At 43.3% G+C, this 576,716-nt stretch overlaps 1 protein-coding gene across 3 annotated transcripts; it reads right to left on the reverse strand.

Annotated features, from left to right (window-relative positions):
* Positions 1–65,839: 65,839 nt before the first annotated feature.
* On the reverse strand, positions 65,840–406,128 carry MVB12B (multivesicular body subunit 12B). Of its 3 annotated transcripts, none has more exons than XM_029612225.1 (10): positions 405,910–406,128; positions 361,054–361,170; positions 331,380–331,487; positions 323,980–324,076; positions 306,354–306,483; positions 303,919–304,047; positions 208,577–208,671; positions 114,338–114,393; positions 111,298–111,357; positions 65,840–73,016 (listed from the first exon to the last, which is right to left on the reverse strand). In XM_029612225.1, the coding sequence occupies exons 2-10, from the start codon at positions 361,162–361,164 to the stop codon at positions 72,930–72,932; spliced, it is 873 nt and encodes a 290-aa protein (XP_029468085.1). In that variant the 5' UTR covers positions 361,165–361,170; positions 405,910–406,128; the 3' UTR covers positions 65,840–72,929. The 3 variants fall into 3 exon arrangements, with proteins under 3 accessions (XP_029468085.1, XP_029468083.1, XP_029468082.1); XM_029612223.1 differs by having other exon boundaries at positions 405,871–406,128; XM_029612222.1 differs by lacking the exon at positions 405,910–406,128 and adding an exon at positions 405,643–405,864.
* Between the last annotated feature and the right edge of the window lie 170,588 nt (positions 406,129–576,716).

The following is a 576,716-nucleotide window of genomic DNA, read 5'->3' on the forward strand; positions in this document are numbered from 1 at the left end:
ATCTTCAACGATCGATTTTGGCTGGGGGGGGAATCTGATCGTCATGGTTTTTTGGTTAAAAAAAATCGTTTTATCGGGGGAGGGGGGAGGGTGGGAAAAACCGGCACACCAACCAACCAAAACAACCTAAAACCCACCCCGACCCTTTAAAACAAATCCCCACCCTCCCGAACCCCCCCAAAATTGTTTGAAATGAGCCTGGGGTCCAGTGGGGGGGAAGGGGCCGGCGCGATCTCCCCGCTCTCTGGCCACCGCTGCTATTAATAGAAATGGCGCCGGTGGCCCTTTGCCCTTATCATATGACAGGGCAAGTAGCGCTGGGCGCCATTTGGTTCCTGGCACCTGACGTCACGAGTGCAGGAGATCGCTTCCCGGACCCCCGCTGGACCCCCATGGACTTTTGTGCCAGCTTGGGGGGGCCTCCTGACCCCCACAAGACTTGCCAAAAATCCAGCGGGGTCCGGGAGCGACCTCCTGCACGCGGGCCGTATTGCCAATATTCAAAATGGCGCCGGCACTACCTTTGCCCTCACTATGTCATACGGGCCGACATCGCACCTTGGACCATGTCGTTCGAGAGGCGTCAAAGTGAGCTTGAGTTTCGGGGAAAGCTTGCATGAAGAGCCACGTCTGTAGGTATTTCTTGAAGGGTTTGGTGACAAGGTTCTTGCCATAGATCTGGCGGAAGAGAATTCCATAGAGTAGGTCCTGCTGTTGATAGTGCACATTTTCTTAGCGATGATTTGGCAGGGGGGGCATACAGGGAGCCTTTGTAAGCTCTCCTGACTGGTCTGTCTGAAGTGTGTGGACGGAATTGATTACTGAGCTGAATTTTAAAACACCTTACCATTGCCTAATTTTTTTTCTATTTTTAAATTCTCACAGTACTAGTGGCCATGCACTGAGGTGTTGCTTCATGAAGACTGCCTTTCAATTTTTCCTTCCTTGGATGTCATATAAATGCAGTGGTCCCTCTTGATAACAAACAGGCTGGGAGACAAATTTGTTTGCTATGCAATACAATTCTATTTCATGTGATTGCATTCAAAAACACTTTACCACTGCTGGGAGAAATGGAGCACAATAATGCAATAAACACCATGGATATTCTGATGAGGGGTTCATAGGCAGCTGTTTGTTTGCCAGTGGAGAATTGGGATTGGACACAAAGGGAGTTTGTACATCATAAACAGGATCTGAAAGAAAGGAGACTGAGACAAAGACAAACCACTGAACCAATCAGGTGTTGCAGCCAAGTCTGCGTGAAACATGAAATCCTCCGTGGGGACATCACAGTCGGTGATAAATAGATCTTTCAGACCACCCAGGGATGAAGAGGTATAGGAAATGTTTAATTTATTTTAGTTTTAAGGTAAATGCTCTTTCTGCAGAAGGTTTTATAGGCAGTGATGAATGAACAGCCACTGGGGAGATTTATGCATGGCAAAGTCTTACCTTCTCTCCTTTTTTCCCTGAATGGATTTTATAGCCTTCCAAGGACGCCTCTAATGAACTGCAAGATGTGTGTTATCAAACCAAAGTGTCACAATATATCCTGTTGCACTTTATGGGATGCGGCCAGATTTTCTTTTTCTTAACAACACTTCTTGATAGTCCAATTGCCTTCAGATTAGACTACCTGGTAAGAAATAAAATTATTGCAGATTATGGTTCTGGAACATAAAATTTACATAGCTGACCATAGAATTATTTGTGCATCAAAATATATGAAAATTACATAAAGTATTACAACACATTGCACCCTGATTATAGAATAAAGATATAAAGACTTGGGCATGGTATAAGTTGCTGTTTAGTTTAGTTTATTGGTGTTTATATACCGGTGTATCAGACGAACCTTCACATCGGTTTACAAAAATACAGCATATTTAGAAATACATTATTGATAAAATAGTAACAGCTAGAGACTACACAGAGTAAAAGATAAATTAGCTGTTAAAAATAATCTAAGAATCAATAAAAATTCATAAAACAGGTATCAAATTAAAATGAACATAATAATAAAACAATAAAAGAACATATAATAAAACAAAATACAAAATACGAATAAAAATAATGATAGTAGCCATCAAAATTAAGAAGAGTGTGCGTGCTCAACAGTTGTCCCTCATTCATATCATTACATGCTCTTCTTAGCGTTCTAATCTGTAGTTCGTACTCAGTATAGGGCACATTTAAATAACCAGGTCTTTAATTCAGATTTAAATTGCTTTACTTCTGCAGTGAACCTTAAAGACGTTGGTAAGGAATTCCAAAGTTTAGTTCCAGCGATAGATAGAACACGCTCCCTTACATGGCTAAGCCTAGCCAATCTAATAGTAGGAACTGATAGAAGACCTTTATCAGCAGATCGCAAATCCCTCTGTGGTACATGAAGGCGTAAAGATGTATTAAGCCATTCGGTGTGTTCTTCATAAATGACATTGTGAATTAGGGAGGCGACTTTATATTGAATACGGTATTGAATTGGAAGCCAATGTAGCTTAATCAGTGTTGGGGTGATGTGATCACATTTTCTCTGACCCGTCAAAATACGTGCCGCAGCATTCTGCAATATCTGAAGAAGGTGAATGCTGGACACCGGTAAACCAAGAAGCAAAGAATTACAATAGTCCAAATTTGCAAAAATAAGAGACTGTAGAACGGATCTAAAATCTGTAAGTTCCAAAAAAGGTTTTAACCTATGCAAAATTAACAATTTGTAATAGCCGTCTTCCAACTTCATGGAAATATGCTGTAAGAGCAACATCAAGGGAAAAAGATGAGACAGACAGACATTAAGAGGGCAATATTGAAAACCATTTACACTGAGAAAATGTGCTTTATCTGCACAAATTGTCACGCTAAAAACTGTCTTTCCTCAATGTGGCTATAAGTCCACAGATTGCACTTGTAACCATATTAAAAGGAGATTTTTCCAGGGACATGTTTAGGTCAGGGATTATGCATGAGATAGATTTGTATGCACTGCCTCCATTGTATGCAAATCTATTACATGCATCATATTCATTGTGGATATCCTGAAAACCAGACCTGTTTGTGGTTCTTGAGGACTGGAGTTGGCCACCCCTGCTCTAGGGTTAGGCATGAAAACTCTCAGCAAGATGAGATGCAAAGGTTTATCTAAACAGACTAGTGAAAATTTCCTGGTGTTGCTCAGATTATCTGGTCCATAACAGCTATAAATTTTAAAAGCAAACAAAAGTGAAAACCATAAATATTATTTTATTTTGCTAAGTAAATAGCAGCAAGTGTATAGAAACTTAGGGAACCTCTCCATAAACCACACTGACATTGGCCAACTCTAGAGAGTGCTAAATAGTGTTTGTTACAGACGAAGATTAAAAAGCCCCAGTTCCAGTACAGATCCCTGGGGCACTGCACTATTTATTGTCCTTCAATGAGAAAACTGACCAGATAGTTTGCTCTCTGTTGCCTGTCTTTAACCAGTTTAGAATCCAACCGTGGCATAGCCACAGGGACCTGGGTGGGGCCGAAGGGTAAATTTTAAAGCCCGGTGCATGCAAATACAGGAGATATGCGCGTGGCCGAGCCCTGCGCACGCCGAGCACATTTTCAAAATGGCTCAGCCACGCGCATATCTCCCGGTAGACGCGGAAGTGAACGGGGCGGGGGCCGGCCAGGACACCAGCCATTTGGCCCTGTCCCAGGGAAGTGCATGCTGGCAGCCAGCCAGTGCGTGGAACTTACTTCACCTCCGTAGAGGAAGTTTTAAAACGAAAAAAAATTTGAATAGTTGGGGGGGTTTAGGGGTCGGGGAGAAGAGAGGAAAAGGGAAGAAGAGTAGGTAGGGGGATTCTAGGAATGGCCTGATTGTGTTGCCGCATGTTTTTATAGAAAATCTCCCCCCTTGCACATGCAGGTCGCGACCCACCCGCCATTGTGCGCACCATTATAAAATCGGGTGCGCATGGGTATAGTTTTTTATAGCATGCGCTCATTGCCGTGTGCTTGTTATAAAATTGGCATGTCTTTGAAAATCTACCCCTAGTGAACAAGCTCATACAATCAGGGCAGCCTGATAGCAGAAGAAGAGGCCTGCAGGATGGCCATCATAGTTCCCATCCAGTGGCCGCCAAAGAAGGAGAGGGGCCACCGCAGCAGCAAAGGAAGAGGCCTGCTGGTTCCTGAAGAAGACGCTGTGTGTGTGTGTTTGTGTGTGTGTGTGTGTGTGTGTGTGCGTGCGCCTATTTCTGTGTGTGCCTACTTGTGCCTGTGGTTGGATGTCTAAGAGACAGAGCTTTTTTCAGACAGAGCATATTAGTGAAGTACCCAGTATTGCACAGGTTGCCTGGCTCACAATTGATGTCATAATGCCTCTGTATCGCTGCATGGTGAGATTGCACCTTGAATACTGTGTGCAATTCTGGTCACCGCATCTCAAAAAGTATATAGCCTCACTGGAGAAAGTGCAGAGAAGGGCGACCAAAATGATAAAGGGGATGGAACGGCTGCCCTATGAGGAAAGGCTAAAGAAGTTAGGGCTGTTCAGTTTGGAGAAGAGACGACTGAGGGTGGATATGATAGAAGTCTACAAAATCATGAAAGGACTTGAACAAGTTAATGTTAATCGGTTACTTACTGTCCCAGATAATAGAAGGACCAGGGAACACTCCATGAAGTTAGCAAGTAGCTCATTTAAAATAAATCAAAGAAAATTCTTTTTCACTCAGCACATAGTTACGCTCTGGAATTCATTGCCAGAGGATGTGGTTACAGCAGTTAGTGTAACTGGGTTTAAAAAAGTTTTGGAAAAGTTCCTAGAGAAAAAATCCATAAACTGCTATTATGGAATGAAGAGTAGAATCCAGGGAATTGTATGATGCAGTCCGAAGAACTCCCACACACACACACATCAGCTTACTCAAATGGTGTGTGTGTGTATACTTTATTTTACTTTACCTCTATTAGATTGCAACAATAGAGGACAAGACTTAAGTGTTAATTTATCTTATAGCCGATATGCTTAAAGTAGACATGACTTATCACAACCACTAAGTAATATTTAATATGAAACTATGTTACAGTATTTGATGGCACCTGTTTAGTTAATATAACTCAACCCATTTAAGTTTGAAATTATGTGCCGTATTGTGAACCGTTGTGACAGCAACTAGCTTAACGACGGTAAAGAAAAGATTTTAAATAAATAAAATAAATAAATAAGCAATAGTAGCTTGTGATTTATCTAATGTTTGGGTACTTGCCAGGTACTTGTGACTTGGACTGGCCACTGTTGGAAACAGGATACTGGGCTTGAAGGACCCATGGTCGGACCACCCAGTATGGCATATCTTATGTATGAAATTTTCAAAACAAAAGTGAAGAAGATAAATATTCTGTTAAGGTGAATTTTAAAAGCCTGCTGTGTGCATTAATTAGGGGATGCATCCAGATACGTATATAAATGCCACCACATGCACATCTCAGAACTTCTCAAAAAAGGGTGGGGTGTGGTCATGGTCTGAGTGGGGCAAGGGCATTTTGGGACTTTAACCAGAAATTTGCACATAAATACTTATGTGATTCGGCGCACGCCAAAGCCCCTGCCAAGTAACTTTACTTCTACTATGGATGTCGTATAAGTACAAAAAGAAAATAAGCCATTTTGGAGGGGTTTAAAATGTTTGGAGTAAGTAGGGGGGTGTACAGTCTATCAAACCAGGGGGGTTAGAGGACCTATCTGCTAACTGGGTATACTGGTAACAAACTGGTGAAGCTGGCTAATGCATCGGCGTGTGTCCCTTTTAAAATTCCTCCACTTATGCGGTAGAAGCAGGATTTGTGCCCACTGGCACATGCCCACATAAAATTCGATGCACTTTTGTGCATGGCTAGGCTATTTTATAACATGCACGCATGTTATAAAATAGCTGTGTTTCTGGTGCAATCCGACAAACATGGACACATGTGCACCCACACGCCGGTTTAAAAGTTACCTTCCTTATGTACTCACAAATTAAGACAAAAGCCTGTGTGTTTTTCAATGTGTCTGTGGGGGGGAGGGGGGGGGTGCCTGAGAAACAGGGCTTTGCAGACAGAGCATAATGGGGTGGATTTTAAAAGGGTTACGCGCCAAGCCTATTTTGCATAGGCCCGGCGGCGTGCGCAAAGCCCCGGGACGCGCGTATGTCCCGGGGCTTTGTGAAAGGGGCGGGGGCGGGACCGAGGCTTCCGGCACAGTGGCCGTGCCGGGGGATCGCCGGCCGGCGCGTGCAAGTTATGCCTGCCAGAGGCAGGCGTAATTTACAAAATAAAGGGGGGGGGGGATTTAGGTAGGGTTGGGGGGCGGGTTAGATAGGGGAAGGGAGGGGAAGGTGGGGGGGGCCAAAGGAAAGTTCCCTCCGAGGCCGCTCCAATTTCGGAGCGGCCTCAGAGGGAACGTGGAAAGCCATCGGGGCTCCCCTAGGGCTCGGCACGCGCAAGGTGCACATGTGTGCACCTCCTGCACGCGCCGACCCCGGATTTTATAACATGCATGTGGCTGCGCACGCATGTTATAAAATCAGGCATATATTTGTGCGAGCCGGGTAGCGCGCACAAATGTAGGCCGTGCGCGTAGGTTTAAAAATCCGGCCCATTGTCTTTGTACAGTACACTGTTCAGGGCACCACCAGGGGGCCATAGACAGACACAACAGTGTGACCAATAATAGTCTTTTATATATACAGACTGGACAATCTCGCCTTCCCTCCCTCAGATTAATATTTTTAAATGTTTGACCAATGTAATGCCAATTTTCCAAAAAAGCTATAGGGATGATCCAGGAAGCTGTAGATCAGTAAGCCTGACGTTAGTTCTAGGCAAAATAATAGACGTTATTCGTAAGAACAGAATTACTGATGGATAGATATGGCTCAATGGGGAAGAGTCAACATGAATGCGAGTCTTGCTTCTGTAATAAGCTGCACTGGAAGCGTAAACTACCCACAGTCCTAAGCTGTGCTGGATCTCACTAGAAGCAGAAGTTCAGAGCCTGTTCCTGGCAAGGAGTTTTAGGGGGAAGGTCCAGGTGGGGAAGGTCCAGGGGAGGTAGAGAGGGGGCCATGCCACATTTTTGGACTGAAGGGGGCCTAGAAGGTCTGGTAGCAGCTCCACATTTTAATGTTTATAGAAACAGGGAAGAGTGGGAGGCCAGCAGTGGACCCCAGGATATTTGTTATACTCAGGAGGGGGATATGGGGTGGGGGATGTATGGTCTGATAGGGCTTCTATGTACAGTAATTTGGAAGGGGGAAAGGAAGAAGTTGGCCCGAAGCCCTACTTTTTTTTGTTTCATGTGATTAGGGCAAGGTCAGGTCGGCGCCATTTTGGAAAATGTTGCCGACAGGGCACAGGGTTAGGGGGCACCCTGGGTCCCAATGCTAGAACCTATTTCCAAGTTTAAGGTTCTGGGGTGGGGGAGGGGGTTCAGGGGTTGAGGTTTTACACTAGAAACCAATGATGTTTTCTAACATTTAGGGAGAAGAGGGGGAGGGGGAAGACTGAAGGAGGAGATCTGCCAGAACATATTACTATTGCAAAGGGTGGGGGGATACACTTTATCTAATTTTGCCAGGGTTGGAGGGTTGTGGGAGGGTCTATCGTTGTGTGAGCGAATCTTTTGTATTTTTTCAACTTGACATGTTGAGGACCCCCGCATACTTTTTTATTTTTGAGTGGGCTTCTTGGAAATTTTGCATGGCCCTTCATATTTAATGTGGGAGCCTCGGGACCCACTTTAGAGTCCCGAGGCTCCCATATTAGATTACAGTTTCCTTAAGAGATGTTGTTAAATTATTGTGGCTGCCAACTTTCTAAGCTGCCTTAAGTTATTAAAATCAGGTTGCCTATACATAATCTGCTTTGCATGGATTTGCTAAATTCATGCATTCAAATTGCATGCAAGGCAGCTCATTGTAATAGGGGAGGGGATCTGGGCAGGGCTATGCAAAATATTGTGTACATTTTGCGTTACCACAACGATAGGCCATATCACGCGATAAACAGTCTCCTTGCTAGTTGCTCCTGCCTTGGCACCAACGAGGCTTTATGTCACACAGGCCAGAGTTGGTTGCTATAGTTATTAGTTAGTTCCTGCCTTCACCTGCTGCTTTCTCAATATAGCCATAGACTTCAATGTGCCTTAGACTTCAATGGGAAACATAAACAAATGAATACAAAATTGTTATTTAAATTTGTGGGCACCTTCTATTTGTTTCGGGGGTCTACAAATGAAGCCAAAATGTTCTCATTTGTGGCATTTTATCCAGTAGTTTCAAATTTACATTCCTATTGCCCAGCTGTAAGAAACTGAAGAGTAAAGATCTTGAGTCACCCTAATTCTTATTTGATTCTGGGGGGTTTAAGTCTGGAGAAAGAGCATATTTAGTACAAGCACATACTCAGGACAGATTAGCAAAAATTAAAAGTGAGGTGTGCAAAAAGAAGTTAGAAACAAGGAAAAGGGGAAGCCCCCATAGATGTGCCATTAATATGATTCATCCCACCTACACATGTGCCCATAGACATCCATCTACCCAAGTGCAATAGGCACCTTTGATTCACCTACAGAAGCCATCCTGTTCCTTTATAAGAGAAATTACATGATAACTATATCTTGATTGGATCACACATGAATATAAGGGCAGCACAGTGGACAAGTATAAAAGGATATTCATCATTTAATATAATTTCACAGCACTGATACAGCTGATGAGTTAAACTGATATAAAGGCTATACCTACACAAAATGATCTGGAAGTGTGACCTACTAATATTGTTGAACAAATGTAATCACAGCCTAGGTTGTTAAATACGACTTTCCACCTGAATTTTTTACTAGGTCCCAATATTCATGTATTTAATAAGGAGGAATGGATACACTTACTTATGTATGTTACTGTCTTTAGCTTTCTAATGATGAAAAGGCAGATTTTTCCAAATAAAAAGCTATAACATAACACTTTGAATGAAAATGAAACCTGGTGCACAGAATATATATAATGTTCACAACTATACCATGTACTATTGAAGAACAAGAGACCTGTTACTGAGAATCAAAGGGTAGCTGGGCTAAATTAGTTAAGCAAGCTTGAATCTGGAAAGTATCATTAAGAGAAAACCAGAACCATGCCACAAACTGTAATGAATGTATTAATGGATGGCTTGTGCCCCTCAAAGAGAGGAGAAATGATTTAAATAAATTTATTAACACAGCTCACCTGTGTATGGCTCTTGGCCTATGTTATCTAAATAGCCTAACTAATCTTGAAAATGAATCTAGCCATTTGCCAGTAGACTTCTTGTTGCGCTGGAGGTGGGCCCTTGGGCCGAGGTGGGGTTGATGCAACCCATAGGTAGGGACCTATGGGTCCCCACTGTCGGCAGGCGGAGTGGGCTGATGGACAGAGGCCAGGTGGAGCTTCACCACTATCAGCTCTCGTTCCCTGCAAGTTGAGCCCTTGGGTGCCGGGGCCGGCTGGACTTAGGTGGGCCTGTGTGTAGAGTCGATGTGGAGATCAGTTCAGCCCAGAGACAGCAGGTGAAAGATGGTATTGTCTTATGCTGGATGAGGTAGGGTACTGGAAACTTGGGCACCAAAGTAATGGAAGCAGCAGGGGGCGCTCGAGCAAGAGCAAGCCGAAGCCTGAATGAACCAAGTCCAAGCAATAAGGTTAAGAGGTGTCAAGGTACAGGCTTGAGTCAGGGCTGGCAGCAATCTGGAGACGGTGGCAAGCAAGGCAGAGGTCTGAACATGAAGGTCAATGAGTAGACAGATGATGCAAGGTCTGGATCCGAGGATAGGCAAGAGCATAGTCAGGCAAAGCAGAGGTCTGGGTCTGGAGAGAGGCAGTAGCGTAGTCAGGTGAAGCAAAGTTCCGGGCTTGGAGAGAGTCAATGGCGTGGTCAGGCGAAGCAGAGGTCCAGGCTTGGAGAGAGTCAATGGCATGGTCAGGCGAAGCAGAGTGAAAGTCCATGTAGGTAATCCATAGGAAGGAGCAAGGTAGGAACATAGGAACAAGGAGACAGAAACCAGGAACAACAAGGAGCAGGAACGTAGAGACGAATCTCTTAAGAGGCAACAAGTACTCGACCAGCGAGGGGACCTGTTGCAAAGGCAAAGCTACTGAGTGGAGCCTGTGCTTAAATACTGTAGCTCTGTTGACATCATCATCCAGGGCCGCGGCTAGGTTCCCGCCGCGGTCCCTTCTTAAGCAATACTGAAGCATGCGCCCATGCCTAAGGAGGGGCGCGGCACCGAGAGGGAGTCTCTCTCCATGGGCCATGCAGAGAGGCCCGATGAGAAGCAATGGACGCGGTGGCTGGACCGGGAATACCAGGGACTGTAGCGGGGCCGGAGGCACTGGGGGAGGCTCGAGGACGGAGCTGATGGCCCACAGCCGCCAGCGAGGAGGAACCAGGAGCTGGAGATACTGTAACAAGGTGAGGGGGCCGGGCTGCTGATCTGCCGTGGACGGCACGCGTAACAGTACCCCCCCTTTATGCCCCCCCCCCCCCCTTGGAGGTCACGGTTTGCCCGGATGGGCATGATGAAAGCTCAGGAGGAGGGTTTTGTCCAGGATATTTCGAGCTGGTTCCCATGAATTTTCTTCGGGTCCATAACCCTCCCAAGAAAGGAGGTATTCCCACTGACAGCCCCTATGGCAGATGTCAAGGAGTTCATGCACCTTAAAGGTCGTATTAGTCTCAACCACCAAAGGAGGTAGTTCAGGAGCCTTTTGGGAAGGCCAGGAGAAGACCACTGGTTTTAAAAGAGATATGTGAAACATATTATATATTCCCAGCTTAGGAGGCAGCCGAAGCTGGTAAGTAACTGGTCCAATGCGTCTGGTGACCATAAAAGGTCCAATATACCTTGGAGCAAATCATTGAGAAGGTATCTTGAGTCTGATATATCGAGTGCTCATCCAGACTTTCTGGCCAGGAAGGAATTCAAGAGCCGAGTGTCGGTGACTGCCAGCAGTTCTCTTGGCCCGGGAAGTGGCTTGATGTAAGCGAAGATTTGTCTGTTCCCATAAAGCCTTGAGGGCGTCTGCGGTAGCCTGTGCCGCAGGGGAAGGCACCGACAGAGGTATGGGCAGTGGTGGTCGTGGTTGCTTTCCATAGATGATGGAGAAAGGAGATGTGCCTGTAGCTGTGGCGATGTGGGAATTGTGAGAAAACTCCGCCCAAGGGAGAAATTCTGACCAAATGTCTTGGCGGTTGTTGATGTAAGTGCGTAACAAGGCCTTTAAGGAGCGATTGAATAGCAACCCTACCTGAGGCAGGGCTAGTAGTCGGTGGCGAACGGAATCAAATCCAGGAGGGCTTCTTGGGCATCCGACTCTCCCAGTGACGCTCTTGGAGGCAATGGTCGATTCAGCCTGTCAAGTCTATAAGGTCCTCGAGGGAGGAAGGGAGCTCCCTTGCAGGCAGCTCATCCTTCAGCTGCACGGTAAGCCCATCCAGGTAGATAGCTCGTAGGCAGTCTTCCTGCCAGGTGAGCTTAGAGGCCAAAGTCCGAAACTCAATAGTATAGTCAAAGAGGCTTCGTTGACCTTGACGGAGCTGCAACAAGTTGGTGCTTGCCACGGCATGCTACCCAGGATCCTCAAAGGTCCATCGAAACACAGACACAAACTCAGACAGCTCCCTTAGGAGAGAGTCTGATTGTTCCCATAAGGGTGAAACCCAAGCCAGCGCCTTCCCCTCGAGATGTGAAGAATAAAGGTGACCTTTGTTAATTCGTCCTGGAAGTCAGAAGGCTGCAGAGCAAATTGCATATAGCATTGGTTGATAAACCCTCTGCAGATCTTAGAGTCACCGTTGAAGCATGGGGGCGCTGGTAGGGCCAGCAAGGCACGAGGCATCAATGATGATGGCTGTGGATGAGGAGGAGCTGGCTTAGAAACCGGATTACTGGTAAGGGCATCAAGCCGGGCATGAAGACGATCAATAGAGGAGGCCAATGCCTCAAGAAACTGCTGCTGTTCTTGTACCTTGAATGCCAGGCCACGGATGGCCTGGAGGGCACATGGCTCCACAGAGTCCATGGCCTTTGCCACCTGTTGCACCGGAGGTGGGCGCTTGGGCTGAGGTGGGGTTGACGCAACCCGTAGGTAGGGAGGTATGGGTCCCCACCGTCGGCAGGCGGAGTGGGCTGATGGACAGAGGCCAGCTGGAGCTTCACCACTACCAGCCCTCATTCCCCATGGGTCGAGTCTTTGGGTGCCGGGGCCAGCTGGACTTAGGTGGACCTCTGTGTAGAGTTGATGTGGAGATCGGTTCAGCCCAGAGACAGCAGGTGAAAGATGGTATTGGCTTATGCTGGATGAGGTAGGGTACTGGAAACTCGGGCACTAATGGAACGGAAGCAGACAGGGGGTGCTCAAGCAAGAGCAGGCTGAAGCCTGAATGAACCAAGTGATAAGCTTAAGAGGCCAAAGACCGAAACTCAATAGTATGGTCAAAGAGGCTTCATTGACCTTGACGGAGCTGCAACAAGTTGGTACTTGCCACGGCATGCCATCCAGGATCCTCAAAGGTCCATCGAAACACAGACACGAACTCAGACAGCTCCCTTAGGAGAGAGACTGATCATTCTTATAAGGTGAAACCCAAGCCAGTGCCTTCCCCTTGAGATGTAAAGAATAAAGGTGACCTTGGTTAATTTGTCCTGGAAGTCAGAAGGCTGCAGAGCAATTTGCATATAGCATTGGTTGATAAACCCTCTGCAGAGCTTGGAGTCACCGTTGAAGCATAGGGGCGCTGGTAGGGCCATGAGAGGCTTCTAGGAAAAATAAAAAGTCATGGGATAGGTGGCGATGTCCTTTTGTGGATTACAAACTGGCTAAAACACAGGAAACAGAGAGTAGGATTAAATGGACAATTTTCTCAGTGGAAGGGTATGGGCAGTGGAGTGCCACAGGGATCTGTATTGGGACCCTTACTTTTCAATATATTTATAAATGATCTGGTAAGAAATACGACAAGTGAGGTAATCAAATTTGCAGATGATACAAAATTGTTCAGAGTAGTTAAATCACAAGCAGATTGTGATAAATTGCAGGAAGACCTTGTGAGGCTGGAAAATTGGGCATCAAAATGGTAGATGAAATTTAATGTGGACAAGTGCAAGGTGATGCATATAGGAAAAAATAACCCCATGATATAGTTACACAATGTTAGGTTCCATATTAGGTGCTACTACCCAAGAAAGAGATCTAGGCATCATAGTGGATAACACATTGAAATTGTCTGTTCAGTGTGCTGCGGCAGTCAAAAAAGCAAACAGAATGTTGGGAATTAGAAAGGGAATGGTGAATAAAACGGAAAATGTCATAATGCCTCTGTATCGCTCCATGGTGAGACCGCACCTTGAATACTGTGTACAGTTCTGGTCACCGCATCTCAAAAAAGATATAATTGCGATGGAGAAGGTACAGAGAAGGACAACCAAAATGATAAAGGGAATGGAACAGCTCCCCTATGAGGAAAAGACTAAAGAGGTTAGGACTTTTCAGCTTGGAGAAGAGACGTCTGAGGGGGGGATATGATAGAGGTGTTTAAAATCATGAGAGGTCTAGAATGGGTAGATGTGAATCAGTTTTTTACTCTTTCGGATAATAGAAAGACTAGGGGTGTGCATTCGTTTTCACCGTATTTGTAATCCGCAACTTATTTTTAGCGATCCGAAAAATACGTTGGGAGGCGAAACGCATCGCGACTCCCAACGTATTCAACAGATTTCTGTTGAATACAGTGAACCTAAATAAACATTTAAACCCCCACCCTCCTGACCACCTCAAGACTTACCAAAACTCCCTGGTGGTCCAGCGGGGAGTCAGGAAGCCATCCCTGCACTCGTTTGCGATTTCCTCACGGCGCCGATAGCCTGTGTCACAGGGGCTGCCGGTGCCATTGGTCAGCCACTGTCACATGGTCACCAGCGCCATCTTGTGCCTCCTGACCCCCCCAAGCTGGCCAAAAGTTCCGGTTGGGTCCAACAGGGGTCCCGGAGCGGAGGAGCACGTGACGCCGGCGTCCAACGGGGGTCCCGGAGCGACCTCCTGCCAATTGACCTACCTGTCACGTGGTAGGAGCACAAGATGGCGCCGGTGACCATGTGAGGAAATCGCAAACGAGTGCAGGGATAGCTTCCTGACTCCCCGCTGGACCACCAGGGAGTTTTGGTAAGTCTTCGGGGGGGGGGGGATTAAGGAGGGTGGGGGGTTTAAATTTTTATTTAGGGAACCGGGAAACGTATGGACAGATCGGCAACTTATGGAATTCTCCATACTTCCATATTCAACGGAATCGACCCTCAACGACAACGTATCACAAACGCAACGAAAACTTTTTGTCTGCACATCCATAAGAAAGACTAGGGGGGCACTTGTTAGCATGTGGCACATTTAAAACTAATCGGAGAAAGTTCTTTTTCACTCAATGCACAATTAAACTCTGGAATTTGTTGGCAGAAGATGTGGTTAGTGCAGTTAGTATAGCTGTGTTTAAAAAAGGATTGGATAAGTTCTTGGAGGAGAAGTCCATTACCTGCTATTAATTAAGTTGACTTAGATAATAACCACCGCTATTACTAGCAACGGTAACATGGAATAGACTTAGTTTGTGGGTACTTGCCAGGTTCTTATGGCCTGGATTGGCCACTGTTGGAAACAGGATGCTGGGCTAGATGGACCCTTGGTCTGACCCAGTATGGCATGTTCTTTTGTTCTTACAGGCTTGAGTCAGGGCTGGCGGCAATCTGGAGGCAGTGGCAAGCAAGGCAGAGGTCTGAACACAAAGGTCAATGAGTAGACAGATTATGCAAGGTCTGGTTCCAAGGATATGCAAGAGCATAGTCAGGCAAAGTGGAGGTCTGGATCTGGAGATAGGCAGAAGCATAGTCAGGCGAAGCAGAGATCTGGGTCTGGAGATAGGCAGTAGCATGTTTAGGCGAAGCAGAGGTCTGGGCTGGAGATAGGCAGTAATGTAGTCAGGTTAAGCAGAGGTCTGGGTCTGGAGATAGGCAGAAGCGTAGTCAGGTGAAGCAGAGGTTCGGGCTTGGAGAGAGTCAATGGCATGGTCAGGCGAAGCAGAGTTAAAGTCAGTGTAGGCAATCTGTAGGAAGGAACAAGGCAGGAACAAGGAGACAGGAACCAGGAACAACGAGGAGCAGGAACGTAGAGATGAATCTCTTACGAGGCAACAAGTACTCGACCAGCGAAGGGACCTGTTGCAAAGGCACAGCTAGGGAGCAGAGCCTGTGCTTAAATACAGTAGCTCTGTTGACATCATAATCCGGGGCCGCGGCTAGGTTCCCGCCGCGGTCCCTTCTTAAGCAATACTAAAGCACGCGCGTGTGCCTAGGGAGGGGCGCGGTGCTGAGAGGGCCACGCGGAGTATCCTGACGAGAAGCAATGGACGCCGTGGCTGGACTGGGAATGCCAGGGAATGTTGCGGGGCCAGAGGCACCAGGGGAGGCCCAAGGACGGAGCTGACGGCCCACTGCCGCCAGCGAAGAGGAACCAGGAGCTGGAGATACTGTAGCAAGGTGAGGGGGCCATGCCACAGGTCTGCCGCAGACAGCAAGCGTAACACTTCTCTCATTATAATTCAGGAAGATGAAGAACAGCTTTGTACCATGCTTTTATCTCTTCATGCCTTTCCCTATGCAAACCCTACAGGAATACTGCACTGTATTTTTGTTTGTTTTTAAGGGAGGAGGTTTTATATGTTTCTAGTTAATTAAATTGTAAAAAGTCAATCGCTGCCGTGTGCCCAAATGCAAAATTAGAAAACATTGAACTAAAGATGAACCATCATGATGAATGAATGGTTGAGATGCATCAAATACATTAAGGCCACACAAGACAATAAAAAGTTTTACAAGATGAATCCAAAAGGAGTTGGCTTCAGTCACAATAAATCTATCAGATTAAGATTTCACAGTGAATTAGCAAAGAGAACATTGTGATACAGTTGGCAAAGTTTTAAAGTTTGTTATATACTGTATCTCCTCTCCCCCCCCCCCCCCCCCCAGTTGTTATTAAGCTTTTCCCACTAGGTCTGACTAAGTTATAGTTCTACAGCCCACCAAAGTTACAGAACTGTGCTCTGCCATACTTCAGACATTTGCTGCAGTTGCTAAACGGCTAAGCAAGATCTCCAGGAAATCAGAATTTTACAGATTTAGTTAAAGGTTTCTTCCTATTTATGTCACTGAGAAATCATAAAAATCCTTTTATCACTTTACAACTTGTTAATGTTTAACCCCAGGACCACTTCTTCTGTAATAAACATCTTAACAAAATATGCATCCCTGGGGAGGAAGTGCTAAATTCCTTACGGCTGCACACATGTAGTAGGTTTTATTACATACAGGTGCTTTGCAGAATTGAACTGACTTTCAATAAATGTCCAGGAAACAGATAGCACCTCTAAGGAGTTTGTAATAGAGCACCTATTTGAAGATAGAGTTGAAAGACTCCACTTAGGGGGTTATCTTCTCAGGTTAAGACACTTTAAAACATAAGCAGCTCCATGCTGGGTGAGACCACTGGTCCATCAAACCCAGCATTATGTCGACAGGGGCCTGTCATGGTCAATTGGAAGTGTCCAGCAGAAGTAAGAGGTAGAGATGCCCAAGTCTATCTGGCTAACAATCATTAATGGATCTGTCCTGCAGAAACGTGTCCAAACCTTTTTTAAACCCGGCAACAGGGACTCATTTATTAAGGGCTCTTCCCATAGACACAGAAGAGGAGAAATGCCATTAGTGAAGCAGGCCCTATTAGTATTTGCTTCTTTCCCTATTAGCAGAAAGCTATGTGTTTACAGCTCTGTCCCTATGAAGCCACTTGCCTAGTTGAACAGAGTTGCAAAAGCACTAGGAAAAGTTCTAAAATATCATGTGATGGAAAGCACTGCTTGGGTTTTATGTATATGAAAAAAAAACAAAAAACTTTTCTAAATGAGAAAACTAATTCTGTCAAGTACATTTTCCACCTGGCTGAAACCCATGATAAATTAAGCATGGCGTAAAATGTTATGAATCTATGTAAATGAATTTTCTTTGTTACTGTAAAACTGCTCATTGCATTGCAAATTTCTTTTAATTTATTTATATTCCACCTTTCAGGCACTTGAAAGCAGATTATATTCAGGTACTATAGGTATTTCCTTGTCCCCAAAGGGCTCATAATCTAATTTGTACCGGAGGGCAACAGAGGGTAAATTGACTTGCCCAATTTGTAATGTTGTTTAACAACTTTATTTTTGTAACATTACAAATTATTGCCGATAAATCTTACCGCCTTGTATTACATTTTATTATGTAGAGGAAGATCTACTGTAGGGATGCCAATCCACTCAATCACGCTTTGCTCTGAGGGAGAAATCCTCTACTGTCCTAAGAAAGCTTGAAAGTCAGCAGGACATGATGGAGAATTTAGTCTTTAGAAGGCTTTTTTGTGGCTATTTGATGTGTCAGCTGTCAAATTCAACCATTGTCTGAGAGTGCTAGAACACAGGGAAGTGCACATAGCAAATCAAAGGCTTTACAAGAGGAAACCATGGTTAGAAAACTTTCAAGCCATCCCTGACTGACAATTCAGTGGCAAGTTCTGCAAATCTGTGGAAAGATCTTATAATGCATGTGTTCACGCTATGTCGTGTTAAAGATTAAGAAATAAGTAAATAGTATATTCAAAAAATATTACCTACAACTTATGACAATATCTTTCAAAACTATGACATTAAATTTTAAACAGCCACTCGGGTGTACATGTACACACGAATGCCAGCTCGCACCAATGGACACGGCCATTTTATACCATATGCCCGTATAAATGCATATGTTATAAAATCGGCAGTACACGCCAGCACAAGCGTGCAATTTTATATGGACGCGCGCATGTGTGCGCAAATGCCAGCTCTACCATGTAAGTGGGGGGATTTTCTAGGCACATGCGCCGATGCAAATACCAGTTTCCCCAGTTTGTTCCCAGTCCAGGCTAGGACTTTCTAACCTTCCTAGCCAGATAGCCTCCCTTTTACCCTATTAGCCCCAACCCTTCAAACCCACTGACTAGCCCCATTTTTATTTTAAAACTAACTCGCCATCCATAGCAGAAGTTAAGTGGTAGGGGAGCCCAGCATGCGTTTTTGTGCACATATATTCTTACACGCAGACTTCGTGTTACAGACCCAGGCCCCACCTACTTCCTGCCCTACCTACAAGGAGATACGTGCATGCTCAGTCAGTTCTTAAAATATGCCCAGCGCACACCAGCCCGGGACACGGGCATATCTCCTCATTTTGGCGCATGTAGGGCTTTTAAAATCGACCTTTGTTTGAGGTAGAGCATTCATGCATATAAATGGATGTGCAGAGATTTGCTCGAATATTATATAAACTGTGAGACAGGAGAAGCACAATTTTATAAAATACAGCACAGCTCTGTTCTGAAAGTGTACACATAGGTCTCAGTATGTGTGACTATTTCTAATGTGAGGAAAGCACAAACTTTCTCTACCTGTTTTAAAAAACATATAAGGTGAATTTTAAAAGCCCGGCACGCGCCAAAACCAGGACATGTGCACACAAGTCGGGCTCATACGCGCCCACCAAATTTTAAAAGCCATCCAGATGTGCACATATCTTCTGCTGCACGCACTTTTCACTCGATTTCAAAAAGGGGCATATTCTGGGTGGGACGTGGGTGATTTGGTGTTTGGCTAAGGTCCACTGAAGTGTAAGTTTATTTCTGCAAAATAAGTTGCCAAAAATAAAAAACCCAGCCATTTTGGAGAGGTTTAAAAGATATGGAGTAACTGGGGGGAGTGAAAGCTATTAAACCAGTGGAGTTTGGAGGGACCTTGCTCAATACTGGGCAAAACTCGATTGAACTGGTAAAACTGGTCCTGGCATGGATTCGCACTGATTTTAAAAAATCCTGACTTACGTGGTACAAATGGGATTATACTCCTAGGCACATGACCAATTAAAATTAGGAGCACATGTGCTTTCACAGTTTATTTTATAACATGAGCACCCAAGTACTGCAATGAAAAGGGGTCTCAGACAGATAGAAGGACAGACATGACCGGGACACATGCGGCCTAATTTTAATTCCTCGGTGCGTGCCAATACTGGGAGATTCACGCGTGGGCACCGAGTGCATTTTCAAAGTGGCCCTGCCACGCGCGTACCTCTTGGTATGCGTGGAAGAGCCAGATTTCGAAAAAAGGGGCGGGCCAGGGGGGGCCGGGGATGGGGTCAGGGCGGGGGCCGGCTGGGAAGTTCAAAAATAAACATAATTAGGTAGGGGGGTTTAGGGGTCGGGATGGAGAGTGGAAAAGGGAGGAAAGTTAGCTAGGGGGGTTTAGGAAGTTCCCTCCCAGTCTGTTCCTTTATTGGAGCGGACTGGGAGGGAACTGAGGAAAGGCCTAGTCATGTCGCCGCACGTTGTTAAATATTCCCACCATTGCACGCGCGAGTCGGCACTCACCCGCACATGCGCGCACCAATATAAAATTGGGCATGTATGTGTGCGCGGGTATCAGATCTTATAACATGAATGCAGCAACGCGCACATGTTATAAAATCAATGAGGTAGATTTTTAAACATACGCGCGGCTGCGAACAAAAGTACGCGGGATTTTATAAGATACGCGTGTTGTAGCCGCGCGTATCTTATAAAATCCGGGGTCGGCGCGCGCAACGGAGTGCACATTTGTGCAACTTGCGCGCACCGAGCCCATGTGCGCGCTGCCCGTTCCCTCCGAGGCCGCTCCGAAATCGGAGCGGCCTCGGAGGGAACTTTTTTTCTACCCCCCCCCCCGCACCTTCCCTTCCCCTACCTAACCCATCCCCCCCCCCGGCCCTATCTAGACCCCCCCTACCTTTATCGGAGAAGTTACTACTGCCTCCGGGCAGTAGTAACTTATGCGCGCCGGCACAGCAGGCCCCGACACAGGCCGCTGTGTCGGAGCACTCGGCCACACCCCCGGACCGCCCACATGCCCCAGACACGCCCCCGATTCCTAACCGCGCCCCCTGGGCCACACCCCTGACCGCTCTTTTTTGCAAGCCCCGGGACTTACGCTCGTCCCGGGGCTTGCGCACGCTGCCGAGCCTATGGCAAAATAGGCTCAGCGCGTTTAGGGGGGGGGGGGGGGGGGGTTGGGGTAGGTTTTCGGGGGGTACGCGCGTATCTTATGTGCATACCCCTTTGAAAATCTACCCCAATGCGTCCATGTGCGCACGCCGGGAACTGCGCGCAGATGGACAACTGCACGCCCCTTTTAAAATTTACCCTGTTGGTGTATAAAGAATACAAAAAAAATATGTGTTGAGACAATATGTTTTATGAGAGACTTCCCTCTTATTTTGAATATGGTGATATAATCAAAGTTGTGATTTTTTTTTTTTTGGTGGGGGGGGATGTTTCATAATTCTTTTTTTTCTTCCAGCTTATTCAGAATCAGTGCTGCATTTTGTACTATGAGCCTTTATTCACAACTATTTGGGGATTTCTCAACCTACATAATAGCAGAACCCATTTCATAATGTGGGTTTGATTCCTGAGCTATTTTTGGGAAGCAAGGTGCCATGTTCTGAATACACAGCTTGCTTTTTTTTTAAATGTTATTATCATAGTGTAGAAGGAAGCAAAGTTAGCAATTGGAACCAGCCTTGTCTCTAGGCATTGAGCCATGATGGTAATCAAAAGGACATAAATTAAAAGCTGACAGCTGCAATAGATATATATATAATTAGGTGTATGTATATATAAAGATATATCTACATTTATCTATATCTATTTCACTTCCTGAAAAGTTGATTTCAAAACCATACAGCCTGAACATGGCAAATTGCATATTTAATTATTTTGTCATTCTTTCTTTCTAGTCTAATCCTTTGGTGAAATCCCTTAGACATATGAAGCCAGTTAAGATAATTAAGGAATGTTGGAATTAGGTGTTATGTGATTTTTTTTGGAAAGATACCATCCTTGGGCTCAGTAGTAACAACATGTACAACCTGGAAAATGAGACTGTATCGCAGTGCTTTCTTTTCTATTTAGATCAAAGGTATTTTGCCCATTTCAAGATGTTTGTAGAATTAGTTTCTTAATTATCCCACACTGACTCATTTGCTGGAGCATCAGTTATCTCTTTGGTGACTCTAAATAGAACAGGATATTCAGTTAAAAAAAAAAAATAATTTTAAAAAAAAATATATATATATATATATATATATAATAGAAGCCAAGCTTTTGGCTGGCCCAGTGGTAGTGTTGCACATGCAGGAGACCTGAGTTTAATTCCCAGGCTATTCTTCTGCTCTCTGGGCTGACCATAGCTGGGGATGCTGCAGAGCATCGTTCGTTCACAGCCCCTGGAGGTGAGAATCTTACCCATCACTCAACAGCGACAACTAGTGGCCGGACTTAAAGTTCATGTTAGCTGAGTCCCTAAAGAGAATATGATCGAGATAGATTTGCGTGACCTACCTCCAATGTATGCAAATCTATCTCACGCAAATTCATTGTGGATATCTTGAAAACTAAGCCTGTTTGTGGCTTTTGAGGACCAGAGTTGGCCACCCCTAGTATAGAGAAGTAGAAGACAGTTTCTTTATAGCTATAACAGAATTTCTACAATTGCACCAACGGTTCCAAAGAAGTACATAATACTTTAATACAATTTCAACATTTCTACAACAGCACTTTACATATTTCTGTGGAGAACCATCTACATGATTCTGTGTAGATTTCATATCATTTTTTTTTAAATTAGAATATGCCATAACGTGGAAAATACAATGCACTGCATATAACTGGATGGTTTTATTTGTACAGTGAAATTTCTTTAAAATGCAATTTAATGTATTAAACATCAAAGAAACAAGTTAGAAAATAGAATTAACATCTTAAAATGTTAGTATCAGATAGATGAGGGTTTCCCAAATCTGTCCTGGTGATCTGAAAACTAGTCAGGTTTTCAGGATATCCACTATGAATGTGCATAAGATAAACGTGTATACATTAGAGACAGTATATGCAGATTTATTTCCTGCATATCCAATGTGGATATCCTGAAAACTTAATTGGCTATGGGTCAACAGGACAGGTTTGGAAAGCCCAGAGCTAGATCAGTGGTTCTAAACCCTATCTTTGAGTACCCCCTGGACAGTCTGGTTTTCAGGATACTCACAATGAATATGCATGAGATAGCTTTGCATGTAAAGGAGAAATTACTACTTACCTGATAATGTTGTTTTTCTTAGTATGGACAGATGGACTCAGGATCAGTGGGTTATGCTCCCCTGCCAGCAGATGGAGACAGAGCAAGCTGAATTTACAGTATATACACTCCTCCAGTGACACTAGCCTGCCAGTATTCTCTTCAAAAGCAACTGCGGACAGATTTACAAGAAACTTGATTAAAAACAGTCAACCATTACTGTATCAACAACAAGAAACACTGAATTCAAGCAAGGAACGTATCTACCCCAATCTAGGGACTAGATGAACACTTACTAGTAATCCCCTGGAAAACGAAGTCCCACAAGAGGACCAATAATACAACCATGCGGCAGCTGAAGGCGGGAAGCTGAATCCATCTGTATACACTAAGGAAAATGAAATTATCAGGTAAGTAGTAATTTCTCCTTTCCTAGCACGTAGACAGATGGACTCAGGACCAGTGGGATGTACCAAAGCTACTCCCGAACAGGGTGGGAGGCTGCCCGTGGTCCAGTCAACATTGCTCATGCAAAGGCTGTGTCCTCCCAGGCCTGCACATTCAGATGATAAAACCTTGAAAAAGTATACAAGGAGGACCACGTCACAGCTCGGCAAATGCTGATGGGAGACAACAATCTAACCGCCACCCACGACACTGCCTGAGCCGTAGTTGAATGAGCCTTAACCTGAGTAGGCCACGGCTTTTCAGCATCCACATATGCGGCTGTAACTACCTCCTTAATCCAGCGAGCTATTGTAGCCCGCCAAGCTAGTTCGCCCTGCTTCCTTCCACCATGAAGGACAAACAGGTGATCCATCTTTCAGAAAGGTTCAGAAACCTCCAGATACCTCACGACAAGTCTCTTGATATCCAAAGGACGCAGAAGGTGATACTCCTTTATGTCCCTGACCTTATCCAGGGATGGCAAGGAAATGGACTGATATAAATGAAATTCTGAGACCACCGTAGGCAAGAAGGATGGAACAGTATGCAGCTGTAATGCCCCTGGAGTCACCCGAAGGAATGGTTCCTGGCAAGACAAGGTCTGCAGCTCAGACATTCGATGCACAGAACATAGAGCCACCAGGAACACCGTCTTCAAGGTCAATAACCGCAAGGAAAGGCTACGCAGTGGTCGGAACATAGGGCCCGCTTTGAAGTGCTGAAAAAAGTGAGAAAAGCAGAATATAAAAAAAAAAAACAAAAACATTACTAGTACGGATATTCATTTGATGGCTATGAATGTTACTAGGTAAGAGACATATAGTAGGCCAGATTTACATGGAATTATTGAAGCTTTATAGGCATAAGTATAATAATGCTGTAAGAAAGAGATGCTACTTACTTTCTCGGTGCTAGGAAAATTTTTATTGCTGATATCTATAGCAATAGCTCTCAAGCCAGTTCTCAGGGACACCTAGGCAGTCAGGTTTTCAGGACACCCAGAACGAATATGTATGAGAAGGTCTGACATGCACTGCTGCCATTTTCTTCATATCTAATGTCATGCATGTTCCTGGAAGATCTGAAATTCTGCCTGCCTTGGTGTGCCACAATGACTAGTTTGAGAAGCACTGACTATAGGATAGCCAAGCATTTAGAAAACATAGATTAGGATGAGTTGCAGGGTTCTTTGTACTCCACAGGAATAGTTCCACTAGTTGCACTGCACATCTATGTGAGAATTTGAGGTTTTTCTGAGGGGGGTGGCAGCGGAGCAGAGACCTTTGCATGCCTACCACAGGAGAGTGCTTGGGAAGTTTAATGCCCACCTACAGGCCTCACAACTCCTCGGGGCAGCTAAAGGAATCCTGGGCTACTGTCCTGAGCACCCTCCTACCGCCCTCCTTAACTCCCGGGGATTTTTTATGTTTTACAGTTTTGTACAATCTTTAGTCCCTAGATGTCCTTTCTCCTGTTCATTTTTTTTTTAATTTTTGGAGTTAACATATAAATACATTTTGAAAGTTTTAACAAAGAAATATTTTTTGCAAATTCACGTGCCTGTGTTTATTAAGTATATAGTGAGAGGAGAAAGGGAGAGTGGGGGAGAACGGGGTTTGGGAGAGGGAATAAGTGTTGAAAAAAGAAATAAGTAGAAAATGAAGAACAGGCTATAAAAAAACCCCAAAAAAACAACAATTCCAGACATGCATTATCAGTTCATGTAGTATATTTCACCTTAAAGAAACATGCCATCAGTCAAGGAGGGAGAAGCATCTGCAAAGAGTTGAGGCAAGCAGGTCTGAAATGCATCTGTGCTGGAAGGAACGGCTGGAGCGCAATCACTTCTCCACATACAGCAGTGACGAGCCATGACATTGACATAGACCTGAAAAAAGAAAATAAAATTAAATATTTTTGCAATGCAACCTTCACACATTTCTGCATACCCTGGGGATCCAGAAAGGATGGCACCACTTAAAATTAGGAATGCAGCTACTCATGTATAAAGAAGAGATGAGTGAAGGTGCACAGTGGGACATGCAATGGGCAAATTCAGGAGGGAGGGAGAGGCATCTGCAAAAAGATGAGGTGTGCATGTGTTGCTATCTTTTCTATACTAGCAATTAGGACCAAATTTGTGGGCAAATGGCCAGTAATGCTGTTCCACAACCTCTTATCAGGCTTAAGAAAACAACATGCAGAGCTGTTCTCTAGGCTCTCCAATCTTCATCCTCCTTCCCCATAGCTCTCTCCCTGTATTGCTGGGAGAAGAACATGAAGGGGTCACTTTGGGGCTTACACAGCAGAGCACGGAACATCCACACATAAAAAAAGGGATTTAGCATTAGTCAAAAATTGTTGAGCTCATGAATGCTGCTCTGAGCTACTGCTTTACATACTCCTGGGTGTGCTGCCGTCAGCTTCTCAGGCTATTATCCCAGGCCTTGCTGCCTCTGTAGCTGATGACCACCCAAATTAGAGTAAAAGGGGTACACGATTAATATTTTCACAAGAGTATCAGGAGGTGCAGAAAGAGGAATTGAGGACCTGAATTGTTTGTGAACATAGGCATTCTTTAGACACTTACACACCTATGATGTGAAACATCAACATATACCATGTTAACTGTTGCAAGGAACAAAGATGAGGCACAGGAAGGGCCAAATGCCTGCAAAGGCCACGTTGCCACATACAGCAACTGCCTGATACTCAGAGGAGGATGAACAACATGAAGGGCCACCCATGGGAGAAGAGCAGCCTTACAACCATCTGGTGAGCTACAGCAAGAGCTGGAAGATATGATGCAGGAGGAGCCAGTGAGGGTTAAGCAGCAAGCTGTACAGAGGAGGAGGGTACAGAACATCCACAGGTGGAAGCCAGACCAGCAGAGCCCCTCCTGATCAAGCTGAATGCTCGAATACTTGAGGAGGTGCCTTCACTGCATCCGGAACTCCAAAGACTGCAGAAAGTGATTGAGCAAGAGGGAAAGGAGCTAAGGGAGGAGCTGAGAGGCCTGTGCCAGGAAATGGCAGAGCAGATCGCTATATGGAGGGAGCTGCCCACAAGATTACCCCCTTGGCAGCCCCAGCCACCACCAGCAATCCCTAACCAACCAGCCACACCCTTCTGCAGCCACCCACATGAAGAGCCTGGTCCTGCGCCCTCTATGAAGGCCCATTGCTAAGGAGGAGTGCAAGACATAACTTGCCCAATGCCCACCCCACCTCCCCACCATAGCCCAAGAAAAGCAAAGCATTGGTGAAAGACCCATTAAATGTATTATAAGAACTTACGAACATAAGATATGCCATACTGTGTCAGACCAAGGGTCCTTCAAGCCCAGTATCCTGTTTCCAACAGTGGTCCCTCTGGCTGGTGGGTTGTAGGTCTTCCTGTAGTCACTGGCTTAGGTACTGAATGGTTTCCTTATTAAACTTGAACCTATGCATGACTTCCTGCTCTGACATCTAAAAACTGAGTCCGTGTCTTGTAGACTGTGTGCGGAATACCTCCTCCTCCTCCTCCTCTTCTTCTGTCTCTCTTTCCTCCGCCTTAAAACCATGAGTATCCATACAGTGATTATAGTCATTTGGCTATGAAAATGTGTCTTCCTATCTCAAATTGTGAATGCTGCTCTCCATCTGACCAACCCCCAATGGGTCACAGTTGGCAATGGAGGTCCTACACCCCCGCCACGCTGCCAGTTCTTGCTTCACTTGGCAAGAAACAAGAGGTTAATCAAAAGTCTCTCTGGCACCGCGCACGTAAATCACTACTAGCAAGTTTGTGTGCATAAGTGCACGCATTTCAGCACTTAGGCGTGATGTAAAATAAGCCATTATGTACTTACCACACCCTTTCCACACCCCTAATATGCCCCTTTTGTGCGCGTGTACTGTTGCACGTAGAGATGTGCATCATGTTTTTTTAATCGTTCCGGGCTTCATTTCGGGGGGCCCTCCACGTGAAATTTCATTTTTCCCGTGGTTCAGGGGTTTCTTTTTCAGGGGGCCCCGTTTTTCAGGTTAGTGCACACTAACGGGGAATTCATTGAAATTGCCTAATTTGGGAAAAACAAATGTACATCTCTAGTTGCACGAGCACATGTATATATGCACATATTTTATGGATTAAAAAATATGTGCTCATCCAGCAAGGCCCACATATACACATAGGGCCAGATTTTCAAAGGGGTATGTGCGTAAGATACGCACATACCCCCCGAAAACCTGGCCCAGACACCCCCTGAGCGCGCTGAGCCTATGTTGCATAGGCTTCCGGCGTGCGCAAAGCCCCGGGACGCGCGTAACACCCGGGGCTTTCCTGGGGGGGGGGCGTGTCACGAACCGCGCGTCATCGGGGGCCATGACACGGCCGGCGCGTCACCTGGGGGCGGTGCCGCGTTCATGGTTTCGGCCCAGGGGCGTTCCGGGGGCATGGCCGTGGCCTCCGGACCAGCCCCCGGACCGGAACATGATGCGCAGCAGCAGGCCCGGCGCAGGCAAAGTTACGCCTGCCTCGAGCAGGCGTAACTTTCGCTACAGAGGTGGGGGGGTTAGATAGGGCCGGGGGGGGGGGGTTAGGTAGGAGAAGGGAGGGGAAGGTGGGGGGAGGCGGAAGGAAAGTTCCCTCCGAGGCCGCTCCGATTTTGGAGCGGCCTCGGAGGGAACGGAGGCAGGCTGCGCGCCGACCCCGGATTTTAATGGATACGCACGGCTACGCACGTATCTATTGGGATCCCGCGTGTGCGAGTACGCGTGTGCGCAAGTTTATGAAATCTACCCCATATTTGGCCATTTTTGAGTAAACAGTGGGGTAGATTTTAAAAGGAGCGTGCATGCGTCCATGTGTGCACTGGCACGTGCTCCTGCAACGAGTTGGATCAAGACAGGTAGAAATGCCTCCTGGGTACCTCTGGGAACCGACCAAGCCCCAGGCTTTCCAATTCCTTCTCCTCCCCTGGAGCTCCCTGCCGGTGTGCTGCACAGCCCAGGAATTTAAAGGGCCAGCAGATGTATGGCGTGTTGTCGCTCCTGTGACGAGCTGGATCGAGGCAGGTGGAAATGCCTCCTGGATACCTCCAGGAACCGACCAAGCCCCAGACTCTCTGATTCCTTCTCCTCCTCCGGAGCTCCCTCTATATGCGCAATTTTAAGCATATCAGGGAAAGGCATTCTGGGGGCAGAATCTGGGCAGGATTTGCATTTACATGCAGACTTTGAGATTTTGAAAAGAATGCACATAAATGTCCACATAAATCCCGTTTCAACCATGTAAGATAGGATATTTTAAAACTGGCACACATCCACACCATGACCAGTTTAACAAGCTTATTCACCAGTTTCCCCATTGTTGAGCTAGGCCCTGCAAACCCCCCTGGTTTAATAGCCTGCACTCCCCCCTGTTACCTCAAGCCATTTAAATCCCTCCAAAATGGTCTTTTTTGTTTTTACAACTTACACCTCCTCCATAGCAGAAGTAAACTTACGCAACAGTGGACTTGGGCACGTGCTGGAACACATATGTAATTTATACACACATTTTTGGCCACGCCCTGAAACTCCCAGACCACACCCCTTTGTTAAATAGAGTGAAATGTGTGTGCAGCAGGAGATACACATGCATTTGGGTGGCTTTTAAAATTTGGTGGGTGCGTATGAGCCCGAATTGGGCACACATCTGATGCTGGCATGCAACTGGCTTTTAAAATTTACCTCTATGAGATCCATTTTTCTTTTGGTCATTGAAAAACATTGTGTTTCGTCTCCAGGTCATCTTTTTTTTTTATTTTACTAGCCTGCTCTGTAGGAAATGAGTATTACCAGGACATTTCAGACATGTAAAAGCAGACTGAGAGGTTAGCAGTTTCAATTTGAGATTTTCAGAATGAAATGGAATTGGAATAGTGTGAAATCTATAAAACCCAAAAATATGAAGATGTTTATAGGAAAATGTAATATAAAACATATTTGAACATTCTATTCTGGCTGTTTTATACATTTCCATTCTTATATTCTTTTGAATCTTCTTGTTTGTTTCCTATGACCTAGATTCATCATTTTGCTATAAAAATCATATGAATAGTGCCTGTGGAACATGAGGGAGAGAGAGAGCCAGAGAGAGAGACTCTTTACAAGGCTATTATATAAGTCAACTATTTATATCACTCTAGGAGGGTCAACTAGTAACTCGAGGTAAAGTTTTGGTCATGGTCTAGGGTTTGGGGGGCAGTTTTACATGCACAGAGGTATGAACAGCACATGAAGATTTGATATGATTTGGAGTGAGGAAAGGTACACAAAGATGAGATTTGTATATTGTACTCTCGACCTAGTTTGATGCACTCTCTACTTAGCCGCTATCAAGTACAGGCTGAAGAGCTGGGGGGTGGGGGGGGGGGGGTCTTGATGATCTACAGATAGACTGAGCCAACTAGTGGACTAATTGGTAAAACTGGTGTGCATTTACAAAATGTGATGATTTACATGCGTAAAAGCCGACAAGTGCTAAGGAAAACATGTAAGTTTGTGTAAATGATTAAAATTAGGAGCAAAAATACACGCGCATAGCAAATGTCTGCCACTTATCCAGATAAATTTTGGCTTAGCTAGAGAAATCTGAAAAAGCACTGCTTAGCCAGATAAGTAAGATATCCGGACAAGTCTTCAAACGCTTGCTATCCATCTATCTTACTTATACGGCTAAGTAGTGCTTTTTTTTTTTTTTTTTTTACTTATCCAGCTATCGTACTTACCTGGATAAGTCTTAAACAGCACTACTTAGCTGGACTTTTGTAGCCACTTAAAATGCATGCCATATATTTTTTGATATGCGAACATGTGTAGGGTTTGATTTACATGTATTTTATTTGTAACCCTTTTTTTTTTTTTTTGGAGTATTGCTGCTCCTAGGGCACACAACTAATTTATTTCTTCTGAGGCTGCTTCAGTTAACCCTTCCATTCCACTCTGACTCTTAATCCCTGAGGGGGGGACTCTTTTTATAGGGGAAATCTCTCGCTTATGGCCCAGCCGATGAGAAAAGGCCGCCAGTGTGTGTCAGAACTGTAGGTGCTTCTCATAGGGGAGAGGCTGAAATGATTCAGACAGGACTGAATGTTAAATAAAAGTTTACTGACTGATACTCATAAATTGAAGTCCATTATCTAGAACTGTGAATTTACATTTGACTGATAGTACAGATATGATTCTGGGAAGGTAGATGTCCTTTTGCCTGACCTCTGGGTAGAGCTCATGGTGATTTTAAATACGCACACTCTCCCAGCGACTGTGCCAAGCCCCCTGCTGGGAGCCAGATGCAGCCTTAAATAGGCTGGAGCAGTGATGTCATCAGGGAAGGCCGACAGCCATTTTCTGCCGCCTGCCCTTTAAGGCCCAGGAAGAGGTGTGCACGACCGTGCACATAGGAGGGGCCCATAGAGGAGTGGCAATCGGCGGCACCCCGGCCGCAGAGAGAGAGGGGAGGCTCCTGCAGCTCCCGGATGGGACCGTTTATGTCGGCAGCAGTTCCCCGACACAGCCAGAGAACTCGGACCTGCTGCTGCGGCTGCAGGGTGGCGGGAGGTGAGTGAAGCTGACCGTGGAGCCCCGCGGTCGGCAAGCGTAACACTAGAACATCAACATTTCCTGCGGTTCACAGTTCTGGGATGCCACTCTCAGTTTCTGGCGCTGGCCTTTGGTCTGGCCACCACGCCAGAACCTTTTTCAATGTAATGGTAGTAGTTACAGCAGAGTTGAGAAAGGATGGAATCCTAGTACTGCCATATTTGGACAACTGGCTGATTCGTGCCAAGTCACTGGAAGAGAGTCGCGAGGTGATTTTCCTGTGGTGGGAGCTCAGCTGGGTGGTGAACATGGCCACGAGCAGTCTTCAGTCTGCTCAGTCTTTGGAATACCCTGGGATTTTGTTCAACATGAGGAGGGGCAAGGTTTTCCTGCCAGAAGCACCAATTCAGAAGTTGCTGGCGCAGGTCTGTCTGTTGATGAACACTCTGTGCCCAACTGTGTGGTCTTACCTGCAGGTACTTGGCTTAATGGCGGCAACCCTGGAAGTGGTACCATGGGCAAAGGCACATATGCATCCTCTGCAGTGCTCCCTGCTGTCTCAGTGGAACTCGCAGTCTCAGGACTATTCGATTTGGCTCCACTTGCCGATGGAGGTCTCCTCCCAACTGCATGCTGGATGCAGGTAGATCATCTAAGGAGGGGAGTCTCCCTAGCCCCACCAGTCTGACTAGTACTGACAATGGACGTGAGTATCTTTGGTTGGGGAGCTCACTGTCAGGAGCTGACAGCACAAGGATGCTGCAATGCAGAAGAGTCTCTCTGGAACATCAAGGTCGGACAAAACAAGACTGTGGCTTATATGTACTGTGATGTCATTTGCTCCGTCTCCATCTGCTGGTAAAAGTGCATAACCCACTTGTTCTGGATTCATCTGACTGTCCTAAAGAAAAGGTAATTATCAGGTAAGTAATAATTTCTCATGATGTGTCACCGTCAAAGTGTGCAATGAAGTAAAGTGAGTACTTTGTACAATATCGGTATCCAATGTAATGGGGAAGATTTTAAAACATACACATGGGCGTACATTTGTGCGCACAACCCGGCACGCAGAAATGTACGCCCGATTTTATAACATGCACGAGCAGCCGCATGCATGTTATAAAATCAGCGGTCAGCGCGCACAAGGGGGTGCACAATTGTGCACCTTGCACGCACCGAGCTACGCTGCCTTTCTCGGTTCCCTCCCAGGCCACTCCTGACAGTGAGCTCCCCAACCAAAGATACTCACGTTCATTGTCAGTACTAGTCAGTCTGGTGGGGCTAGGGAGACTCCCTTCCTTAGATGATCCACCTGCAGCCAACACTGCAGTTGGGAGGAGACCTCCATCGGCAAATGGAGCCAAATCGAATAGTCCTGAGCTTTCCCCACCCCACGTTCCCTTCCCCTAACTCTCCCGCCCCCCAACCCCCCTAAAAAATTTAACTTACCGAGTTATGCCTGCCTTGGGTAGGCGCAAGTTGCACGCGCCAGCCGATGGCCAGCCCGCGATCCCGGGCACAGCGGCAAATGGCCGATGTGCCTGGAGGCTCCGGCCCTGCCCCCAGACCGTCCCGCCCCCTTTTTTCAAGTCCCAGGACTTACACGTGTCCCGGGGCTCTACGCGTGCTGCCGGGCTTTTTGAAAATAGGCCCAGCGTGCGTAGGACTTTGAAAATCTGCCCCAATTTGAATAGTGCTGGTGTTATATGGTCATATTTACATATCCTAGAGAAGATTCTTGCCACAGAGTTCTGTAATAATTGAAAAGATCTGATGGTATTCTTTATAACTCCAAGAAATAAAAATTACAAAAGTCTAACCCTGAAAATATCAAAGTTTGGAGTACTAACCTGAAATCATTTGGTTCTAGGTAGGGTTTTAGTCTTCTAAACATTCTTAGTTTACAGTAACCAGACTTAACTAAATTTTGTACCTGATGTTGATGGGTTGTTCTTACTCATGTGCATTGGGTGAACAACCCAACTAGCTTGGTTCCTGGAACTAATTTTAAAATGAAGCAGGGCAAGTTTCTAAAGGTGAAGCATATACTTGATAGTTTGGTGTAATTCTGAATTCTAGGTGTAAGGAACCTCTGATTTCCCTAACTAAAAGGAATATACTAACAAATATGGGGAGGTTCATGAGAGTATTAGTGAAAAGAGGTTTGGGTTTTACTCCCCCATGTGGGAGAGGCAGATGGTATGTTCGAGCTGTTTATCATCCTCAAACACCATCAATCCTCGTGGATTTTTAGAAAGCCTTTAAAAGGACAGGAGCTCTCTGTCTCCTGCCCTTTTTTTTTTTTTTCCCATTTATTGAAGGGTGCAGAGTCTTGTTTCCCTTGAGGGTCTGCCTACTAATGGGACCCATTTTGGGGTCATTTTTTGCTCTAGTAATCCAATTTTTTGGAAATGTTTCCCTGTGAAAGCCTTGGTACCCCTTCCCAGAGGATTGGGGTGTCCCTGTGTAAGGTTAGATCAAATGTTAGCAACGATTCTGGCAGACCTCTATCACTCCAGGGGATGGATCTGTCTGGTGACCCAATGAGGAGGAGTTTCTACTTGAAGTATCCTGTTTAAAAGATTGTCACCTCAGTTTGAGGCAAAGAGTTTTCTACCATTCCTGTCTCCCTTTTGTTTTTCCCCCTTTTTGAGTAGCAAACTAATTTTTGTTCCTGCCTGGCGCTGTGGGCCGTTAGTACCAGAGACTCAGAATCCATTCAACTGGAAAAGAGGTGCCTTTCATACTGAAGAAGCCTGAAGATTGGAGGAGGATCTGGGAGGACTGCATCTTTGCCTTTTGCAGAGGAAGGAAAGATCGGAAGCATTTTTGAAACATTGTTGCTCTGTGGACCCAAATAGGATTTGACTTGAGAGGTGCTTTGAGCGACACAGAGAGAGAGAGAGCACTAAAGTAAATAAGAAGACTGCAGGAAAGGGATGAGAATTGGGACTCGTGTTCTGATAAAGTATTTGGGACTTTATTCTCATTACGCGACAGTGGGGAGAAGCAAGGATGAACGTTGGGAATTAAAAGGAGGATTGCACTATTTGAGTAATCTGATCAATGAAAAAGAATCGAGTATAATTGAAGTAACTGGGAATAGGAGGAGATCAAGTGTTAAGAAGTGTACTTCCGGAGGAATTAAGAGACTTTGCTAGAACAGTGAGGTCACATGTTTATTAATCTTTCTGCTGTCCTATTATTATTTACTGACTTGATGAATTGAGTGCTGTAAATATTCTTCAGTCATCACATCAACTATCAAGAACAAACTTGATTATATTGTTAGTGCTGTTTACACAGACAGAAAGGGGCTGATGCTGGAACTACTGCAAAATGTCTTGGCACTATCACTCCCCACCACAGGGAGCCCTGGAACTCGGAGTGAAATTGCCATCTGTGGAGAGACCAAGAGAACTGTGTGCAGAAAGGATCCATCTTTCTTCCGATCTGACCCCTCGGTGCCAGTTAAATTTGTCCCACCCAGGGGTTAAATAGACTATTTATTTTTGAATTTTTACTTAAAGATATATATATATATATATATATATATATATATATACAGAGAGAGAGAGAGAGAAAGGTGGCAATATGCAGCAGAAATTAAGAAGATAATCATGATAGGACAGAAAAAAATGCAGCATAAACCACAAACTGTATAATTATTCTATTTGCACACCACTAGCTACAGTATTAGGGGTCACTCACGTGTTACAATAAATGTAAACTCTTTTTTATGTTTATACTTCATGTTGAATAAAGTTATTCCAAGTTTCTGTATATCTCTTTATATCATTGCAGAGTACTATAAGAAGAAAATATTTTAACTGGAAATCACAATTAAGGAAAGTTCCATTTGGTCTTCTGGATTACCAAATAAAGTAGTCTGAAGGAGGTTACACAATTGGTTTAGTTGAAAGAAATCATTTATACATTGAGCTTAATGTATAAATGTATAAAACTCCCCCTCTTTTTTTCCTTCTCCCAGTTAAGGCTACCTTGTTAGAATGTAACTTTCATGCTCCTTCAAATTGTCACTTGTTATATGGTTGGTTATAGTTCTGCTTTGTTCGATATAAACTGAGTTGATTTGATCTGTATCAAGAAAGTCGGTATATAAAAGCCTTAAATAAATAAATAAATAAATAAATAAAATGTCTTGGCCACTGTTTCCACTTGTGAATAGAAGTATATACAGAACTTTTAATCACTGTTAACTCCTACTTCATCTTTGTTGGAGATCCTTGTTCTTTTTTTGGTGGTTTGGTTGTGGTACCATAGTGTTGGGTTTTGCATTGGTTTGGAAAACAGAATGAACTTTATGTAAGAAATACATTATCACTTCTCTTTTGAAAATCAAACAAGTCATGAATCTCTTTTCAGTTTTGATAGTGGCAGATTTTCATGTCGTGCTTTGACCTGAACAATCAGGGCTGGATTTTAAAAGATTTATGCGTGCCAAACCTATTTTCAAAGGCCCAGCCACGCGTGTAAGTCCCAGGATTGCTGAAAGGGGCGGTCCGGGTGGCAGGACAAGGCTAGAGGTGCCCGGCGCAGCTGCCATTTGACGCTGTGCCAGGGGATCGCATGCCGGCAGGGCCCGGCATGTGCAACCTGTGCCTGCTTGAAGCAGGCACAAAAGGTAGGTTAAGGATTTTGGGGGGGGGGGGGGGGGGGGTTAAGGATAGGAATAGGGGGTAGGAAGGTTAGTATAGGGGGTAGGGAAGTTCCCTCCCAGGCCGCTCCCAAATTGGAGTAAACTAGGCGGGAAATGCAGAAGGCCGCGGGCGTCGGCGTGTATAGGTTGCACAAATGTGCCCCCCCCTTGTGCACGCCGACCCCCGATTTTATAACATTCACGCACCGGTGCGCATGTTATAAAATCGCATGTTTGTGTGCGCACATGCAAGTTTTTAAAATCTAGCCCTCAGGGGCAGATTTTCAAAGGGGTACGCATGTAAGATACGCTCGTACCCCCTGAAAACCTGCCCCAAGCTCCCCCTGCGCGTGCCGAGCCTATGTTGAATAGGCTCGGCACGCGCAAGCCCCAGGACGCGCATAATTCCCAGGGCTTTCCTGGGATTTCGGAGCGGCCTCGGAGGGAACGGAGGCAGGCTGCGCGGCTCAGCACGCGCAGGCTGTTGATTTTGCGCAGCCTTGCGCGTGCCAACCCCGGATTTGAAAAGATATGCCCGGCTATGCGTGTATCTATTAAAATCCGGCGTACTTTTGTTTGCGCGGGCGCAATTTTTAAAAATCTAGCCCTCAGTGTGCATGCTCCGGGGATCAGAGATATATATTTTAATTTTGCAGATTCATTGTACATCCTTTATTTTGTGCACTTAAGCATAAAAAACAATTACCATGTACTTTGTAACCCAATCAAAAAAGAAAGCTAAATTATTTATAAAAACTACTCTTAGATTTCTTTTTGTTCTCATTTATACAATACATGTGCATTTACCCTATTTTCTTGGGTGGACAGAATGAAATAAGAGAATTCTTTTCTTTAGGCACTAGGCACCAGGTAAATAACAGATACAAGTAATATAATGAATATTATGGAATATAGAATTATATACAGGAACAAAGTCTTGTTTGGCTTATGTAATGTTTTTCATTGTCAGATGTCAAAACTGAAATGTTAACTTGTTTCAGCATTGCAAACAGGAAGCAAGCTCTGTGTTATCCCCAAAGTGTGTGTACCAGTCACAGCAATTCACTGATTATTCCAAACAGTGCAGCCAGGCAAAGAAAGTAATTACCTGAATTGTTTGTCACTCACTCTGCCTTCCAAACTCATATGATGAACTACTTTATTTGATATGCAAGGTAAAAAAAACATATATGCCACATATTTTGTGATACTCCGGGGTAGATTTTCAAAGGGTTGCACGAGTAAGATACACACGCAACCCCCCGAAAACCTACCCCGCCTCCCCCTGCGAGCGCCGACCCTATCTTGCATAGGCTCGCCGGCGCACGCAAGCCCCGGGACGCGCGTAAGTTCCAGGGCTTGAAAAAATGGGCGTTCTGGGGGCGGGGCTGTGGCACCGGCCCGGGGGTGGACCGAGGCCTCCGGAACAGCCACCAGGCCGGGGGATGGAGAGCCAGCGTGCACAAGTTACGCCTGCCCGGAGGCAGGCGTAACTTCTTCAATAAAGGTCGGGGGGGGGGGGTTAGTTAGGGCTGGGGGGCAGGTTAGATAGGAGAAGGGAAGGGAAGGTGTGGGGGGGGGGCGGAGGGAACGGAGGCAGGCTGCTCAGCTTGGCGCACGCAGGTTGCACAATTGTGCACCCCCCTGCACACGCCGACCCTGGAGTTTATAACATGCACGCGGCAGCGCACGCATGTTATAAAATCGGGCGTAGATTTGTTCGCACCGGGTTGCGCGAACAAATTTACGCCCCGCGCGCATGTTATAAAATCCGGCCCTCAATGTGTAGGCAAATTTTCTTGCTGTATCATCCTTCACTTTGCTTTTTAGTTAAAAGCATGTAACAAAATGTATCACCATACTGGAGAATCCACTTCTTAATAGTGAAAAAGTGTGTCATAGTACTTCATCAATGCAAAATGAGAAAAGTCAGCTCTGCCGTCTGCTGCTCGGACAAGTGTTCCAACTATAAAGCAAAACCTTCCCTCCTAGGATTTGCTCTTCACATCCTCTCTAAGAATTAACCAGCAAATGAGTTAATCTTGGGCTGTAGGCATCCCTTATCTCCAAACAGTGTTCTAAATAATTAAAAAATAAAATAAATTAATCCCTGAAAAAAATTCATATCACATTAAGAATATAAGAAGTGTCATGCTGTGTCATACCAATGGTCCATCAAGCCCAGCATCTTGTCTCAAACAGTGGCTAGTTCTGGTCACTTGAGTGTACCTGGCAGATCCTAATTAAAAAAAAAATATATCAATTCTATGTTGTTCATAATTATTAACTGCATACAAAAATTGTGCAAAGAGTTTAAATTTATCTCAAGAGAAAATGTAAAGTACTTTAAGATGCTTTTTTTTTTTTTAACTTAAAAAAAAATCATACAAGAAAAGAAGAGACAGCCACAAGGTAGGAGGTAATTTTCAAACTGCCCAGATAGGGGCAAAATCTGTACGCACTTTTTATCCGAGTTCTTTGCATCAGTTTTCAAGGAGATAGTACAGAAGGACTTTCATGTTCAAAAACTTGATGTAGGTATAAAATACCTGCGATTACTTGCACTTGATTTTTCCATGGGGAGAATTTAGCTTGAAAAGTACGTGCCTAGAACTATGCAGCCCTGAGAATGGCTCCATTCAGTGTGGCTACAAGTCAGAGCCTTATTCCACAATGCACAGCCTTTCAGCCACATTGAGGGTGAGCAATTATGCCAACTCTCTGTTTAACAGACACACATTACAGTAAGTTAAGAAACATTTTTACTGTATTTATTTGTCATACTATGTTCATGTTTTAGCAGGATTTATGCATTAAAGAAATCTTGAATGAGGCCAGCAACAAATACTATTGCAAGTAGAAGCTGTTCAGACAGCATTAACAGTCCCAAAGATATTCCAAATTTTCAGATAGTCGATTAACGCAAGTAAATATGTTTTATTTGCATAACCAGATATAGATGATTTGCTTCTTTTAAATCTTCCGGCATCTACCGGTAAACCTTTTTGTGCAACTGCTTTTTTTTTTAATGTTTTGCTTGAAATGTTTTAACCTACCTGTTTCATGAAAGCAAGAACTGTTAGTGTTGTTGACTGTGAGCTACTAGACAAGTTTTACTGGGAATTACACAGACATGTATGCTTCCTCGGTAAATCAAAGCAGGAACCAGCACCATCAAGGCTCTTCCCAGTGGAGAAGCCCAGGTGCACCCGGTGTACTGTATATCAAAGAATGCCGCAGATTATTTACCTATCCCAAATAAATTCAGACATCAATCCCTCTCTTCCTTCCCCCATGCCCCCCCCCCTCCAAGACTCCAGTGATACTTCTGACAGCCTCCTAATCTCTGCAAGTTGTTCCTAGGCGTTGTATGAAACTAGCATGTCACTGATAGCAGCCCCCTCCACCTCCCCGGTGCTGTAGGCTACAGTAATATCTCTTCCAGCCTGCCAGCTTAGGTCTGTCATGTGCATTACACATTCATGTAAGATCTATTGTAATATCTCGACAGGCAAGAACACAAGTAGAAACACAACCTTATTCTAAATGTTATACTAGTAGAACAAATCTTGTTGAATGGAGGTTTGGAAGCATTTTTCACTCCGTGGTTGTAGATTTTTGTTAATTTCAAACAATTATTTGCTATTAAAGAAACTAGCAAAATTATTTATTCTGAAAATAAGCAACTTTGCAATGCTTGCAAACTAGATTAAATCTTCAAAAAACATACAATTTTGACACATTTTTTAAAATTGTTTTCTGATTCTAATGTCTACCCTCAAATCAGCAAATCTACATTGGAGTTTAAACTGATTTTCTGAATTTGAAGGGGCTTCACAGTAGGTAGATTCACATTGAATCTATGTGGATATCTGCCGAATTGCTAAATTTGTGGCAAATCTACCTCAAATCTGTTCCAAATTTTCCCCAGATTCACCAAGGAAAGCTCAATGTATGTCTACAGTGAATCCAGTGGAAAGTCTAAAACATCCATTACATATGATCTGGGCTGAAATTTGCCCTATTTGGAATAAAGCCTGGGATTTTCCACACATCTCTATCCACATCTTTATGAGGAATACTATTTTAGCTCCAGAAAGAGCAAAAAACAAAACAAAAACAAAAAAAAAACAACTCATGAAAGGGATAAAAGTGATACACAGTATAAGGAAAAGATCTTTAGACAAGCATTACATGGTGAATTTGCAATTCTTACTCAAGCATTTATTCTGTGTTGCACTTGCAATGTTCCATAGCACAGACTTCACTGGGTATGATATATCCAGTTAAGTTAGGCTCATTTTTCAGTTACGGTCTAATCCGGCTAGGTTGTAGCAGAAAATGAGTCCAAACCTTGCCAGATAATGCATACTGGAGAAGAGGAGTAGATTACTGGTTAGAGTGGTGGGCTGTGAACCAGGGCAGCCAGGATTCAAATCAGGGCCAGATTTAAAATTATAGTGACCATAGTCAGAGAAACAGGATTGGGAGATTTTGCCCCCAGAAATCAGGCAATAGCAGGGGGAGTCGAAGTTTTTGGGCATCTTCAGAATTTGGCACTCAAGGCATATGCCTATGTTGCCTTTCTTTAAATAGTATACGGCCCTGCATCAAATCCTGCTGCTAAGGTTTTTCTCCCAATCTATATTTATGGGGGAATGCTTAGTAAATAAAGAGATTGTGAGCCCTCTGGGAACTTACAGTATCTGAATGTAATCCACTTTGAAGTACCTGAAAAGTGAAACATGCATAAATAAATACTTGGCTAATTTTGCCCCAGCTATCCCTTCCTCCTATATCCCCCCCCCCCCCCCCCCCCAAAACTGCAATCTATAGAGGCGACAACACCTATACCCCATCCTAAAACCTCCATCTGTCAAGGAAACAACCCAGCAATGTGTAACTAATTCTTTTGCCACTCTTCTTCTGCCCTCTCCCTCCTCTCCTCCCGCCTCAAGCGAGATGCAGCTGTCGAGTTGGGAGGGGAGCAGGGCTGTGTACACATATTTGGGGGAGAAGGGTTATTTCTTTGATAGACGCAGGATAGGGAGAGAAGGATTTCTGTAGAGGTTGTTACCTTTACAGATTGAGGAAAGGGTGTGTGAGTGTGTGCGCATGTGTGTGGGGAGGTCCCGGAAAAGTGAGTAAATGCATAGATTTGCATCACCTTGAAGAATGGTGCATATCAATGTATGTAAAACATGCACATATATTTTGGCCTTCCCTTGCCCCTTCCCTTCCCCTAGGAATATCCACTTTTTAACATGGCAAAACATTGCCAAATTCTAACAATGAGCAGATTCCCTACCAGTCAAGCCTCTAGTGGCAAAGAGCTCCAAAGCTTCAGAACCATATGGGAGAAGAATTGCTTTCTGGTCCTAGAAAGGTGAACCACAGAAAAGGCAGAAATACACAAACTGGCTTCTCCAGAGGAACACAAAGGTCTAAATGGAAAATATTTTGTTAAAACTTATTTAGATAAATCGGACCATTCTTATTTAACACTTTAAAACAGTTAAAACCAACACTTTACATAATTTAGAAGCCAGTGGAGTTCCTTCAGAAATGTAATTTGCTATACGTACAGGGGTAGATTTTCAAAGGGATACGCGCGTACCCCCCCGAAAACCTATCCCAAACCCCTCCTGCGCGCGCCGAGCCTATTTTGCATAGCCTCGGTGGTGCGCACAAGCCCCGGGATGCGCGTAAGTCCCGGGGCTCGCAAAAAGGGGCGGTCGGTGGCGAGGCCAGGGGGCGCAGTTTGGGATCGGGGGCATGTGGGTGGTCCAGGGGCGTGGCCGAGTGCCCCGACACAGCGGCCAGTGTCGGGGCCTGCCACGCCGGAGCGCGTAAGTTACTACTGCCCGGAGGCAGTAGTAACTTTTACAATAAAGGTGTGTGTGGGGGGGGGGGGGGGGGGGGTGGGTTAGGTAGGGGAAGGGAAGGGAAGGGAATGTGCGGGGAGGGGGGGTTAGAAAGAAAGTTCCCTCCGAGGCCGCTCCAATTTCAGAGCGGCCTCGGAGGGAACGGGCAGCTTGCGCAGGGCTCGGCACGCACAAGTTGCACAAATGTGCACCCCCTTGCACGCGCCAACCCCGGATTTTATAAGATACGCGCAGCTATGCACGTATCTTATAAAATCCGGTGTACTTTTGTTCGCGCCAGTGGCGCGAACAAAAGTACGCACACGCATATGTTTTTAAAATCTACCTCACAGTCCTTTTCCATCCCAGCTGCTGTTTTTTGGATCAATTTCAATTTATTAAGAAGATTTTTAGGTAAACTCATAAATATGTTGTAATAGTCCAGCCTAGACAGGACAAGAACATGTAAAGTGCTGTTTATATCTTCTGTGCATAGAAACAGCTGAATAAAAGTCAGTCAGCGCAGTGCACTGCAGTATGCTTAAGCACGAGCATGTGGTGTTACTCAATTGCATTCACTTTTTGCTATGCGTGTGCAGATTGCTCTTTATTGTTGCTGATGTTTCAGCAGGGTTTTCTAGTTCCATTTCAATTTTTGTTTCGTTATCCAGTTTAGTGTGCATTAAAATGGAAAAATGAAACAAAATAATTTTGTTTTTCTTTTATTTTGAAAATGACCCAAAATGAAAATTCTATATACTAAATCAGAGGTCCTTAGGCAATTATCCATGCCACACTATCTTTTTATTATCAACAATTTGTTAACACCAATTTTTTCACAAAAACTCTATTACATACATGGACCCTTCCCTATATCTCCTGTACTAATTATACCTAATTACTAAAAATCATACAATTGTGCTTTACCCTTCAATCATTTCACTCATACCATACATGTATCACTCACATTCATCATTCATCCTTCACATAAAAATATGTAAATGCTAAAACTTACTTAACACAAGTACAGTAATAATTATCTAAATACTTGTAACACGTTCAGTACTTTCTTCAGATATTTTTCAGAGAAAAAACTATTTCATACTCTTAGACAGAACAGTTACAATTCAAACTAGTATCATTATGTACACTATGTCCTCTGATTTAGTATATAGTGTTTACTGAGTTTTCAGAGGACATGCAGTTTTGTGTTTACCAAAATGAAAATTGACATGGTTTGTGTTTCCAGATGAAAGCATATCCTTCCATTTGCTCTGAAAAGCAAATTTTTGAAAAAATGTTTCCATTATTTAAAATGAAAGCTACTGAAGCCTTTTGCGTGTCTAATTTTGTTGTAAGTTAAAATTCTATCAGTGCTCCAGTTATGTGAGATATACAGAGTACTTGATACATTTTACATCTACTTACTGAGTGATAGCAAACATATGCACTGATGAATTAACTGAAAGCTCTTACACAACTAAGCAGTAGATTTATTTGCACCAAGTAGTACATTCCCAGGCATTTTTTCTGGAGCTACTTAAAAGTTAAGGCGAGTTTTCCTGATTTTGTCAGGTTAACTGAATCCTAATAGACAAGAAATAACTTTACCTTGGGAGATCACTAAAGGGGTACCCAGCATATCCTTTTTGATATATCACCATTTAGGGACCAAATGGACTGGTATTAACAAACAGGTGGTCTATATAAAATCCACGTGGAGTGTGCTAGGGATGAGGGCTTTGTTTGTGAAACAGCCTTGTTAAGAAGTGGCAAGCCTTGTGTTAAGGCACACTCCCTAAATATTTAGCCATTTTTAACTTGGACTTCCACAAGTTTTAGATGCTTGGTACTGTGGCACATACAATACTATATCATTTCTAAAAATGGGATGGGAATTCATCTTTATTTCTTTTTCAGGACATTTAACATGCAAGTGACATATTCCCACTGCATTTCTATTTCTTTCTATAGGAATGAATACGTTTAGAAAGTGCATGCTTGTCCACTCCCTCCTAGTATAAGAAGAATACAGTAGTGGGAGTCAAATAGTTAGAATTGGTTGTATTTGTATAATCACTTCTGCCATATAAACAGAATCCTAAATTTGTTTTGCAATTCTAGCAAAACAAAATTATTGGGTGCAGTGTCTGCATATAAGCCTTCCAGACTTTGCATCCTATGTTTTCAACGAAGGAAATTTATATTTTTGTCTTTATTATAATGGATTTTATTATAAGAACATCTCAAAGATCAAAGTTTACAAAGTTCTGCACATAACACCTCTTTATACTGCAAATTAGCTAGGAATATGTGGGATGTTCATTAAATGTGCTAATAAAGACACTTTTTCTTACAGGAGCATTCAGCTTACTAGTGGAAATATCCTGTTACAGGAGGATTAACACTAATTGATCTTGATATTTTTACAATACCATTGTCATAGGAGCAAATTAACTATAATGTAACTATGACAGCATCAAATTTCAGCGTCTGGATAGTGAGGCTGTGAGAGAAGAATAGGGAGGCAGTGAAACATGGATGACAGACCCGCTAGGGGAATTCTTGTTTTAATTAAAATTATGTTCTTGGAAGTCAAACTCCAAACTGATTCCTTTGGAGGTATTCTCACCATTTTGCATTAAAAGCAAGAAATATTTGGTTGAAGAACATCAGAAGACTTCCAAGATTTTTTAGTTTTCTAGTCAATTATATTGATTGAAATAGACACAATATCAAAGAAAAAGTATATTTTATTATCTTATGCTTTGCTCTTAAGGAGGTGACATTTATGTTTAATTAACTTTATTGGTTTCATTGATTACAAACATTGCCAAATTAACCAGTACAGATAAATAAATGTTAAAGTTAAAACAACATGTACGAAAGAGAGGCAATGCATCCCCATAATCCTGCCCTCCCCTTAACCCTAACTCGAAATGAGGCAAGTAGAACAGTGGCAGAAAACACTAAGAGTCAGCTGGTGGAACCTTCACAGCCTCCCTTAATACAGAAACAGGCCACCCCCCCCCCCCCCCCCTTTTTAGGCTTAACAAGGGAACATAACAAAAAAAGGAAAAATGAAGGAACACGGGGCAGAGAAAGATTATTAAGGATTAGACTGAGTGCCTTAAAAGGCAGAGACTGTATATATGCAGCCCGAGTGGAAAGGAAGGGCCTGGACTTACGGGCTACATCTATTCTATTTGCTCCGCCACTTTTTCATTCAAACACAGAAGGTGGATTTGGTTTTTCCAGTATGTCAGATTAGGTGAGTCCGGTCCTACCCAGGAGTGGAGAGTTGATTTCTTAGCTAATAATAAAACTTTCCAGATCCACAGCTTCTTGGATTTCTGCCCCAGAGCCACACCGCATAAGTGATCAAAAAGAAGAACGTGCGTTTGAAGAGGTAGCTGTATCCCAGCCGTTTGAAAAATAAAGGTAACCACCGCTTGCCAAAAATTCTGGATTTTAGAGCAGCCCCAAAACCTATGACCCAGCATACTTGGAGATAGGGCGCATTTCTCACATATAGGCGAAAGGGCGAGATTAAGGTGATAAGCTCTTATCTGGAAATAATAATAGCGCGTAAGGAATTTATACTGAGTTTCCCCAAAGACCTTGGCCACACTTGTTTTTTTTTTAAATGGACTTGAGGAAACTCATAACATCATAATCCATGCTTCAGGAAAGAGTAAGTTGATTTTGGGAATTCCAAAAGGAAAACAAACTTCATGATACAATATGGGGCCGATTTTAAAAGTTACGCACGCGGGGTACATTTGTGTGCGCCACCCGGCGCACACAAATGTACACCCGATTTTATAACATGTGCGCGCTGCCGCCAGGGTCGGCGCACACAAGGGGGTGCACACTTGTGCACCTTGCGCGCGCCGAGCCCTAGGGGAGGCCCGATGGCTTTCCCCGTTCCCTCCACTCACCCCACCTTCCCCTCCTTTCCACTATCTAACCCACCGCCCAGCCCTACCTAAATCCCCCCCCACCTTATTTCATCGAGACTTTCAACTGAACTCCTAATCACTTACCCCATAATTCACCCTTTTCCCCCTATTCCTACTTCCCTTCCCCCTCTATCCTAATATTATTTCATTCTGGACTCGATATCCATTTCTCTGATATTGTTTAATGGTTCAAATGTTTCTGTACTGCTACCCATTTGTTAAGAATCTGTTTACTGTTCTTACTAATGAATGATCAGTTACAAGATATTGTACACTTTTGTAAACCGTTATGATGGCTCAACCGAATAACGGTATATAAAACTCATCAAATAAATAAATAAATACGCCTGCCTCTGGCAAATGAGTAGAGAAAATATGCAGTTTCTTGCATTACAAATATATGCACATACTGAAATGCTATACACATGCACTTGTGGGGCAGAGTTGCAGTGTTTTATAAACTGTGCAACTCCTGCCGCACAGTTTATAAAATACTACAGTTAACTTTAGATGCACTCACTTTAGGCACATATGTGGTGACTTACACAGACTATTGAAAATTACTCTTTGTTTCCTTCTTCACAGTCTCTCCCACCTTCTGAGTTTCAAAATAGGGTACACACACATTTAAACAAAAATTGCTGTGCTTATTTCTGAGAGAATGCAGTAAACCTCAAACCTATCACATAGAAAGAAGTCCCAGATGGTTTGATTCACAACAAGGAGAATTAATGGATCCCGCTCTTCTCTTTATAAATATTGGAAGCAGATGAGCTCACAACTATTTTATTTTGACAAGACATTAATTTGTCCGATCTGACTACCAAATAAGAGAACTCAGCTCAAGAAGCAATGCAGTCAATAAACAAAGTTTCCCTGGGCTTTTGATGGATGTCAGTGCTAATTAACTAGCAGGAGAAAAGGGTTTTGGAAACATCACTAATTTTATTTTATCTGGAAAAAATTGAATGTTTTGAGATGTTTACACTTTGCGGTTGCTTTATTTATTTATTATTTTTTTTCTTTAAAAAAAACGTTTTACATTTTTTGACAAAGCAAGGAGAAAAGTGAAAACACATGAAAAGGCTTTGGAAAAAAGCAGAGATTCAGCACAAGTAGGATAAAGCTCAGGTTCCATTATATTTGGAGAACTCTATGCACATGGGATAGAGCTTAAGATGTTTGCTCCGAACACCCTCTCTTCTCAGTTCAGAAGCCAATTCTATTGAGTTGGTCAGCTCTTTGGAAGGAGCATTGGCAAACGTTAAAGCAGCAGAGGAATGCACCACACCCTAGTGAGGCAAGTGCCGAGCCATATTTACCCCAAACAATCCTGCCTGATGTGGCCATTCTTCTTTGGTGTTGCAAAAATGTTTCTATGGATGCATCCTTGAAAACATACTGACTAAGGAGGCAATTTTCAAGGTATATGCTATTTTATAAACATCAAGAGTATGTGCAAATTTCAATTTCATGCACAAATTTTACCAGGGGCGGTTTAGGAATGTTCAGGGATGCGGTAGTTGCTGTTTTTTAAGAGGTATACATTACTGAGCTTGTTCAAACAGTTTTACACCTGATACTTGACTAGCACAAGTGAAATCAGATTTTTCTGTTGCCTCAGATTTTGAGTGGGAGATCCAGGAGAACTGGTGGGCATTCAGGGTGATCTAGGTGAACTAGAGAATGACTGGATGAACTGACAGAGGAATGAAGCGAGCTGGTGATTCCAAGAACTTGTGCATACTTTATATAATACCTGCCTCTGTATTTAATTCTGAGTGTTTATTTGTGCATAATTATTTTGCATGTAAAATATACACATGTACGTTTATAAAATGGGTAAAATGTTTTCTTGTAATGGAAATATACAGATGTACTGAAACATATGTATTTGCTTTGGGAGCAGAAATTCATGGTATTTTATGAACTGTGCAGCAAACACCGCAGTATTTATAAAACACCATCATTAATCTTCACACGTCCACTTATGCACACAAATGTTGTACTTATTTATTTATAATATTTGTTGCCCATGGTTCAAGGTGGGGGTACAAAAACATATATAAAAGTCATAAAATAAAAACATCTATTTTACATATTTACTGTGAATAGGTTTGAAAGTTTGGCTCCATGTGTAAGAAAGTTAAATACAAACAAAAAAATCTTGAAAAGATATTTAGAGACAAACATAGCTGAGTAGTGAGTATAATCTGTATAATCAACGTTGGTTCCCTGAATGATTTTCTATTTGCTTCTGGTTGGTGCAGTGGAAGTGCTGGGTTCAATTCCCAGCTCGCAGTTTCCACTTCCCAGAATTGGCTGGGAATGTGTAGCCAAAAAAGTTTCTGTTTGTGTCATTTCATTTTGGGAGTTTGTTTCTTTTTCTCCCATTTTGTTTTGCTGTTTTGTGTTAACGTGTGCTAAATAATGAAAAAACAAAGCACATCTTTAGTATTCACAGTCCCGGGGTGGGAGGGAGTCAGTCATTACACAATGGCGACACCTAGTGGCTAGAGTTAGGGAGACCTTGTGCATGGCCCCTGGCTGAAGATTATTGTTGCAATAGCTGGACTAAATGATTTTGGCGTGGGGGAGAGGGAGAATATAAAACAGGGGCAAAAATCAACCTTTTATTTTTATTTTAAACAAGGTACTTAGATTACATTTAAACAGTAATGTGGCAGTAGGAGCTTGGTTTCTGGTGTCAATGCAGGAAATCACCAGAAGTTGTTCCCACAACTGCAGCTTCACATTAAGAAAAAAATCAGACCTGCTTAAACAGACACGGTCTTCAAAATCACAGCTTCTAATCAGAATATAAAAATTGATCTCCTTTAAGATTCCAGGTACACTGTAGACAGCAGGTAAAATCTCAGGTAGGTTTTTGTCCAGTTTACTAAAACATCTGAGGTCTCAATACTAGGATGGTACCATCAAAATCCTGACTTCCATGCAAAGCTTCAAGATCTAGTTTCCAAAAAAACCCCTTTATAGTTAAAAGGTTATAGAAACATAGAAATGACAACAGAAGAAGACCAAACGGCCCATCCAGTCTGCAAAGCAAGCTTTCACACTTATTTTTTCTCATACTTATCTGTTACTCTTGGCCCTTATTAGTAACGTTTTGGTTCTAGTTACCTTCCACCCCCGCCATTGATGTAGAGAGAATGCTGGAGCTGCATCTAAGTGAAGTATCAAGCTTAATTGGTTAGGGGTAGTAACCGCCATAAGTTGTTGTCTGAATGTAAATTCTCTTATCTTCATTCCCCCCTGCCGTTGAAGCAGAGAGCTTTTCTGTTTTATGCCTGAATACCACATTTGTCAAAAGAATAGAGAAATGGTTCATCAAATATGCATCCTTCAGTTATAAACATCAGCTTTCACTGGGTTCAACTTCTGTCTGCCTTATTTACTCATGAAAAAGGAATTAAAATCATAACTGATCTCCCTGTCTTTCAAAATAAATCTGTTATTGGGAAGGCTTTTAAAAGTTATTTGTCTGTGAACAGGGGAGAGACTTAAGGGGGGGGGGGGGGGGGGTATTATACATTGCCCTTGACAGAGCACTCATCCGAAAATTATTCCGTCATTACAAAGGACAAAGGTGATATTATTTACACTGAATAAAGAGGCAATCTAACAACAACAAAAAAATACTGCGGTGAGCCAAACAAAGTAGGCCATGCCTTTCTAGGTTTAACGGTAACTTTTAAACAGGTGTGTGTGTTTGCTGGCTCACGTCCAGAGAGGCATCCGTTTTATAAGATAGGCACATATATGCGTGCATGTTATAAAACAGCTTGGACGTGCATATACGTGCACACAATTTTAGATGGACGTGCGCAGGTGCGTGCAAATGCCACGTCTATTGTGTAAGTGGGGGAATTTTATTATGGACGCGTGCTGACGCCATTTGCCATTTTCCCAGTTCACCCAGTTAAGGAATAGGACTTCCAAACCACCCTAATTTAATAGCTACCCTTCACCTTGTTAGCCCCAACCTTTAAAACCCTGCTGACTAGTCTAGATTAAAACCCTGCTGACTAGCCTAGATTATTAAAACCCTGCTGACTAGCCTAGATTATTACTTACACGCTATCCATATCAGTAGTAAAGTTACACAGCAGGAGACCCCAGAGTGTGCCTGTATGCATAAGTATTGACACTCACATCTCTTGGCCTTTCTCCTCACGCCCACTCCCCGCCCCTTTCTGCTAACTTTTTCCTTGTGCATGCAGTGGGAGATGTGCATGTCCTCGGGCAGCTTTTAAAACCCACTCAGTGCACGCTGGCTCGACTTGTGCACATATCTCCTGCTTTTGGCACATGCAGGGCTTTTAAATTTCGCCTGTTTCTGTGTTGGATGCACAACTTTCATTTTACACTCAATTTGTAGGATTTTGTATTCTAATTCCACCAATTATTTTTATCATTTAAGTTAAGTCTTTAACATTTTTTATGGGGTATTGTTTTGATTAAACTTCCAGAAAAAGATGACACTGCCTCTGGATTTACACAAATGGAATTTTTTTTGACTGCTTAGTGGAACCCCTGAATAGACAGGGGTTTAATTTATTTCTCTTGACTCAGCTTGCTTCTTTGGGCTTTCAGCTTAACTGGAGCCAGCCTTTACTAGGACTACAGTGGCATAAACCTTCATTCATAAATCCCCCAGTGTCCCCCTGCCTATGTAGCTTACCTAGCACAGCAATATTTCTTGGCCGAAGGCCATAGACTATGGCTCCCTCTGGAACCCAGTACCCATGCACCCTGAGCCTGCGTACTGAGTTCCAATGAGCACTGGTTGGATTGCCATCTCTTGGGGGCTGTGAATGTTGCCTTCACAACATACCTGGCCATGACAAGCCCATGAAGCTTGTTTGGGAAATGAATCTCCTGCATGAGATAGGTGTTTTTTTTAAATTCAGTTTTGCATTATTTTATTGATGAAAGAAACATAATTAATGGCTCTGCAGTGCTGTGCCTGGGTCTTCTGCTCCCCAGGTTGGCCAGGATTGAGGATGCTGCAGAGTCAGCTCTTACAGTCCCTAGGGGAAAGGGAGTCATAGCCATCATGCAATGGCAACACCTAGTGGATTAATTTAGGACCAATGATTGTAGGTATAAGGACCTTTAGGATTCCTTGTACAGGACATATTTTTGGAGTATAATAAGTTGGTATGATCTGTTTGTAAGACCACTTCTTGGGAAGTTGCCAGAATGCATTGTCTCTGCAGTAATGGATAGAGAATCTTTAGAGTTTTCTAGAAGGAGTGAGAGTGAGTAGCAGGGAGGCCCACAGACTGCATAGAGCTGCAGTGTGCTAGAGAATACTTTCAAGACCTAAGGCAAGGGCCTGAAAGCTCTCTCTCTCTCTCTCCCTCCCACTTGATTTAAGAAAGGGGAAGGAAGTTTGAGTTTTCTATTCTTATTTTATATTTCTCCGAGTCCTAAGGTCATGCTCAGGTAAAGAAATAAAGATTTCCCAAGAGTGAACAATTGCTCATCTTAGTATTTCTTTTTTTTTTTACTACAGAGAAAGAGAGAGTCCTACCTCCTGAATGTGGATGAGCTGTATTTTTCTTGCTTGCCAGTGAGAAATCTAGAAATAGGGCAGCCACTGGACAAAACAGCACCCTAGCAAGGGTTGCCTTTGGCAGACCCTTTTCCTTTTCTTTTCAAGCTCTCAAGTTTGTAGTCTTGTAGACTGATGAGAAAGAGCAATGTGGTACCCTCCCCTCTCCCAACTTGACACCCCAGACAGTTGCTCTTCTTGCCCACCCCTTGCGATGGCCCTATTGGAAACCATGCAGCTGCCTTCTGTAGTTTTGAGGAGCTTTATGCTAACTATTCCAGTTAGTGTACAAAGTGGCAAGCTCAAGGGAGTACTTAACACAAGGAAACAGAGAGGAGACTGTTCTGTGGTGTAGCAGAGCAGAACCATTAGAATTCAGCTAACCAGGAATGATCTAGAAGGTAAAGGAATCCCTAGGAACCTAGCCAATAAGGAAATCCTGCAAGTGAGAAGCAGGGGAATCTTGACAGTGTGGCTTGTGACTGCAAATGGAGAAAATAATGTGCATTTCAATGGGGTTGAATGTCTTATTTTACTAGTGAAGACACTGAATAGTAAGTAAACCTTTATTGCTGGAATACCAATATGTGAGTGAGGCGTGATTTATTTAAGTCCAGCAGTTTAATCCTAAGTGCCTCGAAGTAACTGCCCCTGCCACTTGGGAAATAACCTGCATTTTCAGGACGCACCCCCTTTGCAGTGAGGGCCAGAAGAGAGGCATGGCTCTAGAATGAGCCCTAGTGCATAGCCCCTGGTAGATGGTCATGGCAATAACTAAAATTAGTTGGTTGGGGTGATGGTGGTGGTGGGGACCCAGATAGTTGTGAATGAAGGTTTATGGTGCCAGATCCTAGATCTGTGTCTGATTTAGCTGGAAACCCAAAGGAGCAGGAAGAAACTGCTGCCTCAAAAATAAGACAGTTACAAATATCTGTCATCTAGCTGCAGTAGGAAGTAATGGGATTTGCTAAAGGTGTAGACAAGAATCATAGGCAGAGATACGAACAGAACATGGAAGTCTGCGGTAGCCCACTGATTTCCACAGCCATGAGATTAGACAGTTTCAAGACCACTATACCCTACTAGAAAGTGTTATTCCTCCACTGAATCAGGGACTCTGTGGTCACTATACTAGACCACAACAGGTAGTGTTAATATTGAGAAAAATAAAGAGAAATTGTTACAAATGCCGTTTTTAATTGAGCCTAAGGATTGGCATGTATGAATTCTTATTAGACAACATTTTATAGCTTAAGCAATCATGTATCAACAGGGCTGCAAGGCTACAAGTGTGTTACATCTTTACCTTAGCTATAACCATGCACAGCACTTTAATTGATATCATTGGAATACTGTGCTCTTATATTATCTAAATACAGAGTGTTTTACTCCTGAAAGCAACTTTGATTGTGAGCCATTAAAAGTGGCAAGAGTTAATTTCCTGAACAAAGCTTTGATGTCTGTGTTCATTATCTGGAGTCCTCTTCCTGGGATGTGCATGTTCCAGTGCCACATGCTGCCTTACAATATGAAACACGTCAGCAGCATAGGAGCAGGTTAATTGTGTCCCTGTCTTCCCTTAAATCACAATCTGGTGCCATTGATACCTTCCACAGTGAATCGACTTGGAGTTTGCTCTTATTTGCCTAATGGGCAAATGGTTCTCATTTTGAAAAGGTTATAAAACCACACATCTGAAGAAAATGTCAAAGATGCTGGTATCAATCTCATTTAATTCAAAGACCACTCAAGATCTGTTAGCTGGGGTGAAAGGGAGAGGAAGTAGAGAAGGGTGCAGCAAGGTTCCATAACCTGCACTGTCAGGTTAGGTCAAGTTTAGGCACAAAATTGTCAAGCGGCACGGCTTTTGGTTTTACATACCTTTAAATATTCTTTCCTGATATTTAGGAGGCCATAGTCTGTCTCCAGAATTCCACTGTGGCTTCCTTGAGTTGGAGGCCCTGCTTGAGAATTGGATGCTGATGTTAAGCAGAATATAATAGGCCTGCTGCCATTCATTTGGGTTTATAGCTGCTGAAAAGTCACCTAAAGTTATAAATAGTGAGGTAAATGAAAGCATACATAGGAATTTTTGCAGCCTGAATGCCCTGCCAGCGCACATTTTAATTTGGCAGGAATTCTAAACCCCCTCGTGTTCCTGTATAGGTGAGCCCTGGCCTCCCGCCCCTCAACCATGTCTGGTTCCCAGTCAGCGACCTCCATGTGCTCCAGCACATGAAAAGTGCTCCGGCACATGAAAAGTGCTCATTTTCCATTTTCATGCTGGTCTCCCCCTTGCTGATGTACACTGAGGTGTGTAACCGCAAAGCAGCATAAAACGAATGAATGCCAGAAAATTCATTGTGAGAAAAAGGTCAATGATTCATGAGGTGCAAATGAATAAACAAACAGGTATAGAATCAATATCTAAGGGAAGATTTTCAAACTGACAAAAGTATGCATGATTTATATACATAAAAATGGAGAAATTACTTACCTGATAATTTCGTTTTCCTTAGTGTAGACAGATGGTCTCATGGACCAGTGGATTATATGCTCCCCTGATGGAGACGAAGTCAGGTTTCAAAGCTGACGTCACCTTAGATACATCCCTGCAGTGACCTAAGCCCTTCAGTATTCTCTTCAAAAGCCGGTGTGGACATACTATTGAAAAACTTGATTAAATGTGATTAAAACTTGATTAAAAAATAGATAACCGAAACTGTACTCAATCAAACATAAGCGCTGAATCTCAGCAAGATTATAGATGTCCTGATCTAGGGATTGGGCAACGGCTTACCCGTAACCTCTTGGAATCGATATTCACCTCATGGGTGATTCCTTGGCACTGTTCCTGGACAGCCATGGGAGGGATGCTGAGTCCATCTGTCTGCACTAAGGAAAACAAAATTATCAGGTAAGTATTTTCTCCATTTCTTAGCGTGTAGCCAGATGGACTCAGGACCAATGGGATGTACAAAAAGCTACTCTCGATCGGGGCAGGAGGTTTTCCACGGTTCGGTTAGCACTGCCCTTGCAAAGGCTGCGTCCTCTTGGGCCCAAAAGTACAGACGATAGAACCTGGAGAAGGTGTGCAAGGAAGACCATGTCACCGCTCGGCAGATGTCGACAGGAGACAGTAGCTTAGCTTCCACCCAGGATGCTTCCTGAGCCCTACTGGAATGAGCTTTAACCTGAAAGGGTAATGGCTTTCCTGCCTCTACATAAGCTCCCGTGACCACCTCCTTGATCCAGCGAGCTATGGTAGCACATAAAGCTGGTTTGCCTTGCCTCCTTCCACCATGAAGAACAAACAAGTGGTCCATCTTGCACACTGGTTCTGAGAGTTCCAGATACCGCCCCAAAGGCATACTAATGTTTAAATGGCAGAGAAGGCAGTAGTCTTCGATGCCTTTGTGCCTATCTAGGGCTGGCAACGAAATGGACTGATTCAAATGAAACTCCGAGACTATCTTGAGCAAGAAGGAGGGAACGGTACAAAGTTGTAACGCTCCTGGGGTCATCTGGAGGAAATGTTCCCGACATGACAATACCTGTAATTCACAGATGCGACGAGCCGAGCATATCACCACAAAGAACACTGTTTTTAGCGTTAACAGGCACAAGGATAGACTGCGCAGAGGCCGAAAGGAAGGCCCTGCTAAAATGTCCAATACTAGATTAAGATTCCACATGGGAACCGGCCACCATAGGGGGTGGCCAGAAATGTTTTATCCCTTTTAGAAAACTGGCCATGTCCAGATGCGCCAACAAGCGGGTTTCTTTCACTTCGCCTCTGAAGCAGGAGAGAGCCGCTTTCTGGACCTTCAAGGAGCTAAGGGACAACCCTTTATTCAGGCTGTCCTGTAAAAATTCCAGAACCAGAGGGATTTTGGCTGTCTGAAGGGCAACCCCGCATTCCTTGCACCAGGCCTCAAATATTCTCCAGATCCGCACACACGCTAAGGACGTCGAGAACTTCCACGCTTGGAATAAGGTGGTAATTACTGCAGACAAATATCCAAGCTTCATTAGGCGAGCCTCTCAAGGGCCAGACCATAAGACAAAACTGAGTCGGATCCTCGTGAAGGACCGGACTTTGTTAGAGCAGGTCCCTGTGCAGTGGAAAGCATAGGGGGGACTCCACCACAAGCTTCTTCATGTCTGAATACCACGAGCATCTGGGCCAATCCGGAGCCATCAGCAGGACTAATCCCCTGTGGCACTTGATCTTGCGAATGACCTTGCCCAGCAGGGGCCACTAAGGAAAGGCATACAGTAAGTCCTCCTCTGGCTAGGTCTGAATAAGGGCATCGATCCCCAGGGATTGCTGATCTCTTCTTCGACTGAAGAATCAGGAGACCTTTACATTGCAAGATATGACCAGCAGGTCAATGGATGGGAGGCCCTAGTGATCTACCAGCAGCTGAAAGTCTCTGGCTGATAATGTCCATTCTCCTGGAACCAGACTCTCCCTGCTTAGAAAGTCTGCTCTGACATTGTCTTTTCCTGTGATGTGGGAGGCTGAGATAATCTGTAGATTCAGTTCTGTCCATTCCATAAGGAGATCTATCTCCAGAGACACTTGCTGCTCTTGGTTCCTCCCTGGTGTTTGATGTAGGCTACCATTGTTGCACTGTCCGAAATCACACGAACCACCTGATCCTGGAACCTGTGGCTGAACGGTAGACACACTAATCTGACTGCCTGGGCTTCCAGGCAGTATATGTTCCAGCATGCCTCTTCCTTGGTCCAGCGCCCCTGGGTCATCAGTTCCTGACAGTGAGCTCCCCACCCCCAGAGGCTCGCATCCATCGTGAGAACTAGCCAGTTCGGTGGGGACAGGCTTACAATCTTGCTAAGGTGAGCGTCCTGTAGCCAACACTGGAGCCAAGAACATACTGCCATTGGCAGGTAGAGGCGAATTGAATAGTCTTGGGACAGTGGGTTCCAACATGACAGTAGGGAACGTTGGAGTGGATGCATGTGTGCCCTCACCCATGGTACTACCTCCAGGGTTGACACCATCAGACCGAGAACCTGAAGATAGCTCCACACTTTGGGGTATATTGTGTTTATCAACTGAAGCATTTGGCACATTAGCTTCTTTATCCTCGAGGGTGGAAGACCTTGTCTTGCATGGTGTCGAACCAGAATCCCAGATACCCTAAGGACTGGGAGGGCTTGAGACTGCTTTTGTTCATGTTCATGACCCAACCAAGCTCCTGAAGCAGGGATGTCACCCTGATGGTCACTTGGAGACTCTCTTCTAATTATTTTGCCTGGATCAACCAGTTATCCAAGTATGGGTGCACCAGGATCCCTTCTTTCCTCAGTGTCACTGCCACAGCTACCATAATTTTGGAAAATGTTCTGGGGGTGGTAGCCAGGCCAAATTGGTGCAGTAGGCTGATGTTGCCAGGGAACCATCCCAAAGAGGCTGTGGAGGACCATATCTGTGGGTAGCAGTCACACTGGTGTTGGTGGCCATTTTAATGATGCCTTCTCTCCTACTTCCAACTAAGGAGCCCACAATAATCCAATTATTGATGAGACCTCATTTGGAATACTGTATATAGTTCTGGAGACTACACCTTCAAAAGGATATAAATTGGTTGGAGTCAGCCCAGAGGGTGACTACTAAAATGGTCAGTGGTATTCGTTCTACAGCATATGGGGACAGACTCAAATATCTAAACATGTGCGCCCTAGATGAAAAGTGGGATAAGGGTAATATAACAAATATTTAAATACCTCCAAGGTTTCCATGCAGAGGAGATGGGTCTTTCAATGGAAAGGAGGCTTTAGAATGAGGAGTCATGGGATGAGTATGAAAAGGGGTAGACTCAGGAGTAATCTATGGACATATTTTTTTTACAGAGAAGGTAGTGGATTCATGGAACAGCCTTCCCATAGAAGTGATGGAGACAAAGACAATATCTAAATTCAAAAAAGCATGGGATAAGCACAGAGGATCTCTAAAAGAGTAGTAGGGATTGTAAAGATGAATACTTGGTGTGGATGGGCAGACTAGATAGGTCATATGGTCTTTTTCTACCATCATGGTTCTATCAATGTTGTATAGCCTGCCCTTCCTAACAGTTCAGGACAGAAAAAAAAAATATCATAAAAATGTAACTCCCACCCCAACTTAAAGCACCCCCAATAGACTAACTGACCAACCACCCCCCCCCCCCCTTGTTGGGTATAAACTAAAAAAATGATTTGTATACTCAGATAGCCAGGAGGATGGAGTACAATGGATAATTCGCCAAAAACAGACTTCCATAAGGAGTGATATACTACAGGCCTTCATGCTCTACAGCTGGCAGAAGGGTTATATCTATGCCAGCGTGGCAAGGAATAATTGAACGACTGGATGGATATGTTGGTCTTTTTCAATCATCATTTACTATGTTACTGTAGAGGAGCAGTAATCCATGAGTACCTTTTAACCACTGAACAAGATACTTCCATAACAAATGCCACACATTCACAGCCCTCTCTTCACTATGGTCTCATTCTGCTTAACTCACTGATATCCAACAGTAGTTTAACATAGGTACCCTAATGTAGGTGCATGTTCAACTACTAATACTTGCCCAACAGCACAATTAACTTAACCCTGGGCTACAATACCTCAGGGTTTTCACACCAACACACACAGTAAACATAAAATTGAAAAAAGAAACAAATGATTAAAACAAACATTTATTTAACAAATTATATTGAAAATGCAGACTAATAACCACACATTAGAACATCCCTTTGCAAAATACAAGTCACCTAAAATAAATATAACAGTAACATATCAAAAAGATTAATGCACAGTAAATCTATCAATAGCCCATAAAATGCATAGATAGCATCATAAAACAGTTTAAAACTGCATTAAGATTTTTATTTTTGCAATAGATGATCAATGTCCTCGTGAATGTTTCAGTTATTCCACCTTGACTGAACTGAATAAGATGCCTTTCAAGAGTTCCCAAATCAAAACAAGGGTGACCTTCCTCTCTGCAAACCAATCATCCTTTTATACATTTGAAGAAGGAACCTCACTTTGCAGGTAGGATGGTGTGAAACTGTCAGCAGCTTTCAGCAATCTCCTACATTACTTCCAAACACTTTGTTTCTAGGAGCTGGTTCATCCCTGTTGATAAACCACCCATCATGTCAGTATAACATTACTCAAGAAGAGTTAACGGAAAAGGGTTGACCTATGCCCCAGGCTTAAGGCTCCTCATTTTCAGTTTTATTTCATTTTTCCAAGAATATTATGTGTGTTTATTATAACAACAAAAGATGGGAGAAAATCAGTGCAGAAAATTCATTTTTCTAGGTAAACAATTATGATGGACAGAGGTAGAAGCACTAATTCTGCCTCTCCTTGTACTAGAGAAGAGTGGGGAGCTGAAAATGAGGACCAGGAATTATACTGGAGTGTATACATGAATGACTCAGTGCCAGAGATGGCGGTCGAGGAGGGTGGGGCAGGCTTGCCACAAATTTTAGACCCCACAAACAAAATTATGTTGAGTATTATAAATTTAGGGTGAAAAAAATCAGTTAAAAGAGAACAGTTTTTGTAAAACCTGAGATACATTTTTGTTAAAATTAAAATTGGCTTAAACTGAAAAATGAAAGGCCCCCATCAATGCTACTTTGCTGGAAAACAGCCAGTGGGTAAATAAACTCTAAACTCAATGGTATAAATGTAATTAATTTGATTTTTGAAACAATATGCTAAAGTTTACATATGTAATTCCATGTTTGCCAATGAAGAGCTCCACTTGCTGGACATAACATCGCAGGCTACCAGCTGAAAACAACCAGTCATTAAAATACAGAAAGGAAAATGACTTTTTCTGTTTTTTATTCTCTAATTTTGACATTATTTAGATTACTAAACCAATTGTAAAAATAACAAAAACAAAAATCTTGCAAGTAGTCACAACCAGAATAGATATTACAAAGAGTTCTGCTCACGTTAATCCACAGCAAAGAGGAAAGTGATGAAAGGCTGAGATGGAGCACTTTCAAAAGAAAATAACTATTTCATATGGCTATGTGATGATGTTCCTGCTAAGGCGGACACAACTGCTTCTACAATTATTGTAGATCTGATATCCAGTACATTTGTTAGCAGTATAACTTATGCTCCAGTTAATACTTTGCCTTTATTGCTCATGTTTCTATCTTCAATATACAAACTTCACAGTCTATGCACTTTTACTGCTTACATTTTTTGCCTTTGCTGTGAGACCGTTAACTAAAACAAAGTGCATTTTACTGTTAAAAACAAGCAGGAAGTGACAAAAGTTCTACATTCGATAATTCAGAATGCAACAAACTCAAGTTTTCCAAAAGCAAAATAGCTTCACATACAAAGACTAGTAGAAGTATCCCACTGACCAAAAATGACAGGGCACCTTTAAGAAGTTGTCAAAGCACTGCCTGTTAATTCTATCCCCTCCAAATTCCTGCCCACATTGGTATCATGATGGTTATACACAATACTCTTGAGCATCAATGTCAAAGGAAGTCCTGCCTCCATGGTAAAAGAGCATTTGCAGGTCAGCATGTTTGGGGAAACAGAGTTCAGACTTAATTTTTCTTCTACCTGCTGTAGGGTTAAACATGTCCACACTGCACAAAATCTCATTGAAATACCACATGGTACATGGAATCCTGAGCCCAGGGAACATACATGTGAAGTATATACAGTAGCTTGCAAAAGTATTCAACCCCTAAAAATTCAGCAGATTTGTGTGGATTATAAATGACACTTACACCACTTGTCCAGACAGTATGTTTATTGCAAACCAGTATGCTCTTAAACTTTTCAAAGTCACAGTTCATTATTTCTCTGCACTTTATGTAAAATAAAATTAAAAGCTGAAAAATGTGTCTTGCATAAGTATTCAACTCCTTCAGACTAGTGCTTGGTAGAACCACATTTTGCTGCATTAATAGTTTTAAGTTTATTGGGGTAAGTTCCTATCAGCTTTGCACACTATTTGGGAGTGATTTTTGCCCTTTCTTCCTGGCTCCAGGTTGTTCAGGCTGGTTGGATGATGCTTATCGACTGCAACTTTCAAATAGTGCCACAGATTCTCAATTGGATTGAGATCTGGATTTTGACTTGGCCATTGTAGAACATTCACATTTTGTAGTTCAACCACTCCTGTGTTGCTTTGGCCTTGTGCTTGGGATCAATGTCCTGCTGAAAGGTGAACTTTCTCCCAAGTTTTAGTTGGGAGGTCGTCTTGCAGTATCTCCCTGTATGTTGCTCCATTCATTCATCCTTCAATTTTAACAAAATACCTAATCCCTGCCAAGGAAAAGCATTCCCACAACATGATGCTGCCACCCCCATACTTTACTGTTGGGATAGTGTTTGCTGAGGAATGGGCAGTGTTAGGTTTGTGCCACACACAGCATTTTGAAATTTGGCCAAAAAGCTCCATGTTTATCTCATCTGACCATAAAACCTTATCTCACATTTTAGCTGGGTCACTCTGGTGCTTTCTGGCAAACTCCAGATGTGCTTTGATGTGTTTTTTCTTCTGTAATGGCTTCCTTTCTAGCCACCTTCCCTTGCAGGCCAGTGGTATGCAGAGCTCTTGATATGGTTGACTGGTGCACCTCCACTCCAGTCTCAGCCATTGAACTTTGTAGCTCCTTCAAAGTGATTGTTGGCCTCTCTGTGGCTTCTCTCACAAGCCGCCTCCTTGCTGAGCAGGTTGTCTTGCTGAGTTTTGTGGAATGGCCTTGTCTAGGCAGTGTCTGGGTGGTATGATGAAGCTTCCATTTCCTTACAATTGATCCAACAGTGCTCACTGGATATCCAAGCAATTGAATATTATTCTGCAGTCTTTTCCTGTCTTGTGCATGCCTATAACTTTATCTTTAGTTTTCTTAGCATGCTCTTTGGTCTTCATTTTCACAGCTTTCCTTCAGATTCACAGTCTGACCATTGGGTCTGTTATCCAGAAAAGCTGATCTTTTTTTTTTAATGATTTACAGGTAGAGGCCAAGATCTAATCCTAACTGGATTACATTATTGCAATGCACTATATTTAGGGCTTCCTGATACTATGCTTCGTCCACTATAATTAATTCAAAATGCCTCTGCTCGTCTCCTTGCCAACATTAAAACCAGAGATCACATTACTACCCCAAACCTTCTCCCCCTGCACTGGCTTTCTATAAGCAACGTATTAATTATAAAATACTGACATTAATCCATAACTTAATTCATAAACCATCTGCTGTATGGCTCTGCTCCTCTCTGCGCTTATACCAACCACCGCGTCACCTCCGCTCTGTAGACAAAACCTTCAAGTTCCAATGATTAAAACTGCCAGGCTTGACATAACTAGAAAGCGTGCTTTCTCAGTAGCAGGCTCCTCCTTCTGGAACTCAGTTCCGGACACACTCAGGCTTTTGTCAAATCCAAAGGAGATTAAGAAAACATTAAAAACCTATCTTTGCTTTGTCACTTTCGGCAAGTTCCAGGAGGACTGATCCTTCTCATTTCTTTCCTCCGAGTTCCTGTAGTTTTTTTAGTTTTATGATTTTCTGTAATGACTTGTTTTTATAACCATTTTTATTTGACACTATGTTTTAATTAGGTATGTTTACTTTTTGTAAACTGCTTAGACACTGTATAGGCAGTATATAAAGATTTTAAATAAATAAATAGGCCAATTGTTAGAGCAATACCTTTCATCTGCGTAAACCTGGAGCTTCCACAGCACAGGGACTGAAACTTCTACAAGCAGCATTTTCAGTTTTTAATTTTATTTTACAAAAAAGGCAGAGAAATAATAAATTGTGATTTTGAAAATTTATTTTAAAAACATTCTAGTTTGAAATAAACATATTGTCTGTAACAATCCGTTGTAAGTGACATTTGTAATCCACACAAATCTGCTGACTTTTTAGGGGGTTGAATACTTTTGCAAGCCATTGTACATTCGAGTTAATAAACACATGTGATTTGAAGCAGTCTTAGTCCTGTATGTATCTCTGTTGAGGTAAGGGAGAATAACTTAATTGGAAATCTTTCCCAGAGATGTTCTTCCATGAGACCTAAATAGACACAGTCCACTTGTATACAGCTGCATCAATACTTAAAACCATCCCGCATTCTAAAATAGAGCTAGCACATCTACTGAGGTAATTCTGGGTTTATACATATATTTTTAAGGTTGAAAAACACAATATAGCACTTGTTTGATGCAGTTTCTAGTTCTGAATAGTTATTCATGCCTTCTCATGTTCTACTAGAACCAATATCCCATCTGATAACAAAATATTAAACTTTTTTTTTAAAGTAATTTAATTCTAACCATATAAAAGTAGAAGAGAAATCCGACAGAATAAAACCAGAAGCCTTATGGCCATAAAACTCATGAAAACGTTGCAGATCTGGGATCTGCTGGGTACTTACTACTCAGACTGGTCACTCTCAGAGACAGGATGCTGGGCTTCATGGCACACCTTATGTTTTGTGGCCATGTCCATGTGAACCAGTGGAGCTGCCTCCAGAAATCGTAGGTTTTGTTAAATTGTCTGCATTGTATATCTGCTAAATATACACTTATATATTTTTATACAATACAGAATGGCAATTTTCCTGAGAACTGTCAAATCAACGCTATGTGTTGACGGATAGATAAGGTAGATAAAAGGAAACAACCTTGGCTTTGTGCTGAGACCATGTGGCTTCAAAATTAGTCTTGAAAGTTCCAATTTTGTTTTCTTCTAATCACCACTCAAACAAACATACCTCATTATACAACTTTAATATGCCATAAATACCAAAACCTAAATTCAGTCATTAACAAAATACAAGTTAAACATTATAAACAGCTGCAGCATACCAATACTAATTACAGGCCCAAAATGGAAGGACAGGACAGGGGAGCAGGTGTATAAATATATCTACATGCTCTATATGCCTAGAGAGGCAGATGGATGAACCAGAGATAGCTGGTTCTGAGGCCAAACAGAAAGACAACAGACTACTGTCGTCCTTTTGCAAAGGGGAGTGAGTGAAGTGTGGGTTTGCTTTCACCGATGATGAATCTACAACAATCAAGCAAGTTCTGAATCCCAAGATTAGCAGCACCCCTTTGGATGTCCACGCAAGCACCCTGAGTGGACCATAAAATGCACCCCCCAAGGTCCAGATCAGGAAGCAGATCTCCATGTGAACAAGACAGGGGTTCTACCCCCATGTGCACAGTGAAATAACACTGGATTTTATATAAAATATATATTTTTTAAATTATTTAAATACTGTTAAGTCTGGAGTAAAATGTAAACTATGACTGGTAAGAATAAGAAGAAACAATCACTGAATGGAGCTTGCTAACGAATTTATCATGACAAATTCTATATTGTTAGTGCAACTGGCCTCTTTTTATGACAATAAAGGCTGCTCAGGTAGATGTGATTAGGGGGTCGATTTTCAGAATGCTGCTTGGCAGAGAGATAGCTGGCTAGACTTAGGCCTATTACACCTGCGTTCAGAGACAGACAACTAAACGTAGCCGATTACTTTTCTCCCCCACCTACCCCATGCCCCTGGGAGCAGCTACTTTAAGAGAGGCAACACATAGCCGCCTAAAGAGTATTGCCTTTGAAAATATTAAAAAACTCACTCTGGTGAATTTGTCAAAGCTTGCAAAAAAATTCTGTTAATTTCACAGAACAACTGGGCAATATCAATGTTCCTTTTAAGCTCTCCCCCCACCAGGCATGCTCCAGCTGTTCCATGGCTTGAATCCCACAGGGCCCTGTAGTCTGCAGGAGCTGCTGGCCTCATACAATTTCAAACCGTAGAACAGCTAAAAACATGCCTAGCAGAGAGAAAGGTGTCGCTAAGCAGGTTCCAGTAGATTGCTCTGTTGATAAGGAACATTAGCACTGTTTAGAAAATATGAGAAGCAGGTTTTAAATTTTTAAATTTTTCTATTTTTAATTTTATGTTTAATTTTAATGTTTACAACTCAGCTGTGCTGAAAGTGACCTACAGTGTTCAGTGTAACCCATGCTAAAAGGGCTAAACATTCTGGCTAATATTGATAATCAAGTTGCAAAGCAGGGGGTGGAGCAAGACCACCCTCTCCTGCTGCAGACCAGCGAGTAGCCCAGAGGAAGCAAAGAATGCAAATGGAACAGACAGGAGAAACTTCTACTTTTCAATGTATTTTAAAGCATTTTGAAAGCTTTTAGTTTTGTTAAATAGTAAAGAATAGTGGGGTTTTTCTCATTGAGAGGTAATATAGCTGTTATGTCAGAACTGTATTCTGATACTATAGTCAACACGTCTAACGTGATTCATGAGGCTGCCTGAACACTAATTCTGTTCACACTGAAAACGTTCTTGGAAAGTCTGGGCTTTCGTATGCTTTCTCCCTTTCCCTCCTGAGCAAACCGGTCAGAACTTTAATTAACTAGACCTGGATTTTCAGTCATCTGTTACCAGTTATCCCCAACCTGGCTCTGGACACGACTAACAATTTCTCTTGGTTTTCAGAATATCCTCAATGAGTGCACTTTACAGAGATCTGCCTGTACTGGCCCCATAGATTCCTAGGACTCATCCAGAAGAGAAAAGAAATAAAAAGGTGATTTATAAACAAAAAAGCTAGCTCCCTCACCAACTTTTCAGGACTGGACCTGTTGCTCTTCCAAGTGCTGGCCAGGGCTCACTAACTCATGCAAATTTATTGCAGCTAGGCAGAAAACTGAACTGGTTAGAGTGTGTCTCCAGGACAAGACTGGGAAAGCCAAGTTGCTTACCTGTAACAGGTGTTTTCCCAAGGACAGCAGAATGTTAGTCCTCACACGTGTGACATCATCAGATGGAGTCCCGATGTGGAAAACTTATGTCAAATTTTGCAGAACTTTGACTAGGCATACTGAGAATGCCCAGCATGTTCTATACCACAAATCCATGTGGGGTCCCCTCTTCAGACTTTAACATAGAATTATGATTAAAATACAATAGGAGAAACCCAATTCTGTGGTGTGGCGGGTGGGTTTTGTGAGGACCAACAACCTACTGTCCTCGGAGAACACCTGTTACAGGTAAGCAACTCTGCTTTCTCTGAGGACAAGCAGGATGATAGTCCTCACACATGGGTGAATCCCTAGCTACAGGCTGCGCCCCAACACAAAAGGGAACATACACACACCTAACAAGGTGCAAACGGGCACAACACCTGAACCCAAACAATAGGCCCTAGGTTGGAAGAGTTGGGTTCTACACTTCGAACAGGTTCCAAAGTACAGACTGGCCGAACCTACTGTTGCGTCGGCCATCCCTAGCCAGACAGTAAAGGGATGTGAATGTGTGGAGAGAACTCCACGTTGCAGCCTTGCAGATCTCCTCCACAGGAACTGCTTGCAAGTGGGCCACTGACGCTGCCATGGCTCTAACAGAATGAGCCTTGACATGATCCCCAATATGCAGTCCAGCCTGGGCATAACAGAAGGAGATGCAATCCACTAGCCAATTGGATAATGTTTGTTTGGCAATGGCAATGCCCAACCTATTCCTATCAAAAGAAATAAAAAGGCTAAGACTTGCTTGCAGTCCAAACCATGCAGTGCTCATTTGCCTTGTTGCGAACGGGGCCTGGGAAAGAATATTGGCAGGACAATTGACTGGTTAAAATGGTAATCCGTAACCATCTTAGGTAGTAACTTAGGGTTCGTAGGCAAGACCACCCCGTCAAGATAAAACTTAGTATAAGGTGGATAAGTCACTAAGAGCAGGAGCTCGCTGATTCTGCGTGATGAAATAACTGCCACCAAAAATGTGACCTTCCAGGTCAGGTACATCAGGTCACAGGAGTGCAGCAACTCAAAAAAAGCTTTCATCAACTGAGCTAACACCACATTGAGGTCTCAAGACAAAGCAGGAGGCCTTAGGGGAAGCTTCAACTAAAGTAGGCCCTGCATGAAACGTACAACTATAGGCTGTAGAGAGAAGGGTGTACCATCTACGCCTTGGTTTGCGCCAAGTGCACTCAGATGAACTCTAATGGAGTTGGTTTTCAAGCCAGCCTCCGATAGGTGTAGAAGATAATCAAGCAGTGTTTGCGTGGGGCAGGAAAATGGATCTAGGGCCTTCTGCTCATGCCACACAGAAAATGTCCTCCAATTCAGTCCATACATCTTTCTAGTAGAACTTTCTAGAATCCACAAGGACCCGACATACATCTGCTGAAAGATCGAGGGTGTAGAAATCAACCTCTCAACATCCAGGCTGTGAGCAACAGTGCCTGGAGTTTGGGTTGCCATAGCCAGCCCTGATCTTGCATGATGAGATCTGGAGAAATCCCCAGACTAATCAATTTCCAGATGGACAATTCCTGCAGGAGTGGAAATCAGATCTGTCTCGGCCAATAAGGGGCTATGAATCATAGTCCCCCTGACCTTGTGAAGCTTCAAGAGAGTCTTCGCCACCAAGAGAATCAGAGGATATGCATACAGAAGACCCTTGCCCCAATGTCGGGCAAGGGCATCCGAGGCTGGTTTGCCATCTGACCTGTATAGGGAACACTTTCCTGTTGCAGGGGGATGCCAACTGATCTACTTTTGGGCTCCCCGAGTGGTGGAATATCCGATTCGCTATCACCTAGTCTGGGGACCACTCGTAGGATCTGAAGGCTTGACTCAGCCTGACCACCTCCACATTCTCTATCTCGGTCAGGTACATGGCCCTGAGCACCATCCTGTGGGACAGGGCCCATGACTAGATCTGGACCACTTCCTGACACAGAAGGTACGACCCTGTGCCTCTCTGCTTGATGACATGCCACATGGCTACCTGGTTGTCGGTTGGATCAGGACAACTTTGTTGGATAGCTGATCTCTGAAAGCCCATAGAGCATACCAGATTGCTCGAAGCTCCAGGAAGTTGATTTGACAAGTATGTTCCTGAACAGACCAAAGACCCTGTGTTTAGAACAATTTGAGTGGAGGAACTACGAAATGAGATCCCCTGTTCCAGATTGGAAAATACCTGCCACCAGGACAAAGAGTCCCTGAGAGACGAGGTGACTCAGATGCAATCTTGGAGGCTCTTAGTGGCCTGACACCATTGTGATCTCAGGATCCACTGGGTTCCTCACATGTGTAAATGTGCCAGAAGAGTAGCATGGATGGTTGTGGCCATATGAGCCAACAACCTCAACATGTGCCAAGCTGATACCTGCTGGCTGTTGAATATCTGTTGCTATGGTCATCTTAGCAATGGCCTTCTTGTGGGGCAGAAAGGCCGTGGCCTGGGCCATGTCTAGCAGGGCCTCTATGAAGTCCAATTTAGGTGACAGGCTGAGATGGGGCTTTGGGTAGTTGAGAACAAACCCCTAATGACTCCAACACTTGCATGGTCAAGAGCATGGACCTGTTGGCCCCCACCTAAAATGTGCTCTTGACCAGCAAATTGTCCAGATATGGGAAGACATGCACTCCCAGTCTGCGGAGGTGCACCGCCACTATGACCAGTCATTTTGTGAAGACCCGTGGGGGATGCCAGCCCAAATGGCAACACTCCATACTGGAAGTGCTGTGTACCCACCACAAATTGGAGATACTTCCTGTGAATGTGAGTGTATGTGTCCTTCAGGTCAAGGGAGCAAAAACAGTCAAGCCCAGGGAAACTATCTTGAACTTTTCTCTTTTTAGAAATTTGTTCAAAGCCCTTAGGTCTAGGATGGGATACAGTCCTCCTGTCCTCTTTGGAATCAGGAAGTACCTGGAGGAGAATCCCCACCCTCTTTGCCCTGGTGGAACAGGCTTGACTGCTCTGACCATTAAGAGGGAGGAAAGCTCCGCTTGTAGAACCTCCTGATGCACTACTGGCCCCCAATGTGGGCATGGAGGGCTGTTTAGTGGAACACCCAATAAATTTAATTGGTACCCCTCACGGATGATGGACAGAACTCACTGGTCTGAGGTTACAGTGGGCCACTGGTTTGCAAAGAACCACAGCCTGTCCCTGACTAGAGGGTTCATCATCCTGGATATGGGCAACTGGATTATGCTCCCTGAGGTCCAGTCAAAACTTTGTCCCCAGATTTGACTGAGGAGCCAGCTGGGGCTTGGGACCTCTCTGTTGCCTGGAACTGCCGCAGGAACTCTGATGATGCTGACGGGATTGAGGAGATGGAGGAAAGTACTTCCTTTGGCAAAAGAAAGACTTCCTGGGCCCCAGCCTCAACAGCCTCCTGGATGAGGATGACTGGTCCAGAATACCAGCAGAGAGTTGTTGGAGGGTTTCATGGTGGTCCAAAACTGGGCCACAGCATCCCTCACCCTATCTCTGAAGAGATTTTTTCCAGTACATGGCACATCAGCGAGTCCTTTCTGTACTTCTGGTTGGAGATCTGAGGCCCGCAGCCATGCCATTCTGTGGGCGCCAATTCCTACTGCAGAGACTCGCTGCCATCTCGAAAACATTGTAGGTTGCATTGACCTCGTGTTTTCTGCACTCCAGACCCTTGTGCACCAGCAACATAAGGGTGTCTTGCTGCTGTTCAGTCATTTCCTGCACTTGCTTCCAGATGTCCCACGAGTACTGGCTCATGTAGAGCTGGTAGGCAGCCATGCGGGCAATAAGCATGGTGCCCTAGAACACCTTTCTTCCAAGAGCATCTATTGTTCTGTGGCCCTTTCCTGGGGGTGCTGAGGAATGGGTCCGATAGTGCTTGGCCCTCTTGAGAGCAGATTCGACCACCACTAACTGATAAGTCAGCTGATGCTTAATGAATTTGGCAGCCTTATGGACGAGGGAGACCCCGTCCGCCTTGTTGTTAACAGGAGCCACTGTAAGGGGGCATTCCCATATCCTCAGCAGCAACTCCTTAAAGATCTCTTGTATCGGGACTGTCATGATTTCCTTAGGAGGCTTCACAAACTGGAGGATCTCAAGTATTTTATGCCTGGCATCCTCATCTGTTAAAAACTGAAAAGGGATGGCCTCCGCCATCATCCTCCCAAACCGCTTGATGGTAAAGTCCTCAGGCAGAGACTTCCTTCATTCATCTGGAGGAGCAGGGTTTGAAGGGAGGACTGCATTGGATTTTCCCCGTAGGGGTCATAGGGACCCTCATCCTCACTGTATGGTACAGGGAATGGAGCCCTACGTGCTTGGCATACATCCAGAGGTGCAGGCACTGGTAAAACTGGAGGGGGGCTGCACGCCTCAATATCTCTGCTGGCCTCAGTGGAGCTTCCTCCTTAGAGGAACCAGCAAGAATTACCATATCAGTAGGGTGAGGCCTGGGTGCCCTGCTGGGCAGCTATGCTGCTCCAGGAACAGATGCCAGCTGGGTTGGAAATGCACTGATGAGTACATTGAGCTTCTCCAGAATCGGTACAAGGATGGGCGGCACAGGCTCTGGTGCCACAGGACCGAAGCTCTGCAGCATGCGCTCCACTGCTAGCTGGACTCTGTGCTCCAGCTCCTCCTCGAACGCTGCTGATGCCAACACCAACTGGGAGGAAGGAGGGATGGCTATATCTTCCTCAGACCCACAAAGGGTACTGGCACCAGGACTGGTGGAGACCGTCATGGACACCGGGCATTGATAGAGGATGGGCGTTCCTTGCCACAGGGCCCCTTTGGGAGAATCATGGCAAAAACTGGTGCATCCTCGTTCCTGGCACATGCATCAATGGGGACCGGTGCTGATGCTTCTTAGGCTTCCCTTGATACTTGGCCCAGTCTTCCTTGGTGCCGAGGCTGAAGACGACAAACCTGGTGTCCTCGGCCTGGAGGACATTGACAATTGTCAGTCTCCGGTGCCCCTATTCACCGGCGACCTCAATGCCTAGTCAAAGTTCTAGAAACTTTGACATAAGTTTCCCGCATCAGGGATCCATCTGATGATGTCACCCATGTGTGAGGACAACCATCCTGCTTGTCCTCGGAGAAACAGAGAACAAAACAATGCCTAGCCCCTAGTGTCCATATTAATGCTTGAATATCTAACAATTAAAAGCTTTTGCTAGAGAATGATACTCTACTACAACACAAAAAATATGAAAAATTATGCAAAGCAATTTAGTGCATCTTAATTACCCAAACATTTATACAATATGATGAGGTTACAGGTAAAGCATCAACATTTGTTACTGTTACTGATGCATTTCTGATATGGTAAATGCCTTCTGGACTACTTACGATAAAAAATAAATTTTGATTTTACATTTGTGTGAAGGAAATGTCATTTTACTGCTGAAGGATGTTTATTTTTCAACTTAACCATGATTAAATCCCACAGAAGAACTTGGATGGATTACACAAACACACAAAACTACAAAACCCATGTGTGAAGTTTTTTTTTTTTTTTAGAAAGAGCCAAAATTATAAACAGCGGGACAGGGGGAAAAAGGGGAAGCTACTAGTCAAAATCAGTCAGCAGCCAGTATTCCAAAATCTAATGACCCGAAATTTAGAATCATGTCCCCTCATAACCTAGAATAGTATAAGACACCCACTTAAGACACAACATTTTTTTTTACTCTGTCAATTTTCCTTTTGCTGCTTTGGACTGCAAGCTCAAGTGAAACCAGGGATGGGATCTAGCACCATGAGCCTTCAATTCACAATTATTCGAGGATCTTCCCCTCTAGTTTATATATCCCCTCCCACCTTACTTTAGCTTAGTCATTGCAGCAAAAGCCCTCAGTCAAGGACTATGCTCCAGAGCTCCTTCCAGAACTTTGCAATCATAATACCTAAATCTCACCACTAGGTGTCCCTGCTGCACAATGAATATGATTACCTCCTCCCAAAGGCTGTGAATGTCAGCTTTGCAGCATTCTTCACCTCAGCCAATTCAGGGAACAGTAGACCTGACCCAGGAATCAAATTCAGGTCAGTTCACATGGCAGTCCCCAGAACTGCTGTTGAGTAACTGGGCCAGCCTCCAAAATCATGTTAAACACCATCTTAAAACTAAACTAACCAATCATCCTACTTATGCCAGTTTCAATGACAAAGTTGATTGTCAAAAGGATAACTTATGCTCTGCAAGACTTCACTTCTTATGCTCTTTTTCCATTCCAAAGGGGCATCAGTTGATAGCCTGTCACTGCTGTTCTGGGCGATTGACCTCTCATGGATTTTGCAGTTCTGTTTGGTATTTTCGTTCTACCACAGGAATCCTGAACAACTGCTCAAGTTGCAGGTAGACCTCTGATATAAAAAGTATATTACAGTAAAAGGATTTTACGACTAAATACACATGGCCACAGGCAAACTGGAGAAGTCACAGCAAATCAGTGGTTAACAAGTGCTTGCTCTGGATCAGTAGTAGAATAATGGCTGAATTGCATGGTCCTGTACATATTACTAGGCAACAAGATTCACACTAATTTCTGCCAGAAAGGCCTCTCCTCTAACTTTGTTCTTATTTGGGTCACAGAGATCCATTCTGGTTAGCCTTCGGTATTCCTGAAAATTCTGATATTTTTATGGCCACTATGTGCTGCTCTGAAGGTTTGACTAGATTATCCCTTTTCCAGAGACTGCATGCAGTATTCCAGCAGCAATTTAGCCCAAACAGCAGGAGCTGGAACCACAAATAAAAAACAAAATTCAAGACTAGCAGAGGAGATCACTCTTATAATTCAAGAGCAATCTCTTAAACACTTCTTGTACAGGTCTTACTGAGCCATGCTACTTTATTTCTGCTTTTGGGAATGGAGGACATTAAAAAAATAAAAAGCCCATCCGCCCAACATTTGCAAACTTGCTCTTTCTGGCACCTTTCATGCCCATATAGTAAACTCAGACATTATATTTGGGTGCTAGGCCTTACAAAATAAGGTTTCAGGCCTCCCAAAATGAAGACATCAATCTATAATAGCAGAGTGAATGGGAATAATTTTTCTCTTTTCCCTAACAACAACCCAATTTAAACAATGCTCTACCCTTGCTATTAGGTAACAACAGCTGTTAAGCACATCTACTCTGCCAGTCTCTCATCTGTGCAACAGCAGCTCTGCCCTTCCAGCCAGGGCTCTCATTCCATTTGGTTTACATACGAAAGGGAAAAATGCTCCATAGAAAGGAACTTCCATTCATGGCAGCAAACAGGTTCGGTGATACCACATAAAATGTCTGAGCAATGCATGCAAGTAACAATGAAGATTACGGTTGATGGTGAGTCGTTTTTGCCAGGGCTCTGCAGCGCTGCAGGGTTTTCTTGTGACAACCCAGGGCTAAGCACGGGGGGCCACTGCCAGCGAGTCTGCAGCAGCACGCCATAGTACCAACATCAAGTATGATTACTGAGACAGTCTCCAGCAAGGAGTACAGGCCAATAAACAGAAGTGGAAGAGATTCGTTGGTTCCCAGGACACAGTTAGAAGAGAAACAAGAAGTTGCTCTATAAACCAAAAAGCTAACTCCTTGACCAACTTTTCAGGACTGCATGTGCTGCTCTTCCAAGTGCTGGCCAGAGCTCACCACAAGGACACTCAAGAGCAGGAAAACAATAAAGAGTTACATGCTAACAATACAACACTGGGAGACAAATCCTTACTATCCAATCACTTGAAGAACAAATGCCAAGCCCAACTGCATTACTTCAAGATACTCTTTCAGGTCCATTCAAATCAGTTTCTGCTGGTGGTTGTTGGGGGGGGGGGGGGGGGGGGGGGGGGGAGGGGGCTGCAAACAGTAACGAACATTTTAGCTCATTAATTTAATCTTGTGATCATCGGGATTACCATTTAGAACTTTTGTGCGATTCTCATTTTCTGTCTCTTTGGCTGCTCACTATGGACTTCAATGTCAATTTTTGCTATGTTAAGGACCTAGGTAAATTCTGTTCTTAAATTCTAATTTCCTCATGAACAGCGAGCAAACTATGATGTGGCATCCACATTTTAGGGGAGAAAAAATGTTAAAATCTTTTTTTTTTTTAACGAGTGCAGTAAAAAAAAAAAAAAAAAAAAGACTCCAGTACTGAGCCTACCAACCAAATGACTTGAAAGGTTACTGGACCACAGATTTCTTAGTTTTCCCATCCTGTCTGAACCAAGCAACTGCCGCATCACACCCAAACTGCACCATGCCAATTGCAAACTTATGCTCACAAATGGCTCATGAGCACAAGATCTGACAACTCACACAATTTTGATAGATCAGTTTAAGATGTGCAAAGCTATGTTTTTTTTTTTAATCCAGTTTCAGCACAGAAATGTATTATAATACTTCCAAAGTTACTTTTGTTTCATATTTTGCTGTCAGTTTTGCTATGCAAGCCTTGCCAAAAGGATTAATTAGAAATTGCAGCAAAGTTACACCTCTGAGCCCTCCTCCTCCTCTTCTTCTTTAATAGTCTTAACAGTGGTTTTTCATCATCGCTATTTACAAAAAACATTTCTGAAAAATGCAAAAAGGGGGGTGGGGGAGGGGAGGGTCTTCTTTGCTGGGAAGGGACTTTAGTGAACTCTTCCAGTCAAGCACTTCCTCTCGGGTGGAACGGCTGCTGCTGCTCAGTAGTCTGCGGGCATCTCGGGTTCCCCTCCTCAGGACTGTGGGATCTGCTGGCAGCGGGTGGGGCTGGGGGGGAGTCTGGCCGCGGCGCTCTGTTCAGTCCTGAAGCTATACTCATACTGAGTGGGGAGATGGGGACAAAACACAAAGAAAAGCCTGGTTAGTTTCCTGAGACAAGACAGGACGACAGGGTTCGCAGTCAATGTTTCCCCGTTAGCTGTACGCAGGAAAACAGGGCGTGGAGCAAGCATGCACAAAAAAAAAAGGAAAATAGTGTTTCAAAGAGCACGGTGCACAGACTTGTACATACACTGCACGGCACACGTGAACTTTTTTTTTGCATATATATAGCTCACAAATAAATTAGTGACAACATTGGTTACAATTCTATGTTAGCGTCACATAGGCCAATCCCACTATACAGAAGGCATTACTGCTGTCTTGACCACCCCCTCCCCCAGCCACTGACCCCAGAAATCTCTGGCTCCTCCCCCGCCCTTTGCAACTAGGGATCCTCTCTGCTTATCGCAATTGAATTCCATTACTATTTCTGCAACAACTCTTCAATCCGAGGAAGGGGGAAATATTGTGCCTCCTACTATAGCTCTGTGCACGTGCACTCAAGAGTCTGGCCAGTGGGGATCGCCACACTCAGCTACAGCTGGGACTCTGGGAAAACTATGCCTGGGTCTCCTACACATAGCAGAGCCATTTAGTTAAAAAAAAAATAATAATAAAATAAAGAGCTTATATCTACCCTAGAGTAGAGGTCTGTAGGTACAAAAATAACCTAAACCAGATATTCCAAATTATTTACCAGTGCACAACTATACATGCAAAATTAACATATGACTATGTAGCAGGAGAAAAAAAGGTGTTGTGACCATGAAAGTTTGGGTCTGGAATAGTCTATTGGAAGATTTAATCAAGACACACACGTAGTCAAAAAGTTAAATGAGACATTCACTGCTGAGAACAGTATTAATGGGTACTAGGTTAATACAAAAACACAGATCAGGCTGTGTATGCAGGGAAAGAAAATGGGTCTTTATGCAACCTAGAAGTTATATTATTTTATTGGCTTCTATGAATTTCTATGTGTGGTCACTCGACCGCTTGGCTTCTATGAATTTCTATGTGTGGTCACTCGACCGCTTTTTTTAAAACAGGAGCTGAGCCCAAAAATACAATTGAAAAGGAACAGGGGGAGCTTGATTGCTAAAACTATCAGCTTATCTGTGTGTCCTTCCTGGTCTTACTTCTAGCACTCCTTTCTTCTTCTTTTCCCCATACGTATATATATATAAAATGAGAAAGAGAGACTTTGGGAAAATGTGCACAGCTTTTAAAAATCTCTTCCTACCGCTTCACCCAGGCTTTCATACTTCGTTGAGGTGAGCTCTATGTCATGAGGGACAAGTTATCAGGGTCATTTATCATTTCGCAATAGGGCCTAACGTGCGCGATAAACAACGTGTGCAAATTCAACATTAAGTATTCTAGTGGAGGGAGTCTGGGTGGAGTTAATGGGCATGAGGGTCGTTAGCATCTGATGAGATACAGCAATGCAGGATTTAGTGCCGGAAATAACTACACCTATTTTTCAGTGCATTGTGCTTGTTTTGGAAGGTGGGCTGGGGTTTGGGGGATGTTGTAACGGAAACATTCTGAGGTATTCATAGTAATAGTGACATCACTAAATATTTGTAGTCATTATAATGGATGAAAAGTATAACAAGTGAAGTTGATTTGTACAATGCTGCCTCTGCTAGCTCTCTCTCTCTGCCACAGTGTATTAATCAGCGGCCTGTGCGATGTAGGAGCAGGGTAATTAGCCTAACCATGCCCCCCTTTTTTTTGTTGCAGGTGCTACTTCCATTATATTTATAGCATTTTGATAAATCTAGGGATAAGCTAGTCTCCTAGTTTCCCCCCTTACCAACACTTGTAATTCCTGCTGTTCTAAGAGATGCTAAGTCCCTAGAGGCAATGCAGGGGATAATAAGACCAGAACTAGCTCAGCCTGTCATCTAGCCACCCTTGTGCCATGTATATTCCTAGTTTACATGCATCGGCATGAAGCCTGCATGAAGTCCTGATACGAGCCAGCACAGGCAGCATCCCACTCCATCCCCTATTTGCTTAGGTTAAAAAGTGCTGTGAAAAGGCTCAGAGAAGTTTTTGGAAAACAAAAGCATCGTTTCTGCTTTAAAAAAAAAAAAAGAAATAGAGGAATCTTAATAAATTTGTTTTAAATGCCAATCATATTGTATTTATATACATTTTGCTAGTGTTATTCTGGACAAGGATTTTCACAATGTGGCACTGAGTAAACTGTAAAGCAGCACTGCCACCCAGTGGCAACACATGAAATCTTTTTGGTAACATAGTATTCCACTGTATTGAACTCAAATGATATTTCTTTATTATTCATGCAGCAAATTTAGGGTTCAGAGGACTGTACTAGCTCATTAAATTGTCACACTGCTTCTTCCTCCAAGATCTTATACACTGAGTTTTAAAATAGGGAGGTTAAGAGAACCAAAGCCATACAGTGACCAAGGAAATGAATGTGGCTGAGGGTGGGAGAGGAGAGAGAAATCATCCTAGTTTGCACTTTGGTTCTCCAGTCACTACGCTACCTGCCCAGCTCAAGAAATCTCTTTAGGCAAAGCAAAAGCACAGTAGAGTAAAAATCTTATTTCATGTGAAACAGAACACAGAAGATAAAAATCAGAAACCAGAAAAGATTTGCACATTTGTGAGAAATCCCCATGCATGGCATTCTCCCCACAGTCCACAGAAGCACCTTTATTCACACACTAGTTTAAAATCCATGGCAATAAAACTACTGCTGTGGCCATTTAGAACCCTGACTCGTTCTGTGTGTGTACAATTCATCAGGGGTGTGGCCCCTTAGTACATACAGACACCACTGAAGCCCTATATTCATTAAAATGTCACAATCAAGTCGTAGGTGTAGGACATAAATTAACAGATATCACCATCCTAACAGATAATGTATACTCCCCATCCTAACAGATAATGTATACTCCCCATTAAGTGGAAATGAAATATCAATCCAAAAATGTAACTTGCATGAGATACTTTGGGATGAATTTTCAAAACATTTGTGTGTGTAAAATTAGCATATATGTGCATAAGATTAGCTTGTACTCACATACTCACTATTTTATAAACAAAAATATGCATTCATTTTCACATGTACGAGTGAAAAAAAGGGGTATTCCGGAGTGGGGCCAAGAGCAATGCGTGCAAGTTGCTATTTCATAAGAGATTTACACTTGGACATTTGCCAACTTGTATACCTTATGCAACTGATTATCAGACTCGCCTATTGTTTACTATTGGTTACGAGGGAGGTTTGGGTAAACTGGGGGGAGGTCAGAGTGAAGAACCAGGAAGCTCCTGATGATCTGGAGAAAGACTGGGTGAATTGGTGATTTCAATTACACGCACGTGTTTTAAATATACCAACTTCTGAGGATAAACAGGGTTTTACTTGAGCAGGTCTGCGCTTTCAATGCACTGTAATATGGGCACTCGTGACCGCACTCGCTCGTCTCCCTTCATTCACATCTCAATAATTTCCAATAGACATAGTTGGGTTAAATAAGGCCGCAGCTTTATTGATACACCGGCCCGAGCCGTCATTTAACAATATACATTACATCCAGGTTTCAGCATCCCCACACCCCGACCATCCGCCGCTCCCGGCAGGATGGTCATTACCAGCCGTCCGGCTCACTGATCCGGCCTCACACCCCGATTCGCACTCCCGCCACTTCCTTGCAAGGAGCCGAACCCGGGTGGGCTCCCGCCGCCCACTTGCAAGGAGCCAGGCCCCGGGGTCTCCCGCCACCTTGCTAGCAAGGAGCCCCCATCGTTGACAACAGCCCCCTCGTTGTCAACCTCCGTCACGTACCAGCTGAAACCCCATAGTCTGACAACAACAACATTACGGCTCGGGCCATCCGCCCCCGCTGCGACAACACAACAACTCACCCAAAGGTTGAACCTAAAGGGCGGGAGGGAGGGAACAAAATTCCCCAGCCGCACTCCGCCGCCAAGTCTGCCCGTCGCACGCACGCCCTCCTAACCCCAGCTCGTCCTCTCCCGCGACTCCGCCCCCCCCCCCCGCCGGCCCAGTCCCTCGTTCCCCTGGTAACCCCCCCCCACCGCCCAATCGCCAGCCCCTCCTGAGCGTCCTCTCCTAAACCCCCCCCCCTCCTTATCTGACCGCGCGTTGACCCTCCCTAAGCGGGGCCCCCGCTAACCCCCCCCCTTTTCCCTGTTCCCTGCTCGCCGCGGCACGGGCCCACATTACCCAGCCCGCCCGGAAACAAGTTCCAGCCGAGCTTCCAAAATATGCTCTTTCAATGCACTGCAGGGATTCTCACATCACTGGACATACGAGTATATTACGATCTGTGTGTACCTCATACGTGTAGGCTATAAAATACTGACTTAGATCTCTGTGTGACCATACATGCACATATATGGGGCTATGCTGAGTTATTTCAAAGTTGCCCTCCCTGTGTCTTTCTGTGTCACAGCAGACATGCAACATTTCTGTTCCAGTCAGGGCACACAAAATCTTCAAAAAGGCAAATTAAAAAAAAAAAAAGTCTTTTTTTTTTTTTTTTAACAGTTAAGAATCTGTTTTGCTCTAGTTCCATTAGAAAAGAAGTAATATTACATAAGTGCCATGCTGGGTCAGACCAATAGTCTATTCAGTCCAGCAACCTGATTCTGAAAGTAACCAGTCTGGGTCACTTGGAATTACCTGGCAGATACTTAATGGGGAAAACCATTCTCTGTTGCTCTCTTCCAAAAGTAAAAGGTGGCAGTCCCCCTGTATATCTGGCTAATTGTATTCCTAATCTTTTTTCTTTTGCCCTTTATCCCTTTTCAATCGCCTCTAACCCAGATGGCATAACAAACATGAGGTCTCGCTATTCCAAGGACAGAGGGGAAACGAACCCTCCAATACCGCTCACTGGCGTAGCAGCAGCTGTCTCTCCTCCTTCCTTAAGTTGAGTGCATCACCTCTATGGTATGCTCAGGCCTGCTTGGCCACGTTGGTTACAGGATCTGAACCTATATCCCCTTACACTGCAGTGCACGGTACCGAGCTGTTCCTTTTATTCCTCCTTCCTCCTCCCCATGGAGGTTCAACTCTGTAAGCACACAAGGCAGAGGCAAACTGTTTTTTCCTTGTTTTTAGAGGATTAGAATTGTCTCTGTCTAGTGTACAACAAAATGCACCATTGGCTATTTCAATTTAGGAGCAAAGAATTGTGGTTGCTGGGTTGGTCCACTTAGATACGTGGAATTAAGGGGCAACAAGTTGTATAGGTGAAAACTTTTTATTGGACTAACTTAATACATTTGTGGCAAGCTTTCAAGAGTTATCCTCTGACCTGATGAAGACAGGATAACTCGTTATTGTAATCCCTGTTTGTGTATTGGGGTTTTATATTCTCATGCCTGTTTTGTCTGACATGCCAGACAACCTTATGTGCTGCTGACTATTATATATTATGCCTAAAAATATTTAAAGAGTTAAAAAAAAAAAAAGTATCATAACTTATTTGTTGACCCTTAATTTAACATAGGAGAAAAGAAAGGGGAGGGGGGGGGAGGAATTCTCTACAAGTGCAATCCAAACAACTGACACTAGATGGGGCTATGCAGCTGCTATATACTAAAAACTTAAAAAAATGAAAAGCTAAAGTTAATTATAATGAATAAATGAATATACCCCCCCACCCTTACAAAAACCAGAGGATTTGTAAAAGCAAACAAAGGATCACAAATGCAGAGCAACAAACATACAGCCGTCAACATGTGAACAATTAAAGCTCAGGCTGATACAGAAAGGGTAGAAAACCAAATGTCCAGGGCTGCCCACATCATGTGAAAATGAAAACTAACAAAAAGAGAAAATAAAAACATGTCATTTTCCTGAATCTGCATTTATTTTTATCTTTGTGGGGATATCTTCATTAGTTTTACCTCAATATCATGGTATCACCACTAGCAGGAGGCACCTCCAGTGAAGAAATGTAATGCAATTTCATTTTTCAGCACGCAAACACATAAAGATGTCAGCTCAAACTATTTACTAATTAACACTTAAAAAGACACAAATTAGATATGTGTGGCTATGAGCAATTATAATCAAGATGGATTTCTCTAGTCATTTGGGAGCTGGGGGAGAAGAAAAAAATAAAAGAGGAAAAAAAGCCTAATTGCTGGAACCAATGTTTTAAAAACTGAAACCTTGCCAGTTAGAAAATCTGCTCATTTAAAGCCTATTTTGTGCGACTGCACTCCTGAGGATAGATTTACAAATGCAAGCAAGTAAAGTAACTCTAAAAAAAAAAAAAAAAATTAGACTCTCTTTCAGACTTATGGCTTCTTCATTAAAACTGTTTGCAAATATAAATGATAAAAAAAAAACCATTGTAGCAATTAAGTGGTTAAATGGACTGCCTCACTTGTCTCTTTAAGGAAAGTGATTAATATTAGATGCCCATTTTACTAAGTAGGATCTCCCAAGACTTTCAAGCTGAAATGCAAAACAAAACCCATACCATTTTGAAGGCTATATTCAAAAGCTTTTCACACAGGTCAATGTGTGTTTACCCAAGTAAAAATGTGCTTTGAAAACTGTACTCATCCTCCTCTCCACCCCACCTCCTGCACATCGTTTCTGCATTTTCGATTCAGTATGTGTACTTTGTATCTACTTCCTTGTGTGTGCAAAAGTACCCAGGTTAAGTGCATTACCTATATTTTTACAGGAATCCTTACCTCAGGGTTTCAAAATTGCCCTCCTCATGTTTAAAACTGTACATACATAAAAGGCAGTTTGATTTAAGGGATATTTTATATATAAATTCATTACACACATGCCCACACATAAGGATACATATAATCAATATATACAGTTGTGTGCAAAAGTTTAGGCACCCCGATCAAATTGTATATTTCAATTTCAATGATTCTGTAAACAAACAGAAGCTGACATAGTTGGTACAAAGTTAAACACATCTTTCTGCAAATTTTAATGCAAAATTATTTGCTGATCTTAACAGATTCAATATGGTATGTTGAAAAGTTTGGACATCCTTTCAGTTTGATTTGTTGGGGGCCAATATTTAGCCGCGGAGCAGCTAGTTAAGTTAGCTGGTTATAGCTATCAGGCTAACTTAAAAGGGATATTCAGTGGCGCAGCCACGTTGCTGAATAAGTATATACGGCTAACTTTAGGACAGCCCTAAGGTGTGACAGGAGTTAGCCGCATAACTTATACAACTAACTCTGGCCCGCCCCCGAACTATGCAGCAAAATTCTAGCCTCATAATTCAGCTCCAAATTTTGCGGCTTTACCATTATTTTGCCATGTTTTTCAGTTATCCATATGCTTTTGAATATTGGCCTTGTCACTTCTTTTTAAAAAGTTGATAAAAAGGCCCAAAAAGTTGTATAACTCATAGGCCTTCGATTAGTCAGTTGAAGACAATTTCATGGTTGAACAAATACTCTGATTCTTCCAACCTTTCAGGTTGCGACTATTGTACTTTCTACCTTCAACATTATCAGGTTCCTCTAAGCAACTGTTGGAGCATTTGAAAATTAAGATACCATAATTTACTCTTACAAAGCAGGGAAAGCCTATAAAAAATATCTATTTTTTATAGGAATTATTTATTAATTAAATTTTAAATGTATTTATTTAAATTTATTGAAATTGCAGCTAGCAATTTCAACTGTCAGAAAAATGGAAGTTAAGGTATCTTGTGGGGTCATGATCAAAAAGTTCAATTTTTGTTTCATCAGTTCAAAGCATTTTCTTCCAAACAGTGTCAAGCATACCAAGACTTTGCTTTGCATACTTCAGATGATGATTTTTATGTTGAGGTTATAGAAATATCTGACAATTCTCTCATGTGGATCATTGTTGTGTAAGCAACATTGTACGTGGACAACTACTCCAATGTCAGCTAAACCTTTCAGGAAGTAATTTGCAGTGATCTGTGGGTTCTCTTTTGAAGATTTATTCAGTTTTTGGATAGTTCTATCAAAGGTTTTTTCTTAGTCTTCCAGATCATGCCTTCACTTCAACAGTTCCATGTAAATTCCATTTCTTAATAATGTTTCTGACAGTTGAAATTGCAAGCTGAAACTGCACAGATGTTTTGTTTTTTTTTAAAGTGTATTCCTCTGTTTTGCATGAGTGAATTATTTTCCTTTTCAAATATTCAGGTAATTGCTGCTTAGAAAAGCCCATGGTTTGAATGTAAAAACAAGAACAGCAGTCACAACCTGAGAGGTTAGAAAGTTTATAGTATTCAACTGCAGAATTTTCTTCACATAACTGGAGGTCTAACAATCAACAATCTAACAATCAACTTTTTGGACCTTATTAACAACCTAAATAAAACGTTGTAATGAATCAAATGGAAGCGTGTCCAAACTTTTGCACATGCCATATTCACAGTTTTTGTATCTTCAGTATGTTAAAAGCAGCAAATAAATAGTAATGGAAACATTTTATTTCTAGTCCCACAAATCGGTCCAGACAACTGGGTTTTATTCCCTTACCTGCAGAAGTTAAGGAAGGATACGCCAAACTAATGGTGCTGAAAAGACTTAAACCTCTTCTAACAACAGCCAACATCCGAACAGTACTCCAGGCGCTGATCTTTGCTAGTACCGATTACTGTAACGCCCTGATGCTAGGCCTACCATACACGTCTCTAAGACCACTACAAATACTACAAAACACAGCTGCTAGAATTTTAACCGGAAAAAGCAAAAGAGACCACATCACGGAAACACTAGCTGAATTACACTGGCTACCCATTGAACAAAGAATTCAATACAAAACACTATGCATTATACATAAATTAATACACAATGAAAAAGCAGACTGGCTGAATACAGCCCTTCGTGTACATGTCCCAAATAGGAATCTGAGATCTGCCAACAAAGCACTCCTCACTATTCCATCAGTCAAAACAGCCAGACTCACACAAATTAGAGAAAGAGCTCTATCCTTGGCAGGACCCATACTTTGGAACACTATGCCCACAGAGTTGAGACTACAAAGCAACATCAAAGCCTTCAGGAAAAATCTAAAAACCTGGCTTTTTAAACGAGCCTACCAAAAAGAGAAAGGTGAATAGTACTCAAGGGAAAGCAGGTACGAACATTCAAACAACAAACACATAACCATAATCAATGTGTGTAATTTTAATCAGACCAAGTCTCATTCTTTTAAAGCTCAGCAAAAGGATGAAAGTACAATGATAAAGGTAATCTTATAACCTAAACCATAAGAATGTGAATCGGAAATGACTCAGTACACTTACCAATTTATATCATTTACAAACTATGTTACCGACCATAAATTGGCACCTATGTAACTTAAGATACGTTAGCTTCATTTTTTTTTTTTTTTAAATTTATAAGTTTTTTATTAACTGGCATAACGAAAACATACAAAGTATTGTACCAGCGTAGGATATACAGTCAAAACGGTAAGAAACTTCATACATGGTTCCCACCGTAGCACACATTACATAAACAAATAAGCCAGATTACAGTTTTATGCATAAAATCCTGTAAAGCCCCCCCGCTCCCCCCCCGAACTTCTCATGTAATCCATATATATTGATCACCATTATAAATTTGCAGAAATGAGGAATCTCATATCACATAATCCTAACTGGGCCTCATCTCCTAAGATATAGTAGCAGAAAGTTTCCATTTTTCATAGAGAAACCAAATTTTCTTAAATTTGGACAAGATTTTGTGTTTATACGCTGTTATTTCCCCCAGAGTATGGGTCGTTATCATAAGTTTTTGTATGTCCTGAATACAAGGCATCAGTGGATCTTTCCATACTCGGGCAAGAGCCCCTCTCGCGACAGTCACTGTGTATTTAATAAAAATATTTTGGTGTCTTGTGTAGTCGGAATTGTCTTTATTGAGTAATGCCTGGGTAGAAGTAAGAGAGATTGGCCGTCCCAAAACTTCAGTTAACCAAGCTGATATAGAGGACCAGAAAGATTGTAATTTGGGACATTCCCACCACAAATGAAAAAAGGTACCAACACCCTGGCACAGTTTCCAACACAGTGGTGATAGGGCTGGTTGAATGCGATGCAGTCGAGCCGGAGTCCAGTGCCACCGAAATAGCATCTTGTACCCATTTTCTATGTGGGCGGCGGATATCAGACCCTTCCCCATCGAATAAGAGAGACGTTTCCATTCATCCAACGTCCACGAAACTCCCAAATCCCTCTCCCACGCAGTAATATGTAATGCAGGAGTTGAGGGGCCACCCACTATTATAGCATAAAGTTGTGAAATATGCCGACGAACCTTAGAGGCCTGCAGGCACAGAGCTTCAAAAGGAGACGTGTTCATGGGGCTAGTTCCCACCTGAAGTGTGTGGGTCAGAAAATGACACGTTTGTAAATAAAAGTAATGGTCTCGTGAGTCCACATGATAACGGTCTTGTAGGATAGGAAATGAGACAAAACCCCCCGGGTCCCACATGTGTGCCACCTTGGTAATGCCCATCGACTTCCATCGAGACGCCCTTTGTGGTTGGCTAGCATGTGAGAAAGCTTGGTGGTGGAACAAATGCGTGCTAGAAAAGACAGCTCGGTTAGTCACCAACTTGTTCCGCCATCTGTTCCACACGGCCATCGTCGCTAGTACAGTCTCAGGTAGGGAAGGCCGTGGACTCCATGTTGAGCTGGGTTGCCACAGAAGAGCGGTTAAGGGGAGATCACCCACCAGCTCCTGTTCTAGTTGCACCCATGGCTTTACTAATTGAGAATTATGCCAATCCACTGCTGCCTTTAAATGTGCCGCACCATGGTATCCCAGTAAGTATGGCATCCCCAATCCGCCTTGTGATTTAGAGAAGTATAAAAGTGTCCTTTTAATCCTGGGCTGTTTAGCCTGCCACAAGAATTTAAACAGCCTGCCTTGCCATTTAGCAAGCAATCTAGTAGGCACCACCAAGGGCAAGGTCTGGAAAAGGTACAGAAGTCTGGGTAGAATGTTCATTTTTATGATGGCCAAGCGTCCCAACCAAGAGATATGATAGCGATCCCATTCCTCCAGCTCTCTATAAATCTTCAGTAACAGGGGGGGATAATTAAGCCGAAAGAGATCTGAGTGACACCCAATGTAAATACCCAAGTATTTCAATTTCCCTTTAGCCCATTTAAATGGATGTGATTTTTTAAGCTCATCCACTAGCGAGACAGGTAAGGTTATATTTAGCAATTCAGATTTATCCCAATTCACCTTGAAACCGGACACCTCACTGAAGGATTTCATCTCTGCCATAAGTGCCGCTAGAGAGGCCTTGGGGTTAGTAATGGTGAACAGGATGTCATCCGCGAAAAGTGACATTTTAGAGTAAAAGGACCCTACTCCCAGGCCACAGATCTGTGTATTAGCCCTAACATGGTGGGTAAAAGGCTCTAGAAAGAGGGCAAATAATAGGGGAGATAGAGGGCACCCCTGACGAGTGCCCCGTTCTACATGAAAAGGAGAGGAATAACCCCCATTAATTTTCAAGCATGCTTGAGGCGCCTCATACAGTTTCATTACCCATCGGATAAATTTCTCACCAATCTGGAAAGCCTTCATTGTTTGGAACAGAAAAGGCCAATGGACCATGTCAAAAGCCTTCTCAGCATCGATTGCCAAAAGAGCCAGGGGAATACGCTCCGCACGTGCCAGACCTATGAGATCGATGATTTTTCTAACATTGTCTGACGCCATGCGGCCTGGGATAAACCCCGATTGATCCGAATGAATAATTTGAGGGAGATAATTATTTAGCCTGTTCGCCAATATCTTCGCTAATATTTTCATATCCAAGTTTATAAGCGAAATAGGTCGATAAGAACCACAATTAGTAGGGTCCCGACCAGGTTTCGCTAAAATAGTCACCCCAGCTAAATTGGCGGTTGTGGAAAGGGACAACTCACCCTGAAGGCCATTAAAAAGATTTACTAAGAGGGGGGTTAGCAAACCACTAAACTTTTTATAAAAGGCAGCAGTAAACCCATCTAGCCCCGGGGATTTCCCCATTTTCAAATTTTTTATAGCCCAGGTAACTTCAGCCGGGGAGATGTGACGATCTAAAGATTCTTGAATGGACGGGGATAGGACCGGGAGCTTGATTTGGTCTAAATAAGAATCTATCTTTTCCAATTCAATCTGTGCTTCAGCTGTGTATAACGCAGAGTAAAATCTGATAAATCTCTTCCTGATTTCTGTATTGGAGGTGAGCATATTACCGCTCTCATCCTTTATTTTAATGATATTATTCTGCAGTTGTTGAGACTTAAGCTTTCTGGCTAATAGTTTTCCCGCTTTGTTTCCCCCTTCATAATATAATTGTCTTGTAATTGTTAGCTTATGTGCTATATGAGCGGTTTCTAATTTTTCCAGCTGGGCCCTCAATGTGTCCATCTCCTCCAGTAAGGAGGGAGTGCCTGAACGCTGATGTTGTAAGCCTAAACTATGTAAAAGTTGTAGCGTTTCTGTTTTGACTTTATTGCGTTGTTTTTTTAAATATGCCCCACGGGCTATAAGTTTACCGCGAAGTACTGCCTTTAGGCAGTCCCACAGCGTCATGGGAGAAACGTCAGCCGTGTCATTATGTTCCAGATACTCCTGTATCACCGTGTGTAGCTGGTGCACGAAAGAATCATCATCCAATAAACTTTCATTTAACTTCCAATATTGGAGGCCTTTATCATAAGAACTAAGCGCCACCTGGCACATGATAGGACCATGATCGGACCAGGTGATAGGCCCCAAAACCGGATTCTCTACTAAGTTAACACAACTTTTAGAGATTAGCAATATATCAATCCTGGAGTATGTCTGATGAACTTTAGAATAGAACGTATAACCTTTGCTCTTAGGATTCCAACATCGCCAGACATCTATCAGGTGCCATTGGGATAGAAAGGACTTAAAAAGTCTACGATCAGTCCCAGAGGAAGTAGCACTACCCCTGGAGTTATCCAAAAAAGGGTTGAGGGTCAGGTTAAAGTCGCCCCCTACCACTAAATGCCCCTCACTGTGATGCTCTAACACTTGGCTGATATGTTGGAGAAAGGGCCCCTGGCCAGAATTAGGAGCATATATATTAACTAAAGTAAACTTTTCCCCTCCAATATTAACAATAAGAATGAGATAGCGTCCCTCGGAATCCTTGTAACAAGCCACCTCTTCATACATTACATCTTTGGAGAATAGGATCCCAACCCCAAGATATTTATGATTGAGAGGTCTAGCTGCCCAGTATTGTGCTGGGTACGCCTGGTGTTTCAAGAGAAATTTGTGACTTTTTTTAAATGCGTCTCCTGAAGGAAGATGATAGAGGCACTATGGTGTAGTAAATCAGAATAAAGACAGTGCCTTTTAAATGGAGAATTCAGTCCCTTGACATTAAGGGACAGTAGCGTCAAAGCAACCATGGCTGATCCTGAATCCTATCTAAAACCTGCTGCCCCATTGAGGAAAACAACCCCAAGACCACCGCATAACATTACCTTACTCACACAGCATATAGAAACGTAAGAAACCCCCTTGTCCCGGTTAAAGTAGTGAAGCGACATAGCAGTGCTGAGAAGTTCCCCCTTTCCCAATCCCCCTCCCCCCTCCCGCTCTACCCCTATCCCCTCTATTTGGTATGCAACCAGCATCCAAATTAAATTCTGAAGGGAGGAATAAGTCATCCCCGTGAGACTGCCCTTCTAGCCCAACCAACTATGTAAATTAAACATTGTGAACATATAATTCCCCTTAGAAATTGCAAACCCATATCGTGTAAAAGTCAAACCATCCGATATATCGTGGACTCAGAGTACCAGAAATGTCCCCAAAGCGATTACATAGATCCGTCTCTCAGGTCTTTGCATGATGAGGAACAGAAGGATCAGCATTGCGTCTCAACCGTTTATCCCCTTTCTGCACCCGCTGCCATTTTGGGTGTTCTTCTCGTCGCGCAGTGGCTTGTGGCGCAGTTTTAAACTGGTCTAAGCCAGGGAAACCTGCATTGTGAAGAAGGGCCGCCGCTTCCGGTAAAGATTTGGCACGATGGTTCTCACCCTTCAACGAGAAACTCAAACCAAAGGGGTACAGCCAACGATATCTAATATTTTCCTCCCTCAGCAGTTTAGTGACCGGTTGCATTTCTTGACGTCGCTTAACAGTGATGGGAGACAAGTCAGCAAATACCATTATGGCTTCCCCCTGCCATTGCCACGTGGCTTGCTTCCTCGCAATGCTCAAAATCTGTTCTTTCTTATGAAAATCGTGGAAACAGGCGAGGAGATCCTTGGGCTTATTACCGGCCCGGGGTCCCATAACCCTATGAGCACGATCAATTTTTATTTCACCGTCCAGAACCCCATTGGTCTGCGCAGAATCCGATACGAGCAGCATAGAGCAAATTTGCTGTACTACTGTGGTGCAATTTTGGTTCTCCGGGGACTCCGGCACACCTCGAAATCGTAAGTTGTTCCTGCGCGAACGGTTTTCGAGGTCCTCGAGTTTATCATTTATCCGCTCCACGTCCGCCTGAGTACTCAATTGATTGTCCCGCATTTTTTTAACATTGTCCTCGGAGGCGTCCACTCGGGTTTCCAGCTCAAAAATGCGACGTCCGTGTTCTGCCAGCTCGCCCTTGAGCTCTTCAATCGACTCCATAATATCTCTCGTATTCGAGGTGAGTTCCTGTTTTAATTCGGAGAACCAGCTTTTCATTTCTCCTTTAGTCGGCAGTACCCCGTCGTCGACTCCTGCAGGGGCTTCCTGTAGTGCCGTTCCGGTATCAGCCACCTCTTGGTCTGCCATCTCAGCGTCCTGAGTAGGCCCGTGCTCCACCTCAAGTTTTTGATACGAAAATTTACGAAAATCAATTTGTTTTCGCCTCGTAGTCATCCGGGCGAGATGGAACAGCGATATTAAGTACTTTGGCCCGAGGTAGCAATTCGGATGGCTTGATATCGCAGGGATTCTTATTAAGGTTGGAGGAGCTCACGAATTAAGCAGCCATCCCTGAGGGTGACGTCACTTCCTCCTCTACGTTAGCTTCATTTTATGTGCCTTGATATAAACCGTTGTGACGGTTCCCACCAAACGACGGTATAGAAAAATTGTTAAATAAATAAATAAATAAATGTAGACAGAGAAGAAAAGCTTTGCAGTATCACTGGTATATAAATCAGTGTGTCACCTACAGTAGCCCAGTATAACCTGTAACAAAACTAAAACCAATCATAATTAGCCCCGCCCCCTTTTTTTTTTTTTTTTAAGCAGAGGGACAGTAAACTAACAGTAACTTTGAATCCAACTGGAGATCCCGTTCCAAAGAAGAAAACCTGGAACAGCTATGATCTGACTTATTTACATACAGAAAGTAGAAAAATAGAGAAGTCTTCTGAAACCCTGGGGGTGGGATTCTAGACTGATCTGTAAGATTAAAGAAAAGAAAAGGAAATTATTAAATAGGAACCAAATTTTCCCTTCCTTATTGTTCTCAGATCAGTCCAGATAATTGGGATGTACCAAAGCTTCCCTAAACTGAGCGGGAAACAGAAAGACTGGCTCATAACACACTCTCTCCAAACCCTGTTGAATCTGGAGTATGGACATCCAGCCAGAAATGTTTGTTAAAAGTGTGTAAAGACAACCACATAGCTGACCTACAAAACCCCTGTGGCAACACCTGCCGAGATTCCACCCAAAATGCAAATTGCCCACTAGTGAAATGAGCTCTAAGACCTACTGGAGACTACAAACCTTCGGAAATGTAGGCCAAAGCTATTGCTTCCTTAATCCATCTGGCAAAAGATGCCTCCAAAGACTCTCCCCTCTCTTGCTACCATTATACAAAACAAACAGATGTGACTTTAAAAAGCTGTTTGCAATCTTTAGATACCTCAAAAGCACCCTTCATACATCTAAAACATGAAGTTCTTTAGCATGTAGGAAAGAAGAATTTAGGATTGAAACAGAAAATCTACAGATTGATTCAAATGAAAAGAGGAAACCACTTTTGGCAAAAATATTGGTACTGCTTGGTTGGAAACCCCATCATCCAAAAATTCTAGAAAATGGTCCCTAGAAGACATAGCCTGTAATTCTGAAATACGCCTCACTAGGCAAATAGCCACCAAAAAGACTGTCTTCACGGTAAGGTATTTCAAGGATGCTCTCTTCAACACCAAATTCAAATTCCAAGGGCAGAACCACTCTCCTAAGTGGTGGAAGTAGAGCACCCTTGAGAAATTTTACTACAACCAGATGAGAAGCTAAAGAAGCCTTACAAACCTTTCCTCTAAAACAAGCTAAGGCTGCCATTTGAACTTTCATGGAACAGAGAGCCAGTCCACTCTGCAAATCCCTGTGAAGAAGAGAAAGAATCTGAAAAAGTTAGCCTTGTTATGGTACGATGCCTACCACCTTACACCAAGCTTCGAACACCTTCCAAACTCTCACATACGTTAGAGATGTTGAAGGTTTCCTAGCTTGAAGCAAAACTGTAATGACTTCCTCCGAATAATCCTTACTTTTGAGGCTTCTCCTCTTAAAAGTCAGGCCGTGAGACAAAAATGACTCATCTGCTCCAAGCAAACTGGGTCCTGCCTCAAGAGGCTGGGAATATGACTGGTTCACAAGATCCACAAACCAAGGATGCCTGGGCCACTCTGGAATCACCAGAATTAACTTTTCTTGATGCTTTTCTATGCGCCTGACTACCTTGCTTATCAATGGCCAAGGAGGAGAAAAATACAGCATAATCTATTGAAGCTATTGTTGGGAAAGCACATCGAGTCCCAGAGTCCTTGACTCCTGCCTCTGGCTGAAAAACCACTGAGCTTTTGCATTCAGACCGGTTGTCATCAAATCCTAATGGGAGGACCCCCTCCCCAGGTTGCCTTAATCATTGCCATCACTTCGTGAAATAACTCCCACTCTCCAGGATCCAGAGAGTGGTCCTGCTGAGAAAGTCCACTTGCACATTTTCCACCCCACCCACATGAGACACTGATAGGAGGCACAGATAGCTCTCTGTTCAAAGGAATAACAGTGTCACCTATGAGGACACAGCCATGCTCTTGGTGCCTCCTTGTCTGTTGATATATGCTACCGCTGTCACATTGTCTGACAAAATTCTTATTACATTGTTGCAGATAAATGGAAGAAAGCAATTCAAAACCTTCCCGATTGCTTGTTTCCAAATGACTGATGGACCATGAGGCTTCCTTGTGTTGTCTGGCCTTGACAAATGGCTCCCCATCCCCTGAGACTCCCATTCATGGTTTACCACAATCCAATCCAGTCTAAATCCATACCTTTGGACAAACTGTCCTGCAAGTGCCAACAGAAGAGGCTCAATCTGACCTCGGATTCCTCTGATACTGGGCTTCACCACAACAGAAGAGCCCTCTGCAATGGACACGTTAGCAAACACCCAAGGAACCAAATGTAGGGTTGATGCCATGGAGCCTAGAACTTGAAGATAATCCCAGGATCTGGGACTCTTCTAGCACAACAAGTGACTAATTTGTCCCTGAAGCTTCTGAACCCTGTCTGAAGTAAGGAATACTTTGCCCTTGTCTCGAAGCACACCCCCAGATAATCCAAAGCCTGTGAATGAACTAATTTTCTCTTGGCAAAATTCATCACCCAGTCTAGCAATTGCAAACTCAGCATCGCCTTGTGAACTGATTGGTGACAATACTCCTCTGACTTCACTCGAATCAGCCAGTTGTCCAAATAAGGATGCACCAAAATCCCCATTGCACAAGGCTGCCACTACTACCACCATCACTTTGGAGAAGGTGTAAGGGACTATCTCAAGACCAAAGGGAAGAGCTTGAAACTGAAAATGTTCACCCATGATTGCAAATCTGAGGAACATTTGGTTATTTCTCCACATTTTTATGTGAAGACAAGCCTTTAACAGATCTAAAGACACCAGAAATTCTCCTTTTCTGGTCGCAACTATCACTGATTGTAGAACTTCCATTTGAAAGTGAAGTACCTGTAAGAATGTACTCACCGCTTTGAGGTCCAAGATGGGCCAATATGTGCCTTCCTTTTTTGGCACCATGAAGTAAATGGAATATTGGCCTCAACCCCTTTCTTCCTCCGGGACCTGAACCACTGCCTCTAAGTTTCGCACTAATGTGGAAAGGAGTGTGACCTTCTTTATCTTTGAAATACATGGAGAGACCATAAAAACCTCCAACACTGGGTGTGCAAAATCTAACGTGTAACTATTGTAACTATCCCTTATGACTGATAGGACCCACTGATCCAAAGTTATTTTGGTCCACTCTTTGTGAAACTGGGCCAGCCGTCTCCTGATGCAAATACAGAGAGTGGACAAACTGAATCTCATTGTGTTCTCTTAAGTCCTCTTGAACGCATGCTGGAGCTTTCATGAGAGCTCTTATGACCCTCCCCCCCCCCCCGAAAGGACTTAGATTTACTTACATACTGATGCTGAGAGGAAGAAACCTTCCCAAGTCAATAACACCGAGACTCGTGGAACTTCTGTTCACTAGGGAAGACTTTATGACCCTTTTGGGCTTATCCTCAGGTAACTTGTGAGACTTGGAATCTCCCAGGCATTTCATTAACCACTCTAAATCATCTTCAAAAAGCAGCTTAACCGTGAACAAAAGGGAACTCAGTTGTGATCTGGACCACCTATCAGTAGACCAGTTATGCAACCAGAGTAACTGCTGGCCAAAACCACTGACACCATATTCCTAGCTGAAATGTGAGTAACTCACACAAGGTATCCACTATAAAAAAGCCAAACAATATTCCAGACGTCTCGCTTCTTTCTCTGACAGAGAATCATCCAAATCCGACAGTGTAATATACTGCACTAAGCACTAACAGGCACGGGCCATAAAACTACTATACACCACCGCCCAGATGCTCAATACAGACATCTCAAACATTTTTTTTTTTTTTTAATATGGACCTTCAACTTTCGATTCCTTGACTGGAATTACGGTCTTCTTAATGACTGGAGAAACTGAGGCATCCATCTTAGGCAACTTCAACAACTCTAAGGCATCCTATGGCAATGAATAGAGCTTTGCCATGGCTCGGGCTAAGTTCAACCCAGACTTCAGAGTATCCCATTCTCTGAAAATACAGCTTTCAATATGATGAAAAGGGAAAGCCTTCAAGGGGTCCCTGAGCTCCTTTAATCTAGGATCTTCCCCTTCATGTCTGACTCCGCCACGGACTCCTTAATTCCAAGCTCATTAAGGACTTGAGGAATCATCCTCGGTAACTCATCCTTACGAAAGAAACATACCACCCTAGGATCATCCCCCTCTGCCACAGGAATTTCTCCTCTTCAATGGGGACCTTACCCCCACTCTCATCCCCAAAAGATCATCGTCAAAGTCCATCCCTGAAGTTACCAAACCCAGATCTGAATCTGGTTCCGGATCTCGCTTCTTCTTCTGTAGGTGTGGTGGGAGCATAGAGACACCCCCCCCCCCCCCCCCACACTTTGAGATCTCTCCTAGGGGAAAACCCTTTGTGCCCGACTGCTGAGAAAAAAACTTCAAAGATGACCACTTCGCACCTGCTCCCTTCTTGGCTAGGAACCCCTTGTGCAACATTAAAACAAATTCTGTTGAAAAGGATCCATCCGAATCAAGATTCCTCTCCCTGCCCTTTGGGCTCCTTCTGAAGCTCCCCCTAAAGGAGACAAGGGAGGAGGAGAAGCTGTTCCCTCACCCTGCAAAAGAGAAGCTGAAGGCAAAATGGCTACACTTCTCATGCTGCAAAATGCCCCAGCATCATTGGTCTCTGCACAAATTTATTTATTTATTTAACACTTTTCTATACCGACCTTCATGAAAAATGTCATATCAGATCGGTTTACATGTAACAAAGGGTATAACTTAAACAAGAACAATTCACTAGAAGCGGAAGTTACATATAACAAGGGTAGATAACTTGGAGGCTAGGCTAGTCAAATGAGGTTGCTGCTTCTTTTTCCCTTCCACAGTAGGGCTGTAACACCAAAGCTGCCCTTACCGTGCCCCATACAGGCCCACACACATCCAAGGTATCAACCTTATCTTTGCAGTCCCCACAGTACATACAGCACTTCCTGTGCTCAGCGGGAGTGGTCGTCTCAATCTCAGAGTGCCAAAAATAGGCCCAGAGTGCTGCATGTTTCAACGGACCTCCTCTCTCTTTCCTATGGCAGACAACTGCACTCAATGAGCCGACTTTCTCTAGGTCACCTCCTCAAGGAAACCAATGCCTGCTGATTCTTCTGATGCCTCCCTGCACCTGGCACTGTCCCAAACAGCAGCCTCCTTTTTATTTTTTAAAATAAATTTAAAGTGGCAGAACCTCAGAAGAGACCAAAAATAAAACAAATACTTCCCTGTGAAGATGCTCTAAGCCATCTAAAAGAATGGAGTCATAGAAAGATAGAGAGAAGTGAGGACAGGTAATGAGGGATCCAGAGTGCTGGCTTTCAAATCTCTTTCCGGCATAGGGTACCAGCAACCAAGGTCCACCGACCCCTACTCATCCCTACCCAGAAGGCTGGTTTCAATCCAGGACCTCACACCCCTGGGAGCAGTTTAGATCTTCCAGTCCAACTGCAGGTTTGGCACCTCCACCTTCTGCTGGAGACAGAGATTACTGGACTACTGCAAGTGGCACATTGTCTTGCATACCAGTAGTACTGTAATGCTTTTCTTCTCTGTTTCCATCTGGTAGGGGAGAAAAACCTAATTGTCTGAACTGATCGGGGGACAATAAGAAATTTGCATTAAAAATTGCAGAAAGATGTCCTGTTTAACTTTATACCAAGTAGATTTTGTGACAACTTCTGATCACTAAGATATTCATTGAAACATACTTGACCAGGGGTGCTTACATATTTGTATGCAAGTGTATGTGATATAAGTATGCAATGTATCTTATAAAGGAGTGTATGTTAGATCCTCCTTAAAAGCCCAGGATCAGGTACTGAGCCTGGTTCACCTTAAGCCAGAGACAGGAAGGAGTTCTGCTCTGATAGCATTCTCCTTAAAAGGGGATAAGAGGCTAGGCCCAAGGAGAACAGGGGGAGCCCCAGGGAGGAGAAGAAAGCCTGGGAAAGGCTAATACTGCAGAACCTGAGAGTTATAATGAGGTCTTTATTTTGTGAACTGCGAAGGTAATCACAGCTGCTTCTGTTTTGTTTTCTTGTCATTAATAAATTTATGAAAGAACAACCTGAGTCTAACCTGAGTCTATTCTCTAGCCAGATCAAGACCATAATGGTGCCAAATATGGTGTCAGTTTGGGGATTTCTATGCCAAGCTCGGCACAGGCAGAGAACCATATCAAAAAGAGAAAGGAAAAAAGGAGAAAATATTTTTTTCCCTTTTCCTGGGGCTTTGCTGCAGTGGCAGCTGAGAGATTCATTCATTGCAGGATAACTCCATCTGAAGAGAGGGCCTTATATAGTGAGTTTGAGCCAAAGAGGCACGGTTTGTTTTTGTGTTTTGGTTCCTCCTTGAGGGAAAGTTTTTTTGTGTATGGCAGAGCCCTACAAGAAAGTTTTTGTGACTGGAGCCTGCTAATTAATGTGCAGCAATTAATACAGGCCCTCACAGAAGGGCAGCAGCAGCTCCTGAAATTAGTTCAAACCCTATATGAACAGTATGGCCAGTAACGGGGAGTATTGAACCAACATAACAGGGTGCTGACACAGATGGCCCAAGCAATACAAGCTGCCAAACACAGATACCTCCACTAGTTAAAATGAAGTCATGGGAAGACCCAGATGTTTTCTTAAAGAACTTTGAAAGAACTGCCCACATGACTAGCTGGCCAGAAGCTAGCTGAACAACCTACCTGGCAAGTCTATTAACTGGCAAGGGCCAAGCTACCTTTCAAGCTGCCAATCTAGATGGGAGAGACAGCTACTCCTAAGTCAAAACTGCCGTCCTGGAAAGAGCAGGGTATATGAAAGAAACATACAGACAATAATTCACTAGCAGTACCAGCCCAGGGAAACTCCACAGCCTTTTTCATCAGCTAAAAGATGTTGGATGGAAGTGGTTACAACCAGAGGCAGAGACAGGCTTCAAAATAGCTAATCATGTCCTCCTAGTGCAATTCTTGGATGGGCTGAACTGGCTCATGCGGAATTTGGTGTGTTGGCATCAAAGAATCATCCTCAAGAAAGTGTTGGAAGTGGCAGATGCCTTCCACCAGGCTCAATTAATGCTGGAAATAGGGCGGAAACCAGAAGAATAACCTGCACAGGTTCCTTGGTATGGCAGTGAGAATACAAGCCCTCGGCAATGCTCCTCAGAGCAACTCTGGTTCTGCACTCAGGCCACAGAACCCAGCCTCCCCAGTTCGTTTCAACTGTGGAAAGAGGGTCCATTTGGCCAAAGACTATCATGAAAGGAATGAATCTATGCAGGTCAGCTTGGTGACAAGGCCACCACTGAAGGTTAAAGTACCTACTAGCAAAGGAAAACCTCCAGAAGAGGCTCAACTGCCAGACTGGAAGGGAAGAAGAGGACCCGAGGCACCTGCATGAACAAGTAGCAAGACTGTTTTCCCCTTTTGCTCACTCTGTGCTGGGTAAGGGCATAAGGAAGACTACTGCCCTTATGGTAAAGAAAAGAATGTATTTATTTATTTATTTAAACGCTTTTATATACCGACAACCGTTTGCACATCGTGTCAGTTTACAAATAACTTAAAACCAGGGTATATATAGGCATAGTCTTTACATAGAACAGTGAACAAGTGTAAAACAGTAGTAAAACAAGTACTAAATAAATTTGGGGAGGGACTCAACAGGGAGCAACAAGGAAGGGATGGGGTGGGAAACAACAAGGAGGGGGTGAGGTTATATACAAGGCATCACAGTTATGTACAATGTTGTTTCAGGCGATTGTTAGGGGGAGGGGAAAGGGAAAACAAGGAGGAGGTGGGGTTATATACAAGTCATCATAGATACGTACAAGGTTGTTTCAGGGAGAGAAGACGGGAAATAGCAGGGGGAGCTGGGAAAAGGAGATGGCTATATGTGGGTCACAGAGGGAAAAGGGTTATCTATTGAGGGTGAGGGGGGGGGGTAGGCTTGAAGGAAGAGCCATGTTTTGAGTTTCTTTTTGAAAGTGGGTGTGGAGGTTTCAGTACGTAGGTCACTGGGCATAGAGTTCCAGAGGGATGGGCCTGCAAGAGAGAGGGCTCTGTTAGTGGTAGATATAAGTCTAGTTGATTTTATAGAGGGAGTGCATAGGGTTCCGAGAAGGGCGGTACGGGTTGGTCTTGAGGAGGAATGAGGAAGAAAAGGGGGGGTTAACCAGTTGTACTGTTCATTTATGATGCTTTTATGAATGAGGGTAAGAGTTTTATATATTATGCGTGATTGTATGGGAAGCCAGTGGAGATCAATGAGGGTGGGGGTGATGTGGTCTTTCTTGCTGACATTTGTGAGTATGCGTGCGGTGGCGTTTTGGAGAAGTTGCAATGGTTTGATGTGAATGGCAGGGAGGCCAAGGAGGAGAGCGTTGCAGTAGTCTATTTTCGCAAATATGATAGCTTGGAGTACAGTGCGGAAGTCTAAGAAGAAAAGTAGGGGTTTGAGTTTTTTTAAGGGTTTGCAGTTTGGAGAAACAGCTGCTGAGGATAGATTTGATGTAGGGTTTGAAAGTGAGTTGGTTATCAAGAATGACACCCAAGTTTCGTGTTTTAGAAGGGAAGGGGTTAGAGAATGAAGTGTTTTAGAAGGGAAGGGGTTAGAGAATGAAGAACCATTTGTAGGAAGTGTGGAAGTAAAAGGGGAACAAGCCTCGCAGGCAGGTTCCTACTTTGGAGTGAGAGAGCGCACCTTGTCAAGTATTGTCCTGGCTTGAAGATAAAGATTGGGAGCGCATTTTTGAGGAAGAAGAATGAGGGCACAATCTAGTAAAGTTTCATAGTTTTAACTTCATGGACATTCCTTGTTTGTGACTTAAGGACTTTGTGATCCCAGTTGAGCTGGACAATATCCCTTAGGGGTGTGCATTCGTTTTGAACGCATTTGCAATCCGCAACTTATTTTTTTTCAAACTTAAAAAAAGTGATGATGCGCAACGCATCGCGACTTCCAACTTATTCAACATAGCTATGTTGAATACGTTGAACCTAAATAAACACTTAAACCCCCCCACCCTCCTGACCCCCCCAAGACTTACCAAAACTCCCTGGTGGTCCAGCGGGGAGTCAGGAAGCCATCCCTGCACTCCTTTGCGATTTCCTCACGGCGCCGATAGCCTGTGTCACAGGGGTTGCCGGTGTCATTGGTCAGCCCCTGTCACATGGTCACCGGCGCCATCTTGTGCTCCTACCACGTGACAGGTAGGTCATGTGGCAGGAGGTTGCTCTGGGACCCCCGTTGGACCGAACCGGAACTTTTGGCCAGCTTGGGGGGGCCTCCTGACCCCCCCAAGCTGGCCAAAAGTTCCGGTTGGGTCCAACGGGGGTCCGGGAACGGAGGAGCATGTGACGCCGGAGCGGAGTAGCACGTGACGCCGGCATCACATGCTCCTCCGCTCCGGGACCCCCGTTGGACCCAACCGGAACTTTTGGCCAGCTTGGGGGGGGGTCAGGAGGCCCCCCCAAGCTGGCCAAAAGTTCCGGTTGGGTCCAGCGGGGGTCCTGGAGCGACCTCCTGCCACATGACCTACCTGTCACGTGGTAGGAGCACAAGATGGCGCCGGTGACCATGTGACAGGGGCTGACCAATGGCACGGGCGGCCCCTGTGACACAGGCTATCGGTGCCGTGAGGAAATCGCAAAGGAGTGAAGGGATGGCTTCCTGACTCCCCGCTGGACCACCAGGGAGATTTGGTAAGTCTTGGGGGGGGATTAAGGAGGGTGGGGGGGTTTAAATTTTTATTTAGGGAACCGGGAAAGGTATGGACAGTTCCACAACTTATGGATTTCTCCATACTTCCATATTCAACGGAATCGACCCTCCACGAAAACGTATCACCGATTCAACAACTACTTTTTGTCTGCACATCCCTAATATCCCTACCCAAGCTCTCATAGATTCAAGTTGTGGAAAAACTCTTTATCAGGAAGGAGCTAGCCCAGAGTGGGTACATAGATTACAGAAAAAAAGGCAACACTTGTCTGCATACATGGTGACCAGCAACAGTACCCAACCTGTCAGTTCTTACTGACGACCTTGGCAGGGCAAGCCAATGTAGAAGTGGGTATATTTCCCAAGCTTCCATACCCTGTTGTTCTGGGATGAGATTATCCTCAGTTTGAGACTGTATGGGACTTGCTCATGATCATCTGGGCCAACGCAGACCGCACAGAAACATCTCCTCTGAAAATTTCTACATAAGATGCTTTGAAAGTACATTGCACTGAGTCAAAGATATCCAGACCACGAAGGCAGCACCCGAGAAGAAAATCCAAGAGGTCTCAGTGTCTAAAGACTGCCAGGGACTTTAGTGTTTTAATTTTGCATGGTGACATACAGTACATCAGAGGGAACCAGCGGTATTCCAAGAACCCATAGCTGATTCCCCAGAAAGGGTAGGGACAGAAACCTTAGAAAACTAAAGCAAGCCCCACTCGAAAGCAGTTACCTTGAGTTGAGCTGGAGATGTATACAGATGGAGGGAGAGGTACCCTTTGGTCTAAAGGACACAATACTGATCCTACCATCTATAGCAAAGAGAAACAGACTCAGTTTAGAATAGGGAAAGAATATAGGAAGGATGGTTTATTTTCCTGGGACTTAACCTGGATAGTGGCAGTCGCTTGACCTGACAAGGTCAAGTTGAGGGAAAAGATATGCAAAGGAGTACATGTAAGACTCTTCTTAAAAGCCCAGGACCAGGTATTTAGCCAGGTTCACCTTAAGCCACAGTCAAGAAGGGATTTCCACTTTGTGTTCAGTTCTGGAGATCGTATCTCCAAAGAGAGAGACAAGATGGAAGCGGTCCAGAGAAGGGCGACCAGAAAGGTGGAGGGTCTTCATCGAATGACTTATGAGGAGAGATTGAAGAATCTAAATATGTACACGCTGGAAGAAAGGAGGAGCAGGGGTGATATGATTCAAACTTTCAGATACTTGAAAGGTTTTAACGATCCAAAGACAACGACAAACCTTTTCCGTCAGAAAAAAAATCAACAGAACCAGGGGTCACAAGTTGAAGCTCTAAGGAGGAAGACTCAGAACCAATGTCAGGAAGTATTTCTTCACGGAGAGGGTGGTGGATGCCTGGAATGCCCTTCCGGAGGAAGTGGTGAAGACCAGAACTGTGAAGGACTTCAAAGGGGCATGGGATAAACACTGTGGATCCATCAAGTCTAGAGGACGTGAATGAAGAGTGGGTGGCTCACGGGAATGATGGCTACTGCCTGGAGATTATACCCTTATTCAAAAAACATACACACGGTTAATGCGACTCCAACACTGCTCTAAGCTTCAACGGCAAGAGGAAATGTGGAAAAAAAGGATTTGCATTCACAAAAAGCGGGGAGTAGCTTGCTTGTTACGGCAAACTAAATAAGCCAGATACTTTACTTTCAATGCATATCCAGCATAGCTCTCTGCTTCAACGGCAGGGGAGAAAGTCTGATACTTCAAGCAAATCCAACATAGCTCTCTGCTTCTACGGCAGGGAAGAAAGTCTGATACTTCACTTTCAACACACATCCAGCATAGATCTCTGCTTCAAAGGCAGGGGGAACGTAGAAAGGTGGATCTATATACAGACAATAACCAACAAGGACTGAGTTACATAGTCTGGGTAAACAAAGGCATGGGTGTAGCTTGCTTATTACGGCGGTTACTACCCCTAACTATGGTACATATTCATTTGGATGCAGTTCCAACACTGCTCTCTACATTAATGGTGCGGGTGGAAGGGAAATAGAACCAAAAGGTTACTAAGAGCCAAGAGTAACAGAAGTATGAGAGAAATAAAAAAATAAAAATAAAAAAAGTGCATAGCTTGCTGGGCAGACTGGATGGGCCATTTGGTCTTCTTCTGCCGTCATTTCTATGTTTCTATGTAAGGATGTTCTCCTTAGAAGGGAATAAGAACTATAATAAGAAGGGAATAAGGACTTCCTAAATATTAGGTATCCCCAAATTATGGACACCTCACCAAGTCCTACTACCAGGACTCTGCAACTGTTCAATCAATCTTTGAGTCCAAAAGTTCATCATATTCATATTTTTATTGTATTTATATTGTAGCTTTAACATGTCATTATTTTGACGTTAAATAGTTAAATTGTATATATTATATTATATTTATCTATTACTATGTTAAATTGTCACCCGGTTATATTGTTCCATCTGTTCTATGGTTCTATGTAAAGCCCCTCTCTCTGTTGGGCAGTTCATAGTTTTATGTAAACCGGAGTGATTTGTAATTCTCACAAGAACTTCGGTATATAAAAATTAAAAATAAATTAATTAATAAATAAGAAGCTAGGCCCAAAGAGAACAAAGGGGCCCCAGGGAGTAGAAGGAAGCCTAGGGAAGGCTAATACTGTTGAACTGTGTTACATCATTTTTATTTTGTGAACTGCAAACGTAAGCAGAGCTACTTCTGTTTTGTTTTGTCATTAATAAAAAAGTTTATGAGAGAACAGACAGAGTCCAGAGTCTGTTCTCTAGCCAGCCCAAGACTGCTCACATTGCCACATATCTATAGGCACATACATACGAGTACACATACCTAGCAGATCTCAAAATTCTTGTTTGTCAAAGTCACTGTATACACCCTGACTCAGCCATCTCTCTGTAAAAGAACTAGCTAGCAAAAAATAAGGAAACACCCAAAAGGGCTGCCCAGAATACTATAATGGTTTTGTTATTATAATCTTTGGTATGAATGCTCCTATCAAAGAAGGTAAAAAAACCCTCCAAAACATTTCACAAATCTCCTGGTACCTAAGAAAAAGTACTCGTAGTGAGTGCTGACCATTCAGCGCAACAGCATATTACAACTGGCATTAGGGATGTATGAATTGCTTTTAAAGATGTTGCTGCTTGGTTGAAAGAAACCACAAAAAAATCTTCAGGTTCACTGAGTCAGCTTGCCAAAACACCTTTAAAGGAAATGCAACATTGCCAAAGAACTCAAAACTGGACCCAGAGAAATCTGCCTTTAATCTGCTTTTTTTTTTTTTGACAGATTTGCTTTAGATTCCCCCCCCCCCCCCCCCCCCCCAATCTGCCAGCAGAAAATTCTTAGGTTGAAACTCATATGCTTCAAGTTCCAATTGTTTTTGCATGACAAGTTGGCACTGAGGGTCAGCCTCAGCAGAGAGACCAGGGCTTTCTTCTTTTCTCAGCCATCTACAGCAAGCATACATGAAGCTCATGACACACCTGCCCCCTGCTGTGGATACCAAAGGAAGCATTCTCCAAGGCTGTACAGCCGCCAACCTTCACAAGTAATAATAAAAACATGAAATTCTTCACAGAAAGGTAATTGAAAATATATTTGAAAAATAAATTGCTTTATGGGTTCTGCAGACAGAGATACTGATAAAAAAAAACTCACATTTGTGGGCAACAGGTACTCAGAAAGAACACAATGGACAAATAAGGGTGAAAAAAAGAAAACTTGCTGTAAACAGAAGTAAACTTGTGTGCTCCTGTGCAGTGGCTCTCTAACATGATGGGACAAAGCCTCCATAGTAAGCAGGGGAAAGAAGGGTGAGAGAGTAAAGTTAATAAAAAGGTTTTGCTCTTTGTTTTTAACCTCTCACTGCTTGTCATAAAAAGAAAACCATGAACACCATTTGGGGGATATCTGAACCCCATAACTTGGCAATGGTCCTATACTGGACCTCAACTAATACAAAGTAACTCTGGGAAAACATGATTTGTTTGTTAATGTTCGTAAAACTTTTTTATTCAATAAAAACCCCACTTATTTCCTTTGAAACTACTTTTTTTTTTTTTTTTAAATAAACTTCTGGAAAAAAATTATTTTTCTTAGGAATTTTTTTTTCAGTGAATCAAATAGAAAGTAATGAGTAATAAGATACCTACACTAACATTTTTTTTTTTCACTGAAAACAATCAGAACACAGTTTTATAGTAGTTATGTGCTCTCCACACACAAATACTTTACAGTCCTCACATTTTCATGATTTGCGGTTTACTGCTCTGGTTAGCAAAGTGTGTCCTTTTTCCCTCAGCGAGATCAGTGGTGGATGCTACGATTTTGTAATCCAGTGAAATCAATGCAGTTTTGATTGGCCTGGTCAGAGCACTTGCATTTTATATTCTTTGACCAGTCCATTGGTCAGCTGCTTTCTGCTTTCCCAGGGAAGCAAGGAACAGGCACTTTCTTGAAGCAATCTGCTGTTCAAAGCAAGACGATTTCTTACCCCAACAACAGAGCTGGCAACTGCACCATCATCAATCAAATCAAAAAACATTGTCATTAGCCACCTGTTTGTTTTGTGTTTGCAAGTAGTCATACGTAGTAAGTGATCTAGGTGTCCACCTTCCCCCCGCTCCTTTAGTTTTGTTATGTCCATAATAAGTGGTTTTCTTTCCAACTACTGACATGTCATAGTGCACGGTTGATAGCAACATGAGTGCTTTAGACTTCCTGGGCACATATGAAACTAAGGTGAGAGCAATATCAAAAGCAAAGGGAGATATGAAGTTCTCTCTTTTGGGTTCAGGCTGCATTTCATTCGGAATGTCTACCTTATTTCTCCACATGGTGTTCAGTAGGTCAGATATTCCTGTTGCAATTTTTCTGCTAGGTCTGTGCTGGTGAAATAGTTATCATCCTCAGCATTCCTTCCTGATTTTTCACCATGGTTGAACCAGTTTTTGTACAACATGGCTACCTAACAGTTTGTGCTGTTCTTCTTTAGTTTGATTGCCCAAATAGATTCCCCATTCAGGGGGTATGAAGTTGTGCATCAAAGCACCACCAAATCTTGATGCCATATTTTCAAGGACGTCTATATTCAGAGGCATTTATCCAAATAATTCACAAGTTATTTGGTTAAATGCTGACTTCTGAAAATTTCCCCCACTTATCTGGATAAAATTCAGCCAGATATCTCATTATTTGGCTAATATTTAGCCAGATAACTTAAGGGTGTTCTGGGGGCATTTCTGGTTGTGCCATAGAGCTGCCCTAAAGTTAGTTGGATAAACTCATCCAGCTATCTTTAAGATAACTGTCTATATTCAATACTGCAGCTGCACTACTGAATATCTCTCCAAAGTTAGCCGGATAAGTTTATCTGGCTAACCTTGCAATTCAGCCAGTGACTAAATATGGACCACAAGGGTTGCATGGCATAAACTGTCTAAAGGAACAGTGACCCCTGAAAGCTACCAGCTGCTCATCCAGTCAGGTGCATCCACAAACTGTGTCCACATATTAAAGAAGGCAGCAAACTTGTCCACAGTTTTCATTTCCTCCCACATGACAAACTGTCAAAATGCATGTTGGAATCTTTCCAGGCTTATTGCAACACAAAAACAGGACGCTGTGTATATGTCAAGACCAAAAAATATTCAAGGTTTTCTTGGTCTCCATGGAACAAGCCACTCAAAATAAGGAGGTCTATGCAAGCTCAGCAACATAGATCTGCTTCCAAGTTTTTCTGTTTTCAGGATGCCTTTCATTTCACTCTCTGAACTTACACTCTGCCTCTCTGTTTGCTTCTCTTACAATTATTGACAAAATATTGTCAGACATAACTAGGGTGAAAGAGCTTGAAATATTGTCCCTCCAGCTTTCTCATGTTAGCTCATTTTATTCATGCACAATGTCTTTGGCTACCTTTTTGCTATACACCTGGTTTGGAACTTTTTGCCACAACCTTCCATGGGGCAGCATCCAGGATATTCTCAGGGGCTGGTTGATGTGGTTCCCTGGATGGTGAAGCCCTAGGTCTGCCTCTACCACATCTGCCACAGGATGCTCTTCTTCCCTATACCATTTGAGGACATGACATCTTGGCTGTATGGCACCATCAACTCCAATCCATCAAAGTTCAGAGTAGTCTTCACCCCCTGGAAGAAAGTCTGGGAAATCATCACTAGAATATCCCTCAAATAGTGAATCACTGCTATCATCCATGAAAAATAGTCTTGATCATTTCTTCAGACAAGCAGTTCTATTTCTTTGACTCTGGACTGTAGGGGGAAAAAAAAACACCATGGCACAATGAAATGTAAAAAATAGGATACTCCAGGCATGATAGTTTTGCTAAGCCAGAAATAGGACTGAAATCCTATCTACCCCCTGGAAAATGCAGGCAGAAAAACTAATATTATCCACTTCAACACATGGCAGAGAAGCAATCAGAAGTACTTACTAACAGCTCAATACAGTAAAGTGCGGCCGCGGTTACCCTGCTCCTAACCGGCTTTCTACTCACTTTTCGGCCGCGTTAGTCCAACCCGCGATACACTATCCCCTTTAACCTACTCCTACCGCGTCCTAAAATCCCCGGGCAACCCCTTCCGCACGCGGCATGTATATTGCATGTAAACGATCGAATTAGCTATTCCCTACCATCCAGTAACGCGCGCCGCGACTATCGCTATTTTACCCTGCCGTTTTGCCGCGCGTTTAACCTGCTAACTTACCGCCTACCCTTACCCCTGCGTTAGAGGCAGGGGTAAGGGTAGGCGGCAAACTTTCCCCCAGCCCCCGCTCTCCTGCCCTGGCCACGTCCATGGGTGCTGGTCTCCGGGGCAGCCCCAGTCCTCTCCCCTCCTCCTGAAGCAAAAAAAAAAAAAGCGAAAAAAAGTTGCAAGAGAGCGAGGGGAGAGAGGACGGGTAATCCTACGCTCGGGATTGTCAGCCCTCTCCCCTCCTCCCGAAGCAAGCAACCAAAGCGGAAAAAATGAAAAAAAAAAAAAAAAAAGTAGCAAGAGAGCGAGGGGAGCAGCAGCCCCCCTCCGGACATCGGAGAGGACGACCGCGGCTCCCCTCCCCTGCCTCCAGCTGCCCGCGATGATGGACGCCAAAAAGAGAGAGAGGGGAGAGGACGGGCAATCCTACGCTCGGGACTGTCAGTCCTCTCTCCCCTCCTCCCGAGGCAGGCGCGAAAAGCAGCCTTGCTCCGGGAGGAGGGGAGGAGGGGAGGACTGGCAGTGTAAAGCGACGAAGCGACTTACTTTTTGCAGCCCCCTCCAGACATCGGCGAGAAGACCCCCTCTCCTGCCTCCAGCTGCCCGCGAAGATAGACGCCTGCATGGGCGAAAGCGGCCCCTGTTCGTGCAATTGGGCCGCTCAAGGCGTGACGTCACGACGTTTGGCGTCACGGCATGTGACGTCACGTCTTGAGCGGCCCAATTGCACGAACAGGGCCCGCTTTCGCTCGTGCAGGCGTCCATCTTCGCGGGCAGCTGGAGGCAGGAGAGGGGAGCTGCGGTCGTCCTCGCCGATGTCCGGAGGGGGGCTGCAAAAAGTAAGTCGCTTCGTCGCTTTACACTGCCAGTCCCCCCTCCCCTCCTCCCGGAGCAAGGCTGCTTTTCGCGCCCTGCTTCGGGAGGAGGGGAGGGGGGACCGGCAATCCCGAGCGTAGGATTGCCCGTCCTCTCTCCCCTCGCTCTTGCTACTTTTTTTTTTCGCTTTACACTGCCAGTCCTGTCTCCCCTCCTCCCAGAACAAGGCTGCTTTTCGCGCCTTGCTTCGGGAGGAGGGGAGAAGGCTGACAATCCCGAGCGTCGGAGAACTGGCCACTTCCTGGTACCTGTCATTTCAAATGACATTTGAAATGACAGATACCAGCGTGTCCGTGAAGCGTTAGGCCCGCGCACCCAGGTTACTGTATAGGCGCTCTATACAGTAAAATGGGTTGCGTGGGCCTAACGCTTCACGGACGCTTCTTAGACGCAGCTTGCATTTGCAAGCTATTTACATACAGGATCGAGCGGTAGGTGAGCTGCACTGTGCGTGCGGCAACCGCGGGTGCGCCGGGCACTAACGCAGCTCTTCCTTCCGCTCGGTACTGGATTGACCTGCTAGATCTGTCTTCTTTCTGTACAGACTCCTCCTCCTCACTTCTAATCAGCTACTAATCCCATCTGAACACTATCTCACCTCTGCCTTAGACATTTTTATTAACGCCTCCTCTTGAGTGTTTGAACACAGTGGAAGATATCACAATAGCCACAGGATGACCTTCCTGATTCCAGGAAGCCAAATCATCACCTCTTTAACTTCTCAAAATAAATAAATAAATAGAATCAATCACATGCGATCTTTCCTCTAGCATACAAGTGTGGACTTCTTTGCCCAATTAGTACACACAAAAAAGGAAAAGCAAAGTTTTATTTCTTACAAAAAGACACTTTGTGTCTAAGCACAGCATAAGAAAACTTGGGTTTTGATGAATTTTGAACACACCCTGATCCATAGGTCACCCACAAGAAACATACTGAGTCATCTCTGGAACCATACATAAGTTTGATTGGAATACTGGGTGTTGTGCAAATTAACGCCTTATGGGAACACCCAATCAGATGAGAGTACTGCTGGATTACTTGAAGGGGTCTGCTTGGATCCCAACAGTTTTTCAAGTGCAGAGGTCAAACCATTTGTAGTAAACAAATGAGACTATGTGGTATAGTATACAGGGGAGTCAGTGATAAATATCTAAAAGAACAACATTTTAGAATGAAAACCAAACAATTTATTCACTCCCGGGGCAATGCTCCCAAATGGGTTTGTTTTGTGTACACCTCCACAGAAATGAACTTCACTGATAAGTTAGGGTATGTTGAGTATGATCTCAATTCCTCAAATTTAATGCTAATGCTTTATCTTTATTTGAATTTCTGAACTGCCTATGCCAAAGAACTAAGCAATGTACAAAATGAAACGTACACAGTATAAAATACAGTGAAATCATCATACAACATCATGATTAAAACAAAACCACAAAGGGATGAAACTGCCTAAGCATAGCTTGCCTTAACTCTAAAAGGCCTTCAGGAACATAAGCATTTGTAAATGGAAGAAATAAGCTTTTCTGTTCTAAGTTCTGCTCCATAAAGTTATTATGAATAAGCCAATCTAACCAGAAATGTTTTCAGCGATGTTTTGAAAGTTTTACACAGTCCATTAAATGCATATTTTCTAAAGTGAGTTCCATAGTGTTGAGGTGGTCTCAGAAAAGTCTCTCTCTCTTGTCTTGGATAAGCATATCTGTTTAAGGGAAGGAATGACTAGCAAGCCTCTCTAAAGAAAACGGAAGGTACGGTACGGATTATATAAAATTATCCTGGCGTTTGCCAAGAGAATTGAATTGCAATAAATTAAAGATCAACAAAGCAATTTAAAATGAAACATGACATTGGAGTGGCAACCAATGTAAATCATACAGAACTTAAGTAATGTGATCTCTGATATTCCTGTCTACAATAAGCCATGCTGCGGAATTCCTTAACAATTGCAAAGTCTTTAGTGAAGAGGTTAAGAGGCCAAGATATATTGAGTTACAGTAATCAAACAGGGGAAGGATTTAGGACTGCACTAAAGAGCTAAAATCTGTATGATCAAGAAGGGTTTTCAATCCATGAAGAACTCATAGCTTCGAAAATCCAGATCTGATAACTGATTTAATATGCTGGTGAAAGGTCAGGCCAGAATCAATCCAAACCCTAAGGCTCTTAATCCAGGGAACAACTAGCAAGGAGAGATTATCAACTGCAATAGTTGGTGGCAACAGTCCAGCATTAAGATGCTGGATTACAATGATGTCTGTTTTTGTGATGTTTGATACAAGCTTATAGTGAAATAGCCAACATTTAATAGTAGATAAACAAAGTGCTACTAATTTGACAGGTGGGCCCAACATGGATTCAGAACTGTATATTGTTCGTATAGATTCTGTAGTTCACACAGAATACTGCTAGCAATCTGCAGATCCACCAACTCCCTGTTTTTAGTACAAATCTCTAAAGACGGCCTATTCTGAGCTTTCTGTTAGATTTAGTTTTGATTTTCTCTGTTAAACAAGGATATGGTAAAGCAGAGTTGCTTACCTGTAACAGGTGTTCTCTGAAGACAGCAGAATGGTCAGTCCTCCCAAGTGGATGACACCATCCAAAGGCACCTAGCCTGGAACTTTTATGCCAAAGCTTCTAGAACTTTGAATGTGCCCTACTGGGCATGGGCAGATTGGCATGATACTGTGTGTCCACATGTGGGGGCTCTGAGTCTACTTATTTAGCTTATACTTGGAGAAGCCAACTCCAAGGAGATGCCAGAAGGTTTGTGAAACCTGACAACCTGCTTGTCTTCAGAGAACACCTGTTACAGGTAAGTAACTCTGTCTTCTCCAAGGACAAGCAGGATGATAGTCCTCACAAGTGGGGAATGACGTAACACGCTACTCATGGAATTTAGATATATCGGCAAAAGTCCCATCAACTTGTAACTATTATGAGGGCAATATTCAAAGCTCTTTTCGTGGGTAAAAAACATTTAACCAGTGAAGTGGAGGCTTTTAATATTACCCAACCTGTCGGTAGGTAAAAATGTGCGCAGCGTTCAACAATGCACATACTTTTACTAATGGAGTAAAGAGAGAGTTCGGACAGAGAGGAAGACAGAAAAATTGTTTTTGTGGGTTTGATTTTTCAAGCCTACCTGCCTAATTTCCAACTGAAAATTTACACAAAGAGAAAGCAGTCATGATCTCTGTGAGTAATGTTTTCAGAGGCAATAATGAAAGCTAAAACCTGTATTGACTATTGCTTTGATTATTAATACAAACCCTGCAGGTAAAAGTACCTTTGAATTTAGTTTTGATTAATTCTCCCTAAATTCTAACAACTGAATTAGTATACACTATAGCTATCAATTGATTTTTTTTGGACAGGCCTTTGTTTAAAGTTTAGTAGGTATGGCAATGGAAGGAACAACCCAAGATTCAGGTTTTAGGGCCTATTTTTCACTGGGCAGGGTTAGTTAGAATCAATCTAGATTATAGTAGAGCAATTAATCTTTAGAGAAATGTATGTTTTAATTATGCTGAGCTTTTATATTTGTTTCTGAAACTTATTGTATTTGATGTTGACTAAAGTTATAATGTAATTTGCTTCAAAGTTTCTTGAACACAGAGGCAAAAAAAAAAATCAAATTAAAATAAATAAATACAATTTCTAGCTACAGAATGCGCCAAATGAAAAAAAAGTCGAAAAACAATGTTGACGGACTCAAAAACAGTTGTTCTTATTGTCAACTGGCCTTTTTCCCTTTTATACATCCTAAAAAAGGGCAGTCAGGAACAAAAATAACAGGCCCTAGGAGGAAATGGAATGGGTTCTACACCTCAAAGAGTTTCTGCAGGACAGACTGGCCAAACCTATTTTTGCAACCTGAGTTCATGTCCAAGCAATAGTATGATGTGAATGTGTGGCGAGAACTCTATGTCCCTTCCTTACAGATCTCCTCCGTGGAGATTGCAAGTGAGCCATCAAAGCTGCCATGGCTCTTACACTGTGAGCCCTGACACTCCTACTAGATTCAATCACAGCTGGGTAGAACAGGAAATACAATCTGCTAGCCAACTGGATAAAGTATGTCTGGCATACCTGGATGATTCTGCACATTGATTCAGTGGCCCCTGCCTGAGATGTGCTCTTGACTAACCAATCATCCAGGTAGAGGAACACATACACCCCCCCAGTCTGCAAAAATGCACCGCCACCATAGTGAGACATTTGGTAAAGATTTGTGGGGCCAATGCTAAGCTAAAAGGCAGCATACAGTACTGGAGGTAACAGCACCCTACTACAAATCTAAAATAGTTTCTGTGACTTGAAAATATTGCTATGTGGGTGTAAGCATCCTTCAGATCAAGAGAGTAGAAAGGGAGGCCAAGGTGTCCAGAAAACCCATCTTGAACTTTTCTCTTTTTAGATAATTGTTCAAGGCCTTTAGGTCTAGAATGAGATGGAGTCTCCCTGTATTCTCTGGAATCAGGAAGTACTTGAATCCCACCCTCTTTCCCTTGGTGGATCAGGTTTGATTGCATTGGTATCTAAAAGGGAAGAAAGCTCCTTTTGCAGCACCTTCTGATGCAAGGAATTTCCCCAAGCAGGATCTAAAGGCTGATTTAAAGGAAAAGCCAAAAGACACAATCTGTACCCCCTTTTTTTTTCATTATGCTAAGGTAAGTCTGAAGTTACACTGGACCAATGGTTTACATAAAACCTCAACTTGCCCCTGCCTGGAAGGTCCTTTGGCATATGAACTGGGATCTGGGCTATGATCTCTGTGATGCAGTCAAAAACCCATCCCTGATTTTGACTGGAGTGATGGCTGTGGCTTAGTGGCCTTCTGTTACCTCAGATGAGGGGGACCCAAAGGGGTGGAAGATAATGCCTCCTTGGCTGGAAGAAGTGTTACCTCTGCCCCCCCTCCCCCCCCACACACACACTTGGGTACCTCCTGGCAGAGGAGAGCAGGTCTGGAGTGGCCATGGAGAGCTGCTGTGTTGCACAGTGTTCTTTATTCTGTACCACCACTTCATTACACTAAAGAGATTCTCTCTAGTACACTGCACACCAGCAAATCTTTCCTGGACTTCAGGTCGGAGGTTTGAGGCATACAGCCAGGTGATGTGCAGGCAGTAATCCCCCATGGCAAAGATTCTCAATGTCATTTCCATCAAATGTCAGCTGGACTATGTATCTTCCACTTTCATTCCCTTATTCAACAGTGACTGGAGGTTGTCATGCTGCTTCTGAGGAAGCTGCTTTGGCCATCTCCTGCATCTGTGTCAGCAGGTCCCACATATAGTGGACCATGAAGAGTTGGGTAAGCAGCAACATGGGCATTAAGCATTGCTACCTGGAAAACCTTCCTCCCAAGAGAGTAAAGGGTTCTAGAATCCTTCCCCAGGGGCACAAAGGACAAGATCTCTTGGCCCTCTTGAGGACAGATTCAACCATGATAGACTGGTGCAGTAGCTGTCTATTTTTGAATCTGGGAGCTTCAGAGAAAACCCCCAAGACAAGTAGGAGATATGAAAGAAAGAGACTGAGGGGCCCCAGCATGGATGCATGGTACCAAGCCAGCCTACATGTGCCCAGTATGGCATAGTAAAAGATCTAGAAACTGACATAAAAGTTCCAGCTCCACTGGATGATGTCACCCACTTGTGAGGACTTCCATCCTCCTTGTCCTCAGAGAAGGCAGGAGAAACTCCTCCCAATCAAAGGGAAACTCCCAAACCTTGAGTAAGCAGAGGCATAAGCTGAGAGCAGACAGCACTTACCTCTTTCTCGATTTCTGCCATAGATTTGATTGTAATTCCCAGGAGATCAGCTTCTTGCATCTGGAAAGATATTAAAAAAAGATTCTCAGGCAACCTTTATGTGAAATAATTCAGTATAAGTAGGTAATTTTTTTATATGTATGAAATGAATTCCTTTAGGCTGAACAATCAATAAATATAAAACAGACATTGCAAATCATTTTGAAATGGTGTTTACAATGGTCCCTTACTTTGACCCAGTGCCTGGAAACAATTAAAATAAAATTCTTTTGGTGTCATTTTGAACTAAAAAAACACATATGCCCTAAATTAAATTTTTTATAACAGTTTACTTCTGGCTAAACAATTTATTTTCTTTTTTAAACATTTTGTGTAGTTTCAGGACAGGAAAATAGATAACGCAGATTTACCCAAACTTATTTTTTATGTCCTCCCTTGATTCTTAGTCTCTAGCTATGCCCTTTTCTACTGCATCATGGAATATGAATGAGACGTGAGGGGGACGTAAGTGGAGGAGAATATGGAATGCTGTCAGTATGTCAGTTAAGACTGGGTATGGTAGACATCCCCCTTCCCTGAGGTCAGCAATGATGAGTAAACACGAGTGGTGGTGGTGGTGGTGTGTGTGTGTGTGTGTGTACTTTTTGGCACGTCAGTAAGGTTTCCACACACCTATTTCTTGATTACCTTGGAACATAACCATTTTTTTCCTTGAGGAGCAGGGCTTTTCAAGTCCCTTAAAAATATCCAAGGAATAAGACACATCCAAACCCTCAAATATCCATTTCCACAAGTCACCCTTGCACAAAAACACCACAGCATAAAAGCAGCTTCTTTGGGAAAACAACTGTCACAATAACATGACTAGAACATATCTGCAATTTAAGCAGTTGTGTACTGTGAAATGATTAAATTTCTGCATGCAGGGTTCCAATAGACCTAACTAGACATTTTCTGAAAGGGGTTTAAGTCTTTTACAAACTCCATCTCCCTTCTTGTTGTAGGTTCTACTTGTGTGTGTGTGTGTTTGTATGTCTGTTGCTTTTTAGGTATATGTCATTTGGCAAACCAGGCAGGGAAATCCCCAAGATCACAAACAATTTTTACTAGCCATGTGTTCTGTTGCATGGAGTCCAGCAGAGGTACAGCTGCTGTATCATTTGGCTGTAACTACCTCTTTAAATTTTGCAGGATGGAACTGGGAAACAGAGGAACTTGGGCTGTAGCTAGAATGTTGATGACAATATTGTCAAGTTGGGTCAAGGAGTCACAGAGGAGGGTTATTCGCATCTGTTTCACATGCAAAAGAGTTTGCAGTGGCATCTTTGACATTTTATAAAGGTATTTAACCAGTAGTTTATTGACTATAGTTCAAATAATCCTTGGAAGCTTTTAACTATACTTGTTTAGTCTTTTGCTTATTTGATTTACTGTATTATTATTTTAGTAAACTGTCTAATTCGATATTATGTAAGAAACTGTTTTAGTATATATTTTTTGATAACTTATTGTTTTTAATGTGGAAACCACTTTGATGTTAAAGGAAAAGGTGGTTAATCAAAAGTATGAATAACTAACAAAAACATTTTAAAATACTCACCAGCTTTTTCCTACAAGCAGCTACCAGAAAAGATCAAGGAGCAAACAGACCAAGTTTCCTTTAAATGGGGACCAAATAGGAGGAAGCGAGAGATGATAATTAACTTGCACTCCAGGTATAATATTTTTAACTGTCCAGCCATTTTCAAGTTAATAGGGAAGGGGGATCTATTCTGCTGTCCTTAAAAAGCAGACCAACAAGACAAACTGCTGTGTAAAAATGCAATCTTTGTGCTGTCCTGAAGATTTTGGCTCCTACCAGCTTATTGTTTAAAATTATTAATCTTTTTTTTTTTTTTAATACTCAATTGCTGCACAGAGAAAATGGAATTCAAAGCTCAGGATGTTTCTTTCCCGAGAACCAGCCAACACATTAGGCAATAGAGATGTGAATCGGAACCGGTATCGGTTCGGATTCCGGTTCCGATTCACATCGTGAAATTTTTATCTTGCAGTCCGATCGGGTTTTTTTTTTTTTTTTTTTTTTTTTAATCGGCTGCGCCCGAGCCGATAACTAAAAAATACAGCCGACTCTTGAAAATGAGTTTGTTAGTATCCCCCACCCTCCGGACCCCCCCCCAAAATTTTTTAAATACCTGGTGGTCCAGTGGGGGTCCCGGGAGCATTCTCCCGCACTCGGGCCGTCGGCTGCCAGTAACAAAATGGCGCTGATGGCCCTTTGCCCTTAGCATGTGACAGGGTATCCGTGCCATTGGCCGGTCCCTGTCACATGGTAGGAGCAATGGACGGCCGGCGCCATCTTTAAAAATGGCACGGGCCATCCAGTGCACCTACCATGTGACAGGGGCCAACCTCATGAGTGGCCCTCTCATGAGAGGAGCCTCTGTATAAAAGCACCATTGTTCAGGTTACCCATTTATTGAGTGCTCTATGGCTTTCACATGAGCTTAGTGGTGGCTGTATTCTAAGAGGGCCCTGGGTGATCCTGAAACCAAAGTTAGTGCACAGGTTGAAAAAAATAAAACAACCTGATGCTATTGCATAGTACAGGTTTGATATGAGTTATTTGTTTTGTCTAATGAGAGCCATATATTATGTATCCACAAAAGTAAGAAAGCATTACAGCCAACATCTATTGAGAGACAAATACTTATGTTAACTGGTCACTTAACAGTCGATGGACTCCACTATAATATTAGAGAGAAATAGAAATGCCGAGACTCAGCTGTGATTGTCACATAGAAACATAGAAACCATAGAAATGACGGCAGACAAGGACCAAATGATCCATCCTGTCTGCCCAGCAAGCTTATGCCAGCATTTGCTGCACTGTTCAGGTTACCTCCGTACTTATCAGTTTACCAGACCGTAAAAGTCAGGGTCCTCAGATGCTGTTTGAAACCCCGAACATGAAACCCTGAATCATTACAAATTTCAGAAGTAAGAAGTTTGATTTTTAAAAGCAAGAGAAATTACTTACAGCTTCAGCAGCACAAGCAAACTTCTCCGATATCATGAAAGGCACTCCATCCATTGCTGAAAGACAAAAAAAGATTCAGGCGTCAATTTAAGGGAGTAAAACATTCCCATCGCAATATCTGTTCAACCACAGCTGAAGATACACAGCTATAAAGGGACATTTGTAGTGTTTTTAACATGTTAAAAGTACACATTACATAGGTTGGTCCCATAAGTGCATTTTTGGCACCTTGGGACTCTCTGGTTGCGATAGGAGATCCACCTGTTTTTTCTAATCTAAGTGATGTTTCTTTTTGCCATGCAAGTTAAGACTTACAACCCTGTGCAAGCTCCATGCACTTCTTAAAGGTTTCACCCGAATGCATTTGGTTACTTTTCAAGGAAATTTCATAGATTTCGCCATGTAAAATTAAAACAAAAAAAATCCCCCCCCCCAAAAAAGGACATTATGCTGAAGACTGATCCCTCTTACAGGTAAAGAAGATGAAAAAGTTTCAAAGAGGGAGTCTGCATCTATTAATTTTATATTTCTAAAAGTAAACTGCTTTGGGGTATTATTTTATGGAAAAGCGGTATACTATGCTTACTTATAAACATAAAAATAAGAGCTTTATTTTTAAAAAAAATGACGTGGAAACTGTTGTATAGTACATTTCAGAAATAATTACAAACATCTCACGGAGAAGTAGTGTCACACAAAACTGCATTCTCGCAGATCTGGTTCAACTTCCCTAACTACCATATCTTGGGCAATCTTGAGCAAGTGCTGGCCCTCTTGTATCCAACTTCCATTCTAAACTGTGGGGGAGGGGTAGAGGAGGTAACATCTTGCAATCATGCAAATTATCTAATACAACACAGCGGTTGGCATGTTATAAACTGACACAGAACACACAAAAAAACCCACCAAAAAACTAAGGTACCGAGTGCCGCTCAAACCAATCTGAAATGGTCAAGGTTTTCAGTGGAAAAAAACCCCAAACTCCAGTTGTTTGTGACTACTTTTAACAGCACTGATTTATTAGGAGGAAACCAATTCCCGCCTTCCAATGTTAACTTGCAGCAGATTGACTTTAAAGAAAAACACATGGTCTGCACCTCAAACAAACGCATAAAATGTTCAAGTTGCTAAAGCAATACAACAAGGGGTATTGTTCCAAGCACGTTTCTTGGGTTTCCAAGAAATCCTTTAATTCTTGCGTCTTTGACAGGCATTTTACTTTTTTTCCCTTTGGTGAGTCCCATCGAAGTGTTGTACAAAAAAAAAGCAAGACGACAATGAATCCAGCACATCGGAGCTCATTCTCCATGGCCGGCTCCCGACACTCAAAGCAGATGATATGGAAAATGAAAGGCATTTTGATAACGGTGCTGAAGAGCCTATTTTCTCCCCTTTCTCTCTCTTTTTTTTAAAGCCTTTCACGCAATCATAATATCCAAAGAAAGTGTTTGTCACCGCATTTCATCAATCTTTGTGATACCAATAGTTCTGACAAAGTGCTGATACACGGCACAGAGCGGGAGGATGAAAACAAGGATGTGCCAGAGGCTCAGTAGTGTAATTAGCATTCTCCTAAACAAACGAGCTTCAACAGAGCTGTAATTAAGCAGGCTTGTAATTAAGTATATGCCCTTTATCATAACGATCATGCTTAAAAGTGGCATGATGCATGGAACTGTGTTATTAATGTTGCAACCCCAAACTGAAGCAGGCGTACATTCAAATCAGCGTGTCAGGGCTGTCAGGAACCTGTTTGTAAAATACATTAAGGGGGGGGGGGGGGTCGAAATCATAAAACAATGAGCTTATTCAACTGTTCTTTGAACAATCAGGATTCAGAAGTCAAGAGGATTTTAAATGCTTATGGAATTTGTAAATTTTAAACAAATAGAGAGCTAGATATTAAGCTGTCACTAACTGCCCTCTCCTCTGCCCTCATCTTCCATTTCACTTTGGTTTTCCCTGACAACAAAAGGTACAGTACGGGTGGCCAATATATTCTTTTTTTCCCTTTCTATTAAAAAAAAAAAAAAAAAGGAATACTTACAATTGTAGACTAATAACACCTTCTACGTAGTTTTTCTTTCAAAAATGTTTTCTTTTAATTTTAAAATTAAATACAGTACAGTTAACTCTATTGCAAGAGAAAGTTTCACATGCATGCATCCACCAAGTTTCAAAAGCACTGTAGCAAATCTATTTAAAAAAACAGTGCAATGATATTTAAGTTTATTCCAGGGGAAAGTTAAATATGAACCTGTACTGTACATATTTGATCCATTATGGGTAGCCACCTTGTGTTTACTGCTTTCCTCCCTCACAGCATTGAATTTCTTTGTAAGAATCAATTTAAAAAATCATAGAGGAGGGAAGCAACAGAGCAGCAACTAGTAGTTAAATAGCAAGAGAGCTGGGGATCTCAATCCTGTCAGAGTAGTCCACATCGTAGTACTCCCCATTACTAGTGACCTTAGTACCTGGCAGTCATCAGTGACTAGGCACAAGAAGGAATCACTTGTTTCATATCTAGAGGTGTTTCCTTTAGAACAAAGTCAAGGTACATGTTGCTCGGGCAATACTGGGAAATTTGGAAGTGCCTCTAACTGTAATGTAAAGGGTCTTTGGATTCATGCATGGATTAAATCTCCACAGCAGTAGCCAATCTGACACCTGGTATCAATTTCAAAATTCACTCCAAGGTGGGTGGCGGAGAATTAAAAAAAAAAAAAAAAGGGGACCCCCACCTCCTTATACACAAGTTTATACCTAGGCAAACTTTTACTGTCTGACCATAGTGACTGCATTATTCATCTTCACTTTGGCTCCATCAGATTTTGTTTTTGCTGATCAATTTCATATGCACTCAAAATAATAATACAACATTATCCTTAGAGTAATAGCTACCTGTGTCGGGCATGAGGCAGTCATTCTGTCAGAGGGCTCTGCCAGAGCCATAAACAACGGAAGTGAAGACCTGGCAGATTATAAGTGTCAGCAGAACCCTGAGAATGAATTAGCGCCTAACGTTGCCTAGATAATTACAAGAATATATAACACTGGATGGTTCAACCGCCAAGAGGAAAGACTACAGAGGACTACTTTTTTTTTCCACTCGTTGCTCTTTTCTCCTGTGAAAGCCCTGAAACCAAAGAACGTGGAGAAGTAAGAGAGAGAAATTACAGACATAATTTCAGTTTTCTACACAGTGCTCATTTTAAAATGAATACATGCTGAAGAATGCCTTATGGGCTTGCTATTTGGCCACATGTTGCCTTGCATGACCAAGAGATTGACAATTATTTAAGAGAGACCCAGGCTCCACATCATACAACCCCCCAAACCACCTACATGTCATTTGATATAGCTGTAATGTAATGAAAGCTGTCATATGACGCAAACCAGTCTCTTCGCCAGTTGAAAATCTCCATACAAACCAGTAAAATCTCTCTAGAGCTTGTTAGGGAGGTACTGGTTTGTTCTCAGCTTATAGGCAAAGCAAATCTTGATTTCTTCATGGTCGGCCTGAATGCAATGACTTTCCCACTAAAGGGGTGGGGGTGGGGAGGGCCACAGAAGAACTGCAAGTGGATTGCGGGATGAACCAGAACTAATCAGACAACCGCTTGCTGAAAGCTCTAACACATGCAAACAGCGAGCATGAGTTGGAATATAACTTCAAAATGATCAAAAGCTGTGGTTTTTCAGTATTCACAGCAATTAAACTGAGGAAAGACAGATAACAATGAGAAAATTTGGGGTTATGTGCTGCTGGCCCATTTAATCTGATGATTTTGTCATACCACAGTTCACAACTGGCTCTCGAAGGAAATACTAATTATTATTTAAAAAAAAAAAAAAAAAAAAAGACAGATACGGATATATGAAGAGATTTCTTCCATACCATTTCTACCAAAGAGAAAAGAATTGCTTTGTGCACCCAGCTCATGGCATTTGCACAGATCCGCATCGCTTGATACCATGAAGGATGTTTGATGAGGGTCTGTCATGTCGATAAAACGCAGCCACTGTAACCTGTACCGCTCCAAAAAGTCATCTAGTTATTGATCTGTGGCAGAGCCATTTTGTTTGGGTGCCACAGAAAGAAGATGCACTCGGGAACATTGATCAAAATTTTCCTGTGGGTCTGTGCTACAGGTAAAACCGAAGGGAATTGTTTATGAAGAAAGAGAACTCAAATGAACTTCGGGAAAAAAATCCCCAAAAAAGTCAGAAATTATTTCTTGGCTGTCATTACCTTGGTACTATGAGACTTCTCCAAGAGAGGGGCTGTTTAACTCACAGTCACCCTGCTCAGTCATGCATGTATTTTACTCTTTGGAAAACAAAATAATTTGTAATGTTGAAAATCTCTTAAGTTCATGATTTTGTCTTGGGAGGAGACAGGAGGTGGGGCATTCATTAGTTTCCTGCTTTTGGTACTATACTGAAATGCAACACTGAAAACTCACTCTTCACATGGAATCCATAAAATGGACATTTGATTTGGGACAAGATATGTTGCTATCATTTCATTTGTGAAAAAAAAAGATAACACTTCCCTATTATATTTCTTTCAAAGGGGCTGAACGACAAACGATCCACAAAGACAGCAGACCCAATTAATTAGGAAAAAAAAAAAGAGACTCCAAAGTTGAAGAAATTTTTTTTATTTTATCACGCCCCCCCCCCCCCCCTCTATCCTAGGTAAGTGTAGTTTTCTCATTCTAGGTGTTTCCTCATTGTAGTTTCTTTCCCTTTGCAAATGGCTTTTACATATGAGTAGGCTGGTGTGTGCCTTATGGGATCCTGACAAGGAGTTACAAGGCAGTTTATCTCAGACAAAGATTCTGCAGGTAAGATAAATGTTGCTGTCGTGCACACAGAGCACTGCTGGGTCATTCCTGCTCTGTATCCACTAAAGACATTGTAATGAATGCAACAGAAATACTTTCTTCCTTTAAGACTGGATTCTTCAGCAAAATGTAAAACCAGTACCTGGGGAGGAAAAGGGAGATGTAGGACACGGAATGACTAAAACCAATGAAAAGCTGCACTAAACAACTGAAGAAAACACATCCCAGGAGAAAAGTTCAAGTGCTTTTACATTTAGTAGCCCCCCCCTACCAAAAACTATGTAAAACAAATCTTCATCAAGCCAAGACAGCATCCAGAGTCTTGCCTCTTTCCAGTACCAGCATGCTAGTGGGGAATTGAAACAGGATTCCCCCCTCACTGGTTCTTAACTAGGGATGTATGAAATTTTAAAAAATAATATGGTTCAAACAATCTGCAAACTCAAATTCTTCTTAAAAATGGTGCAGTTGGCACAAAATCCACAGCAGATCAACAGAGATCTATACTAAACTTATTTATTTATTTATTTAGGACATTTCTATACCGTTTTACCAGTAATAGTACTGTTCAAAGCGGTTTACAATGATAAAAATAAGAGTAAAATAAAATAGTTAAAATAAACCAAAGTAAAATAAACAAATAAAAACAGAAAAAAACAGTAAAAGTAAGAATAAAAATACAGCGTAATAATTATCAATAACATAAAATTAGGATGGTATAAGGAAAGAATTGGCTGCTACCTTATTATAAATTTAAAAGTAAGAAAATCATAGAAAAGGTATTAGTTAAACGTTAATGAAAGCATAATTAAAGAAAAACAGCCCATCTAGTGTAATTACTCCAAACTAAGGAGTTTCCATACCTTTAAAAGCTATTTGAAACAGATGAGTTTTCAGTGCTCTTTTAAACTCCTTCGCGCTCGAAATTTGCCTTAAGGGGTTCAGCAATGCGTTCCACAATGTGGGTCCAACAACTTGATAAAATCTGCGGTGAATTTATGCTGATCGGCCATTGGTTCTGTACGTAGCACCACAATTTTTTCTGTTACTATATCGGCAAATATATTGCAGTGAACTGCAACAAATTCACTGAATTTTTGCCAAATTACGCCAAGCTGAACATTACCTGGCTCCTATTTGTAATCAGTTTAATTTTCCCAGCCATACAGAATGCATTGTTGGCCATCGTTTAACTTTGCTCTACATTTTTGAGTGTTCAAAAGAGCTAAACTTAACATACAAATGGCATGGCAGAGAAAAACCATATTGCCTATCTAGTCTGCCCATTCATACCAACTACTCAGCTCTATAATCCCTACCACTGTCTCAGAGATTCTTTGTATCCCATGCTTTCTTGAGTGCAGATACTGTCCTTGTCTCTATCACCTTCCTGGAAAGCTGTTGCATGCATCCAGCACCCTCTCAGTAAAGAAATATTTCCTCAGATTATTTCTGAGTGTACCGCCTTTCACATCATCTCTTAACCCCTCATTCCATAACCTCCTTTCTATTGAAAGAAGCATGCCGCCTGTGCATTGATTCCTTGGAGGTACCACACTTCCCTGGTATAATATTCCCCCCCCCCCATTTTTTTTTTTAATTCCCCACTCTCCTTCCTCTGTAATTCAGCCATTGTAGTGACAATCCTGTGTAGAAGGTCACCAACTGCAGCTTCCTTAGGAAAGCAGCGCAAAGGCAACCAATTCTGAACCCATGAAAATCTAAATTATTTAACTAAATCCTGATCATTCCAGATGTTCTACTACCCTACTATTATAGAAGACAAACTAGTCTAAAGGAAGTCAAAGTATTTCAAAATAATCATGGATAAAAACTTGAAGTCTATATTCAAAACCATTTAGATAGATAACTTGCAACTTATCCATCTAACTCCAGGTTACTCAAGTTATCCATATAACTCCATGTAAAGCCAAGTTAGCCATTTAAATGTTTAGTTTTGAATATTGATCTCTTGATGTCTAGCTGTAGATCTTATCCCTTCATTGTAATTGGTTTCATGCTGATTTGGACATAGTTACTGTACTATTCGCATTGTTTTTGCATCCAGAGATGAAAACAAGATATGCATACTGAATGCTTTCAACAGTATTTATTATTATTATTTATTTATAGATTTTTCTATACCGGGGTACGTAAATAACATCACCTCGGTTTACATTCAAACAGTAATTCAGAAAAACAGTAGTTTTTCTCTATGATTTTTATTCAGTTATCTCCTTTAGAGATATTACAAGAGTTGTTCCTATCGGGAAGGATAGAATAGGAAAAAAGGTGGTAGGAGTTGTATTATATATTAATAATATTAAAGCAACAGAATTGCAGAATTTACACAATAAGGAGACAGCACTTTAGGTTAATCTGGAAAGAGGGAATGGAATATCTTGTTTCACTGGTATGATATACAGATGATCTTCACAGGCAGAAGAAAACAAAGATTTATTTGAAGACACACAAAATTACTGTGAAAAGGGAGGTGCTATTATTTGGTGATTTGAATCTGATGGATGCCGATTGGGACATCCCAGATTCAGGGATTCTCTGCAAGGAGAACTATTTAAGCAACTGGTAATGGAACCCAAATGCGAGGAGATGATACTGGATCTGATGCTTACAAATGGGAAGAGTTTCTGATGATAAAGTGGGTGATCACCCTGGATCCGGTCATCACTACATGGTATGGTTCAGTATTAGTGCACAGCCAGTGGTGGTTCATTCAAAGGCCTTAGACTTCAGGAAAAAGTTAAGTTGGGTGGAATACCCCAAGGAATCATCAATTGGTTCAGAGGAAATAGAGCAGTGGGAAAAATTAAGAAGATATTTTAAAGGCTACAAAAACCTTTTTGTTAGCACACAAAGGTAAAAGAAAAAAGTCTCCATGGTTTTTTAAGGAAGTGGCTGAAAAAGTAAAGGAAGTTACAAGAGATTGAAAAAAAGAAATACAGGCAACAATGTCTGGGAAAGCTAAAAGAAGCTGGGAAAGTAGTCAGGAGAGCAAAGGCATAAATAAAAGAAAAAATAGACAAGGCAGTGGAATAGGGGGATAAGTTGTTTTTTTTTAGATATATTATTGATAAATAAAAGTGCAAATTAGGATTATAAATCTAAGAAGTTAAGGGAAGGAATTTGGAGCGTCTGACAAGGAGAAAGTGAATTTACTTGACTGGTATTTTTGTTCAATATCCATGGAGGAAGGGCTTGGAGTAGGACATAAATGGAATGGAAGTGAGGTAGATCACCGGGACCAGATGCATCCACCCCAGAGTTCTAAAAGAACTAAAATATGAAATTGCTAACCTGTTACTAGCAATCTATAAACTTTCATTTAAAACAGCCATAATTCCTGTGATGCCAATTTTTAAAAGGGGCTCCAGAGGTGATCCAGGATACTATAGACCGGCGAGTCTGATATTGGTGCTGTGCAAAATGGTAGGAAGCCATTCTTAAAAATCATGGAGGTCCATATTCAGCGTCACATAGCTAGATAAGTTTTAATCAGCAGCCACCATTTTGCCGGATAATTACTTTTTTGGCTACATGGTCAGCTAACTGGTAGGGAGAGCAGGGGTGTAACTGGGAGAAGTTGAATTAGCTGGATAACTTATCCAGCTAATTCTGGTTGTCAGAGAATAAAATGGAAAATATCATATTGCCTTTATATCGAGCCATGGTGCGACCAAATACTGTGTGCAGTTCTGGCCACCTCATTGCAATAAAGACATAGGGGAACTATAAAATGTACAGAGAAAGGTGACAAAAATGATAAAGGGGATGTAACATCTCTCCTATGATGAGAAGCTATGCAAACTAGGGCTCTTCAGCTTGGAAAAGAGACAGCTAAGAAGGGACATGATGAAACCATAAATAAAGGATGGTTATTTACCCTTTCAAATAATACTAAAACAAGGGACACTCCATGAAACTAAAAACCAGCAGAGCCAAAACAAATTGTTGAAAGTACTTTTTCACTCAGTGCACTATCAAGCTGTGGAATCTTTACCAGAGGGCATGATCAGGTGAGGTTTTGACAAGCTCATGGAGGAAAATTTCATAACACATTATTAGCCAGGTAGACAAAATAAATCTATTGCTATCCCTGGGAGTAATAGGAATTAGATCTACTTTATGGGACCTGCCAGGTACTTGCAACCTGTACTGGCCATTGTTGGAGACAGGATGCTGGGGTCAATGGACCTTGGTCTGACCCAGCATGGCAAGTCTTATGTTCTTATGTAATTTTCTAGCACAAAGAGCTAGTAAAACTAAAAGTACATAAAGCAATGATACCAGACGGGATATATCCAAATGTATTAAGGGAACCTAGGGAAGTTCTAGCAATTCTATTATCAGACATGTTTCAATGCTTCTTTAGAATCATGAGTGGTTCTTAAGGAATTGAGAGTGGCAAGTGGTTCTCTTCACAAAAGTGGAAGAGGAGGCTGGGAACTGCAGGCCAGTTAGTCTGATCTTGGAAGTAAATAAATGAATGGAAACAGAGGATAGTGCAGTTTCTGGAATCCAATGGATTACAGGATCAGAGGCAGCATGGTTTTACCTGAGTCAGGTCTTTTCAGATATATGTAATCAATTTCTTTGATTGAGTAACTAGAGAGTTAGATCAGGGAAGAACGCTAGATGTAGTGTACTTGAATTTCAGCAAGGACTTTGACATGGTTCTGCATAGGTGACTTATAAATAAACTAAGCACCCTAGATTTGTTGAGTGGGAATGTGACAAAAGGAGGTAGTAAATGGAGTTCTCTTCAAAGAAGTTTGGGGGGGTGGGTTACCAGTGATGTACTACAAGAGTTGGTTCTCTGACCCAGGAACTCCTCAGTAGTTCCATGAAGGTCTCCTTCTCCTCAAACAACAATCTTGTCAACTTTAATAAAAATGACAGAAACAAAACACAACTTAAGAAAGTGCAAGGAACATGCACAAAAATACAAGGCAGGCAAAAAAACAAAAAAAATAAACTACTACATTACCAAACAACTAGAACTAACAAAGCATCACCCAGGGAAACTTTCAACTAGTATGGAAAGTCCTGAAGACAAAATCCCAGATATTTAATACCACTGCAGAGAACCATTTAGCTGAGGGCTTCGCTGAATTCTTCATTAAAAAGAATTCTAACTACTTCTCCTTTGTCACTGCCTCTCCAGCTTTTACAGAGTTTGACTGCTAGACATTTGGTATGGGCCAAAGCAACAGACCATATAAGGCCAATCTTGTGTCAGTTACACTAGCTCCTGTTTGATAGCAGAATAAAATTCAAACTCTTTGCTTTGTCTTCAAATGTATGGCATCAACAGAGTTTCTATTCTCCTGCACTTCCATATGGAAATTTCAAAACTTTCAAATGGCCCTTTTATCCTCCATCTGGCTTCAGTCAGATTAACCAGAATGAGACTTTGTGCATTCATCTGCTATGCCTCACAAATAAGAAACAAGATACCACTACCCCTATGCCTTGAAAACTCGCCTCGCCTTCCAGAAGAAAATCAAAGCATGGTTCTTTGACTAGGCCTTTTCCCAGACTCAAGGCAGGGAATTTCCCTTCTGCTACCTGACTACCAGAACTTCTGATCGAGCCGACAATTTCAACCACCACTGGACCACTAAGTAGATTTTTACCACCTTGGAACTAGATTTTTGTCATCACATATGCATTTGCACTCTTCTATCCACCTCATTATTCTTACTGCCCAATTTTGCAAAAGAGTTCCTCTCTATATAACACTGCAACCCAGATGACTCCTACTATCTATCATATATTAGGGAAGTGCATTCATTCGAAACAAATGCTTAAAACTCCAACACATGAAGTCATTTTTGGTTCATATTCGTGCATTAAAAAAAAAAAAAAAGAGGCCTCTGGTGGGACTTGGTCCTGTTCCCAAGGCCTAGGCTAGGCCCAGCACCATGGCATAGCCTGGAGCCCTGGTCCCATCACCAAGAACTACACCTCAGCCTGAGGCCTGGTCCATCACCAGAGCCTAGGACCAGGCTCTTGGTCCCATTGCCAGGGCCTTGGCCTGCAGGCTGAATCCCTTCGCCAGGGCCTAGGCCTATAGTCCTAGAATCAAGCCTCCTGACATCATCTTTCTTTAATCTTCGAAAAATGACACTGTTCACTTGAAGGACATGATGCCATGAATTACTGCCACGCCTTCCAGAGCAGATGGTGCTGTTTTGATGTACAGCCTTAAAAATATATGACTGTACATCAAAATGATGCCGTCCGCTCTGGAGAAAGGTACCATATTGACATCACTGCAATGTGTCCTTCAAGTGGACAGTATCATTTTTTGAAGACTGAAGACGATGACATCGGGAGGCTTGGTCCTGGTCCTAGGCCTCTGCACTGGGATGAGGCCTGGTCCCAGCAGAGGCCTAGGTTTTTTTTGTTTGTTTGTTTTGTTTTTGGTTATTCAGTTAAGCAAACAAACAACCAAAAAAACATTAAATGAACTAAATCTTAATTAAAAAATACCCCCGAAACGAAGAAAACAAACCGAAATTGTTGGGGCTGTGCAACCCTACCTCATATCTCTAACCAGATCTGCGTATATGCTCTTCCTATGTGTTTAATGTTCTTCATTTGGATTCTAATCTGTGATGCAACTGTAATTGCAATTGTTATTTTAATTATGATTGCAATCCACCTTGAGACTAATTTAGGAAAAGGTGGATTATCAAAGGTTTATAAATTAAATAAACATTTTCCTAAGTGATATCATGGAAGGGCCATCAGGTATAGTTTGCCTTTTTGTGGAAAATGCCAACATCTGCAACATCTGGAGAGCTGTGGAAAAACAGGTGGGGGAATCTAGTAAATAGTCTAAAATGCTTGGCAGTTAAGATTTAATGCTAAAACAAATAAAAAGTCATGTATTTGGGTTGCAACAACTCAGAACAGCAATACAGTATATGCGGTGACTTGTGCACAAAGCAATAGTGGGATATAGATGTGATCAGAAAAGGCAATGACAGAAGACTGCTTGTGTGCATAGGGAGAGGAGTAGCCAGAAGGAAAAAGAAGGTGATTTTGCTTCTGTTTAAGTCTCTGGTTTTAGGTATTTAATTTGATAAACTGCCTTTTCTCCAATCAAGAATCAAGGTGGTGGAACCTCACTGGAATACTGTATACATTTCTGGAGACTGCACTTACAAAATGATATAAACCAGAGTCAATCCAGAGGGCAACTACTTAAAATGGTCAACAATCTTCAACATAAAGCATATAGGGACAAATATCTAAATATGAATGTCCTGGAGGAAAAGGGGAGATAGGATAAAGACTTTTAAATACCTCCAAGGATTAAATACACAAGAGGCAAGTCTCTTTCATTAGGAAAGAGGGTCTACAACAGGGGTTCTCAACCTTTCAGGGAATGTGGCCCCCTTTGCAGCCTCAAAACGTTTCATGGACCTCTACACACTTCTCTTCAATGTTTGCATGCCGTAACAAAAGAAATACTCATTGCACTTCAAAATTATTCATAATGTATAGAACTTAATATTAAACAATGCTTACTGATCTAAACTGAATACACAGGGAAGGCAATTTCCAAAGCTAGTTAAAAATTGCCCTCATAATTGAAGGCTGAAGTCAACAATGCTCTCCGCCTTCCACTACAGCTGCAATGGGGGAAAAGAAGCAAGTTCAAAAAGGTTCCAGGTTAGCAAGTAGGTGAGACCTGGCAGAAAATCAGCACAGGTACCTGCAGACCTGCAACCTAATTTTCAAAGGGAAACTGCCCACGGAGTTTTCTTTTGAAAGCTTGGATTGTAGAGGAAAGCTGGCACCTGCATAGTTTGCACCTGCTTTGAAGCTCGTGCAAAGTACATGAGTGAAAGTGTGCCCAAGAATTTAAAAATTAAATTCCTGCATGTACTTTCCCTCTCCTAATCTAAGTTACTGTTTTTTTCTTTGCAGGTAGAAGTAGGCCGTTCACACCACAAGTACTTTTACCCTCAGTGGTGGGGAGCAGCATTTTCAAAGGGCCTTTTCACATAAACAGATATTTATCCGCATAAAAAGTTTTGAAAATTACCTTCTCTGAAAATTGTCCCCCTTTTAGCCTGCTTTTCTTTTATACTTTACTTTCTTTACTGATTCTTACAAACATATACAGAAAATGATAGTTACAAAATTTACAAGTAAATTTTAAAAGGAGCGCATGTGCGCCCATAAACGCGTGTATTGCAGTGCGAGCCAAAACACGCCTCATTGTATAAAGTACGTGCACAGCATTTAAGAGAGAAAAAGACTCTGTATAGGGTCAGTCTGATACTCCATATGTAGTTGCCCCTGTAGAGGGGCACTTTGAATCAAGGTGGGTTGGGGTTAGGGGGGTTGTTGTTACAGACATATTCAGAGGTATTCATAGTAAAATTGACATCAGTAAAGAATTATAGTCTTTATAAGTGATGAAAAGGAGTAGATTTGTACAATGCAGCTAGCACTGCAGTGTACAAATCAACTCCTCATTTTAGACTTTTCATCACTTATAAGGACTGCAATTCTTTACTGGTGTCAATTTTACTATGAATACCTCTGAATGTGTCTGTATCAACACCCCCCCCCCCCCCCCCCCCCCCCCAATAATCCCAACCCACCTTGATTCAAAGTGCCCCTCTACAGGGGCACCTACATATGGAGTATCAGACTGACCTTATACAGAGGCGTGCTCTCTCTGCCTCCACCCCCAAGCTCCTGCGCCTCATGAGGAGCAGTGGCAAAGGTAAGCAGGCAACATATGCACGTTGCCTTTGCAAAATATGTGGTTATGCGTGTCAGTCTTGGTCCCGCTCCCGGCACACCCATGACCTTTATCTTTATCTGGACTTATGAATTGCCTAAAGCAATAAAAAAATAACAACACAGTCGAAACACAAAAAAATGCATAAAATGGGACCAGCTCAATTAAGGCTACAGAGAACAATGGTTCAAATAAAATCTTAGGGGTCGATTTTAAGACCGGCATGTGCACATGGACGCACCTATTTTATAACATGTGCGTGGTGACGTGATCGGCCTTTTTTCCACTTTCCTATCCCTAACCCTACCCTTCCCACCTCTTCCCCTCTCATCTACAACCCCTAAACCTACTAACTACCGTATTTTTCGCTCCATAAGACGCACCTGACCATTAGACGCACCTAGGATTCAGAGTGGGAAAATAAAAAAAAAAAAAAAATTGGTGTGTTAAACCAGCTCTGTTCCCGGGCATCTGTAAGTCTTATGGAGCAAATTAGGGGAGGGCATAAAATGCTTTTTTTTTCCCCACTCCCCATTCCAACCCTTTAAATTTAATTAACTACAACCCCCCACCCTCCTGACCCCCCCCCCAAAAGACTTGCCAAAAGTCCCTGGTGGTCCAGCGGGGGTCCGGGAGCGATCTCCTGAACTCGGGCCATCGGCTGCCAGTATTCAAAATGGCGCCAATAGCCTTTGCCCTTACTATGTCACAGGGGCTACCGGTGCCATTGGTCGGCCCCTGTCACATGGTAGGAGCACAAGATGGCACCGGCTGTCCATTGCTCCTTCCATGTGACAAGGGCCGACCAATGGCACCGGTAGCCCTTGTGACATAGTAAGGGCAAAGGCTATCGGCGCCATGTGACAGGGGCCGGCCAATGGCACCGGTAGCCCCTGTGACATAGTCCAAATACCTAAGCCTCCTTTGGTTTTAGACTTCTAATTGTGGCCAATTGCCTCTGATATATCCTCTCACCTTTGGCGAAGATGCAGATGATAAATTTTGGTTATGATCAACTATCATTTATTTATGACCACTTGATATCTCACCACTCCTTTGTACCTCATTGCTGGCTACAATATAATCATCACAAATACTTGCCACTTAAGCATGTGCAATTTTGTGCAAAAAGAGCTGTCCGGTTGAGATTACAAGTACTCTATATATTTAAATGAAGCATAACTGTCATGAGCAGCATCCTTTAAACACTTATCCAGAGTGTGAATACGTAAAAACATTACTTGTGCTTTTTAGCACTAGCTGATTCTGTCATCTTAACCTGATCATATGTCATCCCAGCTATGATAAGATTTCCATTTTTGGTATAAGATTTTCTAGTTCACTTTCAGAGAAAACCTTGTAGAAGAGGTGGGAAAAACTTGTGTTGAATGTTAAAGCATGTTATACTTCACACGTGCTGTGAAAGCACCTTTTTCAGGGTCTTACTAATTAAATAACCCAGGATTTGGCAATCTCAGTAGGCAGTGTTATTTGTGATAATTGTGGGTGGATCCTTGGGCCGGTGGCAGATGACCAAGCCCATGGGGGAAGATCCCGAGAGGGACCACCGGTCAGGCTCAGAGTGGGAGACAGATATACATTTAGTTCTTTTATTAAACTGTTTTAGAGAACCACCAGAGGTGGCAGTAGTGAGCTGGAAGAGCCCGGCTGGGCTGTAGTTCCTCAGGCACTGGAACAGTGATCCCAGGATGGCTGAGCTGTAGAGGAGCTGAGATAGTGAGTAGGCAGAGTTCAGGAACAGAACCTCGATGGTAACACTCACACAATAGTCTCTTGGAACAGCCCAGGAGCTGGAATGAAGTAGGCCCTCGAGGAGCGAGTACCTGGTTCCAGGGAAAGCTCAGAGAGAGATGGTAACTCACTGGTGTTGTAGGCAGCGGTGACTTCCTGGCAGAAGTTCTATTCAGTAGCAGGTCCGGGAACGTGGGCCCTCGAGGAGCGAGTACCGGTTCCAGACTACGACCTGAAAAGCAAGAGTGAGAGCGAGGCCCCCGAGGAGCAGGTACCCCTGGTAAAGTCCGAGGAGGCAGAGTAGCAAGGTAAGCGGAGAGCGAATCCCATCCGCAGCGATACCTGGAGGCAGCTAGGTAAGAAACCCTTTGCTAACTTGATTAGCTAGCAAAACAAGAGACAAATATCTGGTGATGATGACATCATCTCAGGGGGACACCCCTGAGGTTCGCGCCACAGCCGGTACTTGAATCGGGGGTCGCGCTGCGCGTGCACCCTTAGGCTTCAGGAGAACATGGCGGAAGGCAGCATCTAGCCGGTCCGGGAACGCTGGAGGAGGTTGACAAAATGACGCCGCGGCAGCCAAACTTCCTTCAACCAAAGAGGGAGTCGCCAAAGAGGTAAGGTGGGCGGAATGGAGACGTCGGGCAGCGACGGTCGCAACAGGCAGTTTGTAGTTTTGGGTGTTGTTCCTGATCCTGAATCTGTACTGTGTCCTTGGTCGAGTGCTACTGCTACATATTCCAGAAACTGCCACCTCTTTTCTATCCCTGTATGTCTTCATTTGCTATTAATTCACTGTTCTTGGATAACCAAGTCTTGAGTAAGAATTCAGACTGCATTACATAAATCAAAATCCCAATAATGCACCGAGGTCAACCAGAAAATGTTGTCCTGTATCAAGAAATGTTTTGTACCATGTTTTGAGATACCCAAGTACTCAGAGAAAAAGGTACAAGAAAAAATTCTTCTTTTTGTTAAATAATATGTACATCAAAGAGAATTCTGTATACTAACTGCTCTAATTCTGCAATTAGCTTACCTAATAAGTGGAGATTAATGGAGATAATGAAGATCTGTATGATTGCTCATTAAGATCATCAGCGACCAAATGTCGTTTTTAGGTTAGTCATTACTGAAGAAAAGCAGAGCAAGAGGCAAACAACTAAATTTTCTATCATATTCAGAAAACATTGGAGAATAGCACATATAAACAAAACATGAACTGGCCATTTCTAGTAAAGAGTCATCTTCCATTTTAACCCCTTTCGCTGCATCCTTTAAGGACTTTAGGATTTTCTAGATTTGATATATCTACCACAGAGGTTCAAAGCGTCAAGTCCAACCTGTTATTTATTCAAATAATTAATTACTCTTGTATCCTCCTAGCAGTTTGTCATGACACATTAATGACTTGATAGACTTCTATGAACTAGTGAGCATGGAAGAGCGGAGCGTTTTTATCGTCGTTTAATTTAAAAACGATCCTGTGTGAAATTATCTAGTTGTGAGTGATGGAAGTATAAAGAACAGACTCAGCAAAGCTCCTTTTGGATCATTGCTTTATTAATGGTAACGTCAGGGAAATGAAAAATGCTAACATTGTCATATTTAGCTCCTGGGTATAGATGAATGGCTGCTTCAAGGCTCAAAGGGTTCAGCTTGCACACTGCAGCAAGCACTAATCCTTCACACCACTATTGTTAGGTGCGCTGGCAAGCAAGGTGTTTATACACCTATGAGCTACAGTGGAAATGCATCAGTGTTTGCATTTTAAATCAGGCCAGATGAGAATATAGTTTCAATTTTGTTTTTGTTTTAGGATGGTAGTTTAGAAATTAGTTTTCAGCCATCAATTAAAAAAAAAAAAAAAAAAAAAGCAATAATGTACAAAACACTCCATGTTGCTTGGAATATTCTCCATTATTAGGTTAACAGTAAACTAATTACAGAGATAAGTCACACTCAAAGAGTTGAACCATATCAAAGACTGAAATATAATGACCACAAAATATTCTTTCCATTATTTGAAATGACAACATGGTTGTATTTTATTAGAATGGAAGAAAATCAGTTAAAACTATTTATACATCACTTTTATTCTGTACTTTCCCATGCATTGGTTCATGGCAAAAAACTATTACTTGTATGCCAGCACTGTGACTATAAACTTAGAGATTCAATGAGACCAATATTCAAAAAGCTGTAAGACAGATAACCTATCTGGCTAAAGTTATTCAGATAAGTTATTTGGATATTTAGTGAGATTAACATCCCACTAAATAACAAAGCTTTCTGGCTAACTTTAAACCTAATCGGATATTTTTTTAATATTGCTAGATAACTTTAGCCTTAACCAAATATATTAAAAAAATACATAGCCAGTCAAGTGGAGCTGCACTGTTTTAAAAAACAGTAAGTCGCAAGTCTAGTTGCCCTATCACCCCCACCTGAGCACAGACCTCTGGAGCCAAGCCTGCAGTCTCCCCTCTCTTCCAAAGCCCCTCAATCTCAAGAAAGATAAATTCAAAGGGCCACTGCAATAATCTCCAAACCCCCTCCCCCAAACTTGCACCCAGGTCCTGGTAAATTTTTAACAAACAGAAACATGGTGGCAGAAAATGTCCATATGACTCATCTAGCCTGCCTACAATGCATGAGAAATATTTGCATACACAGGAGGTAGTGCAAGCAAATAAATCTCATGCATATTCATTAGGGATATCTAGAAAACCTGACTAGCTGGAGGGGCCCATGGGACTGGTTTGAGCTCCCCAGGTCTAATTCCTACAATTCCCATCACTTCCTCAGAGATCCTCTGCATTTATCCCATACTTTCTTGAATTCGGATACTGCTTTTGCCTCCACTGGGAGGCGTTCCGTGCATCCACTACTTTTGCTGTAAAGAAATATTTCCTAAGATTATTCCTGAGTCTATCCCCTTTCACCCTTATCCCACTGACCACTTGTTCTAGAGCCTCCTTTCCATTAAGAGGCTAGCCTCCTGCGCATGGAAACCTTTGAGTTATTTAAATCTCTTTATCATATTTCCCTGTTCTTCTCCATTGGGATTTTGCATCCTAAATGCATTACTCTGCATTTTTTAGCATTAAATCTTAGCTGCCAGTCTCTAGACCATTCCTAAAGCTTCACTAGATCCCTTCTTATGTTTTCCACACTTTCTTGGCTGTCTACCCTATTGCAGATTCTGGTAACATTGGTGAAAAGAAATATCCCTTTCCTGACAATCCTTCTGCTATGTCGCTCACAAAAATGTTGAAAAGAACCAGTCCCAGGACTGATCCTGAGGCAAACCACTAGTAACCCCCCCACCGAGTAAACCACTACCTTTTGTCGTCTTCTACTCAGTCACTTTCTATCCTAGTCAGTCATTCTAGGTTCCATACCAAGGGTGCCCAATTTATTAATAAGTCATCTGTGTGGAACCGTGTCAAAGGTCTTACTGAAATCCAAGTAAACTATGTCTAGCGCTCTACATTGATACAACTTTCTAGTCACTGATCAAGAAATTGATTAGATTCGTCAGACCAGACTTACTTCTGGTAAACCCATGCTGTCTTGGATCTTGCAATCCCATTGGATTCCAGAAACTGCACAACCTTCTGCTTCAGCAAGGATTCCATTAATTTGGTCACCACAGAGGTCAGACCATCTGGCCTACAGTTCCCAGCTTCCTCCTTACTTTCACTTTTATGAATGGAAACCATATCTATCCCTCTCCAATCCTCTGATACTACTCCCAACTCTGAAGAAAAATGGTCTCCAAGATTTCTCTCCTCCACCCCCTCCACTCCAATCCTAAGCCTCCACCTTCCTGGTACCTTCAATCATTAAGTTCTTCAAGCCAGATTTCATTAGCAATCTACTATGACCTGGGCCTAGCTCTTCTACTATCACTAGGAGAGCTATGTGGTGGTGTCTCAGGCCATATCCTCCTCTGAGACCTGGTCCAACTGCTGCTTTGAACCACATGGCTGTACAGAATCCCATGTGGTTCAAAGCAACAGTCGGGCCCTGAGTTGAAGATGTGGAAAATGCGGCTTGCACACCTCTGCTCTCCTCCTCTTGCTGTCAAGCAGCTATTGCCTGCCCAACCTGGCCCTGGATCTCCCACATTGATTCTATAGGAAAGGCCAGATTCTGGTAAAGCCAAAGCTCCAGTGGTCCACTCCATATAAATGAGCTTTCAAGATCACACAGGTCCTTTCTCCAGATGTGACCTCTATGTGCTTGAAAATTCATGTGCATCATCATCTTTTTGATAATTTCAATGTTGGCCCAACATAATATTTCAGAGCCAGTTTTCTCAAGGCACAAGATGACTACCATGACTCTGCAGAACACATTTACCCAGCTGTTTGGTTAGTTTGTGCTTTTAAACTAATTTAATTACATATCGGTTATTAATCTCAATTTTGTCTCTGTCACTGTTTTTTCAGTGTTCTGCCCAATTTCTAGTGCATGTGTGAAAGCTCATTTTAATGAACATAACTGAGCAATCAGATCCCAGAGCAGGGAAATGAAATTAGATATCCCAAAATGTGGGTGCAGCTGTGTCATTTTCTATGCAAGCTTTGTACAGAGTCTGCAGGCCTAAAGATAGGACACTTTGGAGCCAAAAATACATCAGAAAAATGCATCCATCTCAAGTTAGTTACAAAATACATTGACAGTTCTAATCTATGTCCCTTCACTTTCATCTAACGAAGAGTAAATAACTTTTGTATCACTACTCAGTGTAGAAAACTGAAAATGCAAGCATGGCGTGCAAACAAATTGGAGGAGGAGAAGAATACATGGCTAAGTGTTGCCTAGCAATATAGCACACAGCCTGAATGACAGGAGAATGCCATGAGGGAATTGGATTTACACCTATACAAGGAAATATTTATTTAACAAGACAAATAAAAGCAAAGAAATGTCAGTGGTAGAGTCTGAAACACCATAATAAAGACTCTCGGTTTCCCCATGCTCCCATCCCCTCCCCTAGCACCCAGAGTAACAGCATACATTGCTGTCATTGCAAAAGCATTGGTATATTACTCTATTACAGCACTCTCTCTCTCTCCATTTATGCATTTTCCTTTTTTATATTTACAAAATTCTAAATTTACCTTTATCAGAAGGCAAGGAACCATACACAAATATTCAACTGGATTGACACCATCCATCTATATGATGCTCCTCTCACTGCTCTGGTTGGTATACTGCCACTGAGTAACAGCCCAGGCCTCAATGCATGGTGCAGTGCTGTAAATTACCAGTTGCTTATGCAATGCTATGATTTCCTTTGCATGGCTGTGTATCCTACAGAAATTACTATCTAAACTGCATTAGTAGTAAAAAGTAGGGATTTATTGCCACAGTGGTAACTAGGCCATACTGCACCAGACACATGGTTAAAAATACTTAAAACAGCAAGTATAAGAAAGTGAAAAAAGATCAGTAATCGCAGGTTCATACTTATGTCAGCCAAATCACCACAATGTCCCTTCCATGGGAAGAACTGGGGAGGGAATCCTGGTCATCATGCAAAGAGATGCTAGATTTAGAGCCCTCAATCGTAAGGCTCTTGAAGGAGCCCTGATGTATGGCCCCCCTGGTCAAGGATTACCACTGCAAACACCAAGCTGGGGAGGGGGGGGGTAATTTTTAAAAAGGATTTACATGTTAAAACTGGGGTTTTACATATATAAATGCACTTTACACGTATAAGTGAGGTTTTGAAAACTGCTACAATATATCCATTGACTTGTCAATAGGTTTTAAATGCATAAGTGCACTTAGGAACGGTAACTTTCAAACGAGCATGTGGGTTCACATATGCATGCGTATGTCGGCGCACACCCAGGGACATGGGTATTTATAACTTGCAAGCACATACGTGCGCAAATTATAAAATAGCTTGGATGCGTGAACAAGTGTGCCCAATTTTAAGCTTGTGCGTGCCCAGTGCTGTAATTGGGTTTAGGCCACATAAGTCAGGAAATTTTAAAACCAGCGAGGTGCACACCATGACCAGTTTCACCAATTCGCCCAGTGTAGAGCTAGGTCCAAGAATCCTCTTATTTAATAGCCTGCACACCCCCCCTCCCCCATCCTAGTTAATCCAGATCCCTCAAACCCTTCTGCAATGCCTGGAACTGGTTTAAGACTTACACTTCATCAATAGCAGAAGTAAAGTTCCGTGGCACTGGACCTGGGCACGCACCCGGGTACTCAAGTATTGATCCCGTACTGAAACACCCATGCCCAGACCTCGCCCCTTTTTGAATCCGAGTGAGATCTGCATGCCGCAGGAGATGTGGGAACATTTAGGCGACTTTTAAAATATAAGAACATAAGAATATAAGAACATAAGAAATTGCCATGCTGGGTCCATCAAGCCCAGCATCCCATTTCCAACAGACACCATACCAGGCCACAAGAACCTGGCAATTACCCAAACACTAAGAAGATCCCATGCTACTGATGCAATTAACAGCAGTAGCTATTCCCTAAGTAAACTTGATTAATAGCTGTTAATGGACTTCTCCTCCAAGAACTTATCCAAACCTTTTTTGAACCCAGCTACACTAACTGGTGGGTGTGCATAAGCCCTGTTTGCGCTTGTGCTCGCGTCTCTCGATTTTGGCATGTGCTGGGCTTTTAAAATTCACCTTTCAAACAGGTATCGGGGTTTAAACTCAACCTAGACAAGACCGAAGCCCTAGACCTAATGGGTAACTTGGAGAATCACTGGCCAGATTTTCCGGTCCGATGGGCGAAAGACTCCCTTAAATATCTAGGGATTCGAATTCATAGACGCCCGGCTCAGTGGTATGATCTTAACATACCCCCGCTACTGGTGAAAGTAAGCAGACAATTGCGTGGCTGGCAGTCACTTCCGCTTTCCTTACAAGGCCGTATTGCAGTCATAAAAATGGTTATAGCCCCTAAAATTTTATACTTTTTCCTAATGGTGCCCTATTTTTGGAAAGCTAAAGATAGAGCGTGTTTACAGAAATTAATTACTGAATTCTTATGGCGGGGGGGCAGGGCGAGACTGTCCCTCAGTACTTTATGTGCCCCCAAGTCGCTGGGAGGGTATGGGTTGCCGGACTTTAGAGTATATACGTGGGCAGCTAACTTGCGGTTTCTGGGAGACTGGCTTACTCAGTCCTCTGCATACACAGATGGACAGATGATAGTAAATATCTGTGCTCCTTTCGAACCTTCTTTGGTACTCCATCTTCCCACCAAGGAGCTGCTATCGCACCATATGCATTATACCTTAATTCGTACAGTACGTAGGGTATGGGAGCTGACGAGACAGACTTTACGTCTGCCTATCCGTTATTCGATGTATTATCCCCTGAGGGGCCATTCATTTACTTCTTTGGCAATTTTGCCCAAGCGACACGCCCTCAGTGTCATGCCTAATTGGCGCTTGAAAGAAGTTATTGATTGGCAAACCAACAAGGTGTACACCTTTGAGCAGTGTCGAACTGTTTTAGGTTTTCAGTTCTCCCAATTTTTGTTATATGGTTACCTACGCGACATGTGTAACGTCATACTTGGAAAGGTTGATGGGCCTCTTGAAAGTACCACCAGTAGAGCTCTGTTTTCCTTACTGGAGGTAAATAAAGGCTCCTTATCCCTATTATATAAATTTTATATGAATGCGCTGCCCCAGCATATCTACTCTAGCAGGGGGGTGAAATGGTCCCGGGACTGTGGAGAGGAATTGACAGAGCGTATGTTATCTGCCTGTTATATGTCTATACCTACCTTAACAAATAATGTCGCATACCGGGAAATGCAACAACGCATTTTTCATCGTACTATCATATCCCCGGCAAAAGCCTCTCTTATGCATATTGTACCCACGGCTCAGTGTTCGAAATGTGATGCGAAATGTGCTACTCTATTTCATTGTTTTTGGGAGTGTCCTCCTATAGCGGAGCTGTGGGAAGATGTGCGATGCTGGCTATCCACCTTGTTTGCTATGGAAATTAAATGGTCAATCTCTTTCTGTTTACTGCACAATGATGTGGGGGATATCTCATTGAACCATGATAATGTGTTGTTTTTCTCTAAAGTATGTTTAGTGGTGAAAAAATGTATTTTGATGAAGTGGATTGTTTCACAGACACCGACCTTTGCGATGTGGAAAGTAGTTTTCATGGAACTGTTTCAATTGGAATACGGCTCTCTTTACAAGCGTTTTTCACCAAAAAAGAGAAGACTGTTCAAGGAAATCTGGGGCACATACTATGCGATGCTACCTCAGGAGATACGTCAGATTGCCCCCTTGGATATGACTTGAGCCTGTTTGATCTAGCGGGGGCTTCCTTGATTCCAACGGTCCTCAATCAATAGTGAGCCAGAGTCATCTGCCTATGACCTTTGAGTGTTCAACGCAGTCCTGTTTTCTCCTATGTTTTTTTTTTTTTCTGCCAAGCAGCCGGTGGTTCAGCAACACATTCGGTGGACTTTTACTTACTTTTCCTTTTTCTTGGTGGACTATTTCAGTGGTTTGATGGTGGACTTCCCTATTGGTAACGAGGGGGGGGGAGGGGGAGGGGGGTTATATACCTAAAAACAAATGGGGGCACTCACTAGCCGAACTGTATCATGGACTTTTGGTATGTTGTTCTTTCTGGTTGTATTTTTTCTATTTGACTGTTCCCAATAAAAGATAATTGGGAAAAAAAAAAAAAAAAAATTCACCTTTCAGCGAGTAAATGGGCTTTTAAAAATTACTACAATGGTATGTTACATTTACAAGCCTAACTCCTTTAAAATTACCTCCTAAGTGAGCTGAGAGCGACTACAATCTCTGGGTAATTATGAATGAAGATTTCTGGTCCTGTAGCCCAGCAGAGGCTGGTTCCAATTAAACTGGAAACCCAAAGGAGCAGAAATGGCCAGGGCATCCCCCCCCCCAAAAAAAAAAAAAAATCTTTTCCCAAAAATCCATTAAGCAAGTTGCCAGACATTAAAAGTTAGTCAACATGCACCAACACAGATTGCATAATTTTTTTCTTGTAATAGAACTGTGTAACAAATATGCAGACTAAAGTTTATATGATTTTTTGTACATGTATAGCTGTTTTTTAAATGAATTGTTAGACCAGGAATAATGTATTTATTTTATTTATTTTCCACCTTTCAGACACCTCAAAGCAGATAATATTGAGGAACTGTAGGTACTGTAAAGATTATTTATTAGGTTGAGAGTCCCATTCATGTTACTACTAGCTGGACAGGACTAAATGCAAAATTAGAGCAGAAAGGACTTACTGTGAACAGAATGTTCTTAATTAAAAATTTGTTATGTGCAAAGCAGCATGGGAAATGTAGTTCTGGAGGTCATCTCCACTATGGGATGCTCAGCTTTATAAAGTACATTTCTCAAGCAAATTATTTTCTGTCCCCACTGGAGACATCTCATGCCAGGAAAGGACCACTGGGCAGATAAATCTTACATTTCTGAGCAATGCAGTGAGGCTAGGGTTAGGGAGGGGAAAGAAGAGAAATCCACTCATCTCACTCTATGTCTGCACCTGCAGCCTTGGCACATCAGTAAGTCAGGAAGGAGGAAGACAGTGAATCAGGCAGGACAGGTATCAAGGGGGAGGAGAATAACTAAAAGGGGCAAAAAAGACAGGCTGTGGGAAGGTATGGAAAAGAAAGAAGATTGTGTATGAGAAAATGTAGGACAGATGGATGCATATCAGAAGGGGTGGGGTGTGTGTCAGACAGGGTGAGGGAAGGCACGTGATAGTGCTGACTTTCTTGATATCTAGAGAGCTCAGAGTATAACTCTTTCTCATGAGGCTTTTGTTCATAAATTGGTGAAATTAAAATATTTTCTTTTGCATTTATTTATTTTTTTTTACTATTAAATTACATCAAGAGTTTACTAATTCATATCGAGCCCTGATAACCTTTCTCTCTTGCTATCCTTTCTAATAGTGCTCAGATGTCATCTTTTAGTCTAGGTGCTCTAGGAGCACAGAAAATGGAAAAGATACAATTTCTTCTTTGAACCCATTTTAAAAAGAACAAGAACAATGCAAGATACAAAAAAAAAATTAAACTCCTCAAGCCTTTTTATTTTTAAAAAGAATAGAATATTTCCCTGGTACCCATTCATCATTTTTTCACAGGGCATAAGGGAACAGAGGCCAAATAATTTCTTAAGTTGGGAGAAAGAACCTGCTGCTCCCTAACCCAGTCAGCTCTAATGACATGACAAATATGCTATAGCCTGACAGTGTCTCTGAGACACATTGTGGTATACTCTCGTTTGGGATTGCCATCTGTGCCGTTCCAAAGCAGGCATTCTTCCTGGGCTGCTCTGAGAGCATTAGTGAAAGTCCACCAGTCCCTGAATAGCTCTGCATTAAAAGCCAGTCATTAGTCAAACTGCCTAATGAGAGAAAATAAAAATCACCCCTCTCACCCCAGACAGAGGAATTTGGGGAGCTGTAGGAGCCTGTGACCCATGTTATGGGTGCAGAACTGGGAGCTGTTACTGCTTAGCATTTTTTAGCAATCCTCTGGTTGAGAGCTGCAATGAGAGAGCTAACCTAGATGGTTCTTTATGGAGGTAACAGCAAATAACTTTGCAGCAGAAAGGCATGCAATGGACTGATATAAATGGTACATATGAGGCTTTGCCTGGAAACACCAACACTATGGGGTTAACATCTTCTATGTAATCCAATAGCAAAATTATTTTTAACTACGATTGACATAAAAGTAAAATTAATCAATATCTCTTTAAGGATTATCAGGTGGATATAAATATTGTAAAATTAAACTAGAATGTTTCTATCTAATGCAGTGTAATGTTATATTACCTCTATTTTAATATCTTCCAGCGTGGCACCTTGTTCACAGAGGCATGTTCTGTCTATCCTCATAATGTTTACGGCTGGGTGTGTCCCAGGAATCAAAGCCCATTCTGATATGGGTCCCACATCAATAATGTCTCATGTCATAGTCTGCTAAGTGTCTTGTCTCTGCCTGAAGTTCCATTGCCATGATGACTTTGCACATTGCAAAGTCATGCTCTCTGGTCTGCAATTAAGCAAGAATAATATGTCCTTCGGACAAATATCCTTGCCTCCAATATCTGCCTTCTCAAATTGCCTCCACCTCCAATTCCCCCTTCACTCAGACTAAGGCTGAGTTCTTCCATGAAAAGACTGGTAAGATTAAACATGAATTCTCCAACAGTCTGCAGACTCCACTCCCACTTAATTCACTTCCCCTTCCTTTGGGCTCACGCCAAGCTTTCATTTTCTGAAATCATGGAAGAAGATACTGTCCATCTTCTTTCCTCCTTCAAACTCACTACTGGTTTCTCTGACCCCTATTTCCATCTGGCTCTTCAGTTCTATCTCCCCTGCAATCATCTCCTGGATCTGTCACATCCTCAATTGAACAAGTGTCAATGCGACTGTCCCATTTTCCAAAAAAAAAAAAACAAAAAACAAAAACCTGCTGCGATCATGCCACTCTTTAAACAATCCTCATTAGACCCTACCTTCCTTACTAACTACTATCACCGTCCTCTCGCATCTGAACTGCTTAAATGTGTCATTCACCTCTGCTGAATTGACTTTCATCTCAAGTCATTCTGGATCTGCTCCAGCCTGGCTTTCACTCTCCACATTCTGGATCTGCTCCAGTATGGCTTTCACGCTCCACATTTTGCTCTTGCCAAAGTCTCCAAGAGTCAAGGCTCTTTACTTGAGTCTCATCCTCCTTCCTAGTCACTGATTTGGACACCTTTTATCACCACCTACTCCCTGATGTACTCTATTGGATTTTGGGACTCTGCTCTATCCTAGTTTGCTTACCTCACCCCCATTGTACTTTACTGTACTCTCTGGTAGTTCTTCTTCCACTGCTACCAGTCAGTGTTGCCCTCAGGCTCTGTCCTGGACCTTCTACTTGTTTCTTTCTACACTTCTTCCTTTGGTGCTCTGATCGCCACCTATGACTTCTAGATCTACTGTTCTACACTAGAAATGTCACCAAGAATCCAATCCCAAATCTCAGCCTGCTCGTCTGACATCACTGCCTGGATGTCCTGCTGCCTTCTTAAACTTAATATGCCAAAGACAGAACTTCTGGTCTTTCCCCACAAACCTGTTTCACCTCTTCCCTCTTTTTCTGTCTCTGTGGATGGTGTTCTTATCCTCCCAGTTTCCTATGACCATAACCTTGGTATCATCTTTGATGCCTCTCTTTCCTTCTCTATGCACATCCAAAAAAATGCTAAAGCATATTGGGGCCGATGTACTATGACCCGAGGCAAAACAGAAGCTAGTTATGAGCGCAGGTTTTGATCACCATGTGTGGCTGAAGATGCTGCTTCCACGGGATGCAAAAAAAAAAAAAAAAAAAAATCTGCAAATAATTTGCGCACAGAAATCCGCGCACATACGGAGAAATGTGCGTACCTAAGTGTGGTAAGGGCCTATGCAATAAGCGGCCGCATTGCACTCAAAACCCCCGTCGATAATCCGCACATAAAAGCAAGCAAGCGAGTGAACGGGTCTCCCTATTAAGTGAAAGTATGATCCTGGAATGTATTTTTAATATTTCAAATAACTGTGCTGCAGAAAACATGGCAAATATTTTCATGGATGCTAATTCACATTGGCATAGCAGCGAGATAGGTGCTCAGTTGGGCACCAATCTGGATGCTCGAGTGCATACACAGGCACTCAGCTGGGCGCGAATATGGATGCACTGGTGCCCAGAAAAGTGCCTAGTAAATTTTGCTGCTCAGGCGCTGAGCTAGGCACTTAGTTGGTCGCGAATCTATACATTCAGGTGCCCAGAAAAGTGCCTAGGGAAGCACCTACCTAAGCTGGTTGGTCCGACGCCAAGAAAAGCGCCTAGCGATGCTGGCTGCTCAGTCGCCCAGAAAAACACCTAAAAAGCTGATACAGAATGGTGCGCTCAGCCTAGCGCATCGTTTAGCCCGTTTGGCCGTGCATTTTAGACGGGCTACAATTATCCCTTATACTGTAAGGAGTAAAGGCGTGTGAAAAACGGGCAGCCAAACTCCACCCCCCCAAAACTAATAGCGCTCATCACATGCAAATGCATGTTGATGAGCGCTATTAGTTATTCGCCTGAAATACTGAAAGTAACGCCTACCCAAGGGCAGGCGATAGGCGATAACTTTGAAAGCACCAAGAAAATTGTACAGAAAAGCAGAAAAATCTGCTTTTCTGTACACCCTCCGACTTACTATCATAGCGATATTAAGTTGGAGACACCAAAGATAAAAAATACCAAAAAAAAAAAATTCTGCCCGCCAGTTGGCGGGTTCCAAAATGGACGCTCAATTTTGCTAGCGTCTGTTTTCTAAACCCGTGGCTGTCAGTGGATTCGATAACCGATGCTGGTAAAATTTAGCGTCTGTTGTCAGACCCACTGACAGCTGCTGCTTCCACTAATAAGGAGGTGCTGGGGATGCGCTAGTTTCCCTAGTACCTTCTTATTAGCGCTGGGCCTCATTTGAATACAAAATCACACACCCAGGAGAGGTGCCTGGGCATGCGTCTGGACAGCGGGTGCTCGACTTGCAGCGCCAGCTCTCCTTCACCTCTTATTGCATCGGCTTGTAAGCTGGCCACTCGGATGCCAAAATAGGCACTCAGCTAGGTGTTTTTCATGAAGCTCGGATGCTGACATAGGCCCCCCGAGTCGACGCTGATACTTAACTCGTTCCCTGACTGTGGCGGTGAAAAACCTGCATTAAAAAAATCTGCACTAGCATTAGCACGGCTCTCTCCATTTCCTATGATTAGCTAATCGCCTCCTTTGCATGCCGTAGTATGCATTCATGCAGGAAAAGCCGTGGGTCTGTAAGCATGTTCATACGTGCTTTATTCCAGCACACAAAACCCTTATTACATCTCCGAATAGGGCTTTGCACAGGAAAAAGCGCATACAGGCGCGTGCAAACCCGAGGCAGCTTCAGCGCATCTTATTACATTGGCCCCATTACTTCTTCTGCTGCTAAAATGTTTCTAAGCATTTCCTTTCCTTCTCTACACATATCCAAAACACTCATCCACTCTCTTATCGCCTCCTGCTTAGACTACTGCAACTTGTTCTTCATGGGCCTCCCGACGAACCATCTTACTCTACTGCAAACTATTCAAAATTTGGCAGCATGATTTATCTTCCTTCAACACCACTATGACCACGTAACCTTTCTTCTCAAGACGCTTTATTGGCTTCCCAGTTATGTCCACATACAGTGCAAGCTTTTACTTGCCCATTGAACTACATCTGGAAACTGAGTTTAAGGCGTTTAAGAAAGTGCTGAAGACTTGGCTCTTCGAGCAGGCCTACGCAGACCATTTAGAGGAAAGAAGTAGTTAGAACAAATAAGCGATTATTCTTAAGTTTTTTTTTACCCGTCCTTTTATTAATAATTTTATTTTTTTTAAATATCTTATTGTATTTTAACTACCAGAATTTATTGTTGCTTTTATGATGTGAACCGTTGTGATGTTTCTTGTGAATGACGGTATACAAAATTTTTAAATAAAATAAATAAATAAATATAAATGTATTCATTCTACAGCTTATTACCTATCTTCTATTCTCTCTCCCTACATCTTTTCTCATGAACTCTGTCCATCGAGCAAGTTGATCTTGTTTGTGCCCATCTCCTCCACTGCCAGCTCACAACTCTGCTCCTTCCACCTTGCTGTGCGACATGCATGAAATAGACTTCCTGATTCAATGCATGATGCTCCCTCTCTGACCATTGTCAATTTCAGTCTAAAAGCTCACAATTTTAAGGCTACTTTTAAAATCCTAAACACTTCTCTAAAATAAATACACTTCTTACAGATTCTTGTTTGTCACGTATGTTTGACTTGACTAGACTGTAAGCTCCACAGAGAAGGGACTATCTTTTATGTGTTTCTATACTGAGCTACATATGTTTAGCAGCACTTTAAAAATGATTAATAGTAGTAGTAGTCTTTATAAATAATGTTCACTGGTAATGTTTCAGAAAGCAAAAACCCTGCTCTGAAACCTGAAGTAACATTGGTTGCACATCTGTATTCAGACAGCAGATGTCCTCATAGGGTAATACCATATAAATAATAGATGCAACTTCTGGAAAATATCAACCTTGGAAGAGAGAGATAAATGGAGGGTATATAGCAGCCTATAAGTTTTTTTGATTTTTTTTCTCAACAGCAGTATGTGGCATCCACTCAAGAATGTGAGCTGAAAAGGTACTTAGAAACCTGGCCTCTTTGGGATCAGGAATAATATCTAATGGCCCTGTAGGGATGTCCTAGAATGAATAAGTTCCCTTGGCTTTTCAAGTTGGATTTTCCAGAAGGCTCTTGAGTTGAATTGTCTCTAACTGCAGAAGTACTACAACAGTATCTGGAAATGGACGGCTAGTATTAGAAGACAGCTGTGTGAAATAGGATCTTGGATTTTCTTCTTTGTGATTATGTTTTACTTTTGTCACATCTTAAGAAGACACATCCAACTAGAATATTGAGGACATTTTTTTATATAGGTGCCTAGGGAAGTGACTCCACTTTAAACAAGAATAAAATTTAAGATCTTGTCAATGATTCACAGGGCTCTCAATAGTGATGTACCTTTCTCTGTGTGAGCTCTTTGCTCAGAATATATAGACCAACAAGAGTTTTGCGATCTAGTAAATGTCTTCTTGATGTTTCCACTATGAAAAATATCACATTAGCTGAGTGTAAGAGACTATTTTCTGTAGCAGGTGCTCTTATGTGGAATTCATTACCAGAATGTTTGCAACAGGAACTGTGTTTTAAAACCTTCAAAATACAGTTAAAAACTCTCAAGGTAATTAAAATTTCAAAAGCCCATTTACCCACATTAAGTGTAACAATTTTCAAAAGCTTTTGAAAATTGCTATAATATATGCTATTGAATTGTCAATAGGTTTTACCTATGTTAAAATGTACTTTTGAAAACTGCTGTGATAGTATGTTACATTTAAATTTGTCTTTGAAAATTACTGTTTTTCTGTGAAGCATTTAACTTGCAAGTAGCTGGTGTCAGAATCAGATGTGGTGTGCCTTCTATAAACTTAAACTAAACTTTAAGAATCAGTGTAGCAAGTTTAAGCTCTAAGTGATGCATGTTGTGGCAGACTATTATACTATTAAATTGTTTTAATTGCATGTTTGTTTTATTGTAAATATGAATGATTTAATTTGTAAACCACCTCAGACTATGGACTGCTGGCATATAAACATCTTAAATTAAATTAAGAAGATTTATGCAGAACTAATGGAGTCTACTTTCTGTGCATGTGTGTCCAGCTGCATAAGCGGATCCAAAAAAAAATAGGAACGGCTTAGACCTCCTGATGTACTGAAAATTTGGTGTGGCTAGCACATTAAACATAAAAATTATAGGGTATGGGAGGGGTAAGGGAGCAGGACAAATGGGCACACCCATACACATAGATATGGTAATCTTATAAACCTTATTCCTGTCGGAAAGTAGGCTGAAAAGTATTGTAAGACTAAGTCCATAGGAGACTTCCTGCCCTCTGTGCCATATTCCCTGTCAGTTTCTTGGGCACCTCTTCTGATTTTTGACAGCTGCTGTAATTGGACAGTAAATTTTTTAATATTCTGTTTTTGGCTTGACTAGGTTTTGTTGCTCACACTTTTCTGCCACATGTTTAATTTATTTTGGACCCTACTGGCACCCAGAAATCACTTCAACATCTGTTCCATCCACCTGAATGAACTCTGGACTGCTCTAGTACTCAGGCATCCTAGGCACAGGCCCAGAGGGTTACACTAATGTTGAGCTTTAAAGCCTTTTCTTAAAAAAAAAAAAAAAGAAAGAAAGAAAGAAAGAAAAAAAGTTAAATCAGAAGTAAACAGGAAATGTGGTGGAGGAAGGATTAGATGGGGGCATAAGGAAATAGGATATTAAAACACATTTTAAGGAATAAAGCCATCAATTATACATTGCTTGAGAAACTCCCATCTGGTTCTGAGTGTCTGACAAGAAACTATAGAGAAGCAAAGACTCCACATACAATACTGCCCCTACGGCTGTGACATTCTTTCCTCTAGCTGTCCTACAATTTCCATTTTAGCAGAAGAAATCTAAGGTAGCTTGGCTTTCCTATTATCTCCTCTCAAATTTAAGGTGAGAACCCACTCAGTTTCTAGTTTACTGCATCCTTAAAGTTCAGCAGAGACAATAAGCCACACTGGCTTTGGAATCTCATGTCAAATAACCAGAGTCTAAAATTAAAGACATATTTCATGTCCTAAATAACATCCTTATTGAGGGTTTGGGGAAGGGGGATTTAGGAATATTTTACTTTCTTTTTTTTTTTTTTTTTTTAACAAATTTGGAATAAAGTAGAGGGTGTGGTCTTAACTAAGGTGGCAGTGCTGGAGTTTAAAAAAGCCCTGCTGGGCTCAGGCTTTGTTAGTCAGAGCCATAGTCCCACCCTGTTGACAGCAAGAGAACGCTCCCTTTTTACTTAAACCAGTGTAAACTTGTAAAGCTCTGGCAGAACAGGATGCCCCATTCTAGCAAGCGTGTCACAGAATAGCAGAACCCTGGTAGGGGCCACTCACTCAGTGCATGCCAGCAGTTTTAAAATAATTCTTTTCGAGTCTACTGATTACACATCAGGCAGCAACACAGAAGGGGAAAACAGTTCAGTATCGGAAACATTCTATATTTTTTTTAAAAAGCAAGATTTTTAAATCAATTTGTGCCTCAAACAAGGAATACACTGGTAACTTTGGCGACTTGTAACACTGACTTGGAATATGCTCAGTTAATTGCATGTCTCTCCTCCCCCAATTCTTCAGCAAACCAATTAATACTGAAGAGGAACATAGCATTCTTCTGAAATACAGTTAAGACTGATACTACCGAAAGAAGCATTGTGAAATTTTATTTTGGGAGGTGGGTGGGGTGGGACAGAGTGGTAAATGAAGCATCCTTTCCTACTACAGGCAGAATAATGTAGAAACTGACATTTTTCTTCCTCTGGAAACATATGCATGCTTGTCTCTCGCTAGGTGGATAATGGGATACAGCCATGCATGAACAGGACTGGTGGTGGCCTACTTGGCAAGCCTTCATCTAGGTCTTGATAGACCGGTCTGGTAGTAACTGAGTGTCAATTCTTTATTTTTCAAAGTTTATAGCAGGGCTTCCCAAACCTGTCCTGGTGACCTCACAGCCAGTCAAGTTTTCAGGATATCCATAAGTAATATGCATCATATAAATGTGGATATACTGGAACTCCAGTATATGCAAATTAACTTTGTGCATATATTTATTGTGGATATCCTGAAAACTCAGCTGGCTGTGGGGTCACCAGATCAGGTTTGGGAAGCCTTGGTTTAGAAAAGAAGCTACAGCAAGAGAGTAAGGGGTAGATTTTAAAAGAAACGCGCCAAGCCCGCTCAAAGCCGCACTACCTTCCCCCTTTCCCTCCCAGGCCGCTCCAAAATCGGAGCGGCCTCAGAGGGAACTTCCCTACCCCCCCCCCCCACCTTCCATTCCCCTACCTCCCCGCCCTTTACCCCCTACTTTTGATGATTTTTGTTTTTTATCACAAAACTTACTTCAGCTTACTGGGGCTGAAGTAAGTTGCGCGCACCGGCCAAATATGGCTGCTGTGCCGGGAACCTGATCCCGCCCCCGGACCGCCCTGTCCCCTCTCCTTTTTGCAAGCCCCAGGACTTAAAAAAGGCCCGGTGCGCGTAACCCTTTTAAAATCCGGCCCTAAGAGCATATGAGACTGTTCATTAAATAACAGATGGATCTTGGCAATAGTGTGACCAACCCATCATTCATGATCAAATCTGGTATGGAACATACTGATGGCAAATAATTTTTCTTAGAGTTAAAACGTTGGCACCATAAGTGCCAATTCCTGATGTCAATCACTTATGATCTTATCAAATATTATGCTTGTGCTTCCAAGGCTTGCTTCCATCCAAAACATTCAAATGTTAGTAGCCAAGAACAGTCATGAAGTGAGCTCCTGTCTCCCTATAGGAGGAGTAGAGACAACATGGTGCCCGGCGGATGAGTTCTCTCTCTCCCACCCTTCCTCTTGACAGGCCAATATATTCAGTAAGCTGGCTAGTAGAAACGTTATCCATTTAAAGTTAGCTGGATAACGTGTCGCATATATTCAGCGTGATAAACATCCCGTTGAATATACTCATCTAAAGTTATCTGGCTACCTTTAGCTGGATAATTTTAAACCTAACTGGCCAGCTTTTGAATATAAATGGTTAGGCCTAAAGTTATCCGGCTTGTGTGGCTGGATAAGTAGCTACTTAACAGGATATCTTCAAAAGATATCTGGTTAAGTGGCAGTGCTTTGTAAAATTTAAAAAAAACAAACTAAAAAAAAGGTACTTGCCGGCCTCCCAGCTGAATTCCCACCCCCACAGAATAAATGTCAAACCCCACCAGCTTGCCAGAACCCCTCCCAACCTTTCCAAATGTAAAGACAAATGCAAATAATGCTGGGCCTCCAGCCCTCTCTGCTCAGTACTAAAAAATATTAGTGCCTTTTTGCCATACCCCACATCTCCCCACACTGTCACCCTCCCAGCCAGTACTTGAATTGTGGCCCTTTTCAAAACCAGGATGTCAGTTCATCGTGATTTTGGGCACTTCCAGCATTACTCAGGTAATAGCACTGGAAGTGTACATTCTGTAAATGTTCAGTGGATCTAACGTTTCATGGCTAACATAGCTAGATATAGTGCAAAATAACTCCTCCCCAAAATGCCTTTTTTTTTTATCTGGCTATAACAGGGGTGGCCAACTCTGATTCTTGAGAACCACAAAAGGGCCAGGTTTTCAGGTCATCTACAATGAATATGCATTAGATACATTTGTATACAATGGAGGCAGTGCATGCAACTCTACCTTATACATATTTGTTATGGATATCATGAAAACCTAGCCTGTTTGTGGCTCCTGAGGTCTGGAGTTGGCCAGATTCAGGCTATAATTGAGCCACATAAGTGGCTGAATATTCCTTAACTTTCTATTTAAATGGATAAGATGTGTATTATCAATCTAAATGACTTTGAATATTGAGCTCCTAATCTATTTTTGGTTTATAAGCAGAAATTTGCCATTGCGAAGAATGGGGAAGGCAAGGAGTGTCTTAATAGAAAAGGACAAATGGAGTCTTTGGTCGGCTGATAAAAGGCAGTAAATGTGTAGGTATATTATGGTCAAGAGAATATTTTCTTTCAAGTACACTTGCTGGAAATAATACCATCCCTATACTAATTTAGAATTTTCTTAAGTTATTACATTTGAATTTTTTTTCCTGAATTTGCCATTTCTTCCTTTTCCACTCTTAACTCAGATTCTGGTAAGATGGCTCAGATTGGTTCCAAGCTGCCTAAGAACCAAGGCAACTATGGCTCAAAAGATATGGCCACTACTGGACAGCCTTCTGTGGGTCAGATGTGTCTTGAATTGAATCTGAACTCATCCCTTTTTAGATAGCATGTCTGGCTCTGCAACATATATGTATTAGGATCATACTACAGAACAGAGATGGGCTGATCCTTGAAAGCTACTGACAGGTCTGATTTCAGGACAGCCATATTGGATATTCATTAAATGTGACCCTTGAAGACGAAAGCTACTCTGTCACAGGCTACCAATCAGCAGCGGAAAAAGGGAGAGATGAAGGCTTTCAATGCATCTTATTGGTCATAGCAATTAATGGTCTGGAATATTTCTATTACATAAACTTGATCTGCATATGCAAATCACACCTAATTGAAGTATCCCATTAAATGGTAACTCTAATTACATAACCCAAAATAATAGCCATGAAAATCCACACAGTTAAACTGTATAGTTTTGTAGCTATTAGGGAAATTGTGCTTTGTAATTAAGATAATATTCATTTCCAGATGCTAATTAACTATACAATAATTAGTCCCATTTGCTGAAACAAATTAATGTTTTTTCTCCATACCAGTAAAGGAGATACTTCTTACCAGTTAAAGAATACCCAAGAAACCCAAAATGTAAAACATGAATTCCCCTCCTTTAAAAGGTTAAAAGGCTCAGCCATTGTTTCTAATCTCATTTGTGAATGCAAATTAGCTTTGATTAATCAATTTGGAGATAAAATGTGCTACTTTAATTTAAGAAAAAAATGGACTGCAGCCTGCCTCCCCTTAGTCTTTCTTCTTCGCCTCTCCTTACAGTGTTTTCTTCGTCCCCTCCCACCCTTACTTTCCAACATAGAAGAAACATTTTATTTTACAGTATTAAGAGCTAATATCAGCCAGGTACAATAATTTTGCCTGCAGGCAAAAATGACACACATTAACTTAGTTCTTGCGTTCTAAATGTATTTAGTGCAACCTCCAAGCATCACATGGAGATTTCCCCAAACACTGCTATAATTATGGTAGCAACAAAGCAGTGTTCCTAGCTAACAAGAAGAAAACAGCAATCCTGAGCTAATGCTTTGGGGGGAAAAGAGAGACCATATTTACTTGTGTTATTGAGATTTCTGTGCTCCAGATATTAGTGAATGTAAACTGACACCTCACACAGTGACTAATGAAGTCTACCAAGGCAAGAACAGAATGGCTGACAGCCAGCAAGGTCTACTTGGCAGGAGCCACCTTGGGCCTCAACACATTCATCATCCACTAAACCAATCCACCAATTCTGTACCACCATTTGTCATTAATTATGGTAATCAGCACACCATTACTCTCTCAAAATGACACTGTCCCCATTATTAGCTAGTTATGGCTTTTCAAATCCAAAACTTATTGTGTATGCAAGGACTGTGCATATATTAGCCTGCAGGGAAGAAATGGCCAATTATAAAAACAGAAGAAATTTGCTATTATCTTCTTCTAACAAACCAATTTAGCAATTATAAAAAGTCTCTAAACTCATAAGGGTTTTCATTAAAAAAAAAAACAAAACAACAAAAAAAAAAAAACTTTTTGAAAAAAGCAGATTCTATTGCCTATTATAATTCCTGTTGTGAATTCCAAAATACCATAGCATGACAAAGGTCACTTGGGATGCGTGGTTAGATAATACATTACCGCCCCCCCTTCCCCCCCCCCAACTCCTTGTGTTTTCTAAAGATAAGAAAATTATGATATATTCCCCTTCCCCCTCCACCTATAAACGTCATTAATTTAATAGCATTAGTCAGATACTTGGATGAAAAGGCATAGAAAGCATGAAGAGAAATAAAACCCTTCACAAAAAAAAAAAAATTACAACTCTTGGCTGTTTTTTGTATTTTCACTCATATTAACAGTACTTTTTTTTCGTTTTCAAGACTTTATTAGAGCTCACAAGAAAGATGAACATGTGTAATGATTCAGGAAACAAACTAAAAGCACTGAGCTTACCTCCTCTGAAATAAAACAGGGAAGGAGAGCCGACCTGAAAGAGTGAAAAGACGAGACTGGATGATAGATGCCAAATGCAAGCAGCTATAATCGTTAAAAACAAGATAAAAGAACCGCATCAAGCCATGGCCAAATGCCACATGCCACCACCCAAGTAAAGCCCTGCAATCAGTGAAGGGACTGGATAGGGAGAGGCATCAGATTGTGTCCAGGTAAGGCACACAAATCAAATCAAACTCTTAAATCACTAACTGTGCACATCAATGAGAAGAAATAGAATAGGATGCTCTGGCAGATGAATTTGATCACATACACCAAAGAAACCAATAATACTGGCAAGCATATATGCTAACAGCCTTAAAAAAAAAAAAGGCCAGTTCAGAACCAAAATGTAGCACCAGTTGTTAAAGCAACAGCCATTATGCTGGGCTGCCCTACTACAATAATCTGATCCTTTTTCCGTATAAGAATCCCTGTTGTAGTTTCCAAGTGAGCTGAAATTCATGTCAGCATTTTTATCTTATGATTGCAACTGCCATAGAGAGAAGCTAGTTTCAAATCAGCACCTTATACTTTCTTACAGCATGCCCTCTCCAGCCGAGCACCAGATGGCTACCACTGCTTTTGGAAATATTGGTTTGAAGAATAACAAGTCTAAGTGACATCCTTAAAAGTGGGACTCTATAGGCTGGTCTGGTGTCGAAGAGGCACTGCTGTGCACTGATATGCAGAGGTACGTGCCTCATGTCTTCGGCTCCCTGGGTCAGCCGAGGCTGGGGATGCCGCAGAGACAGCATTCACAGCCTCTGGTGGGTGATGGAGGGAGAAGGAATCAGTCACCATGGTGACATCTAGTGGCTAGATGTGGGGCCCATGACTGCAGAGCTCCAAAGAAGCCCTGGTGTATGACCCCTGGCAGAGGATGGTTTTTGCAGTTAATAAAGTAAGTTGGGAGGAGATATAAAAATTCAAGGCGGTGGGAGTGGAATCCCTGGGTAGTTGTAAATGAAGGCTCATGGTTCTGGATCCCAGCTGGAAACCCAATGGAGCAGAAGGATCAATAAACAATTTAAAAACTGGACCTCCAGCTAAACAATTAACTGGACTGCCAAGAAAATACCAGAGGTTTGCAGCTTGTCCCTCACCAACTCTGTTCCTCTGGATAATGTCTCCAAATGGCTTTGTGCATTCCATGAATACTTGTGAGCCAGCTTATGATGGATAAGATCTTTGTATCTTAAATTGACTGCTAATGCCCTTCTTAATACTTGTATTGTACCAAAGAGAACCTTTTTCTGGAGTTCATAAGATATTGTGGGGTTAATTTTCAAAACGTTTGTGTGTAAAACTGGCACATACATGTGTAAGTAGCATGTACAACATGTTCAGTATATGCTATTTTGGAAACATTGTAGGTACTTGCAGTGATGCATGTAATTGTTAATGGGGAAAAAAAGGGAGGTTTAGCAGGGTTCAAGGGTGGGGATGAAAAGTACACACACAAGCTGCTGTTTTGTTAGTGGGGTACATGTGTACACTATGGAAACTGTCCATATACGTTCACATCTGCTTACTTTTCTTTTGCATGCACTTTTTGGGTAGGGGGTCAGAGTGATATGCTGAAGGGTCTGGGTAAGCTGGTGGAGATGTACGTGAACTGGTGATTGCAAGCACACACTCAAGCATTTTCAGAAGCGGAATACACACATTTTTTATTTTAAAAAAATATGCACCTCAGGGTTATTATGCACGTTATAATTACTACATGCTTAGAATATAGCCATGGGGTAGAAAATGGGTAGAAAAAAATGGGGGTGGGCAGCGAGCACAATTAAAGACATCTGCTTAGCTCCCCTACTTTTATTTTTTTTTAATTTTTCTAGTGATCTCTCATTACTTGTTTGTTTTTGGATGCTCAGACCTGCTTTACTGTTATGCCGCTATCTGTTTCTGAGAAGATAAAGGATTCTAAGGCTGTTGTTTTCAGAAAGTAAGCAAGGGCCCTTCCTGCCAGCGAGATTCCCCTAAGCAGTGCAATGGCGACAATAACCTCAAAAATCATACCAGTTATGCTCATCTCATCTGTTGCCCCAATCATTTTTGCATTTCTCTAGCCCCAAAGACAGGAAGGGTGGCTTTTTATGTGCTACAACCGGAGCTGGTGCAAACATATTTGGTACCCTAGGCGGACCTTTGGCTATTCACCCCCCACCCCCCAAGCCAAACTTAACTACTGGAGGCAGCTCCAGCACAGCACTCCCTCTTACCGGTGGTAGTGGATCCAGCACAGCTCTCCATTCGTTGACGATATTGGCTCTGGTTCAGCAACCCTCTGGATCTCAACACTGGCAGGATTAGCTGTCCCCATAATCTTGGTGTTCTAGGTGATCGCCTAGTTTTCCTAATGGAAGCATCAGCCCTGGCTACAACCTTTGGGACCGGGAGTGCTGCTGGAAACAGTACTGAGGTTGGGTGAGGGTGCACATCATAAAGCGCTGTACAACGCAGCTGAAACCTGAAGCCAGGAACATCTCAGTCATTGCCAGGGTTTAATTTTGTGTGGGTGGGCACACTGCACTGAAAAATGTTCTCATGCAAGTTATACATTGCTCCTTCTAGTGCCTCGCTGTTTCCACTCAGACTCCTCTGGTGCTAGCTGATTTCAGATATATATATATATATATATATATATACACACACACACACACACACACATATATACATACGTGCCCTTTTGATTCTGAGATATCTCTGGGAGATCTCGCCTTATAAATTATCCATCGGTGGAGGATGATTTCCATGTGGAAGACAAGGAGGGAGGAGGTAAACAAGGCAAACAGAGTACAGGCTAAAAGACAAGTTTGGAAGCTCTGGTATGTGACATTGTTAGGAGCTGCGCTCGTGGCGCGCCGCGACCAAAAAGAGCTGCTTACCAGCACGGCAGACCGCCGCGATTACCATGAGGTAGTGCTGAGTCTTGGGTCCGGGGCTGCGGACCGCGGCACAACATGGCCGCGGCGTTTTCGGCTCCTCTCCCGGGTTGCTAGCTCCGCCCCCCTTCAGGGACTAACATCGTTGCCTCTGATTGGCTGCAGGATGCCTCCTGCAGCAGGATTGGCTCTCCCCAGGTGTGCCAGCTGGTAGGAGCTATTTAAAGGCAGTCCCTGCACCTCAGACCTTGCCTTGACTTCATCTTGGCTCCTGGCTTGTTCCTGTTGTGATTCCTGATCTTCGGTAGTGACTTCTGACTGGCGGTGTCTTCTTCTCTGGCTCCTGAACCCCGGACAGGCTGTGACGTATTCTCTGGTTCCTGATTCCTGGATTGGCTTTGGCGTATACTCTGGCATCTGACCCCTGGACCGGCTGCGGCATCTTCTCTGGCTTCTGACCTCTGGACTGGCTTTGGCGTATTCTCTGGCTTCTGACCCCCTGGACTGGCTGCGAGGTACTCTTTGGCTTCCGACCCTCGGACTGGTTGTAGAACTTCCTCATACTCTCATTGCCTGAACTATTTTACCTTCGAGTCCACGACCTGCTGGAGGCGCCAGTACTGCGTTACTCTCCACGAGCTGCTGAGGACATCCACCTTCGAGTCCACGACCTGCTGGAGGCGCCAGCTCAGCTTTACCTTTCCGACCTGCTGAGGACATCCACCTTCAAGTCCACGACCTGCTGGAGGCGCCAGCTCAGCTTTACTTCCCACGACCTGCTGGAGGCGCCAGCTCAGCTTTATACCTCATCCTGCTGGAGGTGCCTTCATCCAGACCTTCGTGATAGTCCTAGTCGAGGTTTCGCCAGCCAGCGACTGAACATCCGTCCTTCGCTGGACCAAGGGTTCACACCCCGGAAGCCTAACAGACATTAAGTCCCCAGGATATCCTTAGTGATCTGCTCACACTCCCGGCTCTACTCTCACTGTTTTACTGATTTGCTGTTACTCTTTGTCGAATCCAGATATTTACTTCCATAAGAGCCTGAACTGGATGGGTTGAGTGCCCTTTGTAAAAGCCCATTCTCTTTATATAAAGTACAGTTGAAAAGCTCTTTATCTCATAGGCGAATTTGGTGTGACTAAGTTTTTGAGGGAATGGGATTGTGGACTTACTCTGCATTTAATTACATTAAGACTTCCAGAAAGAACTACATGAAGGTTTTGGATAAATTTAGTGGATCCAAGCCCAACAGCGACATAAGTCAAGAAACAGATAATTCAACTTCAACTACTCCAGTGAAACGCACTATTTTATATAACTAGACATCTTAAATAGATAAAGAGGAGGAGGCTATTTAAATGTGGAAGACGTGAAAGGAGATTTATCTATGACACGACAATATGTTTGGAAGGCGCATCAAGATGAAGAGGAGGAGTTCATTTAGATATAAACGACGTGAAAGGAGACTCACTTTGATGACGCGATCAAGAGGAGGAGTGTATTTAGATGCAAACGACGTGATAGGAGACTTAATTGATGTCGTGATAATAGATCTAAGTAGTGAATCACGATGTAAAGGAGGTAGCGTATCCAAAATTGTGATGAGTGACTGAATGTGACGACGCATCCAATTTGTAATTGCAGTTTGATAATACAGAAGGCGCGCTTGAGAGTAACAATCTGGACGTGATAGAAGACCGGGGTGGCCGCCTGAATAGCTGACGATGTTGACGTCAGAATCGGACGTGAAAGAGGACTACACCTTCCGGCAAATGAGACTTCCGGGTTGAGGGTATAAAACGATCACTGGAGGCGGTTGCCATTTCAAGAGCAGACGCAGCCAAATGGGGCTGCCGTGGAATTAAAAAGAAAAAGCAATACCAATGAATTAGAGAAGGCTTCCTGATAACGCTCTCAAAAGGAAACATTGAAGGACACCCCCTGAAGCAGGACGATTACGTCCGAAACACAGCTGTGTCGGGTGGTCCGGGTACTATATCTTGTGCTCCTTATGTTTTGAGATATGTTTACTTCCCTGTAACATTTTGTTCAATTTCTAATAAAAATGAATTAAAATGAAAACAAAAAATATGGGTAGAGAAAATGTCTGTTTTCCTGGTTTACAAACATTCACACATACTTAAATATAGGTACATACTTCCTGGGTAGAAATATGCGGTATTTTATAAACTGTGCAGCTCCCACCATACAGGTTATAAAATATTAGTATAAATCTCCACAGACCCACTTATGCAGACAATTAGTCATTCGCTATAAGCTGAGACCAAGTAGCAGAATATGTAACTTGGCAGATATCAGAAACATATGTATTATCAAGGCAGCGAGATAAGGTAACTTTTGAAATTAACGTATATGCCCATGGCACATTGTTTTTTCATTGTAGACACTGCACTTTATTGCCCCGATGAAGCCTAAAGAAACACGAGCCATGTCGGGCTGTGCGGTTTCAAATGCTGTTCAAGTCCTGCTACGATAAGTTCTTTATTACTGCCTAAAGCTATTATAAACCAAAAAACTCTTTAAAAAAGTGTTCTTTAATGACATCCAAGTGGGGAAACCGATGATTATAAGCTGGAAATTACTATCTTAGTTCAGCTAGTGACTGTAAAAGCCAGGGCCACCATACAAGAAGCCCGCCATTTCTATGAGGTTTCCTCACTCTATTAAATATAGACTACACGGTGGTAGCTATATGTAGCCTTTAAATATGATGTTTATTTATTAACAACAGGACAATTGGTGCTTTGCACAGACTATTGAAAATTGGGCTCAATATGTATATGTAATAAATCAAAATGCACTTGAAAGTTCTTTTTAATCAGGATAGTAGGACACCTAGGATTATGTCTGTATCTTTCTGCCACACTTTCTTTGTTTCCAATTGCATCTTTTTGGTATTTGAGCACCTTGTGTCTCTCCATAAATTTCACTGAAAAGTCACTTGGTGCTGACACTTCTATCAGCAATGTCGTTTTTGTGCTTTTCTCCTTTACCACATTGTTGGTTTTCTTGCATCAAGCTTTTCAGCGATTGGAATACGAATGTCCCATGTAATCACAACTTCATTATTCTCTACAATTTTTTCAGGGTCATGATCCCAGTGTTTTTCTGGTACAGAGATGTATAGTGTTGACCCAATTTCCAGTGGATGAGCTGTGCCACCTTATTATGCCTTTCTGTATACAGGTCTTCTGACATCAACACTTGACATCCAGAGACAAGATGTATAACCGCTTCCAGTTCTGTTTTACAAAATCTGCATTTAACTATGTACCAATCCCATGCAGGCTGCGAGCCCTCTTGACTGTAAGTCCACTGTCCTGTGCTGCAATTTTCAATCTTTCATCTTTAGGTTTAAGTTCAATTCTCATGTGGCAGGTTTTGATCCCATGGTGTTTCTGAAATAACTCGCTTTATTTCCCACTAAATTTAAGCTTTCGCCAATTATTTTTTTCTTGTTTCCTGGTCTAATTATTTAAAGAGTTTTTCTTCTTGTTCTTCCTCTGAGAAGCAAGTTTGCTTACCATAAATGGGGTTTTTGGTAGACAGCAGGGTGAATTAACCATGACATGTGGGTGATGTGATTTGATGTGCCAAACGAACCCTTCTCTCCTAGCTCACAGATTTCGCTCTATGAAGCATGCTGGGAGTTCCTACATTTGCCCTGTTTCATGAGCCCCTCAGTTGATTGCAGAGCTTAGCATTAGCTAGGTAGTCTACTCTCTAGGGAAGCAGGTGGATATAAAGCGTGGCTAATTCATTCTGCTGTCTACAGAGACCACTGCTTACAGTAAGCAAACTTGCTTTCTTTGTTGACAAGCAGGGCTGAATTAGCCATGACACATGGGCATGGCACACGGATGAGCCACTGAGATGGCCATGGCTCTTGATTGATGAGCCTCGACAGGTTCTGTGATCTGAAGGCTAGATAGAAGATAGCAATGTTTGATACAGTCTGACAGCCAGCTGGACAATGTGCACTTGGCAACTGTTATTCCTAGTTTATTAGGATTGTAATAGATGAAAAGTTGAGAAACCTGATGATGTGGTTATGTTCCTGTCAGATAACATGCCAAGGCCATTCTGCAGTCCAGAGAATGGAAGGCCTTCTCCCTTCATGTGCATGAGGTCTTGGAAAGAACATGGGCAAAACAATGATTTGATTCAAATGAAAAGACAAAACTACTTTTGGCAGAAACTTGCGGTGAGTGTGGAGCACCGCTCTGTTGTTGAAAAATTGCATGTATGGTGAATAATGAATCAATACTTGAAGTTCACGGAGTCTTCTAGTCAATGTAATGATGACTAGGAACACTGCTTTCCAGGTTACAAACTTTATGGAAGTCTACTTATGATTCATGAGGTGGTTCATTAGTTGTGCCAATACAACACTGAGATGCCATGGCACTGGTGGCTAGGCGAATGGATGCCACAAGCCTTTGATGAACTTCAACACTAAATTATTTATGGATATCAGTTTGCCATTCACTTGATCATGGTAAACTGCAATGGTAATGAGATGCACTTTGACCAATGACATACTGACACCTGAGGAGAATAAGTAGTGGAACAACGCCTTTGGTTTGCAGGAAAATGGGACCAGGGAGCATGCTTGACACCAAGATGAAAATCTTTTCCATTTAAAACTGTAAGCTCATCTAGTTGATGACTTCCTAGAGAAAAAAAAATCACATTATCCTCAACTTTCTTGGGCAGCGACAGCGATGAGACTAGCGAGAGCTCAACAGCCATGCCATCAAGTTGAGAGAGAGAAGGTCTGAATGACATACACAATCCTAGTCTTCAGTTAGCAAAGTCAGATTTGATCTCAGGGGGATTAGAGGGCCGACTGACAATCTGACAAGATAAAAGAACCACACTTGTTTGGGCCACACTGGAGCAATGATGATCAGACATGCCCGATCCTTGAGTATGTTCTGCACTGCTCTTGCCCCCAACGGAAGTGGCTGTACAGCAGATCTGCAACCCATTTGAACAGAAAAGTATCTGGAGCAGATCTGAACATGCTTTGAAGAATGGAGTAGCCTTTTTCTACTTTATTGCTGTGCTCTTCAATGGAACTGCTTTGCCTAAGACTGACTAGGAAACAGCATTTAGTTTAGAAACTTTATGAAAATAATTGAATTTGATTCTTAAGTCACTACCTGCAAGGATTTCGCAGCTTTCCAGATTAAATGATACTCTCATATTATCCATGGCTACCTGAAATGTAATGATTAGTTATCATAATAATGTGTTATATGAAAATATTTAATTAGGTACTAATTGCACATATTATAAAATTTGGAAATGTTTTGCTTTCTATAGATCAGCAATTTATTTTGCATTTCTGAAATATATAATCATTATGCTATCAATGCTACATAACTTGGTTTTTACATGGCTATGCATTCCTTATAACAAATTTTTTTCTTGCACACCATTGCCTTCCCTGTGTTGCTGGTTAGGTCAAAAGAAATCACATGACATTCAGATGTCAAGGGAGTGGGAGAGATAGATAAGGTACACCTAAGTTTAACTGTTCCAGATACTTGCAAAATATAAAAAAGAAGGGTCTGAACTGCCAGTAGGAGATGCTGACAAGCAAGGACCTGATTCTAGAATTCAGCATAGCACGGAAAGACACCCAAATAATTGCAGATGTACTTTTGCTAAGCAAGCCATAATGAGCAAAGTAGGTCTGACACTGAAGTGAGCCAATGACAGCTTGACCAGAAAAAAAGGATTTGCATTCACAAAAAAACCAGAGAGTAGCTTGCTTGTTGTTGCGGTTACTACCCCAAACCAAATAAGTCTGATAATTCACTTCATTGCATATCCAGCATAACTCTCTGCTTCAACGGCAGGGGGGAAAGAGGAAAAGAGGATTTATATTCAGGCAACAACCAACAAGGAATGAATGCGCTCCCCCCGGACCTCCGCCAAGAACCTTGACCATTGGTATTCAAAAAAAAACTTAAAACTTGGCTCTTCAGCCAAGCTTTCCCGAAAATATAACACTCCATTGTGCTGAGTTCGGCAAGGTCATTCCGACATTACGTTCCAGTCTTCCCAGACCATACCTTGGACCCTCCCCAGAGTGCTTCCACTCAGTGGTACCAATCCCTCTATGACCGACTGCCCACTAGTATGTTCAGATTACCACTTTCGGATCCTACTTAATATCGTATTTAAGTCCTCTTAAGTTAACATGTACATAAGTTTCAATTGTATTCTTTTTAACTTGTTTTCAAGGCTGAACAGCTTGGTCGCATTGAACAGCGTTGGATTTTTATCTTAGACACTGTTACCCCTAAGGGACTCAATCGGGAGATCGAATGGTTCTTGTTTACTTAGATCTGTCATGACTAAGGTTGGTTGTGTATAATGCTGTTTGGGTGCGCTACAGGAACGGGAACCAATGAACGGGGTCCTTTGATCCACGTGATTGGTTCACCTGTAGTTTTGGCGCCACTGCCATTCTTTAAATACCTGTCAGTGTTAAGGGAAAGTGCGCTCCCTGCCAAATTTAAGCATACCAGCTGTCAGGTAATATTGTGGTTTAACTTCTCTGTACTTTTGTTCGGTTATAAGTCCTATATCGTATCCTGATTCTTTATTGATTTATTTTAGTATTTCGCATATGAATTCCTGGTGGCGTGCCCTCCCGATGCAGCCCAAGGCGAAACACGGGACCGTGTCGGGGGACGCCGTAAAGTTTCATGCGGTATAAACCAGTGGAGTTGCCTAATTGAATGAATAAAAACCTCTTTGACTTTTGAAAACTATTGTGAGTACTTTGTCAGGATTGACAACGAACCTGCACTTTTTGTACTATGCGATAAGACTTCAATTACCCCAATATTGACTGGGTATATGTATCATCGGGTCATGCTAGAGAGATAACATTCCTGGATGGAATAAATGATAGCTTTATGGAGCAATTGGTTCAGGAACAGACGAGAGAGGGAGCAATTTTAGATCTAATTCTCAGTGGAGCACAGGACTTGGTGAGAGAGGTAACGGTGGTGGGGCCGCTTGGCAATAGTGATCATAATATGATCAAATTTGATTTAATGACTGGAAGAGGAACAGTGTGCAAATCCAAGGCTCTCGTGCTAAACTTTCAAAAGGGAAACTTTGATAGAATGAGAAAAATTGTTAGTAAAAAAACTGAAATGAGCAGCTACAAAAGTAAACAATGTCCAAGAGGCGTGGTCTTTTTAAAAAAATACCATTCAAGAAGCACAGTCCAGATGTATTCCACACATTAAGAAAGGTGGAAAGAAGGCAAAACGATTACCGGCATGGTTAAAAGGGGAGGTGAAAGAAGCTATTTTAGCCAAAAGATCTTCATTCAAAAATTGGAAGAAGGATCCAACAGAAGAAAATAGGATAAAGCATAAACACTGGCAAGTTACATGCAAGACATTGATAAGACAGGCTAAGAGAGAATTTGAAAAGAAGTTGGCTGTAGAGGCAAAAACTCACAGTAAAAACTTTTTAAAATATATCCGAAGCAGAAAGCCTTTGAGGGAGTCAGTTGGACCGTTAGATGATCGAGGGGTTAAAGGGGCACTTAGAGAAGATAAGGCCATTGCGGAAAGATTAAATGATTTCTTTGCTTCGGTGTTTACTGAAGAGGATGTTGGGGAGGTACCCGTACTGGAGAAGGTTTTCATGGGTAATGATTCAGATGGACTGAACCAAATCACGGTGAACCTAGAAGATGAGGTAGACTTGATTGACAAACTTAAGAGTAGTAAATCACCCGGACCGGATGGTATACACCCCAGAGTTCTGAAGGAACTAAAAAATGAAATTTCAGACCTATTAGTAAAAATTTGTAACCTATCATTAAAATCATCCATTGTACCTGAAGACTGGAGGATAGCAAATGTAACCCCAATATTTAAAAAGGGCTCAAGGGGCGATCCGGGAAACTACAGACTGGTTAGCCTGACTTCAGTGCCAGGAAAAATAGTGGAAAGTGTTCTAAACATCAAAATCACAGAACATATAGAAAGACATGGTTTAATGGAACAAAGTCAGCATGGCTTTACCCAGGGCAAGTCTTGCCTCACAAATCTGCTTCACTTTTTGAAGGAGTTAATAAACATGTGGATAAAGGTGAACCGGTAGATATAGTATACTTGGATTTTCAGAAGGCGTTTGACAAAGTTCCTCATGAGAGGCTTCTAGGAAAAGTAAAAAGTCATGGGATAGGTGGCGATGTCCTTTCGTGGATTGCAAACTGGCTAAAAGACAGGAAACAGAGAGTAGGATTAAATGGACAATTTTCTCAGTGGAAGGGAGTGGACAGTGGAGTGCCTCAGGGATCTGTATTGGGACCCTTACTTTTCAATATATTTATAAATGATCTGGAAAGAAATACGAGTGAGATAATCAAATTTGCAGATGACACAAAATTGTTCAGAGTAGTTAAATCACAAGCAGATTGTGATAAATTGCAGGAAGACCTTGTGAGACTGGAAAATTGGGCATCCAAATGGCAGATGAAATTTAATGTGGATAAGTGCAAGGTAATGCATATAGGGAAAAATAACCCATGCTATAATTACACAATGTTGGGTTCCATATTAGGTGCTACAACCCAAGAAAGAGATCTAGGTGTCATAGTGGATAACACATTGAAATCGTCGGTTCAGTGTGCTGCGGCAGTCAAAATAGCAAACAGAATGTTGGGAATTATTAGAAAGGGAATGGTGAATAAAACGGAAAATGTCATAATGCCTCTGTATCACTCCATGGTGAGACCCCACCTTGAATACTGTGTACAATTCTGGTCGCCGCATCTCAAAAAAGATATAATTGCGATGGAGAAGGTACAGAGAAGGGCTACCAAAATGATAAGGGGAATGGAAAAACTCCCCTATGAGGAAAGACTAAAGAGGTTAGGACTTTTCAGCTTGGAGAAGAGACGACTGAGGGGGGATATGATAGAGGTGTTTAAAATCATGAGAGGTCTAGAACGGGTAGATGTGAACCGGTTATTTACTCTTTCGGATAGTAGAAAGACTAGGGGGCACTCCATGAAGTTAGCATGGGGCACATTTAAAACTAATCGGAGAAAGTTCTTTTTTACTCAACGCACAATTAAACTCTGGAATTTGTTGCCAGAGGATGTGGTTAGTGCAGTTAGTATAGCTGTGTTTAAAAAAGGATTGGATAAGTTCTTGAGGAGAAGTCCATTACCTGCTATTAAGTTCACTTAGAGAAAAGCCACTACCATTAGCAATGGTAACATGGAATAGACTTAGTTTTTGGGTACTTGCCAGGTTCTTATGGCCTGGATTGGCCACTGTTGGAAACAGGATGCTGGGCTTGATGGACCTTTAGTCTGACCCAGTATGGCATGTTCTTATGTTCTTATTCTTAACTCAGCATAGAGGAAGCCCAAGGAGGCCCCATTCTGAGAGAAGCAATGACTCTGGCTTTTCAACGACCTGCAAAATTCTTCCAGGTCATGTTCCTCTGGGACTTCATTAATGTCTGGCCACAATTATAGCAGTTGTATGTGCTGTGATCTAGCCCTAGACATTTGTAACAAATATTGTGACCATCGATGATGGACATTTTTCGGCCATTCAGACAGTCCTTGAAGCTTCTGCAGGTGGCTTTTATGGAGCCATTCTTTACACCTTTTATTTTTTATAAAAAATATTATTTTTTTTGGTAACACTGAAGAGTGCTGTTGATGTGCTGCTAAGGCAGTGAGGCACCTTGAAGCGAGTTAAAAGCAAGAATCTATATGATTCCAAATTACAGAGAAAGAGAGTACATGTATGTGCAAGAGCTTGGACAAAATGACAGAGGGGCTCATGAGGCAGCAGGAACTACAATGCATTAGAGCAAAAACTCTATAAACTAGGAAAGAATGGTCCATTTGGCCCTGTCAGATGAAGTTACCCACATGTCATGGCTAATTCAGCCCTGCCTATCATGATCCTCTACCCTGAATTTTCTTGTAATTTCTGTTAATTGCTTAATGGGGTCCTCGCTGTTAACTTTTTCTCAAAGGAAAATTAGTTCTTACCTGTTAATTTTCGTTCCTGTAGTACCACGGATCAGTCCAAACTGTGGGTTGAGCCTCCTTTCCAGCAGGTGGAGACAGACTAAAACTGAAAGGATATCCTATATGAGGACAGAGCCTATCCTGTAACCCTTCAGTATAACCATTGTCAAAGCAGAAAATAACAAAACCAGAATAGGATCAAGCATGTAACCATAAAGCTCAATGGAGCAACTGTAGAACAATGTAAGAAACATGGTATAACTATACGCTCTTGCATATACTTGGTATTCAAAACGACCAAGGCTTCCGGTGTAATCGCTCAGTATTCTTGCACAAAAATGAAGTATTAGAATCTGCGAATCTGCAAGAAACAAGCTTTGAGAGGACAGAAATAAAGACAGACAGGGAAGGGCGTCTGGACTGATCCGTGGTACTACAGGAATGAAAATTAACAGGTAAGAACTAATTTTCCTTTCCCTGTACGTACCCGGATCAGTCCAGACTGTGGGATGTACCAAAGCTTCCCTAAACCGGGTGGGATCGAGACAGTCCCGCTCGAAGCACTTGCCGCCCAAAAGAACCAAAAACCGGAGCTTGTACATCCAGACAGTAGTGTCGAGCAAAGGTATGCAAGGACGTCCAAGTGGCGGCCCTGCAAATCACCTGCGGAGAGACCGATTGGCTCTCTGCCCAGGAAGTAGCTTGACAGCGCAATGAATGAGCCTTAAGGCCCTCGGGAACTGCCCGACCTTGGCAAAGATAGGCCGAGGAGATCGCTTCCTTCAACCACCGCGCAATAGTGGTCTTGGAAGCCGGCTTACCCCGATTGGGCCCACTCCAAAGGACAAAAAGATGATCTGAGACCCGAAAGTCATTGGTGACCTGGAGATAGCGAAGTAGAACTCGTTTGACATCTAGCTTACGGAGATCGCCCCCAGCCGTACCCGCAATCTCCTCTGGGGAAAACGCTGGGAGTTCCACCGACTGGTTGACATGGCAGTTAGAAACAACCTTTGGTAAGAAGAAAGGGACCGTCTTGAGGGATACCCCGGAATCGGAAAAAAGCAAAAAGGGTTCCCGACAGGACAACGCTTGGATCTCGGAGATCTGGAGAGCGGAGGAGATAGAGACAAGGAAGACAGTCTTGAGTATAAGATCCTTTAACGTAGCGCGACGGAGAGGTTCAAATGGAGCCGTACAGAGGGCCGGGAGGACCAGGTTAAGACTCCACGACAGGTAAGTGGACCGGGAAGGTGGACGTAGGTGCTTGATGCCCTTCAAGAACCGGATCACGTCCGGGTGTCCCGCTAAGGAATGGCCTTCTACCCAACCCAGGAGAGAAAAGAGAGCTGAGACTTATACGTGCAGAGAACTAAAAGAAAGCCCCTTGGAAAGCCCTGTCTGGAGAAAAGAAAGGACCAAGAGACCTGGACGGAGCATGCTGAGACAACCAACTCCGCACAAACAGATTCAAAAACCTTCCAGATACGCACGTAAGCCAGAGAAGTTGACTGCTTTCGGGCCCACAGCCAGGTGGAGATGTCTCTTCCTTGTAGCCCTTACACCTCAGGCGTCACCGTTCAAAAGCCAGACAGCTAGATAGAAGCGATCGGCCTGGTCGAAAAATACGGGCCCCTGCCGGAGAAGCCAAGGAAGGTGGCCTAGCCTCAGAGGTCCGTCCGTTGCCAGGTTGACAAGATCCGCGAAACATGGCCTGCATGGCCACTCGGGTGCTACCAGAACCACGGGTCCCCGATGGAGTTCTATTCTTCTGAGAACTTTCCCCACCAGGGGCCACGGGGGGGGGGGGGGGGGGGGGGAACGACACACATACAGAAGGACGTCCACCGGCCAGGGGAGAGCTAGAGTATCCACGCCCTCCGAGCCATGCTCCCTCCAGCGGCTGAAGAACCGATTTGCCTTGGCATTGCGGAGGGTCGCCATGAGGTCCAGGTGGGGGGGACCCCACCTGTCAACAATCAGATCCATGGCCGCGGCAGAGAGTTCCCACTCCCCCGGATCGAGCGACTGACGACTGAGAAAATCAGCCTGAACATTCTCCTTGCCCGCGATGTGGGAGGCCGCTGGGCATTGCAGATGTCGCTTGGCCCAGGCGAAGAGACGGCTGGTTTCTAGGTCCACCTGCGGACTGCAGGTGCCCCCTTGACGATTGATGTAAGCCACGTGGTGGAGTTGTCGGACAGAACCCTCACTGCTTTGCCACGGATGAGGGGGAGAAACTCCTGAAGGGCCAAAAGCACCGCTCGAGTCTCCAATCGATTGATGTGCCAGAGAGACTGAGCTGTCAACCAGATCCCCTGGGTGGACTGGGAAAGACAGACCGCACCCAGCCCGAGAGACTGGCGTCCGTGGTTACTATCGTCCACTGTGGGGCTTGGAGAGGCATTCCCTGTAGGAGATGAGGAAGGGAAAGCCACCACTGCAAGTCGGCGACTGTGGAGTCCAAGAATGGGAGGACTATGTGAAAATGTTCCAACACCGGCTGCCAACGGGATAGCAAAGCTTTCTGTAACGGTCGCATATGAATAAAAGCCCAGGGGACTAGATCGATGGTGGACGCCATGGATCCCAGGACCTGTAGGTAGTCCCAGGCCGTCGGAAGAGGTAGCGAGATCAGATTCTGAATCTGGTTGATCAACTTGAAAGCCCTCGCTCGCGACAAGAAGATCTTGCCCACCTGGGTGTCGAAGTGGGCTCCCAGGAACTCTAACTCCTGGGAGGGCTGAAGGTTGCTCTTGGAGAAATTCACTATCCACCCGAGAGACGCCATGCAATCCACCGCCTGCCGACAAAGAGCCTCCGACTTGGCCCGCACGAGCCAGTCGTCCAGGTAGGGGTGAACAAGAATTCCTTCCCTGCTGAGAGCCGCCGCCACCACCACCATGACCTTTGGTGAAGGTGCGAGACGCGGTAGCGAGGCCGAAAGGGAGAGCCTGAAACTGGAAATCCCGATTGAGGACATACTTCTGGTAATCTCGGTGAATCGGAATATGGAAATACGCCTCTGTCAGGTCGAGCGAGGCGAGGAACTCTCCGGGGCGAACTGCTGCGATAACCGCTCGCAGGGTTTCCAAGCGGAAATGCGGGATCTTGAGGGCCCGGTTGACACTTTTGAGGTCTAAGATCGGACGAAAAGAACCGTCTTTCTTGGGGACGACGAATTAAAAAGAATACTGGTCTGCGCCAAGCTCTTTCTCTGGAACCGGGACCACCACAGCCAAACTCAGGAGCCTGGCGAGTGTTTGCTCCACCGCTTCGACTGCCCGCATGGGGAAAAAAGAAAAAGATCTGGTAGGTCGCGAACAATTTCGAAGGCATACCCGTCTCTGATAATGTCGAGGACCCACTGGTCCGACGTGATCTTGACCCATTCCTCGAAAGACAGGGAGAGGCGGCCGCCGAGGAAGGAGACTGAGAAATCAGCCAAGTGAACTTCATTGGGTGGCTGGCTTGGGAGTGGAGCATGCGGGCTGGCCCTCGCGAAAGGGACGACGCCCACGAAAGGGCTGCGACCAAGACTGAGAGCGAGAAGAATAACCCCTCGAGGAGCCACCCCGGCCGCGTGGGGTATACCGTGTCTGATCCCGGAAGAGAGGACGAGAGGGTGTAAAGGAGTGGGATAACCTCGGACGGTCCTCCGGGAGCTTATGGACCTTATTGTCCCCCAAGGAATCCATAAGCTTCTCAAGGTCCTCACCAAAAAGGAGCTTACCTTTAAAAGGCAACGTGCCCAGCCGGGCCTTGGAGGACAGATCGGCCGACCAATTGCGCAGTCAGAGGAGTCGTCTGGCGGAGACCGCCGAGGCCATCGCCTTACACTGAACGCGAATGAGGTCATAAAGCACATCAGCCCCATAAGAGACTATGGCTTTGAGACGCTCAGCCTGTTCCGCCTCTGCCGACGGGAGGTCCTGGTTGCAGAGTAACTGTTGAACCCACCTGAGACCTGCTCATAGCATGAGACTGCTGCAAAACATCGCACGAACCCCCATCGCCAAGACATCAAAAATGCGCTTCATATGTGCCTCGAGCTTGAGGTCCTGGGCGTCTTTCAGGGCCGTTGATCCCTTCACAGGGATGGTGGTATGTTTGGTGACCGCAGAGACGGAGGAGTCCACGGAGGGATTTTTTAAAATTTCCAAACACTCCTCCGGGAGGGGGTAGAGCTTATCCATGGCCCGCATCACCCGAAGACCCGCTTCGGGAGCCTCCCATTCCCGCAAGAGCAACAGCTTGTGCATGGAATGAAAAGGGAAGGCGGTAGCCGGAGTCCTGAGTCCCGCCAGGACCGGGTCCATATCTGTAGGCAAAGAGGCCGTAAGGGTGTCCGCGGGGGGCCCCTCCAACCCCAATTCCTGGAGGACAAAAGGGATGAGGGGTTTCAGCTCCTCCCTGCGGAACATCCGTAGGACCCTGGGGTTGTCCCCCTCCAGGGAAGGAAGGGTACCCTCTGCATCAAGGGAGGCATCAGGATCCGGGAGTACCGGGTCAACCGGGGGGGGGCACCCCCGGGACCACCCGCATCCAAACAGGCCCCAGGGGCTCCGCAGCCGAGCCAACAGTCAATGGCGCGGAGCGAGAAATTTTTGCCGGGGGGGGGGTCAAGGGGGGGGGACCTTCCCTCCCCTTGACCCCTTGGCTAAATAGGATTTATGCAGGAGGAGGGCAAATTCCGTTGAAAAACGGGCCCTAGATTTCCCTGGTGGGGGGGGGGGGGGTGAGGGGGGGTCAGGGAATTCATCCTGGGGGCCCACGGGGCTCAAATCGGGGTGAGACTGAGAAAAAAAATCGGCCCCCCCCCCCCCCCCCCAGCCCGCTCCGAAAACGGAGCCGCTGAAAACTCGGCCTGGCTATGCTGTAGGGACTAGATCCCCGGACTAAAATTGCCTGCCCTGCCGAGGAGGGACCTTCCCCACCAGGCAGGCAAGCAGAACAGAGGCCCTCTCGCGATAATCGCGACGAGGGCTGACCACAGTAGAGGCAGGCAGCCTGCCTCAGCCTAAAGAGAGCTGCTCTGAAGAAAAAAACTGCAGAAAAAAAAGTCTGATTGGCAGCTTCCAGGCCCAGAGTGAAGCAGGGGGGAATCCTGCTGACTCCTGCCCTTTCTGGCTGCCAGTTGAAGCCCTCTGAAGACCAAAATGAAAAACAAAATTGGTCTACTGCTGTAAGGTAAGTTAAAAAGCACTTTGAATATTTTTAACTGTTTTGTTTTGTTTTTTTTAATACAGACTGACCACAGCAGTGGGGAACTAAGCACCTTCGGCAGCCAGAGGAGGGGAAGACGAGACCTGGACCACCAGACTCGATCCCCACACCTGGAAGCGGCTACGGACTCAGGCTATGCAGTGCACGAGGGGCAAAGCCCCCCTGAGTCCGGCAAGAGCCAGGAGACGGGACCGTCCTGCACCAAAGAAAAACTACAACTCCCTGTCAGAGATTTTTGTTTTTTTTTACAGGAAGAAGATCACATTAGATCCCTAAGGAATAAGTACTTGCTTGATCCATGAAGAAAAGAAAAGGCTGACTAGCCTAGAGCAGAAGACCGAAGGGTAAGCTGCTACACCTGCTGGAGACAGACGAATACTGAAGGGTTACAGGATAGGCTCTGTCCTCATATAGGATATCCTTTCAGTTTTAGTCTGTCTCCACCTGCTGGAAAGGAGGCTCAACCCACAGTCTGGACTGATCCGGGTATGTACAGGGAAAATAAGTTTTACATTTCCTCCATGGCCTCCAGTGAAATGTAAAATTAATTTTTCTGATGGAAACAGAAGACTCTTCCTCTTTTAAAATAGAATTATCTTGGTTTAAGCTTGTTGTAGTGTCTAAACCTTTGTAGCATTAAATTCCCCACAGAAAGTGCTTTAGTATAGGATAGGCACCTCTAAAATATACTGAAAGTGTAAAGCACAGGTAGGACAAGGCTCTTCTCTGTGGGGGCAAATACGACCCATAGATGAACCCATCACTTAATTCTTAAAGCACTGAACATCTTGGGAGCACACCATTACGCTGAACAAAACCTGGGTATCTGTAAGTCTAATTTCTAAAGCTGAGTATGTATTAAGCATTCATTAATATCATCAGAGTAAATGGGCCTATTAAAACATCTTTAAGCCACATCTGAACATAAATCTCCCTAAACCGTATTTAATGACTGTACTTAAGATACATTATATGCAAGTCTCTTAATGAGACATTAGATAGCATTTTTGAAGATTAAAATGAGCGAATCCACTGCAAGATTTTCCCTTTAATTTAGCCTTAAGCTATGCTGATGGAAAACATTACCACCAAATTATTAGTGCATTAGAATAAATGTTTCCTAACCATTCCTGAGTTATGCTACTATTCCTGCATATAACAGTAAACATACCGAAGTAAATTTTCAAAAGAGTTACGCATGTAAAAGTAGCATATATAGATGCAATTTTCAAAAGCTCATTTACGTGCATAAAACCTTTTGAAAATTCAGTAAAATTTCAAAGGAATTATGCAATTGATTCCATTACTTTTTATAGTTCCTAAGCAAAATATGTGAAAATCTGAGCCTTATTAGCTAAGAAAATTAATTATTTCCTCTTTGGTTGTGGATGTTTACTGTTGAATTGACAGAACACTAACTATGTTTGGAGGGTTCTAATTCAGTTTGCCAAAGATCTGAATTGGTTAATAAAATAAATCAATATATATTATATTTAACATTTCTACATATTGAGAACACTGTGCACTTACAGGAAAAATTGCAATCAGACAAAAGAAATACTACATCACAATTCAAGAAAGATCAAGGTGTCCTTTCCATTTTATATGCTCATCTATCCAAAAAGTGGAAGAATCTCATTTGGCCAGAATGAATGGGCCAATTTTATCTTTATCTGTTGTCATATACTATGTCAATTACAAATGTATAGTACTGAGACATTAGGGGGGATTATGCTCATTGCAGAAAAAGAATTTAACTCCACCCCAAATAGTAAGATGGTATCCCCACTTTCCTGGTTTTGTCACAATGCTACAGATCTGGAAGGATGCCTTAATAAAATATTTAAAATTTCACTGCCCTTTAAATAACGTCCTTTGTTTCCATGTGAGGACGGCATCAAAGAAACTCATCTACTTAGTTTGGCTAGTCAGCTCAGAGAATAAAAAGAACATCTTGTAACGATTTAGCATCTTCTGCTGTGTGAATTATGCATTCTCCACAAATAGCAGTCAAGCTCTCTGCCACAGAAGTGTTTCATATTGGCTGTACAGTTATGAACAATGAGAAATGTGTTCTATTATTCTTTGTCAAATGGGGGGGGTGGGTAGAAGGTTGGAAAAATTATTTTACAACATGAGAAAGGAACTGTGCTGGTCAATGAAACATAGTAGGCTGAATTCAACTTTTGTGCATAAGGAAAAAAATGTAAGATGTAAAATAGCATGATAAGGCTATAATTTTTTTTTTTTTTTTTTTTAAATTTAACTCCAAACTCTATCACACACACACAAAAAAAAACAGTGTGAAAAGTAATTTTGCATAATCAGTACACGCCATCTGGAACAATTAACCGATTTCTATAGCGCTTTGAGGATCAGTCATATCTGCTTATTAAAGATCAGAAATTATACAAGTAATAAATCCTTGAAAAAACTAGGCATACTCCCGCCTGTCATTGCTATTTTAACTTCAAATACTGAAGAAAGCCTGATAAAGCTGAAAGAAGAGATTAATATATGCAAATTACATCCAGTATTTAAAATCCCTAACAACTGTCTCCGGCTTTCTGTCCCTTAATGCTGGCTTTATGTTTTATTCATATGCCGACTCACCTGTCACTTCATGGGCTATAATATTATGGGGGTATTATTAAACGGCATAAAGCCGTGCTTTAATTGGAAAGCTTCATTGCATTTTCCAATTATTTGGAGTAAATTAAAAGCAGATGCACATAGTTTAATAAGGAATCTAATATCAGTTCCGGGAAATCAAAATTCCTTGTCATTGCTCTGCCATAGCAGCGCCACAAAAAAAAAAAAAGAAGAAAAAATCTCTGCTCAGTTTTGGAGGATTTTAAAAGAGAATCTGTCTGGGCAGTCGGATAATTGCCATTCAATTAATACGTGTTTAAATATCAAACGTTTGTAGCAGTTTCCTTATGTAAAAAACAAAAAATGTGTATGTGTTTATCTATTTTTATATAGATATACAAACACACACACACACATATATATATATATACACATATATAAATATATATATATCTTTATATAGATATACATACACATACACTTAACTGTGGCACATATACCATCTATTCAAAGGCTGCATACTGTGCATATGGGTGAAGTTGGCAGCCACACAATCTCAGCCAAACTGTATTAAAAGTTAAAATGAACATTTCATCACATACGGCAGAGCTGCATGTATGCGTGGAGGACAGTTATGGAACCAGAGAAATCTCTTCAGAAAGATATTCATGCCATGGAATAAGCAGTAAAGGAAAAGCCACTAAGACCAGCAACCTCCTCCTGAAGCGAGAAATAACCTTTGTATAGAAAGCATATACCTGCTGATCAGACAAACTTAATTATAGACAAAGTGCACAAAGCTGTTAAAAACAAAAATAACCAGGAGCTTTGCCCAGGACAAGACGCTTTGTTGCATGCAAACTGGCATTATAACTCATTCTTTCTAGAACTGTACACCCAAACAAAACTTCATCCTAAGCACTTCAACTGCCAGATTTCAAAAGAAAGCCCCAGCTTCTGAGGAGCACATGCAATTCAAAATGGCAGCCAATGCAATTTTAGGACTGCTTTCCAGTAGCCTGGTGAGCAATGTGCTATCAATTTTTTGTCAAGGGGGCTCTCGCACAAGCTCTACTTCACTGGGTGTCCCCCCTTTCCAACTCTGCTGTTCCCATCCCTACACACTTTTCCCCTTTTTGTCCCATCCACTTCCATCCAGAGTGTACCGCCATGCAAGGCATTTTTAACATAGTTTGAAAAATGTGTGTCAGAGATAGTCTCATCCATTTCATGCTGTGCAGATTTCTGCCGACCCCCTTTCAGGGTTAGCAGTAGTAACTCAAGATTCTACACAGTCCCAGAGCTGACAGTGATTACATCACAGAGTGCACAGCCCAAGCACCTCAACATATATACTTTAGTTGTGTTTTATACTGCCTGGACACAGCATGCCACTTCTAACGCTGGGGTAAAATCTCACACACAAGTTTGTGTTTTAAGTTTACATTCGTCCTTTTAAGGCTGAAATCCGAATCAAAAAATATATATATTCCCTCCCCCCCCCTCAAAATTACCCACTTCAATAAAGACAGCATACAAGCACAAACAGAACAATTAATTGTTCACAAAATAAATAAAAACAGTGAATCATAACAATAGTTGGTGGTGGGGGAGTGGGGGGGACACAAAATGCCTAACTCTCCCATTGTACAGGCAACACATTACAATAAGGTGTTAAATTGTAAGCAGGAAGAAATGGGAGGACTTAAGGCAACCTGAAATTCTGAAAACATTGAAGGTTTCACCCGCTGTGGGGGTTTTGTCATGTCAGCAGTCTGCTGACCATTAATATCTAGGTATCCAAGATGTTGAGGGTAATACCCTTTTGTCCTTCAGAAAATACACGCAGCACGCACAGGGCCCAGCCACACACGCAACCCCCGACTCTTACACGCACAGGGCTGGCCCGAAGGGTTCTGCTTTCTGTCGATAACCAGCACAATGGCTTATCAGATGCCAACACTGTAAAATGAAACTTTATTTTTTAAAAGATCTTACAGTCACTGTAAAAGTGCTCCAGAGAGTGTGCTGTAGCAGAGCTGGGAAACACAGTAGACAAGGCTAGATATCATACCAGAGCTGTGCAGATACCCACCAACAAGCATCAACATCAAAGCACCTCACCGTTTAATTGTAAACCTATGGCACTGTGCCAGAAATGCTAGGATATGAATTATGCAATCTGATCAGCTGACCAGGCCGAGAGAGGAACAAGTATTTCGATTTCATCCACTGAGCTGTTACTTAACACAGCAGTTCCTTTAATTTTTTTTATGACCCATCTTTCATCCTATGGATGCACTTGAAGCTTATTTTGCTAATTTATTCCTTAGTAAGTATTTATTTCCAAAGGGCTTCTTGCATATCTGGTTTAATAGTTCAAGGCATGGGACATGTCTTGCTTTATTAAGTCTGTTCTTTAAAGTAGTCCTCTGCTTCAAAATGGGCCTTCTCTTATGTGTTTGTATGTGTGTGGGGAGGGGGAGGGAGGCAGCAAGCACAGAGGAAAATGTTTGTGTGCATATATTTTGTTGTTTTTCAGCTTGGTACCCAGCTCTTGTGCCAAATAATTTACAAACTGCAAGGAGAGCAAAACATATGGCTCCCTCTCCTCCCATGACATTCTGGAGCTATTTTCCCCACAGGAGTTCTATAGGAAGCTGGGGGACTACTCAGAACAGTGGAACATGTCAACAGATTTTTAAAAAACCTTCTTCGTATATACAAACTATTTTGAGCTTTATGATAAGGCAGCAATCTCTTCTGGTGAGATTACCTTGCATCTGAGGTTGCATTCCTACAGTTGGCTTATTCATCTCTTTCTATCAGCCATCTATCAAATCATTAAATTCATAGAAATAACACACACTTTGGATTCAAAATACTAAAAGGTGATGGAAACACCAGATGCCTCCAAATAATTTATTAATCTTATCATTAATTTTATTTCTTACGGTTGTTGTTTTACTACTTTTTAATATATACAGATGGGCATTCATAAACCTGTAAAAAATTCTTTGGGGATCCAAATATCCTTTCATAAGAAACAGCCAAGTTTTAATAATCATAGCCCAAACCACAATGCTTATTATGTTTATCAAAAACAGTAAATAGCATCCATCAGTGCTTACTTCAAATATTTTCATAATATCCTGTGTATATTTAGGCTTAAACCTATCACATCTTTTTCATGCTTAGACCATATATTTGTCCTCCTTTCTTACTCATCTTGCAGCCATATTGGTAAAACCCAAGGCTCCAATTTTTATATTGCTGCAGAATCCTTCCTGTTGCAAAACCAAAAGTTTTTAAATGCCAACTGAAAATCACATGATACTTCTAGACCGACGACAAGTCATATACTTTAAGCAAACCATCACAAACTGATGTATTTTGTCCATTAGAAAAGGAAAGTCCCCCACACAGAGAACCCCACATATGGAGAATAACATCAAACTTGAATTAGAAGAGTCTCCCATTTCATATCTAGACTAAGGCCATGCGGTCAAATAAATTCATCAATATTTCCATTCAGGCAATAAATGGGCAATATCACCTCATCTAGGAGGGAAATCATGATCCAGAATCAACCATTCAAAATCTTCAAAACGAGGCCTCTCTCTATACTGTGTGCTACTATTGGAGCTGACAATTTTCTAGTTATGAAGCTCCGATGTTCAATCAATCTGTTTTTTATCATCAGTTTTCTACATACAATAATACACAGGAGCACTGCAATATGTACCTACCAGCTTTGGAAGAACAGTCAGTCAAATTCCTTAGAGGATAGCTCCATCCAACACATCAAACATTTTCCACACCATCTGTGACCACCAGTTGTCACTATGTTTCAAAGTGGCATGAGCAGAAACCAATTTATTGCATATATTCATACCTTGAGTGAATGCAACACAGGGGTAACCCTGTAAACAGGAATTTTTAAAATGTGCCAATGTTGGTAAATATGTTTGTAATTGATTTGTTTAAAAGTATATGACATCTTGTGATTGGTATAGAGGTATCGTGTGATTTTCAGTCAGCATTTAAAATCTTTTGGTTTTGCAACAGGAAGGACAGAGCAACAATACAGAAATTGGAGCCCCTGAAGCAGGAGACGTGATCGCCAAAACATAGATGTGTTGGGTTCTACCAATATGGCTGCATGCTGAGTGAAAAAAAAAGACAACATTAAATATATGGTCTGGCTGTTGAGCTATAACTTCATGAAAAAGATAAGTGATGGGTTTAAGCCTATATGTACTCTGGAAATCATGAAAATATTTGAAGTAAGGTATAAGCTTTAAACACTAAAGGAAAATTGGTTGTTACCTGCTAATTTTCGTTCCCTTAATACCACAGATCAGTCCAGACAAGTGGGTTTTATTCATCCCTACCAGCAGATAGAGGTAGAGAACAAAATGTTGGGCACTGCCACACATATGAGAGTGCTAGCTGCAGTCCCTCAGTATTAACCGATACCCAAGCCAAGATAATCAAAAACTAGAGGGCAAACGAGACCCCTAAGATGGATACCCCTGACAAATTGAATAACCAATTTAAAAACATTAAACTGCAAAACTTGCTATAATTGCTAATCAAGTATGGAATCTCTGCTTTGCAAGCAAAATACAGCAGTAGAACAAGCAATCTTTCGGCATAGATCCCCAACGTGGGCCTCTGGACTGATCTGTGGTTTACAGGAATGAAAATTAGCAGGTAAGAACCAATTTTCCTTTCCTGAACATACCCAGATCAGTCCAGACAAGTGTGATGTACCAAAGCCATCCTATACCGGGCGGGAACCCGAAAGACCCGCTCAAAGAACACTCTCCCCAAAAGGAGCCATCTCTGGGGCCTGCACATCCAAACGGTAATGTTTTGTGAAAGTGTGTAGCGAAGACCACACCGCGGCCCTACATTTATTTATTTATTTATTTATTTAAACATTTTTATATACCGGCATTTGTTGTCGACATCATGTCGGTTTACAATAAACAGGTTAAGTTTGGAAAATTACATTGTAACAGGGAAGTCAAACTGGGAGAGGGGGTAACGAAAGGAAGCTGAGAAAAGATAGTGCAAAAAACAAAACAAGGTTCTTCAATATAACAAATTTAACAATTTGGAATATAACAAATCGTAGTTCCTCAATATGAGAAAAAGGGAGTAGACGTATTGTGGTCTACTTTGGCATGGGTTGATGACTTTTATTCTGGGTAGGCTCGGTTGAACAACCGTGTTTTCAACTTCTTCTTGAAGTTGTTCATGCAAGGTTCGAGGCGTATGTCAGGCGGTAGTGTGTTCCATTGCGTGGGACCTGCGATCGAAAGAGCACGGTCGCGTGTGGAGGAGAGATGGGCTATCTTCAAGGAGGGTACAAGTAGGGTGCCAGATTTTGCCGTTCTGGTGGGATGACTGGACTTCGGAGTTGTAAATGGGAGGTCTAACCAGTTGGAGTTGTGCATGTGGATTGCTTTGTGAATTATGATGAGTGTTTTGTAGATAATGCGTGATGCTATGGGGAGCCAGTTGGATGCTATGGGGAGCCAGTTGGATGCTATGGGGAGCCAGTTGGATCTCATGGTGCTTTTTCTTGCCAGTTGGATCTCATGGTGCTTTCTCCTGGGGAGATACCAGCTGACACTCAGCCCAAGAAGCTGCCTGAGCTCGAGTCGATTGGGCCCCTAAGCCCCAATGGAACTTCCCGGCCCCTTGGAAACATAAGCAGCGGAGATAGTTTCTTTTAACCAGCGAGACAAAGACGACTTGGATGTCTTTATTCCCTTTTTTGCTCCCCCGAAAAGGACGAACAAATGATCAGAGCGACAGAACGAATTGGTGACCTTCAAGTATCGCAACAAAACGCGTTGCACATCCAAAAGATGGAGTTCCATTCCCATCAAGGGATCCCAAGCCCAATCTGGAAACCCGGGCAACTCCACCGTCTGGTTTACATGGAACACCGTCACCACCTTAGGAAGAAAGGAAGGCACCGTCTGCAAAGACACCTTATCGGACGAAATTTGGAGAAACGGATCAGGGCAAAAAAGCGCCTGCAATTCCGAAATCCTCCTAGCCGAGCAAATAGCTACCAAAAAGACCGTCTCAGGGTAAGGATCTTCAAAGATTCCTCGCAAAGGGCTCGCAACACCAGTTTGAGATTCCATTCTGGACAAATGTTGCACAGAGGCGGACAGAGATGCTTAACACCCACGAAGAAAACGCACTATATCTAGACAGGAAGCCAGGGCCTTCCACTGTATTCTCCCCCTGAGACAACCTAAAGCCGAAACCTGGACTCAAAGAGAACTATGAGCCAACCCTTTGGATACGCCCAACTGCAAAAAGGACAAAATATGAGAGACGGAAACCCTAAGAGGCTCCAACCTCTGTGGCCACACCAGGTCTCAAAAACCTTCCAGACTCTGGAATAGGCCAAGGAGGTAGAAGAGTGCCATGCCTGAAGAAGGGTAGCAATCACCGGTTCGGAATACCCCTTCACACGCAACCGCCGCCTCTCAAAAGCCAGGCCGCTAGACAGAAGCGATCCTCCCAATCCGAAAATATGACGAAGTAGGTCCTGTAAGTGGGTCAGACGTAGCGGTCCGTCCACCGCCAGACGTAGCAGATCTGCGAACCATGGATGACGAGGCCACTCTGGGGCCATAAGCACTACTGACCCCGGGTGACCCTTTATTCTTCTGAGAATCCTCGCAATGAGAGGCCACGGAGGGAAGACATACAAGAAGATTCCGGTTGGCCTCAGACATACTAAGGCATCGAGCCCCACCGCCCCTGACTCCCCCCAGTGGCTGAAGAACCTCTCTGTCTTGGCACTGAGACTCGTCACCATGAGATCCAACTGAAGAGTCCTCCACCGATTGCAGAGGAGAACCCAGGCTTCCAGGGACAGCTCCCACTCCACCGGATCCAACTGTTGACGGCTGAGATAATCCGCCTGGATGTTGTCCACTCCTGTGATGTGCGTGGTGGCGATCCCTTTGAGATGAAGCTCTGCCCACAGGAACAACAGCTGAGCCTCCTGAGCTACCGCGGGACCCTTGGTTCCCCCCTGGCAGTTGATGAAAGCCACTGTGGTCGAATTGTTTGAGAAAACTCGCATCATCCAAGTGTGGACTAAGGGTAGGAACACCATTAGGGCTCTGCGCACTGCCCGTGTCTCCAGCCGATTGATGGATCATGCCTGCTCTGACTTCGACCAGAGGCCCGGAGCGGACTTGCCCAGACAGACCGCACCCCAGCCCCAAAGACTGGCATCCTTAGTGACCACCACCCAATTCGGGACCTCGAGGGGCATTCCTTTCTCTAAATTGCTCCGCGACATCCACCAGGCCAGACTAGACCTGGCAAACTCCAACAGAGACAGGGACAGAAAGTATTGCTGCAACCAAGGACTCCAGCGGGACAATGCCCCTCTCTGCAGAGGCCTCAAATGAGCAAATGCCCAAGGCACCAGCTCCAACATGTATGCCATCGATCCCAGGACCTGTAAATAATCCCAGACCTTTGGCAGTGGCAGACGAAGCAGACGAGCTATCTGTCCCTGAATCTCATTCACTCTGTCGTCCGTAAGAAACACTGTGCCCCACTGGGTGTCGAAGCGAGCTCCCAAGTACTCGAGGGACTGAGAGGGCACCAGATGACTCTTCTGCAAATTGATGATCCAGCCCAGAGATTCCAGGAGCGACCTCACTCTGTCTGTGGACCGCACACACTCCTCCTGTGACTTCGCCCTGATCAGCCAGTCGTCCAAATAAGGATGCACCAAAATTCCCTCCTGTCGCAGGGCCGCAGCCACCACCACCACCATCATCACCTTTGTGAAAGTACAAGAGGCGGTGGCCAGACCAAAGGGAAGAGCCTGAAACTGGAAGTGCTGCCCCAAGACCATGAACCTGAGGAATGTCTGGTGTTCCCGTCGAATGGGAATATGAAGATAAGCCTTGGTAAGGTCCAGGGATGCCAAGAATTCTCCTTTTTGGACCGCTGCAATTATGGTACACAATGTCTCCATCCAAAAGCGTGGCACCTTCAAACTCTGGTTGACCTTTTTCAGGTCTAAGATGGGCCGAAAGGTGCCCTCCTTTTTTGGTACCACAAAATAGTATCTGCCTTGCCCATGTTCGGATAATGACACCGACACCACCGCCTCCAGACTTAACCGCTGAAGCGTCTCCTGGACAGCTGCCTGCTTGCTTCGGGAAAGACAGCATGATTCCAGAAAAGCAGACTGTAGAGGACGAGAAAATTCTAAGGCGAAACCTTCACTAACCACGCCCAACACCCACTGGTCAGAGGTAATCTTGGTCCACTCCCCGTAAAACTGGGCCAGCCTGTCTCCGATCACCAGGGACGAGGAGTGGACCTGCCGGATCTCATTAGGAGGACTTAACGCCACCCGCTCCCTGGGTGGATCCACCTCTAGATGCTCTTCCAGCCCCCCGAAAGGACTGCTGTCTATGCGAGGACTGTCGCTGAGCCGAGGACCCTGAGGGCCTAGCAGGACGAAACCGCCTCGACTCCCAAAAACGAGGTCGAGAGGAGAAAGGCTTCCGGGCAGACTTCCTATCCTCCGGGAGTCTATTGCCCTTCGTCTCCCTAAAGACTTCATAAGACAGTCGAGGTCCTCACCAAACAACAATTTGCCCTGAAAAGGCAGATTGCACAGCTGCGATTTCGACGAAAGATCCGCCGACCAATTACGCAGCTACAGGTGACGTCTGGCTGCCACCACTGATACCATATCGCGCCGTGTTCCTTACTAGGTCCTATAGGGCATCGGCTCCATAGGCAACGCCTGCTTCCAGGCGCGCCGCCTGGATTGGAGAAAGAGTCCCGGAGGCCATCTGCTCCTGCGACTTATGGATCCAACACAAACAGGCCCGCTGCCAAGCTGTCTCCAAAACTGCACTTGCTGGCCTGCCTAGCCAGGAAGGCCTCGTGTAGCAAAAGCACAAACTCAGGAGAGAAACCCCCTGGGGCTCCCGAAAGTCTCTTGGGGCTGCTAGGACCCGAACCATCTGGGTCCGCCTCCCTCGGCTGAACAATGGGAGAGAAGCTGCAGGGATTCCCCGGAGCCCCGGGGAGAAACCCACCTATCTGGCTCTGCTTCCGCGGCCATAGCCACCTCCTCCTGGGAACCAAGCGCCGCTGCCGCAGTCTGCGAGGCTCTCCAAAGGCTTTGTCCGCTTCACCAATGCCCCATCACCCCCTCCTACACACTCCGCGCAGAGGAAGAGGTCATTAAGGGTGGCCGCCCGAAGCCCCCCCCAGATGTCTGTCCGACACAGGGTCCAAAAACTACAAATCCCTCGCAACCGCGGGTAACACGGATGGGCTCAAGAGGGGGAGGGGCGCACCAGGCGGCCGCTGCAGAAAACAGAAGAGGGTGCACCGCCGCAAGAAAATCCCGCCGGCGTGAAAGCAAGACTCCAGCGTGGCTGAAAACCATGCTATCAAAACGGCTGTATAGCCCAACTTACAAGAGGCACCTTTTCCCCAACCGGGGCTACCCTCCTCTGTCGGCGGCGTCTCAGGCTTCCCTGCACCGCCTCAGCATTTCGGGTCCTGCCCCCAACGATTCCATCGGGCTGGCTGCCTGACAGGCAGCTCAGACAATGTCCAAGCTGCCACTGCTAGCAAAGCAGGCACTCCCCTTGCTGTGTCTTTTTTTTTTTTTCTTAAAGGCCCAAACACAAAAAACAGTAAACCCCCACAACAAATCAAGGAGGGATACTTTCCTGAGCTCCTGGGCCGGCGGAGGGGCTTCGGGTCCCACTAGGGAACCAGACCACTGGCTGTCAGGGATCCCGGGTTGTGGGCTGAAACTGCGCAGGGGTATCCACACACCCCCCCCCCCCCTGCCCGGCTCGACCTGAGGGATGGTCCTTCACAGGAACCTGGCACCGCGAGGAGCAAATTTCCTCAAAATATCCAATCAGTCAGGACTGCAGGTTTAGTACCTCTACCATCTGCTGGAGGCAGAGAAATACTGAGGGACTGCAGGTGGCAGTCTCGTATATGTACTCAAAAACAAACCCAAAAGCAGTGCAAGAAAAGCAATACAGATATATATATAAAACTTGCTGCTGATAGTAATTTCTCTATAGGTCTACCTTCATACAATGCCAGAATATGGTTATCGTGCTGATCAGCTCTATAATTATAATAAGAGCTTTGTTAATCATTAGGTGACCAGAAACTGTGCTGTTCTATTGCTGCATAATATTTATAATCATTTATATCATTCTCAACTGATATTAGCGATAGCAGCTGGCATCGCTTTGCAGAAGTATTTCTTCCACTGTAAGCACAATCATAAGTTGGGTCCTTGAAGAAGGGGTCTCTTTACCCCGAAACCACGCATTGTCGGACAGTTAAAACTTCTATTTCAAGTGGATTTTCAGATAAGTACTTTTTCAGTACTACTTCATCGTTTATTTTCCTGGACTATAAATATTATGCAGCAATAGAAAAGCACAGTTTCTGGTCACCTAATGATTAACAAAGCTCTTATTATAATTATAGAGCTGATCAGCACGATAACCATATTTTGGCATCGTATGAAGGTAGACCTATAGAGAAATTACTATCAGCAGCAAGTTTTATATATATCACTCTCGTATATGTGGCAGTGCCCAAAGTTTTGTTCTCTACCTCCATCTGCTTTTAGGGGTGAATAAAAGCCACTTGTCTAGACTAATCTGGGTATGTTCAGGAATGGACATTATTTACTGTTTTAATAATCATAAAAAGCACTGTGGTTTGGGGTATGATCAAAATGTAGTGGTTTCTTATGACAGAATATTTGGACCGTTAAGGAATTTTTACTAACATTTCTGAATGCTCATTTCCTCATGTTTTAAAAAGAAAAATAGCAAACAAGAAATAAAATTAATAGATTAATAATTTATTTGGAGGTCTCTGGCATTACCATGATTTTTTAGTATTTTGAATCCATAAAGGCGAATTTTAAAAGCCCTATACGAAACAAAGCTGGGAGATATGTGCCGACGTCAGGTCGGCGCGCGCTGCGCAAATTTTAAAAAGCACATGAGTATGCATGTATCTCCCAGTATGTGCACAAAACAAAACATTTTTTGCAAAAAAGGGAATGGACTCGGTGGGGCATGGGCGTTCCTAGATTTCTCGATGAAAACTGCACATAAGTATTTACGCACACAAGTGCACACCGGGATCCCCCACCGTGTAACTTTACTCTGCTATGGATAGCGTGTAAGTCCTGAAACAAAAAAAACTAGAGAGATTAGCAGGGTTTTAAGGGTTGGGGATAACAGGGTAAAAGGTAGGCTAGTTAACTGGGGTGAGCTGGGAATGAACTAAGGACACTGGGAATTGCATTGGTGTGCGTCTACTAAAATCCCCTCACGTGGTACAGGCGGCATTTATACACACATGCGTGTCTATATAAAATTGTGCGCTCATGTATGTGCGTGCAACCTGTTTTATATCATGCATGTATGTACACGTGTATGTTATAAAATGGCCACGACCACTGGTGCGAGCTGGCATATGCACATACATGTGTGCCCATGCGGCAGTTTAAAAGTTACCGTCTCTGGGTGTATTTCAATTTTATAAATAGTGAATTAAATTGGATTCTTTTTGTGTGTTTTTGGATCATTCATAGAAATAAGAATTTTGCTGCTTATTTTGCCACCATGGAAGTTCTTGACTTTTCATGTTCTATTATGGCAAGTCATGCAACCATTAAAGCTCTTTAGCTGCAATATGGCAGTACTAGAATTCTGTTTGTGAGGTACCAGGATCCAGCCACAGAATACTGGATCTTTCAACTATTTTTGATCCTTATATAGTAAATGATGGCAGATAAATTGGCCCAACTAGTTAGCCAGACTGAGATTCTTCTATTTTGGATAGATACACATATAAATTACCATATGCAACTAATACTACCCTTCTCCTCTCACTAATATCTTTTACCTGACCTCTCAACTCTTTTCCTACTACTGACCTTTATATCTGTCCCATACATACCCAAAATTTGTTAAACGTACTGGCCTTCACCAACACCACTGGTAGGCCATTTCAGGCCTTGCCATCTTCAACTTTGATTCTTACAAAGCCATTAATTAATCCAATACCAGGATCTCTTCCATGTCTTCTTACCAAGTTTTATAATAACTTCCACAGCCACAAAAAATAGTGAGGCTGCTGTTAAAAACATCAATCCTCTCAAGCTCATTGAAGTTTGGGTTTTAACCATGGTCCCTCCATGTAGGTTACCTAAGCCTTCTTGGAAGCCAATATATCTGTTAAGGTTATAACCTCTGCTTCCTGCAAGTTATCCTAATACCTTCTTGGAAGTCAACATAACGTACTCACACCAGTCTTGCAAGACTGGGGTGGGCACGGTACATAGAACTTACTTAGAACGAATGGAGTAAACTTCAAGGCATATAAATAAATGCTAAAACCATCCAATCTATAATTCTTTGACAGTATTTACAATGAAGGTAGATTTACTCAACAAGGTTATAGTTCTAGGGGCAGCAGGAATGCACTGAACATGGCAATCTACCCAACATTCTCTATTATTTTCCCTGATCACTATTATAGACACATTTCTTTAAACTAACTTGCAATTTAAAATTCTCACAGTTTGCTGGTTTTAGTGGTGCATTATTTCCATGCCAGGTAAGACCCATTAGGTGCCTGCAGTACTGCCTGAAAAATGAAATGCCACTTATTAACTGAAGTGACACAGCATGTTAAGGCGTATCCTATTAGCCATGCCTACAAGACTGTTTGCGCTCTCAATTCTTCCCCTTTTAGAAAAAGGGTTAAATCTTATTATTAGCATATAATTTACTGGCCCCCTTCTCTCCCAGGAAAAGAATAATGCACAGTAAATGCCACATTCATTTTAATAATACATGTTACAGTCTGTGCCCAACATCTGCACAAAGGTAAAGCAGACAGATTCTTTGACATGTTCCACTCTGCCATCCAAACACAGGCTTTTTTGTTTCTTAAGTGACGGAAGGTTTAATCAAGAAAGCAGGCAATTCATCAATCGAAACAAGGCTGCATGCACAGGGCTGACAGCGCACACATGGTTTTATACAGAGTGAACCTGGCCACCTGTCAACAGCACCTTTTACATCAGGATATATAAATACTCCACACAATCAATTCTGAATCCCTTTTTGGGTATTTCTTTGCAAGTTTATTACACTTTTTCTTTCCTTTATGCTGGACACTGTTACGCTGTGAGCAGAGATGAATAAATAAAAAGAAAAACAAACCCTGCTTATATGCCTTGATAAAACTGGATGGGCTTTTGTAGTGGCTAATGGGTTTCCCCTATTCCTTTCCGCACCTTTTTAATTTGATGATGGTTATTACGAATAATTTTCTCCTCATTCAACAATTCTCTGTGTACCTATATCTCCCACTGGAAGACAGTTTATCTCCCCAAAAGAAGGCCTTTAGGGAGGATGGCAATACCTGAAATGGGAGGCACCACCCAGCCACTATCACATCAAGAAAACTTCCAAGGGGCAAACATATTCTGCTAGGAAGAATACATGAATAAAGACTTATAGAATTATCATCCCAATTTAGTATTTATCATTGATTTTCAATCTTTTCTTATTCTCCACATTTAAAACTGCAGCCTATCAGTTTTTAGAAATGTGAGCAACACTGCATGTTTGTCATGGTAGTTACACATACAGGCTTTCTCAGAAGCCATTCATTTTGGTGCCAGCGGGGCTTTGGACTAGGCTCTCTCCCTGTTGGCATTTCACAGTGCAGGCTGCACATGGAGCAAACGCATATTAATAGTGCACCGAGTAATCCTTCTCTGGGAGGCAATTTTTGCTTTTGGATTTAATTATTCCAGAAGTAACTAATTCTGGATTAAAACATATGTGAATGGACTTTCTGTTCATTTCAGAAATACATTTCAAAATTAAAGCAGCAATCACCCCATATTCAATCCTGGAATTTGTTTCATAGTGCAAAAAAGAACAGGGAGCAAGAGCAGACTAATCTAGAACTGAATACTATACTAACCCAGGAGTACAAGGGCATATGTGTGAAAACATAATTGAAGGAACAGCCACATCTATTACTAGAATAAGATTTGTCTCAATATAAAAACATACTTCCACGGTTGTCAGAGAAAAATAAAAGTTCTAAAGTACAGCTGGGCAGAAATTAAAACATTTCTACCTCCTCCCTTGAGCAGATTGCGTTAGACCTGGAAAAGCAGAAATTTTAGATTTAAAAACTTAACATGCTTTTTCTTCAAAAACAGCCTTAAGATCCAATTTCTGCTAGGCTCAAAGCTAATTCTCACAAAGGAGGGCGGCTTTTTTCCCAAACTTACCTCCTCCGCCACCGCAAACTTTTGGGTCAAATTAACAGAAAAATTGGTTCCTTCCATCTTCACGTTCAGATTGCTCCTTCCCTTTCGGTCAGCTACCCAATTGACAGCAGGATAAATTTTAACAGACATTGTCTACAAATGCAACCCTGAATATCCTTTCCAACTTCTGCTCTCCTACACCCTTATGAGAGAACTTGGATCAGGCCCTTCTATCCTTCCATCCACTGGCTTTGCACGAGAGCACATTCAGTTGCTCTGACCCTAAAATATGTTACAAGCTACCTCTAATGCTGTGCCTGGAAACTTTGATCTCAGCTTCTGGAGAAAAGTTTGTTTGGCTGTTGAAGCCTGGTTTTCCCCTAAATGCCACAGCAGAGAATCATCCACTAGCACCTGCATACTAGAAGTCTTCCTGACCACGAATCCCATACGTTTTGCCTATTTCCAGGCTACTTCTAGCCAAATGGTTAAAATCTCTCAAAGCGCTGATGTTTAATTTTCTTAACTATAAATAGATATATAGATATATATATACATACAATATATACCCAATGCACGCACTTCCTTATTCCTACATGTAATCCACCTCATCTCTGTCTATCATATCTGTATATATCCATTACTTATTTACTGAATGCCTTGTTACTTTATGTAATCTGACTTGGGCCTACCTTTAAAGGTGGAATATCAAATGCTTATAAATAAATAATAGAGGGAGATGATATATAGCAGTCATTGGCGAGAGAGTCTCCTTAGGAACTTGAAATGCTTCTATTAGATCTCTTTTAAATAAATCAATAGATACAAGATTTTTCATCACTGGAAAAATGATCACGTGCAAATTCCAACTTGCCATATTCTTCAATCTGCAATTTAATACTATATTTTCCTTAATTAGAAAGGTGTTTACTGGTTTTAGCGCAATCATCTAATATTTTAGCTTTTGGACCCTCTTCACAAGAGCAAACAGCAAAGTCAGAATCCAGAAGTAGCAGGGCTGATGTTATATTGTTAACTTTATTTATTTATTTATTTAGCATTTTTGCATGCTGAAACATCCAAATAATGCTCCCGGCAACTAACAGCAGCTAAAAGAATCACAGATCAATATGCAAAATATAATAATAAACCAGTAGAATGATATAAAACAGGCAAACTAATAACAGCATTAATTTAAAAACCAGCATATATTAAAATAGTCTTCTCTGCCAATCACCATTCCTTAACAGCAGATGATTCAAAGAAAAGAAATGTTCTTATAACAAAAACCTGACTTTTCAATGACAGCTGGTCAAAGAGCCATGTTTTCACAACTTTGCAATATAACCATTTCAATTTGATTATTTTCAGTCCCACCTCAGTTAATGTAATGTTACTAGGAGTAGAAAATCAAGTACCACCCATGTCTCAGCTCAGTAGTTTTATTACTACTAATGTTTTTGCATCCAGAACTATTCCATTCATTGTGGGTTGGAGGAGGCGGCGGCTTCTATAGTGGATCAGAGCTCCAGTGCCTTTCTCCTTTGCTAGAGTCTCAAATTCACTTGAGGGTCCAATGACCCCTCCAGATCCAATATATCAATGGAAAATTCAATACTCAGGCTAGAACTTACTGTGGGACCCAATGCTCCTGAAGTAAGCAAAGCTCCTTCCTTGGCAGGACCCAGTGTGGCAAACATCAATCATTATAGACAGCAGATCCAGACACCCCACATTCAAAGAAAAGGGTTGCAGCGGTGGCAAAGCATTCACAGGACTGAGAGCCCATAGCAGGAAATGCAACAGTGGAGATACATTCCGTGTTAAAGCCACAACCACCAGTGACAACAAAAGCATCCATCAGCCCCTATTCTGCTGCATCGGGTTAGATAGTTCAGAGTAAGTACAAGTTTTTCATTTCCTCTACTGCATGCTGCAGACCACTGAACTTATTTATTTAGTGTTTTTATATACCGGCATTCAAGATATGAATCACATCATGCTGGTTTAAATTTAACAGGGGGTGTAAAATGAAAATAAAATAAACAGTAACTGGTGAAGAGAAACTATGAAGTTACAATAAAACAAGGATGTTCAAAACTGGGTGAAGAAGGAAAGGCTAAAGGAAATTAACAGAAAAAGCAATTATTTACAATGTTCTAGGAATGTCTGACTATGGTTGTCGCTGGATTGAGATTCAGCTGGGGTCTGGAAAGGCTTGAATGAACAACCACGTCTTGAGCCTTTTTCTGAATGTTAGAAGACACGGTTCCTGTCGCAGATCTGGTGGAATGGAGTTCCATAATGATGGTCCTGCTGTGGAAAAGGCCCGGTCTCTAAATGTAATATGTTGAAAGGTTTTGGTATGGGGTAGTGATTCTCTGTAAGCTTCTCTAATGGGTCTGGAGGAGGTATGTTTTCTAAATGGAATTTGTAGATTGAGTGGAGCATGGTGATGGATGGCTTTGTAGATAATGGTAATGGACTTATAAATGATTCTATAGTGAATTGGCAGCCAGTGTAGGTCTTTAAGGATGGGAGAAATGTGGTCTCTTCTCGTGTTTGTTAGTAGTCTGGCAGTCGCGTTTTGGACCATCTGAAGAGGCTTGGTGTGTGACGAGGGGAGGCCTAATAAGATAGAGTTACAGTAGTCTATCTTAGAGAAGATTATTGCTTGCAGAACCGTTCTGTAATCTTGAGAGTGAAGGAGTGGTTTTATTCTTTTCAGGACATGAAGTTTATGAAAACAGTCCTTACTTGTTTGGTTGATAAATGATTTTAGATTTAGACGATTATCGATAATAACTCCTAAGTCTCCTGCTTGGGTGATGTGAAGGTTGGCTGGCGGATTGGTGGTGATATTACTGTTTTCCGGGGAGAAGAGGAGGAGTTCGCTTTTTGAAGAATTTAGTATTAAGTTTAAGCTATTGAGTAGGCAATTGATTTCTTGAAGGCAGATTTCCCAAAATTCAAGTGTTTTTGTGATGGATTCTTTAAGGGGGATCACTATCTGGACATCATCAGCGTATAAGAAGTGTTTAGGGTTCAGTTTGGTTAACAGGTTGCATAATGGAAGAAGGTAAATGTTGAAGAGCGTGGGGGATAGGGAAGAACCCTGGGGAACTCCTAGGGAGGAATGATGACTGTGTGATTCTTTATTGTGAATTTTAACCTTGTAGCCTCTATTACCGAGGAATGTTTTGAACCAGGCCAATGCAGTTCCTGTTATTCCTATATTCGACAGCTGATTTAGGAGGGTGGAGTGGTTAACAGTGTCAAATGCTGCCGAGAGGTCCAGGAGAATCAGTAAGAAGGAATGACCTTTGTCGAGGCCCATAATGAGGTGGTCTGTCAGGGATATGAGTAGGGATTCTGTGCTTAATGCTTTTCAGAAACCATATTGGGTAGGGAACAGAATATTGTGATCTTCGATGTAATCAGATAGTTGTGTATTAACTAATTTTTCCATGACCTTGGCTATAAAAGGAAGGTTGGAGATCGGGCGGAAGCTATTGGGATCTTTAGGATCCAGATTTGGTTTCTTTAGTAGTGATTTGATGGAGGCCAGTTTAAGATCATCAGGATAGATTCCCTGGCATAAAGAACAGTTGATGATGTCAGCCAGTGATTTGGAGATGGTGTCGGGGATTAGTAGGAGCAGTTTAGTAGTTGGTCGAAGGGATGTGAGGAAGGTTTCATTTTCTTCAAAACTGCTTGGAATTCTGAGGCTGTGATGGGTTCAAAGGATTTGAGAGAAATGTCTTTGTCGGGGTGGTGATATGTACTGGAAGGGGAGGTGGTGTTGGAGGTAAGCAGAGTTAGGAGGTTAGTGACTTTATTTCGGAAGAAGTTGACCAGTTCTTCTGCTTTTGATTGAGCTTGGTTGAGTGAAATGTCTGGAGCGTTGATTTGTGTTAAGTTAGATACGAATGCAAAGAGGGCTTTAGAATCGAAGATGAGGTCATGGATCTTATGAGCATAGAAGTCCCTTTTTGCTTTTAAGGTGGAACCTCTTATAGTAGTGCAGAGTGAGCTTGTAGGCAGAGAGGCCTACAAGCTTTGCTTCTTGCAGCACCATAGGGCAAAGGGGCCTTAAGGTGCTGTATGAAGGGGCGCACAAAGGGGCCTTAGGGGGCAGAGAAGAAAACTTAGGGGGCAGAGAAGAAAATGTCAGGAACCATGTTGGTTCTTGCAAGTGAATTTGGAAACAGAGAACATGACAGAAGATAAGGAGCCCCTAAGGCCCATCTAGCTTGTCCAGCTTCATTCCTGGTGTAATCCCATAGGCTCCAGCTGATTTTTGGCTTTCCACTCACTTCTTCACAACCAGAACCCCCATGTTTGGATTTTAAGTATTCCATAAGTGTTCCTATTTGGAACAGTCTCTTTTATTTTCTTTCATACCCTAATATTGCCACCACAACTCCCAATGGGTATAAGAACATGCCATACTGGGTCAGACCAAGGGTCTATCAAGCCCAGCATCCTGTTTCCAACAGTGACCAATCCAGGCCATAAGAACCTGGCAAGCACCCAAAAACTAGGTCTATTTCATGTTTCCGTTGCTAGTTTTGCAGTGGCTATTTTCTAAGTCAACTTAATTAATAGCAGGTAATGGACTTCTCCTCCAAGAACTTATTCAATCCTTTTTTAAGCACAGCTATACTAACTGAATTAACCACGTCCTCTAGCAACAAATTCCAGAGTTTAATAGTGCATTGAGTGAAGAAGAACTTTCTCCGATTAGTTTTAAATATGCCACATGCTAACTTCATGGAGTGCCCCCTAGTCTTTCTATTATCTGAAAGACTAAATAACCGATTCACATCTACCCGTTCTAGACCTCTCATGATTTTAAACACCTCTATCATATCCCCCCCTCAACCGTCTCTTCTCCAAGCTGAAAAGTCCTAACCTCTTTAGTCTTTCCTCATAAGGGAGCTGTTCCATTCCCTTCTCTGTACCTTCTCCATCACAACTATATCTTTTTTGAGATGCGGCGACCAGAATTGTACATAGTATTCAAGGTGGGATCTCACCATGGAGCGATACAGAGGCATTATGCCCTTTTCCGTTTTATTCACCATTCCCTTCCTAATAATTCCCAACATTCTGTTTGCTTTTTTGACTGCCGCAGCACACTGAACCGACAATTTCAATGTGTTATCCACTATGACGACTAGATCTCTTTCTTGGGTGGTAGCACCTAAAATGGAACCTAACATTGTGTAACTATAGCATGAGTTATTTTTTCCCTATATGCATCACCTTGCACTTATCCACATTAAATTTCATCTACCATTTCGATGCCCAATTTTCCAGTCTCAGAAAGTCTTCCTGCAATTTATCACAATCTGCTTGTGATTTAACTACCCTGAACAATTTTGTATCATCTGCAAATTCGATTACCTCACTCGCTTTTTTCTTTACAGATCATTTATAAATATATTGAAAAGTAAGGGTCCCAATACAGATCCCTGAGGCACTCCACTGCCCACTCCCTTCCACTGAGAAAATTGTCCATTTAATCCTACTCTCTGTTTCATGTCTTTTAGCCAGTTTGTAATCCACGAAAGGACATCGCCACCTATACCATGACTTTTTACTTTTCCTAGAAGCCTCCCGTGAGGAACTTTATCAAACGCGTTCTGAAAATCCAAGTACACTACATCTACCAGTTCACCTTTATCCACATGTTTATTAACTCCTTCAAAAAAGTGAAGCAGATTTGTGAGGCAAGACTTGCCTTGGGTAAAGCCATGCTGACTTTGTTCCATTAAACCAAGTCTTTCTATATGTTCTGTGATTTTGATGCTTAGAACATTTTCCACTATTTTTCCTGGCACTGAAGTCAGGCTAACTGGTCTGTAGTTTCCCGGATCGCCCCTGGAGCCCTTTTTAAATATTGGGGTTACATTAGCTATCCTCCAGTTTTCAGGTACAATGGATGATTTTAATGATAAGTTATAAATTTTTACTAATAGGTCTGAAATTTCATTTTTTAGTTCCTTCAGAACCCTGGGGTGTATACCATCCGGTCCAGGTGATTTACTACTCTTCGGTTTATCAATCAGGCCTATCACATCTTCTAGGTTCACCATGATTTGGTTCAGTCCATCTGAATCATTACCCATGAAAACCTTCTCCAGTACGGGTACCTCCCCAACATCCTCTTCAGTAAACACCGAAGCAAAGAAATCATTTAATCTTTCTGTGATGGCCTTATCTTCTCTAAGTGCCCCTTTAACCCCTCAATCATCTAACGATTCAACTGACTCCCTCACCGGCTTTCTGCTTTGGATATATTTTAAAAAGTTTTTACTGTGAGTTTTTGCCTCTACGGCCAACTTTTTTTCAAATTCTGTCTTAGCCTTTCTTATCAATGTCTTACATTTAACTTGCCAACACATATGCATTGTCCTATTTTCTTCTGTTGGATCCTTCTTCCAATTTTTGAATGAAGATCTTTTGGTCTCAGCGTTTGTAAACGGAACAAGGAAGAATCGAAGCCGAGTCTCGCGTCTCTTTAAATGACCTGCAATAGCATGACGTCAATAATTACACCAAATTATTCATGACGTATCTTCTTACGTGATCCTATCAAGATAGACAGTGGTAGCAAACAAGTTTCTGTAATAACAAACAAGTTTCTTATTTATCCTAGAAAAGAATGTAAATCTAATTCAACATTGAGTCCCATAGGAGTGACGGTGTTTAAACGAAATATCCAACGCTGTTCTGACTGCAAAAGCAGGCGTTCACGATCACCCCTGCGCCAATGTGGAGGAACACAATCTATTGCACAAAAAAATAAGTCTGAAAATAAGTCCTATGGGACTCAATGTTGAATTAGATTTACATTCTTTTCTAGGATAAATAAGAAACTTGTTTGTTATTACAGAAACTTGTTTGCTACCACTGTCTATCTTGATAGGATCACATAAGAAGATACGTCATGAATAATTCGGCGTAATTATTGATGTCATGCTATTGCAGGTCATTTAAAGAGACGCGAGACTCGGTTTCGATTTCTCCTTGTTCCGTTTACAAACGCTGAGACGTGATGTCCTGATGAACGGGTAGCATATTTGAACTAAGATAAGTACTGCCTTTTCTACCTTCTATATGACAATATTTTATAAATGTTTTATTTATTGCCATTATAGGATAAAGACTCCTATGTAGACGTCTTTCATTTGCCCCTGAAGAAGCTTAAGGGTGAAACACTCGCCATGTTGGGCTATTATATGTTTAAGCAAAATTAATTAAGAGTCTACCTTTGATTGATGGAGGACTATTTTTAAGAAAAAGAAAAAATTCAACAAAAAATATTTTTCAAAATTAAAATGTAAGAAGGTGAATGATTGAGAAGACCGGTTGGTGCCTGGTTAAAGTCACACAACATCAGGCTTGCTGACACCTTCTATAGCTATCACTAAGAAATTTGAATTGGTCCCACCTTGATATTTGACGGTAATTGAAGTCTCCCATTTTTACCGCACTACCAATTTGGTTAGCTTCCCTAATTGCTCTTAGCATTTCACTATCAGTCTCACCATCTTGACCAGGTGGATGGTAGTATACTCCTATCACTATAATCTTCCCTGACACACAAGGGATTTCTACCCATAAAGATTCAATTGTGCATTTAGTCTCATGCAGGATGTTTATCCTGTTGGACTCTATGCCATCCCGGACATAAAGCGCCACACCGTCTCCCGGGTGCTCCTCTCTGTCATTGCGATATAATTTGTCCCATTGGTTGTCCTCCTTCCACCATGTCTCTGAGATGCCAATTAAGTCTATGTCATCATTCACTACTAAAACTCAAAAGCACCAAAGTTTATGGGGAATTTATACTATGCAATCAAATCAAAAATCAATACCCCATTAATATCTTTCATCCACATAAACAATGCTCACTTTATATGCTCAAAAATGAGTCATGCAATGATCTAAATAATTTCACGATGGGCTCCGGAGTCTTTTCTGACTCCTAGTGCCAACATTTATAACAGGAAAAAGTTTTTTGAAAGGACAGAGGAAGGGTTTCATATATTGGAGTATTAAACCCCCATGGGTGAACTCACTCTGTGCATAATCATCAACCAAACCTCCTCCATCCGATGTTTTAATCAATTGTCACTTACACCATAGGTGAAACTGCATTTTTTCTTTTAAATATTTTTTGTGCCAAAAATTATTTAAAAAGCATGCTTATAAATCAATGTCCCTACTTATCTGGTATGATTGAAAAAACCCGACGCAGCCGCGTTTCTGGTCCAAAACAGGACCTTTCTTCGGGGGATATTCTCCTGTGCAATAATCCATCGGTGTACCAAAATAACTATGGTTAATCCAAGCAAATGTGTGCGATTTCTTCCAGGCGCGATTAGCGCTCCTCCGCCATTAGACGCTACTAATTAACAGATCCTACTTTTAACCTTGGTGCACGGATGGCTCAGGAACCAATCCCAACGTTCGCTGCTGTGACAATATCACACACAGCTCAGATTAATGAGACCCAATCAAGCGCCTCATTCAAACTCTGAGGAGCTTGCGTCTTCAAGGTGAATATCCAAAATGCTTCCAGTCTATTAAGCATACCTTCCCTGTCTCCCCCGTTGTCGACAGTGGTACGTGATCAATCACGGTCCATTTCAATTCACTGTAAATATGACCATGCTGCACGCAGTGGGTCACTATCGGTGCTGTCAATGTAGATGTATTAAGTTTGGATTTGTGCTCATTCAATCTTATTCTAATCTTGCGGGTGGTCCTACCAACATACACATGAGGGCATGGGCAAATGATGACATAAATCACATGATCTGAATTGCATGTAGTATTGTGCTTGCGATAAACTTGATACCCTGTAGATGGTTCCTTCCAAACGCATCCATCTATACTATTAACACAATGGGAACACTGTCCACACTAGTGATGTCGTTCTATTAAAAGCTGGGAATACAGCAAAGATTGAGCATGAACAAGTTTATCTTTAATATTAGCCCCACGAGTTGTAACAATGAGGGGTGTCTCCTTGAAAATATCATGAAGTGCTAACACATGCCAATGACGGCGTATTGTTGAAGCAATCACATTTGTAGCCACCGATTGTTTTAATACACAAACAAGCTGTGGATCATGTTTAGTGGGTTTATATTGCAACAAACCCTGCCTGTCTGAATATTTTGCCCTTTTATAAGCCCTTTTAATTACAGATTTCGGGTACCCACGTTCCAGAAATCTATCACGCAATATAGAAGCTTGAATCTCAAAGTCCATCATTGTAGAACAAATACGTTTTGCACGGAAAAATTGGCTTACAGGTAGCCCACACTTAAAGAGTAAGGGTGATGGCTGTGGAATCTCAACAAATTGTTTTTGTCAGTAGGCTTACGGTACATCGTGGTTCTAAATATACCTTGTTCTAAACGAATCAGAATATCTAGAAATGCAATCTGAGATTCTGATTGCTGCATCGTAAACTTCAAATGAGGATTCTGCTTATTTATCCAATCAAAAAACAACCTCAATCGTCCTTGTGTGCTTCGCCATACCAAAAAGATATCATCTATGTAACGGACCCACAGGGCAACATCTTGCCACCATTCAGCTTTATAAAGTACATCTTCCTCAAACCACATTACATAGATGTTAGCTGTAGTGAGGGCCCAACGGTGATCCCATTGGGATCCCATGAACTTGCAAATAAATTTCAGAATTGAACATGAAATAATTGTGATGCAATACTGTATCCAATAACTGCAAAACAACGCTAGTAGAAATCCTTTGATGGACCAATCTCTGAGTTAAACATTGTTCAATCATCTGGAATGCTTGAGTCTGGGGAATGTTGGTATATAATGCAGCAATGTCTAGCGTTACCAACAAATAATTTTGAGATGTATCTAATGTAGTTGATTGAAGCTTTTGTAAAAAATGTATCGTGTCCTTGACATAAGACTGCGCTTGTGCCACATCTGGTTGGAGACCAGGAAGGTATGCTTAATAGACGGGAAGTATTTTGGATATTCTAATAACTCTAATAAATGTTTGCATGTGCAATCGTTCAGGGCAGGTAAGGTCCCCTAGCTCAGGCAATGATTTTAACTCCTCCCCCCCTCCCCCTCTCAGTCCCTGCCCTGCCACCACCCCCCCCTGCTTACCTCTCCATGTTTCCTCCTTCCACAAGATATATTATGTTAATAATCGCCTAAGATAAATCTACAGCCGAGGTCAATCAATCTGTTTATGTCTCGCTACTCTATTGTTTTTCAGTGACCATTTTATCACTCTCCAGTTGTTATCATTTAAAATCTTTCCTGTCTTCCAACTCCCATGTTTTCGCTCCCTGTTTAATGTAACTTTACCTTCTATATAGTTCTTAATTGGTTTCTCCCTGTTCCATTGTAAACCGGTACGATAAGACCTCGTCTTGAGTATCGGTATAGTAAAAGAATTTAAATAAATAAATAAATAAATAAATAAATAAATAAATATTCACCTTGAAGACGCAAGCTCCTCAGGGTTTGAATGAGGCGCTTGATTGGGTCTCATTAATCTGAGCTGTATGTGATGACATCACAGCAGCGAACGTTGGGATTGGTTCCTGAGCCATCTGTGCACCAAGGTTAAAAGTAGGATCTGTTAGTTAGTAGCGTCTAATGGCGGAGGAGTGCTAATCGCGCCTGGAAGAAATCGCACACATTTGCTTGGATTACCCATAGTTATTTTGGTACACCGACGGATTATTGCACAGGAGAATATCCCCTGAAGAAAGGTCCTGTTTTGGACCAGAAATGCGGCTGCGTCGGGTTTTTTCAATCATACCAGATCGTGAAATTATTTAGATCATTGCATGACTCATTTTTTAGCATATATAGTGAGCATTGTTTATGTGGATGAAAGATATTAATGGGCTATTGATTTTTGATTTGATATCATTCACTGCTATACATTCTAATTCTCCCATCTTACTTTTTAGACTTCTGGCATTAGCATACAAACATTTCAAAGTTTGTTTTTTGTTTGTATTTTCATTCTGCTTTTTAATTGATAGGGATAACTTGGAATTTTTTAGCTCAGCTGAGTTTTTAGTTACAGGCACTTGGACTACCGTATTTTTCGCTCCATAAGACGCACCTGACCATAAGACGCACCTAGGATTCAGAGGGGGAAAATTAAAAAAAAAAAAAATTGTGCTAAACCGGCTCTGCGTCTGGGCGTCTTATGGAGCAAATTAGGGGAGTGCATAGTTTTTTTTTTTCTCCCCATTTTGTTTTTGGGTCTGGGGAGGGCCATTTCGGTCCACTCCCCAGATCAGAAAACTTTTCTTTCTGTGGGAACCCCCAAACCCCCCCCCCCCCATCCCAACCCTTTAAATTAACAACCTCCACCCCCCTGACCCCCCCAAGACCTGCCGAATTAATTTCCTGCAACCCCCCACCCTCCTGACCCCCCCAAGACCTGCCGAATTAATTTCCTGCAACCCCCCACCCTCCTGACCCCCCCAAGACCTGCCAAACGTCCCTGGTGGTCCAGCGGGGGTCCAGGAGCGGTCCGGGAACGATCTCCTGGGCGTGAGCCGTCGGCTGCCAGTAAACAAAATGGCGCCGACGGCCCTATGCCCTCACTATGTCACTGAGACCGACCGCTGCTATTGGTCGGTCTCAGTGACATAGTGAGGGCGTCGGCGCCATTTTGTTTACTGGCAGCCGACGGCCCTATGCCCTCACTATGTCACTGAGACCGACCAATAGCAGCGATCGGTCTCAGTGACATAGTGAGGGCATAGGGCCGTCGGCTGCCAGTAAACAAAATGGCGCCGACGGCCCTATGCCCTCACTATGTCACCGAGACCGACCAATAGCAGCGGTCGGTCTCAGTGACATAGTGAGGGCATAGGGCCGTCGGCGCCATTTTGTTTACTGGCAGCCGACGGCCCACGCCCAGGAGATCATTCCCGGACCCCCGCTGGACCACCAGGGACGTTTGGCAGGTCTTGGGGGGGGTCAGGAGGGTGGAGGGTTGCAGGAAATTAATTTGTCAGGTCTTGGGGGGGGGGTTGTAGGAAATTAAGTCGGCAGGTCTTGGGGGAGTCGGGGGGGGGGGTGTTTGTTAGATTTTTGTTTGGTTTTTTTTTTATATTCGCTCCATAAGACGCACATACATTTTCCCCCCACCTTTGGGGGAAAAAAAGTGCGTCTTATGGAGCGAAAAATACGGTACTTTTCTAATAAATGGAAATAATGAGAAAGTATTACTTACCTGATAATTTCCTTTTCTTTATACAGTCAAATGAATCCAGAACAAGTGGGTTATGCACCTCTACCAGCAGATGGAGACAGAGCAAACTGGCATCACAGTACATATACCCCCCCTGCAGTGACATCAGCCTGCCGGTATTGTCTTCAAAAGCAACTGTGGACAGATTAGCAAAATTCTTGATTAAAAACAAGTACCATTTCAATACTTAGCCAACAGGCTCAGACAAGAATGTATACACATAAGTCTAGGGACTGGATTAACACTTACCAGTAACTCCTGGAACAGTAGCCATGCAAGAGGATCGTAGCCCAATCATTCGGCAGCCATGGGCAGGAAGTTGGATTCATTTGACTATCGTAAAGAAAAGGAAATTATCAGTTAAGTAGTAATTTCTCATTTCTTAGCATCCAGTCAGATGAATCCAGAACAAGTGGGATGTACCCAAGCTACTCCCGAATAGGGCAGGAGGCTGCCCACAGTTCAGTCAAAACCACATGCGCAAAGACTGTGTCCTCCCAGGCCTGCACATCCAGGCGATAATACCTGGAAATGGTGCGCAAGAAGGACCACGTCGCAGCTCAGCAAATGTCGACAGGGGACAACAATCTAACTTCTGCCCATGACACTGCCTGAGCCCTAGTGGAATGAGCCCTAACCTGACTAAGTAACGGCTTCCCCGCATCCATGTATGTGGCTGTGACTACTTCCTTAATCCAGTGAGCTTTCAGAGCCTGCGAGGCTGGCTCTCCCTGTCTAGTACCGCCACGAAGAACAAACAGGCAATACGACTTCCGGAAAGGCTTAGAAACTTCCAGATACCTGACAATATGTTTCTTGACATCCAAGTGTCACAACAGACTCCTCTGCATCTCTCAGAGACAGCAGGCAGTTGGACTGATTCAAGTGAAACTCAGTGACCACGAAGGAACAGTAAACAGCTGTACCATTCCTGGAGTCACCTGAAGGAATGGCTCATGGCAAAACAAGCTTGGAGTTCAGAAACCCTACTCGCAGAGCAAACTGCCACAAGGAACACTGTTTTCAAGGTCAGTAACCTCAAGGACAGGGTATGCAGTGGTCAAACACAGGGCCTGTCAAGAAATCCAATACCAAATTAAGACTCCAAAGGGGCACCAGAAACTGCAAGGGAGGACAAAGATGGTTCACTCCTTTCAGAAAATGGGCCACATCAGGATGAGACAAGGTTCCACCATTTACCTGACCCCTGAAACAAGTGAGAGCATGTCCACCATCTGCTGGAGACAGACTGGGTGTTGTCACTGCAGAGGTATATTATTGTGATGTTAGTTTGCTCAGTCTCCATCTGCTGTTAGAGGTGCATAACCCACTTGGTTCTGGATTCATCTAACTGGACGCTAAGAAAGACTTTTTTTTTTTTTTACTCCCATCTCCAGGACAAACATGAATCGAAAAAGATGCTTTCACTTTTTTTTTCCTTTTATCACCTTTCCAAATCTATTAGGACATAAAAGTAACAAGAAAAACCAATGCTGACAAGAATTATACCACTGTTATATTTCATCTATTTCATGAAGTGTCCCCACATTGAATTTTCTAGCTGGAAATCACATTTCAAACAACACTTCCATTATGTTACGTAAATTAATACCAGACTTCCACGTTAGATGCGTCACTTAATATTACTGTAGAGCACTTGCAAATGTTAAGAACTTGACAATTATTGCATTTTCTTTCTAATATGAGGTAGGTTTTAAAGGAATCCACAAATCCAAATTTAAAGTAGTAAGTCAAAAGAGCAAACTCACATTTAATGCACTTGTAACTCTAGTATAATAAAGTCTTCTTGTAGTGTTGTGACATAACAATTACCATCAAAATCAAGTTCAAGAATTTAAATCAATGACAGCAGGGAAAAAGATATACTGAGAGAAAGAGAGAGACTAGGAACTCTGGTTTGGTAGCCAATAAGGATACCACATCTAGAAAAGCATTAGTGGGCACTTGGGCTTGCAACTGACAGTTCGAATGGTCCATTTTATCACAGCTTGGTGCTGGTGTTAGCTAACTCCCAGGGCAGATGTGGGGCTGGACTCAGGAACAGCGGTTTAGAGCAGGAACACGACTGGCCCAGCAATAGGGTCTTCTATCTGACCAGTCACCTCCCCTCAAGCTGAGCTCTCAGGATCTGGTGGCTGGCAGGACTTGGCAGGAGGTGCACTCAGGAACAGATGCAAGGGGCACCCAGTAGGTCAGAGCTTGGCTGCAGAAAAACAGGCAGGGAACAGAAAGGTGTCCACACAGAATCCCAAGACAAGGAGTGCACCACAAACATGACAGAAGAAACATACAAGGACAGGAACCAGAAGGCCACCGACAAGGGCCAGTACAACAAGACACAAACAAAGCATAAGTCCATAAAATTAGGCCAAATAAACCAGAACAAGAATAAAAAGGCTAGAACATACACATTGAACAGCAGGTCATAATACCTGGACCAATTACTCAACAGAAGGCCAATACAAAGGTTAAGACTAAGGCATGAAGGGCCAGAACAAGGACCAGGCTAGGACCCAAGCTGAGTCCAGATGCTGAGAGTGAGGCAGGCTTTTATCCTGTGGCAGTGCAAGGAACATGGCTGTCAGCAGGACCTCCAAACAATACAGCCTGCAGGACTGAGCAGAGGTAACTTGGCCTACTGAGGGCCCCTGCTGGTAGGAGACAAGCACTGCACAGGTATCCTCACACAAATATGTCCCATTATCTAGGTTTGGGAATTTTTGCTGGCCCTATCAGTACAGTAGTAGTAGAATTCTTCTTTTGTAGGACTGTTCACTAGCTAATACATTAACAGATATCACTTACTTCCTTATGACCCTTCTAAAAATTTGGTATTCATTTATCATCTTATCTCTCTCCTCTGCCATTAATGCAATTACATTTCCTTACCTATATCTCATTTTTGATCTTATTAAAATATGTGTTCCATCATTTGTAAGTCATTTTTATAAACATCCTATCCAACCTTGCTTCAATATTTTTGTTGTGATATTTAGAGAACTTGCCAATTTACAGTACTAGTTATTCAATTCTTTAGCTGCACATGATACTATGATTTTTTAAAGGAAAAGCCATGTTTTAAAATCCCTACTCTCCCTTGCATTTCTTCAGAACATGCAAAGGGTTCCAATACCACCATCAAGGTAGTGCCTGTGACATCAAAATCATACTAAGCAACACAGTGAAACAAAAATAGCTTATATCACAGAGGGCAGAGATTTTTGAAAACACCTCTGGTTTTTCATTGGACAAATGCAGCCAAGGGTTGGATGCAGATTGAAACACAAAGAACAATATGTGTTGTAAAGTCTTCAAAAGTATCCCAGCTGCCAAGTCTTCAACCACTGTTCAAGTTTTCTTAAATCATTTTTAATTCTCTCTACTCCCTCAGGTGCTTCCTCTCTATTGCAGATCTTAGTATCATCTGCAAATAGATAAATTTTACCTTCTATCCCTTCTGCAATGTTGCTCACAGAGATATTGAACAGAATTAGTCCCAATACTGGACCCTGTGGCACTCCACTTAACATGGTTTTCTCTTCAGAGTATATTCCATTTATCAATACATGCCATCTCCTTTCAGTCAACAGTTTGTAATTCACGCCATCACCTTGGCCCTCACTCCCAAGCTTCTCATTTTATTCACAAGCCTCCTATGTGGGACAGTATCAAAAGGTTTGCTGAAATCCAAGTAGATCACATCGACAACTCTTCCTTGATCTAATTCTCTAGTCACCAATCAAAAAAATCAATCAGATTTGTCTGACAGGACCTTACCCTGGTGAATCCATGCTACATTGTGATTAGCAACCCACTGGATTGTAGATAGTTCACTATTATTTCCTTCAACAGAGTCTCCATTAATTTTCCAACCACCAAGGTGAGGCTAACTGGCCTGTAGTTTCTGGGCTTCTCTCTGCTACCATTCTTGTGAAGCAGGACCACAACCGCTCTTCTCCAATCCTGCAGCACCACTCCCGTTTCCAGGGATCTATTGAGCAGGTCCTTCAGCGGACCTGCCAGAACATCTGAGCTCTTTCAGTATCTCATCTGGTCCCATGGCTTTACAGTTTTCAGTTTGCCTAGCTCCTCCCATACATTATCTTCTGTAAATGGAGTTTCATCTACTTCATCCCCATCTATGTTCTTCTTAACCAGCAATGGTCCTTCGCCAGGGTCTTCTTTAGTGAATACTGAACAAAAGTATTTGTTTAATAAATTCTGCCATTTCTTTGTTACTCTCTACACATTGCTGCTTCTCACCTTTCAGTTTCACTAACCACTTCTGACCTCCCTTCTTTCACTGATATAGCTGAAAAATGTTTTGTCTCCTCACTTTACCTTTTTGACCATCCTTTCTTCCGCCTGAATTTGCCTACCTTATTTCTTTCTTCATCTCCCTCAGTTTTAACAGATATTCTTCCCTGTGTTCCTTTATACTTCTTGAATGGTTGCTTTTTGCCTTTATTTTTTCAGCCACCTCCTTAGAGAACCAGATAGGTTTCTTTTTCCTCTTACTCGTTTACTTTTCTAACATATAGATTTTTTGCCTTAGTAATAGTTCCTTTTAACTTGGCCCACTGTTGTTCCACCTCACCTATTTTCTCTCAGTCTTCCAGTTCTTGCTCCAGGTAAATCCCCATTTCCACAAAGTCCATATTTTTGAAATTCGTAACTTGGGACTTCATGTAACTTCTCTGTATCCTAGTCACAAAATTGAGCTACATCATCTGATGATCACTGGTGCTCAGGTGAGCCCCTACCAGAACATTAGAGACATTATCACCATTAGTGAGCACCAGATCGAGTATCACACCCTCCCTTGTGGGTTCCATTACCATTTGTTTGAGCAGAGCCCCTTGAAGAGCATCCACTATCTCTCTACTTCTCATAGATTCCACAGAAGGGATACTCTAATCCTCATCTGGCAGATTAAAATCTCCAACAAGCCTCACTCTGCCTTTCTTTCCCATCTTTTGGATGTCGTCAATGAGCTCTCTGTCCAGTTCTTCCTTTTGAGTCAGTGGCCTATAGATCACACCAGAAAAAATGGAAGCACCATCTTATTTTATTTTTTTTTTTTAAGGAAGGTCCACAATGCTTCTTCTCTAACCCACGTTCCTTGTAATTCAGTTGATGGATATTGTTTTTGACATAAAGAGTTATTCCTCCCCCTTTTCTGTCCTTTCTTATCAAGATATAGCCCAGGATGGCTGTATCCCAATTGTGGGAATCAGTGAACCAGGTTTCCGTAACGGCAACAATGTCCAAGTCCGCCTCCACCATTAGGGCCTGTGGTCTAGAATTTTGTTATCCAGACTATGAGCATTTGTAGTCATAACTTTTCAGCTGCTCTCTGTATTCAACTTTTATGCTTTATTGAACTGATTGATTTTGTTACTTTCCCTTTCCTCTTCCTGTTTTGTTTGGGGGTGACATACCAAATTCAAAGACCACTTCTTGCCACCCCTGCTCCCTAGTTTTAAATGCCCAATAATGTATGATCTGAATTTTTCAATTAGTATCCTCTTTCCTGCCACAGACAAATGTAGGCCATCCTTACCATATAATCTTTTATTGCTCCACACAATGCCACAGCCTTCAATGTATCCAAAACCATTTTCCATATACCAGGTTTTGAGCCAGACATCAAAATTATCTATATGGCATAACCTTTCACTTCCCTTTCCATGAACAGGTAGTATTCTGAAAAGGCAATAGTCTTTGACAAGTGTCTAATCTTCACCCCTAGATTTTGGAAATCTTCCTGTACTTTGGGGACACAGTTTCTAGCAAGGTCATTGGTAACCAGATGGATGATAACATTGATATCAGAGTTCTTACTTTCTTCTAAAATTGCATTGACCACCTGGATGGCATTCCAGTAGTTGAGGATCCTGGAGTGCATTTAATCATTGTGTCCCCAAATTGGTTCCTCTGATGACAGAGTCTCCCAGCAGAAGCAGCTTTTAAAAACATCATAAAAGGTTTAGAATTGTGTGCATTACTACTTTTCTTTTTACATTTCCATTTTCAATAGTCATTTAATTTCTGATTTTTACAGAAATGAACAGGAGATACAAATTAAAGTGAATTGTGGTCCTAGTAAACAATTCTGTCCTCATCCTCAGAGATAAGGAAAGGTGGTCTCTAAATTAATTTTAAAGACTGGGGCCTTTGAACATTTTTTTTTTCTGGTGAGACAGACTTTTTTACTGAAGACAGAGCTGAACACAGAGTATGTCTGAGCAGCCTTGGATAATTATATTTAGTTGTCCCTATATCAGATCATCTTCAAGTCAGACAAAACACCTGTCAAGATCATCTAAACTCAGAAATTTATTACAGCCCAAAAATGTAAAGCAAAGTTCTTTATCACGCCTGACAGAGATGGGTTTAACTGTATCACTGGAAACCAGAAAAACAAACAGGATTTAGTTTGATCAGCACTAGATGCAAAATACTGACTGAATTTAAGGCAGATGAGATGCTTCTTAATCCTGTACAATACACAATTAGGTTGTTATTGCCAAAAGGATTTGTCTGGCTAAGTTCAGGAATTATAGCGGAATGATGAGTCATGAAAAAAAAAAGGGGTGAGGGTGATATTGAGCCGGTGGCCGCATCGTGGCAGTGTGTTTTCACCCGCCATGGTTGCAGTGCACTGCCCACTATCGCCCCCATAGCGCCACAGCAAAAGGTGTTATTTCCGGTGCTACCATCAGTGATAATGGGTAAAACATTATCGCCCACGGTGGTACCGGCATCAAAATTTTATTAACCTTGCCCTAATCCCTCCCCTTTCCCTCATTTAAATCTTAACGTAGCGATGCTGTCATTATCGCGTGCGATAACACCTCATCATTTTTTAATGAATGACCCAGTTAGTGAGGCAATCCTTGAGTTTTAAATATTCCGCCCTGCTGAACGACTAAGTTTTAACCAGGTAAACCTCAGGAGGCTAAAAAAAGCAGGGAAGGAGCACTCCAGGGGTTTGGCTTAAATTTAACTGGCTAGCACTGTTATTCAGCACTCACCAGGTAAAGGTAGCCAACTAAAAGGCCGATACAAAACGGTTTGCTCAGCTGAGCGCACCGTTTAGCCCCCCCGTTTGGCCGTGCGTTTTTGACGCGCTATTATTACCTCTTATACTGTAAGGGGTAATAGCGCGTGGAAAACACGCTGCCAACCCCCCTCCCCGAAACTAAAAGCGCTCATCACATGCAAATGCATGTTGATGAGCCTATTAGTTAGTACCCGCAATACAGAAAGTAAAATGTGCAGCCAAGCCGCACATTTTACTCTCATAAATTAAATTCTGCCAAAAGGCAGGAGTTAATTTCAGACGGCAGCGGGCAAGTGTACAGAAAAGCAGAAAAAACTGCTTTTCTGTACACCCTTCAACTTAATATCATAGTGATATTAAGTCGGAGGCCCCAAAAATAAAAATAAAAAAAAAAAAAAATCTGCCCGCAGGTTGGAAAACAGACGCTCAACTTTACTGGCATCCGTTTTCCGAGTCAGTAGCTGTCAGCGGGTTTGACAACCCACGCCGGTAAAATTAAGTGTTTGGCTGTCAGACCTGCTGACAGCTGCCGCTTCCGCCAATAAGGAGGCACTAGGGACTAGCTAGTGTCCCTAGCGCCTCCTTATTAGCGCGGGCCCTAATTTAAATACAGAATTACGCGCCCAGGACAGGTGCCTGGGCGCACGTCGGGAGAGTGGGCGCTCGCCTCGGAGCACCGGCTCTCCCGCAGACTTTACTGAATGGGCCTGTAAATAAGGTCAGAAAAATAGCAGGCCTAAACTTAGCTGGAGAACTAAAAAAAGATCCTCCTTCCCTCCGATTCCCCTCTCTTACAAAATGGTGTTGCCAAATCCTCACTCTGGCAATCTTAACCACCAAAAAGTAGCCCCCGGGCTGAACACTAAGTACAATATAGTTGACAGCTACCACACACTAGAATTAATTTGATTTTGCCATCATGCTGCTTTCAGAGAAACAGTTATTTCAGTCCACTTAGATAATTTAAAAAATTTGTTGATCTTTATATCAACCTAAAGACACATAAGAAAATATCAACTGAGAAACTTGCAAAAAAAAAAATAGAAAATAAACCAAGCATATGTGGGTGTCCTGCTGGAGCGTAATAATTATCTTCTGAAGGTAGGGCTGGATTTCTGATATGGGCGCCCATAAGCAGGACTGTAGGAGAGTATGAGGCCCCTCTACCCGCCCCCAACTCCCCTCCAGAGTCCAAGTGCCACAGCAGGGCTTCTTTGAAGTGGACGGCAGGAGCAGGCTCCTCCTTGGCACAGTTGCATGCCTCTTTTGCCTGGGTATTTGGTGTCTTCAAAATGTGGCATGCTAGGCAATTGTCTATTCCTAAATCTGGGCCTGTCTGAAGGGGAATACTGCCTGCTAACTACAGCAACATGGAATTACTTTTCCTACCCCACAACAATGTTTCTCACTACACGTGGGGAAGCTTAGCGAATGCTAGATTCTTTTAATTATTTTGTCTCCCTTCTGCGTGTGCCTTGCTGACAAGTATTTTAAAATGCACCCAAACTTTCCTCTTGGTTTCAAAAAGAGAGCTGACCATTATATTTGTGCATTTCTGCCTTACTAGAATGGTGGCAAAAGCAGCTGAGAGAGAGAGAGCAGAAAGAAGTCTTGAAAATAGTTTTCCATTTTTACAATTAAAAAAAAAGGTCAACCTACCTTATTAAATTCTGTTCATCCTTGAACTTTTCTGACCTTCTGATCTGCTGTGGTTTTTTTGTGTTTTTAACATAAAATGATGCATTAGAATTCGCTGGAACTTTCCTTTAAAATAGACAATGTGGGAAGATCCTGCAACTTACCTGATATGGTGTACAAATTTGAGTGCTGGTGTTCAAAGTCAGGTCGGGTATTATTTCTGCCTCGAAAGCTGGCAGGGAGGGTTAGAGATATATGCCTAGGTGAAAAAATAAAATAGAAAATACATTTAATAAATAAATTAAAAAGAAACTGAGAAATACTATTGTGAACTAATATGAAAGGGCTTCTCTAAACTATTCCCTCAAGTAAAAAAAAACAAATAAATCAATAATTAACAATTGATTCGAGGTGGTGATGAGTTTGCCCACAGTCATGCTAAATGAATCCATATTGGAGAGCTGTTCCCTAAAGCTAATAACCAGTGTTTTCACAAAAACATCTGCTGGAAGGAACTGCAAGCTAAGGTTAAAACTATTAATGCTACTGTGGGTCGTCCTGGACTCCATCATTTTTGCTCAATTGCATTAAAATCTCTTCATTGCAAAAAGCAGCACTTGAAGGAAGCACAAGGAGGAGAGCGGGTGGGTACTTCAGAGCAGATGGATGCTGCAAGGTATATTGCAGTAAAGTCTCGTCCATTTGCTCGGTCCCAGCAATGTCACATTTTGTCATGAAGAAATACTGTACTAGAATAAGCATTCAAACATCTCATCTATAATGTGCAATTTATGTGGTGCTTTACATGAAAGTGAAACCTCAGAGCACTCTTCAGGCACAAAGACTGAACTAACAGTATTGCCTATGACAACTGGCTATGACTTGCTCAAGAGGGGGGACAGTCAGAGTCTGTAGTAAATGTAGAGATTACTTACCTGATAATCTCGTTTTCCTTAGTGTATGCAGATGGACTCAAAACAAGTGGGTATAGTGTGCTCGTGCTAGCAGTTGGAGACAGATCTGACGTCAGCACGGGTCCATATACCCCCACAGGAAGTGCCGCAAATCAGTAATCTTCCTTGCAAAAGCTGTAGCTGACCGATCGATTAAATGAACAGGATTACCCTGACCGATTGACAGTAGCTGGAGACCGCCAGTGTTCTCAACCGGAAGGCGTCGACACCCGACAGGGTGGATGGCCTATTATAAGAAAAACATGGCTTATCGTGAGTCAGTGAATCCCCATGTATGCCGGCAGCCGGGCGGGATGCTGAGTCCATCTGCATACACTAAGGAAAACGAGATTATCAGGTAAGTAATCTCTACATTTCCTAGCGTGTAGCAGATGGACTCAAAACAAGTGGAATGTACAAAAGCTACTCCCGGACTGGGCAGGAGGCTGCCCGAGGTCCGTTCAGGATTGCCCTCGCAAATGCTGTGTCCTCCCTGGCCTGGACGTCCAGACGATAGAATCTGGAGAAGGTATGGAGGGAGGACCACGTCATTGCTCTAAATATTTCTGCAGGCGACAGCATCCTAGTTTCTGCCCAAGAGGCCGCTTGCGCTCTGGTAGAGTGAGCCTTGACCCGTAGAGGCGGTGGTTTTCCCGCTTCTACGTAGGCTGCCTTGATAACTTCTTTGATCCAGCGGGCGATGGTTGCCCGTGAGGCCACTTCCCCTTGCTTCTTCCCGCTGTGAAGGACGAACAGGTGGTCCGTCTTTTGTACTGCTTCTGACATTTCCAGGTATATGGACAGCAGCCTACCGATGTCGAGATGGCGTAGTATTCGACCTTCTTCCGACTTCTTCAAACCTTCCGTGGTAGGCAAGGATATGGTTTGGTTGAGGTGGAAGTGTGAGACTACTTTGGGTAAGAAGGAAGGAGCGGTGCGAAGATGGATAGCCTCTGGAGTGATTCTGAGAAACGGATCACGGCAGGACAGTGCTTGTAGCTCTGAGATGAGGCGTGCTGAGCATACAGCCAGCAGGAACACCATCTTCAAGGTTAACAAACGGAGGGACAGGCCTCGAAGTGGTCTGAAGGCGTGTCCCGCTAGAAATTCCAAAACCAGGTTGAGGTTCCACAGGGGTACTGGCCACTTCAGTGGCGGGCGAATGTGTTTGACTCCTTTCAGGAAACGTGAAACGTCTGGGTGTGTGGCGATACTGTTGCCGTCACTCCGGGGACCGTAGCAGGATAGCGCTGCCACTTGAACCTTGATGGAATTGAGGGACAGACCCTTCTGAAGGCCATCTTGCAGGAAATCCAAAATGATAGGGATTTTAGCGGCATGTGGATTGGTGCTGTGAGTTTCGCACCAGGCTTCAAATACTCTCCAGATCCTTATATATGTTAGTGATGTGGAGAACTTGCGTGCTCGTCGGAGTGTATCTATTACCGGCCCCGAGTATCCTCTTTTCTTCAGTCTAACCCTCTCAATGGCCAGACCATAAGAGAGAATTGAGCTGGATCCTCGTGGAGGATGGGACCTTGCCGCAGCAGGTCCCTGTGTGGAGGCAGGGGAAATGGAGTCCCTGCCAGTAGTCTTCTCATGTCTGCGTACCAGGGTCTTCTTGGCCAGTCCGGGGCCACTAGAAGAACTAGGCCTCTGTGCCGCTGAATCTAGTGTATAATGGCGCCCAGCAGGGGCCATGGAGGAAAGGCATATAGCCGGATCCCCTGAGGCCATGGCTGTACCAGGGCGTCGATCCCCTGGGATAGCGGATCCCACCAGCGGCTGAAATATCTGGGTACTTGAGCGTTGGACCTGTCTGCTAGTAGGTCCATGCCCGGCGTCCCCCACTGATCCACAATCATCTGGAAAGCTGTGGGCGACAGCTGCCATTCCCCTGGATTTAGGCTTTCTCTGCTGAGGAAGTCTGCTGTGGTGTTGTCCTTCCCGGCGATGTGGACGGCGGAGATGTCCTGGAGATTTGCTTCCGCCCAAGTCATCAGGGGGGCTATTTTCTAGGGATACCTGTTGGCTTCTGGTTCCGCCCTGTCGGTTGATGTATGCCACCGTAGTGGCGTTGTCCGACATCACTCTGACCGCTCTGTTTCGAAGTCTGTGTGCAAATCACAGGCACGCTAGCCTGACTGCCCGTGCCTCTAGTCGGTTGATGTTCCACCCCAACTCTTCTCTGTTCCACCGCCCTTGGGCAGTGAGTTATTCGCAGTGTGCTCCCCATCCGTTCAGGCTGGCATCTGTAGTGAGCAGGGTCCAGGTTGGGGAGGACATTCTTGACCCCCGGCTCAAGTGGCCAGGCTGCAGCCACCACCGCATCTGAATCCGCACTCTGGCTGGTAGAGGTAGGTGTATGTGTAGTTCTGTGATCGTGGGCTCCACCGAGAAAGGAGGGCACGTTGTAATGGTCTCATATGAGCCCAAAAGCATGGTATCACCTCCAGCGTGGATGCCATAAGGCCGAGGACCTGTAGGTAATCCCAAGCTGTGGGCCGGGTGGCGCTCAGCAGGGCCTGCAGACGATTCCGGAGCTTTGCTCTCCTCTTGGCAGTCAGACTGACCTTGTCTTCCAGGGTGTCGAATCGGACTCCTAGGTATTCCAGCGACTGAGAACGCTGTAGGGAACTCTTGTTCAAGTTTACTACCCATCCTAGGCTTTCCAGAAGAGATATAACTCTGTTGGTTGCATGGTGGCTCTCCTCCGGGGACTTTGCCCTGATCAGCCAATCGTCCAGGTAGGGATGGACGAGGATCTCTTCCTTCCTGAGTGACGCCGCCACTACTACTATGACCTTGGTAAAGGCTAACTCGAAGGGTAAAGCTCGGAACTGGAAGTGTTGATTCAGGACTTTGAAGCGTAAATAGCGCTGGTGATCCCGATGGATTGGGATATGCAAGTAGGCTTCCGGCAGATCTAGGGATGTGAGAAACTTCCCTGGCTGTACTGCATTCTTGACAGACCGCAGGGTTTCCATGCGAAAGCTGGGGACCCGTAGGTGCCGGTTGACTGACTTGAGGTCCAGGACGGGCCTGAAAGTGCCCTCCTTCTTGGGTACTATTAAATAAATGGAATAATGCCCAGAATGTTCCTCCCATGCAGACACTGGAATGATGGCTTTTAGGGATAGGAGCCTCCGCAAGGTAACTTCTAGTGCCGCCCCCTCTTGAGGGCTGAACAAGAAGATTCCACAAACTTGTCCGGCGGGAGCTGAAGAAAGTCCAGGTAATACCCTTCTTGGATGATGGCGAGGACCCACTGGTCCGAGGTAATCTCGACCCACCTGCGGTAGAAGAGGGTTAGCCTGCCCCCTATGGCTGCTACCCCCGGATGGGTCGGCTGATTGTCATTGTGGGGTGCAGCCGGGACCAGAGCCCGAGCCGGTTCTCCTCTTGTTGTACTTAGTCCGAAAGGACTGGTTCCTGGCCTGAGAACGAGGTGCTTGGTAGCGAGCCCTGTAAGGGTTGAAGCGCTGAGAGTTTCTACCTCTGGATGGCCTAAGAAAAGGGCGCTGGGCCCTCCTGGACCTGTCTTCTGGTAGACGGGGTAATGGAGAGGCGCCCCATGTATTAGTCAATTTCTCGAGGTCGCTGCCGAACAAGAGGGATCCCTTAAAGGGCATTCTCGTGAGGCGAGTCTTGGAGGAGGAGTTGGCCGACCAATTACGTAGCCAGAGGTGTCTTCTGGCTGCCACTGAGGATGATACTCCTTTGGCTGCTGTACGAACTAGGTCGGAGGCAGCGTCAGTGAGGAACGAGAGGGCTGATTCCATTTCTTCTCCTGGGGTGCTGTTCCTGGCTTGTGATAAGCAGGAGCGCGTCACCACGGTGCAGCAGGTCGCAATTCGTAGGGAAATAGCTGCCACCTCAAAGGCTTGTTTCAGAATGGCGTCCATGCGCCGGTCATGTGCATCCTTGAGGGCCGCCCCTTCCTCCACCGGAATGGTGGTGCGCTTCAAAATTGCGCTAACTATGGCGTCTACCATCGGGCATGCCAGCAGCTCCTTGGTTGCCGGGTCTAGGGGGTACATGCTAGACAAAGCCCGACCCCCTTTGAAGGAAGCGTCTGGCGCATTCCACTCCAGATCGATTAACTGCTGTGCTGCTTGTAGGAGGGGAAAATGGTGGGCCGTTGGACGCAGGCCCTCTAGCAGGGGGTTCATTCTGGGTTCCCCTGGGGTGCCCTGGACTGGTATAGCCAGCTCCGACAGGCATTGAGAGACCAGGTCTGGAAGATCCTCCTTAGGAAAGAAGTGTCTCATGGTTCGATATGGTTCTATCCCAGAGGGGAGTTCTCCCTCCTCGGGGGGCTCGCCATCTTCCTCAGAATAATCCGAGTCCCCATAAGTGGGGCTTCCGGGTGGCGGTTGGCCATGCGTAGGCCTTGAGCGTCCCGGGGCAGGGTCATCCGGTATGTATGGGCCCGGTCGGGGATCAGACTGCATCTTGACGAAGGCATGAATCCCCTTGAATAATTCCACCCAGGAGAGGGAAGCAGGTTCTAGCCGTAGGGGCACCAGGTCTGTAGGGTTCCCTGGCTGCTCACCGCGGCCTGCTAGGTTCGGGGTTTTCCCTGAGGAACTGGCAGTCAAACTGGGCTGAGACCGGCCCTGGCCTGGAACTCCCAGGGCCTCTTCACATTGGGCACATAGAGAGTCTGTTTCCTCGCTCTGTGTGGCTCTGAGGTGGCATGCTGAGCAGAGGCCTAGAGCTCTTATGCCTGAGTCTTGAGGTGCCGGCTCTGCGGCCGCATGGGCTCTCTTACGCTCCATCGCGTCTGAGCTCCTATCAATGAGCGCCTATAAGTGTGCGCTTATCCTATGAACGTGCGCCTATGAGCGTGCGCCTATGGACGTGCACTATCAGTGTGCGCGTAACCATGTGCGCGTATGGACGTGCGCCTATCAACGTGCGCCTATCAACGTGCGCGTATCAACGTGCGCGTATCAACGTGCGCGTATCCGCGTGCGCCTATGCTATCAACGTGCGCCTATCAGCGTGCGCATATCACCAGTAATGGGCGCCCAAATAGTTTCGGGTGCTTATACGCGCCCATCGTCCCGCTTAGATCAAGGTGGCGAACCAGGGATGGCGAGCAGGCAAAATGGCGACCTCCGTGGCGGGCTGCCACGTAGGCAAACCCTGCTAATCCTCGCTCTTCGGAAACCAGTAAGTAAAGATGTACGCCTTACCTTGTCTTCGGCGCTTCCCGGCTGCGACCCGGGCGGTCTCCGGCTGCGGGGGGAGAAGGTGAGTACCGTCACCGCCGCGCTCGAGGAAGTGCACCCGCTGCCTCTAAGCCGCGCCCGAACGTCGTCTCGCTCGGGGGCCAAGTCCTCACCGGGACCGAGGCTGCCTCTAAGCCGCGCCCGAGCCCTTCTCACTCGGGGGCTAGGTCCCTGTCGCGATCTGGCCACCGGACCAAGGCACTCACCTCCGAGGGACCACGGAAATCACCTCGGGAAACTCAACTGGGGGAGGGACCCGAGGGTATCACCGCAGGAGTGCGGGGCCCGTCTTCAGGTAGGATTTCTTCTAAGAATTTAGTCGTTATAATTTGGAAAAACGCTCAGCGAGTGTAAGTTAGCTCCAAACTGCTTTGGAGACGGAAATTACTGAATTGCTGCACTTCCTGCGGGGGTATATGTACCCGTGCTGACGTCAGATCCGTCTCCAACTGCTAGCACGAGCACACTATACCCACTTATTTTGAGTCCATCTGCTACATGATAGGAAAAGTTACAATTTGGAAGACTGGGGATTCTGCCTAGAAATAGGGGGAGGTGGACGACATGAGCCTGTGAGGCCTTTTGCCAATCCTTTTGCCAGTCCTCTGGTTATCCTGACCCCACACACACTCTTTTAAAAAGAATGGCCATTTAAAAAAATCAGAGATTTCTAATGCTGTCTATTTACATCATAGCTCTACAAGATAAGCTACAAGCTTTGTTGTATGAGCGCAAATAGGTGATGCAACTTGCTTGATGATACTCATGTGGATATGGTTTTTAGGCTTCATGGGCCTGTTTAGTTTAGTGCTCTAGCCACAGCATTGCACTGCCTCCCATCATCACTAAACACCTATGGCCGTAAGCTGCACATGCACAATAACCGAAATGCAATTTGGAACTCACTGTAGACAATTTCTGGTCTTTCGAGTGAAGTGTGAATCCCTTAACTTGATTGCATGCCATATGCAGAGCTCTGTTTGTTTATTAATGTTATTCTTAAATATGTCTCTCCGGCTGCTCAGATCTCTTGGGTGTTGCAATCTTTCCATTCACTGAAATTCAGTACTGCAAAAAAACCTCCTCATTGCAAAAGTACTTCAGCAAAAAATGAGGTGGCAGCACCCAGGGGAGAACTACAGAAAATGACAGCCTTGCAGGATGGCAGGAGAGCGGCAGCTTGCCAGGATTGCAATCTGAAGGAATTCAAATTGCTACGCCATGAAATAATCATCCACTAACTTTCATGGAACTTAGTATGTGAGAGAGTAATATAGCAATGATATGACTTCTGCTACTCAAAGATTATCCTTAATATGTATATACTGCACACTCCAAAACTAGACCTGACAGTGCACAATACTAAATAATTAAATTAAATAGAATTAAAACCCCAAAATGTCTGAAAACAGCCCACGACCAATCCCAAACACTAGTCTCATAAATGAAACAGGCTCACTAATTTTTTATGGCAGTAACCAATTCTTCACCTTCTTGCAGAACACCAGATAATTAGACTCCAGCCTAATACCCAATGGTGCAGTATTCTAAATATCTGGGCCAACTACTGAAAAAAAAAACAAAAGGAAAATGAGTTCTTACCTGTTAATTTTCATTCCTGTAGTACCACGGATCAGTCCAGACAGTGGGTTGAGCCTCCTTTCCAGCAGGTGGAGACAGACTAAAACTTGCAGGATGCCCTATATCATGACAGAGCCTATCCTCTCACACTTCAGTATAACGTATGTCAAAGCATAAAACAATAAACCCAAGAATAGGATCAAGCAAGTAACCAAAAAGCTCAACGGAGCAACCATAGATTAATGTAGAAGCATGGTATACCTATACGCTCTTGCATAAACTTGGTATAAAATAACCACCAAGGCTTCCGGTGTAAATGCTCAGTAATCTTGCACCAAGGAAAATATGAAAATCTGCAGACCTGCAAGAAAACAAGCTTCGAGAGGACAGAAGACAGACAGGGAAGGGCGTCTGGACTGATCCGTGGTACTACAGGAATGAAAATTAACAGGTAAGAACTAATTTTCCTTTCCTGTACGTACCCGGATCAGTCCAGACAGTGGGATGTACCAAAGCTTCCCTAAACTGGGTGGGACCGAGACAGTCCCGCTCGAAGCACTTGCCGCCCAAAGGAACCGAACACCGGAGCGTGTACATCCAGACGGTAGTGCCGAGCAAAAGTGTGCAGAGACGTCCAAGTGGCGGCCCTGCAAATCTCCTGCGGGGAGACAGATTGACTCTCCGCCCACGAAGTAGCCTGAGTACGCAGAGAATGGGCCTTCAGACCCTCAGGAAGCGGACGACCTTGACAAAGATATGCCGAGGAAATGGCTTCCTTCAACCTCCGCGCAATCGTGGTCTTAGAAGCCTGCTTACCGTGGTTGGGACCACTCCGAAGGACAAAGAGATAGTCCGATACCCGGAAGTCATTGGTGACCTGGAGATAGCGAAGCAAGACTCGTTTCACATCTAGCCGAAGGTCGCCACCCGCCGTACCCGCAATCTCCTCCAGAGAGAACGCTGGGAGTTCGACCGACTGGTTGACATGAAAAGCGGAGACAACCGTAGGCAAGAAGGAAGGAACCGTCCTGAGAGAAACCCCGGAATCGGAGAAACGCAAAAAGGGCTCCCGACAGGACAGCGCCTGAAGCTCGGAAATACGGCGAGCAGAGGAAATAGAGACCAGAAAGACAGTCTTTAGAGTAAGATCCTTGAGCGTAGCGTGGCGAAGAGGCTCGAAGGGAGCCGCACAGAGAGCACGAAGGACCAGGTTGAGACTCCACGACGGACACGTGGCCCGAGAGGGGGGCGGAGGTGTATAACACCCCTCAGGAAACGAATCACGTCAGGGTGAGCTGCTAAGGCATGACTGTCTACCCGACCCAGGAGAGAGCCGAGCGCCGAGACTTGAACACGTAGAGAACTGAAGGAAAGGCCCTTAGAGAGACCCTTCTGAAGAAAAGAAAGAATCAAAGGAATTGAGGCGGAGCGCGCAGGGACACCTGCCTCCGTACACGCGGACTCAAAAACTTTCCAGATGCGCACATAGGCCAGAGAAGTCGACTGCTTCCGGGCTCGCAGCAGGATGGAGATGACCTCCTCCCTATAACCTTTGCGCCTCAGGCGACGCCGTTCAAAAGCCAGGCCGCAAGACAGAAGCGATCGGCCTGGTCGAAAAATACAGGCCCCTGCCGGAGGAGATGAGGGAGATGACCGAGGCGCAGGGGCCTGTCCACCGCTAGATTGATGAGATCCGCGAACCACGGCCTTCGCGGCCACTCGGGAGCGACGAGAATCACCGGTCCCCGGTGGAGCTCGTTTCTCCGGAGAACTTTCCCCACCAGTGGCCACGGGGGAAACACGTACAGAAGGACGTCCGCTGGCCAAGATAGAGCCAGAGCATCCACGCCCTCTGCGCCGTGCTCCCTCCAGTGGCTGAAGAGCCGATTGGCTTTGGCATTGCGCAGAGTTGCCATGAGGTCGAGGTGAGGAGGACCCCACCTGTCCACTATCAGAGCCATGGCCGCGTCCGAGAGCTCCCACTCTCCCAGATCGAGCGACTGTTGGCTGAGGAAGTCGGCTTGAACATTGTTTTTTCTGGCGATGTGAGAAGCCGCAAGGCACTGTAGGTGATGCTCCGCCCAAGCGAGGAGACGACTGGCTTCTAAGGCTACCAGGGGACTGCGAGTGCCCCCTTGGCGATTGATGTAGGCGACTGTGGTGGAGTTGTCGGACAGGACTCGTACCACCTTGCCGCAGATCAGGGGAAGGAACTCCTGAAGGGCCAGGCGGACCGCCAAAGTTTCCAGTTGATTGATGTGCCAGCGCGACTGAGTCTGGGACCATGTCCCCTGGGTGGACTGAGAAAGGCAGACCGCACCCCAGCCCAACAGGCTGGCGTCCGTGGTTACTATCGTCCACTGTGGAGCTTGAAGAGGCATCCCTTGCAGGAGATGAGGAAGAGACAGCCACCACTGTAATTCGTCGGTAGTAGACTCCAAGAACAGATCGACTACGTGGAACTGCTCCGACACTGGTTGCCAACGAGACAGCAAAACTTTCTGTAATGGACGCATATGAGCAAAGGCCCAGGGGACCAGGTTGATGGTAGAAGCCATGGAGCCCAGGACTTGGAGATAATCCCAGGCTGTCGGGGAAGATAGCGCAATCAGATTCTGGACCTGATCGATCAGCTTGAGGGCTCTTGCCCGAGGTAAGAATACCTTGCCTACTCGGGTGTCAAAGTGTGCTCCCAGAAATTCCAACTCCTGGGAGGGCTGAAGCTTGCTCTTGGAAAAGTTCACTATCCACCCGAGAGAGGCAAGGAGCTCTAAGACGCGATCCACCGCCCGCCGGCAAGAGGTCTCCGACTTTGCCCTGATGAGCCAATCGTCCAGATAGGGATGGACGAGAATCCCCTCCCGGCGCAAGGCCACTGCCACTACTACCATGACCTTTGTGAAGGTGCGAGGAGCGGTCGCGAAGCCGAAGGGGAGAGCTCGAAACTGGAAGTCCTGGTTGAAAATGTGGAATCGGAGATACTTCTGGTAGTCACGGTGGATGGGAATATGAAAATATGCTTCTGCGAGATCAAGGGAAGCAAGGAACTCTCCGGGACGGACCGCCGCAATGACCGCCCATAGGGTTTCCATGCGGAAGTGGGGGATCTTGAGGGCCCGACTGACCCTCTTGAGGTCCAGGATTGGGCGGACGGACCCGCCTTTTTTGGCACGATGAAGTAAATAGAATACTGGCCGGCGCCAATTTCCCCTTTTGGGACTGGGACCACCGCCCCCAGATCCAGAAGCTTGGAGAGAGTCTGGACCATCGCATCCCTCTTGGCCCGGCCGCAAGGGGAGAACAGAAAGAGATCTGGAAGTTCCCTGACGAGGTCGAAAGCGTACCCATCTCTGATAATGTCGAGGACCCATTGATCCGGCGTGATTTTGACCCATTCCTCGAAAAACAGGGAGAGGCGTCCGCCTAGGTAAGGGACCGAGGAATGGGTCGGCTGAACTTCATTGTGTGGCAGGTTTAGTGGTGGTACGCACGGGCTGGCCATCGCGAAAAGGCCGCCTGCCACAAAAGGACTGCGACCAGGACTGCGCACGAGAAGACCCCCTCGCAGCACCGCCCCGCCCGCGAGAAGCGGAGCGACAATGACCCCTGAAGCGAAAACGAGAGGCCGCGAAGGACCAAAAAGACTTAGGGCGGTCCTCTGGAAGCTTATGAACCTTGTTGGCAGCCAAGGAGTCCATAAGCTTGTGGTCCTCGCCAAAAAGCATCTTACCTTTGAAGGGAAGCGTGCCCAGCCGGGTCTTCGAGGACTGATCAGCCGACCAGTGGCATAGCCAAAGGAGCCTCCGGGCAGCCACTGCCGAAACCATCGCCTTCGCCTGCACACGGACCAAATCGTAGAGGGCGTCTGACACATAAGCGATTACCGCCTCCAGACGTTCGGCTTGTTCTGCCTCACCTGGCGGAAGCTCCCGGGCGCAGAGTAACTGTTGGACCCACTGGAGGCCCGCCCGCATCATGAGACTGCTACAGCAAGACGCCCGAACCCTGAGGGCTAGGACGTCAAAGATGCGCTTCAGGTGAGCCTCCAGCTTATGATCTTGTGAATCCTTCAAGGCCGTGGAACCTTCCACCGGAATCGTGGTGTGCTTGGCCACTGCAGAAACATAAGAATCCACCGATGGATATCGCAACAGCTCCAAGCCCTCTTCTGGGAGGGGATAGAGCTTATCCATCGCACGCCCCACCCGGAGCGCACCCTCAGGAGCCTCCCATTCCCGCAGGATAAGGAGCTTAAGCATGGGGTGGAAGGGAAAGGCCGAGACCGGAGCCCTCCCAAAACCGGGTTCATATCCTTAGGGAGTGAGGCCATGAGATTATCCACGGAGGGACTTTCCAGACCCAGCTCCTCCAAAACAAAATGGAGGAGGGGCTCTAACTCCTCCTTACGAAAAAGACGAAGGGCTCTGGGGTCATCCCCCTCTAGGGGGGGGGGGGGCATCCGCCAAATCCGAGGAAGCAGCGGGGTCCGAAGACCCGGGAGACACCGGGGGGGCACCCCCGGGACCACCCGTACCGGTCCCTGAGGCTCCGCGGCCGGTCCAGTGGTCAACAGCTCTGAACGAGGGATTTTTGGCGGGGGGGGGGGGGCAAGGGGGGGCTTTCATCCAGCTCATGCAGGCTAGCTAGATAAGATTTGTGCACGAGGAGGACGAAATCCGTGGAAAAAGGGACCCTGGATTTGCAGGGGGGGGAGAGAGAAGGGGGGGGGGGCGAGGGAAGGTCAGGACCCCCTCCTGGGGACCCACAGGGGCCAAATCGGGGGTTAAATAAAAAAAATCCGGCCCCCCAGCCCCAGGGAGCACTGAAATCGGCCCCGATGAAAAATCCAAGATGGCGGCCGTTCCCTGGCTCTGCCGACCCGGGAAAGGCCTAGCCATGCCGGGAGGAGTGGAGCCCGGGCTAAATTTGCTTGTCCTGCCGAGGAGGGACCTTCCCCACCCAGCAGGCAAGCAGTGCAGAGGCCCTGACGCGAAAAACGCGAAAGAGGACAGCCCACAAGAAAGACAGGCTGTCAGCTGGGACATAGCTAAAACTTGGTTGAAGAAAAAAAAGTTGAAAAAAAGCTTGATTGACAGCCTGCCCAGCAGGAGAGAGCAGGTGGGAAACCTGCTGCCTTCTGCTTCTCTGACTGCCGGTTCTAGCCCTACTCTGACCAGAAAAAAATAAAAAAGCTGGTCAACTGCTGCAAATAAGTTAGAGGTAGGTGAGTACCTGCAACTTATTGAAAGTTTAACACCTTTTAACTCCTTTTTTTTTACTGAGCGCAGCAGCGGGTTCAAAACCCTCTCGGCAGCCAGAGGGGGAACGAGGCCCAGAGAGCGTCGGTCCCCACACCTGGAAGCGTCCACGGACTCAGGACAATGCAGGGAACCCCCTCCTGCAAAAGGGGACAAGCCCCCCTGAGCCGGGCAAGAGCTGGGAGACGGACGTCTCCCACACAAAAAACAGAAAAGCACTAAAGGCGGCAGAAATTTCCTTCAGAGATCCTTTTTTTTTTTTTTTTTAAACAAGAACCAAAAGAAGTACTTGCTTGAGCCTAAAGAGAAAGAAGAAGCTGACTAGCCTACAGCAGAGAACCGAAGGGGAGATGCTGCACCTGCTGGAGACAGACGAATACTGAAGGGTGAGAGGATAGGCTCTGTCCTGATATAGGGCATCCTGCAAGTTTTAGTCTGGCTCAACCCACTGTCTGGACTGATCCGGGTACGTACAGGAACTATGGTATTTTTCAGTGTGACACCTTGCGAGCTTCACGTACAGAAGGAACCTGAAAACAATGCTCCAGAGATTAAGCATAAATTGCGCTGAGGAGTATAACTGGTGACCAGTTTCATCAAATAACTAGCTCCCTCCACTCGAGCAACCTTGAACATCAAAATCATGCAATGGAGATCCTGGGTATGTAAATCTCTCTCATGCATATTCATTGTAGCAATCCAGAAAATCCAACTGGATAGGACTGGGAATCACTGTTCTAGATCAGTCCTGTCCCTAGAATAAACAATGACCATTTAAAGTTTTACACTGCCTCTTATGTGCCTTAACCTGAAAGCACAACACTTGGGAGTGTATCAGTAATTCATTTTCCATGCTCATGCCTCAGTCCTTCTGCTCAGCATGCTAGCCAGGCTAGTCATCACCGCCAACTGCTGGGTTGGTTTTAGTCATACAGATTTGCCACCTGAGCCAGGCTGACCCGGTTCTCTTTTTGAGCCCTTGTGTATATGGACTTGTAGTTACTGCCTTTCCCAGAAAAACTACAAGTTCATAGATACCATGGGGCAATGACTAAGGTAGCAACTCTAATCAAGTAGTATCACACTAGGAACTGGGCTAAACTAATCAAGTCAATTCATTTGAGTTGCAACGACTTACAGTCACTACCGATCTAGGAAATCATAGAAATGCCACTTCTGAACTTTATGTTTCACTCTGCCAAAGGGAATCCTCAATCAGCATTAGAATTTCTCTAGCGAGAACAGAGGGAAGAGATGAAGTGGCATCTTCAAAATGTAAAATGAAGAATCATCCTTCCCCAATCCTGAGGCCGTGAAAGACTAACATCAACCCAGTGCACAAAACATAGACAACTAAATAGATTTTCCAGCACATCAGACTGTATTAGTCCTTAGTTTTGGGTCCCAGCAACCATAAATACAGTTTCTTATAAAGACACTGTAAATACAATTTTCCTGAACCTTAAAATCACCACCACCAGTCATTAGAACCGACCTTTCTACATGTCAGATTGTCATGATTCCCCTCTCCAGCAATGCACAAAATTCTATATCCAGCCTTTGTCAAGTTAAGAAAAAGCTCCTTCTAGTGAGGAAACAGACTCTTGTATTCAATATTTTTATATCCTTAGTGAAATATGGCTCATTGCTCTCCAGTATATTCTCACCAGTCCTTATCTGTTTTTCACATATTCAAGTTTTTCTGTCTGTATTTTAACATGACTGTTTTCAGTTTAATTTAGCACCTTATTAACTTAACTGGTTGAACCTGTATTGATTTTTTGCGAGATCATGTGCTGCACAGGCGGGTGTTTATGATTCCTGATGCCAAAACTACAGCATTTTAATGCTTTGCTACGTCTCAGTAATTTTTCATGAATGTCCTATAGGGTTTTACCTTCTATTTTAGTTTAAAAACAAATTTAAAAAAGAGTGACAAAAGACAGATCTTTCCACTCTCCAGGCTGGATGGGGCTGGGGATGCTGCAGAGGTAACACAGCCCCAGGGGAAGGGAGTCAGTCATCGCAACATGGAACACCTAAAGGCCAGGATTTATGACTCATGGCAGCAGGTTCTGGATGGAGCCCTGGGGCATGACTCCCAGCTAATGATTGTCACGGTGCTGACCAGACAAGGTATCTTGAGGGCAAGAAAAGAATATAAAATAAGGGGGGAGAGGGGAGGGAGGAACCAAGTAGTCATGGCACCAGATTCTAGCTCTGGTTCTAATTAAGCTGGACATAAAAATAAAAACAGAATTTCACATAAGCATTAAGAGTGACTGTTCTAGAAGTGACCATAAAGCATCTACTGCATCCTTTCCAGGCAGAACTACCCAACTTGGCAACCTGCATTCCTCCAGCAGCGCAAACCCATGTAAGCATGTCTGTTCCTAAAAACAGAAAAATTAGGTCTTTTGCAATGAAAGGAATATGTAATCAAAGTGATTTTTGTAAGTAGATATGAAAATGAAAATTGAAACTACTGATGGTCTGGATTTCTGTAGCATCTTTTGCCCCAACAGGACTCAACATGCTTTGCAATTTATCACTCCTGATACAAGAGGATCTACGCAGCCAACTATGCAGTATTATTGCCTAAGAGCCTATTTCTGGCATCTCGCCCAGGACAGCTTCCAAATGAGAGGGAGCATTGCTATTCTTACTCATTTGGGTATAGTAAGCCATAAGAAGGCGCAGCAACTTGCCCAGTGTTGCCTATGGATGCTAACACAAAATGCAGCAAAAAGTTGCATTTGTTTTTACAAGTCTCTGATCAGTATGCCATTTTTAGGAATCTCATAAAACTCAAAGTAGCATGTTGAGGTAGAGTTCAGGCAGGAAACAGACTAGCAAGTTTCAACAGCTGACCAAAAGGAACACCAAGTCTGTGGTTCCCAAACCAGTTCCTCTCAGGAACACACAGCCAGCCTTGTTTATAGGCTATGCATAATAAATACTCATGGATTGGTTTTATGTTCATAACCCTGGCTCTCAGAACCAATATATGCAAATATATCTCATGCATATTCATGATGGATAGACTGAAAAGCAGACTAGCTGAGTGAGGTCCACTGAGTTCAGAATCACAGCCCTATGCCAACATTTTTGAAACCATTCCACAATGCCACCAAATACATTTGGTTTTCAGGAGATGCACACTGAGGGCCGGATTTTAAGATTTAGGCGCGGGCATAGATTTGTACGCGTAACCCAGCATTTGTACGGCAGCCGCGCGCGTGTTAATAAATCCGGGGTCGGCACGTACTTGTGCACCCCCTTGTGCACCGAGCCGCGCAGCCTTCCTCCTTTCCCTCCGAGGCTGCACCGAAATCGGAGCATCCTCGGAGCGAACTTTCCTTCCACCCCCCCCCCCCCCCACCTTCCCCTCCCTTCCCTGCCCCCCAGCCCTACCTAAACCCCCCCTCCCTTACCTTTAACTTAGAAGTTGCACCTGCCTCCGGGCAGGCGTAGGTTGCGCGCGCCGGCCAACCCCCGATCCTGGGCACAACGTCAAATGGCCGCTATGCCTGGAGGCTCCGGCCCCGCACACGCCCCGCCCCCTTTTTCAAGCCCCGGGACATACGCACGTCGCCGGGCCTATGCAAAATAAGCTCGGCATGTGCAGGAGGGGTTTTAAAGGGTTACGCGCGTAACCCTTTTAAAATCCGCCCCTGAATATTCGGAAGATACATTTATCCCTAAAACATGGTTAACTTGCATACTTTCCTTACCCTGAAACTAGACCTGTTTGAGGGCATCCTTGACTTCAATTTGGAAACAATGGCGTCAAACCAAAAAACACCTGTCTCTAAAGGTCATTTTGAGCCATTATCATGACCACAAACAAAAATAGGAAGAAAGATCTGCTTAAATACCAATTGGCTATCAAATGTTTTCTTTTTTTTGGTGTGATATTTAGCCACCCTGATTTACTTCCTCTGATGGGATTGGCTTTTCCTTATTAATTTAATTCTACCTTTTTTTTTTTTCTAGGTCTGTATGAATTTTTTAAAAGGTTAGCGTCAATCTTACAGAGTGTGTAGCCACATCTAATGAAGACGGGAGCTTGTATGGCACAGGCGTATTCAGTCATGGAAGAATGAAGCAGCTCTCCATATTACACAGTCCATGAGTAAAAAAAAAAAAAAAAAAAAAAAGGGCCACTAGTCTCGCAAAAGGCTGCAATGCACATTACTTCAACCATGTTTCTTTTCTTCTGGACTTGTCCTAAGATGGTTTGTTTTCCCCCCAATTTAAAAAAGACTTTCTATGTTTTCTCAGTAAGACAGAGCCTGTGGCAGAATTGTCTCTTGAAATACTGGACACTTTCTGAACAACAGAATAATATGTTGAAAAGGAGGTGATAAATATTGTACTACTGTGCAGCTTGGCTAGTTAGCTGGATACACTTATCGGCTAACTTAGCCCATATATTCAGCAGCATGACCAACCCATTGAATATATCCAGCTATCTTAAAATCAGCTGGATAAGTTTATCTAGATAACTTTAGGACAGCCCTATGGGCTGACCAAACTTAGCCAGATGACTTATCTGGTTAACTCTGAATATCCAAAGTAGCTGGATAACTTATTCAGCCAAGTCAGTTCCTCCCCAGAATGCCTTCGCCCCATCTGCCATTTAGCAAGCTAACTATTTAGCTGGATGACTAGTTTTCTGGCTAAGTGGCAGCCATTCATCAGAGCTGGATATTCAGCCACCACTACTTAGCTGGGTAAGTCCTAACTTATCCACCTACATAGCACTGAATATCACCCTCGAAAAGTTTAAAGCATGGTGTTTTTGCTTTAGAGTTATCCTTCAACAGAAGCAAAACACCATACATGATCAAATTGGAAATACTAAGTCTAGTATATTAATTATTTTAATTGAATATGCAGAGCACAATGGGGAGAACTTGCCCAGAAAAAAACCCCTATAGAGCTGAAAAACAGCATTCTGAAATAGACACTCTGCATAGTAAAAACAAAAATAGCCCATCCAGTCTGCCCAGTTTAAGTTCATCAACTTTGGATAGATGTGCATATAAATTCCCATACAGAAACCAACACCAACTCCTTCCTTCCCCATGTCTTTTATCTGACTTCTCAACTCTTTCCATCATTGCCCTCCATATCTATCCCAGAGATGGCCTCCCTTACCTCTGCTGGAAGGCCTTGCCATCTTCAGTTGTGCTGGGTTCCTTTCCTCCCACAACTCATTTTTTTTTATAAAAAGCAAATTCCATATGCTCAACTTTTCTAGGCAAGAATTAGTCCAATGCAGGAAAAAGGGAGAAGGAATCTGCTATGGCACCAAAATCTCTGTTCTGTATGTGTTCCCAATTTGGAAAGTTCTACCACACCCCTTCCAAGAACACAGATAAAGAAGGAAAAACTATAAAGGATATTCTCAAACTAGTGAGCCAAGTCCTAGTGATTCTTTTCCATGAATTCACCTCAGAAGAAAACTTTTACTGATTAGCGCTGAAGGGTTATGGACAGGGGCTGCAGACAGGTGCTAGTTGTAAGCGCGAGTTTTGATCACCGAGCGCAGCTGAAGGTGGCGCCTCCACAGGATGTAAAAAATATATATATATATGCAAATGATTTGCGCATACAGACATGTGGTAAAGTGCTATGTAATAAGCAGCTGCATCCACATCAATAATCTGCGCACAAACCCACGCATAGAAGCAAAATGTGGCAAGGGACCAGGTCTCCCCTTTTAGCAAAATTATGACCCTGGAATAAGAATGCATATATTTGTAATAACTGTGGGCTACAGAAAACATGGCAAATATATTAATGGGTGATAATTCACACCGCATGGCAATGATAATGGCAGGTCTTTTAAGAGCGGGATATGCAGTGCCTGCTCTGTTGGCTGCATTGGTAAAATGCAGCCAACAGTGGGAAATTGTAGCACATGTTTTATTGAGTCTGTACAGTTGTATGATCTTCAAAGAGTTGTGATTGCTGTACACATATGTCAATAATCACAGGACATTCCCCTTTCGCGCTAAAAAGCATATTCTCACATTATCTTAGTGTGGGTGTAGTTTGGAGTTGATGAGAGTAGGATGTGTCCAGAGGCTAGCGGCAGGTTAGGGGTTAATTTTTGTAATTGCTGTGTTTTTTATGCTAATTATTTATTCATTGCTGTTTCCCTTTTCCCTTGTCTATAGTCTGTGATTGGAGCTTGGCAGAGCATCGATTTGTTATTGTCTTGCTGTCTTGTCTATGTTTTCATCCTCTAGGCAAGAAAGAGGGGAATGGGAGTTTGTGAAAATGGAGCGTGACAGAGGGTGGGTGTCTGAGGGCAAAGATGTGCATGACAGGTGGACAAGTGGGGAAAGGATGGATAGGAGGAGTGTGGCATCTTTCTCAAGTGAGTGTAGTCAGGGAGGGCAGATGGGACAGGAGGAGAGGGATGTGCAAGAGTATGAGGGTGCAGCTGGGTATGGGAGTGAAGGGAAAAGAAGGAAGGTGGAGGAGATAGAGCAAAGGGTGGGGGAGGGGGAGTGGAAATGAGAGAGGGAGTACTGGTCTGGGAGGTAGGGAGCCACTACAGGCTGGTCCCAGTAATTTGGAAGAGAAAAGGCAGCAGAGGGAGGCACATTTTTAAGATGAAGAAATATATCTGCTTTTCAGGAAGGTGTGTGAGAACTACTATGCACTCTTTGGACAAAAGAAATCCACAAGGTTAAAGAGGAATATAGGAGAGTGCAGCCAAAGATGTAAGCAGTCTGTCAGTGGCAAACAGGTCAGTAGAACAATTAAAGCAACAGAGGTGTGACAGCAGATTAGCTGTAAAAGCCCAGGTACAGAAAGGTCAATGTGCCAGACAAGAGGAGGGCCACCACACGAGTAAGGGCGATTCCACAAAAGGACTTCATCAGAGGGGCGACTCTACAAAGGGACTTCATCACAGGAGTCCATACAGGAGGGACTGACACTGACACTGCAGATGGAGGCTGTGGGCATAGCGAAGAGGTGGACAAGACTGCTACAGTGGTGGAGGAGCCTGCTGTAGAGGAGACAGGAACAAAGGCAAAAAATTCAACCATTGCAACAGATGGGTTGCAGGCTACATCTAAAATGCTGTTTAGTGAGTCCATGGGTTACTTGCAAGAGGATAATGATAATGTTGAGATAAATCTAACTTTCATGGAAACATCATCAAACTCTGCTGGCAACAAAGAGGGGCAAAATTTTGAAAATCCACATACCTCCATTGGTGCCTTTGCGGAGCACCTGATGGCAGAACTCATTGCTTGACAAGAGCAGATACAGGGCACTGTGACCACAGGATGGAGGGCTGTCCAGTCAGAAATTAAGCAGGTGTGCAAATAATTAAGAAGGATGCGAAGGCAGGCTAGACAGCAAGAAGCAAGATTATATTAAAGATTAAGTTCTGCAAACCAGGACCTATATTTTGCAATCAGGGAGTTGAATGCTACATTACAGGCTCATTAAAACTCATCAGGTGAAAGCTCAGCCACCCAAAGAAACCCTTCTACAGAGGTAGAGGTAGAGGTAGAGGCAGAAGCAGAGACAGAGGGGGTGATCAGGATAGCAAGAACTAGATATGGAAAGAACTGGTGGCAAGATAATGAAGGGCTCTGAGCAGCTTCACCAGGCTTCGGATGGCATGTCCATGATCTGTCAGGGGATCGATGTCCTCTCTGAGCTCTTCATACAGACCCATGATAGCCCTGGAGCTCAGTCTGTAGGTCCTCACCACATCTGACTTCGGCATCCAACAGCGTGGTCCTAAGGTGAAATATCTGCTGCCTCCGTAATCTTCAGTGGGCTGTTTCAGCCAGAACAGCCTGCTCCTCACGATCCCTTCTCGCTACCTGCTCCCTCCAGATACTCTCTCTCATGCCATGACTTCTGGTCACTTGCCAAACCTTCTGCTGCTGTCATCCTTTGGCAAACCAGCAGGATATACCACAGCCACTCCAGGAGAGAGGGGGGTGCCAGCATGACCATTTGGCTAGGGCCTACAATGTTCAAGGGGCCTACTTTTAATGGGCAACATTTTTAAAAAGATAAATATATCTATTTCTAACATGTATAAATAAAAAAAATATTCAACTTGTACTAACTTTTTTATGCATGAGAAGGATTCAATCGTTTTGTTCTTTAAATTTAAATATGACGATTTTATTTTATAGAACTTCTATAAAATAAAACCGTCATTTAAATTACCTGAGCAATTTGTTGATGAACACATCTACGTTGTAACAACCCTACATGTAACTGTAATGTTTGTCATATGTTTTAGACATGTAATACAATTGTTGACAAAGTTATCACAATGTTATTCAGAAGCGATCTTATCTTTAACAATAATAAATTAATAAAGACAATTGTCTTTTTTAGTATTATTATTATTAAAATAATCAGTTAAAATATTCTATCTTTCATAATTTTGTACCAATTCTTTTTCCGTTTAGTTTTGGGTGACAATGAAAAAATTTGAAAGTGGTGCGGCAAAAAGAAAACTAGCCAAATTACAGGAAGCAGCAGTCAAAAGATCAAAATTGATTACAGGATTTCTGATCAAAAACCAAAAAACACACGAGGCTGGGAAAGATCAGATTAGTAGAGACAATCAAGTGGATGTATTACCTTCCGCACCAGACAATGACTGTTCCTCACAAGCATTCGATAAAGAAATAAATCAAACAATTGAATTGGAACAGCCTTCTACAGGGGAAATAAATAATGAAACGGAGTCTGAAAGTTGCTTATTATCACAACGCGACATTGGATTGATTGATAAGAGGAACAAGTTTCACACTGAACGTTTTCTGAAAGTTCCAGCTTTTGAAATACCAACTAATGTTCCTAATGATAAGGATAATCATTCTTTTCCAATTAGACTTTTTACAGTGACCCTTAAGAATGGGGAAAAATATAAAAGAAATTGGCTGTGTAGGAGTAAAGAAAATATTTCTTTGTATTGTGCTCCTTGTTTTTTGTTCAACAAAAGAGAAGTTTCTTCAAATGTAAGTACATTAGCTGAACATCCAGATTGGGATATTGCAAACGGATGGCGGAGATTGTAAGACACTGTACCAAATCATGAAAATTCCAATATACATAAAGGAGATTATAACACTGGAAGGAAGCAATGAAAGCAGTTACATGTAATTCTACAATCGATAATTTTGTTGTTAATCAGCTTAAGGCAGAAAGTCAAAAATGGAAGATGATCCTTCGTCGAATTTTAGATATATTTTAGCTGAAAACGGACTTGCATTATGTGGATCTTCTGAACAAATAGCAGAGAGTATTAATGGTAACTTTTTGGGCCTAGTTGAGCTTTTGAGCAAGTACAACCAGGTTCTGAGTGATCATGTTGCACAAGTTCTTAATTCACAAGAAAATAACTCTCGTCTTCAGATGCATTATCTCTCTCATCATATTCAAAATGAATTTATTGAAATCTGTGGCTCTTTTGTTCAGAAAAAAATTATAGAAGTTAAAGCAGCAAAATATTTTGCTATTTCTGTGGATGGAACATGTGACTATGCTTATCAAGAGCAGCTGTCATTTATCTTGAGATATGTTAAAGTTACAGATACAAGCTTTTCTATTGAAGAACGCTTTATTATGTTTTGTGATTTCCCTAAAAAGACTGGTGAAGAAATTGCTGAAAAAACTTTTGAAGTCCTCCATAGTTTTGACCTTAACTTTGATGACTGTGTAGGTCAATCGTATGACAATGGTGCCAATATGGCTGGCATGTACAATGGTGTTCAAGCTAAACTGAAAGAAAGAAATAAGAATTGCTTGTTTTCAAGCTGTGCAAACCATACATTCAGTTTAGTCGGAGCGGATAGTGCCGAGGCATGTAAAGAAGCGATTACATTTTTTGGAACGAATCAAAAAATGTATATCTTCAGCTCTAGTTCACAAAGATGGGAATACTGAAAATATATGTGTTATGAATCTGTTATGAATCTGATAGGAATCTCCTCCAGGAGAGGGAGGAGTTAGTAATCTGTAATGAATCAGCTCCCTTGGTGGGAGGAGTTAGCAATCTGTAATGCTCTTCTCCATGAGAGGGAGGAGTTAGCAATTTTGTTAGGGTATAGACTGCAGAGATAGCAATCTTGATGAGAATCTACTCCTGTGGAAGGAGTTAGCAATCTGATATGCTCAGTTCCTGTAAAGGGAGTAGATAACAATCTGTTATGAACTGTTGCTGAAGACCCCTGATGGAAGGAGTAGCAATCTGTACCAACTGAGTGCTTGGAGAGGACACTCAGCTGTAGAGGAAGGTAGATAGGTGAATCCTTGGGCCGATGGCAGATGACAGCGCCCCCAGGAGGATATCCTGAGAGGGACCACCGGCTAGGCTGGGTTATGGAGACAGACACAGATAGTTCTTTTATTAGACAGGTTAGTAGAACCACCAGAGGTGGCAGTAGTGAGCTGATATGCCCGGCAGGGCTGAAGTCCCTCAGGTACTGGAACAGCGATCCCAGGGTGGCTGAGCTGTAGAGAGACTATAGATAGTGAGTAGACAGGGTATGCTGTGTTCTTAGCCAGAACTAGATAACCAATCTCACATAAGGTCTTAAAGAGGCTCAGTAGCTGGAAAGGGTTAGGCCCTCGAGGAGCGAGTACCTGGTTCCAGGGAAAGCTCTGAGAGAGCGATGGTAACTCACAAATGTCTGTATCTGCAATAGCTTCCAGGCAGTAGAGAATCTTCAGAGTATTCAGGAACATGGGCCCTCGAGGAGCGAGTATCAGTTCCTATCTGCAATCTGAAATAAAGAAAAGAGAGCGAGGCCCCCCGAGGAGCGGGTACTCCTGGTAAGTCCGAGGAGGCAGAGTAGCTTGGACGAATCCGTAGCGAGTCCGTATTCTAGTCCGTGTCCTTGCTAACTCAATTCATTAACAAATACTGAGACCTTATATATTGGAAGTGGATGATGTCAATTCAGGGAGACGTCCCCGAGGTTCACGCCCTTCCTGGTACATCAATGGGAATGCGCGTGCACGCGCGCCCTACGTCATCAGGCAACATGGCGGATCCACGGACGCTGGAGGGAGATGGCATGGAGACGCTGCGGCAGCAACCGTCCATCAGACCCGGAGGGAGTCGCCACAGAGTTAGAGAGGGCGGAGTGAGGGCGTCGAGCAGCGACGGATGCAACAACATGCTTCTGTATCCCTCCATCAAATATCCAAAACAAGGTGATCAGCCGGGTTAGATTGTGTTCGACCTATTGCTCGACATTTGGGAAGTATTAGAAACGCTGTAAAAGAGGTGAGCAAGCTTACAAACTTAACAGCAGAATGTAAGGCTGACCTTGGTGGTATTGAAAAGTATCTGGACAGTTTTGAATGTGTTTTAGTGGCTTCAATTTGGATTAAATTGCTAACAATGATACATGAGGTAAATCTACTATTGGAATGTCGTGATGCAACACTGGACGCAGAAAGAGACAATATCAATCAATTACAAGAAGATCTTCTGAAGTTTAGAGACAAGTGGGATGAAATACTTCAAGAAGCCCAAACAGTGTCAAGTAAAATAGGTATATTGACTAACTTTAATTTGCGTTGTGGTTCCACACACTCAACTCAACAACATGCAGAAAATGACTTCATGGTGAATGTCTTCCATCACATAATAGAATTTGTACTTAATGGGCTTAAGCGGCGATTTTCTGCAGTTAAAGAAAATGCAACCATTTTGATTTCTTATGGGACTTTAAGAATTTGAGTGAAGACAAATTATTTCAAAATGTTAACAGATTTGTGAGCCAATATGCGAATCAAGGTTCAGTTGAACTCCTCGATGAAATAGCTTTGCTTAAGAGAGCATTTGACGTAAATTTTAAAATTGATATGTCACTGAAAAAAATTTACGGTCAAATATAGAATTTGAAGTTATCTAATATTTTTCTGAATGTCCTTATTGCACTGAGAATTTTCTTGACACTTCCAGCAATGGTGGCATCAAATGAAAGAAGCTTTAGTGTCCACAAATTAATTAAATCCTAATTGCGATCGACAATGGGACAAGAACGACTAAATGGATTGGCTATATTGAATATGAATAGTGATATAGCAAAGTTACTTGACTTTTCAATTGTAATTGAAGAATTTGCTAACAAAAAAGCTTGTAAAGCCTTCTTAAATAAATAAAAATTATTTGGGAAATTTAGAAAACGATTTCTCTTATTAAGTATCACATCAGAACCTTACATAGGGGCCTATTTTTCTTAGCTGGCATGGGCCTAATTCCTGCTCTCTCCGGCCCTGACCACAGCATCAGGATACAATCAGAAATCTCCATCATCAAAATCACACCAGAGCTGCACGGACACACAACCACACCACACCAATGCAAGCAATGGAATAAATTGGCCCCCACGTCGGCATTGTCACTTAACTCATGCTCTGACCATGGTGCAAAAAAATCTACATTAAAAAACCTGCACTAGCATTTCTATGTTCTAGCACGGCTCCCTGCATTGCCCGTGAATATATAATCACCTCCTTTGCATGCCATTACCATGCACTCGTGCAGAAAAAAAGTGCGGGTCAATAAGTGCGTTTGTACGCACTTTTTCCCTGCACACAAACCCCTTATTACATACCCATACAGGGCTTTGCATGAGAAAACACAAATACAAACGAGCGTTTGTACATCAAATACGTACATCGCCTAGGCCTTTTCAGTGTTAGGAGATTAATACATTTTATTAAATGAAAAAAAAAATGAAATGGATATCCACCCATAAACCTGTGGCAGCTTCAGCGCATCGGCCCCCACAATGAGCTTACCCAATCTACAATAAGAGAAAGCATGTGATCAGTAATACATTAATATTGAGAGAAGGGGAACAATGAAATATAAATTTCCAAATTAATGTCATTAACACCCTACTGCTAAGATATCATGAGTCAGACTACATTGTAAATGACTGGATTTTAGGCTATCCAAAATTAATATAGTCAAGCAGTACATTTGTATGTATAAACTGAAATAAGAAGTACGGTAGGTTTGATGATATGTTTAGATTAGCTTGAAAGCCAGATGTGATAGTGGCCATTGATTCACTGTAGTCACCCATCCTCCACTGGTACATACAGCAGATTAACCTTATCAGAGCACCCTTTAACCACACAATATTCTTATAAATAGGGTCCCCAGTCTCCTGTGATTCTGCAGCTAAGGAAAGGGCCATAGAATCTGCCCTCTTGCATAATCAGGTTTTCACTGCAGGTGACTGGGAGTGGATCAAGCAATAGCAGAATCGGCATTGGCCTGCTTTTCTCTCCTACTCTCCACTGACTGCTGCTGCTGATCCAGGCATGGTAGTTTAAAAATAGCAGAGGTGCTGGCTTGGGCCACTTCCTCTTTGCCTACAGCCCAGCACCAGAGTGTTGCGCTGATAGGTTTTTCACTGCACTGTTAAAAGTGCGACATACTAGTCACAGGCTGCTGGCAAAAAGGAAGCAGACAGAGGCACTTCTGTTGCTGTTTTTCAATTATCAGACCTGAATCAGCAAGAACAGAGATACAAAGGGTGATGAACTGACCAAAGATCGAAAAGGGAGATAAGGGAAGGTGATCCGCAGAGGAAATAAGAGGGGACTGATGAGAGGGGTTGGGGAAATGAGAGAGAGGATCAGGGGTGAGAAGATATTTTTATTTAAGGTGTGAGTAGGAATGGAGATTGGGGGAGGTGTGGTATGAATGAGAGGACTGGAGCGAAAGGGTCAGGGGATGTCCATGAGTGAAGGAATCAAAGGGGGTGCAGGGTGAGTGAGTGACAAGATCAGAGGGTTATAAAGAGAAGGGACTGGCATTAGGAGGACAGGTGTGAGACAGTGATCCACCCTTCACCATTCTCACCTCCTCCCTCTGCTTCTCTCCCTATCTCCTCCACCCCTAATCCTTTTATCATCTCCTTCTGACAAGATTTTTTCTCCTTTTCCTGCCCCATCTACCAGATCCTCTACCTCATCTTCCTTTCTCAGCCCCAATCACAAAAATCCCTTTTCACCAAAAAAAAAAAAAAAACGAACAAAAGGAATTATCTAGACACTCAATAAATGTCCAAAAATGACTATTTTGATAAAATACAATCCAAAATTGACATTACTTAGTATGCAAGTGTGTCACATAATTGCTGCAGAATTGTGTAACTCTTACCTTTGAGCTGCCACAAGAAACCAGAGACTTTGCTTAAAAAACAAAATAGACTAGAAAGATGACGTTTTTATGCAATAAGACTATATTTAGGGACCTTTTTTTGTTTTCCCCCTACCCCAATATCACCCTCTTCCTCTGGCATCGCTCCTTTTCATTCCCAATCCTTCCCCTCTCTTCCAGCATCTCCCCTCTTCTTTCCACTCCCCCCCCCCTTTCCCCCCAGCATCTCCCTTTTTCATCATGCCTCCCAGTTAAGGTTAAGCACTGTCCTGATTTTTTTCCCCAACTGTACAGATTTTTGGGGAATTGTATAGGTAAAAGAAAGAGACAGAGCTAAGATGTTTGGAAATGACTTGATTTTTAGCCATTCAGCTGCAGGTTAGCATTCAACCCTCCTCTGCAATTAGGCAATGTAGTGTGCACATTGGTAGCTACTCTATATTCAATATGCATTGGATGCATTTACTTTGTGTCACTTGCATTGACTTCAGTTCACGGCTTAATCAGAGGCCTAAATAATTTTACAAACACAGTAGCTTGGCCCCTGGGCTAGTTAAAGCAAACCTTTTTCAGCAAATAGATGTTCAAGAACTAATGGTCATGATATGAGGCTCCTACGTAGTAGACTCAGGATTAACACTGGAAAATATATTTCTTGATAAGGTAACTAAATATGGGTGGAATTACAATTGACTCTCAAACACTACATAAATAACAAATGAAATAAATGAGAGACTGTTTTTATTTTCCAAAATATCACATAAGTAATAGACCAAAAGCTACCCTTCACATGTCACATTCATTCCCACTCATACATTAAAAGCATCCCATCACCACAAGAAATAAAACATTGGTCTTATACATCATAGAATCAAAAATAGCATACAAAACACACAAACTTATACAAAATTCCCACATATAAATTATGACATAATAATTAATATGTCATTTACAATAGTACTATTTGTACATCAATGATGACAAATTCACCCTATTCTTTCATATTTATTATCATGTGGACACTACCCCTGCAAGCTTATTTGAAAAGTCAACCATAAAATGTGGTGCTTTCCAAACATGTCATATGAATTCACAATACTCTACTATATCTATAGTCCTTATAAAAGAGTATACACCTTATTAGCTGTTAAGGACATAACATAAAGTGACCCAATTTCTTCACACAGGCCCTTCCCTGTGGAACTCCATGCCACTTGACCTTCGCACCGAAACCTCCACACCCACCTTTAAAAAGAAACTCAAAACCTGGCTCTTCCTCCAAGCATACCCCCAATCACCTTCACCACCTATAAACACCTTAACCCAACCTCCATCTAGTACTAGTACTAACACCCCTACCACAGGACCTACACCCATCCCCTCAAGACAACCACAAACCCCTCACTTATCATCCACACAATAATCTATCTCTTATTAGCACCGTACATATCTTTTTACCCCTTTCACTGTTGCCCTTGCGCATTTTCAAATGTTGCACACAACCTATGTACATACCACTTGTTCATTGTTTCCCTGTACATATTTTCTCCTCACGTTTCCGTCTTCACCCCCCCCCTGCCCCCCCCTTTGTCTCGACCACCCCCTCCCCTCCCTCCCCTATTTATTTAGTTATTGATCTGTTACTATGTTCTAGGTTACACAATGTTCCTTGTAAAGGCTTTGCCTATATATATCCTTGTTTTAAGTTATCTGTAAACCGGCACGATGTGCAAACGGTTGCCGGTATATAAAATTAAATAAATAAAAAAAAAAAAAAAAAAAATAATGAATACATATACTCTGTAGTATCTAAAATATAAGACTAATACTTATCAATGGTTACGATGTCACTAGGGGCTCTAAACATGGACATATATCCCACAGTAACTAATAATGACAAGTCCTAAATCACTAATACTCCAATGTGTTTCCTTCAACGTGCTGGATGCAGGCTTCCAAATTCCATTCGCAATTACCACTGATAAATGACTATCTTCTGCAGATCATTGAATAATTAGGTGATTAGATTGCTTTTTCATATCGTTTCCATGCTTGGATGCCCAATAATTCACTGTTCTTCACCCATGATTAAATAATCGGATGGCTTTTTCATATCATTTCCATCATTTCCATAAATGAATACCCTACAAGGGGCCCTCGTTTCGCCATCATGGCTTCATCAGGGGAAATAGCAATTCTGAAAGCCACCACTCACCAATGTTTTCAACAGCCCAGGTAAATACTCACAAATAAATGATTGCTCTGACCCAGATTGTTCTTAAAATATAACAGCAGAAGAATGCCTAATTTCAAACCTTTATGGCCTTCTATATCCGAAAAGGCTAACAGCCCTCCTCTCCTATCCAACAACTTCCCTTCTCTAAAGGTGGCGGCACAGAAACAGGCTGATTCAGTACGGTGTGCTTGGCTGAATGCACCGTTTAACACCTGTTTAGACCCGCGTTTTTGACGTGCTCCTATTACCAACCACCCCCCCCCCCCCCCAAAAAAAAAAACAAACAAACTAATAGCGCTCATTACATGCAGATGCATGTTGATGAGTGCTATTAGTTATTCGCCCGGAATACTGAAAGTAAAATGTGCGGCCAAGTCACACATTTTACTCTCAGAAATTTATGCCTGCCCAAGGACAGGCGTTAACTTAGAAAGCACCGGGAAAAGTGTACAGAAAAGCAGAAGAAACTGCTTTTCTGTACACCCTCCGACTTAATATCAAAGCGAAATTAAGTCGAGGCACCCAAAATAAAAATAAAGAATCTGCCCGCCAGTCGGCGGGTTCAAAAACGGACACTCAATTTTGCCGGCGTCCATTTTCCGAACCTGTGGCTGTCAGCGGGTTCGAAAACTGACACGGCTAAAATTAAGCGTCGGTTGTTGGACCCGCTGACAGCCGACTGTTCTGCTAATAAGGAGGCGCTAGGGACGCAATTGTCCCTAGCACCTCCTTATTAGCATACGGCCTAATTAAAATACAGAATTGCGCGTCCAGGAGAGGTGCCTGTGCAATTATTTAGTTTAAAAAAAAAAATACGAAAAAAAAAGAAACAGGGCCTCCCAAGGACTTTCATGACCCCCACACCCATGCGTCCAACTCGTAAAAATGCCAGGCCATGATTCTCCCTGGCCCCCCACTTACTTGGACCGTGGGGGAGGGAATCTGATCCCAAGGCCGAGGTCCAGACCGAAGACTGGGCATTGCATATGGCCTAGGCCGAGATCGGGTGACCTACAACGGCCTGGGCCTAGGCATTGGAAACAACTTTCGAGGTTTGGTCCTGATACCGAGGCCCCAGACCGAAGCCGCGACCCAACAGCTGGGCCTTGGCCTAGCCCAGAGCCTGGGCCTGGTCCGGAAACCCGGTCCTGATGCCAGGGCTTCAGCGCGGACCAAGGCTGAGGACCCTGGACACAATGTTGGGTCCACTTTGAGGCTGAGGCATCGGAATCTGGTCTCCAGACTGGGCCATGGCATCAGGGCAAGGACTAGGTGTCAGGCTTGGGTGTGGACTGCGACGCTGGATCCCCAACAGAACAGGTACGTTTTTTTTCAATTTTGGGGGTCTTGGCCAAGGCGCCAGCGTTGGGCCCGGGCCTCAGCCAAGACTCTGGCGTCACGCTCGGGCCTAGGCCATGGTTCCTGCGTCAGGCCTTGGCTTATGCCTAGGTGAGGCCCCGGTCTCTGCCCTAGGCCAGGTGTCGCATTCAGGCATAGGCCTCAGCCCCTGCTTTTTGCCTTGGCCTATTCCCTAGGCGAGGTCCCAGCTTTGGCCCTGGTCTTAGGCTCAATGGATTAATTTTTTTGTTTTCAAAATGAAATGTGCAAACAACAACATTTAATCAGATTTTCAATCATTTCGCTTTGAGAACAAAATGAAACGAAAAGGGAAATTTTGTATCATTTCCTATTTTGTTTCTCTCAAATGTCCATTCCTACCAGACAAGCACAGAGGGTCATCAATTACAATGAAGTGGTGGAAAATCAGAGATCAACCGGGTTCTAAGGAACTGTAGCAGGAAGTAAATTGGACAGACCAGTTAGGTCCTTATCTGCTAATATATTCTATATTTCTGTGTTTCTCTAATGATGAAGAGCAACATTAAAATTCATGTGTGTGTAAAATCCAGCAGTGATGATATTAAGCAGCATTTCTAAATGTTTGGAAATTTGAATGTTAAAAGTTGGCAACTCTACTCACAGTGTTCCCTTTTCTCTTCTCCCCTCCTCCGAATAGGACATAATACCCTGTGCCTCCCTGGTCAGCAGTAGCTCCAGAGGCAGCTTTGGCTTTTCTTCCCAACAGTAACTCTGGGACTCCCTCCAGCGCAACTCCACTGGTTTCTCTCAACTCTTTCCTCAGTAGTTGTGGAAGCAGCAGCTCTGGCCTCCCTCCTCCAGTGCAGCTCCAACAGGTAGTCCGGCTTTGGCATTGCATTCAGTCTCCCTCTTCTACTGGCAACATCCTTCCTCCTTCTGAAGTGTGGACATGCAGTTGTAGCGGCAACAGTACAGAATAAGCAGCCAAATACTGTACTGTTGCCCCCATGGCTTTGTTAGGCAGCCTCCCTTGCTGTTTCTTCAGTCCATGCAGTCGTAGCTACAGTATGCATGTGCATAGTGTTCCTCCACGTTATCATCATCATTTGTTTCATGCTTTTCCAACCAAAAGTTCAAAGCGTGTTACAGCAGACTAATCCTACAATATAAATTTTGAGTATACAGTAGTTTGGATATGGTAGCTGTTTACAGTGAGCAGTCTGCTTCCACAACACTTAGTGAAAAGCAGGAGTCTATGGTCCAGGCCCAATTCCTGTGCATGCTGCACTGTTGGTCTTCTAGGGGAGGAGATGCTCGTGCTCCTTTGCCGCCAGTTAAAAACCCGTAGCCAGGGCTTGCTGGCGGGCCAGCTGAGGCCTGGGCGCTCACTGTTGGCAGGGGCGGCCCCTGGAGCTGGCATGTGGCGTGCAAGTCCGGGGGGCTGGAAGATACTACTTCCTCTGCCTGTAGAAGGACTTCCGAGATCCTGGCCCTGGAGCATTCCTGGCCTCGGAAGGGGCCTCAGAAGCACTATCAGAAAGCTGTTGAAGAGTGTAATGGTGATCCTTCAATTGTACTGCTTTATCCCGGACATTATCCCCTGTGCAGGGGAGGTCGGCCAGTTTCTCCTGCACCTCTGGGCGGAGATCAGAAGCCCTGAGAGCCAGGCCATCCTATGAGCATTGATACCCACAGCGGCCACACGGGCTGCAGTCTTAAATAAGTCATAGGTGGATCGCACCTCGTGCTTGCCAGCCTTGAAGCCCTGCAGGACAACAGCAGAGAGTGCCACCTGCTGCTGCTGTGGCAGGGTCTCTGTAAGATCCTGGACTCGCTTCCATAGGTTCCGGTTGTACTAGGTCATGTACAACTGTAGGCAGCAATCCGGGCAATAAGCATGGTGCCCTGGAAGACCTTGCAGTCGAAGGCATTGAGCTCCCTATGCTCTTGCCCCAGAAGGGCAGAGGCATGAGTACTAGAGCACCTGGCTTTCTTAAGGGCGGACTCTACAACCACCAACTGGTGGGGGAGGTGCCACTTCTCGAACCCCACGACTTGCTGTACCAAATAGGTGGCATCCACTTTCCTATTGACAGGGGAGATAGGGATCGGGTGCTCTCACATCCGAAGGAGGAGGTCCTTAAGATGTCATGGATGGGAACCGCCACGATCTCCTTAGGAGCATTGACAAACTGGAGTACTTCCAGCATCTTGTGTTGCGCATCTTCCTCCATGAGGAGCTGGAAGGGGATGGCCTCTGCTATGGCCCTGACAAACACCACAAAGGACAAATCTTTGGGGGGGGGTGGGGGGGAGACCGATGCCTTTCCTCCGCAGGGAAGGCTCTGAAAGGGATTCATTCGAGTAATCGGAGGAAGACTCCATGGAATCATCCCTCCATGGTTCTAAGGCTCTTCCTCCTCACTAGGGCCAGCGCAATGCGGACGAGGCCTGTGGGGGAAATCAGCCCTTGGCTCCAACAGCTTCGGAGGCCTTGAGGGCACCACGGGAATTGACAGTTCCCCTGGTACTGAGGGGACCGGAGGTCGGTAGAGGCTTGGGGAACCAAGGCTTCTGGAACGCGGAATTGGTCGCGTCTTCCTCCTCAGAGGACCCGCTCCAGTGGAGGCCATCGTGGCCACTGGGGGATCGAAGGCCCCTCAGGCACCGGTTATGTCGATAGGGCGCCCAAGAGGATGCCCAGACACTCAAGGAGGGGTGCTAAGATAGACAGCAAAGGCTCGGGCACCAGTATGGGGGCCGGTGGCATGGCCAGCTCAACATTCTGGAGAGCTCTGAGCACTGCGATCCTACCCCTGCAGTCCAACTCCTCCTGGAAGTCCAGTGAGGCCAGGACTGAAGGAGGGGGATGAGGCATCACCAGCTCTTCCTCTGTTCTCTGAGGAAGCACAGTGCCTGACATTGGTATCAGTGAGGAATGCCCAAGTCTCCTGGGGACATCAGAGGATGGGGCATCCGATGGCTGGGGTTGTTTTGGTGGCGGTTCAGCTGCCACCACTACCATGTCAGCACCGGAGCCGGGCACCGACGGTGATTTGTGCTGATGCTTACGGGACCTTCCACAGTGCTCAGCCCGGTCTTGCCCCAGCGCAGAGGAGGCAGAGGATTCCAATGTTTGGGACACTGGTGAGATCATGGAGAATCGGTCACCGTCCCCACGATCCATCAATGAAGTGGAGAGCGGGGGAGCGTATCAAGGGGCTCCCTGTGACCTCTGGGTGTCGATGACTCCAACACTGGAATGGATGGATGGAGCACACTTGGAAGAACCAAAACGTTTCTCCATCTTATCAAGATGCGCACGACAACCCTTGGGGGTCATCTGATCACACAGGTGACACCCCCGGATGTCATGTGAGACCCCCACAGGCAGAGGATACAAACCTCATGTGGATCCGTGATGGACATGGTCCGCGGACAATGGGGGCACTGGTGAAAACCGGACGCCATAAAAATTATCTGGCATCCGGACGATAACCAGCGGTCACCGAAGCACATCAACCGCAATGAAGCAAACAAAAACGGCAACTTTACCTACCATGCTAAGGGAGCATCGACCATGAAGGAAGACCAGATGATGGAAATGGAAATTAACACTTTCTTGCAAAAAAAACAAGAAAAAAGTGGATTTTCATGAACCACGAGGCAACTGCACCGCGGAAAAGAAGAGACTGAAGGGGGACTTTGTATGGATGCACGGATAGCAGCATACTGGGCATGCTCAATGTGCTGGTCAAAGCTTCTAGAAACTTTGACAAAAGTTTTCTGTGCTGGGCTCCATCAGATGAAGTCACCCATTTGTGAGGACTACCATCCTGCTTGTCCTAGGAGAATGGAAAATCTCTTCCAGTTCTAAACCTCGCTCTTTTTTTATTTCATGAAAATAATTTTAAACCTACGGAACCATTTCCTGACAAAAACATGCTTCACGGGAACCTCCCTGTATAAGCAGATCTGCCATGGATAATCTTTAACAATCACACCAAAAAAACCCACACACCAACGGTGTATTCCAGTACACACCAATGTAAACAATCCAAAAGCAACTAGTGTCCTGGTATTAAATTTACAATAGCACCTAATATGCCCAACTACTTATGTATGACCCTCTATTCACGGGCAGACATTGTCTGTACTGCTCGTTTTTCATAGGGGTCACTAAATCTTTAATCAAATGTAATTTTTTATTGATTTTCAAAAATTTTTAGCAATTGCAATCAAAAATAAAAACGGATACTTATCCGCACTCGGAACCCAAACCCGACATGGCCATGTTTCGGACTTCTGTCCTGCCTCAGGGGAAAATATTCAGAAAGCCAATTCAGGTGGTTGAAAACGTCTTTTTCTTTCGGCGAATTTACTCCGTGCCGGTCCTGTTTGTCAACGCGGGCTGCATTTCACCCCGCTGAGTTTAAGAAATGGCGACAACCGGAACCTATTTATTCAATGTCAACGCCTAGTACCTCCCTTTCCGGTCAATGCCTGGTAGTTCTCTACCACGTCCTCTCACCGCTGCTAACGCTGAAAAACCTCCCCTCGACAGGGAGGGCGTTAGTTCCCCATCACGTCCTCTCAACACTCCCAGCCTTTGACCCTCCTCTTCCGGTATCAAATATTTACTATTCCATCTTTGAAAAAAAGGGATTTTGATCTGGCATACTATACTGGAAAACAATCAGTTTCTCTGCACTCACAAGGAGGCGTATATACTCATAATGAATCACAAAATAGATCACAGTAGCCCATGCTCGTAAAACGCTGAATTTACGTCACGTCCTCACTGGATGAAAGCTGTAAAAAGTCTTTTTAGGAAAAATTCGTGATCGCAGTCCCCTGCATCATTAATTGGGCACAGGGATAGAAGACTTCTTCAACAAATCACAATATCGTTCAATATCCATCCGGACAAAACCATTTTTATCCAGATATCGAAGAATCAAATGAGAGAATACCAATTGATTCTCTCATTTAAACCATTCGGGTCTACAGTATTCAAGTGAAAAATCCAGAAATGTTCCCGACGGTTTAATGAAACCTGTATGTCTCCTCCTCTTGGATTTGGATCCACTTGTTCCAAAATGGACCATCGCAAGTCAGTGAATTGGTGATGATGATCAATGCAGTGTTGGACTAGGGGGGCTGCAAGTTTGGATGTCTTGATACAAGACATCCAAACTTGCAGCCCCCCTAGTCCAACACTGCATTGATCATCATCACCAATTCACTGACTTGCGATGGTCCATTTTGGAACAAGTGGATCCAAATCCAAGAGGAGGAGACATACAGGTTTCATTAAACCGTCGGGAAACATTTCTGGATTTTTCACTTGAATACTGTAGACCCGAATGGTTTAAATGAGAGAATCAATTGGTATTCTCTCATTTGATTCTTCGATATCTGGATAAAAATGGTTTTGTCCGGATGGATATTGAACGATATTGTGATTTGTTGAAGAAGTCTTCTATCCCTGTGCCCAATTAATGATGCAGGGGACTGCGATCACGAATTTTTCCTAAAAAGACTTTTACAGCTTTCATCCAGTGAGGACGTGACGTAAATTCAGCGTTTTACGAGCATGGGCTACTGTGATCTATTTTGTGATTCATTATGAGTATATACGCCTCCTTGTGAGTGCAGAGAAACTGATTGTTTTCCAGTATAGTATGCCAGATCAAAATCCCTTTTTTTCAAAGATGGAATAGTAAATATTTGATACCGGAAGAGGAGGGTCAAAGGCTGGGAGTGTTGAGAGGACGTGATGGGGAACTAACGCCCTCCCTGTCGAGGGGAGGTTTTTCAGCGTTAGCAGCGGTGAGAGGACGTGGTAGAGAACTACCAGGCATTGACCGGAAAGGGAGGTACTAGGCGTTGACATTGAATAAATAGGTTCCGGTTGTCGCCATTTCTTAAACTCAGCGGGGTGAAATGCAGCCCGCGTTGACAAACAGGACCGGCACGGAGTAAATTCGCCGAAAGAAAAAGACGTTTTCAACCACCTGAATTGGCTTTCTGAATATTTTCCCCTGAGGCAGGACAGAAGTCCGAAACATGGCCATGTCGGGTTTGGGTTCCGAGTGCGGATAAGTATCCGTTTTTATTTTTGATTGCAATTGCTAAAAATTTTTGAAAATCAATAAAAAATTACATTTGATTAAAGATTTAGTGACCCCTATGAAAAACGAGCAGTACAGACAATGTCTGCCCGTGAATAGAGGGTCATACATAAGTAGTTGGGCATATTAGGTGCTATTGTAAATTTAATACCAGGACACTAGTTGCTTTTGGATAATCTTTAACAATGACATTCTAATTATGAAACAATGAACACAGAAAAATTACAATGTTTTCTTTTTAAACTTGTCTCAGCATCTATCCCTGAGCATGCACACTTGGACAGAGTATTGCCCTTTTACAGCAAACGGAGGTGAAATTTTCACCAAGTCCCTAATTTGCAAACAATCTGTGAACACAAAATAGATCCAGTCAGACAGAAATGTGGAACACAAGATGCCTTATGCATGTAAACCAAACACTTGCTAATCAGATCATTGTTTGTGCGCGTGTGTGCATGCATGCATGGTCTTAAGTGAAATTAAGATGAAATGATAAGAAATTATGCTGTGCAATCAATACAACAGCAGAAAACATCAACGATGTATTCATCCTCCAAAGTTTTATACTGAAAATGTAATATTGTGTACTGTATCTTACAAAACTGTCCCACTCCATCTCTTCCAGATTTAAAATTTTAATTTTTCAATTTCTCCTTTTTGAAGACTGATATTTTGACTGTTCTTTTTTTTACTTTTAGAAAGGATTGTTCAAACAGCTACAATGTCTGTAAAAATGATGCTCTGTGTTCTCCAGTTTTCATCTTTCAATACCAGAGAATCAAAACACAGTTAAGTTACAGCTCTATGCAAAACATTTGATCAGGGTAACCATAGGATATATTTACCAACTTAACTTTATAATGTATATGCCACCCGGGTTACATGAACCAAGTTATTTTGCCACTGAACAAGGCATATATAACAAACTGCCAATGAAATCATGAGAAAGCCACAAATTACCAACTCCCAACGTTCCTAAATGCATGTCTTTAAACTATGTGCAGCGCTGTAGCATATGGCAAATCAATTACTAGGTTACAATTTAAAACAAAAACATGGCAAGTCTATTGCAGAGATAATCAAAAACAACAGTTTGGTTCAGATTATAGCGGCCACTGGAGTTTTGAATACAATTAATCATCATTCCAGGCAATGGGAAGCCATACTGACACTTATTCCTAATTTGAATATTTAATTAGGGTAAAGTTCTTCATCAAATTAGCACAGAACTGGGGAGAAACGCCTGGAAGACTTAAACAACTGAAAGTTTAACCCATTAAACTACTCACTTGTCAGCCCAGGATATGAGAGATATGACAGAGAAATTTAAATACCGCAAAGGCATCCATGTACAGAAGGTGGGCTTCTTTCAATAGAAAGGAGCCGCTGGAACGAGGAGTCATGTAATGACAGCGAAAGAGGGTAAAATCAGGAATAATCGAAGGAAATATTTCTCTACAGAAAGAGTAGTAAATGCATGGAACAGCATACCAGTGAATTCTGTATTTGAATTCAAAAAAGCACGGACAAGCACAGGGGATGTCTAGACCAGTGGTTCTCAACCTTTTTCTATTAGGAGACACCTGAGAGATGACGCTCACATACGTGACACACTGAACATATGGCTATCATGGGACTAAATATAAATATATGCTCTGCATCCCCAGGAGTCCCCCGCTTGCTAACAATGCAAAAAAAAGCACAGAAAGCCGGTGCTGAAAAGTCGGCGCCCACAAGGGGGGGCACCATGCTATATTATAATTAGGGGTTACCGGCGGTCTGCTGGTTATGAACACCGACGCCAATAAACTCGGCAGCCGACTGGTTATGAAAACCGATGCAGAGTATATCGGCGCCGGTCTTCTTAATGCGGCCGGCTGAGTTGGTTTTTTTTTTGTTTTTTTTTCACTTTTAAAAGTAGTACAAAAAAGCAGTTTTTTCTGCTTTGCTGTACTTCTTTTCAATGCACTCAGCTATTAACACCTGCTCCAGATCCACGAACATAACAGTACCTCATCTCAGTCACATGCAAACAGAACACACACAGACCTGCCTTCATCAAATATAGAATAAAAGACCACAAATTACAAATGTGGAAACAAAACCTGAAATGGAAACTACAAGACCAACTTCTGCATGCAGTGCAAAACTGGAGACTAGAAACAAAAATATATTTCCTCCTCTACTAAGCAAAGTTCAAAGAGAGAAGAAATGCATATTCTCAAAACTGATATATTATGGCCCTTGTACCCAGTCACTCCCCACCTCTCCCAGCTACTCAGTCGTCCCTTCACATGCTCATATCCCTATCCAACATTCCAGACTCCCCCACCCCACATCCACTTCCCTGTGCTCCCTCTCTCCCCTGCTCAACTCTTTCTGCCCTTCCCTACCCAGAATACCTCTGACCACCTCTTTCCAACCCCCTCCTGCTCAGCATCCCCCACTCCCTTCTCCCCCAACCCAGCAGCCCCACACCAACATCTCTGTCTCCACTTCCATCTCTCTTCCCTGCCCAGCAACCCTCAACCCCTCCCCTCCTCCCTACCCAGCAACCCCAACCTCCTTTCCCCCAGCCCTTCCTATCCAGCAGACTCCAGACTCCCTATCTCCCCATGCCTTCCTGCAGCAGACTCTTGAACTCCAATCTTCCCATGCCTTCCTGCCCAGTACATTTTCCCCTCCTCCTGGCTCCCAGCCAGCAGACAAGACTTGTCCATTACAGAGTCTCCTCCCTCTTTATCAGCAGCAGATGAGGGCACGAAGCATTGAGGAGAGGAAAATGAGGAGGCAGCAGCAGCTGATCTACAAAGCATGCACCTTTCTCCCTTATGCTCCTGCTTTCGTATTCAGGCCCCATGAGGTGAAGAGATCATCAACATCCTCACTACCAGGCTAGACAGAGGAAGATAAAATCGGTGGCCTGCCGGGCTCATATGAATAGGAGTTGGTGATATCGTGCTCTAATCTGGGTGAAGGAAGAGGGAATAACCTCCCACTGGATAGGAAGAGGAGAAAGAAGCAAGAGTAGATTCCTGACATACCCAATAAAAGAGAAGTCAGCCAACTCCTGCCCAGACTGAGGAGGAAAGATCAGTCTTCTGCTGGCTCTGTGACACACCTCCTGGGACTTGTCCTGACATACCAGATGAGAACCACTGCTCAAAAGGAGTGGTAGGGATTGTAAAGCTGAGCAGTTATGCTATATGGTCTTTTTCTGCCTTTACGTTTACATGAAACACATGAAATGTTTAATTTTCTTAAAAATACAAGGTAAGGAACATATTGCTTCCCAACAGATTTATTTTTATGCTGGATAGCTATGTAAAATTTTACAAAAGTAATGAATTATAATACTCAGATGATGTCTGTCTGGAAAACACTAACACTTTATGGCCACTGCTAGAACTGATGGAAGATACTGACATTTGATGACCACTGCTAGTATTGCAATCTTTCAAGCAGAATCAGACTGAGGCTTTAGGCCAGATGCAGGAAACGCCAGTAATGTACATCGGAGAAAGTGAGTGGTGCCAAGGCAAGCTGTGTTACTGGTGAGGTGGATTATGTCAGTTGCAGCAGCATCGGCAGAAGCAGTCCACATGTGCTGGTGGTGGGGACAGAGCAGTGCCAACAGTGAGGGTAGTGATGAAGATAGTGGCATTAGCCACCCTGTGCTCTGGGGGGCAATGTGGTATGAAATTGGTGCCAGATGTCCTGGGAGTTGTATAGGCTAGGGTGGCAGGCAACAGGAATCATTAGTGGTTTGGGGAAATGTGAGACAAAGAGATTTAGAAGGGATTGGCGGAAAGGAGGATGAGAGAGAATTGATTCAGTGAATGTGTGTGCACATAAGAACATGCCATACTGGGTCAGACCAAGGGTCCATCAAGCCCAGCATCCTGTTTCCAACAGTGGCCAATCCAGGCCATAAGAACCTGGCAAGTACCCAAAAACTAAGTCTATTCCATGTTACCGTTGCTAGTAATAGCAGTGGCTATTTTCTAAGTCAACTTAATTAATAGCAGGTAATGGACTTCTCCTCCAAGAACTTATCCAATCCTTTTTTAAACACAGCTATACTAACTGCACTAACCACATCCTCTGGCAACAAATTCCAGAGTTTAATTGTGCATTGAGTAAAAAAGAACTTTCTCCGATTAGTTTTAAATGTGCCACATGCTAACTTCATGTGATGTCTCTTCATGTGAGTCAGAGAGAAAGCAAGAGAAACATAATAACAAGAATATGTGAGAGAAAGGGAACTGGCATCAGGGGTGAGGATGCAAAGGGGAAGACGACTGGAGACAAGGGATACTGACCCCCCCCCCCCCCGGCTTAATCCTCCACTGAAGTTTGCATTTTGTTAAAGTCATCGGTAAAAGAGTAGTTAAATCACAAGCAGATTGTGATAAATTGCAGGAAGACCTTGTGAGACTGGAAAATTGGGCATTGAAATGGCAGATGAAATTGAATGTGGATAAGTGCAAGGTGATGCATATAGGGAAAAATAACCCATGCTATAGTTACACAATGTTAGGTTCCATATTATGTGCTACCACCCAAGAAAGAAATCTGGGCGTCATAGTGGATAACACATTGAAATCGTCGGTTCAGTGTGCTGCGACAGTCAAAAAAGCAAATAGAATGTTGGGAATTATTAGAAAGGGAATGGTGAATAAAACGGAAAATGTCATAACGCCTCTGAATCGCTTCATAGTGAGACTGCACCTTGAATACTGTGTACAATTCTGGTCGCCGCATCTCAAAAAAGATATAGTTGCGATGGAGAAGGTACAGAGAAGGACGACCAAAATGATAAGGGGAATGGAACAGCTCCCCTATGAGGAAAGACTAAAGAGGTTAGGACTTTTCAGCTAGGAGAAGAGAAGGCTGAGGGGGGATATGATAGAGGTGTTTAAAATCATGAGAGGTCTAGAACAGGTAGATGTGAATCGGTTATTTACTCTTTCGGATAATAGAAAGACTAGGGAGCACTCCATGAAGTTAGCATGTGGCACATTTAAAACTAATCAGAGAAAGTTCTTTTTTACTCAACGCACAATTAAACTGTGGAATTTGTTGCCAGAGGATGTGGTTAGTGCAGTTAGTATAGCTGTGTTTAAAAAAGGATTGGATAAGTTCTTAGAGGAGAAGTCCATTACCTGCTATTAATTAAGTAGACATAGAAAATAGCCACTGCTATTACTAGAAACAGTAACATGGAATAGACTTAGTTTTGGGTACTTGCCAGGTTCTTATGGCCTGGATTGGCCACTGTTGGAAACAGGATGCTGGGCTTGATGGACTCTTGGTCTGACCCAGTATGACATGTTCTTACCCAAGGATTGTTGGAAAAAAAAACCCATTAATATTACTGCGGGGTTTGAGCACCTACATGATATTAATTAGGATGGTCTTCAGATCTAGAACAGATTTTATTTAAAATTCCTTGAACCACTCATGCTACTTCATAAATACATAATCCATAAACAGGAACCTAATAGGGTCATTTATAATTTTGCAATAGGGCCTTAACACCCGCATTAATGCCCTAACGCACATGATAAATAACACCACAAATGCGCATGCAAATTCCACATTGAGTCCTCTGTATAGAGTCAGTCTGACACTCTCTATATATGTACCACTGTAGAGGGGCACTTTGAATTGGGGTGAGTTTCGGAAGGTGGGGTGGGGTTTGGGGGTGTTGTATCAGAAACATTCTGAAGTATTCATAGTAATATTGACATCACTAAACATTTGTAGTCTCTCTCAGTGCGCAAAGTGAAAATAGTGCACGTGCAATAAATATATCGAACCTTGCAGAAATTGCCTATGTAATGCGGGAGAAGGGTAATTAGCCTATCCATGCCCCCATTTTTTTTTCTTTAATCGCAGGCGCTACTTTCACTATATTTAAGCATTTTGATAAATCCAGGGGTTTGTTTGCAGTTTGTATTTTATTTTTCCTGGGATTTTCAATGTTATAACAAAAATACCGGTAAATCAGAAGAAAAATTACTTTTGTTATAACAAACAGGAGGAAAAATCAGTAGAAAAGGCATTTTCCCCTCTGATTTCTTTTTGTTATAACATTGAAATTTCCAGGAAAAATAAAATAAAAAATGAAAATCAAGGTCCCTATCCATAAATTGGTCCGGTCAATTTGCCAATCAGGGATTATGCATGCAGAAAGCATTTGCTCAACAACTCTGTCTATGTCTGCCAAGACATTATATACATAATGAAACAATTTTAATAAAACATGCAGGAATAGTGGTGGTCAGTTTAGTAGTTACTGTACTGATTCATAAAAACTTATATTAAAGGCACCATTTATTTTATTTTATTTTTTTAAAGAATTCTCTGATTCATGTAAGCAACATACTGCACTTATTTCCTGATTTCTCCCAGATTTATTTTATACAGAGAAGACAGGTTATTTAAAAATATGTGAGCAGAGGGAATTTAAAAACATTAATTCAGGCTGCCAGTTGCCCCAATTACAAGGGCTGCAGGAGACTAGACAGATTCGACTCCTGGGCAGTGCAAGGCTGATGGCTGCCGACCGTGCTGTGCAACTATCGTTTACCCCCATCCCAATCCCATTTCAGATAGTTCTTGCCCCTTGGCATAGCTGCTAGGCACTGCGCCTTTTCATCTACTCTAGGAATTGGTTTCATGTTGGTTTCTTAAGTGCAGAACGTGGGATGGTGTCCATAGGAAATACACCTTATTCTAGCAGCAATAAAAAAAAAAAAAAAATTAAAAAGAAAGCAAATAAATAAGTAACATTGTTCAGCTTTTCTGCCACCTCATATTTAACTTTTACACAAATGCCTGAATGTTCTTCTAAAAATGTGATTAACAGGCTTGGAATTAATTGCTACAGTGCATAATTACTGTGCTAAGCTATTTCGGTCACACTTTCTAAAACTGCATTTACTCAATCTCTCTCGCTCTGCAACATCTACCTCCACCCCCCTCCCCCTCCATGAAACCCAGCACATATCCAATTCTAGTTTCATCATCATCTTAACAAAACAAAATTGGACTCAGATTCATTTGCCTTTGCACTGGCCAGCAAACAAGTAAAATTTGAGTGGATCTTCCCTTTCATACCTTCCATTAATCTACTTACAAAAACTATCTTTTAATGAGGAGCAATATACTTACAAGCTCTCCAGAGCCATAATTAGAGGAAACTAATTGAAGTTGTGTTTTGACACACTTTCCAAATTCACGGGTACTGGATGACATATTCACAACACTACTGCTGTACAACCATGGAGACGGCAAAATCATTAGGCTAATAAAGCTTATTTGCATTCCTAGCATGCTATAGTAACATGCCGTTAAATACTGTGCTGGCCACTGCTCCCTTACAAAAAGTTTCCACTGAAGAATATTAACAGTAATTATTAATACTTTGGTGGATTTTCAAATTCTAAAGAGTGATAACTTACATTACAGTAAAGAATTATTTTTCTTCTGCATTAAAACACAGGTTTTTTTAATGGGCTTTTTTTCTATTTCCCATAACACTAACAGGACAAGACAAGCTTTCAACTCTACATAGACAAAGTGCTTAACAACTTCTCTGCTTGAATCTGAAATCAACAGAAAATTCAACATTACGCCAAATTCACAAGTGCTAATGAAATTCAAATTAAAAGAATTACTGTCAAGTGGTGAGCACAACAGCGGTAGAGAGATTTTATGAACAGTGCAACAATAAGGAGCATCTAACACAACCATACTACAAAATAAATATGATACTATGGCATGGTCTGACTCCCGTTTCATCCTCTGTTTTGCCAATTAAACACATGGAATGAATCCATAATGTAAGTGTGCCCTAACTGCAGAGAAAATCATTTCAGTATTGCAGCATGGTTTTACCATTCTGCAGCCAACTTTCCGATTATCATTCTAGAAGTTATGGACCAAGAGGGCTGAAGATACCAGATGGTTTCCATAATGATGGCCTCCATTAAAGTAACAAATAGATTTTTAAGGCTTGGCCTTGAGTACATTCAAAGAACACTAAGCGATTCTTGAGAGGAAAACTCAGAACATCTGCTGTTTCCCCCTCAAGTTGACTTCATTTCATCATTGCTCATCAAGGTGCATAAGGGCCAAATATTCCGGCTGTCCATCCTAATTTGTCCATTTCCATCAAAGGTCACTCCACAGCATCAACATGTAAGCCATAAATATCAATGGCCTGTCATTAGCAGTAAGATTAATATTGTACTAAACCTCAAACAGTAAAGAAACAACTTTAGAAGTTGAAAGAAGAGGAAAAATGTAATGACGCAGCCTCAAACAGCTGTATTACTGGACTGATGAATAGATGTACAGAAGATTTCTGGCATGGAAATGTGACTTAATGTAACAATCTATACACAATTAAACTGCCTTGTGTATTTGTGCATGCTGGGCTGTTTGTGACAGCAATTTTAAAACATAAGAACATGCCATACTGGGTCCCATCAAGCCCAGCATCCTGTTTCCAACAGTGGCCAATCCAGGCCATAAGAACCTGGCAAGTACCCCAAAAACTAAGTCAATTCCATGTTACAGTTGCTAGTAATAGAGGTGGTTATTATCTAAGTCAACTTAATTAATAGCAGTTAATGGACTTCTCCTCCAAGAACTTATCCAATCCTTTTTTATACACAGCTATCCTAACTGCACTAACCACATCTTCTGGCAACAAATTCCACAGTTTAATTGTGCATTGAGTGAAAAAGAACTTTCTCCGATTAGTTTTAAATGTGCCACATGCTAACTTCATGGAGTGCCCCCTAGTCTTTCTAATATCCGAAAGAGTAAAAAACCGATTCACATCTACCCGTTCTAGACCTCTCATGATTTTAAACACCTCTATCATATCCCCCCTCAGCTGTCTCTTCTCCAAGCTGAAAAGTCCTAACCTCTTTAGTCTTTCCTCATAGGGGAGGTGTTCCATTCCCCTTATCATTTTGGTAGCCCTTCTCTGTACCTTCTCCATCGCAATTATATCTTTTTGAAATGCGGCGACCAGAATTGTACACAGTATTCAAGTTGCGGTCTCACCATGGAGCGATACAGAGGCATTATGACATTTTCCGTTTTATTCACCATTCCCTTTCTAATAATTCCCAACATTGTTTGCTTTTTTGACTGCCGCAGCACACTGAACCGATGATTTCAATGTGTTATCCACTATGACGCCTAGATCTCTTTTTTGGGTAGTAGCACCTAATATGGAACCTAACATTGTGTAACTATAGGAAGGGTTATTTTTCCCTATATGCATCACCTTGCACTTATCCACATTAAATTTTATCTGCCATTTTGATGCCCAATTTCCCAGCCTCACAAGGTCTTCCTGCAATTTATCACAATCTGCTCTTGATTTAACTACTCTGAACAGTTTTGTATCATCCGCAAATTTGATTACCTCACTTGTCGTATTTCTTTCCAGATCATTTATAAATATATTGAAAAGTAAGGGTCCCAATACAGATCCCTGAGGCACTCCACTGCCCACTTCTTTCCACTGAGAAAATTGTCCATTTAATCCTGCTCTCTGTTTCCTGTCTTTTAGCCAGTTTGTAATCCACGAAAGAACATCGCCACCTATCCCATGACTTTTTATTTTTCCTAGAAGCCTCTCATGAGGAACTTTATCAAATGTCTTCTGAAAATCCAAGTACACTACATCTACCGGTTCACCTTTATCCACATGTTTATTAACTCCTTCAAAAAAGTGAGGCAAGACTTGCCTTGGGTAAAGCCATGCTGACTTTGTTCCATTAAACCATGTCTTTCTATATGTTCTCTGATTTTGATGTTTAGAACACTTTCCACTATTTTTCCTGGCACTGATGTCAGGCTAACCGGTCTGTAGTTTCCCGGATCGCCCCTGGATCCCTTTTTAAATATGGGGGTTACATTAGCTATCCTCCAGCCTTCAGGTACAATCGATGATTTTAATGATAGGTTACAAATTTTTACTAATAGGTCTGAAATTTCATTTTTTAGTTCCTTCAGAACTCTGGGGTGTATACCATCCGGTCCAGGTGATTTACTACTCTTATGTTTGTCAATCAGGTCTACCACATCTTCTAGGTTCACCGTGATTTGGTTCAATCCATCTGAATCATTACCCATAAAAACCTTCTCCAGTACGGGTACCTCCCCAACATCCTCTTCAGTAAACAGCGAAGCAAAGAAATCATTTAATCTTTCCACGATGGCCTTATCTTCTCTAAGTGCCCCTTTAACCCCTCGAATATCTAACGGTCCAAATGACTCCCTCACAGGCATTCTGCTTCGGATATATTTTAAAACGTTTTTACTGTGAGTTTTTGTCTCTACGGCCAACTTCTTTTCAAATTCTCTCTTAGCCTGTCTTATCAATGTCTTACAGAAATGAAACAGAAAGTAGGATTACATGGACAATTTTCTCAGTGGAAGGGAGTGGGCAGTGGAGTGTCTCAGGGATCCTTATTGGGACCCGTACTTTTCAATATATTTATAAAAGATCTGGAAAGAAATATGACAAGTGAGGTAATCAAATTTGCAGATGATACAAAATTGTTCAGAGTAGTTAAATCACAAGCAGATTGTGATAAATTGCAGGAAGACCTTGTGAGACTGGAAAATTGGGCATCAAAATGGTAGATGAAATTTAATGTGGATAAGTGCAAGGTGATGCATATAGGGAAAAATAACCCATGCTATAATGACACAATGTTGGGTTCCATACTAGGTGCTACAACCCAAGAAAGAGATCTAGGTGGCATAGTGGATATCACATTGAAATCGTCGGTTCAGTGTGCTGCGGCAGTCAAAAAAGCAAACAGAATGTTGGGAATTATTAGAAAGGGAATGGTGAATAAAACGGAAAATGTCATAATGCCTCTGTATCGCTCCATGGTGAGACCGCACCTTGAATACTGTGTACAATTCTGGTCGCCGCATCTCAAAAAAGATATAATTGCGATGGAGATACCAAAATGATAAGGGGAATGGAAAAACTCCCCTATGAGGAAAGACTAAAGATGTTAGGACTTTTCAGCTTGGAGAAGAGACGACTGAGGTGGGATATGATAGAGGTGTTTAAAATCATGAGAGGTCTAGAACGGTTAGATGTGAATCGGTTATTTACTCTTTCGGATAGTAGAAAGACTAGGGGGCACTCGATGAAGTTAGCATGGGGCACATTTAAAACTAATCGGAGAAAGTTCTTTTTTACTCAACGCACAATTAAACTCTGGAATTTGTTGCCAGAGGATGTGGTTAGTGCAGTTAGTATAGCTGTGTTTAAAAAAGGATTGGATAAGTTCTTGGAGGAGAAGTCCATTACCTGCTATTAAGTTCACTTAGAGAATAGCCACTGCCATTAGCAATGGTAACATGGACTAGACTTAGTTTTTGGGTACTTGCCAGGTTCTTATGGCCTGGATTGGCCACTGTTGGAAACAGGATGCTGGGCTTGATGGACCCTTGGTCTGACCCAGTATGGCATTTTCTTATGTTCTTATGAAGCTTTAGCTGAAGAAAGCTGTTTGGAATGAAACAATAAAGCCATCTTTTCCAAATGAGCCCGACGCCGCTTAGGGGTCATTTGGGTGCAGTTGGTACATGTATCTACATCATGGGTAGGGCCCAAGTATAACACACAAACCTGGTGAGGGTCGGTGATGGACATCATCCAAGGACAGTCCAGGCACCTCCAAAAAACCATCGCCATCGTTATCATCGAAAATTTAGGCCACGGCGCGGTCAGTGACCTCCGGACCAAAAACCTGGAACCATCGGTATCCGACCGAAAAGTTAGTAAAACTTACCAAACGGACACGGGTATCGACGTATACCCCAGCCGGGGTGAAAATTTTTCAAAACTCGAAACTATTTCCTGAAGAAACATTTCCTGTCAGGAAACCGTGGAAGAGCTCCTCACTCCACGTGGCAAAAGCTGCGCAGAAATAAAGAGACTGAAGGGGGACCCCTGCTGGATGCAGGGTTGGTACCATGCTGGGCATGCTCAGTGGTGCAAGTCAAATTTCTAGAAACTTTGACAAAAGTGTTCTGTGATTGGGCTCCATCCTGATAATGTCACCCATATATGAGGACTACCATCCTGCTTGCCCTGTGAGAAAATATCTTCCATTTAAACCCATACAACCCTCAGATGTACACTTTAGCCAAAATTAAATCCTTGACCTCTCTGGAATACCAAGCATTCAACATCCTTGCCATCAGGTTGAGCGAGGGAAGGTTCAAGAGGTACAGAAGATCCTGCTCTTGTGTTACCCTGTGATGGCTTGACTCCCAGAGGAGTCAGATTGACAATCGGAGGAGGTAAGAGAAATCACACCCTGATTGATCCATACTGGAATGATGAAGAAAAGTCTTGCCAATCATAGGGTCATTTTAAACCGATTAAGGAAATGCATACAGGTCTGCCTCCCATTTTATCCAGGAAGTGAGTAGAGTGGATTTGGATTCTCCGTAGGATAGAACAAAATTTTCAACTTCCCTGTTGCTTTCCAACACATCAAGTCTAAGATTGACAGTTCCAATGGCTGGACTGTCTGTTAGGTTGCAAGACCCTATGGAAGTGATTCACTAATGAGTCGGAGACTCTGGAAGGCCTTGCAACCAACAGTCAATTCCCAATCTGCTGAGATTTCCAGCAGAAGGTGATAGATCATGTGCTTTCTTACTTGTTCACACAGACTACCATTTGATTGTCAGTTTTGATCAAAAGTTTCATTCCTTGCATGAGAGAGTGTTCTCAATGCAATTCAGAAAGGCTCGCAGCTCCAAGAGGTCTGACTGGAAAAAACATTCTATTACTGACTATGGTCTCTGAGGCAGGAAGACAGTGACACATGGTAAGGGAAAAACTCAAAGAGAAGAAAGCATTACCAGAAGCAATGATCTGAGCCACCAATGAAGGAACATCTTCATCAATGAGGAACAAACACAGAGTGTAAAACGAGTTGATGTAGTTGAAACCAGGGCGAACAGAAGCCCCAATGGCTAACTCTCAGGTTTAGATGCATAAGGAGACTACAGGCCACCATGAGTTCCAAAATAAGTATAATCGACTGGTAATGGTCTGGCCTAACTGCAGCAAGATTTGGACCAATGCCCACAGCAGAAAACCCTTCCTGATAGAAAGAACAGATCTTCTTCCACCGAATCTATCCATGCCCCAAAGCAATAAAGTTTAAAGACTGAGGGTTGAAAGGCTTCTTTATGGAGTCCTGGACTCTTGTTTGAGATGGTCCCGTCATCATCTAGTCTAGGTATGAGAAGATGCAGATTCCCCGGTGGCATAAATATGCTGTCACTCACCGCCACTGAGTATTCAAAAATACTTAAGGCGATAATGAAAGCCAAAAGGATAGAACTCCATCAGATCCAGAGCACACATCCAGTTCCATGCTTTAAAAAAAGGATAGGGTAGTGTAGAGTGTTTTCTTCTTGAAATTCTCCCTGAACAGCCCCTAATCAACCTTTGTATATTCCAGATTGGTCTCAATCCACTGAATTCTTAGAGATAAGAATAGTGGGAATAGAACCCCTTGCTATGCTTTTCAGAAGGAGCAGGCTCTAATGCCTGCTGTCGAAGTGACTCCATCTTGAAATGCAGCTAAGATGATTGAGATACGCCCAAATTGTAAGACAAGACTATGGTGTTGCTACGGAAGAAGGGAGAAGCATAAATAGTCACACTCAACAACCTTGAAGACCTAACAGTCCTTGGTGACTTTTTGCCAATCGTCAAGTAATAGCTGAAAAACTCTCTTCTACTTACAGAGATGTATGTGATCTGAGGCCAGTCAAAAAACTGGGACCATGGGCTGCTCCTTAATCTCTCAAAGAGATTATTACCGGAGAGAGGGATGTCAGTCTGCTTACCATTATCAAGCAAGCATTAGATCATATAAAGCTGATAGGTTGCCATACAAACATTCAACATAGAACTTTGGAAGACTTCCTCCCCCAATGCATTTGGAGAAAAGATGGGACTTCTTTGCCACTCCCATATGGTTTACCAAACCACAATGGGCTAAAGTGGTCAGTGGACCACCTCACAAAATCTAAGACTCTAATTTGAGAACTAGTTTCTTGGCCCTGGAGACCAAGAGGCTGGATCACCTCAGCGCAGGCCCCAAAGAATGTTAAGTATCAGGATCACTGCTAGTATTTCGAAAAAAACCTCCATCGAATGACTCCAATCGCCTTTTCCCAGCCAGAACTCTTGGCAAGAGAGGTCTACTGACAGGGATGAGAATTCTGCAGATCAGGGAAAAAGGCTTCCTTAGAACTTAATGTTGGGGGTGGGGAGAGGCATCAAGACCCCAAAGAAGACTGTGATTGAGGTGGGGGACCTCATTCATCTTGAAGACGTGGATGTGCACTCCCACTAATGGGAATAAGCCTATCTCCTTCTTATAATACCAGGGGTTCTCATTTTGCAAGGTCCCTAGTCTTTTCTGTGAGGAAGCCCTGAACATAGCATCCCAAGAAGACAACACTGATGAGGCTCTGAATAGGCATGCACAACAAGATGCCCCAATGGGGCAGGGTTCAAGGATAGCCTTGGACACAGCGAAGATGACAAAGACCTGCGCTGACAGTGCATTCCGAATACACCTGCACATCTTCCGAGACTAAAATCAGGTCGTTATTTTGAGTTGCCCGTACTAGGTTCTATGCAGGAGCTCCCAACTGGACTACTTGAGCTTGCCAAAAGCACTGTGGAGTAAATAGTCTCCAATGTTTCTAGATGCAGAGAGGAATCCCAAATTTGGGAAGCCATGACTTCTGCACTGACGGCCCAAGGCTTTTGCCCTGAGCACATCAATATTGCAGAGGGTGCACCGGTTATGACAGACATGCCTCTGTCAATGGTGCCAGGTGCCACAAGCCCCCCTAAACATGGACCCGGCACCAGCACCCTGCACTTTCACATCCCATTGAACCCAGATGCTATGGTACAGCTGGAATCTGGTGTTGCAGAGAGGGAAAACCATGTTCAATTCAAGTTTATTTGCTGCAGGAGAACGTCTGGCAGTCACAGATATGACATCTATGGAAATAAAAAACAAAAGCTATTATCTTTCTTTCTTCTTATTTTGCAGAACTGAATGTGCTGTTTGAGAGGCTGCCTAGACAGTGATGAAAACAAGGCGCTAAGGCCAAAAACAAAAATATTTTAGGACCGAGAGGAAACTCATCTGTGTGGTAGTATGGACCAAAAAAAAAAAAAAATCTGAGGGACTCATAACATGCGTGCAAGAACTCCCGTGAATGCTCTGTAATAAAAGCTCTACTGAGCTAGACAGATAACATCACCTAGTCACGGCCAATTCAACCCTTCTTGTCGATGGAGAACATAAGACCCATTTCGTCTGCCATTACCTTAGACCCTACATCATCTTAAGCTTTACCCTCTCTTCCCAATCACTAAGGATCCTTTTCAGTTGTCCCATACTTTCTGCAGTCATTTTTTTACTTCCACCACTCCATGGGCAGACTGTTCTGAGTGCTCACTGCCCTTTCTGTGAAGTTCTGTAGGGAGATATCTCCTGTTTACCAGTGATGCACCAATTATGAATTATAATAGCCATGTACAGGCCAAATTCTGACAGGCCTCAGACACTGTTACAACAAGAGAAGGAATTTTGTCCAGGTGAACTTTAAACCTTGTCGCTGTGAAAAAAAGAAGAGGCCTTGTCCTAATACACTGAAGGATACCTTATCAGTTGTGCCTGTTTATCTGCTTTATATTTGCACTGGAACTGACAGAGAGGCAATGACTTAATAACCTAAGCAATTGTCAAGGACAGCAATCAAGACCCTCGCCCTTAGAGGGAGGAGCAGCCTGAGACGTAGAAAACACTCTATCACACAGCATAGCATACAGACGTGGATGTTCTCCCCCCTGAAGGAATGGGAGGGGGGGGAAAGACCTGCAATGTGGCAAAAGACACTCCACCTACCATGAGGTCATGCATATTCATCAGCTGGAAAATATAAGACGGGGGGGGGGGGGCAAGAAAGAAGAAAAAGGGAGGAAAGATGGGATCCCCTTGGAGAGTGACCATGAAACCAAAAGTGAGCACGGAGGCAAGCAATGGACCCTCGGAAGAAGAGGAGGCACAAATCCTGAACACAAACCTGGGGAGAAAACCCAGAGAGCGAGAACCTGTACTGAGGTGTCCCTGGAAGTAAAAGGGGGGCCAGAGGCAAACCAGCCCTCCCTGCTTTCAAAAAGGGAGAAGACTAGGTGTGGCCAGCTGATTAGAGAGAGGAGACTCCAGCTCAGGTGTGGGGAGTGACACGGAGTCATAGACGGTGAAGGGTGAGACCAAGCCCAGACAGCTGGCAAGCACCAGAGCCAGAAGCTAGCCTCCTTCCTGCACAGCCTGCTTGCTCTGCCAGCACCAAGCCTCTCCCCTGCCCACATCCTCCAGCCAGAACCTGCTTCAGAGGTGAACAGAGGTATCGCCTGATTTGAATCAGGGGTAAGTAAGTTAGTTATAAGTATTAATATCTTAAGCAAGTTAAGGTTTATGACATGTGTGAAACTACCCATGACACAGAACTTTCTTTAGGGAAAACTGGTGCTTAGTGGCCAGGATGTTAAACATAGGAATTATTGTTATTTTCTAAATGCTATGTCCTGCCAAATCTGATAAATACACGTTGTCTTTTCCTGACTTAGGATCAACAAGTAAGGTGGGAGGGCAGTTGGCAGTATCTTGTAGCAGACAGATCCCTGTACCCCTAAACCTGCTTACAGATCTATCTGTCTTGCATTTATAAATTATTATAAACATAACAGCAAATATAAAGAATGACACTAAATGGATATAGTCTACAGAAAATTTATTTGGTAAGAATTTTTACATTAAGCACAAAAGGGAGCTAAATCCTTTCTATATAAGTTTCTCTCAGATCAAACTGACCTGAGTCAAATGAACAATTGCTCTATTTCTTAGAAATATACAGCCACATGACAAGCTTCTATTTATTAAAAAAAAAACAAACAGAGTCCAAAAGCACTGTTTTTTTGTTTTGTTTTTTTTTATTATTATACTTGGAAATTTAAAACGCCATACCACTTACCTCATATGCGGGCCGATACAGTAAGGAGCGGTAGGAAGAGCTGCGTTAGTGCCGGGCGCACCCGCGTTTGCCGCACGCACAGTCCTGCTCACCTACCGCTCGATACTGTATTTAAATAGCTTGCAAATGCAAGCCGCGTCCAAGAAGCGTCTGTGAAGCGTTAGGCCCGCGCAACCATTTTACTGTATAGGCGCTTAATACAGCGCCTATACAGTATCCTGGGTGCGCTGGTACCTGTCATTTCAAATGTCATTTCAAATGACATTTGAAATGACAGGCACCAGGAAGTGGATCCCAAATTTAACCCATGAAAACCTAAAATCCCCTCCTCCCGAAGCGGCTCGACATGTGCCAACTTACCTTTTGTTGCTTTTCAGCCCTTTCAACCTTCTCTGCCGTCCTCCGGAGGGGGCAGCGGTCCCCCCCGCGCAGGTCCCGGTTCTCCTGGCTCAGCCCTCATCTGCTTACGGAAGATTGTGAAGTCAGGTAAGAGCCCACTGTTCTGTGCCCTCTCCAGTCACGGCGAGTGGAGCGAAGCGAAGTGCACTTTCATTGGCTTGAGCGCCCGTCAATTTGGGCGCTCAAGCCAATGAAAGCACATGGACGGGCGGGTGTGACGCATGCCGTGATGTCACGCCCGCCCATCCATGTGCTTTCATCGGCTTGAGCGCCCGTCATTTTGGGCGCTCCAGCCAATGAAAGCACATGGATGGACGGGCATGCGTGACACATGCCGTGATGTCACGCCCGCCCGTCCATGTGCTTTCATCGGCTTGAGCGCCCGTCATTTTGGGCGCTCCAGCCAATGAAAGCACATGGACGGGCGGGCGTGACGTTGTGATGTCATGCACGCCCGTCCATGTGCTTTCATCGGCATGAGCAACCGTCAATTTGGGCGCTCAAGCCAATGAAAGCACATGGATGGGCGGGCGTGACATCACCTGCCCGTCCATGTGCTTCATTGGCTTGAGCGCCCAAATTGACGGGCGCTCAAGCCAATGTAAGCACATGGATGGGCGTGCGTGACGTCACGGCCGCCCGTCCATGTGCTTTCATTGGCTGGAGCGCCCAAATTGACGGGCGCTCAAGCCAATGAAAATACGCTTCGCTTCGCTCCGCTCGCGCCGTGACTGGAGAGGGCACAGAACAGTGGGCTCTTACCTGACTTCACAATCTTCCTTAAGCAGATGAGGGCTGAGCCAGGAGAACCGGGACCCGCGCGGGGGGGACCGCTGCAAGCCGCTTTCGCCACAGGCTGCCCCCTCCGGAGGACGGCAGAGAAGGGAAGGGGCTGAAAGCAACAAAAAGTAAGTTGGTAACATGTCGAGTCGCTTCGGGAGGAGGGGATTTTAGGTTTATAGGTTTCCTTTTGGGGGAAAGTTTGCCGTCTACCCTTACCCCTGCCTCTAACGCAGGGGTAGGGGTAGGTGGTAAATTAGCAGGTTAAACGCGCAGCAAAACGGCAGGGTAAAAAAGCGATAGTCGGGGCGCGCGTTACTGGATGGGAGGGAATAGCTAATTCGATCGTTTACATCTAATATACATGCCCCGGGCGGAAGGGGTTACCCGGTGATTTAAAGAGGCGGTAAGAATGGGTTAAAGGGGATAGCGTATCGCGGGTTGGACTAACGCGGCCGAAAAGTGAGTAGAAAGCGGGTTAGAAGCAGGGTAACCGCAGCCACACTTTACTGTATTGACCTGATGGAAAGTAGAACTGCACTAGGCAATGTGCCTCGAATCAATTCTAATATGTGTAAATGCAAATATTTAAATATCTTCCCAAACCTCCATGACCCTGTGTTTGAAAACAAGCAACATATGGTTCCCCATGTGTGTTTTGTTTTGGGGTTTTTTTTTTTGGTTTTTTTTTATCTCTGGCTCAACTACTTAACCACTTTCTACTCCTCAAAATCTATGGTAAGCTTGCTTGCCAAAATCAGATTTATTCCACACACCTTTTTTTTTTTTGAGAGAGGGGAGAACAAACAGTAAAATAAATCCTGTGGTGTTCATAGATAGTGAAATTACACAGCTGGAAACAGGATGAGAAGGCTATGCATTTTTAATAATAAAATGCTAAATATCAATTTTCAATTAGCAAGTGAATTGATTATTGGCAAGGCAAGCAACCAGATGGGACCACACAAAAGAAGGCAACTCTTGCCAGTACTGTGGGGGCAAGCAAAGGGCACTGCCAGAGGAAAGACAAAGGGGAGGATCAGACACCATCTGAGATGCTGACAATATTAAGAAAATAGTTGGGCTGCTGTGTTAGTCCAAATGAATGCACTTGGTGCACAACACAGTTTCCTGCAAAACATCACAGCTTTTCTGAACAAGTTAAACAGCACTGAATAGCTTCTGCCTAACATTCTCCCAGTGACAATGGATGTAGAATAACTATACAGCAACATTCCCCATGCAGATGGCACAGCTGAATGATAAATTTCTAAAGACATCCAACGCTAGACCACCAATACACATGGGAAACTATTACATAATTGACCAAATTCATCCTGACACATAACTACTTCAGCTTTGATAATGACATCTATCTACAAATCTTGGACACTGCCATGGGCACCAGGATGGTACCACAATATGCCAATCTTTTTATGGCATAACTAGAAGAGACAGTTTTAAAATCAGACTAGACCCTTCAAATATTTCCAATATACCGATCACATTTTTATGATGTGGATAGAGGTAAGAGAGATTCTGAAACAAGTTTATAATTTATTTAAGCCCAGATTTTAAAAGGGCTACACGTGTAAATTTCGGGGTTTACGCACGTAGCCTGTTGCTTGCGCATACCACGCACATTTTACAACAGGCCCAGCCACGCGCATAAACCCGGTACGTGCACAAGTATCGGCTGAGGGAAAAGGGACAGACTGGGGACGTGCTCTTGGGGGGGCGGCCAAGTCAGCGACCATTAGGCCCTGTCCTGGAGAAGCGCGCAATGGCAGCCGGCCAGTGCGCAGAACTTACGTCTGCTCATTAGAGCATATAAGTAAAAAGACAAAAAAAAAAAGAAAAGTTAGTGAGGGTTTAGGGTCGAGGAGGAGAGAGGAAAAGGTAGGAAGGCCAGGTGGGGTGTTGGGAACTGGGAAAAAGGCAAATCATATCGCCGCGTGCAATTTAAAAAATCTACCCCCCCCCTCCCCATGCGCAGAAGAGCCCACCTGCCCACACATGCTTGTACAGATATTAAAAGCCGGAGCACATGTGTGCACAGGAACTGGATTTTATAACAAGCACGCTGATGCACACATGTTATATCATCATCATGTGCGTGTGCCGGGAACCATGCGCAGGTCTTAAAATTAACCCCTTAATGCACTATATCCTTCAATCAGATTATAAATGGATACTCCACAGAGTTAACTTTTTGGATATCACAGTTTCTATCAACAATGGCCATCTACAAACATTTGTATACAAGAATCCCACTGAGAGATGTATTTACCTTCCAGGTTCCATCTTTCACATACAAAAAAGTCCATTATACACCAAACCAAATGGTATCACTATATAAGCTCTGATCCAAAATACAAGGACAAACACCTCAAAAGCCCTGACTAAATCCTTTAAACAAAAGTTCTACAACCCCAAATAACTTCCAAGACTGATTGTTCACTTAAAAGACCCAGTACAAATCTATTGCAATACAACAAAAAAACACACCAGAGCAAAATAGTCCTTGTAGTTACATACAACCCAGAGCTAGAAAAACTAAGAAAACGCATAAAAGACTAGAGATGTGAATCGGGTGCTGGAATCGGTCCCGGTCCGGAGCTGAAAAAAAAAACAAAAACCCACCCCGACCCTTTAAATCAAATTATTTACAATCCCCCACCCTCCCGACCCCCCCAAAATTTCCTAAAGTACCTGGTGGTCCAGTGGGGACCCCGGGAGCAATCTCCCGCTCTCGGGCCATCGGCTGCCAGTAAACAAAATGGCAGCGGTGGCCCTTTGCCCTTACCATCTTAAAAAATGGCGCGGGCAATCCATTGCTCCTACCATGTGATAGGGGCTGGCCAATGGCAGTGATAGCCCCTGTCACATGGTAAGGGCAAAGGGCCATCGGCGCCATTTTGATTAGTGGCAGCCAACGGCCCAAGAGCAGGAGATCGCTCCCGGGACCCCCACTGGACCACCAGGTACTTTAGTAACGTTTGGGGGGGGGGTTGGGGGGGGATTGTAAATAATTAGATCTAAAGGGTTGGGGTGGGTTTGGGGGTTTTTTTTTCTGTGTGCCCTTTCTCCCCCCCCAAAACGATAAAAAAAACACACAAAACTTCCAGGAGAATGAAGCACTAAAATAAATACTTCCTGCTCCACCAGTATTGATTTTCAGGCAACCAACTAATCTGAAAAATAAAAATTAATACGCAAGCTTCTAACAGAAACTTAGAAGAAAATGGCACATAACACTTGCAATGTAACACACTGCAAACTATGCCAACATATCACAGCACCCCACCATCACCCACATGGGAAAAGCATTCTACATAAGAGGAACCTAAACTTATGGTCCTTCTTCTATATAGTGTGTATTATTCAATGAAAAAAACATGAAGCAGCATGTTACATTGGTGAGACAGTCCAGACATTGAAGTAAGAGTCAATTCACACCAACAAAACTATCAAACACCACAGGGAAGTTGAGGCCATCACCTCCTAGGGGAGGGGGAAGAACCTTTCAGAAACTGATACAGCATCATTGAGTTTATAATCAGGATAATCAAAGAAGATTTAAAGCAATCTGGGAATGCAAGACTTTTGAAGTTAAAATGATCAGACACTTTGAAACGTGCAAAAGAAAAGGATTCAATGAATATCTAGATTTGCTATCACATTGCTCATCACCTTCTGATCACCGATCAAACCTCCCTTACCCCTTCCCGCTATCATTGGAATGCTTTTGATGATTCATTTATTGCAACCATACTGTTGTGAATAAGCTGTTTTAGTGGACCCTTGGGCCGACCTGCAAGAGACTGGGATAAAGTGTTCTAATGTCTCTTGATATGAGCAGGTCGGGAGGCAGATATCTGGCAGGACGTAGACGATACTCTTCACCCTGGAAGCTGGTGCTCCCCCGGGAGGAGCCCGTAGGAGCCCAACCGCTGGGACTTAGATGGCTTCACCCTTGGAAGCCGAAGCCCCCCCGGAAGAAGCCCGTAGGGGCCCGGCTGCTGGGGATTAGGTGGGTAGTGGATAAGGACAGGTAAAGTGAGTACTGGAACCGGACTGGAACTGAAGCAAGACAGATACTGGAACCGGACTGGAGCTGAAGCGAGACAGGTACTGGCACCGGACTGGAGCTGAAGCGAGACAGGTACTGGCACCGGACTGGAGCTGAAGCAAGACCGGTACTGGCACCGGACGGGAGCTGAAGCAAGACCGGTACTGGAACCGGACTGGAGCTGAAGCTAGATGGTACTGGAACCAGGCAGGGACTGTAGCAAGACTCGGAAGCTGTAGCAGGAGCTGTAGCGGAGACCGGAGGCCCCCCAGGAGGGGCCCGACCACTGTAGCAAGAAGGCAGGAACTGTAGCAGGCAGGCACTGTAGAACACCTCAGGGCCTGGAGCAACTAGGGACCGCGGTGGAACCCGGTTGGCAAGGCCCCGAGTAGGAGCAGATGCCAGGGTTAAATGCCCCACGGCGTCTGATGTCATCGAAGAGGGAGGAGCGGCGGGAAGCGAGCTATTTCAGCCCCCTTCCTGCGCGCACGTCTAGGGAAAGGGCGTTCCCGGGGAGGCCTCCGCGGGAATGCCGCCGGGGCCGGCGAAGGGCAGGTAAGGCCCCGGTCGCGACCAGGACCGTAACACCATACTACTTTATATTTCATGGTAACGTTATCTTTTGCTCATTTGAATTCTTACCTGAAGAAAAGAGTATTAGCTCTCAAAAGCTAGTCAAAAAATGTATTAAGTTAGTCTAATAAAAAGAATATTTTTTAATTAGCCTTTATTTCTTAATATTAAGAAAGCGGAGCGTAAAAGCCAAGAGAGGAGATCGATCACTTGTAATACAATAAAAAATAACTTACAAAGAAAACAAGGCACATAGTCTAAAAGTCAACTGATTGGTCACATGCTTTCTGATTGCACAAAGTGACTTTTTAACCACACTAGCACATCAACCCTTCAATCATCTGTTCTAAGAACACCATTAATGCAGTAATGGATTAAAGGATAGAACTAGGACCCTGCTGAATCCCACGACTGCAAATAGAAAGGTATTCTGAAGCATGCAGCATCAATTAAATAAGTCAATTCTGTGCCTCACTTAATGTATTAACAACTTTGACTGCAAATCTATGCTGCAAGCAAAAAAAAAAAAAAAACAACTGAATGAAGCCAACCTTGCAACCTGCTCACTCAGTAGGAATTATTAACATCAGACGGGTTAAGCAGCTCGATTCCAGTGGTCAGCTGAAATGCAAGAGCATTGGGTTATTTCCTGGGCCTGGTCTCCCCACACCTCCTCCCACCCAAGATTAAACAAGTTAAGAGGCTGGCTCCTTAAAACAGAACAGAATAGGGTTAAAACACAATCATACCGGAGGTGGGGATAAGCTTTTTTTTTTTGTAGTCTCTTGGATCACTTTTGCAGATGATTATGAAATTTGTATTTTCTGGTCAATTTTCACCAAGATTTAGTATCGAACAAAAGTATCGAAAACAGTTTACTTGTTTTCAAGGGCAATTACGTGTCCTTTTATCAAAGTACTGACATAGTTTAAGAATGTGCAAATTAGTACAAAATTTACTTACAGATTTTATCATTGTTAATAGGCTGTAGTGTATACTGTAAGGTCACCACAGAGGGGAAAGCTAAAATTAAAAAATAAATACTAAAACTAAAACAAAACAAACAAAATACTAAAACGCATTCCTCCTTCACCATTTCTTCCTTCTCTGGCATCTGTTAGCATCTCCCTTCTTGGTTTGCTGCCTCATAACTAACATACGTGTTTCTGCGTTTCGCCAGCAAGAATGATTTGCTTTCTCTTCTCAGTTGGATTCCTTGGAATGAGATCTAAAACTGCATTGGATGTACCTACATTCACAGATTAATTCTGCTGTGTTGGGTCACTGGACCCTGCTTCCATAGCAGGGAGCTAAGAGGTACTCAGAATCACATGCCTTTTGTTCTATTTATACTTTCCAAACAGGCCGAAAGTATTACAGCAGTAATTCTGTCCATCCATCTGTCTCAGGCACAATAACTTCTGTGAAAATTTACCAGCTGGGCTCAGGCTTGGGTGGGGGAGAGGGGAAGTTGGGATATGAAGAACGAGTCCAACCCCTATCGCATTGAAATTGGCCTTTATCCAACAAAGTTGAGGTCATTAGCAATAGTGTCAAAGTTGAAAAGAGCTAGAAAGTTCAGGTCTTGACATAGTTTTAAATTTCTTTACTGGTTTTAAACTTCAACATAGCATGTGGAAATTCTGCAACTTGCACTGGGAAGTTCTCCATTCCATCTCAAAAGGAAAAAGGGAATATTTGTTTCAGATGACTGGTGAAAAGGCTCCTGCTGCATTCAACATCCTAGAAATTGTCTGCAGTTTTCAATCAGGTAGATATTTCTGAAGGAACTTGGTTTATATTTAGAACTAAAAATGCTCTAAATTAAAATCCCAGAATTGCACAGTAGTTGTACAAAGACATTCATCCCTAGTGTTCTCCCTTCTGCTTCCAATCATAGTTAATGATGAAACATATCAGCCTATCTGTAAAAGCTCCAAAATGCTCATTAAAATTATACAAATTCTGGAGGCGTGGTTTCGCCGCGGACCAAGATGGCTGCACGAGCTTAGAGCTGCCGGACACCCCTCCTCTTGTTTGCGAAAGTTAAACGGCATACACATTTGCTTCACCCTCTAATTCAATATTTCCATCACCGCACGACATCAGGATGGCGACTAAAGAAAAACTGGGTAAACTGCAGCGGTTTTCCTTCACCAAAGCGACACATAACTTACCGGGGCTGGAAACCTCACATGCGGACAAAATGGCGGTCGGCAACGAGGAATCTGACTCGGAGACCCCGATCCTCTCACCGCCGCACACTATTGAAAAACCGTCCCAAGAGACTGAGCTTCCCACCAAAGCAATGATTCGCGAATGGTTCATAGAACTTAGAAATGAAATGAAGCAATCGAAAGAGGAACTACTTCATTCATTTGCAGAGACTAGAGAGGAGATGAGGGCCTTGGGCCAGCGAGTAGATGAGATGGATACTGCTATAGAAGGACACGCGATAGCGATTCAAGACCTCTCACAATCGACTCAGGAAGTCCAACAGGACCTTAGCTATCTACATGATAAAATCGAAGATTTAGAGAACCGCAACTGGCGGTCTAATATTAGGATAAAGGGCATCCCGGAAACCCCTGATTTTGATGATTGTTTAACTACCGCCAAGGACATTTGCAACTTTTTGCTCTCGCATGATGGAGGGACAGCGAATACAACGGGTAATGCTGCCGCCGAGGATTTACAAATAGAGAGAGCGCACCGGTCCTTGGGTCTGCACCGACCTAACAGCGCACATGACCTTATTATTAACTTTCAACGCTTTTCCCAAAAAGAAAAAATAATGCTTATAGCCAGAAAAAAGCGTAGCTGGGCATGGAGAGGCGGGGAAATCTCGTTTTATCAGGACTTAGCGCCCAGCACGCTAAAGAAAAGATGCGATCTCCGGGCAGTTACTCAGGCGCTAAGAGCGGCGGATGTACGGTACCGATGGCAATTTCCCTTCGCGCTCTCGTTCCAGCACCAAGGGATCACTCACAGGTTGAAAACGACTGACGAGGCAGTGAAAATCTTCGCACAGGCGGGGTTGGAATTACAGTTGCCTACTACTCAGCAACTTCAGAAACCTGCTCCAGGGACTGCACGATCAAGATGGCAGCCAGCGGGAAAGGCAAGACGCAAGCCTCGTGTGCGCACGGCAAATCCTGGTGAACAACTCTCTGATCAAGGGTGATCTGAATGAACTCTTCGACCAGGACTCGCACTGTTAAGGCCCTTTCATAACTGGGGGGTGAAGTATGCTTTCAACTTTTGATGTTTTATTATTGTTGAGTGTTGACCGTTTAACAACTATAGCATCTATACATAATGTATGTTTTATCTATTTCTGTGTTATTCTCTGAAGGGTATATATGGGAGGGGGGAGGGGGGTGTGTGGTTTCTTGGCTCTCGGGGCCACACCCACAGGAAGGAATCCAGGGGAGAGTATGCATGGATTCCGATCTCGGGGATTGTTTACTCGGTTATATATCCTTAGCTTGGGGTCTAAAGGGGACTTATCTTCTTACTCCAAAGGGCATATACGTAGGCGGAGCTCCTTTCTGGTCACGAGGTGTTCTATTTTTTTTATATATCCTGAGCGCAAAGTGGTATCCCTTTTTATTACCCCACCATGATTCGATTTTTCTCACTTAATGTGAAGGGACTGAACACTCGAAGGAAAAGGGACATGCTATTTAGAGAATTGGTAGGCCACAAGGTATCCTTTGCCCTTTTGCAAGAGACCCATGTACGCAAGAGACACGAGCATTTGTTGCGATCTAAAACATTTCCACAGATGTTTCTGGCTGTGGCCTGCAACTCCGCCAGATACTCAGGGACGGGAATCTTGATGTCAGCTACCATTACCTTTGAACTGTTGGAGCAACAACAGGACCCGCTGGGAAGATATGTCCTTATTAAGTTTAAATTGGGATCCACCATAATCACACTGCTATCCATATATGCTCCCTCACAGGACCAAGTGGCGTTTTGGAACCAGATTCAGACAATGCTCAGAGTGGTAGCGGAGGGATTTTTGATCATAGGTGGAGACTTTAATGCTACGTTACATCCCGATATAGACAATTCCCATACTCTCAGTCAACAAGCGTTGCGCTCTGGACAAAAAATCAGATCTACTCTCCACACCCTTATGAAACAATGGAAACTGACAGATATATGGAGACATCATAACCCGTCGGCACGGACTTTTACATTTTACTCTAATCCACATGGCTCGTATTCAAGAATCGATTTCTTCCTCTTGGACCAATGTCTTATGTCTAAGGTCAACGACATGGATATCCTCCCCATTACTTGGTCAGATCATGGAGCAGTCACCCTGGATTTAAAGAATGGGCAAATGCTGGGGGGCCATACCTACTGGAAGATAAACACCTCGCTCCTGAGAACAGACACCTTTCGAACCACGCTCACCTCACAGGTGCGCGAATATATACATAAGCACGATATGGGAATGCTCGAAAGCTGTCGTCCGAGGCATTTGTATAGCGAGAGCGGTGGCCCTCAAGAAAGAGCGAGACACTAAAAGCTTAGCACTGCGAGGGGAGATAGAGCACTTGACTAAACTGCATATGCAGACTATGTCCGCTAAAGTATATTCTAAACTCTCCGACGCACGACTACGACTGGCACAACTACACGCGGACAGAACAGCTTTTCAGTTGGAAAAAATCAAAGTTATTTTGAGGGCGAGAATAAGGCCGGCAAACTGCTTGCTAGGCAGCTGAAGAAACGCACATTACAAAGTATGATACCGAAGATAGTAGACTCTGACGGGAAGCTCACCACTGACCCGGAGGAGATTCGGAAAAGCTTTGTAGAATTTTATGCTAAGCTATATAGTGCAGACAAAGCTATTAAGTTACCTGACATACAAGAGTATTTGGCCGATGTGACATTACCGAGCCTCACAGAAGCACAGAAGGATTTCTTAGATTCGCCAATAACAGAAGCAGAAGTAAGGGATGTTATTAAACACCTACCAAATGGAAAATCACCGGGCCTAGATGGCCTTTCTAGCGAATATTATCGAGCGCTGTCTGACAAATTAGCGGGCCACCTAGTGTCCCTCTTTAATTATATTTGTGATGGAGGCTCATTTCACGCACACGCCAACATGGCAGGTATCACCGTTCTACCAAAGCCAGGAAGGGACTTCACTTTATGTGGGTCGTATAGGCCCATATCACTTATTAATCAGGACTTGAAGATCTTGGCGTGGATCCTAGCACAACGATTGAACCGCTATTTGCCTGGCCTTATATACTCTGATCAGGTGGGATTCATTCTAGACGTTTCATATTGAGCTCAGTTGTAGAAGATATCCCTCTTTTGTTATTACCGGGAAACATAGGGACAAAGGGAGGGGGGGGGGCTTAGGAATGTTTATGGAACATGTTTGTAATGTTGAATGGCTTCACTGAATTGACAGTGTAATAAGTGTCCAAGTGTTAGGACAACCTATTGTTATGCTTTTGGTGTACAATGTGAACTTTATTTGCCGTGTTCTGAAAATCAATAAAACATTCATAATAAAAAAAAAAAATTATACAAATTCTACAATTACATCAGCTAGAAATGAATTTCCCATTTTGAAGCTTCACAAAAGTATGCACATATTTATTTTCCGTATGTCTAACAAATATATTTTCAAACGATCAACTTTCAAGAATTTAGAGGAAATATTTTTATTAATCTTTACTCTTCTCTCTCTCCAAGGTAAACACTTCTAGCGATCCTATGCTAGGGGTTCTCAGCAAGGACCATAAACAGGTCTGATTTCTGGGATATCCACGATATTCAGCTCTACATAAGATCTAATACATAAGATTTAAGAATATGGCTAATTTGCATAGCTCAGTTACCATGAAACCCAGACTTGTTTGTGGCCCCTCAAGGCCTGGAGTAGAAAACTTCTGCCTTAGTCTTTCCCCATATAGTAAAAGATCCAAGCCCCAAATTAACTTAGCTGCTTTTAACCATATTATCTCCAACTTTGCCATCTACATCTTAAGTCAAGGAGATGAAAATTCCATATCTGGTTGCCTTGCAAAAGCCTCATCGCCCAGCATTTGTCCATACTGAAGTCCATTTGCCATCTCTCACATCCTCAATGGTGGTAGTGAACTGTCCATTTATTTTTCATGTACATTTTTGCAGATATATTTATTTATTTATTTATCGAGTTTTATATACCATCATTTGGTTTTGCCATCATAACGGTTTACAAGTTATGGCTTCCATTATACATGGGTCAAAAAACAAACAGTTTTATGCACCTTCACCTTTTTCCACCTCTTCTGAATCTTTATTTCCAGCAACCTGGGGTTTATCTTCTCCCCTTCCCGCTATCTGAGCCATTGCAGCAACAATCAGTCCTCTGGCTAAGAGTCACATGTTGTGCTTCTAGAACTTGGCACAAGTGTGTTCTCAAGCCAGCTAGTACACATCCTAGAGTGCTGGCCAGGTCTCCCTCCCAGAGACTCTGAGCACTGGTTTTGCAGCATTCACAGTTCCTGCCAGTACAAGAGGCAACAGAAGCATGTTTCTCACACTGCCCAGCAGCATGAAAAGCTCAAGGACAAGGGGTCAGCAAATGAAACTGAAGAGAGGGAAGCTCAAAAGGAAAAGTGAGATGGTGGAGGACACCTAGAACAGCCTTCCAGCAGAGGTTATAGGAGCCAAACTAATAGCAGGATTCAAGCACTCACGTTAAGATTATTTTCAATAAGCATTTCCAAGTCAATAGTGAAGATTACAAATAGTAAGTCCCGTCCCCCCCCCCCATGAGAGGCTCATCAGGAAATTAAAAAGTCATGGGATAGGAGATAGTTTCCCATTGTGGATTTGTAACTGGTTAAAAGAGAAGAAACTGAAGGTAGGACTAAATGGTCAGTTTTCCAAATGGAGAGGATCATTAGTGGAACACCACAGGGACTGTTACTGGGACGTGTGCTGTTTAATATATTCATAAATGATCTGAAACAGAGGACGATTTAGGTGATCAGCTTTGCAGATGGCAGAAAACTATTCAAAGTTTTAAAACAATGAGAAATTACTACTTGCCTGATAATTTCCTTTTCTTTAATATAGACAGGTGAATCCATAACAAGTGGATTATGCACCTCTAACAGCAAATGGAGATAGAGCAAAGCTGACATCACAGTATATTACTCCTAGAAGAATTCTGCGCAAAAAGATTTAAAACTCTGCGCACAACAACTTAAAATTCTGAAAAATTCTTCAAACTTTATATTGGTCAAAATAACACAATTTACATGACAGTCTAGGTAATTAAATATTAAATTAATACAGAAAAAAGTTATTACTTAAAGATGCAGAATTTTAAATATTTTAAGCAGAATTTCCCTAGAAATTCACTAAGAATGTCCCTTCCACTCGCTCTCCCTACTCCCCTGGCCACTTTGCCCTCTCAGGCCCCAACACTTACAACTGCCAGCATCTCTTCCCTTCACCTCTAGGCTCAACCACTTTCACTCTATCACCATTCCCAGAGTTTGACCCCGTTCTCATTACTACCCCTCACACAGGCTCCCCTCTGTCCCTCCCTCTCTCTAGTGCACATACACACACCCTCATACAGGCTCCCTCACTCTCTCGCACACACACATCCCCCTCATACAGGGTCCCTCTCTCTTGCATGCATACCCACACAAGCTCCCTTTCTTTCTCATGCAAACACCCTCACACAGGCTACCTATGTCTCTTCTCACGCACCCCTTCACATAGGCTCTTTTTCACACATGCACAAACCCTTCACACAAGCTAGCACTCTCACATACATATGATCCCTTTTTCATAAACACCAGCTCCCAATCTATCATACACACACTCATTCCTTCACAATCTCCTCATATACGCTCCCTCTCTCTGGCACCCACACTCAAGCACCACCCCTGCTCACTCTCCCTGATCTCTCTCACAACCCCCTCCCCTCTCTCACACACACATACCTCTCTACACACATTCTCTCTCACTGGGGCCTTCATCTTCGCCACGAGCGGAATGTGTCCCACGGGGCCTTCAACTTCACTACAAACAGCGCGCATTCCGTTTGTGGCACGCTGGGGCCTTCATCTTCGCCACAAACAGAGCCTCCTCTGCCATTTTCTGCGCAGAATTTGGCAATTCTGTGCAAGGGGGGAATTCTGCACAAATTCTGCATTCCGCAGTAGCGCAGAATTCCCCCATGACTAGTATATATATGACCACAGTGACATCAGCCCACTAGTATTTTCTGCAAAAGCCAACTGTGGACAAACTATTATTAACAACCATTCCAGCACTCAGCCAACAGGAAAACACTGAATTCAGACAAAGAATGTATTAATACTAGTCTAGGGACTGGATTAACATTTACCAGTAACTCTTGGAACACGCAGCCACATAGGAGGATAATAGCACAACCCGCCAGCAGCCAAGGGCGGGAAGGTGAATCCACCTGTCTATACTAAAGAAAAAAAAATTATCAGATAAGTAGTAATTTCTCATTTCTTAGCATTTAGACAGGTGGATCCAGAACAAGTGTGATGTACCAAAGCTACTCCCAAACAGGTCAGAAGGCTGCCCATGGTCCAGTCAAAACCGCATGTGCAAAGGCTGGTTCTTACCAGGCCTGCACATCCAGATGATAATACCTGGAAAAGGTGTGTAAGGGCGACCATGTTGCAGCTCAGCAAATGTCGATGGGAGACAACAAATCTATCATCCGCCCATGACACTGCCTGAGCCCTAGTGGAATTAGCCCTAACCTGACTAAGCAACGGCTGATCAGCATCCACATATGCGGCCGTGACTCCCTCCTTAATCCAGCGAGCTATTGCAGCCCATTAAGCTGGCTCACCTTGTTTACTTCTACCATGGAGCCATCTTCCTGAGAGGTTTAGAAACCTCCAGATACCTCACGATATGTCTCTTGATATCCAAGAGCCGCAACAGGTGATATTTCTCTGCATCTCTTTCCCTGTCCAGAGATGGCAGGGAAATGGACTGATTCAAGTGAAAATCCAAGACCACTTTTGGCAAAAAAGAAGGAAGAGTACGCAGCTGTAACACTCTCAGAGTCACTCAAAGGAACAGCTCCTGGCAAGACAAGGCCTGCAGTTCAGATACCCTACATGTTGAACCAACTGCCACAAGAGGTCAGTAACCGCAAGGAGAAGTTACACATTGGCCTAAAAGTGGGACCTGCCAAAAAATCCAAACTCAGACTAAGACTCCACAAGGGCACTGGTAACGGCAAGGGAGGATGAAGATGCTTTACTCCTTTCAAGAAATAAGCCACATCTAGATGAGCCGACAAGGGTCCTCCATTCACCTAACCCCTGAAACAGGCAAGAGCCGCTACCTGTACCTTTAAGGAAATAACTCAATCCAACCTGCAAAAATTCCAAAATGAGCAAGATCTTGACCAAACGAGGAACAACCCCTCAATCTTCACACCAAGCCTCAAACATTCGCCAAACCCGCAAGTAAGCTAAGGAAGTGGAAAACTTTCTTGCTCAAAGCAAGGTAGCAATCACCGTAGTAGAATATCCAAGCTTCAGCATGCAAGCCCTCTCAAGGGTCTTACCATAAGACAAAATTGAGTGGAACTTCGTGAAGAACAGGTCCCGTAGCAGAATCCTGTGTGCTGGAAGCCAGAGGGGGGACTCTACCAAAAGCCTTCACAGATCTGCATACCATGGTCTCCTGGGCCAATCTGGTGCCACCAGAAACACCATCTGCTGCTATATGCCTCCCCACAGGGGGAGGCATATAGCAGCTCATCCTCCAGCCACTACTGCACAAGGGCATCGATTCCCAAGGACTTTGGATTTCTCCTGCAACTAAAGAAACAAGGAACCTTTGCAGTGCAAGTAGTTGCTAGTAGGTCCAGAAACAGAAGGCCCCAGTGATCCACTATCAGCTGAAACGCCTCATTTGATAATTCCCATTCTCCTGAATCCAAACTCTTGTCTACTGAGAAAGTCTGCTCTTATATTCTCTTTTCCACAATCTGCGAGGCGGAGATCTCCTGAAGATGCACTTCAGCCCATTCCATAAGTTGGGCTACTTCCTGTGATACTTGTAGGCTCTTGGTGCCTCCCTGCCGATTGATGTAAGCCACTGTCATTGCACTGTCTGATATTATTCTGACCGCTCAATCCTGCAATCGGTTGCTGAACCACAAGCATGCCAACCAGACCGCACGGGCTTCCAGATGATTGATACTCGAGAGAGTTTCTTCTGCACTCCAGCGCCCTTCTGCTTTCATCTCCTGATAGCGAGCCCACCAACTATGAAGGCTCACATCTGTCATGAATACCAGCCAGTCTAGCAAGCTTAGGGAAACCCCCTCAGATGATCCACCTTTAACCACCACTGCAGGTGAGGGCAGACCTCCATCGGCAAGTGAAGCCAAATCGTATTGTCCTGAGACTGTGGGCTCCAACGAGACAGCAGGTTGTGCTGAAGAGGACGCATATGCGCCCTCGCCCATGGCACCTCTTCCAGGGTCACTATCAAACCGAGCACCTGTAGATAGAACCACACTTACAGGCGTACTGTGTTCATCAATAGATGCACCTACACCATCAACTTCTGAATGCGACCCTCCGGCAGGAACACCCTTGCCCTGCTTCTTGTCAAATCGAACATCGAGATACTCTTGTGACTGAGAAGGCTGAAGATTGCTCTTGGCCAGGCTCACCACCCAACTGAGCTCCTGCAACAAGGAGATCACACTGTGCAAAACCAGGAGGCTCTCTTCCAGAGTCTTGGCCCAAATCAGGCAGTCATCCAAATACGGGTGGACCAGAATCCCATCCTCTCTTAACTCTGCCACCACCACCACCATAAACCTTGGAAAAAGTTCTGGGTACGGTAGCCAAACCAAAAGACAGCGCTCAAAACTGATAATGACCTCCCAAAACTGTGACTCACAGAAAATGTTGATTCTCTAGCTGATTGAGAATATGCAGGTATGCCTCGGACAGATCCAAGGACGTCAGAAACTCCCCCGACTACACCGTCATTATCACTGAGCGCAAGGTTTCCATACAAAAATAAGTCACCCGCAAATGACGGTTGACCCCTTTAGAGATCCAGGATGGGATGAAAAGAGCACTCCTCCTTGGGCCCAATGAAATAAATGGAATATAGTCCCAAATTTTCTTTAGATGTGAGCACTGGAACCACAGACTGAGGAGCCTTGACAACTTCCACTCCCACTGCCTGCCTCTTCTGTGGTGAGTGGCAGGGAGACACCATGAACACATCTTGAGGAACACTGCGAATCTCCAGTGCATATCCATCTCGTATCACCTCCATGACCCACTGGTCTGATATGATTTCAACCCACCTCTGATAAAAGAGAGAGAGGTGACCCCTTATCTCCTGTTCCCAGGGGTGGGTCAGCACCCTTCATTGGGAGTCTTGGGAGGTTCCACTACCCGAGCTTGCGCTCTGTCTGGTACTGAAAGGATAAGTCCTCTGAAAGGCCGTTCCTCTGTAGGATCGAACACATTTGGATGCACTAGCACAACCTCTCATGCTAAAGGAGCATGGTGCCTGCTTCTTATCCTCTAGTAACCGAGGAACCTGAGACTCGCCCTCTTATTGGCCATTTTCTCCAACTCGCTCCCAAACAAGAGCGAGCCTTTAAAGCAGGGGTGGGCACTTCCGGTCCTCGAGGGCCACAAACCAGTCTGGTTTTCAGAATATCCCTAATGAATATGCATGAGAGAGATTTGCATGCACTCTGCCTCAGTTGTATGCAAATCTATGTCAGCATATTCATTAGGATATCCTAAAACCTCAACAGGTTTGTGGCCCTTGAGGACTGGAATTGCCCACCCCTGCTTTAAAGGGTAACTTTGTAAGGTTAGACTTGGAGGTCGCATCGGCCAACCAATTTCTCAGCCATAACTGACACCTGGCTGCTAATACCGAAGCCATCACTCTGAGGTGCGGACCAAATCACAGCCAGCATCCACCAAAAAGGCAACTGCTGGTTCCATCACTGCCTTGGAATTCACCTCACAATCATCGACCTCCTGAAAGAGAAGTAAACAAGAGCAAGCCACCAGGGAACAACAAGAAGCTATCTGCAAAGTCATTGCCACTGCTTCAAATGCTTGCTTAAGGATGGGTTCAATTCTCCTATCATGAGCATCCTTCAAGGCCGCTCCTCCCTCTACGGGAATAGTAGTCCGCTTTATGATGGCACACACAAGTGCATCCACTTTCAGAAAGCGTAATTGTTCTCTTGCAGCTGGATCCAGGGGTACAATCCTTCCCCCCTTCTGGAGCGCTCAAAATCAATCAATTCTTGAATGATCTCCATAATAGGGAAAAAAAAAAATGAGGCTTTATGCAAAGAAATCAAAATGGGATCTTTCTTTGGCTCAGACATGGATTCAGCCCCATGTATTCCCAAGCATCTTTAATGTCTGGGAAATCAGAACCAATAACTCATCTCTATGAAACAACCGCAACATAGTTCTATACAGCTCCAATCCCAGAGGAATTTCCCCATCCTCCAGAGATTAAGGATCAACTTCATCATTTGTCATCTGGGTCCCTATCAGGAAGACCAGCTGCCAATCTAGGTGTACTCTGACGCTTACCCGCAGCACCAGGCATGTGGAAGCTTACCACCTATGACTCTGACCTGGCAAGATTGGTTAGGGACGAGGACTACACCTGAAGAAAAGACTGCAATCCTTGAAAAGATTCCCCCCAAGAAAAGGCAAAAGGATCCATGCCAAAACCAGGAGGCACATGTCTTGTGCCCACTGAACTACCTTCCCCCACTGACGAACCAGTTAGGGGAGCTCCAAAGTCAGGCAGTTCTGACATGTCTTTACCCAGACCCACATTAGGCTAGGAAGACCCAGGCTTAGTAAAGTCAGACAAAGGAAATTCCCCCTGAGCTTCTAAGCAGCACTGACACAAGTTAGAGGGAATGCCAGGCTAAGATGCCTGAATATGACAAGCAGTACAGAGGGTAAGGCACTTAGGTTTCCTTGCTATAGGTGCCATCAGTCTGTCAGTATGCTCTAACAGGCGACTGAAAAGTGAGCATCTAGCTGTATTTGCAGTGCAAAAAATAGACGTCCAAAATTTAGGCATGCAACCCTGAGCCTCAATAAGCGCCCAAAAACTAAGCACCCTCAAGACTGCTCAGATTGGATATATAGGTAAGTGCATGCCACAAATAGATGCCCCTATCAACTGGATGCCCAACCAGGCGCACAACTGGATGCACAGCCAGACATACTCGCACAAACTGATGGGCCTGAAGAGGGCAACCTAACGTGCAGGAAAACGCACAAAAACGCCACTGCTGCCTACCATGCAGAGAATAGTGAAAAGCCTAAGAGTGGGGCCGAGTCAAAAAGGCTGCTCAACCCGCCAGGCTGCCCATGTCCCCTGAGCTCCCATGGAGGCGGGAACGCATGTCAGATTGGCATGCAAAGCACGGAGACCGGAGGAAGGAGGAATCCCTACAAAAACTCCTCCATACTTTTTTTTTTCCTTTAACTGAGCTCAGCCCATCCTGGCTGAGTACAGAATCGGTCTCTGGCTGCAAGAGGGAGAGGGCATATATTGTCACCACCGAACTCGGCTCCTTTCAGCCTTTCAGCTATTTTTTTTTTACAGCTAAGTTCACGCTGGCTGAAAACCAGCTACCAGACCAAGGCACTCATCTGAGGGAGAATCCAATATATCACTTCAGGAATTCTCATCTGAGGGAGGGATCATATGGTATCACCACAGGAGAGTGGGGCAAATTAATTTTTTTTCTTCTTTTCTCCTTCTAAAAACTTTAAGCAATCCCCAGTACGAAGATGCATGTCCACCATCTGCTGGAGACGGAGAATATTAGCAGGCTGTCACCGCGGGAGTATTTATGCTGTGATATCAGCTTTGCTCCGTCTCCATCTGCTGGTAGACGTGCATAACTCACTTGTTCTGAATCCACCTGTCTAAATGCTAAGAAACAGCGTATTGCGAGGAATCCAGTAGCGCCTTGTGACACTGGGAAACTGGGCATCTGAATGGAAAGTGAAATTTAATGTGGAAGTGCAAAGCGATGTACACTGGGAAAAATAATCCTATTTAAAAATTCTTAAATCCCATCTATAGCAATATATCTGTGCTAAGCAGATAACATACATACAAAATCATAACACACTACACAAACAAAATAACTTCTAAAAGAAAATAGACAAAAACAAAGTGACTTCTATAGGTACTCAATGCTGGGTTCTATATTGGGAGTCACCACCCAAAAAGGATCTTGGACAGTACATGAGATCCTGAACTTAAGTGCGCAGTGGCAATCAAAAAAGCAAACAATGTTAGGAATGATCCAAAAAGGAATAGAGAATAAAATGAAGAGCATCTTAATGCCACTTTATAGGTCTATGGTGCAACTGCACTTGACTATTTTATGCAGTCCTTGCCGTCAATTTCAAAAAAGACAGAGAACTAGAAAAGGTGCAGAGAAGGCAACAAAAATGATAAATAGGATGAAATGGCTCCTTTATGATGAGAGGCTACACAGGCTAGAGCTCTTCAGTTTGGAAAAGAGATGGCTGAGAGGGACACGATAGAAGTTTATAAAATCTTAAGTAGGGTGGAATGGGTAAATAAAGGATGGTTATTTAATCTTTCAAATATTATTAAAGGAGGACACTCCATAAAATTAACAATCAACAGATTTAAAACAAATCATAGAAAGTTCTTTTTCACTCGGCATACAATTAAGCTATGGAATCTGTTGCCAGAGGACATGGTTACGGTGGCTAGAATAGTGAGGTTTAAAAGAGATATGAACAAGTTCCTGGAGAAAAAGCCCATAAAACATTAGCCAGAGAAACTAAAGAAAGCTATTCTATCCATAGGATTGAGTAACAAGAAAGAAATCTACTTTCTGGAATCTGCCAGGTACTTGTGACCAAATCTGACCACTGTCAGAGATTCAATGCTGGACTCTATGGACCTTGATTTGACCCAGCATGGTATTTCTTATATACTTATGTAATAGTAATAAACCCAATAGTGACCCCTTAGGAAATCTAGTGGCAGGTTACATCATTCACTGACACTGACACTCTTCATTAATATGCATACACCGGAGGTGGAGTAAATGACGATTACACATACAATATAATCAAAAGAAGTAATGTGTAATAGGAAGGTCAGTTTGTTCTATTCATTCAAAACAGTATTTTTTAATTCACAATACCACAGTTTTATTCCAAAACTTTATCACAAGAAGAGGTGTATACAAGTCTTACAGTCCCTCGACACGAACACGTTTCACCAAGGGGCTGCATCAAGCAGAACCAATGAAAGGATTAGTTCATGCAAGAAACAGGCAGACTGTAATAGCGGTAATACTGTGATGAAAGCAGTAAACTTGGCATTTTTGTATCATCTGTGTTACAACTAACTAGGCTATGACATTCCTTCTTTTGACTCTTCATTAATAACCTTCATCAGTTTGTGTCTAGTTATCCATGTTTCAGTCCATCAAAAGCACCATTTGATGTCAAACCTGGAAGGCTTAAAAATGTGTACGATCATCATTGTCATCATTTACTTATAATTGTGCTTTTCCAGCATATTAAAACCAGTTAGGATAACAGGATACATGAAGCACATATTTTAAGGTCAAAGATTTAATAAACAAGGAGACTCAAATTAATGCCCTTCACCTTCAACATATATAAAACAGGCAGCTCAACTTCATCTCTTTGTAAATAGTTTTAGCTGTTACTAATCTTTTCCTTTATTTCCCTCATCTCCCAGTTCATCAGTCCTTGTTATTTGTAACTGCTTTCTCCTGCACGATAGTTCCAGTTTGTTGTCTATATTGCACTCCTGTTTAAATGTAAACCAGCATGATGTGATTGTATCATGAATGCCGGTATATAAAAACATTAATTAATTAATTAAATAAATAAATAAATAAATAAATACATAAATATTAAATCATAGCAGATAAATAAAAATCTAATAAATAAGCCTTCACATATCAGGTACAGATACATGATAGTTATAAAGATCTGATAAGCAAGACCTAGCAAATCAAGCAAAATATAGATAATTTACAGATATCGTTCAAGGAGTTGGCGTGGAGGTTCAGGGGAAAGATGATGGTTATGCATAGGGGTCTGAAGGCTTGTGGCATCTGGGGTAGCTAGAGGAGGGTTTTAGGGGTTATATGAAGGGCCCTGAGTAGAAGCAGAGCTCATGGGATGGCTTGTGCTACATGGGTGGTCCAAAAGCTGTGTTCAAAAGCCAGATTTTTACCATTTTCCTGAAGGAAAGAAGTTTTGGGGCTAGTTTGACATGAAGTGGTAGACAGTTTCAGAGTATTGGAGAAGCTCCTGTAAAGGTCTTCTTCCTGGTGTAAGTAAGGCTCATTGCTTTGGGGGATGGCACAATTAGTCATGCCTGATGAAAAGAACACAGTGTGCAAGACACTGTGATGCATCTGGTGAGGTAGGACACCACCTCTCATCTCAGAAGCAGAATTTTAAATTTAGCTCTGTAGAGTGTAGCGATTTTAAGATTGGAATGATTTTTTAGGCTACTGCATTTTGAATGACTTTTAGTTGGCGGTTTAGTTTGCTAGGGATTCCAATGTACAAGGTTTACAGTAATCTAAGCAGGAGATCACGTAGGCCTGGAGAGCAGGGGCAAAAGCGGAGTCATCAAGGAAAAGGTGGCTGTGGAAAAGTAGAACAAAATGGAAGAAGGCTGCTTTGGTTACTGATTGGACTTGAGATTTGTAGTGAGTTGAGAGTCTAGTATGAAGCTAAGCTCTGGACTTGGGAGCTGATGGAGAGCATTGTCTTTTCAAGTATCACCTTTAGATGTGGATGGGCAAAGTGTCTTTTTCTTTTTTTTACTGAGGTAGAGAACCTCAGTTTTGTTAGGATTAGGTTTTAACTTGTTTTGGTGTAGCCGGATTACCATAGTAATCAGGCTACACCAAAACAGTCATTCAAGTTTGCAATTGCTCTGTCAGGGTCTGAGCTGAGTGGTGCAAACAGCTGGATGTCATCTGCATAAAAGTAAGCAATCTGGTGTTTTCCGATGAGATTGCCCAAGTGTGCCATGTAGATGTTGAACAGAGTTGATAAGAGAATGGAGGAGCCCTGTGGCACTCCATAAACAAGAGGGTGGGGCTTTGAGGTAGCTTGAGTGTGGTTTTGTAAGCAGGATGAAAACCAGGCCAGTACTGAGCCTGTTAGCTCTAAGTCATTTAAATGGGAGATGAGATGTTTGTGATCTATTGTGTCAAATGCTGCTGATGGACCCTGGAATAAAAGAAGGGCTGTTTGCCTGTGGATCCAGGTAGAGTTACAACTTGTCAGCTAGGCTAGTGTGGCTTCAGTGCTGTGGTGTGGTTCGAAGCAGTATTGGAAAGGGTACAGGCTGTTAGTGGTGTTCACGTGGTCAGATAACTATAATAGTACTGCCTTTTCAATGATCATGCTGAGGAAAGGCAGATTGGAGACTAATTGGTAGTTGTTCAGATCATTTGGGTCTAGGTTCAATTTCTTTAGTGTCGGTTTTATAATTGCTAATTTTAGGAAGTCTGGTAGATAAGCTTTCACTAATGAAAAGTTCACATTAACCTGGCAGCTTAGTAGCCCAGATTTTGCTTGCTTAATTAACCAAGCGGGGCAAGAGTTTTTCTGAAAGATAGATGGTGAGCAAAGAATCAATGTCATCTTCTTACAGCAGATGGAAAACAGCCAGAGGGTGGGGTGGAATAGTATGTTGTGTAATTGGTGGTTTATTGTGGTGTGTCAAGTTTCAATCAGATGCATGCAAACTTGTCCATATAGAAAGTTGCTAGTTTGTTGCAATGTGCTTCCGAGTTTTGGAGGGGAGGGGGGACCGTTCCTAGGAGCATGTTGATTGCTTTAAATAGATCTCTGGGTGCATTTTTTGCTTGCTTGATTGTCTTAGGCCCTGTTTTCTTTAGTGATGGCTTTACAATAGGCATATCTAGTGTTGCTTGCCTTTGTCCCAGTCTGACTGATTTTGATTTCCACCATTTCCTTTCCAATCTTCTACCAATTTGTTTTAGTTCTTTTAGGTCCAATGTGAACTGGGGGTTGGTTTAGGGTTCCTGATGTAGGAGATTTTTTGCTGGGCAATTTTGACTAAAGCTGTTTTAATGTCTGTGTTCCAGTGGTTGACCAGTATGGAGGCCAGGGGAGTGGGGACAGTGCAGGAGTTTGACAATGTTCTGGAGGATATGGAGGAAGGAGTCCATTTTAAGTCATGCAATTGGGTAGACCAGTTTAATTGATGCTACTGTTCTGATTTTTAAGGGTGGATAGAAACATAGAAATGACAATAGAAAAGGATCAAATGGTCCACAAAAGTCTGCCCAGCAAGCTTATGGTAGTAAGCCATACAGATTTCTCCCATGCTTATCAGTTTTCCAAACTGTAAACGTCAGGGCCCTTATTGGTTGCTGTTTGAATCCAATTCCCCGATACCCCTTGCCATTGAAGCAGAGAGCAATGTTGGAATTGCATCAAAATATCAGGCTTATTGGTTAAAGGTAGCAACCACCGCATCAGCAAGTTTTGCCCTTGCTTAGTTGTTTCCCCAGACCGTAAAAGTCAGGGCCCTCGTTGGTTGCTGTTCATAGTATGAAATGCACCATGTGATGATCTGACCAGGAGAGATGGTTGGTCTGTATTCTCAATTTTTTTGCTCGAGAAGTAGTTGCTATGGAATGGGTTGGCTTGTCAATTCGTTGCAATAGTCCTATGGTCTCTAGTGCTGCTAGGAATTCTTGTGGAGAGCTCAAATGTGACTCATCTTCATAGACATTGAAGTCACCAAGGATCAGAGTCCTAAGATGTTATATTAGAATTTCTGATATTTATTTATTTATTTAAGGACTTTTATATACCGAAGATCATGTACTAGTACATATCGCTTCGGTTTACAGATAACCAGCATTAGAATTACCATATATATGGTTTACATAGAACAATTAACATTCAACAGTGTACATTAAAAAAATAAGGGATACATGAAACATAGGGTAATACGAATTAAAACGTTAAACAATTTGAAATGGTGAACCATAATGCATAGGGTATACCTAGAGTATGGCGTGTTATGCAAGTAAGAATATTCAAATGTAAGGTGCGGTATGGGTCGTGTGGTGCTTTATTGGTAGTATGGGGGTTTAAGTGAAGGCTTCGGTAAAGAGCCAGGTCTTCAGTTATATAGGGATATAAGCGATAGAAGGTGAAATAAGGCTTTGTCTGGAGGTAATGATGGACTGTAGACTAGGAGGATCCCTTATTTGGGGAGGGTAGCAGTTAGGAAGAACAAGCATTCAGTTTCTTCAAAGTTCCACATAGGGAAGCTGGTTAGACCTAGTGATTCCTTAAAGATTATGGCTACCTCACCCCCTCTCTTGTGTTTGCATGGGGCTTGGTTGTAGGTGTAGCTATGGGGCAGATTTGGGAAAATTAAGGGATATTGGCAGTTTGCACCCACATTTCAGATATGCAGAAAATATCTGTATGGTCAAATGCTAGCAGGTTATGTAGGAGGTCTATCTTTATACAAATGGAAAAAGTGTTAAGGAGCTTTACCTTAAGATGAGCTGATTGAATGGGGGGTATTCTGTTCCTGCAGTGGTTCTCTTGGTGGGAGGATGAGGAATTTGTGGGGTTGCTGTTTTTTTTAATTTTTTTTATAAGGTTTGGGACAGCAGTGACAGACGTATTTCCCCTGATATATTATTATAGGGATTTGTGATGTTGCAAAGGAGGGGTGAGGTTGGAGTTCATTTGAGGCACACTGGTGAGGATTAGGGCGTACTGTGGAGTGAACAAATATAGTTTGAGCAGCCTGTATGTGTGGCTTGAGATCCTTAGGGAATGGTGGGTGGTAATTTATTTTCTGTTTGATGAATCTGAGCTCTAGTAAGGTCTTCAATCTATAAGGTAAGAGTGCACACAGCAGTGGCTGGTAGCTGTAGTAAGTAGTGGTGTCAACAGTCATGGCAGAATACTGTCCAGTGTGTCTGAGTTTCAATTTGGGGTCTTCGGGTTCTGAGGTGGGGCTTGCATGTAGCAGTATCTTTGTCCTGTTTGTGCAACGTTGGGTTTGTGTGAGTTCCCTGGTAGGGCAGTGTTGAAGCCACAATGGGTGTGTGCAATGGGTATATGTGAATAGGTATGCAGAGGCATGTAATCAGTGTATGTTGAGAACCATTACCTAAGGAGTAGAGCGGAGTCTGCCGTGGGAGATATCCCTATGCAGCCGCAGAGGAGCACTGCTGGCAGAGGAGAACTCTTAAGGGGCAGGTGATTGGAAGAACTCATCACCTTGGCTGGTGCCAGTCCGGTGAATGAGGCCCACAGGGTCCCTTAGTGCAACTTTTTGGGTTGGGGGGGGGGGGGAAATTCCTTGTAGAACTGTGTGCATAGGTCCTGCAAAGGTGCACGCAATGTGTGCAAGAAGGAGTGCACAAAGGGGCATACCCTTTGATGTGGTCCTTTGGCACTGAGCCTGCTGGTGGGAAGGCCTGGCTCAGGCTGGTGGTGTCAGGAGAGCGATCTGAAAGAGAAAGAGATCTGGGAGCTCTCGCTCCTGGTCAGACACTGCTGGTGCCTGTGGGGGATGGGTGTGTGCAGAGGAAGAAGAAGCTTCCGTTGGTGAGGTCTCCTACCTCTCCTGCTGCTTGGGATTCTTGAGCCGTGTGCTCTTTCCTTACACCCACAAGATATCTCAAGTTCTGTAACAAATTCTTCAGCAAATTTTGCTCAGATACTAGCACTGAATGCATTTTCTTCATTCAGAATTCTAGTTAATACAGTGTACCCCTTTTTACCTGTGTTACTGCTGCACGACTATTCAACCTCTCCTTATAAAGTCTTCATGCCAACTGCCACAGGTAGTGTGTATGGAGGTCTCACTGAGACAAAATATCTTGAAGATCAAAAAAGACTCAATATTACAGTGGAGGGAAGAGATAGTAAGTATTCAAGACAATTCTATATTCACTAAAAAGGTAGATCTAGTACAAACGTGATATAGAAAACTTGCATCAATGAAACTTGATTCTTTATTCTTTCTGCTAAATAGACCAAAGCATGAGACCTGCTAAGGGAGAAGAGTGGTGCACATGATCTGTTAAGAATGAATGAAACAAAATGCTTATTACACATTTAGTTGTCTAAACAACTTTAAAAGTATGTTATAACAAAAAAGGGGGCTATACTTGTACTACAACAAGTTTAATTTAGGAGGCAAAACATCTGCTAAATCTGTTGACCTAAATTGCCACATACCAAGAAGTGCTTTACAGTAAATAAAAACAAACACATTGGGATCAATATTGAAAAGATCTAGGCACCTAAATACTGGGCCTAACACTCAGCATTGATTTCCAGCACTAAGCACCTAAGTTTCATGAATTTTCAGTCTAAAATGTAAGGAGCTTCCGCACAGCTGAAATTTCACCAAACTTTAAGAACCTAAAACAGAGGCACCTGGGCCAGGCACTCAGCTTCCTTTGAAAATCAATCTCATTGCTTTTAAACTGCATTTCAGCGTAGCCAACCAAATGTTGACTATGCCAACATGCAGTGTTCCACTATTACTACTAACACAAACACAATATGCTTTCAACAGGTAAAAGTAATAAAACTAAAGGTATTTTATTTTATTATTTCAACTTGAGTTCCGAGTACTCTGTCCCAGTTGAACTATGAGCTCTCTACCGGGTCCTATCTGGCAATTGCTCCCAAAGTGCACGTCCCCAGATAAGGTCCAGAAGATATCTTGAGCAGTAGAATTTTTTTTTTTAAATGAGTCTTGTATGCCAAGAGCGATGGAAGAAATAAGACTGAGAAGGCAGCATACTTATAGAATTACATAAACGTCAGACAGTCCAAGCTAACCTTCTTTTCACTGGTGCTTAACACCACCTTGTTTAATTAAAAAGAATCCCTGAAGAATCTAATTTTATTGAAAAATAATGCTAAAAGTTAGAAGCTTCACAGGAAGCCCAAACTTTCTACTGCTGTAACCTTTCACAGTATAACAGCCGCTAGAGAACACACAATCTTTGAATGGTTCCCTCAGACAATAAGGTCTATAGATTATGACTATTTTATGAAGGCAAGGAAAAAAAAACCTAAAACATTTAGACCCAGAATTATAATTAGGTTTTGATATACCAGTCCATTGGCTGGTCACCTGTGCCTCGTAAATTGCTTTCATAACCAAACCAATAATAATTAAGATTAAATTGCACCACCCACTGCACCCCACTCTCTCAAAAAGGAAGAAATTCTCTCATCACTGGCAAGATATGCATGAAAAGCAATGAAAAAAGTAAAACAAGTCACTGGATATGCACCAGCATATTTCATTTTTACAGTGTGTGTGGGTCAGCTTTAATGCAAAATTGTGCTAAATGCAGGCAAGCGAGGAACAGAACACTGTGGATAGCTGTTAGAATATTGATTGCATTGCTTACTGTTTTACATTGCTATATTTGAATTGTAATTTTATACTTTATAAATTTTATTTCAATTATGTTGAACTGTAATTTTACTTTCTATCGCATTGTTTGTTGTAGCATTGTTTTCAATTGACATTTTATGTATTATGTCAATTTTTTGTTGCATGATTTGAATACTTAAGGTAAGGCTTGTGAAATTAAATATAATCAATGTCAGAGAGGAAAAAAACTTCAAAAGTGTATGTGAGGTAGGAAACAACTCTTAAGCCTGGTTCACATTAAGAAGGTAATTTTTAAAGCCATTTCCACAGGTAAAATAGTACTTTACCCACGGAAATGAACTTTTACAATATTGTCTATCCAATATGTAGGCAAACTTGCATGCATATGGCCTGTGTGTGCATAAGTACACCTGCACCGAGCAGAGGCATACCTAGAGGAGGTGTTGGGGAGGGGCTTGCACTTACAAGCATACTTTTCCATTTTCAAAAGTATATATGTATTTTTTCCCAGAAAATTCTGCACACATATTAGCAGCTGTAAATGTGTGTGGGACGTTTTGGTGGATTCCAGTGGGAGCACTGAGAGGAGAGTATCACCTTGCTGGTGGCTGAAAGGAATCAGTAAGCTTTTGCTTGGGACATTGTCTTTTTTAAAAGTATTGGGGCAAAGTTAACTATTTGGGAATATTATTTAGTGTGTTTGTGCTTTTAATAGTCAATAAGGTAGCGAATAAATAAGTTAGACTGTATGCTATACCAGGGTACAAATTATATTGCAATGACAGAAAGGAGCACCCGGGAGGCGGTGTGGTGCTTTATGCCCAGGATGGCATACAGTCCAACAGGATAAACATCCTGCATGAGACTAAATGCACAATTGAATCTTTATGGGTAGAAATCCCTTTTGTGTCGGGGAAGGCTATAGTGATAGGAGTATACTACCGTCCACCTGGTCAAGATGGTGAGACTGACAATGAAATGCTAAGAGAAAATAGGGAAGCTAACCAAACTGGTAGTGCGGTAATAATGGGAGACTTCAGTTACCCCAGTATTGACTGGGTAAATGTATCATCGGGACACGCTAGAGCAGGGGTCAGGAACCTTTTTGGCTGAGAGAGCCATAAACGCCACATATTTTAAAATGTAATTCCATGAGAGCCATACAATATGTTTAAAACTAAATACAAGTAAATGTGTGCATTTTATGTAAGATCACACTTTTAAAGTACAATAAGTCTCTGAAAATATTACACCAGGCCTTAAGACACCAATACATCTCCTATTAGGAAAACGGACCAAGTCACGCTGCTATAGAGTCCTACACAGAAACTACACGCCAGCAGAAAACCTCACCTGAATCACATGTGCTGACCCTCACCTAACATAGAATAAAGAGACCAAAACACATAACAAGAAGCATGCAGAAAAAACTGAATTGGAAATTGCAACAAGCCAGAGTCTCTGTATGCAGTGTAACAAAGGAAAAAAGAAACATCACCCATCCTTATAAAACAAATCAAGAAATATAAAATCATCAGCAGTAAAACTGTACTAACAAAAAGAACATATTTTGAAACAGCTGATGAGTGGAATATCCAATAATTAAAAACTCATATAAAACATTTCCAGATACCAACAAAATATTTCAAAATAGCAGACACAAAGACCCAGTAATGAAAAATAATAAGGATACAAAAATTTTTTTGCTCTGCATACCTGGGAATGTTTGATATCCAGGTGTCCTGAGATTGTTCTGAATTAGCAGGAGTTGGGGTGGTTTGCTTGGAACTTTCTCCTCTCTCAGTCACATACCAGCGCTCTCTCTCACACTGGCTCTCAATGACACCTATACCCACATGCTCTCAGTACTCACATATACACATGTTTTTTCTCTCTCACTTATATAGGCTCTTAATTACACATTTACACACATGCTGTCTATCTTTTCACGCTTACACACACACACAGGCTTTCAATCACATAAATACATGCTGTCTTTTTCTCTCACATGCTTACAAACATGTCCTCTCTTTCTCTCATTTACACACAGGCTCTCAATCACATACTCACATGCTCCCTCACCTAAACCAGCTCTCAATCACACACAGACACACATGATCTCTCTCTTACTTATACACACAGGCTCTTAATCATACATACACATGATTTCTCTCACACACAAAGGATCTCAATCATACACACATACTCTTTCACACAAACAGGTTTTCAATCACAAACTTACACATGCACGTTCCCAATGGTAAACTTACATTCATGCTCTCTCTCTCTCACAGGCAGGCTCTCAATCACAGACATACTCTCTTTCACATGTACAGGCTCTCAATCATTCACATACATGCAATCTCTCACTCTCTCACACACACACGCCCCCCCCCCTCCCGCGGCCCGGAAGAGGAAGTGGAGAGTATCGGGTGCCTGCGCGGCAAGAATAGGCCACGCTAGTGCGCTCGGCATCGGCCCGAAGAAAAGAAGACTGCAGCGCGGCTCAGAGGAAAATGAAGAGGTTCAACCGCGGCCGATGGGACTCCGCCTCCGCGAGGGCTGAAAATGAAGAGGTTAGCGTTGGGAGGAGGCTGCTGCTGCGAGTTCCCGGGGTGGGGGAGAGAGAGAGTGAATGAGCGAGCCACTCTCTCTCTCCCTCACCCCCACCCCGGGAACTCGCGGCAGCAGCAGCAGCCTCCTCCCAACGCTAACCTCTTCATTTTCAGCCCTCGCGGAGGCGGAGTCCCATCGGCCGCGGTTGAAGCTCTTCATTTTCCTCCGAGCCGCGCTGCAGTCTTCTTTTCTTCGGGCCGATGCCGAGCGCACTAGCGTGGCCTCTTCTTGCCGCGCAGGCACCCGATACTCTCCACTTCCTCTTCCGGGCCGCGGGGGGGGGGGGGGGGGGCAGGAAGAAGAGAGCACGCCGGTGCCGCTGACTCCAGCTGTCCTGCCGCGTTCCGCCCGGGCTGACAGCATTTTAAGCCCGGGCGGAGGAGGACCGGGGAGCAGCTGGGTCAGCGGGAAAGTGTGGCGACACTTGTCTGCGAGCCAGATGCAGCCCTCAAAAGAGCCATATCTGGCTCGCGAGCCATGGGTTCCCGACCCCTGCGCTAGAGAGATGCAGTTCCTGGATGTAATAAATGACATGTTTATGGAGCAACTGGTTCAGGAACCGACGAGAGAGGGAGCAATTTTAGATCTAATTCTCAGTGGAGCATAGGATTTCGTAAGAGAGGTAACGGTGATGGGGCGGCTTGGCAATAGTGATCATATGATCAAATTTGATTTAATGACTGGAAGGGGGACAGTAAGCAAATTCACGGCTCTCGTGCTAAATTTTCAAAAGGGAAACTTTGATAAAATGAGAAAAATAGTTAGAAAAAAACTGAAAGGAGCAGCTACAAAAGTAAAAAGTGTGCAAGAGGCATGGTCATTATTACAAAATACCATCCTAGAAGCACAATCCAGATGTATTCTACACATTAAGAAAGGTGGAAAGAAGGCAAAATTATTACCGGCATGGTTAAAAGGGGAGGTGAAAGAAGCTATTTTAGCCAAAAGATCTTCATTCAAAAATTGGAAGAAGGATCCAACAGAAGAAAATAGGATAATGCATAAACATTGGCAAGTTAAATGTAAGACATTGATAAGACAGGCTAAGACAGAATTTGAAAAGAAGTTGGCCATAGAGGCAAAAACTCACAGTAAAAACTTTTTTAAATATATCCGAAGCAGAAAGCCTGTGAGGGAGTCAGTTGGACCGTTAGATGATCGAGGGGTTAAAGGGGCACTTAGAGAAGATAAGGCCATCGCAGAAAGATTAAATGATTTCTTTGCTTCGGTGTTTACTGAAGAGGATGTTGGGGAGGTACCCGTACTGGAGAAGGTTTTCATGGGTAATGCTTCAGATGGACTGAACCAAATCACGGTGAACCTAGAAGATGTGGTAGACCTGATTGACAAACTGAAGAGTAGTAAATCACCTGGACTGGATGGTATACACCCCAGAGTTCTGAAGGAACTAAAAAATGAAATTTCAGACCTATTAGTAAAAATTTGTAACCTATCATTAAAATCATCCATTGTACCTGAAGACTGAAGGATAGCTAATGTAACCCCAATATTTAAAAAGGGCTCCAGGGGCGAACCGGGAAACTACAGACCAGTTAGCCTGACTTCAGTGCCAGGAAAAATAGTGGAAAGTGTTCTAAATATCAAAATCACAGAACATATAGAAAGACATGGTTTAATGGAACAAAGTCAGCATGGCTTTTCCCAAGGCAAGTCTTGCCTCACAAATCTGCTTCACTTTTTTGAACGAGTTAATAAACATGTGGATAAAAGTGAACCGGTAGATGTAGTATACTTGGATTTTCAGAAGATGTTTGACAAAATTTCTCATGAGAGGCTTCTAGGAAAAATAAAAAGTCATGGGATAGGTGGCGATGTCCTTTCGTGGATTACAAACTGGCTAAGAGACAGGAAACAGAGAGCAGGATTAAATGGACAATTTTCTCAGTGGAAGGGAGTGGCCAGTGGAGTGCCTCAGGGATCTATATTGGGACCCTTACTTTTCAATATATTTGTAAATGATCTGGAAAGAAATACGACGAGTGAGATAATCAAATTTGCAGATGATACAAAATTGTTCAGAGTGGTTAAATCACAAGCAGATTATGATAAATTGCAGGAAGACCTTGTGAGACTGGGAAATTGGGCATCAAAATGGCAGATGAAATTTAATGTGGATAAGCGCAAGGTTATGTATTTTATGTTCTTATGATAATTTTCAAAGGGAAGGTACATGCATACTTTCCTTTTGAAAACTGGTGTAAAGTCTGCTGGTAATTGACTTGAAATTTATGCGGGCTAGTCAAATTGAACCCAAAAAAGCCAATTATATAGGTAAAAGAGCTTTCTGAAACCTGGCAGGAAAGGAAACAGAACTAGGAGTCATGAAATGAAACTCCAGAGGGGACGACTCAGAACCAAAGTCAGGAAATATTTCTTCATGGAGATTATGTTGGATGCCTGGAATGCCCTTCCGGAGGTGATGAAGACCGCAAACAGTCAAAGAATTCAAAGGGGCATGGGGTAAACACTGTGGATCCCTAAAGGCTAGAGGATGGAAATGAAGAAAAGGTTGCATGAGGGTAACTTGCTGGTGCAGCAGTTATTACCCTTAATCAATAAGTCTTGATGGTTTTGATGCAACTGCCATTTCTGAGACGTATCAAATGCGGGTTCCTTCCAAGTACTTTGGGACCCCAATTTTGGGAATGTATGCGCATTGTAGTATTTTGGAAAAAAAATTTACATATGTTCTATCTTTCCAGACACAGATGCTCCTCTTTGATAATTTGGTGGGAGTTGCCATGGGGCAAAAGTATTTGAGACTATGGTTGGACATCAAAATGGCAGATGAAATTTAATGTGGATAAGTGCAAGGTGATGCATATAGGGAAAAATAACACATGCTATAGTTTCACAATGTAAGGTTCCATATTAGGTGCTACTACCCAAGAAAGAGATCTAGGCGTCATAGTGGATAACACATTGAAAGCATTGGTTCAGTGTGCTGCGGCAGTCAAAAAAGCAAACAATGTTGGGAATTATTAGAAAGGGAATGGTGAATAAAACGGAAAATGTCATAATGCCTCTGTATCGCTCCATGGTGAGACCGCACCTTGAGTACTGTGTACAATTCTGGTCGCCGCATCTCAAAAAAGATATAATTGCGATGGAGAAGGTACAGAAAAGGGTGACCAAAATGATAAGGGGAATGGAACAGATCCCCTATGAGGAAAGACTAAAAAGGTTAGGACTTTTCAGCTTGGAGAAGAGACGGCTGAGGGGGGATATGATAGAGGTGTTTAAAATCATGAAAAGTCTACAACGGGTAGATGTGAATCGGTTATTTACTCTTTCAGATAATAGAAACACTAGGGGGCACTCCATGAAGTTAGAATGTGGCACATTTAAATCTAATCGGAGAAAGTTCTTTTTCACTCAACGCATAATTAAACTCTGGAATTTGTTTCCAGAGGATGTGGTTAGTGCAGTTAGTATAGCTGTGTTTAAAAAAGGAATGGATAAGTTCTTGGAGGAGAAGTCCATTACCTGCTATTAATTGAGTTGATTTAGAAAATAGCCACTGATATTACTAGCAACGGTAACATGGAATAGACTTAGTTTTTGGGTACTTGGCAGGTTCATATGACCTGGATTGGCCACTGTTGGAAACAGGATGCTGGGCTTGATGGACCCTTGGTCTGACCCAGTATGGCATGTTCTTATGTTGTTAGCGAAAAAAGTTATTTTGCAATGCTGGATGAGTAAGGTTTCACCAATCTTGACCCAGTGGAGGCACCAACTGCATAACGTGTGTGTTTGAGAAATACGCCGAAAAAACGGTCTTACACAGGAGATGAGTATTTCTTCAGCTATGGGACTTCTATTTGCAATTTCCGACGCATATATCTTGTAGTGAAATCTTTAATGATCTTTGAGGACTGGCCAGATGTACTAAACTGGGATTATTCAGGCCAAAGGAAAGATAAAGATGAAGAAGCCTTGCAAGGGGAGGGTCTGGGTGGGTTAGGTACTGTTGGGAGCAGGGAGGAGATCTGTTCACAAAGGGTGCACTGGAGAGGGTCTACCAGTGCACTTGGTCTGGTCTATGTAATGAGATGTTAATTGTTATATCTTTTGAAAAATTAATAAAAATGGTTTAAACATAAAATCTCTCCTGAATAAAGTAGACCCAAAACCTTATTTCTAAGTGTTTCTCTGAGTTACATACTTTGTTTAGCCGGCAAATTCAACTCCTTTACATTCAACAAACAACAAGATAACTCAAAATGGCTGGATACAAAAATACAAAGATAATCGCTAGCAATCGTAGTGATTCCAATAAAAACTCAAAAAAAGAGAAGGTTAGATATCACAGAAAAATATAACTGAAACAGGTAAGTAGAATGTACAAAAGCCCCCCAAAAAAACACTCCCGCCACACCCAAATACCCAGGGAAACAAGATAGATGCACTCACTCAGCCTTGCAATAGCAATCTGTAACCCAAAGTCAGGGAGAAAATATAGATTACCCAACCCATACCAACTGTCGCCAATGTAAAATAACCAGAAAACGACAAAACTTTGGAGAGGCAAGAGAAAAAAAGGAAAGCAAAGAAGAGTCAGAATAAAAAAAAAAGGCAAAAAAAAAAAAAGCAGGGAAAGGAGAACAACCACAAAATTCTCCACTACCACGCCCCTACCCCCACCCACTTGTGGGTTACAAGATGTAAACAAAAACAAACAAGCAAGAGAGGGGAAGATTACAAAAAAAAAACAAAAAAAAAAACCTAGAATAAAATAAGTGCTACACCCACTCTCAACCTGACATAAAAAATGGATAAAAAAAGATGCTTATAAGGTTCCAGAAGTAATCAAAGGTATACATCCAAGTGTATCAGAAAGATATAAACTCCTTGTGAGACCCTGCCCTCAAAGAAGGTCAACTAGAAAGATACGTTTGGGCCAGCACAAAATAATAAAGTAAATTATAGTAGGAATTTAAAACACAACAAGCATAAGCAAAAAGCTGAGAGGGCAATATAATAAAAGAATAAAGTCATTCAGGAGCAGAATATTCTATTTCTCCATCCAAATGAACTGAGGAGGATAGCTGCAACTTCTTCTTGTAGATGTGGCAAATCATCTTCTTAGGAAGAGTTCAGATCACTCCAATGCCAAAGGAGACAAGGAACCTCTACCAGCTAACCAATCCATGGCTTCCTTACATTCATCCAGATCCTCGATACAAAAATCCTTCCCATGAAATGAAAACTGCAGTAGACAAGCAACGATGATGGTTCTAGGGAATTTTCGCGCTTCTATCTACGGTCTTCCCCGCGCGCGTTAAATTTAAAATCGGCCCCATAGTGTTTTGAACTTTGGCTAAAAAGCTCCATTTTTGTCTCATCTGACCACAAAAGGTTTGATGCTTTCTGGCAAACTCCAGATGTGCTTTGATGTGTTTTTTCTTCAGTTATGGCTTCTTTTTAGCCACTCTTCCATGCAGATCAGTTGTAAGCAGAGCTCTTGATATGGTTGACTGGTGCACCTTCACTCCAGTCTCAGCCACTGTAGCTCCTTCAAAGTGATTGTTTGCATCTCTGTGGCTTCCCTCACAAGTCTCCTTTTTGCTCTGATGTTGAGTTTTGAGAGATAGCCTTGTCTAGGCAGTGTCTGGGTGGTATGATGCAGCTTCCATTTCCTCACAATTGATCCAACAGTGCTCACTGTGATAGACAAGCACTTGGATATTATTATGTAGCCTTTTCCTATCTTGTGCAAATCTATAACATTATCTTTAATTTCCTTAGAATGCTCTTTGGTCATCATTTTCACAGCTTTCCTTCAGATTCACAATCTAACCAATGCTACTGGAATTAGGGGGTCTTTTATCCAGAAAAGTTGACAGTTTTTTAATGATTCACAGGTAGGGGCCAATTGTAAGCCAACTACTAGGGCAATATCTTAACTTTCATCTGTCTAAACTTGGTGCTTCCATTGCACAGGGTTTGAATACTTATGCAAGCAACATTTTTCAGTTTTAAATTTTATTTCACAAAAAATGCAGAGAAATAATGAATTGTGACTTTGAAAATTGACTTTAAGAGTATACTGTTTGCAATAAACATACTGTCTGGAACACTCTGTGTAAGAATCATTTGTAATCCACACAAATCGAACTTTTTAGGGGGTCAAATACTTTTGCAAGCCACTGCATATATAGGGACCAAAGATACTCAAGATGGAGAAACTCCAGATATATAAAACAATGAGAGGATGGAAAGCATCAGCCAGAAAGAAAAGTCAAGATCCAGGCAAACCTCCCATCCTCACAGCTCTTCAGGAAAAGAGCAATTGGACACAAATGGTAAAGTTACACTCCTAAAATCAGTGAATGCCAGTCTGTAAAAAAACACTTCCCTTCAACAATGGGGCTGCTGAAGTCAATACATCATTTATTTCAAATAAAAATAAAGCAATCCTGCCACTAAAAGGCAAGAAAATTTCACACAGGAATCAGTGAGCAGGGAGCTACACAATCATAATAGGAAGATAATGCAATACAGTAAGGGTGGAAAGGGGTAAAATAGTTTCATGTTTCATTTTTGGGGGACTTTTTGTTCATGAATTTCATTTTGTGTAATGTTTATTTCATTTCTTTAGTGGCGAGGCTGCAGCAACCTACTGCGGCCTAAGCCTACACAAGGCTGTGGCTTTGGCCTGGGCCTAGGCATCAGGGCCAACTGGCATACATGAAAACGGTACCCTCCACTGGGGTGGATGTGCAACCAAAGCAGATGGCGTCATTTTGTTGAAGAAGAAAGAAGACCTTAGTGGCATGGGCCTGACACTAGGCCACTGTCCCATTGTTGGATCTGGGTCCAGGCCAGGACACAATGTTGGATCTGGTGAGGATGGAAGGGGGGACTCGTCAGGAAATTTCCCAGGCCCGGGTCTTTGCTCAGATCTCAGGGTAGGCCCTGGCATTGGGCTAAGGCTAGGCTGGCATTGCACTTGGGTGTAGGCCATGGCCTCTTCATCAGGTCACAGCTTATGCCTAGGCAAGGCCCAAGTTTCAGGCCTAGGTCTAGGCCAAAGTGCCGGAGACAGCTCAGACATTGGACAGGACCCCTGCTTTGGATCTCGGCCTACTTCCTAGGCGAGGCCCTGGCTTTGTTTTCAAAATGAATTAAGATTCCAACGAAATTTTATCAGAATTTAACTCGTTCCATTTTGAAAACGATCCAAAATGAAATAGGAAATTTTGTTTCTCCCGAATACCTATCCCTACTATACAGTAAAAAGAAAACAACCTTCCTAGAAACCATAGTTCAGAATGTTAGCGTGTACTTGCAATTCAGCAGTTTCTTGAGAATTCCAAGATCCCGCTCAAGTCCAATACACCCCAGAAGGCCTGACACCACAGGCTTGGTAAAGGATTGCCCCCACCCCCCCAATCACACCAGCAGCGTGGGAAAATCTTGGCTCCGTAAAGTGCCTCACATTGGAGGATCACCCAGGGCAGTAGATCATATCATTGGGAGTGCCACTGCAACCTTTGCACAGGGCGGCAGCTCCGCAGAAATTACAGGCCTCATGCAAACTCGTTCCGAAGCCAGTAGGCCTCCATGTTTCAGCATGGTCCAGTAAGACAAGCAGAGAGAAAAAAAAAAAAGAAAACTCATCCAGCTCACACATCAGAAGGTACAGCCTTCATGGAAAGCAGGTGAGTAAAACATACCAAATGTATGTTAATGCCCCATCAAAATATTAAAAATAAAAGGAGAAAAAAATAGAAAAATGGACATGAAAGGGAGGAGACAAAAAATTATGCTATCATAGACATGGCCCTTTAGCGCCCCCTATTCAGGCTCTTTTGAAAATGCCCTCTTAAAAGACAAAGGGAAGGAAAAGAACTCATGCATTTGCCAACTTGAGCACTTTTTTTTTTTTAGCAAAGATGTGTTCATTCTTATAGTGAAGCATAAGAAAATGTAATAATATAGATTCTGGTATGGTACTTTTGCTGAAAAAATACATAGGGAAGTAGATTACATAGAGATTTAAAAGCAGTTTATCAGAAATATATTTCCCATAGACTCTTGTTTATCATGTGCGTTTGTCTGGACTAGACTGTAAGCTCCATGGAGTAGGGACTGTCTCTTATGTGCATCTGAACAGCACTGTGTACATCTAGTAGCACTTTAGAAATGAAAAGCAGCAGCAGTTGTAGTATTAGACACACACATTCCAGCACCACATATCTTTCTCCCTGTAGATCATTTGGATAGAAAAAATAATTTATCAGAATTTACAAAGTCAGCTCACTGTTCAGTCTCTTTATATACAAGAGAGAGCATATAGCTACATAAAGCATACATAAGCATGAAAGTAGAGCTGGCTACAGACAGGTGAATTTTATTATTAAAGCATTAATGTAACAGTCAATTATTCCACTGCATACTGCCGGTTTTAACTCAGACAAATTAGAATACATTTTACACCGACCATTATGACATGTATTTTAATTGGCAAGTAAAACAAAAAGGACCCAATTTCCGTGCAGGCATTGTAAAGAATGAAAAACATGTGGTTAGAAAATATATAAGCCCTTTAAAACACTTCTTTGCAGGGTGCGATTGATGCTCCAAGTGGCCCTTGTATGATTCTAAAGATTTTGAGTCTGATTTATTAAAGCTTTTTTCTCATTCTGTGTGTAGGGGAAAAAGCTTAGTAAATCAGGCCCTGTATGTAGTGGTTTGTGGTTGGTCTTCCAACAATTTAGCCCAAGCATGAGTACTTGCAGCACTTAGACACTAAGACTCTTTCTGTTTCAGGAAAATGTGTCCATAGCTTGCATCTCTTTAAAGCCTCAAATTATAACTTGCTTAGATTCCTCCTGTTGCTGTGGTCTTCTATCATCTTTGATACAAAATAATAACTAATCTGTCTATTCTCTAGCTATTCCCATTCAGACTGTACAGTCCTTTTGGGAAGGAAACAACTTTATCTACTGTATCTATATAACTTGATTTTGACACTGCAGTCCCAGATTAATTGATCTAAGTTTATTTTTTGACATGTTTATACTTTCTTTGAACAAAATGTGTCCATCCATTTTCCTTCATCATTGATATATATATATACACACACACACACACTAAATATAGAAGAATAGGAACACCTTAGGGATTAGCGGAAAAATAACAAAAAATCTATTTATGAATTTTTCACAATTATATATAATACAATATATAAAAGAATTGGCTAGTACCAGATGTTGAAAAAGGTAAAAGTCTTTATACAGAGATATTGTTGATACAAAACCTTTATAAATACCCAGTATGTTCAGTGGTGAACTTCCAGTGCATGTGAGAATACTCTACACTCTCTTTAATATGATAACCTACGCAGGGAACAGCTGATTTCTCACGGGTTTATAATGGAACAGCTTCCTTAAGCAACATTTGTGCTGCATGTATTTTCAAACATCAGTTTCTCCTACAATTTGGAGCAGATCCCTGCACCCATAGGGTTTATATATTCAATTGTTACTGCTAAATTCACTCAGGATGGTGCCAGCATAAGATTCTCATGGTCAGCATGGATATACCCACAGATAAATTGGTTCTGATCTTCTATATTCACAAATGACACAACAATAAGTGGTATTTCATCAATGACAATGTGAAAAACTTACATGCTGAATTTCATAGAGTAGCTACATAAAAAGTGGTTGACAAATAAACTTTGAAATTGTATATACATACATATGAAATCTAGGGTAATTCACTGTAGTTACAGGAACAAAATATAAAAAGGGATGTTTGCCTTTTAAAAAAAACTTATTTCAATATTTGGATGGTCGGGGCAGAAACTAATAGCATTGGACATTTTCAAGAGAAACCTAGATAATAATGTGAATAGATGAGGTATTAGAGATATGGTGATATGCAACAACACTGGGCAGGATCAGATGCATAGATAATTGAAAGAAATTTGAAGCCAGTGGGAAGAGGTGTTTTTATCAGTCTCTCTATAACAAGACATTTGTGATAGTGGAAGTAGGTAAAATGATGGAGCTTTTAGAATCAGCACACTGATTTTATGTCAAGAATAAAAAAAAGATAAAAGAAAATCTTAACCATTTTGTTTGCTGCATTGGAAGACTAAATTACTTAAAAATTGCTCTTGATAATTTAAATTTAAGAACTTACTAATTAAAGCAATGTGCAACAAAATAAAAACATTATAAAAACAATGGTACTAATACGTATTGGGGAAAAAAAAAGGAAAAGGCATTTCCACTTTGAGATACTTGAGCAGAAGCTCCAAGTAACAGTTCTTTAAAGAATATGTTATTCAGTGATTGTGATGTCACAATCCTGATCTTGAGTGACGAAACAGGACAGGAGATTAAGAAAGCCTCTTGAGGACTGTCCAGTGTTGCAAATCAAGGGAAGGAAGGAAGGAAGAAATGTCAGAATTTTACCTTGGAAGGTTGGGTGCTGGAGCAGACGATGAAGGAGATATTTGGGAAGAAGGGGATGAGGGCGGAGATGATTCCTGTGCTCGAGGGACTCTCCCCATGCGATACCAGATCCCCATATTGTTCAGTTCCCTTCATAAAAATAGAAAGATCATTATTACTTCTGTGGAAGGATCTAGCAAAGGTCACTTAAAAGATAAGCACAGAAATAAAAGCAAAGTGAAAACTTTACTGGATTAATTTAATACATTTCTTGACTAGCTTTTGGAAACTGACGCTCCCTTCCAAACAAACTTAAAAGAAAAAAAATTGTTGAGTGCTTTCTTGAATTCTGTTACTGCTTTGGACACAAAAACAGTAATGATATTCAAATAAAGCAAGAGAAGTGCAGAGAATCCCCAGTGACTAAAAACTGAAGGGAAAGCCAGAGGTCAGATGGGGTCTATGATGCTACAAAAGAAAGAAAATTGGGCAGACTACAGATGAGCCCCTGTGGTCCTTATCTGCTGTCATATTCTATGTTTGTGTTTAAATGTATTAACATCATGGGCACTAACACTAAGCTAATTGCCTTGCAGGTAAAATTAGCACATAAATCAGATATCAAATCTTCCTAAGGCTATCACAGCAGGGCATACTGAAATATTATGGAGGAACACTAGGGAAGACTACATGGAGCGAGTAAGTCTGCACACTTTATGCATGAATCGGTTACCACATGGGTCTGTTAATGCTCCAAACCCTCCTATGAGAAAAGTGGTTGGGAAAGAAGGCCGAAGAGAAAATGGGGAGGATTTTGTTTTGAATATTTTGTATTAGGGGAAATAATATTATATTTTTAAGTGAGTTTAGGTTTTTAAATATTTTACTGTGCTTTTGCAATTCTGTAACTTTTACCGTATGTTGTTTCAGTAAACCACTCTGAGTCCCTTTCAGAAGAGCAAGGCATACATTAAAAACAACAACGCATCCTATCTTCTCATGCCATAGCACAATATATAGCGTGTGATGCAGGTGCTCTGTGCAAAGATACACAAAACCCTTTTGCATATCAGAGAACTTTATTAAGCAAGTGCGGGCCTTCTGAAGATCACCTGCTTACTGATTCATCTTAAAACCAGCAGCGTGAAAATGACAGGAAAAAGAACCATGAACTGCAAAGCGGAGACTTTTCCATCTGCTGATCTTACAAGCCCATATTTTACAATGCTCTGTATGGTCCATATGGGGCATGCACGAGTCCATTCTAAAAATTATTCTAGCGAGTATGGTACACACCTTTGAGTGCACTGCTCTATTAGCTGTGCCCCCTCCCTGGTGCACTGCAGCTCAGCTCCAACTTCACACTAAAATATAAGAGCAGCTAGTTGTATCCCCCAGGATCTAGTTACGGAGATTCTGCTATCGGACCAAGTACTTCTGTTCTTCACAGGTATCTTCCCCTTCCCTTCATCCCCAGTCAGCGACTATTACTACATAATATTTCTATAGTGCTACTAGGCATACACAGCACTGTACAGATACACATACAAAGCTCAAAAGACATACAGACAAGACATACATTTCTAGCACTTACTTAACAGATGAGAAGGCTTAGATCTAACAGAGTCATGGATTTTGGATTCAAAAGCAATCTCCAAAAAGGAGAGGGGGAGCTTTGTTGGGACTTGAATATGACCAGAAAAGAAATGACAGCTGTGCAAAGGGCACTCACAACTGTACCTCCAACAAAGGAGAGAGGCAGAGAAGCTTCAGGTTGCTCTGCAAATAGCTAACCCTTTCTTTAAAGGACAGATGTCTGTTGCACTTTAACATCAGTCACCACTGCTCCACGGAGTATTCTCAAAATCAAAACAAATGATCAACAGGATATGGTAATAAGAAAAATTGATAATGAAATGACCAGACACATATGATCATCTCCACTTGAATGCCACTTATAGTGCTGAGCACCCTTGGATAAGTCATTAGAGCAGATGCTCATGACTGGCTTTTCCCTACCCATGGAATCACCACGAAAACAGAGCATGAGAAAATTAAAGTAGTCCTTACAAAGTATGGTAACAAAAATTCTTGAATTTTATTAGAACTCCACAGTCTTGTTGAGTTAAAAGATCCACTTAGACAAAAGTAGTGTCCCTCCGATGCTGTGAATTTGCCTATTTGAATTGTACTTAATATCCCTCCCAATGCAGCTCGTTGGGGCGAAACATGATGACCTTGTCGGGGGACACTACCTTTGTCTAAGTGGACCTTTTTAACTCAACAAGACTGTGGAGTTCTAATAAAATTCTTGTTACCATACTTTGTAAGGATTACTTTAATTTTCTCACGCTCTGTTTTCTTGGTGATTCCCATATCGGGCGTTGAACCATTCTCCAACTTTTTGTGGCTTGTTGCCTACCCATGACACAAACAACCCATATTCAAATACTTACCCTATAAATGTGTACTGAGGAGGAGCTTGCTTGGATTTGCCCAAGATTCGAATATCACAAATAGCAGCTTCTGTCGAATCTCTGGGAATGAATTTAATGCACAGCCTCCTCTTCCTAAAAGCTATTTCTTCTATGAAAAGGAAGGGGGGAAAAAAAATCAGTCATCATATTCATCTTAATAACATAAGAACATATGACTTGCCATATTAGGTCAGACCAAAGGTCCATGAAGCCCAGTATCCTGTTTCCAACAGTGGCCAATCCAGGTCACAAGTACCTGGCAGGATCCCAAGGGGTTGATAGATTCCAAGCTGCTTATCCCAAGAATAAGCAATGGATTTCTGCAACTCCACCTTAATAATGGTTAATGGACTTTTCCCTCCAGGAACTTGTCCAAACTTATTTTAAACACAGCTAAACTAATATCTTTCACCACATCCTCTGGCAACAAAGTCCAGAGTTTAATTATGCTTTGAGTAAAAAAATTGTTTCTCTTATTAGTTTTAAATGTATTACCCAGTAACTTGATTGTGTCCCCCCTGGTCTTTGTATCTTTTCGAAACAGTATACAACTGATAAACGTTTACTCATTCCATTCCACTCTATTTTTTATACCTGTATCTTCTATGCAAGAATTGGTTTTGCACACTTGGAACCGCAAGCATTAGAAAGAACAGATTGGGGCACTGCTCACCAATTCACAGCTATTAATCAGAGACCCTGAATTCATAGAAGAACCTTTGCAAAATAAAAATCAACAGATACAAAAATTGCATGGGTAGTGACCATTTCTGAGCAAAACCGAATATTTGAAATCATGACTGGAGGAGCTACAGGGAAGGCCCAACATTTATGGCTTTTACCCTAAATGCGGTATATACTAATGTAATAGATTACCACTATTATGATCTATAAACTTAGACAATTGACTTTTAAAGTAAAAGGCTATTTCACCAAAGGAACTAACTTTTGTGGAAGTCATTTTTGTAAACTGATTTTTATGACCATTCATTCCCACTAATTTGGCAATAAGAACAGCAAATCTTCTTTATTACATTCTGCTTGGGTTTGCAATTTTAGATTCTTAATTCAATAATGTTTGCATTTCCCTCTCTACTCTACATGCACGTGGCCAATTTAGCAGTTTATAGCATAAACCACACTGGAGAAAATGAAAACTATATGCCACAGTGATCCATGCAATAGGAATAAGCTGATTAGACTATCGTAACTCTTTCTAGTAAGTTGCCACAGGATTTAATGAAACATTTACAGCTTCTGCAGAATACAGCAGCTAGGATTTTAGTTGGCGCAAAGGCCGATTCTCTGGGAGCTGCTCTGACTCCCAGTGGTATGGCAAATTAAATTCAAGATACTGAAATTTGTATATGGGTATATGAACCAGACAAGGCCATTATATCTTTAGGAGCTTTTGCTTCCTTATATACTGTTACCAGTTTTACGGTTATCATGACAAGCATTGATTCAAGTGCCACCACTTTCACAAATCAAGTTAGAAATCACTTGCCAAACAGCATTTACTTCTTACTCCACTTTTGTGGGACATGGTCCCACTAGAGATTCGGCTGGAGCTTGCTACTTGGGATATAGAAAAAAAGTAAAGTCTTGGTTTTCTGGACAAGCATTTCTCGAGTTTCAGGGTTGGGACTAATTATTTCTGTATATTCTGGAGCACTGACATGAAACCAAGCAGAGGGCTGAGATTGGGCTTGGTATTTGTAAATTGGAATGACTGATTTATGCACTGCAACCCACTTTCAGGCCAATGTTGTATGGTGCGCTGACCGCAGCGCACAGCTTAACGCATGGTTGGCCACGCATTTTGGACACGTGGCCATAACCTCCAATGCAAAACGGGTGTTAGAGCGTCCAAAACACACACCCATCCGCCCGTGTAGAAAATAGCGCTCATCACAAGTAAATTCATTTGATGAGTGCTATTATGTATTCCCCTCAATGCAGAAAAAATATTTGCGCTGAATCCACACATTTGTACGCTTAGAAATTAACGTCAGCACAGAGCTGGCGTTAATTTCTGAGCAGCCAAAAAAAGTGTACAGAAAAGCAGGTAAATACTGTTTTTCTATACTTCCAGGGCTGTTCCCAATTGGTCCTTTTCACTGGCATTTGTCAGTGAAAGGACCAACCCCTTTCAGGACAGCCTTCTGAAAAGTGAATGGTCCTTTCACTGACATGTGACAGTGAAGGGACCAATCGGCAATAAGTGAAGGAATGAATAAATCAACACCCCAACACTTATCTCACTATACTGGCTACCAATAAAATTCAGGATTGAATACAAAATACTATCCATTCTACATAAATTATATACGAAAAACAAGAAAACTGGCTAAGTTCCTCCATAAAACTACATACCCCAAACAGAAACCTCAAATCAGCACATAAAGGACTTCTAAAGACACCACCTACTCATTCCAATCAACTCATCTCAACCCAAAAGAGAGCAATCTCTCTAGGTAGCCCAAAACTCTGGAACTCCCTCCCAACCGAACTCAGAACTCAAGAAAACCTAAAAACCTTCAAAAAAGATCTAAAAACATGGATGTTCACCAAAGTATACCAACACACCCAATGAATAACACAATGCCAACACGCTCCGGTCTAACCTGAAGAAAAATTAAACTCAACACAAGTATGGATCATAACAAAGAATAGAAACGGGAAAAAAACTGAACAGCAACTAACCTGTTTATGATATCCCTATGTTAACAATCTTTTGAACCTTTTTGAAACCCTTGTTATCCCCCTTAACCTTATAACATTTGTATTTCTGTAAACAGTTATGATGGTGAAACCGAATGACAGTATATAAAACTCGCAAAATAAATAAATAAATAAACATAAATAAATAAATAAAAGTGTCGGGCACTTAATATTAATTTATTCACTCCACTTATTGCGGATTGGTCCCTTCACTGTCACATGTTAGTGAAAGGACCAATCACCTTTCAGAAGGCTGTCTTGTAAGGGGATTGGTCCTTTTCACTGACAAATGCCAGTGGGAAGGACCAATCGGAGGCCAGACCTTGGGGGGGCAGGGAGCTTAGGGTAGGTCAGACAGAGCTCCCAACCATGTCTGCTAGGTACCAGAGGTGCTAGGGACACCCTAGGGATGCACATTATTCCTTAGCGCATCCTTTTTATTGCGGCAGGTCATTTGAATATTACATCGGGTCGCCAGGAGAGGTGGTTGGGTGCACGTTAAGAAAGCGGGCGCTCAGTGTTGAGTGCCTATTTTCTATGTTCCGATACTGCATTGGCCTGTTTGAGTTGTGTTGATAAGGCGGGAAATCAAATCAAAATAAATACATACAAGGATATGCATACCGGCCTTGATAAAACTTCATTTTGCCTTAAGTCCAAGGCCAGCATGCCACCTAGACTAACAATGCCAATTTTGCTGCCACAGTACTGTGAATCTCTGGTAAAGCATCTGCATTTTGGCACAATATGGAGGCCATAACTGCATGCCTCTAATGAATGCATAAAATTGGTATTAACACTGTATAGTCAACTTGCCTCTTTCAGCCTTTAAACTTCCCCCTTTCCTTCAACAAGGTCAGTTTGGGGTTTCTTTTCAATTTAAAGCAGCAGTACTAGAAACTATCCTCAAAATATCAAACTTTAATCTTTTTATCTGGATGCCATTTCATTCTTAAAACGTTTATTTTTACATCTCTTTTGTTTCTTTCTTGGTCCATAGATTTTATTTGGCATATTTTTACACTTATCAGTTCTGGCTATATCGCCTACTACATTTTTCCTTTTACAGTTTCTGCAGGACCAGAAAGTCAAATTGCAGATATCTTAAGGTTGTCAATGGCTCTTGAGTTTTCAGGACATTCGCAATGAATATCCATAAAATGTATTTTGTATACAGTGGCTTGCTCTTTTTTCCCCAGTTATTGGACTTATTTTGGTGAGCTTGAAAACCCACAATAAAAAAAACGGATGCCTTAAAGATGTACTTGAAACTTAACCAACTCCAACTATCACAGAGGACAGAAGGCTACCACTCAGATGTACAGAACACCACTATGCATGCACAGAAGGAAAAAAGAACTCAAAAGTGCACCTGCTAAGATTGAAGCACTACATTAGTGATCTAATCTATCCTGTCACATGTGTGTTGCCAGGGCTGCATTAAGACATGCTGAGGCCCTAAGCTATGTCAAGTTTAAGGGGCATAATAATATTACCAAAAACATATAAAAAAAACCATGAAATTTTGTAATTTTTTTTTGTATTTAGTGGTCCCTTATAATCTGAGGCCCTAAGTGCCTAAATCCCGCACTGGTTTTAAATGTTTTCCTAGCCAGCATATTAAATGCAAATAAGCAATTTCACAGCATAACATCAGTTTTACTGCAGATAACGCCCCAGCAGGGAATTAACAGACAGAAAAAAAAAAATGCAACACTAGTGAAGTGACAGCTCTAGATTCTACGTCGGAATTAGGCAAGATGAGCAGTCTGCTGGCCAGACATTCTTTTCAAAAATTGCATCAGGGGTGGGGTGGAGAGGGATTTTGCCTGCTGAGACTCCTTGGCCAAACATAAGCCAGAATAGGGACGGTAACTTTGATACCAGTGCGCGGTTGCGCATGTAACGCGTGAATGCCGGCTCGCACTAAAGGACACGGCCATATAATAATATATGCGCGCATGGTATAAAACAGGCTATACATGCATACATGTGCGCACAATTTTATATTGACGTGTGCATGTGCGCCCAAATACCACCTCTATCAAGTGGGGGGATTTTAGTAGACGCATGCACTGACACAATTACCAATTTCCCCAGTTCTTTCCCAGTTTGCCCAAGTAAAGGATAGGACTTCCTAACACGCCTCGTTAATAAGTCTCCCTTTTCCCGTTTGCTCCTACCCTTAAAATCCTGCTGACTAGCCTATTTTTTTGTTGTTTTAGAACTTACACGCCATCATTAGCAGAAGTAAACTTACGCGATAGAGGACCCCCGTCGTGCGCGTGTGTGTGTGATTATTTATATGCTGGTTTCATTCGTAAATCCTGGAACGCCCAGGCCCCACCCAGGCAATGCCCACACCCCGCCTCTTTTTTGTGAAAAACGCTTTGTCCTCACAGTGGGAGATACGTGCGTATGCAGGCGCCTTTTAAAATCTACATGGCACGCGCCGGCCGAACTTCTGTGCGCATCACCAGGTTTTAAAAATTCACCCCAAAGAGAGTTTTTAACCTCACTACTGGTTTCAATCTCTTTTGAAGTCCTTTGGTATGGTAGCCCAGCTGGGAGAGAAGGCAATGGATGCTTTGCATGAGGCTTTGCTTCACTTGGAATTAAATATCATAGCAGACACACAGAATACAGAAAGAATGATCAGTCACCCTTGTTTCTTATGCCATTGAGTATTTCAGGAAATCGGGAGAAGAGAAAAGCAAAAACTCTGTCAAGGGGCCTAAAACCTTTTTTCTCTCAACCAACTCATCAATAAAGAGAGAGAGAGAGAGAGAGAGAGAGAGAACTGGCCTATAATCACTCCATTATTGTGTTTCTCTGCAAGCTCATTTTCACAGCAGATTAAATCACCCTACTGAATTTCATAACACTTAGCATAATTGAAGCTGAAACATAATACATGCGGCGGAACTTCACCCATCTACGTTCTAAAGATGGTTTTTAATTTGAGCAATGCTACTGGTGAAATAAATTTCCCCAAGTGCTCTACATTCACATTCCCATCCTGGCGTTAAAGGTATGCTTAATTACACTAATTCACAATAACCCAAATGTTTTCTAGACCTGCAGATTGGCTTGGTTGCAGGTTTTCCTATGAAAGTCTGTAGTGCATATATTGTTATGAACCAATCAGCGAAACCAGGCAGCAGGCTTCTGGAATGGAATCCTATCAGGACAAAGGCGCACACATGGACCATGGTTGGGAGGGGAATATAGATTTGGATTATATTTTAGATTTCCTCATCTTTACAAACCCGATATCATACATTCAGGTAAAATGGGTATTTTGCTGCCCCAAAGGGCTTACACAGTCTAAGTCTGTCCATGAGGCAATGGAGGCTGAAATAACTTATCCAAGGTCACAAAGAGCACTGGTGGAAGACATGGGGCGAGAACCATGGCTTTCCTGGCTCTCCGCTTACTGCTCTAACCGCTAAGGTACTCCTCCACCCCCTTCAAGATTGTACATGGGGAAAAAGCTTTCACTTTTTGTTTCTTTTTTATATAGTAACATAGCAATGATGGCAGATAAAAACCAAATGGTCCATCCAGTCTGCCAGCAAATGACTTAAGGTAATAATTGCCACATCGTGCAGGCTACCCCCATGTGTTCTGTTAAAGGTAGTAACTGCTACGCCGTGCAGGTTACACCCCATACCTTTTGATAAAAATAGTAACTGTAGTGCAAGTTACCCCATGCGATCTGTTTTCATTTCATTCCTGCTTTGGCACACACTAAATGATTTTAGTGCACTCAAACGATTTAGCATGCACTAAAACAGAAATGAAATAAAATGGCATTTCATTCTTTTTCCCGCTTAAGGGCTCCGTGGATGACGTCACCCATATGTGAGGACTAGCATCCTGCTTGTCCTGGGATAAAATGGCATTTCATTCTTTTTTGTGTTCTTTTTGCAGAGGTACAACAGAACATCCTAAAATATAATCCAAAACCAATGACATCCCTCGTGTTCAAGGTGCGGAATAGAAACTTACCTACCTACAGAGCAGCTGAACCCACAAAATGCTGAGAAAGAATGTTTGCTGTATCAAGCCATTTACCAGATACCCTCTGAAGAGAGTCTGGTTTCAAGTCCTTCAAAAGGGATTTGAAAGCATATCTGTTCAGGCGAGATTTTCCCAGTATAAGCAAAGACAACTGAGTAAGCTGCTGTTTATTTGTTTAAATGAGGCAGCATTGGTAATTTTCATGCTTATTTGTATTGAAGTATTTGTGTTGAAGTATTTGTTTTGTTATTTTATGTATTTATTTTTTGCAAAACTGCTTAGAATTGTAGATAATGTGACACACAAATGCTTAAATAAATAAATGGTGGCAAGGTACTTCTGAAGAAGAAGTTGCCATCATCATAAACAAAGAAATGCTGGTTTACTACCATTTAATGACCTCTGTCTAGCATTTATGTAAGTCAATCTGTGCTAACTCCACGGAAGCCCAAAATACTAATGAGAGATGATGGAAAAATGATATCACGACACAATACTACACCAACCACATCTCCAATATCATCATACAATAAAGACGCACATGCAATTTTTAATGACCATCATACTAGCAGTAATGTCAGTGATGAACACTTTCAAGCTCTGCCTTTTATATATAATCATTGGTCATTTAAGCTGTAATCAAGTCCCAAGGTATGAATGGCTGTAACAGAAAAATTATTTTTTTTATTTTTTGGATGCAATTAAAATCGCCAACATTTAATCAATCACCAAGCGTGAACTTAGTACCTGAAAACTTATCTGGAAAAAGTGCTTGCTGTACACAGTATCCCAATTTTCTTGTAGATGCCTCCAACAATTCACTATATAAGGCGCCGTATGTACACAGTCATCCACATAGCTGATGCCCGACATGGGACCGTGTTTCGGACACACGTCCTTCTTCAAGGACTAAATAGTGCGTTTCATTCAATCGGCGCCTTATATAGTGAATTGTTGGAGGCATCTACTAGAAAATTGGGATACGTTGTACAGCAAGTACTTTTTCCAGATACATTTTCAGGTACTAATTGTCATGTAGGCACATGCTCTGAAAACTCTGTCATCCCTATGTTGTGCACATGTAACAAATACCAGGCAGCACTAGCCCATGCACAGAAATAAAATATAAAACTAAAGACATTAACAAGAAAATCTATCATTTATTGAAGAAAACCCTGCTGCTATAATAATGCAACCTTGAAAAAAAAGAAGTGTCATGATCTGCAAAATTATCTGCTGTGGACCTCTGCTGATCACACAGATTCCATTTTAACCTAGAGTAGAGAAGTCAGTGTGTCATGACTATCAGCCAGCAGATAGCTTGAAAGCAACATTATTACATATGATGTTATCAGTGAAATCTGGTAGCAATAACTTTCCCTAAATAAAACCAGTCAGTATGTCAATTTTGAGGAAAAAAATCCAGATGTTTTATTTTGCATTTTTCTCACTGCTGCTTTCACATTTTGTGCTGCTCTCCCATCTGCAACAAAACTCATCTTAAGAGCTCATATCACTAATTGCACGTACTTAAACAGCATTAATTTTAAGTAAACCCATTATAGAAAAAAAAAGTCCACAGAAATACATTCACTCATGCTAATGAAAGCAAAGAGGCAACATCACTTCACTAAAACAAAGAGCTTCTCAAGCTCCCAATAGTGCTGGGGAAGCAACAAAATATATTTTAAAATAAAAATTATTGCATCTCTATCTTCCTCCCCCTGCACTCTTTACTGAATTTGCAGAACAGCACAGAAATGTTCTGTACAAATCCTACATGAAGTACAGAAAGGTAGGTTATGTAAAATAGTGTTTCGCGTTGTTTGCTTTCTGCACTCCTCCCCCTCAGAGTTATCTCATGGAAGAGGACATTAAAGCAGCACATCAACATGCAAGCCAGTGATGTTGAAATGCTCCCCACTCCTTACAAGCATGCAAACCTATCTGTGGTGCTGCACAACCTTCGGAAGTAAAAAATAACTTGTTAAAAATAATTATTTTTATTCTCACAATCATAGGGTTAGCACAAGCTAATAGGAACCAGGAGGTTCTATAATGGCATAGTGTGCTAGACATGTGACCCCATTGCCGGAGTGGCCGGTACACTGGTAGGGCGAGTCAGACAAGTTCCAACTGAACTGCAACAAGGAATGGTCTTGCCTGTGATGACCAACTTTCCACCAGTTTAAGCCTTTGGGTGCTGGTGGCTGGCAAGCTTAGATAGGCTTTGAACCAGGATTCAGAAGAAACATGGAATGAAGCACAAGGCTTCCAAACAGAAGTTGCCAGATCTTGGTTCTCATTCTCTGGCCTCCTTGCTGGAGTCCCGCCTCCAGAGTTCGGCTCTCTGCATTGATACTTTTCTGGATTTGCTGATTCATCTCCTCTTATCCTCTTGTTTTCATTTTCTTTGTGCTTCATTCCATGTTCCTTCTGAATCCTGGTTCAGAGCCTATCTAAGCTTGCCAGCCACCAGCACTCAAAGGCTTAAATGATGGAAAGTTGGTCATCACAGGCAGAACATTCTTTGTTTATATGTATGTGTACACACAGGAAACAAGATGGCCACCAGCAGGAAGTCTAGACCAAAGCACTGAGAGGACTGATGAGCTAGTCCCCGAAGCCACAAAGGCCCCTGATGGCAGATAACAAGAACTGTCTATCAGAACCTCACAATCAGGGCCGGTGGAAACACCAAGTGAATTAGACAACCCCCCTAGAGTGCCATTATTATGGAGGTAATGCAGCCACGGCTTCTCATCCTTCCCCTCCCCACAGGTCTGAAAGAGGAAGGGGTATCAAGATGGCCCGACTAGGCACGAAGGAGGAGATGTCATGGCCACTGCCTTCGGGAGCTGGAGCAGTAAGCTGCATGGCAGTGGGAGCAAGAGCAGCAGATCTGCACAGCAGTGCGAAGCAGAAGCAGACTGAAGCAGCTGGGCTCGTGCGGCACTAGAAGCTGGAGCAGCGCAGCACATGCCACATTGGGAACAAAGTTTTCATGTTCAATCAAATATTTGTATTTATCAAAGGACTTTAGAATGCTGTGAACCCCACATAGGACACGGCACACTCTCCCACAGTCCCTGAAGCAGGCACCCGTGCCGAAACATGGCCCGTGTCGGACGAGCAGCTCCGTACCCATGAGAAATCAACACAGGCGATGCCCTTGATAAGTATGGCGAATGATTAGCAGGGGTACGGAAAAGCAGCAGGGGAGAAGGGATTTTAGAAAAAAACACACAAAAGAGCATATAAAAAATAATTTCTGACTTTAATAAAAAGAATAATAGACGGAGGTAAAAGAAAGGATAACTGCAAATCGGTTATCCTCATCAAATACCTCCGTACAAAGATTACCACCGCACAAGGATTCCCTTGTACGCTCGAGTTGGTGAATTGTTGAAAAGGGAAAGAGGTTGGTTAGTGATTAGTGAACATTGGGAACTAAAGCAAGCTGGAGGAGTGGGGATATTCCACCCAAAGTAAAAGAGTCCTATACATGGGATAGCTGAAGAAGTAGGCCCCTGTTGCCCTTGTGCTTCTGAGGGGGAAAAAGTCAGTGACTTAGAGAGGAAACATTTGAGTGTGTGTGATCAAGCATATGTGCATGTATGCGAGCATGTGTTTATGGGTCTGTGTCTGTGAGAGAGAGAGAGAGAGAATTTGTGCACATTAACAGCCCCCTCCCACTACCTCACATCCTCCCACTAATCCAGGACAATCTCAGGCTATCTGGAAATCAAAAATTCCCAGATATGGAAAGCAGGGGATTTTTTTCTTACCCTTATTAGTTTTAATTATTGGTTATCATTTGATAGTCTGCCATTTTGAAATATTTTATTTGTATTTGGATGCTTTTTTATATTAATCTTTAATAAAAGGATATTATTCTATTCATCAGCAATTTTGAGATATTTCTTTTTTATTAGCATGGTTATATTATTATTGATGTTTTATCAGGAATAGTAATGTCTGTTTTTCCATCGTTCTACTGCATACAAAATCTGGCTTGTTGCAGTTTCCAGTTCAGTTTTTGTCTGAACATTACTAATTATGCTTTATTCTGCATTTGGTGAGGGTCTCCTATTTGTCTTAAATGTATCACCTAATAAATGTATCACCAAATAAATTTGTCTTAAATGTATCACCTAATAAAAAAAAACAAAAAACTTAAACCCCCTTCTACACCTCAGTGAATTCCGCGCCATTTTACAATCATTCATCCTATCCAAAATTGACTATTGTAATACCCTGCTCCTAGGACTACCCAAAAACACTTTGCAACCACTTCAATTACTCCAAAATGCTGCCGCCCGGATTCTAACAAACTCCCACAGACGTGACCACATCACTCCTGTATTGAAACACCTGCATTGGCTCCCAGTCACCTCAAGAATAACTTACAAAGCCCTCACTCTCACACACAAATCCCTCTACAACCAAGACTGTCACTGGCTAAAGGAACACCTGACCTTTCACAACAGAAACAGACCCACAAGACAACAGCACAGAGCTACACTTCACATCCCTTCACCCAAGGATGCTAAGCTCACCTCCACTAAAGCTCGGGCTTTCTCCCTTGCTGCACCCGCCCTCTGGAATAATCTCCCCTCATCCCTATGTCAAGAAACCTGCCCAAAAAAATTTAAACAATACTTGAAAATATACCTATTCATACAAGCATATTCTGATCATGATACCTCCCCCGCGGACGCCTTCTCCCTCCCCTGACATACACAGCTACCCTGTAAAAAGTTATGCTTCACTTTCCTCTATATTTTGATACATTTATCTTTATAATGCTTTCAATTGTAAAAAGTTTAATTTCACCTTCCTATATATGTTGATACATTTATCTTTGTTAAGCTTTCAACTGTATCTCTGTATTTACAAATGTTCCTTGTTTCATTGTAAAGCGCCTGTTGCTGACTTATGTTTAATGTGAACCGATGAGATATTCCCAATGTTCATCGGTATATAAAAACTTCTAAATAAATAAATAAATAAATAAATACATTTCATTTAAAGTCCCCTAGTCTTTGTATTATCTGAAAGAGTGAAAAAAAAAAAAGATTCACATTTACCAGTTCTAGTCCTCTCATGATTTTATAGACCTGTATCATATCCCCCTTAGATATCTCTTCTCTAAGCTAAAAAGCCCTAACCTCTTTTGGTTGCCCTTCTCTGTACCTTTTCTAATGCAACTATATCTTTTGAGATGGGATAACCAGAATTGCACACAGTACTGAACATGTGGTATTACCATGGCGCAATACAGCAGCATTATTTATTTACTTATTTAGTGTTTTTCTATACCGGCATTCATGATAAAGTTTCACATCATGCTGGTTTACAATTAAAAAAGGGGTGTAAAAGAACTTGAAACCTGGAACAGGTGAATAGAAATCATGAAGTTACAATAAAACAGGGCTATTCAAACTGGGGAAGAAGAAGCAGCTAGAGAAATTTAACAGAACAAGGAGAAATTATGTACAATATTCTGAAGTGTCTGACTAAAGTTAATGTTGCATTAAGAATCAGTTAGGGTCTGGAAAGGCTTGTTTGAACAACCAAGTCTTAAGTCTTTTTCTGAATGTTGGAAGGCAGGGCTCCTGTCGGAGATCTGGTGGAATGGAATTCCAAATCGAAGGTCCTGCTGTAGAGAAGGCCCGGTCTCTAAATGTTATGTGCTGTGTAGTTTTGGTATGGGGAACATGTAATGATCCTCTGTATGCTTCTCTAATGGGTCTGGAAGAGGAATGTCGTCTAAGCAGGATAAGTAGGTTAAGAGGAGCCTGGTGATGGATGGCTTTATAGATAATGGTGATGGATGGCTTTATAGATAATGGTGATGGACTTATGAATGATTCGGAAGTGTATTGGCAGCCAGTGTAAATTTTTGAGAATGGGAGTGATGTGGTCTCTTCTCCTCGTGTTTGTCAGAATTCTGGCTGCTGCGTTTTGGATCATCTGAAGCGGTTTAGTGGAGGATGAAGGGAGACCTAGTAAGATGGAGTTACAGTAGTCTATCTTAGAGAAGATTATTGCTTGAAGAACTGTTCTGAAATCTTGGAAATGGAGTAGAGGTTTTATTCTTTTCAGTACCTGTAGTTTATGAAAGCAGTCTTTTGTTGTTTGGTTGATGAATGATTTTAAATTCAGTCGATTGTCTAATATTACTCCTAAGTCTCTTGCTTGGGTGATGCGTAGGTTGGCTGGTGGATTCAAGGTGATAATACTATTTTCCGGGGAGATGAGAAGGAGTTCACTTTTAGATGAATTTAGTATGAGGTTTAAGCTAGTGAGCAGGCAGTTGATTTCTCGAAGGCAATTTTCCCAGTATTCAAGTGTTTTAGAGATGATTTCTTTAATGGGGCTCAAGATCTGGACATCGTCGGCGTATAAGAAGTGTTTTAGATTCAGTTTGGTTAAGAGCTGGCACAGTGGGAGAAGATAGAGGTTAAAGAGGGTGGGGGATAGGGAAGAATCCTGAGGAACTCCTAGGGAGGAGTTATAACAGGGTGATTCTTTATTGTGAATTCTCACCTTGTAGCCTCTATTGCTAAGGAATGTTTTGAACCATGCAAATGCTGTTCCTGTTATTCCGATGTTCGTCAATTGGTTTAGGAGGATGGAGTGGTTAACAGTGTCAAATGCTGCCGAGAGGTCTAGGAGAATCAGTAAAAAGGATTGACCTTTATCAAGGCCCATGATGAGGTGGTCTGTCAGCGATATGAGTAGTGATTCTGTGCTTAATGCTTTACGGAAACCGTATTGGGTAGGGAACAGAATTTTATGATCTTCGATGTAGTCAGATAGTTATATATTTACTAATTTCTCCATGATCTTGGCTATAAATGGAAGGTTGGAAATCGGGCGGAAGTTATTGGGATATTTAGGATCCAGATTTGGCTTCTTTAGAAGAGGTTTGAGGGAGGCCAATTTAAGGTCGTCTGGAAATGTTCCCTGGGATAGTGAACAGTTTATGATATCCGCCAGTGTTTTGGAGATGGTGTCAGGAATTAGCAGGAGAAGTTTGGTAAGGATTTGGTCGAGGGGATAGGAAGAAGGTTTCATTTTCTTTAGTATCGATTGGATCTCAGAGGTGGTGATGGGTTCAAAAGATTCAAACGAGATGCATTTGCTAGGGAGATGATATGTACTGGTGGGAATGGTGGTGCTGGAGGGGAGCTGTGTGAGGAGGTTGGTGATTTTGTTTTGGAAGAAAAGAGCTAACTCGTCAGCTTTGGCTTGTGCTTGGGTGTTAGGGATATCCGGTGTGTTGATTAGTGTTAACTTGGATATGTAGGCAAAAAGGGCTTTAGCGTCGAAGATAAGATCATAGATCTTGTGAGCATAGAAGTCCCTTTTAGCTTTTAAGGTGGAGTTCCTGTAATGGTGAAAAGCGAGTTTATAGGCGGAGAGCATGCTGGGGCAAGGGGATTTGTGCCATTTACTCTCTGTCTGTCTTAAACTCTGTTTGATTTTTTTAAGTTCTTTGATGAACCATGGTTGTCTTGTGGAGGCGTTGGGGTTGCATTTTTTTGTTGATAGAGGACATAGTTTGTTTGCTACAGCCTCTGTAATGTTGCTCCATGAAAGGAGGGCTGAATTGGGATTGGAGAGATCTATAAGAGGGAGTTCTAAAGATAGCTGATTGCTGAGGCCGTCGGACGAGCAGGATCTTCTGTAGAGAAATGAGGGTTGAGTGTTCCTGGTTTCTGTTAGCGAGAGGGTTGTGGAGATTAATGCGTGGTCTGATCAAGGGACCTGTTTGCATACAAGGTGGGATGAGTGCGTGATTCCAGAGTTTGCGAAGATAAGGTCCAGAGTGTGGCCAGCTTTGTGGGTAGGTTTGTCGACGATCTGCGTGAAGCCCATGGCTGAGAGGGCAGTGAAAAATGCCTCACTGCTGGATAAGAATGTGGGGTTATCTACATGCAAGGTGAAATCCCCTAGGATTATAGCTGGTGAGTCCAGATTTATGTGTGTTGCAGTTATTTCAACAATGGGGGAGACATCTGATTCCAGAAGGCCCGGTGGGGCGTATACAAGGAGGATTTGGAGTTGGTCCGATTTAAAAAGGCCTATTTCTAGTCTGGAAAAAGATTTAGCTGGGAGTTGTGAGAATCTCAGCTCTTTTTTGGCTGCTAGAAGAATGCCCCCGCCCCTTTTTTTTTGTCGGGGAATGGAGAAGATGTCGTAGATCTGTGTTGGCAGTTGATTTATTAGAGCTATATCCGTAGGCTTAAGCCAGGTTTCTGTTATAGCGCAGATGTCCGGTTTTGCGTCTAGGAGATAGTCGTTAAAGATCAGGGATTTCTTTGTGAGGGACTGAGCATTAAATAAAGTCAGTGAGAATAGAGCGAGGCCTAGAAGTTGGGTAAAAGGTGAGATCATGATAGGAATGAGGGTTTTGTAGGTACGATGTTGAGACTGCATAGTTGTTTTTCCTGTGATGAAAGGCCTGTGTTGAAGAATAGGGATTGGGGATCCTGGAGGCATTGTGGACTTGTCGTATCAGAGAGGATGTGGTTGATTGATTGAGTGATCTGAATGAGAGCTGGACAAGGTTCGGTGAGGACTGAAATGGATGCGTGCTCGGATAAGTTGGATGAAGGCTGTGGTGGAAGGATGCTGGACCATGCTTAATGAATGCTGTTATGAATAAGAGTTAGGAGTGAGCTGGAATAAGGATACTAGAGTACGCTGGTTGACTGTTGGCATGAAAGAATGCGGGAAGCAGGTAGGATGCTTGCTGGGAGAGGGAATTAGAGACTGGAGGGGGTGCTGATAGTCTGAGGAGATCTGGTGATCTCCTCAGATCATGATATGATTATGATATTCTCCATTCTTTCCCAATAATTATTAACATTATTTGCTTATTTGACTGCTGCAGCATACTGAGCCGATTTCAATGTATTGTCCACTATGATACCTAGAACTTTTTCCTGGGTAGTAATTCCTAATATGGAACCTAACATCAGGTAACTACAGCGTGGGTTATTTTTCTCTATGTGCATCACCTTGCACTTGTTCACATTAAATTTCATCTGCCATTCGGATGCCCATCTTCTAGTCTCACAAGCTCCTCCTGCAATTTATCACAATCCACTTGTAATTTAACTACTTGAATGATTTTGTGTCATATGCAAATATGATCACCTCACTCATTCCCCTTTCTACATCATTTATATATATATATATTTATATATATATATATTAAAAAACACTGGTTCAATTACAGATCCCTGAGGCACTCTACTGTTTACTTTTCTCCACTGAGAAAAATGACAATTTAATCCTACTCTCTGTTTCCTATCTTTTAACCAGTTTGTAATCCACGAAAGGATATTGCCACTTATCCCATGACCTTTTAATTTTCTTACGAGTCTCTCATGGGGAACTGTGTCAAACACCTTCTGAAAATCCAAATACACTACATCTACTGGTTCGCCTTTATCCACATGTTTATTAACCCCTTCAAAATTATGTAGTAGATTTGTGAGGAAAGAAGTATCTTGGGTAAATCCATGTTGGCTGTATCCCATTAAACCAGGTCTATCCATATGTTTTGTGATTTTGTTCTTTAGAATAGTTTCCACAATTTTTCCCAGCACTCAAGTCAGGTTAACCAGTCTATAGTTTCCCGGATCACTCCTGGAGCCCTTTTTAAATACTGGGGTTACATTGGCCACTCTCAAATCCTCAGGGACAATGGATGACTGTAATGATAGGTTGCAAATTATTACTTATAGATCTGAAATTTCATTTCTGAATTACTTTCAGAACCCTGGGATGTATACCATCTGGTCCTTGTGATCTGCTACTCTTCAGTTTGTCAATATGGCCTACTACATTTTCCAGCTTCACCCATGATTTGGTTCAGTTCATATGAATCATGACCCTTGAAAAATGTTACTGGAATGAGTACCTCCCCAAAAATCCTCATTAGTAAACACTGAAGCAAAGAATTGTTTTAACCCTTTATCCCTGTAACATTATTTTGTAAACCGTTATGATGGCATTATTCTGACGTTCCGAATAACGGTATATAAAACTCTCAAAATAAATAAATAAAATTTATTTATATTTTCCACAATGGCTTTATCTTCCCTAAGTGCCCCTTTTACCCTTTGATCATCCAACGGTCCCTCACAGACTTCCTGCTTTGGATATATTTTTTAAAGTTTTTATTATGAGTTTTTTGCCTCTACAGCCATTTTCATTTCAAAATTTTCTTTTTATCAATGTTTTACATTTAACTTGCCAATGCTTATGCTTTTTCCTATTTTCTTCAGATGGATTCTTCTTCCAATATTTGAAGGAAGTTCAGTCAAAACAAACTATCCTCATGCTACTGGTTAACAATGGGAGCAGTAGTAAAAAAAAATATAACTGTGAGTGAAAGAATATTCAAGGAGCGAGGACACGGAAAAACTTTATTAATCAGTATAGATAAAAGCAATACTGAATAGGTGTTTTTTAGAAGTTTCTTAAATTCCTTGCTATCTTGAGTGAGATGGATATGACTGGGTAACAAGTTCCATAATACAACACACAGATGGAGAGCACTTTCTTGTTATAGTTAGATGTACTAAACTAGGAGAAGGAATGTCCAATAGGTATCATCGCCATCAACTGTCAGGCGAAGAAATCCCACACGTAAGGGTCCATTGTAGCAGGAAGACAAGGAAGTATGTTTATAAATAAATATACATCTAGCCATATGGCGTGAAATATAGATAGATATAGATATATATAGACCCACACATATTAAAATGAACAACATATATATATATATATATATATATATATATATACACCCACACACAAAGAACATGCTACTTACGTGTGTCCACTGTCTCTTGGATTGGAATGAAGCCCACTGGTAATGTATCCTTTATATCGATTAACTTCATATCAACTAGTACATTACCCAAGTGGCTCTTTAAATACAGAAAAAAGCATTAAAGAAAAAAAAAAAAAAGAGGGGACAGCATTTAGACACAGTCTCATCTTGTTCATTTTGTGCAATAATCATATCAACAGAAAACAAATGTTCCAAGTGACCAAACTTTCATAAAACACAAGGAGGTAGATATTCAAAAGTTATCCATCTAAATGGCAAGTTCTGGTATATTTAGTCTTTTATCCATCTACATTTTAGCTGGATAAATCATTATCCGGCTAAAATCTAGTCAGATTAAAAAAAAAAGGCATAACTGGGAGGAGCTACTTAACCAGTTAACTTAGCTAGATAAGTAGTGATATTCAAACTTATGTGGCTAAGATATCTGGCTGAGTTTAGACCTGCTATTGAGGAAGTACTAAAGTTAGCTGGCTATCTTACCAAGCGGCCTGGCCACGCGCGTATCTCACAGTACATGCAAAATGTGGGCTTTTAAAAAGGGGAGGGCCGGAGGCGGGGTCTGGGCAGGGCGGGGGCAGTGCACGGAAGCTACTACTGCTCCAGAGAGCAAGAAAGTAGCCAAAAACTAAAAAAAAAAAGTCATTGGGGGGTTTAGAGATCAGGAAGAAGAGGGGAAGACGGAGGAAGGATAGGTAGGGGGTTAGGGAACTGGGCAAGGCCCGATCTCGTTGCTGCGCATGTTTAACAAACACCACCCACTTCCATGTGTGAATCGGCCCGCACGTGTGCGCGGGTAGCCGATTTTAGAACATGCACGCGTTGACGCGCGCATATTATAAAATCAGTGTGCCCATGTGCGTGCAACCGAGAGCCATGCTCACATGGATGCCCACGCAGCCCTTTTAAAATTTACCTGTAAATTACCTGGATAAGTTTTATCAAACTAACTTACCCCTACAGTCATCAAAATGCTATAATAACGCATGGATAATGCCCGCGGTAAAAAAAAGGGGTGTGTTTAGGGTAATTTTACAATTACCGCACCACATGCTAACATAGCCTATTTATAAGGCCTTCATAGTAGTCAACTATTTATATCTCTATAGGAGGGCCAGCTAATAGCTAGAGGTGAGGCGTTGGTGGTGGTTTAGGGGACAGTTTTATATACAGAATGAGACGTATGAACAGCACAGTACACCTCAGTGAAGATTTGATGTCATCTGGAGTGAGGAAAGTCTCATAAAGATGATATTTCTACAGTGTTCTCTCACCCTACCTTGATGGACTCTATAACAGGATACTATCAAGCTAGGGCGAGAGAAGAGAGTAGAAATCTCAACTTTGTAAGACCTTCCTCACTCCAAATGACATCAAATCTTCACTGAGGTGTAATATGCTGCTCGTTTGCATGTAAAACTGGCCCCTAAACCACCACCAACACCTCACCTCGAGCTATTAGCTGGCCCTCCTATACTGATATAAATAGTTGAATACTGTGAAGGCCTCCCCAGAGACTCGCATGCTCTCTCTCTCTCTTCCCCCCCCCCCCCCCCAAGCCCAGAAATGGTATCACACAACTTAACGCCAGGAAAAAAGGTGTAGATATTTCCGGCGTTAAAACGTGTGATATTGGCCCTCATTTTAATTGATCATGCCCAAAACCCTCCCCAATCCCCTCCTTCAAAAAATCTGCATTTGTGCTGTGCGGTAACACTATTATCGCATGCATTTTGATGAATGACCCTATTAGCCGGCTGTGTCTGAATATGTATAATTACTGCATGCTCCTGCCGAAAGAAATCCTGAGAACAAACTGAACTTAAAGAGTTACCCGGTGAGATTTGTGAGCTCATAGGAAAAATGCTGAGCAGTCCGTCTTCATACATGAATTTTGGCATTCAGAAACTGATGCTTTTAAATCTTAAATCCTGGCTCTCCACAATCACAGCCTTCCTGATTTTAACCACATTTAATCACATTTCTTGAAGCCTCTTATCTGTCTTGTATGTTAACTGAACTTTTAAGCTCCACGGAGAAGCTCCACATGCTACAAGCAGCGCTATAGAAATGCTAAGTGGTAGTAGTCGCAGCTACAAACCAGAAGAATTTCTATCTGGAGCTATGTGACTTCTACAATGCTGTCTCATCTGTGTATTTACTACTGATCTATTTCTAATTTCATTTATAGTTTTGCTTAAAGCTCACATATAGTTCTTATCAATTTATGAGAGAATATCAATAAAAACAGTTTCAGTCACTGGCCATGTGGCCTTCAAATAAAAAAAAATACAATTAAAAAGCCATCTGAAGCCAAGCAAAACCCAATCAATATATTTTAGCATCATTAGCCAAACTGCAAGGTTTGGGTATAAATAAAACATTTTCATGGGATGCAGTAAGGAAATTGTCAACTTAAATCACTATTTTAACATTGTTAGCTCAGAAAATAAAAGATCACAAGATTTATTGTTGAAGCAGCAATTTCAAGACAGTTAATAAAAAGTCAACTATGCTGAACTCCTCAGTCCTGGGTGTATAGCATTAAATGCCTTGGTGAAAATAACATTTTTTTCACCCAGCAGTCTTCTGTTCCTTTGGGTTTGCTGCTCAGTCAGAACTATGACTGGAATTTGGCACCATAAGCCTTCATATGGACTTACCCAGGGATCTGGTGTCTTATTTTATATCTCCTCTCTTCTGACACACTTTTAATCCAGTCACTGCAGTGACGGTTCTTAGTAGGGGTCATGTACAAAGAGACTTTCCAGAACCCTGTAATCATGGGCCCAAAATCTGTGGGTAATTATTGTAAAAGCTTGCCTAAAATTGAAATCAATTACCCACATACTTGACACCAGCGTTCAAACGAAAACTGCATGTACATTTTACCTTTAAATATTATCCTACAAAAACTACCTGCAATTTGTGCGCAGAGTTTTCTGGGAGCATTTACACACGTGCTTTTGAAAATTCATAAGACTGCACGTGCAGGGAAATCCCGTTCAAACCCCATCCCAAGATGCCGAAGACAAAATCCCAAGAATGACTCTGCTCACGGAAGGTAAAATTTATGTGCATGTAGGACACATATTCAGGCCAATGCAATATCTTCAAAGGAAAAACGGGTGCTCAAGATTGAGCGCCCGCTTTCCTAATGTGAAAGTGGGGCGCCGCCAAACCCGTCAGCCCTTCCCCATCTGAGGAATCACTTACCGGACCGGGAACCGGTGGCGGCAGAAGCAATGCTCCCATTGGCCGCGAAGGGGCTTGGGTCATCAGCGCCAACAAGACACCAAGCAGCATATCCAGCTGCTCCAATAGAGGTGCAAACGCCGATGGGAGTCTGCTCTTGCAGCGGTGGCAGTCCTAGTGGAACTGGGGGCTCAATGTCCTGCAGGGCCCGGCCGACTTCCAACCGCATGCGCCTCCTCCAACTCTTCCTCAAAAGCTGCCAAAGATAAAATAGCTTGAGGAGGCGGCGGTGGCAGAATTGGAATGTCCCCCGGATCAAAGAGAGTCACCGAGCTCTCCATCAGCACTGGCGGAGACCGCCGAGAGTCCTCAGAAGGTCCGGAGAGTCACTTCCTCCGCCCGAAACCGCTTCAGGGGAGGCACCGATGCGGCCAATGCTTGTCTGCAGTCCGGTTTGGAGGGAGATGACCGATGGCGATGTTTCCTCGACTTTTCCCGATGCTCATCTCGGTCCTTACCCGGAATGGACAGTGACGGAGAAGAACCTGACCTGGAATAGGAAGACATCGAATGCGCTCTGTCCCCCACTCCCACCTCGGGACCAAGAAGTGGCAGTGGAGTAAACCCCCAAAGGGGTCAAGGCTGGGACTTCTTTCCCAAGCAGGTAGAAGTCCCCGATGCCAATTATGGATCCGAATGTTTAGGGCCGAATAACTTCACTATCTTGTCCAAACTTGCCCGATGACCCTTAGGGCTCATCTGGGCACAGAGATCACAACCGCGTGGGGTCTGTGATGAACATAGTCTGGGGGCACTGGAGGCACCGGCAAAAGCCAGACGATAGACGATGCCATCACAAAAATAACACGGCACGAATCAATGTTCAGCAGCCACCGGGGGGGGGGAGCGACACCATCGGCAATCAACCGCGAGAACCCGAGGAACTTACCAAGATAGCAGGGAGATATCCTGAAAAATGTGAGGGACCCTACGCGACACAGGCGATGCAAAACTGCAGACAAAAAAGAAACAAGCGTGAGCTCCATGACCGCAAGTCGAAAGCTTTTCAAAGAGGAAGAGACTGAAGAGGGACCCCATGTGGACGCATGGTTAGTGGCATGCTGGGCATACTCAGTGTGTCTGTCAAAGTTTCTAGAAAGTTTGACAAAGGTTTTCCATGCTGGGCTCCATCTGATGATGTCACCATGTGTGAGGACTACCATCCTGCTTGTCCTTGGAGAAGGACCCTACGCAACCCTGGAAGTGACTTTTCACTGAAAACGCGCAATATCCACAACTGCAAGGCTTCAGCTTTGCAGAAAGAGAGAGACTGAAGAGGGACTCCACTTGGACGCGTGATTAGTGGCATGCTGGGCATACTCAGTGTGTCTGACAAAGTTTCTAGAAACTTTGACAAAAGGTTTTCCATGCCGGGCTCCATCTGATGATGTCACCCATGTGTGAGGGCTACCATCCTGCTTATCCTTGGAAACACTGTGCATCCCTAGGGCCTCCTCGGCATCGGATACCCTGGAGAAGTGGCTGTGCGTGGGTTAGGAAAACAGATGCTCAATTTATGAGTTTCCGTTTTCCTAACCTCACTACCATCAAGACTTTTCTTTTTCACATTTCTGCTTTCTGTGGTTCCTCCAATTTAATATAACCACGACATTAAGTCAGAGGAACCACAGAAAAGCAGTAATTTCTGCTTTTCTAATCAACTTTTGGGGCTCCTCAAAACTTAATGCCAGCACCAGGGCTGGCATTAATTTTTGAGGGTTAAAATGTGTGCTTGGGTGCACAGTTATTTTTTTACATCTGAGATAAACAGCTAATAGCCTCATCAACATGGCATTTACATGTGATGAACGCTATTAGCTACGCCCTGGTTTGGATGCGCTGATCCTCTTATTGTATCAGGGGTTATGGATGTGCGTCCAACCATGGGTTAACCTGTGCCCTAGCCTGAGCGCATGGTATTGCATCGGCTTGATTGGGTGGGAAATTCTGTAAAAAGCTATTTCCACAGATAAATATGGAAATGGTTTTGAAAATTACCCTCTGAGCGCGGCCACGGCGCAATGCCTGACCATGATTCCCTCCTCCTCCTGTGGCTGTAAGTGCTACCTCTCCAGTATCCCTAACCAACTCGGGAAGCAAAAAAAAACCTGAGCTGGAAACCAAACCCAGGTCCCTTCACATGGCAATTCAAAGCACTGCCATGGAGCCACCAGAAAGGCCTTTTTTTTTTTTTTTAAGTTCCCTATATCTCCAGGTAACGTGCTCGTCATTCCTAACTCCCTCCTCTGCCGTGTTTGGACATCCTCCTGAATCAGGAAGCGCACCCTGGACTCTCGCTACATCTATCCCTTGGGTTCAAGTCAAAGGGGTACAAAAAGGATCTAGGAGAAACTTCACCTTGATCCCCGGCATGGATGTTTCACAAGGGAAAATGTACTTCCGCAACATCCTCCACAAGGGAATTTGATAGGAAAGATGCTTTTTCTTTAGGATATATATATATATAATTCTTTTTTTCTTTTTTTTTTTTTTTTTTTTAAATAAAGAGAGGCAAAAATGCCCAAATTCTACCTACTGCCTCCTGCAAACTGGAACAACATCTGCCATTCGCAAGACCACTGAGAAACTTGTTCACAAAATGGGGGAAATAAAAAGTAATTTTTTGCACGCTCAGACTCAGTAGGAAGGTCATCAAATGCCACATCCCAAGAACGGACAGAATGCTGGCCAGTGCACAGCATTACATTTCAGCACTTCAGCAGATCCATCTTTTTAATTTGCCAAAATTGAAGTGCCTCTTTCTAGCACAAATCATGCTGCACCCACTAACCACTTTAATCAGTGGGCAAGCTCATACCACCCAAATTTGTCAGAGTTAAATTTTAACTTCGAGAGAAATGATGGGGGGAGACAAAATAGCCTTAGCTCATGTGGTTGCCATGCTCTATTTTCTAATTTCTTCAATAGTTCATTACTGGCAAGCGGTATATAAGTTTATTACATTGAAACATAGCAATGACAGCAGAAAAGGACCAAATGATCCTCTCAGTCTGCCCAGCAAGCTTATGCCATTATCTGCCACACTGTGCAGGTTACCCCCATGCTTATCAGTTTCCCAAACTGTAAAGGTCAGGGCCCTCGTTGGATGTTGTTTGGATCCAATTTCCCTTTACTCTTGACATGGAAGCTGACAGCAATATTGGAGTTGCATCAAAAATATCGGGTTTATCGGTTAAGGGTAGTAAACGTCACATCAGCAAGTTACCCCCATGCTTATTTGTTCCCCAAACAGTAAATGTCGGGGCCTTCGTTGGTTGCTGTCTGAATCCAGTTGCTCAAATCCATTCTTGCTCAACTTAATATAGGCTTTTTTATATTGCCAACGGTAAGGATCTTGCTACATTAGATTTCATTGACTGCTGTGGCAGGACAGGATTTCTCTTAGAGAAAAAAAAAATGGCTCCAGCCCAGAACACATAAAACTGAAATTCCAGGTCTCCGCCACTTCTCAATGCCTGCGTTTTTGAACCAGGCATTGCTGTTTCCATTCCCATGTTGTCAAGGTCACTCTTGCATCACCAAAGGCTCACTGAGGTACTCCTTTGCTCTTCTCCCAAAACTTTCCAACCTCACCCTCACCCCACTGGCTAATTTAGATGGCATAAATTGGCCTTATGTTTCCACACCAAGAATTTTAAGGCATCTAATTAGGCAACCAATCTGATACTCAAATGGAGTTTTTAAAACATTTCTCACCCCCTTTGAAAATCCATCTTGCTTTTTGCGTGCATAAACCTGGGTCACCTAAAAATACTGTCATCCAAAAATATCCCCATCTCCACCCCCTTAGGCAACCAACAGCTTCTTCCTGGAAAATTTACCCCTAGATCTAATGCCGGCTGCTGAAATGATTTCCAGCATTGGCTACTTGCAAACTACGCATTTCAGCAGAACGCAAGGGGATGGGTGAAGCATTATTTTTAGGACAATATGACGGCAGACATTTCCACATCCCTTGAAAATAAACAGCGTAAAAACATCTAAAAATTGGTGAAGCTGAAAAAAATAAAATAAATAAAATCATAAAAATGTTAGACCAGCAAGCAAAAAGTAATACATGGTAAATTTTTTCTTTTTTTTAAGGAAAAAAAAAAAACTAGACTTACATTTTCTTTCGAGAATGATCTTGTGAAACAAAGGTATCTAGTCACCTTGGATTTAAATAAGCCATCTTTCCAGAGGTCAGCATCCAGGCCATCTGTTGTTTGTGAAACCTGTAAAGAAACGAGACAGAGAGCAGGGACGTGCGTGAGCCCAGAGTTAATATATGTGCAGCAAAAATCCGCTCTCGTACCTATCCTAATTAACTCTCACGGCATCTCATTAGTTCATTACACAGGTAACCCCCAGTCCCCCCATGAAAAAAAAAAATCCCACACTTCTAAAAATATCATCTCTAGGGATGCAATTGATTAAAGACGCCCTGACAAAACCTGTTCTAACGAGGAAACCAAAACTTTTGCTGTTCTGTGCAATGGAGATTTTCATACAGTCAGCACATTAAGGCAGTTATCGCTCGCATGGCAGGATTTGCACGGCATTTGTGAACACCCCAGCCAACGCAAAACTTTGATGAGGCATAAAAATTCTAGGAGAAAGAAGAAAACAAGGGGAAAAAAAAAAAAAACTTGCCATCCAAGACATTTTTTTTTAAACTTCTAGAGTGTGACCAAGCACCATCCTTGTAACACACCAAACCTAAATGAAGGCATCTTGCAGGCATGGTAGTGCTACAGATGCACAAAGTCAGGCCGCCAAAGATGACAATGAACTCTTAAAAACACAAGGAAATGTTAAAAGGAGCGCACTGCAGTAATTTTCTCATGATGTCAGTCATGCTGAAATGCTCCCCATGGGGGATGGCTTGGTAGCTCAGTCTGCCATCACACAATGGCAACACCCACTAGCCAAATTTGTACTCATGATTGCAGGGTTCCAGAAGGAGCTCTACTGCATGGTCCTGGCTGTTGCTGCAATGAGTGGGCTGGGTTGGGGAAAGAGAGGTGGGGGGGGGGGGGGGAGGGGAAGATATAAAATAGGGAACAAATTCCTAGGTAGCTACAAATGAGGAATTGTGCTTTCAGGATCCCAGCACCGCTTCTGACTGAGTTGGAAGTCTAAAAGGAGCAGGAGGAAAATGCAATCAAAAAAGAAATGTTTCCCATAACTGAAAAGTGCTAAATCTATAGAGATGCACAAGTTCATCAGGCACAAGAAATCGCTCTTTCTAATAAACTGGATTCTCTGAAGACTATGATAACTTCGCAGCAACTTAACAACCATCCAAAGTTGTTGTAGTGCATGAGCTTCAGGGGCCACAAGGGCCCCCTTCCTGAGACATTTCTGAAGCACGGACCAGTCTGGTCTCCAAATTTCACACGCAATAACCTACTTTGATTATTTTTATTTCGGTGCAACCAAAGGTACCACAGACTACAGAAGTCAATTTTTCTCCAAGACCAATACGGCTAGTAGAACTCTGCAACACTTTCTAATAAAAAAAAGTAAAATATATATCTATTCCAGAACTTAATTTAGAAAGTCGGCTGTAGACTGCTAATCAATCCCTCTGTAATGGAGTGACCCCCGTTTTCTCCTCTGTTGCATGTGCAAGACCAGGCTAGATGCCTGGTCCACCTTAAATCCCACAGAGGGAGAAAGCTCTGTGGGGGGGGACACTTGAGGGCAGAACCAGCTGGGGAGCACAAGAGTGAAAGCCCAGCAGGATTCAGGAAGCTCTTATGTCTCTAGGAGAGGCAGCTCCTGTAAATCTATGCTGACCCAAAACCCAGGGAGTGGGACATGTACTGCAAAGGTAGGCAGCCATCTTGAGGTTATGGTACTGTTCTTGTGAATAAACTGAAAGGGGTAGATTTTAAAAGGAGCGCGCGTGGCGTACATGGGCATGCGCTACCCGGCGTGCGCACATGTATGCCGGATTTTATAACTTGAGCACGCAAGTTACAAAATCAGGGGTCGGCGCGCGCAAGGGGGTGCACAATTGTGCACCCCCTTGCGCGCTGAGCCGCACTGCCTTCCCACGTTTCCTACCCCCCCCCCCCCCCACCTTCCCTTACCTCCGCCGTCCTTTCCCCCCCTACCTTTTTTTTCTACTTTTTTTATTTCACAATTTACTTCAGCCCTGGGGTTGAAGTAAGTTGCATGCGCGCGCCATCCCCGGCACAGTGGCAAATATGGCCACTGTGCCAGGAGCCTGACCCCGGATCGCCCTGCCCCCTCCCCTTTTTGCAAGCCCCGGGACTTACATGCATCCCGAGGCTTTATGCGCATCGCCGGGCCTTTTTAAATACGTTCGGCGCACTTAGATCCATTTACACGCGTAACCCTTTTAAAATCCGGCCCATACTGTTTTTGATAAAAGGCTGGAATCTATGTAGCTTTGTGCCTCCAGCCTGGGAAACGCTGTTCGGTTTCCCACACCCTCCCTTAGTCATCCTTGGGAATATGTCAGGGATTTGAGGCAAGAGCATGCAATAACCTTTTCAGGGGCTTGGCCTGCTAGCATACAATAAATGCAATGTCTCCTTCCACAATCTACTTCATAAATCATAAGGAAAAAAATCACTTAAAAAATGTTTAAGAATAGGGTAAAAAAGCAGTTTTCACAAACATCTTAATAAAGCCAAAAAGCAAACAAACATACATACATGAACCTTTTACAGTGGAAAAGTCCTCAACATATGAAATTCTTGATATCCATAACTGCACTTAACCATATATTCCCTTTCTTTAAACAATTACAAGTAAATTTTTAAAGGCTCACGTGCAAATACCGGCGGTTACACATGTGGCCGGGCCATGCACGCACCATGCGCATTTTCTAAAGGGCCCAGCCACGAGCGTTACCACAGATACATGTACAAGTGGTGGGCCTCGCCGTAGGGGCTGACTGGAGGCGGGAAGGGGCAGGCCGGGACAGTGTCATTCAACGCTGTCCTGGGGAAGCACGAGCCGTCTACCGGCCGGCCCTCGGAATCTACTGCTGCTCCAAAGGAGCAGCGAGGTAAAAAATCTTAAAAAGTTTAAGAGTTAGGTAGGGGGTAGGGGTCGGGGAGGAGATGGGATGAAGTAGAAGGGTAGAGTTAAGCATAGGAAAGTTCCTTCCCAGTCCACTCCTTAATTGGAGTAGACTGGGATGGAACTGGGGGAAGCTTTTTTCCTTTCCTTTCTATCTTTTTTAACTAATAAATAAAAAATTTAAAAAAATAAGGAGGTTGATTTTCTATTTATTAGTTAAAAGTAAAAAGATAGAAAGGAAAGGAAAGGAAAAGAGTCATATAATGCAATAAAATAATCTGACATAAAAATTGGTGCTTTCAGAAAAACTGTATGGTATTAATTTATTGGAAAAAAGGTTAGTGGTTTACATCAAAATGCTAATTTTAAACAAACTAATTATGAATTTCTCTCTCTCAAGAGTGTATAGAATACAGTTTTATCATTATACACCCTTAGGGTGTATTTTCATTTAGCCAATATTTTGTGCCATTTCATAATTATTAGCCTTTCTGAAAATCTCCCTCTCTCTGCCCCCATGCGCCACTTCCTGCTGTCAGCGGTAGGGCAAGGCTTCCAGTACTGCCACTGGCCAGAAAACATTGCCAAAGTCATTAGCCACACAGTAGGACGACACTGTCAAGGGATGAGTTAGCATCAGTGGGTAGCTTGTGCCAAGCCAAATACATATCAAAAGGCAAAACTTAAAGCTTGACAGGCTGCTGGAACAGCAAGGTCGTACAAAGACACACAGAGGAATCTCCTAAGCTTCTGCTGTAGTCTCTGTCGTGTTTCATGGAGGTACTATCAGATCTCCCTAACAGTACGTTTTCTGCATTCATACAGTCTTTAAAATCAATGGGAAAAAGCACTGTTCACCTATGGAGGAATGCACTGAAAGAATCAGAGGGCTTTTTGAAGCAGCCACTTTTACAACTGAGGTAGCCAGGTCTAGATTTATATGAGGATTTAAGAATACTTATAGGAAAACATCAATACATTTCTGAACAACTCACTCTTGGACCAGGACAAAGGGACAACTTAAGTCACTAGGTCTAATACACTGATAAAGAAAAAATGAGAGCACCAGATTAAAAAAGGCTGTTGACACAATGCAAAAGCTGGTGACAGCCATGGCTGTGACCAATAGTCAGTTGTGCCCACAAGTACTTTAAGTTATTTCCAGTTAGCTTTCATCATCACATTGTCCACAATATTAAAAAGTTGATTCTGGTATTCAATCGTAATTGTTTAATAAGCAAGAATTAAAGAATTAAAAAAGAATACCTTCTTTTAACTTTAAAATAAAGAGAATGTATCTTATTTTACTCTGTTGACAAAGAAATCATACTGAAAGCCCTGAAGAGTTGCATACACCCTTCCCTTCACCCCCCCCCCCCCCACTCACCCTCAAACCGAGCATTGTGATGGATGGACAACAAATTAAAAAATGTTCATATGTGAAGAGAGATGCTGTTAATACCCTCTTCCTCTCTAGGTGAAGATTGTGATGATGCTGTTGAGTGCGGCTATGCATTGTGTGCCTTTCCTTGGAAATACCCTATTCTGATGACCCGATTACTACTGCTGAAAAAATCCCATGGTCAGGATTCAGTACGATAAATCTGCTAAAAATAGTGACGGATACTATTAGGGGTTATCAGAGGGGAAGTAGGATAGCATGCCAAAAGAAAAGGGTTAATTCCTTGAGCCACTAGCATCACCAGTCTGCAGCTAGCCAGTCAGTCAATCAACAGACAATGCCACATCAATATTCTATTTATATGTCAGCTCCTCATACAACAACATACCCTTTATTATAATTAGTATTATTCAGTAATGCTTGAATACTGTTGTAAAACAGTGTTTCCATTTTTTTTTTTTTAAAGGGCCAGTCTTATTTTAGTACTTTATTCTGGGAAGGGTGAACAAACTCTTAATAGCATCAATGTTTTTATCGTGTACAGGAGTATGAACACTGCTCATAACACAGAGGGTCATTTAACGGGGAGAATAAGAGTAGGTGGCTCTCAGTCTACAGATTTACCATACCTTTCGTGTATCTGACGGAAGGAAAGACCTACTTAGACAAACTTGCCACTTGAGGTTTAAGTCTTGCTCCCTTCATCATTCTCCCTTCTCAGAAGTTACCAATGATCCAATAGTCTTCATTCACCCCAATGTGCTTAATAATAGACATAAGAACATAAGAAAATGCCATACTGGGTCAGACCAAGGATCCATCAAGCCCAGCATCCTGTTTCCAACAGTGGCCAATCCAGGCCATAAGAACCTGGCAAGTACCCCAAAAACTAAGTCTATTCCATGTAACTATTGCTAATGGCAATGGCTATTCTCTAAGTGAACTTAATAGCAGGTAATGGACTTCTCCTCCAAGAACTTATCCAATCCTTTTTTAAACACAGCTATACTAACTGCACTAACATCATCCTCTGGCAACAAATTCCAGAGTTTAATTGTGCGTTGAGTAAAAAAGAACTTTCTCTGATTAGTTTTAAATGTGCCCCATGCTAACTTCATGGAGTGCCCCCTAGTCTTTCTACTATCCGAAAGAGTAAATAACCGATTCACATCTACCCGTTCTAGACCTCTCATGATTTTAAACACCTCTATCATATCCCCCCTCAGTCGTCTCTTCTCCAAGCTGAAAAGTCCTAACCTCTTTAGTCTTTACTCATAGGGGAGACTTCAAAGAACTCCTTGGATTTACTAGACGGGACAATGTGGAGGCACTCCTTCTGCCAATACTTGGTCAACCTCTAATAAAAACGTCTTCCACTAATGCAGAGAAAGGAAGCACCCAAAGAGCTCTTGGCCTGTGATAATCCAGTGGTGACTTCCACACTGATGCAGAAGCTTAATCAAAAAATGTTCATAAGCAACTGTCAATTCCATTGTTTTAAACTCAATTTTAGAATTCATGTCCTTGCATAAAAGACTGTTTCTGTACATTGTTATATAGACTGATTACAATTTAAAGTACTTATATTAAAAAAAAAGCAAATTGGAACACACATGGAATATAAAAAGATATATGGGCACATATGCTTGCAGCACTCAGACAATGAATCAGCTGTTTCATGGAAACTTTTAGCTTCCTTCCAAAGTGGAAAAACATTTTTCTGAAATTTTAAACACTACCTTTCAGTTCTTATTACAAAACTGAACAAATAGCAACAATAGAAATAATCAACAAAATACTGGAAGAAAAACTGCCGAGGGACAAAGTCCGATTAAAAACAAGATTAAAAGATTTTTTTTTTTTTTATTATTAAGACTCCCTGTCAAAATAGTATAAACTCAAGAACCAGGACATAAAAGCAGCTCAGAGGAGTATTTCTAAATAAATACTTCCTCCTGAAGAGAGGAGGGAATCTGTATCCCGATGACACAAACCTCTTTTCCCTTTCCTTCTACATAATTCTGGATAATACATTTTGGGAATCTACCTTGTATGCAGGACAACACATTTTGACCCTGCTATGCACAGGTGACCTATAAGCCTTGAGGAACTGTAATCATGCCCAACACAGTCCAGCCGCAACCAAAGAATATTTAGCTTCTCTGGCGTATTGCAGCAAATAAAACCTGAGCTGCTAAACTAATGAGGGATAAAGATGGATTTTGAAGAGGGACACTAGTTACAACAGGTATTTATTTAGCAGTTCCTATCCAAAAAGGCACATTGGTAGGCCCTGCACATATTCCTGTGTCATGTGGCAGGAATTCGGGCCTGGACATTAGATTTGCTTTTGCACCGAACATATGCTGATACAGTGTATTTTATACAACATATTCAAAATAAAAACCCTGAACTGCTGTTCTGTATTATGCAAATGAGTTATAATACTCAGCAGGCATGCAAAAAAAGAAACTGGAGGTCTGAATGAGGTGTCTTCGGTACCCTGGAAGTCTGTAGAAATACTTTATCACAAACCCAGAGGCACACAAAAGTTTTACTGCCCATCTAAAATGCTTCATGGGCCAAAATACATTGTTGAGTTTGCTTTAAGACAAGTTTTTTTTTTCATTGCAATGCTTTTTTGGCTGATTTTTGTTCAACTGCAATAGCTGTCTTTTCAACAAGACCCCCGCCCTATCTTGGTTGCCAAGTGATATCCTGACCACATGGTACTGACAAATCGCAGGACTCAATTTTCTCATCCTTTTAAATAAAGGTTTTGGCCTTTCTTCCCTCCCCCACCAAGTACATTATGAAGTGTATGATACAGACCTTCAGATACTTGAAAGGTTTTAATGATGCACAATCAACAACAAACCTTTTCCACTGGAAAGAAACCAACAGAATTAGGGGGTCACGAAATGAAACTCCGGGGAGGACGACTCTGAACTAACGTCAGGAAATATTTCTTCACGGAGAGGGTGGTGGACACCTGAAATGCCCTTCCAGAGGTGGTGATGAAGACAAAAATGGTGAAAGATTTCTAAAGGGCATGGGATAAACACTGTGGATCCCTAAAGGCAAGAGGGAGGGGAATGCAGTAAAAGGCAAGGGGATAACTTGCTGGTGTGGCGGATACTGCCCTTAACCAATAAGCCTTCATACTGTTGCTGCAACTCCATCATTGCTCGCTGCTTCAACAGCAGGGGGAAAAGAGGAATTGGATTCAGACAACAACCAACAAGGACATTGATCTATAGTCTGAGAGAACAAATAAGCATGGGGGTAACCTACGGTTACTACTCTTAACCAAAAAGTCTGATACTACACTTCTGATGCAACTCCAATATTGCTCTCTGCTTCAACTGCATGGGCTGAAAGCAAATGGACTCAAATAGAAACCAACAACAGCCCTGACCTTGGCGGTTTGAGTAACTGATAAGTATGGGAAACTGATAACAATGGGAGCTTGCTGGGCAGACTGTATGGGCCATTAAGTCCTTTTCTGCCGTTACTTCTACATTTCTATATGTGTGGCCAATGGATGCACAACAGATTCTAAGCAGATTACAATATAAACACATCAAAATCATCCCTTAAAAAAAATCACAGCGGAAAAGCTGAGACAAAGAAAATAATATAACTGAGAAAATACAAGGGTAGTGGCAAGATAATAATAATAAGGCAAATGTCAATTTGAGAATCTGTATTTTTTGTTTCAAGCAGTACTGAACCTAGAGAAAGCTTTAATGTCACCCAGCAAGTTTGAAGCTTTTTAATTTTTTTTGTTTAGATTTAGCTCACACCTTTTCCCTGATAGCCCAAGGAAAGTTACATTCAGATACAGTAAGTATTTCTCTGGCCCCAGAGGGCTTACACTTACCTGAGGCAACGGAGGGTGAAGTGACTTGCCCTCAGTCACGAGGAGTGTCAGCAGGATTTGAACCCCCTACTTCCTTGGGAACCGATGCGATATAAAGCGAGGAAAGCTGGCGCGGAAAAGTCAGCAAAGGGGGCACCATGCAGGCACCATGCAATATCCAATTAGGGGGTCGCGCTAGCAAGGAGGTGGCTAGGGTCGCTTGCGTGTAGCGCCTCCTTGCTAATGCGACCCCGCCGCGGCTGCCGGTTATGAAGATCGACGCCGATACACTCGGCATCCGTTTTCATTACTGGCAGAAGGCCAGTTATGAAAACCGACGCCGAGTTTACCAGCGACGGTCTGCCGAGGTTTTGGGTTTTTTTTACTTAAGAAAAGAAGTACAGAAAAGCAGTTTTTTCTGCTTTTTGTACTTCTTTTGCCTGCGCTCAGCTAATAGCTGAGCGATAAATGTGTTTTTTTGCATGCGGAGTGAATGAGTAATAGGTAATTTGCTTGTGATGAGCACTATTACATTCACTCCACGTTTGATGCGGGTTAAATAGGCGCTAATCCCCCTATTGCATTAGGGGCTGGATTAGCACCTATTTAACCCGCGTCGGAGTGCAAGTTATACAGTGCGCTCGGCTGATCCATGTATATGGATCACACACACACGTTTAAAGCCAGTAGGAAGCCAATGTAAGAAATGCATGATTTCACAATTATGGCACTTCAGAATGCTATTTATAAATCCAAACATTATCCTCTGTGGACCAACTAAATCTCAAAAATTGTCCAAAACAGTGTTGTAAGAAAGGGGAAAGGTTACTGGAAAAAAATAAATTACGTATTCTCCCAGGAAAAAAGGCAGACTGTTTAAATCAACTTGATTCACACCCTGCAACAGGAAACAGAAAGATCAAATACTGCCTATGTCTCTGGCAATGGAAGATTCGGCAGACCCTGTAACACGCTGCAGCACGAGTTAGCAGGATAAGCAGAGTTAACCCATGTTCAGGGAGGTAGGGACCTCGAAGAGTGGCTTGCAGGGAGTTCGTTTCAAGTGCTAGGTTGGAATGTCAAGATATCAGGTGAACCGAAAAAGCAAGAGGGTAGGCTATCTAAAAAAGCCGTTTGGGCAGAAATGGAGGTTAGACGCCAAAGAAATGTCCAAATGCAACTTTATTAAATGGAGACCAATGGTTTTTCTATATAGGGCATATAGAAAAACCATTGGTCTCCAGTTGCATTTGGACATTTCTAAGATATCAGGTGAGACTGTCTTTCATCTCTCATTGCTAGGTACTGTACAATGGCAAAAAAAAAAAAAAAGAAAGAAAAAGAACTGGGATTTTCAGGGTCAATTTTAACATGGATCAGTCTTCTCTCTTTACGATGGAGACTCCCTGCTATGGAGCCAATGCAATAAGATGTGTGTGCAGAGTTTAACTCCCAAATGTACACACATTTTTTGTGTGCAAATTCTGGACCAGGGAAATACTCGCAATGCAGGAAATTTTGTGCACAGAAAAAGCAATGAAAAACATGCGTATAGCAGAGTTGCTTACCTGTAACAAGTGCTCTCCGAGGACAGCAGGATGTTAGTCCTCACACATGGATGGTAGTCCTCATGATGACATCATTAGCTGGAGCTCCAATGTGGAAAACTTATGTCAAAGTTTCTAGAACTTTGACTAGCACACTAAGCATGCCCAGCATGTCCTATACCACGCATCCTAAACGGGGTTCCCTCTTCAATCTGGTATCATAGAATTACGATTAAAAATAAAAAACAGGAGAATCCTAACTCCGCAGAGTGGCAAGTGGGTTTTCTGAGGACTAACATCCTGCTGCCTTCAGAGAACATCTGTTATAGTAAGCAACTCTGCATTCTCCAAAGACAAGCAGGATGGTAGTCCTCACACATGGGTGAATACCTAGCTACAGGCTGCTCCCCAACAAAAAAGGGGACCAACAGACACCTAACCAGGTGCTGTGGGTAACAGAGGGGGAGACAGCCTGAACCCAAACAACGGGCCTTAGGTTGGGAGAGTTAGATTCTACACCTCAAATAGGTTCTGAAAGGCAGACTGGCCGAACCTACTGTCGCATTAGCCATACCTATCCAGACAGTAATGGGATGTAAATGTGTGGAGAGAATGCCACATCACAGTCTTGCAGATCTCCTCGGAAACTGCTCCTAAGTGGGCCACCAATGCTGCCATAACTCTGACAGAATGTGCATTGACATGAACCCCCCAAGATGCAGTCCCACCTGGGCATAACAGGAGATGCAATCTGCTAACCAACTGGATATATACAATACCTTCTGCACTTTGTAATTACTCTCTCCCCCCTTCCCTCCCTGTTGATTGTATTTTCAGTCTTTTAGTTGCAATGTAAACCGGTATGATGTTTTGCATACTAATGCCGGTATATAAAAGTCATAAATAAATAAATAAATAAATAAATAAATATAGTCTGTTTGGCAATAGCAACGCCCAACCTATTCCTATCAAAGAAACAAAAAGTTGGGCAGACTATCTATGGGCTTCTGTCCATTCTGTGCACTGCTTGTTTGCTTTGGTGCAAAATGGGCCTGGGAAAGGAAAGATAGGACGACTGACTGGTTAAGATGGAAATACATCACCATCTTAGGCAGGAACTTAGGGCGTGTATGCAAGACCACCATGTCGTGATAAAATTTAGTCACTAAGGCCTGGAGCTCACTGACTTTGCACGCTGAAGTGACCACCACCAAAAATATGACCTTCCAAGTCAGGTACTTCAGGTCACAGGAGCGCAGTGGCTCAAAACTAGCTGTCATCAGCTGAGCTGCCAAGACACAGCAGGAGGCCTTAGGAGAGGATTCAACTGAAGCAGGCCCCACATCAAAAGTACAACTAAAGGCTGTTCAGAGATGGGCACATCATCTATACCATGGTGTTATGCACCAATTGCACTCAGATGAACTCTAATGATGTTGGATTTCAGGCCAGCCTCCGATAGATGTAGAAGGTAATCAAGCAGTTTTTGTGTGGTGCAGAAGAACGGATCTAGGGCCTTCTGTTCACACCACATGGAAAACCACCTCCAATTCAATCCATAGGACCTTCTAGTGGAAGGCTTTCTAGAAGCCACCAGGACCCGAGATACATCTTCTGAAAGATCAAGTGGCTACAGACTCAACCTCACAACATCCAGGCTGTGAGCGACAAGGCCTGGAAGTTGGGATGCCACAGCTTGCCCTGTTCTTGCATGATGAGATCTGGGGAAGTCCCTAGACTGATCAGTTTCTGGATGGATAACTCTCGCAGGAGCAGAAGCCAGACCTGTCTTGGCCAGTGAGAGGTTATGAGGATTATACTCGCTCTGTCCTTGCCAAGCTTCAAGAGAGTCTTTGCCACTAAGGGAATTGGAGGATATGCATATAGAAGACCCTTGCCCCAATGACGGGCAAGGGCGTCCATGGTTAGTTTGCCATCTGAGCTGTACAGGGAGCAGAACAAAGGCACCTTCCTCTTGCCGGGGGACACGAACAGATCTATGTCTGGACTCCCCAGAGACAGAATATCCGATTCACTACCTCCTGGTCCAAAGACCACTCGTGGGGTCTGAAGGCTTGTCTCAGCCTGCCCTCTTCTATGTTCTCTGTCCTGGCCAGATACAAGGCCCTGAGCACCATCCCACTGGATAGGGCCCATGACCAGATCTGGACCATTTCCTGACACAAAGTACATTCCTGTGCCCCCCCTGCTTGTTCACATACCACATGGCTACCTGGTTATAAATCTGGATCAGAACAACTTTGTTGGCCAGCCGAGCTCCGAAAGCCCATCGCGCGTACCTAATCACCCGAAGCTCCAAGAAGATGATTTGACAAGAAAGTTCCTGAACTTAGCAAATACCCTGGTTACTGAGCCCATCTACATGAGCTCTCCACCCTAGGATAGATACATCCATAGTTAGGACACTGAGCGAGGAGACACAAAAACAAGATCCCTTGTTGCAAATTGGAAAGTACCCACCATCAGGACAATGAGTCCTGGAGTGTCTCTGATGCAATCCTGGAGACTCTGAGTGGCCTGGCGCCACTGTGACCTCAGGGTCCATTGGGCTCTGAGCATGTGTAAATGTGTCAAGGGAGTAACATGGACTGTTACGGCCATATGACCCAACAGCCTCAACATGCGGCAGGCCGATACCTGCTGGCTCTGTTGAATCTCTGCCGCAATGGTTGCCACGGTGATGGCCCTCTGGTGGGGCAGAAAGGCCTTGGCCTGAACTGTGTCTAGCAAGGCTCCTATGAAGTACAATTGAGGTGACAGGCTGAGATGTGATTTGGGGTAGTTGAGAACGAACCCTAGTGACTCCAACACCTGAATGGCCAAGCGCATAGACCTGATGGACCCCTGCCTGAGACATGCTCTTTACCAATTAATCATCCAGATACGGGAAGACATGCACTCTCAGTTTGTGGAGGTGCGCCGGCACCATGGCCAGGCATTTTGTCTAGACCCATGGAACAGACATGAGCCCGAACGGCAACACTTGGTACTAGAAATTTTGAAGTCCCACCACAAATCAGAGATACTTCTTCTGACTGAGGAACATTTCAATGTGAGTGTATGCGTCCTTTAGGTCGAAGGAGTATAGCCAATCCCCATTTTGCAAAAGGAGGATCAAGATGCCCAGGGAAACCATCTTGAACTTTTCATTTTGTTTAGAAATTTGCTCAAGGCCCTTAGTTCTAGGATGGGATGGAGTCCTCCTGTTCTCTATGGAATCAGGAAGTAACTGGAGTAGAATACCTGCCCTCTTTGCCCTGGTGGTACGGGCTCGACCGCTCTGGCCATTAAAAGGGAGGAGAGCTCCACTTGTAGTACCTCCTGATGCGCTACCAGCCCCCAATGCGGTCACGGAGGGAAATTTAGTGGGACACCCAATAGATTCAAATGGTACCCCTGACGGACGATGGACAGAACCTACTGGTCCAAGGTTACACTGGGCCACTGGTTTGCAAAAAACCGCAGGCTGCTCCTGACCAGAGGGTCCATTGTCCCATGTTTGGACAACTGGCTTATGATCCCTACAGCCCAATCAAAACGCCGTACCCAGAGACTCTTGATGCCGTCGCGAAAACATTGTAGGTCGCAGGGACCTCATGTTTTGTGCATTCCAGACCCTGGACATGAGACTATTTTACTGCTGTTGAGGCAACTGCTCAGCCACCTCCTGCTTCCAGAAGTCCTGTGAGTACTGGCTCACGTAGAGGTGCAGGCAATAAGCATGGCACCCTGGAACATCTTCCCCCAAGAGCATCCATCATTCTGTGGTCCTTCCCCAGGGACGCTGAAGAATGGGTCCAAGAGCACTTGGCCCTCTTGAGAGTGGATTCAACCACCACCGACTGGTGAGGCAGCTGACACTTATCGAATATGGCAGCCTTCTGGATGAGGTAGACTCCGTCCACCTTCTTGTTAACGGAAGGCACTGTGAAGGGGTCTTCCCATATCCTCAGCAGCAATTCCTTAAGGATCTTGTGTGCCAGGACCACCACAATCTCCTTAGGAGGCTCCATGAACTGGAAGATCTCAATCATTTTGTACCTGGCTTCCTCCTCAGTCAAAAGTTGAAAAGGGATGGCCTCCGTCATCACCCTCACAAATCCTGAGAAGGTTAAGTCCTCAGGGAGAGATTTCCTTTGTTCATCTGGAGAAGAAGGGTCTGACTGGAGACCATCAGAATCCTCAGAGGATGACTCCTTTGGATCATCCCCCCCAGGGGTCATAGGGACCTTCCTCCTCACTGTATGCTACAGAGGATGGGGCTCTAGGTGCTCGGCCTACGTCCAGAGGTGCAGGCACAGGCAGAACTGGATGGGAGGCCACAGGCCTCTGAGTCTCTGATGGCCTCGGTGGCCTTCCTCCCTGGAGGAACCAGTAACGACCACCATATTGGTGGGGGAGGCCTCGGTGCCCCGCTGGGCACCAAAGCTGTCTCGGGAACTGACGCCAGCTGGGTCGGTAGCGCACTGATGAGCACATTGAGCTTCTCCACAAGAGGTATCAGGACAGGTGGCACCGGTTCCGGTGCTGTCAGTGCCACAGGACCAAAGTCTACAGCGCTTGCTCCACCGCCAGTTGGACGCAGCACTCCAGCTCCTCCTCAAATGTTGACAATGCCAACACCAACTGGAAGGAAGGAGGGGTAGCCAGATCTTCTTTGGACCCACGAGGAAGATCAGTGACTGGCACCAGGACCGGTGGAGACCGTTATGGAACCCCAGCATTGACAGAGGATGGGCTTTTCTAACCGCAAGGTCGCTTTGGGGGCATCATGGCAAAAGCTGATGCATCTCTGTGTCCGGCACAGGCAGAGAGTGATGACGATGCTTCTTAGGCTTCCCTCGATGCTCGGCCCCGGTCTTTCCCCGATGCCAAGGTCAAGATGACCTCGGCCTGGAGGAGATCGACAACAGTCTGTTCCTGGCACCCCTATCCACCGGCGGCATCGACGGAACTGATGCTCCCGCCAATGTCGATGGCTTGGTGTCCATCGGTGAGGCTCCATGGTCCTTCGATGCCGATGCCACCAATGCCGATGGCCCAGACTTCCTCGTTCCAAAGAGTTGATCCATCTTTTTGAGTTGAAACAGACATCCCTTCGGGGTTATCTGGGCACATAAGCAGCAACCCCGGACGTCATTCGAAGCCCCAGGCAGAGGAAACACACCTCATGAGGATGAGTGCACCTTGGGCAATGGGGGCATCGGGGAAAACTGGACGTGGCCATGACAGGGTGAAACAAAAGGGCCACAAAGTCGAAAGCGATGGCAGCAGGCATCGATGGAGGGCAGGCACCAAGGTAGCGCCACCACAAGGGGAATTGACCGCAAAAGAAAACTTACCCGAAACACTGAAAACCCTGACTAGGGACACTATGGGAAGGCACCGAGAGGGAACCGGCGATGGATCAAAGGGGGGAAAAAAATGCGAAGAACATGCACATGTTAATCCAATTTAAATGTAGGCATAGCAATATAGGTACATAGTAATGATAGCAGGTATAGACCAAGTGGACCATACTGTCTGCCCAACAAGCTGCTTATGGTTGTAACTGCTGCTTCATGCAGGTTATCCCCATGCCTTCAGTTAAGGGTAGTAATCCCCTTGCCTTCTCCAATGTAGGGAAGTGCACACAGACATGGAAATCTTAATTCTCGGATTGCTGGGAATTTAGCACCTGCTCACAGGTGGATTAAAAGGTTTGCTCCCATTTGTAGTTCCTAGCCTCCGTAAAGATTTAATGGCAGTTTCTCTAGTGCCAGCCTGGATTACCTGTGATTCTTCCTTCTGTTCACTTATCTCTTGCAGGCAATGGCTAGAATCAGAAGAGCTAAAGAAGAAAGAAAAAGGAAAGACAGAAAAGCCAGAGACAATGAAGAGGACCTTGCAGCCTAGCTGTAGCCATCATCAGGAGGTCCCATAGGCAGCATGTATTTCAACCAAGGACAACACTGCTCAGATTGCCAGAGATGAATGTGGTGCACAGGTACAAGTTCATCTCCAAGGCAATTTTGACTCTATTCGAGGACTTTCAGAGTGATAATGACCCTCTCACTGTTAGAGTTAGCAAAGCTACTCAGCACCCTCCATTTCTGGACAGTGAATTGTCCCAGAATACAGTGGGAATAGTGAGCAGAATGGATCAGTCATCTTTTTCCAGACATTTTAACCAAGTACTGCAGACCATAACAAAACACATGACGGACTACATCCAGTATCCTCAACAGCAAGTACAATTGCGGGAGATAAAGCATGCTTTTTTTTTATGGCTAGTATGCCAAATGTGATGGGTGCAACAGATTGCACTCATGTTGCTCTCACCCCTCTATCTGACAAAAAACTGGCATCCCACAATATGAAGCATTTCTAGTCCTTGAATGTTCAGTTCATGTGTGATGCATATCTCAAAATTCTGATCATTGATTCAGGGTTTCCCAGGAGCTGCCCTAACTCTTATATACTTTCCCAGACTGTGCCTGGGTGTAATTTCACAGAAGGAAAACATGGGGCTGGCTGGTTGACTGGGTAAGTCAATAGTATGAATGTCAGCTCTTTGAGGGAGTAACCACTGTAGATCGCTTAACGCTATATAGAGGTGAACTCCCAGGAGAAGGGAAGGAAACAACATATGGAACAAAGGTGCTCCCCAGGGTTAGGGGATGAACTAGCTAAATTAAACACGATGAACACATGCAGCATTTTGTCATGGTCTGCAATACTTGACTGAAATGTCTAGAAACTGATGACTGGTCCATTCCACCCTCTACATTTTGGAATGATTCACTAGCCAGAAATAGAGGGTGCTGAGTAGCTTCATCTACTCGAGCTGTGTGTGTTCATCCATTTGAGGGAGGGGCACATATTGTGGCAGAAAGGGTGATCACTGATGTTTATTGGTCAGGTGTTTGGCAGGGGGTTACAAATAACAGTACAAAGAGTGGCTGCCGTTGCACATTCTCGCTCTCTGTTTAAATACTGGCCAGCTAGTCAGCGCATATCTGCACATCGCTCACTCCCTGCATAAATATATTGATCAGTTCACTGGGGGAAGAGGCAAAAAAAAAAATGTGCCATAAATGGGATCATCAGCAATACATTTTTTCAAAATATTGATTTTGTGGCCTTAATAAGAAGATGCCAAATATAGATGCCAGACATGGTTGTTAACTCACCCCCGCTGGTGCCACATCCCACTGCAGAAAGACAAGATAAGGCAGCTAATATCAGCATCTCTATGTATATATTGGCTGACTCTTTGATGTGGTGGAATAATTATAGCACTCGGGTGTCATAAGTGTACATCACTCTCTGAATGCATAAATATATTGGTCACCTTTTATGGTGAGGTGAGAAAAAAAATGGGGTCACTTGCAATATATTTTTAAAAAAGGTTTTTTATGACCTTTCTAAGGAGATTCTGGATACAGATGCAAACCAATGCTAACTCCCTTGTCGGTGCCACAAACCAGTGCAGAGACAATATAATGAGGCGCACACCAACAAAAGATTGGTTATTGAGTGGGCATTCGGGATTCTGAAACGTCGTTTCCAATGCTTGCATCATTTTGGAGTTCTTCAATACGCTCCGGAGAAAGTGGCAACCATTATTATGGTGTGCTGCATGCAACATCACTCAGAGGTACGGTATGCAGGAAGAAGTTGATTCCAAACTGGACCTTAATCCACCATCATGTGCCCTCCGGAAGCAAAAGCAGACAGTACTATGAGGGGCAATGAGCTTCATCAGAAGGTCAATGAAGACTACTTCTCATTATACTGGTTAACCTTTTACTGGTTAACCCTATATATACCTATCCAAGTTATATCGACCTGTTCATTGTAAGACATTTACTTGTAAATGTGATTGTTCTGTTATAATGTAAACCGAGTTGATCAGTAATTCTGTTATTGGAAAGTCGGTATATAAAAATGCTAAATAAATAAATAAATAAATTATAAGTTATAAGGTCAATTCATTCTTTCACTTTGTTACAATGCTAGTTGTAAGTTAGTGGGTCCTCTAAGGGACAAGGTGAAATTTCCTAGAGTACTGTGTCTAACCACCATCTTTTTGTTTTTTATTACAGAAGATGGAAATAAAAGCTGCATGGATGAAATAGACACTCCTATCTGTGTTACTGACACTGTGTTTTATTTATTCTGATGTTCTGCATTTTAAGAGTTAGATAAAAATTGTTTTAGAACATGGCTCTTATTAGACCTGGCGCAAAGTTTAACATGGTCTAGCATTTGCCCCCAAGATTGCTTTCTGTGAAGCACGGGAAGGGAGGAAAAATGAAGAAACTGGGTGGGGAAGGAAGGGAGGAGGAGGTGGAGGCGATAGACAGGTAGTGGAGAAATGCAGGGTGAGGGGGCAACAGAGAGGAGAGAGAATGCAGAGGAGGAGTAAGAGGCAGGGCGAGTGGATGCTGATAGAGGACCTCTTATTCTCCTGTGGGCTGATTGATGGCAGTAGCAAATCAGCAGTGTGGCTTGTGCCCCATCATCAACGTTCTCTGCTTCCTGTTCGGTACGCTGCTCTGAATCATGCAAAAGTACATCTATGTGGTTTATAGCAGCAGTTATGGGAAGAGCTTCAGATGGAAGAGAATAGGACTAGTCGCACCACTGCTCTTGGCCTGAGCTGCACTTCTCTCAGACCGTGCAAGTACTCCCTCCAACCCATCTCTGTGTTTCTCCATGATGCACCAGGCAAGGTTTTTCCTCCATTATTTCTTCCCATATACTCTTGGCCCAGTGCACCTACAGACCATGTTCGCCCATTTGGAAAGATACTGAATGGTCCCAAATCCCACCTGTGCAAAGTCTCCATGAATCAAACCTAGAAATGTAGAACCCTGTGATGGCAAATATGACCTATGGTACCCAATTTTTTTCCTCCTTTGCATCTGACTCTGGTGCTTCACAACTTCAACACAGCTTGAGAGCTGGACATAACTGAAGAAACCACTGCTCCTCCATGAGAAGTTGTGTCCGCCGCTGCATGCTGGCTCAGAGCAGATGCAGCCTGATCGATCTCATCAGACACAAGGCCCACCCTTAAGAAGACAGAATTACCACAGGACCCTCGTCCTCAGCTTCAACTGGCTCAAAGGAGGGCAACCATATAGGAGGAATAAAAGGGAGAGGGCCAAAGAAGGGCACAGTTGTTTGGTAACAGATTGACTGTTGGCTCTTGAAGATGCTATCTGGTAAGTGAAAAATGGAGCCAATGTGGGAAAAAAGGATGAATGAGCCAGAATGAGTCTGTGATGGGCAAGCAAGGAAGCACTAGGATTACATGCCATCCATACGGCAGGTGAGCAACGTGTTCAAAACTGTGCCCTTAGATCATCAAGGGTGGAATCCTGACACTGAAGTTAAAAACTCTCTTGTTCAGGCAAGCATTCCCTGTGGCAGTCTCAGTAATTTAAGTAGTATTAACGGAAGCTCATGAAACAGCTTCAGGCAGTATCTAACTGGCAGATGTAATTTTTGTTCTTTTAGCTTGACAATGTTTGTCTTATACTACAAAAGAGTGTAAGTTAGACCCTCCTTAAAAGTCCAAGACCAGGCATATAGCTTGGTCCACCTTAAGACAGCCTGGCAGGGAATCCTGGTGGCAGGGCATTCTTCCTAGGGAGAGAGATAAGAATACTCCCTAGAGCAGTGGTTCTCAACTTTTTTTCTGTCGGGACACACCTGACAGATGGTTCTCACATGCGTGACTAAGAACACAAAAACGCGCGTTTTTGACGCGCTAGCGTTACCCCTTATTCAGTAAGGGACCGAAAACGCGCGTCCAATCCCCCGAACCTAATAGCGCCCGCAACATGCAAATGCATGTTGATGGCCCTATTAGGTATTCCCGCGTGATTCAGAAAGGAAAACGTACAGCCAAGCCACACATTTTACTTTCAGAAATTAGCGCCTACCCAAAGGTAGGCGCTAATTTCTTCGGGCACCGGGAAAGTGCACAGAAAAGCGATATTAAGTCGGAGGTCCTGAAAGTTACCAAAAGTAATAAATAATAACAAATAATATTGATACAAATGTCTACATGCTAGTAAAATACTTCACCTCGGTCACACACATAGAATTGACCTTCACCAAATACAGAAAGACCGCAAATTACAAATATGGAGACAAACTGGAATGGAAACCCAAAAAGCCACTCTGCATGTAGAGCAAAACTGAAGAAATGGAAACAGAAATATAGCACCTAATAGACTCCCAGGATCTGCAATAATGTGCACAAACTAAATGCTCAAAAAGTTAAACCTGGATTATGGAACTCATTCAAATAATAACAACCTTACCTGTGAAAAAGCAACACTACAAATATTTAACCAGGCCCTAAACACTAATACACCTCCTATGAGGAAAACAGAACAAGCCAAGCTGCTATAGATCCCTATACAGAAACTACAAGCTTGCAGAATACCGTTACCTGGGTTACATATGCAGAACACGGATACAGAATAAAGTGACCATCAGGTTAATGATTTTGTTTTTCCATTGTTGCACTGCATACACTTAGTCCGGCTTCTTGCTGCTCCCAGTTCAGTTTTTGTCTCCACATTTCTATTTATAAATTTCTCAAGTAATATAAAATAATAATTCTAAAACTAGAATAAATATAATAAATTTTTGAAAACAGCTGATAAATAGATTAACATCCGATCATTAAAAACTTACAAAATTATTAAAAATTCTCTAAATACCAATAAGATATTTCAAACAGCAGACACATCACATAATACCCAATAATTAAAATGGCAGTCAATCAAGAAAGATAAACTTAAAAAGCCACATTTATCCTCTCCGGCAACTCTCCTACTCCTTTCCCTTGTAGGCCAACAGCACACACCAGAAGCAGCAATGGCTGCTGAAGCTATGTTCTGACGCTCCTCTTTCTTAGGGCTCATGACTAGTCTCTCACACACACACACACACACACACACTTTCTGTCACTCACACACCAGTCATCTTTCTGTCACACACTCACAAAGTCACCTCCCTGACCAATCTCTCTCTCATATACATACCAGTCACACCCCTGACCAATCTCTCTCTCACACATACACACCAGTCACCTCCCTGACCACTCTCTTATTCTCACACACACCAGTCACCTCCCTGACCAGTCTCTTGCTTTCACACATTTTTTCTCTCTCTTACTTACACACAGTCTCAATCACACACATTATCTCACACACTTACACACATTCTGGCTCACTCTCTCTGTCTCACTCACGCCCACCCCCAGCACACATGGCAGTTATAGCACAAGGCAGCCAGTATGCTGCATTTAAAGGAGTCCTGACAGGCTGGGAACTGTAGCAGGAGTGACTTAGCCTCAGCCTTGCAGCAGTAAGAAGTCAGCACTCAGCTGTTTGCCTGTGCTGTGATCATCACAGCATAGAGCAGTTAACTGAGAATGTGGCTGCAGGGATTTCCTGCCATGCGGCTGTTTGGGAAATCCGCCGAGTAGCCGTGATGTGCAAGGGCTGCGGGAGTCAGTGACAATCTCTTTGTGGGCCATTGTTGGTCGCATGGGTGAGTGGCCAAGAACAGAAAGACCACGATTCTAGCTGCAGGAGGCAGGGGAAGCTCCCACAGTGCAGAGGCTGTAGGGAGGAGGGGCTGAGAATAGTGGCTGTAGGCTGTGGATATGCAGAGCCCCGGGAAGCCAATGACAGGCTCCCCATGGTATGATGAGGCTGCGTTTTGAACTGCAGGAGCCAGATGTAGGCTCCACATAGCCCGAGGAGAGGCAGGAAGGGTTCCCGAGGGCTGGAGTGGACAGCTGTGTGTCAAGCCACTACAGCTGCCAGCCCTCCCACAATGACCTTGGCTACAGTCACGAGTCTCTGAGCCTAGTGCCGGTACGAGAAGGAGACAGGGAAACTGCAGAAGGCATTGGGGGGTCTTACGATTTAGGCCACAACCTTGCTGATGTCAATGATGACATCAGCGGGACCTGTAGGTCTGGAACAGGGGTTATATTAAAAAAAATGTTAAACGCCGCAGATCGGGGTCAGCTAATCAACATATTTCCCAAACAGCCGCACAGCAGGAAATCCCTGCAGCCACATTCTCAGCTGACTTCTCTGCATGGCGATGATCACAGCACAGGCAAACCGCTGAGGGCTGCTTTCTTACATCTACGGGGCCGTGGGGAGTCTTGGGACATGATTTCTGCAGCAGCAGCATGGCCCTTTATTCTTCCCGCTTGCCTGGTAAACATCACTTCTTCTTCCAGGCCGCAGGGGCAGGACAAAGAAAAGTTCATGTTGCTGTGCCGGCTTCCATAAACACCTGCTGCTGTTCCACTCTAGGCTTGAAAGCACGGGCAGGAACAGCAGCAGTGTTCTTGAAGAACTGTGTGCGTCTCGCTGGGGTAAGGAGAAGAAGGGAAGAGCAGCGGGAGACCAAGAAGGGCGCGACACACCTGCCGGTGCTTGGCGACACACTGGTTGAGAACCGCTGCCATAGAGAGCATAGCAGGCCCCACACTCCCAGAGAAGGAAGCAGGAACTTTCTAAAGCTGCTTATCTGAAGATTACTGCACGTTTGTTTGAGGTAAGCAGGCTCTTGGATATTTAATTTGCCTGTAAAAAATAAAAGTCTCTACAAGAATAATCTCTCCTCAGACAAGCCAAAGACCACTCATGCTGTGTTACATGTACATGTGTGTTATATTTTCCGCCACAAACATTTTTTGAATATGTGCAGGTTATAAATTGTTAAATAAAATAAATAAAAAATAGCTATCACTACCAGGCTGTTATTCATGACTGCAAAAAAGGGTATGCATGCTTCAGATGTGTGTGCACAACCACCATTTTTTTTTAAAATGCCATACTGCATCAGAACAAGGGTCCATCAAGCCCAGTATCCTGTTTCCAACAGTGGCCAATCCAGGCTACAAGTACCTGGCAAGTACCCAAACATTAAATAAATCAAGCTCCTATTGCTTATTAATTACCATAATAGCCGTTTATGGATTTATCCTCTAGGAACTTATCCAAACCTTTCTTAAACCCAGTTACGCTACCTGCTGTAACCACATCCTCTGGCAATGAATTCCAGAGCTTAACTATGCGTTAAATGAAAAAGAATATTCTTCAATTTGTTTTAAATGAGCTACTTGCTAACTTCATGGAGTGCCCCTGGTCCTTCTGTTATCTTTTTTTTTATAATTTAATCTTTATTGAATTTTAAATATCATTACAAAATAAAATTACATTTATTATGCATAATTCAGGAAAAAATATTATAGCAGCTCTAATTTCCAAAGAAATGTGGTTACAGCAGGTAGCGTAACTGGGTCCTTCTGTTATCTGAGAGAGTAAATAACCGATTTACATTAACTTGTTCGAGTCCTTTCATGAATTTGTCAACTTCTATCATGTCCCCCCTCAGTCGTCTCTTCTCTTCTCCAAACTGAACAGCCCTAACTTCTTTAGCCTTTTCTCATAGGGCAGCCATTCCATCCCCTTTTTCTGCACTTTCTCCAGTGCAACTATATCTTTTTTGAGATGCGGTGACCAGAACTGCGCACACAGTATTCAAGGTGCGGTCTCACCATGAAGCAATACAGAGGCATTATGACATTGTATGCTAATGTGTCTCAGACATACGCATTGTTTATCCCCCACCAACCAAACCCTGCTCCTGGAAAGAAAAAGTGCTTGCAGTGGTACTGCGCAGGGCTGTAGGGTCGGGGGTAGTTCGGGGTAGCAACAAGTGGTCAAACTCATCCACCACCATTTTCCACATGGGGCCCAGAAGGGGGGGCCTGACCCACTCTTATCACTAGTGGGGTAGATGGCCTAGGCATTAATCTGCTGGCAGACACCCACTAAGCAGACATCTGTTCATCAGAGGTTTCTTTCACTCCCTTTTGGGAACCGGTACCTTGCTATACGTTAAATTGCTGTACCTGCTTTACAGTTCAGTTCTTTACTGCCACAATATCTTCACTCCATACAGCATGGTATAAATTTTCACACATGCACCAGCACAACAGGTGCTTCTCAAGTGTAGAGAAGTGCATCCTTTTGCTGCTCGCTGAGGGGGTCGTGCAGGCTCTTCATGGCGCCCACTTTCTTAACACGCCCCAGGCGTCCCCAAGGGGGGGGACGCAACGCAATATTTAAATTAGGCCCGTAGCACCTCCATGCTAATGAGAACCCGATCGGTTTTCCTAACTCAGCCATCCGCCGGTTAGGAAAACCGAGGCCAGGGGTTCAGGAAACGGACGCTTGCCAGTTGAGCATCCGTTTCCTGCACCTGACTGTCAAGTGTTTTGTTTTGGTTTTTTTTAAACTTGTTTATTTAAGTTTTTCCTCCTACTTAATATCGTTGCGATATTAAGTAGGAGGAAGAACAGAAAAGCAGTTTTTTATGCTTTTCTGTACTTGTTTTAAATGCGCTCAGCTATTAACGCCTGCTCTAGGCGTCGGAGCCACACATTTTTTTTTTTCATGGGAGTGAATGCCTAATAGCTTCATTCACATGCATTTGCATGTGATGAGCGCTATTAGATTCACTCCGCATTGGACACGCGTTGAATATGTGCTAATCCCCTTATTGCATTAGGGGATTGATTAGCACCTATTCAACCCGCGTCCCACTGCAGGTATTACAGTGCACTCAGGCCCCACAGTTGTCTGCACCCCTCTCTCTGCACTGCAACCTCCACACTCCTTTTCCCTCCACTTCTAATAGCTTCCTGCTGCAGCATCTCCCTTCTCTTGCTACTCTTATTTTGGCATCTACCCCCACTCACCTGGCAGTCACGCTCATCCAGTCCACCTTAACATTTCCTTCACTTTAAATGTTTCCCACTTCCAAAGCACTTTGATAAGAGACAAAGGCCTCCTTTCTTACCTGCAAAAAAATCCTTTCCCCTTAACAGATGTGAGAAAGGTCTATTACCAGAAATTATAAAATGGCATACAGCATGCTTAGGAAAACAAACAAACAAAAAATACATGATTAACAGAGGAGTCATCGTCCCTCCCCCATGTGCTAAAAGAAAGGAATGGTAGAAGTGCAGACAGAATATAAAAAGGATAGAGAAATATCAGCAGAGCCAACAGTGGTAACTAAATCTTGATTGGCATCACGGTCTGCAGACATTTCATCCCCTGTGCACAAAGTCAAGTTCCATGAGTTTACATGCCATGCAGTAACAATACCCACCCTACACAAATCTAATATTTTATATTTTAAGATGTTGACATCAAAATGTTTTCCGCAGTTCCCTGTTATTTCCCTTAAACATCCTAAGAGCCTCCATGTTTGCAAATTATATTATAAATAGGAGCCTTCACCTTCAGATTTTATTTTATTTTTCCTGGGAATTTATCAGTTTATTATTATAGCAAACAAAAATTAGAGAAAGTTGCTGGAAAATAATGAATCCTTTTTTCCCCCATTGATTTTATCCCATTTTTTATTGTTATACTAAACTCTGATAAATTCCCAGGAAAAATAAAATAAAAACTGAAAAAAAAAGATCCCCATGTAAATACAATGGAATATGATTTGCTCATGTGTGCTGTCATATGTAGGCAGCATACACCAAACAGATCCAACAGGTGCAAGAAACCCATGGGCCTGTTTTACAGGTTTTAGGGTAATGATAGAGGTGAAGTTTTATTTCAAAAATAAATCTTAAAAGTAAACGTTTTATCCATTACTCAATTCATATTCCTGCTTATCTGGTGCAATTCTGTGATGATATCTTCTCACAAATGAAACAGAGGCTACAGCCGCAAAACAAACTAAAAACTGGTAACCTGAACACAGTCTACCCTTGGGGCAAAAGTTCTCTCCAAATAGCATGCCACCAAAATTCAAATCTCCTATTTTTAATATCCTTCAAAGCTAAAAATCAAACAGTGTTTTTCAGTGCTGTTTTAATACTTAATCCCAACTGTTTCTTTTTGTGGAATGCCAATGCAGTGCATTCTCACAGTCATGAAGAAGTGGAGAGCGGGGAATGGTCAAACAGCTGCAGGAGAAAGATTTCACTGAGGTTTCAAACCTCTGATCACGTGCAAGGGGCTCTGTAAACTCAACTCAATGAAAACTGCTAGGAAACACAACAGGAAGGGAGGCAATTTCACTCTTTTATAGGTGTTGGCTTTTCCACTTTGTTACCCTTGGAAAATCTCATGGAAACCATTCATTTGGATAATGCTTGTGCTGATCCAAGAAAAAAAAAAAGTGTTATAGCCTCCAAAGAACACTAATTGGACCAAAGTTAGCATGTGGCACTGCTCTGGTCCAGTCTTTCCCATATTGCAAATTTTTTGTTGCTTTTAGATTAGCTGAAATACAGTAATACTTTTGAGAATATTTTTTGGCAGCACCCGTTTTAAATATGGCTACCCACCCAGGCATATTTTTTTTCCCCCATTGATTGCCATACTTCTCCCCCTAAACCATGGCTTGGAAGTTGCAATCTAAGCAAATTCCTCTGAGAGAAGGTGATCTTCTTATTTTCCTGGGTAATGCACGTTAGAAGCTGTGCTGTTCTTAAATCATCGATACCTTATCTAGTACCAGCAGCAAGCTAATCTGAAATTGAGGACTGCTATCACAGCACTAAACAATAATTCCTGCAGCTCTATCAGCATTTACAACTTATCAAATAGGAAACGCTAAAGTTTATGGAAGGTGACATGATCACACAAAGAAATCCCTCCAAATGCCACATTTATGACCATAAATTGATCTACAGCTTGTAACCCACTGATACTTTACTGGCAATTTCTTCTGCCATGATGATAGAAAGAAGGACCATGCAAGAACAACCACTTTTTCTTGACAGGTGGGGTGAAATTGAGGCCCAACTAGCAACCATAGTAGAAGATGGAAGATCAACACCAATTGGTCCATCCTGTCTACCCAGTTATTCCTGTTCAAAGTGCAAAGATACATCGCAGCTACCAGCCATAGAAGCTTGACTGCATGCAAAATATCTCTTAGATTTTGCCATCTTCCTCTTTGATTCTGTACTGTCCTGGACATACAGGCATAACATTCCCATACTTAACCCAACACCCACCCTTCCCGCCCCGTGTCTCACCACCAATCTTTATAATAATCTATTCTGAACAGCTACTAAAGCTAGTGAGGCCATTACATGAACATCTGGCCACTTTTGTTCCCTTGGCCTTGCTGGGCGTTATCTGGCCACCAACACCCTGCAGGCATTAACCCGGTTGGTTTCTGGGTTTTAGTAGACTGTTAGCTCCAACTAGCTATCATGTGACCTATGATGTTGTTAGGTTATGCTCCCTTTTTCTGCCCCTTATTTTCTCAGTAGATTGGGTAGACAACTGAACGTATCATCACCATATTCTTAACAGAAGTATTAAGGCAATGAGCATGCTTCGAACACTCTAAACAGGCATTTAAAAAATTATATGCAACACTGACCAATGCATCAGAATATAAATCCATTTTACAAACCTAATTGGAGTTAGTACGTTTGACTAACGTCCCTCTTTCCTAAAAAGGGAATAGCAGAAAACAACAGACTTATCCAGACTGGTTCCAGTCATATGCAAGTGTGTGCTTAGCCAGAAGCTGAACTGTTTTTACCATTTATTCTTTCCCACACCTGGCACCAATATTTTTCCTACTGCATCTTGGGGTGCTGGGTGATGTGATTCACCAATTCCTTTTCTTTCTTTTGCTTCAGTTGAAAGGAAACATTTACACCATACTTACTCATTAAAAAAAATAGTTTAGGAAATCAAGTATCATATCGTAAATATGTAAAGTCAGCATTATGTGATTTCATCAAAATACTTTAATGCACAGGAAAGCACTAACCTAAATAGTATTCACTTCCAGTCCTCAAGGGCTGCAAACAGGTCAGGTTTTCTACATACTTGGGAATTTTTTATTTTGGATTACCCTGAGATTGTCATGAATTAGCATGGGGTAGGGGTGGGGTTAATGCACAAAACTTTCTCCTCTCTCTTATACACACATTAACACACTCAAGTGTATTCACACTCTCTCTCTCACACACTCACTCTTACTGTAACATACTCATGTACTCACTCTCTCCCACTCATTCACATGCTCACACTGTCTCTCACTTTCACTCACAGTGTCTAACACACTGTGATACTCACTCATTCTCCCTTCCCCTGCGGAATCCACCAGTGGCAGCAGCCTTCTCCTTTGGCCCAGGTGACCGACAGGTCTCCTCTTTTTTTTTTTTTTTCTTTTGATGGTTGAGTGGCAGCTGATTTTTTTCTTTTTTTATATATATATTGAAAATGCATCAAATAATATCAGTACAGAAAGATAAACATATCGGGGTACATATTTATCCCCTAATCAACTAGTTAGCTGGATACTCTTATCCAGCTAACTTAACCAAGATATTCAACAGCGTAGCCACACCACTGAATATACCCAGATAAGTTACAGTTAGCCAGATATGTAGTCTCCGGCTAACTTTAGACCTGCCCTATGGCACATCTGGTTAACTTAACGGCTAACTCAGTTCCTCCCTGGAACACTTACCTCCCACCCCAGGAACACCCTGACTTACCCAGATAAATTCAAGCCGGATAATGTTACCAGCAAGAATTTAGCCGGGTAAGCTTTTTAAAAATGCAGCTAAGCCATTTAGACGGATAACTTTGTGTTATCCATCTAAATGACTTTTGAATATGTGCCCCACCATGTTTTCATTTTTCACCCAATACCCTCCCTACCCTTAAGCCATTAATAACAGAAAAACAATCACAGATTAGTATACAGGTAAGACTAGATCATAACTTCTGATAAACTTAAAAGATTCGAGAAAAGCTATACATTCCCCTCGATACTGGGTAGGTCTCCTCTTTTTAATTTCGCATGGGTCAATGCAGCTCTTGCTTCTTCATATGCCAATGCTGGCAGATCTCCTGTTCCTTTTTGCAGCACATTTGTAGACACGGCAATTGCTGCTGCTCCTCCCCACCTATGTGGGCCCACATGACACAGTTTCCTCTTCTGGGGCCCACATGGGCCTCTTCAACTGCAGCACCCAGAGTTTTTCAGTGTTTGCCTGGAGATCTGGCAATTCTTTAGAATTCCACAGTCTGCTGGTCAAAACTGGCGAGTTCCCAGGTTTGATTTTCAGTATATCCCTAATGAATATGAATGAGGTAGATCTGCATGCATACTGCCTCAACTGTATGCAAATCTCTTTCATGCATATTTATTGGGGATGTCCTGAAATCCTGACCAGTTTGTGGCCCTCAAGGACTGGAAGTGCATAGCACTGCACTAACCAATAGCAAAGGAGAATTACAATGCGCTCTATCGTCACTGAAACCTCCAACAGAGTCAGTTTGAAATATAGGGAATATAAGGGTTAACAAACAAAAAACAAACCACTTATGGCTTTTGTTTTCCATTTTACAAGCCAAAACAATAGGATTTTTGGGGGGGCCCAAGACATTTGTAAGAACTGTAGCTAGTAGCACAGTCCAAGTACTACATTAAAGGTTTCAGAAAAATTTTTTGAATGGTGGTAATCCATTGGCCTCATACTTTACAATGCACCAAGCCAAACAGCAAAATCCTTTAATGCATTCAACCCAGTCTTGGAGGCACACCTATTTGCCGTAGTTTTCTGGATAGCCATAATTAATATGTATAAAACTGATTTGCAAATCACTGGGTCTCCAATATATGTAAATCTATTTTATGCATATTCATCATAGATATCCTGAAAACCACACAAGTCAGATGTGTCTCGAGGACAAGGTTTGGAAAACATGCTCTAACATATACCCTCTTGTGTATCTCTTTGTTCAAGAGGAAGTTAGTATATTATCAATATAGGAGGGAGGGAGAAGAAAAGAAAATTCTTCACTTACTACACTGTAACCTGTTGGTGCACGATTTCGAGATGCAACAACCCCGACTCCTGTAATTGGATCCATCGATAGATCAGGCAAGGCATCAGAAAGATCTTTAACTTCAGGCATCACGGACTGAAACAGAAAAAGACCACACGAGAAGACTCAAAATCACACATTCCACCAGTAGCAAGTAAACAAACCCCCAAGTCAAATGTAATCAAATATTTCCCATATAAACATTACCTCAGGCATACTGTTAACACTTCTAGGGAAGTTTGTTTTAGATAAGAAATATGTCCAACTGCCACATGTGCACAGCACACAGCTCTGGAATTTCAAATCACATTGTGCAAGATTTACTTTTCTGATGCTCACACACAGAAATGCTTTATTAACAAAAGCACTTTACCCACAAATATTTTGTGTGTGCAAATGAGAAATTACTACTAACCTGATAATTTCCTTTTCTTTAGGACAGACAGATGAATCCAGAACAAGTGGGTTATGTATTCCTACCAGCCGATGAAGACAGAGCAAACTGATGTCACAGTATATATACCCCTGCAGTGATATCAGCCTGCCAGTATTCTCTTCAAAAGCAACTGTGGACAGACTAGCAAAACTTGATTAAGCAGATAACCATTTCAATACTCAGCCAACAAACAACACTGAGCTCAGACAAGAATGTAATAACACCAGTCTAGGGACTGCATGAACACTTACTAGTAATCCTTATAACACGTAGCCATGGAGGACCATAATGCAACCATTCGCATCCAAGGGAGGGAAGCTAGATTCATCTGACTGTCCTAAAGAAAAGGAAATTATCAAGTAAGTAGCAATTTCTCATTTCTTAGTGTCCAGTCAGATGAACCCAGAACAAGTGGGATGTACCCAAGCTACTGCCGAATAGAGCAGGAGGCTGCCCACAGTCCAGTCAAAACCGCACGTACAAAGGCTGCGTCCTCCTGGACTTGTACATCCAGACGATAATACCTGGAAAAAGTGTGTAACAAGGACCACGTCGCAGCTCAGCAAATGTCGTTGAGACACAACAATTTCACTTCCGCCCATGACACTGCTTGAGCTCTAGTGGAATAAGCCCTGACCTGAATAGATAACGGCTTCCCAGCATCAATGTATGCAGCCATGACTACTTCTTTAATCCAGTGCGCTGTGGTAGCCCACAAGGCCAGCTCTCCCTGCTTAGTAATGCCGTGAAGAACAAACAGGCGATCTGTCTTTTGTAAAGGCTTAGTAACCTCCAGATACCGGGCAATGTGTCTCCTGACATCCAAGGGTTGCAGCAGATGATACTCCTCAACATTTTCCTCTTTGTCCAGAGAGGGCAGGGAGATCAACTGATTCAAATGAAATTCAGTGACCACCTTCAGCAGAAAAGAAGGAACAGTACGCAGTTGTACTGCCCCTGGAGTCACCCGGAGAAATGGCTCCCGGCAAAATAAGGCCTGCAGTTCGGAAACCCTACACGCAGAACAAATTGCCACAATAAACACCGTTCTCAAGGTCAGTAACCGCAAGTTCAGGTTACGCATAGGTCCAAAAATAGGGCCTGCTAAGAAAACCAATACCAAATTAAGACTCCATAAGGGCACCAGAAACTGCAAAGGAGGACAAAGATGTTTTACTCCTTTCAGGAAACGGGCCACATCAAGATGAGCCGACAGGGATCCACCATTCACCTGACTTCTGAAACAAGCAAGAGCCGCTACTTGTACCTTTAAAGTGCCAAGCCTTTATTCAAGCCATCCTGCAAAAATTCCAAAATGAGTGGAATCTCAACCAAACAAGGAAGTGTACCTCGATCCTCACACCAGACCTCAAACACTTGCCAAACCCACACATAGGCCAAAAAAGTGGAGACCTTTCTAGCACTTAGCAAGATGGAAATCACTACCACAGAGTATCCACATTTCAGCAAGCGAGCCCTTTCAAGGGCCAAACCGTCAGACAAAATTGAGTCGATCTTCATGAAGAATAGGACCCTGCGGCAACAGATCCCTATGTGCTGGAAGCCGAAGGGGCAATTCCGCCAGGAGCTACAGCAGATCTGCATACCACGGTCTCCTGGGCCAATCTGGAACAAACAAGAGCAACATCCCTCTGTGGCACTCGATCCTTCGGACTAATCTGCCCAACATGGATCATGAAGGAAAGGCATACAGCAACTTGTCTTCTGGCCACTCCTGTGGTATGAATTTGGATTTTCAGAAGGCGTTTGACAAAGTCCCGGATGAGAAACTTCTAAATAAACTAAAAAAGTCATGGGCTAGGAGGCGTTGTCCTTTTGTAGATTACAAGCTGGTTAAAAGACAGGAAACAGAGAATAGGATTAAATGGTCTGTTTTCACAGTGGAAAAAGGTAAACAGTGGAGTGCCTCAGGGATCTGTACATGGACTGGTGCTTTTTAATATATTTATAAATGATCTGGAAAGGGGTACGTCAAGTTAAGTGATCAAATTTGCGGATGACACAAAATTATGCAGAGTAGTTAAATCTCAAGCTGAGTGTGATAAATTGCATGAGGACCAGGCAAAACTGGAAGCTTGAGCTTCCAAACTGCAGATGAAATTTAACATGGGTAAGTGCAAAGAGATGCATATAGGGGAAAATAACCCTTGATGTAGTGACTCAATGTTAAGTTCTATCTTAGGAGTTACCACTCAGGAGAGATCTTGGCATCATAATGGATAATACATTGAAATTGTTGGCTCAGTGTGCTGTGGTGATCAAAAAAGCAAACAGAATGTTAGGAATTATTAGGAAAGGAATGGTAAATAAAACGATGGATATCATAATGCCTCTGTATCGCTCCATGGTGAGACCGCTTGAATACTGTGTGCAATTCTGGACACTACATCTCAAAAAAAGATATAGCTGCACTGGAGAAAGTACAAAGAAGGGCAGCCAAAATGATAAAAAGGCATGGAATGGCTTCCCTATGAGGAAAGACTAAAGAGGTTAGGAGTATTCAGCTTGGAGACGAGACAGCTAAGGGGGGATATGATAGAGTTATACAAAATCATGAAAGGACTTGAACAGGTAAATGTAAATCGGTTATTTACTCTCTCAAAGTACTAGGGGGCACTCCATGAAGTTAGCAAGTAGCCCATTTAAAACAAATCAGAGAAAACATTTTTTCATTCAATGCATAATTAAGCTCTGGAATTCATTGCCAGATAATGTAGGTATTGCAGTTAGTGTAACTGGGTTTGGGTAAGTTCCTAAAAATCCATAGCCTGTTATTTATCAATAAAGAATAGCAGCTTGGGATCTACTTAATGTTTGGGTACTTGCCAGGTATTTGTAACTTGGATTGGAAACAGGATGCTGGGCTTGATGGATCCTTGGACTGACCCAGTATGGCATGTCTTATGTTCTTTCCGCTCTCTTGCAGAAGGCAGCAAGTTTTCCTCAAAGACTTTTCTGTAATTTATTCATTCATTGTCCCTTGTATTCTGACAAATCTCCCAACTCCTGCTGATGAAAAACATCTCCATATCATGATAATGCCACCACCACGTCTTCAGTACAGATGGTATTCTCTGGCTGATGTGCTATATTGCGCCAAACATAACTTTTTGCATTCTGGCCAAAAAGTTCTATTTATTTTTGTCAGACCACAAAACCTTTTGCCACATGGCTATTGCGTCCCCTGAGTGTTCCTTTGCGCACTTCAAATAGGATTCAAGGTGAGCTTTCGAGTAATGGTTTCCTTCTTGCCACCCTACAATACATGCCAGATTTGAGGAACACATGGGATAATATTATTACATGTATGCTTTGACGAAGCTTTCCCCTTTGAAAATGAATTTGCAGTCCCACAAGTACAGCGAAAACCCCACAGGCAGTATCATAATTGTCCTCAAATGACCTCTGGTTTCCATAGCTAGGAAAAGCTTTGCAGCAGTCATGTGCCAGAAGGGAATCTCAAGGGCTCCCAGGAGTCCCTTGCTAAATTTATTTTATGATAACGAAGTGTCTCACCGGTGAAGTGGAGCTAGTGAGAGGCCCCCTGGTAAGAAATTAGCAGCACACTATCAATGCTTAGCACTCCTATATGTTCCTTTACTATAACATAGATAGGAAAGCCAGGTTAAATGAGCACTAAGATGCAGGCCACAAAAAAATACTCACTACATTACTGAGTAGCATTACATATAACATCAGTCAGGAAAACTGTACAGAATCAGCTCTATAGTTTCAAGTTTGCAAGCTTTATAAATCTGATTACTGCTCTACTGTACTAATAGTGTCACTGAAGAAGTCTTCTACCTCAGGTTTCCAAAATAAGATACACTGCAACTCATTTCAAGGGTGGAAACAGTTTTAGGTGCCAGCCAAAATTCTTAGACAAGAGGTAGAGGGGGAAATGTCATTGCTCTTTTTTCCCTAAACTCTTTTTAAGGCTCTAGCCCCTCCTTCTGGATCAAGGCTGCCAATGCTTGTTCCCACTCAGCAGCTGTTCCACCAACCCAAGTCTGGGCCCCAATGCTGCTCCTTGCCCCCAATCTGCTGCTGCTTTCTACATTCTGGAAAGCCAACACTGCTTCTCTCATCCTCAACTTGACTTCTCTGTCTGGCAGCAAGCACTGAATTTTAGTCACCTGGGCAATCTGCAGACTGGATTTTTTCCAGTTCTGACTAATCATATACAGGCCGATTCAGTAAAGTCCAGGGGAGAGCGGACGAATGCCCGCTCTCCTGGCGCACGCACCGGCCCCTCGCCGGTGCGCGCAATGCAGTATTCAAATTAGGTGGCGCGGTAGAAACGGGGAAAAGGAGGCGCTAGGGACACTAGCGTCGGAGCGCACTGTACTGTATCGGCCTGATAGTAAATATAAAATGTGGAAATTTAAGATATTGGTTAACTGAATTATTATTATTCTTTATGTACAATGAATGGGTAACCTACTGATTTTATGTTGAGGAACCTGGCGCTCATTCACATTTTCAGTAGAGACATGCAATTTTCTTCCAAGTTGGTTCAAACAATTAGATAAACCCATAAACATATCTAAATTTTACTGAAACTTTGCGAAAACCCAAAGTGGATTCAAAAAGCACACTTTGGATATTTAGAAAAAAGCAAAATCTCACTACAGATTTTATCAATACCGAGCCATACAAATCACCTCTGCATTTAATTTGAATCTTCCCCTAAACCTGCCCATAAATAAAGAAAGATTTCCCTCTGCAAATCTGGGGGGTAGGGGGGGGGGAATAAAACAATTCCTTGGAATGCAAAAGCAGGCTGAAATTTGCCTGGGTTAAGTCTGACCTTGAATTCTCTCACATCCCCAATTATTAGGCTCAGAATTTATCAGGAGTGTACATGTACTATGTCACTTTGTACGGAACATTCAACCTTTCTACATTGCTTGACCCCTTCTTTACCAGCCACTTTCCCTTCAACAGTGAATGCTCAATAGAAGCCCAGACAAAATTTTCAAAATTTTAAGATGATCAATATTCATCCATCTACAGATTCTGAAGCACCACGTAATGTGATCCTACAATATCTCCTGTGTTCCCCTGAGATTTAGTCATGCTCCATTTCTTAAAAGTATTGAAGTAGATGAGGAATCAGAAAGTCCCAGGCCATCTGCAACACCCATCTAAGAAGTACTGCAAGTAGAACTCATTCTGGATTTCGGGCATGGGTTCCTCCTGAATCACATTCTGTTGAAGCAGTTGTTGAACCTCAAGATACAGAAGAGAAGTTTAGGATGGGTCGGCAAAAGAAATCAATAGACGTGGGGCTGGTGGCCTCAAAATGAAGTTGAAGTGATATCCGTGTTCCACAAGCTGCAAGAAAGAAACGTATTCTCCTTCCCATTCGAGAAGTCTGAGCAGGGGATGAGAACGTCAAAAATTGGGCACCGGCTTTGACAGCTGTGGCTTCTTCTGTTGGCGATGCTCCCTGAGGCAAGGATGGGAGGCTTAGTCCTAAGAGGTCTGTCTGACCTGCAACAGAGAGGAAAGAAGGTATTGCTGGTACAGTCTGAAAGGATTCCTAGGGTAGAACGGCTTTCTGTACAGGTAGTAGGGCCATCTGGAGATAGGTGGAGCATCCTCTGAGGTTGATAAGGACTGCATAGCCACATTCTGTTCTTTAATTTGAGTCACGGTTTCCCAGAGTTTTTCTCCGAAGAGGTTGTCCCCAAGGCATGGATCATCAGCCAGTTTTCCATGGATATTTTTGCGAATGGCACTTGCCTGTAGCCCGGCCATGCAGCGAGCACCTATGGAAGCCGCCGAGGTATGGGTTGAGGTGTCAAAGGCCTCATATACTGAACGCAGTAGATAAAGCACAACCTCTTCCAGGTCATGAATAGGGGCAGGAATGATGGATTCTCCCTACTCAACCCACAGAAACGGTATCAGATTCTGGACACACTATTAAATATACTGGATAATACAGAACTGATGCTGTGTTATTTGGGCCATTAACATGCACCCCTGGAACAACTTCTTCCCGAATTCATCCAGGAAGTGGTTATTCTTCCCAGGCAGAGTGTTTAAGTGGAGACTGGCTTTCTTAGCTCTCTTCATAGCCGATTCTATGACTGCCAAGTTCTGGGGAAGTTGGATGACTCCATATCCAGGAGCCTTTTTCATACAGAATTTGAGGTCCAGTTTCTGGGCTATTGTAGGCCCTGTGAAAGGGGTCTCCCACATTTTTAGCAAGATGGCATCCAATACTTTATAGTTGGGAAAATCTGAGTTTTGACAATGTCGATGATCTTAAATATACCAAGGACCTCTGTTCATAGGTCTGGAACCTTCCAAACTTCCACTTTAAGCATGTTCTCATGTTTTCCATGAAACAGGAATATGTCAAATCATCAGGTGGGAAAGAGTGATCTAGCAACTCCAGGGCGGGGATCCTAAGGATTGCCCATAGAGCTTGAAGGGGGTCTCCCCTGGTGAAGCAGGCAATGATCATGTAGGAGAAGACAATCTACATGGGCTTTGCGGAGATGGAAATGGAGGTGTAGCATGCTTCTGACCCCCAGAGGAGAAGGAGCAGTGATCTGAGCAGGGGGAAGAGGACCAAAGTGGTGCCCCTGACCTTCTCCAGCGAGGTTGGAACAATTGGATAGATGGGTGAAAAACTAAAAGGCTCCGGTACAGGGAAGTGAGACGCGAAGAAAGAGCAGACATTATTGATAATCTGCTCCATCGCCTGTTGGGAACGTTGCCCCAGGATTAATACAGGGGCATCTTCTTCCAAAACCAGAACGGATTTCCCTCCCACAGATGACAAGGGAAGAAGCGAACACAACAGGTCCAGAATCTGAAGCTGGAGACCTTAAGACAGGAGTTGTGGCATAAGCAGTGCCCTGGTGATAGGTGACGGCAGGTGAAGGGATGGATCACCCTGATGAAGGGACAAAGCTGTGTAGCTTTGCATAGGAAATGCAAAACGAATGTCCCTTGCAGCCTCTAAACCCTGGATGTGCGGGAAGTACTGAGAAATGTAGTTCTGATGCCGTGACCTCCTAGACGTTGTGGACTGTGGTGAAGATGGGTGTTGAAGTGCTAACAACCCCCATTACAGACATGACTTGGAAAAGCTGTGAAGAGGCACTGAAACACTTTTTTTAAAGAAATCATTATTCTTGTTCTCCTAAGTTGTTTTGATTTTTGATCATAGGCAAACTTTATAATTACTAGCATGACATTTATGCTTCAGTCTTACACTTGTTTATCTAGACAGATAGGTGCTATAAAAGTTAGATAAGGAGATGTTACAGTACCAGAAAGAACCACAAAAGGGTATGGGTCAGGATCATTATTGGAGCTGGTGAACATTAGCAGGATAGGTACCAATGGTTGCGCCCAGTCCAGTTCTATAGGTGTAGGGTGAGTTGAAGACATTGAAGCCGGTTTGGAAGTCACATGCATCGAAGTCAAATGCTTCAAGTGAAATTTCTTTTGTGTCGAAGGCTCCGGAGGATAGAATTGGCTTCAAAGAGGTCCAGTGGTTATCTCCAGAGTATGTCGATGCGCTGGAGCCAGACACCTTCAGCACATCTGCATTGACCGAGACAGCATATCCTGCTTTGACCTCTTCAACGCAGAGTGCATAGGACAATGCATCAGGTGGCTCAACACCAAGCACGTCGAGGAGACTTTCAGACAATATTGCATCAACCCTTCTCCATGTTTTGATTTTGGGGGCTTCTGGTTCCTTTCCTCCGACACACCTCAATATATGATTCCTGGAGTCACTGGTGTCAGGAGATTTATTCTTGCTGCTCCCCGAGGTTGAGGGAGAGCTGTCGTCAAAGGGACTTGACCTTCAGCCACAGGGTTGGCAATTAGCCAGATCATGGTCTGGACCCAGGCATAGGTTGCAGCGGTTGTGACCATCCAACAAAGACATAACTTGGCTGCATAAGCAAGCCCTGAAACCGCTGGTGGCTCTCTGACATTTTCTTTTTTTTTTGGAAAATAGCACTGAAAAATCTTGTTTTGGGGCTCACAGAGCAAGGTGAAGAGAAAAAAATTTTAGAAAATAGAAGTGACGACACTCAAGAAAACTTGAGAGACAAAATATACTGTCAGTGCAAAGTGTACACAAAAATAGACTGAGGAGCTATGCTGACGACTCTTGTGCATGCCCAACAGAGCTGAAAGCTCTAATAGCTTGGAGACAGGTCCATCCAGTGACACCAGGGTTGCACTACCATAGAACATGGCTAATTCAGTCCTGAATATCAACAGAAGAAATGGGGTGCCTGAAAATTACCCATCCTGTTGTTGTGTTCGGCGGTCCGCAGGCTAATCCCGCGAACTGCCACTCTCACCTCTCAGTCCAGGCCCTGAGCACGGTAAGATGCCCTTGCAGCTAGATGCCACTCTTTTCTGCTCCAGGTCCTACTCTTCTTCACAGTGAGGCACTGCCAGCTTCTCTCATGGCTCTACACCGCCATCTGCCTGCCAACATGCTTCCCTTAGGCACATGCGTGGCCAACAATGACAAATTTAAAAGGCGCACGGCATAAAAAGCCCCATGGTATGAGCCGATGACGTCATGCAGCTAGGCCTATAAAATACTTCCAGTCCTAGACTTCCTTGCCTCGGCAACAGGTCTCCCTACATTTCTGTAGTGTGAGTTGCCTCAGCGTTCCTTGTCCTCCAATTCCTGCATTCCATATCTTCAGGTCCAGTGGGCCTCATCAGTTCTTCTGTGTGTTCCTCCCCTGCTTGCTCTGTTCCTTGCTTTCCTGCCTTGCCTAACCTCTCCTCCTGCCCTACAGACGGATACCTGGTATTGATCTCAGTCTGACTCCTGAATATTCTCATTTGCCACTTACCACTGCCTGACTTCTGGATCCCCCTGACCACCGCCTGCCTCCGACCATAGGCTGCCTTTGGATTTGCCTCATCTTCTCCTGCGCCAACCCATAAGAACATAAGAAATTGCCATGCTGGGTTAGACCAAGGGTCCATCAAGCCCAGCATCCTGTTTCCAACAGAGGCCAAAACCAGGCCACAAGAACCTGGCAATTATCCAAACAGTAAGAAGATCCCATGCTAATGATACAATTAATAGCAGTGGCTATTCCCTAAGTAAACTTGATTAATAGCTGTTAAAGGACTTCTCCTCCAAGAACTTATCCAAACCTTTTTTGAACCCAGCTACACTAACTGTACTAATCACATCCTCTGGCAACAAATTCCAGAGCTTTATTGTGCATTGAGTGAAAAAGAATTTTCTCCGATTAGTCTTAAATGTGCTACTTGCTAACTTCATGGAATGCCCCCTAGTCCTTCTGTTATTCGAAAGTGTAAATAACCGAGTCACATCTACTTGTTCAAGACCTCTCATGATCTTAAAGACCTCTATCATATCCCCCCCTCAGCCGTCTCTTCTCAAAGCTGAACAGTCCTAACCTCTTCAGCCTTTCCTCATAGGGGAGCTGTTCCATCCCCTTTATCATTTTGGGTGCCCTTCTCTGTACCTTCTCCATCACAACTATATCTTTTTTGAGATGTGGCGACCAGATTTGTACACAGTATTCAAGGTGTGGTCTCACCATGGAGAGATATAGAGGCATTATGACATTTTCTGTTTTATTAACCATTCCCTTCCTAATAATTCCTAACATTATTTGCTTTTTTGACTGCTGCAGCACACCGAGCCGACGATTTTAAAGTATTATCCACTATGATGCCTAGATCTTTTTCCTGGGTGGTAGCTCCTAATATAGAACCTAACATCGTGTAACTACAGCAAGGGTTATTTTTCCCTATATGCAACACCTTGCATTTGTCCACATTAAATTTCATCTGCCATTTGAATGCCCAATCTTTCAGTCTTGCAAGGTCCTCCTTTAATGTATCACGGTCTGCTTGTGATTTAACTACTCTGAATAATTTTGTATCATCCTCAAATTTGATAACCTCACTCGTCGTATTACTTTCCAGATCATTTATATATATATATTGAAAAGCACCAGTTCAAGTACAGATCCCTGAGGCACTCCACTGTTTACCCTTTTCCACTGAGAAAATAGACCATTTAATCCTACTCTCTGTTTCCTGTCTTTTAACCAGTTTGTAATCCACAAAAGGACATCACCTCCTTTCCCATGGCTTTTTAGTTTGCTTAGAAGCCTCTCATGAGGGACTTTGTCAAATGCCTTCTGAAAATCCAAATACACTATATCTACTGGTTCACCTTTATCCACATGTTTATTAACCCCTTCAAAAAAATGAAGATTTGTTAGGCAAGACTTCCCTTGGGTAAATCCGTGTTGACTGTGTTCCATTAAATCATGTCTTTCTATATGTTCTCCACCAGAAAGGCCTCCACCTAAGATATGCAAGCTCTGGCACCCGAAGGCTCAACCCGAGGGGAACATTGTCTGGTACAGGTTAAGCTCCAGTTGGGCCTCTGCCTCATCCGAGTCCGCCTGCTGATGGTGGGGACCTATAGGGTTCCACCCTGGAGGTTAGATCGATCTCGCCTTGGCCTAAGTGCCCATGCCCACAAACGCTTAATGCAGATAAAAGGATGCACATAGTTCCACAAAGAAGGTACTTTAACCCACATCCTCATGGAGACATTCCTAGGGCAGGGTTAAGTTGGGGGAGAAAACTGTGTGCATAGGTTTGGATTTTCAAAACTACATGTGCAGTTTTGATCAGAAAAAATATCTGCATAGGGGTTGGTATTAAAAAGAAGTTGCAAATCTCTACAGATACATTTTTCTGGGAGCCATTTTCAAAAGTACATGCTTTTTTTCTTTGAAAACTGGTGTAAAGACCACAGGCAAAAAGCACTCCCCTGGACTTGCAGGTAGCATGAAAGTTTGCCCCCATTATTATCAGATTTGCACACCCAGCTTGAGAATTCAGAATTCTACAAATTATCATCAGCATTGGTCGTGCAACAGCAAATATTTGCAACGGTAAGTGAAAATTAGAGACACAACATCCTCTGCCAGTATCTTAAAAGAAACTAGCTGCATCCATCACAAAAGAGTTTAAACACAAACACAAAGCATAATCCGTTTTTTTGCGCTGTTTCTGCCAAAATATAAAATTTTTGCCATGCCAATTGAATTCAGAAGATCAGAGATGAGCATAGAATTTGTCAGAACAACTGAAATAACTCACCCAATCAAGGCAATGGTCAAACATGCAACTCCTGTGCTGTCTCAATACGCAACAAAATCAAAGAGGAATATATTTTGTGCTCAACATTTTAAGGCTAGATTATGCAAGTTTAAGGAATACTTTCTATAGTGGAAAATGCAGAACTGTCCTGACCCAGAGATCTGCCTGGGACTTTGGCACCTCCAGGCACTTACAGGCTGATACTGTAAAGCGCGGCCGCAGTTACCCCTACTGTATAGGCACCTATACAGTAAAATGGATTGCGCTTCATGGACGCTTCTTGGACGCGGCTTGCATTTGCATGCCATTTAAATACTGTATTGAGCGGTATGTGATCCGGACTGTGCGCGCGGCAAACGAGCGGGCGCCCGGCACTGCCACACTTTTTCTTACGCGCCCTTACTGTATCGGCCTGCTTGTAGGCATATAACTTGCAGGAGCTACCTCTTTCAGATCATTTCGCCTTCTGTCATTTGCCATGTTTCCTTCTTCTCATTCAAACTTGTATAAGTTAAACTTTTTCTTACACTAAGAGGCACTTACCTCAAAATTGGCTTACAGTGTTGAGCGCAGGTGGCTAGGTGGCTGTTAAGTGTTTACTAGCTAACAGTATATAATCTTTGTGGGGGCGGTGGGAGAGGGATTTGGTCCTCTATAATGCTCTTTGACCCTGTAAGTAACATGTGCAGGTTTAGTTCCTGAATAAACCTCCATTATCACACCTAACTCCTCTCCTCACTCACTCCGAACCACAAAACAACAGGATGCAGCAAGCCTGCCACTTTCTGGCCTCTCTCTCCCCTCCCCCCCCCCCCCCCAGTAATGAAGCACAGCAGCGCAAAACATTAAGGAGGATGCAAAAGAATCCCCAAAAATACAAATTTGGTACTCCAGATTTACTGCTGGACATCACCAGCTGCTGCCTCCATATGAAAAACTGATAAGAAGATAAGTTACTGTGCTTCCTTTGAAATAGCTGTAACCTTAGTCACATCCCCCTTGACCTCCAACTCAGTCAGAACCAGCAGTCATGTTGCGTTATGGAACCATGTGCCTTAATTTGCAATCTACCTAGGCAGTAGCCTGCCACTTACTTTAGCCCAGTCATTGAGGCGATGGACCTTATGGGGTAGAAGAATGCTGAATCCAGCCAGTAGGTGTTGTGATGGATGAGACATTATTCCCCTAGCCCTGACCGACCCAGGGACCTGAGTCCTGGACCAGGAATCAAACTCCGAGTGGCAGCAGTACCATTGAGTCACTGGGCTGTCCCAGCTTATTTACCTTTATACAAATTATATCGTTTAACAAGCATTCCTAGAGCTACATTCTAATGCATCTATTGTTCCCTGTAAAGTGTGAGAGAGTAAGTGTGTGTAGAAATAATTGCAAACAGGAAAATACAGTACGCACAAGAAAAGAAAAATAGAATGGTGTTCCAAAAAACTGTGCCAAATTTGTACACCAAACTGCACAAACAGCCTACAAAAAAATTAGAAAGAACAGTGACTGCATCTTATTAACGCCATCATTAACTTTGGCCACAATGCAGAAAAATTCTTAGGATATAGCACATCCATACTTTATTACCTTACCCCTTGGTAGGATTTCAGTATTTGGAAAGCAAGAACACCTATTGCAAGCACTTGTAAGCACCAAGTACAAAACCAGGGCTTCCAAACAGCACGCTTACTGCCCCTGCTATTAACCCTTCAACACTGTGATTCAGTAGTTCCTCCACACTGCACTTCTTTGTAGACTAGAGGATAGGTCATGTAGTGAGCTCCAGCATGGAAGATGAGGACTCCATTCATCCTTGGAAGAGCTTGGGAAGGGAAGAGGGGAGTTGAAAATGCATCTTTAAAACTGCCAAATTGAAGTGCCAAATAACACAGTACAAGGATGTTTTTGTTGGAGTCTAACAGTCTGGATAGGGAGGGGCCACTTTGTTAATAGTAACAGAAGCCCTTTGTATGGGACACAGCTACAAACCCACTGTCCATGACAAAGTCATTATGTTTCCCAGTACACTAAAGGTACTGTACTGAAGAGTGCTCAATAGGGCATATTCTGTTTGCTGAATTTTAAGTGCCCTTAGGAGTAATTAGATATTTAGGCTGGCCAAAGTTTAGGGGCTTGGTTAACTGTGTTCTGCTGCTGAGACAGAAGGTAAAGGTCTCCAGATTAATGCTGAAATAGCTGTGACAAGAAATGCAAACTCGACAAGGAAACTTTGCAGTTAATTTCATGGGTGCATGACAGCAAAAATGTTGAAAAAGTATAAAAGTAAAAAACACCTAGCACTTGAATCATGCATTTTAGTTTAAGTGTCCCAGCTAGCTGCATTCTTTCCCACAGCCAACACTTTGATGCAGCTTTGGTTTTTCTCTATTGACGTGAAGCTCTGATTTCCTAAGCAAAGCAGTACTACTTCCATGTATTCAATGAGCTAAAACCAGGGCCAGATTTTCATTGCCAGGACTGAAGCCAGTGAGAAACCCTAATTTTGATATTGTTGTCTTTGTCAACAATGTGAAGCTCCAGTGGCATATTTTTATATTTTTAGGCACAGAATTAGAAAATATCTAACATTACAGACTGTTATTTAGTTTTAATGTGAATTTATTATATTTAAACTATAAACCACCATGATACTGAAGGGGAATGGCAGTCAATCAAGAAAATAAACAAAATAAACCTACATTTATCAAAATTTTGCAGTGGTGTAAAAGTTGCTTGAGACTTACCTAATGAAAATATTGCAGTATTTTCGACAGGATAAATGCTGATATACTACTGGAACACTTTTTTTTTTCCCCCACTCAGAGCAAGACTTTGATAAATCTGCTTCTCCCTATGCATCAAGTCCGGGCTGCACTGGGATAAAAATGTTCACTAGCTGAATCAAACTTTGCTTCTAACCACAGGCCAGTTCCCAACATGCATTCAACTGATTGGACTGACTGGCTTCTTTGCTGCTAGGTAGCCACAGAGGAATATGCAGCTCTATTTCAGAGTTGCTGGTGCTGCTCAAAAGGGGTGGTTTTTTTAAGTACGGTACATAAAATCTCTGCCAGCTTGAGAACTGGGATATTGGCTTAAAGGTCTTTCGGCATCATTTCTATATTTTGAGGTGTAGGTTTCTCCAGTGAGAACCTGTTGAAATGATGTAAAATACAGTTCCTTTGCTTTGTTAGTACATTGAGTAAATATTTTTCTATAATACACAAAAAGTCAAATCTGAGTTCCTAGTCGGGACAAGCTGAAAATCTCTCACCCTTTATTGCTCCCTTTGCGGGTGCATTAAATATTTGTATTTCTCAAGTAAAAAAAATGATGAGGCTCAACTATTTAACTCCTTCTCAGTCTTTTATTTTTGCTAATCTGAAGTGTTTTAAAACAAAACACAGTATTATATAAACATAATAAATTTGCTAATGTAACTTTGAAACAACCATTCGATGGTTTCACAAGCTCCTGAAATATCTGTGGAGAATAGAGATCTGCATTTGTTTTTTTCATTTTCAGTTTTTAGCAAGTACTAAAAAAAAAAAAAAAAATTACATGCACACAATCAAAATGGTGCATAATATTTCAATTTAGTGAGCTCTAAACAGAAAAGAAAATTAAACAAAAAAATTAAATCAATGGGAAAACCCGAAAATGAACAAAAAAAATGAAAATTTTGGCTGCACATCCATAGTGAAGAGTTATACTGATTCAATAAAAACAGGAGATCTATATAGGCTACAATACCTTTCAAGTTAGGCGACCACTCAGTCCCATAATGCATTGCAGCCAAAGAACAAATTCTTTTCTGTATCAATATGAAAATTCCAACTCTGCATTATAAAAACAGGACATTTTTTTAATAGAAACACAAAGTCAGATGGTGATGGTGGGGGATGGGGGGTAGTTGTTCATTTTAGCTGGAAGTTTAATCCTCTTTCTTCTGCAATGGTCCTAACACAGTCACCTCCTCAGTGGGGGTTAGGTAGCAGGGCAATAATCCCCTTCATTGTACAGGTTCACAATCTTAGCCAAAATGCCAAGAAGACACCATCCTCAGCTCATAGCTTAGACAGATCTTAGCCAAAAAGAAGAAGGCTAAAGCCTTTTGTCCAATCTTTCTGGCACGTAGCTCAGGACTATAGCACAAGTTGATTTAAAAAAACATGACATGTACAACACTACAGTACAAACCCAGATAACTACTCACAACTCAGGGTGCCTCATCACTGCTGTGAAATTAACAGCTACCGTTTCAAAGCATTCACTTGTTTTCTGGTATGATTTCTCAAAAGATCTGCCTCCCAACAGAGGGCTTGTGCTTTAGAGACTGACAGTTGCAATGACAAACTTGTGTCACTGGCCTACTATATGGACCAGACTCTTCACTAATCACGAGCCAAGCAGGCCAAAGTTTCACAAAATACTTTTGCGAAACTTTCCCATAGCATTTTTCTTTATCCACAATCTTTACCCTATAGGTGTTTTGCGCGGCTATGGAATCTTCTCCCTACAAAAGCACGCACTGGCTGCAGTGTTCTGAATTTTTAATCACATGAATTAATTCCAAACAAAACATGTTCTTATTCCAAATCAGACTCCAAGACGTATACTGTCTAGTGCAGCGGTTCCCAACTGGTGTGTCGCCAAGAACACGCAGGTGTGTCGCCACACTTCCCGATCCCCCCACTGACCCAGTCACTCCCCCTACCCAAGTGAAATAGGTCCTCCACCCGGGCTTAAAATGCTGATTGCTCGGGCATAACGCTGCAGGAGAGCTGGAGTCAGCGGCACCAGCATGCTCTCTTCTTCCCGCGCCCCAGAAGAGGAAGTGGTGAGCAGCAGGTGCATGCGCGGGAAGAAGAGACCATGCTAGTGCGGGCAGCATCGGCCCGAAGCAAAGAAGAGAGGCGCGGCCTGAAGGATGAGCAGCGCAGCTTGGAGTAAAATGAGGAACAACATATCAGCCTCCGTGGCCGATGGGACTCCTTTCTCCATGAGGGCTGAAAATGAAGGAGGTTGATGCTGCCTTTAGGGTTGGGAGGAGGCTGCTGTCTCTAGTTCCGGGAGGGGGGGGGGGAGAATGAGTGAATGAGTAAGCATTTGTGTTTGAGATACTTTGTGTATGTGTGTGTGTGAGAGTGAGTTGAGATAGCATGTATGTGAATGATTGAGAGCCTGTATATGTGAAAGAGAGTATGTGTGTGATTGAGAGCATGAATGTAAGTGTATGATTGAAAACCTGTTTGTGTGAAAGAGTATGTGTGTATGATTGAGATCCTTTGTGTGTGTGTGAGAGAGATCATGTGTATGTATGATTAAGAGCCTGTATGTGTAAGTAAGAGAGAGAGCATGTGTGTCTGTGTGTGACTGAGAGCTGGTTTAGGTGAGGGAGCATGTGAGTACGTGATTGAGAGCCTGTGTGTAAATGAGAGAAAGAGAGAGAGCATGTGTGTAAAAGAAAAAAACAGGGAGAAGGAGCCTCCGCCTCACCTGGGGATGTCACCTTAAGCCCCCCCAATCCTGAGGAAATTATCATCGACAACCTCACAAAATATCCCAGATATGATTTAGGTATCCAACGAGCCGGAGGGCTCTGTTAGGCTTCCAGAGGGTAAAACCAGGGAATTTGAGAGTTCAAATTCAGCAATGAATCAGGAGAATGCGGTCACTACGGTACAAGTTTCTTCGCCTCAAATTGAAGTGGAGAATTTGTTTCCTAAACCAACAGTCGTGACACTAGACTCCTTATGGGGAACTCGTGGCACAGCTTAGGACTGAAGTAAAAAAATGTTCCCAACAAATAGCAGCAAGTGCACAAAAGGTGGACAATTTTTCACAAGAATGTAATACTAAATTGGAAGAGCAAAAAATCTGAATTCAAGGGCTGGAAGATGGAGCTAAAAAAGGGCTGGAAGTTCAACCCACAATCATACAGGAACAACAGATGTTAAATAAGAAAATAGAGTATATGGAAAATCGCCTAAGACGTCTTAATCTTAGGCTTCTCAATTTCCCCCAAATTATTGGTGAACAGCCCAGAGTCACGTTAAAGAGATATCTAATGGAGGTCTTGAAAATACCTTTAGAAAATTTACCATCATTTAATAGGGTACACTTCTTGCCTTTTCAAAGTGCAAGAGGAAGTAATGAACAACAACATCAGTTAGAGTTGCAAAATCTAAAACAATTTTTAGAATCCTCTACAAGCGAGATCGTAGTAGAGAGAGTTACCCTATTAATTTCCTTCATTTACGAACCAGACCTCAGTTTGTAATGTGTAGCTATTTCCAAAATTTAAGGGTTAATTTTCATGGTAAGTTCATTCAGATATTCCCAGACCTAGCCAAATGCACTCAGGAGAGGAGGAAAGGCTTATCATTGCGACAAAAAGCCCAATTATTAGGAGCAACATTCCAATTAAAATTTCCTTGTAAATGTAAATTGAAATTAAATAATTAAGTTTATATATATTTTTCCCCGAACAGCTAAAGATGTTCTTAGATTCTCGAAAAAGGGTGCTCCTAGCCTCCTCTCCTCAAGTAAGTCCCATAACCCAAGAGTAAAATTTAATTAAATATGGGTAGATGCATGTTAGGCTGTTTCTATAAGAATAAGATTTTCCTTTCTAATTTGCTCCTTTATTTCTGTCTCCTAATACCTACTCCCAGAAATTTGGGGTCTAGGTAAAAATGATAAAGATTTCTGCTTGTAGAAAAATGTCTTTTTTGTTAAACTGTTTCTTTGTTGCTGTACAAAATATATGTGACTTTGTAAATTTTGAGAAAATTAAATAAATAATAAAAAAGAAAAAGACAGCATGTATGTGTGTGATTGAAAGCCTGTGTGTGTAAGCATGAAGACAGACAGCATGTGTGTAAATGTAAGAACCTATATAACAGGCCGATACAGTAAGGAGCGGTAGGAAGAGCTGCGTTAGTGCCGGGCGCACCCGCGGTTGCCGCACGCACAGTGCAGCTCACCTACCGCGCGATCCTGTATGTAAATAGCTTGCAAATGCAAGCTACGTCCAAGAAGCGTCCGTGAAGCGTTAGGCCCGCGCAACCCATTTTACTGTATAGAGTGCTATACAGTATCCTGGATGCGCTGGCCTAACGCTTCACGGACACGCTGGTATCTGTCATTTCAAATGTCAAGTACCAGGAAGTGGACGGTTCTCCTACGCTCGGGATTGCCAGTCCTCTCTCCCCTACTCCCGAAGCAAGGCGCAGGGAGGTGGGGAGAGAGGACTGGTGAAACGACATGTAAAATGTAAAGCAACGAAGCGATTTACTTTTCTTGCAGCCGTCCTCCGGAGACGGACATCGGCGGAGACGGACCGCGGCTCCCCTGCCTCCCGGGGGGCAGCCGGCAGCGAAAGTGGCCCCGCCGGCAAAGATGGACGCCTGCACGGGCGAAAGCGGCCCCCTGTGCATGCAATTTGGCCGCTCAAGACGTGACGTCATATGTCGTGACGCCAAACGTCATGATGTCACGCCTTGAGCGGCCCCAATTGCACGCACAGGGGCCGCTTTTGCCCGTGCAGGCATCCATCTTCGCCGGCAGCTGCCTCCGGGAGGCAGAGGAGCCGCGGTCCGTCTCCGCTGATGTCCGTCTCCGGAGGAGGGCTGCAAGAAAAGTAAGTCGCTTCGTTGCTACTTTTTTTTTTCGCTTTTTTTTTTTTCGATTTTTCGATTTTTTCCGCTTTCGTTGCTTCGGGAGGAGGGGAGAGGACTGGGGCTGCCCCGGAGACCAGCACCCATGGACGCAGCCAGGGCAGGTGAGCGGGGGCTGGGGGAAAGTTTGCCGCCTACCCTTACCCCTGCCTCTAACGCAGGGGTAAGGGTAGGTGGTAAGTTAGCAGTTTAAACGCGCGGCAAAACGGCAGGTTAAAAAAAGCGATAGTCGGGGCGCGCGTTACTGTATGGGAGGGAATAGCTAATTCGATCGTTTACATCTAATATACATGCCGCGGGCGGAAGGGGTTACCCAGTGATTTAAAGAGGCGGTAAGAATGGGTTAAAGGGGATAGTGTATCACGGGTTGGACTAACGCGGCCGAAAAGTGAGAAGAAAGCGGGTTAGGAGCAGGGTAACCGCAGCCGCACTTTACTGTATTGACCTGTAAATGAGAGAAAAAAAGCATGAGTATATGTGAGCGATTGAGAGCCAGTGAGAGAGAGCGAGGAGGAGAAAGTTGCAAGCAAACCATCCCTCCCTCCTGCTAATTCAAAACAATCTCAGGGCACCTGGATATCAAACGTTCCCAGGTATGCAGAGCAAAAGATTTTTTTAATCCTGATTATTTTTCATTACTGGGTCTTTGTGTCTGCTATTTTGAAATATTTTATTGGTATCTAGAAATTTTTTATATGAGTTTTTAATTATTGGATATTCCATTCATCAGCTGTTTTGAAATAATCTGTTCTTTTTGTTGGAATGGTTTTACTGCTACTGATTTTATATTTCTTGATTTGTTTTATAAGGATGGGTGATGTTTCTTTTTTTTCCTTTGTTACACTGCATACAGAGACTCTGGCTTGTTGCGGTTTCCAATTCAGTTTTTGTCTGCATGCTTCTAGGTGTGCGTTTTGGTCTCTTTATTCTTTGTTAGGTGAGGGTCAGCACATGTGATTCAGGTGAGGTTTTCTGCTGGCGTGTAGTTTACGTACAGGGCTCTATAGCAGCCTGACTTGGTCCGTTTTCCTGATAGGAGATGTATTGGTGTCTTAAGGCCTTGTGTAATATTTTCAGTGTTGCCTTTTCTTAGGTAAGGTGGTTACTGTTTAAGTGCTGGAAATTGGTGCTGTTTTAGTGTGCGATGTTTACTATTTATGCAATTTCTGTTCAGACAGAACACGGATCTTTTCCTTGTGTCATTCTTAACAATAAAAATAATACTGGACCTTTATTTTTTATTTCCGCTGTGAATTGTAATGAGAAGTGTGTCACACATATGAGCGTGGCCTGTCAGGTGTGTCACGATGGGAAAAAGGTTGAGAACCACTGGTCTAGTGAGAAAGTAAGAACACACAATTGAACATCATCCTGTTTGGTCTTAAAACCTATGGATGAAGTCACATCATTGCGAGTTGCTGCATAATGACCACCCATCCTTCAGAAAATGAGTCATGACTGGCAGAGAGATTAAAAAGCAGTTAAGGTGAAAAAAAAAGATCTAGGAATATGACATCTGTCAAAACAAAACCCAGTGAACAATGAATGTACGTCATGTCAAAAATTAAAACAAAGTCAATGGGAAAGCTACTCTGAACTGCTATAATACAATATACCATCTTCAGGTGAAAAGCGAAGACGCTATCACCTCTGTTATTTTCCAGGTAAGTCTGCCTTCACCAGTAACTCTTCAAAACCTGCAGAGGCCTCCATGAGCAAGTCTGTGCTGTGTGAGAAACTCTCGAATCATGCCAAGAAGGGGTCAGCGGCCATCCAAGAACAGGGACACAGAAGGAGTGGCTTCTCCCTCCCAACTGGTGTATCAATATTGCCTCACAGCACCACAGTCTCAGTCGAATATTTTAAATCATGTATTCATTTGAATAGCATTTAGAAATGTAGCCAAGCCGCACCTGTAGAAATTAGCGCTTGAAAATGAAAAGCTAAACAGAAAAAAAAAAAAAAAAAACAATTCACAGTTGCTTAAAAAGTTTGCAGAAAAAAAGCTGCGAGAACCCGGGAACTCATGCAGGCTTCCAATTTTCCCCCAGCAACTTTCCCATAAATCACTTCATTACGGAGGAGGGCATCGCTCTGTTTCATGCTAGCTTTGATGAAGAGCATTTTGGGCATATGCCATATGGTTTACTGTAGCTCTATTTATTTAATTTTTAACTAATGTAACTATCTTCTCTATCCAAAAAGGGACAGATGAAGCTTGCCCTTAATTGGTTTACAAAAATTTGTCTGCCTGGAGTGATCTCGGAGGCCTTTCATTTCCCCCTGTCCTCCCCTCCCAACACAGACCAAATGTATACCCCCAAAACAAGAGAGTGATGCATATCAGTCAAGCTTCACAATTGCACTCTCTCACAATAGTATGATTCTCACAGCTAAGTTAAAGGGACACTGACCACCTAAGCCAATTGCTGACCACCTTAGAAAATTGCTCTCAACACAGATTTCACAGTGGGCCAAAAAACCTTAAACCTGGATGACCAGAACAGAGGAGGCTGCAAACCCTAAACCAGTGGTTCCCAACCCTGTCCTGAGGAATCCCCAGCCAGTCGGATTTTCAGTGCATGCAAATTTTCTCCCATGCATATTCATTGTGGATATCCTGAAAATCCGACTGGCTGGGGGGTCCCCAGGACAGGGCTTGGGAACCACTGCCCTAAACCCTAGTAGCAAAAGAATTCAGAATTAAAATGTGTGTTGAATGAAAGTTATTTTTTGGGTTGTTTTTTTTTTTTTTTAAACAATAATCCGCTGTGGGCTATCACAAAGTTTTTGCTAGCAGAGCTCAGGACTTCCTCTTTGAATTTAACTTGGGTTGCTCAGCCCTAATCTCTCTGTACCAGCAATGAAAAATTTCTCTCTGTGCTAGCTCGCTCGGCTTAAGTTTTTGTTTGCTTATTTAAAAAAAAACATAAGATATGCCATATTGGGTCAGACCAAGGGTCCATCATGCCCAGTATCCTGTTTCCAACAGGGCCAATCTAAGTCATCAAGTATCTGGCAAGTACCCAAAATATTAAATAAATCTCAAGCTACTATTGCTTGTTAGTTAACAGTAGTTTATGGATTTTTCTTCTAGGAACTTATCCAAACCTTTTTAAACTCAGTTACATTAACAGCTGTAACCACATCCTCTGGCAATGAATTCCAGAGCTTAACTATGCGCTGAGTGAAAAAGAATTTCTTTTGATTTGATTGAAATGAGCTACTTGTTAACTTAATGGAGTGCCCCCTAATCCTTCTATTATGAGAGAGCATAAATAACTGATTAACATTAACTTGGTCAAGTTCTTTCATGATTTTGTAGACCTCTATCATATCTCCCCTCAGTTGTCTCTTTTCCAAACTGAACAGCCCTAATTTCCTTAGCTTTTCCTCATAGAGCAGTCATTCCATACCCCTTATTTTGGTCGCCCTTCTCTACACTTTTTCCAGTGCAACTATACCTTTTTTGAGATGCAGCAACCAGAACTGCAGACAGTATTCAGGATGTGGTCTCACCATGGAGCGATACAGAGGCATTATGATAACTATCATTTTATTTGCATTCCCTTCCTAATAATTCCTAACATTCAATTTGCTTTTTTGATGCCACGGCACAGTGAGCCGACAAATTCAATGTATTATCCACTATCACACCTAGATCTCTTTCCTGGGCGGTAACTCCTAAGATAAAACCTAACATTGTACAACTACAGCAAGGGTTATTTTTCCCACTTTGCACTTGTCCACATTAAATTTCATCTGCCATTTGGAAGCCCGATCTTCCAGTTTTGCAAGATCCTCCTGCAATGTATCACAATCTGCTTGAGATTTAACTACTCTGCATAATTTTGTGACATCCGCAAATCTGAATACCTCACTCGTCGTACCCCTTTCCAGATCATATATAAATATATTAAAAAGCATTGGTCCAAGTACAGATCCCTGAGGCACTCCACTGTTTACCTTTTTCCACTGTGAAAACAGACCTTTTAATCCTACTCTCTGTTTCCTGTCTTTTAACCAATTTGCAATCCACAAAAAGGACATCGCCTCATATCCCAAGACTTTTTAGTTTTCATAATGCCTCTCATGCAGGACTTTGTTGAATGCTTTCTGAAAATCCAAATATACCACATCTACCGGTTCACCTTTGTCCACATGTTTATTCTCCCCTTCAAAAAAAATGTAGATTTGTGAGGCAAGATTTCCCTTGGGTAAATCCATGCTTGCTTTGTCCCATTAAACCATGTCTATCTAAATGTTCTGTGATTTTATTCTTTATAAGTTTCCATGATTTTTGCCAGCACTGAAGTTAGGCTCATCTGTCTATAGTTTCCCGGATCATCCATGGAGTCCTTTTTAAATATTGTCGTTACACTGGACATCTTCTGATCTTCAGGTACAACAGATGATTTTAATGAAGGCTTACAAATTCATTGAAATAGGTCTGAAGTTTCATTTTTTAGTTCAAGAACCCTGATGTGTATGCCAACCAGTCCAGGTGATTTATTACTCTTCAGTTTGTCAATCTGGCCTACCACATCTTCCAGGTTCACCGCGATTTGGTACAGTTCATCTGAATCATCACCCTTGAAAACCGTCTCCAGAACGAGTATCTCCCCAACATCCTCTTCAGTAAACACCGAAGCAAAGAAATAATTTAATCTTTCCATGATGGCCTTATATTCCCTAAGTGCCCCTTTAACCCCTCGTTCATCTACCGAATCAACCGACTCCTTCACAGGCTTTCTGCTTCAGATATATTTTTAAAAGTTTTTATTGTGAGTTTTTGCCTCTATGGCCAACTTCTTTTCAAATTATCTCTTAGCCTTTCTTATCAACCTCTTACATTTAACATGCCACTGCTTATGGCTCCTTCTTCCAATTTTTGAATGAAGATGTTTTGGCTAAAATAGCCTCTTTCACCTCACTTCTTAGCTATGCTGGCAATCGTTTGACCTTCCTTCCACCTTTCTTAATGCATGGAATACATCTGGACTTTGCTTCTAGAATGGTTTTTTTTGTTTGTTTGTTTTAAATGCCCACGCCTGTTGCATACTTTTAGCCTTTGTAGCTGCACCTTTCGGGTTTTTGTTTTTTGTTTTTTTACTATTTTTCTCATTTTATCAATGTTTCCCTTTTGAAAGTTTAGTGCTAGAGCCATGGATTTATTTACTATCCTACTTCCAATCATTAATTCAGATTTGATCATATTATGATCACTATTGCCAAGCAGCCCTACAACTGTTACCTCTCTCACCAAACCCTGCGCTCCACTGAGAATTGCTCCCTCTCTCTTCGGTTCCTGAACCAATTGCTTCATAAAACTTTCATTTATTCCATCCAGGAACTTTACGTCTCTACCATGTCCTGATGTTACATTTCCCAGCCTATACTGGGGTAATTGAAATCTCCCATTATTACTACACTACCAATTTGGTTAGCTTCCCTAATTTCTCAGCATTTCACTGTCCGTCTCACCATCTTAGCCAGATGGATGGTAGTATAGTCCTATCATTATACTCTTCCCCAACACACAAGGGATTACTAATCATAAAGATTCGATTGTGCATTTAGTCTCATGCAGGATCTTTATCCTGTTGGGCTCTATGCAATCCCGGACATAAAGCACCACCCCCACCACCAAGTTGCTCCTCTCTATTATTGCAATATAATTTGTACCCTGGTATAGCACTATCCTATTGGTTATCCTCTTTCCACCATGATGTTTAATAATTAAGCAAACTTTACATTCTCTTCATTTACTGCAATCAAAAAGGAGCTCTGCAGGTGAAAAAGAAGTGCAAAGGCCCATTTCACAGCTCTCATTTCAGTAAGAAACTTCATGCTGCAGGAAGATGGAAGTGCAATCAACACTTAAATTTAGAATTCAAGCATATTTGGGATCACCTTTGTATTAAATGCAAAATAAAAATAGTTCTGAAAGAAACAACTAATGGCATTAGTACATTCACAGCCGAGGACCTCTCTCTCTAACGAAATACACTCAGCAGATTATTTTATTTAAGGCAGAGGGTCCCTAAACTTCATCCATGAAGGTCACAACCCGGTCAAGTTTTCAAGGTTTTCACAACAGGAGATCTATCTGCACACACTGCCTCCCTTGTATGCAGATGGATTTCCTACACTCACTATGGAAATCCTGAAAACCCAACTGGGTTGCAGACCTAATGGACAAAGAATAGGGACCCATCGTTATAAAAATCATAAACTGACCTGAAACAAGGAAAGTATGAAAACTTTGAAACCCCATCAAAAACCACGATTTTCAGAACAATCCCTAGCTATGGCAGAGAGGCTCAAGCACACTAACACAACATTTCAAAAGCAATATGGAATTAGATCATGCTGCAGTGAGAAAAGCTCTAGGGTAGGGGATATGAAAAGAAATTGCCAAACTAATTTACATGGAGTTGTTTCAGCTGGAAATTGTTGTATATTCCCACTGCCTTTTGAAAATGGACTTGAAGGCCAACAGAGTTTTTCTGAGATCCCTGCTTCACAAATGAGCCAGAGAAAAAGAGAGGGGTGAAGATCTCCAGGGATCCAGGGGAGCATAACTTGACAATATTGCTAAGCAGAAAACCCAGAGCTGCTCAGCCTCTCCCTACAGAGCTAAGTAGTAACCCTACATAGAGAAGACCAGAGATTGAATCAGGCACCGTTAGCTGCACCATGTTTGGATGCTTGAGCTGTACGTACAGCTTGCATGATTTCAAAGATTGAACTACAAAAGCTTTTGCGAAATAAGAAGATAGAGTTACTTACCTGTAACAGGTGTTCTCCTAAGACAGCAGGATGTTAGTTCTCACATATGGGTCACATCATCAGTTGGAGCCCAGCATGGAACTTTGATCTCAAAGATTCTAGAACTCTCAAACATGCCCTACTGAGCATGTGTCGCTGAGTCATCACCCTGCCACCTAGGCAGAGTCCCTCAGTTCATGATATAGCTAATACATGGAGAAACCAACTCCCTGGGGAGGCAGGTGGGTTTCATGAGGCCTAACATCCTGCTGTCCTAGGAGAACACCTGGTAAGCAACTCTGCTTTCTCCTAGGACAAGCAGGGTGGTAGGCCTCATACATGGGTGAAACCCTAGCTATAGGCTGTCCGAGCAGGACAAAACGGGAAACCACACAGTGCTGAAACACTACCTCCCTCCTTTGCCTGTGAGGCAGCCGACCCACCAGGGGTCCAGGCTGGAGGAGAGTTGGGTTCTACAAGAAAACCACAGAAAAGACTGAGACACAAACCCTCCTGCATAGCAGGGGTGCCTAAGGCAGAGAAGTGATGCAAGTGCAAGCAGAAGCAAACTCCGTATCATGGAAAACAGTACAAGCAGGGTTCCTGATAAATAAACCCTGACAACAGTAGAGCTTGAACCTCCTGGATACAGGAAGTACTCAGAGATGTAGACAAGAGAAAGACTCTGGGAAGAAGACCGCACAGTTTCCGTCGGTGTTAAAAAAAAGACAACCGAAAACTGACTGGGGCCAGAGAGCCCCCCCAGAGAGAAACTGCGGTCCGCTGACATCCGAAGGACCAAATGCTCTGCAGACGAATGCCCAGGTTTGGCTGGTAGGCATAATGGGCAGAAGAAACCAAAGCAACACTTGGAAGAACAAGCAGCGAATCACAGCAGGGTCTGGGATATACACTGAGTGCCGAAGCATCAGACCTAGCTGACCATGCAGGACAGTGTCAAAGGTTTCAGCAGATGAAGAGCAATCCCTGAAACAGACCTGTAGCCCCAAATTCCCGAGCAGAGAGATGATATAGGCCTGAAGCTCACTCAAGAGCACCTGTCAAGAACAGGTTCATCTATCCTGACACAGGGGAGCAGGAAGGCCCTTTGGACAACCTAGAGAAATGAGAAAAGCTAAAAGCAGTATTGGCCAGAGCATGGCGAAAATATATGGAAAACATGGTGTATCCTGCCCTGCAGGTATACAGAAGATATACCACGAGTGCCTTAGCTTGTCTTCTTCTCCCCCCGACAATTCAACCGAAAGTCGGAAGGAGCGAAGAACACAAGGAGGCAAACTGATGGACTGTTGGGGCAAGCACAAGTCACCAGGTTGTCTATCAGCCGCAAGCAAACAACTCACTGCCAAATCCAGCAGGGAGTTACCTACCGAGATAGAGTCCTCAGCCTGCTTGGAACAGCGGAAACTGAGAGCGAATACCCCAGGGGAGAAATCCCGAAAACTCCACTAGGAGACAGGAAGCCCTGGAAGAACAGGATTTTATTACCGGGCCAGAAACCAGAAGGGCACCAGGGCAGGCCAAGGGCGATCTCGGAATACATTGTCAAGCACCTGGCTGAGGTATCACTACCCCAGCCATGAGTGCATATACTTCCCCCCAAGGAAGCATGTAATCCAGCAATGGACAATCGTTGCATGACCCAGGACTCCCCTGTCCACAGATAGGATGATCCCTAAAAAGGGGAAGAATAGCTTGCACGCTACCACAAGCAAGAGCAGCACCTCTGTTGTGGGGTCACTTGGCCCCCAACTCCCTCAGCCATGGACATGGCGAAAGGGGAAAGGCATGCTCGCCCATTTGATGGACTAGAACTCTCCTCATAGAGAAGGATCCTGCAGGCAAGAATGACTGGCGATAGCGACCCCTAAGAAAAGACACCCACAGAGGCCAGCAAGTATCAAAGTGACTCCTGAACAGGGGAAAACCTGGAGGGTCACCAGGGAGCAACACTGGACAGGCTCCATCATGAATAGACCTGCTGCGTCTTAGAGTGACCGAGGGAGAACACTACCACTCAACAGGTTCTCAGGGCTGGCGAGAAACCAAGAGGAAACGACAGCCAGAGCAGAGCCATCCCTTCTCTGGGAACGGAGGAACAAGGGACAACCCTCAAAGGGATGCACAGTTGGGCATCCCGAGGGGAACCCGTAAGGGTTGCCATGGAACCCAGTCGAAACTCCCCTTTCAGAAGGAAGAGGGAAGCAACAAGATCGGGGCCTCCCAATCCCGAAAGACTTTTCAACTCCTCAGAGGAGAGCTGAGGCACAATCACTGATATGTCGAAGCGACCAACTCAGCACACGCAGCCAGCCTCAGATGGGAGAGGTCATCACCATAATTTACGGAGGGGTCCCAGCAAAAACGGTCCAACGACCGCCGCTGCCGGTCCCCAGCGCTGGTCTCCAAGGAGATGCACCGATTCAAGAATCAAGGTCCCAGTTCAGAGAAAACCCTGCCAAGGATGGATCCTTAGGGGCTTCTCCACAAAAAAGGAGTTTTGGACACAGGAGAGGTCGAAAGATATTCCTCTGCTGAACCACTCTCCCAATGTCTACGCCTCTCAGGGTCCAACTAGGAACACAGTCCTAGGTCAGTCCTGTGGCTGTGGAACACAACCTGTTCCTGCAATGATCCCATATGCTATGCCTGTGGCTACACACCGCCCCACGACAAAGCACAGAGCGTGTGTTGACGCCGCCCCACCAGTGTTCCACAGCACTATGTGGTGCAGAACTGACGAGGAGGCTGAGACCTTGACGAGATGATGGAAGAACCCTGATATGGCTGAGGACTTCCCAGACAGGGAGAATGCCATCTGCCATTGCCCGAGGCATTTGGAGTAGATGCCAGCCTTTCCCAACCATGCATGTTGCGCACCAACATCACAGTAACTCCGGTGGAGTGAAGAAGAACAGTGTGACGACGGTTTCCCCAGAACCACTAGTGCTCTGGGTAAAGCATGGTGGAGGATAGCAGTCTATGGCATCGCCCCCTCCAGTACCTGATAACGCTGTGAGACGAGGGCCCACAAACTGCGCCAGGAATGGCTCACCTTCAATTTCCTTAGGGAACAACAGCAGCGAAGTCCCGGGTGACCGAAAGTGCCCATTGGGTTCCCCATTCATGTCCTGTGGCATCCAACCACAGCTACTTGTGCTCAGAGTGGTGACAGTGCCCATGGTGCTCATGGTATTTCTCGCTCACCAATGCAACGCCACAATAAGGGCACCCAGCCAGGGATTCGATGGTGCTTGACCAATACATAAGTTCAACGGCATATAGTGCCATCCCTGGTACCACAGGTGCCCGCAGACACTGACTGCCCAGTAGCCCTGATGGAGACTCCGGTGCCCGAAAGTATCGATGTACCAGTGGTACTAAGGAGGCCATGGGCATCTGCAGGGAGGGGTCCTGCAACCCATATACACATCACCGATGCCCAAAGGAACCGATGACCAACAGTGCCATAGACTGTTCCCCTTGGCTCACTTATTCATCTAAGGGTGTGGATGCAGTGAGCTCGATGGTCTCGCAAGTACTAAGGTTCCAATAGTGTAGCCCATGAAGGAACAGCACAGAGCTCCTCAAGTACCTCAGAGAGGACACCACCAAGGAGCCTCGAGGGCATGGGACCACTGTGTTCAGGTGCCCCAGCATAACAGGGTGCCTCGAGTAAATTGTGACAGTTCTCAGGTAACAGGCCAAAAAACCCCTGCCACCTGAGAACTGCAGAGTCAAGCAGGGACCCAGGCCCAACATGGGTCCCAACCCAGTTCATTTAAACTGCCGTACACCAAAATGGCAATCTCCACTGAAGAGGGAGGCGCCGGAGTTAACTCTGGTGCTACCCCAGCAGGCGCCATCATTTTAAAGAAGACGACAATACTTCAAGGCCTGGGCTTCGGATCTCAGGCATCAGAACATGTCCTCACACCGGACATAGTCATTGTGCCTTGGCCTATACCAAAACCCAGTGGTCGGGACCCGGCCTTGAGGCTGAGCCCCAGCATCAGGTTTGTACCTGGGCCACAACAATGGAACAGGTAAATGGGGGTTGGTTTCCCGGCCCCAGCAAAATTTTGGGGGCCTGGGCCTTGACCTCAGTTCTAGTCCTTGGCTCTGGCCCCAGCATCATGCTCGGAAGAAGGCCGAGATCCCTATTTTGAGCCTTGGCCTATTCCTTAGGCAAGGCCCTGGCTTCAGTCTTGGGCCTAGGTCAGATGGATGACTTTTTTTTTTTCCAAATAAAACATGAAAACCAACAAAATTTCATCAGATTTTCAGTCATTTCATTCAGGAAATTTCATTTTATTTCTTATATTATTTCTCCAGAATGCACATCTCTGTTATTTATTGTAAAAGTTTTGTATAGCAGTAATAAAGATTATTAAAGCAAGTGTGCCATCAAGAGTATTTGCAAGAAATAGATTTGCATATAACTGAGGCAGTATGTATGCAAATCTCTCTCAAACGTATTGATTAGGGATTATCTTGAAAAACTGACCAGTTTGTATCCGTCAAGGGCCATAGTTGACTGCCCTTGATGTAGATAGATGTTTAGGCTTACATATTCGCCTCTCTTTGACCCTCTCTTGTCTTGTACACCTCTTTCCCAGGGCCTGATCCTTTAGATGTGTAGATATTTTTTTGCACAATTAGGAGTTACTTATTTCCTGAAATGAGCCAAATTAGAACTCTTTAGGAAGTCCATAATCAGTCACAGTCCGGACAGCAAAATTAGCCAGAAAAACTTATCTGGCTAACTTTGGAGGTATATTCAATAATTCAGCCACACTACTGAACATAACCAGCTATCTTAAAGTTAGAAGGATAACTTTATCTGGCGACCTTTAGGAGAACTTTATGGCATGACCAGACTCTGAATAAGAATTATTCAGCTAAATTTTAACCAAGAAGTTATCCAGCTAACTGCCTCTAAATATTGACCTCCAGAAGTTTAGGCTATCCCAGCAATGGCTGAACACTTCCTATCAAAGAAAAATATATTTGGTCTACTACATACTGACAACCCAGGGTCAACCCTGTGAACATAAGAACATGCCATACTGGGTCAGACCAAGGGTCCATCAAGCCCAGCATCCTGTTTCCAACAGTGGCCAATCCAGGCCATAAGGACCTGGCAAGTACTCAAACACTAAGTCTATTCCATATTACCATTGCTAGCAATAGCAGTGGCTATTTTCTAAATCAACTCAATTAATAGCAGGATAAGTTCTTCTCCTCCAAGAACTTATCCAATCCTTTTTTTAAACACAGCTATACTAACTGCACTAACCACATCTTCTGGCAACAAGATCCAGAGTTTAATTGTGCATGAGTGAAAAAGAACTTTCTCCCTATTAGTTTTAAATGTGCTACACGCTAACTTCATGGAGTGCCCCCTAGTCCTTTCTATTATCCGAAAAGAGTAAAAAAACGATTCACATCTACCCGTTCTAGACCTCTCATGATTTTAAACACCCTCTATCATATCCCCCCTCAGCCGTCTCTTTCTCCAAACCGAAAAGTCCTAACCTCTTTAGTCTTTCCTCATAGGGGAGCTGTTCCATTCCCCTTATCATTTTGGTAGCCCTTCTCTGTACCTTCTCCATCGCAATTATATCTTTTTTGAGATTCGGCGACCAGAATTGTTCACAGTATTCAAGGTGCAGTCTCACATGGAGCGATACAGAGGCATTATGACATTTTCCATTTTATTCACTATTCCCTTTCTAATAATTCCCAAACATTCTGTTTGCTTTTTTGACTGCCGCAGCACACTGAACCGACAATTTCAATGTGTTATCCACTATGACGCCTAGATCTCTTTCTTGGGTTGTAGCACCTAATATGGAACCTAACATTGTGTAACTATAGCATGGTGTGCAATATTTTCCAGAGAGCCATAGCTCAGACCAAGCAGTCTTGCCGAACTGTATTGTGGAAGTCATTCCTTATGGTTTTTTTCCCTAGGACTTCCAGCTTGTTAAGTTGAAATAACCAAGCCAGGTTAAGTTGAAATAACCAAGCCAGGTTCAATGAGAAGCCAAACAAATAGATGGAATGAAGGGCATGATATTAGCAAGAAATATAGCAGGATGGAAAACTAGGCCTGGCTCAGACTTTCCCCACTGACAGGGATCTATATTGCAACCCTAGGTTTGTGGTGGCATGTAATGAAAGGTCTGTGGTAGCACTTCTGGTTGCTAGTCTTTCTTCAACCCTGTAATTCTGGTGCTGCTCACTATTTGTTAAGGCATGTCCAACAACTGTGCATCCTCACTGATGCCACAGTTAAAGTATTTGACTCTTGTAAAGACAGGATGCCTCAGACCACAGCGAGCTTCATCCCAATCCGAAACTATTCAGAACTCAGAAAGAGAGATCCAGGATTATCTGCCTGCATCGATCCCTTCCAACTACAACATAATGATTCAGGCTTGAACGCTCACAAAAATCAACAGAATTTTGTTTGGTTTGGTTTTTTAACTTATTATTTAATATATGTTAAGTGCTATGCCAGACCAGCTGACAACTGATCACTACAAATTATTATTTTGAAAATTGTAGTAAGGGTGCATATAGCTTGCTCTTCCTAGCCTGAAAGAGCAACCAGCAGGTTTTTCCTACAAAGTTTATTTCTATTTTTATTTTCTTATTGTTGTTAAAATCATATTTTAATTTTAAAAGAAAAAAAAAAAAGAGAGAGAGCCTGCACTATCAAAACTGAATTTCCCTTAAAAGGAACAAATATACCTGCACATGGTTGACAGTCCCATGGTTTGCTTAAAAGTATGAAACCATAGCCATGATGGGATCTTCTGATCCATGGCCCTGACTGGGATCCTCTGATCCCTTTCTTTGGATTAACCAGGTTTCTAGACCAAATGTATGCAGATGCATACTCTTCGTGGTTCATCTGAAAATCAGAACTGACTACGAGCGCTGAGACCTACTAGATCAGTTTTCAATACAATTTGTTCATCTGTTAATCCTAAATTTAGACCAGACATAAAAGAGTTTACTTTTTCTATCCCCTCCCAATTTGCTCAGCCCAGTCATTGCAGCTACAGTCATGGGCCGGCAGCCACATAGCAGGGCTCTTTCCAGAATCCTGCAATCATGGGCCCTCAATCTATCCACTAGGTGTCGCCATTACACAATGATTATGGTCCCCCTGCCCCAGCAGCTGTGAATGCTGGATCCACAGCCTGCCTAGCCCTGGCCAACCTGAGCAATAGAATACCTGACCCTCACCTCATGGCACTCCCTTCATGAGAAACAAAATGATTTCCACTTGTAACTGTTTGGGAACACCGGGCACCCGCGCTCAGGGAGGCCACCCACCACCACCATTGGGTACCCTGCAGCACTCACAGCCATGAGAATAAAAGAAAAACAAAGTAAGAATTCACCTGGAACTGAAAAGGGCAGGGCCATGTAAGATCCCCGATCGGGAGACCCACCCCCCCCCCCCCCTGACATTACTGATGACAGCGCTGGACCGTTAAACGGCGCCGGAACACCAGGCGTCACATGACGTGCGTGGCGCGCCGAAGGGGCGCGCCAAAGGAGCACCCCTTCGTGCAATCCGTAGTGCTAGTTCTAGTTAATATCTTTGTAATCGGAGGTCTCTCATGTGTGTTTAATATGCATCCTGTTGTACTTTTTGCTTAATTGTTAAATGTATTGCAAGTTGAACCTTGTAAACCGTTATGATGGCTTTACCGAATGACAGTATATAAAACTCAAACAAACAAACAAACAAACAAACAAACAAATAAATAAATAAATAAACAAACAAACTGGATCAGAGCCCAAGTTCTAGTAACACATGACAGTGTCATCGTTATCTACAGCAGTGCTTCTCAACAGTTCTCTGGGCACACTTAACCAGTCAGATTTTCAGGCAATCCACAATGAATATGCATGAGATAAATTTGCATACAATGGACACCGTGTATGCAACTCTATCTCATGCATATTCATTATGCATATCCTGAAAATCTGAAGACTGCGTTGAGAAGCACTGATCTACAGCATTTAAAGATGGATTTAGGAGTGAGTGAGAGTCTTCACCATTAACAACATAAAAGAAAAGGTGTGGGGGTGAGGGGTGTTATTATTCTTGCAATATATATATATATATATATATATATTAAAATAAAAATCAGAACCAAATGAGAAGCCAAACAAATAGATGGAATGAAGGGCATGATATTAGCAAGAAAATAGCATTTTTTTTTAATATACTACTTGCTAGACACAGTTTGAGGCCTCCTTTCATGCCAAGTGTTCCTCTTTAAATGTTATAGTCCAGGGGAAGTTTAGCAAGCAAATGTTATTGCGAGTCAAACTACTCCCCACAACACCTCTTACCTCCTGTGTCATTCAATAGAAGCTTTTCATGGACAGAGAGAAGCAGGGTGAAAAAGTCTTGGACTTGCCCAAGGCTACAGCAGAGGTAGAAAATCTCACCAAGGGAAAAGGCAGCCCACTTCCCAACAGAGCAAGCAAGCAGGAAAAGCAGATAACTCACACCATGGGGGTCTTGCCAAAGACACATCAATCAGAAATCAATCTCTTAAATTCTTAAACTCTTCCAATTCCCTGCCTCTGAACAGTGAAGAACTTGCGTGATCTCAAAAGCTCATGTGCTCCAACATCTTTTGAGCTAGTCCACTGAAAGGCATCACAACCTAGAAGGTAAAATTTTACTTGCCTGATAATTTTCTTTCCTTGAATACTGCTAGACCAGTCATTACCTTCAGTATTTCACTTCTCCACAGATGAAAGAGAGAGAGAGAGAGAGAGAGAGAGAGAGAGAGAGAGAGAGAACACACCTCTTTCATGACCTCACTCAGGACTAAAATTGGGGGTATGGCCTCAGCTAGAATCCAGGAGCCTACTGACAAAGCACTAGAAATCCCCTTTATGCCCTATTCTTGAAACATATTCAGCAAAATTGCTTACCTTGTAATAGGTGTTATCCCAGGACAGCAGGATGTAGTCCTCACATATGGGTGACGTCACTGACTGAGCCCTAGTGCGGGAAAAACTTTCTGTCAAAGTTTCTAGAAACTTTTAACTGGCCCTGTGAGGCCACTGAGCATGCCCAGCATGCCATGATATTCTCTGCCACAGGGGTCTCTCTTCAGTCTCGTATGTAGCAATATGCTTTAGCAAAAAATAAAATAATAATAAAAGGTATAAGACCCAACTCTGTGGGGTGGTGGGTGGGTTTCGTGAGGACTACATCCTGCTGTCCTGGGATAACACCTATTACAAGGTAAGCAATTTTGCTTTATCCCAGGACAAGCAGGATGCTAGTCCTCACATATAGGTGATTAGCAAGCTAGAGGCTGAATCATTCTGAATGGAGGCAACATTGAAGTATTGTTGTTGAAAATGAGTCAGCCGAAGATCACAGCAGATTGGATGTAGAAGGAGTTGGGATTAAACTGGAAACAAGTTCTTTAAGACAGATTGTCGATAGGCTGAATCTTGTCATCCCTGCTTGTCCAAACAGTAATGAGCTGCAAAGATGTGAAGAGAACTCCATGTTGCTGCTTTACATATGTCAAGGATTGGCACTGAATGATAGTGTGCTACTGAGGTTGACATTGCTCTTACTGAATGTGCCTTTACTCGCCCTTGGAGAGGAAGGCCTGCTTTTTCATAGCAAAACTGTATACAATCTGCTAACCAGTTGGATAGAGCATGTTTACCCACTGCTTTACCTGGTTTGTTTGGATCATAAGAAACAAATAGTTGTGATTTCCTGTGGTCTGCAGTGCAGTTTATGTAAAATGCTAGTGCACGTTTACAGTCCAAGGTGTGTAAGGCTGTTTTTCCTTGATGGGAATGAGGCCTTGGAAAGAATGTGGGTAAAACTATGGATTGGTTCAAGTGAAATTCCGTAACTACTTTGGGAAGGAATTTTGGATGTGTACGGAGAACCACTCTGTCATGTAGGAATTTTGTATAGGGTGAGTATGTGACAAGTGTTGTAACTCACTAACCCTTCTAGCTGATGTAATGGCTATAAGGAAGATAGTTTTCCATGTGAAAAATTTAAGATCACAGGAATCTATGGGTTCAAAAGGAGAACACATGAGCCTTGTTAAAACCAGATTCAGGTCCCATTCTATGACTGGTGACCGAATTGGTGGTTTTAAGTGCATTAAACCTCTCATAAATCTAGTGACGAGAGGTTGCGTGGAAATTGGGGCATCTCCCATCTTGTTATGGTAAGCTGAGATTGCACTTAAATGTACCCTTACAGATGAAGTCTGGAGACCAGAGTCTGAAAGATGGTATAAGTATTCTAGTAGAGAAGTTGTGGAGCAGGAGAAAGGATCAAAACTTTTTTGCCTGCACCACAAAGTAAACCTTTTCCATTTCGAAGAATAGTTCTTACGTGTTGAGGGTTTACGTGAAGCTAGAAGCACTTGAGATACATTGGTGGAAAGATTGAGTGGTTGTAAAATCAAGCTTTCAACATCCATGCTGTCAGGGATAGGGATTGAAGGTTGGGGTGGCGCAACTGACCCTGATCCTGAGTTATGAGAGTGGGAGCTACTCCCAGGCAAATGGGATTCCTGATCGAGAGGTCTAGAAGTGTGGGAAACCATACTTGTCGAGGCCAATATGAGGCTATGAGTATCATGGACCCCTTGTCCTGTTGTAGCTATACGGTATCGGAGGATAGGCGTATAGTAGGCCTGAGTACCAAGGGCGAGCAAAGGTGTCCTTGGCTGGCTGGTTTTTCTGTTTGTGTAGAGAGCAGAAGCTGTCCACTTTGTGATTCAGGTGTGACGCAAAGAGGTCTATTGTTGGTTGACCCCACCGTTGAAAGATCCTGGTCGCTACTGAGGGATCCAGGGACCATTCGTGTGGGTGGAATTAACGACTTATTTATTTATTTGTTTTTATATACCGTCATTCGGTTTAGCCATCACAACGGTTTACAGGATCAAAACAACAATCAGATAAATTATACATAGTTGCAAAAGAAGAAAACAATAACAATAGTGAAATGATAGGTAGAGGAGGATGGTGGGGTGAAAGAGGGGGAGAAGGGAAAGATGTAAAAAGGAAAGTAACAAAAATAGTATTAATTCATCTTAAAGGAGGGCTTCCATATTAAATTTCTGAAATTGTAACACTTAAGGTTGATGCCAGTTGTAGTTACTGTTTTTTTCTTGTTTGGATTTGAATGGTTGAATTGATTGTAGATAGATTGTTGTTAAGGATGATCATTGATGTAGACTGTATGGAAGAGGAAAGTTTTTAGGTCCTTCTTGAACTTTTTGATGTTAGATTGAGTTCTTAAATAAGGCAGCAGAGAGTTCCATTTTTTGGGGGAAGCAATGGAGAATGTTCTGTTTCTAGTAGTTGATAGTCAAGCATCTTTAATGGGAGGAACTTTTAGACAAGAAGTGTTGTTAGATCGAAGATTTGTTCTGGTAATTTGTGGAGTGATTTTTAAACCAGTATGTTTATGATGATCAGCATGTATTAATTTGTGAGTGATGATCAGGATCTTATAATCTATTCGAAATTTAATAGGAAACCAATGAAGCGACATTAGTACTGGGGTGATGTGAACATATTTTTTGTTCCTGTTAAAATTCTAGCTGCTGAATTCTGAAGAATCTGCAGAGGTTTGATGCTTGTTGATGGAAGGCCAATCAGAAGAGAATTACAGTAGTCTATTGTTGAGAAAATTATAAGTTGCAAGACTGAGTCGATCCGCTAGTACATTTTGAATGCCTGCTAGATAAGTGGCCCAGAGAAACATTGAGTGTTTTAGGGCCCAGTCCCAAATCTGTGCAGCTTCTTGACAAAGGAGATACGAGCCCTAGTGCGGGAAAAACTTTCTGTCAAAGTTTCTAGAAACTTTTGACTGGCCCTGTGAGGCCACTGAGCATGCCCAGCATGCCATGATATTCTCTGCCACAGGGGTCTCTCTTCAGTCTTCGTTTTTCCGCGCTGCTGTAGGCATCACGAAACAGGAGCCGTTGCGAGTCTCTCACAACACTTTCTGACTGAAAAGTCACATAAATTTCTCTATATTCTCTCTCATTGGAGTCTCTCGGGGGTTTTCCACCGGCTGGTGAGTACCTCGGTCTCATATTTTGCTCTTTGAGCAAAATATTTTTTTCTCACGAACTCTCCAGAAGTGGAGTACATGTAAGTACATAAGAAACTGCCATGCTGGGTCAGACCAAGGGTCCATCAAGCCCAGCATCCTGTTTCCAACAGAGGCCAAACCAGGCCATAAGAGCCTGGCAATTACCCAAACACTAAGAAGATCCCATGCCACTGATGCAATTAATAGCAGTGGCTATTCCCTAAGTAAATTTGATTAATAGCCGTTAATGGACTTCTCCTCCAAGAACTTATCCAAACCTTTTTTGAACCCAGCTACACCTAACTGCACTAACCACATCCTCTGGCAACAAATTCCAGAGCTTTATTGTGTGTTGAGTGAAAAAGAATGTTCTCCGATTAGTCTTAAAAGTGCTACTTGCTAACTTCATGGAATGCCCCCTAGTCCTTCTATTATTCGAAAAAGTGTAAATAACCGATTCATCACACATGTGAATCGGTTATTTACACTTTCAAATAATAGAAGTAACTGTTGACCCCCATTCTCTCATTTTTTTTTTTAAATAAAAATACCCTGCATTCACAAGTTACCAAGACTGTTTTTTTCTTGGGGCTTCTGAAGTCAGAGTCCTCGAGGATATCCTCTTCAGGTTGTACATAGTTTTTGCCCAGAATGCTATGGCTATTTCCATCCAGGCTGCCCTTGGACTGACTGGAAACACCATACTAAGTAGCTCGGGCCCAATTAGCTTTGCAATTAGCTATGCTGGAGACAAAGAACTACTGGTTTCTGGCTGGGGCCACACCCCCTTTGTAGCCCTGAATGAAGTCATGAAAGAGATATTTCCTCTGTCTCTGTCAGCTATGGAGGGGGGAATCCCAAAGGTAATGACTGGTCCAGCAGGATGATAAGGAAATATGCTATTATTGTTAGAGAGTTACATTCAGAATTTCAAATATTTGAGCTTCCTCTGTCTGCACAATTCCAACCCACCTGAATATAATCAAAGGCATCCGATGTGCATGAGGAGGGGAATTGCCATCTCTGTACAAGAGAAGGAACCCATCCTTCATGGAGACCACAGGCATCCCCACCCCAAGGAAGCTACTCGGCCTGTTTCAGGATCCCTAGATGTGGCTAATCAAAGCGTTCAACGTGACTTTCTGCTCCACTGGAGTAGGTCAACAGTGAATCTGATTTTGTCTTTAAGCTTAAAAGATGATGGCAGCTGATGGTAATGCTCGGAGACTCAACAAAGTGCTGAAGTGCTTGTACTGAATAACTACAACTTCTGCATCTGTTCCATTTCTAGCACCACTGATTTTTTTTTTGTTTTGTTTCGTTTTTGCTTGTTTGACCTGGCAGTATCCTCCTGCTCTTTTTTGTACTTCTTAACTCAAATGAAACCAACGCTGGGATCTTTCACCAAGGGCCTTCACTCGCACCTACCTGGGATTTTTTCTTCCTATTTTATATCCCCTCCCAACTTTCTTTACTCCAGTTCCTGGCTTGGGGTTTCATGCATCAATGCTTCTTCTGGAACCCTGCAATCACAGGTCCTGAATCCGGCTATTGCATAATGAGTATGGCTCCTCATCTCTCCCTCCCCCTTTCCACCAGGGGCGGTTAACATTGCCTCTGCAACATCCCCAGCCCTGGTCAGCCTGGGGAATGGAAGACCTGCCTGCAATGGGAATCAAACCCAAGTCCCTCTGCATGGCAATGTGCAGAACTGCCACACTTTCTCAATGGCTGCCATGTTATGAATTTGGGCTCAGAATGTTATCAGTCATTAAACTACTACATTAGAAACGTGTCTTGTCACTTTCTGGATTATTCAACAATTTCATGCACAAAATGCAATGTTGCTTGACTACTGGGAAGACAGCCCAGACACTGGCTGCAAATCTGGATACTCAGTCTTCTGCAGAAGCATGATGCATTGATACCAGGGGTGACCAGAACTGAAAATGGTCATCACAGTGCAACCTTACCATGAATCACTATCGTGAAAATGATCACCATGATACTTTAACAAACAACATAGCAAATACCAAGGGCCAGACTAGAGTTTCAGACAAAAAGTAGGCCAAAAAAGAAAGGTACAAAATCCCACCGCAAGTTACTTTGGTTGCACAATTATGAAGTAGAACAATCTTGTTGCCAGAGGATGTGGTGAAACAGCATAGCTGGGTTTAAAAAGGGTTTAGGTATGTTCCTGGAGGAAAAGTCCCTAAACTATAAGCCATGTAGATTTGGGAGAGTCACTGCTTATCCCTAGTTATGAGCACAAAGGACTGGATCGATTCTTTGGAATCCTACCTGGTACTTGTCAGCTGGATTGGCCACTGTAGGAGAAAAGATACTGGGTTTGATGGATCTTTGGTCCGACCCAGTATGGGATTTCTGAAGTTCTTTCCCTCAAAGATATAATTTCTTGCATCATCAGAAAAGGAAGAAAATTCCCCTGAAAAAATTCTGCAAGAGGAAAAATTCTACAAACAGAGCTGTGAGCATTTTGCCCTGAACATGCTAAATTTACGAAATGGGGCATCGGAGCAACAGTGCTTTTTTGCTTGTGCAATTCCTTCTGTGGTATTTTTTTTTTTTGTCTTTTAGGAAGTTACAGGAAATTAAATCCTTGAGAAAGATGTGCTGTTTCCAAACGGTGGCTTGCTTTCAATCGAAATTTAAATACAGCCCTAAGCCTCATGATTGTCACATCTCCTCTTTCTTTTTTTTAATGAGCTTCACATTGAGTGTCACTGAAACCCCATCAGATGACTTCAGCTCTCACAAGTGTGAAAACATCTTTTGTTTTCGTCCTACTGATGTGGGTACCAATCAAGGACAGAAGATAAGGCTTCACCAGGATTTAAAAAAAAAAGAAAAGCAAAATATACATTTGTGAAAACAGCAACAACAATTTTCCTATGCGCCGCAAGACAGGACACAACACCAATCCTCGAGGACTGCGAAGGCATCTGGTTTTCAGGATATCCACCTAAGAATCAGGTTAATTTGCATAACCTGAAAACCCACCCCATTTGCGACCCCGAGGGAATGGAGTTCTGCACACTCTATTATAAGACACGGCTTCATTTCTGCTTCTTTTTGCTGTTGTCTGTGGTGGTGTAGTGTCTACCCACAAAAATGTTACATTTACTATACGATGGTATATCACATCCCAGGTACCACTCCTTCAAAATGTCTTTGGCCACTGGGTGACTTTATTAATGAAGGCAAACATTCACTGTCCCTTCTCTACATGTCATCATCCATCTACCTTTGATGTTTCTTTCTAACAATAAAAAGCACCAATGGCGCATCCACCCAAGCAGCTTGCTAGACTGGCTGACACCAGCCCCAACAGAGCATCCAACCAAGCAACTCACTAGATCGGCTGACAAAAATCTCGACATGGCACCCAACCAAGCACCTGTACGGCTAGGACTGCCCCTTGATTCAGTCCTGGTTTTGCCCCATTGCATCTATGGACTCTGTCTTGGAAAGGAAGGTCTAAAAGTCCATAGATGCAGTGGGGTGAAAGTAGAAGAGCATCAAGTGAGCAACTTTACATACACAAACTACACTTTACTGTCAAAGACTGTTACCACCTCGCATTTGCTTTACAATGCAACCCAAGACACTACTTCTCCTCTTGGCAAACCTGCACACATTAACACCCTTGCATAGTAAGAAGTATCCATCACAAGACTCCATGGCTTACACAGTAATGAGTAAAAAAGTGCAGGTCATGATGACATCAGCTACTAGCTGGAAGAAGTTTTCTAGAAACTTTCTTGGCTAAATTTTCAATTGGGTGTTCAACTAACAACGTGCATACTTACTTTGCAGTCTGAGCAAACCCATTTTGAAACACAAGGTACCTTGCATACACTGTGTTTGAAGGTCACCTTACTATCAGGCTGATACAGAAAAGTGCGCTTCGGCGGAGCGCACTGTTATCCCAAGTTTGGACACGTGTTTTCAACGCACTAGCTTTACCCCTTATACTGTAAGGGGTAATAGTGCGTCGAAAACGTGCGGCCAACCCCCCCGAAACTAATAGCGCCCACAACATGCAAATGCATGTTGATGGCCCTATTAGTTAGTCCCGCGCGATACAGAAAGCAAAATGTGCAGCGAAGCCGCACATTTTATTTTCAGAAATTAATGCCTGCCCAAAGGCAGGTGCTAATTTCAGCCGGCACCGGGGAAGCATACAGAAAAGCAGAAAAAAATGCTTTTCTGTACACCCTCCGACTAATATCATAGCGATATTAAGTCGGAGGCCCCAAAAATTTTAAAAAATGTAAAATATAAAAAAAAAAAAAAATTTAAATGTGCCCGCAGGTCGGAAGACAGACGCTCACTTATGCCGGCGTCTGTTTTCCGAACCCATGCCTGTCAGCGGACTCGAGAACCGATGCAGGAAAATTTGAGCATTGGCTGTCAAACCCACTGACAGCCGCCGCTTCTGTCAAAAAGGAGGCGCTAGGGACGCGCTAGTGTCCCTAGCACCTCCTTTTACCGCGGGCCCTCATTTGAATATTTTTTTTTACTAAATCGCGCACCCAGAAGAGTGGCCTGTGCACGCGTCGGGAGAGCGAGTGGCTAAAAGCATCTACAATGCTGAGCAAAGGTTCAAAGTACACACGGTAGTGGCAGGTCTACCATATGCATACACATGTAGTTTCCAAAAATACTCCCCTCTTTCCCCACCTCCACCCTCCAAGAATGCCTCTCCACTATACGGACAACAACATGGTCACTGTGAAAATAAGAACATTTTTAGGAAACTGAAAAATGTACTTATGCAGATTCAGCCAACCTAACCGCATAGTGCTGTAATTGCTAAGTTGTTGAAAAACTACCCCTTAAGGCAGTGGTATTCAGGATACCCTAATGAATGTGTATGAGATTTATTTATTTATTTTTTTAATATTCTGCATTACAGGCACTTCAAAGCAAATTACAATAAGGTACATGCATGCACATTGCCTCCATTCCATGTAAATCTCTCTCATGCATATTCATTAGGGATAATCTTAAAACGTTGACCAGTTTGTGGCCCTCAAGGGCTTGGAGTGAATATCCCCTCCTTAACATTTATTTTGCTAGAGGAGAGGAAAAGAAGTCAGAATCAAATAGTAGCCTACTTGTTATTCTATGGTTCTGGGATTTTCTTTTTTTACTGCTAGGTAAATTACATTCTACAAAGAAAGGGGGGGGGGGGGAAATCGTTCCTAAAATGGGCAATGGCCCTACCCAGTGTCACCAGGGTTCCTGAGTGTCCTGCCATCCCCTAAAAGTTTGGATACACCACAAAAGCGATGTAGTCAATAGCGAGCTGGGTAGATGGATGAGAAAGAGTGTTTTATGAGCAGGAGGAAAGCGAGATGAGGTGAGTTTGGGACACACATGCAGACGGTAAAAGGCCTTTGGACAGTCAGGCCTTGGAGCAAACTTTTCTCCACCTGCCAGATCAGAACTGTCAAGGCAAAAGACCTCCAGAAATGGATGGATGGGGAGGAAACAGAAAATAGGAACAAGCATAATACAGCATAAATTCCCTCCCCCCCCCTTATGTCTATCTGTCCCTGTGGTGTTTTAAAACAAGTTTTCTTCTATTTATTTATTTCATTACTCTTCGCCCACTTATAAGACGGTGAGCAGCCCTAATAACATGCTAATATATTTTTCTGTCATTTTATCATGTTATGGAGTTCCTGGCTTTACACTAATGGATTCAGAGAGAGATTATCTTGTGCTCTGACCATTAGTGATTACAGCCTAGATAATGTTATAAAGGGAGCTTCAGAAAATTAGACAAAGGACCCAGGACAGCTGTGAGAAATAAATCTAACTTACCTTCCATTATGAAATGCTAAATAAAGACAAAATTCCCCTCCCCCTCCCCCCCCAAAAAACAACTGTGAATTTCTTTGTCATAAATGTATACTTCGGCGGGCGGGGGCAAATAAACGAACAAAAATATTTTAAAAGATCGTGTCTCATTGTGCACTGTAAAAAAAAAAAAAAGAATACTTGAGACGAATGAAAATTAGAAACAAAGCCCCTGTATCCTTAAAATGTTTATCTACAATAGGCTAACCATTTTCAAGGGTGGTGGAAACCCCTAATAAAGTCAAGAAAATACGATTTGAAAATAATTCTAATAAAAGGAAAAACAGAGGCGAGATCGGAGAGGCAGCATTTACTGTATTTCCAGCCCCAGCCCTGCCAGGCCTTCCCCTGCCTCTCCCAGAGGTTTATTTCGTTAACCAAAAGGCAGTGGGCTTCTCCCATTACTTTAAGCAAGAAAACGGGTTTTAGGAGTGAAACTTAACTGTTCCCCGCGGCACCTCGTCCTTTCGTTTCATACAAAAGCAGCTTTTCATGGCCAGAGGAAGGAGCAGGGCTGGAGGAAGCCTGGGACTCGCCTGAGCCGCGGCAGCAGAGACAGAAGCGGCGGCGGCGGCGGAGGAGGAGGGGGAGGGAAGGCAGGCAAGCAGCCCCCTGCTAGCAGAGCGGAGCAAGCAGCCAAAGCGGAGAAGTCAGCGCCATCGGTGCCTTACCAAAGATGCATCGGCTCTAGGAAAACAACAGGCTCTTACGTTCTTGCTAAGGTGGGCTTCCTCTCGCCTTTTGTGTTTTTCTCTCACTCTCCCTTTGTTATCATTGTTATTGTTGTTATTGTGCTTGGAAAAAATAAATAAATAAAGCGACACCAGGAATTTGAACTTTCTCGCTCGCTCTCTCTCTCCCTCCCTCCCTCAACTGATCAGCAGCAACCCTTTCACATGCGATGCAATGCCAGGGTAGATGCGGCTCTGCAGTGAGACCCCTCTGGCCGAAGGAGGGAACTGCAACTCTTAGCCGACAAATGGGTAGGGGAAACAGTCCCTAGGTACAACTGCCATTGCAGATAGTTTTATATCTTATTATATTGTTGTTGTTGTTGTCCAGTCCAAAAGAATAATCAGTACAATAATCAAAACAAATAATACAAATCACTGAATTTTTTTTTCAGTGACATTCAATGGACCATAAGCTTTCTAGGACTAGAGCGCACTTCTTCAGATATAATACGCCTGCGGGGATAGGGAGGGGGGGATAGAGGGATTGTTTTGTAGTCTATATTCATTCTGATACTGAATTTGCATTTCTATGTTAAAAGTTTAATAAATTATTAATTTAAAAAAATCAAATCTGTGATTCCATTCCAAGAGGAGATTTTTCATTTTATGTTTGTTTTTTTGGTTTATTTGGTGGGGTTGGAGAAAGAGGGGTTTGTAGGATACGTGGACAGTTTTGAAGAATACAATTTTAGAAATTTTGCCATGCACATTTCAGTCGTTTTAATAGTCATCATGGTTTTTATCCCATGCGTTCTTTATTCTATATTTCCTCTCCTCCAATAAAAACAGCAGATCTCTAAGAAAATCCTCCCAAAGTTTACAGTATAACTCTGAAAAGTTTTGCCAAATATGTGGTATCAAACTAAGTGCTTCCAACATGTTTGCCACATGCAGTGTTTGCAAGGGACAAGCAAGAAAAACTGAATTGCTGTCTCCATTTGACCCTAGGGAAGGTATCTAGCTTTTAAATTTAAGCCTATTTTACACTGTTCCACCCATTTTTTAACTAAAGATTTAATGAAAATCTAATGCAAATAGTTTAAGATTTTCTAACTCAAAAATGTGGGAGCAATTTTCAGAAAACCCATGTAGCTGCAAAGTCTATAGTAACAAGACCATGTTGCTAACAGTCAAAGGGAAACTATTCCCAGTATAACTACCATTAAAATTATTTGATAACATCTTTCAACCAATTCTTCTATATGGAATTAAAATATAGAATCTCTACAGGATGAGACAAAATCTCAACACATAACTAGGAATGTGAACACTAATTTTTTAAATATTTGCTTTGGTTTTTGTTTTTCATATTTTTTCTTCTTTGTTTCTCACTTTTGGAGATTTTTTTCATTTTTTGTGTTTTTTCAGTTTCAGGAAATAGTACACCCTATTTTCTAATATCATGCCCTACCTGCTTATAGAATGCTCTATTTACAAAAATGGTGCCCTATTTCCTAAAAATAAAAAATGTATGAAATTTTTCATTTTTTAATAATTTTTTTTGGTTCATTTGAAATGAAACAAAAATGGGCTCATTCATCACATTTCACACTTTTGTTTCAAATGAATACACATCCCTAATGCAAGCCTTGCACCTTCATTTCTATAACACACACTCCACATGCACACAAATTCCTCAACAACAGGTGCATAGTAGAGATGAGAACCGGAATCGGTTCGGTTCCGGTTCCGATTCAAATCGTGCATTTTTTTTCGTCTGGTCCAATCGTTTTTTTTTTTTATCGGCTGCACCCGATCCGATAAACAAAAAACCCACCCCGACCCTTTAAAACCGCTCCCTTAGCCTCCACCACCCTCCCGACCCCCCCAAAAACATTTTAAAATTACCTGGTGGTCCAGTGGACCCCGGAGGCGATCTCCTGCTCTCGGGCCGTCGGCTGCCACTAATAAAAGTGGCGCCGATGGCCCTTTGCCCTTACCATGTGACAGGGTAACTGTGCCATTGACCGGCCCCTGTCACCTGGTAGGAGCACTGGTCGGCTGGCGCCATCTTTAAAAATGGCGCGGGCCATCCTGTGGACGGCCGGCACAATCTTTAGAAATGGCGCCAGCCGTCCAGTGCTCCTACCATGTGACAGGGGCCGGCCAATGGCACAGTTACCCTGTCACATGGTAAGGGCAAAGGGCCATCGGCGCCATTTTTATTAGTGGCAGCCGACGGCCCGAGAGCGGGAGATCGCTCCCAGGGCACACTGGACCACCAGGTAATTTTAAAACATTTTTGGGGGGGTCGGGAGGGTGGTGGAGGCTAAGGGAGCAGTTTTAAAGGGTCGGGGTGGGTTTTTTGTTTATCGGCCGACTGCTTGAGCGCGAGAGAATGCTCCCGGGACCCCCGCTGGACCACCAGGTAATTTTAAAATGTTTTTGGGGGGGTCGGGAGGGTGGTGGAGGCTAAGGGAGTGGTTTTAAAGGGTCAGGGTGGCTTTTTAGGTTGTGTCCTAACTCCCGTTAGTGTGTACTAACCCGATTAACGATTTTTTCACGATAAATCGGTGGAATTTCTATTGTATTGCTCTCTTTAACGATTAATGACGATTTAAAAAATATCAGACGATATTTTAAATCGTCAAAAAACGATTCACATCCCTAGTGCATAGCAGAGCTAAGACATTTCCCCTTCCAACTCAACATGCAAAAAAATTATACTCAAATTCTGGTGTCATCTCAGTAACAGCAACATGGGCGTAGCGTCCAGAGTGCACAGTGGTGCACAGGCACCACCAACTTTGAAACAGGGTGTGCTGTTGTGCACCACCAACTGTGTTCACATCCAGGAGAGCAGTGGCCTCGAAGAGGAAGAGGCCCAGGAGGCTGCTGCTGAACCCCATCATGCTGGCAGCCTAGAAGAGGAAGACGCCCACGAGGATGCCAGCAGATCCCATCTCACCAGTGGCTGAGAAGAGAGGAAGCCCAGGAGGCCGCTGGCGAACCTCATCTCACCAGCAGCTGTGAAAAGGAGAGGCCCGAGAGCAGGGTTGGTGCAAGGGTTTTAGGTGCCCTAGGCGAACCTTCTGCCTTGCACCCGCCACCCCCCCATCGTGTCGCCCCGCCCCCTACTGGCTCAAGTCAAACTAGTTTGACTGCAACCAGTAGTCGGGTCGGATGAGGACGGACAGATCACTCATTGGTCAGCAGCAAGAGAGAAGAGACAGATGCTGCTGTGGCGGCAGTAGTGGCAACAGCTGTCTCCTCTCTCTTGTTGCTGCGGCTGTTGCCCCTGGGACCCTGGCATCCTTGGCCTCCACCTAGTTCAACTAGTGCTTCCACCGGCCCTGCCTGGGAGACCACCAGCGTACCCCATCTCGCCGGCGGCCGAGAAGAGGAGGCAGACCCAATCTGCCAGTGGATGAGAAGAGGAAGATGCCCGGGAGGCTGCCAACGGACCCCATGTCATCGGCGGACAGAAAAAGAAGAGGTCCGAGAGGCCGCCAGTGGCCAAGAAGAGGAAGAAACCCATTCTCCTGCTTCTTTGTATGCCAGCCTTCAAACCAGTGCAGCCAGTATGTACTCTATGTTGATCTCGTGATCGTGAGTTCACCACAGTGGAAGTGCTAGCCCCATGAGTTTTGAAAAGTGTGGGGCAAGCAGATGAGGACAGGGAGAATGAGTTCCTTCTTCTTCTTGACTGCCAGTGGCCTCCCAGACCTGCTCTTCTTCTCGCCCACTGGTGGCCTTCCAGACCCAATGACCTCATAAATAGACATGGTTTAATGAGAGAGAGTCAACATGGTTTTTGCAAAGGGAAGTCTTGCCTTACCAAGTTACTAAATGTTTTGAGGGTTCAAATAAACCTGCAGCAAAGGTTAGCAGGTTGATATTGACGGAAACTTTAAATTAAGCACACTGGTTCCCATATACATGCATATGGGTGCGTAAATGCACATACGCAGTTGCACGTGTATGATCAAAAATACATCTACCTTGCATATGTGTGCTTCTAATTTTAAGCGGTTACTCGAGCAAACATATTTCGCATATGTTCCTTAGGACTTTGTCAGCTTTCACGTGTGCAGGTAAATAGATTTTAAAACATGCTCATGTGAATTAGTCCACCAGTTTGCCCAGTCCATCTCCATGTCATCCAAAATCTTTCTGGTTCTTCAGCCTGCACTCCCCTCAGTTGAGTCAGACCCCTCACTTATTCGTTTTAGACATAAACAGAGATTTATGCAGACTTACACTTCATCAAGAGCAAAAGTAAACATGCATGGCCACTGGATTTAAAATATGGATTTACATGCGTAAATTTTGGCCCCATGCCCCCAATTCCACCCCTTTTTTTAAACTCACACACATACATATAGGCACCTAATTTGCAGCTTTTAAAGCATGCGTTGCTCATGTGTGATCCATATACTTGCATATATGGGCCTTTTAACATGAGTAATGCTTTTAAAACTCACCCTATAATGTATTTGGATTTTCATGTAACCCCTCTATGCCAAGGGACCACCTTCCCAGCCCTGAGGAACACTGGGGAAAACTCCTCCAAGGTGGGGTACGATCTCTCCTGGGTAGTAAGCTGGGGGCAGGCTAACCTGAAGGCCTAACTGGGTCAAGGACACAGGTAGGGGTGTGCATTCGGATTGACCGCATTAGTGAAACGCAACTCATTTTTTTTTTTTACTTAAAAAATTGATTCGACATAAACGATCGGATTTCCCACATATCGAACATAGATATGTTCGATATGTGGGAAATCGCGATTGTTGAGCCAAAATAAAAATATAAACCCCCTCACCCTCCTTAATCCCCCCCCCCCCCCGACTTACCACAACTCCATGGTGATGGAGCGGAGTGAGGACGCCATTTCTGCAATCCTTGGCGAGAAGCATGTGACGTCGGCGGCACGTCGAGTGACGCCGGCGTCACGTGATTCCCGGCTCGTTCGCGCCGGACGGCTCGTTCGGCCCAAAAAGAACTTTTGGCCAGCTTGGGGGGGTCAGGAGGCCCCCCCAAGCTGGCCAAAAGTTCTTTTTGGGCCGAACGAGCCGTCCGGCGCGAACTTGCCGGGAATCACGTGACGCCGCGTCTGAGTGACGCGGCGTCACGTGATTCCCGGCAAGTTCGCGCCGGACGGCTCGTTCGGCCCAAAAAGAACTTTTGGCCAGCTTGGGGGGGTCAGGAGGCCCCCCCAAGCTGGCCAAAAGTTCTTTTTGGGCCGAACGAGCCGTCCGGCGCGAACTCGCCGGGAATCACGTGACGCCGCGTCACTCGACGTGCCACCGACGTCACATGCTTCTCGCCAAGGATTGCAGAAATGACGTCCTCACTCCTCGCTCGATCACCAGGGAGTTGTGGTAAGTCTGGGGGGGGGGATTAAGGAGGGTGAGGGGGTTTAAATTTTTTTTTTGCACATATGTACATATACCCAACTCATTGGATTTTTTTTATGTCCATATTGGCCGCAAGCGGGACCCCCTTTCGGACATAAAAAATATGAACATAAAATTTTGCTCTGCACATCCCTAGACACAGGCATATGCAAAAACAACTGTTCCCTCCAAACCAAAAAGGTTTTTTATTACAGAAAATTTCTTCAGTCAGTCCAAAAAATAACTGTAACATAAGAGAAAAACCATAAGCGTCCTCAACACTGTCCTTTTGAGTTCCAGAATATCACAGTTCACTTGTTAATCCACCCTTCGGCTTCCCCAGGCCCACTCAGACTCTAACCATTCTACCATAGTTAGTACTCACAAATATCAAGGAAGGTTCACCCCTTCTACTTTAGGAAAAATAATCCTTCGAGCCTCGTGGCAAGTTCCAGCTAGGCACAGTTTATTTACATGGTCAGCACAATAAGCAACTTTTCTCAAACGTCTCTTCTCAATTCACACACATACTGCTTTAAGTGCTTTTCCCTCAGGTTTCCTGGGACACTTGAAGGTATGCTCACATGACTCCTGCTTCTCCCACACTGTAACCACTGGAAGAAGTATCAGTATCAGTATCCTCCTTGTTGCTTTGTTACTCTGGAGAAGCCCCAGTCCTAAAGTGAACAGGGGTTACATACAACTCTGTAGCCCATGCCCAAAGGGGCTGTTCTACATGTCAATCACCTTACCAGCTCTCATACCCCTTATCCCCTGATTGAACTTCCTCGCTCTCTCTGAACTTTTCCATTACATAGCATACCGCAATACGCAGTAACCTTCTAAAGAGAAATTCAGGTTTTGTTAACACAGAAATCCTCTATATTTTAATACTTTACACACACTTAGTGGCCTGGAGGGGGGGGCACATTCAGAAAGCATTTGACAAAATCCCTTGTGTGAGAGACCTCAGGAAACTGAAGGTCATAGAATTGGAAGCAGTGTCCTTGTTATAGAAGGGAAGCGCTAGGAGAGCGATCCCAACTTGAGGGGATTTTGTGTGCCCTTGGGCCTCGGCACGATCCCAGACGAATCCAAAACAGCACCAAGGGTTGGCGAGGCGTGTCCCAGCATGGGTGAAGACAAAGTCTGACCCTCTGCCGGACCTGCATGCCTCTGGAAGACCAACAACATTATGTTGGTTATCGAACAGTCCTCCGACCGTTCTCAGCCCTTTTGGACCTGCTGCTAGGTATCGGCAAAAAGCAGCAGGCCGGACTGAGGATGAGGGCAGATGGAGGCCTTGTGATACAGAAGACTCGAAATGAGATGAGACAACTCTGGATGCGCACCAGGAACTTGGAATACTCTAGACGAGATGAGGAACTTGGAAGAGTCTTGGATGAGACGAGAAGCTGGGAAGTTTCGGACATTGGCACTGTCTCTCAGAGTACTCTACCCAGCCCACCAACACGGGCGGACCCAATGGGCTGGTCGCGGACCACCCTGTCCCACTGCTCGCCCTACACAACCTGAAGAGGCTGGTCACAGACCACACGGAGAGCGGGACAAGCGCAGGAAGGGAATCCAGCTGAGATGAAACTCCAATGACGAGGCTAGGTGTCATCTGGAGAACCACAGGAGCTGGAGGGTCAAGAGGACTCGGAAGCAGAAGAAGGGATTCTAGCTGGGACGAGACTCCAATGACGAGGCAAGGTGTCATCTGGAGAACCACAGGAGCTGGAGGATCCGGAGGACTCGAAACAGACGAAGGAGGAGCGAAACCTCGGAACATCAGGAAGTGAAACATCAGGAAGCCTGGAACATCAGGAAGCCTGGAACATCAGGAAGTGAAACAACAGGAAGCCTGGACTGGGAACCTCAAAACATGAAGACATGGAACATCAGGAAACCACATGAAGTAATGAAGACTCAGGAAGCAAAATGAGTCATGGAGCTCCAACGAAGAACAAAGACCTGACAGATCGCTGGAAGACAAGATTTCCAGAGAGCAAGTAACTCCAATGCAAGGCAAAGCTGAAGTGAAGAAGCAGCCCTTAAATAGGGCTGGCACAGGAAACCAGAAGAGCTGACTTCCGGTGGGGCCAGGTGGACCCCACCTACACTACTCCTTTAAGAAGGGGAAGAAGATGCGGGCCTGCCCCTTAGGAAGGGGGCAGGACCTTGGAGAGCGGCCATGCTGGCGCAGAGACATAGGCAGGAGCAGGGAAAACCAGATGGCGGCATCCCTGCTGCAAGGACTCCATCAGGGGCGGCCCAGGTTGCAGAACAGGCCTCAGCGGTGGCGGTTCCATGCCGCTGAAGACAAGGATGAAGGCTCGCGGCTCCCTGTCTCGAGTAACAAGGAGGCGGGCTCCGGCTGCCGCAGAACGTGGCTTGATGTTGGTGGTTCCGGCCGCATGGAAGGTCGAGAGTGTGGCTTCAGGCCGCGCGGGCAAGGCCCCAAGAAGCAGCTCCATGCCGCGGAGAATGTCGGCGGCTCCATGCCACATTGGAGAAGGCAGCACGAGAGGTAAGAGGCCTGCTCGCGGGGAACTCCGCAGGCAGGATTCATAACACTCCTATTGTGGATTAGTAACTAAATAAAAGAAAACAAAAGGAAGAAATAAATAGTCACTTTTTCGAATGGAGGAAAGATGTTAGTGGAGTGCCCCTGGGGTCTGTACTGGGACCTGTGCTATTAAGCATATTCATAAATGATCTGGAGAAGGGAATGAGAGTGAAGTGACCAAATTTGCAGATGACACTAAATTGTTTTGAGTTATTAAAACAGCAGCAGATTGTGAAGAACTGAAGAAGGACCTTGTGAGACTTGGAAACTGGGCTTCTAAATGGAAGATGCATTTAATGTGGAGAAGTGCAAAGTAATGCATAAAAGTAAAAATAATTCCAATAACAACTTACAAGTACACAATGCTGAGTTCCATGTTAGAAGTCACCACCCAGGAAATGTGCCTCTGAGTCTTTATGGATAATACTTTGAAATCTTTGGCTCAGTGTGCAGTGGCTATCTAAATGGCAAATACAATGCTAGAAATTATTTGGAAAGGAATAGAGAACAAAACTCAGAATATCATAATGCCATGGCGTGACCACACCTTGCATATGTATGCAGTTCTTGTCGCACCCATCTCAAAAAAGACATAGTGCACATGGAAAAGGTACAGAGAAAGGAGACAAAAATGATAAAGGGGATGGAAAAGCTAATGGAGAAAGGCTAAACAGATTAGGATTTTTAGCTTTGAAAAGAGACAACTGAGAAGAGATATGATTGAAATTTATAAAATCATGAGTGGGGTGAAATGGATTAATAGGGAATGGATATTTACTCTTTCAAACAACACTAGGAGGACTAGGGGACAGTCCATGAAATTAGCAACCAGCAAATTTAAAACATTAAGCTATGGAATCTGTTGCCAGAGGACATAGTCAAGGCAAGTATCAAGGTAGGGTTCAAAAGAAGATTGGACAAGTTCCTGAAGGAAAAATCCATAACCAATTATTTTCCAGGTAGATCGCCTGGACCTGCCTATATGGCAGTGGATACGCTAACACTCAAAGCTTACACTAGAAACCGCCCTGGAAATCAGATGCTTTCCATCAAACCTACTCAGTGTCAGAGAACCCCAGGCTGTGAGAGAGATAGTCACTTCTAGATCCCAGACTCCATGGTCAGAAAGCAAGATCCTTATCATAGACCTCCAAAAAGGATCCACCTAGGTCCTTACATCTGCCATGGGGCACAGGCCTACCTCCCTGCTTTAGTTGTGGGCAGAGGAGACACTTCATCAAGGAGTGTCACCAGGTGAAAAACCTATGAATATCAACCTGATTTCACCACATTGTTGCAATTTTGTGGACATTTCTTGCCCAGGATTCAGTATGTTCATGACCTGGTTGAGCTGGATGGGTCTCATGTTCAAGCCCTAGTAAACTCTGGAAGTGTAAAGATGATCAGCTGGAGAGAGTGAGTCAAGAAAATACAGATTAACTATGAAAACACTGTTACTCTAGCTTGTATCAATGAAGACCCTGACTGGACAGGCCCAACTAGAAGAGGGAGTACTTTTGTAGCTCCAATACCCCATCATTCTTAGACATGACTTCTCAGACTTTGGGACTTTCTGGGCCCAGCTTACTGCTGAACCTGCCAGCTCAATAAATGATGAGCTGGCAGGTTCCTGAGGTCTTCCCACTAGAATACCTGGATTTATATTTCAGGGAGCCCAAGACACTCAAACCCTGAAGGCAATGCCACCAGGAGGAGGTTTGCTATTCTGGCAACTAGAAGCCTAGAGGCTAAAGATAGGGTTCCCAGAATAGCTGAGGATCTACAAGTGTTGCAGGAACCCTTAGTTGTTCCCTCAGAATGGGATGGGAAGAATAACCATGGAAACTTTAGATGCGCCCAAACTGAATATGAGTAATTTAAGTTTGTCTGGGAACATGTACATATGATAGACAGGAGGCCAGTCCATGGGTTAGAGGCCCGTAACCTGGCTCCACAAATCATCATAATGTGGAGGAACTTAGTGTATCAGGTAGCCAAGAGGAATCTAGAAAGGGGAACCTGTGAACAACTCCTGGTGCCTCAGCTGTACCAACAAGTGCTTCATTAGGCTTGCAACCAACTTCTAGGAGGCCACTAATGGGAAGAGAAGACTTGGGAGAAAATTCTGGCCTGGTTCTGATGGCTTGGCTTGTATAGACAAGTTGAGGACTATTGTCAATCCTGCCCCCATTCAAGCTAACCAAACCTTCTGGGGTTTGTGCAACTCCCCTGGTTCTAATGCCCATCATAAATACCTCCTCCTTTGAGAGAATTGCCATGAATCTGATGGGACCCTTGCAGAAGTCCATCTGCAGAAATAAATATATCTTAGTCATCATGGACTACACCACCAGGTATCTAGAGGCCATACCCCTACAAAATATGAATACCTACATGGTAGTGACTGTCTTGATGGAGGTCTTCTTACTAGTCAGATTGCCCAAGGAGCTGTTGACTGACCAGGGAGCCCCATTCATATCCAGAATAATGCAGCAAATTTATGCCTAATTACAAGTTAAAACCCTCTGGACCTGTTGTGCATCCCAGCCGCGTGGGTGCTGCGAATGGTCGTGCTCACCTGGCATTACCGTCCACTAGTGCAGGCTTACCCACTGCCGCTAACCCCCGGCATCCCTGTCGCTCACTGCGGCCTCCCTTGGCGTCCCCATCTCTACAGGCCTCACAGCGGAGCTCCAGTCGGGGCTCAGCATCCTCAGCCGGTTTGGCCCTGCCCCTAGGCGTGCGCATGGCTGACCTCACTATACTTAAAGGGCCCAGTGCGGGAAACCTTCGGGAGGTTCACCCTGATGATGTCATCAGCCTTCCATATATAAGGCAGGCTCAAACCCCTGATCCCTGCCTTGGCAATCGCGTCAACACCGTTGGTGTAGTGCGTTTGTCTTCATGTTCCAGCGTCTCTTGTTCCAGCATCTCCTGTTCCAGCGTCTCCTGTTCCCGTGTCTCCTGTTCCCGTGTCTCCTGCTCCTGTGTCCTTCTCAGGTGGTACCTATTCAGACTGACTTCTTGGTACTGACCTCTGCCTGCCTGACCATTCTTCTGCCTGCTGCCTGGAACTGACCACTGCCTGCCTGACCATTCTTTTGCCTGCCACCTGGAACCGACCCTTGCTTGCCACGACTAGGCACGGACTGACTCTGGTATTGACCCCCACTTTGGCTGACCTCTCTTGGACTTATATTCTGGCTTTGACCCTTGCGCTTCACTCAGACACTCTCTTATGGTCCCCGGTGACTTTCGGGCCTATGCACTTGGATAACAACCATGGCATCCACGTGGCTGGACCTGCAGGCAGACCACTCTGAACTGTTGCCTTCCCGAGGTCTCTGGAGCTTCCGGTTCTGGTCTAGTCCACTCACTCTGCATCAGCTGCGCACCCTTGCTCATGGTGGGCACACCTCTCCGATACCTCTCCGGGAGACCACCAGAGGCCCACCTAAGTCCAGGTACCCACCTATTGTCCAGGTACCCAAAGGCTCAACCTGCGGAAACCCTGGACTGTTATTGGTGAAGCTCCAGCTATCCTTGTGTGCTCCGCCTCCTGATGGCAGGCACTCTCTAGATCCGACCAGAGGGCCGTACCAATCCTGCACCAGGCCAAGGATCCACCTCCAGTGCAACAGAACCTTGGTCTACCACCCGCAAACTCACGGGTTTATGGAATACTTTAACAAAATTTCAAGCAGATGCTGAAGAAATTCATCAGAGAAGACAGCAAAAACTGGGACTTGCTCTTGCTCTATATATCCAAGTAATTCCCCAAAACTTGACCAGCTTTTTTTTGTTTCAACTACTGTTTGGGGGAAATCTTCGAGGAATCCTAGATTTGGCCTGGGAAATCTGGGAAGAGAAAACGAGCTCAGAACAGAACCTGGCTGAGTATGTGATCTGGATGCAGGAGCAGCTGGAGAAGGCTGGCGAAGCCACTTGCCTATGTTTAGAGAAGACCCAAACAACAAAAGCTTGGGAGTATAATCAATCCACTGTTCAGAGGGTCCTCCAGCCAGGAGTCTGCATTTTAGTACTGTTACCATCTTCCAGGAGCAAATTCGGAGCCTGCTGGCAAGGCCCTTATGAGGTCATAGAGAAGATTGGATCAGTAGACTACAAGGTAGCCCAGCTAGACAGATGGTTCAGACCTTTCATGTAAACCTTCTGTAATAGGGTTTCTGTAAAATAAATAAATAAATAAATACAAACAAATGATTACCTGGGTCCCGAGTTGCAGAGCCATGGCCTGTGAGAGAAGAATCAATGGTGGTGGTGGTCCTGGGTTCCCAATTGTGGCGGGAGCTCGGGGAAAGAATGCTAGCTGAAGAAGGATAGTGAGAGGAGGCCTACAATAATCTAATAGCTGACCCAGCAATTGAAAGAATTGTCAGAAGAATAGTTTTTAAAAGAGAAATGCTAGCACCAATAAGTGACTTATGCACCCTTTTATGGCTTTTAGAGGCATAAGGGAAAATAAATGGACCAGAGAAATATTTTTGCCACTAGAAAAAATGTTTTTTGAGTTTGAATAAATGAGAAAATGATTGCTTTTTAGGAGATGGTAGCAGTTGTCTACCCCTAAAGTCAAAGGTCCATCCTTAAGCATCACTGAAAAGTTTGCACTGTCATGGTAACAAAGGGAATCCTGAAGCCGTATCCAGGGGTTACATAGTAACGGCTTCACTAGCAACCGGTGAAGTGGCAGGTGTAGCTTCATTAGGTAAGGGAATATCAACCAGCATTAGAAAAATTAGGACCCGATGAAGTCATGGAATAAGAAAAAAGAGAAGCTAGGAAAGGCAGTAGCAGTTTTAGAATCTGGGAGAGAGATGAGCTGACGTGATATGGAGAGGGAGCACTACAATATTACTCCTCTCTGAAAGTGAAACATTTGCTCAAAACACTTTAAAACCTGGCAGGAACAATAGTGCACACTCTGGAATGAATGGGGGTGTGATTGAATAGTGATTAGTTACACAAAAAACAGCAAATGTAAGGTTTAGCGAAGTTAACCTTAATTATAAAGACAGTGGTTGAGTATTGTTAGCTTTGATAATTAGAGTGAGTGACTGGAAAAGAAAAACAAGTTTAACAAAATATTGTTTGGGAGAGTGAGAGAGTCACCTGAAAAAACACAAAACTCCCTGAGGCTACTCAAACAGGGGAAAGCACAAAACTGCAGTTAAAATTCGGAGTCTTGTGCAGGCAAGTCTGGAAATACTTCCCGCTAAACAGTAAGAGAGATTGTCCTGAAACAGAGCTCAAAGAAAAGAAATTACTAGCTTTGCTTTCCATAAGGGAGAACTAGTTGGAGATTCAAAGTGGAAACAGAGAGTCTCAGAATTAAGGGAGGATAAACTTGGTTTGAGAAAATAAAACAGCAAAAGGGAAGGAGAATGAGCAAATAACATCCCAACAAAAAAGGAAAGAAAGAATATTGAAAAAAGAGAGATTAACATAAAGAAAAGTGTGAGATCTCTCTGATAAATGCATTAATCACACCTATTGTTCCTGACCAGCTTTAGTTAAGGAACATACAATTATCCTTTGTTTTCTTATATTTAGCTAAAAGTTCAACAAGCTGTCGAAGACACAACACCCTAGGGAACACATTTAGTTTTCGTAAAAATTGTTGGTACCAGGGAGTCAGTCTTCCTTATTGATTTTGTAAAGAGAGATGTGGTAGGTACAGAGCTGCGAGAGTCAAGAGGAACAATCAACGCACAAACTCAAAGAATGCCAGACAAGTCCACAAAGGAAAAAAAAGTTAAGTGTGTGCACCCAAGCAAAAAAAAAAAAAGACAGGCCTGTTTATTAGAAATGGAACCCATCAGAAAAGAAAAAACAGTGAAAAAAAAGTATAAAAAGAAAAGATGCTTACCCAGGAAGGCTTCCTTCAGAAGAGAAAGAAAAACACAAATGATCAATTTTTATGGTTACATTTATGAAACAGACATAAAAGTTACTATTGCACAGACAGACACTTATCTGACTGTTGCTTAGTAGAATCCTGGAACGCTGGAGTTCTTTCTATGGCCGGTCCCTCTAGTCCACCAATTATCTAGACTAGTCCTAAGTCCTAGTCCAGATAATTCAACCCTATGAGCCTTCCATCCCCCTCGGCCTTCTCCTCCCTGGATAGCTGGGCTTAGTTGCTTTTGCCTATTGAACACTGCCATTTTGCCGTTCAGGGTATGGCTAGAGTTAGTTTTGGTTAGACACAAGCAGAAAAGATATCTGGATTTTCCTTCCTGGGGAGATCTCCCTGCCTCATCAGATGTTTGCTTTTTTGAAGAGGACCTCCTCTGTATATTCCCTGACAGAGGGTCCCTCTATTTGTTGCAGTAAGATAGACTTTTTTTTTGCTGGAACCCTTTGGGACTCCCATTCCAGGACTGAACCCCCTGAATGAGTCAAGCACCTGTGACAGGCTTGGCAGTGTGAGATGTTTGATGGCCTTGAAGATATTATTTTAAGAAGGGATTGTGTTTAAACCTTGATCCTTTGAGAAGGTCATCTGCACTAACCAGAGGACAGGGGCTGAATCAGTGAACCCATACACCCCTTGTATGAGGTTAGCACCTGTGACAGTAAAACACTAGTCAAGGAAGATTTTGGCTTAAGGATTTTTCTTTTGTTCTGAGATTTTCTTTGCCACCCTTTCTTACCCATAGCCAGGCTGGAATAGCAGGTTCTAAATCCTCAAGACCTTTCAGTACGAGGAGTCATCTTTTAAGACAAATAAGGAGACAAAGTAAGTCTTGGAGACTCCCATCTGGATCTCCATCTATATGGGACCAGGACACAGGCCTGGATGTTCAGGAATGAGTGGGAGACTCAGGCAGGGCTGTTTTTCTCTGTTTTTGAGGGGACCCTTCCAATAGGATTCCTGCCAGGCCACTGAGATAGCTTTTGTGCACTTAAATATCACCATGGGAAGCTCTGCCCAGAAGGAAAGGACACCTACCCAGAGGAGAAAACCATATCTGTACCCAGTTCAACTGTAACTTCATACTTATGGATAAAATGGACTTTAATTTTATGTTTAACAAATCAGTAAACTTATAACTTAACACCCAGTGCCTTGCCCTGCCTGGTTCATCCCAGCATCTCACCCTTGGGATGCAGCAGCTATCAATACACACAGGGAATAACACTACTGCCTGGACCATAAACGAGAGTTTCCCCCCACAGAAAGAATCTACCTCTGGGATACAGAATACAAGGCATGGGAGGAATGCTAGCCGGAGAAGCCCCAAAGATAATAAATTAGTTTGTATGCCCTTGGGACTAAACACTCCACTAAGGGTTACATTTCCTAATAGGGTCTAGAAAAAAAACAACAGAAAAATGATAGAGTTTATAGTTATATATGCATTACATTTGATTAGAAGAAGCATTTGCTAAAAAAAGAAAAAAAACAAAGACTTGTTTAAAGTACATGATTTATTTGAAAGGTTTTATTAATAATTGACTCAAACACATTAAATTTTAAATGTTAATCACATCGAGTCTCTTCGGCTTCCTACTTGGCCCCAAGTCTGCATATGCCATGTGGCCTCCTCAGGCCTGCTACCTTGCTTCAGCTATTGCTTTAGCCTTAGCCACAGCTATTACTTCAGCCTTAGCCATAGCCTTCCCCTTAGCCTTAGCCACAGATATTGCTTCAGCCTTAGCCATAGCCTTAGACTTAGCCACAGCTATTGCCTCAGAGATAGCCACAGCTAAGCCTTAAGCCTTAGCCATAGCCTTAGACTTAGCTTCATATATTGTCTTAGCTTTAGCTTTTGCCTCAGCCATAAACGTAGCCTTAGGCTCAGCTGTAGCCTTAGCCTTAGCCTCAGCTATAGCCCTAGCCCTAGCCTTAACCTCAGCCTTAGCCTTAGCCTCAGCCCTAGCTATAGCCTCAGGCTCTATGCCTAAGTGACCCTCTGGTCTCCTATTTGAGGCCCTCAGGCCTTCCATGTTATTTGTCTGGGCCAGGCCTAGTCCCTGTCTTGCTCGTTTCTTATCCCTATAGCCAGCCACTGCCTTAATGCTAGTCTCGTTTCAGACTCCAGTCCTGCACTGCCTCAGTCTCCAGCCTGCCTTGCCTCAGACTCCAGCTTTGCCTTGCCTCAGGCTCCATGTCTCAAACCAGGCCACTTCAATTCCAGCCACAGTCTAAATCCTGCTGGCCAGCAGAATCCAAGGGCTCAACCTGTGGGGGATGTAGCTGGTATAGGCAGAAGATTCCCTAGCTCTGTCTTAACTTGTCCTGAAGTCCTGGTCTGTTCCTGGAGGGGAGGGCTTTCCCCAGCCTAGCACAAATGGTAAAACTGGAAGGATATAACCGAGGAAATAATATATGGAAAAAAGATCAAACAAAAAGAGAAGACCTCTTCCAAAAATGAAGAATTCTCTTTGAAGATAGATAAAATGGGAGAACAAATTGTAAAAAATGTGGAAATCAGTGATCAGAAAATCATACATGAATTCTTCTGGGAGACTGAAGAAAAGGATTCAGAAAAGTGAACAAATCGAGAAGGAAAGCTAATAAAGCAAGGAATAAAATACACGGTACAGAAGGGATTAAAAATCTCCCAGAAGAAAATAAATCTGCAAACGGAAATAAAAATAGCATTGGAACATTGTAGAATCCCAAATACAGGAGGCAAGAGGTAATGTCTCTAAATTCAAAAAGAGAAGCTGGGAGAAAAATAATGCTGATAATAGACCATTTTACCCCTGGTTTCTCATGTTTCTCTGCTTACTAAAAATGGGATAAACAATTGTCATGCAACATGAACAGCTGATTCTAACAACCAATAGGGTTATAACCTCCAAGCCACAAATTTGTCACAAGATATGATTCAAAGAGGGATAGATTGGATTCACTTAGCATGGCCCAACTACCATAATCAAAAACAAAAAAAGTGGGATTCAAACAACTGAAATATAATAGCTCCGGTCAAAACGAGTCACACTCATAAAAAAGTTGTTAGCAAGCCTGACGACGTGTCATGCACTGAAGTTCTAAGACCGCCTGGACCAATCAATCATCCACCTTCTTAAAAAGGAGTAATTTTTTTGAATTTTCAAAGCAATTAAAAGCAATTAAAAAGCAAAAAACAGTCCAAAGTGTTACCAAGTAGCGAATCCAACAACATGGCCAGTGTTTCGCTGGAAAGCTTCCTTAGGGGTAAATTCAAATTAATAATCCACTGTGACTGTAAACAATAAAGTAGGATACTCCTTTTTAAGAAGGTGGATGATTGATTGGTCCGGGCATTCTTAGTATTTTTGGAATATGCTCAAATCAGGAATTTTATTTTGACTCAGCATAGAACTGCTGCTTTGGGTCAGGGTAAGTCACTGTTTGAAAATTATTTCAGCCAGGTTGACAAGATCAAGGGTTTGGTATCCAAAGTATATGGTCTCCTAAACAGGCATATTCCTGACAAATTCCCACATATGCGCGCTTGGGAATCAGATTTAGGAATTCCTTGAAGCGAGGAGGATTGGAATTCTATTTTACGTTGTGCCAGCAAATGCTCCATTTCTGCTTTATTACAGGAGAACGGTTATAAATTATTGTATCACTGGCATTTGACCCCTGTTAAACTATACTGCATATTTCCCTCTACCAGTGAATTATGTTGGCGAAATTGTGGTGAATTGGGCACCTACATACATGTCTGGTGGCATTGCAGTGTGGTTATCTTCCTTTTGGGGGCAAATTGTGGATTGGACATCAGAAATATTGGGGGTGGGGGTTCTTTCGGATGTCTGCTGTATTTTACTTGGCAAACAGGTTGAGGATTTTAATAAATACCAGCAATGACTTTGCCAGCAAGTTTTAATTGCAGCTAGGTGTGAACCTGCTCCTCTTTGGAAGCATGCAGAGGTGCCTTCTTTCCAGGCGGTGCTCCTTCGTTTATATTCTCAATGCCGAATGGCTTCTTTAACTGCCATCTGTCATGATCATCTTACCTCTTTCCAGAAAACCTGGGATCCTTTTCTCAAGTGGAGGCGATTACAGGGGTTTGAGAATTTGTAAGTTGCTTCACAGTCTTTAGATATGTGGCATTACTTTTCCTGCTGTGTTTCTTTCTGGGAATCTTCTGCATACAATCTTCTATTTTCTATGACCTACAGGCTTTGGACCGTTATTGTTCTTTGTCATTTTAGATGGGACTGACTTCACTGATTTCTGGATATGTGTCCTGTTGTTATACTCTCTTTTTGTATGTGGGGAGGGAGGGTGTGGGAACTTTATTGGAAATTCCTAATGTTTCTATCAGTTCTTGCTGTTGCTTTATTTACCTTATTACATCCAATAAAGATTTCAAATTATAAAACAAAATCTATAGCTCATGATGCATGCAAAACCTGATAATAACTCTCTAGCAGATTTTAACACAGGATGAGTAGTACTGTGTTCATTTTAACAGCTGTCTATAAAATCTATTTATGAATTGTTCATAAATGCACTGGCAGATCTTTTCAAACTGCCATGCTGGAACCTGAGTGGTGTGGCCTTTGCTTCTTCAAAACTATGTTACTTGAAAACCTAAGTTCTTCCTTGCTTGTCATTTTTTTTTTTATTGCTTATTGAAAGTTGAAGATAACTTTAAACTTGGCCAGAGTTCTTGCTTGCCTCTTCCATCTGAATGGGATGTCTGCTGTTCCAAAGATTAGTGCAAAAAAAAAAAAAAAAAAAAGCTACATTACATTATAATTAGTGTCAGTACAATGATTTGGGCTGATGCAGTTTTCCATTACATCCATTTGCTAGAAAATATAAGATGTGACTTGGATAGAATTCATCGTTCCTAAGAGAGGATATCACATTTCTGGCACTACTAAATAATACTTGGTGTTACTAGTCCCTGTAGGTCACTAATTAAGGTGCACAGAGCTGGAGAAATTAAAGAAGCATGGCAGCTGACTCATTATATATACTCAAATCACATTCGTAATAAATAACTTGTTAAATTTATGTAGCCCTTACCCAACTTCTGGCCTGCAGGGTCTCATCTGGGAGGTCATAAGCCACTGCTGTACCCATGATCCTGGATTTTTCGCACGGTGGGGGGGGGGGGGGGAATAAGGATTTCAAGGGCCCTAAAAGAAACTTTTTTACTTTCTGGAGCTCCTCTGCATACAACTTGCTAAAAAGAGCATACTCCACACTGTAGCTATTGTTCAAAAATAAAATTCTTTACGAGGAATCAAAAATCAAAACAGGTATACAGTTGTTTAGTGCACAATCAGTTCCAAAAAATAAAGTCCATTAAGCATCATAGTCTTAGTAAATAACTAAGCCTCACACCCTGGCAGGTAGGTGCTCAGGGCAGAGGGGGCGGGGGCACTTGGTCACACTCTCTCTCAGTGAACACAAGCAGATGAGTCCCTGGATAATTATAATTTTTAGACAGCAACTTTTGAGATCTTTTGTCTGTTAAGCAGTCTCCCCACACTCTCTCAAAGGAAAATCCTCAGCTACCTTTCCAGGACAGGAGGCAAGACTGGCCTTCCTCTTCCTTTGGAGAGAGCACCCTCTAGCACTTCTCTTAGCCAGAAAAATCCTGAAGAACCCTGAACCTCGAGGCCCTCCCCCCGGAGTGTGTCAGAACTCCTCAACCACTCCTACTGCACTCTGACATCACATACAGTGTCTGTGGAGACACTGATGCTTTATAGTATGGGACCATTTTGGGACCTCCCTTATATATATTACAGAGAAGCCTGAACTGTGGGGCAGCCATGTTTAAACCTTAAGACATAAGGAACACAGTGGATGAATCATTACATGCTGCTTGTACACAATATCTTATGATACCTGAGTAGATCTGGATCTATCAAAATAACATAGTGGATACCCACAGAGAGAGAACAATTGACGGATCCAGTCTGTCTAGTTAGTCCACATTGCTATGGATTTATCACAGCTGCCAGCCATAGCCATTAGCCAATGACTGCTTGTTGTTCTATCCCTAGTTTTCAGTGGCAAGGAATACTTCCATTTTGTCTGTTCTAAAAATTCTTCTTTTAAGGTCTGCTTTGGGCTCTGTGAGCAAGTGATGAGGGTGGAGAAGGGCCTCACTCAGGAGGCAATTTCATGGGACCCAGCAAAGATTTACATCATTCCAAGCTGAAATCATATCTGCCAGCAGTCACTTTTTCTGCTGTTGTACTGAAGAGGTGATCAACTGAAGACTATTACATGTGTTTTTTCTACAGTAAGAACATAAGATATGCCATACTGGGTCAGAACATAAAATATGCCATACTGGGTCAGACCAATGGTCCATCAAGCCCAGTATCCTGTTTCCAACAGTGGCTAATCCAAGACACAAGTACCCAAACATTAAGTAGATCCCATGCTACTAATGCCAGCAACAAGTAGTGGCTATTCCCTATTGATTAATAGCAGGTCCTCCAGAACTTATCCAAACCTTATTTAAACCCAGCTACACTAGCTGCCTTAACCACATAAGATATGCCATACCGGGTCAGACCAAGGGTCCATCAAGTTCAGCATCCTATTTCCAACAGTGGACAATCCAAGTCACAGGTACCCGGCAAGTACCCAAACATTATATAGATCCCAAACTGCTATTCCTTATTAATTAACAGCAGTTTATGGACTTCTCCTCTAGGAACTTATCCAAACCTTTTTTAAACCCAATTACACTAACTGCTGTAACCACATTCTCTGTCAATGAATTCCAGAGCTTAATTATGCACTGCGTGAAAAATAATTTTCTCTGATTTGTTTTAAATGAGCTACTTTCTAATTTCATGGCGTGCGTCCTTTTATTGTCTGAGAGAGAGTAAATAATCGATTTACATTTACCTGTTCAAATCCTTGCATGATTTTAAAGACCTCTATCATATCCCCCCTCAGCCCCCCCCTCTCTTTTCCAAGCTGAACAGCCCTAAACTCTTTAGCCTTTCCTCTTAGGGGAGCTGTTCCATCCCCTTTTATCATTTTGGTCGCCCTTCTCTGTACGTTCTTTTTTGAGATGTGGCGACCAGAATTGTACACAGTATTTAAGGTGTGGTCTCACCAGAGCAATACAAAGGCATTATGACATCCACTGTTTTATTTGTCATATCCTTCCTAATAATTCCTAACATTCTGTTTGCTTTTTTGACTATAAAAGCACACAGAGCCGATGATTTCAATGTGTGTATCCACTATGAAGACTAAATCTCTTTCCTGGGTGATAGCTCCTAATATGAAAACTAACATCATGTAACTATAGCAAGGATTATTTTTCTCTATATGTATCACCTTGCACTTGTCCATATTAAATTTCATCTGCCATTTGGACACCCAGTCTTCCAGCCTCCCAAAGTCCTTCTATAGTTTATCACAATCAGCTTGAGATTTAACTACTCTGCATAAAGTTGTGTCATCCGCAAATTTGATCAGCTCATTCATCATACCCCTTTACATTTAGATTTTTTTTTTTTAGATTTTTATATTCCGCTTTTCGCACTTTTTTCAGCACTTCAAAGCAGATTACATTCAGGACTGTGGTATTTCCATATCATTTATAATTATATTAAAAAGCACCGGTCCAAGAACAGATTCCTTGGGCACTCTACTGTTTACCTTTTTCTACTGTGAAAACAGACCATTTAATCCTGCTCTATGTTTCCTGTCTTTTAACCAGCTTGCAATCCACAAAAGGACATCACCTCCTATCTCATGACTTTTTAATTTTCTTAGAAGCCTCTCATGAAGGACTTTGTTGAACGCCTTCTGAAAATCCAAATACACCACATCCACCAGTTCACCTTTATCCACATGCTTATTCACCCCTTCAAATAAATGTAGGATATTTGTGAGGCAAGACTTCCCTTGGGTAAATCCATGCTTGCTGTGTCCCATTAAACCTTGTGATTTTATTCTTTATGCAAAAACAGGCAGTGTCAACAGCACAAACATGTATTAAATATTCGACAAAGGAATAATGTGTGGCAGCAATCTACTGGTCAATATATCTTAGCAAAATACACTTTTAATAGTGCATACAATCACAGATGTGGTGCATGCAATTGTTGAATATACAGTCATACATGAAACACGGCTGTGTCGGGGTTCTTGTTTGTACTATGTTTCTATGACTGTATATTCAAGTATTTCATGCACCACATCTGTGATTGTATGCACTATAAAAAGTGTATTTTGCTAAGATATATTAACCAGTAGATTGTTGCCACACATTTTATTCTTTATAACAGTTTCCACGATTTTTCCCAGCACTGAAGTCAGGCTCACTGGTCTATAGTTTACCAATTGCTCCTGGAGCCCTTTTAAAATATTGGGGATACACTGGCCACCTTCCAGTCTTCAGGTACAACGGATGATTTTAATGGAAAGTTATAAATTAATTGTAATAGATCTGAAATTTTATTTTTGAGTTATTTCAGAACCCTGGTGTGTATACCATCTGGTCCAGGTGATTTACTACTCTTCAGTTTGACAGTCTGGCTTACTACATCTTCCAGGCTCACTGTAATTTGATTCAGTTCATCTGAATCATCACCCTTGGAAAACATCTCTGGAACAGGTTTTGTTACGTGTCCCGTCCATGCCCGGCCCACGTATGGGCCTGCTCACCTCGCTAGCTCCTCTGAAGGTCAAGGGTCGGCCTCCCCAGTAGCAGCGTGAGCTCCTCCAGGGCTCGGCATCCCGCTGCGGCAGTCGCTGGGCCTTCTACTGCGCACCAGGCCTCACGCCAGAGTTCGGCATCTCCAGTGGCATCTTGTTCCAGCCTTGTTCCAGCGTCCTACTGTTCCAGCCTTGTCCAGCATTCTTCTGTTCCAGCGTCCTTCTGTTCCAGCATCTGTCTGTCCTGTCTCCCCAGGTAGTACCCTTGGACTGTCTCTCTGGTACTGACCTCGGCCTGCTCCTTGACCATTCTGTCTGCTGCTTGGATCCTGACCTCTGCCTGCCTTGTGACCTCATCTGACCTCCGGAACCTGACCCCTGCCTCGTTGACTTCTCCTCGGACTGATCCTCAGATTCTGACCTCAGCTGCCATTGACCACGTCTCTGATTCTGGCTCTGTTCCTTGCCTTGTCATCGCCTATGCTGTTCTGGTCTTCCTTTCTCCACCAGACCTACAACCTAGAGTCCGACCATACTCCCTTGTTGTTCGTGGGAATGCTTCTCCTTTACCTCTCCGGGAGACCCTGCGAGGCCCACCTAAGTCCAAGCGGCCCAGGTCCCTATGGGCTCCACCCAGGGGGACTGCGGGCTTCCAGTGGTGAAGCTCATCCTAGCCTCTGTCTCCTCCTGTGCTCCGTCCCCTGGGGGCAGGTGCTTCCTGGTCCCTACCAGGGAGCCGTTCTCCACTGCTCCAGGACAAGGGTCCACCTCCAAGCGCAACAGGTATCTCCCCAACATCCTCTTCAGTAAAATCCGAAGCAAAGAATTTGTTTAGTCTTTCCTCGATGGCCTTATTTTCCCTAAGTGCCCCTTTAAACCCGCTATCATCTAATGATCTAACTGACTCCCTTGCAGGTTTTTTGCTTGTGATATATTTTAAAAGTTTTTATTATGAGTTTTTCCTCTATGGCCAACTTCTTTTCAAATTCTTTCTTAGCCTGTCTTATCGTTGTCTTACATTTAGCTTGCCAGTGCTTATACTTTATCTTATTTTCTTCTGAATGATCCTTTTTACAATTTTTGAGAGAAGTTCTTTTGACTAAAATATCCTCTTTCACCTCACTTTTTTAACCATGCCGACAATCATTTGGCCTTCCTTACACTTTTCTTAATGCACAGAATACATCTGCACTGCGCTTCTAAGATAGTATTTTTTAACAATGTCCATGCCTGTTGCACACTCTTAACCTTTATAGCTGCAACTTACAGGGTTTTTTTTTTACTACTTTTCTCATTTTATCAAAGTTTCCCTTTTGAAAGTTTAGTGCTAGAGCCATGGATTTACTTACTGTCCCCCTTCCAGTCATTAATTCAAATTTGATCATGTTATGATCACTATTGCCAAGTAGTCTACCAAATCCTGTGCTCCGCTGAGAAATAGATCCAAAATTGCTCCCTCTCTTGTCGATTCCTAAACCAATTGCTCCATAAAACTTTCATTTATTCCATCTAGGAACTTTATCTCTCTAGCAGTTCCTGAAGTTACATTTACCCAGTCAATATTGGGGTAATTGAAATCTACCATTTTACTGCACTACTAATTTGGTTAGCTTCCCTAATTTCTCTTACCATTTCACTGGCCGTCTCCTTATTTTGGCTAGGAGGACAGTAGTAAACACCTATTGCTATACTCTTCCCCACCACACAAGTCATTTCTACTCATAAAGATTCAATTGTGCATTTATTCTCTTGCAGGATCTTTATCCTGGACTCTATGCCATCCCAGACAAATGCGCCACCCCCACCACAAAGTTGCTCCTCTATATCATTGCGATATAATTTGTACCCTGGTATAGCACTGTCCCATTGGTTATCCTCCTTCCACCTTGTCTCTTAGGGGGTTATTTTCCAACTCGCATTATGGCCTTTTTGCATGCGAAAAATGCCTTAATACATGTGAAAAGCACCATAACGCATGGTGCAATGCTAATTTTTAAAAGGGGAGGAGTTGAGGGTGGGATTTTGGGCTGACTTCATGCTTTGTGAAGCCATATTGCACAGTTTTAATGCCAAAAATAAATATACCTTTTCATTGGTGTTAAGCTGTGCGATATGCCCATAACACAAATTGCATTTTTAGGGTGGGGAAGGATGGCCCTGAGATGGGGGGAGAGAGAAAGAGAGAGAACCTCTGGGGGTAGTACAATAGTAAGCAGCTATTTATGCTACTATAGATGGCCCACCTAGTAACTCAAGGTGAGGTTTAGTTAGTAGTGTAGGGATTAGGGGCCACTTTGACATGCAGAGTGAGACATACGAACAGAACAATATACGCTTGTGAAGATTTGACGTCCTTTAGAGTGAGGAAACTCACACAAAGATGAGATTTGTACAATGTTCTCTCAACCTAGCTTGATGTTACCCAGGTAGACTCTCTCTCTCTTTCTCTTTCTCTCTCTCGCTCCACTAAGATGGTGCACATTGCAATAAATAGGCTATTATCATAAAATATGCCCCTCTTTCTTTTGCATGTGATAGTTTGATGAATCTAGCCCTAAGATGCCAATTGAGTCTATGTCATCATTCACTGCTATATATATATACACTCTGTCTCTCTCAACTGAATTCTGGCATTAGCAAACAAACATTTCAAAGTTTGTTTTTTGTTTATATTAACATTCTGCTTTTCAGTTAAAAGGGATAATTTGGAATCTTTTAGCTTAGTGATTCTTTACTTATAGGCACATGTACTACTTTTCTTATTATTGGAACCTCTCTGTTAGGATGCCCTATCTCTACTGCTTCATTAGTATCCTTCCAAGACCCCTCCCTCCGAACTATATGCTGCTGAGTGACTGTTTGCTTTCCCCTTTTTTCTAGTTTAAAAGCTGCTCTATCTCCTTTTTAAAGGTTTGCACCAGCAGCCTGGTTCCACCCTGGTTAAGGTGGAGCCCATCCCTTCGGAAAAGACTCTTCCTTCCCCAAAATGTTCCCCAGTTCCTTACAAAACTGAATCCCCCTTCCTTGCACTATCATTTCATCCACACATTGACACTCTGGAGCTCTGCCAATCTCTGGGGACCTGCTGGTAGAACAGGGAGCATTTCAGAGAATGCTACTCTGGAGATTCTGGATTTCAGCTTTCTACCTAAGAGCCTAAATTTGACTTCCAGAACCTCCCTCCCACATTTTCCTATGTTGCTGATGCCCACATGTATCACAAAAGCCGGTTCCTCCTCAGCACTGTCTAAAATTCTATCTAGATGATGCATGATGTCCACCACCTTCCCACCAGGTAGACATGTTACCAGGCGATCCTCATGCCCACCAGCCACCCAGCTATCTACATTCCTAATAATTGAATCATAACTTATATGTAGGAGATTTTGAAAACAAATCGTTGCCCATTAGCACATACAAAGAGAACATCTGTCTATGGAAACGGTTTATTGATGACATCTTCATATTATGGGCTTGGAGAGGTAGAAGCCCTAGACAGGTTTCTTCACTGGCTGAATTCATGTGATAGCAATTTACAGTTGACATCGGTCTACAGCAAAGAGAGGGTATCTTTTTTAGATATCTCAATTTCCCTTACAAGTGAAAGCTTTGAGTTCTCTATCCACCGTAAGAAGACTGATCGCAATACGCTATTACATTATGCAAGTTTCCACCAAAAACATCTTCATGATAACCTCCCCTTAGGACAGTTTTTGCAATTGAGAAGACTTTGTTTTAAAGATGAGGAATTCAAACACCAGGTTGCATTAATGAAGCAACAGTTTCTCCAGAGATGGAACCCAAGTAACATCTTCAAGCCAGCCTACAAGAGAGCAAGGTAGGTGAATAGGCAATTGTTGTTGAAAAAAGAAACTAAAAATACTGAAAAAAAACTAGTTTGTGTATTACCCTTCACCCTGCACACACATGAGCATTAAAAAACATTGGCACATCTTGAGCATGCATGCTATCTTTCAGTGATTACCGGTTTCTGGGATGACCAGGGTAACAAATCTTCGAAACATGCTAGAACATAAGAACATAAGAAAATGCCATACTGGGTCAGACCAAGGGTCCATCAAGCCCAGCATCCAGTTTCCAACAGTGGCCAATTCAGGCTATAAGAACCTGGCAAGTACCCAAAAACTAAGTCTATTCCATGTTACCATTGCTAATGGCAGTGGCTATTCTCTAAGGGGCGGATTTTCAAAGGCCCGCGCGCGTAAATCCTTCCGGATTTATGCGCACAGGGCCCTCGCGCGCCGGCGCGCCTATTTTGCATAGGCCGCCGGCGCGCGTAAAACCCCAGGACGCACGTAAGTCCCAGAGCTTTTGTAAGGGGGCGTGTTGGGGCGTGTCGGGGGCGGGGCCTACTGACGCGGCGTTTCGGGGGCGGGCCGTGGCGTTTTGGGGGCGGGCCCGGGGGCATGGCGCCAGCCCGGGGGCGTGGTCAAGGCCTCCGGACCAGCCCCCGGGACCGGAGGACGGAGCGGGGCTGCCGGCTGACGCGCGCAAAGTTACGCCTGCTGGAAGCAGGCGTAACTTTGCCGACAAAGGTAAGGGGGGGGAGTTAGATAGGGCCGGGGGGGTGGGTTAGGTAGGGGAAGGTGCGGGGAGGGCAAAGGAAAGTTCCCTCCGAGGCCGCTCCGAAATCGGAGCGGCCTTGGAGGGAACGGAGGCAGGCTGCACGGCTCGGCGCGCGCAGGCTGCCGATTTTGCGCAGCCTTGCGCGCGCCGACCCCAGATTTTATAAGATACGCGCGGCTATCTTATAAAATCAGGCGTACTTTTGTTCGCGCCTGCTTTTCGCAATTATATCTTTTTTGAGATGCGGCGTCCAGAATTGTACACAGTATTCAAGGTGCGGTCTCACCTTGGAGCGATACAGAGGCATTATGACATTTTCCGTTTTATTCACCATGCCCTTTCTAATAATTCCCAACATTGACTGCTGCAGCACATTGAACCGACGATTTCAATGTGTTATCTACTATGATGCCTAGATCTCTTTCTTGGGTTGTAACACCTAATATGGAACCCAACATTGTGTAACTATAGCATGGGTTATTTTTCCCTATATGCATCACCTTGCACTTATCCACATTAAATTTCATCTGCATTTGGATGCCCAATTTTCCAGTCTCCCAAGGTCTTCCTGCAATTTATCACAATCTGCTTGTGATTTAACTACTCTGAACAATTTTGTGTCATCTGCAAATTTTATTATCTCACTCGTCGTATTTCTTTCCAGATCATTTATAAATATATTGAAAAGTAAGGGTCCCAATACAGATCCCTGAGGCACTCCACTGTCCACTCCCTTCCACTGAGAAAATTGTCCAGTTAATCCTACTCTCTGTTTCCTGTCTTTTAGCCAGTTTGCAATCCACGAAAGGACATCGCCACCTATCCCATGACTTTTTACTTTTCCTAGAAGCCTCTCATGAGGAACTTTGTCAAACGCCTTCTGAAAATCCAAGTATATTACATCTACCGGTTCAGCTTTCTCCACATGTTTATTAACTGCTTCAAAAAAGTGAAGCAGGTTTGTGAGGCAAGACTTGCCCTGGGTAAAGCCATGCTGACTTTGTTCCATTAAACCATGTCTTGCTATATGTTCTGTGATTTTGATATTTAGAACACTTTCCACTATTTTTCCTGGCACTGAAGTCAGGCTAACCGGTCTGTAGTTTCCTGGATCGCCCCTGGAGCCCTTTTTAAATATTGGGGTTACATTTGCTATCCTCCAGTCTTCAGGTACAATGGATGATTTTAATGATAAGTTACAAATTTTTACTAATAGGTCTGAAATTTCATTTTTTAGTTCCTTCAGAACTCTGGGGTGTATACCATCCTGTCCAGGTGATTTACTACTCTTCAGTTTGTCAATCAGGCCTACCACATCTTCTAGGTTCACCGTGATTTGATTCAGTCCATCTGAATCATTACCCATAAAACCCTTCTCCAGTCGGGTACCTCCCCAACATCTTCTTCAGTAAATACCGAAGCAAAGAAATCATTTAATCTTTCCGCCATGGCCTTATCTTCTCTAAGTGCCCCTTTAACCCCTCTATCATCTAACGGTCCACCTGACTCCCTGATAGGCTTTCTGCTTCGGATATATTTTAAAAAGTTTTTACTGTGAGTTTTTGCCTCTACAGCCAACTTCTTTTCAAATTCTCTCTTAGCCTGTCTTATCAATGTCTTACATTTAACTTGCCAACGTTTATGCTTTATCCTATTTTCTTCTGTTGGTTTCTTCTTCCAATTTTTGAATTAAGATCTTTTGGCTAAAATAGCTTTCACCTCCCCTTTTAACCATGCCGGTAATCGTTTTGCCTTCTTTCCACCTTTCTTAATGTGTGGAATACATCTAGACTGTGCTTCTAGAATGGTATTTTTTAACAATGACCAAGCCTCTTGGACATTTTTTACTTTTGCAGCTTCTCCTTTCAGTTTTTTTCTAACAATTTTTCTCATTTTATCAAAGTTTCCCTTTTGAAAGTTTAGCACGAGAGCCTTGGATTTGCACACTGTTCCTTTTCCAGTCATTAAATCAAATTTGATCATATTATGATCACTATTGCCAAGCGGCCCCACCACCGTTACCTCTCTCACCAAGTCCTGTGCTCCACTGAGAATTAGATCTAAAATTGCTCCCTCTCTCGTTGGTTCCTGAACCAATTGCTCCATAAAGCTATCATTTATTCCATCCAGGAACGTTATCTCTCTAGCGTGTCCCGATGATACATTTACCCAGTCAATATTGGGGTAATTGAAGTCTCCCATTATTACTGCACTACCAATTTGGTTAGCTTCCCTAATTTCTCTTAGCATTTCACTTTCCGTCTCACCATCTTGACCAGGTGGACGGTAGTATACCCCTATCACTATAGTCTTCCCCGACACACAAGAGATTTCTACCCATAAAGATTCAATTTTGTATTTAGTCTCATGCAGGATGTTTATCCTGTTGGACTCTATGCCATCCCGGACATAAAGCGCCACACCTCCTCCCGGGTGCTCTTCTCTGTCATTGCGATATAATTTGTACCGCGGTATAGCACTGTCCCATTGGTTATCCTCTTTCCACCATGTCTCTGAGATGCCAATTAAGTCTATGTCATCATTCAGTGCTAACAAAACCAAATATACTATAAAATACCCCAATGGAATTATTTCTTTCAAATATTAAATAAGATTTCTCTGCTCACAATGAGTCATCGCTTAAATGAAAAAATCTTTAAGAGAGGTTGCAGAGTATAATGCAATGCCTGCAACCTCTACCTGCTTGAATCGAACCAAAAATTTTTTTGAAAAGTGGAGGAAGGGTTTCATATATCAGAGTTTTAAACCACCAAAAGGTCCACTCGGTTTACATATTATAATCATAAACCAAACCTCCTCCACCTTAAGATTATTTTTTGATTCTGTGCATGATGGTGTGAGTTGATAACTGGAGGGGTGGGATGCTAGCTTCCATTTGTGCAGATCAAGTAACAAGTGTAGGGAGCCTTTCAACATGGAGCCAGGGGCAGTATTCCCCCTTCCCCCATGACCCACTAAGGCCTCCCTTGCAAGTAGGAATTATCCAACAGTCAGGTTGTGAGCTTTTATGTCTACATAGGTGTCTTCCTCAAAGGTACTCTTATTCCTTAATGGAGCCTGTGACCTTCTTTTGGAAAACGGAGATCTGAACCTCAGTTTAGAAACTCCTGCGTTACCAGGCACATGTAAAACAGAAAGATCCCACACTGTTTGTTCAAATACTTCTTCCATTCTTTTGTCTATGGAAAAATATTTTGAGACTAGGACCCTGAACATAAATGTGGGTAAGCTGAGAGCTCCCTGATGTAGGTGGTTTTATACTGAAATGCCTGTTCTCCAAACATTGGTGTCATTATTTTTTTCTGTTTGTTTTACATTTCTGTGGTGAAGTTAACCTGCTTTCTCATGCATTCATTTTTAGGACCTCAGTTTCCTGCCAAGTTATGGCCTGTCGAGGAAAAGTTCCGCTTGTAAAGCTTCTTTCATGCAATAAAAAACAAGAACATTTTGTACGGCTTTACCTTTGCCAACCTCTTTCTTGAGTGCCATATTCTTTTCTTTCATGTGGCTGAAAGATGGGTGTAGCATGGATGCCATAGGGCATTTTATAAACTCTAAAAATAATCTGAGCTGCACAGGAGAAAGCTCTGGGCTGGCTGTGTGGAGATCTACTACAGTATTTTATAACTTGCATGCATCAGGTACATGCAGGTTATAAAATACATGTATGTCTGGGCAGTGGTTAGATGCAAATATCTACAATGCATTGAGAGCATGTACTTTATATACAAACACATGGAAAAAATAGAACTGGCTCACATAAAATCCTGATTTATACATAAAAGTCAGTATATTTTAAAACATGCACATGTAATTGAAATCACATTTGCCAATACCTCACAGTCCTTGACCACGTCATCAAGACCCTCCTAGTTCTTCACCCTGAAACCCCCCCCAGTTCATGCAGACTTCCCACCCAAAAATAGCAGACAACAGATGAGTCTGATATCATTTGTGCTGGATAATTAGCAGGTGGAAACTTAAGAGAGTAAGTTGCCTAATGTATTTGCATAAATCTCTTATAAAATAGCAATTGACATGTGTTCCTCTTGGCCCCGTCCTGGAACACTCCAAGAATGCCCCGTTTTTGTGCAGGTAAATGTGTGCACAAAACCAAAAATATGCATATATTTTTTATGTTTATAAAATTTCATATATGTGAGTGCAAGCTACATATGCGCATATATGCTAATTTTATGTACGTAACTCCTTTGAAAATTCACTCCTAAATGTTAAGCAGCAATTGTTTTATATTTCTAATGGATACATTACTTACAGGGTCATTTATCAAAATGCTTTAGGGCCCTAGTGCACGTTAAATGGGGGTCTAACGTGCATTGCGCAAGTTAGCATGCAAATTTTAATTTTAGTATTAAGTGGGAGGAGTTAATGCAAATTAAGCTGTCCTACCGCATTCTGCAATAGATTAATGCACACTAAAGTGGGATTTAATGTCAGAAATAACTACACCTTTTTTTTGCAGTAGAAGGGAAAGAAAGTTTTTATCTCGCAACTGTGACCATTATCATGATCGCAGCTATTATAACGCTATAAAATGAGGCCTTCTATCAGACACAGCTATCTCACCCTCCTGGGCCAAAAAAACACCTTTTCTTACCTAGTCTGTCTTCCTAAACCTATTATGTTTGTGGCAGGTATACTTGTTGGCGGATCCTGGCTGCTTCAGGATGCTCATAACAGTCAACAACAAGAACAACCACAAGAACAGGTAAGGGAAGTTCCAACCCCTCCTAGGGAAGTCCCTGCCACTGGCCCGTAGGAAGAGGGTCATGGCCTATGGTAGCTCTTGGCACGCTTGTGGCCATGGTGGAGGAGATACAAGGAGCTCATGTGTTCTCCACGAGATTAATTGCTGGGCATGCCAGAAGATTATGTGGTTAGCAGGTATCGCCTCAGCTCTCAGGCTATCCGGGAATTATATGAAGAAATCCGAGGAGATCTGGATCCAGTCACGAAAAGTTCCCACACTATACTGGGGCTCACCAAACTATTGGCTACCTTGCATTTCCTGGCATCCGGCTCCTTCCAGACGACAGTAGGGGTCATTGGGAGAATGTCCCAAACCACTTTTTCCCATTGTCTGGGCCAGGTCATAATATCTGTATCTGACTGCATTAATCGCTACATAGCATTTCCTCAGGACAGGCAGGAATTGATGGAATTGAAGAGAGGTTTCTATGCCTTAGCTTATGTTCTTAATGTTCTGGGATTTATCGACTGCACTCATGTGACCATCATCCCACCCCGTGACAGAGAAGAGATCTTCCGCAACAGAAAGCTCTTCTACTCCATCAACCTGCAAGTGGTCTATGATGCTTGACTGAGTATTCTTGATGGTGGTGGCCAGGTACCTAGGAGGAGCCATGTATGATTCCTTTATACCTAGGCAATCAAGTCTCTTTGAAAAGTTTGAGGATGGCTTCTACAGTGATGGTTGGCTCATCAGTAAGAGAGATGCTTCTTTTTCTGTTCCCTCTTTGGCTATTTGCTTGCAGCAAATGGCATGGGACATGGGGCGGGGGGACGGGACTGTGCGGGATGTAACAGCATCGCTTACATGACAAGTAGCTTGTACAGTTGGGTCTGCATGCCATTGTGCCAGGGCCTGGCTTTCTCTCCCCATGTTCAAGAGGCCTGCTAATCTTGTGAGGACAAACAATGCCCTTGCCATTAAGCATTGTGTGTGAGCAGCCACTACACACTTTCTATGGGTTCACTTTAAACATTGCCCTTTTCCAATCCTCCCATTTGAAGCAGTTGAAAGCTCACTGGTTATTCCCAACCTTTAAGTGTCCACACTGCTGGTTTTCACAGATCTGGTGTGCCCTGTTAGTGATGGGCCAGTCCGGATGTCAGGCACAGTTTACCTTGCCCGTCACACAGGTAAACCAGAAGCAGCGGCCTGTGCATTTTTGGGCTGAGCACATTCCCTGTGTCAAGGCTGACAAATTTGTATCCTGGAGGACATACTGCAGGGACTTGCACATTCAGAGCATGATGTAGAGGTTTTTGTGCTAGGATAGGTGTGTAAGCCCTGATGTACTGCCATAGGTGTTATGCGCCCCGCCCGAGGCCGTCTCAAGTGCACAGACCTGCTCACCTTCATGGTCCCACAGCAGGCCCCGAGACGACCTCCCTCGCAGTAGTTGCCAGTCCTGCCAGGCCCCGGTGTCCCGCAACAGTGGTCGCCGGGCCTTCCACTGCGCGTCGGACCTCACGCCGAGGTTCGGCATCCTCGGCCATCTTGGCCATGCCCATACGCCCGCGCGTGCGGACTGCCCGGACTCATGTAGGGTCAAGGGTGGGTCCTAGCTCCGTGGCGCGCCCCGATTGATCCCCTGATATAAGGAAGTTCCTGTCTTCACTTCCTTGCCTTGGCAATTGGGTCGGTTTGTTCTGAGATTGCCTCTGCGCTAGTACTTGTGCTTGCTTGTCCTAGTCTCGTTCCAGGATCCTTCTGTTTCAGTTCTGTTCCTGACTCGTACCTGCATCCTAGTTCCTGTTCCTGCTTGTTCCTGTGTTTGTCTGTCTGTCTACCCAGGTAGTACTCTCGGACTGTCTTACTGGTACTGACCTCAGTCTGTTCCTGACCTGCCTGCCTGCCGCCTGCCTCAAAGACCACAGCCTGTTCCTGACCTGCCTGCCTGCCTGCCGCCTGCCTCAAGACCTCAGCCTGCCTTCAACTTCATCTGACCTCCGGTACCTGACCCCTGCTTTGCCTGACCACTCTAGGACTGACCTCTGGACATTGACCTTTCGCCTGCCTGACCTTGTCTCCAGATTCTGGATCTGTTCCTCGCCTTGTCATCACCAACTCTGTTCTGGTTCTTCCTGCACCAACCAGTTACCATTCTTGAACCCGATCGCGCTCCCCCTGTCTCCATGAGCACGCCAGACTTTCACTCTCCTAGGAGACCCTGCGAGACCCACCTAAGTCCAAGCGGTCCAGGTCCCTACGGGCTCCTCCCGGGGGGACCTCGGACTTCCAGTGGTGAAGCTCTTCCTAGCCTCTGTCTCCTCCAGTGCTCCGCCTCCTGGGGGCAGTTAACTCCTGTTCCCTTTCAGGAGGCGTTCCACCTCTGCCCCAGGACAAGGGTCTACCCTCGAGTGCAACAATAGGGTTTGATGACTGCTATGAATTAGTACCCTTAGCTTGGTTGTGAAGGGCTACCACATATTTGGTGGATTCCCCAGATGGAGTTTCCTAGTCTGGAAGATCTGACTCAGATTTAGCTAGTTTTATATTGCTCATATATGTGACACAGAAAATGGTGAACATAAGAACATAAAAACATAACAAATTGCCATACTGGGTCAGACTAAGGGTCCATCAAGCCCAGTTTCCTGTTTCCAACAGTGACCAATCCAGACTACAAGTACCTGGCAATTACCCACACACTAAGTAGTAGGGATGTGCATTCGTTTAGAATGAATTAGGCAATTTCAACAAAATCTTAGAAAATGGCGTTGACCATCCATTGCTCCTTCCATGTGACGGGGGCCAACCAATGGCACCGGTAGTCCCTGTCACATGGTAAGGGAAAAGCACCACCGGCGCCATTTTGATTAGTGGCAGCCGATGGCCCGAGAGGGAGAGATCGCTCCCGGGACCCCATTGGATCACTAGGGCTTTTAGTAAGTCTGGGGAGGGGGGGGGGGATCGAGATGGTGGGGGGTTGTAATCAAGTAAATTTGAAGGGTTGGGGTGGGGGTTTTTTTTCGGGCCATTTCCGAAAACAAAACAAAAAAAGTTTCCAGGTTCGGGGAGTGGACCGAAATGGTCCACCCCGAAACTGAAAACGAAAATGAACCAAAAAAAAAAATTGTGCACATCCCTACTAAGTAGATCCCATGCTACTGATGCCAGTAATAGCAGTGGCTATTCCCTAAGTCATCTTGATTAATAGCAGTTAGACTTCTCCTCCAAGAACTTATTTAAACTTTTTTAAATCCAGCTGCACTAACCACATCTTCTGGCAACAAATTTCAGAGCTTAATTATGCATTGAGTGAAGAATTTTCTCTGATTAGTTTTAAATGTGCTATTTGCTAACTTCATGGAATGCCCCTAGTCCTTCTACGAAAAAGTAAATAACCGATTCACATCTACCCACTCTAGACCTCTCATGATCTTAAAGACCTCTATCATATCCCCCCTCAGTCGTCTCTTCTCCAAGCTGAACAGCCCTACCTCTTTAGCCTTTCCTCATAGGGGAACTGTTCCATCCCCTTTATCATTTTGGTCGCCCTTCTCTGTACCTTCTCCAGTGCAACTTTATCTTTTTTGAGATTTGGTGTCCAGAATTGTACATAGTACTCAAGGTGCGGTCTCACCATGGAGCAGTACAGAGGCATTATGGCATTTTCTGTTTTATTCACCATTCCCTTCCTAATAATTCCTAATATTCTGTTTGCTTTTTTGACTGCTGCAGCACACTGAGCCGACAATTTCAATGTATTATCTACTAGAGTTCATAGATGTTTTTACTGGGAGGTAACTCCTAATATGGAACTTAACATCGTGTAACCACAGCATGGGTTGTTTTTCCCTATATGCAACACCCTGCACTTGTCCACATTAAATTTCATCTGCCATTTGGATATCCAATCTTCCAGTCTCGCAAGGATCTCCTGAAATTTATCACAATCTGCTTATGATTTTATTACTCTGAACAATTTTGTATCATCTGCAAATTTGATATCCTCACTCGTCATATTCCTTTCCAGATCATTTATAAATATATTGAAAAGCACCCGTGCAAGTTCAAATCTCTGAGGCACTCCACTGTTTACCCATTTCCACTGAGCAAATTGACCATTTAATCCTACTTTTTGTTTCCTGTCTTTTAACCAGTTTGTAATCCATGAAAGGACATTGCCTCTTATCCCATGACTTTTTAGTTTTCTTAGAAGCCTCTCATGAGGGACTTTATCAAATGCCTTCTGAAAATCCAAATACACTGCATCTACCAGTTCACCTTTATCCACATGTTTATTAACCTCCCTCGCTGACCTGTGTCTGTGTGTCCATCAGCCAGTGGCGTAGCTACGGGTGGGCCTGGGTGGGCAGTGGCCCACCCACTTTCCATTCAGGCCCACCCAAATTTCTTTGCAAGACACTGCAGCCAATAAAAGCAGGCAGCATCAGCAGGCACTCAAGGGAGAAAAAAAAATAAAATCAGCTGGTGTGTTGCGGCTCCCGGTGTCCCACAGCCCCAGTAATACTTCCCTTTACATTCTTCCTGCCCCCGCGGGCCAATGGGAAACCTCCTATCTTCTTCCTGCCCTCGTGGGCCAATGGGAAACCTCCTATCTTCTTCCTGCCCCCGTGGGCCAATGGGAAACCTCCTCCCTTCTTCCTGCCCCCGTGGGCCAATGGGAAATCTCCTCCCTTCTACCTGCCCCCGCGGGCCAATCGGAAGCCTTCTTCCTGCCAGTGTAAGGAGGAAGCCTCTGATTGGCTGGTGGGGCAGGAAGAAGGGGGTCATCAGGGTGGGAGGAGTGGCAGTGTTCAAGCCGCGGGCTGGAAATGCAGGGCAGGGAGGTGACTGGGGTGTGTGTGAGAGACAGAGCCTGGGCAGGGAGGTGACTGGGGTGTGTGTGAGACAGAGACTGGGCAGGGAGGGTGACTGGGGTGTGACTGGGGTGTGTGTGAGACAGAGACTGGGCAGGGAGGGTGACTGGGGTGTGTGTGGGGTGTGACTGGGGTGTGTGTGAGACAGAGACTGGGCAGGGAGGGTGACTGGGGTGTGTGGGGGGTGTGACTGGGGTGTGTGTGAGACAGAGACTGGGCAGGGAGGGTGACTGGGGTGTGTGTGAGACAGAGACTGGGCAGGGAGGGTGACTGGGGTGTGTGTGGGGTGTGACTGGGGTGTGTGTGAGACAGACACTGGGCAGGGAGGTGACGGGTGTGTGTGGGGTGTGACTGGGGTGTGTGTGAGACAGAGACTGGGCAGGGAGGGTGACTGGGGTGTGTGTGGGGTGTGACTGGGGTGTGTGTGAGACAGAGACTGGGCAGGGAGGTGACTGGGGTGTGTGTGAGACAGAGACTGGGCAGGGAGGGTGACTGGGGTGTGTGGGGGGTGTGACTGGGGTGTGTGTGAGACAGAGACTGGGCAGGGAGGGTGACTGGGGTGTGTGTGGGGTGTGACTGGGGTGTGTGTGAGACAGAGACTGGGCAGGGAGGTGACGGGTGTGTGTGTGAGAGACAGAGCTGCTGCTCCTGGTATGTGCTTTCAAGGGAAAGGATTAGGAGAGTTGCTGGAGATGGTAAGTAAAAGTGGCATTTTAAGTTTATTTTTCTTGATTGACTGCCATTTTAATTATTGAGTATTATGTGATGTGTCTGCTGTTTTGAAATATTTTATTGATATTTGGACAATGTTTAATAATTTTTATGAGTTTTGTTGGATGTTATTCTGTTCATCAGCTGTTTTGAAACATTTATTAATATAGTTTTACAGTTATTTCTGTGTGGGGCTCTATAGCAGCTTGACTTGTTCTGTTTTCCTAATAGGAGGTGTATTAGTGTTTAGGACCTGATTTAATATTTGTAGTGTTGCCTTTTCATAGATAGGGTTGTTATATGTTCCATAATGCAGGTGTAACTTTGTGCGGCTTAGTTTGTGTGCATTATTGCAGATCCTGGGACTGTTAGGTGCTATATTTCTCTTTCCATTTCTCCAGGTTTGCACTGCATGCAGAGCGGCTTTTTTTTATTTTCCATTCCAGTTTCTATCTCCATATTTATAATGTGTGGTCTTTCTGTACTTTGGTGAAGGTCGGTTCTGTGTGTGTGCCTGAGGTGAGGTATTTTACTAGCATGTAGGCAATTGTATCAATCTTATTTGTGGATGCAGAGTGTATGTTTACATGATGATAGCTTAGTAAATGACAGGGCTGGATAGCCTTTTTCTCCTGTCTACCCAGTTATCCTCTCCACACTGCTAAGGATACATCCCAGCTGTCAGCCAAAGGGTGTGACCACCTTCAAGACATCTTTTTATCCAGAACAGTCTTTTTTTCTGTTCTTCCTTTGTAAAGAAATGGGGATGAATGTCAGGAGCCCCTGGACTCGATTCAGCAAATGTCAGCATCAGAGGAAGACTAAAACTAAATAGTTGAGCCATAGGAAAGGAAAAGAAATCTTCAAAGATATATCTGTTTTATTGATACAGATTAATAAGGCATTTGCTCAATTATGGTAAATATTTTGGTACAAATTCAATGATGAAGGAACCCTCTTTCCTATTTTCTTAAACTTATCAAACGCAGTAATTCATGACCATCATAATAGGCATCATTGTGTGGTAAAGTATACCTTTGTCACTCTGCCTTATGCTTAATCATAGGTCAGTCCATATTTTTAAGTGTTTTTGTTGCTTAATTCACCCCAGTGATATACTCCAAATTTCTAGCAATAATCTTGTGTTACATCAATTCAAGGTTACTTTTGTTGAAAATTATGAACCAAACTTATCTGGATAATACAATGTTATTACTTCTTCTTAACCACCATCGACTTTGAGCTTATTGCCCTCAAATTGTCAGCAATATGAGAATTCACTATATTGCTGTTCTATGCCCGACATTGCACAATGTTTCGGACTAGCATCGAGTCCTTCTTCAAGAGCGTAATATATTCTACAGCATGGCGTATCTTGGCGTGGCATCAAGCTCAAAGTCGATGGTGGTTAAGAAGAAGTAATAACATCGTATTATCCAGATAAGTTTGGTTCATAATTTTCAACATAAGTAACCTTGAATTGATGTAACAAGATTATTGCTAGAAATTTGGAGTATATCACTGGGGTGAATTAAGCAACAAAAACACTTAAAAATATGGACTGACCTATGATTAAGCATAAGGCAGAGTGACAAAGGTATACTTTACCACACAATGATGCCTATTATGATGGTCATGAATTACTGCGTTTGATAAGTTTAAGGAAAGAGGGTTCCTTCATCATTGAATTTGTAATTAGTTTGAACCTAGTTCCATCTTAAAAGTACATTGCCTTTCTGAGCTTTTTTCAAGTAGAAATATTTTGGTACAACATTCCAGAGGGTTTTAAAACATCTCACAGAATACTGTGATGTATGATGAGATATCTGTCTTTATAGTAGACTAGTATATGGTTCTTTGTAAGTTATGAGATACTGCCACTTGAGATCTCTCTAAGTATAATTGAAATGCTTCCATAACTATATATTAGGTTTAGCATTGGTAGCTGCTTGAAGTAATTGAGTTTAAAATATTAAAAGTATAACAGCTGTAGCAGATTATTTAGAAATCTATTGTCAGGTGTGTGTGTGAAAGTATTTATCAATAAGAATATGAATTCCATGGCTCAGACTTTTAGTGCCCACCCATGTTAACCTTGGGCCCAGCCAAAAATTCATTTCTGGCTACGCCACTGCCATCAGCAAGGGGGCATGGAAAAGTGCTGCTGTGCTGCTGGTCCCTGGGGCTTGACTGCTGGTCCCTGGGGCTTAATAGCTGGGCAAGAGCTATGAAAACAAAAAAGAAGACATAAGTAACAAGCCAAGAAGTATTCAGGTAGCGTTTGGCATGAGATGTGCACATTGCATCTCCATCAATGTGAGCATCTTATGCCAAATGATGTGGATAACTGTAGTACCCTTGCCATTTACAGGTGAGGTGAACTTACCAGCTTCAGTTCGTGTGGTGTCCAGTCACTCAGCCATTTCCTCAAACACATCCAGTCCTAGCTGTTGGACGAGGTGCTCCTCCATTGGTGTCAGCACTTTCGGACAAGGGGCTCCTCCTCCGGTCTGCTGCATATACTTTATCCTGTTCGACACCTTGGTTTTCAACTGGGCCTTTATGTCACAGTATCTGTGGGCTACCTGCTGCCCACTCCATTTCATGCTGCTGCGCTTGGATATAGTGTTGCGTTTGTGCCTGTTCTCACCCTCGCTCCACCCTCTCTACTTTAGAGGCGACTCCCTTCGGGTCTGATGGACAGATGCTGCCGCGGCTTCTCCTCGCTGTACTTCCTGGAATCCCCGGGCTGGCCTGACGCTGCGGATCTGCCATGTTCCTGATGACGTAAGGGCGCGTGCGCGAGCTCCAGAGTTTGTACTGGCAAGGGCGTGAACCTCGGGGCGTCCCCCCGTAGTGACGTCATCTGCTTCCAGTTTACAAGGTCTTTACTTGCAGCTACGAATTGAGTTAGCAGGGGGTTTGATTGCGGGGATCATTCTGACCCACTTCATCCTCCGCTGCTCTGCCTCCACCACCTTACCTTGGGGTACCCGCTCCTCGGGGGCCCCGCTCTCTCTCTTCTTGATTTCAGATTGCTAAGACGGGATCTGGTACTTGCTCCTCAAGGGTCTACGTCCCTGAATGCTCAGAAGACTCCTTACTACTTGGAAGCGATCGCAGACGTGAACACAGTGAGTTCTATTACAGATAGGAATCGGTACTCACTCCACGAGGGCCTATATTCCTAATCTCGAAGACTCCCTTCTGTCTAAGACGTTATCGCAGGTACGGAGATCATGAGTCATTATTATAAATTGCAGATAGGAACCGGTACTCGCTCCACGAGGGCCCATGTTCCTAAATCCTTTCTCAACTCTCTTCTATATCAGAAGCTATTATCATATACCAATATCTGTGCATTACTATTACAGATTGCAGATAGGAACCGGTACTCGCTCCATGAGGGCCCATGTTCCTAAAACCCTCCAAAGACTATCTTCTATTCCATAAGCCATCTCAGACACAGATATTGTGGGTTCTCATTCCAGACTGCATATAGGAACCAGCACTCGCCTACGGCTCCTGTTCCTGAATACTGAAGACTCTCTGTTGCATCGAGGCCATTACAGATATCTACAATTGTGAGTGTATCATCTACTACTGGTTATGTATGCAGCATACCCTGGCTACTCACTATCTATAGTCTCTACAGCTCAGCAACCCAGAGACCGCAATTCCAGTATCATAAGGACTTCAGCCCTACCGGGCACATCAGCTCACTACTGCTACCTTTGGTGGTTCTACTTCCAGTCTAATAAAGAACTATCTGTGTTTGTCTCCATATTCCAGCCTAGCCAGTGGTCCCTCTCAGGACATCCTCTTGAGGGCGCTGTCATCTGCCATCGGCCCAGGGATTCACCAATTTACCTCAAGTGTTCATTCCTTACACTACTAGAGCAGTATTATACGACTGCCACTCTGTGGGAAGCCAACCCACTACAGAACACTAACTCCGCCTAGGGAGTATTACAATTGTTGGCTCTTCCCCTTGGCAGGGTGATCCATAGCCAATTGCTAACTCCCTGGCGGACTTATAACAGATTGCCAACACCTCCCTGTGGCGGGATAGGGTATTGCAGATTCTGGTTCCGTCCCTGGGGAGCAGTTCCTATAGATTGCTACTCCTGGCAGCAGGGATTGACAACAGATTGCTAACTCCTCCCTCTTCAGGAGGAGATCCATATCAGATTGCCAACTCATCCCTCTACAGGAGGAGCTCGATAACAGATTGCTAACTCCAAGCAGCAGATTTATAACATATAGCTGGGCAATGGTATGAAGATCTGGCCCTTGGATACCCTCGATGTTCTGGCCGCACAGTTATCAATGAGGATGGCATAATCTTTGAGGACCCCTGTGATAATCATTTAATTTTCCTCCACACTGAACTTCAAAGCCCTTAGATGAGTGCACCTTGCAGCCTGGCTGCCAGAATGGGGTGCCACTTCTGCTTTCAGAGAGGTGTCCTCCCTTTCCTCACTTTCGATCCCACTCCCCTCTCTCCTCCCTTCCTCCCCCCTGCTCTTGCCCTATAAACTCCCTTCCCCTCTGCCTTCTCTGTCTATCCCTAGACTGCCTTCCTCCTCCCTCCATACTCGCCTGTCTCTCCCCTTCCCCCTCCTTCCTCCTCAAATCCCTTCCCTTTTACCTATCTCTGCTCCTGTCCCTGACCCTATATTCCTACTCCTTCACCTAGCATACTTGCCTTCGTCCTCTCTATCCCTCTCCCTCTCCTCCCTCCTCCCCCTCCTCTCCTGATGCCTGCCCTCTATTCTCTCCCCATGCCTCTCTTGTTCCATCCTCTCCACCTCTCAACACAACCACGCCTCACCACTCCTCCTCTGCCTCACACCATGCCTCACCACTCTTTCTCCGCCTCACTACCATGATTCACCAAAACACAAAAACAGACAGACAAACAGGACAAACCAACAAAAACTTTCACACACAGATCAGGAATATCAACAAAGGGAAAGGGAAACGGAAACAGCGATACAGAGGAATTATGACACAGCTAAATCCCTCCAACTAATTACCAAATGTCACCTACTCACCTACTCTCCTCTCGCCAAATGCCTGACAAATCCTCAAAGAGACAGCTACAGGAAGCCGGTATATATAATCCAGAAAAGTAATATGCAACGCATAAATCAATACTCCCTGCATAGAATTACGCATGACAAGCTGACACTATGAACAACATGATAACGTAACACACTTCGTGAAAATTGCCTATACGATGCAGTACTCAGGAAATTAGCTAACCATTCCCATTTTTTTTAACACGGGTGTTATTTCTGCTATATTTATAGTATTTTGATGAATCTAGGCCTTAGTGAGAAAAAAAGCCACTTAACCTGGAATGAGATATTTAGCAATTTATTCAGGCTGATACAGTAAAAGTTGCGGGAGAGCGGGCGAGCGCTCGCTCTCCCGGCGTGCGCACAGGCCACTCTCCTGTGCGAGCGATTCAGTAAAAAAATATATTCAAATTAGGGCCCATGGTAAAAAGAGGCGCTAGGGACACTAGCGCGTCCCTAGTGCCTCTTTTTTGACAGGAGCGGCAGCTGTCAGCGAGTTTGACAGCCGATGCTCAATTTTGCCAGTTTTCAACCCGCGAGCCGCGGGCCGATTTTACTTTTTTTTTTTTTTAATTATTTTTAACTTTAGGGACCTCCGAGGGTGTACAGAAAAGCAGTACTGCTTTTCTGTGCACTTTCCCGGTACCGGCAGAAATTAATGCCTACCTTTGGGTAGGCGCTAATTTCTGAAAGTAAAATGTGTGGCTTGGCTGCACATTTTACTTACTGAATCGCGCGGGAATAACTAATAGGGCCATCAACATGATAAGATAAGATAAGAAGATAAGAACATGCCATACTGGGTCAGACCAAGGGTCCATCAAGCCCAGCATCCTGTTTCCAACAGTGGCCAATCCAGGCCACTGGATTGGCCACTTAGTTTTTTGGCAAGTACCCAAAAAACTAAGTCTATTCCATGTTACCGTTGCTAGTAATAGCAGTGGCTATTTTCTAAGTCAACTTAATTAATATCAGGTAATGGAATTCTCCTCCAAGAATTTATCCAATTCTTTTTTAAACACAGCTATACTAACTGCACTAACCACATCCTCTGGCAACAAATTCCAGAGTTTAATTGTGCGTTGAGTAAAAAAGAACTTTCTCCGATTAGTTTTAAATGTGCCACATGCTAACTTCATGGAGTGACCCCTAGTCTTTCTATTATCTGAAATAGTAAATAACTGATTCACATCTACCCGTTCTAGACTTCTCATGATTTTAAACACCTCTATCATATCCCCCCTCAGCCGTCTCTTCTCCAAGCTGAAAAGTCCTAACCTCTTTAGTCTTTCCTCATAGGGGAGCTGTTCCATTCCCCTTATCATTTTGGTAGCCCTTCTCTGTACCTTCTCCATCACAATTATATCTTTTTTGAGATGCAGCGACCAGAAATGTACACAGTATTCAAAGTGCAGTCTCACCATGGAGCGATACAGAGGCACTATGATATTTTCCGTTTTATTCACCATGCCCTTTCTAATAATTCACAATATTCTGTTTCCTTTTTTGACTGCCGCAGCACACTGAACTGACGATTTCAATGTGTTATCCACTATGACGCCTAGATCTCTTTCTTGAGTTGTAGCACCTAATATGGAACCTAACATTGTGTAACTGTAGCATGGGTTATTTTTCCCTATATGCATCACCTTGCACTTATCCACATTAAATTTAATCTGCCATTTTGATGCCCAATTTTCCAGTCTCGCAAGGTCTTCCTGCAATTTATCACAATCTGCTTGTGATTAAACTACTCTGAACAATTTTGTATCATCTGCAAATTTGATTATCTCACTCATCGTATTTCTGTTGCGGGCACTATTAGTTTCGGGAGAGTTGGATGCACGTTTTCGACGCGCTATTACCCCTTACGCACTGTACTGTATCGGCCTGATTGTCTTTTACTAAAGATTGCCAGGGGATTCAGATTAAAACCAGACTCTAATCCTCCCATTATGACCTATTTGGAGGTTCACAGAGGTAATCACCAACTTTAATGAAATCTATAGACTAGGAAGATCAGTTTTTGACGATCTGCCCTAGAAACATCTCCAAATTTGAGAAACTCTCCGAAAGGTTTTTCAGCTTTGATGCCCATGGTGCAGAAATTCAGAATGTGCCCATCAGCCCTATAAATGGTCAAATTGTGCTGAATAGAATTTCACCTTCTTCCTGACTCTGATAAGGTTCAATATTGTAATAATTAATAAAAAATGATTTAAGTCTCTAAATTACAGATGGTAAGTCACCCCAAGCCAGGGTTCTAGGTTTTATTTATTTAGTTAGTTCAATCAGGTTATCTTTTTTCTTAACCAGTAGATCATATACATTACATACATGATTCTGAACTAGTTACCATTCATCCTTTGTAAGGCTCCTTGGAATGCAGGGCAGTAGCACAGGGCCTCCCAAACCTGCTTTGGTGACTCCACAGCCTGTTGGGTTTTCAGATATCCTCAATAAATATGAATGAGAAATTTGCATATATTGGAAACATAGAAAATTAAGACAGTTAAAAGACAATGCAGCCCAATCAATCTGCCAATCCACATCTCTTTTCAGCTTTATATTCCCTTCTATACTGGAGACCCAATATATACAAATTGATCTCATGTATATCCATTGTGGATATTCTGACCTGACTACTGTGGGGTAACCAGGACAGGTATGGGAAGTGCTACTGTAGAGAGACAGGTTGAGCCAGTGCTGATTTACTCATAGCCTGCAATACACTTGTGGGTCGAGATTCTTAAAAAAGAGAAACTACAAGCTCAGACATGCACTGGGTTGAAAGCTGGATTATATTAGCCTCTTTCAACAAACATGGAACTTTATGGTAATCCTAACTCTCTCACAGCCAGATGGCTGGTGCCACATTGGTGCTTTGGCACTTCAACTGTTTACCCAGAGATTTGCCATAGAAGGCCTGATTCATGGTTTCCTGCATTGAGGCCTGCTACATTTCTTCTTTTCAGCTCCCTCTCCAGGCAATAAACCATAAAGTCAATATTCTACTACTGTCCTAAATTTATACAGTTAACTGGATAACACTGAAAATCGGCGTTTATTTGGCTAACTTAGGCGGTCATTTTTTAAAGCTAGCGCACGCATGTGATAGTTAAAAAGGGGTGGGGTCGGGGCGGCGTCTGCCCCGGAAGAGGAGGAGTCGGGGCGGATGCCGCGAAGACAGCATGGACGGCAAAAAGGTAAGGAGCCTTTTTGCTGCCCATTTCGTGCCCAATAGCACCACCTTTTATGATGGCGCTATTGGGTGCGAAAGCCGGCAGTGATCGCACCACAGAGGTGCGATCGCTGCCAGCTTTCGCAGGCCCACCCCCCGCTTCGCACCCCCGCCCCCTGTTAGCCCGCGATTCAGGGAGCCCTGCAACATTGGTAAGTCTAGGCCTTAGCAACTGATTCAGGGTTTTTCCCATAGACACAAAATGGGAGAAAAGCCTTAATTTACCTGGCCCTTAGATGGATAACTGACTCTGCCACAGGAAGCACCAGCCCTGCCCCATTATCCAGCTATCTTGGGGACCAGTCAGCATGGTGAAATTTTCAAATCCTGCCATTTCTCTGTCTATGTCTGAACTTATAATTAATCAAAAAGTGGGATATACTGTCCAATCACCAAAATGTACTTTCCAATGCAATTTTTTATCTTTTTTATTTGTTGTTATATAAATACTTCTTATTTTAAACAACACACACTGTGTGCTAACATATTGAGTACCTTTCAAAAAATGACTTTATGATTTTTAAAAAAAAAATTTTGGGGGGTAGATTGAAAGTTTCATATATTAGTATAGGTGTCCCTGCACCATTTTGTCTGTATAATCATTAACTTCCAACCACCTCCGTGAATATTCTTTTGAAAAATTTCTTAATATATTAAAGTCCCCCCAATTTTTTTTTTTATTACCTTCTTGTTTTGGCTGAAATCTTTCAAGTCCTACAAGAATGAATACCTTAAACCCTTCAATTGTTCCTGGATAGTTGTAAAAATCCCCGCTGTAAATATACTGCAAAAAACGGGTTGTTACCATTCTCTTTTGTTATTTAACGTGTACTGCTTCTTAGTCACTTCAATATTCAAACCGACTCCTTGAATGTCAACTGATCCTCAGCGTAACCCGACTATATATACGTCATCCAGTCTTTGCAATTCAACCAGTCTAAACACATGCGAGCATCCTGGGCCAATAGTAAATCTGCCATCACCGGCACTAATGCCTAGCTTAAACCTGATTTCACGGGCTGAACTTGACTTGAATATTGAAGTGACTACGAAGCAGTACACGTTAAATAACAAAAGAGAATGTTAACAACCTGTTTTTTGCAGTATATTTACAGCGGGGATTTTTACAACTATCCGGCTTTCGCAGGCCCGCCCCCTGGTACCGCGCGATTCACAGAGGCCTGCGCCGTTAGAAAATCTAGCCCTATGTTCCTTCTAAGACGTCATATCACAAGACATATCCAGCTTCCCTGAACAAAGAATTTTTATTTGTATAAAATTTAATCCTCAAAAGTGCTAACAAATATATTTTACAAAGTTAAAAAAATTATTAAGCTGCATGTGATGCATAATTTAATTTCTACAATCATGTATCCATAAATAAAAAAGTATATAGCCTTCTGTTGACTTTCATAGGATAGCCAGAGAAGCAAGCATTTGGTTAGTTAATGTCACATATTAAGCAAATCTTACATAAACAGTGTGGGGCGGATTTTCAGAGCCCTGCTCGCCGGGAAGCCTATTTTACATAGGCCTCCCGGCACGCGCAGAGCCCCGGGACTCGCGTAAGTCCCGGGGTTCTCCGAGGGGGGCGTGTTGGGGGCGTGTCGGGGGCAGGCCCGGTCGTCGCGGCGTTTCGGGGGCGTGTCGGCAGCGTTTTGGGGGTGGGTACGGGGGCGTGGCTACGGCCCGGGGGCGTGGCCGCGCCCTCCGTACCCGCCCCCAGGTCACGTCCCGGTGTGCAGGAGGCCTGCTGACGCGCGGGGATTTACGCCTCCCTCTGGGAGGCGTAAATCCCCCGACAAAGGTAAGGGGGGGGCTTAGACAGGGCCGGGTGGGTGGGTTAGGTAGGGGAAGGGAGGGGAAGGTGAGGGGAGGGCAAAAGGAAGTTCCCTCCGAGGCCGCTCCGATTTCGGAGCGGCCTTGGTGGGAACGGGGGTAGGCTGCGCGGCTCGGCGCGCGCCGGCTATACAAAATCGATAGCCTTGCGCGCGCCGATCCAGGTTTTTAGCAGATACGCGCGGCTCCGCGCGTATCTACTAAAATCCAGCGTACTTTTGTTTGCGCCTGGAGCGCAAACAAAAGTAGGCCTATTCGCGGAGTCTGAAAATCCGCCCCATAATGTGCAGTGCTTCTGAAAACCCGACCTAGTCATGACCCTCAAGGGACTAGTGTTGCCTCCTTCTGACCTAGCTTCCAAATAAATAATTAAGCTGTAAATAATGCAGACAATTTGTTTGTTTTTTTCTTTAGGCACTGGAGTTTGGAGGTGTAATGTTATTTTCGGAATTAAAATATAGAGTAAAAGCCGCATAATCCAGTGCTCAACTATCAAGTTTGCTCAAATAACCAGCATCTTGCCCAGACATCACCTGGGGGGAATAGCAAGAAGGGAGGTGTTAGATTAGGGAGCAGAGAATCTAATGGTTGCTGTGTTCTGTCACTCACCTCCTGTTGTGCATCCTTTCCCATCCCTCCTGTTTCCTGATAGAGCTGGGAGGGGAGAGGAAAAGAAGTGACAGGAAGCAGGAGGCTCTATGATAACTAGGATGTTTGATAAACTAGCACTGCAGATTGCCCATGTATGCTAGATAATAGGGGTGTGCATTCGTTTTGAACTTAAATGTAAAACGCTACTTATTTTTTTTTTTTTAACTTAAAAAAGTGATGAGGCGAAAACGATCAGATTTCCAACTTATTCAACATAGCTATGTTGAATACGTTGGAAATCGCGATTGTTGATCCAAAATAAAAATTTAAACCCCTCACCTTCCTTAATCCCCCCCCAAAGACTTACCACAACTCCCTGGTGGTCCAGCGAGGAGTCAGGTCGCCATTTCTGCCATTTCTGAACTCCTTTGCGAGGAGCACGTGACGTCGGCGCCACGTCGGAGTGACGCGGCGTCACGTGACCCCCCGCGGGTTCGCTCCGGGACCCTCGTTCGACCCAAAAGGAACTTTTGGCCAGCTTGGGGGTGTCAGGAGGCCCCCCCAAGCTGGCCAAAAGTTCCTTTTGGGTCGAACGAGGGTCCCGGAGCGAACCCGCGGGGAATCACGTGACGCCGCGTCACTCCGACGTGACGCCGACGTCACGTGCTCCTTGCAAAGGTCAGAAATGGCGTCCTGACCCCGCTGGACCACCAGGGAGTTTTGGTAAGTCTTGGGGGGGGGGGGCGATTAAGGAGGGGTTTTAAATTTTTATTTGCACATATGGACATAGACTCAACTTATGGAATTCTCCATATGTCCATATTGACCGCAAATGGGACCCCCTTTCGACTTACGGACTTATGAACATAAACTTTTGCTCTGCACATCCCTAGTAGATAAAGGGGCTTTTACTGTAATTAGAATGCTGTATCAGGAAAGAAGGGGACAGGAAGAGGTAACAATCTGACATTTTACTATGAACACATTTATTTAGGAACAACAAGAATATGATCATTCTCTGTGCAGAGACCACTGAAAAATTATGAATTTCTGACATTTTTAAGAGGAAAAAAATATTGTGACTCTTTGCTACCATTATTTATCTATTTATTGAGGTTGGGGTGGGGGGGGGGGGGGGGGTGAATGATGATCCTAACCTATTGAGAGGAACTGAAATCATAATTAATTAATTAGTTAGTTAATTGCAACTGTGACCGAATAATGAAGAAATGTGTTAAAAAATAAAAACATGTTCCGGCCAGTTATAATAAAATGGTTCCCTTATCATGGACTGAACTACACAGTCTGGTTAAACAAATAAGTGTGGGGGTAGCTTGCTTATTACGGCGGTAACTACCCTAAACCAATTAAACCTGATATTTCACTTTGAATGCATATACAGCATTGCTCTCTGCTTCAATGGCAGGGGGAAATGTGGAAAACAGGATTTACATTCAGACAACATCCAACAAGGCATGCATCTGTGCAATCTGGGTAAACAAGCATCGGGATAACTTGCTTGATGCGGCGGTTACTACCCGTAACCATTAAGCCTTATGCTATTGCTTACCTTTGATGCAACTCCAACATTACTCTCTGCGTCAATGGCAGGGGGTGGCAGGAAATTTGAATCAAACAGTTACCAACAAGGGCCCTGAACTTGGTGGTCGGTGAAACAGATAAGTATGGGAAAATAAGTGTGGAAGCTTGCTGGGCAGACTGGATGGGCCGATTGGTCTTTTTCTGCCATCATTTCTATGTTTCTATGTTCAAAAAGTGTAGGAGGAACCAAGTACTCTTCCAGCAATTAAATTATTGTTCTGAAAGTATTTTTTATGCATCTGCCAAGACTACACTCAAGATTAATGTCAAATTAGAATAGGTATCCTTGGTATCTTTTTGCATTTCAATGTCAACACATGTAGGCAGGTAACGCAGGCGTTGTAATCATGTGACCACTCAAAGGTGATAAATATTCATGCTAAAAACTGCATCTAGAAGTTATAAACAACTATGCAAGCAGCATAATACCAAGAGAGCAGAAAGTACTGGCATTTATTATAACTTTTATTTCTTTGAAAATAAACATAGTATTTCTTCCAAAACACCTTAGTCCAAAAAAAAATAAAGGCTCCCGATATAATAAGATGTGCTAGGCTGCGCACACATCAGAATACAGTTCTGCACACATTTTTATACAGAAAATTTTATTTCTGATGCACCAAGGAGTTTTATACCCCCAAAAATATGTGCACAACTCTCACTAAAATGTGCAGAGTGGTGTATAGTCTCTTAACTCATGGTTTCTTAATGCTGGAAATTTAGCTCCTGGTCAGCGTGGCTAGTGTTAGTCTATGGGACTGAACCAGGAGTTCTTGGGGTCAGGGTCCTGTATTTGGCATTTATGTGCAGAAAGATCTTTGAAGCACAACTTTTATGCATTTAATTCATGTTTTGTGCACACAATTATTAGAAGCACAACTTTTATATGCAGAAATCATGAGTCTTATATATGCATAAAGCATGGTTTGTTTGCATTAAACATGATTTATGTGTGCTATTAAATGGGGCCAGATTTTCGAACCTACGTGTGGGCATAGATTTGTGCGCGTAACAAGGCACGCACAAATCTACGCCTGATTTTATAACATGCATGCGCAGCCGCATGCATGTTATAAAATCCGGGGTCGGTGTGTGCAAAGGGGTGCACACTTGTGCACCTTGCGCGTGCCGAGCCCTAGGGGAGCCTCAATGGCTTTCCCCATTCCCTCCGAGGCCAATGCTTTTTCTTTTTCCTGTTTCCTTCAAATGGATTCTTCTTCCAATTTTTGAAGGAAGATATTTTGCCTAAAATAGCCTCTTTCACACCTTTTAACCATGCCAACAATCGTTTGGCCTTCTTCTATCTTTCTTAATGCATGGAATACATCTGGACTGTACTTCTAAGATGGTATTTTTTAACAATGTCCATACCTGTTGCACACTCTTAAATTTTCTAGCTGCACCTTTCAGTTTTTTAAAAACTATTTTTCTCATTTTATCAAAGTTTCCCTTTTGAAAGTTTAGAGCTAGAACTGTGGATTAAACAATCATTGTTTTTGTCTTTTTGTTCATTTATGTAAAAATTTTTGTCTTCTTAAAAATAGATGTTTAAATGTCTCCGATCCTCAGAGTGCATAAACAGTAGACTCTTTAATGTCAATTGTAGAACAGCCCTTGGGATGGGACATTAGAGTCTACTGTTTATACACTCTGAGGATCGGGGACATTTAAACATCTATTTTTAAGAAGACAAAAATTTTTACATAAATGAACAAAAGACAAAAACAATGATTGTTTAATTAATAAAATAAAAAATGTTTTTGAAGTTGAATGATTAGAAGACCGGTTGGTTTCTTTTGAAACGTACAACATCAGACTTGCTGACACCTTCAATTAGGCTTTTGTAAAGGTGATACTTGAGCTTCACAACCTTCATACCAGGTATGCATATTACCAGGTGATCCTCATACCCACCAGCCACCCAGCTATCTGTATTCATAATTATTGAATCACAGCTATGAAGGCCAACCTAACCCATTCCTCCTTGGTAGTAGCCCTGGGAGATACATCCTCAGTGCAAGAGGACAATGTATCGCCTGAAGAGCATGTCCTTGCCACAGGATTATTTCCTGCTGCACCAGGTGATGCTCTCTGACTAGGAGACCTTCCTCTTCCAAGGCCACACCAGGGCTGCCAGACTGGAGTTAGGACTTGGCTACTATGTCCCTGAAGGTCTCATCTATATACCTCTTGTCTGCCTCAGCTCCTCCAGGTCTGCCATTCTAGCCTCCAGACATTGGACTCATTCTCTGAGAGCCAGGAGGTCTTCTCACTAGCGGGTAAAAATTCATACATGTGACACTGGATGCAGAAGACTGGAAGGCCCTCCCCTTGCTGCTGGATTGCTGCCCTCATCTTAAATTTTGTTGAGTTTTTAGTTAAGTTTAGGTTGCTAAGGGAGTAGGAATATGTAAATAAGTGTCCTTTACATTTATTGGAATATTCACTAATTAATATGGTAGTGATTTGCAATGGGATAATTAAAGTCTTGATAAGGCCTGGGGCAATCCTGTGTTTTAGATAAAAGGCTGATTGATTTTTATTGTGAAATTGTTTCTTGCCTATAAATCAAAGGATAAGCTAGGAGTGGGTGGGGCAATCAACTTTGGATTTATCAACTTTGAATAATTTTGTATCATTAGTAAATCTGATCACCTCACTACTTGTTCCCATCTCTAGATAATTTATATATATGTTAAAAAACAGATCCCTGGAGCACTCCACTATTCACCTTTCTCCACTGAGAAAACTAATCATTTAGCCCTAATCTTTTTTTTATCTTTTAACTGGTTTTCAATCTTCAGTAGAACATTGCCTCGTATCCCATGACTTTTTAATTTCCTCAAGAGCTTCTCATGAGGTATTTGTTGCCCGTCCCGTCGGCATCCGGCACACGCATGGGTCTACTCACCTTGCTGGTGCCTCTGCAGGTAATGGGTCGGCCTCCCCAGTGGCAGCCGTGGGCTCCTCTGGGCCTCGGCGTCCCACATCGGCGGGCCTTCCACTGCGCACCAGGCCTCACGCCGAAGCTCGGCATCTTCAGTGACATTGGCCATGCCCCTATGCGTGCCTCTACCTCATCTGACCTCAGGAACCTGACCTCTGCCTTGATTGACTACGTCTCCTGATTCTGGCTCTGTCCCTTGCCTTGTCGGCGCCTACGCTGTTCTGGTCTTCCTTGCTCCATCAGCCCTACGATCTCAAGCCTGACCGCGCTCCCTTCCTGTCCATGGGCACGCCTGTCTACTACCTCTCCAGGAGATCCTGCAAGGCCCACCTAAGTCCAAGCTGCCTGGGTCCCTATGGGCTCCACCCGGGGAGACCGCGGGCTTCCAGTGGTGAAGTTCATCCTAGCCTCCAGTGCTCTACCCCCTGGGGCAGTGCTTCCTGGTCCCTACCAGGGAGCAGTTCTCCACTGCCCCAGGACAAGGGTCCACCCCCGAGTGCAACAGGTTGCCAAGGTCATGGACTCGGCGGAGTCTCTCACCTCCAGGGCCCTAACAGGTTTGGCCGCCACAGTCAAAGAACATCACCAAGCTTTGGAATCGCTGACCTCTTTGGTGGAAGAGCTTCGTTCCCAGCTGCGAGATACAGCTCTGGCCAATCCTATGGGTCTATCGGCCTCTATGCTACCCAAAGCATCATTGTCACTCCCTGCACCTCCTCGATACAATGGGGACCCACGCTCTTGTCGTGGCTTCCTCAATCAGTGCTACATGCAAATTGCACTGCAATCCTCCTTGTTCCTGAAGGAGATCACTAAAGTAACCTTCATCCTTTCCTGCCTGGAAGTGAAGGCTCTTGCATGGGCCTCTCCCTTATGGGAATGCTCTGATCCCATACTTTCTACATTATGATCCCATACTTTCTACATACTTTCTACATTATGATCCCATACTTTCTACATTTCTACATTGCTACAAAGTGAGCGGCGTGAGTCTGCTCACTTTGACTTAATTAGTGAGCCGTGCAGAGGAGGCGTTTCTCCCGGCAACAACTGAGAACCAGCTAAAAAGAAAACAAAAGAAGACCGGCACAGCGTGGTGAGTTTACCACGCCCCCCATATTGCATCTGACCAATCAGGTGGCCCAGAAAGGAGCTTTAAATTTGAGCGCGTTCCACTCTACCTCCTCTGCCGGGGCTCAAATGACCCAGTCGGGGCGTGAGTCCGCTCACTTTCACTTAATTAGTGAGCCGTGCAGAGGAGGCGTTTCTCCTGGCAACAACTGAGAACCAGCTAAAAAGAAAACAAAAGAAGACCAGCATAGCGCGGTGAGTTTACCATGCCCCCCCATACGGCATCTGACCAATCAGGCGGCCCAGAAAGGAGCTTTAAATTTGAGCACGTCCCGGCGGCGTTGCGCGCCGGGCGTCACGCGTCTGAAGGAGCGGGACTAAGGGGCCTGCCCCTTAGTGCGCCCCTTTGTGAGACCCAGAACAAAGGAAACTGTGATCACATTAATTACCAGTCCTGCCTTCAGAGCTCCAATTACCTCATCCCACTGCACTCATCCCACCAGCCTCTAGCTCTCATCTAACCTCATCCAGCATTCATCAGACCAGCCTCCTGCATTCAACCAACCTCAACCAGCATTCATCCAACCAGCATCCAGCATTCATCCTACCAGCCTCCAGCACTCATCCAACGAGGATCCACCACTCATCTAACTGTCATCCAACTTTCACCCCCCTCATCCAAGAAATTAAGACTTATCATTCTAACAACCAGCTCACCGGTCACATTAAGCCATAATGCCTCTTGGTCTCTCAATACCAATTCTTCATCATAGGACCATCTTCACAGGAAATCCGTCCATGATTTTCCGTCCACATACCTACAAATCCCTCATTCCCATCATGATTTCCCCTATCACACAAATTCTAGGCCTTGCTCTATTCTCCCTGATTCTATTCAACGCCCAATCCCTCACCAAGAAAATGCTAATACTCAATGACCTTCTGCTGGATGCAAATCTGGACTTCTGCGCCATAACAGAAACCTGGCTTAAACATACGGACACTACACTAATAAATCAACTTCCAACACAATCCTACAATTTTTTCTCCATTCCCCGATGGAAAAAAAGGGGCGGGGGTATTCTCCTAGCAGCCAAAAAAGATCTGAGACTCGCACAATATCCAGTTAAATCACCCACTAAAATTGAAACAGGCCTTTTCAAATCAGACCATCTGCAAATCCTACTAGTCTATGCTCCCCCAGGCCTTCTAGACTCTGACACCTTACCCATTCTGGAATTAACAGCGTCACACCTAAATCTGGAGTCCCCAGCCATAATCCTTGGAGATTTTAACTTACATGTCGACGACCCCATTCTCTCAACTAACTGCGAAACATTCCTATCCGCCATGTCTGCCATGGGATTCAAGCAGATAATCAACAAACCCACCCATAGAGCGGGTCACACCCTGGATCTCATTTTTGTGAACTCAGGCATCTCACACTCAGCACAACCTGTCTGCAAACCAGTCCCCTCGTCAGACCATACATTAATCTCTACCACCATTTCACTGGCCCAAACGAGCAAAAACACTTCCCTCAACCACAATTTACTTACAGGAAATCTTGCTCCTCCAGTGACCTCCACAAACACCTAGTCTCAGAACTCTCTCTCATAGACCTCTCCACTCCTAATTCAGCCCTCCACTCCTGGTCCAATATAACAGAAATGGCAGCAAACAAACTTTGGCCACTGGCAACAAAAAAACTCAAAAACAACGCATCCAAAAGACAACCATGGTTTAACGAAGAACTTCAAAAACGCAAACATTCCCTTCGACAGAAAGAAAGCAAATGGCGTAAAGCACTATCACCGACCACCCTCTCCGCTTACAAAATCACCCTCCACCTATACAAGTGCTCTACATTAAAAACAAAACGGGATTTCTACGCTCTTAACATCCATCACCTTATTTTCGACTCAAAAGCCCTCTTTGCTTACGTATCAAATTTAACTCAAATCAATGCACCTGACATTCCACTCAACCAAGCTCAAGAAAAAGCAGATGAGTTGGCCCTCTTCTTCAGCAATAAAATCTCTAACCTTCTAATTCAGCTGAAGTCTAATACCTCTGCGCCATCCAGCACATATCTCCACCCCAACAAAGACATTTCTCTCCAATCATTCGAACCCTTCACAACTTCAGAAATCCAATCAGTACTGAAGAAAATGAAACCATCATCACATCCATTTGACCATATCCCGACCAAATTGCTTCTTCTAATTCCAGACACCATTTCCAAAGCTCTGGCAGACATTATCAATTGTTCTTTATCCCAAGGAATCTATCCAGATGACCTCAAAATTGCATCCATCAAACCGCTCTTAAAAAAACCAAACTTAGACCCTAAAGATCCTACCAACTTTTGTCCAATCTCCAATCTGTCTTTCTTAGCCAAGGTGATGGAAAAATTAGTTAACACCAAATTATCGGACTACCTCAAAGACCACAAAATCCTGTTCCCTACTCAATATGGCTTCCGAAAATCATTAAGTACTGAATCACTACTCATATCCCTGACAGATTACCTCATCATGGGCCTCGATAAAGGTCATGCCTACTTACTGATCCTCCTGGACCTCTCGGCAGCATTCGATACTGTTAACCACTCCATCCTCTTAAATCAGTTAGCTAACATTGGCATAACAGGTACGGCACTGGCCTGGTTCAAAACATTCCTTGGGAACAGAGGCTACAAGGTCAAAATACACAACAAAGAATCTCAGTGTTATCCCTCTACTCTAGGAGTTCCGCAAGGCTCTTCACTCTCACCCATGCTCTTTAACATTTACCTTCTCCCTCTCTGCCAATTACTAACCAAACTGAACCTAAAACACTTTCTATACGCTGATGATGTCCAGATCGTCATCCCCCTTAAAGAATCTATCACAAAAACTCTAGAATTCTGGGAAAAGTGCCTTCTAGAAATCAACGACCTCCTCTCCAGCGTAAACTTAATCCTAAATTCTTCTAAAAGCGAACTCCTTCTAATATCCCCGGAAAACAGTAACATCACTACAAATCCACCAGCCAACCTACAAACACCCCAAGTAAGAGACCTAGGAGCTATCATTGATAATCGGCTAAACCTTAAATCATTTATCAACCAATCCACCAAGGACTGCTTTCATAAACTTTATGTCTTAAAAAGAATAAAACCACTTTTCCACTCTCACGACTATAGAACAGTCCTGCAAGCAATAATGTTCTCTAAGTTAGATTATTGCAACTCTATATTATTAGGTCTACCCTCATCTCACACTAAACCTCTTCAGATGGTTCAAAATACGGCAGCCAGAATATTGACAAATACCAGGAGAAGAGATCACATATCTCCAATTCTCAAAGACCTACATTGGTTGCCAATTCACTATAGAATCATATATAAGTCCATTACCTCTATCTACAAAGCAATCCATCAACACTCTCCGCTCAACCTACAAATCCCATTCAGAAAACATACCTCCTCCAGACCCATCAGAGAGTCCTATAGAGAATCTCTACAGGTACCACACACCAAAACCTCTCAACATATAACTTTCAGAGACAGGGCATTCTCCACAGCAGGACCACCTCTATGGAACTCCATCCCACCGGATCTGCGACAGAAACCTGCCTTCCAACATTCAGGAAAAGACTCAAAACGTGGCTATTTAAGAAAGCCTTTCCAGACCCCAACTGAACCTTAACTCTCCATTAATCCGACTCTCAGACTTTACCTTAACATGGTAAACAATATCTCTGCGAAACTTCATAACTTAGTAAATACCATAAATTTGTAAAAAAAATTTTCTCTTTGTTAAAATTCCTATCAAATTTTCACTGCTCCCAGTTGTGTATTTCCCTGTTTTATTGTAACTGCAACGTTTTTTGTTCCACACCTGTTAATGTTCTTATTGTATCTTCTTTTTACACCCTTTTGTTAATTGTAAACCGGCATGATGTGATACCTAACGCGAATGCCGGGATAGAAAAAACACTAAATAAATAAATAAATAATAGATTATCCGAGTTTGTTGCTCTCTTCAAGCAGACCTTCGGAGACCCAGGCCGTCAAGTTGTAGCCAGCCATAATCTACACCTCCATCAAGGGTCACGGACCCTCTCTGAGTATACGGTGGAGTTTAGGACCCTGGCTGCTGAGCTTGGGTGGCAAGAAGACTGTCTGTAAGCCATCTTCCTAGATGGACTCTCCAGTGCTCTCAAAAATAAACTTTCCGTCCGTGAGACTCCCACATCTCTAGAGGACCTGATTCCCCTCACTGGGAAGATTGACCATCATCTCCAGCAGAGGTAAAGGCTTCCCGCTCTCCTCCGCCTCGGCCCACACGTGTTCAGAGTCCTCCAGCCAAGGCTCCAGCTCTACCGTCCTCTTCCGTGGTGGAACCTATGGAGGTGAACCGTGGGTGATTGTCTCCGACCGAACATCTTCGTTGGAAGGAGGGTCTTTGCCTTTACTGTGGCACTCCCGGACATCTTCAGTAGGCCTATCCGGCCCATCCGCAACTGCAATGCCTGAACCTGGCGAGGGTCCTGAGCTTAGGTGCTACTGTCACCGGCCCCCAACTCCTGCTTCCTGTCTCTCTGGGCATCAAGGCTCACTCCTTCGCCACCACTGCTCTTATTGATACAGGAGCAAGTGGCAGCTTCATTATGGAGGACATTGTCAAGCTTCTTCAAATTCCTCTCTGGCCATTAGATGTGAGCCTCCGCATTGCCTCTATTCAAGGAGAACATCTATTCAAGGAGAACATCTTCCAGGGCTCATCACCCATTGAACAGTGGCCGTCCACCTTACCATGGGCACTCTCCATGAGGAGGAGATGTCTTTCTATGTGTTAAGGCGCTCTACACATCCAGTCATCCTGGGGCTGCCCTGGCACCAGACCCAAGAACCCCAGTTTGACTGCCATTCCCTACAGTTGGTGCAGTGGGGCTCCAAGTGCCAGAAGACATGCCTATGTCAAGTATCTCCAGTATTCTCTGTTATGAAGTCTACTACCATGCCTGGGTTGCCTACTCAGTATACTGACTTCAAAGACATCTTCTCAAAGCAGAAGGGGGATACCTTGCCTCTGTTATGCAAGTTCAATTGCCCCATCTAACTTCTACCGGGCACCATGCCTCCCAAAGACAGAACTTACCCATTGTCTCATTCAGAAACCCTAGCCATGTCCGAGTATATCAAAGAGAACCTAGAAAAAGGGTTCATTCGTCCCTCTGATTCTCCTGCTGGAGCAGACTTTTTCTTCATCAAGAAAAAGGACGGTGGATTATGCCCTTGTATTGAGTACAGAGGGCTCAACGCCATAACCCGCAAGGATCGATATCCCCTGCCCCTGATCAGCAAGCTGTTTGACCACCTCCAAGGGGCATGGATCTTCACTAAGTTGGATTTGAGGGGTGCGAACAATCTTGTACGCATCCAACCTCACGACATCTGGAAAACCGAATTCAGCATGAGGGATGGTCACTATGAGTATATCGTGATGCCCTTTGGGCTATGTAATGCCCCAGTGGTCTTTCAATGTCTTATGAACAAAATACTCCGAGATTTCTTGTACTCATTCGTAGTCGTATACCTTGACGACATCCTGATCTTCTCCAAAGACCTTGAATCCCATCGAGATCATGTTCAGACTGTCCTCCAATGTCTAAGAGAAAACCATCTTTATGCCAAGTTAGAGAAGTGTCTCTTTGAACGAAATCGCCTACCCTTCTTAGGGTATATCATATCCGATAGAGGTTTCTCCTTGTATTCGGATAAAGTCCAGGGGATTCGAGACTGGCCCCATCCAGTAGGCCTACGGGCCCTACAACGTTTCCTCGGCTTTACTAATTATTACCGGAGCTTCATAGCCAATTATTCTACCCTAGCTGCTCCGCTCACCGCCATGACCAAGAAAGGGGCTAACACTCGTGTGTGGACTCCCAAAGCTCAAGCCGCCTTTCAGACACTTAAAGAAGCTTTCTATTCCAGCCCTTGTCTTCAGCATCCAGACCCAAGATGTCCATTCGTCATCGAAGTTGATGCCTCTGCAATCGGAGCAGGAGCCATCTTAAGCCAGTTTTCTCCAAAGGGTAAACTGATACGTTGTTCGTTCTACTCACATAAGTTCTCTCCTACAGAGCAACACTATACTGTTGAGGACCGAAAACGTCTTGCCGTCAAGTTGGCACTCCAAGAGTGGTGCCCCTGGTTGGAAGGGGCGCAGCACCAATTTACTATTTTCACCGACCATAAGAATCTTTAGCACCTTAAACAGGCTCAACTCTTGAATTCTTGACAAGCCCGATGGGCCCTCTTCTTTGAACGGTTCAACTTTGTTCTACATTACCGCCCAAGTTCCAAGAACCTGTGTGCTGATGCACTATCCAGATCCTTTGAACCATAAGATGTTCCTGATGTTCCCAGATACATCATAGATACTGCCTGCATATCCCTTGCCGTGACCACTACAGTTCCCACTGGGAAAACTGTTGTTCCACGTAGATTACGTGAATGAGTTCTGAAATGGACTCATGATTCCAAGTTGGCAGGACACCTGGGTCGTGCCAGGACCCTAGAGATGTTACGGAGATATTATTGATGGCCCAACATGGTGCAAGACCCTCGTAAGACTCTGGTAAGTATGTGGATTCATGTCCCATCTACGCCCAACAGAAGCCACCTACTGGACGGCCATGGGGCCTACTCCAACCACTTACAGCACCTACCGAGCCATGGTCTAGTATCTCCTTGGACTTTTTTACAGACCTGCCTCCATCCCAGAACAATACCATAATTTGGGTCATCATTGACCGTTTTTCGAAAATGGGTCACTTCATTCCATTGCCGGGCCTCCCATCAGCCCCAGAATTAGCCAAGTTGTTTCTGAAACACATTTTCCGTCTTCATGGACTCCCAAAGGAAATTATATCCGACCGAGGACCACAGATTGCCGCCAGGTACTGGCGCTCCCTATGTAAGAAGTTTAACATTGCCTTGTGTTTCACGTTGGCCTATCATCCACAGGCCAATGGTCAAGCTGAAAAGACCAATCGTGAGTTAAAAACATTCTTCCATTCCTACATGAATGATCAGTAGTACAACTGGTCTGATCTCCTACCCTGGGCTGAGCTTTCGCACAATACCCACATCGCTGCCATCACCGATGTTTCGCCATTCTCCGTGGTATTTGGAAGACATCCTCAGCTACCACTTCCAGTTCCTCTGACTGTTCCTTCTCCAGCTGCGCAATCCATGGCCCACACCATTCATCAGGTGTGGAATCAAGTCAAAGAACGCCTTACCCAGGCCGCTGAATGTTCCATGTGTACTTCTGATGCCCATAGACGTCCCACTCTACTCTTTTGTCCTGGTCAGAAGGTGTGGCTAAGTGCCCAACACATAAGATTGAGACTCCCTTCTCATCATCTGGCTCCCAAGTACATCGGCCCATTTCCAGTACTCTGAAGAATGGGAGCAGTATTGTATCAACTCCAGCTACCTCGTGCTATGGGTATCCACAACCCATTCCATGTCTCGCTGTTGAAGCCTTTGGTCCTCTCCTGGCCCTCTCGTAGAGATCCTTCACCTCCACGGATCTCCACTGAATTCGACTCATCTCTCCAGGTAAGAGAGGTCCTCAATATCCATCGGCGTTGAGGTAGATGGGAGTATCTCTTAGCCTGGGAGGGGTATGGGGCCAAGGAGAACTCGTGGGAACCCTCTCACAACATTCTCGATAAGGAGCTCCTCAGAAACTTCCATAGAACTTACCCTGATAAGCCTCAACCGCATAGAGGGAGTCCTAGAAGGGGGGGGGGGGTACTGTTGCATGCCCCGTCCACGTCTGGCCCACGCATGGGCCTCTCACCTCGCTGGCGCCTCTGCAGGTCACGGGTTGGCCTCCCCGGTGGCAGCTGCGGGCTCCTCCGGCCTCGGTGTCCCTCGGTGGCGGTCGCCGGGTCTTCCACTGTGCACCAGGCCTCACGCCGAAGCTCGGCATCCTCAGTGGCATTGGCCACACCCCTACGTGCGTGAGCGCGGACCACCCGGCCTCTTGTAGGGCCAGGGGCGGGTCCTAGCTCCACGGCGCGCCCTGATTGAACGTGCTTCATAAGGAAGTTCTTGCCTACACTTCCTTGCCTTGGCTATCGGGTCGGCACTACGTGTGTACTAGTTTGCCTCTGTGTTCCAGTCTTGTTCCAGTCTTGTTCCAGCCTTGTCCCAACATCCTTCTGTTCCAGTGTTCATCTGTCTCGTCTCCCCAGGTAGTACCCTCGGACTGTCTCTCTGGTTCTGACCTTAGCCTGTTCCTCGACTACTCTGTCTGCTGCCTGGATCCTGACCTCTGCCTGCCTTGTGACCTCGTCTGACCTCCGGAACCTGACCTCTGCCTTGATTGACTACGTCTCCTGATTCTGGCTCTGTCCCTTGCCTTGTCAGCGGCTACGCTGTTCTGGTCTTCCTTGCTCCATCAGACCTACGATCTCAAGCCCGACTACGCTCCCTTCTTGTCAGTGGGCACGCCTGCCTACTACCTCTCCAGGAGACCCTGCGAGGCCCACCTAAGTCCAAGAGGCCCGGGTCCCTACGGCTCCACCCGGGGGGAATGCGGGCTTCCAGTGGTGAAGCTCATCCTAGCTTCTGTCTCCTCCAGTGCTCCGCCCCCTGGGGGCAGGTGTTTCCTGGTTCCTACCAGGGAGCAGTTCTCCACTGCCCCAGGACAAGGGTCCACCCCCGAGTGCAACAGTATTTTGTCAAAAGCTTTCTGAAATTCCAGATATGGGGTGAATTTTGAAAACAATTTATGCACATAAAATTAGAATATATGCATGTGAGTAGCTTATACTTATATTTATTTTATTTATTTATTTAACACTTTTTTATACCGACCTTCATAGTGATAACCATATCGGATCGGTTTACATAGAACAAGGATAACTGAAGCAATAAATAAAGTGAATAACAATAGAGGAGAATAAGGTAAAGTTACATTTAACAAGGAGTAGAAACTTGGAAGCTAAATATAGCTGGAAGAAAAAAGGCAGGAAGTATTGTAACATAATAATAATAAAGGATGTGGGTTAAAGCTTAAGGTGCTTTAACCTAAAAGTGCCAGAGTCCATCTTTTTTTATATACATACATCAAAAGTATGTACCTACTTTTGGTCTCATGTGCATATTTGCACACGGAAAAAAGAGTGGTATAGGGCCATTCCATGCTGGAACCAAGAGCTAAACATACAAAGTTGCTATTTTATAAGAGATTTACACACGTACATTTGTCAGCTTATTCGTCTAATTTTATACCTGCTAATTATTTTGTGAAACTAATATCAGACTCGTGTGTTGTTTACTATTGGTTAGGTAGGAAGTCTAGGCGAACTGGGGGGAGCTCAGAGTGAAGAACTAGGAGAGTTTCAAAGGCCTGGAGAAGGACAGGGTGAACTGGTAGAGGTTTTGGCAAATTGGTGAGTACAATTACATGCACATGTTTTAAAATACACAGACCTCCATGCATAAACAGGGTTTTACGCGAGCAAGTCATTATTTTTTTGTATGGAAAATATACTTATACGTGCATATGTTTTTAAAATAGATAGGAAAAATACATGCTTTCATTGCATTAAAATATGTACTTTTAATTCATTGCAGGTATTTGTGCATAACCATATATATATGTGCATATGTGTGGGGATAGACATGCAAGTATTACTATTTTATAATCAGTGCGCACCTCATATGGTCAGGCTATAAAATAATGTCATAGATCTCTGCGTGACCATATATGCATATATATGGGGCCACATGGAGTTATTGGAAAGTTACCCTCTATGTGAACAAATTAGCAGGTATAATTGTGTGCAGATAATTTTAGTGGGATCATTTTCAAAGAGAAAGTATGCATACTTTCCCTTTGAAATTTGGCATAAATCTCCCAGAAATTTATTTTCAGTCATTGTGGATTGTTACAAAATTATCCCTTCAATGCATATGGCAACAAGTGTGTACATTTTCATGCCAATGACATTTTCTGAATTTTGAATCTTGGAATAAAATAAGTCATCAAGAGGACAATTTTCAAAGTCATTTACCCAGGTAAATTGCCTCTCTGAAAATTGCCCTGCCTCAATCTAGCTGAGTTTAGGGTCTTCTTTGACTGTAACAGCAGTTGCAAGAGCTAAGTAATGCTTTTAAATCACATGTGAATGCATTTTTGTTATTGTATGGACACTAGTACACTAGAAAATTTCTCAAAAAATCATTAAAATGGACCAAGAAACAATTAAGTCCCAAAATTGTACATTTTGAGATTGGTGTCTTAAGATCCTACATATTTATTTTTTTAAGAAAGAAGAACTTAATTACTTGGGGATTTTTCATATTCAGTTCAATCTGGCTGAGATCAAGCATGGCCTTCCACAGTACATGCCATGTACATTTTGTGGGACTGCAGAGAAATGTTCCAGAATGCATGTTTAGGTCAGGGGAGAAGCATAACATGCACAGATTGGATTTTCAAATCTGCTTTCCATTGAAATTCCTCCTACTTTCTACCAAGGAACACAATTTTCAAAGGTAATATACAGGCATACATTCCATCTGAAAAATAGGTACAAGGTCTCCACCTACTTGAAGAGTTTGAAAATTGCCTCAATGTTGCAACAAGTTAGAAGGTGCGATACACTTAACAAGCTGATAGGCACTAGTGTGATTCAATCAATAATTCTGAGAAAATAAAACATTATTGAACATTTTCAAATATTTTTTTTTTTAGAAAAAAAAAGGTAGGAGTCCATTTTACAGAGTCCTCTTAATTTGGTTGGACCAAAAACTAAATGTTGAAATGACTTTGCAATATCTGAAAGGCAATGATGCTGTACTCTGGTCTGGTTCTGGAGAATCAGTGCAGATCTTAGGCTACATGTATCTGATGAATATTCTTTGTGGATATCCTGAAAAACAGGCCTTTCATGGCCCTCATGTGTTAGAGCAGAAAGGTTCTGTGTTCAAGTTAATCAATATGCATAATTTTGAAATAGCAAATTCTTTTGCCCATGGCTTTAATATCCTTCTAGAATCTAGACAGAAATAATTGTGCAAATTGTACTTTGGGGCTTTTGTATTGTCTTTAAATTTAGTCCTGGGGAGCTAAAGTCCCTTTAGCTCAGTGGTAGAATCCCTGGTGTGCAGGCAGAAGACTGCCAATTCAATTTCTGATGACTTTCATTTGGAAAGTACTGATGTGGTGTTTTAAAACAGCATAAAAACATCAATGATATTTGTTATATCCAAAACAATAAAAGACAACTAAATATCATTCATCTTTTATGTCATTTAGCATGTGGGGTTTTTTTTTTTTGGTTTTTTTTTACAATACGTGCACTTTTGGGAATAGTGTACTAAATTGCTTTACTGCAAACTGTTTTCAATAGTACATGTGTTATAAAGCACACACTGTAAAAAAAAACCCAACCAGCACTAAAAATGAATTGAACACAAACAAAACAAACTAAATTGCTGGAAAAGTTAAAAGAAATAAATGGAAAACGAAATAAAATGATTTAATTTTTCCAAGCACATCCCCTATTGGAAAGTAGACAAAGCAAAGCATCAGTGTGCAATCAATTACCCTTCACATGAAAGGTGGGAGGGATCAGGCAACTGCCTCGGTGCCAAATTTTGATAGGTGCTGGAACGTTGCCGCTGCTACTTTGCCTCCCAGCCACTTATCTATAGCAGCGGCATCCCAATCTTGTGTCAGTGGCAGCAGCAGCAACTTAAAAAAAGAAATTCAGCCCAGGACCTGCAGCCACTGGCTGCACCCACAAGCCTCTGCAGCAGCACTGCCCCTTCCTCTCACATGGGCTTCCCGTACCATGGAAACCCGTGCGAGGGGCAGGGCCTTGACCTCGAGACGGCTGCAAGCCCAGCGCTGAATTTACTTTTTTAATTTGCTGTCACCCTGGGATCAAGACACCGTCATATTAGGTAAGTGGCTGGGAGTGGGAACCCCCACCACCGCCATGCACTGCCTGTGGGCACCTGAAATGCAAATCCAACCATGAGGGGGAGGCAGGGATTGTCTTTCAGTGTCTGATGGAAAGCAGAAAAAAATAGGTTAAATTAAGCCGCTTTTGATCCCACCACCTCCCCTGTTTAGAACCACGGCCTAGGAGGAATCATTGAACCCAGGAATCACTGGATGGGACCAGATAAATAGGTGGCAAATGAATTGATGACAAATTATAGATCACAAAACTGGTTTAAGAAAGAAAGTAATCAGATTTTTTTGCATGATTTTAATTGGCGTATGCTACAAAGGAAAAGGATTTTAATTGTATTGCAATAAATATGGGGAGAAACATGCCTGGAGTAGTTACACTGACTATCTTATTTATACTCATTTCATTAAGGTGGCCGAAGCACAGTATTGAAAGTTAATATCACTATTATTTTCCTCACTGTCTGCTGTACTGAGAGCCCAGGGACACATCATTCTATCAAATCAAGCCATAAAGAACACACAGTAGTCCAGCTTGTTTAAAATATGGCCTGCTGAATAGTGTAATATTGATAATTGGCCTACCTTTGTTTGTTTAGGTGTAAATGTGAATGGATGTGGTTCTAATGTGGTGTTTGCAAGAGCATGGATGGATTTTTTTGCTTCAGAGATGTCCCTCCCTGGCCACTCACCAGAATTCTAAGCAGCATGAGATCTTTTTATTCCTCGTTAGGTCTTATGTCGCCCAGCTTTCCATTCAGTTAATGTTTTCACATTTACAGACTCATTGCACTTTCAACAGTGTAATTTTGCGTATGGAGAACCATAACCGCACCAGGCATTTTGTCTTTAATATAATGGCTTTCTTAACAGGAAAGTGACAGTTCCTTTAGAAGGTCATGCAGTGATAGTAATTTTTTTTAAAGTAATAATTCAGCCTATATAACAAAATCATTAGAATTTGTCTTTTTGTTTCAGATTTTTATTTAATTTCTGTGAAGAACTAAATGTTCGGGATTCATGAAAGCTCCTGCCATGGAGCCTGTTTCACTGCTACGGAGCAGATAAGTCAGGGTACAGATGTGCTAATCAGAGGTATTAAAGATAAATTATTGTCAGTTTGTCACATCTGTACTATGATCATTTGCAGGCTATGATGTCTTTCATGAGATCAACATAAGAATTATTCAAAGGTGTTGTACATGTGCCTTTGAGACCACATGGGTCTATTTCTCCTTAGTGGTCTCAAAAATTCACAGACAGGGATGCATGAGATGGTCAAAGTCAAACTCCGAACAAGTGAATTTCACCCTGGAACAGACTTTATTGAATTTGGGGGATTTTCCTCACATTCACCAGGGAAGTTCATAAAAATGTTTCCTGGTGGATCTGGGTAAAATCTGATCAGATCTGATGTGGGTTCATTGATTTGCAGGAATCTGCAGAGAATCAGACTGCAGTAGACTCTCACCAGCCAGTTGAAAGTGCTTGCATGCTGATGATTGTTCATCATTTCAAGAAAGTTATATCATATTTTTGAAGTGGGAAGGAGAGTTTGCACAACTAATTCAATGAACCTTGATCTTTCTTGCAAATCTGTATCTCTGCGTTTGGTTTGTTTAATTATTCTGGATTATATCATGGCATTAAAGTACCCAGGCTTGCATATTAGACAAAAATTAATTCTGGTATAATAAACTGTTTCAATAAGTAGACAAATTTGAACAAACAAAACCCCAAATTCCAAGGACAGCTGGTAAGAATGAAAGAAACATTCCTTAGTCATCTTTTTTTGACTGCAGCATATCCCTTGTTCCTTGAATAGGCTAAAGTTCCTTTCTGTCTGGCATGCACCTTTATACCCAAGCTTCCTGGGGATGTCCTTCTGATTTATACTTTCATGGCAAAAGCAAAGCAGAAAGGTGTCAGGAACAAGACCATGGGGCATCTTCAGTGGGCATCAACTCAGGGAACAAGAAGCAGGATAGCAGCCGACGTTCATCTCTGGAATGTTATTTTGCATTTAAGAATGTTATCATATTTACCAACATGCTGGTTGTGCCTCAGTGTTCTGACCCGGATATCTTTCCCTACTAAACCGGGACGATAGAATACCCATAAAGGGCACATTTGTAAAACTAGTCATGTAGTTAATGTAAAAACAATGAAATGTTGAAGTGCATATTTACTTGTGTCATTTCCACCGGGGGAAAACATATTCAGGCATGCTTTATTAAATTCATAGTGTGAGGAAAAAGAGATTCCTAATTTTGAAATTTTTTGAGATTAAGCAGATTTTATAGAACTCCAGCTAACTGAATATTCTACTACTACTACTACTACTACTACTACTACTACTAATTACAATTATAGAATAAGCACAAATTCTTCAGGCATAGAGATTCCCAAAGAACAGAGTGTGCTGCAATTTGCCATATGGCTTGGTCGAGAACTGGTGTGCTGCAATGTCATTTTTTTTGTTAACCAATAAGTTAACTTGAACTCTGAACCAGTTCTTGTTTTACAAAGTTATGACACCTTGCTAATATAGTGCTACACATTGTTGTGTCCTCACTCTTTTCTTTACCTAGAAATTATTGCATTAATAATAATACAGAACAGTGTGCTCAGCTGAGCGAACCGTTTAGCCCCCATTTGGCCGCCCGTTTTTGACGTGAAATTATTATTATTCCTTATACTATAAGGGGTAATAGCGTGTCAAAAATGCACGGCCAACTCCCCTGAAACTAATAGTGCTCATCATATGCAAATGCATGTTGCTGAGCCTATTAGTACCCGCAATACAGAAAGTAAAATGTGCCAGAACCACGCCCGCAGCCCCGCCCCCAAATGATGTGCCGCCACAACACCCCCCCAACACGCCCCCCCCCCCAGGAAAGCCCCAGGACTTATAAGCATCCTGGGGCTTGCGCGCATCGCCGAGCCTACTCAACATAGGCTCGGCGTGTGCAGGGGGTACTTCGGCTAGGTTTTCGGGGGGTACGCACATATCTTCCGCGTGTACCCCTTTGAAAATCTGGCCCACTATGATTAAGAAGTGAAGAAAGTAAAGTAACACCTCCCTTTCTGTGATTCCCAGCAACCTCTCCCTAACTTCCCCTCCTCTCCCCCATTCACTCCTCGGTGTTCAACAGAGTCAATTGGACCCATTGCAGCAGCTGACCTGCCTGTTGGCCTTTCTCTTCTTACCAACCATTGGGTTTAATGGAAATCAGTAGAGATGTGAATTGGAACCGGAATCTGATCGGTTCCAGTCCCGATCCAAATCTTAAAGTTTTTATCGCCCAGCCCGATTTGAGTTCTGATTATCGGCTGCGCCCAATCCGATAATCAAAACACCCTCCCAAACCCCCAAAAAAGGTTTTAAAATTACCTGGTGGTCCAGCGGGAGCGCGGGGAGCGATCTCCCGCTCTCAGGCCATCGGCTGCGTTAATAAAAATGGCGCCGATGGTCCTTTGCCCTTACCATGTGACAGGGCAAAGTTAGTGCCGGCGCCATTTTGAATATTGGCAATACGGCCCGAGTGCAGGAGATCGATCCCGGACCCCCGCTGGACCCCCAGGGACTTTTGGCCAGCTTGGGGGGGCCTCCTGACCCCCACAAGACTTGCCAAAAGTCCAGCGGGGTTCCGGAGCGACCTCCTGCACTCAGGCCGTATTGCCAGCATTCAAAATGGCGCCGGCGCTACCTTTGCCCTCACTATGTCATAGGGGCCGACGGCCCTGAGGCACCAAAACCCAGTTAGACAAACAAATGCCATTCAAGTTCCTTATTTAATCCCGATGGCATTACAGTATGTAGTGTGTGAATCCATCTCTGTTCTCTTCGACCCAGGTGTTCTTGGTAATCACCGTCCTGACGCTCTGATTGGTTCTTTGGAGTCTTGTGACCAAATCCCTAAGCGCCAGCCATGTTTAAAGGTCTGTTTGAACATAGGTTAGACGCTCTCCCTGCCAAGTTAGAAGTATCAATTTGAAGGTATGATATGTGTCAAATGTTCTGTATTGCCTTTTTGTCGACTGTTTGGTTCATTGTCATACTTAGTCCCTATATGTAATTTCCTTTAAGAGTGTTTTTTGGAAACTTCATGTCCCTCACGACGCAGCCAAGGTGAAACTCAGGTCCGTGTCGGGGGACCTCTGTGCAAAATTGCTTGTCTTGAAATCAGTGGAGATGCCGTTATAAGTATTAAAATTTAATAAATGAAAATTTGTTTATGAAAGTTTTTGGACTAATACTTTTACTTGCACTGTTTGTGGATAGACTTCAATTACCCCAATATTGACTGGGTAAATGTATCATTGGGACACGCTAGAGAGATAACGTTCCTGGATGGAATAAATGATAGCTTTATGGAGCAATTGGTTCAGGAACCGACGAGAGAGGGAGCAATTTTAGATCTAATTCTCAGTGGAGCACAGGACTTGGTGAGAGAGGGAACGGTGGTGGGGCCGCTTGGCAATAGTGATCATAATATGATCAAATTTGATTTAATGACTGGAAGAGGAACAGTGTGCAAATCCAAGGCTCTCGTGCTAAACTTTCAAAAGGGAAACTTTGATAAAATGAGAAAAATTGTTAGAAAAAAACTGAAAGGAGCAGCTACAAAAGTAAAAAATGTCCAAGAGGCATGGTCATTGTTAAAAAATACCATTCTAGAAGCACAGTCCAGATGTATTCCACACATTAAGAAACGTGGAAAGAAGGCAAAACGATTACCGGCATGGTTAAAAGGGGAGGTGAAAGAAGCTATTTTAGCCAAAAGATCTTCATTCAAATATTGGAAGGAGGATCCAACAGAAGAAAATAGGATAAAGCATAAACATTGGCAAGTTAAATGTAAGACATTGATAAGACAGGCTAAGAGAGAATTTGAAAAGATGTTGGCTGTAGAGGCAAAAACTCACAGTAAAAACATTTTTAAATATATCCGAAGCAGAAAGCCTGTGAGGGAGTCAGTTGGACCATTAGATGATCGAGGGGTTAAAAGGGCACTGGCGATCGCGGAAAGATTAAATGATTTCTTTGCTTCGGTGTTTACTGAAGCGGTTGTTGGGGAGGGACTCGTAATGGAGAAGGTTTTCATGGGTAATGATTCAGATGGACTGAATCAAAACACGGTGAACCTAGAAGATGTGGTTGGCCTGAATGACAAACTGAAGAGTAGTAAATCACCTGGACCAGATGGTATACACCCCAGAGTTCTGAAGAAACTAAAAAATGAAATTTCAGACCTATTAGTAAAAACTTGTAACCTATCATTAAAATCATCCATTGTACCTGAAGACTGGAGGATAGCAAATGTAACCCCAATATTGAAAAAGGGCTCCAGGGGCGATCCAGGAAACTACAGACTGGTTAGCCTGACTTCAGTGCCAGGAAAAATAGTGGAAAGTGTTCTAAACATCAAAATCACAGAACATATAGAAAGACATGGTTTAATGGAACAAAGTCAGCCTGGCTTTACCCAGGGCAAGTCTTGCCTCACAAATCTGCTTCACGTTTTTGAAGGAGTTAATAAACATGTGGATAAAGGTGAACCGGTAGATATACTTGGATTTTCAGAAGGCGTTTGACAAAGTTCCTCATGAGAGGCTTCTAGGAAAAGTAAAAAGTCATGGGATAGGTGGCGATGTCCTTTCTTGGATTGCAAACTGGCTAAAAGACAGGAAACAGAGCGTAGGATTAAATGGACAATTTTCTCAGTGGAAGGGAGTGGACAGTGGAGTGCCTCAAGGATCTGTATTGTGACCCTTACTTTTCAATATATTTATAAATGATCTGGAAAGAAATACGACAAGTGAGATAATCAAATTTGCAGATGACACAAAATTGTTCAGAGTAGTTAAATCACAAGCAGATTATGATAAATTGCAGGAAGACCTTGTGAGACTGGAAAATTGAGCATCCAAATGGCAGATGAAATTTAATGTGGATAAGTGCAAGGTGATGCATATAGGGAAATATAACCCATGCTATAATTACACAATGTTGGGTTCCATATTAGGTGCTACAACCCAAGAAAGAGATCTAGGTGTCATAGTGGATAACACATTGAAATCATCGGTTCAGTGTGCTGCGGCAGTCAAAAAAGTAAACAAAATGTTGGGAATTATTAGAAAGGGAATGGTGAATAAAACGGAAAATGTCATAATGCCTCTGTATCGCTCCATGGTGAGACTGTACCTTGAATACTGTGTACAATTCTGGTCACCGCATCTCAAAAAAGATATAATTGTGATGGAGAAGGTACAGAGAAGGGCTACCAAAATGATAAGGGGAATGGAACAGCTCCCCTATGAGGAAAGACTAAAGAGGTTAGGACTTTTCAGCTTGGAGAAGACTGTGGGGGGATATGATAGAGGTGTTTAAAATCATGAGAAGTCTAGAATGGGTAGATGTGAATCAGTTATTTACTCTTTCGCATAATAGAAAGACTAGGGGGCACTCCATGAAGTTAGCATGTGGCACATTTAAAACTAATCGGAGAAAGTTCTTTTTTACTCAATGCACAATTAAACTCTGGAATTTGTTGCCAGAGGATGTGGTTAGTGCAGTTAGTATAGCTGTGTTTAAAAAAGGATTTGATAAGTTCTTGGAGGAGAAGTCCATTACCTGCTATTAAGTTCACTTAGAGAATAGCCACTGCCATTAGCAATGGTTACATGGAATAGACTTAGTTTTTGGGTACTTGCCAGGTTCTTATGGCCTGGATTGGCCACTGTTGGAAACAGGATGCTGGGCTTGATGGACCCTTGGTCTGATCCAGTATGGCATTTTCTTATGTTCTTATAAAAAATGAAGCAGATTTGTGAGACAAGACTTCCCTTGAGTAAATCCATGCTGTCTTCCATTAAGCCATGTCTTTCTATATGCTCTGTGATTTTAATCTTTAGAATACTTTCCACTATTTTTCCTGGCACTGAAGTCAGGCTCACTGGTCTATAGTTTCCTGGAACAACCCTGGAGCCCTTTTTAAATATTGGGGTTACATTGGCCACCCTCTAGTCTTCAGGTAAAGAATGATTTTAATGATAGGTTACAAATTTTAACTAATAGATCTGAAATTTCATTTTTGTGTTCCTTCAGAATCCTAGGATGCATACCATTCAGTCCAGGTGATTTGCTACTCTTTAGTTTGTCCATCTGGCGTATGAAAACCATCTTTGGAAGATTTGGGTCAAACAGTTGCCAACAAAGGCCCTGAACTTGGTGGTTGATGAAACAGATAAGAATGGGAAAATAATGAAACAGATAAGTATGGGAAAATAGATGTGGGAGCTTGCTGGGCAGACTGGATGGGCCGATTGGTCTTTTTCTGCCATCATTTCTATGTTTCTATGAACTGGTATCACCCCAACATCCTCATTAGTAAATATAGAAGCAAAGAATTTATTTAGTCTTTCTCCAATGGCCTTATCTTTCCTAAGAGCCCCTTTAATCCCTCAGTCATCTAATGGTCCAACCGACTGCCTCACAGTTTTCTTGCTTCGGATATATTTTAAAAAGTTTTTATTATGAGTTTTTGCCTCTATGGCCAACTTCATTTCAAATTCTCTTGCCTGTCTTATCAATGTTTTACACTTGACAATGCTTGTGCTTTTTCCTATTTTCTTCAGATGGATCCTTCTTCCAGTTTTTGAAGGGTTGTTTTTTTGTCTAAAATAGCCTCTTTCACCTCACTTTTTAACCATGCCGATAATTGTTTTGCCTTCCTTCCACCTTTCTTAATGTGTGGAATACATCTGGACTGTGCATCTAAGATTGTAGTTGTAAACAATGTCCATGCCTGTTGAACAGTTTTAACCTTTGCAGCTGCACATTTCCATTTTTTTTCTAACTATTTTCCTCATTTTATCAAAGTTTTCCTTTTGAAAATTTAGTGTTAGAGCTAGAGATTTACTTATGGTTCCCCTTCCATTTATTAGTTTAAATTTGATCATGTTATGATCACTATTGCCAAGTGGCTCCACCACCATTACCTCTGTCACCAAATCCTGAGTTCCACTAAGAAGTAAATCTAAAATAGCTCCCTCTCTTGTTGGTTCCTGAACCAATTGCTCCATGAAGCAGTTGTTTATTACATCCAGGAACTTTATGTCTCTAGCATGTCCTGATGTTATATTTATATAGTCAATATTGGGGTAATGAAATCTCCAGTTATTACTGCACTGCCAAATTGGTTAGCTTCCCTGATTTCTCATAGCATTTCATCATCTGTCAGACCATTTTGTCCAGGTGGACAGTATTATACTCCTATCACTATACTCTTACCCAACAAAACAAATGAGATTTCTACCCATATAGATTCCACTGAGCTTTCAGTCTCTTGTTTGATCTTTATCCTGTTGGATTCTTTACTCTCCCAGATATAAAGTGCCACACCCCAACCAAGTTGGTCCTCCCTATCATTGTGATATAATTTGTACCCTGATATAGGACTGTCCCATTGGTTATCCTCCTTCCACCAGGTCTCTATGATGCCAATTATGTCAATCTCATCATTTACTGCTTTACACTCTAACTCTCCCATCTTACTTCTTAGACTTCTGGCATTGGCATACAGACATTTCAAAGTGTGTTTTTTGTTTGTATTAACAACCTGCTTTCAGTTGTTAATAAGGATGTGCATTTGTTTGCAAAGAAATAGGAAATAGAGACGATATTTCCTATTTCGTCTCGTTTTTTGGGGGGGCGACAAAACAATAAGAAAACCCATGAAATTTTGTGTGGTTTTCTTTTTGTTTTTTTGGGGGGCGAGAAAGGGCACATAAAAAAACCCCCCAAACCCACCCCAACCCTTCAAATTTAATTAATTGTAACCCCCACCCTCCCAACCCCCCAAGACTTGCCTGCCCCCCCCCAAGACTTACCGAAAGTCCCTGGAGGTCCAGCAGGGTCCCGGGAACAATCTCCCTCTCTCAGGCCATTGGCTGCCACTAATCAAAATGGCGCCGATGGCCCTTTGCCCTTACCATGTGACAGGGACTATCGGTGCCATTGATCGGTCCCTGTCACATGGTAGGAGCAATGGATGGCCCGCGCCATTTTTTAAGATGGTGCCGGCTGTCCATTGCTCCTACCATGTGACAGAGTCCGGCCAATGGCAGAGATAGCCCCTGTCACACGGTAAGGGCAAAGGGCCATCGGCGCCATTTTGATTACTTGCAGCTGATGGCCTGAGAGAGGGAGATCGCTCCTGGGACACCTGCTGGACCACCAGGGAATTTTGGCAAGTTTTGGGGGGGTCAGGAGGGTGGGGGGGGGGCTGCAATTAATTAAATTTGAAGGGTTGGGGTGGGTTTCGGGTTTCGTTTCGGGAGGCAGCCGAAATAAAATCGGCCCGAACCACGGGAAAACGAAATTTCCCACGGCGGGCCAATAATGAAGGCCGAACCAAAAGTTTCGGCCGAATCACATCTCTATTTGTTAGGGATAATTTGGAAATCTTTAGCTCAGGTGATTTTTTACATATAGGCACATGGACTACGTTTGCTTTTATTGGAACCTATCTGTTGGGATGCACTAACTCTCCTGTTTCATTAGTATCCTTTAAGGATACAATCCTCCGAACCATGCACTGCTGAGTGACTGTCGGCTTTCCCCCTTGTTCTAGTTTAAAAGCTGCTCTATCTCCTTTTTAAAAGTTAGTGCCAGCAGCTTGGTTCCACTCTGGTTAAGGTGGAGCCCATCCTTTCGGAAAAGTCTCCCCCTTCCCCCAAATTTCCCCAGTTCCTTATAAAACTGAATCTCTCTTCCCTGCACCATTGTCTCATCCACACATTGAAACTTTGGAGCTCTGCCTGCCTCTGGGGACCTGCACGTGGAACAAGAAGCATTTCAGAGAATGCCACCGTGCAGGTTCTGGATTTCAGCTTTCTACTTAAAACCCTTAATTTGGCTTCCAGAACCTCTCTCCCACATTTTCCGATGTTGTTGGTGCCCACATGTACCACGACAGCCGGCTTCTCCCCTGTACTGCCTATCATCCTATCTAGGTGGTGCATGAGGTCCGCCAACTTCGCACTAGGCAGGCAAATTACCAGGCAGACCTCACATCCACCAGCCACCCTGCTATCTACATTTCTATTAATTGAATTACCAACAATGATGGCCGGCCTAACCCTTCCTTCCTAGGCAGTAGCTCAGGGAAACTTGTTCTCAGTGTGAGAGGACAATATATCACCTGGAGAGCAGGTCCTTGCTATAGCGCCATTTTTAAAGATGGCACTATAGCAAGGACCTATAGCCACGCCATTTTTAAAGATGGTGCTGGCCATCCAGTGCTCCCTCCATGTGACAGGGACCGGCCAATGGCACGGATACCCTGTCACATGGTAAGGGCAAAGGGCCATCGGCACCATTTTGAGTAGTGGCAGCCGACGGCCCGGGAGTGGGAGATCACTCCCGGGACCTCCACTGGACCACCAGGTACCTGTAAAAAGTTTTTGGGGGGTCGGGAGAGTGGGGGAAGCTAAGGGATTAGTTTTAAAGGGTCGGGGTGGGTTTAGGGGTAATTTTTGTGTGCCGTTTTTCCCCCCCTCCCCCAAAATGATAAGAGAACCCCCACGAACAATTTTGTGGGGTTTTCCTATCGTTTTGGGGGAGCCCCTGATTTTTGACGATTTTGAAAATATCATACGATATTTTCAGTCATCTGAAGCCCGATTCACATCCCTAATGTGGATATCTAGCTTATGTGTGCTGTGGTTTTCAGTTTACAAATATGGAGGCATGCCCTCATGTCTTGGCCCTGCCCTGGAATGCCTATGTCCCACCCATTCCCTGCCCCTTTTCCACCCACTTATTGTACATACGCACATATTGCCACTCACTTGTTGTACATACACACATATTTTGCGGCTTTTAAAAATCCGCATTTCTCATTCACGGCCCACATACACACTTATGTGGGCATTTTTGCATGTGTAATGCTTTTAAAATCAACATGTAAATGTTTAAAATGTAATCAAAGAATACACAGTGGTATAGCGCTGAACATTCATGGATCCTTGTGATGGACAAACCAATAAATGAAACTGAGAGATGAAAAATCTAAGCATTTCAACCTTTTATTTACATCTCCATTCTGTTATTTGCTATTTAATATTTAAAATGTGACATTTATTTTATTTTATTTATTTGAATGTTTTTTATACCGAAGTTTGGAGTTATCCTTCACTCCGGTTTACACTTGTAACAACGATTTACATTAAAACAACCGGGAACTAATTAACATTTGGTAACAATGGAAACATTAGAAACATTGAGTAACATTGAGTGATATTGGACGTTTTGAGTGACATTGAGTAATAGTGGGTAGCATTGTATAACCAATTAGGTTGATTGATGAGTAAATATAAGTAAATAATAATAAAATAATAAGTAATAAATATAAGTAAAAAATAATAAATAAATAAATACTGATATAAAGTAGTAGTATCTAATGATCATTAACGTTGACATAGTTCAAAATTGTAGAAGGTGGGTGTTTGCTACCATTTTTTTCTACCCAAAACTTAAATACGACCCTTTGTTCTATCTTACATTGTGATTTCTTTGAAAAATGTGCAATGTAACCTTTGAATTTCTTACTACAATGATGTGATCCTCAATAGCATTATATAATTAATAGGGGTGTTCAGCCACAAAAATTTTGTATCATTTTTTCAATTTGTTTATCATTTTTCCAGCTTTCATTTTTTTGTTTCGTTTCATTTTTCATGATCACTAATGCGAGTTAATGCGCACTACCTTACATTGGTGCACATTAACTTCCATTAATGTATGCTAAAATTGAAACAAAAAAAAATGCGGCACATCCCTAGTAATTAACACATATTGAGAGTAATTTTATAACAACACTCCCAGATTAGGTGGCAAAAAGGTGTGTAAGTTACACCAATTTTCAAAGTTGATTTATGGGCCTAAATCTGCTTTGAATATTAGACTACTGAATTTACTTGCAGTTAAGTATACTTTATATTATGTGCATAGAAAGTTTTCAAGAAAATGTATGCACATACTTTTTAAAATCCAAAAATATGCATGTAAGAACAAACTCCCCTCCTCAAAGGCCACATTGAGGGAGGGAAATTTTCAGATGGTGTATTTTACATGGTAAAATGGATCCATTTCACCTGCATGAATGACTTTCAATATGGCTCTCCTTTAGATTAATGGGTGATCTGCTTTAAACATGGACCCCCTAAAGCAAATGTTGACTCCCAGGGGGGCATTTCCAAAGCCATTTATTTATTTATTTGTTTGTTTGTTTGTTTGTTTGTTTAGGGTTTTTCTATACCGGCATTCATGATACAATCACATCATGCTGGTTTACAAATAACAGGGGGTGTAATAATTTACCCAGGTACAATGGTGTGACTGAAAATTTCCCCCACTCAAACTTATTTAAATGTGCACTTGGCTTCCATAGCACAGAGGCTTTTTAGCTGTGTTAAAAGGAGATGTTCTTGTGCATGTTCAAATCAAGGGAGGAAAATAGTTCACATATATTTTGACTTCCAAAAGTCCACATGCTATTCTCTCTCCCCCTCCACTTTCTGTCAGCCGCACAAATAGCAAACGCAAAGTACGTGGCCACTTTTAATACGCGCATTTTGGATCTGCTCATTTTCAGAAAGAAACAACATGGGTTGTTTCCCCATTTGAGAACTGATGCTGTTTATGTGGGTTAAGCTACACCCTTTAAATGTTTCAAGATATTGAAAACCCACGCCTTATCGAAACTGCAGACAGAAGGGGTACAAAATAGAACTTTTAACCCAACTGATACATGGGTGGTCATGTTGGGGCAATCTTTCAAATTTTTGAATAGTGACTGCATGATCTACAAAATGCAGTTGCAACTTCCTGCCGCAGCTCTGTATAGAAATTTGGTTTGCAAAATTACCTTTTCTGCTACATTCTGTATTGTACATTATGTCTGGATTCACATCCTCTTAAAACACAGACTCTTTCTCTCATTCCCTCTCTCTCTTTTCTATTTCATCCAGAATAGTCTTCCCTGTTTGGGTGCAGAAGGCATGATTTTAACTCAGCTGGGCCTAGTACATAATCCTCAGCTGTTGCCTTTGTGGTTCAGATACTGGCATAATTATACTGTTGTGCTGACAGTCATCCAACCCCATACTCTACGAAGGAAATAAGGAGCCAACCTCCTTTCTACAGGTGCCAAATCTGCTGTTTAGTCTTTGTACATAATTACCACTGCAGGCCTGGAAAGGGTGTGGCCTAGCGTAACTTTGGTTGCCACAGCAAGCAAAATTATAGTGATAAAGTCGGAAATGAATCCAATTCAGTCAAGAAGGCACACAAAGGAATCCCACACTTTATCTGAGTTCAGATTTTAGGAAATAAATACCAGTGACTGCTTTCTTTCTTTTTTTTAATGTTGATGTACTTGTTCTTTTAAATGAATTGTTACTGCACAGAGAGACTGATAGTGCCACTGAGGAACTAACCTGCACTCTTAGAACTGTTCTTTCATACATTACCATAACCATGAGTTTACACAATTCATGGCTCTCAGAATTATTAAAATGAATGTTTCTAACATAACAAGTATTTCTTCATGGAAAGGGTAGTGGATGCCTAGAATGCCCTTCTGGAGGAAGTGGTGAAGACTAAAACAGTCTTGTTATGTTAGAAACATTCATTTTAATAATTCTGAGAGCCATGAATTGTGTAAACTCATGGTTATGGTAATGTATGAAAGAACAGTTCTAAGAGTGCAGGTTAGTTCCTCAGTGGCACTATCAGTCTCTCTGTGCAGTAACAATTCATTTAAAAGAACAAGTACATCAACATTAAGAAAAAAGAAAGAAAGCAGTCACTGGTATTTATTTCCTAACCAATCTCAGGAAGTATTTCTTCACGGAGAGGGTGGTGGATCCCTGGAATGCCCTTCCGGAGGAAATGGTGAAGACTAAAGCAGTGAAGGATTTCAAAGGAGCATGGGATAAACACTGTGGATCCATAAAGGCTAGAGGATGGGAATGAAGAGAAGAGCCATGGGGGTGGCTTGCTGGAATGGTGGCTACTACCTGGTGATTAATACCCTTACTCAATAAGCCTTCACACAGTTAATGCAACTCCAACATTGCTCTCTGCTTCAATGGCAAGGGGAAATGTGGAAAAGATGATTTGCATTCAGACAACAATCAACAAGGAGTGAACTACACAGTCTGGGTAAACAAATAAGCGTGGGGATAGCTTGCTTATTGCAGCAGTTACTACCCTAAACCAATTAAGCCTGATACTTCACTTTGAATGCATATACAGCGTTGATCTCTGCTTCAATGGCAGGGGGAAATGTGAAAAGAGGATTTACATTCAGACAACATCCAACAAGGCATTAACCTGTGCAGTCTGGGTAAACAAGTATCGGGGTAACTTGCTTGGTGCGGCAGTTACTACCCTTAACCATTAAGCCTTATGATTCACCTTTGATGCAACTCCAACATTACTCTCTGCATCAATGGCAGGGGGTGGCAGGAAATTCGAATCAAACAGTTACCAATAAGGGCCCTGAACTTGGTGGTCGGTGAAACAGATAAGTATGGGAAAATAAGTGTGGGAGCTTGCTGGGCAGACTGGATGGGCCGTTTGGTCTTTTCTGCCATCATTTCTATGTTTCTATGTTTCTATGTTAACAATAACATTATCATGCTAATCAAGCAAAATTTTTCCATGAGCTTTGAATCCATTTCTTTCTTCTTTTGACCCAGCAAATTTCTCCTGCAGGGTAGCCACTGAACCCCTTGGCCAGCCACAAGTCCTGCTTTTTTTTTTTAACATCCATCTGTTCCTTATTAATCTGACTTGGTGTCAAATACCAGAATGCACTAGGCTAGAAGTTAGGGAAGCAGTCTTATGATGTTTCATCATAAAATCCCATGCACCCCATGTCCTTGGTATCATGTTCATCAACATTCTCATACATTGGGGCAATTCTGAAGCCATTAACAGGCGCAAATAGCCACTTGCCTGCGTAGATCATCTGAAAATCGTCCTACCTCACTGTGGCTAAAAGTTGATGCTTTATTCTTGTCAGGGGCTCTGGATTCTGGGGAATCTGCCTGGGGAGCGGTGCGGGACTGCAAGGCAGGCCTCGGAACAAGACAAGGGCCGGTCTTTTTCCTAGCCAGCCCCATTTCTTGCAGGTTGAGTTCTTGGATTCAGGGGGCTGGTAGGTCTCTGCAGCAGCAGTACATCATGGTAGCGCGTCCATACAGGCTGGAACATGACTAGATGTTGTAAGGCTGGACACACAAGGCTGAAGGCAAGGCCAGACAGGCATGGTTGGGCAGGCAAGGCCAGACAGGCCAGGATGAAGGCAAGGCTTGGATGAGGCAGACAAGGCAGGCAGGGCTTGGAAAACTGGACAAGGCAGGCAGGGCTTGGCAAGCTGGACAAGGCAGACAAGGCAGGCAGGGCTTGGCAGATAAGTTGAGATAGACAAGGCAAGGCTTGGGTCATGGAGACAAGGCAAGGCTGGATACTGGGCAGGACCTGGAACTAGACAATAGACAGACTGTGGTACAGACAGGACAAGATACTTGGAGCAGACAGGACAAGACCAACAAAGCAGACTAGGGCAGGATTTAGACAAGGCAGAGAAGGATAACAAGGAATAGAAAACATATAAGCCTGAAGGCAACAAGACAGATTACAGGTAGAGTAGGCCCAAGCCCTTAAGGCAAGATTCAAAATAGAACAGGCCAGAAGGCCTTAAGGCAATAAAAAGGCAGGATAGCCTGAGGGCCTCAAGGCAGAAAACAGGGCAAGATGAACCTGAAGGCCACAAGGTAAGGCAAGGCACAGAGCAAGAAGGCCCAAAGGCCACAAGGCAGAACAGGAAACTAGAAGGCCCAAAGGCCACAAGGCAATGCAAGGAACAAGGATCAGGTCATGGAGCCAGAAGTGACACCATGAGAAGGCAAGGAGCTTCTGGCAAGGCAGGGTTACATAGGGCTGAGACTGGGGTGTGGCACTGGTAGCCAGGAGGAGCTTGGCAAAGCTAATGGTGAGGCTTGCTATGGGCCTCTGGTGGAATGGAGGTGCCATTGCAGGAGTCAAGAAGGTAGGATGAGGCTGTGTAGCAGGCAAAATCTTAACAGTTCCACACCAGGTGCACTTTTAGCTGCATCAAATTGAGATGTTCTCTAGGGTGTGGTTAACTTGGAGAAGGGAAACAATGAAGTAGATGGCATTTTCACTTCTACCTGTGTTATTTGTCTTTAAAAATAAAGATACAGAAAAAGCATGTGCAAATATCTGCTAGAACTTTGTTCTTGCAGCAAATTTCAAAGCTAAAGTACACATAAACTTGTGCTTTGAAAATTGGAGCAAAGAAAAAATTATCCTCAGACCTTTCTCTCTGCGCTTGTGAAGCACAATGTACCTTGATAATGCATCACTACAATTAACACCAGGAATTATGAACCTGTTTCAAAAAGGACCTTTTTTTCCCATTCTGTGCCTATGGAAAAAAAATTTTTTTGAATAAAGCTCTAGGTTGGAAAAATGATTACTTCTTTTTATGTAATTTGAATCATTTCCTCATTTTCCCTTAGGCAATCATACTCCCTCCTGCATGTATAATTTCTTTCCCTTTCCCTCTCTTCTCTGTTTTCTCTAGCTCACTTTCACCACCAAGCCTTTTTTGTCTCACCTCTGCAGCTCAATTCCGCCCTCTCCCCTCCTCCTTTCAGTGCACAACTGGCCACTCTCTTTCTACATTTTAATTCTTCTAAAGATTGTGAGACATTCTATTGGTCAGCAGGTTACCTAGCCCCTCCTCTGAGATCAAACATTGCATTCTTCCTGCATTTGCCCCATCCTTTCTACCCACTCTATGGGGGCAGGAATCTCTCTTACCCATTGCACCTGTTTGACATGTGTTCCTCCTTCATTAACTTGTACTTGCTGACATAGTGCTGAAGACACCTTCAATAAGCTCATTAATTCACCTTAGAGGTATGTCGGCCCCGAACATAAAACTCAATCCCATCTATGTGAAAGGCGCTGGTCAAATGCAAGCGAGAATTAATAGGGTAAGTTGAAAAAGAATCAGAGCACATGGAAAGTTTCTCTGTATGGTGTTCAAGCTGCAGATGGTTTGCACAGCTTGCCAGGTAGTTTGCAGCCACCTCCTACTCAAAGCAGTAAGCATCAGTGACAGGACCACAAATTCCAAGGAAAAGAGGCTTCAACTACAGTAAATCTTTCATGTCCGGCAAACCTAGATTCCATTGCGAGTGCTCTGAAGTAAATCCTTAATTGGATTCACCATTGAGAAATGCAAAGTAATAAAGGGAATATGAGCTATGCAGCTATGATTCATTTTTATTTTCCATTATTTATATACTACCTTTCTGATTGATGCTGCATGTACTCAATTTTTCATAATTTTTTTTGCACACAAGAACTTTTTAAAACATCAGGTTGTGGACCCTTTGCTTTGCTTCCTGTGTGTTAAGTGCTTACAAAAGGGGACCGCAGAGTAGTGGATATGGCAGCAAGTCACCAGAGATGAATCTCTATTTTTTTTCCATATGATATGCGGTGTAAAAACCTTTCAGCTCCGAGTGGATGGCAGAAAATGAAGCGCTCCAGCTGCCTCTGCCTCGCTGCCCTTGTGCAGTTATCTGCCAGTTGTGCATGTCGATCGCTCTGAATGCCACCATCTGGTGCACCACGTGGACATCATAATCTTTTCTTAATTACATTAGCAGCGCAATCAGTTACTGCATTACAAGGCCGGCGATGAGCTTTTAAATCTTGGTGGAAATCATAAATAATTGCACTAAGTACCAGGCACCAGATGTGAGTGCCAACTTCAGTTGCACTAGATAAATAGTAACAGTACAACAGTGTTAGATAACAGTCCAGCCACTGCTTCCCCTGTCTTAACAGAGCCTGCACTTTCATTTAGTCTTTTGGGGGAAGAAGAATTTTCAGAAGTAATGAAAAAGGATGAAATACAATGTCTGGGACTTTTGGAGCTGGTACGACACTGGTGGAAGGCTTTTTCACCACATGACATTATGTCATCAACCATTGATGCATGCAAATGCAGTGTTTATCACACATCTTAATGGCCAATATTAATGAGATGCAGATGCTAAAGTATGTGAGACTGTGTACAAGTATATGCATATATGTGGATGGTATCATCGAGGTGTAGTTAAGTTTTCTGCGCAGCTGCAAAGCATGTTACACATTTTAACACCCTTACTTTTTTCACTGCACTAATAGATAATAAGCTATTTTGCTTATGTTTGCATCTCATTATCTCAGCATGGATCTCATGTTAACACTATCCAAGCTAGTTAACACGTGCAAACTAGCTTGCACATGTTAACGCTTGCAATAATCTTGAAACTTTAGTACAGTGGCATCTAAGAAACTTGCCTACTATTTTCCCCAGAAGTAAACCAGGATGCCAGGGCTGAACCTGACTTGTGTGGGAGAGGTGGTTTATCTTCTACAAAATGTCAGATTATCAAGCAGTGTTGGTTCACCACTGAAAAAGTGGTTGTATTACATATCTCTCAACTCACCTTCACCATGGGGGTGATATCTTCATGGATAAGTCCTAACCAACCCATGTACCTTCATAAATGGTATTACCTTCATAAGAATCATTAGTACAAAATAAAGACACAAGAATCTCACTTATGAGGTGCCCGGTAGGTGGAGAGGTATGATCTTGTCTTCCGTACGGTGCCTACAGGCTTATATGAATTGTATATGCATACACCTTGTAATGTCACAGACCACAATTCAATCAGTATATTAATTCTATTGTGAGTAGTTCAAATAACACTATGCATTGAAGGGAGCTGTGCAAGTATGGCAAACAAGTCTCTTCCGACTCTGGGTAAGTACTGTAGGATCATGCATTATAAGTTGAATGAAGGTCCATGATTTACTAAACTGCTAATAATGCATCATCTCTCCATAGCCCTCTATGCTCATTCCAAGAATAGTATGAAATATGGTTTGAAGTAGTGCATAACTGTGGCTGAAGATACATCTGTACTGTAAGTACTGCAAGAGGCATCTGAAGGAACTGTTACATTCTCAGGGATTACATAATAGGGCTGGATGTGTGGTCTATTAGTTTTTGGATATTGGGGACCTTCTTATTTGGATGTGTGTGTAGGTTTTTTTTTTATTATTTTGCATCTATATAGTGCTCTGTGCCAGGGTGCTTTAGAACAAACTATGCACAGATGCAATCCCATGCCCAAAAGAGCTAACAATCTAAGTGAGTCACCTAAGGTCATAAGGAGTACTGGTGGGAAAAAAAAGGATTTGAACTCTGAGCTGTTTGTTAGGGATGTGCAGAGCAAAATTTTATGTTCATATTTTTTATGTCCGAAAGGGGGTCCCACTTGCGGCCAATATGGACATTAAAAAAATCCAATGAGTTGGGTATATGTACATATGTGCAAAAAAAAAATTTAAACCCCCTCACCCTCCTTAATCCCCCCCCCAGACTTACCACAACTCCCTGGTGATCGAGCGAGGAGTGAGGACGTCATTTCTGCAATCCTTGGCGAGAAGCATGTGACGTCGGTGGCACGTCGAGTGACGCGGCGTCACGTGATTCCCGGCTCGTTCGCGCCGGACGGCTCGTTCGGCCCAAAAAGAACTTTTGGCCAGCTTGGGGGGGCCTCCTGACCCCCCCAAGCTGGCCAAAAGTTCTTTTTGGGCCGAACGAGCCGTCCGGCGCGAACTCGCCGGGAATCACGTGGCGCCGCGTCACTCAGACGCGACGTCACGTGATTCCCGGCGAGTTCGCGCCGGACAGCTCGTTCGGCCCAAAAAGAACTTTTGGCCAGCTTGAGGGGGTCAGGAGGCCCCCCCAAGCTGGCCAAAAGTTCTTTTTGGGCCGAACGAGCCGTCCGGCGCGAACTTGCCGGGAATCACGTGACGTCGGCGTCACGTGATTCCCGGCTCGTTCGCGCCGGACGGCTCGTTCGGCCCAAAAAGAACTTTTGGCCAGCTTGGGGGGGCCTCCTGACCCCCCCCAAGCTGGCCAAAAGTTCTTTTTGGGCCGAACGAGCCGTCCGGCGCGAACGAGCCGGGAATCACGTGATGCCGGCGTCACTTGACGTGCCGCCGACGTCACATGCTTCTCGCCAAGGATTGCAGAAATGGCGTCCTCACTCCTCGCTCCATCACCAGGGAGTTGTGGTAAGTCGGGGGGGGGGGGGGGATTAAGGAGGGTGAGGGGGTTTATATTTTTATTTTGGCTCAACAATCGCGATTTCCCACATATCGAACATATCTATGTTCGATATGTGGGAAATCCGATCGTTTATGTCGAATCAATTTTTTAAGTAAAAAAAAAATATGAGTTGCGTTTTACTAATGCGGTCAATCCGAATGCACACCCCTACTGTTTGTTCCCAGTCTATTATGCTATACACAAGGCCATTCCAAATATAGGTTAGAGCTTTCTCCTCTCATATTCCCACTCTTCTCCTATTTTCTATTTCCACCCCAAAATAGGGTGCCTGTGTTTGTGCTTCTGACAACTTGGAGTGCTTATTTCAAAATGTCTGCCCTAAAATTGCAACTCAGACTCCCTTTTCATTCCATTCCAAAGTAAAAAAAACACAGGACACATGTTTGTTCTGTCCTAGCCCTCCTTTCATAACCAGTTCCATACTTGTAGGTTATTCATTTTCACACTATCACCCTAAGCAGGTATTTTTGAAGTTCTTCCATATCCTGCCGCACCTTTTTTTTTTTTCCACATGCTGTTTGTTTGCTTTCTGATGCTGCCTGCCCTATCTACCAGATGTTTTCTATCTGTCCCTTGGGCTCCAAAATGCCACAGTTCATCCAGGTGCATTCCATAGGCCTCCAAAGCAATACACATGGCTAATTTTCTGATAGCGCAGGGTGCATGGGGCTTGCCGATGTTGCATCTGGATAGAGAAGCCTGATGGTACCCTCGGGAAGCAGGCAAATATAGTTTGTAATAGTGTACCAGCAAAGGAGAAAAACAGCAACTAAATCTGGTAAGCCTTGGTCTATTTAGGAGTGCTTAGAGAAATGAGAGAAACAAAAGGGATGGGACACTTGAGGAAAACATTGGCCCCAGAGCATTTTGACTTTTTAATATTCTGTTTGAAAAACAATCAGCTAGAGAACACTGATTACCTAAAAAGGGAAATCAACCATCACAAAATCTTTTCATCACATAAAGTGCCCTAGGGTAATTTCAGGCCAGCTCTGTTTCTTGATAAATCTGGGATGCATCTTCTTTCTTTACTTTTAATTTTTATACTTCTGACGCTTTTTTATTTTAATGCTTTCTAGTATTTTTAGCTGTTACCAAGAGATGAGACTAGCAGTGGACCTGATACAGGTGCAAAATATTTATCACTACAGCTTTCCATGAAACAAAAAAATCAACTTTCCAGATATTTTTTTATTTGGTGCAGGATTATCTAGAAATAAGTAATGGAGCAGTGATTGATTTATATCCCAGGAATTCTTCTGATTGCTAGACTAAAGCTCTAAGAACTTTCCAACACCTTCCTTTCTTACAGGGTCATTCATCAAAATGTGTTATGGCGTTAACGCCATTACGCATGTATTTATCGCAATGTGCAGCATGAATTCAAATTTTTTCAAATTTATTCAAAGGGGCAGGATTGGGAGGGGTTTGGATGGGATCAATGAAAATGAGGGGTATAACTGGACTGTGTGATAGTGTAATGCATGCTTTGAAAGCTGGAAATGACTACACCTTTTGTTTCTGGTGTTAAGCTGTGTGATATGCCCGAAACAGCTAAAATGCAATTTGAGATAAATATTGTAACTTCTGTTTTGGGCATTTTGGGACCTGGGGAAGGTAGTGGAGAGAGGAGAATGGAGTGGAAGGAGGGGAGAAAAGGAAGAGAGAGCCTCTGTAGTGGCATCTATAGTAGTTAACTATTTACTGCTATGAGAAGGCCAGCTAGTTACCCGAGGTGAGGTTTTGGTGGTGGTCTAGGAATTTGGGGCCAGTTTTACATGTAGAGTGAGATGTGTGAACAGCACAGTAAGCCTCGGTGAAGATTTGACATAATTTGGAGTGAGGAAAGCCACACAAAGATGAGATTTCTACAATGTTCTCTCGCCCTAGCTTGATGGAATCTTTACCAGGGTACTATCAAGCTAGGGCAAGAAAACACTGAAGTAATCTCATCTTAGTTTGACTTTCCTCACTCCAAATCACATCAAATCTTCACTGAAGTCTACTGTGCTGTTTGTACGTCTCACTCTGCATATAAAACTGCCCCAAAACCTTAGACCACCAACAAAACCTCACCTTGAGATACTAGCTGGCACTCCTATAGTGATATAAATAGTTGACTTATATAAAGCCCTTATAGAGAGGCTTGATAACACACAAGTTATCCTGCTAAATGGCAACTTTTGAATATTTTGGGCTCTAATATGGCTAAACATTAGCCAAATATCTCAGTATCTGGTTAAAATTTGGTTGGATAATGTAAGGGTGTTCTGAAAGCATTTCTGAGTAGGGATGTGCATTTGTTTGTGATGAAATAGGAAATATAGATGATATTTCCTATTTTGTCACGTTTCGGGGGGGGGGGGGGTCACAAAATGATAGGAAAACCCACAGAACTTTGTATGATTTTCTTATCGTTTAAGGGGGGGGAGAAAGGGCAGATAAAAAATAAAAACAAAAACTCAAACCCACCCCAACCCTTCAAATTTCATTAATTGCAACCCCCCACCCTCCTGACCCCCCAAGACTTGCCTGACCCCCCCCCACAAGACTTACTGAAAGTCCCTGGTGGTCCAGCGGGGTCCCGGGAGTGATCCCCCCCCTCTCAGGCCATCGACTGCCACTAATCAAAATGGCGCCGATGGCTATTTGCCCTTACCATGTGACAGGGGCTATCGGTGCCATTGGCCGGCCCCTGTCACATGGTAGGAGCTGGCCCCTGTCACATGGTAGGCGCTGGCCGTCCATTGCTCTTACCATGTGACAGAGGCTGGTCAATGGCACGATAGCCCCTGTCACATGGTAAGGGCAAAGGGCCACCGGCACCATTTTGTTTACTGGCAGCTGATGGCCAGGAGAGCAGGGACTTTAGGCAAGTTTTGGGGGGGTCAGGAGGGTAGGGGATTGTAATTAATTAAATCGGTTCGGGACAGCCAAAAAAAAAAAAAACGGCCCGATCCGCAAGAGACGAAATTTCCCACTGCGGGCCGATAAAAGCTAAACCAAAAGGTTCGGCTGAATCACATCTCTATTTCTGAGAGGATTTATCCGGCTAAGCTATCTGGCTAACTCCGACTATCAAAGTTAGCTGGATAAGTTATCTGGCTAACTGTGGTCACACCAAAGAGCTGTCCTAAAGTTAGCTGGATAAAGCTATCCAGCTATCTTTAAGATAGCTGACTATATTCAGCACTACTGAATATCCCTCCAAAGTTAGTCGGATAAATGTATCTGGCTAACTTTGCAATCTGGCCAGTTACTGAATGTGAATTTTATTATTATTAAAGAATTTAGTAAAACACTCTCTACAATTCATGGTGAGGAACATAAAAAGATCCATAAATTAAAATCAGAATAACTGATGTGCAAACCATTAATTCCTCTGTTATTTCTAGTCTTAAAGATTGCTTCAGTTTAAGTTCCTTATTTTGATCATTCAGTTGGCATTTAGTGATATTATTGAACTCTACAATACTATAATAGGAAAGCTAATTTTGGCATTTGTTTAGGTGAACATCAAATTCTTTTGACTTGAGGTTCTCCTCAAAGTGCAATTAATCTTGAGGTTTACTGAATCAGGAAAAAATCAGGTTGCCTGTATTCTTCTTTTGGGAAATGATAATCTCTTTGTGTCTTGTCAGAAGGCATGCATCAGAATTCACAGATTAATGTGAATTTAAAATGATTCATGGAATGAGCACATCTGCTATGGCCCCTGGAATTGGACTGAGACCACCAAATCATGTCTAGGGATGTGTATTTGTTTGAAACAAATTGGTAAAACATAACGAATGTGCCCATATTCATTTCAATAATGGCTCCCATGAAATGAATGGAGGAGTCTCATGAATAATCTTCATCCAAATTGTTTATGTTTCCCATTCATTTCTATGGCCCATTGAAGTCTATGGCTGTGTATTGCTGAGAAAAAAAAACTATAGCATCCAGATCTTACCTATGTGACCTCACCTTCTCAGAGCTTAGGTATGACAAGTTGACAAGGATACTAGCCAGAGGACAAATCACAGTGCATCATCTTTTTAACTAGCCTATTGATGCTATCTGGATCAAGAGACCAAGAGAACCACTCCCACTATAAGGTCTGAGCATGTCCAAGAAGCTCCATATTTCATTTCTAGCTCTGGGCAGAGAAGAAAGTGCTACTAGAAACTCTCATAGCATTTCAAAAAAGCTTACAAACTTTGGAATGTGGCACTGGTAAAGGGCTGCTTCTGCTCTTCTCTGTGCTGCAGTGTGCCAGAAAGAAAGGCAGTGCACTGATGCTGCTTTTGATTTTTCTCTTCACTGGGGGGAGGGTCCAGGTGGAAGACAGTGTGGAGATTGCAGTTGCACCAGTGCTAATGATTTTTTTTGTCTCTGTCTGGACATCAATGAGGTGAGCAGTGCACACTCAGAGATTGAAGAGAAGAGTCTTACCAGGCTGCAAGTCTTTTTTATCTGTAAATGTTTAACATTTTTTTTTGTATGGAGAGTCAGTCAGCATTCAGCACTAATGCACACAGACAGCATACCACATGTACACAATATATGTGTCTGGGTTTGTGTGTATGATAAGATAGTTGTCTATACAGTGAATGGCACTGTGAGTGGAGGTATAGTTACGGTATCATTTGTAATAATTAAACCCTCATTAGACCCCCAGTAGGCAGTGTTCTTGAAAAAATTCCATCATGTCAGGAAAAGAGAGAGAAGCAGCAATAAAAAAGGCAGTTCTGCACCTAAATCAAAGAGGGATATTTTTTAGGTCCAGAATGGCAGGAGAAGAAGGCAGCTTGATGCAGAAGAAATTGAAATTTGGAGAACATGTGCCACCACTGCCTGTTCTTCTCCTTTGTTTTGGAACACAGCAAAAAGATGCGAGAGCCATCTAAAAATAGCATTAACAGGGTCAGTGTATCAGAAATGCACCTGTCTTTGGTTTATTTCAAATGAGGTAGTGAAAGCAGTATTTTCACCAGCTGATTCTGAAAAAGAATCTTGTCTGGGATTCCCTGAATCAGAAGATATAGAAGAACTAGTAGCCAAAGAGAATTTGGGAAGTTTGGTCAGTAGCATCTTAGTCTCCAGTGAGGTGATGAGAAAGGGAGATGAAACTGATGATGTTGAGATGATGATGTTGAGATCAACCCCCAGGAAGAGCAAATAGCACAGGTAGAGAGCATGAGTAATACCCCTGGAATTTTTGCTCAGGGTCCACTACCCTCTACCTAAACTCCAGTGCCAGCATCAGCTTCCAAGGATATAGAGAAGGGATCACAGAAGAAATCCTGGATCTGGGTACACTTTAAAGTGAGGGAGAACCCGTGTTTTGCTCAGTGTATTCACTACAGGAAGAATATCAGTAGAGAGAAGCAAGTTGAGCATCTCACGAATGCTGGTATTTTATTTATTTATTTATTTATTTATAATTTTTATATACCGACATTCTTACATTAAAATGCAAATCATACCGGTTTACATAAAACAGAAAAAGCAGGAAAAAATATTTCCATTGTCAAATACAGAGAACATTTATAATAAAATTGTTAACAAAGGCATAAGGTAGGAACTTGAAAAAAGGTTACTTAACAGAAAACGTAAAAGAAAAAATAGTAAATGAAGCACAAAGAGTTGAAAGTATATATATGAAGTATCACCTGCAAAAACAGCACCCACTAGCATTAGCATCAGGGGAGAATGGTAGTACTAACCTGGCAACTCCTTCTGCCACTCCAAGTAAAAGCCAGAAGAAAAGGGTTGAAAAGAGGAAGATTTTTCCCCAAGCTGATCCCACAGCTCCTTCTAGAACCAGGTGGCAGAATAGCAGTTCCTAGCCAAGCATCTGAAGCAGCAGCCCACCACAGAGGTAGTGGGATGGTGTTCCATAGCACTGTCCCACGCAAGGGGCAGGCAGCATCTAAAATGATCATGTGAAGCATTGGGGAAATGATTGTTCTTGGTGACCAGTCCCTGCAGGTATTGGAAAACATGGACTTTAAGCATCTGCTGCATGTGTTAGCCCCCTAATTACAAAGTGCCCTCCAGGATTACATTTAGTAGGAAGTTCATCCCTATCTTGTACAACCAATACCATAGTCACATGTAGGCACAGCTGGCAATGGCAGAGGAAGTATCTTGAATTTCAACAGTGATTTCTAGACCAGCATAAATGCTATACATACTTACATCTCCCTGACAGGTCCCTGACTGGTGGGACCTGGCTAAGTCAGGGGCTGGTAGCATTTCTAGTGGGGACAAAGCATCAGGATGCAGGTGAGCTTTGTGACATACCCAGTTGATGCATAGTCTCATACCTCAGCCATAATAAAGATACTTCAGGATTGGCAGCTAGATCAGAAAGGCAAGGCGTCTTTGTGACAGACTATGGGACAAATATGGTAAAGGTAATAGACGATGGGGGGCTTTCAGAGTGCCTGTTGCTTTACACATTTGCTGCACCTGGCAGTGAGGGATGCCCTAGGACTGAGCTCATGGATGACAGGAATCCATTCCTGAAGAACCTGATAAAGAGGTGGAGAAAAATAGCAGGGTATTTCTATAAAAGTGTGAAGATGGAGCAGCTTCTTCATGAGAAGCAGAAAGAATTTAGGATGCCTTACATGCATCTGATTCAAGATGTTGGAACCTGCTAGAATTCCACCTATATTAAGGGTGGCCATCTCTGGTCCTCAAGAGCCACAAACATGCTTTGTTTTTAGGATAGCCACAATGAATATGCATGTGATAGATTTGCATATACTGCCTACATACAGGCCGATACAGTACTGTATTGCACGCACAGGAGTGTCCTGTGCGCGCCCTGGGAGAGCGGGTGCTTGCCCGCTGTCCAGCGATTTTTACTGTATCGGCCCGATAGTTTGTGCAGAAGTTAGTGGAGCAGCAGGCATCCTTTCATGAATATATACTTTGTTCCCCACCTTGAACTACTGGAGGGCACGGGTTATAAATTCTTTTAAAAAAATAAATGGAAATAGGTGTGCATTTCCCCCGGAGCATCATAATTTGGTAGTGATGAAGCAAGTAGTACAAATCCTGAAGCCTTTCAAGGATGCCATGGAAGATCTAAGTTTCAGAAGTGCCACCTTGTGTGAGGTCATCTCTATAGTAAATATTCTGGAGGGCTTCCATGAGCAGGAGGGAACTGAAGCAGAGTGTTAGTTTCTGGACTCCTTGCAGCAGAAGGTGTAAGAGAGACTGAAACCTCTCACACAAAACAATACATACAGCAATACATACTTGCTACAAACTGTGATCCATGGGTGAAAAGGAGTCTCGCTTTTTAGACCCAGTATCTCACATTCATGAAGGAGATGCTGGTAACTAGTGTACATGAACAGGAGTACCAAAGACAGAAGCACAATGGGTATGTAGTAGGGATGTGAATCATGTGATCGATCGTCTTAAAGATCGATTTTGGCTGGGGGGGAGGGAAATCTGATCGTCATGGGTTTTTTTGTTAAAAAATCGTAAAAAATCGTAAATCGGGGGAGGGCGGGAAAACCAGCATACCAAAAAATCCCTAAAACCCACCTGACCCTTTAAAACAAATCCCCCACCCTCCCGAACCCCCCAAAATGTGTTAAATTACCTGGGGTCCAGTGGGGGGTCCCGGCGCGATCTCCTGCTCTCGGGCCACGGCTGCATTAATAGAAATGGCGCCGGTGGCCCTTTGCCCTTACCATATGACAGGGCAAAGGTAGCGCCAGCGCCATTTTGGTTCCTGTCACCCGACGTCACGAGTGCAGGAGATCGCTCCCGGACCCCCGCTGGACCCCCAGGGACTTTTGTCCAGCTTGGGGGGCCTCCTGACCCCCACAAGACTTGCCAAAAGTCCAGCGGGGGTCCGGGAGCGACCTCCTGCACTCGGGCCATATTGCCAATATTCAAAATGGTGCCGGCGCTACTTTTGCCCTCACTATGTCATAGTGAGGGCAAAATGGCGCCGGCGATACCTTTGCCCTGTCATATGGTAAGGGCAAAGGGCCACCGGCGCCATTTCTATTAACGCAGCCGTGGCCCAAGAGCGGGAGATCGTGCCGGGACCCCCCCACTGGACCCCAGATAATTTAAAACATTTTGGGGGGGTTCGGGTGGGTGGGGGATTTGTTTTAAAGGGTCGGGTGGGTTTTAGGGTTGTTTTGGTGTGCCGGTTTTCCCGCCCTCCCCCGATTTATGATTTTTTGACGATAAATCGGGGGAATTGCTATTGTATCGTGGCTCTAACGATTTTTGATGATTTAAAATATATCTGACGATTGTTTTAAATCGTCAAAAAACTATTCACATCCCTAGTATGTAGCACAAGAAATAGTGGCTACCTCAGAGAATAGTGCAAGCAGGAGCAGTCCCCCTATCAGATACCACTTCCTTTCCACCTCATTACACCAAAGCCATGTTGCCTGCAAAGAACTATCTGTCCTGAAACAGGCATAGTTAAAGCAGCTGGCAAAAGACACCCTTGCCCAATCCCAGTAAAGGATACCTGTTGTGACCGTCACTTCCCGACGGCTTCACTCCGCCTACCTTTCCTTTTTTGCGGCTCCTCCTGCTCTTCACGGATGCCTGGCTGCCGCGGTGTCTGCCTGCCGTCCTCTCCGGCATCCCCGGACTGGCTTGGGCGCTGCCTCTTGCCATGTTCTACAGGTACCTTAGGGTGCGCATGCCGCGCGGCCCTCATTCTTATTTCCTCATTGGCGCGTTCTTCAGGGGCGTCCCCCTGTGATAAGAACATAAGAACATAAGAACATGCCATACTGGGTCAGACCAAGGGTCCATCAAGCCCAGCATCCTGTTTCCAACAGTGGCCAATTCAGACCATAAGAACCTGACAAGTACCCAAAAACTAAGCCTATTCCATGTTACCATTGCTAATGGCGGTGGCTATTCTCTAAGTGAACTTAGTAGCAGGTAATGGACTTCTCCTCCAAGAACTTATCCAATCCTTTTTTAAACACCGCTATACTAACTGCACTAACCACATCCTCTGGCAATAAATTCCAGAGTTTAATTGTGCTTTGAGTAAAAAAGAACTTTCTCCAATTAGTTTTAAATGTGCCCCATGCTAACTTCATGGAGTGCCCCCTAGGCTTTCTACTATCTGAAAGAGTACATAACCGATTCACATCTACCCGTTCTAGACCTCTCATAATTTTAAACATCTCTATCATATCCCCCCTCAGCCGTCTCTTCTCTAAGCTGAAAAGTCACGCTGCCTGGATATTTAAGCCTACAGTTTATTGCTAGCCATTGAGTTAGCAAGGGTGATTCTTACGGATCGGATTTGCTCTCCGTACCCAGCTACTCTGCCTTTCCAACTTCCATTGGACTCTTTCTGCTAACGGGGTACCCGCTCCTCGGGGGCCTCTTTTGCTTCTTTCAGGTAGCTATCAGGTAATTGGTACTCACTCCTCAAGGGCCCATGTTCCCTGACCCGCTGCCTGCATCTATCTCCTCTTCTACTTGGAAGAATTCGCTACAGACACCATCAGTGAATACTACTATCATCCACTCCTCAGAGCTGTCTCCCTGGACCAGGTACTCGCTCCTCGAGGGCCTGCCTCCGTTCCAGCACCAGTGCCATCTCCTACGTGGAACCGCTGAGTGAGTATTTTGCCGAGTCTCTCTGCTCCCAGGGATCTGGTACTCACTCCTCGAGGGCCAGCTCTCCCTATCTCGGGGCTTCTCCATACTTGGGGACTCTGTGAATGTTCTATTGTACTCATTTTCTCAGTTCTCTCCACTACAGCACTGCTACCGGAGTAACCGCTGTTCCAGCACCCTGGGGAATACTAGTCCAGCAGGGCTACATCTTCTACTCACTACTGCCACCTCTGGTGGCTTCTCAAACTGTCTAAATAAAGATATAATCTCTGTGTGTCCAGAGCTGAGCCTTACCTGTGGCCCCTCACGGGAATTCCCCCTGTGGATGTGGTCAGCTGCCACAGTGTCCAAGGGTCCACCCAAACCTCACTAATTATAACAATACCCCAGCACAAATTTCTATGACATGCTATCTTGTAGAACCCATTTACGACATGGTTCATCATAAGCCCTCATCGCTCAAGACTGGCACTATAGTTGATGAAAAAGCTGTTCTTTTTGAAAATCAATCTGCCTTTGCTTGGGTTTCCTCAATTTCCATGTGAATGGCAAGATGACTGAAAGCATCTTGAAAGCCTTGCTGCTGCTGCTGCTACTCCTGTGCCTACCTGCCATGGCCCAGATGTACCACTTTAGGAGTCTTCCTGCAGCTATGCCTACTTGCCATGCCCCAGATGTGCCACCATAGGGGTCTTGCTGCTACTATGACTACTTGCAATGCCCCAGATGTACCATATTATGGGGTTATGCTGTTACTATGACTACCTGCCATGCCTCAGATGTACCATATTCAGGGTCATGCTGCTACCACTCTGCCTCCTGCCATGCCCCTTATTTACTACCTTAGAGGTCTTGCTACCACTCTGCATATCTGCCATTCCCAGATGTACCACCTTAGGGGTTTTCCTGCTTCTGTGCCTACCTGCTATGCCTATTATGTACCAGCATGGGAGTTTTGGTGCTTTCATATTGTTTACTGTTAGGAGCTCAGCCTAGTTCCCCCACCCTATTTGTTTGTTTGTTGGTTGGTTATACTGGGGTGCATTGACCCTAGAAAAAAATGTGAAAAAATGCAAGTTTCTCCTCCCTCCCCACCTCTTTTCTGTTTCTTCATCTCTAGGATCCCAGCCTAGTTCTTTCATCCTTCTTCTTTCTTGGTTATACTGGGATGAGTTAGGCCCAAAAACCTTCAGTCAGAAGTAAGAAATGAAGGCACAACAGAAAAGATGTATAAGAGAGACCTTTTACATGTTCTCATTGTGGTAAAGGTTTCAGTAGGAAAAGAGAACTAATGTAACACCAGAAAATCAACAAAGGGAAGAGACAGTGTTCAGTTACAGAAAATGGGAAAAGCTTTCTTAAGAAAGCAAACCTTACAAATTACCAGGAAAGCCATACTGATGAGAGACCATTCTCATATTCTGATTGTGTCAAAAGTTTCAATTGGAAAGCATATGTCACAAGAAACCCAAAATTTGTTGGCATGCATTCTCCCTTCTGATGTCTTCCCATAAATGTTATTAAAGTTAATGAGGAAGCCCTAATGTTGGTGCCTAAAAAAGGCTGCAGTGCTTCCCCCATTGACTTTGGCAAATACATGAACAATTTTTGTTTGAAACTAATGAACCAAAGGGAAGTACCCTAGGAAATTAATGAATAATTTTCCTATGCACATCCCTAGTCATTTCATATAGGTCACCTAAACTGGGATTTGAATTGGTAGCCTAGAAATGAATGAGACTATAAGGCTGTGACCATGTCCCTGAACCATCTACCCCCACTATAAAGGGTTTATCCAGATGAGATAAAATAGGGAGCAAGATTTTAAACCTTGCCAGTGGCTGTGTAACTATTGTTATGCTCGCCGCCCCGGGAAGACCCGCGGTGCAGCCCTCTCACCTTTCCAAGCAGCTTCCAGGCTTCAGCTCCCCGTCACTTGCAGCAGCGAGCCACCGGCTCCGACCTTGGGCCCCTGCCAGCATCTCCAGCCCTGCTCCACACCCCGGAACTTCCAGCCAGGATGCCTCCATCCGTTGGGCCTCTCCACGGGGTTCGAAGAGAGACGCCGCCAGCAGCACCGCGCCCCTCACTAGGCACGCACACACGTGCATCAGTAAAGCTTTTAAAGTGCCCGTGGCGGGAACCTAGCCTTGGACCCGAATTCTGACATCAAATCCTTCTACGTATAAAAGCTCAAGCCTTGTTCAGAAGGTTTGCCTTTGCAACAGATCTCCTCGGTTCCCTGTTGGTTATGAGTACTCGTTGCCTCCGTGTTCCTGAGTGTCTTCCAGTTCTTGTGTCTTTGTTCGTTTCATCTGTACTTCGACTGATCTCCTGGTGCCGACCTCTGCTACATCCAACCTTGCCTGCCTTCTCCAAGCCTGATCTCTGCTACATCCAACCTTGCCTGCCTTCTCCAAGCCTGATCTCTGCTACGTCCGACCTTGCCTGCCTTCTCCAAGCCTGACCACTGCTACGCCTGACCACGCCTGCCTTCTCCGTGCCTTGACCATTGCTATGTCTGACTACGCTTGCCTTCTCCGTGCCCTGACCATTGCTACGAACGACTATGCTATAGACTCTTTTGTGTCCAGAGTTCTACATTGCTTGTTATACCCTCCTATTGCCACCAGCTCTCATCCAAGTTTGACCGTGACGCCTCTGTCCCTATCCTCTGGACTTGGACTCCTAAGGCTTCGGCCTTTCTCTGCTCAAGCACCTCCAGTCAAGTCTCGTTCCTTGGTGCTTGGGTTCCTGTACTGGGACCAGTCCAGGATAATACTACGCCATCTGCAGGCTGCTGTCTCTGAGCTGAACTGTTGTGCTTTGTTGCTCTATCTCAAGGCCCACCTAAGTCCTGCTGGCCCCGGTACCCAAAGGCTCAACCCGAGGGGAACGTGGGCTGGTATAGGTGAAGCTCCAGTGGCCTCAAGCTTCAGCTCACTCCACCTGCTGATGGTGGGGACCCGTAGGCCCTTGCCTGCAGGTTGCGTCAACCCCACCTCAGCCCAAGAATCCACCTCCAGCGCAACAACTAATAAATTATAAAACATATTATAAACCTGTTTTGATTGAAGGCATTATAAAAGTGTTTGTTTACAGCAGGGCATCTCAATCTGGGATCTGCAGCCTTCTGGTGGATCTGTGAGATCCACCAAATCTACTAACATCTAATGAAAAATAAAGTAAAACAGAAATATACATATGTATTAAATTCTTTAACTACATTCATAAAAAGTACTCATGTTCTGGTAGAGGGAGACCAAAGAATTTATACAACAGAAGAGAAGGGCCTTAGAAGAAATAAACTGAGATTTCATGATGTACTGGAGATAAAATATCTATTAATGAATTGGGTCCTGGATTGTAAGTTTTTCTGGAAGTATTACTAATTATGCTTATCTTTTACTAATTATGCTTATCTGACAGGTGTAACTTGTCAGATAAAGGTACGGGGGGGGGGGGGGGAAATTTTGGGCTGGGGGTGGGACAGGTAGGGGAAGGGAGGGGAAGGTGGGGGGGGGGGGAAGGAAAGTTCCCTCCGAGGCCAGTCCGATTTCGAGCGGCCTCGGAGGGAACAGGGAAAGCCAGCTGGTCTCCCCGAGGGTTCGGCGTGCGCAAGGTGCACTAGGGTGCACCCCCTTGCACGCGCCGATCCCTGATTTTATAACATGCGCGTGGTTGCGCGCGCATGTTATAAAATCAGGTGTACATTTGTGCGTTGCGCTCATACATTTTAAAATCTGCCCCAAAGGTTTGTAGACCAATGTTGATTAACGTAGAGCTAAGGCCTAAAAGACTGTGTATTTGGATATTCATACAGTTCCAGAAACAGAAATCAGTAAATGAATGGTTTATAGTATATGTAACTTATATGAAGTCTTTCTTTCCAAAATAAATTGTATTTAAAGTACACTATATTCAGGGATTTTCCTGATCATTACTAGCTGGTATTGACTCCTCCAACATGAGAAAAAGAAAAGTTTACTCTCTATGTCACCTGCTGTTCCACCATATTTTGAAAATCAAACTTAGAGTAAGTCTTACTGTGGCACTTAGTAAACAAAACAAAAAAAAATCCCACAGTGACAAAACTAAACAAAAATTGTTTTACAAAAACTTTTTTAAGGAAACCGGCATAGTCACATAGATCCACCACCTGAAGCCATACTGAGCTATACCGGTTTAGTAACTGTTTCATCAGTAAACACTATCAAGAGATCCAGTGCAATGGTCAGTGGTATGTCTGTATGATCAGATGTTTAATTAGCAGTGTAAACAGCTTCTAATTAGTGAGAAATGGAAATGTTTTTACTACCAGAAGGAGGCAGAAGCTTAATCATTGTGGGATTAAGTGGAATCATCTATTTGTCAGTTATTACTCGATTTACACTCTCAGAGTGTGGTTATATTTATTGGATGCCATTCAGAAAATGTCAGGTGCTGGGTAAATCACTCCAGGGAGTTTTCTGTCTATCCGTCTGTCTGGTTGCCCTTGCATGGCTTTTAGTACTCACAGCACAGACCCTACCGGTGCTTATAATCTGTAGCTATATATTTGGAGAGACAGAGAGGAAGAGCGCTATTGAACCAATTCCTGTGCTACTGTACCAACCTGATTAGTACATTCCATAAACCATATCATGCATTGCTTCACACACTCATGCGTCGGGTCACCCACAAGTGAAAAGTGCAGAATGCCGCATGTAAGTCAATGCCCAACAGCAGCTTATCAGGATTTTTCATTGTGCCTCTGGGTATATGTTATTGAAATTCTGTAAAATCAGCCCACATTAGCAATTTAAGCCCCTGCTTCCCCTATTCTGCTGGAAGTCTTCCATGATGCAGGACCCCGCTGTCGTGATCAGATATTGGGAAAGGACCTTTGTAATTGACTAGCCAGAATAATGGGCTGGATTGCCCTAAAGGATTTTCAATGCAGCTGGGTCTCTATGCAGATCATAGTGCTTTGGCTTGTTAAGAACATAGCTATGTTGCTTCTAGTTTTTAGACAGTGATTGTTGGATCTGATTCAAGGAATCCTTGCAAGCAACATGGTCTTTTTTCACTGTGCATAAGAGCAAGGCTACCAGATGATCCCAGATCCTCAGGGACTAGAGAATGCCTTTTCTTTCTTCTCTTCCCTAAATCATACAGCACATTGGGACTTGTAGTCCAGCTTTCACTATTAAAAAGCAAGACTGCAAGGCAAACACATACAATGAAGTACGAATTAAGAAATGCAGTAGCTCTCCTGATCAGCAATCATGTAAGAACAGATACCTGACACTTTATCTGCAAGTGTTGGTTGAGTCCACAACCTTTGGGTCTAGAGATGCTACCATATTCAGGGGCTGATCCCAGTTAGCTCCACTAGAAAAATAGTTACATCTTTACAAAATAAACATATATCAGTGTTTTCAATGGAAAAAAATGTCAGGGCAAAGCAGGAACAATTTTTGCATTGGAGCAGAAAGTCTGATACCTCTGCCCCAATGGCTACTACTTATTGTGTTCATGAAATAGGTAACAACCATTTATAGACCTGGCACAAAAAGCCACACTCTTTTTTTTTTTTATGAATTTTCACAAATACAATTCCAAGAATACTCTTGAAAGACAATGCATATAACCAAAGAAATCTTACAGAGGTAAAGAAAAAGTAAAAGTCATAAATGTTACATGCTTCTTAAGTCCACAAATTAGGGGATCCAAGAACAGTCCTCAGTGGCATAATAAAGTCAATTCCTACTACCAAGAAAAAACTAGCTCATGGGGTAGCTTATGAATTATAAGAGGACTAGTTGCTACTTGCTAGTATATGTGCTCAACATGCAAAAACAGGGGAGGAGCAAGGCTGAGTTCCTGCTTTATTTGATAGAAAAGTTGACAATTGAGAGTGTTGATAGAAAACATATGAAGCCCCAGACATTTTCATCACACAATTACATGGAAATTTGAGAAAAAAAAAAAAAAAGGCTCCAAATTCTAGAACCTTAGGCTTCATTAAAAAAAATTGACGCCTTCTCATCTGTGTAGACCTAGCAAGGTCAGGAAAAATTTGGACTCTATTTTTTAGAAAGGGCTCCATATGATGTTTAAAATATTTCTTAAGAACCCATTTTCTGTCCGACTCAAGTAGAAAGGAGACAATTAATGAAGCCACATTCTTTTATACTGTAGTCTAGGGATGTGAATCGTTTTTTGACGATTTAAAATATCGTCCGATATATTTTAAATCGTCAAAAATCGTTAGGGCCACGATATAATACCAATTCCCCCGATTTATCGTCAAAAAATCGTAAATCGGGGGAAGGGGGAGGGCAGGAAAACCGGCACACTAAAACACCCTAAAACCCACCCCCGACCCTTTAAATTAAATCCCCCACCCTCCCGAACCCCCCCCAAATGCCTTAAATTACCTGGGGGTCCAGCGGTGGTCCGGAACGGTCTCCTGCAATTGAATCGTGTTGTCTTCAGCCAGCGCCATTCTGCGCCGCCATTTTGCAAAATGGCGGCGCAAAATGGCGGCGGCCATAGACCAACACAATTCGACTGCAGGAGGTCATTCCGGACCCCTGCTGGACTTTTGGCAAGTCTTGTGGGGGTCAGGAGACCCCCCCAAGCTGGCCAAAAGTCCCTGGGGGTCCAGCGGGGGTCCGGGAGCGATTTCCTGCCGCGAATCGTTTTCTGTATGGAAAATGGCGCTGGCAGGAGATCGACTGCAGGAGGTTATTCAGCCGGGGTCCGGAACCCCCGCTGAACGGGAGCGATTTCCTGCCGCGAATCGTTTTCCGTACAGAAAATGGCGCCGGCCATACGCGTATGGCTGGCGCCATTTTCCGTACGGAAAACGATTCGCGGCAGGAAATCGCTCCCGAACCCCCGCTGGACCCCCAGGGACTTTTGGCCAGCTTGGGGGGGCCTCCTGACCCCCACAAGACTTGCCAAAAGTCCAGTGGGGGTCCGGAACGACCTCCTGCAGTCGAATCGTGTTGGTCTATGGCCGCCGCCATTTTGCAAAATGGCGGCGCAGAATGGCGCCGGCTGAAGACAACACGATTCAATTGCAGGAGGCCGTTCCGGACCGCCACTGGACCCCCACATAATTTAAGGCTTTTGGGGGGTGGGGTTCGGGAGGGTGGGGGATTTAATTTAAAGGATCGGGGGTGGGTTTTAGGGGGTTTTAGTGTGCCGGTTCACGATTTTCACGATTTTCACGATACTCTAAACACCCAAACGGCGACGATACGATTCCCTCCCCCTCCCAGCCGAAATCGATCATTAAGACGATCGAGGACACGATTCACATCTCTACTGTAGTCAGACATTGGCCTATCTGATAATATCTATAGGTTTTATTTCTTGGGTTTTTTTTAATATCAGTTACTACTACTAGTAATCTTTTTTGTGGTTTTAAGGCAAGTTTTATTTTCTTTTATTTTCCACAAATCTCAATGTGAAAATTGATTAAAAGGCAAAATATGATGCCAATTCCTAGATTCAATTGTCTACTGGTCTCTGTTGTGGGTGGTTGACCTTATGGCATAAGAGGAGTCACTGATTAGCTTTCTTTTCAGTGCAGGGTTTAGGCTGAATACCAAGAGACATACAACAAAATTCTTGGTGAGGCAGCTGGGGCTTGCCCAGGGCTCAGGTGGTATGTGTTTAAGGATGACACTTGGTGGTCGGATTAAGGACCCATGATTGCATGATTCCAGAAGGAGCCTTGGTGCATGGTCTCCCACCCAGGACCATCACTGCAGTGACCAGACTAGATGTGTTGGTGGCAGTCGGGGTATATAGTAGGTAGAAAATCCTTGGATCATTGTGAAGGCTCATAGCAGCAGATCCCAGCCCCAGTTCTGATTGGAATGGACATACAAGGAGCAGGAGGAAACTGCTAAGTCTAAAACATAAATACAATTCTTAGCAAGAAGGAATGAGATCCACAGATCTTGGTGCTGTCATGGGAGTGCACAGGTACAGAAGAAAGGTGTCGCCAAAAGAAACTCTTTGCAAGAATTAAGGATCAAACTGCCACTGACCAATCAGATAGGACTGACATCAGTCTGCTGCTTTCACATTCATTGGTTGATGGTACAAGAGTCCCTATTTTCCATGTATATATTTGCAAAATGTTTGCATTTTTATATTCCTCTTTTTGATGATTAATGCTTAACAGGGATCTGGGGCTCAGTCAACAAGCACGGACAAGAACTGGAGCTGGAAAACTCAGATGCTTGACAGAATCCATCCACATATGCTCCTGAGTTCAGAATGTATTCTTCTGGTGACATCACAATCTCTGCCAGAATAAGTAAATTCATAGTCAGCAGAGGATGACTATGTCTGTAAGTGGGAATTTAAAAAGCAGAAATGCAGGTAATGTAAAATGTCTTTGGAAGATTTCAGTTGGGCTCTAAATATGTAATGCAAGTCCCTGAAAAACTTTTATCATCATAACAGCTGTACTAAAATTGCTTTCCATTTTTCATTTTTGCTTTTTTCCTCTTTTGATCACTAAGAATCTGAGTGTGTTATAGAAAACTTTACAGCTTTAAATTCAGTCACTGCTGCTCTTTATCCTAGTTTAATGTAATCTTCCTCTGATTTCCATCCTGAGCTGCTGTGGAAATAATTCTGACATCAAAAGTGAATGACAGCAACTTCAGTAGCAGGTGCATAAGCAAAAGACCTTGTTTTTCACACAAAGGCTATAGTGGTCATTGAGCAGGGATGGAGAAATACGACTGGTTAGAATAAACAAGAATGACCAATAAACAGAGCAATAAAGCCTGCCTTTCTGGCACTTATAGATGTGGTGATCAGCACCATGATCTGAACGGCTCCTTCAACCAATTTAAAAACAAACAAACAAAAAAAAAAAAAACAAAAACCGAGGCTGGACGAACAAAGGGTAATTATCTCAGAATCCGTGTAAATTCTGCCTTACCAATACGCATAAATAATGCCAATTTTCAAAGCAAACTTCTGTGCATAAGTTCAGTTTGTAAATTGCCTGCAATAATTCACACCAGCTAATTCGCAAATTCATAACTTCTCCTTGCAGCACATAAGATGTGCAGGTTAATTTGCGCACAAACTTTTAATAATCATAGGGTTGCTAACTTTCAAATGGACAGCGGGACACGTATGCACATGTGCATTGGCAAGTGCCCAAATATGTGGCCATTTTATAACTTGCGTGCACCAGTGTGTGCCCTTAATTTTAAGCTTGTGCGTGAACAGCAGCACAAGTCTGCTTATGGTTATGGATGAGCAACTGCCTGTATTTTAAAACAGATGCACGTCCCGGCCAAGGACCAGTTTCACCATTTTGTCCACTAATTCACCCAGTGTTCCCCTAGGTCCTCTCAAACTCCCTGGTTGTACAGCCTGCAATGCCTCCCCAGTTACTCCAGAGCCCTGCAAACCCCTCACAGTTGTGCCTGTATTTTTTTTTAATTACATCTCCTCCATAGCAGAAGGAAAGATACGCGGCACCTGGGTGCTCATCCAGGCATGTAGGTACTTGTGCACACATCTCTTGCCCCCCCCCCCCCCCCCCCAGATTGCCCATGCCCCGCCCATACCACACTCCTTTGTCTTCCGATGTGCGAGCATCAGCACTTGCGAGCACATCTGCCTGCTTTATAAAATAGGGTGGGCACGCGCTAGTACTAGTAGATGTGCACCCATCTCCCAATTTTGGCTGGCCTTCAGCTTTTAAAATTCACCTCTAATTAGCCATGGAAATCCCAACCCCTCCTGGGACGCCTGCTTTGTATGTGCATAAATGCATGCATGAATTTGGGTTTGCATGCATACTTTTATGGGCAGAAATGCTGCACAATTTTAGAAGGAGCCATTTAGGCTCATAAATGCTTTTGAAAACTGCCCCCATAAAAATGAATTACGCTTTTTGAGATTTTTAATCATGCTAACTCCCCCCCCCCCCTCTTTTAAATTAATTTAGGCTGGTAAAATACCAAAATCTAATCTTCTACCATGCCCTCAAATGAAACACAGCCAGCCCGCACGGTTTTGATTTTCCCTTTCCTAAAAGTTCCCCATGAACTGAAATACTTCCTATTTGAAGAGAGCCACGTGAACACTGAGCACCATATTCTGATGGGGGGAGAACGTGTTGCCATGTGTGGATGCAGCTTCATGTAGGATGAGAACAAACGACCTTGCAATGTTTAAATAAACAAAGTTTTTTTTTTTTGTTTAAAGCAGAGGTTAATGTATTTTATTGTTCAATGTCATGTTTATAGTGGATTGTTGGAGGGGGAAAAAAATGTGATTAATTGCCCAGAAACCAGCAGATCTACAATTATTTGGTTGTTGTGAACAAATAAAGGACTACAGTATTCATCATATTCAAATGAGGCAGTAAAATAAATGATGGCAGGCCGTTTATGCACAGAATCTGCCCAATCTGAAAATGTACTTTAAAAATTGTAAATGAGATACAGACATTGTACAGGGTTTGCGGGTGATTTGTCATCGTGTAACGTCTCTAATGCTGACCTATCAGTTGCCGGTTTTAATTTAAGCCACAGTATGCACCTTCATTATGCATTTTATGAAAACAAAACGCCAATTTGTAATAAAGACTTGCTTCTTCCCTTTTTTTGGGAAGTCTACTTCTTTTCATTAGTGCCCGTTTCACCAAGCCTAGTTAAGGACTACAGGTACACACTAAATATGTCCGATCATTCATCATAATTTTGCGTCCCACTTTGTCGCAGCTTGGGTATTTAAGGAAGATAGATGATACAAGATGTTGTCTCCTTTTCAGACTCTTTATGCTCTGGTAAGTGTGTCCGATACAGAATTATTTTGCCACTTTATTACTTTCTAGTGAGTGTTTGTCAGAGCCAGCATGAGCTCTTGGTACAAGCCGGTTGTTCCCTGTCATTCATGTCTGTCTCGGTGGCTGCAGAAACCAGAGGCAGTGTTGCATGGGATCTCTATCAAGCCCTCCTCTCAGAGCATTCTCAGGACTTCGGCGTTAACCCTTTCATCCATTGCCAGGTTTAACAGCGAAGAATGTTACAGCTTATTTCCTGGTTTTCTTTCCGTACTACTGCATGACGATTGCTGCATCTTAATGTTTGCAGGGCTTCCCCTTAGAAGGCTGAATAACAATGGTTTGGTATTAGTGTAATCATTTTCACCTGAATGGGATCCTTTTATACGTGAAACAATGCTGTCTTTGGTTAGTTTGACAGCAGATGTCCCTTGCCCACACTGTGCCAAAGCTTCCGTGGGGGGAACACGGAGAACGGTTTCTATAAATTCATTGCAGCTGGGACAACAGAAATAAAAGAAAATAAAACCAGTCTGTCCAAGGTCACACAGTCTTTGGAAAGGCAGCATTTGAACTCATAGGTCTTAGAAGTTCCCCAATTCATGCCTTAATACTCTAAACTCTATATTATACTTGTTTTCTAATAAATCTATGTTTGTTTATCTTGAGAAAAAAATAGGTAATATACTTTATCTCTTTTCACTGATGAGTCCTGCTCCAAGAACATTTTCTCATGGAAAAGAATTCAGGTGGAGTTTAACTGAAGCAATGTTGCATATGGAAAAGGAAAGTTTAACGCCCCTTTTAACTTTAATATTAATCTACAAATTTATTGCTTGAGGTTCCAACTCCCACAAGATATTTTTTTTGTATGTGGTGTTTTGGGTTTCTCTATTTTTTTATTTTTTTTTTTTAGCTCCAGAGCAGCAGAGTGCTGGTAAAAATTTATCATTGTAATCCATCAAGAGAAAGCAAATTTAGATCAATGGGAAATAAATTCACACAATATAAATAAATAAAATGTCTCAGAATTGGAATCCATCAAAATAAGCACACAAGCAATTACGTTGGTACTAGTGAGCTGTGAGTGAAGCTCAGAGTTTGATATGTGAGGGAGGATTAAAGTTTTCTGTTTACAAAGTCATTTGTTTTTCAAAGACTAATTTCTAGAAATATCATGGGATATTTATTTAAAGAGAAAATCGAATAATTTTAGGAGCATATGAGTGTTAATGAATATGGAGGTGTAATGCAACATTAAGAGACCTACACACTAAAAATTAGCTTGCACAGTAAGGGCATTTAGAATGCTAAAATAGCATGCTGCACTCTAATATCCACAGGTCTCCGATAATATTAGTAGCTACATGCTAAAAGTAGCACATATTGACAGTTAAATGAAGGCATGCCATACACTAATGAAGCTTTATGCTTTCCTCTATATGTTATTTCCTATGTTCCAGTTAAAGTAAAAAATGTAACACCTGCGTCGAAACAGGTGTTAAAGTTTTACCCTGCACACTGCCTGGCAAAAGCCCCTATACTAACCATCTCTTTAACTTCCTGACATTAGTATTTAAATCTATTAAAGGCTTTGCACATAGTTGTTTTCCCAAACCTGCCATCTATTGCCCCACCTGTTCCTTATGATCCTCATAAAAAAATCTGCAGGTTGTCCCTGATTTTAAAAAGATCCAATTAGCTTAGTGTCGTGACCGTATGTTTAGTGTTGCAGGGCAGGCTATCAACTATGGAACAAACTCTCAGATGTCCTTAAGGCAGAAATTGACCGCTTGCTCTTCAGAAAACTTCGAATATCACCTTTGTTTTCTTCTGCATTTCCAGTCCAATTTACCCTTTTGGTCACGTCCATGCTTGGCCACTGTGATACATGTGGTTGAGAATAAGCCACCATACCTTGTATGTATGTTTTTTTCCTGTCTGTTTATATGTTACATCTCATTATCTCAATAGTGTATTGAGTTATGTTTCTTTTAATACTGTGCATGTTTATTGTAACCTGCTGAGATTTGTGCATTGGCAGGCTATACATTTCTTAAATAAATAAATAAACTTTTGGCCAGTTAGCGGAAAGGATTTTAATCCCCTGAACCTCTCCATCAAATACATATCTCCCCCAGAAGGCTGAATCCCACCTCCTCATTAAGAGCTTGAAAACCCTATCCCATCCCCATCCTGCAGATCAGATTAACCATCCTCAAAACCTTCACTTCCGAACCAGCTCAAACCTGCTTTTACAGTGACTAACGACATTATCATCGAATTTTGCAATCAAAACAAAACATCCTGTGAAAGCTGCATTATGAGCTGATTTATTAGATATTTAAACCGCATACTTTTTATATGTTCCAAAAATAAAATGCATCATGTAAATCTTTTAGATGTCCTCTGGTCACTCATGAGGGAAGGGGTTTCCACAAAGTTCCAAGCATATCAGATGTTTGGGTCCAGACTATTACCATTACTTCTCACTGCTATTAATGGGAAACAAGCTCTTTCAAATTTTACATGTAACAATTGTGAGAACATGCAAGTTCTATTGAAATGCAATCAGTATTTTTGAATACAGTGATTTGTTACTGATGGAACAATTAAACCAATAACTCCAAGATCAAAAATAAAATGCAGTAACAATATTTTTTCCCTAGGTAAACAATACAAAGTATACTAAATTAATTTTAATTCCGCTTGCAGCCTATCAAATGCTAGTTTCATTTAACTTGATGTCAAATGTAAAAACTGTGACTGAAGGGAACAAAAATATTGTCTATAAAACACAGGCCCGGATTAAGGCATAAGCAACAGAGGCAATTGCCTAAGGCATCACATTTTGAAGTAGAAATACTTGGACCAGAGAAGCATGCTTCAGCTTGTTTTAGTGCCATATGCTATGGTATTCTGGACCACTTCCCCTGCTCTCTCGAAAAGGTGGGGCCCAGGGACCCCCCCCCCCTCGCCCCCCCCCTCTGTGGTCCTGTCTATGGGTGACAAGATCTCAAGTCCAGCTCTATTGAAACACAATATCCAAACCCTGCTTAAAGGCATGCCAGCATACGCAACTTTAAAATAACAGTGGCTTGCTCATATGGTTATTCACTGCTGCTACTGGATGAAAAATACTGCCATTTCATTTTTCACAGATGCTGCCTGGTTTGAAATTTATGTCACAAAAATGAGTAAAACATTGTTTTTAGAGATGAACTCATTAAAAACTATATTATTGACGATTTAGAAGTCTAATTTTACTTGTTCAATATCTTATAGATTTATAATTCTTTTAATTGATCTTTAAAATCTAAAGGGCTTCATTAATCACGAGTAGTGGTATGATCATTGAGAAAATGCATCTAATTTATAAATGTATATCTGCAGCTACATAAACGGGGGGGGGGGGGGGGGGGGGGGGGGGGGGGAGGGGATTTTTAATAGCCCACCCAGTGGTAAGGTACACATGCACAGTTTTTGTTTGAAAACTGGCTGCATGTAAATGAGCAGGCAAACAGTGCGTGCTCCTTGCGCCTGTTGCGGGCGGCCAATCGGAGGGAGGGGGGCTAAAACAGCCCATGCATGTTTGAAAATCTCAACTGCAGGCGTGCCGGTTGCCTCCTCCCAATGAACCACTCCTTCCCCAGGGACACCTTTGTAACCTGACTAAAAGTAGGCACGTTGTGAAAGCCTGTGTGTACTTTCAACCACCGGGAGGAGGTCAGCTTTCAAGCAGGGCAATCGACCAGGGTAAATGTCTTTGAATTTTGACTATGTATTTATCCCTTTCAAAATTGTCCTCATGCTGCTCTCCACAGTCACATTCACATGCTTGGTTGGATAATATATATGTTCCTGTAAAATACACCTATATAAAACAGTCTGCTCTATGTGTTTCATACATAACGTGATTACTATTATTATTATTATTATTTTTTTTTTTTTTGGTAGTCATGAAATGCAATGTACATTATTGCCTTTTCTCCCTTTGTCACAAAAAATATGAACTCTTTCCCCTCAAAAGTAATTTACTGCCTGATAGCTTAAATGGCAGAGAAAACTGATTGACCTGTTATCCACGTCCTAGGATTCTTACATTTTGGAGGAAACTTAGTTTTTAAATTATAAAAGAAAGTCTTATGCCTGGTGTTACTTTCTAATTTTATGGACACGACGATGGCTAACAAAAGAGAGCAGGAATTTGACAATGTGCCTGGTCTCATTTTTAACCTACATTGGCCACAAGATGGTGCTCTTGAAATCCCCTAGTGCTATTCATAAGCATTTACAAAGCTTTCCTCTTCTATCATTTATTTCCTGTTCATTAACAAAGAATAATATATTGGGGGGTGGGAGGGATTGTCTCTATTTTTTTTCAAGGTTTTTAGCTCAGATACAAGGATTATTAACAATCTTCTACCAGCGTTTTAGCCTCTATCATCTTCATCAGGGCATTGCCAGAGCTTCTCTATGCCAGACCTCTGGCCCTGGCCTCCACCTATCTTAATAAGATCTTACTGAGGCAGCCGTGAGAAGTATTGGACAAAATGCTGGCCTTAGACGCAAGTGTTTTCATTAGCAATATATTTTTACGCAAGAAGAGAAGGGTTCGCTGCAGGGCACCGACGAGTTTCCATTCAGAGGAGACTGAGGAGCAAGAAAGTGACCCGAAAAGGGTCTAAGAGAGGCTTCTGAAGTCTTCAGGGGGCATCACACATTTTGTTGCCGCTCTGAAAATATTCAGGTCATGCAGCGTATCGGAGTAATAAAAAGCCGTGTTTCAGAAATACTGTGCCTGGAACCAGAAGCCGGGAATCTGGCACCCAGAAAGAGCCCCTAGCCACAGACTTCTTGTGCTCATTCTGGTTTTGACTCTTTGTGCCTTGGTAGGTGGGCAAAACACACGCACAAAGTGAGGTAGTCTTCATCTAATTTTGTCGGAGCTTTCTGTATATTTACTGTCTGCACTGCAGGCTTCAAACAACAGGACTCCATTGGTTATGCTACCTACTGAAACAGTGCTTTGTGCTAATCAGTCACGGAGCTGCCTATTGCATTGATTAGCCTAGATACCACAAAGAGTACTTTCAGAGGCGTGTTGTTCATTCTTCAGTTCCCCGTTTTTCCTTTTCACAGCCTCCCCAGATGGCTTCTCCTTTGGTGACCTTCACAATAGGAAGTCATCAGCTGCATTTGCAGAGGAGGCATCTTCCTACAGAAATCCAGGCATAGTCCTTCTTGTCACCATTTCCAGTGGGAATAGTTACCCTATAGTTCTATAACTACATTCCCCTGCCCCCAAAGGACTACAGCTTGCTCTTGCAGCAATAGCCCTAACTATTTCTCATAATATATCAGCTACTTTGAGACAAGGTCATACAATATTACTACTAATTCTAGACCCACATAGAGCCTTACAGCCAAGCAGCACCTTAGTACACCTAATAATCATGGAAATCACAGAGCTCTTATTACCCATTTATAGGTGGAAAAGCTGAGGGAAAGGTAGCTAGGATGACTTGTCTAAACTCAGGCACAGAGTCCATGCTGACCTGGGACTGAAATAAAAAATTCAAAAAATGTAACCACTAGTTCAGGACACCTTCTATATTTTCTGTAAGAAGATATGAACCAAATACATTTGCAAAGTCCGAGTTAGGTTTATTACACGTGAATGCAAGCATTGTAGCTGTACAAGATTATATTTGCAAAACAAAAGAAAGTAAAACCAAGGACAGCCTCCCATGGACTACAAGATACTGGTTGAAATTTTAAATAGCTCACATTATTTGCAATGTATGCAGACATTTCTTGCCCACTAGTTACAGTCAATTTTCAAATACTTGCAGCTGCTACTTGTGTGGGCAGCTGAACAGGGAAAAAAAAAAATGCATGCCTGCATTTGAAAATCCTACATATCTATGCTGTTTTCCTTCCCTCCCGGACTTTTTCTTTCAATCTCGCTAAAAAATGGTGCACTATGGAAGCTGGCACATACTTCTAGCCAGGCAATTTTCATTCAAAGTATTTATAGACAGCCAGGTACATGGCTTTGAAAATTGTCCTCTCTGTGGGCAAAATACGTTTTCAAAGGTGATGTCCATAACTGAAAACACAAGAAAGATAAGAAGTGTTGCATGGCCACAATGCATCTGGCCAGCATCCACACAGTACTCTTGTACAATTTGTATGTGTTTGTTTTTCCACAAAACAGGATCAAATCTTCAAAAGGTCATTGCAAACTGTCACAACAATCAGAAAATATATTTGTAAGTTAGTACATTTTGCATATGCTTGCCTTATAGTTTTCATAATTCTTGCAAATTATCAGGTTAATTATGCATTCTTTGCAGTAGGAGGAAAGTCACATCATTTTGAGAATTATATTGAATAGCAGTAAAATACTGTTACTGCCTGATGTTCAGTTCTCTCTAGCTTTTTTTTTTCTTCATTGGGAGAGGAGGAAATGTTTCTTTTCATATGATGAGACTTTGCAGAAATAGATCAGTGAACTGGACCCTCTCCAGGACTGGCTGAACCCCAGTTCTGCTGAACCCTACCACTGGGACTGATGAATTGAACTTGGCTGAATGTGATCCGTCTGCAAGTGGCAGGATTACTGACACTTAATTCCACACTTGAGTAGAAACTGTGTCCTTTACTCTACTGACTAATCAGGGCTGATTTCCCTGCAAGACTTTTCATGCTTGAATATTGCCTTCTGCCAGCATTCTGAGTGCCCCCTACACTCTGCTGCATCAATATCTCTTGAACCCACAGCTGTCCAATCCTGGGTATTTTATTTGGAAATTCTGCATTCTGTCTGATATTTTGTACTGCACAGTATGTTTCCATTAGGATAAACATTTATATCTTAATCAGTTAATGTAGGAGGAGTAAACACTATTACCAAAACAGTAGAACAGAGGAAAAGATAAGGTGAAAAATAGAAGAAGAATCTTAAGGAACAAATTTGCAGTACTCCAGTAACTCACAGAGGGGGTTATTTTCTAAAGCTATTGCACGCTTCCGCTACCAGCTAGAAAGCTTTTTGCACGTGTGCGAAAGCAACATCGGGGCGGAGTCGGCCCCAGAAGAGGAGGAGTCGGGGCAGCACAGGGGCCGACTCTGCGAGCGCAGTGCGGACAGCGAAACGGTAAGCTTCTGTATCGCTGCCTATTTCACGCCGAATAGCTACACCTTTTATGGTGTAGTTATTCGGTGCGACGCTGGCAGCGATCGCACCGTGGAGGTGCGATTGCTGCCGGCTAGCGCAGGACCGCCCCCCGCTTCGCCCCCCCCCGCCCCCCGTTACCACCGGGATTCACTATGCCTTGCGGCATTATTGAATCCAGGCCATAGTGAGTTGTTGATTCCCAAATTTCTGACAGTAATTTGAGAACACAAGTTTCATATTCAGCCTTTTCAGCTTTATGTTCTGGACTCTATAGATGGGTAAGGAAGTGATTTGGATTAATTCGGGGATCCCTGATCAGGTTCAGGCTGGAGGTGGTTCAGAGAAGGATCTAAATATGTATACCCTGCAAATACCAGAAAGGTACTAATAATAATCATGAAATAAACTTTTTCAATTTCAAGGAAGTTTTAGAACAAGGGTTCATGATATAAAGCTCTGAGGGAGTAAACTCAGGAGCAACATCAGGAAATACTATTTAATTGAAGGGGTAACATAGTAACATAGCAATGATGGCTGAAAAAGACCACATGGTCCATCCAGTCTGCCCAGCAAGCTTCTTAAAGTAGTATCTGCCGTGCCGTATTTCTCTTAAGGGTAGTAACTGTCGCTTTGTGCAGTTATCCCCATACGTTATGAAAAGGGTAGTAATATTTACAATCAAATCCAAGCAGCTGTCAAATCCATAAAAAATTACTGCAAGCAATATTTTTACAGGGTGAGGAGCCTTCTTCAAAATGCAGACAATGCTGCTTGATGTGCTTTTCTTTTGGACTTGGCCATAGAAGCAATCCTGTGCTTTTTCCTTTATGACTGCATATCAGTACCCCAGACCATAAAAGTCGGAGCTCGCATTGGTTGTCACCTGAATCTAATTCTTCCTTTTCCCCTTCTGCTGTCGAGTGGTGGATGTATGTATGCATGGTATGCTCTCCCAGAGTGGGAGATGGACGCTACAATGGTAGCAGTCCTTTACACAGTCATGGAATAAATAGTACAGTGGATGCTTAATTGCAAAAAATGAAGAAATAGCAGAAGTATGACCTACCAACGCACATGTAAATGTTAGAATTCCCTACTTGAATAATTTAACAACAAATGTTGGGGCTGCTGGAATGAATGGCAAAATGAGTAATATGAAATGTTAGAGGTTCTAGGGGAAATGCAGGCAACCACCTGGCTTTGCCATCTGACTGGCAGGCTGTGATGTGATGATATAATTAATTAGCAGCAGTGTCTGTCTGGCAGTCTGCAAGTAGAGTAATAACAACTGGAAGTCCTAGTGGACATGCAGATTCTCATTTAGTCAGGTTTGTCTGGCAGACTATTCAGGGAACCCAGCAGGCCACATGTTCAGGTAACATCTACACTATTTTAGGCAGTTATATAGATTAGGCTGTGATGGTAAAACTGAACTAGAATCTGGATCTGTCTAGCAGGCTGCAAGTACTATAACAACTAGAAGACTTAGCAGAAACACAGGTGCTCACATAGCCTGGTCTGTCTGGCAGGTTAGGCAGGAGACCAAGGGGACCAGATAGTCAGGCAATGGCCATGCTAGTATTGGTGGCTATTTAAATTATTATAAAGCTTTGTAGTTAGAAATGAGAAAGAAGGGGTAGCGAGAGTAAACTAAGCAGAAGATTTTGTAAGCTCATTTGCATAAGATGATAGATTACAAATGAGGACGATGACAAAAACTGTCCTGGTTAAGGAGAGACATCTTGCTGGAAATCACACTCTATGACTGGCAGCTGGGTTTTATCCTTAACAGTGGGGACAGAATAACTGCAGACTGGATAGACTTGTTGGTCTTTTTCTGCCTCAATCTGCTATGTTACTAGGTTCAGTCCAGCAGACACTCAAGCCACAAGAAAAACCCGGAACACTGCTGGACACTTAATCAAGAATCCAAATAGCACCACCTCATTCCTGTTCTGGATCTAAGCAAAATAAATTACCAGGTCTTCATGTCTTCTAATGTTTGCAAAACTTTTGATGGTGGATTTTAATGATGTTTCTAAGGTTTATCCCAGCATAGAAGAAATCCTGGTCAAAGCTGACTAATACCACAGCATACTGGATATTCACTTAGCTCCCCGAACAAACTCAGATCAGCTGTGACTTGTGGAATCAGAGGCAGGATGAAGGCTGGATCTTGTCCATTTCTGATCAGGATTATTCCATCCTGCTTTCTTTTTAGCTTGGTAAGATCCAGTGTCTATCAATGTTTTTATGCTATTGTTAACAAAATAACCTTCCCTTAAGCATTGCATTGTTTCTTTTTGCTTGGGTGGAAAGGAAGAAAGCAGAACACTTCTCTATAACTTGTTTAATCTCCATTGTGAAGGAGACATACATCTGAGAGAAATAGATCACTAGTTCAGGACAACCATCTTTGCCAATTGCTATAGTTCCTCCACTAGTGGGGATATCCCTCATCTCCTTTTCAGGGAAAATCCAACACTTTCCTTATGACAGACTCATGCTTCATCTTCATTGTCATGCAGTTCTTACGGTGTATACTCCAGGTTCTGCCACTTCACATTTCCATGCTCATGTCTGCAATATGTGAATCTGCAGTTTGACAGGCTTCAGGTGCCAGTGCAGGCGGATGGCATCCCTGCAAAAAAAACCCAAAACAAAACAGAAACGCAGCACTGTCCTTTAGAAGACAGCGTCTGTTGAACACTGAGTGCACAAAGCTTTCAGCAGAGCATGCTGGTTGTCATGTCAAGTCTGGTGCCAGTTACATACAAAAGAATTGTACAATATATGATGCCAATAGTGTGCCAAGCAGCCCTTGAAATGTTGAATGAGGTATCTGTATTCTCTGACTGCAGAAGAATGCATGTCATTTTTGTATGATCCTGAAGGATTGCTCACACCTACAGTAAATTTAAAATCCATGCTGACTGCAGCAGTCTCCTGCACATCCATGTAATCTTATAGATTCCTTAACGATTGCCATATTGAGGAATAATTTAGCCAACCAAAGTTGAATGTCCTACATTTTGATTTCCTGGCATTGCTTTGGTGCTCCAGATAATGTTTTTAATGTTAAACGGCGGTCATGTGGAGTTTATTTCACAGATTTGTATGTTCCTCCTGCACTTCCAAACTTCGGGTGCACAGTATTAGTTGCCTTTACCAGATGACTTGTTACTGTTTTTTATATATATATATTTTTAAAGGCAGCAGGAATAGGCATTACCAGCTGTGATGATGTGTTGCCTTGGCCAACATGCCATTGAAATACCAGGAAGATTTCCATAGCAGGCTGCAGGGATAGCATGTCAACATGGTTCAGAATATCATAACACTGTGCACATCCTCTCTATAAGCTCCAGAATTACACTTACAAGTCCGGTTCACAAGGAAGAGAATTACCATGTAGCACTATGTGCTTCGGTCCCAGAATGTTGTCTCAATATTCTCTCAAGGAGTTTGAAGTGAATCCAGAACTGGACCCTTGTAATCGCATTTAGGCTCACTTTTGAATGCTGCTATTTTGTAATTTTGGTGGCTTGCAATCTATTACTTGTAAAGATGAAAGAAATCCTGCCCAGAAATAAATTTGGGCCAAGTCTCTTAATCACATGCAGTTCTAAATGTTCTCCTAATTATACTGAAGCTGTTATTCAATTCCTTGCTAACTGACAGTCACAGAAAAGGGATGCTTTTAGGAACATGCAATCCCACTACCCCTTTACTGTGGCTTCTTCTAGTGTCATCTATTTGTCCTAGGCTTGTTTAGCTCTTTTGTCTGTTGCTGGTATACTAGATGGTTGGATCCCTCTTTGTGAATAATTGGTACAGGAGTGAGAATGACCTCTAATGGCACCTGAGCCATGCTTCCATCTTATTCATACAACTATTACTACTACTTCTACCATCACTATTTATCATTTCTAAAGCTCTACTAGACATATGTGCGGGGGTGTATTGCAGGAAAATATCAGCTTGGGGGATTTTTGTCAAAACTGGCCCATGGGGTATCCAACTCCCTTGTGTGCTTTCCCTACAGCATGTTCTTCAACATGTCCCAATGCACACCAAGCTGATCCTCAAAACATATCATGTGACCTGCGAGCCTGGAAGAAATGAACCATAAAATCTCCAAAATAAATTTTACATTTTTCCTAAATAACTAAGAAGAGCACCCCCTAGATCAGGGGTGAGGAAATTGAGCTGTAGTCCCCCTTCCAACCATGCAATCGGTTGAGTCCCCACAAGTTTGGTTATAACTCTAATATGTAATCAATATTTAACTGTACACCCCACTTTTTCATGACCAACAATTTTTTTGAAGATTTTTATAAGGATTTTTATTAAAAAAAAATTTTTATCTTTTCTACGTGAAAATTAGGGTGCACAGTTAAATATTGATTATAGGTCATTTTTGGTTTACCAGTGAGTTCATTAACTTGTATAATATATCTCTAATATCTACATATCCTGACTTCCTGTCCTGGTGTTAAAAGATTCTTGCCAACCAATCAGCTCTTGAACCAGTTGCAAGTAATAGACACTGCCAGCTAGTGGGAGGTACACATTTTGGTGTACAGCAGTTGAACACCAGATCAACTCCCAGCCTAGTCTTAGGCCCCGACATCAGGACCAGGCCTTCAAGCCTGGACCTTGAGAAGGGCCTAGGCTGAGGTTGCGGTGACCAACCACGGCCTAGGTCTAGGTGTCAGTGTCAGATCCCTCCTGGACCAGGTAAGTGGGGGCCAGGGCAATCTTGGCCCCGGTATTTTGTTGAGTGGGAGGGATGAGTAGAGGGGGCGGGAGGTCTCAGGAGGTCCCATTTCTTTTTTTTTAATGTTTCTTTTTTATATTTTAAATTAAATAAACAAAATAAACATTAAACAAAACAAAATTCATGGGGAACCCTTAGTGTGGGAAAAATCAGGCTGGAAGGCCCCATTGCTGTTTTTTTTAATTACTATTTTTTTTTGTTGCAGCTGGAACATGAGGTGAACCAGCAGCAGAAATCTTCAGGAGGCTTGAGCTGGTGGTGAGGGAACTGCGGATGTTATAATATCGAGGTGTTTGGTGGATTCTTAGGGGCAACAGTGATAGTGTCTCCCATGGGGAGGAGCCCCATAGGGAACTGTAGCAGCAGGCTAGACTCAGATGCACAAACACAGAGAACATATCTTTATTATGCAGCTTGTATGGTTCACCAGAGGTGGCAGTAGAGAGTGGATTAGATAGCAACAGTCTGCAATCCTCGGCAGAGGAGACCCATCTCACAATGGTGGTATAAGGCCCCGATGCAGATATCCAATGAGGCACTGTAGGAGAGACAGAATGGCAGATGTTAGAACACACTCCCTTGTAGCTGAGTAGATAGAGTTCCCAATGAGCAGTAGAGAGAAGATAGGTAGTAATAGTCTGTGATCCTCGGCAGAGTGGACCCGTTCCACAATGGTGGTGTAGGGCCCGATGTAGATGAACAGTCTGGGAGAAGTAGTACTCACTCTCTGTAGCTGATAGGTGGTATTCCAGCAGGTAGAAGAATTGGTAGCAGGCACCAGGATAGACACATAGGTCTTCGAGGAGCGAGTACCTGGATTCAGGATAGGCACCTGGAAATAAGCAAAGGGTCCCCGAGGAGCGGGTACCCGAGTTAGTAGAACCCTGGAGGGTGAAGATAGCTTCCAGCAGCAGTAGAAGCAGGCAGAGCAGCTTCAGACCGGAACGAATCCAATCTGTTGCTAACTCGGTGAGAGTCAACAAATGGGCAACCATTTGTAGTAGGAAGTAGTGACGTCACTCGATGGGGATGCCCCTGAGGTTCGCGCCAACACTGCTATAAGACGTGAGGCGTGCGCGCGCATGCCCTAGGAGGCCTCGGGTCAACATGGCGGGACACCGCGCCAAAGCCGCTCCGGGGATGCCGGAGGGTGCGGCAAGGAGAAGCTACGGATGCCATTCTCCCGAGGCTGGTGGAGAAGGCTGAAATAGAGATGAAGACATGTCGGGTGAAGCCGTCTGAGACCAACGGACGCAACAGCGGATGTTCTTCTGTTTCCCTCCTACTACCAGAAGAGGCAGGGCTGGAGTGAGGGGAGGCAGTGAGTCAGCTGTAAGATAGTGGCAGGAAGTCTGCAGGCTGCCTCCCATCTTGGATCTTCAGGATAGATATGAGTGGAGGTGGCAGGAGTATTTTCCACCGCTGTGCTAATGGTGGATGGGGGAGGGTCTGAGAAAGCAGGCCTGGATTGCCACCTTGGGGAAAATTTAAAGCAGGAGTGAGCTAAGCAGAAAATCTGCTGTGTAGCCTGGTTTGATCACAGCAGCTCCTCAGGTGTCAGGTTGCTGTGACTAACATCATCCTCATGATTGGTTGGATCATCTCACTGGGGCATTCCTGAAGCCCTGATAGGCCAATCCGCCTCTGCAATTGCATCACTATATAGATACATATAAGTGATAGCCCCTGCTCCATGGAGTTTACAGTCTAGCCAAGGAACAGATTTCCTATTAGGCACAATAGACATGTACCTAGAGATACCTACAGCACACATGACAATGGAGCTTGAACCAATTTCCCTAGAAAAGCAAGGCTGAAGACTTTCATAGGAGCCACAGAAGCTGTTGTGAGCTTGGGCCTTTGGATCGAGGTGGAGTTGGCACAACCTGCAGAGTGGAGCCTTGCAGGTTCCCACTTTAGCAGGCAGAGTTGGATAAAGCAGAGGCCCAACTGGAGCTTTGCCTGTACCAGTCCATGTTCCCCTTGGTAGAGCCTTTGGGGCCAGGTCTTAGGTGGGGACCTCTGCTGTTGGTTGGAAGATCCGTTGAAGATGCTGGATAGTATAGGAAAATCTGAAAGCAGGCTGGAATTCAAGAATGTTCAAGAGGCAGGCAATGGTCAATGGCAGGCAGTGCTCAAGGATGTCCAGGAGGCAAGCTGAGGTCAATACCCAGTATCCGTCCAAAGGATAGGTGGGACGGATAGGCAGACCAGAAAGGCAAGGAGAAGAACAGGCGGGCAGATGAGGAGACATGGACTACTGAAAAACTGAATAGCAGACCATGAGAACTGAAGAACAAGGATGACAAACACTGGAACCGAAGAACAAGGAGGAAGAACGCCGGAACTGAAAAATAAGGGCAAAGATTGCTGGAACTGTAGATGAAAATGCAGGAACTGGAAAGCAAGACACTGAAGCATCTCATACTATTTGGACAGTAGATAGACCTGTTGCTGAGGTGATCAATGAAGGGAAAAGAGGCCTTGTAAAGGTCATCCACTGGTGCCACGGGGATTTACTGCCATGGACCTTTTAACTCTGGTGATGTCGGGCATGCGTGCGCCTAGGGTAGGCCATGGAGGAAGCTGGACATGTCCTGCTGCGAGTTGTATCTAGCCCATTGAGCATGGCAGCCTGCACACGGTCAAATAGGTAGTGTTTGAAGGCATTGAGGTCTGACGATGGTGACTCAGGACTGGCCATAAGTGCAACGGTTCGCGGGGGAGACCCACGGACCACCAAGCACAACAAGAGCAAGGAAAAGTCAGGCGGCATTTACTCTTCAGTTGTTAAGAAGGTAGAATGACCCTTAGCAGGCCCATTAGTTCAGCAATGGCCATGCCCTAATTGGTCACAGGATACAAAGAAAGCAGTAGAGATCAGCTCTTGCTGGAAAAACAGATTACTGAGATACATCTTGTGGGAATTTCTGCTCATCTGTCCCTGTTCCTGCACTGCTCTAGCTCCTGGATATCTGCCTGGTTCCTGCTCCCAGACACATGTCTGGTTCATGTTCCAGGACTCTTGCCTAGTTTCTGTTCCCATAATCCTGTCTGGTCCCAGTTTCTGACTGGATACCTCACCATTATGCAGGTATGCAGACACTCTCCTGTTTGTCTGCCAACCATGCTCCCGACTGTCACCTGACACCTTTGTCCTGCCAATTGGGGGGACAATATTTAACTCAGGAAAGGGGAAGGCGGTCCCTGACAGGCTGATGGAGATCATGGTGGCTAACTGCAGCTGTAGTTAGCCACCTCTGCCCCTCTTTATCTGGATAAGTATGGATTTATGAAAGCCAGATAAGTATGGATTTATCCAACTAAGTGGCGGCTGCTGCCAATTGACAAATAAGTATTTATCCGGCTAAGTGTTCCTGATGTCCTTTTTTTTTTTTTTTTTGGGGGGGGGGGGGTGATTAAGTGCAAGCACAGTAGCACTGGAAGCATAACTCCATCTCTGGAGGCACTTAGGGTTTGAATGTTCCTGCTATAAGGATGGAACAGCTGTTTGGCACTTCCTCTTTGTCTGATTCAGCAAGCACAAGGTAAGTGTACTACCCTGGTGGGATGCAGGCCTTTTGGGGTGGGAGTGGCTCTCTAGGGCCTGCCAGCTAGTTGAGGTGCCATTGGTGTTTGTTGGTAGTTGGGCTAAAGAGGTATTGCAGAGGATGTTGGGGATGTACCAGGGTGCACCACAGCAGCTGGGTTGGCTCAACGGAGTTGTGGTACTTTTCCCTTACCAGGGTTGTCATGATGAGGCATGTGTCACACAGTTCTTAATGGTCATTTGGCTATAGAATGAGCTTCCATGGTTACTGGAGGATGGTGAGAGGATTTGCGATTTTTGGGTGCATTCTGGGTACATTTTGGTACTGGGCCATATCTTCCTTGGGGCAGCTTTTTAATTTGAGCGTGAGAAGGAAGGCGTTTCGATGCCTCCTCTTCAAGGATCATGGCTGCAGAGTGCTCTTTGGAAGGGTGGGGTGGAGTCTTATTATAGGGTAACAGGGAATACTCTGGATTGGCAATATTTGAAGTGGTGGTGGAATATGGTACCTGGGGTGATGTGAGTTTATGCTTATTGTGCATGGAGACTTTTCAGGGTGGGGGGCTTATGGTGCTGGGAAGAGGTATAGGGTGCCTAATAAGGCAGGAATTCCAAGGTTGGTGAAGAGCCTAGACACCGGTAAGGGGGCAGTGGGGGTGGACCAGGGGATAGTGCTAGTCATTTGAGAAGTCATTAGGCTCAGCGCAAAGAGGGGATATGTGTGAAGGTGGTTTGTCTGTACGTTTTCAGTATGGTTCCTTCTGAGGTCAAGCGTGGTAGGGTGGCTTTTCAGTGACAATTTGACTTAGCAGGGTACCTGTTGTGGGATGGGGAGAGCATAGTGCCTGCTGGGTCAGGGTGCAGTTAATTTGCAATTCGCTGGGTTAGCAACATTGGTACCTGGCTAATGGTGTTTGCGGGGGGGGGGGGGGGGGGAGGGAGGGAGGCTATCTCCCACGTAGGTATCTCATAGATGCCTTCAGCTTTCTATGAGGCTGGGTACATGCTTTTGGTGGAGTCTCCACCTTCATTTGCACCAACCTGATGCTGGCTTAGCTTTATTGTGTAGGGGGGGGTCATGGACTAACTTTGGTTGTCCTTACCTGTGGCAGGAGATCCAAATTGTTAGTTGGGGCAGGAGGCATTGCAAAATTGGAAGTTAATTTTGCAAAGCTGCTGGCATGCTGGAGGTTGCATGTTGGATCTATAGCCAGGGGATGGCCCTAGGTGGCTATTCCCCAAGGAGCCTCTCATGCTGGGTTGTAGCAAGGGAGGGTCTCTACTGGTGGTGATAGTCCACCAGAAGGAGTCTGATGCTCAGGTTGATCAAAAATGGTCCCCTGCTAGGATGAAAAGGTGGGGATGCCTGGGCTTTGGGGTTAGTGGGGTACTAGTGTTCCTTGTTATGGCTCGGGTCTTGTCTTACATAATAAAGCTGCAGCCTTATTTACCCAAAAAGTGCTGCCTGGGTCTTTTGTTATGATATTGTAAGGAAAGTGGAGAGTGCGGATGGGCCAAGAGGTTTTAGCTACTCATGTTATTGATTATTAATATAACAACGAGGAGGTGGGGGCACGGAGAAAGAGCAAGGGTGGGGAGAGAACAGGGTTGAAGGCAGAAGACAAGGCAGGGCATGAGAGCAAGAGACAGCAGGGATAGCAGGTGAGAGGGGGCTGAAGGGTGAAGAGAGGAATGGGAATGGGGATAGAGGTGGGATGCTGAACAGGGGAGAGGAAGGAGCTGGGAGAAAGGGGAACAGGCTGCTGGGAGGTGAAAGTAAGGAAGGACTAGGGGCAGGAATAAAGAGGAGGAGACTGAAGGGAGAGAAAAGAGTCCTATCCTACATGAAAAATGATGAAGGCTCGGTGGTATTAGGTTGGGACTACTGAGCTTTCATCCTTTTTCTTGTTGGAGGTGGGTAGTGGTGTGGGCAAGAGGGAGAGAGAGTAAGAGGAGGGGAAGGGATGGGAGCTGGTAGAAAATAGAGCAAGAGGTGGATGAGAGAAGGAAAGGAGGAGAAGGGGGCTGAAAGGAAAAGAGGAGGTGGAAGAGGGAATGGCCGAAGGGAGAGGAGTGGTGGGGCAAGTGGAGAATGAAAGGGTGGGAAGGGAAGGGAAGGGGACTGAGGAGAGAGGACAAGCAGGGGTCATGGGCAAGAGGTGGTGGGGATAGGAGGAAAGAGGAGAGGCTGAAGGGGGATAGGGGGAGGTGGAGTGCTGAGGGGAGAGAGGAGAAGGCTAGAAGCAGGGGAGGAGAGGAGGCGGCTGAGAGGTACTCTACTCTCTCTCTCTCGCTACTACCACCAGCCCCTTCCCCTACTCACTCTCCTCTCCCCTAACCTTTCTCCTCAATCTTCCACTTCTCCCCTTTCCCCTTTTCCTATTGCTCATCTTCCTCTTTCTTTAGCCTCCCTCCTCTATCTCTTCCTCCTAGCTCCTCCTCCTTTCCCCTGCTCCCACCCCTCGTTTTTTCTTCTCCCTGCTCCCAATCCCCACCCTCCTCTTGCTCTCTCTCTACCTCCAGCTCTCCTCCAGCCCTCCACCCCCTCCTCCCCAGCACTCCCAGCCCTCCCCACCCTCTGTCCTCTGCGACCATCCACTGTTCTACTGAAGGAGTGACTCCCACCCTCCCCTCTGGAACCCTGCTGGGGGCAGTAGCAGTGGAGGCAGTGTAGGTCCGATGGCAGTAGCAATGAAGGTGGTCCAGCAGTAGCAGCAGCAGCAGCAGCAGCAGCAGCAAGAGAAGGCAGGTCTGTGACAGTGGCAGGAGAAGGGAAAGGAAAGCAGGTCTGACACTAGTGGGAAGGAAAGGCAAAGAGGGCTCTCTTTATTAAGCTTGCTTGTGACAGAAGTTATGTCTTTTCCATCACGAGTAAGCTACATAGAAGGAGAAAGACTCTGAGGTAGTTGAGGGCAGGTAAGAGTTGTTGTGGCCTGACTAACACATGTTGGCTTGCCAGCCCAGATTTTTTTTTATTGGGCGGTGGGGGGGCATGGTCTCTGCTGCCCATCCTGTTCTGACATGTCTTTAACATGCTCCCTCTTTGCAGCGCCACTGCAGTGTTATGGCTTCTGGCAACCCGCGGCATGTGGCGGGCATGCTGCAGTCAGCCTCATTAAAAGCAGGGATATAGCCACAGCAGTGGCACAGGCAGCTGCAGCTTTCAGGGTGAGGGCAGCATTGTCTTGGCGCTTCCCTGCACAATGCAAAATTACCACGGGTGGCTCGGCGCTCGCCACATCACTGTCGTGTGCAGAATTCCTCTGCAGTGTGGGAAATGTGAGGTTTTCTTGGGGGCAGCAAACAAGAAGGGTCACAGTCTATCGGGAGTGACTTTCTCGTTTGTGCTGCGCGCTCTCACAACGTGCACATGGCTGTTTGCCTTTGCCGTCAGACCTGTCTGCATAAATAATGACTAAGTCCACTTCTGGGTTATTTACATAAAGCATTGTTTTCATGTCATAGCTGGAGATGGCAGCGCTGTAGTAGGGAAGAGAGTGCACCATAGGAATTCTGCACTTAAAGAGCTAGCCCAGCAGCAACCAAATTGTCACAAAAAGGGTTGTATTAAGTGTTTTAAAGCTTCAATAACCCTTCTCTCAGATCTGTGCAAGACAAGGAAAATGACTCATTTTCAACTGTTTTTTTTTCCCTGATAGGCACCCCAAATAGCTAACTCCCTGCATATCAGCTTTTGAAACCCTGGCTTAAAACTTTCAACAGCCACAGTAAGGAAATGTTTGATATAAACAGTTAAAATCTATAATTTAGAATACAACTTCATTAGACTATATATAGAAAATAAACCCTACTAAATTCTTTTTTGGTCTTTACACAGTCCTTTCCGTCTTTTAGTCTGTGACTTCCCCTAACTCAAATTATTTTAAGGGCTGGCTGGCCAGAGGGCGGCCATGCTGCTAGCACTGCATGGCAGGGTTCTGGATTTTCTCCATGCTGCTCTACTGTCCTTATGGGAATGTTGCCTCACTCTCCTCCGGTTATTGGGTAATATGATTGCACCTAACTCCTAGGCTGCTGTAAGAACAGTGAAACAGCAGGAGATGCTGAAGAAGAGCAAAGCATTTCAACTTCCTCTCCATGGGGGAGGGGGGGGATTGACAGGCTTAAATATCCCAAATTTGCAAGAAAGATTGAAAATTTTCTCATGCAATCATTCTTTTTTTCAATAAATTGCATATATTTTACATTATGCATATTCTTTTGATAGCAGGGCTACCAAAATTATATTCATCCTTTTTTATTTTTTGTATTGAATTATGCATTTACATGGTGTGTTTTTAAGCATCAGGCCCATTCCCCTTGGTCCTTACATCATTGATGAAATTAGACTAATGCAGTTCTCAAAGACACTTAAACTTTTATGTGTTATGCCATAAGCATCTGTATCAACTTTGAGGTAGAATAATTCAGAATGAAGCATTCATAACTCAAAGAAAAAAATTTTTTTCAAAGAAAACAAGCCACTGAGTTTAAATATGTGACTAGCTTTTATTTTGCATGGATCTAAAGCAAACTTACATCCAACATCCACTAACTTGAACCTTGCTTGAGGCTCTTCCCAGTTCTTTCAGTTGCCCAAATGGATTCTCAGGTAAGCTACCTTTTTTTAATGTGTTAGCTGCTTGTTTGGTTCTCTTCCTGCTCACCTTGCAAGTGGTATGTATTGAAGGAATCACTGCAAGGGGCAACTAGTAACTTGGGGTGAGGTTTTGGTGGCAGCCTAGGTTTTGGGGGCAGTTTTACATGCACAGTCAGAGGTACAAACAGCACAGTACTACACATCAGTGAAGATTTGATGTGATTTGGAGTGAGGAAAGGTACACAAAGATGAGATTTGTACAATGTATTCTCGACCTAGCTTGATAACAGCTAGGTAGAGAGTGCATCAAACTAGGTCAAGGTGTACCTTCCCTCACTCCAAATCACATCAAATCTTCACTGATGTGAAGTTGTGAACTCTAAAAGTTAGGAATCCTTTGAAAATCAGAATCTTAATAAATAGCCTCAGCAGATAGTAAGAACCTAAACCCATAAAAGGTATAAAAACTCTTAACACCTCCCAGTAGCCAAGGATCATCCACTTTATAAAGCGACATACACAATTCCTCAAAATCATACCCTATTCTTTAACTATTGGACCAACTTGTTCTCTACCTGCCCATGCATCATGAGGGAATCACTGTCCCTCTCTGATGCTTGGTGCCACCAGTGGTCTTTATGGTGCTCCTACTATGGGAATTTGTCTTTCGAATTACATAAGATCAGATTTGTTTTGGGCCAAAAAAAAAAAAGTGCAAAAAAAGTCTGCAAGCCAGCTGGTTCCACAATTTTTAAATAGTGCATTTTATAGACATGAATTTAATTTCCTAAAATACTGGGAAGGGGAAAAACTCCACTGGAAAATAAAGTGCAAGCAAAATTAGTTACAATTAAAGATAAATTGCTTACTTTTTTTTTTCTGTACCTCACATAATTTCACTTGTTTTCTTATGCAGTGCTAGTTTTTGGAAACCTGTTACAAGTTAATACATTTTAATACATCACTATTGAGTTTTTAATTTTTTATATTTCATTAAGGATCTTACAGGTTCCTGTTTGCTAAAATAAATTCTTGAGGTTCATATTAAGCTGCCTAGTGTCCGGCAAAGTTAGATGGATAATCTTATTTGGCTAATTTAACTAGGATACAGAGCAGAAACTGGAACAACATGGGAATGAGCAGCAACTAACACCAATGAAGTGCTGGGAGACCTGTTGCTGAGGCACCAGCTAGGATCAGCTGGGGGTTTACATTTCCAGTCCTGGTGATGTCATCCAGGGGTGAAGCAAGAGTCTTTCCCATTGCAGAGCCTTTAAGTTTGAGACACAAATTTGTGCCTACAGGAGGCCCGAGATGGTGGCATCCTTTTACTTGAGTCATTGGTGATGTGCAGGGTGAGTGAGGGTCGGCCACGGCATAGCTAAGGCAGTTGGCTGAACATTACATTTACATAAGAAGTTGGTACTTTGAGTCTTTTTCATGTAAAATCTTACTATAAATGCATAATTTTTACTTGTCTGGAAGAAGAGCAGAGCTGGATGGTGCAAGACTGTAAGGTAGGCATCAGCTCTGGCTTCACTGGCTCTATTCCATCTGGAGCTGTGGAGCTTTGTTTGTTTATTTATTTATTAAAAGACTGCACATAAAAAACTTTTTTGTTTTTAGGAGGAAAAGACTTCAGATGCCAAAGTGAAACCTCACTGATTTGGTAGAGAGCAAAATCATAAATCAGAAAGACCTCCAGTTTTTTTGTGGTATTGCACCCATAATTCCCATTTTTTAAGCAAACACATTTTTTGTTTTCATTTTCGTATTGTTATTTAAAATAAAAGTGTCTCTGCAAGCAACTGAATTGATTTGTAATGAGCCTACAACTAGGGATGTGCAGAGGGACGCCATACATTGCATTCGGAATTCGTATTCGTCAGGGGGCAGATAAGTTGCATTCGGCAACGGGGGGCCCCCGATACGTTAATGCGTTCATTCTTATTCATTTCCCGGCTAACACTGAATTAACTACAAACCCCCACCCTCCTGACCCCCCCCCAAGACTTACCAAAATTCCCTGGTGGTCCAGCGGGGAGTCCAGGAGCCATCTCCTGCACTCATGCCCTCGGCTGCCGGTATTCAAAATGGCGCTGATAGCCTTTGACCGTACTATGTCACAGGGGCTACCAGTGCCATTGCTCGGCCCCTGTCACATGGTAATTAGCAATGGATGGCCGGCGCCATCTTGTGGGGTTCAGGAGGGTCCCCCTAGACTTGCCAAAAGTCCCTGGTGGTCCAGCGGGGGATCCGGGAGCAACCTCCTGCACTCGGGCCATCGGCTGCCAGTATTCAAAATGGCACAGGGGCCGACCAGTGGCACTGGTAGCCCCTATGATATACTGAGGGCAAAGGCTATCGGCGCCATTTTGAATACTGGCAGCTGATGGCCCGAGTGCAGGAGGTCGCTCCCAGACCCCCGCTGGACCACCAGGGACTTCTGGAGAGTCTTGTGGGGGTCCCTGTCACATGGTAGGAGCACAAGATGGGGCCGGCCATCCATTGCTCCTACCATGTGACAGGGGCCGACCAATGGCACCGGTAGCCCCTGTGACATAGTAAGGTCAAAGGCTATCAGCGCCATTTAGAATACCGGCAGCTGAGGGTGTAAGTGCAGGAGATGGCTCCCGGACCCCCCGCTGGACCACCAGGGAGTTTTGGTAAATCTTGGGGGGGTCAGGAGGGTGGGGGGGGGGATTGTTTAAATTTGTTCCTTTAGACGGCCGAATAATTCGGCGAAGATTCGTTGTATTCGTGGGGAATCGCGATACGTTTCACTTCCCCACGAATACAACGAATATGGCCCTATACGTTGCGGATTACCAATATGTTAGAAACAAATGCACACCCCTACCTACAACTCAGATATCAAGTCACAATTATTTAACTTTGGTTTGGTTAAACGGTTCCCATTTTCCAAGAAATTTCTCCATGTCAGTAAAGACTTTTCTTCTTATCGATTTTCAAAAGTAATTCTCCTACCTGACCAGTGTTTTGCAATAAATGGCTGCTTCAGGGATTAGAATTTATGCTTCCATGGTGGCAATGTGTTCGTTTATAAAAACAGATGGAGCTTAACAGTGACCAGTGCCAAGAAACTGAGTCTTTACTAAGGGAGAGTTGCAGAAATCCAGTAGTTATTCTTCAGATAAGCAGCTTGGAATCTATCTACCCCTTGGGATCCTGCCAAGTACTTGTGACCTTTCTTGGCCACTGTTTGACCCTTGGTCTGACCTGGTATGGCAAGCCTTATGTTCTTATGTTTTTAAGCTTAACACATCTTAAAACTTCTTCATTTCAACTGAGTGGCCAATCAGCTGTCAAAGCTTTGGGTCACTGGCTTTCTCCAGTCTCTGCCACGGCTGCCAGGACTGAATTTATTTATTTTTTTTAAGCCTGAAGAAACAACCTGAATCACTTTTATTCCCACCTCTTCTGCAGTAAGTAGATGGAACAGATTCTGGGAAACCATAAAAAAAGCAGACTCTGTGTAGCATGCAGTAAATAGGTATAGCCAGACAGGGGTATAGACAAAACTGAATTTTTTTGGGAGGTCCAAGGTTAACATGGAGGGAGCATTGTAAAAATCCTCCACTCCCTTTCAATACCTTTACACACCCTATGTGGGTCTTCCAGACAGAGCATATAAAACCCTTTCATTTCTGGCAATACTCTGGTCTTTCTTTTGACTCCTTGTCCTGGTTGTCTCTTACTCTCCCTCTTTGTTATAGAAAATACATTATACAAGTGTTAATCTCTCTGGCTGCTGTAGAGCAATTATGCAAACAAGCGTCCAACCAGGCACTCCTGAATTTTTAAGGTGCTGAGAGGAAAGTGATAATTACCTGCCAAAAGTAAACAAAGACTTTGATGACCTCAGACTTTTATATGTCTAGCCTAAGGGCATTGGTGCTTCCCATTCAAGTTAGCCTTTTTGCACATTTAATGGCTGACTCAGATGTGACATGAGGCTGTTGCAGCTAGGAAAGGGGGTCTGAGCCAAATGTGAGGGAGCACAGGCCCTGAGCCGCCCCCCTCCCCTGGTATTTATGCTCCTGGATGGTGGGATGAGACAATGGCAAAGAAATAGAGGCAAGCAGTGTTGGTGAGGTGTCTGCCTGAAGTGACTGGACTGAGCTCAGACAGAGGAAGCTGACTGGGAATCAGTGAGTCTATTAGAGAGAGAGGGTTCCAAGAAGGGATGGGAAAGAGAAAAAAAGGTGATTGCTGCAGAATGAGGAAGGAATGACAGCAAGCAAGAACTTTACAAATGATGCGGTAGTGTTAGGGTGGGGGCATTTATTGTGTGAGCGCATGAGCAGCAGTACAACAGCAGAGTGTGTACGTGTTTGAGAGAAAGAAAGAGAGAGAGAGAAAGAGAGAGAGAGAGAGAGTGAGAGTGCTTTGGTGTTTACTGAAGAGGATGTTGGGGAGGTACCCATAATGGAGAAGGTTTTCATGGGTAATGATTCAGATGGACTGAATCAAATCACGGTGAATCTAGAAGATGTGGTAGGCCTGATTGACAAACTGAAGAGTAGTAAATCACCTGGACCGGATGGTATACACCCCAGAGTTCTGAAGGAACTAAAAAATGAAATTTCAGACCTATTAGTAAAAATTTGTAATCTATCATTAAAATCATCCATTGTACCTGAAGACTGGAGGATAGCAAATGTAACCCCAATATTTAAAAAGGGCTCCAGGGGCAATCTGGGAAACGACAGACTGGTCAGCCTGACTTCAGTGCCAGGAAAAATAGTGGAAAGTGTTCTAAACATCAAAATCACAGAACATTTAGAAAGACATGGTTTAATGGAACAAAGTCAGCATGGCTTTACCCAAGGCAAGTCTTGCCTCACAAATCTGCTTCACTTTTTTGAAGGAGTTAATAAACACGTAGATAAAGGTGAACCAGTAGATGTAGTGTACTTGGACTTTCAGAAGGTGTTTGACTAAGTTCCTCATGAGAGGCTTCTAGGAAAAGTAAAAAGTCATGGGATAGGTGGTGATGTCCTTTCGTGGATTGCAAACTGGCTAAAAGACAGGAAATAGAGAGTATTTATTTATTTATTTATTTTTATTTAGCAGTTTTTTATACCGACCTTCATAGTAGATAACCATATCGGATCGGTTTACATTTTAACAAAGGGTAAAACTGAGGTAACAATTCTGGTAAATAATAGATAACAAAGGAAAAGGAATAAGTCAAAGTTACAATCAACAAGGTATGGAAAACTTGGAGGCTTAAAGACAAGCTGGAAGGAAGATAGAGGCAGGTAGAATAAATATAACATGATACGAATAATTTAACGGGTTAGAGTATATGCTTTAACCAGGAAATGCCAGTGTCCATTGTTCAGGAGGAAGTGTGTCAAAGTCCTTGTAAGAAGTGAGTAGGATTAAATGGACAATTTTCTCAGTGGAAGGGAGTAGACAGTGGAGTGCCTCAGGGATCTGTATTGGGACCCTTACTTTTCAATATATTTATAAATGATCTGGAAAGAAATACGATGAGTGAGATAATCAAATTTGCAGATGACACAAAATTGTTCAGAGTAGTTAAATCACAAGCAGATTGTGATAAATTGCAGGATGACCTTGTGAGACTGGAAAATTGGGCATCAAATTGGCAGATGAAATTTAATGTGGATAAGTGCAAGGTGATGCATATAGGGAAAAATAACCCATGCTATAGTTTCACAATGTTAGGTTCCATATTAGGTGCTAACACCCAAGAAAAAGATTTAGGCGTCATAGTGGATAACACATTGAAATCGTCGGTTCAGTGTGCTGCGGCAGTCAAAAAAGCAAACAGAATGTTGGGAATTATTAGAAAGGGAATGGTGAATAAAACGGAAAATGTCATAATGCCTCTGTATCGCTCCATGGTGAGACCATACCTTGAATATTGTGTACAATTCTGGTCACCCCATCTCAAAAAAGATATAATTGCGATGGAGAAGGTACAGAGAAGGGCGACCAAAATGATAAAGGGAATGGAACAGCTCCCCTATGAGGAAAGACTAAAGAGGTTAGGGCTTTTCAGCTTGGAGAAGAGATGACTGAGGGGGGATATGATAGTGATGTTTAAAATCATGAGAGGTCTAGAATGGGTAGATGTGAATCAATTATTTACTCTTTCGGATAATAGAAAGACTAGGGGGCACTCCATGAAGTTAGCATGTGGCACATTTAAAACTAATCGGAGAAAGCTCTTTTTCACTCAACGCACAATTAAACTCTGGAATTTGTTGCCAGAGGATGTTTTTAGTGCAGTTAGTATAGCTGTGTTTAACAAAGGATTAGATAAGTTCTTGGAGGAGAAGCCCATTACCTGTTATTAATTAAGTAGACTTAGAAAATAGCCACTGCTCTTACTAGCAATGGTAACATGGAATAGACTTAGTTTTTGGGTTCTTGCCAGGTTCTTACGGCCTGGATTGGCCACTGTTGGAAACAGGATGCTGGGCTTGATGGACCCTTGGTCTGACCCAGCATGGCATTTTCTTATGTGTGTCAGTGTGTATGTGACAATAAATTTTCTTCAGTCTGAAAATCTGTGTAACTGAACATGTGCGTTTGTGTGTGTGTTTTACTGGCGTGGTGTATGTCTGAGAGTGTATGTGTTCCTTACACTTGCTGGCAGTGGGGTCACCGTATTACTTTGTAGCTAGTTCAAGAGCTGATTGGTTGGCAAAATAACACCAGATCAGGAATCCAGGAACTAACTAACTAACTAAATAAATAAAAAATATATATACACTAGAGATGTGCATTCGTTTTTGCCGAATTGGAAAATTGCAACAAAATTGTCCAATTCGGCATGTTTCAGGGAGCCCGAAAAAAATCAGGATTTTCCCATTTTTTCGCAAAAATTCGTTTTTCCAATTAGTGCGCACTAACGGGAGTCAGTGCGCGCTAACTCCCCGTTAGTGCGCGCTAACTCCCGTTAGCACGCACTGACAAAAACTAACAAAAAGTAACAAAAAATAACAAAATCTAACAGGAGTTAGTGTGCACTAACTCCTGTTAGTGCCCCGTTAGTGCGCACTAACAGGAGTTAGTGCGCGCTAACAGGGAGTTAGCGCGCACTAACTAAAAATTGATTTTTCGCGAAAAAAAAGACCTGAACCGAAAAAAAACGACATTTTCCATGGCAGCCGAAAAACGAAGAACGACACGAACACAAAAAACGATGCACATCTCTAATATACACACCTCTCATATCTAAGTGTCTATCTATATATATGAGAGATATAACCAAATTTGAGGGAGGCCCAATCAAATGAATGGATGGAAGGGGGTCTGCAGCTCAATTGTTCAATCCTGGTCTAGAGAGTGATCTGTTTCCTAATTATTTGGTAAGAATATGAAATTTATGTTGGAGATATATTGACTCAATTCTGCCAACCTCCAGGTCACATATTATATCTATCAAGTATCAGCTTGGCATGCTTCTAGGAGCTGTTGAAACATTTGGTTCACTGAAAGCACACAAGGGAGTTAGACAGTTACCCTGTGAGCCAGTTTTGAAAAACATCCTTCGGGCTGTCAGTTTCCTGTAATCTGCCTCTGGTCAGGGGCGCTCAGACCAGTTGGATTTTTAAATCCCAGCATTTGTCCAACTAAATACCAAAATTACTGGGAGATTCATTAAACATGATAGGGTTATAACACGCATTAAATAGTGTAAATCGTGCAATATTGCCGAATCATGGCGATAGTGGATGATATTTCCAATTATTTGCATATTTTGTCCTAGATTCCCTCCCCTATTCCAATGAACTGCTTTGCATGGATCGTTGAATTTTCATGTATAAATTTTGCAAATTCATGCAAAGTAGCTCATGCATAGTTAATGTGTCAGCCACGTTACTTTATTTATAGCTGTGGGGAAATCAGTAATCTAACACAAGAGCATCGAGTCCCTAATTTGAGTCCCGATGCTCCTGCATTCGATTTGAAGGACCCAGTTAAAAAAAAAAGTGTGTGTGGCTCAAACCTGACCCCCCCCCCCCCCCTCACTCCCGGGCTGCCACTCGAGGCAGCCCCAACAGCCAAAGTATAAAAATTGTAGCATCAGAACACGCAATGACAGCCCTCCAACCCCCCCCCCCCCCCAGCCCTATCAACAGTGATAAAAATGGCACCATAGTGTATCCCCTTACACCCCTTTCCATAAAACAAAGTTTAGACAGGTTCCCCCTTCCCCCTTCCCCAACCCCCTACTCCAAACAAAATAAAAATGCATCATTGGTGGGGGTAACATGCATGGAGCGGCAGTTACTACCCTTATAAGACACAGGGGGGTAATCTGCACGGAGAGGCAGTTACTACCATAGGAAACTTCCTGGGCCATGGATGGACCATTTGGTCTTTTTCTGCTGACAATACTATGTTACTATGTTACTATGGTGTATAGTGCACCTCCTGAGACCCCCAAGTCCATTAAAAAATTAAGTTCTAGTGGGGGCCTACCCCCCAGTTACTGAACCCTAATTTTGGAAAATAGTGCCGACCGGGCCTGGGGCTAAGGGATGCCTTGAGACCTTCCGCTCGCTAGAAATCTTCTTTTGGAGGTAATGGATTGTGGGAGAGAAGTTCGGAGGGTGGGTGGTGGCCCCCACTAGACCTCTATTCTTTATTGGACTTGGAGGGTCTGGGGGAGGGAATGCACTATGCACCAACGATGTATTTTTTTCATTTGTGGTGGGGGGTGGGGGATTGGGAAGGGGTGGAACCTTCCTGGAGTTTGTTTTATTGAAAAGAGGAATGGGAGGATACACTATGGTACCATTTTTATCACTGTTGATAGGGTTGGTGCGGGCCGTCGTCATGCGATTTGATGCTATAATTTTTATATCTTGGCTGTTGGGGCTGCATCAAGTGGAGGCCCTGGGGTGAGGAAATGGGTCAGGTATGACTCCTGCACACTTTTTACCATTTTTGCCACCTTTTTTGGGGGGCAGTTAATTGGCCCTTTAAGGTAATGGCATCCCTGTGAGTTGGGGGCCACCATTGCATGATAAAGGGCAAGAGCATGTTGTTTTGCCCTAGAGTATTTTGCCACAAGACAAAACAATGCGGTCATAGAGTATCAATGTGTTTTTTGGGAAGGGGCCCACTATTGGGCCACACCCCATCCCATGATAATGGGCCCCTTCCTCAAAAAATGGGGCCCCTCCAATCTAGGCTTTAGCTAGACTAATACTGTGAATTTGATACAGCTCCTATTGTAGCAGGGATAAGACCATGGAGAAACAGTATTATTAGGTACAGCCCTAAACAGGATTAAAGTATAGGATGCCATGGGACAGACTCTTCCATGTGTTCCAGTTTACTGGATGAACCAGAAGCCAGGCCAAGAAGGGTAGACACTGCTTTCAAAAATTGTTGGTATTAAATTTTGTGGGACGTTATTTTTAAGGAATGGCCAGGAAGGAATTCCTTGCAGTTATGCAGTGCTCTCTTTCTGCTTACAGACCTGCAAGAGATACTTTCCTGAGGTCCATTTCTGCAAAGAGGAAGTTTGTTCTGTTTTTCAGTTTTGCCCAAGTTCCATGTACCCAACAGACCTTATTAGTGAGTATGTGTGAATGACATGCAGCAGACAGATCTCTTTGATCACTGTTGCTGTGAAAGTCAGCTCTTTGTTTGTATCTCTTTATATACTGTAGCAAGGAAGAGCAGGGTGATACCACCCAGGACTGCTTATTCCAGCAATATGAATGGCAACAGAAAATCTGATTTAACCCTGTCCAAATAATCTGCTTGTGCAAGGTGAAAGGAACACAAACGAAAGCCGGATCACTGTCGGGCATCAGTTGCGTGTTTCCCAGTGCTGATCTCCTGTTGATGAATAGAAAATTTAATCCCATTTCATGTTATCTTTTTTAATTGATTTTTTAAAAACTGAATATGGGAAGCAAAAATAAATTTGTTTCAATATGTTGTGTACAAAACATTGCACAGGGCATTTTTGATGGCTGGTCCCTTGCTGTGGAATAGCACTCCACTGGAGGTCAGGAGAGAGATGAATTACCTGGGATTCAGGAAGTGAAGCTGTTCCCCTACTGACTAGGGGTGGGGTGGGGGGAGGTGGTGATGGGTTTGGGGCTTTAGTTCATTCTCCTTGAACAAATCCAAGTCTGTAAAGTTAAAATGACTGCTCTATTGTAAGCTACTTACAGTAATTAATAGACAATAGTAGCTTGTGATCTTTGTAATGTTTGGGTACTTGCCATATACTTGTGACTTGGATTGGCCACTGTTGGAAACAGGATACTGGGATGCATGGGCCCTTGATCTGACCCAGTATGCCATATCTTATGTTTTTATGTTATGTTCTTACGTGGTATATAAGTATTTTTAAATGAATATATAAATAGATAAATATAATTACTTTGGAGGGCCTTGGTGATCCACACATAGCCATTCTTATTGGAAAGCATAAATGGCATAATCATGGGCCACTGCATTGGTCAGCCCCTGTCACATGGTAGGAGCAATGGATGACCTTCACATTGTTCCTACCCTGTCACATGGTAGGAGCAATAGATGGCTGGCGCCATCTTGTGCTCCTACCATGTGAACAGGGGCTGACCAATGGCACCGGTAGCCCCTGTGACATAGTAAGGGCAAAGGCTATCGGCGCCATTTTGATTACTGGCAGCCGATGGCCCGAGTGCAGGAGATTGCTCCCGGATCCCCGCTGGACCACCATGGACTTTTGGCAAGTCTTGGGGGACCCTCCTGACTCCCACAAGATGGCACAATGGTAGGAGCAATGGATGGCCGGCTCACAAGGTGGTGCCGGCCATCCATTGCTCCTACCATGTGACAGGGGCCGACCAATTGCACCGGTAACCCCTGTGACATAGTAAGGTCAAAGGCTATCGGCACTATTTTGAATATCGGCAGCTGAGGGTGTGAGTGCAGGAGATGGCTCCTGGACCCCTCGCTGGACCACCAGGGAGTTTTGGTAAGTCTTGGGGGGGTCAGGAGGGTGGGGGGTTGTAGTTAATTCAATTTTAGCCGGGAAACGAATAAGAATTAATACATGAACGTATCAGTGGCTTCCTTGCCGAATGCAATGTATCTGCCCCCCGACGAATACGAATCCCGAATGCAACGTTTGGTGTCCATCTGCACAGCCCTATCTGATGACACATTTTCTTGGTTTGAGGATGCAACTGTGATATACATTGTAGAATTAGTTTATCTTGTGCAAAACTCAAACAAATGACAATTTAGGAATAGTGAGTACAGGCATAGGTCTGCCAAACAAAATTTCATGTCCATGCTTATGGTTTGGTATATTTCTCATACTCATCAAGGCCAAAGGTAAAGCATCTGGCCACTTAAAAAACAGTCTCATCACATATCTTAGTCGATTTTATTTTGGGAGTCTGATTTAACCATTGAATTAAGCCAGATTCCGGTCTGTATGGGCAATGCAAATGTAGTCTAATCCCTAGTGCTTTGTTCACTTTTTGCATTACCTTTCCGATAAAATGAGGACCTCGGTCACTTTCAATTATTTCAGGAATTCCAAAGCGAGGTATCAGCACTTTTAACAGTTTTTTTTTCAACAGTCTCTGCATCAACTTTAGCTATAGGAAATGCCTTGACCCATCCAATAAACATACCAACTACAGTGAGGATATATTTCCATTGTTAAATATGTGCCATTACAACAAAATCCATTTGCAATCTCAAAAATGGGCCCCAGGGAGCAGTCAGATATGAGGGTGTAACCCAGACTCTTTCCTTATATTATGGATTGTGCAGGTAGAACACCTCTTAACCTGAGAAGGTAATATAAAAGAAATAAATTAAAATATAAAAATGTGCGCTTTGGCGAAACAAGCTGCATGCCCTTATGCAAATGGAGAATCAAACCACCACACGTTCATTTAACTGCAAAAGGCCTTTATTAACATTTGGGGTGTGTACTTACAATGTCTATCCCCCAGGGCCAGAAGTACTCTTATCAATCATCCCTGATTCTATAGGTGTATTCTATATCACAGTCTGATTTTGTACCTCAGCTGTTCTCTGTTTATCTCGTGTATCAGGGGGAGGGTTGGGTGGGTTTTAGGGTATGGGGAACTTGTGGGGGGGGGGGGGAGAAACAAAATAAAATAGAAACATGGCTGTATTTCTCTTCTGTAGTTTGACATGCTTCAGAGTCATGTATGTTAAACGTTTTGTTTTACTTTGCAATAAACAGTCTTACATAAAATATAAAAATGTCCAATGTTTGAACAACCAAATGCATGATATCATTTGGGGTAGAGATGTGAATCGGAACCGAAATCGGTTCGGATTCCGGTTCCTATTCACATGTGGTTTTTTTTTCATCGGGCCTGATCGCGGTTTTGTTTATCGGCTGCGCCCGAGCCGATAAACAAAAAACCCACCCCGACCCTTTAAAACTAATACCTTAGCTTCCCCCACCCTCCCGATCCCCCCAAAAACGTTTTACAGGTACCTGGTGGTCCAGTGGGGGTCCCTGGAGCGATCTTCCGCTCCCGGGCCGTTGGCTGCCAGTATTCAAAATGGCGCCGATAGCCTTTGCCCTTAACATGTTACAGGGTATCCGTGCCATTGGCCGGACCCTGTCACATGGTAGGAGCACTGGATGGCCGGCACCATCTTGTGCTCCTACCATGTGACAGGGGCTGACCAATGGCACCGGTAGCCCCTGTGACATAGTAAGGGCAAAGGCTATCGGCGCCATTTTGAATACTGGCAGCCGATGGCCCGAGTGCAGGAGATCGCTCCCGGACCCCCACTGGACCAGCAAGAGCTTTTGGCAAGTCTTGGGGGACCCTCCTGACCCCCACAAGACTTGCCAAAAGTCCAGCGGGGGTCCGGGAGCGACCTCCTGCACTCGGACCGTCGGCTGCCAGTATTCCACTGGCTCCCCATACCCCACCGGTCACAATACAAAATTCTCACCTTACTCCATAAAACCATCAACAACCAAAACATCAAGTGGACCAACGACCCTCCCCAACTACTCAACAGCCAGAAAAATCTGCGATCTCAAAACTCAGGCCTTCTTATCATCCCTCCCCCCAAACTAGCACACCTCTCCTCCACCAGACAACGCACTTTCTCTGTAGCGGGCCCCACCCTCTGGAACAAGCTTCCCCCCCATCTCAGACTGGAACCCTCCCTCCACTCTTTCAAAAAGAAATTAAAAACCTGGTTATACCTAAACGCCTACCAACACCCCTCCTAACCCACCCCCTTTAACACCCCCCATCTCTCCTGCTCTAATGCTTATCCTGGATACATGTGCCCCCTCAAGACTCTTCGCCACTCGTTTATTTAAAAATCATTCCCTAAATTTTTATTACATTGTATATTTAGCTCCAACCAATTTTTGTTAAATGCAAAATTTTTGTTACATTGTATACTTAGTTCCAACCAGTTTTTGTTATATGTAAAATAGTACGACCCTTGTCATACTATTCCAATTGTTATTATGTGAACCGATGTGATGTACGCCAACGAATGTTGGTATATAAAAGCAAATAAATAAATAAATAAAATAAATGTAAATTATCGAATTTTATAACATGCGCTCATGATGGAAATTATCAGTTTTTACTAATTAGTGCAATCTATCTCTAGGTCATGAAGACCCCCCCTGGTTTTTCAGCCTGCACTCCCACCAGTTTACCCAGACCCCTCATATAATCAGTATTTTGCTATAAAGAATTCTATTCTGACTCATACCAGATAATTAGCAGGTGTAAAAATGCACAGCTAACAGCCGTACATGCGTCACTTTCGCAGGTTGTAAAATTGCTTTTTATATGTGTAAATGTTGACCCTGTCCCTGGTCCGCCCCTTTTTAATACGAGTGAATTTATATGCGCACCATTACTTGAATGTGTACAAAATAGCACTTGCACGAATATGCACTAAGGGATGGTAACGTTCAAACCGGCACGCAGGCACACGTATGCATGTGAATATAGGTGCACGCCCAGGGACACGGCTAGTTTATAACATGCGCACACATAAATCGGGTTTCTACTGCATAAGTCCACACATTTGCCAGTTTCACCAGTTCATCAGTTTGCCCAGTTGAGAGTTAGGTCCTCGAAAACCCCCTGGTTTAATAGTCTGCACTCCCCCCAGTTACCCCACGCCCTTTCAACTTGTCAGAAATGGCTGTTTTTTTTTTCAAGTTACACCTCCTCCATAGCAGAATTAAACTTACATGGTACTGGACCTGGGCACACACCCAGGTGTGTAAGTATTTACGCGCACACATCTCTTAGCCCCACCTCAGAATGCCCATGCCCCCCCCCCAAACCACACCCCTTTTTATTATCAAGTGAGATATGCACACTGCGGGAGATGCAAGTGCATCTGGGCAACTTTTAAAATTCACTGGGCACGAGTAAACCCAAAGTATGCACGCATCCCGCATTTTATGCATGCGCCGGGTTTTTAAAATCTACCTTTTTATGTGCACAATTCTTTTTTCACATTTGTATGTGTGTGTATAGATAAATAAAATATATTGTGTGAGAGTCTTCTATGCTGCCAAGATTGGTTTCACTTCCACCCTTTAAATGCCACATCTGAAATGCTAAGAACCCACGTGAGATGCTTATAATCAATATTATGGAGACTGACACAATGTTATGATTATATCTTTGAAGGAGCAGGGGTGAAATTGCTGTCTCGTCCAGAAATGGTATAGTCTGGGACATTTTTAGCAAAGCAAAGAGTTTCCTTCTTGGCAAGTTGAGGACAACATCAGATTAAAGTCTTCTTCACAATCTCTGAAATACACAAGGAGGCATTTATTTGAGGAAAAACATCACTTGGTTGATATTTCTAGACAGTGGGTGTGTGTGTGCACGTACACACATGAGCACGCATAGGAATACAATAGGGTGTGATCCACTCTACAATACCCATATGTATGCTATCAGAAAGACTGAAATATGCTATTGTTCTTACAAGAAATGGGAAAAACAAAGAAAAGGCCATCAGTGTGAAAAAAACCCATTTATAAATTGCAGTTTTATTTAGTTATTTCCTACATTTATTGACCATCTCACTGTTGTGAGATGGTCAATAAATGTAAGAAATAAATGTGCCTGCGCCTCTCTAGCACAGTTTTGTTAACTGGAAGAAATCTTTACGCAACAGTTGCTTAACATGTTACTTGCCACATTCTGTTCCTTTCATGCACATGTGTATTATACTACAGAGGGGCTTTTTATGTCTGAATTGTTCCTTTGAGGATTTTTTAATCTACAAAGTCCTGTGAAGCAGGTGCTGCTCACCTGGATACAAAGTAGGGACTAGGCTCATAGTAATTATATACCCTGCAAAAGATATACAAGAATAATATTTGCTATCTATATAGAACTTTCAGTGTACACAGTGTCATGCAAGATGAATCACATGGTTACCATGTCTCTTCCCCAAAGAGTATATGATCTATGAGTTGAGCACCGTGAGACTAAGGCACTTTCTTAAGGTCACACAGCGATTTGTAGCTAGAGGACTTAAATTGAGGTCGTCAGATTTTCGGCTATAACTGCTTCACTATCTGGTTCATCATTTTGTTTGTCCTGCTTCCATGTAGAAGAGATGCATATTTAGAAAAATTCAAAACCAAAATATCTGGGATTTTCTTTTTTTTTGTTTTATGGTTTGTTGTTTTACAGAACTACTGAATCAACCCAGAAAATCTGTAAGGAAAGAGAAACAAGGGCCTAGGAATAGATTTATTAGATATGCCATACCACCTATATACAAAAAGAAATCAAGTGGTTTGTGTCCAAAATTACACACATAATTAATAATATACGATGCACACAAAAATGCTTCACAAAACATAGAAAAAAGATCAGTGCTATGACACAAATCATACTTAGGGACCTTTGTTTTCAGCTTTTATTTTATTTTTCCTGGGAATTTCAATATTATAACAAAAAAAGATCAGTGGAAAAAAATATTTTTCACCTGTGTGTTAACATTGAAATTCCCAGCGTTCACCATTCTGCGATAGAATAGTGAATCCAGAACTTAGGGGGTCATTTTCCAAGGAGTTACGGCAACGTGATTTGTTTTTAATTCAGGGGCAGAGTATATGTTGGCACAACTAATAGCTACACCTCTTTCATTTGTGGTGCACTAGAGGCCAGTAAAGGTTTATCACAGGAGAGAGAGAGAGAGAGAGAGAGAGAGAGAGACACTTGCTATAGTGTCTCTTCCCTAGACAGGTATTTGTATCTCTATGAGAGGCCCACCTAGAGTGTCCATCAAGCTAGGTGGAGAGAACATTGCCCAAATCTCATCTTGGAGTGAGTTTCCTCACTCCGAAGGCCATCAAATCTTCACAAGAGACCACTGTTCTGTTCGTACGTCTCATGTTGAATGTGAAAGTGGCCCCCAACCCCCTACACTAATACCTAATCCCCACCTCGAGTTACTAGGTGGGCCTCTCATAGGGATACAAATACCTGTCTAGGAAAGAGACACTATAGCAAGTCTCTCTCTTTCTTTCTCTCTGATACTGAAACAGGCTGTCCAGAAACATTGTGAACCATGATATCTACTTGCAATGTAGCCCAAATTGGGTTAATAGCATGATTTGTGCTAAGAGTGTGTTGTATAGCTGTTATTGCAATTTGCAATGCAAATGCTTATTAACATAAGGTAACACCCCTTTTTGGTACTGCATGCGATACCGTGCAATATTGGAAAATGAGGCCCTTAGTTTGCTGCCAATATGAATGCAGTTTGAAAATAAGTGCAAGCAATATTGATCTGTCTTGTTGCTGGCAGCATGATGCTTTGTGTTGTTCATCATGTTCTAGGCAGCTGTGATGCAACATAACATGCAACTGGATGCGGCGAGTCAAAACAAATGAGTTCATGATCATTGCTACTCAGTCTCTTGTCTCACCAACTTTCCAATATGCCTACAGAGGTGCTTTTATTATGCATGGATAAATCTCCAACACCATTGCATTTTCTTTCCCTGCTACATATATAATTTTATTTACAGTATGTGACTTGATTTAAAAACCTTCTGAAAAATAATTTAACACAATTTGTAGTTAAAATTAAAACCAAGAGTAATCAGCAGCAGCACTGTTTTAGTTTTGTATTGGTCCTTTAGCTTCTTTATATTCAGAGAAAATTTCATTAAGCTTTGCAATCATAGAAGTCATAGTCGAGCTGATTAATACACAATAATATTTGGGTGAGCTGGGCCAGCAGTGATAAAATGACTTACCTGAGAGTCAGAGAAGCACCCCAAAATTCCTGACTCCTTGCTCACAGCTTCAAATATTAGATCTCCCTCATCCTCCCTAAATAAGACATCAGACATAGATATAGTGTCCAAAACAGGGTTGCCTGCTTTCCAATCTGTCACAGATCCTACCTCGTTGCTTTTAATTATCATCCCATTGTATTTTGAGGCTTCTAGTCCTTTCGTTTTGAAAAGCAAGACCAATAAAATTGCACTACTCTGTTCAAAATAACCTAAATTAACTGGAGAAGACCATAGTGTCACAAGGCAATATTTTATTTATTTATTTCTATGGACTTATATTCAACTAATCTTTAATGCAAATGTATCAAAGCAGATCACAAGATTTACATTGATAATTGATAAAAACAAACAATACAATACACATAAAATATATAAAGCTTTTAAATTTTTTCTACTCACCCCATAGCATTGCTTTCAGATTTTTCCTAAATTTCAGGTGGCTTGTTTCTCCCTAAAATTGCTTGGTGGTGCATTTCACAAAAAGGACCTGAATAGGAGAACAATCTGTTCCTAGATTCCTGCAGTTTATAGTCTTTAAAGGAAAGAATTTGGAAATTGTTGAATGTAATGTTTTAGTTTAGCCCCTTGCCCATTTTTCAAATGTGCTAAAACCTTCTTTATAATTTTCATACTTCTAAAAAAAAAAAAAAATAAAATCCCCATTCTGATACTTATGGGAAAGAAAGCCTCAGACACTGAGCAATCAGCTAGAACTTTGTAACGTCTTTGTGAAGCCCTTCCACATAATGTCCTGATCTAAGCAGAAATCTTCAGTTTCACTGGGGTTTTTCTTTCTGATATTAGCAGCATAAGGCCTTCAAGCATTTTCAGAGACAGCTCTGAGCACTCATTCCATTCCTTTTATTTTAAAAGAGACATAGACCTTAGCTCTATATAGGGTGGGTGATTTTAAAAGCTATTTCCGTAGGAAATGGGCTCTTTGGAAATTGTCCTCAGTATTCATGGGTAAACTTACATGCCTAGGGCCTCTACATGCATCCCTTTCCTTACAGTGACAAGAAGCGTTCCCAGGGGTGGGGTGGAGGCAGTGCTAGGGTTTGAAACTACACGCAAGCTTTCGAATTTTCAAAAAGTAGGCATATATTTTTTCTTGGAAAAACTACCCACACACATGAGCAGATGTAAATGTGTGTGGGATGATTTTCTGGGATAATTTTCAATGGGAATGTATACAAGTGCTTTCACTTTGAAAACTGGTGCAAAGTCTGCGGTCAGTCCTAAAATTGCCCCCCTAAAATATGATCAGTTTATTCTTGACTTGCTTAACTACTGCTTAAAATGTATTAGTCTCTATTTATTTGTCATTACTTTTATCTAATATTGTTATTTTATACCTGTGTTTTTATATAGCTGCTTTATATTTGAGTTTTTATTGATTTTATACCTGAAATTGTATTTCATTTTTCTTATAATTTTGTAAACTGTTGTGATGGTATATCTGATATCACGGTATATAAAACTCAATAAACTAAACTATACTAAACTAAACTTGTAGCACAGAATCGCCCTTCTTTCCCCTACATTTCTCAATAATATTTTCAGTGAAGTTCTAGAGGGAGCTGCAGGAAAGTCCAAGTTAAATTATTTTATGGAAACAAGGATGGCTGATGAGCGTTCCTTAATAAGAAACTGGTGGCACATCACTGAGTTCTCTCCTTTGAATACACAACAGTAGAGCTTAAAAGCAAAGTACAAGGTGATCAATGAGCTTTTTTTAAACTCTGATCCCAATGGATTCATGTAGGTAAGAATCTAGGGAGGAGAGATTAGAAATACAACACTGCGCTGAAATGGAAGGTAAGAAATCCCGGGCAATATTAAAAACACCCTGCTATAACTCTGTGTCTGCATCTTAGCCAGAAGAGTAGAATTGTTGAACTGAAAATGATGCCCAGCAACGTTTTGGTACTTTAAAACAGTATCTTAGCACTCAATGTTTTAATACTTTAGAGTAGTATTTCTCAAGTTGGTCCAGTTTTCCGGATATCCACAATGAATATGCAAGAGATAATGCATGCAAATTTCTCTCATGCATATTCACTGTGGATATCCTGAAAAGAGGTATGCTAGCACTGGCTTGAGAAACATGGCTTTAGACTAAAGTATGCTTTGGAGTTTACTTCTTCATCAATCAAATGTGTTTTGCACATGCCTTCTCTGACTGTCATGCATGACATTGCATGTCTCTGAGCTATCTATGGTGAGGGCTCCTAGTTTCCTGTGAGTACATGGCAAGGACCCAAAACCTTGCCCTTGCCATGGAAAGGTCCATTCCTAACAGAATCATGGGAAACCAGGAGCTGGTTCAAGGGGGTGAGCAACTGTCCAAGCGAACATAGATGCACCTCTCTCCCTACTGAACCCCTATCTTCCTCACTGATCCCCTTCCCCCAGATGGATCTTCTCTCCTTCCCCCCAGCAATTCCCCCTTCTCAATTCCCACTGCTACTGATCTGGCCGGTAGCAGTAGGAGGACAGCAGAAGCAGCTCAGATTGCTTCCTCTTCCTCTGTCACCCAGAGCCAGACTCATACTTTGCATGTGGGACACCATAGTGCTGTCTGGTTTAAAGCATGACTCTACCTCCGTGTACGCCATAAAGGCTGCTCAGAATGAACAGGTGATCACATATATTTATTTGTAGTTATTCTCTATATAAGGGCAATGTAAATCCCTTTCAATAATATGAACATCTCAAACCTAGAAACCTGAAAAAAAAAAAAAGGACGAGATTGAGAAGATGGGATGGGATTGCTAATTGGCCAAGAGGACTTCTTAGGCACATTTATTAAATTTTATGATTTTCTACTCTAGTTGTGCTCGATTTCTCATTCGCTTTTATTAAAATACACTGTAGACCGAAAGTAACAGTATACCAGTCCTTTAAAGGGTCCCACTGGTTTATGATTAACAGTATTAAACTCACCCTTGTACTCATGGATAGTTTTAATTTTGTTGTATGAGGTGCTGCTGCTTTAAGCTACACATTTGGTCAGCCTTAAAGAAGACCAGAGGTCCGTTGAGTCCAACCCTCTCCTGATTCTATTATGGCTTTCATTTGTCATCCTTTGCCGAGTACCAAAACCCAGAAAGAGGTAGTTAAGAACATGCAGGCTGGTTTTCCTTCTTCAACCATAAGCAAGAAGAGCTACTCAAAATCTCCCATATGTGCTTAAAAATAAAGAAATAAACATTTCACAGCAAAGAACTAAAATGAAATCTTTAGGGCTATGGAGGTAAAAATAAAATACGATTTATAAAAACATCTTTTTTTTTCTTTTTTTCTGGTAGGAGGGGAGAAGGCTGGGGAGCATGCAGAGACCAACAAGAAGACCGTTTCAATCATTTCAACTGCTTAATTATTCCATCTCTCAAAAGGCGTCTGCAGTCAATTAGAATAATCACTCATGTCAACATTTTTTTTTTATAGTGAACTCTGATTCTTTGCACTGGGAATCTACGATTTCTCTTCCTTTTGCACTGACCTGCAACCATAGGAAAAATAAAAGTTTTTTTTCCTGTGTGTTTGTTGTTGCTGTTGTTTGAAATATTAGTTTAATAAGACATGAGAATAATATTAAGGATATGAGTCTGCCTTATTTATTATTTATATGCGTGACTTGATTTAGAGAAGCACTTGCAAACAAAGTCACTACCAAAGAGTGGATCTCTCTCTCTCTATATATATTAAATAAAAAAAAAATCCACAATATTCGCCTAGAGATTCTGACCACATATTTTGAGATTGTGATTTAACATACACAGTTTATCAAGACTGGTCGGTTGCACGGAGGAGGCTTGGATTTTATGTAAGGATATAAATAAACAATGCGCACAACAACTTTAAATTATGGCTAATGTGTTTTACTTATGTTCCCACTAGAACAATATGTGAAATAACAGGGAGTTGCTCGGCACATACTTGAAAAATAATATCCATGCGTTTCCATTTTTTTTTTTTATACATTTCTTATTAAGTCAAGCAGCATACTTCAAGACTGTGCAGCTAAACCTTACTTGCGTATAGGCATCAAGGTTAATTTTTTATTGAAAAATCTGGGTGCTCTTCCCCGGGTAGGATGGTGCTAGGGAGAGGAATCACTGCACACTGGGGGGGTGTAACATCTAGGAAATTTTACCTCTGGATTCATGGAGGAGGATCCCTTAAGCCCTGCTAGAAGAAGATTCACTTTCTGTTTGGAGCAATAAGAAACATACAATCTAATTTTATAAATCTGGAAGATGGAATCCCTATCCCAGTTCATGCCCCCTGTTTATGTAGACTGCCTGCTCCAGTCACCGTTTGGCCTTCTTTGACTTGAAGTATTGTCCTCGAACCTCATTTAACAATGCCTCTGAAAATCTGTTTGAAATGCTTTTCTAGTGGTGTTGGGCTGATGAAGGAACATTGCTCTCAAAATCTACTCGGGAATGTATTTAGTCCAATAGAAAGGTATCATCTATAGCTTGTTAGTTCTTCAAAAGAAACCATAAAATGAGTGTAAAGTACATTTCTGCCTTGGATGGTTCAGCTTAAATAGCTGTAAAACTCCAAAAGAAACGCATTGCAAGTCCATTTGTACAACAGCTAAATGAAGATTGAAACTCAGAAGGTAATCATGTTTCACATTATCCTGGAGCTTATTTTGGCTAGTAAAATTATGGGTAGGATTTTTGCTTGGCTTTTAATTATCTTTGAATAAATGAAGTTTACATTTCACTGTACAGGCAGTGTGGCATGTTAACTTCTCCTTTTATTTCCTAATACAGTAACATGGTTATTAGAACTCACAATTGTAAATGTTGTTGTCTGTACTATAGTTTTATGCCTGCTGGGTTTTCTCAGGTGCCTTGAGCTTTCACTTCAATTGGAACCAGGGTTTTTTTTCCTCCTACCTTTATATCCTCTTTCAACTCACTTAGTTTAGTCTTTGCTTTGACCCTCCTCAGGTTGGGGCCAAGCACCAGGGCTCCTTTCAAAACCCTGCAAGCACAGGTCTTAAATCCAGCCACTGGCACCAAACAAGGCAGCAGAAGTCCCGAGTTGGGGCTTGAACCCAGTTCTGGCTGCAAGGCAAGTGCACAGAGCTGTCATTCATCCACTGAGGCGGCCTTATCCTTTTTCTAATTTTGTTTTCTTCATACTATCATATATGGATAGAGCTGGAAGCAGATGAATTTCATCCTGGTTTGAGTTTGATGGAATTTGGGGATTTTCTGCAGGAAGCAGGTGCTGCTGGCAGCTCAAGCCCCGTCAGGCTCCAAGCCCTGCCAAATATCTAATCCCTCCCAAAAAAATGCCAGCTTTAGTTCTGTACCATAAGTAAATGTTTTATCTCCTAGCGCTTACCTATTTCATTTTGTTCCATTACCCCTATTAAAAAAGGATTTTGAAATTTCAAAATTAAAAACATAAAGGTGAATTTTCAGAGCCATGCGCGGGCATCCATATGCGTGTGGTCCCTGACGAGCGCACACCCATGCATGCATATTATAAAATCTGTTACCCATGCGCACATGTGTGCCTGATTTTATTTTTGGGTGCGGGGGGGGGGGGGATTTAGCTACATGCATGTGGCAACACAATAGGGCCTTTTTCCAGTTCCTAGGGATGTGCAGCAGGGACGGATTCATCCCATTCGGTATTCGTATTCGTCGGGACCCAAATCCGCTGCATCCATTCTCGGGGGGCCCTGATCCGTTCATTAGTTACATATATATTTGTTTCCCCAAAAAAACCCCATCCCAACCCTTTAAATTTAATTAACTACAAGCCCCCACCCTCCTGACACCCCCCCCCTCAAGACTCACCAAAAAGTCCCTGGTGGTCCAGCGGGGGTCCTGGAGCGATCTCCTGCACTTGGGCCATCGGCTGCTGGTATTCAAAATGGCGCCGATAGCCTTTGCCCTTACTATGTCACAGGGGCTACCGGCGCCATTGGTCAGCCCTTGTCACATGGTAGGAGCAATGGACAGCCGGCGCCATCTTGTGCTCCTACCATGTGACAGGGGCCGACCAATGGCACCGGTAGCCCCTGTGACATAGGAGATCGCTCCAGGACCCCCGCTGGACCACCAGGGACTTTTGGCAAGTCTTGGGGGGGGGGGGCAGGAGGGTGGGGGTTTATTCATTACTGATACGTTGTATTTGTGGGGGTTCGCCATATGTTTCGTGACCCCCACGAATACAACGAATATGGCATATATGTTGCGGATTGCCAATATGTAGCAAATGAATGCACACCCCTACCAGTTCCCTCCCAAGCCGCTCCAATAAATGAGCAGACTGGAAGGGAACTTCCTTAACCCCTACCTACCCTGAGTGCCTTTTCCCCTTTCCTCCCCTTTCCTCCCCTTTCCTCCCCTTTCCTCTCCAACCCCTAAAAACCCTCTAACAAGGATTTTTTCCCCCCTTACTTACGTGTTGTCCTGAGCAGCAGTAACTTCTGCAGGCTGGCCGGCTGCTGCCGAGTGCTTCACTGGGACAGTGCTTAAAGGCTGTCTTGGCCAGCCCACGGCCCACCCACGCATTGCCCAGACCCTGCCCCCAGCCCTCCCCTCGCCCGCCCCTTTTTTTAAAGCTGGCTTGTCTGTATGCATCAGGAGATATGCGCGTGGTGCGCAGTGTGCGCCCGGCCCGGACACGTGCATATCTTATGTTTTTTTTACGTGCGCTGGTGTTTTAAAATTTACCCAATTATTAAAATTCTATTTTTTCTGATTGAGAAAACAAAAATTCAAGAACAATCAATAATAATGAATCATAGAATATATGTATATATATATTCTAATTATATAAAGCAATGCAAAAGAGTAGCACTAAAACTTGCCTACAGTCACTTCTGGTAGTGGATGATCTGACAACACATGTCCGTGCTTTGATTACATTTTAGAAAAGTCATAGAAAGAAAAATTGACATCCTGAGCCAGACAGTGGTCAAGGAGGATGCTGACTCATAGCCCTAAGCTTTTACCATCAGACAAAGTTATGCAAACATGATGAAATGCAAATGTGAGGAAAATAATTAGCCTTAAGCAAATATTGGTCACAGCCATACAATTAAATGTTTTTGTTCATGAAATGAGAAAATAGACATTTTTTTCAGAATATTGTTTTGCATAAATATATACAGACTTGTACAGATAACACATAAATGTTGCGGTCCGCTCCGCGACCCTCGCGTCCCCGCCCTTACCTCAAAGTTCCAGCTGGGCCACTCGATGCCTGAACCAGCTCCGTGAGCGTCTCTGCGGGGGAGACGCCATTACCCTGGGCTCCTTAGGCGCGCGCGTGCACTATCACGGCGCTGATATAGCCCATTTCCCGCCAGAGCGTGCTCCACCCCTGCTCCTGACGTCAGACGCCCAGTCCTACTTAAACTCCCCGCGGACCCCACTGTGACGCCTTGCAAACGGGTCCCTTGCAGTGCCCAGTTGCCTTGAGCCCCGGTGTGTGACGTCCTCACACACCGTTCCTGCCTGCTTGGTCTACTAAGTGACTTGCTCGCACTTCTAACCTCTCAGTTCTTGCCAGCTTCAGCACCTGTCCAGGTTCCTGCCTGGGCCCGCTCTGCCTGCCTCCAGCTCGCTACATTTCCTGCTTGGTCCTGCTCTGCCTGCCTTCAGCCCGCTACAGTTCCTGCCTGGTTTCTCTCTGCCTGTCTTTGGCTCGCTGCAGTTCCTGCCAGGCCTCCTTCATCCGTTCCAGTTCCAGCCTATTCAAGATCCGGACCAGAGATCACCTAAGTCCCAGCGGCCGGGTTCCTACGGGCTCCTCCCGGGGGGACACCGGCTTCCAGGGTGAACCTCCTGAGTCCCAAGCGGCTGGGCTCCTCCCGGGGGAGCACCAGTCTCCGGGTGAAGCCTACTGTCTCCATCAGCCTGGTCTGCCTACTGGCCTGCTGCCCCGAGACCATGGTCCAACTACCCCAGGTCTCCCGCAGGCCGGCCCAAGGGTCCACCGTCTAGCTAGTCGACAACAATAAATACATATATACAATTTACATATGTACAAAGTATACAGTGATCTTTTTAAGCCGTCCCCTCCTAGCATTAGTCACCAGACTATTTTACCTTTTTTTTTTTGATCAGTAATTTCCATTCACTCCTTTGAGTTTCCAGTAGGGGTACACATGAGAAAAAAAATGGCTTTGTTTCATTTTGTGCTTAATTTTCCATTTATTTCATCCATTTTGGTTCATTTTGAAAAGTTCATTATTTCGCTTGTTTGGTATTTAGCACATGCTATTTTTTTTTTTTTTACAGTGCTGGTACATTTGCGAATAGCATGCCCTAAAAGTGACATGAATGCCAAACAATATGTCTGATTGGAAATGCCACAAAATGAAACTGGAAATGTTGTTGATGTTTTCATGTTGCATTCAAACTGCAAAGCACATTCCTAACTTGTAGCTTTGACTGCAATGAGGGCTGGGATCTGGCACTATAAACCCAGCTATTGGGACTACAATTCCTCGGCTGGGGGCCATGCACCAGGGCTCTTTTCAGAACCCTGGAATCATGGACCCTAAGTCCAATCACTGGGTGTTATCTTTGTGTGATGACTAAAACTGTCTTCCCACCCTTAGAGCATCTGTAACTGTTGTGTTTGAAGCATCCCCTCCATCTTCAGCTGAGGTAGGATGCAGGAGAAACGAGCAGGGGATTAAACCCAGGTCCCTCCATATGACAGTGAGCAGCACTAAGTCACTGGACTAACTCTACCCCAGACCCATTATTAAAAAATGTTTTGTACTTCATGATTGGGTAAGCAGCAGCAGATATTGTACTGATCTGTATGGCTCCTTTGCTTTTTAGCGCACAGTGGTTCAGCACTAAATCACAGCAGGGTGTCTAGCTGTTTTCCTAGGCTGCCTACTTAGCAAAGGATAGCTATTTCTTTGTAAATAAGGCCCTGAGTGTTTATTACTAACTCACCACTAAAGACATTTAGCTTGCACATTATTTCTTATTAATTTGTGTTCTTTAAATATTTTTAGCACGAGCCTGCTCAATAACTTATTTTGTTTAAATGGAAGTAAATTAACTGAATACATTTAAAAATGCTAATTCTCCTCCTGCTAACAGAGTTGTTTCTGCAAATTGAATTAACACGGAAGTGCACAGTGGTGAGACTGAGATTGTTTCAAGAAGGTTGATAGGTTCTTTTAAAGACTGCTATGTGCCGGAAAAGACAGCATGTGTATGAACATATAATAAACTTATACTCTAATGAGATATATAAATGATATATAAATGAGATATATAAAATTGTCTTACTGGAATCAGTTCAATCCAGATGACTAATGCCAAATATCCATTCTGCATGTTCTGTGAAAATAATAGATTACTTTTTCCCTTTCTATTGCAATACCATAGACCCTACTTGATTTCTGATTTTACCTGCACATACTCAAACTCTCTTGAATTCAGTCACCATTTTGGCTTCCACCACATCCACTGGGAGACTGTGCCATGCATCCATCACCTTCTGTGAGAAGTATTTCCTTATGTTATAACTGAATCGACCCCATTTTAACATTGACCTTGAACTTCGATCCATGAAACATGATTGTCACTTGTGTATTACTGTATATCTTTCAGGTATTTAAGTTATCCTATAATATATTCCCCATTCTACCTTTTCTGTAGGGTATAGTTATTTAGGCCTATTAAGTCTTACCTTATAGAGCTCATGATCCAGTTCAGAAATATATGGAAACACCAATCAGGTTTATCTTGAAAAGTAGCAAATTATATAATGACATTGGGAGTATGAGAACAATCTTTCCCTTAGATATTGCAAGCATTTGTACCAATTGGACTCTATCAATACATTCACTAACAAGTTCACAAAGCTTATGGAAGATGAACAATACAGTTGATAAAAGCAGAGGCGTACCTAAAGTATTTGGCACCCAGGGTGGATACTTCTTTGGCAACCCCCCCCCCTCCCAATATTAATTTTAAAATTTCCTAAACATCAATAAATTATTTCAAAAGAACAGACACATCAAAAAACACCCAATAATTAAAACTAATAAGGATTTCAAACATCTCCTGCTCTTCATATCTGTCATCATAAGATTGTTGTAGACTGGGGGCACACATGCACACACATACATACACAATATACTCCCTCTCTCTCATACACACACATATATGCTTGGTGAGAGACAGAGGAAACATGTGTGTGTATGAGACACACACACACACACACACGCTTCCTCTCTCTCTCTCTCTCTCTCTCTCTCTCTCTCTATCACACGCATAGATGCAGACAAAAACTGAACTGGAAACCACAAACCTGATTCTGTATGCAGTGCAACAATGGAAAAGCAGAAAATCACTATTCCTCAAAGCAATTCAATCAAGAAATATAAATCAATCAGAATAGTAAAACCATACTAAAAAATATACATTTCAAAACAGCTGACAAATAGAATAATATTCAATAATTAGAAACTCCTGTATACATTTTTAAAAATTTCCTAAACATCAATAAAATATTTCAAAACAGCAGACATCAAATAATGTCCAGTAATTAAAACTAATAAGGATTTTAATAATCCCCCACTGTCCATAATTGTCACCCTGAGATTGTCGTGATCTGGGGGTACAGGCACACAGAGACACAAACAAAATATGCTCTCTCAGTCTCTCACACACATACATGTTTGGTGAGAGACAGAGGGAGCTTGAGTGTGTATCTCTCACACACAATTCCTATCTCACCTACGCACACACACACACACAAGCTTCCTCTCCCTCACTCCTACTCCCGCACACAGGCACCCTCTCACACATACACACCCACGGGCACCCTCTCATATATATTACACAGGCACACACACACTCACCCTTCTATACACTCACCATCTCATACACACACATACACACTCACCCCCCTCCCATACACCGGCACTTACTCTCACAGAGCCAGTCTCTCGCATCTTCAGCCGCTGACTGCACAGCAGGGCCCCTTCTTCTGTCGCTGGCTCTGGGAGATGATGGCGGCACCACTGGGCCTCTTCTTCTTCAGCTGGGTTCTTCCATAGGGCCTTGCTTTTGCTGGTGGGGAGTGGAAACTCCATCAGCACGTCACAGCTCCGCGCTGCCGCAGGCCCTTCCTGCAGACAGCAATGGCACGCATCCTCCTGTTGTCACCTGGGGGCAGACCACCCCCTTTGCCCCCCCTTAGTACGCCTCTGGATAAAAGAAAATAATAATTCTGGCAGCCATAATGGTGGTGAACAAGACTACATTTATAGTAGGTCGTGATACCTTCTATTTGGCCAACTTAAGAACTGCACAAAGATGTATTTGTACAAAATAAGATCTACCCAGAAGCAGAGGAACCTACTTTTCAGGATGCGCACACGCATGCACCTGGAAAATGTTATTAGGGATGGACACTTACACTCATGCAGACACACATACTCATGCAGACACTGATCCACACACAACCTCAGCCATTTCATAATTCTTTTCTTTTTCTAAAATAGGCTAAAAAAGGATCACAATCTGCAAAAAAAAACAAAAACTGAAAGCAAAGCAAGATATATTATGTAGCTTTAGTCTTTAGAACAGACTCTATGGATCATGGATGTCAAAACTTCAGACCCTGAGGGCCACAAATAGGCCTGGTTTTCAGGATAAACAAACTATGTAGATCAGCCATAAATCAGAGTCTCTGTACACAAATAAGTGTCATGAATAACCAATTGTGGATAACTTCAAAACCAGACCTCTTAGTGGCTTCTGAGGAGCAGAGTTTGTCACCCCTGGTGCAGGCAGGCAGATATGCAGATGAAGAGTTAGAGGGATTGGAATGTGCTGTTGTTCTTAGATGAAGGTAAATCATGACAACATTTGCAGTTTCATTTTGTGTCAAGTGCCTTCTGAAACGTCATAAAAAAACAGCAAATTTGGGGTCTCATTCACTAAGCCACATTAGGCCATCTACCATGTGAAAAACGCTGTTTTTCGTGCAGTAAATGGCCTAACATGTAGATAACTTGAGGTATTTCAAATATCTTGTGTTATCTGTGCCCCAACACGTGCACATTTAAATGAGCTCATTAGCATGCAAATGCTTGCTAATGAGCTCATTACTACCATAAACTATCCTAATCGAATAATGTGGCTTGCTGAAAAATTCAGAAGCCATGTTATTGGAATTGAAATGAGTTAAAACTCAGGAGTTGTAGCTAATTTCCCACAGCTGCTTGGCTTCAAGAACGTCCCTCCATGAGTTTTTAAAACCCCTGGGGTCTGCATAGATCCCCTGACCCAATCCCCCACTGTTACCCTTGCAGGCAGCTCGTAGTTGTCAAAATAAAAAAAAATGCAAACCCTACCCCCACCAGTCACCCCATCCCTTGTCTCAAAACACTTGGTCCCCAAAGGCTAGGTCCACTACCTAGACCTCCCCTCCTTTTGTAAAACATTGCCTGGTGGTCTAGTGAACCACCCCACCCCCCCCCCAGGACCCCCCCCCCCCCCTTCTTACAAATAAAAAAACCTCCTGGGTGTCTAGTGGCCCTGACCCCCACCTTTCTCAGACTTCGCTTACCTAAAAAAGAGGTATTAGTGGTGCAGTGGCGACTCAAAGCGTCCCTAGATTCTGGACCTGGGCAGTGGCCATTTTCTGAAATGGTGCTGACCAGCCTTTGCTTCTATCATGTAATAGAGGGAGGAGCATTCTCACAGCAGAGAGGCCCCTTTATGCAATGGTGGCCCCACAGTCTCGGGGCCGCAATCGTGCATGATTTGGGGGGGGGCCTTCACTGCTTTGATATTTTTCCCTGAAGGGAAATTCTGCAGCCTGTGGTGTTTTCCCACGTGGCAAAATATCATGGGATTCACAGAGCCACAGGGGATTCACAAAGATGCAGGGTGTTTTACCATGGCCTTGTGATTCCAGCTGTATTTCTCTTGGTTAAAATACTGTAGTTTAGTGAATGAGCTGTTTGATTTTTGTCTGCATTTTAGCCCAACCTAAAACAGGAACAAAACAAAATAGCAAATGAAATGAGAAACACTTCACTAATTTTTCCCATGTGTACACCCCTGTTGGGGGGCAATTTTCTAACTCTCTGCATTGCAGCACAATCTGTGGGTACTTTTTACCTATGACCTTTGCACTAATTTTCAAAGACAGAATATGCCTCTATTTTATCTTTGAAGCTTGATGTGGGTACAAAGTACCCATGGGCATTTGCATGTTTTTTGTGTGCGGGTACTTTATCCATGAAGATAACGTGCAATCTACATGTGTTATTTTCCTTCCCCAAAAGCCAAACACGCCACTGGGAACGCCTCCTCTAAATGTAGCTAAACATACATGTATTGTTCGATAATGTGCATACTTGTAGGCCTATTGAAGGAGGGCGATTTTCAGGCAGGCCAATTTACATGTGTAAATCACTAAACAAGTACATTAAGCACATACTTTATTTACCTGTGCAAATGGCTTTGAAATTCTCTTCCCCAGTACACAGTTCCAAATGTATGCAACGTGGAGAGGCAGATGCAGAATCAAGAGAGCATTCTGAGGGTTTCGAATTAAAAACAAGGTTCATAGCACCGGGGCATTTCCTTTTATTAGTTAATCTCTATCATTTCATTTTTACCACTAAGTTCCTTACTCTACTAAACTGCTAGAGACAATTTTTATTGATTGCTCTCTAAGCCGTCAAAAGCGTCCCTGGCTGATCATATGTTACTCCTAGACACCTTGTGCATTTCAGATAATAACTTGGTGCTCTACAGAAGAAATGAATTGGATGTGAGTCAGTAACTGTCCAAGTGAATCATGTTACTATATGTCAGCGGACTACGCGTCGAATATGATCTGAATGGAGAGAAATCCGCTGTTCTCATGTGCTGCCTGAAATTATTTTTCAGATGAACGAGAGACATAATAATAACAGCTATTCAGACTACAGTGATTCTATCTGCAATTTAAAATCTCTTCCAACTAAGATATTATTAATTATTTAGCATAAAATGGAATCACTAATATGTTTCCCTATGCAAACATTGCTGAAAGAATTAGTGGCCTAGGAATCAGTTTTGCAAATTATTTCCTTTTTGCATTTTAGGGTTAAGTTGGTCAACCTGAACATTTTAGGAAGCCACCTTGAAAACCTAAGCCATGTTACTTTTGAGCTGAATTCTGAGGATTAGATTTGTGGTTTAAAAAGATGGGCTAAATCAGTATCTAAGCTCAGCATCAGAAAGAGGAAATCAATATACAAGGACATGGAGTTAGCAACAGGTAACCAACCAGGATTGTGGTGCTTCAGCTTTGAACCTCTCTATCATTATGCTAGGGTGTGAAGCAGATTCAAGTTGAACTGGAAGGTAAAGAAGGCAAACATCAAGTTTCATACCTCCTTGTGGTATTTAAGGGGGGGGGGAGGGTCATCTTGTTCCATATCAACAACATGAAGTTAATATAGGCAGAAATTGCTCAAATAATTCCACATTAATTAGAACTCTGCCTATGAGGCCCACAATGAAGAGTGTGCATAAAGCAGTATTTCAACCCCTGCCTTGTGATCTTTCCACTTATCCTAAGTCCAAAAAGATTGACTACTCAGTAAATTAGTAATAGAAAATCATATTTAATCATCTTTGTAAGAACAGTAACCCCCCTTCTGCATGCAGAACGACATATGACACATTGTTTTGTGTACATTTTCCTTATGTTAATTTGCTGTGAGGTGTCAGATATGCTGTCAAAATAAACTAATAATAATAATCTAAAATGTACTCTTTGGATACATTAGCACCTAAGAAATACATCAAGGGACGTGACTGCACATCTTAGTGTGCGTTATTACACCTACGCCATACACTGTAATGTCTTCACATTGACTAGTGAGGATAAGGCAACTCTGTATCAGGTGAAATCAATAAGTAGTCAGGTGATCACATGTAACCAATTCCAATGTTCAATTTAACCCACATTACAATGATTTATGACCAATGTAAGATGCCAAATCTTTACCACAAATCATCACATGAAATCATAAAAATATGCTCTAATGCATTCATTCCCAGAATGAGTAAAGGCATCCTGTTGACAAAGGATTACTAATAAATCAAAAAGTTCAGCAGCAAATTTATATGTATCACTTCAATAATTAACATTTAAACTATAGTTATTATAGTTTTCTCGATGTATTCAACCTGAGTTGCCCAACTGCAACTTCATAAATCTTTAGGCTATCTCAGGGTAAACAGAAATCCTGTCACTATTCTGTAAATTAATCACATAAATATATGGTGAGCACATATTACTCAAAACAAATGTCAATCAATTAATATCAGGAATCCCATTAGGAGATGACTGAAAAAGTCATGTATGCATGCATTTAATTATTGTTTTAACTTCATTGCAATTTGATCACAAACTATTACTGAAAAAAATAGTTTTTTTGTCTCATCCCAATGGATTGGCTAGAGTTAAACCTCACCCATCCCTCTTACAAAGCACCTCTGAATTTTACACTTGGTTGCTATTGTTTTATATATTTTTTTAAATTTTAAAAACATAGGTTTCTCTGTGTGCTAAAAGGTATTTTACAAAATGAGATGTTTGGGTTGCCTGGCAATGGTCAACCTAGAGCAGATCTGTTTGGTTTACTTGTTCAGATCACTTCCTTTGCTACATGGATGTTGGACAGGCACAATTAAATCTAAGAGAAGCCACCACATCCAGCAAAAGATGAAGTGGAAGAAAGGATTGCCAAAGAGATAAAGCGATGTGACAAAACAGTTTTTAGATATATGAGAGAAAGGAGGAAAGCCAGAGTGATACTGTAAGATTGAAAGACAAAGATCATTGTGTGGAGAAAGATGAGGAAAAAGCAGAAATAGTACACAAATACCTCAGTTTGGTGTTTGCTAAAGAAAACTTTGGAAGAGGGCCATTGTTGATTGGCAAGAGTACAAATGAGTGAGGGATAGATATCACCCCATTTACAGAAGAGAGTGTTTGAGTGGAACTAGAAAAACTGAAAGTGGATAAGATGATTGGGGGGGGGGGGGGGGGGGGGGTCTGATGAAATACATCCTATGATACTAAGGGAGCCTGCAAGTCTGCTGAAGCTCTGCTCAATAGATCCTTGGAGACAGAAGAGGTGCCACAAGCTGGAAGAAGAGTGGTTGAGATCCCACTTTACAAAACTGGTAGCAGAGAGGAGGGTGGAAACTACAGGCTGGTTTAGTCTTACCTTCGTGGTGGGAAGGTTAAGGGAGACTACTAAAAGAAAGGATAATAAACTAGCGACAATCTATGGGTTGCAGGATCCAAGGAACATAGTTTTACCAGAGGAAGGTCATATCAGATGAATCTGATTAATTTTTTGATTGGGTGACTAGAGAATTAGATCCAGGATGAGCTCTTGATGTGATTTAACTGAATTCCAGCAAAACCTTTGATACAGTCCCACATAGGAGGCTCAGAATAAAATGAGAAGCTGGAAGTGAATTTCAAATTGATTGACTGACAGATGACAGCGAGTGGTGATAAATGGAACCTACTCCAAGGAGAAAAGTGTGATAAATGGAGTGCCTCAAGGATACGTTCTGTAGAGATGTGAATCGGAACCGAAATCGGTTCGGATTCCGGTTCCGATTCACATGTGGGTTTTTTTCAATCGGGCCTGATCGTGGTTTTGTTTATTGGCTGCGCCCCAGCCGATAAATAAAAAACCCACCCCGACCCATTAAAAGTAACCCCTTAGCTTCCCCCACCCTCCTGACCCCCCAAAAAAGGTACCTGGTGGTCCAGTGGGGGTTCCGGGAGTGATCTCCCGCGATCTCCCGCTCCGGGCCGTCCTCCCGCTCCCGGGCCGTCGGCTGCCACTAATCAAAATGGCGCCGATGGCCCTTTGCTCTTACCATGTGAAAGGGTATCCGTGCCATTGGCCGGATCCTGTCACATGGCAGGAGCACTGGATGGCCGGCGCCATCTTGTGCTCCTATCATGTGACAGGGGCTGACCAATGGCACTGATAGCACCTGTGACATAGTAAGGGCAAAGGCTATCGGCACCATTTTGAATACTGGCAGCCGATGGTCCGAGTGCAGGAGGTCGCTCCCGGACCCCCGCTGGACTTTTGGCAAGTCTTGTGGGGGTCAGGAGGGTCCCCCAAGACTTGATAAATGGAACCTACTCCAAGGAGAAAAGTGTGATAAATGGACTGCCTCAAGCATAAGTTCTGTAGAGATGTGAATCGGAACCGGAATCGGTTCAGATTCCAGTTCCGATTCACATGTAGGTTTTTTCAATTGGGCCTGATCGCGGTTTTGTTTATTGGCTGCGCCCCAGCCGATAAATAAAAATGGTGCCGATAGCCTTTGCCCTTACTATGTCACAGGAGCTACCAGTGCCATTGGTCAGCCCCTGTCACATGGTAGGAGCTCAAGATGGCACCGGCCATCCAGTGCTCCTACCATGTGACAGGATCCAGCCAATGGCACGGATACCCTGTCACATGTTAAGGGCAAAGGGCCATTGGCACCATTTTGATTAGTGGCAGCCGACGGCCCAGGAGCGGGAGATCACTCCCGGGACCCCCACTGGACCACCAGGTACCTGTAAAAAGTTTTGGGGGGGGGGGGGTCGGGAGGGTGGGGGAAGCTAAGGGGTTACTTTTAAAGGGTCGGGGTGGGTTTGGGGTTATTTTTGTGTGCCATTTTTCCCGCCCTCCCCCAAAATGATAAGGGAACCCCCATGATCAATATCATGGGGTTTTCCTATCATTTTGGGGGGAGCCCCCGATTTCTGACGATTTTGAAAATATCAACGATATTTTGAATCGTCCGAAGCCCGATTCATATCCCTAAAGTTCTGGAGCCAATCCTGTTCAGTATCTTTGTGAGCGATATCGTGGAAAGGTTAGAAAGAAAAGTTTGCCTTTTTGCAGAGGATACTAAGATCTGCAACAGAGCGGACACACTTGAAGGAGTAGAGAGGTTGAGGTCAATATTCAAAAGAAGCCATCTATGTATGTTAGCCAGATTAGACTTATCCAGCTAACTTATATGGGATATTTAGCAGCATATCTATGCTGCTGAATATTCCTGTGTTTGATGCTACTTAGTCGAATAAATTATACCCAAATAAGTTAAACCTGCTTTTTGGCAGATCTAACGTATCTGATTAACTTAACTGAATAAGTCCAAATATCTAGAAAAGTAGCGCTGCCTCGATCCGCCCACTGCCCTTCCACTAGATATCCAGCTAACTACTTAGCCGGATAAGTGACTTATCTGGTACGTAGGGTCTAATGAACATAGCCAGATATTCAGCAGTTGCTACTTAGCTGGATAAGTCACTACTTATTCGGATAAGTAGCACTGAATAGTGGCCTCATTGAGAATTGATCTAAGAAAACTTGGGGAGTGCAAAACTTGGGGAGTGCAAAGTTATGCATTTGGGGTGCAGAAATCCAAAGGAGCGGACCATGATGGGGGGCAGCGAAGCAATGCGGCAAGGCAGTGGCTAAAGCCAGAAGGATGCTGGGTTGCATCCAGAGAGGCATAATCAGCAAGAAAAAGAAGGTAGTAATGCCCCTGTACAGGTTATTGGTGAGGCCTCACCTGGAGTACGCATTCAGTTCTGTAGGCTGTATGTCTACAAGGATAGAGACAGGATGGAATTTGTCCAGAGAGAGGCAGTGTGGGGTCTGCATCAAAAGCCATATGAGATGTGTCTGAAGGACTTAAATATATATGCCCTGGAGGAGAGGAGGTGCAAGGGAGATATGATACAGAACTTTAAATACCTGAAAGGTATTAATGATGCACAAGAATCAAACCTTTTCCAGTGGAAAGAAAGCTGTAGAACAAGAGGTCATGATATGAAACTCCAAGGAGCAATGTCAGGAAATATTTCTTCATGGAAAGGGTGGTGGATGCATAGAATGCTCTACTGGAAGAGGTGGAGAATAAAAGAATGATAATGGAATTCAAAAGAGCATGGGATAAACTCAGAGGATCCCTAATGGCTAAACGATAGCAATGGAGAAAGAGGGTAACCTGAGTTTAGGTGCTACATTTCTACATGGGTTAACCTGCACAGAATGACAATTACTACCCTTAACAGAAGGCATGGAGGTAACTTCCACAGAGCGGCAGTATTACCCTTAGCAGAAGGCTTGGGGGTAACCTGTATGGAGTGGCAGTTACTACCCTTAACAATTTGCTAGGCACACTGGATGGACTACTTGGTTACTTTTCTGCCATTGTTTACCATTTTACCATGTTCATACCAAAAACGTTTTATTTTACCAAATACAGTAAAAAAATGGGCGCAAAAAAAGATTTTATTTTGTTGACATTGAAACCATTTTTAAACTGAAAACCCATATTTATCTGTTGTCTGGCAGATATTCGAAGGGATGCTGTGTTCCTGACTAAGGCAGTGGCACCTCAGTTTTAGGAGCCTAAAGTTTGGCAACATTTCAGCTGAAATTAGGTAGCTAAGTTATGAGCCGAAAAATCATTGTAACTTAGGTGACTAAACCTGAGGCACCTAATTTTAGACCTGCCATTGGGTCATCTAAATTTAGGTGTGGAATTCATGAGTGCCTAACTTACTTTCCCTGCCCTGGCCCTGCCGCTGCAGCAGCCCACATTTTAGGCTCCTAAATTGAGATTCCCATCCCTGGGCATTTTTCAAAGTGGCAAAATTAGGCACCTAACTTCTGAAGTTAGGCATCTAATGCAAATTGACCTCTGTGTTCCTCTAAATGGTTGAAATACCTATTTTTCAATTCTTGTTTACCTATTTTTAGTATTATTGCCAGTAAAAAAACATTTAATTTATTTGTAAAGCATCTATTAACATTTCCTCAATTAATTTTGGTGAAGTCTATATCACTGTATTGCAAACAGCTTTATTTGTACTATATAGAAGCAATGTATGCAAAAAAAAAGTGATTTTTTTTTTTTTTACCCAGTGAGCTGAGCAGATACAGTCACAAAACGGATGCGCAGGGGATATGTGGGTTTCCTTTCAAGGAAAGACATCTTTTCCAAAGTGTACTGCTGCTCTTCAGAATCACAGACAGCTAACACCGGAATGATCTCAAGAGACAACCAAACCCATCCCACTGTATTACATCATACCAGGCAAATATTTGTCTAATCTGTTCTTAAAAATCTCTCATGACAGGGAATTCCAGTGCCTTCCTAACAGTCAGATGTACTTAAGAGATTTTCCCAACAGGGAGGGTGATTTTCAAAGGGACTGATGCAGGAAAAGTAATGCTTTATTTACAGAAATGGCCCCTTCACAAAAAAATTATGCAACCATTATGCATGCATTTTTACCCGCATGGGTGTGCGGAATTCCAGGGCCTGGAGTCTGGCCGGGGTTAGGACGCAGGCACAGATACTGTTGCTTTTTTAAGAAGCAGGCACATCAATTCTCTGGGCAAAACTATGCATACCACACAGCAGGTGTAATTGGGTGCACATAGTTTTGCCAGGATGGTTTCTCAGAGTTGACGTGCACATAAGTCCACTATGAAAACTGGTGTAACTTATGTACATTAACGTAATGCACCGTGTTACAAAATTATCCTCTTGTGTCTATGGGAAAACTAGTATGGTTTGGTTCTAGATAATTTGTTCTAGTGTTTACATGTTCTTACAGTTCTTTCATCAAGAAAACCAATACTAAGAACTAGAGAACATTTAATCAACCAAACAATTTGAATGGCTGAATGTTTCCTGATGCTTTACAAAGGACAGCGGAGAAGACAAAATGGGTCAAATAAGCATATTTTATAGCTCTGCTTGCATCCGGTGCTCAGGTTTTGCTTTCTGTGCCCTAACTCAGAAAAATCACTAATTATTACAGCTCAGTTATCCATTCCAAGATATCGCATCTTCTCTGTGCAGTGAACATTTTCTAACCTCATTTTAAGCACCCTGCACATAGTTAGCAATGCAGATGCTAGCTATAGGAAAAAATGATGTATGCCTCTAGATTCCCAAATAATTAATATTGGTCATGGAGCCTAGTTAACTTCCCACTTACACAGCCCTTAGAATTTGGGTCACTGCACAGTAGAGTTCCCAGCTGTACGGCAGCAGTTGCATGGGAAGCTATTAAGAGAAAAGCTATATTCAGGTGCTGACCTGGCTGAAGTCATAGTCATATGCCATGAGTGAAAATGCAAGCATATTGTGGGCCCCACTTAGAGAGAATCTGCAGTAAGTGCATTGTATCCCACAACAGAATAAAGAATCGCTTGAATTCAGGAACCTTTCAAATATTCCCCCACTTTGTGAAAATGAACAGTGGGGGTTCTTGGATGCCCCTGCGCTATGATTTCCCAGTAAAATCTGTTCAGGTTTTTTCGGTTATTGCATCACTCATCAGTTTTCACTGATGTCATGAGCAGAGAGAAGAAACCTTGAGATGAATATTCTATTTTTTCCGAAAACTGAAACTTGAAGAGCAGTGGCACAGGGACCAGAAAGGCTCTGATATCTCATTTTCACAGGAGTTACGGGTCCCAATGTAGAGTACTGATACTTTAAAAATCAACTCCTTGCCTTTGTTTTTAGAAATGCAGAATTATGATTTTAAGGAAAAGTTTTCTGTCACCAGTCACAGATATTTTGTAGTTGAAAAACAGTTTGAAACCAATTAAAAAATCCTTTGGGTAAGAAAACTGAATGAGGCTCATACAATTGGGTTTGAATATCAGGTTGGTTTACACCAGGGGTCCCCAAACTACAGCTCCCGGGACAAATCCGGCCCTCTGAGCTTAATTTACCGGTGCCCATGTTTATTTTTTTTGGTGCAGTGAAGTAAGCCAATAGCTTGTTTGGAATGAGAGCTTGTCTGTGTGTGAGAGAGAGCCTATGTATGTGTGTGCATATACGTAAAAGCCCATCTGTCTGTGTGTGCCTGTGTGTGTGTGTGTGTGTATATACGTAAAAGCCCATCTGTCTGTGTATGCCTGAGTGTGTGTGTGAAAGATCCCATCTGGTTGTTTTTGGGTGTGTGTGAATGAAAGCCTGTGTATGTGTTTGTATAAGAGCCTGTGTGTGTGTGCTTGTGTGTGTGTATGTACTAGCCCATATGTGTATATGTACGTGTGTGTGTGTGTGGTGTGTGTGTGTAAGAGCCCATGTGTGTATGTGTCTGTGTCTGTGTTAGAGCCCATGGGCCGGATTTTAAAAGGGTTACGTGCATAAGTTATGCACGTAACCCTCTTAAAAGGCCCCTGCGCGTGCCGCCGAGCCTATTTTGCATAGGCTCGACGGCACGCGCAAGCCCCGGGACGCGCATAAGTCCCGGGGCTTTGCAAAGGGGGCGTGTCGGGGGTGGCGCAAATTCCGGGGCAGGGCGGGAGGCATGTCGGGGGCGTGACGCCGGCCCGGGGCATGGTCGAGGCCTCCGGACCAGCCCCCGGGTCGGGTGATGGCGCGCCAGCAGCCCACTGGCGCTTGCAGATTTACACCTGCCTCCGGCAGGCGTAAATATGCCAACAAAGATAGGGGGGGGGTTTAGATAGGGCCAGGGGGGTGGGTTAGGTAGGGGAAGGGAGGGGAAGGTGAGGAGAGGCAGAAGGAAAGTTCCCTCTGAGGCTGCTCCGATTTTGGAGCGGCCTCGGAGGGAACAGGCAGCGCGTGCCAGGCTCGGATTTTATAAGATACGCGCGGCTACGCGCTGTTTTTGAAAATGTACCCCCATATGTATATGTGTGTGTATGAGTAAATATATTTGTATTAGTGAGAGCCTGTGTGTGTGTGTGTGTGTGTGTGTGTGTGTGTGTGAAGGTGTTTGACAAAGTTCCTCATGAGAGGCTTCTAGGAAAAGTAAAAATTGATGAGATAGGTGGCGATGTCCTTTCGTGGATTACAAACAGGTCGATCCTGTAAGGCCGCGGTAATAACAGTGCGGCAGTGTCAGGCGCACCCTTCCTCCCCGCACGCACAGTTCTCTTCACTAACTCCCCGATACTCTCCTCTAATCGCATGCAAATGCATGCCGCGGCTTTAAAGCGGTAGGGAAGGGTTATGCCCGCGTAACCCATTTTACTGTATAGGCGCTTAATACAGCGCCTATACAGTAACCAGGGTGCGCTGGTACCTGTCATTTCAAATATCATTTCAAATGACATTTGAAATGACAGGCACCATGAAGTGAAAAAAAAAAATACCAAAATATGTAAAAACCTGAGTGTTCAAAAAAAAAAAAAATTTTAAATACCTGTCGGAGGGCCGCGTGGGTCCAGGCGGCGGCGGCGGGAGCCGGGTGGTCCCGTGTTAAATCTAGGCCGCGGGCGGGTGGGCGACTGTTCCAGGCGGCAGCGGCGGCGGAGGGACACGCGTTAGTTCGAGACGGTCGGTGGGCGGCGGGTGGTCGCGTGTTAAATCTAGGCCGGGTCGCACAGGCGCGCATTCATTCATCCAGGCGGAGGAGCCGGCGGCGAAAGCTGCCGGCTCCGCCTGAATGAATGTGCGCCTGTGCGACCCCTGCGATTCGGCGCTCAAGGCAGTCACAGCATTCATTCACTGCCGGTGGGGGCTGCCTCGCAGCCCCCACCGGCAGTGAATGAATGCGCGCCTGTGCGACCCCTGCGATTCGGCGCTCAAGGCAGTCACATGCCGTGACGTCACGGCATGTGACTGCCTTGAGCGCCGAATCGCAGGGGTCGCATTCATTCACTGCCGGTGGGGGCTGCCCCGGCAGCCCCCCACCGGCAGTGAATGAATGCTGTGACTGCCTTGAGCGCCGAATCGCAGGGGTCGCACAGGCGCGCATTCATTCAGGCGGAGCCAGCTGCTTTCGCCGCCGGCTCCTCCGCCTGGATGAATGAATGCGCGCCTGTGCGGACCCGGCCTAGATTTAACACGCGACCACCCGCCGCCCACCGACCGTCTCGAACTAACGCGTGTCCCCCCGCCGCCGCTGCCGCTGCCACCTGGAACAGGCGCCCACCCGCCCGCGGCCTAGATTTAACACGCGACCACCCGGCTCCCGCCGCCGCCGCCTGTACCCACGCGGCCCTCCGACAGGTATTTAAAAATTTTTATTTTTTTTTCTGACAGGTTTTATGTGTCCCACATCATTACATTTTCTCGATCATCTCTGTATCGCTTTTTTTTTTAATTGTGTTTTATTGTTTTTGAGTGTCTTAAGCGGGTGTCGATGGATTTGTTACTAGACTCACAGTCCTAACTCCTACTAGGGGGAGGCGGGTAAACTAACACGTTACGGCCGCGGCAAAACAGTGCGTTACTAATGAGATAACCTGAGCGCGCGTTACGGTATCGGAGGGGAATAGCTAATTCCTTCATTATACAGCTAATTCGTTCATTTACATGCCGGGTGGGGAAGGGTTACGCGTCTGTTTTAAGAAGCGCTACGGACGCGCGAAACTGGAGACTGTATCGCTGGTTTGCCTTACGCGTTCGAATTGTGCGCAGCGAGCTCGTTACAGACGAGAAATCTTCAAATGAATGTTACTGTATCGAGCTGTATTTCCTTCATTATACAGCTAATTCGTTCATTTACATGCCGGGTGGGGAAGGGTTACGCATCTGTTTTAAGAAGCGCTACGGACGCACGAAACTGGAGACTGTATCGCTGGTTTGCCTTACGCGTCCAAATTGTGCGCAGCGAGCTCGTTACAGACGAGAAATCTTCAAATGAATGTTACTGTATCGAGCTGAAACTGGCTAAAAGACAGGAAACAGAGAGTAGGATTAAATGGACAATTTTCACAGTAGAAGGGAGTGGGCAGTGGAGTGCCTCAGGGATTTGTATTGGGACCCTTACTTTTCAATATATTTATAAATGATCTGGAAAGAAATACGACGAGTGAGATAATGAAATTTGCAGATGATACAAAATTGTTCAGAGTAGTTAAATCACAAGCAGATTGTGATAAATTGCAGGACAACCTTGTGAGACTGGAAAATTGGGCATCCAAATGGCAGATGAAATTTAATGTGGATACATGCAAGGTGATGCATATAGGGAAAAATAACCCATGCTATAGTTACACAATGTTAGGTTCCATATTAGGTGCTACCACCCAAGAAAGAGATCTAGGCGTCATAGTGGATAACACATTGAAATCGTCGGTTCAGTGTGCTGCGGCAGTCAAAAAAGCAAACAGAATGTTGGGAATTATTAGAAAGGGAATGGTGAATAAAATGGAGAGACTTTATATCGCTCCATGGTCAGACCACACCTTGAATACTGTGTACAATTCTGGTCGCCACATCTCAAAAAAGATATAATTGTGATGGAGAAGGTACAGAGAAGGGCGACCAAAATGATAAAGGGAATGGAACAGTTCCCCTATGAGGAAAGGCTAAAGAGGTTAGGACTTTTCAGGCACACTTTTCAGCTTGGTGAAGAGACGGCTGAGGGGGGATATGATAGAGGTGTTTAAAATCATGAGAGATCTAGAACGGGTAGATGTGAATCGATTATTTACTCTTTCAGATAATAGAAAGACTAGGGGACACTCCATGAAGTTAGCATGGGGCACATTTAAAACTAATCGGAGAAAGTTCTTTTTCACTCAACGCACAATTAAACTCTGGAATTTGTTGCCAGAGGATGTGGTTAGTGCAGTTAGTATAGCTGTGTTTAAAAAAGGATTGGATAAGTTCTTGGAGGAGAAGTCCATTACCTGCTATTAATTAAGTAGACTTAGAAAATAGCCACTGCTCTTACTAGCAATGGTAACATGGAATAGACTTAGTTTTTGGGTTCTTGCCAGGTTCTTACGGCCTGGATTGGCCACTGTTGGAAACAGGATGCTGGGCTTGATGGATCCTTGGTCTGACCCAGCATGGCATTTTCTTATGTGTGTCAGTGTGTATGTGACAATAAATTTTCTTCAGTCTGAAAATCTGTGTAACTGAACATGTGCGTTTGTGTGTGTGTTTTACTGGCGTGGTGTGTGTCTGAGAGTGTATGTGTTCCTTACACTTGCTGGCAGTGGGGTCACCGTATTACTTTGTAGCTAGTTCAAGAGCTGATTGGTTGGCAAAATAACACCAGATCAGGAATCCAGGAACTAACTAACTAAATAAATAAATAAAAAATATATGTGGTTAGTGCAGTTAGTATAGCTGTGTTTAAAAAAGGATTGGATAAATTCTTGGAGGAGAAGCCCATTACCTGTTATTAATTAAGTTGACTTAGAAAATTGCCACTGCTATTACTAGCAACAGTAACATGGAATAGACTTAGTTTTTGGGTAGTTGCCAGGTTCTTATGGCCTGGATTGGCCACTGTTGGAAACAGGAAGCTGGGCTTGATGGACCCTTGGTCTGAAGCAGTATGGCATGTTCTTTTGTTCTTATGTGTATGTTTGTGAGTGACAAACTGTGTGTGAGGGAGCAATTGAAAGTGAGAGCCTGTGTGTGTGAAGGAGGAAGGGAAGAAGACAGGAGGAGAGAGAAGAAACAGAAAGAGACTAAAGAACCTGAAAAAGGAAATATGAAAAGATGGCGAAAGGGAAAGTGCAAAAAAGAGAACAGGATCAACCAATTAGAAAAATAAAAAGATCAGAGAACATGCCATCTTTGGGAATGTGCGTTTCTTATATTTTTGTATTTTGCTCTTTCTTCAATATTCCACTGTTCAGAGATTGTGGTTTTCTGTGCTTTCCATTTCATCTTTGTCTGCTTGTTTCTTTTTCTACTTTGTGGTCCCATACTCTGTATTTGGTAGGGGTTGGTCTGTGTTCTTTGTGT

The sequence above is a fragment of the Rhinatrema bivittatum genome, chromosome 8 (genome assembly GCF_901001135.1).
Source record: "Rhinatrema bivittatum chromosome 8, aRhiBiv1.1, whole genome shotgun sequence".
In the NCBI taxonomy this organism is placed as follows: Eukaryota; Metazoa; Chordata; class Amphibia; order Gymnophiona; family Rhinatrematidae; genus Rhinatrema; species Rhinatrema bivittatum.

Excerpts from the sequence above, each read along its gene's own strand:
- MVB12B (XM_029612222.1), bottom strand. The coding sequence starts at position 405,693 with ATGAAAAGCTGCTTTTGTATGAAACGAAAGGACGAGGTGCCGCGGGGA. Across the intron at positions 306,484-323,979 it reads CCAAGAGACAGTGGACACAC|AAGAAATAGCTTTTAGGAAG; the intron begins GTAAGTAGCATG and ends TCCTTTTCATAG. Across the intron at positions 304,048-306,353 it reads CCTCAGTACACATTTATAGG|GGAACTGAACAATATGGGGA; the intron begins GTAAGTATTTGA and ends ATTTTTATGAAG.